Source organism: Ursus americanus, chromosome 2, assembly GCF_024610735.1.
Source record: "Ursus americanus isolate L20-20 chromosome 2, mUrsAme1.1.p, whole genome shotgun sequence".
Taxonomy (NCBI): Eukaryota; Metazoa; Chordata; class Mammalia; order Carnivora; family Ursidae; genus Ursus; species Ursus americanus.
The window spans coordinates 38,410,387-38,949,638 of NC_142128.1; the positions used below are offsets into that span (position 1 = coordinate 38,410,387).

Below are 539,252 nucleotides of genomic sequence, written 5' to 3' on the forward strand. Positions count from 1 at the left end.
ACACACCGCATCCACCACCTCCCGTTCCACAGAAACGCTCTCACAGCAAACGCGTCAGTGAGGTTCCACTAGTTTGTGTTAGTTTTATTTAGGACTCAAGTGAACACTGAGCAACCATGTTGCTAAATCATTTTCACTTTTCCCAACTTAGATTTAGCTGCCAAGCCACACACCCAGTCACTACACCCCAGTCTGCTTTCGCTGGGTCTCGCGATTCTTCATCCATGGAAAGGTAAAGTGATTCACACGGCCCTTTCTCCTCCTTAATCATTAGCTCGCTAGCCTTTGGCAGTGTCCTTTGCTGGGCAGTGCACGTCAGTAGGACACGGAGGAAGGGTCCGCTCCCAGACCCTCCATGTCGCCGCCGGCACCCTTGCTCAGGGGCGCCTCTCACAGCTGGAGCCAGCTGGCCAGCTAGGGAATACACCTGCGGATTCGGCAATCTGAAGGAGAAGGTCTCTAATGGTGTGTCTGCACCCCAGCGTGTCCAGTGATTTTGCTTCGTTGGTCCCAAGCACAGAGTTAATAAATTCCATGCGGTCGGGTCAAGCGAACGTGTCTGCCAATGTGTGAGGCATTTCATCTGCAGCGATGAGTCACGGGACACTGTTCCTCACTTCTTGACAACAACCTGACACTAATATAATGAAGACCATAATTTTTAATTTAAATTTTAGTCAGTCAACATACATCACAATATTGGTTTCTTCCCAAAGGTGGTCGCTTTCCTACTTGTAGACGTGCGGTTTTGTTCTCTCAGACCTGATTGCTTGGGTGTTCACAATGGTTGGGTCACTAGCTACGCTCCAGGGGCAAGACAAGCTTAGGGTCCCCTACTCCCCTGCCATCTTAAGTCCTCCAGATCATCATTTCGTCTTATACCAGATTATTTTTAAAGATCCACGCACTTCTAACTTCGATGTGGTGAAGCGTGTGTGAGGCGTCCTCTGTACTCCTGCTTCAGCTGGTAACTTCCACGTGCAAATGAGACATCGGGGGCGGATGACCGGCACAGTCCAGACGGGCCTCCTTTCCTGAGACCTCACAGTGCGAATTAGTGGCAATTTGTGTGTTTTTTTTGACCAGTGTTAGTCTTGTGAATTTTGAGGACATTCTGGATTTAATAAAAGTGTAAATATCTGTACAAATTAAATCTATCCCTGGGACAGAGAAAGGACTGTGGGAAAACCGAAGGAATTGGATTAAATCTGTCGCTAATAGCATGATATACCGACATTCACCTGTGCTTGGATACACGCCCCGTAGCTGTGCTGAAGCAGCCGGGCAGGGTCTCTGGAAATTCTGTAGCATCTTTGCATCTCTCCTGTAAGTCTAAAATTATTTCCAAATTAAAAGTTACAAACACTGAATCTATTAAACATAAAATACTTAAGGGGACTATAAATTTGAAAGCCTGAAATCTTCAGAATTTTCTAAAACAAGTTGCCATGAAAAACTAAAAAAAATAGGCACATGGCTTGTAAAAGCAGGAAAAGTTGAAATACTAATTTTAATTCAGCAATTAAAACTCTGAAAAATTCATAATACAAATGACTTACTCTTGTATTACAAATTATTCTTGAAAAACTGATGCTCTCAAGCCCTAAAGGCATATAGTTTACTTTAACAAATTATTTAATTAAATGAACTGCTTTAAATTATGTTCTGTTTTATTTTTAAAATAAAAATGTTTTTAAGAAAACTTCACGCCCAACATGGGGCTTGAACTCACGACTCCAAGACCAAGAGTCCCATGCTCTTGCCACTGAGCCAGCCAGGAGCCCCTCAAAATAAACTTTTAAATGTTTCTAGAAAAATGAATAATTTGTGGCACCTGGGTGGCTCAGTCGTTAAGTGTCTGCCTTTGGCTCACATCATGATCCCGGCGTTCTGGGATCGAGCCCCGCGTTGGGCTCCCTGCTCAGCGGAGAGCCTGCTTCTCCCTCTCCCACTCCCCCTGCTTGTGTTCCTTCTCTCGCTGCCACTCTCTCTGCCAAATAAATAAATAAATAAAAATCTTTAGGGGCGCCTGGGTGGCGCAGTCGTTAAGCGCCTGCCTTCAGCTCAGGGCGTGATCCCGGTGTTATGGGATGGAGCCCCATATCAGGCTCCTCAGCTATGAGCCTGCTTCTTCCTCTCCCACTCCCCCTGCTTGTGTTCCCTCTCTCGCTGGCTGTCTCTATCTCTGTTAAATAAATAAATAAAATCTTAAAAAATAAATAAGTAAAAATCTTTAAAAAAAAGAAAAATGAATAATTTGTCACACAATTCCATAAAACATTAGCTATTTTTAACATCAAAAGCAAATTTTAGGTACTAATAAATGATGGAGTATATTAACAAAACATGTTCCATTTGGGAACACCTGATACATAACAAGGACAACAGATAGGAATTAAAAATGAAGGTAATAATCACACATACCTTTTTGCTCATCGGGACAGCTGGGAAGAAGACGTGCCAGCCGAGGGAACGGAGTACCGTGCACATGCACACAGAGACCTCACACTAGACACAGACACGGCGGCTAAGCAGCGCTTGCCCTCCTGGGCTGGACCCTGAGGGTCCTCAGGGCAGCCACAGAGACTCCTCTGGACTCACTCACCAGACAAAGAATCCCCCAGCCTCCCTCAAGAGGGAGCCGTGTAGACAACGCTGGAATACCACTTGCAAAGGGTCAGCTTTCCACAGATGATGCACTGACCAGCATCACGAGGGTGCAGCTTCTGGCGCCCGCGCCGTTCGGTGGCATGCCCAGGGGAGCCCCTGGAGGCCCCTCTGCTTGAAGAGACCAGACTTGGACTCTCGGAGTTCATATAACAAGATTATATTTAATGAACACCAAAGCTGGCGCTACAACAGAGGGTGGTGGGGACGCGGGGCAGGGGACAAGGACGGCAGTGGGGGGGGGGGCAGTGACACTGCCTCCCGGCACCTCTCCTCTCACTAGGGGCTCACACTGTCCCCCTCAGAGCCTCTCGAGAGTCCCACAGGGACAGCAGAGCAGGATGACTGGCCCCATTTTACAGTTGGAGAAAGAGTTCCAGGCAGATTCGTGGCTGGCCCAATGCCACACAGGGCTCCTGGTCCTTCCTCCCGCACCACAGTGGCCTGGCTCAGAGGAGACTGGAGTAGGTGGGCAGAGGAGGGCCAATGCCCCACAAGAGGAACAAGTGAGATGGAAACAGCAGAGGCGTGGCGCACGGGGACACCGAGGGGCTGGCTGCAGCTACGTGGGGAACAGGCTGGGGGCGAGACCCCTGGCACTTGTGGCCCAGGCTCCCACAGCTCCACATGGCTGCTCGGGTATCTGTCAGCTTCCCCTCCCCATCCCCCGGGTGCCCAGGCCCTCAGGACCAGCTGAGGGAGGTCACGAGGCAGGAGACCACTCCCTGACAAGTCTTCACTAGCACCTACAGTCAGCAGGGCCTGTGTGGGGCCAGGCCAGGCAGGGAAAGGGGCAGAGGCGGCAGCACAAGAAAACCATGCTACGTTGCCCACCACAGGGCTGAGAGAGGGATGCATAGGCCCATGTGAAGGAGCTGCATGGGAGGGATCTGGGGAGGGGGCAGCCCTAGCAAGCTGGGGCGTGTGGGGACGGACAAAGACGAGCATGCCATGCTGAGGAGTCTGGACAGGATCCTGGGGCTGCTGCCGAGACTGGCGGGGAGCAGAGGCAGCCCCTGACAGGAGGAGGGCTGAAGAAGCCCTCATGGGCCCGCACTTCTCCTGGACATGGAGCTGGCTGGTGTGGGGTCAGCTGCAGAGGGAGGGCCCCTCCCTGGGCCATCTGGGGCGGCCTCTTTGGGCATGGACCCACAGCGAGGCCCAGCAGAAGCCCCAGGCTCTGCAATGCAAGAACCAGTGATGTCCCCTCCAGCCCTTCATCAGACTGGTGCTCGGCCCTCCCTCAGGAGGGGCTCAGAGCTCAGCACACATCCTGCCCTCCCCTTTCCCCTTGCATTCACTGTCCAAGAGGCCAGCTTGGGGAGGAGAGCATGGGGTTAGAAGCCCCAGGCGGGCACTCCTGAGGTGGGAGGGGCAGGGGAACATGGCCTAGGAGCAGTCCCCAGGGTGCCTGTCTCTTCTGGGGAGCCTCCCGCGCCAGCCGCTGGCCAGGTGGCCACCGGCTGCAGGACCCGTCGTGGCCGCAGGACTCTGGTGGGGAGCTATGCTCAGAAGCACCAGCAGGGGGCGCCATGGCCCCACACTTGGTGGAAGGCTCCTTCTGCCCGTCTTGCCCCCCCCCCCCCGCCCCCTCCCGCCTCGCACCAAGCGACTAAGCCTCAGGGGGTGCAAGATGTGGCCCCTCCAGGCTTCAGGCACAGGATGCCTCCACAGAGGAGAACTGGGGCCTGAGCCCAAGCTTGAGGCAGCAGCAGCTCTGAGCAGGGACAGGCCCAGCCAGCTGAGCTCCGGGCATCCTCTGGCCGACCCAGCCCCAGGGCCCCAGCTGCTCCTCGATGCTGCCCACCGTACGGGGGGGGGGGGTTGTTCCTCACTGCCTCCCCCTGAAGAGGGGGCCTGGCCCCTGCCCCACCCCCACCCCACGGTGACGGCTCAGTCACCGTCTGTGCAGGCCCGTCACTGGGTGTCAGGGTCTTGGAAGCCCCAGGCCTCCACAGCCGAGATGAGGAAGTTCTCAGAGCAGAGGGGCTGGTTGTTGAAAGTGTCGCAGTGGCCGGTGCGGCCCCGGTTCAGGTCACCATCGATGTAGAGCGCCTGGCCGCCCCCTCCACCTGCGGGATGCTCCGGTCAGTGGCCACCCCTCTGTCCAGCATTGCCCCCGAGACACTCTCCCCCCGCTTCTGAGCATCTCCACTTGGATGGGGCAAGCTTCCTAGCTGTCCCTGACCTGGCCCTGCCAGAGACTTCTCAAAGACCACAGGGCGGGCCAGGGTCCCCCACCGCCCACCCTCCTGTCCCCACTCCTGCCCCCGCACCTGCTCCAGCCCCCGCAATCCCAGTTCTTTTCCTCTGCCCGTGGGGAGCACCTCCCATGCAGGAGCTCTGCACCCCACGATGCTGCACCTATCTCCTAGGCTAAGAGGCCAAGGGCTGGCAGGAGTCCAGCCTGGGGTGCGGGGGGTGCCCACCTATGATGAGGCAGTCGTTGCCCCCAGCCATGAACATGGACTCTGTCTTGGAGGGCAGGTTGAAGTGACGTGCTGCCAGGAAGGGTGAGAGGCGGTCAGCAGGGTCAGAGGAAACAGGGCGGCATGGCGGGGACGGGGCGGCGGGGGCCTCCAAGGGCACCGGCTTGGTCAGCTCCGGGTGTTTGATGACCACCCACTCGTAGCGCTGGACCTCAGGCTGCAGCTGAGGGCAAAGGGCAGCATGAGTCACAGCTCACGGTCCCCCACGGGTCCTCCTGCACATGTCCCCCACCAGTCTCGTCAGCACCAGGCCCCGCACCCGGGCTGGGGAAATGCTGCACAGGGCGACGGCCTGCGGCAGTGTGGTCTGACCATCACCAACGAGAAGCCAACAGCGGGGTCCCCTGTGGGGTGAGGACCCTGGCAGACTCACTCACCCGAAACACGAAGCACTCTCCGGTCCCAAAGAAGCCCACTTTGCCTCCAAACTTGTTTCTCTCACTCCAGTCTGTGGACAGGTAAGCCCCACACACCTGGGGAGAAAGGCCCGGGGCGTGAGGAGCATCCCTCGCTCACTGCTGGGGGGCACTGCTGGCAGAGCCGCACCCCTGCTCCAACCCGAGGGCAAGGGCTGGAGGTGGCCAGCGGTGTGAGGAGGTCGGAGTCTGGAGGGCATGGGGCGGGCAGTGAGGATGGGTAGGTGGCCGCCTCAGCCGGCATCGGCTTGTTGGGGATGCTTTTGTTTCCCTCCTTGGCCCTCAAGTACGGGGAGGAGCCCATGCCCGCACTCGGACTTTGGCCACCAACCCCAGGGGTGTCCCTCACACAGAAGCTTCCAAGAGATGACCCTGCTTTAGAATGTTCCCCAGCCCCATCAGCCAGCAAACTACAAGATTTCACCAGAAGACTCAGTCCTGTGAGGGGCTGCAGGCTTGGCCCCCAGTGTCTGACAGTGAGTCACCTGCTAGAATGCAGACACAGGGTCCAGAACAGGGTGAGGAACCTCAAACTCCCATGGGTGCAGGTCTGGAAGCCAAGGAACAAGGAGCGTCTAGCGGGAGCAATACCCCTGGAGGCCTGCGAGTACGGACCCTCCTAGACGCTTCAGGGCACTTTCCAGGTGATGGCTACTGCTGGGCCCTGATGACTAGCTATCAGGGTGGTAGAGGCGGGTGAAGACAGCAGGTGGAGGGGAGAGAGGGCCTTGCTCACTAGGTTATCTCTGCAGTGCTCCTTGAAGCCAGGCTGTGGGGGGTCAGGCTGCTTTCACAGGAGCTGAGAGCGCCCAGGGGGACAGGGGGCCCTGGGTCCCTGGTGGTCACTCGGGGAGGCTGGACTCACCCCTCCATGGAGGGCCCACTCCACCCCGTGACCCTAAGTGCAGAATGCCTGGGTGAAGCTTTCAGGGAAGCACCCACCCTCCCCGAAGCTCATCAGAGCCAAGGACCCCTCCTCACCTCCTTTTGCGTGGTCTTGATGAGTAGGAGGGTGGGCTCATGTCCTTCACACTGGAAATAGAACCTGGGAGCAAAGAGCACACATGCCAGCCTGGCATCCCGCTTGGCACGACCTCTGGCCACAGCATCCGGTGCCCATTGCATCCGAGAAGCCCGGGCTGTCTGGGGTAGATGGGCCTGGGAACCAGGTCTCCCTGTCTTCTGGGGACCAGGCATGATGGTCAAGGACCTGGCAGCGCCTTGGCCTGGACACGTCTCAGCCAAGAAGGAGCCCAGACCAGGCAGCCTGGGGGCTGAGCAGTCAGCTACCTCAGACGTCTGCCTGGTATGATGTGGGGGGGGGGGCACAGCAGATCGCCCTTAGCAGGTACGGCCACGTGCCGGGTGCTTCCGGGAGACAAGACCAGAGGAACAGGTCCTTGCTCTAGGAAAGCTCGGAACGTGCCCAGGAGCCTGAGCCTGGGAGACAGGCAACGCCGGGAAGTGCCTGAGGAGGCCTGACGTTGCACTGTGGTGGCACCAAGCGCCCAGGGATTGCTCGGCGTCCCTGGTGGCCCTGCCTGGCTGTCCCGCGCTCCTGCCGGGCCTCCCACAGAGCACAGAGGTGGGGAGCAGGAGAAGGTATCTCTAGCAATGCCACCTCTGTGGGATCACCTGTGACCCAAGCCAGGAACTTCTGAGGCTACCTGCCATCGGAGGCTTGACTGGGGCTGTAGCCGGCAGAGCTGCCTTGCTTGGCAGGCGGTATGCCCTGAGGGGCCCTGCGGAGCACCCTGGCCCCATCTGTGGACCAGCCAAGTGGGGGCTGGAGAGCAGAGACCCAAGGCCACGGGTCATCCCGTGCTAGGATTCTTCACACTCCTGGGTGGGGTTCTGCCTCCCGTGTTGTCACAACACCTACACAGAAGCCTGGAGCTGTGCTGTGCATGCAGGGCAACGACCCCTGAAGTGTGGGTGGCCTGGGAGTAAGAGGAGTTCCAATTCCGGAGGGCCCCCAGGAAGAGGCAGGGGCTTGCCCAGTATATCCAAGGGCCCATCTCCAGCCACCACCACAATGTTCTGGAGTGGCTCCACGGCTCGCTCTGTCCTCCTGCACCGGCGGGCTCCGGGAGTCCATGGCTCGGGAACTCGGAAGGGCAGGCCTAGCATGTGCTGGTCTCCTGGGTCTTACCTGGTCAGGCTGTACCCGTGCTGTAGGGACGAGAAGAGCAGGAGGGGCTGGCAGAGGGCGAAGCGCTCGGGGACCCACGACCAGATGTCTCTCATCTCCTTCACACTGACAATCTCTGAGTGGAAGTTCTCTGCGTGCACGGCCAGGTGCACAAACTGCCTGGGGAGAGCGGGGAGGGCTCAGAGCACAACGGGACCCCAGCCCTGACCGCGCCCCCCACCCTGGAGGGATGCAGAGCCTCTTGTGTAAGCTAAGCTGGGGGGGGGGCTTCTCACCTATTGAGGGAGAAATGGGATGGCGCTGACCCCTGGAGCCCCACCCCCAGAGGTTCCAGAGAGGAGAGCACCCAGCCTGGGCCGGGACAAAAGCACCTTTTCTCTAATAAATGGGGACAGAGAGTGAGCCAGCTCTGGCAAGACAAGGCTTCCGAGCCAGCCAAGCACTGACAGACACACATCCGAGGCAGCTGAGCAGACAGACAGAGGCTGAACATCAGCCAGGCTTTAAGGCAGCACTGCCAAAGCCAGCCCTGAGAGCCGGAGCACACAGCCAGGCCCTGGGACAGCCAGGCCGGAAGATGGAGAGAGGCCAGGCATGGAGCAGTGGTAACAGACCTACCTTTTAGAGAGTGAAACACTGAAAAACAGGAGGAAGCAATGGATACAGAGAAGAGGAAGAAAAATAAAACAGACAAGGACAGGTTAGTGGCAGGTACTGATGGCTGGGACGCACCTGCCTGTGGCCCAGGAGAAGGGTCTCCGTACCAACGGCTTGGTCAGGCCGAGATGCTGTGGGGACGTTGTGGACCCCTCCCAGCCTGGCTCCCCCAGGTGCTGTGCTCGGGGCGGGGGGGGGGGGCGTACCCAGCAGCCATGAGGACAGCAATCAAGGGAGCCCAGAGCACAAGGGGCAGAGCAGGGGCGGCTCTGAAATGATGCTCGGCGGTCAGCCTGGCCCACTGCATACCCAACTCCATAGTCAGCGTCCGGCTTCCGTCTCAGCCATGGGCCTTGTCCCAGAGGGCAGGACCCTGCACCTTCCACACCCACAGCTGCCTAAGCAGTCTGTGGCTGTGGCCATGAGGCCCGTTTTCCCTCCTGTGGTTTTCTATCCGCGCAGGGCGGGCGGGACAAACTCCGGCCCCAGCCCCCACGGTGCGTCCCAGTCCGTCCCCGTCCGTCCCCGTGTGGGCCCCTCAGAGCCGACCGGGGCCACACCTGAGGCCCTGAGAGGCCCGCCTACCTCTTCTGCTTGACGGTGATGCCCTTCTGTTTCAGGGCTTTCTCGTTGGCCATCTGCAGGAGCTGGATCTCCTTCCGGGAGAAGAGGCGGATCGCGAACGCCTTCTCCAGCAGCTTCTCTGGAGACACGGTCTTGGCGATGTCCCTGACGAAGGTGCGGATGTCCTGCTTCACGCTGTCTGACTCCAGCGGCTGCCCAGCTCTGACCTTGTGGAAGAACTTGAGGATGGCCAGCGCCACGCGGTACAGCACCTTGTACCCCTCCACCAGGAACACATCGAAGACACGAGCAAAGTAGCTGAGGGGCAGCTCCCCAAACAGCCAGCGCTGCCAGTCTGCGTAGACCTGCAGGATGTCCTCGGACACGGCCACCATCAGCTTGTGGGCCGCCTGGCAGTACTTGTTCACCAGGTCCCCGAAGGTCATGCAGGAAGACTCGAAGGCCAGGAAGCTCTGATCCACGAGCTTCCTGCTGGGGTCATTGCAGGCCAGGATGCGGCAGGCGTTCTCGAAGCACTGGGCCTCGTCCGTGCTGTAGTGAAGCAGCAGGGCCACGACGGCAGGCAGGGCGGGGCAGAAGGACACGTCCGGGAACTGGTTGGCAATGCAGAGCAGGATCTTGCGCACGGCACCCTCCCCGCGCGTGTTCAGGCAGTAGCTGGGCACCTGCGTGTTGTCCACGAACTCGGGCAAGGGCAGGCTGCTGGTGCTGTGCTTGCCCACGATCTTGCCCACGATGTCGCTGTACACGCTGGCGTCTGGCGTGACGGCGCGGCAGGGGATGTCCCGGATCAGGCGCTGGTACACCTTGCCCCGCAGGGCGTAGCTGCGGGCCCAGTAGCCCTGGCGGGCCAGCTGCTTCAGCTCCTGCAGCTCGGTGCAGCTCAGCTCCTTGGGGCCCAGGTCCTGCACGGCAGCGTCCATCTTGTCTCTGTCCACAAAGCAGTTGTACCCCGGTGGGTCCATGGTGCTGGGTGCCCAGGAGGACAGTCGTAGGTTGCCGGGCGTGGGCACGGAGCAGCGAAATCCCCAGCCCCGTCTCTGAGGCCTTGCTGCTAACCTGTGTGCCACCCCATACCCTGTTGGATTAAAAGTCAGGCTTAATATATGCATATGAACTTTCGCAGTTTTTGTTTTAATTTCTTCTTTAAAGATTGATTGATTGATTGATCTATCTATCTGGGGGGAGGGGAGAGAGCACACGCACACAAGCGGGGGAGAGGGAGAAGCAGACTCCCCACTGAGCAGGGAGCCCCACCTGGGGCTTGATCCCAGGACCCTGGGATCATGACCTGAGCTGAGGGCAGACGCTTAAGTGACTGAGCCACCCGGGCGCCCCTGAAGGTTCATGTTTTAAAGAACATGTTTTTGTTTTAATCTTTCTGTAAAGTATTTGAAGGGCTTCCATTTAAGATAAGTGGATACTGGGGCGCCTGGGTGGCTCAGTGGGTTAAGCCTCTGCTTTCGGCTTGGGTCAGAATCCAGAGGCCAGCCCTGAACTCTCTAGAAATGCCAGCTAAGTTTCAGGTAGAGAGGCATCGCTGCTGGGGAGCAGACACGAGGGCTGGTGAAATAAATGGAAGCTGTCGTGGCTTCGACATTAAGACATTTCTGGGTCTGAATGAGCCAGAGGTGTTGGGGGATTTGGTACCACCCCTCTGCTGTGGGCAACCACGGAGATCCAGGCAGACGTTATGAAACGGGTACGCTGTGCAACCCCGGACTCTCTGGCTAACGGGTCACTGCACCGCACGAGGATGGCCAAACACAAGTCTGCCGTTCGGGAGCCCGCAACTTAACATCCATCTCTGCCAAAGGCTCCTGCCCTTGGCACACAAGCACCATGTCTGCCTCCTACCTCAGACCAGCCTTTCCACCCGGGACGGTACAAGTGGACGAGAGGTCTCAGAGCTTTGCTTCAGGAGGTTTTGGTAAATAACCTGATCGTTCCAGTTTCTCCTGCATCTAGAACACTCATCTGAAAACATAAAAAGGAAGTCATGCCTAAGAACGCTGAGTGGAGATTCAAGAATTACAGTATAAAACCTGTACATGTGAGAAGGTGGCTGGAGAAAGTCCCTTGAAAGGGTATTTTTCACTGTGGCAAAACATACCGAAGATTTACCATTTTAGCCATTTTTAAGTGCCTGGTTCTGAGACATTGAGCGCATTCACGCGGTTGTGCAGCCCTCACCACCGTCCGTCCCTAGATCCTCTTCCCCAGTTGAAACTCTGCTGCCATTACCCACGGACGCCCCCTCCCCAGGCCTGGCGCCCACCCTTCTGCCTCTGTCTCTATGAACCGGACACACAGAGCCCCACAGAAGCAGAATCATACACATTCAACATTCCGTGTCTGCCTTATCTCACTGAGGATCACGCCCTCAAGGTTCATCTAGGTTTTTACCGTGTATCAGATTTTTTTAAGACTATTTTTATTTATTTTGTTAAGATTTTATTTTTTAAGTCATATCTACACCCAGGGTTGGCCTGGAACTCCTGACCCCAGGATCAAGAGTTGCACGCTCTACTGACTGAGCCAGTCGGGTGCCCCTAAGACGATTTTTTAGAGCAGTTTCAAGTTCACAGAAAAATGGAGAGGAAGACACAGATTTCTCATGCCCCCGGCTCCCCCACGCATGCAGGGACACCCTACCATCAGCACGGCTCAGCAGAGCGGGGCATCTACTCCAGCTGAGGAGCCTGTGCAAACATGTCATCAACACCGGAAACCTGCCGGGTAAGAGGGTTTGCTCCTCTTCTAGGAGTCTGGACGAGTGTATGATGACACGTACCCTCACGACAGGACCATACAGAGAACTTCCACTGCCCTAAAATACCTCTGTGCTCCACCTATCCGTCCTGCCCTCCCCCAATCAGAATGTCATTCCTTTTTATGGCTAAAGAATATCACAGTGTGTGGACAGAACACGTTGTGTTTACCCCTCCTGTGTCGGTGGGCACGGGTCGCTTCCAGCTCCTGGCCACCGTGAGCAATGCTGCTGTGCACATGGGTGTGCCAGGGCCTGTTGGAGTCCGGTTCCAGCTCGCTTGGATACGGAGCAGTTGCTGCTCTTATAGGATGAGAGGAGCTAAAACAAGGTTTTGTAACAACACCCATTTCACATGTCCCACCAAGAGCGCCTCACCCACAGAGGGACCCAGCCTGCTGCCAGGCTGGAGCCTTCCTCTTCAGAAGAAAAGAAGGCTCCACAGAGGCCGTAAGTTTGCTCTGTCCTGGGCGGGAGAGGAGCCGGGTCCCCCTTTCAAAGGCCCTAAAGAGTCAGGTCCAGAGCCATGCCCAGGCTGCACTCCACAGCCCCCCAGGAGCAAATTACTTATAGGTTTGCGGGGGGGGGGGTTGTTGTTGTTGTTGTTGTTGTTGTTGTTTTCATTTTTAAGTCATCTCTACTCCCAATGCGGGACTCGAACTCACAACCCCGAGATCAAGAATCGCACGCTCTTCGGACTGAGCCAGCCAGACACTCCACCTATAGGGTTTAGATCCTTTATACTAGGCTCTAAGCCCACTAACCTCTGAAGGGGACCCCAGGTCCATCCTGCGTGCGTGAAAAGCAGCAGCTCCTTCTCGGGGCAGTAAACATGTTTATAAGCAGAACCAGAGCTGGGCAGGACAGCACCAATCCTCACTCAACCGGCCTCCCATTCTGGTGGAATATTAAACTGGCAACTCCAAAGACGATTATCGCACCTTGCAAAGTTCCTTCAGAAGGACCTTCAGGGAGAAGCAGACAAACGGTTTCGTTTGCTGCAGCAAGGAGTTCGGGGACACGCCAGATTCGGAGGGAGGCCAGGGCGTGCTCAGGAGACCCTGAAGGAGCTGCCTGGACCCCCATAGGCATCCTCCTCAGGTCCCACCCCAAGAGCGAGCATGGCCCTTCCGGGACCAGGCAAGCCGGGCTTGCAGCGACCGCCGTAGGCATCTCTGAAACCAGATCCAGGGTGGTCCACTTAGTTGTTGTCATTTTATTTTATTTATTATTTTTATTTTATTTTTTTTTTTTTTAAGATTTTATTTATTTTATTCGACAGAGATAGAGACAGCCAGCGAGAGAGGGAACACAAGCAGGGGGAGTGGGAGAGGAAGAAGCAGGCTCATAGTGGAGGAGCCTGACGTGGGGCTCGATCCGGTAACGCCGGGATCACGCCCTGAGCCGAAGGCAGACGCTTTAACCGCTGTGCCACCCAGGCGCCCCAGTTGTTGTCATTTTAAAACATGAATTCATCATCACAAAAAGGGCCAATAATACAAAATTACAGAACAAAAATGTCAAGTCCTGTTTCAGTCCCCACCCCACCCCTCTTCCTCCTAAAGATAATCAGTACTCACATTTTAGTGCATACCCCACAAAGCCTTTTCCTTAGACTGACACACTCATTCACAACCACGTTAGATCGTGTAAGCTGGCTACCGGGAAGGAGAAGCCAGGGGGCCGGAAACACGCCGAACATACGAGAACACATAAACTACTCTCAGTTGAACACTCGTGCCCTGGAGGTAAGCTTTGGAGCTGACGTGCCTGTCCCCCCAGACATTCCTCCTACAGCTCACGGCTACCACACGACTGCGGGGACGCAGAAAACAGGCCTCACCTGCGCCCCATGCGCCCCCGCGCCAACCCGGCTGCTGTCCAAGGGACCAGGAAGGGGGAAGGTGGCCATGCTTCCACGTCCACACCCAGGGGTCAGGGGTGGAGAAGGGAGGCAGGAGCTAATGCAGGAGATGATCCAGTGTTAAGTCAAGCAGGCCTGGCTTCCAAGTCCATCTTTGTTTGCCTGAAGCTCACACAAGCCATGCCTCTTCCCCAACGGGCAGGTACCCGCGTATGAAACGGAGCTGGTAAGAACAACCCACCTCACGGGCATGGGTCCTCGTGCAACACCTGCAGGGTGAGGTCACACTCTGGGCTCGCTGGCTGGGCTGGGGTAGGGGTGGCAGCCTGTAGAGAAGCACACCCCACTCTCTCTCATTTCCCCTCCTCTGTGCTCCCCGCCCCGGCTCTGCTGCTCTTTCCCCTGCCTGTTGTACTGTGGGTGTTCTGGACACCCCGCTGTCTATCCTAAGCCTGCCAGCAGGGCTGGGCTAGCAGGTGCCCTGGAAAACCACTTTCCTTGGGCCTCCAATGCAGAAGGAAGGGAAGGACTTTTGATCACAAACGCTGACTCACCTAAGGCCACCCCCCACCAGTGTCAGGGTTGCTGCAGAGCGACAGAGTAGGCTGGTTCTCAGGGGACACCTCCCCACCAGCCCCATGGGAGGAGGCCGGCCCCAGCTGCCTGTGGTTCCCTGCATTTGGAATATAGGGAAGTACTCGGTGTGTTCTGTCCTCAGCTCTGGGCCTAGCCTGCAGTTCTGGGAAAACTGAAAAGATTCTATTCAATATCCTTTCAGATTCACCAGAAACGCAGTGATGACTTCAGACAGCCAGGGACACGGCACGCCTGGCGGGTGAAAACTACTAGGGTGGACCTCTCTCAATCTGAGCTCAAGGGATGAGAAGGAAGCTGCCAAGAGAGCTGAGGAAAGGTCACTCTGGACAATGAGAGGAGTAAGTGCAAAGGCCCTGAGGCAGGAACAGGCTGGTGTGCTCCAGGAAGAGAAGGTCATCCAGAATGGCCAGAACACAGCAAGCAAGGCAAAGAGCAGCAGAGCCATCCAGGGGCCGGATCACGCACGGGGAGGAGTCTGGATTTTTTTCTAGGTACAGCCGGAAGCAGGGAAGGGATGTGATCCAACGACAGTGCTTAAAAGCCAATTGTTAGGAGGATTAACGAAGACTGTTTATAGAAAGCACTCAGCCTAGCCTGGCACACACAGCAGCTCAGATGTCCCTAGGGCTTCTCATTACTGCTCCACAGGGTCCCCTGGCCTGCTACAGGCTCACGGATGTCTGGGGAGGGACAGGGACCCGGTCATCATACCCGGTCATCACCCGGGTATGGCCCCTTCTGGTAGGGGAGGTTCTCCCACAGGCCCACCCAAGTCCCCAGCTCAATCTTTAGGGATAGTCCCTCCAAAGGGCCTCTTTGACAGACCTGCCTCCCCCTCCCCTGTAAGCCCCTTCCAGTGACCCTCACAAACTCTATGCCTGTTTTGAGGGTTTAGGCTACCTACAGATAGGAAGCAAGTTATTCTTGATAAAAAATAAACTAGAACTCTAGGCAGCCCTGGGTGGCTCAGTAGGTTAAGAATCCGACTCTTGGTTTCGGCTCAGGTCAGGATCTCAGGGTCTTGAGATCAAGCCCCGCATCGGGCTCTAAGCTCAGCGAGGAGTCTGCTGGAGTTTCTCTCTCTCTGCCCCTCCCATGCACTCTCTCTCTCTCAAATGAATCAATCTTAAAACAAAACAAAACAAAACAGAACTCTAAGTGGAAATGAGTGATCCCTATTTCTCCCAAATGTTACATTGCTATGCCAGCAACAACTCAGTCTGGTTTCCCGTCCCACCGTGATGACCTCTGAGCCCTCTGGCCACGTACACTGTCCTGAGGGTGCCAAAGGCAAGTCTACACCAGGCTGTGATGAGCTCCCATGCACTGGGTGGTCCTCCCCACAGGCCCCGGCCAGCGTGGCTGTTTCTGGGAAGGGAGTTCCTAGGAGGATCACTTTCGCCGGGTGCACCCCATGGGAGTTCAAATCAACCCCCACTCTGTCCCCCAGGGCAACAGGAAGAGAAGGTACTGGCCGGATACAGGAGCCCAGGCGCCCCGAACCTGCTGGTTCTGCTCTGTCAGGCGCACGGTGCCCCTGCTGACAGGAGCAGGGTGAAAGGAAAGAGCGGACAGGGAGGGAGTGACAAGACCTCCTTGCAGGACAGCGGGGCAGGAGATGTCCGGGTACAAGCAGCTGGCAGCACCTGTTCAAGCTGGACCCCTCCCACCCTAATCCTCACGAGCTGCGGAGCACGGAGCCCATGGCTGCCGGCCGCCAACTGACTCAGCCTTGCATTCCCATCTCCCCTAATCCTGAGGACAAGTCAGTGGTATGCGGACCGGCTCCACTTTACAGATGAGGAAACCAAGTACAGAGAGGTACCCACGAGTCCTCAGCACGGGCAGAACCACCCCAGGTCTGGCAGCTTCCAGGGCGCTCACAGAGACCCCTGCTGTGCCTCTGCCCCTCTCACTTCAGGAGCACAGGCCGCCTGGACCCACGTGCTCTCCTCAGCGTGTGCAAGGCTGGCTTCCCAGGGCCCCACTGTTGTCCCCAAACACTGCCCAGGGTCTGGAGAGTCACGGGACCTCTGCATTTCTCACCTCTGAAGCGAGGAACATGACTTTCCCAAACTCTTGGCTGTGAACCTCACTCTCCTGTGACAAGCACAGACACATGAAGCCTGGGTGACTTCATCTTAACCGCCCCGCACTGGGCTCCAGGCCTCCCTTCCAGGCCGTGCCTCCCCCTGCCCCAGACTTTCGTTCATTTGACAGGCTTCTGTTAAGAGACCTCCTCTGTGCCATGAGAGGTTACCAAGGCAAGGCGCTGACTCCACCGGAGCACAGCAGAAGGGGCAATGGTAGGGGCCCTGAGTGTACAGAGACGGGAGCGGGCCAGGTGCCGGAGTGGGCAGGACACAGAAAGGAGGGCACCGCAATCTGGGGAGCCTGAGGCGGGTGGTGCTGAGTGGCCAGAGCTGGGACAGGAGGGGACTGATGGCTGTGGTACCAGCTGCCCTAGGAGACTGGACCTCAGCCCCACACAAGCGGGACAGTAGGAGAGTCTAAGCAGAAGGTGGCACATTAGAAAAATCCCCCTGGTGGCCAAGGAAGGAGGGCTGAGTCCAGACAGGAGGCACAAGGAGGGTGGGGTAAGACCAGCCAGGGAGGATGGAGAAAACGGGGTGGGCCCAACAGACTGCTCAGGGGTGGATTCCACCAGAAGTGGGGACCCAGTGCTGGGGGCAGACACCCAAACAGGGAACACAGAACCTGGCCCAAGGCAGGGGTGAGGTTGGCAGAGCGGAGGGAGTGCGGGATGGAGTGTGAAGTGTCTGTTATGGCACAGCCGCCTCTCACTGTCTGGCTCCTGGACTTCTCCGCCACCGAGTCAGCCTCACGGAGGGAGCACACACATGGCCCTGGGCGCCGCCAAAGGGCAAGGGGCAGCTGTGTGCAGAGGGAAGTAGGCCCTCAACGGAATTCTGACCGCCCCCCACAGGCTGCATCCCCACCCCCAGCTGAGAACAGCGCATGGTCCAGAGCTGGGCCTGCTGGGCCTTAGTCACTGAGCACAGGACAGGGCGGCTGCACCGCTGGAGTCAGCAGCTGTGGCTCAGCGTTTCCTCTGTGTTCTGAGCAATCCTACATTTGTTCAGGGAGCAGGACCAGCAAGCAAAGAATGGAGAGGAAGGAGGCGGCGGCCCCAGCCCTGTGCTGTGTGTGTGCAGCAGGACAGCGGGACTGGGAAGGAGGGGTGGGGATGTGCCCGGTTCTGGGTCTGTGCAGTTCCACGGGACCAAGAACCGCTCTCCCCTCTCAGGCAGTGGAATTCACAGCTTTCTCAATCTCTAGGTACCCCGCAGCCTTGGAGGCCACCGGTCTCTCTCAAGGTAGAGCCTACGGAAAGGCCAGGGCACAGTGGAATGACACCCACTTGGCACCAGAGATGGGCATGAGGAGGTGACCCAGCCCCGCTTCAGCCCTCCCTCGGGTGTGTGCATGAGAAAGACAGGTTTGCTGCCTGGCACGGAGATGCTTGGAGTGCCGAGGCCACCAGGCAGTGGGGCAGGCAGGCAAGACAACCTGTGTGGGAAGCGAGAGCTCAGCTTACGGGGCATTTGGGTACAAGGGAGGGCCGGTGGCCGGGGGGACAGCCTGAAAGGGCACCAGTGAGTCAGGAATGGCAGACATGGAAGGTGGAGCTTCAGGGAAGTTAGGTGGCAGGAGGTGGAGGGTTGGGAGAGGTCCCTGAGGCCATCTGGCTGAGAAGACCAGAAGGGGCAGGGATGGGCATGGCCATGAGAGCAGGCCTACAGCAGGGCACATTCCAAGGCAGGTGATGCCCACCTTCTCCCACTACTCTGGAACCTTCTTCTCAAGTCTGAGTCAAATCAGACTTCCTCACGAGGCTTAGTCTTCCCACCTGTCTGTGGGGAGGCCAGGAAAATGCCCCATTCCACTCCTGGGAATCTGCTGGAGGCCACAGTGACAAAGCTGCAGGTCATTGTGTGGAACTGGGGCAGGGGGAGGTATTCATGCCCCCATCTGAGCCCTCGCTGTAGGGTCTCAATTCTGCAGACGGCTGGCAGTGATGGGGTCCCTGACTGGGGTAACCACAGTCACCAATCCCCCACATTCCCTTACTGTGCCGTCCTGCCTTCACCCACCTCCCCCATTCCCACCTCTCTTCTGGCTCTGGAACCTGAGACACAGCACCCACCTCCTCATCCTCTCTCCGAATGTGCCCTTCGTCCTTCTGGCCAGACAGCAGGGGCTCCCTTGTACCCTATGCCCCTCTACCTCGACTCTCCCCGGACCCTGAACCCCTCTGAGCTCTCCCCGGACCCCACCCACCCATCTGAGCTCTTCCCAGACCCCGCCCCCCATCTGAGCTCTCCAAGGACCCTGTCCCCCCATCTGAGCTCTTCCCAGACCACACCCCCCCATCTGAGCTCTCCAAGGACCCTGTTCCCCTCTATCTGAGCTCTCCCCGGACCCTGCCCCCCTCTAAGTTCTCCCAGGACCCCATCCCCTCCATCTGGACTCTGCCTACCCAGGGTCCTTGTTTCCCACCCCGTCTCATCCCAGCTCAAAGCTGTCACTGCAGAGCACTAGAGGCCAGAGTGGGCAGCCTTGGCCTGATACTCCCCAACTTCACAAACTTTACATCTCTACTGCTTCATCCCCATCCTGGTCAGCTCTGACTGCCAGAGATGACGTGTCGCTGACAACCCACTCTCATGACCCCATCCAAGAGCTCGTCACGATCCTCTCCCCGCCTCCCACACGTCGTGACTCTATCTCCCCTTACCCAGCGGCCCTCTTGGCTTTACTTCCTCGCCCACTCAGCCTAGAAGTGCCTGCCAAGCCCCTCCAGTCTTCCTGTCTTAGCCACCAGGCACACCCACGGGGGAAGCCAGCCCAGCGGTGCACTTCTCTGCGCCTGCACACCAGCTGCAGAGGGGAAAAATAATGCTGCCCTGGTCAGGGCCCTCAGAGCCGCCTGGCCAGCACCCTCTCTCATTCTGCACACCAGTGACAGCTTCACACCCACCTGTGGCCCTCCCACTCTGCCCCTCGATCTGCATCTCCCCTGGGTCCTGGATCTCACCTCCTGGGCACCCGGCTCGCCTGCGTCCCTCTCCACCATAAGAACCCACGTGCTGCTCCGGCTCTGTTGCTCCTTCTTTCCCTCCCAGTCAGGCTTCTGGAGAGAGTGGGGTGTGCCCACCTTGCAGGGACACCCTTGGACCCTTATTTCCCTGAAGCATGCATGGGTGACCCCACGGCTCTCAGCTCTCCTCTGTGGAGACCTCCCTCTTCCCCCTCCTCCCTCGTGCCTGTCTCCTGACCCCTCGGCCGCCATGCCACTCCTCCTCCCCTCCCTCCACGTGTCTCTTAATGTGGCTTTCACAGGGGTCCATGCTCTTCTCAGCCTAAAATCCTCTTGTGAACTCAGGTCCTGTACCTCCAACTGCTTTCCTGAGCGTCTCCCTATCGTACACTCCAAGTGACCAACGCAGCTCTGGGCTGCACCTGAAACCCTTCAGGATCTGGCCCAAGGTACCACACGCACCAGGCGACCCCTGAGGAGGGGGAGGCCAGGCAGGAGACGCCAATCGGCTTCACACCTCGGCCCAAACGTCCCCTCCTTCACCTGTCCTTCCTGACCTCCCCGGCAGGGCTGAGGGCACCCTCACTGCACTCCACCCCTCCTTGTGCAAAAACGGTTTTAACTGTGGGCACGCTGCTGGGATGACCTGCTTATGAGTCTAGCTCTTCTACCACACGACGATTTTTGAGTCCAGGAGCCTCCCGCCATATCCAGTGTACCCGGGAAGGAGGAAACAAGAGAAAGAAACATGGAGACGCAGAAAAATCCCAAACCACTTTAGCCCAAGAGGAAAATTTAATTCTAAATAATAACAGAGGCATTTGCCAACTTGTTCTATGCATGTGACCTTCCCAGCAGACATCTTCACATAACGGAGGGGGCAGGCTGTTCTCTGCCTTAGCCCTGAAGCAGAACACAGGGAGTTTTCAAATATTAATGGCAACTGGCAACTCCACAGCGACTCCCAGGCAGCCAGTTCTGGGGAAGTGGATAGTGGCCCTTTGCTGGTGGCACACGATGGCGGGCGCGTGCCAGGGACAAGGGGTGTAACCATTAACAAGGCATTAATCACAGCACAGCTGGCTGGCCCGTCTGCCTGTCTCCAGGCAGAAGTTCAAATGCAGGTCTTACCAATGGTACCTAAGTCTAGGGCACAGGACCTGGAACAGGTCCCTGGTAGCCACTCCAAACAGTTCCCTACGTCCCTCTGTTGGCTCAAATACCTTTGCCCCAGCCTGGCCTGGTCTGCCCACAGGCAGGGGCTAAGGCTGGAATGGGGCTCTGCTAATGCAGGATCTGTATCTTCTGAGCAAAAAAAGGGTCCTCCTAATAGCAGGTGTGGAAAAACACCCCCAGGGCACGTAATGCATCAGTCAGCTGCGCAGAATTAGAAGCAGAAGACAACTGGCCTGTCAGCAGCATTAGAATTCTGACCTGTCTGAATTCCAAGCAAAGTGCCTGTCACAAGTGTGCCTCAGAAGGCTGGGCACAGAGCAGGTTGTTAGCAAGTATTTTTAGACCTGACAACAAAGCTGGAGCGAGAGGGAGTCTTGCAAGTATAATCATTTTAATAGGCATCCAAAACACTTCCTGGGTGCCGGTGTACCAAGTGCCAGAAACAAAGACGCAAGCTCTCCATGAGCTGCTGCCTGGGGGGACAGGAATGGACAGACCATGTCAACCCAGGTGCAGGTGCAAGGATAGGAAAGCACAGGGCGTCAGGGGCCTCAGCTGGGTCCTGACGGACAAGGCGGTCCTGGCCCAGGAAGCAGAAGCAACACCATGGGCCCAGGACAGGGCCACAGTGGGCACAGCCACTCAGGGGCGGGCAAGCCCTTCAGTCTTTAAGAGGGCAGTCCAGTGACCATCATTCACGGAGCAGATGACAAAACAGTACTAGAGTCCAGCCGCACGGGCTCCCAGAAGCCAAAGAGCCTGAGACCAAGGCCTGGCTGTGCTGGGTGGTGGGGAGGGACAGCCCCAAAGGCAGGGAAGGATGTTTGAGGCAGCAGGAATTAATGCATACACCTGGATCTCAGGCCAGCAGCTTTACCAAGATTTGAAGGCTAGAACAATTGTTGCTGGAAAAGGAATTACTGCAGATAGAGAAGCCCTGGAAAATGATACAAGGAAATGCTGAAGGGACAGAATGCTGAGGGAAGCTTTCAGTGGGAGCAGGTAAGGAGCTACATTTAGAATACTATACAGTAAGGCTTTTATTGGTAACAGAATCGTCCATTGGTAAGCAACACCCTCACTGTGTGTGGTACCCAATTAAAACTGTGTAACGATTAGGCAGACACAGTGTCAGATTATGGGAAACAGGTCAAGCCATGTCTAGTGTGTTCTCAATCACCTGTAAAAGGAGAGAGCAGCTTGGGTAGGCTGGAGGGAGAAACCATGACTGCTCACATGTGACCCCTGCCAGCAGGTCCTTGTGCAATACCCAGGGGAGACTGATAAGGTCCCACAGCCAGGCGGGGGACATAACTGCCACAGGGCAGAACAAGATCTTGTCTCTCGGGTGCCCTAAGTGAGGAGCACGTTCCTTCAGAGACAAAGATAACTTCTAACAGCCCACTGTGCACTTATCTGAAGGCCAGACCAGCCCTGTGGGGCCCTGTGCCACCCGAGGGCAGAGAGAGGCTCCTTTTGCAACATGGGCCTTTCCTCACCCTCTCCCCCTCAGCCCCCGGGTGTGGGAAGAAGACGGCAGGGGGCACCACACACTTGCTCCTCTGCACTGAGAGTCTTTCCCAAGTCCTGCTTGCTGCTAACGCCAATGTACCACACAGGAACTGGGGTCCTGGAAGTACAGCAAGGGCACCTCGAGAATCCCACAACTTTGAATCGGTCTCTGGGTCTGAAAAACACTTTTTTCAGAAATCTAACTGTAAGAACGCTCTGAGGGGACCAACCCTTGGTCTAGAGGGAAATGGGTCCTTTGAGAAGAGTGACAATCTGGGTTTCCCAAAAGGCACATAAAGCCATGAGACAGGAAGGCCCCTGGCATCAAACATCTGTTTTTGTACCTTTAGGATCTCACACGTCGCTGTTTACTCTAACCAACAAATGGGCTCTGTGAGAAAGAAAAGCCCACAGTCCTGCCCCCGCCCCGGCCCAAAGCCAAGGGCTTACAAACCAGACTCCCACTACCTTACCCACCCTCTGCTGTATGGACATAAAACATCAGGTGCTTCCGGACTTCTCATGCATACTCCACATGCTCCCCTGAGGAGGCCCATCCCAGTCCCTGTGGCTTCAGCACCACTGGAAGGAGTCCCACAAACACTCTCGAGCCCAGGACATTCTCCTTGGCTCTAGACTAACGTACATCCATCTACCACTGGGAAGCCTTACTGACCCTCAGCTTAGTATCTCCACACCAAAAGTTGTCACCTGCCCCGAAGCCAGCTTCCTTCCAGCACCCTGTGTGAGTGGCATGGTGCTGCCAACTGCTGTCACCTTCTCTTGGGAGTGTTCCCTATACCGCCTCTCTCCCTGGCCCTTCCCCTCCCGCAGCCACCTGTCTCGGGGTCCCACTCTCCTTTCTGTCCCCCCAGCACCCTTCCTCTGTGCTGGGCCTACACCCTTTCTGGCTAGGGGGGCTTCTATGGCCCCCCAATGGCTTCCAACTCAGCGCAGGCCTTCACCACCCAACAAGGCTACTGCTGCCCCGTCACTCACAAAGCCAAGATCCCTTGGGGGCTTCCCACTGCTCTCAGGGTAAAGTTCAAACCTGAATCTGGAACTCAAACCCTCTTCCCAATCTGCCGCCAGCCTTGCTGTCCCTGACCACCAGAATTTCCCAAGGCCCTTCCTGCAACAGCAGGGTGCGAGGAGGCCATGCCCTTCTCATGGCACAGGCACTGTCCCTTTGCCTGGAAGGCCCTTTCCCTCACACGGTCTCGCCACATCTATTCCTTCTTCAAAATTTAACTCAAGTCCTGAGGAATCCCTACCGAAGGCCAGCCGGAGGCTACTGCTCTCTTTCCTCAGCAAACTCTATCCACCTGTGCGGACATGCAGCGGCCCCCCTCCTCCCTGCACCGTGAGCTCCCGCGAAGAGGCTCCCACAGCTTTGCGGCCACAGAACCCGCTTGGGCCTCCTTGTGTGAAGGCAAGTAGGATTTCGATAAATTTGTGTTGAAAGCATAACGAAAACCACTGAATAAAGAGTTCAAGTGGATTCTTAATAAAATGCCTGAGGTGTTTTTTTTTCCCCTTTGATATTATCTCCATTTGGAAAGTGACACTTGTAACAGCCACTGAAATTGCTGCTTTGAGTTAAAAAGGGCTTCTTTCTTCCATGGACAGAGTTGTCATAACAGGAAAGGTATGCTACAACAGGTAAAACATTGAACAGGGTAAATGTTAAGTGCTTTTTTATAACCTGCTTCATTGTTCTTATGTGCTTTAAACCAGAAACCATCTAAAAGCAAACAAATATGTCTTCTGAGGTTGGCTCAGACCGTAACTGCAATTAGGAGCAACACAGTGTACCCAAGGTCACTTGGCCTGCTGGACACTCCTGGCAGGTGCGCTGAGGCCCACTGCAGATGAACTTGCAGACTCAGGGGGTGAATTTTATTACTGTTATGAAAAGCCTGTCCGGATGACGTCTATGTTCCCCGAAGGTCACCCTTAACGCAGATGAAAACCAGTGCACTAGCCTTAGCACCTTGGTTCAACAGCCGTTCAGAGAAAACTGCCTGCCCACTCCATGCCAGACAACAGGGGAGCAAAGATGAATGTGACGTGGTTCTCACCCTGTTCACAGGGAGAGACAAGCTTCTAAACAGAGCACTTGGTACTGGATAAGCACTTCACATAAAGGCTTTATCTGAGGGCTGAGAAGATTAGTTGAGGACCAACCTTCAGAACAAAAGGAAGTGCATGTGGGGCTTGCACCACCGGCTAGGGCTTACTGCAAAACCTCTGAGAGCTTCCTGGACCTTTTCCTATCTGGGTTTGCTTCTCAGAGCCTGTATCCCTTCAAATGAATAGAACCTACATGCTTGTCCCCAAAACAATTAAGCAAACAGTTGCAGGTGTCTGCTATGAGCCCTCACCCTTTTTTTTTTTTTTTTTAAAGATTTTATTTATTCGACAGAGATAGAGACAGCCAGCGAGAGAGGGAACACAAGCAGGGGGAATGGGAGAGGAAGAAGCAGGCTCACAGCGGAGGAGCCTGATGTGGGGCTCGATCCCGTAACGCCGGGATCACGCCCTGAGCCGAAGGCAGGCGCTTAACCGCTGTGCCACCCAGGCGCCCCTATGAGCCCTCACCCTTAAGTGGAGGAAACAGCTACATCTGTGGAATAGTAGGGTTTGGGGGTTTCTTTTTTTTTTTTTTTTTGGTTTTTTGGGGGGGCATTGTTTTGTGTTTTTTGCAATTGCCCCGCTGACACCTGAGCAAACATACATCAAAATAATGAAAACCACCTCCCAGTGCCCCTACTGGCCCGGGGAAAGGCAGACAGACTCCTAAGTAGGAATAAAAAACTGGGGAAACACCGAAACACCAGCATCACAACCATAGCCACAACCTCCCTCCCACACCGCTATCTTAACAGTCTACCTGTGCCTCCCCATAGCCCAGGTGGCTCTTAGACAACCTTTGGCCTTTAATGTCAGCCCAGTGAGTGGCAATCCAGGAGCCCCACAGCGTCTGTTCCTGTACAGAGTGAGGTCATCAATGAAAACCTGTAGCCGGGCCACCAGCACCCCTGCCCAAAGAAAACCGTGACCTGGTGCAGCCTATCCCCGACCTCCAGCTGTGCTTACTCAAGGCTTGGAAAGCACAGTGCCCGGGGGCCTGCGCAAATGCTTCCTTCTGCGGGCAAGGCCTGGAGAACGGCAGCCGCCTGGCACAGCAGCCACTCCAAGGGCTCCAAGGCTGGGCAGATAGATACCTAGGCGGCAGGTGGGCGGGCGTGTCATCCTGGGGCAAGCAAAGGGCCGAGAGGAAAGCAGCTGTAGGTCTTCAAGGGCAGAACGTTATCAGAGAATCTGTTGCAATTTCGACTCCAGAAGAGGATTTCCTACCCGCAGAGCCGGAAAGTGCCCCGAGAAAAGAGTGACACAGGAAGAGCTCTTTCCGACGCCTCGCCCTGGGCGGGCCGCAGACCTCCGCGGGTCAGGGGCGCCGGCCCTGCCCCCCGGGGTGGGCGTCCGGCGGGGTCGAGGTGGGCCCCGGGCCCGGGCGCGCCCCGCCCCGCGCTCGGTCCGCGGGGCCCGGCCCGGGGAGGGCGGGCAGGGCCAGGCGGACGGCCGCGGACCCCGGGCACAAGGGCTCCGGACCCCCGACCCGCGCCACGGCCGGCCCCCGCGCCCCGCCTCGGACGGAGGCCCCGCAGCACTGCCCCACGTCCCCTCCCTCAGCACGCCCCCGCCGCGGTGACAGCCGGCGACCCGACCCCGCGCCGGGCCGTCACGCCCCCCGGCCTGCCGCGCCGACCGCAAACCCACCTCCGCCCGCCGCGCCGCGCCGCTTCTCCTCAGCTGGCCGTGCGACTGAGCGCGGGCCTTTCTGCGCACGCGCGCACGCGGCCCCGCCCCCGCCGAGCACGCGCCGCCGGCTGCCCACCCCAGGCGCCCGCGGGTCTCGGCCGCGGCGGGCTCTGGGCATGCGCGCTGGCGCCCCGCCGCAGGGCGGCGGGAGCTTGCGTCGCCCGGAGTCGGGTCTCCGAGCTGCGGGGCGCGGGCTCCGCGCGCCGGCCCCTGGGGGCGCGAGCCGAGTGGGCGGGGGATGCGGGGTCCCGCCAAACGCAAGGCTGGGGGCATCCGGAGCCGAGAGGGCTGCCAGCCAGAGTGACCGCCCCGCCGGGTCACGCGTAGACCTGGGAACGCGCGTCTGCGTGGACACGACGTCTGGTCCCGAGCGGGTGGAGAAGGGGCGCAGGGGGTCCTCGTGCGGGACCTGAGCGGAGGAGCCCTGAGGCCAAGGCCGAGAGAGACAGCCGGACGGAGACAAGACAGGGACACAGCAGGCCAAGAAAGAGGCCGAACACAGGCAGAGACACAGCGGGGACAGGGACACGGACGTCCAAGCGGCAGTGACAGGGCAGGCAGAGGTGACAGAAGGGGACCAGAGGCTGCCGTCCTCGCTGGGGGAGAAGTCACAGCGCCCTCTGCGGGTCCTGGCAGGGGGCGGGGGAGCCAGTGCCACCGAGCCCCACGGGGGTCCGCAGGCGTCTGTGGGGGCGACGGCGCATTCTCTGGAGATCAGAGTCCTTGAGGGTTGAAGCCACCGCAGCCCTTGGGGTGTTTCCAGACCTTAGATGGGTCCTGGCATCACAAGGGGGTTCATATCTGTTGGGAGAGGGTCACAGTGCCTTTTAGGAAGGGGAGAATGCTCTCTGAGGGATCACGACCTCACAGGTGGGGGAGTTGGCAGAGCCTCGAAGCGTTGTTCGGCCCCACAGGGGGCTCTCAGCCTTCTGGGACTAACACAGTGCCCCTTGGAGGGGGAAGATAATGCGAAATGGGATGACAGTGGCCCCAGGGGGCCTCGAGCAGCTCTTGGGGGCTGTCCCATCCCTCTGTGTCGGGGCGGGGTGTCGCTGTGTCCGTCACACCCCTCCCAGGCATGGGCGCGTGGCATCGAGGGAGTCGCGGGGCAGGGTCGGGGGAGGGCACAGATGGCGACGCGCGCGACGCCAGCGAAGAGTCCCCTGCAGGCGATGCACTGGATGAACGTGCGCCTCAATGTGGAAGCAGCGCCCCGCCCGCGCTTCGGGCTCAGGCCGTTCCGCAGCGCCCCCGCCGCTCACGCCGCTGCAGCCTCCGCAGGCGCCGCGTCCACGCATCGCGCCAGGGCAGCACGAGGCTCCCGCGGGTGGCGCTGAGCCCGGGCCCCCGGCCTGCGACCGCGGTCCCTGGCCCGCCCCCAAGTAGCAGGTAGCGGCGGCCGGGTAGCAGGCGCGGGCAGCCGCAGGCCGCGTCCCGCGCCGGCACCCACAGCGCGCTGCTCCCTCGCCTCGCGCGCTCCTCGCCGCTCCGGAACACTGCAAGCACGGCCACCGGGAAGCGCGTCCACGAGCCGCGCGCCTCGCCGCGCGCGCCTACCGCCACCTGCACCGCTGCGGGGAGGGCGAGAGGGGGCGGGGTCAAGCGGGGCGGAGCCGTGAGGGGGCGGGCGGCGCGTAGGAACTCTGCGCGCCCGCGGTGTGGAGAGGGAGGCACAGAGGGGACACTCAACGCTGGGGTGGGGGTAGGCATCGAGAGGCCACCGGGAGCTGACAGGGCGGGGCAGGCGACAGTGGGAGGCCCAGGGAGGGAAAGGGCAAGGTGAGAAGGTGAGGGCAGGAGGCCTACCGTAGTCCTTCCTGCAGAACTTCTTCAAGCTGATGCGGTAACTGCCCCGGGCTGGTTTGCAGTGCAAGTCGCAGTCTGGAGGGGGTGTGGAGGCTGGCACAGGATTCCCACCTCCTTACCCCACCCTTTCCTCCTCCCTCCTTGCACCCATAGCCTTTCCCCCCAGTCATGGCAATCTAGGGCCCTGTTCTGTGTCCACTCACCCTGGGGCTCCACAGGGCTGCTCTCCTCAGTGGGTCCAGGGACAGGAGTCTCTGTGGACAGGGTGAGAGAACAGCGCGCATTGGAGGGGGAGCATTTGCAGGGCTCAAGGGACAAGCAGGTAGCAGGGCACTGGTGTGGCCTTGGCTGAGGTCGAAGGAGGGCAGGGTCACTCACTAACGCAGGGAGCAACTGGAGAGCGGCTCTGCTGGAAGCCCGGGGCGCATCGATTGCAGGTGAGGCCAGTGACGCCATCCTTGCAGGGGCACTGGCCTGTGGTCTGGTTGCAGGTTTTGCCAGCAGCACCAACAGGGTGACAGTCACATGCTGAGGACAGAGACGGATGGTTAGAAGCCCATCTGTGGATGCGGGAAACCAGAGGGCGAGGATGTGCAGGTAGCTCGTCGCAGGCTCACCCCTGCAAGCGCGGCGGTCACTCAGGGCACGCCCAGGGTCGCGATAGAAGCCCTCCCGGCAGTAGTGGCAGTGGCGGCCAGCGGTATTGTGCCGGCAGTTGAGACAGACGCCGCCACTGCGACGGCCGGACAGTCGGTACAGCTCCATGTTGAAGCGGCAGCGGCGGGCATGGCCATTGCAGGAGCAAGCTGCAGGAAGGGATGGGTCAGGGGCAGGCTGGCCTGGTCCACGATCCCCAGGCCACCCTCCAAGGCCTCACCAAGGCAGGCGTGAGCTTCCCGGGCCGTGGCCCGCTGCCATGGCCTGTCGCAGTAGAAGGGCTTGCAGCGGCCGCAGTCGGGGCCCTCGGTGCCATGCTGGCAGTCGCAGATGAGGTGGCCCTGGGTGTCCAGAAGGCACCTTGAGGCATGCCCATTGCACTTGCAGCGCCCGCCCACCTGGAGCTCAGTAGCTGAGTAAGAGTAAGGGACCATGGCCATGGAGTCCCTGGTGTCCCCCAGCATGGCAGGCCTTGTGAGCACTACTCGAATGTCTGTGGCAGTCACCCAGTCTTGGAGTACTGGGCTGCTGTCCAGATCCAGGCCTGGTGGGCTTCCATCCTGCACGCTGAAGGCCAGAAGGCCACCACCATCAGGCTGGACCTGGGGCTCAGGGAAGCACAGAGCTTCAGGCCCTGGGCCAGGTGGGCCATCCGCAGGGGCAGGCGGGCGGCCATAGTCCAGGCCACAGCGGGAGGAGAAGAAGCCCAGTGGGGCCCAGCTGCGGCCGTGGTCCTGTGACTTGAGCAGGGCCACCGAGGCGGGGGGCGCCGAGCAGAAGCGCAAGCTCACGAACACCAGCTCGAAAGCCTTGCCCAGAGGCACTGTGAGGGTCACGTTGTGGGGCGCCTGCGTCAGTGAGTCCGAACGCCAGCACGCAGGGCTTGTGGTGCTCCCTCCGGAGGTCAGAAGGGCGGCGGGGTGTGCCCGCCTCGGGTCCGAGGCATCACAGGCCCGCGTGGCCGGCCGCCCGCACGTGCTGGACGCCAGAACCTCGCGGCCCAAGGCGGCATTCACCAGGCCGGGCACGCAGCCGCGGGGCGCGCCCCCGTCGTCATGGCAGGGGTCGGCGGGCGCTGGCGGCCCCAGGCTCAGCGCGGTCGAAAGCGTGCCCGCGGTCAGCAGCAGCCCCCAGGGCCAGCAGGGCATGGCCGGGGCCGCGGTGGATCAGCCAGCCCGCAGGGCCCCACGCCGCTGCCCTCGGGGAGAAAGAGCCGGGATCCGGGGCTCTGCCCGCTGGCCCGCAATGCCGAGCAATCCCGGGCGGCCCCAGCCGGGGCCAAGAGGTGGGAGCAGCCGCGGGCACGCCCCGGGCCAAGCGCAACAGCGGGGATGCTGGCGCGTCCTCCCGCTGGGCCTGGAGCGATGACAGGAGTCGCCTCCGCTCCCGGCGCCTCCGCCCGCGGAGGCCCCACCCGTCGCCCGCCGCTGCACTCACCCACCGAGGGCCGGGTCGAGCAGGTCTCCCGGCCTCCCGGGAAGGGCCGAGGGCGGGCGGGGCCTGGGGCGCCCCGGCCGCCGCCTCCTCCCGGCTGTAGCTAGGGTCGGCGAGCTGTGCCAGGAGGGGGTGGGGGGCGCAGTAGGCGCAAGCCTGGGCCCAGCCGGGGGCGGGGCTGCTCGGGCCGGGAAGGAGGGAGGGGAGGGGAGGGGGCCTCTTCGGCAGAGCCGGAATCAGAAGCAGATTCAGACACTGGCTGGGCCGGCGGGGGAGGGGGCTGGGAGGCCCGGGAGCCGGGGGAGGGGCCGGGGAGCCAGGAATGCGCCGGCGGGAGGGGTCTGGAGGGGGCGGCTCAGCCACGCAGCCCGTGGGGGACCACCCAGCAGGGTCCCCGGCCTGCATCCAGGCCCTGACTGCTCCTGGGACTGTGCCACGTGCTGGGCGGGGGTCTGGCCGCCTCCTCCCTCAGGCCCATCTGGCAGGCTGGGCCCTGCATCTGAAGGCTGGTGCCCTGATGCTCCCCTGGGTCGCTACAAGGAACACTCAGGGCTGTAGCAGCCAAGCTGGGCTGGTGGTTATGGGATGTCCCCAAGGCAGTGGTCTGTTCTAGTAGAAAAAAACCCACAGTTGGGACCAGGTCTGATTTTGAATCCAAGCTGTTCCAATTTCTAGCTCTGTGGTTCAGGCCCCTTAACCTGTCTGAGATTTAGTTTTTTCATTGGACTGTTACTCAACTTTGCTGAGCCATTGGTGGTGGTTGTGGGGGTGAGGTGGGGTGGGGGTGATGAGCCACAAAGGTATTGGACGCGGCCAGGGGTTCCACAGACTTGAGTCCCTCTTGCTTTATGTTCAGGAAGGATGTATCCTCCCAGTCTGACTGGAGCTTGCCTAAGTAATGAAATTGGCATATCCCACCCAGATCAGGCCAAAGTCTTGTCCCAAAGCATCTCTGGGTCTCTGTCTGGTTGCATCACCAAGACGAGGCCAGCCCCCAGAGCTGGCAGGGAGGAAGCAGAAGCTGGGGGAGGAGGAGGGAACCCACTAATCAACAGGGGCCCATGGGGTTCAGGGTCTTGGTCAGCAGTCGAGGACCCCTGTAGAGGGTGGGGAGTGGAGTTTGGTCCATGGGGAGGTCCTGGTCACAGACAGCTCAGTGTCAGAACCCCTGAGTCTGGCCCACATACCAGCAGGTTTTGGTAGGGAAACTGAGGCAGGAACCCAGGTGGGCAGCCTGGGCACCGGCTGGGGATGGGGCAGCTGCAGCTGAGAGTGACCCAGCCAAGAGACATCAGTACTACTCCGGATAGAGACCGTTTCCCCACAACCATTAAGCCCTTGATGGAGGGGGCCAAGCATCCCAAGGAGGGTTGTCTGCATGCAGAGGAGACAGGGAACACTGGAACATGCCTGACCTGGGTCCTGAAGTTTCGGATGGGAGGTTGACCCTAGGCCAGGCCCAGCAGCTGAGGGAGGATGCCATGTGGGTGTGTCTGTGTAGGCAGAGCTGCCTCTTCCAGCTGGGCCAGAGATACTGCAAGGACCCACAGAAGAAGGTAGAGAAAAGCAGAATCTTCTCGCTGTTTAGGAGAGGAGGGGCAGGAGGACACTGGAGGCTCCCAGGGGAAACCAAAGGAGAAGAGGTAAGAGCAGCCAGGAAGACAGGGTGATGGGGCACCTGACGTGACTAGCACCTTCTGGTCAGGCCCTCACATATGTGTGTGGGGGTGCAGGGGCTGATGAGATCATGGGAGACTTAAGAAGAGTTTAGTCAGAGGGGCTGCTGTCCTCTCCCTTCATCTTTGGCCGCAGCAGGGTGGGTCCCCTATGGAGCCGGTGCCATGGCACCTAATCCAACTTTGAGATAAAAAGAACGTGCCCCTTACAACAGATAGCAGTGCATGAATGAGGGGAGCTGATAGGGACCCCAGTCTGCTCCAGCACGAGTCAAGTTCAGAAATGGCATCTTCCCAACCACCCTCTTCAAGGTCTGTCCTATCATCAGCCTCAAACCCAACCTGGGATGAGCGGAGCCCTGGCAAGAGTACCGGCTGTAGCAGATCCTTTTGGGACCATTAGAAGCTAAGAAGTGACTAGCTGGCCACAGTGGGGAGAGATGCCCAGGCCCAACACAAGGGTTCCACAGAGCCCGAGACAAGCCTCCAGGGAGCCCCTGGCTATCTGAACTTCAGGACTCAGGAGGCAAGAAAGGAAATCGGAAATCGGGGAGCAGCCTCCCCTCCAACCCTGCGTCAGACTTGCAGGCTTTGTCTGCAGCCCAGCCTCCTCGGGAGTTGGGGCTAAGGTCTGCAGAACATCTGGTGGTTTCTGGTGTGGGTGGAAGGAGGCCGCCAGGGCTCAGCCTGCTGCCTGTGAGTGTTCAAGAGTGTTCAAGAGTGTTCATCCTTGTTAGCAAGCAGGGAGCTCTGGGCCCAGAGGGCGGTAGTACCACCAGCTCCCCAGGGAGGAAGATGTAGGCAGCCCCGCCTCTTCCCCAGAATGGCCCCCTGCACACATTCTCTTCTGGCCCCTAGGATGGCCCTGGCAGATGGCCTGATGAGAGTTAGGGAGGGCCTTCTCCCCAGCCCCCAAGCCCAGCTCATTGCTCCTGCAGACTGTACCACCTGTCCCCAGCCTCTGGGGCCTCTCACACCTCTCAGCTGGTCCTGCCCCTTCCTGACACCTTAGAAGAGACTCTGGCTCCCTGCTCCCACATGCACCTTCTCAGTGCACCACAGTCCTCCCACTCCCATCCCGGCAAAGTGACAGCTGCTGGCTTTGGGGGCACGCAGGAAATCTACCTGGGGAGGAAGGGACCCAGGGGGTCAAATAGTCCTAGGCCCCAGGAGGCTCGGGTCTTTCCCTTAAAAGGCGGACTGATCGAACACTCCTGGCCCAGCCCGGGCCGGACTGTTCCCTCCAGACGTTTGCAAGCCACCACTTGTACACATTTCACACAGACATTTATTGAGCATCTGTTATGCCGACAGGGGCTTCCAACCCAGCAGGGAAGACAGACGGCTGGGGAAGGGGAGCACGGCACGCTTCACCCTGAGGAGGGTGGCCCCACCGAGTCCGCGGTCACCCTGCATCCTGCACCCCCGGCAGGGCCCCCGTGCCACGCAGGCCCTCTGTGTGGTCGCGACCGGCTCTGCGCGCCAAGCGGAACGCTGAAAAGCAACATTGGGGGGAGGGGGGGAGAGGAGAGTCCGAAAAGCAGAGGGAAAGGCTCGTAGCCCCCACCCCCTTGGCCTCCTAAGGGCTTAGGAAGGAACGGTCTGGGGAGGGGTTTCCGCGTCCCGCGCGCTGTGCTGTGCACGCCCCGGCGGGGCGAGGTCCGGAGGGAGGAGGCGTCCGGCTCCCGGTGACTTCTCTGGGGAGGGGGCCGCGCGCGCGCGGGCTCAGGACGTCCCCGGCTCCCGCCGCCCCGCGCGCCCGGCCCGCCGCTGCCGCCGAGCGCGCCAGCACAGGAAGGCGGCGGCCAGGAGCCCAAGGCCCGCGCCCAGCGTGGTCAGCGCCACGCCCTGCTCCAGGTCCAGGTGGGGTCCGCGCAGCGAGAAGGTGATGGCCGTGGCGGCGGCGCCGGCCAGCAGGGTCACGGCGCCGAACGGCAGGACGCAGCGCGGCCAGGAGCCCCCCACGCCACCGGTGGCCAAAAGCAGCGCGCGCAGGGCCCCGGGGGGTTCGGGGGCAGCGGGGGGCGCAGGGGGCTCGGCAGGCACCGCGGGCGGGGTCTCGGGCGCGCTCATGCCGCCGACGGGGGGCCGCGCTCGGGGTGGGTGTGGGCGCCCGCACAGCCCCCACTCCCTTCCTCGACCGCCACGTCAGAGCGGATTGGGCCGGGATGCAGTGACGCCACCGGGACGCCGGGGAGAGGAGTTCGCCGCCGCCTCCTAGCTTGACGCTGAATCAGGGTGGGCGGTCGCGAATCTAGAGGGGGCGCTAACCCAGACCTCTGCCCTCGTTCTCCCTCACGCTCCGGGGGGCACCTTCCTGCCCAGGTGCGGACAGCCCTCCACAAGACACCCACAAGACGGGTCCTGATAGGTGGGTCATTGAGTCAACAACCTTTGGGTGCCCATATGAGCCTGGCCAGGGATGAAGGTGGACAGCACCCCTGCCCTCAGGGGGCAAAGGTACAGTAGGGAAGGTACACAATAAACCAAGTGAACTGGTGGATTAAATAATTTACGGTGGAGACCACTAGCTATGTAAACTGATTTTGGCCAGTAACAGGGTGGTGGTGGAACTCACCCTGAGAATGAAGATTCCTCAAGATCAGAGCAACTGGGCATGAGCTCTGGAAGCAGCAAAGGCCAGAGGGGGGGCGGTAGCTGTACCCCAGACTCCCCATCTCTTGATTCCCCCTTCCCTGTTCCTGCCCTGGGCAGGGAACAGAGCTGTTCCACCACGTAGAGGCCCCTCAGTGCAATGAGGACTGTTTTTAGGTTTCCTACTTTGGTTGGTCATCTGGTCCCCAGCAGCCCTCAAGACCTGGGATTCCATGTTCCAGGTTTCTGGCCTGTGGGACTGTGGGGGCTTTTACAAGTAGAACGTCCTGCTGGGAGCCTGGGGCCACCCCAAGTTTGCTTCAACATCACTCGGTTCATCCCTCATATCTGTGACACCTCATCGGGCTCTCAGAAGACCTGGCCTTCTCCCGGAGTTTCCTGGCTCGGCGCCTGGGTCGCCCTGGGGGCAGAGGCTGGTGTTAATTCCGCGTTGCTCGTCACTGGCTACACAAAGCACCACTGCCCCAGCTCTGACCATTCTGCTTGGTTGGCACAGGCACCTAGGCAAGGTTTATTAATGAACACCACAGCCTCCCAGCTTTCCCCAGGGCCTACCACTGTGTAATTTGTCCTCACCCCAGCTGCAGGGGTAATAGCCATTACCGTTGGCACACGGGCCCCTCGGGAGCCTCTGGGTGTCATCTGAAACCGGCCGCACACGTGGAAGGCCGGCAGAGACTGAAGGAAGAGGCAGGCCACTCCACGGGTGTAGGTGGCAGGGTTCCTAAGCAGTGGAAACTTGTGTCCCTGTACCCGCCCGCCAGGGCCTAAGAGGTGGTGTCGGGAGAGGCCTTCCCTGGGCTCAGTCCCCATGCAGGTGTTCCCAGCACCACATCCCTACCTCAGGGCTGTGTCCTTGGAGCAGCGTCTGGGAGTGAAAAGGCCAGTGGAACCCACATCCCAAGGACAGGGGAGGGGGAGAGGAGCCTCCCGTTGTCCAGATCCAGCTCCTGGCGGGCGGTCACATCTCTTTGATAACCTCTCCCAACAAGTACCCCCAGTAGGACAGTAGGGACGACACTGGGAATTGAAGCTCAGGGCCCTTAAGAATCCTGCCGAAAGTCCCACAGCAGAAATCAAGTCACAGTGGAAACCCAAATCTGTGACTGGTATAAACCCAGAGACCATGACCTTGACCTCTACGCTTTCTTGCCTTCCTTCAGCGGGGGAGGCAGGAGCCTTGGAGGAGGTGACAGTGGAGTAGGTGAGGGGTGAGTTCCCTGGTGGTAAGTCAGTGTTGGGGGGCCCACGATGGCCACAGCAACAGCCCAGGAGGAAGTAGTGAGCACGGGAGCTAGGACAGCTGTGGCCGCACAGTGCCCGCCCACTCAGATATGGGCTGGTGGCTTTTGTGTCTCCCAGTGAGCCCAGTCTAGGCAGTTGGGGGAGGGGTTTCAGGTGTGCTGGGGCTAGTGCTGCTCACCTTCAGTGTCCTTCCCCCTCTCTTCAGTAGAGGCCTATGAGTGTTCTCAATAAATATGCTTGATATGTTCTCGGTAAGCCAAAACACGCAGAAAAAACCAAACACCACGTCCCATCTTAAATATATATACTTTCGAAAGTAGTTTTAATATCACACAAGTGGCTTATAAGGCTGCGGTAAGAAAAAAACAGAGATAGCTAAGAAAAAAGCCCGGCAGGCCTCTGGTCTCCAAGCCTGTGGAAGGCCAAGCCAAGTGAAGGCCTGACCACTAGCTCTGGGGCCCTAGGCTCCTCGGGAAGAGCCGGGGGCTGTCCCCAACCCCCTGGGAACCCTGCTTTCCTGGGTGGGTATAGCTATCTCTGGGTCCCCAGACCCACCACAGTGAAAATCCTCTCAATCCCCGTTCACCTAATAGGGGGCGGTGGCACTCTCCCAGTTGTCTAGGTCAGAACAAGCTCGCCCTCCTGCCGGGGTCCGGCGGCCCGGGAAGGGGGCAAGGTGGGGGGCGGCTGGTCACGGGAAGGGCTCAGTCTGCAGGTTCATCTCGAAGGATGGTGAGGAAGCGCTCCCCTCCCTCACAGAGCAGGCTATGTACAGCTCTGCAAAGCGCCAGCCGGGGCGGTCCCTGTGGCTCCAGTTTGCTCACCAGCGGGAGGAGCTCAGCCATCAGGACCTAGGAGGAAATGCAGGGCCAAGATCTCAGTGGGGGCCCCATCCGGGGCAGCTGGCGGAGGGCTTACAGAAGGCCCCACAGTGGGGCAATTCCAGGGAGGGCCTCAGGCACCATGTGCCAGCCCCTTCTTCCTCCCAAAACTCTGTCCCTTGGCCAGTGCTGTCAGCTGTGCATAGCCCAGAGGCTCTGTCTGCTGGATGGCCCAAAGCCCACTGCTTCCCCGGTGCCCAGTCACCTAGTCCCCTCCCCCAACCCTGGAAGTACCTTTTCCAGGTGAATCTGCTGGTCTAGCATGGCCACCCGCAGCCTGAGGGCCGCCAGAGTCTGCAGCTCCTCGGTGCTGGAGTAGAGAAGAAGCTGGGGGCTCCACGCAGGGTCTGTGCCACCTCCATGGGGCATCGAGGCTCTGGGGCGTCTCCCCTCAGGCCACGGCCCCAGCTGCTGTCCTGCCACTGCTGTGAGGACAGGGGGAGGTGGCCGCATGGCGTGGTGGCCAGGGACCTCCTTCCCACTTGCCTTTAAGGGGGTGCAGTCTCCCTCTGTCTCCTGGATGAAGCCCTACTATCCATCAGCAACTGTCTCCTGCAATACCGGGCAAGTCACCTGCAAGTACGTCTCTGACGCCCACATGGAACCTTCTCAGGAACCAGATAAATAAGCTATTTACAGTGCCAAGCCTGCGTCAGGAGAGGCAGTGGGGGGACCCTGCTCCTGTGCAGCTGTTAATGCTGCCTTTTAGCTAGACCAGACTTCAGCACAAGGTGGGGTGGGGGTGGGGGGCCGGTCTCACCTGCACGCAGGTCCTGCATTCTGTGGATACACTGGCCCGTGATGGCCTGCAGCCCCTCCAGGGTAAGGAGGCAGTGGTACTCCTGCATCCAGTCAGCAGGCTCTACGCAAAAGTGGGGGAGGGCAGGCCAGGTCCGCGCCAGTCCCGAAGCCCTCCGTGCCCCGAGACACACACCAGGGCCCGCTCACCTGCCGAGAGCTCTTCCTCCATCCGCTGTCTCAGCAGCGAGCAGGCCTTCCGCAGGAGCCCCACCTCCGCCTCCACCTGGGCAGCACTGAGCTCAGAGCCCAGCCAGCCTGACTGGACACAGGTCAGGGAAACTCCTCTGTGGCCAGGTTCCCCCTCCCCTGCCCTCCCGCCAAGGACAGGACCCAAGTGGCTCTGGCCCCTCCTGGAGTTGCCCCTTACACTCCCCAGGCTTAGAGCCAGAACCACCCCCATCCCCACCCTGGGGGGTCCCACAAGCCCAGCAAGAATACAGTCATCTTCATTTTCTGCAGGAACTGGGTTTTGGCCGTGGTAGCAGCATCCCCGCAGTCACTGGTCTGTGTAGAGCTCAGCTGGGCCCACAGGCTGGAATGCACACACAGGCACCCGGGAATCAGAGAGGGACCCCGTTAGTCCAACCAGCTGGGCCTCGGGAGGCAGGGAAAGACCAGGGCAGGGGCCCCATGAGGGGCATCCCCAGGCCTTGGGGAATGGAGAGGATGCTGTCCGTGAAAAGGAGACAGGGGAAGTACTAGGAGAGAATTCAAGGGACAGAGGAGAGGAGCTGGCAGCCACTGGTAACTGGGACTACCCGGGACAACAGTGAAGAGCTGTGGGTGCTGGCTGTGGCTCAGACACAGCCCAGACACGTGAAAGGCACCGCCCTGTTTAACCCCTACCGCACCTCTATGGAGCGGACACCATCACCCTCACCCCCACAGAGAAGACAGACGTGGACGCAAAGTCTCTCAACCTCAAAGCCTGCTGAGCCTAAGTCCTAGCTAGGCAGACTCTCTTAATGTGGAAGGTGTCCCCACCCAGCCAACAAAGCAGAGCGGCCAGCTGGAAAAGTCTTACCGATATGGCCCTGCGCTGGTGGGAAGCCTGGGCCTCCCTGCTCTCCCCTCCACCCCCACTCAGCTGCGACTCAGCCTTACCGGGAGTTCTGGGAAGCCGCTTTCCTGTAGGCCATGGGTAGCTTCAGCAGGGTCCTGTCAGGGAAGCCAGTGCTCTGAGTAGCCTCACTCAGGAGGCTCCCCCCATCCCCCCTGCGACCAAGCAACAGGGCTTCCAGAGTGGCTATGGGAGCCAGCAGAGTCCAGGTCTGCCCTGGTGAAGAGAAGAGACGGACCAGGGGCAGAGCCCAGGCCCTCCACAGCCTGTTTGGAGCCCCAGGCTGGGTGGATAAGAGAATGGGGCACTGGACAGCCAGGGAGAAGGGAACAGGCCCTAGCAATAGTCCATTCTGCCAACTTCAGGGCATGGACCCCATGGGATAGCACCCTGGGGGCTCCCCTGGCCCACATCCAGCTCAATGCCCTGCCCTCCCTGTCACCCCGCATCGCAGATTCCTGCTGCTGGCCAGGATCCGGTCAGGTAGACAAAGCTGTTCCTCCAGGAAGGGTCCGGAAAACCTACCCCTTCTCCTTCAGTGTGAAAGCTTCTGGCGCCTGGGGAGCAGCCGACGGGGGTATTTGTTGGTCCCTGAGGCCTGGTCTAGGCTTGGTGGCTCGGGAGCCTCTCCCCATAGCGGTGTGATCCCCCACTGATGGAAGCCTGCACTCAGGGAGGCCCCTGGCAGGCACCGTGGTCTGGTGGCTGCCCCTGGGTGGTTTTGTCTCTGAGGCTCGACGGCCAGCCTGGCCTGAGTCCCGGGATGGGGCAGAGGCTGTGCTGGCAGAAGTAGCAGTGAACCCAGACTTCAGGCTGAGGGCCTTGTGTCTTTCTCCAGCCTTAGAGACGCCTTTTCTCACCCGTACAGCCTTCTCCAGTGCCTGGGTCAGAAGCTCCAGCTCCTTGAGGTCTTGAGGGCTGGGTGAGCATGCTGCAAAAGCCAAACACTCTTGCAGTGTCACTCACCACTGCTTGTCAGAAGACAGAGCAGGGGCAGCGCCAGAGAAGGTGGGTGGTGGAGGTTTACCCGGAGGCGGGGCTTCTTCATTCGTTTCTGGCCCTGGGGCTGGCTCCGCCGCCGGCGTCTCGGCTGGTTCCCTGCCAAGACACAGCACAGTGGTGGCAGGGCCCAGACCCAACCGACCCCAAGGAGCTGCCTGGCCTCGCGGCAGCCCCCCCGACCTCGGAGCCTGCAGGCAAAGGGGAGCACAGCTGACAGTGAGCAGGTGGGCACTGGGCCCGGCCTCCCAGCCCGGGGGCTCTGAGCGGGGTTCCGAGGGCGGCCTGGCCGGGTGGTCTCGCGGTCCGCTTACCAGGTCCGCAGCAGCTGGCGGGAGACGCGCAGGCTCCGCTCCAGCTGCCACTGTCGCTCGGCGCAGGCGTCCAGGGCATCCTGCAGCTCGGCTAGCAGCCTGGGAGGGGGGCAGCGGCGGCTCAGCACCCCGGCCGGCCGCGCGCCGCTCCCGCTTCCGCCCCGCTCCCTCCCAGCGCGCGAGTCTCACCGGCGCGAGCAGCCGGCGGGCAGCATGAAGGCGGCCGCCGCTCGTCCGGATTTGCCGCCTCCGGAAAGTCCGGTCCTTTCCGGGCTAGTAGACCGCCCCCTTCCGGCCGGGCTGCCCAGTCCTGAGCCCGGCGCTCCGGCCCCGCCCCCGGCGCTCCGGCCCCGCCCCCGGCGCTCCGGCCCCGCCCCCGGCGCTCCGGCCCCCGCCCCGGCGCTCCGGCTCCCGCGTCAGCCCCACAGCCGCGCGCCGCTACTCCGGCTCGGCAAGGAGCTGGGCGTGGGGCCCGTAGAGGGTCCTCGGGTGGTGCACGGACGCACATCTGGTTTGGATGACTGGGTAGATGGTGGCCCCTGTGATTGCTTACGCTTGGCTTTGTCCTTATTGAGGGCGCCCTAAAGCAGGGCCGAGCTGCCCTGCGGACCCCAGGCACCTAGCACGGGGCCAGGTACTTGGCGGGGCCCAGTAGGTATTAACAGAGGTGAGGACAGGTGTTGGGGGCAGAGCAAGGGAGGAGGGAGCGTTCGCCTGTGGACGTCCTGGTGAGGTGACGACATGCAGGGGTGGCATCAGGTAGGCACGTGAGCCGAGGCACATCAAAGTCCAGAAGACCAGGGAGGGTGGCCTGAGAACAATGGGCCTGGGCCAGATGGTCCAAGGTGGGGCAGGTGAGTATAGACGCGGACTGGTGAAGGATGGGTGATGGAAGGGGAGCTGGAGCCCAGACAGGTGGAGGGACAGCAGAGCCAAGTGTCACAGAAGCAACGGGAAGCTGTTCCAGGGGGGTCTCCACAGGATGGGGGATGGAGCCTTCAGTGACTTGGACAGCTGGGGATGGGTGCTAGCCAGGAGGAGTGATGAAGGAAGCAGAGCCCGACGTAATTGGAGTTAGTAAGTAGGACTGTGAACCCTGCAGGGGCTGAGAACTCTCTGGGGAGGCTGCAAGGATGACACGCTGGGGGTGGGGGACGTTGCTTCAAGTTGGAGAGATGTCCATTTCGTAGCTGCTGAGGAGGGGAGCTGGGGGCCCCATGCTGCCTGGGACTGTTCCGGGGTGGGAGCTCAGGGTGGGCCCCTCCGAGGGTGGTGGCCCTGTTCTCAGGAAGAGGGGAGAGGGAGAGGCTTCGATCAGCACAGGCAGGTGGCGTTAGGTCCTCACTGGAGTGGTCTCCTACAGGTGCAGGCTGGGAGAAGGTAGAGAGCCTGGTCCTTGCAGAGTTGGGCTTCTGACAATGGGCCACAGACAAGGAGGTGGGTAGTTCAGACATGCACATCACTCAGCTGCCACTACCCTCATCACATTTAATCCCCACAACACCCCTGTGAGGTAGGTACTATGGCCCCATTTTACAAATGAGGATATCGAGGCTCACACAGGCCCAGGGGCACACGGTTGACAGGAATCCCAACCATGCCCCACCCAGGGTAGTCAGGATTCTCTCACAGTAGCAGGAAGACAGCTCCCCAAGGAACACCCCCCCCACACACACCCACACAAGCACCAGAAAAGCCATCTCTTTGTTCCACAGAGCTCTGGTTCAAGAGCATTTGGGGGGACGCTCCTGGCCCGGTGGTTCTTCCCGATGTTTTGAGAAGAAACAGAAGCTATCACTGCAGGGCACATGTCTCCGTGGTCCACCCGCCCGGGGTGGAGGGGGGTCGTCGGGCTCAGTCTGGAGCAGATCCCGCCGGTGTTCTGGCTGCTGCACCCAGGAAGTGGCAGGTGTGGGGGAGCGTCAGGAACCCACTGCAGATGCACTCTCGCCCAGCAGGTGGGAACAGGTCTTCTAAATCCCGCCCCTTTGCACTGTGGACACCTCAGATGTTACAAATGACATTTAGTTTTTTTCTGTCTAATCTCTCTGGGAAGAGTGTCAGGAGAGCACTGAGGGGTCTCAATCAGATAGACGTTCCCTTTTTCTTTAGTTGAGCCTAAATAAAGTTAAGAATCTCTTTTTAAAATTTAATGCCTTCTATCTTTAATTTTTCTTTTGTTTCCATCTTTAAAGAACGAAGGATGGAAATAAAGACAAGAAAAGAAATGGCCTAGAAATTCAGTGCAAAGAGAGGTGTTCGTATGGACACCACCTGCTGGGGACAAAGACAAACCACTCTGGAGGAAGGAACAGATTTCTGAAGGAGCTGAGAGTGTGGTGGGCAGGGAGCTTAGGGCCAAGACGTCAAGGCCCTGGCCCGAAAGCAGTCACGGCCCCCGCACCTGGCAGTCCCATGCAGTCCACAGCAGTGTGCAGGGGCAGGGCCCCCTCAGCAGGGGACCTGCCGAGTGAGGACAGGAGCCACGGCACAGGTATGAGGACGGTGGTGCGCTCAGAGCTGTCGGCCCCCACCGCAACCCAGAACCAGAGAGATGCCGGGAGGGGAGCTGTGCCAAGCTATCTGCTCACATGAGCCCTCAACTGTGAAAGCTGTCGGCTCCTGGGATGGGGTTCGGTGGGACTGGGGAGGTCAGGACGTGGGCTCAAGCTCCCCAGAGAGAGCAGGACAGACACAAGAGGGGACAGAGAAACGGGCTTCATGGGGCGTGGCATGATTGCTTTGAGGCTAAACTTTCCAAAGGGAAGAATCCGAATTTTTGTTCTGATTTGGACATTCTGCCGGCTTGCGTGGGACTACCCTGGAAAAAGAAACTTAGTGTCCCGTGGTCTCTCCGTTACCTGGGCGAAAGCCATCGGCGGTCCTCATGGCGTCCATCTCCAGCGCCCCCGTGGCTCCTAGTGCAGCGAGAGCCCTCCCTCAGCAAATGTTCCCTGCGGCACGCACGGGCACACTCACAGCCTCAGCAAGCCCGGCTCAGGTCCCTTCCCTCCTCCTCCTCCTCTTCCTCCTTGCTGTGGGTGGATAGGTTTTTCCTCTTCATCTGGGGAACGCTGCTCTCTGGAGGGCTCGCAGAGCGACACTGTAAACACGACTTCCTGGCATGATGGCGGCAAGGCTGTGTGTCTGAGGTGCTGCCTGGGGATAGCACTGAGGTAGATTGGGGAGGGCCCCCCGAGACGCCGTCCACTGAGTTTGTGGGACTCGCGTTGCTGATGGAGGAGTACCCTGAGGTCACGCTGTCCCTGCCTGGCTTTCTCGTGCTGCAGAGCCGAGGCTCAGGCCCTGGCGTAGTAGGCGTCTGGGGGCCTGGTACCCAGACGTGTGGGTCCTGGCGTCCCCTATCCTCCGGGCAGGCCTCCTCATCACTTGATTCCTGGCAGCAGTGCTGTTCGGGGCTCAGATAGACCACGGTGACATCGAGGATGCCGCTGGGGGCCGTCACTGTGGGAGACATGGGGAGAGAGATCTGTCCACTGTCCAAGCACTGGAGTGCCCCCCTGCCCAGTCAAGACCCCCAGTGGCCCAAGGTCCACTCTTGGCCAGGACAGGCGTGGCTCTCACTGGACAGTCCCCTGTACTGCTCTCCTTTGGGTAAGAAATTGAGGGTGGCACTCAACGTGAATCGGGGGACAGTAGGAAGCAACAACAAACTGGTCATCAATAATTTACTTAATCCCCAAGTGGACACAAAAGCAAGCAATTGGAAAATTGACAGAAATTGCTTGAACAGGGCTTCGTGTTTAGCTGCTTGAGAACACAGGGACAGAGCCTCCCACAGGCAGCCCTGGGGGGTGCACAAGGCACAGAGTCCAAAAGGGCAGTGGGCGGCACATCTCAATGTTCTAGAAAGATCTCGTGAATTCCACACAAGGTCTCTTACACTTCCCTGCCCTGGTGAGGCCCTTCCACAGGCCTGGCTGGGGCTGGACACAGGTCTCCTCTCCCTGCCGTGGGCTGGGAGAACCCCCACCCTGGCACCCGGCATCACTCTGGTGTTCTAGGGGCTCTGCTCTCTCACACCTGCCTGGGTGTGGACCTCAGGGGGTGCGCATCTGGATGGCCTTGAGGCCGTGGCGCTCACCGTCACCATCCTTCTCGCCCTCGCTTTCCTGGTCGCCCTCGTAGCCAGAGCAGTAGTCCAGGCTCCAGTCCAGAAAGCTGCCCAGCAGCATCTCCTCCTGGCTGGACAGCTCCGCGGTGGGCGTGGTAACGAAGCTGCCCCTGTCCTCCTGGAGGCTGTTCTCCCTCTTCCTGCAAGGTGGGAGACCAGGCGCCCGGTCACGGGCAGCAGTGTGGGGGGCCCAGCCTGGTCCTCCGCACCTGCCGGACCTGGCCTGGTGTGCTGCGTGCGGGGACGACACAGCCACCCAGCTGCCTGCCCTCAGGAAGCTCAGGGCAAAGCTCCCAGAGGCAGGGCCGGCGGCACAGCGAGGGGCTGCACACCTGGACTGCGCAGGATCAACAGGAGCTCCTCGGGTCTTTAAGATGCGGACGGCAAGTTATGCCAGGTGGCCAAGCCAGGACGCTGAGACAGGGGACATGTGTGGGACAGACTCGGGAGGTGAGGGTGGAGATGGGGGCAGCCAGGGAAGTGCGGAGGGGTAGGGCCAGGAGTGACAGCAACACCGTGGAACAGCGTGGCCCGCGGGTGCCTGTGCTGGGCTCAGCCTGTGCTCAAGACTGTCTTCGCTCAAAGAGACCAGGTTAAAGCGAGAGAGCGGCGCCGGAGAGAGAGGACGGCAGCCGCCAGTGGAGACCGGGCCCAGGAACCAAGGCCTGGATTCAGCCCCAGCTTCGTGTTTTGTGGGACCTGCTGCTTCTCCCTGCTCCCTCTTAGGAGGCCCCTGTGTAAAAGGGGGTAACGGAGCTCTCGGGCAGCCGTGGCAGTCGGAGGGAACCCAGGCCCAGCACGCACCGTTTCAGACACAGGGCTCACTCACCGCTTGGTCCTCCGTCCCGACGGCGACGTGAGGAAGGCGTGGATGTCCCCCGTGCTGAGGAAAGACGTGGGCTCTGGGCTGCCCTGCTTGACTCCCAGAGCTGCACACAGCTGGCCGTAGCTCAGCACCTGAGAGGAGACCAGGGTCAGAGGGGGGACGAGGCACGGAGGGGCCGGCGTCTGGGCTGGGGGTGGGGGTGCAGGCACCTCGTCCTGGCTGATCTCTTCGTAGCGCTTGTCCTCAAATCGCTGCTTCACGGCGGTCAGAGACACTTGCCTGTAGTCCTTGGGGGCATCATCATGGAAGCTGCAAACGGGGACACGTGAGGGACAGCGGAGCCACATGCGGGGGTCTGGGGCAGGTGACATTGGCAACCCCAGCCCAAGGGACTCCATTTTAGCGTCCGCTCGCTGAAGTGAGAGAGAACAATACGCTTTTAAAAACAGCCTAGTGATGGGAGGTCAGGATGGGGAACCTCGAGGCTCCGCGGTGAACGCACAGCCACACAGACGTGCGGATGTTTATGGCAGTGTTATTCACAACAGCCAAAAGGCGGCAACAGCCCCAACGTCCACCAATGCACGAATGAGCAAGTTGTGGTCCATCCATGCAGTGGACTGTGATTCCAGTGGAATCGTTACGCAGGTGACATGCTGGTCACAGAAGTCCACATGAGGCAGGACTCTGTTTCTATTAAGTGTCCAGAAGCAGGAAATCCACAGACATGGAAAGACGGGGGCTGGAGGGGAAGCCTGGGCCTGACAGACGTGGAGTCTGGGGTTTGAGAGTGGTGCCATGTTATGACGGTTGCACAACTCCGAGCACGACTTGTACACTTAAAAAAGAAGTTCGGTTGGTAAATAAATGTTTCCAATTATCTGAAATGAAAATAAAAAACAGTTCTGGGAGGGCAGGGGAACAGCTAGCAACAACTCTTGGTAGCTGGTGTCCAGTAAGGACTGTTCGCACCATCGTGTGAGTGATCAGACACACACGCTGACCCATCAGCTTCACCCCTGCTCCCCGTCCATTGGCTGTGAGTAGGCACAACAGAAAACAGGTTGGCCAAAGCACACGGCAGCCCCAGGACATGCTGACCGGTTCCCCATGGCGGGAGCAGGGTGGGGAGCAGGCCAGAGAAAGGGCCGCTCCCAGGGGTCTGGGGCCCGGCCAGAGAGCTCCGATCTCATCCTGGAAGGTGTACAGAGAAGTGACGCCCTCAGAGGCGGTCACTGCGGTAATTCAGGGGGCGGCTGGGGAATGAGCACGTGCAGGCGGCACAGGCCTCCAGAGCTGGTGGGACGCCGGATGAGGCAGCAGAAACGGCTGGCCCCAGGCCCCTGCTAGGATGACTGTGGCACACCCACCAAGCGCCCCGTGCGATCTATGACGAGGAGGAACGGCCCGGGGAAGAGGGGGTCCGGCCTGGACAAGCCAGCGGTGGGGGAGGAGGTCCTGGGGCTCAAGTCAGAGGCTGGGGTTCACATGTGTTCTGAATCCTGGAAGTCCCCGAGGACAGGCAGAAGGCCGGAATCACCCAGACCCACACGCGGGAAAGAGAGCGCTGGGCGTGAGGAGGAGGGGCAGCTGGGGTCTGGCTCAGGCGCGTGTTGGGAGCGGGCATGAAGTGAGCGGATGGGGAGCGGGGCTGCGGCAGGAAGCAGTCACAGCCGGCCAACTCCTGAGCAACGGGACAGGTGGTCCGACGCCACACCGACCACGGCTCCAGCAGCCGGCTTCGATGTTTCTGTTACTGTCTGCCGCCCGCCGAATGAGCTTTGGGTGGGAGCAGCAGCAGCACGCACATCAAATGTCAAAACTGCGAAACAGGCAACGTGGCCTGACGTTTTTACATGTCGACTCTGAGAACGCAGTGCACTGCGGGGAAGCTGTGTGTGTGGGCTGACAGCCCTCATGTGACAGCGAGCCCCCCCCCCCACGCCCCGGGATGTGACGACGAAGCCTGTGGCAGCTGGGTGGGGGATCAATTCCTTCTAGGAACTCACCACTTTTGATGAAGGCTCAGGACACAGGGTATGAGGTCTTCACAGGAGAACCCAGTCAGGTCCCACAGATGCGTGGTCCAGGGCTGTGCTGGGGAGGAAAGCAGGGGTGCTGCGGCCGTGCTGGGGTCCCCCGCACCCCATGGCCCCACGGTTCTGCTGCACAGTTTCCTGGAGCTCAGGGTTACAAACACCCCATGCTCACTGTCAACAGAGCAGGAAATACTTAAACGCTAGAACCATCTCTTAACCTCACCCCCACAGAACGGCTTTTAGTCCATTCTGGTGTCTCCTCATCCAGGAGTTGGGCAAACTTCTCTTTCTCCCTCCTTCCCCCTTGTATTGGAGAGTCGTCTCCTGTCTCCTGACTCGGGGAATCCCCAGTCCCTGGCTCAGCCCCTGCTGAGCAGCCGGTGGAAGGGCGGCTCCTTACTCTGCCCATGCGTCAGCCTTGCTAGCAGCAGGGCGGCCGCGGCCAGGCAGGCTGGAGAGTAGGCAGCCAGGCTGGTGTGCAGCAGGGACAGCTCACACAGGAAGCTGCACAGGTGCTGGGTTCTCGGCGCCGCAGGGACCAGCGTCAGCAGGACATCCTTGTAATCAACCACAGTGGGGACCTAGATGGGACGGGGAGGTGATGTGGGGTCCTGGCGCACAAGCCCCAGGGTGTTGCAGTGACAGATGCAGCTCCGGTCTCGTGCCCTCTGGGTCCAGGAGGACTTTCCAGAGCAGGGAAGCTCAAGACCGTGGAGGAGCCTATGATTCCTCCTGTCCCCTCCCACGACATCAGCCCTGATGTGAAAGGAAACAGCAAGTGGCCCCTTACCCGAATCTTCCCTTCCAGGGCAGAGATGATCTCTCCCATCATCCGCACCAGGTCCTCATACTTGTACGTGTTGTCTGTGAGCCACACAGCCTCGCGGATCGTCAGGATCTCTTTGCTGATAAACCTAGAATGTCAAGAGGTGTCTAAGCATGGAGTCTGCTCTCCCTGGAGGCAGCGATCACTTCAGGCCCACGGCGGGGGGTCAAAGAGTGGACTGGGCTGCCTGCAGCCCCACAAGGAACAGATGAGCCCATGACCCTGTCCGAAGGGTCTGCAAAGGAAGTGGGACTAGTGCCAGCCGTGGGAGTGGCCAGGCTCCAGGCACGCAGAGGTGTCTGCAAAAGGCACCCACGAATGATGTGACTGGTTGATCCTCTTAACGACCTGAGGATGAAGCCAGCTTCCACGGAGCTCACGTAAGCAAGAGCTTACACCTGGGAGGGAGTTGAGGCAGCAGAAGGAGAGCTGGAGGTTGTCTGAAGGTGTGTGCTCAGCACGGGTCTGGCCACAGGAATCCTGACTGTGTTCTCTACTCTCCAGTGGCCCCAACTAACAGGGAACATGCTGGTCCAGTGGCCTGCCGGCAAGGGAGCAGGACCAAGCCCGTGGCCGCTCTGTCCTGGGGACTCGGTAGCTGCCCCATTTGCTACAGCCTTTTTTTTTTTAATAAAGATTTTATTTATTTGACAGAGAGACAGCCAGCGAGAGAGGGAACACAAGCCGGGGGAGTGGGAGAGGAAGAAGCAGGCTCCCAGTGGAAGAGCCTGATGTGGGGCTCGATCCCATAACGCCGGGATCACGCCCTGAGCCAAAGGCAGACGCTTAACGACTGCGCTACCCAGGCGTCCCTATAGCCTTGAAAGAGAGAGATGGGAGGCGTGGGGAGCACAGGCGCAGAGAGTATGAGGCAGGAGTGCCCAGCGGGGCTGGGTGTTAGAGCTCCCGTGCAGAGGCCGCGGCAGGCGCTGCTCGGAGCAGAGGCAGGGCATCTCTGCGTCTAAGATCTTTATAAAGCATCTCACTGCCAGCCAGGTGGTGGTCTGGTCACTCGGTTTCTGATTACAAGGATGTAATTACGCCGCTCTGGCACGAGGCGGCGGAGCCTATCTGTTCTGTCACCTCTCGTGAGAAGGTCTGAACTGGGGGTCCCACGAGCACGCCTGAGGGGCTGGTTGGCACATGGCAGCCTGCCTGTAGCCCCAAGCCCACACTGGTCTCCTACAGACCACACGTCCCAGTTCCCGTCATGGTCATGTGTCCAGGATCACTCCAAAGGTGGACAGGGTGGCCTCAGGGGTCACTGGGTGTGGCAGAGAGTAAAACAGGAGCTGGGGCTTTCCGTGACCCCGTGACATAGAAAAACCATCCCAACAACATAAGCCTGGACCCCCTGCCCCGGGCTACATGCAAAGGAAGTCCGCGTGTCTGAGCACACCCTGCCGTGCGTGGCGAGCCTGTCCCTCAGCCCCAAGGCTCACAGACAAGGATGGCCAGTCTGCAGAGCACTGCCCGGGGGAAGGGCAGACCACGCGGGGATGTCTGCCTTAGGAAAACAAACACACACCAGATGCTTCCAAGGCAAAATGGGCAGACGAGTATTGACAAAAAACCAGCAGATTTAGGTAAAACGTGAGCTGGTCCTTCCTGACAGGTCCGAGTTGCCAGGGATGCAGGCAGCTGTAGCAGGAAGCACCCTGTGTTTGCGGTGGGACTGGGGTGTTCTGGGAGCTGGTTGGGGGTGTGAGACCCTCTAACTGCAGGTCTCTGATGACATGGGCTAGAGGGCTTGATCGCTGAGAAGTGGTCTTTCCGTGATTTCAGGAGGAAGACTCTGGAGGGCAGGTCACCACGTCACCCTCAAGGGCCAGGGGAGGAGGAGCCCAGCCTGAACCCATCCGAGCAAGGCCATGTTCTGGGGTCCCCGCAGGCCGGGATGAGTGGCTGCCCACATGCCAAGGGTCGGTCCCCATGGAGGGGAGACTACTCTGCTTGCGCTCTCCTTGAAATTCAGACCCGCACCCTATGAGGTGGGACACTGAAGGCTCATTTCACCGGCAAGCCAGCCTGAGCAGCCGGGCAGGCCTAGCTTGCTGAGGGTCGTCCCGCAGACCCCGCCCCGGGGGGCCCCTCACCGCGTGCAGATGACCATGCAGGCAATGCCCAGCAGCTGGAGCCTGAACCGGGGCACTGGCCTCCTCCGCAGGTACCGGTCCACGCACTCCACGGTCAGGTGGAGGCACAGGCTCGTGAAGTCCTTCATGGTGGCGACTTCTACCAGCCAGTCAATCAAGATGTACCTGCAGGGAGAGCACCATCCTGAAAACGAGGGCGAGCGTCCCATTCCCGCCTGGCCCGTCTGTCCTCGGGGAGTGAGCAATCTGCAGCATCGTCCATTTACGCAGGAACCTGTCCCTGCCGCAGGTGCTGGGTCCAAGCGGGCTAGGAAGGCCCCCAGGTTGCTAGGTTCCTAAGACGAAGCTGGGCTCACACATCTGTGTACCTGCCTTCTCCCACTCAGACCGCCAGGTTCCGGAGGAGCCCAGACACACGCAGGAGGCAAGGTGGGGCCACCCTGCAGGGCTGAGGATAGATCACAGGGCCCAGGTCCGGAGAACAGTCACGAGAAGCTGGCAAACCCATATCCTCCCCAAGGAGAGGCTCATCCACAGGGTCATTTATTTCGACCCTCTGCAGCGGAGCAAAGAACCAGAACGGAACTAAAGGAGGATGCCCTGAGCCCGGCACTGGACTTCTCAGGCACCCAGCAGCCCTGACATTGCTGACAGACGTGGGGTCCCTCCTCCAGGGGGCTCAACCTGGGGCCAGGGACACCCTCATGCGGGAGTGCTGGGTGCCCCGGCAAGGATACCCGAGTATGGTCAACGCCTCTCCGAACAAGGAGAGGAGAGACCAGCAGCAAGAGGGAGAAGAAAGGTGAAGCTGCTGGGTTCTGGGCAAGTGTTTCAGGTGCTGGGAGGAAGCATCTGTCACAGGCAGAGGGAAGGAGGGAAAGACGGGCCGAGGTGGTAGAACTGCGGGGGCAGGAATGGGGGTGAGACAGAATGGGGGAGGAAGCCCAGTCTGTGTTTCCTCCCAGAGCTGGAAGACCCCGTGAGCACCGCCAAGTGTTGGAGGTTTAAGCCAGCCGACACTGGGAACAGAAAAGGACGCTCCGCCACCCAGACTCAGCGACCTTAACAACCTGACTTCTAAAACCCAACCAACCGGGGCGCCTGGGGGCTCAGCCGGTTATGCATCTGCCTTCGGCTCAGGGCATGATCCCGGGTCCTGGGATCGAGTCCCGCAGGGAACCTGCTTCTCCCTTCTCCCTCTGCCCCTTACCTTGCTCACGCGCACACACTCTCTCTCTCAAATAAAATCTTAAAAATAAATAAACCCCAAACCAACCAAAGGTACCCTTCAAAATAACTAACTCTTCAGCCAACACAATGTCATGTGTCAAATATACCTCAGTTAAAAAAAAAAGGTGGCTGTTGCTTGGTATAGAGGAAAACAAAAAGAAGCTCAATTTGAAGACTGAAATGATGTTAATATTTCAACAAAATTCTGCTGTTCTTGAAAAGGACAAACTGCCCCCCAAAACAGAACAGCAACGATCCAACAAAAGGGCCGACTGAGAGGGGCACGAGGTGTTCTCAGGATACACCTTCTCACAGGAGAAACAAGTAGGGGAGAAGGAGGTGCAGCCGCCGGCACTGGCCCCGGGCTCCAGAGCACAACGGCTTGCCGACGTGGGCTGTGGGAGTGAGGGACAAGGCAGCCCTGTGCCGTGTGCGTGAGATCAAGCCTCTCCACGAAGGCATGATCCCGTCAAACACAAACGTCTACTGAGCACATTCTGTGAGCTGCGGGAGAACAGCCAGAGCCTGCCCCTTCGAAACCCAAAGCATGTTTTTAACTAACTTTTTTTTTTTTAATTTTATTTATTTATTTGACAGAGATAGAGACAGCCAGCGAGAGAGGGAACACAAGCAGGGGGAGTGGGAGAAGAAGAAGCAGGCTCATAGCGGAGGAGCCTGATGCGGGGCTCGGTCCCATAACGCCGGATCACGCCCTGAGCTGAAGGCAGACGCTCAACCGCTGTGCCACCCAGGCGCCCCTTAACTAACTTTTTAGAGAGAAAGTGGGGATGGGCAGAGGGAGAGAGAGAATCTTAAGCAGCCTCCACGCCCAGCACAGAGCCTGACACGGGGTTCAAGCTCAGCACCTGAGATCACGACCTGAGCTGAAAGCAGGAGTCGGACGCTCCACTGACTGAGCCACCCAGGGGCTCCTCCGAAGCATATTTGAAATCTTGTGGAAGCTGAAGAAATTATTTACGCCTTCCACGTTACTTTCTAGCATATCCTGTGACCGAGTGAAAAACCTCGGGGTGAGTGGGCTGCAGGAAGGGACAGGACATGCGGGGCTGGAGGCCACCCCAGGGGCCACCGCTCCCCCTCCGGGCACACGCAATGGCCGTGGGCCCTCACACGCCACATGGATGCTCACACGCGGAGGCGGAAAGAAGAGGTGGTGTTTTGGCTGCTGAACTGGCGATACAAATCCTGTCATTTTGGGAAGACGCTTAAAATGGTTTAACACATTCTAGGGTTAAAAAGGAAAACTGGAGCACGGACACTCATGGGGGATATTTTCTCTTCAAAGCCCCAGAGAACGGGAGCGTCCCTGGTTTTGGAATACACAGGCGCACGAAGGGGGGTTCCAGTGGGGTTGCTAACCCAGGGTGCCCTGTGCCGGTGGCCCAGGTGGAACGGGACCAACACCCCCCTTTCCCCGGGGGGCCCGCCGGCCACTCTGCCTCTGCCCACCGTCTCACGCAGATGCTTGCCCTAGAGGCCCTCACCTCATCGTGTCGCTGAGGCCCTTCTGCACAGAGAAGACCTGCTGCTTGCTGATGGCGCGGGACGTCTGAAACAGCTGGCGCACCATCCCGCCCGAGGCCTTCGCGTCTAGTCCCAGCTGGCCTCCATGCGCGCAGGCTTTGGCTAAAGACAGCTGCGGGACAGACGTGCACGTGAGTGAGAAGCCGCGGGCTGCTGGGGCAGACGAGTGAGGGGACGCAGTGGCTGCGTCCACCTTCCCCGCCTTCTGGAAACAGCACGGCTGGGGTTTGAACTACTCACTTTGAAATAAATACTACGTCATGTGATAACGAACTTCAAAAGGGACAAAACATGTATAATGGAGTCAGCGTAGCAAAGCGGCCAAAACTGGCTGGAGGGTCAGATGACCTGGCTTTAAAACCTGGGTCCCTGTGAACACCACAAACTGGGGGAACTGCTGCATGCCTCAGTTTCCCTTCTCATGAGCACCTGCCTAGGTAGCTGGGTGTGTGGGCTGACTGAGCCGTGTCCGCCACTTGGCACAGGCCCCCTGGGACCTCTGGGCCCTCCGATGGTAACTAGCAACCATTTCTGGATACTTCCTTCTAGATGTTTCTATGCATTCCTGATCATAGTGCACATATATTTTATCTTCTCTCCGTTCGCTAACAATAACGTGGCTCCTAGGGTTTGAAACACCTGTTCTTCCCTGCAGAGTTTATTACTCTGTGGAGCATCTCTGTGCCGCCATTTCGGTACTGGTACCCGTCTGCTTATGTGGTCAACCCACAGGGGCGGCTGTGCCTAAGTGTTTTCTGAAAGGGCCACGCGGATTTTCATACCAGCTAAGAGAATGCTGTTTTATCACATCTTTGCCAGCAAAAACTGCTATCATGAAAAATGTGTATTTTCAGAATATCAGCGATCCACTCAACACGCGCAGAAAAAAGATCTGCACACATGGCCTTGTTCAGCTGTGTGCCCCATGAACTAGAGGTGAGGGGGGCGCTGCCCTGGGCTTTGACCAGTTGGTTCTATTTCCTCTTTTCTGGGAGCACACGGAGACCCTTTGAATGCTTACTGGCATGTCCCTCTTCTTACGATTAGTTAGAGCTTCCGAGAGAAGTGCGCTGCTGCTGTTCCAGCTGCCGCCAATGCTCAACCTGCCTGGGATAGTTTGTGACACGTGCCTTGTTCTGTGACACGTCAGGCTGGGCCACCTACCACTCAGTGATTTCTTCCCTCACTTTTAGGGCAGATGACTGTCGAACACCCCCCTGGTGGGGCGACAAGAGGGTTTCTACCCGTTCGGCAAAGGGGGACTGTCTTTGCTTTGTCCTAAACAAGGATTTTTTACAGCTGGAGCAGGAGAGCATCTAGAGAACACCACCGGCAAATCCCTCATGTCTTGGCTCTAACCCTGGGTGACCCTGTGAGCGGGTGACATGACGGAGCCCCATCTGCTCCGAGGTGCCCGAGCTACCGGACAGTCACAGGGAGCAACAGGAGTGCGAACAGCAGACGTAGCTCAGCAGCACCCGAGAACGGAGAGGCTGGCCGGCTGGGGGCAGCGGGCTTGGAGGCGCCGGGGGGAAGCGCAGGGATGAAGGAAGCACTTGCAGGCCTCCTCCCTGCGCACCCCACAGCTACACTCCTGTAAGCCCTGGTGTCAGCCCTGGGCCAGTCCTACCGCCTCTGAAAGGAAGCCGGGGCGGGCTCGCCGCCATGGGCCCCACGAGAGGAGCTGGAAGGAGCAAGGCCAGCTCCTGCCTCACCTGTGCTTCCCAGCAGCCTTTGGCTGCGTAGTCCCTGAGTTTCCGGAAGCTGTGGAGGCATCGCCCGGGATCTGACATCTGTCAATGGGAGAGAGTCACCGTGCTTTTATACAGTTGTGTCTCTGGAAAAACTCAGAACCAACCCATCGATTCTTAATTGTTCCTCCCGACACCCCCAGAGGGACCACAGCTCAGACTCCTTCCCAGCCCCTTACCCCCGAATGACGGTGGTTGTTGGGGACAGCTACAGGAGCACTGCTGGCCAGCAGTGCCTGGTGCTCGGGGAGCTGCCCGCAGGCCCCCCGTGTATACAGAACCTTGCCTAAGGGCCCATTTGGAGACTGAATGTTTGGCCGACACGAATCCTCCTGTCCCCAGACCCCGGCCCACTTACGTCTGTCCTCCTGTCACGTTCCCAGAGGAGGTACGAGCTGGCCAGACAGCCCTGATTAGCAGACTCTTCGAACAGGTCCCGGGCCTGCTGCTTCCGCTCTTCATCCTACAACAAACCCCAGGACAGCGGCCTCCTTCACCCCACTCCCCGCAGAACACCAGCCTCTATCGGTGGCCTCCTTCGCCCTGCTCCCTGCAGAAGACCAGCTTCTATGGACCGCCACGGTCTCTCCGCAGACCTCTCAGTAATCATATTCAGGGGTCTCTCTTAATAAAATGAATTAAGTAAATTGGGAGTGGAAACGACTTCTCTTAGGGTACATGCTTCGACGACTGCCGGGAGAGCGAGCTTCTGAGCTCTGCCCCCACAGGCCCCCTCCCTCTCGGATGAGGTTTGTGTTTCGCTCAGCCCGTGGCCCCTAGCTTGGCTGTGGGCCACTGCAGGGTCAGCGCTCCGCACCAGGCCCCCCAGATGGTGATGTGGAGGTTTTGTCAAGGCTGCTCCCTGTCCTCGCTCATGCTCAGCATCCCCCCTGCTGCTGCCCATGTCACCAGGAGCCACCACCGCTCCTTGTCCTCGCTCACGCTCAGCGTCCCCCCCGCTGCTGCCGCTGCACATGTCACCAGGAGCCACCACCGCTCCCTGTCCTCGCTCACGCTCAGCGTCCCCTCCTGTTGCTGCCGCTGCACATGTCACCAGGAGCCACCACCGCTCCCTGTCCTCGCTCACGCTCAGTGTCCCCTCCTGCTGCCGCGGCTGCACATGTCACCAGGAGCCACCACCGCTCCCTGTCCTCGCTCACGCTCAGCGTCCCCTCCTGCTGCTGCCGCTGCACATGTCACCAGGAGCCACCACCGCTCCCTGTCCTCGCTCACACTCAGCGTCCCCCCTGCTGCTGCCGCTGCACATGTCACCAGGAGCCACCACCGCTCCCTGTCCTCGCTCATGCTCAGCGTCCCCCCCTGCTGCTGCCGCTGCACATGTCACCAGGAGCCACCACCGCTCCCTGTCCTCGCTCACACTCAGCGTCCCCCCCTGCTGCTGCCGCTGCACATGTCACCAGGAGCCACCACCGCTCCCTGTCCTCGCTCATGCTCAGCGTCCCCCCCTGCTGCTGCCGCTGCACATGTCACCAGGAGCCACCACCGCTCCCTGAGTTTGCTGCAGGCGGCATGAGCTCGGTAAAGCTCTCTGCAGTGTAGGGAGGTCTGTGGGAAGAGTGGGAGAGGCTGCCCGGAGCCAGGCCATGACACCGGCCCATGGTCTGGCGAGCACTCGGACGCTCCCCCTGGGCTCCACACTGTCTCAGAGGCGGGTCTTGCCCGGGTGTTACACCCCACACGACCCCTCCTGCTGCCTGCTGCTTACTTCCTGGTCCCTGGTGTTTGCAGCTGCCAGAGAGGCGGGCAGCACAGAAACACGGAGGCCCTGTGCTCCATGTCAGTGTGCTCAGGGGGTCTGGGTGGGACAGATGACTCACCTCGAAGAGACTGAGCACTCTCCCCAGGCAGTGCAGTAGGGACGCTCTGTGAGTCTGAAGAGCAAGAGGAGGGGGAGGAGGAGGTGTGATCATCAGTGGGAAGAGAACTTCCGGTGTACCATCCTCCCCGTCCACCTGTTCTTGTGGCCCCTGCCTGGCCCACACCCGACCCCGAGAGCCGTCCCCTGATTCCTGGCTTTGGGGAGCCCAGCCCCTTGTGGGATTCCCTGGGAGCCCCAGCTGTGAGGCTTCCTCTCCTGCTGACTCATCTGCAGATGCCCCCGCGCCCACACTCGCGATGTTCTGCCCCTGCACTGTTTTCAGGCGCCTGGCTTTACATGATCCGGTGTCTCTACTGACCTGATGGGGCTCGGACCGTCCGGCACGCCGGCCCCACATGTGTCCATCGCCAGGACTTGCTCCCTGCAGCTGGCACTCTGCCCTGAGGCTCTCATGGACCACGGCCTTGCAGCAGCTTCCAGACACCGACCACGGAGGACGGATGAAGAGCCAGATGAAAGGCGTGGCACCCACATTCAGTCGCTCAGCAAGACTGAAGAAGCGAGAGGCCTTCAAGCCGTTCACTTCCGCACGGGCTTCATCAGACACAGACACTGCGGACATGGACAGACCATTACCCCAGGTGTCTCTGAGGGACAGGTGCATGGAGTTCTCCGTGGGCTTTCAAAGTCTACAACCTTACGCCTGCCACAGCGCACCACTGCTGGTGTGTAAGGAGAGCAGAGCCCTCCAAGATGGGGGCTCCTCCCTTTCTTCCCCTACCTTGTGAACCACGTGTCCCTGCCGGCAGCCTAGGTTCTGAAGGTCTGGGAAGGTGTCCCCTGTGGAGCGGCACATGCACCCTCCCTCCCGCTGGGAGCTACAGCCTGGACCCTTGCTAGTGGGTACAGTGTTTCCTTTTAGGCCAATGTTCCACATCTGGATGGTGGCGATGGCTGCACCACTCTGTGAAGATACTACAAATTGCTGGCTTCTACACTTTGGATGGGTGACTTGGATGGTGCGTGAATTCTGTCCGGGAACCGCTGTCTGATGGGGGAGTGCACGAGGGGAAGGATTGTTCACCGTCTATCAGTCTCAACAATCCTGCCAACCAGCTGGGAGCAGAGGCTCTCTCAGCAAGATACCAGATCTTTTAGAAGCAGAAACATATCAACTATCCCCAGTCTTTATGCATTTTGGGGGCTGGGACTGGACATCCTGCAGGCTGGTTCTGTGTGCTAGGTAAAGAGGCAGGCACTGGGAGAGGAGAAGGCCACATGGGTCGTTTCAAGGAGCCCCTGTTTCTTGGGGGGTGAAGGAGTTCAGGCACCAGGCCGGCTTTGACCTGCTCGTACGTGTCTCCCACTGAAGCCGCAGCTGTGTTGTTAACACCCTTTGATCGCTGCCCCAGAGTTCCGGGGAGGAAGGAGGGGAGCCAGCACTTACACGTGGCCTGCGGTGTTCACTGGACGGAGGGGGTGCTGCCAGGGGAGGGGGAAGCCTGGCTTGCCTGATTAGCCCTCCCCACCCCCCACTCCCCGCCTGAGTCTCTGCTGATGGAATTAAAGCATTTGTCAAAACAAGGTTTGTTAAAATAATTAAAGGGTATGGACTCCAGTGGGTCCCGTAGCAGGGCCTCTGTGGGCACACGCTGCTGAGGGGAGAGGCCCAGGGCTGGACCTCACAAGAATAAGGGCAGAAGGGCTCCCACTGGGAAGGACTCACGCCTGTTCTACAAGGTCAGCACCGAGGGGGGCGAGGCTAGCCCCAACCCCGTGAGGACTTACGGCCTTCATTGTAGAGGTAGGCTATGCCCAGCTTCACGGCAGCTTCAAAATTTCCCTTTTCGGCAGCCCTAGACCAGTAAAAACACACAGCATCACCTGTGTTGTCCCATGAAGGTTCTGTCAGGCCACAGCACCCAAAGCTAGAATGCTTGTTTCTTAAGTGAGGATTTTTTAGGAAATGCAAGCAGATATCATTCATCCATGACATGCGACAACACGAACGAACCTTAAAGACATGCCAAGCCAAAGAACTCAGCCACAAAAGGCTACGTGTTGTAAGATTCCCCTTACACAAAATGTCCACAGCAGGCAAATCCACAGACAAGTGGGCAGATTTGGGGCTGCCCGGGGCTGGGGGACTGCAGGGAAAATAGGGAGTGGGCACTGATGTCAACCCCTATTGACTCTGGCTTTGCTGTGCGGTAATGAGGATGTTAGTGGTGATGGTTGCACAACTCTGTGAATCTACAAAAAAACACTGAATTGCACACCTTAAATGGATGAATCATACGGTATGTGGCTTAGGTCTTAGGGGGCCTGTCTGGAGCCACCGGCACACGTGGATGGTAGGTCCAGTCACCGGCATGATGGGGCCCCCAGGCCCGGGGCGGGGGGCGGCTCACACCTGCTCTGACCCTCCCTCTGGGTCCCAAACTCAGCAGGAGGATGGGATCAGCCAGGGAGTGAAATGCAACAGGAGTGAAATCACATGCTTTTGACCAATAAATAAATATCTAACTAAATAAATACAAAGAGGGTTGAGTAAAATTTCCACAATTTCCACAAGCAGGTGACCTGCATTTGAGTCACACAGACTGGTCCCAGCCGAAGTGCGACCCTTCGAAGCATGACAGTGACTAATGAGTCCGCCTGGGCTGGTGGCATGGACAGCCAATCACTCTACTTCATGTGACTCCATGAGTGACGCTGACAGCCCTCGATCACTCTCCGGGGGGTGAGGTGTGGACAAGGGCAACCACAAGAGGAAAAGCATGCCCAGGTCAGGCGTACCAGGGAGGCCCAGAGACAGGAGAAAACGGAGCCATTGTCTGGTGCCTATATACCTTTCAAAGAGCCTCAGGTTCCTTGGAGAAGGCCACAGCTCCTGGAAGCTGGCACATGCCCAGACACTGGCATGGTTGTCCACCAGGTACTTCAGGTGGGAGTGCACCTGCACAACAACGGAAGCAGGGGTGGGGGCTGGATTATCAAGGGACCTCCCAGAAGCCTCGATCCCGGAAGCCCTTGAACGCGGGACATAGAAGGATGGAGGGCCTCCTGTCTCCCTCCCCACCCCAGGAAGAAAGGCCCCTGTGTATCAAAGTAATAGCTGATTTGAAAAGAGGGAAGAAACAAGCTTCTTGCAGGCTCTAAAGGTGGGGACAGTGGTGCCAGAAGGGGGGAAAAGCATCCACACTGAGAAAGAGGGGGTGACGCCCCTGTAAGGGTGTGTACCTACAAGGATAGGGAACCTGACTCTTTACAGGAGCAAGTAGAACAGAAGTTTGTTTTGTGCTCCTCTACCTAGGGCCTTGCTAGTGGGAACATGGCTGGAGTCTGGAGGGCAACAGAGGCTCTAGAAAAAGACCAATAAATTTAATACCGCCCTGGTCAGAGGCAGGAAGTGCCCCAGCAGGGAAGCCTGAGCACAGGTGAGCACTTCAAGTGCTAAAGTTCCCATTGCCATTGAAAACTCGGCATGTATGGCTATTATGACCACAACCGAGGCGGCTTTGGGAGTCAGAGAAGCAAGGTCCTATTGGAGTTTTCCCACCAATTTGCTGTATGCCCTTGAGTAAGTCAGTCTGAATGAGGGTGCAGTTGAGTATCTGCAAACTAACTCCCAGGGTCCCTTTCAGGGCTCGATATTACATGGCATTTTGTCCTCAAGAATGTGTTTTTGTTCTATTTAATACTCTTATTTCTCAAGGGGTGAAAATTTCACTGCCACCATAGGTACCTTCTCTGTCAAACATGGGAATGAACGGATTCAAACATACTGCACAATGTTTCAGCTTTGAGGCATTCCTGCGATCGCAACAACCTGAAACATCTAGTAACAACATCATCCTTGGAGCCTCAGCCCTCTTTTGTAGCCAAAATTCTGTTCTGACATTTAAGAACAGAAAGCTCTGATGGGATGACCAACAAGTTAGGCTGAGGCTACTTTCATCTGGCGACTTACAGCTCGGACAGCCAGGATGTCTCCAACAGAAAGCCATTTCAGAATATGAAAGAGCACATCTTCGGGGAGGCTCAAGATGGTTAGGTTTCGGGGTCTCCTCCTTATTCTTCTCTTTGTAGGGTAACAGAAACACTTGGCACACCGACAGTGGATCACTGAGGGAGAACAGCAGAATGATCTCAGTGATGTGTAGGAAAGGAGCTGCACTGATGTGCAAAGTTGTATCTGAGGGCGACTGAACGGTCACTGTGCCTTCCCCACAGAAGGAACCAGCCGCATTTCTAGTCCCAAAGATTAAATAAAGGAGTAGTGGTCCGCGATTCCCGCAGACACCATCATTCATTCAAAGATTCAGTAAGTACTTAGGGCGAATAGCAGGTGATCATGGAACTTGGCTACTGGGGCAAGTGGCCAGCGCGGATGATGGTCCCCTCGGACCCCTGCCCATCTCCGCTCCTACTCACACCAGGACGACACAGCAGGAGCCCCTCACCCCGCTCCCTTGGCTTCCTCCCCGCCGCCCGCCTGCAGGACCCCCTCCGCAGGCCTTCCTGCCCTGCCCCGCTCTGCACCGGGGTCGCCTACCAGCAATTAACGGGCCGCGCGGGGCGACCGAGGCCCACAGAGTACCTGGATGTGACCGCCACACTGTCCTCGTCCCCTCGCTCTAGGCCGGACGCGGTACTCACAGCCCGCGACAGGTGCCGGGCCCCGCGCTGGGCGTTCACGCCAAGCCCACCCGCACCCGCCGCGCCGCCGGGCATTTAAACCGCGCGCCGGGCGGGCACCTCCGGGACGCCCCGCACGCGGGGCCGAAGGGCCCAAGCCGTCCCGCTAGGTGTCCGCCCGCCGCCCGCGCCCCGCACTCACCACCGCCGCTCCCCATCGCCGCCGCCGCCGCCGCAGCCGCCGCCTCGGTCGCCCGCGCCCCCGACCGCCGTCAGCCCCGCGCGCCCCGCGCAGGCGCAAACCCGCCCCGCCTCCCGCCCGAGTTTTCAAATGAGCCCGGCCCTCCCATTGGCCGGCCGGGGGGGGCGCGCGCCGCCGGGCCGCCGTGCCTGGCCCCCCCCGGCCCCGCTCCCCCAGCCCGCTCCGGGCGCTCGCGATTGGCCACGCCAGGACGCGAATTCGAACGCCGGCCGCTGATTGGTGGATTCTGAGCGGCCGCCCCGCCTCCCCGGCCCGGGCGGGCGGTGTCCCCCGGGGAGCGGGCGCCGGCCCGGCCGGCGGGGGCGTCTATGCGTGCGCTAGGGTCCGGGCTGTTCCGGCGGCCCGGGTCCCGGCGAGCGGCGTCCGCGGAGGTCTGTGCGCACCCGCCCCGCCCCTGGCCCTCACCCCGAGGTCGCGCGCCCGGCCTCCCTCCCGCGCGTCAGGCGAGGAGACGGCTGCTCGGGCGGCAGAGCCACTGGGACGTGGACCGTAACGCAGCCCTTTCAGTGACTCGGCCGGCGCCTTCTTCCCGCGAATCGTGGCTCAGGGGTCCCTCGGGCAGGACATCGCCCCTGTCTGTCCCCGCTGTGTCCTCACTGCCCTCGGGAGCCGGCCGCACTGGCTGCCCCCCGCCAGCCGGACCACGGTGTCCGTCAGGGACTGGGCAGTGCCCTCCGGCCCGTCTTTCACGGGAGAAGCGCTGGCCGGAGGAGGACACGGTGGTTTTCCCGGAGACGCTCTGCTCAACCCCGCGCCCCCAGTCAGCCCTAGGCTCCCGTCAGGGTCGGCGGTCGCTGCTGAGCAGCCGGGCACACACACCAGAGCCCACGCTGCCAGTCTGCAGCAGGAGACACAGGAGGACACGGACGGCCACACGGGGTGTGAGAGGCCAGGCCCTGCACTTGGGGTTGAGGAGGGGCCGAGGTGGGGCGCACAGGAAGCAGAGAGGACGGAGCCCCGCGGACTGGGGGCTGCTCCCCAGATGGCCCACGTTCCACCCAGGAGCACGAGGAGGGCCAGGGTGGACGCTTCAGGTTTCTCATCCTTCCTCACACCTTTGGTTACTATTTTCCGCTTTGTTACTGTGTTGTCCTCCTCCCCCGCACTGTGACTTTGTTGCTGGTCTCCCCCAGGGCAGAAGTGTGCCCTTCCAGCCTGGAGTCCAAGCACCTTGAAGGGATAATAAACCATTGTCCCCACACCCACTCCCCTGGGGAGCCCAAAACAGCATCCTTGCTCCGAAGTCCCTCAGCTCTCCTCTCTCCAGTTCTTTGTGTCCTCATTGTTTTTTCTTTATTCAGAGGTAAAGTTTTCTTATTTTTCAGAAAACCAGTGCTCTTCTCTTGGCCATGCTGTGGGCCCTCGCCTGCATCTGTTGCCCTGGCAGGAAGACCTCTGGGGGCCCCGTGGGGTGACAAGCTGCTCCCAGAGGGTGAAAGAGCCCATTTCCTACTGGACACCCCCACGCAGGAGGGTGAGAACTCATTGGAAAAGTCTAGATTGTCGGGGGTCAGGGAAATTCCCGGCTGGAAGAAGATGGCAGTTGAAGACATGGGGTGGGGGGCGAATGAGAAAGATTCAAGGACAGCAGGGCACAGAGGTGGTAGTGAGGGAGAAAGGCTGTGGGAGGGACTCTGAAATGCCACAGAGCAGGCACAGGGAGAGAGGATGGAGAGACCAGTGGTGTGGCAGCCAGGGGTGGAACACTGCTGTAATTTTGGGTGAGTGGTGATGGCAGGTAGGAAGTTTGGTCAGGGACAGGAGACACCACTTTCCTGGAGCTTGGCTGAGAAGGAGGGAGAGAGCTGCCTGCAAAGGGGGAGCCGAGGGGGCTTTTTAGAAGGGACGGGCATGAGCACGCTGGAGAAAGGCTCTGTGACAGCGCACATTCCAGAGGAGCATGCTTGTGACAAAGGCCAACAGCCACATCCTTCTGTGCAGAGAGGCTGGCCTGTGCCGTGGCCTGGAGCACACAGGCCTGTGCTCAGTGGTTCTCACACCTGAGCTGCATCAGAAGTACTTGTTAACATGGGGTCCTTACCACACAGATTGCTGGGCTCACCCCAGATAGTTCCAATTCTGCAGGTCTGGGGTGGGGCCCAAGAATCTGAGTTTCTAGCATGTTTCTAGCTGCTGCTTAGGAACCCCACTTTGAGAACGTCTATGTGAGTTGAATCTTGGCTCCACCACCTATTGACTATGGAAAGTTCATGAATGTCTTTAAGTTTCAGGTTACCCCTCTGAGTAACACTTCATGGGTTGATGTACCATCATGAGCAGACTCACTCCTAAGATTTGTAAGGACAGGGACAGAGAACAAATGGAGCCTCACAAATCCAAATATTGAAACACTGGAAAATTGAGACTTGGGTTAGCAAACTCATCAATCTCTTCTCTTGCCTTCAGGACGGTGTTGTGAGAACCATGGTCACCCCCAGGCCACTGCACCTTGAGAGGACATGGCAGGTGTTCCTCTGAGGCTGCTTCCACAGCCAGGTCTCAATGAGACCACGGGAACCCCCAGATGGGACTCAAAAGGACTCTTTTCCACTGAAATGGAACTAGGTTCTCTACCAGGCCTCTAAGGTGAGAGGGTCTAATGTGGCAGAGAGCCACCCAGGCCCTGAACTGAGCTCACTGGGTCTACAAGCTGCCTTTGCACTCCTTGCAGCCTATGGCAATTTTTGTACCCTTTATTACAGCGAGTAAATGTCAGAGGGAAGTGGTGAGGGAGGCTGGGAGGGAGGAGGAGAGCCAGTTGGAGAGGGAGGCTGGGAGGGAGGTGGAGAGGGAAGCTGGGAGGGAGGTGGAGAGGGAAGCTGGGAGGAAAGTAGAGAGAGAGGCTGGGAGGAAATTCGGGAGGGAGGTGGAGAGGGAGACTGGGAGGAAAGTAGAGAGGGAGGCTGGGAGGGAGGTGGAGAGTGAGGCTGGGAGGGAGGTGGAGAGGGAGGCTGGGAGGGAGGTGGAGAGAGAGGCTGGGAGGGAGGAGGAGAGCCAGTTGGAGAGGGAGGCTGGGAGGTAGGTGGAGAGGGAGGCTGGGAGGGAGATGGAGAGGGAGGTGAAGAGGTTGATGAATGGTCTGCTGGCTCTGCTTGCCCTTGTTTTTTTCCCTCTGTGGTTGGGTGCACAGAGCATGTGAAGCTCAGGAAAATATCCTCCAGGGAGACTTGGTTGACAGAGTAGTCGTCCAGCATGAACTTCATCTTGGCTTGCTCTAGAGTGTCAAACACCTGTTGGGAAGGAGGGAGGCCACGGTGGATGATGGGCACAAGGCAGGCAAGAGGAGGCAGCAGAGAGTGGAAAGAGGGAGAGTCTTGGGTGTGATGAAGCCCCCAAAAGACCCATCTCTCAGCTGCCCCCAGCACCTCCCAAGAGGTCAGTCCAAGGAAGTTAGGCATCTTGATCTCAGGGAAGGGCACTGGCGGGGCATTGTGCTAGCAGACAGAAACTCCAGCTGGATCTCGGGCTTGCTGTGGGACCCTGGGCATGTGGTGTCCCCTCTCTGGACCCGCTTCCCTCTCTGTGAAATGAGGGGGCAGGAGGAGCTGATCTGAGGCCCCTTCCTGCTCACACATCTTTATGTTTTATGAAATCCATGTGAATTTTGCCATGGGGACGGCAAAGAGGAAATGCTTTGACTGCAACTTTCACACAGTAAAGAAAACAAGTCACCCCCAGAAAGCTGGTGACATCACAGTTTGCTCCCTCTGATGCCCAGGTACACGCTCACCTTGGCCCAGCTGAGGTCATCCCCGGGCAGGTGGTAATGGACCATCCCTTGGTGCTCATCTTCCAGGACGCTGCCTGCACAAAGAGGACACCGTGTCCCTGTGAAGGCCAGGCTGGAGGGCCTGGGACCATGGAATCACGGCCCTCCTCCCAGGGGTCAGGGACGGGGAACTCGGCAGGAATGAGGTACAGACGCCCTCTGTGCAGTGGCCCTCACCTAGGAAGGTCAGGTTCACAAACGCCTTGAACTCCTCCAGCGCCTCCTGCTGCCCGTCGCTCCGGACCTTGGCCCGCAGGGAGTAGCCGCTGCCGAACTTGCTCTTGAGGTGCTGTGGGCTGCCCAGGCACTTGAACTGACCCTGCACCATGATGGCCAGCCGGGTGCACAAGGCCTCGCACTCCTCCATGCTGGAGAGAGGGGCAGAAGCCTGACACGGGGCCGGGGGATGCGGATGCCTGCCGTCCGTGTCGGAGGCTCATGCCGAGGGGCCGGTGTCGACGGCCAGATCACACTGTTCCTGAGTCCCATGTTCAGAGGGTGGCCCACATGGCTAGGCTGGGGACTCTGCTCAGGGACAGAAGAACCTGCCTCACCCGGCCCCACCCACCCAGCCCTCGTCCCGGCTCTTCCACTGACCCCAGAGACCCCGGCTCTACCTATGGGTGGTGATGACGATGGCCTTGCCAGAGTCACGAGCCCGTGCCACAGTGTCCCAGAGCAGGCGCCGGGCCACGGGGTCCATGCCCGTGGATGGCTCATCCAGGAAGATGACCGAGGGCTCTCCAAGCAGGGCGATGCCTGTGCTCAGCTTCCGCTTGTTGCCGCCACTGGGAGCAGGGGGGGAAGGGTTAGGGTGAATGGCAATCAGCAGTATCCCAACCCCCCTACACACACACACACACACACACACACACACACACACAGCGGCTTTCTGTTCTCCGTTGAGAAAGTGTCCCATAGCCCCTCAGTGGGCTTTAGTAACATGGCCCACCACCCTCCTGTGAGGTTGTATTGTGACTTGGCTGTCCACTCAGTGTATAGATCATGGCCCAGGACACAGGGGTCAGTCCACGGTGAGCACATGGTCCATGAGTCTTCTTTGAGGGTCTCTAGGGTGTTGGGCGAGTAAGAACAAAGGGCGAGTTTAGCTAACTTTTTTTTTTAAGATTTTATTTATTTATTTTGACAGAGAGGGAGAACACAAGCAGAGGCAGCAGCAGAGGGAGAAGCAGGCTCTCTGCTGAGCAGGGAGCCCGATGTGGGACTCAATCCGAGGACCCCAGGATCATTACCTGAGCCAAAGGCAGACGTTTAATCGTCGGAGCCACCCAGGCACCCTTTAGCTAACATTTTTTAAAATGAACACATAGCATTTACAGTGTGTGCGGGGCTGTTTTAAAGCCTTCAAGCGTTAACTCTTTAATCTTCAAAAGATGTGAGGAAGTTCGAAAACCTGCCTCAAACCAAAGCCAACAGGGAGGGAAGAGCCAAGGTCAGCAATTGCCGGAGCCCTGGGGATCTCTGACTTCCAGGTTCCAGGAGTGGGATGCTGCCAGCAACCTCCAGAGGGCGCTGCACACACCTCCAAGGAGTCCTGGGAAAGACGCTGTGTGGCCCTGCTTTCTAACTAACAGGACTGGGTTCAGATCAGTGGCAGCAGAGGACGGAGGAAGAACCCTCGGCCTCTCAGCTGAGCATCTGCAGGACAGATGCCCTAGACACAGCAAGATAAGGTAACATGCGCTTGAAATGCGAGCCTACCAAAAATCCGAGGCCCTTTGCGACGCAGCAGGACGATAACACCTGTGATGCTACCTGCTTGTCCTTAGCTACCTACCTGCCCGGGGCCGAGTTTAAGCAGTGCCTCGGGGCAGCCCAGGCCACGGACCCATTCATCTACAGGAGGGGGCTGCCTCCCTCAAATCCACACAGTGGCATATGGACTGCACAGCAACCCCAAACCCGGAGCTGACGGCCTTGGCCTGCACTGAGGAGCGCCGGAGCAGCTCTCATTGGTGGAGGTGGCAGGTCTCACCTGTAGGTCTTCACCAGCTTGTCCACGTATGCATACATGACTAAGTCGTCGAGAATTTGTTCCACGCAGGCACCGATATGGTGCTCGGGGATGCCCCGGATCCGGGCGTACATGACCAGCATCTCCCGGCCTGTCATGTGGTTGAACAGGGCATCACACTGGGGGCAGTAGCCCGCCCACTGCTGCACCTGGGGTTGGAATGAAGCCCAAGAGGGAGGCACGTCAGAAGGAAAGCTGCCAGCCATGTGCGGGCCTGGACACCTGCCCTGGCATTGCCCCAGCCCAGGCTCTTGTTCTGCCTTGTGTATTTGCCATGTGGACGCACGTGTGACACGTGGGGGGAGTGGGACAACAGTGGCGTTAGGGAGCCCAGATGCAGTGCTCGCTGCCACTATGTGTGGGTGGCACACGTGGGGCTCTTCCTCCCGCCTGCCTGGCAGGAAACCTCAGTGCCCAGTGCCTTCCTGCCTCTCGTCACCTTACAAGTGTCTGGGCAGTAGAAGATGCTTTATTTCCCCCCCTTTAACAATATTTTCTATTAGACACATAACCCATAAGTAGGTTTTCTCTATAGAACACTCACAACGAAGACCGCTGGAACCTCAGTCAGGGTGGCATGTGCCTCTCGACTTTAGGCGGACATGGTTGTGTGTTGTTTTTGCCAAAACAGTATCCTCCCATATCTACCATTCTGCAAATTACCTTTCTAGCTCAGCATGATGTCTTTTTTTTTTAAGATTTTATTTATTCATTTGAGAGAGAGCATGAGCACGGGGAGGAGCAGAGGGAGAAGCAGACTCCCCATTGAGCAGGGAGCCTGACACGGGGCTCGATCCCAGGACCCTGATATCATGACCTGAGCCGACGGCAGATGCCCAACGGACTGAGCCACCCAGGCGCCCCTCAACATCATGTCTTAAAGATTTTTCTTAGGAAATACAGGTCTACTCCAACTCGGTTTAACTGCTACTTAGCCATTCGGGAAAGACTTCTAGATTTTATTTAGCTGTTTATTTTTTTATTTTTATTTTTTAAAATATTTTATTTATTTATTTGACAGAGAGAGGCAGCGAGAGAGGAAACACAAGTAGGGGGAATGGGAGAGGGAGAAGCAGGCTTCCCGCTGAGCAGGACCCTGGGATCATGACCTGAGCCGAAGGCAGACGCATAACGACTGAGCCACGCAGGCGCATGTGAGTTATTTCCAAGTTTTGCACTGCCCTGGTTTGTGCTCCTGGTCAAGGGCTCCCCTGGAGTAGATGACAAAAGTGGTAGGATGCCATTCTTGAGAAATAACCAATGCTCTTCTTCCCACTGAACGAGGGGCCACTCTGGGCACCCCTGGCAGGGGCGGGGCACGCAGCTCTGATTGGACGCAGACGGGAAAATCGCCGGGATGGAGTGAACAAGGGGAGAACGCACCAGGACCATCCCACAACCAACGGTGGGGCTTCCCCTGAAGACACCTGCCACCAGGAGCAACGTGCCAGCAGGAAAAACAGACTTGAATGAAGATGCGTCACGCCTCTCACTGCGGGATATGAAGATTTCTGGTAGGTGGCCTTTGTTGGGTGATTTAACCTGATGTCTCTTCTGTTTCTAGTTCACTGAAAATTGTTGAGAGTCATGAGCAGCGTTGTTGTTGGTTTTGGTTTTGGTTTGTTTGTTTTTTGTTTGTTTTGTTTTTTAAGGTTTTATTTTTTTGAGAAAGGGAGAGAGGAGGAGCAGAGGGAGAGAGAGAAGCAGACTCCCCCGCAGAGCAGGGAGCCCAATGCAGGACTTGATCCCAGGATCCCGAGATCATGACCTGAGCCAAAGGGAGATGCTTAACTGACTGAGCCACCCAGACACCACAAGAAGGCACAAATCTTGGACGTTTATTTCAGTTCACCTCTGGTTTGAGTCTATACGGGTTTTCTATCTCTTGAAACAGTTTTGGGGTAGAAGCCTTGAAAATGAAGGAATGTGATGTTCTTACACACCTGAGCCCGCAGTACATGGGGGCTTGGCTGGGGCGGCCATGGAGCCCCGCTCAGCACTCGGTGGCACCGTGGGCCAAGGACAACCCCTCAGTGGAGCCAGACAATTCTGAGGCTGTGAGCAGGGCTCACAGAAACGTGTGTCACAGCCATGGCTTGGAACACCAGCACGTCCTGATAAGAATATATCTCAGAAAACCCGAAAGAATGCTTGAAAGGACTTGTCCGTCCAAAGGGTGGTGAGCAGCAGGCCCGCACAGGGGGAGAGCAAGGAGTTTGCGGACAAGGTCAATGTGCACACGATTTCCAGGAGAAAGTGGAAGGACGGAGGGGCGGGCTTAACTAGACAGATCCCACGTTTCACACAGACTGTTGGGAGGTGATGTGCAGAAGGGTTGTGGGGAGACTGGAATCCGATTTCCTGGCAGATGTCATTTGATTTTACATAACACAAAGAAATGTAACATTTTTAGTCACCTGAGTTGATGGGACACGTTCGTACTTTCTTCTGCGTGAGCTTCGGGAAAGGTCTGTGGGCTGGAGGGCTGCTGACAGTAAGACCAGGCTCCAGATCTGCCCAGGACCAGCTGCCGTGTCCCTTCTCCTCTCCCTTCCTTTCTTCGTTTGTTTCTTTGCTCATTCCTCCCCTTCCCCCCGTTTTTAAAAAAGGTTTTATTTTTTTTATTTGAGAGAGAAAAAGAGCATGTGTGCGAGTTGCGGGGACGGAGAAGGAGAGAATCCCAAGCTGACCTCGGGCTGAGTGCAGAGCCTGACGTGGGGCTTGATCCCTGGACCTCGAGATCATGACCAGAACCAAAACCAAGAGTCGGACGCTTCCCTGACTGAGCCACCCAGGCGCCCCTGTTCCTTGCCTTTTATAGTGGCTTTATTGAGACACAACTCACATTCCATGCAAGTCACCTGTTGAATGTGTACGATTCTGTGCTTACTAGCATATTCAGAGGGGTGCAGTTATCATCACAATCAGGTTTAGAACATTTCATTTCCCCCAAAGAAACCCCATATCCTTTAGCACTCACTCCCCATTGCTTCTAATACCCTCAGCCCCTGGCAACCACTCATCTACTTACTGTCTACAGATTTGCTTGCTTGTTCTCGACATTTCATATAAAGCAGATCATATAATACTCGGCCTCTTTAAAAAATTGTGTCTGAAGATTTATTTATTTATTAATTTTTGAGAGAGAGCAAGCAGGCGAGCAGAGCACAAGCCAGGGGAGGGGCAGAGGGAGAGAATCCCAAGCAGACTCCCTGCCAAGCAGGGAACCCAACATGGGGCTTGATCCCAGAACCCTGAGATCATGACCTGAGCCGAAGGCAGATGCTCAACTGACTGAGCCACCCAGACACCCCTTAAATAAATTTTTTAAAAATTTTAAAAGGGGCACCTGGGTGGCTCAGTCAGTTGAGCATCTGACTCTGGGTTTCAGGGTCAGGTTGTGATGTCACGGTCGTGGGATTGAGCCCCTCATCGGGCTCCGTGCTCAGTGGGGAGCCTGCTTCTCCCTCTCCCTCTGCCCCTCCCCCTGTTTCACGCTCTCTCTCGCTCGTTCTCTCTCTCTCAAGTAAATAAATAAAATCTTTAAAAAAAATTTATTTACATAACGTCTATACTCAACATGGGGCTTGAACTCCCGACCCCAAGATCAGAAGGCACATGCCCCTCCCATGGAGCCAGCCAGGCGCCCTGACATGTGGCCTTTTGTGACTGGCTTCTGTCACCGAGCATCAAACGTTCTAGGTCCCCCCACTTCGTAGCGGGCATCCGTGCGTCAGTCCTTTGTGTGGCTGAATGGTACTCCGTCGTTTGGATGGACCATGTTTGGCATCTCCACTCACTCACTGACTGACACTGGAGTTGTGAGTCCCGTTGCTGTGAACGTCCGTGTACAGACTGCTGTGTGGACATAGGTTTTCCTTCCTCTTGGGCACACCCTGGTCAGCGGCCTCGCTGGGCTGTGTGCTAACTTGGTGTTCCAGCTGATGAGTATTGTCCCGACAGTCTTTCTGCTGGACTCTTCAGTCCGTTTCTACTAAATGAACTCCTTGATGTGTCGGGATTTCCGTCCACCAACTTCTTCAGGGCTGTGTGTCCATGTGCTCTGGGCTCCTCCTCCTGCTTGTGGCGGCTTGTTCTCGGTCATGTGATTGTCGTTCTCGTTTTCCTTCTGTCCCCCGTACTGGCTTATCACCCCCCCGGAGACGACAGCGTGTGTCCTTGATTTAGCACTGGGCACTGTTTACTGGAACTAGGCCCTTTGACTTCCTTTATGCCCCCCTGGCCTGCAGCCATCACCGTCCTGTGCTGTCACTGTGGATGTATTTTAAACGTCAAAAGAAGACATTATTATTATTATAGCTTAATCAAAACCCATACATTTCCTTCTTTTTTTTTTTAATCACTTTTCAGTCCTTCCTGCATCTCTGAGCTTCCTTCAGGGATAATTTTCCCTCTGCCTAAAGATGGCTCCATGATTTTTTTTTTTTTTTTTGCACACGTGCTGGTGATCAGTTCTGTCAGTGTTTGTTCATGTGAAAATGCCTTTTTCTCATACCTTCTTTTTACAGTGTGGCTTTACTGAGTGTATTATCCTAGGTTGGTTGTTAACACTTCCGTCATTTGTTGTCTTCTGGCCGCTGTCATTTCTGTTAAGACGTCACCTGCTGATCTGATTGTTGTTCCTCTGAAAGTGGGTCCCTTTAAGATTTCCTTCCTGTGTTTATTTTCTAGCATTTTTATTATAATATTCCTAGGGATTTATTTCGTGTAATTTCTCCTGCTTAGGGCTGATAGGAATTTGTTAATTTGTAATTCGATGTCTTCCATAAATTTTGGAAAGTCATTAGTTCTAGACATTAATTTTTCAAAGTCTGCATTGCCTCCTATTTGCATCCTTTCCTTCTGGGACTTCAGTTATGTGTCCGTGAAACCTTTTCACGGGAGCCTCTGTATCAGGTTGTCATATGTTGCCGTGTAACAAGTTACTCCAAAACTTAGTTGTGGTTTTTTGGTTATTTTATGGTTTCTGTGGGTCAGCTCGTAGATCTGGGGACAGCTTGGCTGGGTGGTGCTGGGCAGGCTCCGTCATGAGATGGCCCTTGGCCTCCCAATCAGGGCCGCATCCCTGGGAGCCTCCAGGATCCACCGCCCAACTCGCTCACGTAGTGGTAGGCAGGTCACAGGACTCCCGCGCCACTCCTCATGGCGTGGGCCCCTCCACAGGCTGCGTGAGCACCGTCAGGATGTGGCAGGTAGCTGCCCCCACAGTGAGGGACGTGCGGGAGAGAGTGTACCCCACACAGAAGCTGCAGTGCCTTCTGTAACCCAGTCTCAGGAGTGACATACCATCTCTCCTGCAAGTTTTGCTGCTGCCTGGACCCACCCTGGTCCAGCATGGGAGGGGCTGCTCGGGGTTGCGGGCGCCAAGATGGGGTCCCCTTGGGGCCATCTCGGAGGTCTGCCCAACGTTCTTACCTTCTGTTGGATAGCTTCTGCCCTTTTAACTCGCCAGGCTTCATTCTAAGTTATTTTTTTTGAAAGGGCGTTTTGTCTTTTATGCATGTATACCCGGTTAATTTTATTGTGTACCAAGCATTGCGTTTGCAAAATTGTTTGTAGAAATCATTTGAAGCCAAGGATGGTATCGTTTTCCCCCAGAGATTGGCATTGGCTCCCGTCAGGTGCCTGGGAGCATTGGCGGCTTAGGGCCCTGTCAGCCCCATTTCAGGGACTGACACGAGTCCAGGCCGTTTTGTGGTCCTTGGATGAGCTCGTCCACATGTGGCTCATCCCGGCACCTGGGGCACAGCCCTTCAGGGTTCCCAGTCTAAGAAAGTGTGCACTCGCCCTGAACTCAGCGCCAGTCACTTTAGCCTCAGGAGCAATCCTGGGCTCCCAGCTATCCCGGCCGGACTTGGTCACCTCCCTAGGCCTCTCCCCATCCTACCTCCTGCCTCATAAGTCTTCACTGTCTTCTCAGAAGGCTTTCTGGAGATGTTTTTAAAATTTGGTCCTGTTGTTACAGTTCTTGCCAGGAAGGGGGTCAGAGTAGGCAATCTGCCATTACCAGAAGCCTCCTTCATAATTTGTACGACAGTAAAAGAGTTAAAATGAGTCGTAAGTGTCTCACGGCCGTGAGAGGCTTACGTTGGCTATGGCTGTTCACCCCGGCTGTGGGCAGCAAACACGAAGGGGCTGAAGATTCCGGAACGGGCCTACGTGGGTTCTTTGCTTTCTTTCTGAACATGATTTTGCTCACGGACGTTGAAGCTGGTCTGATAAATTCTGGCGACTCGATGGCTTGTGCTGTGAAGAGTACGCCCTCCATTATGCTGCCAGGTTTGGTCTCTCCCTGCGCCTTTCACGGGCTCCGCTGGGTGCCAACCGCCACCGCCACCGCCCTGTCACTCTCACCTTCCTGCACGGCCAGCACGCGCTGGCCATCAGAGCTCTGTGCCGTGAGGGCCGCTGGGCCGGCACAAGCATTGGCGCCACTGGGCATTCATCGAATTGGTGCCAGTAGCTGAGGTGGAGGCCTCAAGAAGAAGGCGGGCTTTGAGGAGCTTGTGAGAAGGTTGGGTGTCAACAGGGAGGCGTCGGAGCTAGGCCATCTAGGAGGCACGCGCACGCATGTCTGACGTGCGGGACTGGGGCCGGGCTGAGACGTGGCTGCGTGGGCGCCCTCAGCGAGCAGGGGGTCCAGAGTAACCACTGAACTCAGGTGGAAGCAGCCCGTGTAGAGCGAGAGAGACAGAAGGCTGGTGTTGCAGCCCCGAGGAGCACCACAGCCTAGCGGGCAGGCGGAGCAGACCCGCCGTGGGCGTCTGGGACAGAAGGGTCGTGGTGGGAAGAACGAGAGAAGAGGGGAAGGCTGCAGCTCACAGGAGGCGAGGTTTGCATTATGAGAAACCCTGCCAACGGCAAGGAAGGCAACCCAGGCATCTCTAGGAGCCGCGGTGTGAGCGCAGTAGGAGCGGCTGGGAGACGGGACCTGGGACCTGGGAAGGTGTGGGAGGGACGTCCAGGGCTGTGAGCAGTGGACACTGGAGATCATGGGTGGGAGCTCAGAGAAGAGGTCTAAGGTAGGGCCGTGGGCTGGAGTCACGTATAAACCTGATAGGTGGGGTTTCCAAAGACCAAGAACACCCCAGGCCTGTGTCAGATCCCCAGGTGCATTTCCACGCCCCCTCCTCCCAACACAGCTACCCCTTCCCAAGTGCTGCCCCCTCGTCCTGGGTCACACCCTACCTCCCTCAGGTGAGACCTGATGCTGAGGCCCCTGACAAAGGCGTCGCCAAAGGTGATGGGCTCTTCCCCGGTCAGCATTTTGAAGATGGATGTTTTCCCAGCTCCGTTGATGCCAAGAAGGCCAAAGCACTCCCCTGCTTGAACAGTGAAGGAGATCTTGTTCACAGCCAGCGGGGGCACCTTCTTAGCATAGACCTGAGATACCCAAGACAGAAGGTGTGCAGTGAGGAGGCTGGGGGCTGGGTTGGGTGCTGGCTGCCCTCGGGGCCCAAGGGCTTGGAGTGGCCAGGCTTCCTTTCACTCGCAGCAGGGTTAGGGAGTTTGCTCTCCTCCTTCTATCCCTGCAAACGGAGAGCCCGGTTCTCCAGGATAAGCCTCTTCCCTTCAGTCCTCCAAGCAAACAAAACCCCTTGATGTTGCCTGAGTTGTTTGTTGGTTGGTTTGTTTAAGCCACCAGTGACTCTAGGGAAACAAAGAATAAGAACTTAGAAACTGAGGGAAAATGTTACAAAGCTCCTGGATGTTTGAAGGGTCTCTCTATAAAATTCTGGCTGGAGCTCTGTGGCTGACTAACCAGGCTCGGTTTGAGCTTTCGGAGCCGCCTGCCACCCTCCCAACCAGAAACTCCCCCCAAAACTGCCTTCTAGATCCTGGAGAGGATAAGCCAGTCGTGTCCATCCCCAAGGCTTCCAGCCTCTTGGGATTCGTGGCTCTGGCCCTCCCGCCTTACAGGGGCCCCCCGGAGAGGCGTGGAGGGCTCAGGCCCTAACTCTTGCCTTTGGGCACTTTGGGGGCAAACAGGCTTGGGTGTGATTTGTTCACAGAGGACGCCTCCCCGCCTGTGTGTCTCCAGGGCAGCGCTGCTTGCACTACACGGGGCCGGGCCGGGAGAGCTAGCAGCCACGTCTGGAGCTCCCGGCAGCTGCTTCCTTACGAAAGGCCCACCAGAGGAGTGGTCTTTGCTTTTTGAGGCACGTCTGACTTTACCTTTGACACTTCTCTAAGAACCAGTGGGTTTTCCTCTCGCAGCTTTTCCAAGTAAGTCTCCACCATCTCTGCCTCCTGTGCCACATCTTGGTCCATGGGCACGGCCGCTGCTTCGTGCGTCACCACGTGCTTTCCGGAGACAAAGGTGGGAGGTGTGAGTCCCTGCAGGTGTGAGGGCAGGGGAGGAGGCCGAGCGAGTGCGGGCCTCACGCACACACCACCACTCCTTTCTCAGGGGCGACCAGGGTCTGGCGGACCCGGAAACGTCACGTGGTATTGGCTTTTGAGGAAAATTAAAAGACTTGAAGCCTGGGGATATCAAGGCAAAACAAGTGAATCTTCTACAGAATTTCCTTGGGGGGCTTTTGCCTCTGGAAGACATTCAGACCAAGAGCTGACAGAACAGACCCTTCTCCCTTTGGGCTCCTGGCTGACGGGGCGGGGGAAGAGGTGTTCCAGAAAGGTGACTGGTCTTAGGAAATCCGGGGTCTCATTCCTAACTCAGCTCACCAGGGTCACAGGGGCCAAGCTAATCCTTGGCCTCCCCGTCCCTCCAGGTCCCTGGGGGCCCCTCCCCCACCCCGGGCACGTGCTGTCACCCCTCTCCCCTGGGGGGGGATGAAATGGTCAGATGCTGGAAGTCAAGGCCACTCCCAACCATGAACTGTCGAGCCAGCCCATGGACCCGAGTTCCAGAGTTACACGCTGACCCACTTACCGATTGTCGCTTCCTGTTGAGGTCAGAAAACCTGGCTTTCAGCTCCCACAAGACGTTGGTTTCAATGAGGAAGAGCAGCATGAGGTACACAGACCCCGAGATGGCCAGGGCCGTCAGATACTTCCCCATCCCCAGAGACTCCCAGGCGTAGATGCTCTCCTGGATCGTGTGTCCCTCTGCTATCGGGGAGGAAGCACATGTTACCAACCTCGGGCTGGCTTCCCAGCCTTTGCTCACCTCTTCTGTCCAGCCAGTGAGTGAACCCGTCCTCCAGCAAATGCCGTTGAAGCCACACGCGAGCATCCTCAGTGCTGTTACCATGTCCCAGCAGGTGGTAAACATGGAGACTGTTTTGTTTCTCTTGCTACAACCCACGTTCTGTACAAATAACGTGGTGAAGTCAGTGACTTCACCCTGTCCTATGACAGTGTTTTAAAATGCAAGATTTTTATATGATCGGTTCTCCGAACAGTTGTCAGTCACCTGCAGCTTCAACAGTCTTGTCGCAACATCCGGGAGCCTCTAGTCCCCTCTCTGTAATCTCATCTGCCTTCACATTTACCCTTTAAATACACGTATTTTAAAATTATGCCATAAATACAGAGTCATAGGAAAAAAGGGACATGTGTGAGGGAGAACAGAAAGGTTCCCCTCCACTCCCCCAAGCTGTTGTTAGGGTTTGTGTCCAACCCTTCTACCCTTTCTAGACATGAACTTTTAAGATACAGACAGAATGGGGGTGCCTGGGTGGCTCAGTCGTTAAGCGTCTGCCTTTGGCTCAGGGCGTGATCCCAGAGTCCTGGGATCGAGCCCCACGTCAGGCTCCTCTGCTGGGAGCCTGCTTCTTCCTCTCCCACTCCCCCTGCTTGTGTTCCCTCTCTCGCTGGCTGTCTCTGTCAAATAAATAAATAAAATCTTTAAAAAAAAGATATGAACAGAATGATACTATGCATAATTTTCTCCAATTTGCTAGTGTCATTTAATAATCTATAATGGACAGTGACTGTCTCAGGACACACAGATCAGAATAATAAAGGTCTCTGGCAAGGTGACTACGTGGACAATTATACAAGCTAGTATTATTTTAAGTTGGGTTTGTAACTCTGCTTGTGGTTTTCTCCGTGACTGAAGAAACTAATGCAGAAAACAATTATTGGTCTATGTCTCTGGATACACAATACACAATAATTGAAGGGAGTGGGGACGCGACTGCATGGGAGCAGTTTCTATGTTACCGAGTCAGGCTGATACAAATTCCAATTAGAATGTGACAACCTGAGGGTGTTAATGTAATCCCCATGGTAACCACAAAGAAAGTAGCTCTAGAATGTCCACAGAAGGAAACAAGAAAGGCCTAGGAGGTTTCATGTGAGGTTCCTAGAGTGGTGGAGTTCATAGACACAGCAAGGGAAGTGGTGGGTGCCAGGGGCTGGGGGACGGGGACGCAGGTACAACAGTGTGATTGTGCTTAATGCCATTGACCTGTACGCTCAGAAATGGTTAAAATGGTAAACTTCATATACATTTTACCACAGTTTTAAAAAATGAATAATTTAGGGGCGCCTGGGGGGCTCAGTCAGTTGAGCATCTGACTTTTGGTTTCAGCTCAGGTTGTGATCTTGGGGTTGGGGGATTGAGCCCCGTGTCAGGCTCCACATGCAGCATAGAGTCTGCTTGAGATTCTCTCCCTCTGCCTGCCCCCTGCTCACTCGCTCTCTTTCTCTTGAAGAAAAAAAAGAATTTTAATAGGTGTCGGAGAGAATGTGGACAAATTGGAACCCTCCTACATCGCTGGCAAAATGTAAAATGGTACAGCCGCTGTGGAAAACAATCTGGTGGTTCCTCGAGAGGCGAAACACAAGTCATTCCTAGGTGTGTGGTCAAGAGAACAGAAGACACGTTCACAGAAGAACCTGTACGTGACCCCCACAGCAGCGTTGTTCATAACTACCAACAGGTGGGGGCAGCCTGCATGCCCATCACCCGATGAACAGATAAACTGTGGTCCGTCCACACGGTGGCGTATCATTCAGCCACAAAAAGGGAATGAGGCTCTGACTCCTGCTGCAACGTCGATGAAGCTTGAAAACATGATTCCGAGTGAGAGAGGCAGACATGAAGGACCAGAACAGGCAAGTCCACAGACAGAAAACAGGCCTGGTGGTCACCAGGGGCTGGGGGAGGGGCGATGGGGGAAAGACTGTGAACGGACGATGCTTCTTCTGGGGCTGATAGAAACGTTCTGGAATTGGATTGTGGCGATGCGTTCACAGCCTTGTGAACAAACCCAAACCTGCTGAGGTGTATCCTGTCAAGGGGAGAATTTCCATGTGCAATACTCACAAATTTGATTACACTCTGAATAGTTCAGGTTCCTGGTTTTGCATAACTTGTGGATCCCGTAGTTGTAGTATAAGTTGAAGAGGGCCATTCCCAGGCAGTGGCCCGGGAGCAGGAGGAACGTGCGGTCCAAGGAGTCCGACACTGTGCTGTAGCCCAGCTCTGCAAAGGGGACAGAAAGTACTGACTCACTTGCAGGCAGAAAAGGGCGCAGCCCCTGGCACACGTCACTCTCCCGGGCCCCAGGCCAAAGACCTGGTTCCCCCTTGGCGGTCATTCAACCTCCATGCCGTACACACTTTCCTTTGGGCCATGTCGTTTTACTTCTTTCCAATCGCTCGTGCAGACAAATCCCAAACAGCTGTGTTTGGGAAAACCAGCGAGAGCATGGCCGCCGTATGGAGTGCGTCTGTGGAAGGGGTGGGCTGAGACGCGGGAGGGAGATGAGGTTCACCAGGGAGCTGGGGCCAGACAGCAGCGTCTGGTGGGCCAGCTGTGGGGTTGTCTGAGCATCCCTACGGGAGCTGAGAAGGACACAGTCCCCGCCTAGATCGTCTGTGGGGACAAAGCCATCATTTGCAGATGCTCGACGCCACCATGGACCTGGAAAGGCCACGAGAATCAGCCAAAGTGCCGTGAGACACAGTAGCAAAGTCAGTAAATTGGCTGGTTGTGAACTAAATATACAGAAACTGGGGCGTCTTAGAGGTTAAGAGAAGCCAATTTTTAGATTCGCGTTATATTACGAAGTGAAGAAATGCCAAACGAGGTTGTTTGGCAAGAAAGTGAGGCATCTGTATTTAAAATAATTTAAACGTTTATTTACATCAAATAAACACAAGTGCTCTGCAAAGGAAATATTCTACTGATCAGCCGCTCATAAGAGAACGAACCCGGGGTGCGGCGGACAGGGCCAGTGACACGACTGCGCCCCTGAGCCCTCACCCACTGCACCGGCAGCAGCAGCACACATTCACGGCTCCTGCTTGACTGCCTGCCTTCTTCCTTTCTGGTTCCTACCCCGGCATTGCTCAAAGCCTGGGGCGAGGTCATGAACCCCCCGAATCTCGCCCTCCGCAACAGGTGGCCGTTCTCCGCCGCACGCCGGGGCCGGACCCGCTCCTCTCTGGGTCCTGTGCCTTCTTTGTTGCTTTGCTCCTTCCCTTTGCTGGCCCACGTCTCTCCGTGGACTTTCCAAGGAGACGCGGTGGGTTGCGTTCCCCTTGGTGTGGCTGAACTTGCCTTCATTCTGTTCTTCTGCTCGCTCGATAATTGAATGGTGCCTAGAGCTTGTCCTCTGGGAAGCATCTGGGTGTAAGGTCTGGACCCTTCTCCCCTCAGCGTCGGACATCTCATGGATCCCTTCAGCCTCGAGCTTGGTTTGTTTGCGACTCTGGAAGATCTTGCTGGTGATTTCCTCATGTCCGCTTTCTGTTTGTGGAGCGCTTCTCAGGGGTCGGGGCTGCAGCTCCTGGACCCTCTCTCAGCACCTGCCCGCCCCTGCCTCCCCTGCTTCCTCCTGTCTTTCTGCTCTACTTTCTGGGAGGTCGACAGGCGGCGTCTTCCACCCCTTCTGCTAAGTGTTTATTTGGCAGTCAGCTTGCTCTTGCTCTCAGAGTTGGTGTTTTTTTTTCCTGGTAGAATTCTGTTGTTTAATGGACGCCGTCTTTTCCAGCACGGTGGTTCTGTGCCCTGCATTTCCCCGTCTTCCATATTTGGTGGTCTGCTTTGATGTCTCTTCCGTGGCTGCCATCTTCGTGTTCGGTGACCTCTGTCTATCCACAGAAACAAAAGAGGTGCCGGGAGGGGATCGCTAGCTTTGTGCATGGGCACGGGCAACATTTTGGGCAGGGGACCAGGCAGAATGTGTAGGTCTTGTGTGCAGGCAAGTTCGGTTCACCCAGAGGAGGGGCCTCTGCCGTCCGGCGAGCCTGCCTGTGTGCTGTGTGCTTCCCGAGGGGACAGGAACAGGGGCAGACTGTTGTCAGCCCTGCCTTCACTCCCCAGCTCCTGGGTCCCGAGCCTCCCCAGGATTCTGTGGAGCTAAGTTAGGTCCTTGCTCCGCCATTTCCCCCTCCAAATGCATTTCAGAGGCCAATGCATCTTCATCATGAACTCGTCCGTTTTTATTTCCTTTTCTATTATTTTAGTGGTGTCTCAGAAAAAGGAGAGCTCAGATTTAGCTTTGTATTCTTGACTCTGTCCTGCCATGGTGACAGCATCCTGATGAGGCCCCTGGGGCGAGTGTATAGAGGCCAAAGTGTCCTAACGGTGTCCTTTCTCAGGAGGTGGGGGTGGGGTGCACACAGGAACCAACAGGGTTCCCCCAGGCCACAGCTTCGTGCCTTGTCCCAGCCTCCTTCCCCCGTGACTTCTAAGTGGGAGGGTGCCTCCTCCAAGCGGGAGAGGGGTCTCGGTCCTTGTTGTTGCCGTGTAGGAGGGCAGAGAAGACAGGGCATGAAGCGATCTAAGAAGAAATGGATCCCAGAAAGGTCAAGGGAGCCAGAGAGAATGTCCAGAGATCTATGTGGCCTGGCTTGGTCATTCTCTCTGAGAGCTCTGTCCCCATCAGAGTCCTTCAGTGTCCTTGGACTTGCAGGTACTTGTCTCTCTGGGGTGGGGTTGGGTGGTAGAGGAGAAGAGAAAGGTAGGAATCCTTAGATTCTTTCTGGAGACGAGGGCAGCATTGCTCAGAGTGATTCCCTGGCCTGCCCACGTTGGGATCACCTGGGGTGTGTCTTGAAATGCTGACCCGTGAATCTCAGACTCACAGCGCAGTTGAGGACTGCGGGGTTAGGGTTCCCTTAGGACGCGTCTTTGCTAACCCCTTTCCTCTGTCTGCAGCATGCTTTTTGCTCTGTTCCCATCATAAAGCCAAAATGCTGTTGCTTTTTTGATCTGCTCGGATGAAAACAATTCCACCTCCCAAATTCCACAGGTGGTATGCATGAGAACTAGGAAGGGCGCCACGAAGTGCAGACCACGAGACCAGTACTACATGCTCAGTCAAGATGGCTAAGAATACACGCACGGCCAGTCCTTTAGGAGACAGAACGGCTCCTAAGACCAAGACAGAGGGAGCTATTCACATATTCTTAGGTAGAGACAACAAGAAAAACCCAAAAGCCAATTTAAAGGAGGTGGTTGGTGTCCAAGTAAATGGAGAAGAGAATCACAGAGGCAGAAATGAACGTGTGTATCCAACCCGATGCAGAGGGAGATGCAGCCTAGACACGAAGACGTCAGCGTCAAGGTGCACAGTATGAATGATGGCCTGCTCCCCAGCGCTTTGACCCTAACTGCGCACTCCCCAGACAGCCCCTCCCAACCTGGGCTTATTGATAGTCTCACTACCTTCTTTTTTAACGGAGGAATCATTTATTTCAATGAAACGCATGATCATAAGTGGACAACTTGATGAATTTTGATAAACGTCTATGCCCGTGTAACTAACACCTCGCTCAAGATGCAGAGTAGGTCCAGGAGGTTCCGTGGGGTCCCTGTTTAGTCAGCCCCTCTCCCCGAAACCCAGAGGCCACCGCCGTCCTGACTTTCTGTCACCAGGGTTTGTCCTATCAGTGGGGTCAGGTGTCCATCCGCATGGCTGCGTGTGTGCGCCAGGCGCTTTGTTCCCTGTCTGCTGCTGAGCGTAACCCGTGGGAGGAACGTAGCCAGCACGTCTCTCCGCTCTCCTGGAGATGTGTGTTTGGGACACGGTTTAGGGCTCTTGAGGAGATGGCTGAGGACAGTCTCACGGAAGGGGGTGCGCCTTGCATGGCTGTGAGCGGAAGCACGAAAGGTGTGTGTAGCTAGGACAGTCCTCACCTTTTTCGCTTGTGATGGAGACGAGGATGAGGGGGCCGAGGCTCAAGAAGGTGAGTATGATGATGAGCTTGACGAAGGCACCGCCTTCATAGTGGAAGCAGAAGCTGCTGAGGTAGACGAGGGGGACGCTGGCCCAGCTGTAGAGCGCGAACGCTAGCAGGACGGCCGGGGCGCTGTCCTGGTGCGTGAAGGCTTCCTCCTGGTGGTACAGAAACACCACCTGGGGAAAGAGGCAGAGTTTGGAAGAGTCACTAAGAGTGGGTGCTGAGGATTGGAGAGAGGACACGACGATTCCAACTTTAAGAATAAGTTTGCGGCACAGGTGCTCCCTGTGCTTCCTCGTCTCGCTGTGCAGACGGCGGCTCTGCCCGGTGAGTCAGCACCGTGCAGTCAGGGGCTCAGCAACCGTTACAGAACACAGAGCAAAGGGGACGTGACCTGTCCCGCACAGACTGTCACAATCCGATAGCTGCCCCCTCGGTGCCCTGCTGAGCTATTTCCGGCTATGAACACACATCCTCCGTGTGCTGCCTGTTCCTAGCTGTGGCAGCAGTCACGGGGATGCCAGATTGGGGATCCTCACGGGCGGGGACCTTTTCCCCAGAGTCAGTGACGGAGTCACGCCCTGGGTGAACTGGCAGCCTAGACTTCCGGTCCTTTGTGGGGTCTCCTTGAGGCAAATCCCCCGTGATGTGCATGGGGGCAGTCCCAGCACCATGCAGCCCTCACCAGCAGCAGCAGACCGTTGACGAGGGAGGTGATGAGGTCCCACAGAAGCGCCGACAGCCAGAAAGTAGCCACGTAAATGCCGCTGGTGAACTGGATGTGCTTGGCCTTCGAGGATCGCTCTTTGACTGTCAAGATGGAAAATGAGCTGGACAGGAAAGCTATTCCGAAAAGCAAGTTGATAATGAGGAAGTGTGCTTTTGGGCCCCTGCGACAGGACATGGAGAGAGAGGGAGGAAGCGGTTTAAGCAGAGCTGCTCACAGGAGCGGTCCTCTGCAGGCAGGATTTGTCATTACAAAGAGAAGCAAACACGAAGGGGCAGGTGGTCGAGCTGCACTGTGGACGGGAAGGCTTTGCCGGGGGAAGGGCAGTCGCACTTACTGATACAAGATGTCCTCCGAGACCTCCAGGGCCGACCGGGGTTGAGGGTGGTTGACGACTGTGATGGAGGCTCTGGCCCCGGACAGCAGCTTGAAGAGAAAGTTGTCCACTAGCGCCAGTGCCACGGCGGGGGAGTGGTACGCCTGGTTGTTGAATAGTGCCGTCACCGTGGTGTGGTTCCCCGAGTCTTCAAAGGAAGCCGCCACGACATATTTGTAATCAAAGCCCTCAGGCTCCTCCTCTGCCTTTTGCAGGAGGAGGTCTTCCACTGAGCCTGCGAGAGAGCAGAGTGTCCCAGAGCTGTGCACCTCGTCCCCGGACCCCAGCCCCATCTGAAAGGGGGCTCCTCCGGACGTGGCTGCGCCCTCACTTCCAGGGACCCCTGTGCCTGCAGGGCCGCCTCCTGCCTGGGCCCCACAGCTCTGGGGCCACTCTAAAACCTCCCTTATGTTTATGGGAGCAGTGGGAAAAAAGGAGAGAAGTCTAGTCATCTTTCCATCTGTCTATCCCCTGCCCTCTCCAGGGCCTTGACCTTTGCCAGGACTGTGTGGCAAAGGCAGTCCCTCCTGTGTGCGTGGAAGGCGACACGTGGTCGCACTGCACCTCACCAAACCACCGCCAGTGGCCCTCACTGCCCCCACACACGGCCTGCAGCACTCAGTCACCCTCCAAACCCAGCTCACGTCCTCGGGTCCTTGCCACCCCTGAGGACCCACTGTTCCCCGTGCTTACAAACGCTGTCCTTGTGGTTTGGAATGTTCTCCAGTTCTCTTCCCCTTCTGCCAGTCAGCTCAGGCTCTCACCCTGTAGCCACTGTGCCCCCCTCCGAGGCTGAGCTATGTCCCCGCAATCCCTCGGTGCTGCCACCGTTCCGACTGTCACTTTGCACCACAACTGTCTTCACTTCCCCTCCAACCCCTGGGCGAGGGGCTCACCACGGGCTGGTAGCAACACTGTTCTTCACTGTGCTCTCAGTGCACAGCACCACATAAACACACGACCCACCTAGAGCTCCCTAGAGCTCGGGGGTCTTAGGCACTGGAAGGGACTGCCCATCCCAGAGACAGCGGTAACCATGCTGCTGGCAGGATGCTTGCTCGCTCACTCGGTTCGCGGAGGAGGCGAGATTTCTCCTTCCCCCCATCTTGCCACACCATGTTCCACATTTGATCTCTTTATTTTAAAAAGCGAATACTTTACAATTTGATTTCTAGTCCAAATGACTCATGCAATATAATTTTTAAATCCGAATAATTATGCAAGACTCACAATGACAAATGGCAATGGCCTGGCCAGCCCTTTGCCGTCCCCCAGTGCCTGCTCCCTGGGAGCACCCTCTCTCACGCTGGTCAGCTGGCGTTTCTCCAGACTGCTAAATGGCACATGTACCTATTGATGTACTATTATGGAAACAAGGCCTTTCTTCTCTTACCCGCAACCCGTACAGGCTCCCCTCCTCTGCCCTCCCCTGGAGCACATCATAAAGTTGGTTAAATCAGTTCACAGCTGAACCAAGTGGTATGTTACGCTGTGTTTCCTTTTTTGTACAACCTCCCTGCCAGAGTTAAGGTCCTTCCTTTTCTTTCTTTCTTTATTTTTTTTAGAGATGTATTTATTTTTAGATACAGAGAGAGAGTGCGAGTGTGCATGTGAGCGGGGTGGGGGAGCAGAGGGAGAGGGAAAATCTCCAGCAGGCTCCACACCCAGCATGGAGCCTGACTGGGACTCAATCTCACGACCCTGAGATCGTGACCTGAGCTGAAATCAAGAGTCAGACGCTCAACCTGAGCTACCCAGGTGCCCCATGTCCGTCCTTCTCACATTTGCTTAGCGCGCTCTACATCTGTCACCAAACCCCCGATACACGATAGACGTGTAAATCTCTCAGGATATGTCTGACACATCAGATAATTTATCAGTTTCATTTTTTGGACATGCCCAAGTCCCCAGAAAGACATGGCCTGGTTTCATTTCTGGGCATCCTCCCTTTCCTGTCATCTGGGGGGTTAAAGAAGTTTTTCTGAGACTTCTGGCTGTTCGCCTGACTTCAGGGAGCATCGCGTGGCCCCAAAGGATGGGGCGTCCCCACAGGGAGCAACGTGCCCGCAGCACACCCGGTTTGCCAGAGCCTCGGACTTACTCAGGGTCTCCAGAGGGATCTGCTCCTCAGACACAAGCATGTTTGTAAAATATTCCGAAAGCCGAGGACCCAGCCTGGAATTGGGAGAAATATAGAATGGGACAATGGTTTGCCCGTATGTTTTTAGGGTCAATTCCAGTGGGACCTCGTCCATGCGCCTTTCCAAGTTGAGGAAGGCAAGGCTGAAGATGGTGATCCCCAGAGGCGCCAGGATCTGTATCGTCAGCATCAACATCCAGTTGCGCCAAGAGTAGGTGACCCTTTTCAGGAACATGGCATAGAACTGTTGGCAGATAAGGCTGAGCTGCAATAGAAACAGGGGGCACCCCATTAGCAAGGCCACGGAGAGGAGCCGCCGGACCCACGCCCAGCTGCGCGCTCTCACACGGGGCTTAACATTTTGATGATGTTCAGAATTTGCTGCGAGTAAAAATTCTTTGATCCAGTGATTTGATTGACATTTAACAGCAGAAAAAGAAGCCATAGATTGGAAAGATCTGGAAGAGTAGCCTAAACAGATAGCAAATGTAAGTATGATGCCATTTTTTTAAATCTACCAGATTATCTGTCGGTGAGGATGTGGGGAAAATACCACTGCTGGAGTTTTAATTTGGTACAACTTTTTTAGAAAACAAATTAGCTGGAGAAATACAATCTAATTTAATATTCATATGGTCTTTTAACTTAGAAATTCCACTTCTGGTGATGCATCCTGCAGGTACCCGAGCACGCGTCCCCTGCGGCCCGGACAGTAATTGTGAAGGGTGTGGTCATGTGCGCTGGGGACCAAAACATGTAGGTGGGCCTGGGGTGGGAGACGCTGGGGGTCAGCACCGTGGGCCCCCATGCCGCTTCTCACTGGTGCAGCCGGAACGAGGGCAGGGAGAGGCCGCAACTCGTCCACCTGGAGCCTTTGTGGGGACAGGCTTGGTGGTCAGGTCTGAGTCAGGCATTCCTATGTTCCTGGCCCCAAATACCAACAAATCCCTGAAAGTCTCTACCAAGCAACCCCGAAATTCCCCGCACTGGACATGATGAAGGCACATTCACCCCAAACATTCCTCAAAAGGCACTGCTCTCAACTCGTCTGAGGTTGTACCCTGAGAACTACTTCCTGGGAAGTCTCCAGAAGCAAAACTTGGCCAAGCGGAGCCCAGGTGAGCCTCCTGCTGGAACCTGGAGAAGAGCCCCCTGTACAGGGGAGGCAGCTGGCCTCGATAACCCTTCTCCTTTCAAATGTGATTCGAGATTATGAAACAATGGAATCAGTCTCTTCCCTAACCCATGATAACCAGTCTCAGTGTTTTACGGTCATGCCTTGTGGATGGCCAAATTGAGACCATTTTGTAAAGATGCACATCAGGAATTTTTTTTCGGCAATGGAGGAACATGATAGGTTATCCAAATATTTCATAAGGATGTTTAAAAAAATCTTAAACTCCAGGTGATCTAATATGTGATCTGTTTCACAGTGAAAGATGGAAAAGGAAGATTAAACATGCTTTTGTGGCCAGTAGACTTTTATTCTTTCTTGTTCTTGGTGAGAGGAAGGGCTAAGACCTTTCCTGTGACCTTTCCTGTGACCTTTGCTGGTACTTTCCTCCACTGGGTTAATCCTGGTCAGGAAACACTAGGATGTTGCCTTTGAACTAGAGCCGAGAGCCTGGCATTGCTGAAACCTAGCGGGGGGGCCTGTCCTTTATGCTGAAAATCTGCACATTTTTTTTCTCAAGCCCCTGTGAAAGGCTGACCTGCACTTCGTGACAGAAGAATGGCGTGATTCTAAGAACTGAACCCAGATCTGCCCTCTTGCATGCATTTGAAATCCTTGCTCACCCCAGTGTTCAGCTGGATTGGCAGGCCCGACCGTATTGAGAAGATCCTGGAGTGAATGCGTTTAATCCTGCTGATAGGGACTCTTCGTTGGGACTGCATCAAGGGGATCTTGAGGGCTTGGGTATCTGTGTTGGTGTCTGACAACTTGTTAACCCTAAACCAGGCCAAAACAAAGAGAAATGCAAATTCACAAAAATCACAACTGACTTCAGTTTGTTTGGATTTAAAGAGTCTTAAACAGGCCCTGAGTAAATACTGAATTAACTGAATATTGAATTTACCGACCAGGGGCTTTTCCAAAGAACTGAGGCGACGTTTGCATGAATAGATTCCATTGTATTCCCTGAAAGATGCCATATGCAAATTAAGACAAAAATGAAATATCATTTAATATCTATGTTATGAGCAAAATCGTCAATTATAACTTGTAGCCTTGCTGACCCTCTAGGCACAGGCCGAGTAAACTGCAGCCCGGGGCCAAATCTAGCCCAAGGCCTTGTTTTCTGTTTGGTCCTGAGCTCAGAATGGATTTTACATTTTTAAATGGTTACGTGTTAGATAGTTATCTAATCATGTACATATTCTCCTTGATTATGCCCCTGAGTCTACAATAGCCTAGAATGCGTCCTCTCTGGCCTTCCAAGAAAAAGTTGGCCGAACCCTGCTTGAGGCAAAAAGACGCTCTCATTGCTGACAACAAACCGTTAAGAAGTCAAGAAACATATCTTTATTCATAGTCTTCGGGTCAGGGAATTTGTCACCACAAACTAGTCCAGTACATCGTGGCTCATTTTCCCTGTAGCAGAGTTGGGTAAAAGACGGTGTGTTTGTTGGTGTCCACGATAGGCTGAGGCACAGATTATCCCCAAACTGAACAGCTCGAAACAACCATAAGGGTTCATTCTCTCCCACAGTTGCTGAACTGGGTGGCGCCATCTCAGGGTGTGTGTTGAGGCTGCTGGCGGGCGGCGGGCCAGGGCTGCAGTGGTCTGAAGGCGGGGCTGGGGCCGGAGGGTCTGCTTCCCAGACAGTGCCCTCCCATGGCCTGTTTCACAGCTAGCTCTCCAAGTGAGGTTCTGAGAAGAATGTTGGTTCTAATGAACATTCATGATCAGGGTAAACATGAGATAACAAAGACGTGTGTCATAACTTCACTCATTCATCCCTGGGGGGAGCAATGCTGTTGTTGAGTTGAATGATACTTTTTTTAATACTGGAAGGATGTTTCTGCAAGTTTTTGTGCCCTTCTTAACGAAATGGCTCCAGAGACACTTCTAAACTTACTTTGCATTATTAACGTTTTCTCCATGACTTTCTCAGTCTACCCTAATTTGTAGCGTGTACCAAGTTCTGTGGTATAGGTAGTCTCACCGTGGTTGATTTCAAACCATCGACACAACACACCCATCACGCAGATGTGGTGGATGTAAATAACCTCGAGAGCACTGGTAACAGTAGAATGTGGCCAAATCAGGAGGAGAAGAAGTCTTGTGTGTCACCATTTGTAATATTGTAATTTATCATAAATACGTATTTGGTCTTCATTCCGGTCCTGGCACCGGGCTCCTCAAACACTTGTAACTTCCTAAGTGGTGACAGTGGTTAAGGTGTGTTCTGTTGTGCGAACGACGTGACTTTCGGAAAGCACGTGAGGATGGGGGCCGGTTGCCAGGAGAACCATCCATGTCGTGGCCAAGTTGGAACTCTCAGGCCCACCTCCCAGCCTCCTGGGAGGCGACAGGGGCTGGAGATTGAGTTTAAGCACAAGTGGCCAACGATTTAATCCATCAACCATACATAGGCAATGAAGCCTCCGTAAAACCCCAAATGGGCAGGATTCAGAGGGTTTCCAGGTTGGTGAGCACGTGGAGGTGTGGGGACCAAGGCACCCTCAGAGCACATGGACGCTTCAGACCCTGTCCCTGTGTATGTGTTCATCTGGATCTGGTACCGTATCCTTATAGTAAACTGGTAACTGTAAGAGTGTTTCTCTGAGCTCTGTGAGCCGTTTTAGCAAATGGATCAAAGAGGGAGTGGTGGGAACGTCCAGTCTATAGCCGCTGGGTCAAAAGCCCACGTGACCACCTGGACTTGGGACTGGGGTCTGGAGTTGGGAGTTGGGGGCAGTCTTGCAGGCCTGAGCCCTTAACCTGGGGGATCTGATGCGAGTCTTCCAGATAGATGGTGTCAGGATGGAGTTATCTGCTTGGTGATGTGGGAAAAAAACCACACTCTGGAATGGATATCACATGTACCACTGTTTTTCCCCATGAAATCATAAGTTTATGCAATTTAATTTTTAATAATTGCTATGTTTAACTGGCTCACACAATTCTTGATAGTTTAATGATTGGCTCTCGCGAGCCAATATGAGCCAGCTCCAGGATAGGTCTTGGAAGGAGCCGCAGTTGCTGCCTGGGGCTGCCTGAGTACCTTCACGAGACAGTAGCTGGCTTCTCCCAGACTGAGCAAGAGCAGGGCTACCGTATCTTTTGTGACCTAGCTTCATGAGTCACAGAGTCAGTTCTGCAAAATCTTGCTGCGTCTACGGGTCAGCCGTATTTACAGTGAGACGGGTGAGGCTGGAGTGAGCAGCCTGGGACTTGCTCCCATGGACAGTGCGCCCTGGAGGTCCTCCCGGCCTTTGCCGAGGCTCTGCTTCTGCTCTGGATGGTTTCTCCTTGACTTTTCCAGGCTTCCTCCTTTCTTCAGCCCTTCTACACATTGGGGGATATTAATGACAGTTACCAGGATTTGTGGGCCTCTCGTCAGGACTTCCGCTGGTGCCTGAGGTGGGTGTGTAGGGAGAGTCGGGCGTCACGGGGCACTTCGCCACGGTATTTTCTTTGGCCCCATGAAATTTCATGGCATAGGTTGTATTTTTTAATTTTTCGTCCTCATTTGGTTTCTGCTAGTAGGGTTTTTTTTTTTCTATTTAAAAAAATAAGAGTGTCATTTATTAAGACTGAATTTCAGGGAGGGAGGGAGGGAGGGGATTTTTCTACAGTGGGAGGCTGGCGAACACCACACCACACTTTCTTCAGACATCAGGTGATAGGCTTCTGCAGACAGAGTACGAGCTCCTCGGAGAGCTTCCACATGCAGTAGACGGTGTCTGACTGGCCCCCCGAATCTCTACCTCCTGGTGTTGGCCCTGTCCTAACCTCCCAGTTTTATTGCGATATAACTGACAAATACCATGGTGTGTTTCAGGTGTCCGTATATGCTGTGGAGTGATCCCCACAGTGAGTTCAGTTACTGTCCACCACCTCACAGCGTTGCAACAGCTTTTCCTTGTGGTGAGAGCTTTTACCATTTACTCTCTGAACAGCTGTCCAATACCAATACAGTGCTATGGACTGCAGTCATCATGCTGCACGTGACCCCCCAGAACTCACTCTCTGTACGGCTGGAAGTTTGTGCCTTTCGACCCCCATCACCTAATTCCCCCACCACCTGCCTCCGGTGACCCCACAGCTGTTCTCTGCTTCTAGGAGTCTGTCTGTTTGTTTGGTTTTTAGATTCCACATCTAAGTGAGATCATACAGTGTGTGTTTTTCTCTGACTTATTTCATCGAGCACAATGCCCTCAGGGACCACCTGTGTTGTTGCCGATAGTAGGATTGTCCTTCTTTTTAATGGCTGAACGGTGTTCTCTTGTGGGGGTGGTGTGTGCGCTCACTGGGTACAAACTTTCTAGTTTGATACAGTCCTACTTGTTTGTTTTTGCTTTTGTTGCTTGTGCTAATCTCTTCCCCTTGATTGTAAGCTGGACTTAGTGTCTCACTTGCTTTTTTTTTTTTTTTAAGATTTTATCTATTTGTTTATGAGAGAGAGAGAGAGCAGGGTGAGGTGCAGAGGGAGAGAGGGGGACAAGCGGACTCCATGCTGAACGTGGAGCCCGACATGGGGCTCAGTCTCGTGACGCCAAGATCATGACCTGAGCCAAAACCAAGAGTCCGACGCTTGGCTGACTGTGCCACCCAGGCGCCCCCAGATAATTTTTTTTTTAAAGATGCCAAAGATTTGTACACCACAGATATAACTGGACCTGGCTGCTGTATGCAAAAGACGGCACCCAGCAACTGAGGAACGAGCATTCTTTTGTAAAATCGGAATGTAACCTGAGCCACAGACATAAGTATTTTGGAGGAAGGAGGCTATACAGGGTATATGCTAGGACCAGAGTGAAATTAGGTCAGAAATCAACTACATTAACAAAACAAGGCAAAATAAAACAAGAGAACAGTTTTTTAAAAAATCTCCATGAATTTGGAAATTAAGAAACACAGTTCTAAGTAAGCCACAGGTCAGAGCAGAAACCGCATGGAAAAATAAACATATTTGTAACTCAATGGTAATGAAAATACTACATACCAGAAAACAGAGACGCAGGCAGGTGAAGCTCAGAGGGAGATTTATATCGCTATACATTCCCCTCACCAGGAGAGGACATCCCTCCTCTCTACTTCCAGTCGGCATTATGCTCAAGACCCTACCAGTGAGATAAGCAAGTGGAAGGCATGAAGACTGGGAAATAAGAAGTAGAACTTCTTTACATGACATGATGGTTATACACAAAATACTAAGGAAATCAACCCCAAACTGTTTGAATAAGTGAATAAATTATATCTCTAGATATAAATAATACAGAGTGACTTCTAGATCTGCCACAACTGATTGGAAACAAAATTTAGGAATCCATTTCCATGCCTTCAAAAACTATGAAATACGTAGGAGTAAGTTTCACAAAAGATATGCAGAACTTCTGGAAACGGCAAAATATGGCCGATAAAAATGAGAAATGACCTCCCAAGTAAACGAAGCTATGTGTAATATGTATGGATTGGAAGGATGAATGTTTGAAAGATGGCCATTCTCCCCAAATTAATCTGTAGATTCAATTTAGTACCAGTCATGTTCCCAGCAGGTGAAAAAAAACAGACTTTATAGTTAGACAGTTTTAGGTTTACAGAAAAACTGAGCAGAAAGCACAGAATTCCCTTGTATCTGTTCTACCCCTGCTCCTGTTTTCCCTGTTGTTAACGGCTCGCATTCACATGGTGTTGCCTGTTGTAACCAATGAATGAGTTTTCCAGCAGGGTCTTTTTTTCAAAATAGAAACTGATGAGTTTAAATTTAAATTTACATGTCAACACAGACGACCTATAATGGCCAAAACAATCTTCAAAAAATAGACCCGGAAGAACCATCTACTACCTGACTTGAAGACATCCTACAGAGCTCCAGGAATCACAGTGGTGTGGGACTGGCGTGGGACAGACAGCTGGTTCAGTGGGACACAATAGGGGTGTAGAAATTGACATACACAGTTGACTGATTTTGAAGGCATCCAAACAATTTGGTATGGAAGAAGTCTCTTCCCCAGATAGTTCCATCGTGACTGGATACCCACATGCAAGAAAATGAACCTCAACTTCTTGTCACACACAAGTTAACACAGGTTAACCCCAAAGTTAATGCCAGGTGGGCCTCGGATCTAATGCAGAAGCTAAAATGGTCAAGTTCCTGAAGAAAAGGTAGCAGAATGACTTTGTGACCTAAGGGTGGGCTCTGAGAATAGGAAGAGGGAAGCCGCAGGCCGGGCAGAAAATGCCCCTGACAAAGGACTTGTATCCAGAATAGATGAGAACTCGGTAATAAAACTGAGCTGTAGCCTCGATATTTGTGCACCTTTCGGTACGTCTGTTGTACTTTGATAAAGACGTAATTGTTAGAACTCAGTGGAAGTGTTGAACTGAGGATCGGACACGGCTGAAGAGAGAAGAGGCGACCTGGGTGATACATCGGAGGATATTATCAAGCTCGCGGCTCTGGGAGGCAAGGGCTGGGAAAGGTGAAAAAGAAGAGAAAACTCACATAGCACAGACAACGAGAAGATCTAAGCCCTGTCCTCCGGGGAGAGAACACTGAGCAGCAGAGAGGCCGCGGGAGCGCGTGGCGGCGGACGCTGTGGAACTCACGGCAGGCATTCCGTCGGGGGCCGGAAGTCCACCAGACATCAAGCAGGATAAGTAAAAAGAAAACAGAACCCAGAGAGACTGTGGTTAAGGGGCATAATTCCGAAGCAAAGGGTGGCCAGATTTCTTTCAAAGGAAGAAGTGGTAAACCTACAGCTCACTTTCAGCAGCAAGAGTGGAGACTGGGAAATGGTATCTTCAGCACATTGATGGGAAGTAACTCTGAATCTGGTGACAGCCTCCTTCCAAAATTAGAGAGCTAAAACCATTTCCAGACCAAAACCGAACAAAACCCCAGAAACAAAAACACAAGTGTGTTTGGCCCCTGCATAAAAATGCTAACGGGCGCTGTGGAGAGCGTCCTGTGGGCAGGACGGTTATCGGAGAAGTAAGAGGAACGCACCCAGTACACGCACATGAGTTTAAGCGACCACTGGCGTTCTCAACAGTAGCATGGTTCTGTGTACAAGCTGGTGAGGGTGGGATGCGCATGCCCCGAGGTCTCAGTGTGTTCCTGGAGCAAAGTAAAGCTACTACCTCACTCGGCACATTGACAGGCTGCATACGTGTCTCAGGATCTACGCTGACCGCTAACGTCATTCGGCAAGAACGTAGAATTTCCCACTAGCGTGGGGAGGAAAATATAGAAGGAGGAAAAATACCCCAAAAGGGGGGAGAGAAAAAGCCACGTGGACTAGTAGAAAATATAAGATAAAATATACAATTAAATGTATCATTAATAACACTCGTAAAGAGCCTGCATGTTGCAGGAAACAGACAGATACTGCCAGCTTGGATCCTCACTCTCTGGCCTTGTTGGGCCTTCTGGGTGGCTCCTCTAGAGAGCCCCATCGTGACCCTCCTAGAAGGAAGCCCGCCGGCCTGCTTCCTGACACTCACGTAGCTCAGTGGATCCATCAGCCCACCCCGGAGCTGGACGTAGTCAGCCTCCCTCATTGGTTAAACCAGCGAGTCTTGGTCATCGGTTACTCACAGTCCACAGCATCCCAGGTGATACAGTGTCCGCTTGGTTTGTTTTTCCCTCCTGGAAAGTGATACTGTATTCAACACTTTCTCTGTTGAGCAGTATCAGCATCACTGGAGGTGCCCTGAGGAGGAGCCAAGCCCTGGACAGGGGTTAGATGCAGGACCCTCAGGCCCCCTCTACTGTAAGACCCTCGGGGTCTGCAGTGTCACCCTTGCTTACCGAATGAAGACCTCCTCCATGGTGGTGACCGCGGCCCCGAAGCTGGCGATCCCCAGCTCTACCTGCCTCAGTTCCAGCTCGGTAAATAGAGAGGGAAACCTGCAAGGGAAGAGTGGTTTTATTCCTCACAGGAGGAAGGGGACCCCTCGCTGTCACCCTGGCTTTCCACAGGGCAAACAGTGGGGGCTGGGGAGGTCTCAATCTTGTCACTCCCAAGCTGCAGCCCTCTGAACGTGAGCAGCGAGGGTGACAGAATTTACTCCAGAACGTTCCTGGGACGAAAAATGTCACACACACCTCGTAAATAATTCATCTCTTTCATACTATTTTTGGAGTGCTTACCAAGGGCCAGGGACCATTCCCAGCCCTTTTCCACGTATGAACTCCGTCAGTTGTCTCAACAGCTCTTTGAAGACAGTGCTGAGAGGCTAAGTAACTTCCCCAAGATCACACAGCCACATGTAGCAAGACCAGGAGGCAAACTCAGCTGCTCTCTCCAAAGACAGTGAGTGCTCTTTTTTTTCCCCTATTGTTCCTCTAAATGAGGAAAGGAGCTAATTCTCAACAGCCTGCTAATCTCCAACCCTTTCTTAGGCATGCCTTCCATTTTTTTTTTTAGCTGAATGAATCATGGCTTTTTGTGTGACATGAAGGAATCCACAATCCCCTACCTTGCAGCCCAGGGTCAAGCCCAACAAGGTGCCTTTAAATAAGCTGTTCGCACGCCGGACGCCCCGGAGAGGCCGCACCAGGTGTGGGACGGTGGGTAAGGGTGTGGGAGGCGCCCTGAGTCCCGACTCTGCCACTTGCGGGTTGTGTGACTAGGGCTAGATCTTCCCTGTCCCCAGCTCTCCTCATCGGTGTGATAGACACTACCTCACGCACCGGGGGAGCTGCACGTGAGGACACGCGGCGGAGTAGCCGGCCCGTGCTGTGTGCTCGGTGGTCCCATCTTCAGTGCTCAGTACCTTGCTCTTCAGTCTCCCATGACTGAAATCATGCTCATCGATGGCGGCTGTCTTGCAACAAGGTTTACGTGTTGTAAAATGCCTTGTTCGCATCCCAACCAAGAGGTAGACCTTCCCATCACCCTGCAAAGTGCTCTCCCGCCCCTTTCAGATGATTCCTCTCCTGCCCATTGATTGACATTTGGATGGAAGTGATGGGGGTTGGGTCGGAGGAAGCCTGCAGGCTCTGGGTGGCTTCTCCAGGACTCCTGAGCCACCATTGAAGCCGCCATGACCTACAGGACTTGGTAGACGCTCTGATCAATGGTTCCGGCTGGGCCCAGCCTTCCCGAAATCCCACCGAGGCCCCAGGCCTGGGGGCCAAGCCGTCTTGGCGCCTGGAACCCCCAGGTAAGTCCACTCGGTGGCTCTTATTTTACTACAGACTTTGTGTTTCTGTCCACGCTCCAGATGTTGGTAACAGAGGCACACCGCCCTTCCAGTGAGTGGGGTGCTGCTCCCGTCTCTATTTTTTGAAAGATTGGGGTGATTTATTTCCTCAGCGACTGATAGGGCCTGGAATTTTCTTTTCGGTGACATTTGCCATTGCAAATTCGATTTCATCAATAGATGTGTGATTAAATTCGGATTCTTCTCTTTCACTTTGTGTCAGTCTGAGTAGGTTGTGTTTTTCAAGGAATCAGTCCATTTCATCTACAGTGTCCAGTTTGTGGTATTTTCTCACGGCTGTCGTAACCCTGTGCTCAGTGTGTATGGTGGTCTTCTCATTCCAGATGCTGGTTCTTGGATTTCTTCTTTTTTTCTTTGATGGCTTTGACAGGGGCTTATCACTCTTATTAATATTTGTAATAAACAATATCTGGCTATTTTAGTCTTCTCGATACTTTTTGTTTCTTTTTCTATCATTTGCTCTCTTCACATTTATTATTTCTTTTCTACTCGGTACTGTGCACTTCACTTTCTCTCTGCTTTTTCTCCCTCCCTCAGCTAGAAACGCAGGTCGTTGGTTTTAAGCTTTCTTCTTCCCTAACGTAAGTGTTTCAAAGCTGTGTGTTTCCCTCTGGGCACCGCTTTGGCAGCATCTGAACATTTCGGATCTGTCGTGTTTTCATCACCGTCCAATTCAGAACCGTTTCTAATTCCTCTTTGACCCATAAGCTGTTCAGAAGTGTAGTGTTGAATTTCCAAATATTTGTGGATTTTCTAAGTATCTTTGTGTAATCAAGTGCTAATTTAACTCGAGGAGCCTGGCTCACGGCTGAGAGCCTGTGGGCGATGCCGGCAAGATGGCAGCGTGGGAAGGACCGGGGATCTGCCTCCCCGCTGACGTAGCGTCCGCGCTGGCAGAGCCGGAGGTGCCTGGCGCTGGAAGTTGTAGTCAGAGTCATTAGGCAAGAAAAAGAAGTAAAAGGCATCCAAATTGAAGAGGAAGAAGTAAAATCATCTGCTTGCAGATGACATGATCTTATGTGTAGAAAACTCTAAAGACGCTACAAGGAAGCTATGAGAACTACTAAGTGAACTGCACAAAGTAGCAGGGTTTAAAGTCAACCCACAGAAATCGGGTGCATTTCTAAGTACAATGAGCAAATCTGAGAAGGAAATTACAAAAACTACCCCACTTAGCATCACATCGAACAACAAAATACTTAGGGATTAACTTAATCAAGGAAACGAAAGACTTGTAGAATGACAACTATCAGACATTGCCAAAGGAAAGTAAAGAAGATGGAAATACATGGAAACACATCCCATATTCATGGACTGCAAGACGTAATATTGTTCAAATGTCGCTGCCAGCTGGAGTGTTCCACAGGGTCAGTACAGGCCCTACCAAAAGGGCAAGGACTTTTTTTTTTTTTTTTTTTTTTTGCAGAAAGAGAAAAGCCCATCCTAAAATTCATATGGAATCTCAAGGGACCCTTAAAAAGCAAAACAATCTTGCAAAAGAACAAAACTAGAGAATCACACAGAAATCACACAAAAGCTTCAAAACATGGGATCTGGCAGTGATTTCTTGGATGTGACACCAAAGGCACAGTAACAAAAGAAAAAATAAACAAGTTGGACTTCATTAAATTTAAAAATTTTGCGCATCAGGAAACACCATCATTGGAGTAAAAAGACAATCCACCGAATGGGAGAAAATACTTGCAAATCCTGTGTCTGATAAAGGACTAATACCCATAATGTAGAGAGAAGTCCTACAACTTCAGAACAGTAGAAAACAGCTTGCTTCCAAAATGGGTGAAGGACTTGAGGGGCACCTGGCTGTCTCAGTCAGAGGAGCGTGCAAAACTTGATCTCAGGGTCCTGAGTTCGAGCCCCACGTTGGGGGTGGAGATGACCTAATGATGACTTCATAAATAAAAGTACTTTAAAAAATGGGCAATGGACATTGCTCCAAAGAAGACATACGAATGGCCAAGAGGCACATGGAAAGAAGCTCAACATCACTCGTCATTAGGGAGACGCAAAACAGACCAGCAGTGAGGTACCACCTCACACCCATTAGGCTGGTTATTAAGGAAAAAAACAAAACAGAAAACAACAGGTATTGGTGAGCTGTGGAGAAACTGGACTTCTTGTGTGCTGTGGGAGAGACTGCAAAACGGTACAGCCTCTGCGGAAAACAGTGTGGTAGTTCTTCAAACAACTTAAAAATAAAATTGCCGTAGGACACAGCACTTCTGCTTCTGCGTAAATATACCCCAAAGAATCAAAAGCAGAGCCTGGAAGGGCTACTTGTACACCATGTTCATAGCGGCACTATTCATCGTAGCTCAAGTGGGCCACACCCCAAGGATCCATTGACGGGGAAAGGATAAACACCACGTGTGTGCAGGAGGGAGGGAGACGTGGGATATTATTCAGCCTTAAAAAGGAAGGAAATTCTGCAATGTGCCACAGCACTGAACCTCGAGAACATTGTGCTAAGAGGTCTAACCCAATCGCAAAAGGACAAATGCTGCAGGATGGCGCTAATACGAGGTGCTGAGAGCAGCCCAACTCATGGAGACAGAACATACAGGAGTGGGTGCCAGGGCCTCGGGGAGGGTGGTGGGGAGTTAGTGTGCCCCCGGAAGGGACCCAGTAGAGAGAGAGACTGGTGGTGTGGATGAGCGGGGTGAGTCAAGCAGGTGGGTTTCTGAGAAGTCAGGATGGAAAGACCTGCAGCTGGGGCCAAAGGGTGAGCCTCCAGCAGAAAGAGGCCGCGTCGCTGGCTGTAAGGATGGAAGGAAGGAAGAAACTTGTGTTGGGAGTGAAGTTGACTTCCCATCTGGTGGCTCTCATCTTCCTAGCAAAGTATGAGCTCAGATTCCTGCTTGAGAGCAACACGAGGGAGAGAAGGTGGTGGGGAGTGCCGGGAGCCACTCTGAAGTCTGAAATGATTAAAGAAAATCAGGTCAGACATTCATCTCAGTTCCGCCACCCAATAAAGGGTTTCTGACTTTAACGTGAAGGCCAGTGGGAGCCATCGAGGTTTTAAAGGAGGGAGGTGACACCATCAGAGCCCCGTATTTTGGAGTTGTTCTGCCTGGAGTGTGCTGTTTTTCCAGGAGATGCCAAAGGCCTGGGGGTCCAGACCCTAGCCAAATAGACAGCTCTTGCTGAGGAGAGGGGCAGAGAGCCGGCTCTGAGCTCTGTCAGACCAACAGCCACTCCCATCCTCTGGGGTCCGTACCTGTGTATGCTCTTTTTAGGAAGAATAAATGTTAATTCTTCTCCAATGTTGGACTGCAAAATTGCGTTAGGTATGTGGTGATAAATCAGATGAGAAATCTTCTCTGTGCTGCAGTGAGGTTTCTTCACTAAAGTCATGTAATATCCAGCACCTGAAACAACATTTCAAAGACTTTTTCTGTAGCTCAGAATGGGTAGCTCTGTGGGAAAGTGGAGCTGGGGGGCCCTGTGGGGTCAGATGGGAACCCCAAGGAGTTGGCCTCTGAAGGTCCGTGTTCTCGAGGGCTCACACAGACTTTCATTAAAAGGGCGTGAGGCAGACAATAAGAGAAATAGGGAAGATCTATGGGTTATCAGTGACATGTGCTGAGGAGAAAGATAAACATGGGAGGGGATATGGGGGTCGGGGGTGTGTGATTATAACAGGGTCACTGAGGCCTAAGTGTGCCCAGGCGCTGGCTGAGGAGGGAGTGGGTGTGGCCCGAGGGGCAGGAGCTGAGCCGGGGAGTGGAAGAGCATTGGGAAATGCCCCTGGGTGACGGGACCAGGCCAAGCAAGGCCCCGTGGGCCAGTCCTAGGACTCTGGCTTTTACTTTTGGTGGGAGGGGAGGTCACTGAGGGGCTGAGCAGAAGAGTGACACAGCCATTCAGACAGCTGGGCAGAGGCTGGGGGTGAGTTAGCCAGCAAGTGCAACAGTCCAGGAGGCGATGGACGCCTGGCCAGGGTGCTAGCTGGGCGTGGAGGCTGGGGAGAAGGGAAGGCCCCCAGGGTTTGCGGACCATTGGGATTTGGGCTCTGAGAGACAGAGGGGTCAGGGAGCCTCCAAGGTTTTGGCCAAGCCACTTGAAGAAAGGAGCTGTCTGTGCTGGGGATGGTGGGTGTGGTGGCAGAGAGCGGGCAGAGGGGCCCCCGGTCTGCCTAGGGTTTGGACAAGTCCCACAGAGCGGGTCAGTATCCACGCGGGTACAGAGTAGGCTCCGGGTACGCACGCTCCTCTGGAGTTCAGGAAGGGGCCCAGGCTGGAGAGACACACATTTTCCAGCACAAGAGACCGGATGAGGTCACCCAGTACACAGGCAGAGAATGGAGTGAAGTCATGGAGACATGTCCGCTCCATGAGCAGCGGAGACCCAGGAGGGCATGGGGTCTGGGAGAACAAGGGGAGCCACCATGGAAACAACCCACACCCGTATAGGCGCTCCGCACACACTGCTCACTCCTTGAGGAACACGGTCTGTGAGTGTCCGTTCTCTAGGTCGGAAGGGGAAGGCTAAAGAAGGTTAAAGCTCCTGGCCACATGGATGAAGAGGCTCTAAACTGGCAGAGTGGAGCTCAGACCTTGATCTCCTGACTCCAGGTCTCAGGCTGTGCTCCTCGCTCCCTCCTCCTGTTGTGGCCCCTCTCCTGGCCTCAGGGGCCCTCGCGGAAGCGAACCGCCCCCAGACCAGGGACGGGGTCCTGTGGGGAAGGGAAGCAGGCCCGCCAGCGCCGGGGCCACTCACCATACTTTTGCTTGAGGAACAGCGAGGACCCGCAGCACTGCAGCTCCCCCTTGGCCATGATGGCCACACGGTCCCCCAGCAGGTCAGCCTCGTCCATGAAGTGTGTGGTCAGCAGCACGGTGCGGTCGCTCTTGTGCTGCTGCAGGAGGTCCCAGATGGCCCTCCTGGAGATGGCGTCCATGCCCGAGGTGGGCTCGTCCAGTATCAGCACCTACAGGCAGAGCAGTGGCCGCTGGGGGTGGCAAAGCCATGTCGCGGGCCCAGGCTGGCTGTGCGGGAGACCCCTGCTCTGCAGGCGTCCAGGGCCACAGCCAGCCCGTGCCGCGTGCACCCTGCCCCGCCCCGGGGCCTCCCACCCGCCTACCTTGGAGCCCGCTATGAGGGCGATGCCGATGGAGAGCTTACGCTTCATGCCCCCGCTCAGGAACCGGCTCAGGGAGTCCTGCTTGTCCTCCAGACTGAGGACGTGCAGCATCCGCTGGACTTCCTCGGGGCACTTCTGGCAGGACAAGCCCTTCAGCTGCAACAGTGGAGACAGAGAGGTCCGGTAGGGGCTCCTGCTGGGAGGCTGGCCCGTCCAGTCCACAAGGAGCCTGGCCTCGGTGTCATCCTCTTCCCTCCGTGAGCTGCACCTGGTGCCCTGACGTCCCTCCCTTCCTCCCCGGTACAGGCCCACCTGTCCAGCCAGCATTTTGCTAGTATATCGGTAACCTCGACACAAGAAAATTACTACCTCCAGGGAAAGGGATGGACAAAAGGGTTCTGCATTTTGACCCATGTAAACGTATGTCTTATTAATACTCAGTACGGCATATTAAAGGATCCTACATCATGAGCAAGTGGGAGTTATCCCCGGGACGCAGAGGAGGTTCAACTGATGGAAAACCCGTGCAAGTGCTGCATAACGAAGCGTCTGGCTGGCCTCTGTCCCATTACTGGGAAGGGCCTCTAAATCCCTGGCGTGACGGGGTGTCCTTGTTATTCCCATAGTACCCTGGGGCCACACCTGAGTTCATGCTAACGTGTTGACTCAGGACCTGCTGGGGGGTGGAGGAGATATGCAGAGGCTGCAGCTTGAGTTCAGTCCCGTGGCCCATGAGTCGACCGTCCAGGGCTGTGTGATGAACCCCCAAGAAAACCGGACACTTGCAGGTTAAGTGAGCGACCGTGTTCACAGCCACATCCCAGCAGGGTGAAGCGTCCGGAGGACATGGAAGCCTCGCATTTGGGACTCTCCCAGACCTCACCCTACATGTCTCTTCTTTTCACTGGTCCTGATTTGTACCCTTTATGGTCACATTATAACCTGTCCCCTGCCTCCCCTCCTGAATGTTTACGGAATAGTGTCTGGAAGAGGTTTCAAGGCCTTCTGAGGTTGGGTCAGGGAGCTGCAGGCTGACCCTCCCTAAGAACGGATGCAGGAGAAACAGCCTGCCACCCACAGACGCACCTGAGCATAGAAGGAAAGATGCTCTTTGACGGTGAAGTTCTCGAACAAGATATCGTGCTGGGGGCACCAGCCCAGGCCCCTTCGGATCTGAGCCATGTCACGAGAAATTTCATATCCGTTGACATAGGCCCATCCACCTGAAGGAGGAAGAAGACCTAGGAGCAAATGCAAGACATACGCTAAGGTCATCTTCAGCAGAGCACGCCACAGCGGGAGGCTTACGGACGCCCTGCGTCCATGGGCAGACTGCCGCATCCTTGTCACGGTCAGTCACGCCCACGGACTGTGTGTTCCCTGACGGTGAATGAGGTTGTGTGCGGGAGGCAGAGACAGGGGACGTCCTTTCTGCCTCTGAGGAGGGCCTGTCTGGCTAGGGGAACAAAGCAAATTACACTGAGAAGCGGTAAGCAAGACTATGGAAATGGGGCTCAGGAGAACCGTGTGTGGGGCATCTAAGTGTTCTGACTTGAGACCCGTGACTGATTCCCCTTTGATTCCCGGGAAGCCCCCCAGGAATGCACAGAACTGCACCCAGCGCCGGGCACCTGTGGGAATGTGTGGGGCTTCACGGCCCACCCATCAGTGTCCTCTCGCTCTTTGTTCTCATCTTCGTCATTCACATCTATTTGCAACAAGGCTAAAAGAAGAAAGTATAGCAAAGCACACAAAGACTGTAGGTCCCAGCAGTTAACACTGTTAACTATTATGACCACTGCTGACACGGTTCGGCATAACTTTGTGGGGTTTTTTTTTTCTAAGATTTTTATTTATTTGACAGAGAGAGCACAAGCGGGGGCTGCAGCAGAAGGAGAGAAAGAAGCAGGCTCCCCACTGAGCAGGGAGCCCAGTGGAGGACTCGATCCCAGGACCCTAAGATCATGACCAGAGCCGAAGGTAGACGCTTCACCGACTGAGCCACCCAGGCGCCCCTCCTTCGTGTATTCTTTTATGCGCATGCTGACTCATGTGTTAATGTTTTTAGCAAAAATGGGAAAATATGAATTCTGGTTTTTTAACTGGCTTTTTCACAAAAGGTATATTGAGGCCATTTCTCCACTTGCACAAAATCTGTATAATTTGGGAAGGAAGATTTTATTGTTATGAATACACGCTGCTTATTTATTCAACCCACGCTAATTGGTTAGTAGGTGGTTTGCCGTTTTTTAGAAGTACGAACATGTGATATGACTTCGCCTTCTTTCCCACGTATCTCCTTACTCTAAATCAACATAAGGATTTTGGGGGCGCCTGGTTTTGGCTCAGGTCGTGATGTTGGGGGTCATGGGATCGAGCCCTGTGGCGGGCTCCTCGCTCAGCGGGGAGTCTGTCTGAGAGAGTCTCTCTCCAGAGACATGCAGAGCCGTGAGCACAGCTCCTCGATAGTGTGTGAGGTCTCATTCCACAGACTGGAAGAGCCAAAGATTCCATCTTCCTGGTACAGGGGCACATGAACAAACAGACACTCTACAGATGGCAAAAAAGCAAACAGCAACTGCTTCATGCTCAACGTCAGTGAGACCTAAGGAGGGGGATGGAGGCTCACCCGGGCTGTGTTGAAGGCTCTCTCCTGAGGGGGCTGGCCCCGCGCAGGTACCTGTGAGCATGTAGCACGTGGTGGTTTTGCCGGCTCCGTTGTGTCCCAGGAGGACGGTGATCTGCCCCTGGTACAGATTCATGGTCAGTCGTTTGACTGCGATGTGTTTATTCTTTCCCGTGTGATACACCTGTGGAGAATTCAGCGTGTGACTGACTCGGTGACGGGCATGTGGTGTTCCTGAAGAATTTACGACCCACACCAAGTTCCCCGCGAAAGTCAGTCCGTCGGTGGGAATGCAAGTGGAAGTCTGGAAGGGAGCCCCTCTCTCAGGGTTTAGCTGCCTGGGGCTGCTGAGGAGCCTGACGGGGGTGCAGGCCAGGGCTTGAGGACGCAGGGCTCAGAGCGTGGCAGGGAGTCTTCTCCCTGCTTCCAGAGCCACACCTGGCCCTGCGTGAGGTGGCCAAGCCCCTGAGAAATCATGCCAGAGCCACATGTCTACAGACAGCCTGGTATGTGAACAGAAAGGAGATCCCTGGAAGCCACAAGCGTGCCTGGCTGCTTCCGCTACCGCAGCCTGTGAAGGAGCTGGAACCGTCAGCCGCGTCGTGAGTCCCCTGGGCTAGGATGTGACACCCCCCAGCCCCCAGCCCCCACAGGCAGAGGAAGGTGGCACGAAGTGCGACAAGGACACCGCCTCTCTGAAGGTGCTGAAGGAGAAGATGCTACTCGGAGGACGTGCCAGGGCACAGGGCTGGCCTCCTGTCCTGGGAGCACCTAGTCACGCGGGCTCCGTGTGCAGGAAGGGCTCAGCGAATGCTGGTGACAGACAGACACTCCCTGTCTGGAAGCCAATCCTGAACGCCGGGGCAACGAGGGCTTGGGTGTGTAAACTGTGGGGATCGACGGCAGCTGCCCAATGGCTGAGTGCCAGGGTGTCCCCCCGCAACGGTGTTGGCACGGTGGGGGGTCTGTTTCAGGAGACATCATCCCGACCCCCACCTCCTGCACTGAACTGCCTGACTTTATGTCGGATTCCTATTTGCAGGGTACGTCACAGGAAGACACTAAACCTCCCTCAGGGAAGGTATCTCGTAACCACCGTCAGAGTAAAACAGAAGACTCCGTACACTAGTCGGTAAAATCTCGGAAGGAGACTCGTGAGCTGATACCTTGTAGAGATGTTGGATTTCAATCCCTTTCGCCAAATTGGTGGGCTCCTCCTGAATGAACTTGCTTTTCGGACCTTTGTCAGGATCCCCCACGTCCAGCACTGACCGTGTGAGGGGCATAGACCGTCCGCACCAGTGGGACGGCTAGACAGAAAGTCAACTGACATTAACGTGTTCGGGTGAATCGACTGTCGTCTTTGGAAAGATAAATATTTTGGTGAATTAAATTCTCCACACTCCCCACCCCCAACCCCCACGTTGCCTGGTATCGAACATGTAATGGTGCCTGGAGAAGTCAAGCAGCTTGCTCATGGACTCACTACCAGTAAGCTGCTTTTGGCCTATAACTCAGGGTCCCAAGGTCAGAGTGAGCGACCGTCCTGCTGGATGTGCTGTCCCTGGGCTGCCGGCGAGCTGGGGAAGCCGGCAGGTTGGCAGACAGCCTCCCTGGCTGAGCCTGGAGAAATCCTGGGGTGGACATTCCTGGAAGGGCCAGTGGGCAGCCACGTGGAGCCCCAAGTCCGTGCCTGTGCCCCTCAGACAGGGTCACCCCCTTCAAAGACCATGGGACGGGGCCGCTGGCATCCGCAGGTGACTCCACTTGTAAGGAGACAGCGCCTCTGGAACTTGTTGGGGTCGCCAAGGAAGGCTGCACCCTACCAGCACCCCAGAGGTCTCAGAGAGCGTCAGGGCCACGCCCACAGCCCGGAGGGGAAACGGTGGTGTCCCGTGCAGACTCACGGGGTCTGACATTGGAGTGGACACAGCAGGACATTGCAGACAGGCTTGTGGGCACTCTGCATGGGGCCCTAGCCAAGGACGAGTCAGAGACACTGAGACTCGTTCATCGTGCTCCCTTGGCGACCACAGCTGAAGGTTTGGGGTAAATCCCGGTTAGAGAACCCGGCTTAGATTTCCTGGGGTCTGAGATTTCCATCAAGACACCGAGGAGACGGGTGAGGCTCCTGGGGCGGGGGCTGTAAAAGGTCTAAGGTGGTCTATAGGACAGCAGTGCCAGTACTCACCAGAACAAAGAAGTACCAAGGCTTGGGTACACCATACTCCCCGGGGAGGACAGCCTCCACGTACCAGGCCACCACACTGTACAAGACGGAGTCCAGGAGCAGCAGCAGCAGCACCTGGGAGAAGTTAAACTCCCCACTCACGCTGCCAATATTCTCCCACTGCATGCCTGTACCTGAGCCAAAGGAAGGACGGCGTCAGCACACGCAAGGCAGAGCTCCCCCCCGAACGGCTGGCGACCAGGACACTGACAAGACCGGACAACTGGGGACTGGGGCATCGAGGGACAAACGCAAGGCACAGGGAAGGGGAACTCGAGAGTCGTGAGATTCTCCCATGAGACAAGGCATTTTCGGGACCTGCCAAAAGGCCCTAGTGTTTTCACGGGCACCAAGAAGGAGGAGTCTGGTCACCAAGACCCTTCTCCACGCTTCTGCCTTCTCTCTCACTCTGCCCCACCCTCTTGATGGGCTAATTCTCATTGGAAGGGAGGTCAGCACAGGCGCCTCCTTACCCTACAAGCTCGCGTTCTCACTCCCCCTGTGTGGGTTACGTGCCCATCCTGCAAGTGAGCGTCCGTGCCACCTGTGATCCCAGGGGTTCCCGCTCCGCGCTCTGTATCTGCTCACGTATTGTTCATTCACTGTCTGCCCCAGGGCCTCATGCGCACCTACTCCAGGAATACAGGAAGGCACGGAGGCGGGGCTTGGGACCAGTTCCAGGACGCGTAGGGAGGTAAGCAAGCTGTGTGATGCCAAGTGTCCAGTCTGAGTGCCAGTTGACTAAGCTTCTCATTTCAAGCATCCAAGACACTGAGCGGCTGTTGCCACCTGGCAGGCTCACGGTGGCGGAAACCAGCAACACGGCAGCACACACACGGGCTCCATCGCTGCTCCTCAAACTTGAATGTGCTGGCTGAGTGCCCGGGGATTTTGTTCCTATTAGGTGTGTGTGGGGGGAGTGGATGCTGTTGTGGGGGGCCAGGGGCTGGGAGACCCACGGGGATCCCCTTCCCATGACAGGTGTCTACGTGCCAGCCCAGAACATCGCCGTATCAGATCTCGCACCAACTCAGGACGGGTGCAAGGCTGCGGGGAATGCAGGGCACACTTGGTCCCCAAGTGTCAGGTCCATCTCAGTGCAGATCTGCAGGGCCCGGATGGCAGACACATGATTGCCGGTTAACTTTAGGTATTTACTGAGAGTGCCTGTACCAAAGAATACATGAAATGGAGCTTTAACAGGCAATCCAAGGGAAATATCGCATGACCTGCCTTTGCCACGCCGGGGTCAGTCGCCCAGAAACACCCAGAGTGTGTGCCCCGTCCCCACCCGCCCCTGGCCCCAGGCAGCATCTGCCTGGGTTTTGCCTCTTACCCAAGCTGACAGTCTCTCTGTAACTGGTCTCCCCATACCATGCACATTTCGTGCGACTACTGCCGCTCTGAATTAAAATCTACCGTCTTGCCAGCTCTTATTTGTTCCAAACTTTTCTTTCTTTTTCTCCTCCTTTTCTCCCTTTTCTTGAATTCATGGAGAATGTTTTCATGATTCCATTGTATTTCCACTGTTGATTTATTATTTATACCTCTAAAAATTTTTTTCAGTGTTGTCGTAGGGTTTACATCATTCATCTCTAACCAGAGTATGTCATCAAACGATGTCATGGCTGCTCACATGTCGCGTGAGGACCGTTCTCGGCATCTCCCCAGTACTTGCCCGCACATCTCACTTCTGCGTGAACTCTAAATGCTATAAGCTCCTCCCACTTTTGCTTTAAAACTCAGTCCTCTTTCAGAGCAAAAACCCAAAAACAAAACAAAACCCCCCAAAAAGCAAAGTATTTTCCATTTCTGGTACTCTTAATTGCCTGTGTAGAGGGAAGCATTCTTTCCACCTGAAGATCTCAGCATTTCTTGTCATGTCTCCTCCCCATCAAGTTTGCTTCTGTTTCTTTCAGACAGTCTATCTCTTGCCGAGTTTCCACCCCCTGGCAGGGTTCTCCCCGAGCGCGTAACCCGTGTCCCTGCATGGTCTCCCAGCTTGCACACGCTCGTCGCCTCCGGGATACGCTTTCCGCCCAGTGCCTACTCAGGTCTTCCCTCCCTTGAGCTTTACCACAAATTCTAACATTTAATTGATGTGTATGAATTCTGGACGCAAGCCTTTTGTGGGCTCGGTGTGTCTCCCTCGGCAGCTCCCCTTCATTCTGGGGCATCGAGGGACGAACGCAAGGCACAGGGAAGGGGAACTCGAGAGTCGTGAGATTCTCCCATGAGACAAGGCTTCTCAACGTCAGATGCCTCTGTCTTCGTGGTCGGTTCTTTTTTGCGTCTTGCTTAACGAGAAATCTTTCCCCCTCGGAGGACTGGGGTGTACTCTTCTCTATCATCTCCGACAGCTTTAGAGAGTTTCGACACTCGAACTGATTTTGTGCACTGTGAATTGGGGTCCGATTTCCACCTCCCCAGAACGTTCTCCAGGTGCGCCAGCTCCGTTTCCCGACCCCGCTGCTCTGTAGCATCACCTCGGGCCTTCGACTGTGCCTGTGGCCTTTCTTTTCTGTTCTGTCAGTCTTTTCGTCAATCTTGATGACTCTTGCTTTACCGTAGATCGTCATAGCCAGTAAAACAGTTCTCACCATCTTGTTCCTCAAGGGGTTTTTGCCATTCTTGGTCCTCTCTACATGCCTTTACATTTGAGAACCGGCTCATCAAGGTCCGTCATTGGTTGGGGTAGAGGTGAGCTGTCCCTTCCTCCCACAGTCTACCTAGTCCTGTTTGGGAGCACGGGAGGAGTCTGGCGGGCTGGCCCTGACCCCATCGGTTCCATAGAGATTGTCCTGAGCCAGCTGTTCCCGTCCTGCTCCCTGACTTCTCAGCCTCCCCGCAGTGGAGGCAGGCACAGGACCGAAGTCCTCTCTCCTTTCCGCCGCTTTTGGACTCAGCCAATCTTTGCTTATTCCTTTCTGTCTCTATTAAGTTTGAAAGTTACACAGTGCTTCTAGCCTTCCGGTTGGCTCAGTACTGAATTACCGCATCTGCTTCGCGTGGCCCAGTCTAAAGTTCATTACCTTTCCCCTCCTTCCAGAAAGTATTTATGCCCTTTGGGTTCTGACATTACCCCCTCAAGAACCCCTCTTATGTATTTTAATTCACCTGTTAAAAAAAAAAAAACCCCAAGACATCTCTATTAGTATTATTTTACACACCCAGCGTGTGAACCAGTAGCTTCAGGCTCCCGTTGAAAAGCAGTTTGTCTTTCTGTTCCTCAGGCTGCTTGTAAGATTTTCCTCTTGCCATCTGCCGTGCTCACTCTTACGCTGATGTGTCCAGGGTAGATTTCTTCTTCTTACTCTTGTCTGGGATTTGCTGGGCCTCCTGAAATCCAGTCTGGGGACAGATCTGGGCTCCGTCTCTTCAGAAGTATTTCTTCTGCCCCCTTGTCTCTTTTCCTGCTGGACGTCTGCTTAAACGGGGGTAAGCCCTCCTCACTCTTCTCAACTCTCTCGCGCATTTTAACATCTTTCTGGTCCTCTTTGCTGCTTCCCGCATGGTTCCTTCTGAACTACTTCCAGGCCATAACCCTCCCTCGGCTTCGAAGCCACGGTTAACCCCTCCAATACATTCAAACAATGCCTTTACTCAAAAAACACATGCTGAGCACTATTGTCTTATAATCTGTGCTTTGGTAATTCCAAAATGTGAGGACTTTGTGACTGTTTCTGTGGGCTGTCATCCATGGCAGGTTATGTCCTTATGTTTTTAATTGCTTTTTACTGTGTTGCATTTTGCCCTTGAGAACCCGTCTGTGAGGATTTGCCATGACGGGGATGAAAAGGCTTCTGCCGGGCACCCGAGTGGGGGCCCTGTCGTCCCAGGACAAGCCGAAATCACGTTCCTGCTCGAGGGTCCCTGGACAGACCTCGCAGGGTGACCCCGGGCTGCAGCTCTGCCGGAGACCCAGCCTCTGACAGGTTGTCGGGGGCGATTTTCCCCTTGGGTTTTCTTCCATAATGCGGTCAGCACCACAGCACCTTCCGCAAGGCCGTCTCGTTTATGAGGGGCTGGGATACGGATGCGGGGATAGATGCCCCTGCTCCCCTTCAAGAAAGCCGGCACTTCAGTTGCTGGCCGGGGCCGTGGTTGAGGGTCAGCCTGGTCACGCCCTTTCTTGGGGGGGGGGTCCACACCCAGTGACAGCAGGAGGCAGAGGCGTGAAGGCCCGGCCACGCCAGCCCAGCGCTTGGGTGGGCCGCTTTAACCCGTAACTCCCAAGTGAGAACTGCTCTGTAGCCCTAGTCTTGTTTCAGTCTCTCCCTGAGAGAATCTCTGCGGGGGAGCGAACCCAGGCTCTTCTGCTCTCAACAGAGAGGTTCCATAAAGGTCCCCTATTCACTCCCTAACATGTGAGGAATCAGAAATACCTTTTTAATTCCGCTTTCCCCCCATGCTTATTTGTGAAGTGTGGTCTCATCAATGCTCTAAGGAAAACCACGCGCCTGCAGTAAATTCTGGCCAGCTTCACACCCTTTATTATATCTTAAACACCCTTAACCCTTGAGACCGTCCCAATTTAACAAAGAAGATAATTGGTAGATGGTGCCTCTGACCAGGTCATTGGAAATTATCCCAGTTGCAGTACGAGGACACACAGACTAGATCCAACTTATAACTCCCATCCTGTCGTCTGCCGCTAAACCAAGCCGTAGCATCTAGAACCAGAACTATGGTGATAAAAGCCAACACTGAGCCGTGAAGACACTTGCTACAGTGTCCACAGCCGGCCGTCTTAGTGCCGCTGAGACGGGGGCGGTTTCATCCAGAAAGCCTACGGAGCCCAGCAGGCCCTCGGTTTTGATGTGTTAGCCCCTATCTTCTGCGGTAACCGTTGGCATTCTGAGGAATTCTTCCAACTCCGGAACGTAAGGCAAACGAGCACGTGGGGGTGCGGCTCCAAATGAGGAACTTGTGAGGAAAGTAGACCACCACCGCTGGCAAGGCCCCCAGGCCAACCCCAAGCCTGTGCGCCTGGAACACGGCGTATGTGAATGGCCCTCTGTTATCTGTAAAGTGCTAAACGTGTTCACTGAATCCAGCTGTGAACCTGTCTTTTCTATGTAACTACATAGGCTTATAATTTCCTAAATCGTTACTATGCTTTAGTTTTGCTCCCAAACCACACCGGGAGCTGTGTGGTGTGAACCGTGTCCTACGACCCACCGCAGCTGCCGGGGTACCGCAAACACCCCCAAGCTGAAGGAAGCTGCAGCGAGGGCCGCCTGGAAACGCAGGTCAGCCTGGCCCGTCCCCCGCGGTGGCGGAGCTTCAGGGCCGCTTCCCTGGGGAAATGGGGGACTCACCTTTTATCTCAAATGCGGAGATTAATCGGACCCCCAGTGCCATGGCGACGTTGGAGAGCAGACAGAAGGCCACCTTTTGGAAGTGGGTCCTCTGGGAGTAGCTGAACGTGAGGTACAGGTACGGGAGGTAAGTGAAGAAGAAGATGATGCCTCCGGCGGCAGTTGCTACGTGGGCTGCAGGAGGACACGGCAGGGGGCCCCGTCAGCCACGCATGAGGTGACACAAGCCCCGTCCCGCCACGGCCGGGGTGGGGAGCAGGGATGTCTGCGGGTGCCTCGGCATCTCAGAAGGGAAGCAGGCTTTTACAGAGCGTTGCACTTTCACTATCGAAAGACTAAGGGCCTCTGGGCACTTCACGGTGTGAATGGGTCTGTTAGGGCGCAGATCTCTAACCGCTGCAGACAGACTGACAGCGCCTCCTACGGTCTAAACCCTCCCCTTCGCAGACGGTGGCACGTGTTGTAGCCCCAAGGCCGGCAAGTTACCTACAGCCTCTTACTGAGCCTTCACGCCCTCCCTGTTTACAGACGAGGAAACTGAGGCTTAGCCACAGTAAATACGTTTGTCCAGTGTCGTGGAGCGAGTAAAGTAAGGTGAAGGACTCAGGGTTTTCCAGGCCGTGAGCATGGTGGCTCCGGACTGGGAGATGAGGCCAGTCCGACTGCAGGCTGGGAGACAAGCTCAGGTGCAATGCAGACGTTCCACTTCCTGGAAGTCGAGAGAGTAGGAGCTGGGGTCGTGAGGACTGCATCCACAAAGGAAAGAGCCCCGTTGAGGCATCAGGCATACCCGCCCCGAACCTGGCTATATGACCCATGGCTAACCTTGGATCCAGTATGACTTCTCTGAGTTTCAGGTTCCTCGTTTGTAACAGGCGTGGAGAATTGCTAATGTTTACTAAGCTCTTGCTAGATACCAAATACTGTTCTCAGCACTTTACATGTAATATCCCATTTAATCCTCATAACGAAGTTATCGATACTGTGATTTTCTCGTTTGCGAGAAGGGGAAACAGATGCACAGTCAGTCTGTGGCCTTGCTCGAGGTCAGGGTCCACGCGAGCAGCCCTGTGAGGCTGGAGCAGGAGCTGTCGGCCTCAGTGAGGAGGGGAGAGACGCTGCTGTCCATTGCAGGGTCGGGAAGAGGTTTCAAAGTGCTGTGTCAGAGAGGCGTGGGACAAACTGACACAGGAACGTGGGTGGGTTGCAAGGTGGTGGCCAGGGGCTCTCACTGAGAATCAGAGACCAGTCCACCCAGGGGGAGAGTTTTTCTGCAGCCACGTTCCGCGGGTCAGGTGTAGGTGCAGGGTAGGCGGGGGGCTTGGTGGGACCAGGGCTGAGGATTTGCGATGCAAGTTCAATGGACAGCTGATGCGTGTAAGTTAAAGGAGTCAAAGCAGTGATGGGCGGTGGGCTCTGAGCGGGCTGAGGAAGCCGGCGAGGCACACAATGGGGTGACGGACAGTGAAAGAGCGTTAGGGCCAATGGAGCAGGCGTCTCGATGGGGGTCAAAGAATTACTGGGGGAGGCGGGTGCAAGAGGGAAGGAGCTAAACAGAGAGACGTGGGGTCAAGAGAGAGGTGTCTGGGGCTGAGATTCTGGTCATTACAGTCGTTGGCAAGGCCGAGGTTTAGAGGATGAAGTGCTCCAGCGAACGCGGGAGGGAACAGGGAGCAGCAGAGGCTTTAGCAAGAAGCAGTGTGTGGTTTAGTCAGATGACACCCTCCTCCTCAAAGGGGCTGAGTGCTTTGAGCAGGGAGGGAAGAGGCGTGATCTGGAGGCTGCAGCAGGGAGCGAGGATGCGCCTTCCCACCTGCAGCCGCGTGGTGGGATGGGTGTCCTGGGTGGCAGCCCCGGCACCCCTCAGGGATCACCAGTGAGCCATTTCCTGGGGCACCGTTATAAATCACGGATTTTTGCATCATCAAGGATTTTTACATTTTAAGTGTTTCAACTCATTGCGAGCGCTATTCTCCATGATGTTCACGCCCCATCTTCGGTGAATGGCAGCATCTTCAGGTTGGCTCTTCCATCCTCTAGACATCATCTCCATCGGTCTTTGAGAGTCCCCTTGCTGTGGTACACAATGTCTAGAGCTCATACCCCAGACCTCGAATCAGCTGTTCCCCCACAGAGCCCTGGTTCCAGCTCTCTCTATTTCTTTTTTAAGACTTTATTTTGGGGGCGCCTTGGTGGCTCAGTCGGTGAAGCGTCTGCCGTCGGCTCAGGTCATAATCCCAGGGTCCTGGGATCGAGTCCTGCATCGGGCTCCTTGCTCAGTGGGGAGCCTGCTTCTCCCTCTGCCTGCGGCTCCCCCTGCTTGTGCTCTCTCTCCCTCTGACCAATAAATAAATAAAATCTTCTAAAAAAGCCAAAAGTATATAATAATTCACCTCTTAAACTTATATAATAATACCACTTCCCTTCAATAGCATAGTCTCTGCTCGCATACATCTCTGTCCCTCCCCCTTGAAGCTGTCGTTGGGACAGATTATATCTTCATATGTCAGGTACTCGTTATCACAGATTTATGAATATTTTCATGCATTTGCCTTATAAATCATATAGGAAACAGAAGACTTACAAACCAAAAGTACAAAAATACTGGCTTAAGTTACCTTTGTCATCTGTATTTCTTCTTATGGCTTCGAGTTACTGGGAGGCTGGTGGCTTTTCATTTCTGCCCAAAGAACTCCCTTTAGCCTTTCTTATAGGGTCAGTCTATTGGTAATAAATGCTGTCCGCTTCTGTTTATCTGAAAATGTCTCAATTTCATCTTCATTCTTAAGGGAAATAGTTTTGCCAGATAGAGAATTCTTGGTTGAATTTTTTTCCCTTCCTTGAAGATTTAAAATGTCATCGCAGTATCTTCTGGAGTCCATAGTTTCTGAAGAGAAATCAGCTATTAATCTTACGGAGGATCACTTGTACCTGAGGAGCTCTTCTCATTGCTTTCAATATGCTTTTTTTTTTTTTTTGCTTTGGGTTTTGACAATTTGAATGATACTTCATGTGGATCTCTTTCAGTTTATCCTGCTTGGAGTTCACTGAGATTCTTGGGTTTGTAGATTCAAGCTTTTCATAAAATTTGGGGCATTTTCAGTAATTATTTCTTTAAATATTTCTTTCTGCCTTTTTTCTGTCTCTTTTCTTATTCTGGGAGTCCAGTGATGTGTATGTTAGTATGCTGGGTGGTGTCCCACAGGTCCCTCAGGTCCGTCCCAACAAAGAAAATCCCAAGACCATATGGCTTCACTGGCGAATTCTACCAAACATATAAAGAAGAATGAACATCAATCCCTCTCAAAGTCTAGACCAGTAAAGACCAATGGAATATAATAGCCCAGAAACAAACCCTCACATCATGATCAGTTGATTTTCAACAGTGGTGCTGAGACTGTCCACTGGGGGAAGAAAGAGTTTTTCAACAAACGGTGCTGGGAAAACTAGACATCTACATGCAGAAGAATGAAGGTGGACCCTGACCTTAGACCATACACAAAAACTAACTCAAAACGGATCAATGTTCTAAACATAAAGCTATAAAACTTTTAGAAGAAAACTTGGAGAAAATCTACATAACCTTGGGTTTGGCACTGGTTTCTTAGTATAAGGCTGAAAGCACAGGCAACAAAAGAAAGATAAGTTGTACTTTAACAAAATTAAAAACTTCTGTGCATCAAAAGACACCATCAAGAAAGTAAAAAGACAACCCATAGAAGGGGCGAGAATATTTGCAAATCATATCTGATGAAGGGTTAATATCAAAATACATCAATAACTCCTACAACTTAGCATTAACAAAACAAATGATGCAAGTGAAAAATGTGCAAAAATTTTGAACAGATATTTCTAAAAAAAAAAAAATTGGAACCCTCATGTACTGCACTCTGGAAATGTAAAATGTTGCAGCTTCTGTAGAAAACATTTTGCTAGTTCCTCAAAAAGTTAAACAGAATCACCATGTGATCCAGCGTTTATACTCCTAGGTGTATGCCCAAAGGAACTGAAAGCAGACTCAAACAGACACTTGGTACGTGAATGTTCACAGCAGCATTATTCACAGTAGCCAAAGGTGGAAACAACCCTGTGTCCATCAACAGGTGAATGATAACCAAATGTGGTCTATCCATGTGATGGAGTATTATTCAGCCGTCTAAGGAATGAAGTGAGGTAGGAGTCCCAAGTGGCTAGTGTCCCAGCACCATTCCTTAAAGAAACTATACTTTCCCCATTAAGTGGTCTTGGCACCCTTGTCAAAATCAATTGGCTATTAGATCTGTGGACTTCTTTCTAGACTCTAAGTTCTATCCCATCAGTCTCAATATGTATCCTCTGCCAGTACCACACTTTTTTGATCCCTGTTGCTTTGTAGTGAGTTTGAAATCAGGAAGTGTGTCTCCTCCAACTTTGTTCTTCTTTTTCAAAATTGTTTTGGCTCTTTGAGGCCCCTTGCAATTCCATATGGATTTTAGGATTAGCTTGCCCATTTCTGAAAAGAAGGCATCTGGGATTTTAATAGGATTTCAGTTGAATCTATGGATCAGTCTGGGGGACTATGACCATCTCAGCAATACTAAGTCTTCTAATCCATGAACATGGGATGTCTTTCCATTGCATTAAGTTGTCTTTGACTTCTTTCAACGAGTCTTTTATATCTCTGGTCGGATTTATTCTTGGGTATTTTATTTTGGAGTGTATGTTAAATGGAATTATTTTCTTGATTTCCTTTTTGGAATGTTCACTGATAGTGTAGAGAAACACAACTGATTTTTGCATGTTGATCTCTAGCCTGCAAACTTGCTGAATTCATGTAATTGCTCTGAAAGTTCCTATTGTAGATTCTTCAGAATTTTCTATATATAAGATCATGTCATGTTTGAATAGAGAGAATTTTGCTTCTTCCTCTCCAGTTGCATGTCTTTTATTTCTTTTTCATTCTTGGTTGCTCTGCCTAGAACTTCCAGTACAATGTTGAATAGCAGAGGGGAAAGTGGTCATTCTTATCTTTTTCCTGATCTTAGAGGGAACATTTTTAGTTGTTCACCATTGAATATGATGTTAGCTGTGGGGTTTTTGTAAATGTTCACTATTGGTCGAGATACTTCCTTTATACTCCAGTTTGTTAAAAGTTTTTATCATGATGGGGTGCCTGGGTGGCTCAGTCGTTAAGTGTCTGCCTTCGGCTCAGGGCGTGATCCTGGTGTTCTGGGATCGAGCCCCACATCAGGCTCCTCCGCTGGGAGCCTGCTTCCTCCTCCCCCACTCCCCCTGCTAATGTTCCCTCTCTCACTGGATCTCTCTCTCTGTCAAGTAAATAAATAAAATCTTAAAAAAAAAAACAAAACAAAAAAGAAAAGTACTGGATTTTGTCACATGCTTTTTCAGTATCAATTGAGACAAATAAAAGTGAATAAAATTGTGTTTATTTTTTCCTTCATTCAATCCAAGTGGTCTATTACACTTATTGTTTTTCATATGTTGAATTGTTCTTGTATTCTTATAAATCCCACTTGGCATGGTGTATAATCATTTAAATATGCTTTTGGATTTAGCTTGCTAGTATTTTGTTGAGGATTTTTACATCTCTATTCATAAGGAATACTGGTCTGTGGTTTTATTGGTCTGATGTCTTTTTCAGTTTGAGTATCAAGGTAATGCTGGCCTGTAGAATGAGTTTGGAATATTTGTGTTTTTATTTTTTAGTTGTAAGTTTTCTTTTATTTATTTTGGATACAAGTCTCTTATGATATATATTACTTGCAGATGTTTTCTCCCAGTCTGTGGGTTGTCACTTTCTTGATGGTATCCTTTGAAGCACAAAAGTTGTTAATATTGATTTAGTCCAATTTATCAATCCTCTTTTTTATGACTTATGCTTTTGGTATCATGTTTAAGAAAATACCATCTAACCCAAGATCACAAAGATTTATGCCTGTATTTTCTTTTAATGTTTTGTAGTTTTAGCTCTTACATTTAGGTTTATAATCCACTTTGAGTTCATTTTTATATATGACGTGACGTAGAGGCCCAGCTTCACTCCTGTGTACGTAGATATCCAGCTATTCCAGCACCCTTTGTTGAAAAGACTATTTCTTTTTTTTTTTTTTTGAAGATTTTATTTATTTATTCGACAGAGAGAGAGACAGCCAGCGAGAGAGGGAACACAAGCAGGGGGAGTGGGAGAGGAAGAAGCAGGCTCCCAGCGGAGGAGCCTGATGTGGGGCTCGATCCCATAAAGCCAGGATCACGCCCTGAGCTGAAGGCAGACGCTTAACAACTGAGCCACCCAGGCGCCCCATGAAAAGACTATTTCTTACCTGTTGAATTGTCTTGGCCCCTTCATCAAAAATCAATTGATCATAAACTCTGAAGTTGTGTTGGGACTCTTGCCCGCTATATGCTTTCCACTCTAGTCTTCTGACCTCACGGGTTTTGTCTTTTCTTTCCAGCCCTCTGCTTATTTCTTGTGATTCACCCCAAGTTCAATTTTTTTGGGTTTCAGCCTTCAACACCATGTTACCCTTAGCTTTTTCAAGCATCCTTTGATACTCATGCTCCAAGGTCCCCACATAATTCTCTTACTTGGCCCCCCCACCCCCGCCGTGCTTGCCCGTGAGCTATTGAGGGATAGTGGGGAACTCGGTATAGAGTTTGAATCATAGATGGTGTCGAGGCCCAGTCAACCTCCCAAACAACCCACTCCCACCTTGGCAGAGTCAGTATTTTCCAGGGCCCACCTATTAGAACATTAGAATATGGTAGTTAACGTAAAATATTCACAAATGTAAAGAGTAAACCACCTGGCTTCATTTATTAGCATATTTTGGTTTTCCCCCAAGTTCTTTTAAGCCCTCTTTTTGTTTGTCACCAACTGCTGGACCCGCCCTCCATGAATGTTTTTACCTGTACCTCTGCATTTGAATCAGGAGTAAATTCTCCTGCACTCTGACTTTGACCCCATTTCCTGTTACTTTTGTCCCTAGTAGTTCCTTGATTCTACCAATAATTTCAGAGGTAACACCCGTCCTGGGACCAAAGTCCCAGGAATTCCAGTCTTACTGCGGTGTCTCGGAAGCCACCCTACCTTTGTGCCCAAGTTCACGGTCAAGACTCCGAAAACTGGGGCGCCTGGGTGGCACAGCGGTTAAGCGTCTGCCTTCGGCTCAGGGCGTGATCCCGGCGTTATGGGATCGAGCCCCACATCAGGCTCTTCCGCTATGAGCCTGCTCCTTCCTCTCCCACTCTCCCTGCTTGTGTTCCCTCTCTCGCTGGCTGTCTCTATCTCTGTCGGATAAATAAATAAAAAATCTTTAAAAAAAAAAAAAAAAAAGACTCCGAAAACTGTCTGCACAGACACCTTACCCCTCATTTCCTTCCAAGTTGGGACTTAACCACTTGCATCCATTTGAAACGACATTTAGAAGCCAAACGAAGCAGAAAAACATACATACATGGAGATGGTTCCCTAAGCCTTTGCTGGCGAATGGAAAGTAACCGCAGAGGTGAAAACTGGGCTTTGGAGGAATAATTCACGCCGTAGGTGACTTGAATAGTGCTGCCGGAAACAGAAGTCATGAACGCCCTCCCTGACAGAAACCGTACCAGGACTCACCTCTTTGGAAGAACGTGCTGATCATGAACGCAAAGAAAATCGTGGCAGCGGCAAAACACAGTAGAAAAACGAATATCAAACGAGGGTCGCTGTTCCTGAACACCGCCACCCCGGTCACCTGCGGGGCAGCCAGAGACACACGTCGTTTGTGCACGGAGAGAATGAGCAGAAGGCATGAAATGCCCATTAACAAGGCAGAAATTTTTAAAAAACCCACAAGATGATGCTGATTAAGCAACAGAAACAGATCTGTTTTAAGGCAGACTTTGACCCAGTGTCCACAACCATTTACAAACGATGCTCTGTCCATGTACCTTCTTTCAAAGAAAGCCTAAGTCCAAATTCAGTTTTTGACTCAGTGTGAATCTTTTTTGCTTTAATGAGAGATATTATCCTATTTGTCACTGTCACTATTACAGATGACTGTAGTATTCCTTTCGATAGCTTACGTCTCCTCCTTTTAATGCTTTCTGGCCATTTTCTTTGTTTTAAGTATTTTGCTGCATGGTCTGGGTTTTCTTGCCTTCCCTTATCCAAAGTGCCGCAACTTTGGTTATTTAGAAGGTAAATTTTCATATGTCCACATGGTGGATTATAATTTAGTCATTAAATGAAAGTTAGCAAGCTGGAACACCAAATTTCAACAACAGCATAGAACGAAAACTTAACAAGGTAGCATGAGCCTGAGAGAACATCCTCATCTCTTACAATAACTGTTTTCAACTATCTGCAGAGTGTAAAATCTGCAATGTTTTAAAGTTTATGAAATACATCTCTTGGAATTCCACTTTCCTAATGAAATTAACCATGCCCGTGTCCAGCCTTGCAGACCCGGGATCGGAGGGAGGGCGAGGCTGTCCCGGATCGTGCAGGTTCCACGTGCCTCACCCCCACGAAGTTTCAGTAAGTACCACCACGCATCCACTGAGGTCTTCCAGGTGCTCATTGCTGGCTGTGCTCTTGCCGGCTGCCAGATCTCAGCACCACCACCCAGCCCTCTGCACAGCTGAGCACATCCCGAGGGCCTGAGACAGGTACCTGTGTGCAGAAGAGGATGGTCATGAAAGAGACGACGATGAGGGCGGAGATGAAGAACACGATGAACCAGGAGGCCCAGTGTTGCCAGTTGTCCACTCCCATCATGCACATATACTCCTAGGGAAAGCAGAAGAGCCAGCTGTCCCACCGCATTCAGGGGAGACGCCCGCTGCAGCCTCGCAGGCCGCCTCCGTCAAAGCACGCTGTGCACGCGAGAACACGGCACAAACCACTGGTGGGTGAGGCCGAGCAAGGTGCAGGGAGCCGCCGGCAGGCTATTTCAAGACACAGTCATAAGGATCAGTCAAAGGAGAAGAAAATGAAAGAGTAAGAAGGTAGATGGTCTACAAAGAACAAAAGGGGAGAGAAGTCACAGGAGAGAGCGGGCGGCCCCGGAGCACAGAAGGCAGAGAAACTTGCGCGGTCAGCCTTGTGTTCGGCCGGGGCTCCCTGGAGAGCGCTCCCGTCTGCAGCAACAAGAGATGGAGCTACTCCTGGGGGGTCATTCCCCTCCTGTGCGTCTCTCAGGGAGTCACTCCACAAGCATCTCCTGATCAGCCACCACGGGCAAGCCCAAAGCAAGGACTCACGTCGTAACAACAGACGGGGTCTCCTGAGTGGCAGGCAGGTCAGATGATGAAAGAAATCCACCTTCCAACTCACCTTGGAGGGCCCTCTGATGCCTCGGCAGCCTCTCCCCTGCCTTGGCCTCATTCCCTGTCTGGTCATTTTCCATCAGTGCTCCCGCACATCCCGGTGCCAGGAAAGGCGTGCGTCCCATGCCGGTGGGGTTACCTTCAGCTTCTTCTCTTTCTCCAGGGCAACGGAATTGATGATGATGAGCTCGATGCAGATGAAGCTGAGCATGAGCAGAAGAGGGAACTCGTTCTGAAGGATCAGCAGGAACATGTCCTGGATGTGGGCTCCGTGCGGGAACCTCTTCACGAGCACGGTGAGGTCCTCAAACAGCTGGGCCGTTGCATTGTGGGCGTGGTGCTGCATGATGGCCTTGTCCAGCGCGTGCTGGAGGGCCAGGAAGCCTTCCTTGCTGTATCCTGCATGAGAACACAGCAGACACCAGGCGTCAGAGACCCAGGAAGACTGACACGGCAGAACACCTAATGGGTCAGATGGGCCGTGGCTAGCGATTTGTAAAGACACACCGACAGTAGGGCAGGCTCCCTAGAGTCCACCTGCTGCCATGGCGAAGAAGGAGCAGAGTCACCATGGGCCCCCTGGGGCCGTGATGGCATCTTTTATCAGAGAACAGGGCAAAGGTGCCCTGAGCAGACACAACAAGGGACGTCCCATACAACACTCTTGCGTGGTGGGGCCGCATCCCCTCCGCTAGGTGCTTGGGCTCCAGGGAGAGGGTGCCCACTTGGCACTTCTAATCATCCAGGACATATGAGATGGTTAAATTCAAAGCATGTGGGAGACACAGCCCCCCTCACCGACTGTGACCTGTCTGTGAGCTGTCACCACAGTGACCCAAGGGTTATGGGCATCAGAATTTGCTGCCAAGCCTCAAAAACAATCTTGACTATAACTAGCCCTTGTTCTGACATAGTGTAGTTGTGGACTAAGGTCGTCTTTTGGGAAAAATAGGTTGAAGGGCAAAGACACGGGGTCTCGGGGTCTTGTAAGAGATAACGGTCCCGCCTCCAAGCATGGGTTCCTGGCCCTCCTTGTGGGCAGAGCCAGGGAGGGGGGTGCAACAGTGAAGGGGCGGTGACCAAGGTCTCCCGATGGCCCAGCCCGACGCGGACCCCCAGATCTGTGAGGATGAACATGGGAGGAACACATTGTCGACAATAAAATCCCAGGAGCTGTCATGTGGTCTTGACTGCCTGTAGGAGAGTTTCCTCTGCAGAGCAGCTGGTACCCTTTCTAGAATCTCACAAAACCGTGAGTCCTCAGATTTCCATCCTGCTCACTGGCCTTGCAGGCCCAAGGCCCCATGTCAGCTGTGTGCTCATCCCACAGTGAGGTGCAACTTGTCAGCTCAGTTTCCTACCAGCAGCTCGTTCCCTGCAGGGGGGGTCCCCTGAACCCCTGACAAAGACGGAGCCCCAAACTCTACAGTAATGTGGGGAGCGTGTGTCCTTCCAGAGAGGACGAGCGGGTGTCCATGCTTCCCCGCGGCTGCTCCCCCAGCCTGCAGGAAGCTAAAGCAAACGTTAGTACACACAGAAGCATAAGAAGGGACGCACCATCCTTGTTCCTGTAAAATGCTTCCATCCCTCCTTCAAGCAGTTCAGTACAAATCAAACACTTAACTGCCGCTTTAACTTCCTCTAGAGCGAAAGTATTTTAACCAGGGACACATTTCTAAACGTGACTCCCTCAACCTCTTCTGAAATGTTTGGGACCAGGAGGCCGCGCACAGGGTCACACACACGGGCTTCCTCACCAGGGAGTCCCCCATCGAAATGTCCAAAGGCCCGGGGCACTTGGCTCGGGTTGGGAGGATAGAGGAGGGATGTGCCCCAGCCTTCCAGGTTGTCGTAATATGATGTCACCTTCGAGATTAAGGAGTTCCTCTGAATGCAGCTCAGACGCAAGCGGTACTTGATCTGGGGAGGATAAAGGGAGGACAACCGTGGTCACAACCTGATGCTCAGAGAGGACCCAGGACAGAGCAGACCTGTGCCTGAGGCCAGCTGGGACATCCCGTCCAGGGTGCACACGGTGGTCTGCTGCCACCATCCCCAGAGAGCCCCTTGAGGAAGGCAGCACCGCAGCCCTGTCCAGCGCGGGCTCCGGGGCCAGGCCACCCGCACACAAACCCCAGGCCTCCCACCAAGCGGCCACGGCAGTTCAGGCAAGTCACTTGACCTTCTTGTCTTGGTTTCCTCGTCAGTAAAGTGGGGAGGATAATAGCACCCACCCCAGACGTACTGTAGGATCAAGTCGGGTGATCCCAGGGTGTGCCTGGCATTCCTAAGTGCTCACCAGATGTTGCTGGTTGTTTGTAAACATGTCTGTCTACGGCTTCCAGCACCCCATGCAAGTTCTGACAACCCATCTTTACGCGACTGTAGGGCACCGCACCAAAGCTTCCCCTCCCCCGACGGGAACCTCTGCCTTCTCCTCAGACAGACCGACCTACCGCACTGCAGTCTGTGCTCGTCATGGTGGCAAGTAGGACCCGTCCTCCTGCAAAATGCCTCTGTTCCCGGCTCTCTTCTGGGCAAAACTCATGTAAGCTCCAACTTAGGAACTACTGTTAATCCCATTACACTGGTAAGGGCCTCTAGTGAGGCCCAGAAAGGTTAGCGCCCTTCCCCCGGCTAGACAGCCAGTGGTTGTGAAGCGGGCATCCAGTCCGCAATCAAGCCGTGGTCCTCTTCCCTCGGCTGGGGGTCCCGTGCGCCAAGCTTCCCTTGTAAGGAATCTGAGACCTGGGCGCGGCCCCGGGTCCAGGTTGTAAGAAGTGAAACCCTGAGCGTTGGCTTACGTCCTCCGGAAGTGAGACAGGACAGTAACACCGGACCACAGAGGGGCAGCTCAGGTGACGGGACTCCCTGGCGGACTCGCTCCCAGGGCTGGCAGTGTGATCCGGCTGTTCTAGGAGGGCTGTCCTTACCTCCAGTGGCAGGGGCTGCTTGCTGTTGTTGAAGCTGTGATCCAGGACAATTCCAGCCCACACGTAGAAGGCTTTGGGATCCTGGATTATGTAACTTTCAAAGACAGGCACTGAAGAATGGCCTAGAACTTCAGAGAGAAAATCCGGTCAGCGAGGGCTGGTGGGAAGGCCTGCGCTGCCCACCCGTCCCTGTCCTCCCTGAGCAGGTGCACAGGCGCCCGCTCCTGGGCTGAGGGGTCGCAAGCCTCGCTCACTCCCTGGACCGTTCTGCAAACAGAGCACACAGCAGGCGGGCGGGTGGCCGCAAGCCACCGAGGACTGGGAGGAAAGCACTGGAACCTGCAGTCAGCGCTGCGCTCCTCTTAGCAGGAGTCAGCACAGGACCGAGGGCAGAGCACACGCTGTGACGAGACGGGACGGGACGTGAGTCGGAAGCAATAAAACAGAAATAAATGTTCAAGACCTCCATCCCAAGAAAAGATAAACTGCCCGAGGCAGGATCTTAAGGGAAGACAGAATAGAAAAGTTTTCTTCTCAGTGGAGGCCACTGAGGGGTCCCTGGAAGTGGGGTGGAAACCCAGCCCAGATGCAAAGCCCGAACGTTTCAGGAGAGGAGGGCCGTCCACCGAGAAAAGCCCAAAGCAGGCAGGAGGCTTCTGACCGCGACGTCCTGCTGCAGATTTATAAAAAATATTTTATTTATTTATTTGAGAGAGAGAGAGCACAAGCAGGGGACGCAGCAGAGGGAGAAGGAGAAGCAGGCTCCCCGCTGAGCAGGGAGCCTGATGCAGGACTCAATCCCAGGACTCTGGGATCATGACCTGAGCCGAAGGCAGACGCTTCACCGACTGAACCCCCCAGGTGCCCCTCCACTGCAGACTGATCTCAAATTCATCCACACAGTTCCGTCTGCCCTCCTCAACCACTTCCTCCTGAATGTCTTCGAATTCCAGGGGTTCCAGTCTCTCTTCCAGAGAACAGCCAGAGATGGCTCTTCTAAAACAAATCACGTAATTTCTCTTCTTCAAACCCCTCCCACGGCGGGCGGCCTTGGGTGCGAGGAAGGAAATCCAGGACTTGGACAAGGCCTTCGAGGCTCCTGCAGACACTCCGACCTCACTGGGACCACTCTCCTCACTTCTTTCCTCCTTGCCCACAGCTGCCAGCTCCCTGACCCTGCAGCAGGCCCCCTCGCTGGCTGCCCCCGAGTCCTGAGGTCACCCTCCCACCTCGAATGGCTTGTCCCTCACCATCACAGCTTCACTACCATATCACCTCCCCAGAGAAGACTTTTTCGTCGTCGTTTCAGTTTCACATTTGTGAAAGATACAACTGAATTAGAATGGTTTTTCAGGGCGCTAGGAAAGCATGAAGCACAAAACAGGGGTCCCCGCACATGCGGCCGCAGACGGCCTTTGAAAGAATTGTCTGCATCGAGTAGCACTCCGAGCTGAGAGAGGACAGCCCTTTCTTTCCTCTTTGTACCTTCTGTGTTATTGGAATACCTTTACAAAAACACATATTATAACTTTGGAAAATCACTCCACATTTTGTGGACTCCACGTTTCTACCTAAGTGCATTAGTCCATCCAATAAATGTGTATTGAGCAGTGAGTGTGTGCCAGGCACGTAGTAGGCCCAGTGGTGAACAAAACAGATGCGGGCCTCTACCGTCATGGAGCTGGAGCCCCTCAGGGAACGGCCACGTGATGAGACCTGAATCAGAATGCCATGAATGGAGCGTGCAGGGCTCCGAGAGAGACCGAGGCACAGGTGAGAGAACTACACCCCCGCTCACGGCTCTGCTAAGGGCCATTGCAAGGATAGGTAGGCACAGCCTGCGGGAGGCGTGTGGGGTGCAGGGGAGCCCGGAGAAGGGTCTGCTTGGCTCCCCGTGCAGACGGGAGGGGCTGAAGCACCAGCCGGCCAGACCCCTTTGAGAGATCTTCCAGACTCCATGCAGAGACTGGACTAGAAGGGGTCAAGAGGGGAAGAGAGACCTGTTGGAATGCTAATTGAGAATCTCTCAAGGCCCTGGGGTGCAGTTGCAGGATGAGAATACCCCGTGGGCTGCTCTCCCCCAGCGACCACCTCTGCAGACGTTTTAGGGTTCGGAGACCCCAGATTTGGAATCACGACCATGAGCACCCTCCGGAGAAGGCCTCCACCTCTGTAAAATGGCCTCCCTCCCTACCCTTACCCCATCTCTGCGTCTCACCTTCAAACTCAACATCAAAGGATTTCCGCACCGTTTCAGTGACAGCCTTCAACGTTTCGCTCTTGGAAGGGACGTACACCAGCTGGTATCGAGTCTCCGTGGGAAAATAGAGGAAGTCCGGCAGCAAACTGATGTTGATGGCAAGGTAGTTCAAAGGAGGCCTTTTTTTGGGCAGACTGTTGAGGCGAAGATACATGACGACCGTGGAGAAGAGCAGCGGCGCCAGGATCTCAAGCATGGTGACCAGGGTCTTGCGCTTCTGCAACAGAAACGAAAGAGCAGAACACAAATGTTAATCCAAAGCAGAATGCAAGTGTTAAGTCGCCGCGTGGCGAGGCTTCCGTGTGAAAAGCCCTTTCCCTCCCCCAGCCTCCCTGCGCAACCCGTGAAAGAGAAAGCAACAGAGAACGAGCTAGACGCCTCTCCGTCTGACTTCTCACATCGGCTGCGAGAAACCGGTAACAACGACGCCGACTTCAGTAACAACAGTTTGCACGGTTCCAATGGGAACCGGCCTTATTTGCAGAAAGGGGCCCTGCTCCAAGTAAAGTTGATTTTTCTCTTTAATCCATTATTAGAACCCGACATAACTTCAACATTCAGTGCCTCCCCAGGAGGCACCCATGGCCCCACCAGCGCCTTACCCACCTTCAAGATGAAATTCTTCCAAAGAAGAAGCTTTAAGTTCCCACCCATTGTCATGTTTCCAGCCGAAGAGGAGGGATCAGCACTGGCTGGGAAGCAAATGGGGCAAATGTCAGGCATCACACAAAAATGCTCCTGGGTCCTCGGGTCTTCGAGGAGCTTTCAGAGCGTCCTTCCTTGTTGATGACTCCCCCTCCCTGGCCCACCTCTAAACACCCCCGTGCCACCTCTGGGCCGACACTTGCCGGTGGGTGACCCCCGTGCCTTCGGGGTTGAACTGCATGGACACGCGGGCGACTTCTGCATCTGTATCTACAGGCTGCACCTGCCCGGTCTGCAGCAGTGGCTGGCCACCCAGTGCATGTGGCTCCGCTGCCCCAAACCCTCCCCTTGGAGCAGGAGCCCAGCCTCGGACGATGAGGACGTGCGAAGCCCTCCCCAGCTCCTCTCATCTCCCACTTCGGCTGGTGGCAGGCCTGGCTGTGACCCAGAGGGGACAGAAGGGGCTTCTGCTCACGGCCGGCGCTCGCCTCCCTGGCGCATCATCCCCACGTAAGGGGGCCTTTCTTGCCACCCTGTGTAAAATTTCAGAAATGCCACCAATCTTCCCTGTTCGTTTTTATTCTTAGCCCTTTCAAACCACTGAACGTGCTACTGATTTACTTATTGAATCTGATTTCCCTCTAGAATACATGCCCCGTGAAGGCAGGGAGTGTTTTTTGTTTGTTTTTTTGCCTGTTTTCTGTTTTTGTTTCACCACCCAAGTCCCCAGGTTCAAGAGCAGAGCCAGCAGGTGCTGACCACTCAGGAAACGCAGGCCCTGTAAATCAAGGCATTACGGGGCCCGTAGCGAGTGTAGGGTCGTGCTTGTGAGGAAGGCAGCCCGGCGGAGCTGCGAGTTCCTTCCCCTTCACACTTGGCTTCCCAGTATCACACGCTTTGGCATTTAGCTCCCCCCACTTCCACAAAGACATCTTCCCGCCAGTGAAAGAAGAATGGATGGACGCATTTTCTTCGGTTGAAAACCTCTCTGACCCGGCCCATTAGGAACTAAAGAAACAGCGTGGTGAGCACACCAAACATCACTGAAGGTACACTTCAATATTTTTTTAAAAGATTTATTTATTTGGGAGAAAACGAGAGAGCATGGGGGAGGGGGAGTGGCAGGCAGACCCTGGGACCATGACCTGAGCCAAAACCAAGAGTGGGACGCTTAACAGACAGATGAAGCCACCCAGGCGCCCCTGAAGGTACACTTTAAAGTGCCTCATGGTGTGATGTGGATTTCATCTCCATAAAAAAAAAAAACAACAAAAAAAAAACAGTGAATACAAGACATGTTTATATTAGCCAGCCTTTGCTGCAGGCTTCTTATCTGACAAATAACCCAACCACGGACCTTTATTTCCTGCTGGTGGCTCTGCTGCCTCCTGGGATTGGCTGGACTGGTCTTTAGGTCTGGTTATGGGCTGAATTGTGCCCCCCCCAACTGCTGTGTTGAAGTCCTAATCCCCAGGACCTCAGCCTATGACTGCTCTTACAGGCAGGGCCTTTCCAGAGGCGACGAAGGCAAAACCAGGCCATGAGGGTGGCCTGACTGTGTCCTTACGGGGTTAGATGAGATGTGGGTGCCCAGAGGCAGCAGGGGCGCCGGGCACAGAGGAAAGACCAGGTGAGGACAGCCTGAGGCAGCCACCTGCCAACCCAGGGGAGGGTCTGAAATGGCAGGAAAACTATTGCCGGCCGCTGGATCTTGGACGTCCAGGTTCCAGAACCAGGGGAAAGTAAACTTCTGTTGTGTGAGCCACGTGGTGTGTGGTATCTTGTTAGCGCAGCGGGCGTGGACACGTGCAGGTCTGTTCTGCACATCTCCTCCCAGCGGGAGGGTGCTGGTCTCATGACAAGAGGCCAAGCCAGACCATACAAATGCATTTCAAGCATCTTGCCCCACACACCTGCTAACCATTCCAGCATCAATGCGACAGGGAAGGAAACTCTACTCTAATGGGGGGCACTGCCTACTCACATGGAGAGGGGCATGGGCATAAAATTTAATACAGGGGACAACCAATATCTGTGTGCCAAGACAGCCAACACTGAGCTCTTGAGAAGCCGGTGTTGGAATTTGCCAGCCTTAACCCACACCCTAACTGTAGATGAGGAGGTATTTTGGCTCCTTATCGGCCCACACAGATTAAAAGAAAAACAGCCAGACCATGAGAAGATGACGGTTTTCTCCAGCCACACCTACTGTTCAGTGGAGCGGGACAGGAGAACAGTAGATGGAGGTTTTCACACTGAGCATCTTTCAGAATGTGTGATAGCACAGGTGGACTGTTCCTCTCAAAAGAAAGTTGATTTCAACGTTTGTGATGTACGACAACTAGCAACTGTGCATTGAAAGCGCCGTGTCCAGGCTCAAAGCCATCATCAAAAGATAGGGGCACCTGGCTGGCTCCGTCCATGGAGCAGGCAACTCTTGGTCTCCAGATCATGAGTTCAAGCCCCACCTTGGATGTGGAGATTACTTAATAAAAAAAATTTTTTAATAAAGATCAGTCAGTCATAGAGCTCGTCTTCTTGGAATTCAGTGGCTTCAAATAAGCATAGTAAGGGAAATGAGACGTACGAAGGGAGGCAGGACAGTACAAGGTAGAAAACGAGAATCAGAAGCAGTAGACTTAAAGGTGGCCAAACTGACGGATGAAACAGAAGTCCAGGAAGAGACCACAGGTGCACGGTCACTTGATTTACAACAAAGCCGACAGGGCAGGACAGGGAAGCAGGGTGTTCCTGACAGCTCGATGGCTTGGGGCCGGCAGGCCGTCACAGTGGGAGACTGCAGATCCTGACTCCTGCCTCCCACCACACACGAAATACCAACTTCAGATGAAAGACAGATCTGAATGCAAAGAGTAAAGGAAATAGGAAAACATATCCGTGATCTTGAAGTAGGCGGCGATTTCTTTTTTTTTTTAAGGATTTTATTTATTTATTCGACAGAGAGAGAGACAGCCAGCAAGAGAGGGAACACAAGCAGGGGGAGTGGGAGAGGAAGAAGCAGGCTCATAGCGGAGGAGCCTGATGTGGGGCTCGATCCCATAACGCCGGGATCACGCCCTGAGCCGAAGGCAGACGCTTAACCGCTGTGCCACCCAGGCGCCCCGAGGCAGTGATTTCTTAAACACGACTCCAAACTGCTAAACGTAAAGAAAACTGGGTAAACTGAACTACATCAAAATTAAGGATTTCTGTTCCATTAAAAATCCAGTAAGAGAGCAAATGCAGCCAAGGATGAGCAAAGCTACCTACAAGTCACTAAGAAAAAGACAGACTTCCCAACAGAAAAATAGGAAGAGATTCCTAGTTTCCCAAAGAACGTGCCCAAATGGCCAATAAACCTATGAAAAAGTGCTCAACCTAAATGGCTGTTGGGGAAATGCACTGTGAAGCCACAGTGAACACACTGACACAGAGATTTCTGTACGGGACGGTCACTGGAGGGCAGTCTCCAAACCTTCTGCAGAGCCAAGAGGGGGAAACCCTAGCCATTCAACAGGCACAACGGGACACAGACTACAAACCGTCCACCTCAAACTCGGGTATGAGGACAGCATGCAGACAGGTCCCAGGTAAGCAGGACAGTCGTTTCTGCTGTATTTGGGAAAACAAATGACCAGGATAGAAAAAGAAAAAAAATGGTCTGAAAATAAGCAACACAGCAACTATTCAGGATTTCTATGAGAGCCTCCCTGCTTTGAGCCGACACCCCCACTTCGAGGAGTCTGTTGTGCAGGCGCACCTGTGCACCCATGAGCTGACACCGCACGGGGTTATTCACCGCATCACTGCTGATAATGGCAAAGGGGTGTAAAAGCCAGGTACTCACACAGGGGATTTGTTACATAAACCGTTACATACCGAGACAACATGCATCATAGGAAAAAAGCCTTCTGGGATCTGCAGGATAAATGTGAGAAAATAGATTCCTGTTGTTTAGACCACCCCGTCTATGGTATTTGCTGCGCAGCCTTAGCTGAAGTAGAGAATGGTGGTCAGTCTGCACGGGCTGTGTGTGTCAGGGGGCAGGGGGACTGTGGGAAATCTCTGTACCTTCTCAGTTTTGCTACAAGCCTAAAACTGCTCTTAAAAAATAAAACCTATTTTTAAAAATAATTTTTAAAAACATTTTATTTTTAAGTCATCTCTCTACCCAACGTGGGGCTCAAACCCACAAACCCTGAGATCAAGAGTCGCATGCTCCACCGACCGAGCCGGCCAGGTGCCCCTAAAATCTGTTTTTAAAAAAACCATTTTGACAAAACTTTATCAACAGGAAAATCCATAACCCTAAGTCCCCCTTCATTATTAAATCAGAGATTCTAAAATCCATAAAAATTAAAAATCCATTAGGAATATGTGTGATTTTTTAAAAAGATTTATTTATTTATTTGAGAGAGAGCCCGTGTGAGCGGGGGTGGGGGCAGAGGGAGAGAGGCTGTTCAGCAGACTCCCCACTGAGTGCAGAGCCTGAATCCAGGCTCCATCTCAGGACCCTGAAATCATGACCTGAGCTGAAATCCAGAGCCAGACGCTTAACCAACTGAGCCACCCAGGTGCCCCCATGTGCTTTTTTTTTTTTTTATAACACAGACCACGACTGGTTATACTTGTTCACAGAACGAGATGTGTGCAGTGACGTGGCTGGACGAGCCTCTCATAGGGCATTAGCATCTTTGTCGCCCACGTTAGGGATGTCAAGGGCATGTGTGATGCTCGCTTAATGGCTATGCTAATGACAGGGAGGAGAGGCAGGACCCCCTTTCCTGATTACCTAGGAAAATAGAAATCACCAAATACGTCCCATACAGGAAAGCTAGAGGTCGTTATATGCTCGGTCTATGCGCTGATGCACAGACAGGAATTTTTGTTAAATGCCACAGCGGAGGTTCTGGCCAGAAAAGGTCATGTAGAGAGTACATGACCATCTCTAGTCTGTGACAGCCTTTTCCACTGAAAGAATGGTTTCTGTCATGCGTTTCCTGAACTTTGACTTTCTCGGGATCACAGATACTTTTTTATAGCAGAAAGTTTGGATTAGAAAAGAGCAAAGAAGTGCCGATAGGTAAGCAAATAAAACCCTGAAAATACATAACCTACTAGCACATTGAGCCAACACAAAAGGGGAGCCAACATACAGACGCATTAATCAAGAATTAAAAAGGAGAAATAACTATCGATGCACAGAAAACTAGCTGTTTTGTTTAAATAACTCTCGGCTAATCAATTGTGCACCTGCCTGGGGTGATTGATTACCTAGGAAAATAGAAATCACCAAATCAATCCAATACAGGAAGACATTTTTAAGAACCTAAATGTTTCCGCAAATAAACGGTGAAGAAATCAAGAAAGCTGTCCAAGAGCCTGCAAAGCAGGACAAATGCAAATAACTTAAAGGGGTGAGGTGTTTTCAACTGCAAGGAACAGATCATTCTGATGCTATTTGAACTGATCCATAAACATAAAGACAGAAAACATCCAGTATTTAAAAACCTGTTAGCATAACAGTGATCCCAAACTCTGAGAAGGAGAGCATTTAAATCCACTAACCAAACAAAAAAACTACAACTCATTCTCACTGAAGAAAAGACATAAAAACCCTTGATGAATCCAGAGGTGCATGAAAGGAATAACACACCATGAACAAACGGGAAATCCATCCCAGAAATATAGGAATGATTCACTGTTTTCACTATCATAAGATCTGTGGGTGTAATTCACCATAGTTATCGGTCGAAAGATTCAATACATACGATTGTGTCAAGAGATGCCAAAAAGGCATTTGATAAAATTCACCATGTATTCCTGGATCTTTTTTTTTTTTAAACCTTAGAAAAAGACTTGCCTATAACATACTAAAGCTACGTGTGTGTGTGTGTGTGTGTGTGTGTGTGTGTGTGTGTGTGTAGGGCCATGTAGAGCTCTGCACTCAGCACAGAGTCAGCTTGAGATTCTCTCTCTCACTCCCTCTGCCCCTTCCCCCTTTCATGTGCTCTCTCTCTCCCCCTCTCAAATAAATAAATCTTACAAAACTTAGAGAGAAAGAGCAATCAGGGAAGGGTTGGAGGAGTGGAATGGAAGTGTGGAGGGACAGAAGCAGAGGGAGAATGTTAAGCAGGCTCCACGCCCAGCTCAACACTGGGCTTGATCTCACAACCCTGAGATCATGACTTAAGCCAAAATCAAGTGTTGGACACTTAACTGACTGAGCCATCAAGGTGTCCCTGGGGAGACATGCATAGGAAGAGTCAGTATGAAGATATTAATTCTCCTAAATAAATCTGCAAATTTTACATAGCACCAATAAAGATTTCAACAAGATTTTTAAAAAACTGATTCAGAAGTCCATATGAAGCCCAAAGGTGTGAAATCAGGCAAGAAAATTCTGAAACAGACAGATAACGACCAGAAACTATCCAAATTTTTTAATTTGTCGTTATATAACTTCATTAATTAAAAAAATATCATACTAGGACAGTAACAGCTCAATAAAGAAAGAAGAATCTATCTATCTATATCTATATCTATATCTACCAAAGTATACATGGGAATTTAGTATGGGATAAAGAAAACATTTCAGGGGCACCTGGGTGGCTCAGTCGGTTAAGCATCTGCCTTCAGCTCAGGTCATGGGAGCGAGCCCCACGTCAGGCTGTCTGCTCAGTGGGGAGTCTGCTTTTCCCTCTCCCTCTGATCCTCTCCCCTCGCATGTTCTCTCTCCCTCTCTCTCTCTCTCTCACTCTTTCTCTCAAATAAATACTTTAAAAATTTTTTAAAAAAGAAAACATTTCAAATTAACTGAATATTATCAGTAACAGTACTGATGCCTGTATGCTTAACAACCTAGGTGAAACCAATTCCTCGAAAGACATAAACTACCAAAAGTACTCAAGAAGAAATAGGTAGCCTGAATAGTCCTATATCTACTAAAGAAATTATATTCGTAGTTAAAAGCATTCCAAGAAAGAAAACCATGACTCAGATGGTTTTATTGGCAAATCCTAACAAACATTTAAGGAAGAAATAATACTAATTCTATGCAATCTCTTCCACAAAATAGAAGAGGTGGGCTACTTCCCAATTCATATTATGAGGTCAGCATTCCCTTGATACCAAAGCCAGATAAAAACATTACAAGGAAGACATAAAATAAATAATAATAATAAGGCAAGAAGAAGAGTGTCTCTACTCTCAGATGTCATGATTTTCCCAAGCAATCTACAACAACAACAACAAAAAATCTACAACTTTTAAGTGAGTTTAGAAAGGTCCCAGGAGACGAGGTCAATATACAAAAATCAGTTGTATTTCTATATACTAGTAAGGAACACATGGAAACCCAAAGTTTTTTCAAGGTATCATTTGTGATAATACTGATAGAATGAAATACTTAGAAATAAACCCAACAAAATATGTGCAGAATCTAGATGAAATAACACTAATGAAAATTTCTTTTAAAAAAAGGTAAATAAATGGAAAGATATACCATACTCATGGACTGGAGAAGTCTATATTAAGCCATCAGTTCTCCCAAACTGATTTTTAGATTCAGTGCAATCCCATTCAGAATCTCTGCAGTATCATTGATAGGCATCAGCAAGCTGGCTTTACAATTCCCACGAAATGGCAAAGGGACTAAAACAGCCACAATCATTTTGAAAAAGGAGCAAAACCGGAGGACACATACTACCCCATTAACGCTCCACTAATCAAGACAATATAGTATCAGCTGAAGCATAGGCAAGCCAACGATGGCCCGTGGGCCAGACGCAGCCCGCTACAGCCCAGACTGCAAACAAAAACTGGTTTTGACTCCTTTTAACGGTTGGAAGAACTGCCCTCAACCACTGTTACCGAGCTCTGATGACCACCAACATTGTTTGAAGCACGTCTCATGCTATCAGAAGATCAAACAAGAAGTGAAATCTCCATTCCCACACAAACTTGCAGCGTGTCTATCTTCCAAGCTCAGACTACAGCTCCAGCAGCATTTTTCTAGACCTTGGCAGACATGCAAAGGAGATTTTCATATTTCAAAATCTGTGTAACTGCGACAGAAGAGCTTCCACCTCCCCTTCGACCGGTTGTGGTTAATCTATAAGGCGATGACAGGCTACAAGGCAAATTATCAAGAGAGGAATCTAACAGGATTCTATCAATGCCTTTCAAGCCATGGAGACACTCAACTGAAGTCATGTTCATGGCGAGATACACAAGCTCTCATCACCAGTCCGCATTCACAGACAAACATTTACAATAAACGTTGATGGTAGGGAACACTGTCTTTGAACCCTGGCAAAGCAATATGTTATCACATAAAAAAGAACTCCATTGTTCTCATGAGTAGATATATGTTGCAAAAGAAAGTTATATTCAATTATTATATTGAATGTCACTAATAAATTTTCTTTTGGAAACATGTCTCATATACATGTGTATGATACCCTGAATTTTGCCTCTTGCCATGCAAAGCCTAAAACCTTAGCTATCCGGCCCTTTACAGAAAAAGCGTGCCAAACCCCGGACTAAAAGATCAAAGATACACACACAGACCAGTGGAACAGAAGAGTTCAAAAATAGACCTTCACAAATACGGTCAGTTTTCGACAAAGGTGCAGTTCAATGGAAAAAGAATTATCTTTTTAACAGAGGGTGGTGGGACAACTGGAATCCTGTATGGGGAAAAAATCCACTTTGATCGATACCGCAATCCATTGTACAAAATCAGTTCAAAATACAGCATAGACCTAAGTGTGAAACCTAAAACTCTAAAACTTCTAGGAATAAAAAACCCTACAGGAGAACATCCCTGTGACCTTGGATTAAGCAAAGATTCCTGAGCTATGACAGAAAAAGCATAAAAGAAAAATTAATAAGTTGGGCTTCATTAAAATTAAAATCTTTTTCTCTGCAAAAGATTAACAGGGTGAGAAAACAAGGCACAGCCTGGGAAAAAATATTTGGAAACTGCTTATCTGACAAAGGAGCTATATCCAGAACATATAAAACTCTCAAAACTCAACCATAAGAAAAGTAGCACCCAGTTTTTAAAGATGCTGCACCAAAAAGGATATATGTATGGCAAATAAAAGCCCATGAAAAGATGCTCAGCATTACGTCATAGGAAAAGCAAATTCAAACCACAATTAAATACCGCTACCTAGCTACCAGAATGACTGGAAAAGATTTTTTTCAAGTGATGGCAAAGTTACAGTGACTGGAACCCTCATATACCACCAGGAGCAATGCAAAATGGTACAGCCATGTGGGGAAATATTTGGCAGTTTCTTGTATTTTCTTATAAAGCCAAACATATACTTACATACAATTCAACGATCCTTTTCCTAAGTTTTTACCCAAGTAAAATGAGAATTCTTATTTTCAAACACACAAAAAATCTTTACACAAGAAACTACATACAAATTATTATAGAAGGCTTTACTCAAAATCTCCCCAAAACTAGGAACTGGGCCCTTGCTAAGTGCCAAGCACTTTTTGAAGTATTCCATATGTTTCGAAGCTTCGGATCCTCACAGCAGTCCTATCAAGTGAGTGCTATGTGCTCCCTACTTTACGCAAGGGAAGCAAGGCACAAAGAGGTTACGTGAGGCATTAAGAGCTGGGATTCAATTCGAGGCTGTGTGGCCAGAGTCCATAACCGGTTTTAATCACTACAATATTAATGCCTCACCATCGCTGGACGAAGGAGTATGTGTACAGCCCTTGGTCTAGAACGAAGCCTCCAATTATAGCATCGTTCCTATGGAAACAATCAGAGGAGCTGCATTCTAAAATTCTGCATTGAATACCACCAACGTGGGCACTGCTGTACCAGAAAGTGCATATAGAAGCACAGATAGATACAGATGGATAGGGAGATAGTATTTGTGTCCCTGCAAAAGAAATAGGAGCTGACATATTGGTTCCATTTTTAAAATGCATAGAGTGTGTATAAGTATCCATCTAGATCTGCTAGCCAACTTTTGCAATGACAAGGTTTACTGCCTTCCGTAAGGCCATAAGTTTTGTTTCTGAGTGTCACCATGCACCTTAATTTTTGCCATCGATCTTGAGAAATGTCCGAGCCACGGGAACCCCAAGGAGCATCCCTGTAACTAATTACCTGGAGTGTTTTCACACTACATGAATGTGAGTAATTTACCTGCCAGAGCCTGTCAAGGAGTCCAGGAGCCTGAACACCGGAACACCTGGGCTCCAGGCTCACCTCTGCTGTGTGACTTTGAACAAATCATGACCCTTATCTGGGCATCCACTTGGAAGAATACCAGGTGGCACATCTTGGTTGAGTGAGCCTTGAGCAGAAGAGGGATGGTTGAGGGTCCAGCAAAAGGGCCACCCCCGTGGACAGTTGTTTGTGAACAGGTGTCCCGAGCCTAGACTCTTCCCAAAGAACGTCTTCCTTCACCAGTGGCCTTACACCCTCTCAGTTCATGATTGTAGTGACTAATAATAATAATTACCATGCAGGCACCCTAACAGGATCAAGAACAAAGGTATTGATCACTGCTCTGCAGGTGTCTCTCTTGGTCTGCATGGTCCTTCTTCCTGTCCCCCCCACTTTCACCTTCCTCCTGAGGGAAGTCTGGGTCAGCCTGCTCTGTTCCTGGATTGGGTCATGCAGAACCCTTTCAGGCTTAGAAAGGGCTGGGGAAAATTGCAAGGTGTAACCAGTGTAAGTCAGAAATGGCAAGGACTGGTTCTTGAAAGAAGAAAGATTGAATGAGGAAGACACCGGTCAGCCAGGTTCATAGTGTCTCTGGGCAGACACCTGGGCTGGCAGGGAGGGGGTGCAGGCTGTGAGCAATGATGGGGAGAGACGGTTTTTAAGATGCTTGCAACATAGTAATAATCCACTCCTCCACCTCAATCGTAATTGTGTTCGGTTGGGTTTTCTGTTGTTGTTTTTGGGTCTTGTTTGCTTCATTTTTGTCTGCCCACTACACCAGGGTAGTAAGTCCCGCTATCCTCACACAGCACTACCACTTCTTTGGTGTTTATGTGTCAGGCATCGGGATAAATGTTTACGCATTTTCTCGTTTGACCCGAAAGCAAAATACTTCTGAGTTTGGTGTTATTACTAGTCCTATTATCATTTTGATTTTGGGGACCGGAGATTGTGGCTCAGAGGGGTCAGTTGAACAGCCTGCACTAGTCAAGGGGCCGTGTCCAGACTCCAAGTCAGGTCTTCTGACCCCTTCATTCAACAAATATTTACCAAGTGCCTCCTCTCTGCCAGGCACCCCAGGACCCTGAGATGTAGCCATGAACTAGACAAGTCCCTTTCCTCATGGAGCCTACCCTCGAGTGAGGGAGACAGAGGGAAGAGAAGCCAACGAACGCGTAAGTAAACAGCACCACTTCAGAGAGTAAAAGACAGGGACCTCTATCGCTAATCCCGAGGAGTCTTGGGGTGGCAGTGACAGAAGCTTCCCAACTCAGGTCATTACTTTACCGGTTCGATCGGCCGCGTCCTGGTCGCAGAGGTGCGCTGGGCGCGGCCGGAGCCGGGCCGGCAGCAGGTGGCGCCCCAGGTGCGGCCCGGGACCGCTGCCGGGAAGCGCTGACGCAGCCGAGCGGCAGGTGCGCCTATGCCACGGAGGACCCAGAGTCGTAGGCCCCTGGCGGCGCTCAGTCCGGGCGCTGGGAACCCAAGTGGGCCGGCCCGCGGCAACTGTTGGCCCCGAGCCGCCACCGCCCACGAGACTCCGGCCCAGGCCCCTCGCCCAGTCCAGCCCCGCCCCCGCCACGCGACCTCAACCACCCCGCAGGTGGCCCCAACCCTGCTTCAGGGACCCTCTGGTCCCAGGTGATACCTGCCTGGCCTCGTGACCTCTCAGCTCCAGGTGCCCCCTGCCTGACCTGTAGCCCTCCCGTCTGAGGTGTCACAGGTTGTTCAAAAGAGCCAAAGTAAAACCAATGAATTACTGAAGTCGTAATTAGTAAAAATTGTGCACACTCCAAAACTCGGTGTGCAGAGCAGGAACACGGAGGGAGGTGGGGGCGCACGGTTATAGAGCCTCGCACGCAGCAGGGCAGCAGGACTCTCCTTCCCAGCGCTCAGTTACGATACTGCACTTGTAGGGCTCGCCACCCATCAACCTTGGCAAATAGTTCACGTTTTGCTTATCGTTTCCAGAGACACAAACGAGAAACAGCCCGGGTCAAGTTCGCCGGGCCAAAAAGGGGCGACACTAAGCCCTGCCCCGGGGACTAAACTGGCTCTGTCTTCTCAGGGACCCCGCAAGGCTGGTCTCCGTTTGCTTCTGATTTTACCAACCCTAATCCACAACCTTCCAACTAAAGTGACCCCAACCTGGCCTCATGACCCCCAGGCCTCCCCGCCCTTCTTAACTCTGCCCCATGACCCTGGACACACCGCAGGAGGCTGCGCTTTCCAAACGGCCTCGCCGTTTTCCAGAAAGTTCCCCACCCTCTATCCGGCAGGCCCTGGGCCTCCCCACCTCCCCCCGCAGTCCCCACCAGGCCCAAGGCGGCCAGTCGCCCTCCCTCCAGGACACAGAGGCCCGCGCCCAAAGATGGAAAGTGCTGGGGGGAGTGGATGGACCGCCAGCAAAGGTCGAAGTTAGGGAGGCGACTGCTCCAGCCGCCCCGAAGGGCAGGTGGACCCCGCCCCGCCCCGGGGTGGGGCCTCCTGCCGGCCGCGCGGCTGCGCGCGGGCACTGCGCCGGCGCGGGCGGGGCCGGGCGTCGGGTGGGCCGGGCACCCGCAGGGCTGGCCCACTGCGCACGCGCGAGCCGGCCGGCGCGCCCCCTGCAGGAACCCGAGCCGCCCGGTCAGGGCCCGCCGCTGGTTGCAGGCGCCCCCTCCCAGCCCGGCGGCCCAGCCGCTGTCAGCACCGGCCGCTGCTACCGCCTCCGCCGCGAGGCCGAGGGCAGCCGGGCCTGAGGCAGGAGACCCCGCGAGAGGGCAGCGCGCCGGCCGCCGCCGCCCTGGCGCCGAGGGTCGGTGAGTGCCGCCGGGACCCGCCGCGCGCGCTCGCTTGCTCCCGGAGCTCGCGGCTCCGGGCCGCCCTCCGCCCGGCCGGCCTGCCCCCGCGACCGCACCCCGCTTGGTCGGCCCGCCCCGGACCCTCCACCCCCGCGCGCCGCTCCGCCCGGCAGGTGCACCTCGCGGCGCCGCAGCTCCAGGCCGCCCTGACTCAGGCTTCCCCTCCCGCGGAGCCTCTGGGCGTGTCCCCTTCCCCGCGGGCGGCTTCCACCGCGGACCCCGGAGCTGGACGCGCCGCGACACCCTTTGTACCGAGCCGGGAGGGTAGACCCGCTGGTGTTCGTCTGGCAGGCAGGCACTCGGGGCACCCGCCCGCCAGAGCCTTACAGCCCCCAGGCCGAGAGCGCGGGGCAGGGCCGCGGGGATCCTGCTGGCTCATCCCTTGTGCAGAGATTCCCTGGGTGGGTGGGTGGGAGTGCTTCGTCCCACCCCGGAGTCCGGCCTGCACCCAGCCCTTCATTCCCAGGAGCCAGAATTGGGGGGGGAGGGGGCAGGCAGTGGTCCAGCGCTCATGGTGGGAGCTGTGTGGCAGACAGAAAGGTGGGGACGCCTGGTCTAGGTGGAGAGGCCTGCCACAGCCCTCAGTAACCCCTGGGGTCTGTGGCCATTGGGTCTGTGGTACGAATTTGCGTTGACACCGGTATTGGCATTCGCACACCACACTGTAGCTTCATGAGGGCAGGTCCCGTTTCCTGCACTAGGTTTAGGACGGTGGCGTATTTGGTGAACATTCGGTGTGCGAACCAGGGCCCCCTCCTCACTTCCTTGGATGTGGCCTAATGAAAGCCCATTGCCTTACCAGGTGTTTGTGTTTGTTGACCCCTCCTGAACTGTGAGCCCACTTACTGCTGGGCCCAGGTCTGCTCAGGGCTTGGGTTCCCAGCACAGAGCCAGAGCCTGGCACAGAACAGGGGATGGAGAAACGCTTGTTGAATGGGTGGCTGACCCTCCCTGATAGAACGGGGACCTGGGCAGGGTGCAAGTGAGTCACGCTGGCTTTTTTCTCCTGAGCAACTGTGTCATTTGATTCTGAACAGTCGGGTGCTGCCTTGTGTAAACTTGAAAAGATCAAGGCTCTTTTCCTCTAGAAAGTTTGCATCAAGGGAACATAAGAAAAAAGGAAAATAGGTAAAAATGGATGCCCTGGGAATCCCCTTGCTCTTCTTTTTAAGTCCTTGCAGATTTTTTTTTTTAATTGCACACTTGATCATCATATTGGACGAACAGGATGGCATCATTCCCCCTCTGGTGCTCTCCCATCATGCTAACGAGACAGCCGTTTAGAACAAGAGAGATCAGCTCAGGTGGCTTTTTAGAGACACTAGCCTTACACAGTGCATGTGCCCATCTCGTGGGAACCTGTTTTGACTTAGTCTTAACGGGGACGGCCCAAGAAGACTCCCCACTTGACTGTCTATTCTCCAGCCCTTCCTCCCAAGACGACAGTAGACTCGTCTGCTGTTGAGTCGGAGAAGAGAAAGAAAACATTCTAGAACTCAGGGGGAAAGGATGGGCAAGGCTCTGTGCATGATGGAAAGATTAATTGGATGTGGTTCCTGCTCTTGGGGACCTTAGGATGGAGCTAAAGAGAATGATTTATTCACAAGCAACTGTGACATCAGACCGAATGAGACAAGTGCCACTTGAGACATCGGAAAAGCTGCTGCAGGTGTCCAGAGGCGGAGGGGTGGCTTCCAACCAGCGCAGAAGGTCTCAACCCTGGCTGCATGGTAGAGTCACCCCGGGACGGGTCCCATGCCCAGGCCAGAGGTCAGAATCTTCAGGGGGTAGGCCTCTGATGTCAGTTCCTGTCTTAAAGCACCCCCAGAAGATTCCATTGTGCAGCTGGGATGAAGAACCCCTGGGCCAGGATTGTCCATGGCTGCTTCCCAGTGGGGCTGGGACTGCACTGGGAAATGATATTCCGAGAAGACAAAACCCCAGGAGGCCCAGACCCCCTTGGGAAAGTGTATGGCGTGTCAGTCCCCGTCCCCCCAAATGGCTCAGAGATGTGGAGTCAACAGGCAGACAAGTACCTTTGCAGGAGCTGAGTAAGGAGCCTGCTGCCAAAGACCCATGGTTACCTGTCCCCGGGGATCCTCAATCGCCTCATTACCTCATTTCCTACACCAGAGAGCAGAGCCGCTGCCAGGACAAGAGTGGGACCGAGGCTCCAGCAGGGCTGAGCAAAGCAGGAAGCGGCACACCTTTTGTGGACCTCTCGCCTCATAGCTTCCCTTGGGCCACATTCCTGTCTTAAAAATACACCCCACCGACCCCTGCCAGGAGCTTCATTGTGAACTCAGAGCCATATGCTCCCAAGGAGACAGCTGCCCCAACCCTGGACAGGGTGGGTGGTGCTGCTGAGCACGAGGCCAGCAAACCATGTCTCCGCCTGGGCCTCCGATGCAAGTGACCACAGCCTCCTGGGGCTCTCGGACAGTGACCGAGCCTCATGGATTTGTTCCCACCTCATCAACACAAGAGCCACTTGCATAAATACATCCTCCGCAAGGTTTTTCTTGCGCACTGCTACGTGTAAAAGAATTTGAGTTTGCACTCCCATATATTTCATTTATTTATTTCTAAAATAAAGCCATATACCATGGTCCTGAATATCATGGACAGAGAAACACACACAAATACAGACTTTTAAAAGGGACGAGAGCCAAAGTGAACACAATCAAATGGTTCCTGTATTAGTGCTACTAGATCAATCATAAAAACATACGCTGCTTTAATTTTTTTAAGTAATCAGCATGCCCATCATGGGGCTCAAACTCACGACCCCAAGGCCAAGAGTCACATGCTCCGTCGACTGGACCAGCCAGGCGCCCCATCCTGTATGCTGTTTTTCAAAGAAATCCACGGGAGCAAGTCTGTATCCCATTTATAATGTCTTGGTGAACCCAAAGTCCTCATCTGAAAGTCTGGTTCTGGGTTCTGTTTATTTCGGTTCCTGGTTCTGGTGGTGTCACTGGTAAACGCCGTGAACCTCGTGAAGCCATCTAGACTGTGCTGGGAGTCCAGGACTTGCCTGTCCCTCCGCTCACCAGCCCTGCGAGGGCTCTTGCTGCACTGGGGGGGTGAGCGTTCAGGGGCTGGGGCAGGCAGAGCTTCTGGGCTCCGGATGCTCTTGGCGTGTGCGTGTGCGTGTAGATGGTGCTGCCCCGCGCCACACCGGCTCCACACATCCCTTTTCATAAGTGCTCCATCCCTAGCCCAGGCTCTTTTGAAAAGCCGCAACTCTCACTCATTGTCACTTTTTCCTTGAAGGGACAGATTAGAGTGTGTCGGCCTAAAAGAAATGAGCTAGCTGACACATGGCGGCGGTCCGTTGTCCTGGAGAAAAAAGAAAAGGACCTCCAGATTTGGAACTTTTCTTGAAAGGAAATATGTATTTCCTCCTTCAGTTTTAAGTCTTGAGATGACCAGTGACCCTCCCTGTCACCAAGGCTATTCACGGTGACTTCCCAAATCCCTATGAAGTATCGTAACGCTTCGGCCATGATTTTGTGTGTTTTAATTCCACCTGAATGTCATATCCTGAATCACATGATGTCCAGCATGCGTGCGAAGCTTAATAACCCAGCGGGCGAGGGCTGCCGTCCCCATCAGGGTGCGTGGCCGCCAACACAGGCCCGCAGGCGTGCCAGGGTCCTTCCTTACTGAATATCAGTAAAGCCAATGTTCCCCTCATTTTTAAAGAGAAATACTTCCGAGTGCAGTTTGTCACCATTCCTTTCCTCTAGCAGATGGTGTCACGCACCCTGCTCGGAGGCCGGTGGTGGGCTTCGCTGGCGGGGACCTCACACTGTAAAGGCCCCTGCTGCTCTCAGCCTGTGCTTTACAGTGTTGACTGGTATTTAGACTTTGCATCTGCAGAATCCACTGAACTAGACAATTTCACCTGTTTATTGTGCACCCCCCCAAAAAAAACACACTTCCCCCCCAAAAGATGAGATCGTGTGCTGGGTAAACAATCAAACAAAACACCTGGAGAGCAGCATTACTGCCTTCTTGGCACAGCATCCGAGGCCTCGGTTGGCTTCCCTTTCTGGCTCATTCCCTGCTGCTCCCTGCCCAGTGCTCGGAACCACCGGCTGCTCCCACACACCCTCTTCCCGCGCCCCGCCCCCCCCCCCCCCCCCAGCTACCAGCACACTCAACACCGACACCAGTTTCCCGGTCACCCAGTCCCTGGAGCCTTCCCAGAGCCTCCCCCGCGTCGTACACACACACAGGAATTCAGTCTTCTCCAGAACCTCGCGATGTCTCCTCGCGATGCCACCTTTGGCTCCAGCTACAGCAGTTACAGTACACGGACGCATTCGCGGACTGTGAGCATCTTGGGTTGGGAATGTTATGATTTCCATTTCCACACCCCCCGGAACCCCTTGCACAGCAAGCACTGGGCAGATGTTTGTGGGAGGAATCAGTGGTTTTTTTTGTCTTGACCGCAGATCCTACCCACAGCTTTCATTAAGTACCTGTTTGGAGTGGAGACACGTAGACCTTTACTACCACTCGCTGTTGTGGACTCCCCACGTCGGTAAGGAAATGCTTTACTGGCTGAGCTGGGTGCTCACCAACCTCGGTCTTAAGGAAAAGTGCCGAGTCCTGGCCAGCGCCACCGGGAAGGCCCTGTCTCTGTTCCACACCCGAGGAAAGGGCAGAGCTATGCTCAGACATGCGGAGGCCTGGCTTTGTGGAGACCCCTCCTTCCACCATGCCGTCCTCCAGGCCTGGGCAGACTCAGGCTTCCCTGGAAGGAGATGCACTGGGCTCGGGATGTGATGGGAGCTCGTGACATAACAGGGTGCGTGCCCTGCACCGGGGCCCTGTCCACTTCCGCTTGCTGGCCTTGAGGCCTCCTCGAGAGTGGCCTCTCTAGAAGATTAACGCCGCTCTCTTCCACGTATGCTGAAGTAAAAGCCTGTTTTGCATGGGCACATAGACAGAGGATGACAGATTCAAGCCCGGAATGAAAAAAACCGCCGACGAGGAAGCCGAGGTGTCCGGGCTCTGAGCATGCACCCGAGCGGCCACAGATGTTTATGACCTGGCACGACCCGTAGCTCTTAAACTCATGAACGTTACTGGAAAAGCCCTCGTTAGAGAAATCCTGTGTGTCATCCCAAGAGCTCCCCGAAACTAGCAGGCCACAGACCACAGGATGCACTCACTCTGGACCGATTCAGTGGCTCACCTAAAGAGCAAACACCAAAACACTCAACACTTTGTGTAATGTTTGATATTTTAACAGTAAGCAAACAAGCCTTTTAGTAGAAGAAAAAAAAAACCTCTCCCTTCCCTTCCTGGCTCTGTCCCTGGAGGAGTGAAGTGAGCCCTGGAGGGGAAGCTCTCAGCCGCTCTTGTGGGACGGAGGCGGCTCTGCAAGTGGACCCCACCTGAGTGTTTGCCTTAGAGTAGAAAACGCGGGGCTGACTCTGCCTGGCGGGCATCGCCTCTTCTGGGGACGCTGTGCCTCAGTGTCAAGTGTTTTGAGGAACTTTTAACTTCCTTTCCTCGTGTACATTTGCTTTCATAACCAGAAAGTTGTCCAGATTTTGTAATTCTGGGAATCTCCTTTAAATTCCTTTCTGCTCAAACAGAACAGACGCAAGTGAGGCGTTCGGTGGGACTTGGGACGCAGCCGGGCACGCACGAGACAGCCCGCCGGGTGCTACAGGGAGACTGATAAATACCTCCAGAGGTGGAGGGGCTCAGGGAATACTTTCTCTTTCTGATTTCTAACGTTACGTTGTGCGAGCAATATATAACATTTTATAAAGATTTTAGTTTTAGGACCACACAGGGTTAGAAATGTGTCCTGGCTCGCGGCTTTCTTGCCGTGTGAGCCGGGCTGGGTCCTTCCTCCTCCTTTCTTCATCTGTGGAAGAGTGGTGATGGCAGAAGCCAGGGCTGGGTGAGCATGTCTAACGTGAAAGCTCCTCATATTTCCTCGTATCAGGAGGGAACAAAGCCCACCCTGCGGTCTCTGTTTCCCTGCATCCATATTTCTTTGTTATCAGATCTGCTCTGTTTTAAGTAACACACTTGCAATCTGTTTTGCCCTGTTCACTTTCTAACTCAGTGAGAGGTGCTTTTTCATTATTTTCCAAATTATGCTCTAGTGCCCTCCCTTTGCCCAGAGGTGCTGGGAGAGTCATGCCAGCGAGTCCCGGGCCCCTCCTGATGTCCCGTGAGGCGTCCGTCACCCCGCTGCACTTGAGAGGCCCGCAGGCCCCACCCCAGAGCCCTGGTCACAGAGCCGCCTCCTCCCAGCCAGTTCTGCCATAGCCCCAGAGGGAGACCGCAGCCAGGAGCCTCTCCCGGGACCCAGGTCAGTGCACGCTCACGGTGCTGCTCTCGGTTTCGTGGGGACTGTAGGGATGTGGTCGGTCTGTCTTTCTGTCCTCCCCACTCCTCGGGCTGGAGAGACAGGAGTAAGCACGGGGCTGTGTCCTTTCTTGGCCAGACTTCTCCTGAAGTCTGACCAGAACACTTCTTTGAACTGTGACCTTTTTATATTCCCTTCTTGGGAGAGGAAGAAGGCTCACCCCGGCCAGGCCAGGTTGGGTCGTGGGGGTGGCAGGCCCTGCTGGAGGCACTGCCTTCCCCTCTTGGCCTAGACCACTTCTGGAAACCTTTTATAAACCACAGGCCCTCATGGGTCTCATTTTTTTAATTCTTTTATTTATATTCTTTTATTAACTGTCTGGAGCTGATTTTATGACACTTTTTCCACCTTGTTAATTTTGAAAGAATTTGGATCATTTATTAAGTTGCCACTTAATAGCACCTCATGCTGTTTCGGCTTTAATCTCTTCATGTTTTAACCATGTGGTTTAATTAAAAGCATATTTTAGGTCAATTTGTAAATGACTTCTTGCAACTGTGTTCTCTACGAGTGTTCACTGAGTACCCTTTAAAGCATGGAGTTTGAGTAACTATCGTCCGACAGATATGGACAGCCACATCTTTTCTAAAAGAGTACGAGTTTAATTTTAAAAAGAGCTTTAGTAGAAATGACTTTCAACGGGTTGAGGCCCAATGTAAAGTTGGCCTTTGTGAGAAGACGCTCTACATGCAGGGTCTCAAGGCAGGTCCTCCAGGCCGTGCTGCCAGCGTGCATGTGTGCGTGAGTGCGTTTACTAGGGGGCGTTTGTCTGAGGGCTTGCGCTCTCTCAACCTGCTTGGCGGGGGGGGGGGGGGGGGGGCTACATCCGCCTGCATGTGGAGCCGGTTCACTGGGCTCAGAACTTCCCGCGTGCATCACACAGGCTTCTCCCCACTTGCAGGACCGTGAGCACCAGGGGCCTCTCCCACCCCCTGCGTCCTCGCCACCGCAGAGCTCTTGGGGCTCCCTCCACCCCTGCTGCCCACGTGCCCACCCTGGGTGGGCGCAGCCCAGTCCGCCCCCGGCCTTCATGCCCGCAGCCTCCAGAGCGCGGTGCTGCCGTGTCCTGTGCACCGTGGGGTCCGCCTGAGCTCATTCAGACCACCTCCTTCTGCAGGAGGTGAGTGTCTCATGCACGCTGGGCTCCGGTCTCTGCTGCTCACACTAGAAGTCTAGGGAAATGCATTTCCCCCGGTTGGAAGGAGACCTTTAGAAACCCCCCGCTCTCCTTTCTGCCGGGTCTCACGTAGGACAGCCTCTCAGCAGCGCTGCGTGGCCATATGTGCCAGGTTTAAGCATAATGCTCCTATGTGACATGGGGCAGATTTCCTCTGGAGGAAAGTGACCACTGTCACGTGGAGGCCGCATACCAGCATTCATGGTTAAAGCAGGAAAAACTGGTCCTGAGGGCTCATGGCAGGAGAGCGAGGGCCATCGTTCCACCCACGTGTCTGCCTGCTGCGTCCTGTCCCCCAGGTCAGCGAGGCTGACGGGGGCCCCCTCCTGGGCCTCTCCTCCCCGCCCTGCAGCTCTCTGCCAGCCAAGTCTGCTTTCATCAGCCTGTGGCCGTGGCTGTGGCCGGGGTGGCCAGTCAGCAGAGAGGATGGGGATGCACAGAGAGGTAGCACATTCATCCAGACCACAGGGGACACCTGCGTGGCATTTACTGCAGGATGAGTGCCCCTCCAGCAGCACGTGGCCCATAGAGAGTGTCACTGAGGGTGTGTCTCGGGAGGGGACGAGGCCACTGCCTAGCAAGGCGCTTTCTCCGTGAGCGGACGGAGCGGAGCTGGCATCTTTGGTGGCAGCCAGAACGTGGGGATGCGGGAGGAGGGCTTGTGTCTGAGGGGAGTTTCCCATCCTGGATCCCAGGTGCACCGTGGCAGCCGCACACCTGGCCTTCTGATCAGCCCGAAGATGGCCGTGCTCAGGCAGCTGGCCCTTCTGCTCTGGAAGAACTACACCGTGCAGGTAGGCGCGCGTGCCCCAGTGCGCCTGGCCCCAGGAGGGGTGTCCCGAGGGAGGGCCCTGTGACCCCTGCCAGCCTCGTGCTCCCCCAGCCGGCGCCTTCCCTTCCCCTTGCAGAAGCGCAAAGTCCTGGTGACCGTCCTGGAGCTCTTCCTGCCCCTGCTGTTCTCTGGGATCCTGATCTGGCTCCGCTTGAAGATCCAGTCGGAAAACGTGCCCAATGCCACCATCTACCCTGGCCAGTCCATCCAGGAGCTGCCCCTGTTCTTCAGCTTTCCCCCTCCGGGCGACGCCTGGGAGCTCGCCTACATCCCATCCCGGAGCGACGCCGTCAGGACCGTCACGGAGATGGCGCGGAGGACGCTGGTCATCAACATGAGAGGTGAGGTGTCCTCTGGCTCCCCTCCTGCCCGGCTCTGGGGGACGAACCCGGGTGAGCCTCCCCGGTCAGTGCCCAGACTCCACATCTGCCCTCATTGGTGGGTCATGCATTATAAATTGGGGACCAGGCTCTGAGGGCCGAGGGGAGCCACGTGGGGACGACTGCAGCAGCTTGGGCCCTGGAGTCGCTGCCGACGTTTCACGGTGGGGACAGCTCTGGAATTCCATGGGCCGTGCCAGAGGCTTTCCTGGGATGCGGTTTGGGGGGGACAGTTCTAGAAAAGGCATCGGGAAGCCTGTTGAGGGACACGCGCCCAGTACACACACCTGTCCACTTGCCTCACTCTTTGCTTCCAGGATGAAAAGTGTTATCGCTTTTCCCACCTCTTCTTTGGCGTCTGCCACCCGTGGCCTGTTGAACGCCGTGTGGTACATGCTCGGGGGGAGGCTTGGCCCACATGGAGCGATGACGGGGAAGCCCTTAACATGGCGTGGGGTCTGATGATAGAGAAACCGTGTGACACACGACATTAGTGTCCACTCCAATCTTCACGACACCCCACGTGGCCCGAGACAGAGGCCACCCCATGCAGGGAGGCCGTCCCCGGAGGGCGCAGACCAGCTCTGCCTCCAGCTCTCCCCAGAAACGCCGCCACCCTGATAGCGGGGTGCCGCCCGTCCCTGCGGCAGCCAGTCTCTCTGCCCCCCACGAAAGCCATCTGGACTCTGAGGACAGGGGTGTAAAGCCCTAGAGAAACCTGGACATTTGCAGTCTTTTACTGAAAATGACCCGAAATGGCCCAATTTCCAAGTAGAACAGGTACTTGGGCAACTTGCTGCTCTCCCACAGCTCGCGGCTTTCCCTCGGAGAAGGACTTTGAGGACTACATCCGGTACAACAACCACTCCTCCAACGTGCTGGCTGCTGTGGTGTTCGAGCACACCTTCAACCACAGCAGGGAGCCCCTGCCGCTGGCGGTGAGGACCCCGCCCTGCAAAGCCCCTCTCCCTCCCGAACCAGCCCAGCCTGTGAAGGGGCTCTGCCCACCCGCGAGGCAATGCCTGGCTTCACTATGGGGCCAGCATCACGGTGCGGGTCCTCGCCGAGGGCACTCTGATGCTGCTCTAGCCCGTCGGGCCAGTGCCACTGGGAAAGCCTAGAGAAGGCAGGCGGCCACCCGCTGCAGACCCCTTAGTCCTCCCACATGTCCCCTGTGCACCATCAAGTGGGGGGGGGGAGCGGACACGTGGGACTTCCGGACAGCGGCAGTAGAATTTCAGTTAGATATTTAAAACACAAGCAGTCTTCCTATCTGATGGCATCAAGACCAGGAAACGATCCAATTCCTCCAGCGTTATTTTGGGGACTCTCCACTGATGCTCAGGGACACCTCTGGCGCAGAGTTCTGGAGGTGAACGGCAAGAGGGGCTGGCGACAACACCCTGGGGGCGCACCACGGGAGTTCCTGTCCCCGCCCAGGGCAGGGCTACTTGCTGTGACGCTCCGGGACCCCGTGGACGTTGCGGGGGGCTGCGGGGGTGGGGAGTTCACGGTAACAAGCCCCTAAACTGTCTCTCATTGGACATGGTACTTGCTTCTCTGTCTGGATCCCTCAGAGCAGGCGGTTTTCTCTTTGTTCCCGTAGGTGAAATACCACTTACGGTTCAGCTACACACGAAGAAACTACATGTGGACCCAAACAGGCTCCTTTTTCCTGAAAGAGACGGAGGGATGGCACACCACTTCCCTCTTCCCACTTTTCCCAAACCCAGGACCACGGGAGCCCGCGTCCCCCGACGGCGGAGAACCTGGTGAGAAGCCGCGGCCGCGTCCCCTTCCCATGGCTGATGGGGATGGTCGCGGGGCCCCACCTCACGTCTCTCCACAGAAATGCTCCTTTAGGGCTGTTTGGTCTTGGTCCGGTAGAGGGGAGGAAGCACCTGGGAAAGCTGGCTCGGATGGGTTAAAACACTCCTAGGTCCGCAGAGGCGCTGTCCCCGAGGACGCGCGCTCGTGAAGGAAACCTCTGTGTCTCAGTCTTGAAGAGGCCGCGGTTGGTGTCACGTCCACGGGTGTGGCCTCACACTTCCTTCCCTCCCAGGCCTTGCTGTGCACAGTCGTATGGGCTTCGGGAGCCCTGTGGTCCTGGAGCAACTGTCCGGGGTCTGCCTGTGCCAGTGGGGTGCTTTCCGAAGCCGGCTCGTGGCTCGTTGCGCCCCTCAGCGTCATGCGTGTTGGTCTGTCCCGTGAGGGCCGGGCAGGCACTCCGCATGTGCGTCTCCCCCGAAGCATGGCTGCCCTCCTGAATGGAGCTGGGGGTGAGCAAGGAGTAGCTGGGACCCCTCTGTGGGCCCCGGGCAGTGGCAGGGTGTTGTGGAGAACACAGGACTCCACCGTCCGCAGGACACAGACTGTGTTCAGGCTTTGGTGGGAAGAACCAGGAATGTCCTGAAACGGAGCCCCAGGCGGCCAGGAGAAAGGGAGGCTGCGGCCAGTGTTTAGAGACTATCGCTGGTGCCTGGGACCAGCAGCAGGAGAGACTGTCATCCTGTTTTGGGGGGACACTTTCCTAAGTTTGGAAGCAGATTTCACGAGGTACAAACGCGAAATTTGACCAAAAAGGAAAAGCAAGTAGGAGCCTGGGGAAAACATTTCAGCTGAGGACAAGGGTCCACGTCTTTTTATGGTGAAGACTCGCTAGTCCACGCCAGTTACAAGCACACAAAGGTCCCTGAGCCGTGGCAGGGATGTGGGCCAGGCCCACAGCACGCTCTTGGCTTGCACCCCCAGCCCCGTGTCCACACGTCAGACCCACGGGGTCCCCGAAGGGAGTCAGAAGGAAGGAGATCTGCCTGCAGAAGGTGTTCCCCCGGCTTTGCTTACCGTCACAGACCTCCCAGCGGGGGGTGTGGTTGACCACACGTGATGGCTCCACTCCTCAGAGCGCGGAGCAGCCACAGCAGTGGTGATGACCAAGCCAGGCTGACGTGACAGAGCCTTGCGGGAGCGCGGCACGTGGGCCCGAGCCCCGCCTTGCCCCTCGCCGCCATGGGACTCCACTCCCCTGGCCCCATGGCCCTGGGTGTCCCATGGAGACACGGCCGGCTGTGCGGCAGGTCCATTGTGAAGATAAGAACTGACCCCCAACCCAGTGCAGCAGTGGGTGACGTTCCCCGAGCACCTACCGCTGTCGCAGCTGTAAAAGTCTGGAACTTGAGGGAGCCCTGGTGACCCCCACGTGGGGGTGGGGTGTCGTACTGCTTTTCTCTTCTAGGGGCTGGGACGCAGGCTGCTGGCAGTTCCGTGTTAGAGGACGTTGGGTATTTTAAACATCACTGTATCTTATGAACGAGGATGCCTGCACCCATGTGCCCCTCTCTGCCCTCTGCTCTCCTGAGGCTGTGCCCACTCCTTCCTTAGGCTCCCTGTGGCAGGCCGGGCTCTGGACTGGAATTCCTCACCCCCCGTCTGTCACTCTTCCCAGGCCTGTCTCACCGGCAGAATTTTATTACAGAGCATATGGCAGGGGGTCACAGAGGGCCAGCAGAGAGCACAGAGCCCTCGGAGGTCTGAGCAGCGGCCTTCGGTCTGTGACGCCTGCCTCCCTTCGAGGCGCTAGCTTGGGTGGATGGAAGTAAGGCTGCTACTCAGCGGGCCTCAAGATAGCAGGATTACTGTTCATCATCCTGGGGGGCCCGACGTGGTCACTGATGTCCTCCAAAGTGGACGAGGGAGGCGGGAGAGAGGGTCAGACAGATGCTGCCTGGCTGGCCTTGGGGGTGCGGGAAGGGGCCGTGAGTCAGAGATGAGGATGGCCCCTACAAACTAGAAGTCCGGGGCCCCCATGGGGCATTAGGTGGTGGTGTTCCGTGGCCCTGTCCACCAGGGAGACCCCGGTACAGCTCAGGGCACACGGCTCCGTGAGCGAGCAGACCGCTTGACGTGGCTTTTCCCGTTGCTCCGCGCTCAGGGTACATCCGTGAAGGCTTCCTGGCCGTGCAGCACGCGGTGGACAGGGCCATCATGCAGTACCACGCCAACGCCTCCGCGCGCCAGCTGTTTGAGAAGCTCACGGTGATCGCGAAGAGGTTCCCTTACCCGCCGTTTATTTCGGATCCCTTCCTGGTCGCCATCCAGTACCAGCTCCCCCTCCTGCTCATGCTGAGCTTCACCTACAGCTCGCTCACCATCATCCGGGCCGTCGTGCAGGAGAAGGAGAGGAAGCTGAAGGTAGCCACACTCTGTGTGGCTTCCCACTGTCTGCGGGTCGGGGGTGGGCGCGGTGCCACGGCGGGGGGGGGGGGGTGCCACACCCCAGGTGCTGAGCCATAGGTGCAGCGGGCGTGGGGTGAACACCCACCATGGCACCAGCGATCTCCGGCTTCTATGAAATCAAGCCCGGTGCATCCAGGTCTTTAAAACCCTGACAAAGCACCACATGTTGGTGAGATGTTGGAAAGACCACGGTTTGGATGTGCTGGGTCAGGCAGGATACAGCACTGAAACTAATTTCAGCGGTTCCTGTTAACTTTTTCTGTGGCCGCTATAAAGTTCTAAATTATGTACCACTCACATCCAGTATCTGCTGAACAGAGCCACCCTAGAGAGGCCACGCATTTCAGTTCATGGCTGTGCAGAAGGCCAGTTCGCTCTGCACGGGTCAAGCACAGCCGTAGGTCTGCACTGCCAGGCACAGTGGGACGAGGGTTAAGGAGTATGGAAGGTGTCCTTGTCTTAATGAAGTACACCTGCACGAGAGCGTCACCCATATACTCATGCCGACGACACTGCTGAAATCATCCAGACTTTATTTGAAGCTCTTCCCTTGGCAGCGCCTGTGACACTTAGCGTATTCTCAGAGGCACCACCTGTGTGATCATGGGGGCTTGTAAGCTGCTGCAAGAAGGGGGCCAGGAGAGGGGACGGGCTGTTGTCTGCGTGGGCGCCAGACGTGACGGTGGTGCAGTGGTGTGATGTGGATGGGGGGCCAGGAGAGGGGACGGGCTGTTGTCTGCGTGGGCTCCAGACGTGACGGCCGTGCAATGGTGTGACGTGGACGGGGGGCCAGGAGAGGGGACGGGCTGTTGTCTGCGTGGGCTCCAGACGTGACGGCCGTGCAATGGTGTGACGTGGACGGGGGGCCAGGAGAGGGGACGGGCTGTTGTCTGCGTGGGCGCCAGACGTGACGGCAGTGCAGTGGTGTGATGTGGATGGGGGGGCCGGGAGAGGGGACGGGGTGCTGTCTGTGTGCACGCTGGACGTGACAGAGGTGCAGTGGTGTGATGTGGGGGCCGGGAGAGGAGATGGGGTGCTGTCTGTGTGGGTGCTGGACGTGTTGGTGGTGCAGTGGTGTGACGTGGACAGGGTTGGCAGCAGATGTAAAATGGCTCAGAAGCAAAGGTTTATGCCCACTGGTTCGTGGATAAAACCAACGTGGCGGAATGTTGAATGATCGTTGAATCTAAGTGGAGGGTGGGAAGCACGCAGTGTGAGGGGCAAGGTGGGCTGATCCAGCAGGGAGCGGGGCGGGCATCGTGGGGGGGGCGTACCTAAGATGGGAGAGAGAGAGGAGGAGGACGAGGGATGATGGCACACGGAGACGAGGTGAGCGTGTGTCCTGGCCTGTGGGCTGTCGTTCCCTGCCGGCTGAGGGCGACGGCGCGTCCGCGGGGACGCACAGGCTCATACAAGCACGTGCATGGGCTCTCTCCCCAGGAGTACATGCGCATGATGGGGCTCAGCAGCTGGCTGCATTGGAGCGCCTGGTTCCTCCTGTTCTTCCTCTTCCTGCTCGTGGCCGTCTCCTTCGTGACCCTGCTCTTCTGCATCAAGGTGAGTGTGGCCTCGCGGAGAGCGTGGCGGTCGCGTGGATGGGAGAGCCAGGGGCGCCGCAGCACCCGGGCAGCCCCAGCCTCGCCTCAGGGCTTTCAGGGCGAGTCGGCCCTTCTCCCGCCCTCACCAGTTTCCTTTGAGGCCGGCAACGGTTAAGGTCTCCCTGGTTTTGTCCCCACCTCCCCCGCCACGGCCGTGTGACCCACGGGACGCCCCGCGGCACAGGTGAAGAAGGACGTGGCGGTGCTCACTCACAGCGACCCCTCGCTGGTGCTGGTCTTCCTGCTATGCTTCGCCATCTCCTCCATCTCCTTCAGCTTCATGGTCAGCACCTTCTTCAGCAAAGGTGAGCGTCCTGCCCCCAGGACCGCGGGCACCTCGGCGGCCCCCGTCTCTGGAAACCTGGCGCCTTCCTTTGGGGGAGTCGAAGCTGGAGGGGGCTGTGCTCTGCTCTGCTCGCTCTCAGGGGGGTGCCTGAGTCGTTCTTTCCCGAAGCTCTGCAGGGGCTGCTCCATGTCTTCCACTGCGTGTGCAGAGCGGTCCCAGCCTTGCTCTCCCACCTGCATAGTGTCCTAGCCTCCCCGCGGGTGGGCCTGTCCCTGCCCGTGGGCGCGTCCCCGTGGTGGGTTTGTCCCCGCGGGTGGGCATGTCCCCACAGACAGAGGTGTCCCTGTGGCACTTTGATACTGTGGCCACAGATGTGACCCCCACCAGTGGAGGTATGGTGTTTCTTTTTTTACTGCTGCTGTGGTCTGAGGACTCATGTCTTTCATTTCCACGCAATCTCACTCACGTTCACCAGAGTCCATGCTCGGCGGTCGCGGTCCCTGTCTTCCACTAGACCTCCGCTGGAGCCTCTCGCTTTGTCCTGTGTCTTCATTCTTTTTCTGTTGCTGCAAAACACACCTAACAGTTGGCCACCGTCGCCATTCTTGAGCGCACAGTCAAGTGTCAGGAAGCACGTCTACACGATGGTGTGACCGTCCCCACCACCCACCCCAGAACTCTTCCATCTTCCCAAACTGAGGCTCTGCCCCCCAAACACCGACTCGCCGTCCCTCCCCAACCCTGACACCCGCCGTCCACTTTCCGTCTCTGTGGCTGTGGCCACACTAAGTAGCTCGCATGAGTGGAATCACACTGTACGTGTCCCTTGGTGGCTGGCTTCTCTTGCTGAGCCTACTTTCTTGGGGGCTCATCCCCGTCAGTGAGCGGATGTCGTAAAGCTGCGCAATACTCTGCTGTGTGGACGGGCTCATTCTGCCCACCCACCCGTCCACACGCACGTGGGGTGCTTCCACACTTCAGCGCCTTGAGTCATGCTGCTTTGAGCGCGAGCGTGCAGCACCTCCTGAGACCCTCCAGTTCGGGGGCGGGGGGCGTGCCCAGAAGTGGAATCGCCAGGTCGTGTGCTGATCCCATGGTGTTGGGGAGGAGTTGCCGGGCTGTCTCCCACAGCCACGCCACCACGTTATGTTCCCGCCCAGAGCGCATGGCGGCTCCACAACCTCACCAGCGCTCATCTAGTTCTGCTTTGGGGGTATTTGGATGGTAGCCATCCTGGTGGGTGTGAGGCATATACCCTGAGAAGAGGAGAGGCCACAGGCCGAGCCTGGGGTCCCCCGGCCCCAGGGCCCGCATCCCCATGCGATGGCCGACACCAGGAGGGGTGGGCAGCCCAGGCTCTCCCCTGCATTCAGCACCCGTGTCTTCTCTCCATCTGTAGCCAACATGGCGGCTGCCATAGGGGGCTTCCTCTACTTCTTCACCTACATCCCGTACTTCTTCGTTGCTCCCCGATACAACCGGATGACTCTCAGCCAGAAGCTGCTCTCCTGTCTCCTGTCCAACGTTGCCATGGCAATGGGAGCCCAGCTCATAGGAAAATTTGAAGCGAAAGGTGAGTCTCTTCCTTCTGACGAGCAGCCCTTGCCAACTGAGTTACTAAGAGAGTGTGCTCAGGGCCTGAGGGAGAAACAAGTCACAGGCCAGAACTGTTTTCATGATTTTCGTGAAAGTTCCTCATTTTGTAAACATCACAGGGGTCAAATAAAACACGTTATTGGGCACATGGGCCACCTGCTCGGTTTCAAGGGTGCGGTCAAGCCTGCTTCTCTGAAGGGTGGAGAGGCCCCAGTTTAACCCTAAAAGCCCATCTGCTGGGTGGTGTGCTCCCGGGAGGACCTTGGAGAGGCAGATGGGGCTGTCACAGCTAAGAGGAGGCAGGAGGGTGAGCGTGAGCTTCTGGTGCCCGTGACAGAAGCCGCGGGGGACGGACCTGCCCGTCTGTGGACACTGGGCCTGTGCTGCCAGGGCTCTCTGTCTCGGGCTGTGTGGTCTCGTGGTCTCGTGTCTCATAGTCCTGGCTGTTGTGGTTTCCTAGCGTGGGTCTGTGGGAGGAGGGAGGCCATGGATCATCTGTGTGGCCTTCTCTTTCATTAGAGCTGTTTTCTCCCGTGGTAGGGTCTTCTTGCACTTTGGCCTTTGAACATCTGTGTTTCTGTGTTTAACAGTGTGATAAATGTAGACTTTTTCAATGCACTGCCCCCTCCAGGGCTCAAATACTTTCTTAAAAGCCGTTCACCAAGAAGAAGCTAACTGCAGGGCAGCTCTTGGTCTTCAAAGTTCTACGCTGATTTTACTTAAAACAAACAAACTTCTAGTTGCTTGAAAGTGACCAAAGCCAGAGCACAGCCACTGGGAGCCAACAGAGGGTAGCTGGCCACGCGGAGGCCATAGGCACCATTTGGACTGCGGTGTTTCAAACCAGATGGAAGGCAAGACCTGTGGAGCTTGATATATGTCTCGAGTGCTCCTATTTTTTGGAAAGATTTGTACTAAACATACACTATTCGTGTGGGCCTCCCCTGAATCGTAGATCTGTACCTGTGTATTTGTGCGTGTGCATACGTGTACCGTGTACATAGACACATGAGGATGAGCACGGAGGTCGTGCTGTGTCTTCCAGGTGTGGGCGTCCAGTGGCGAGACCTCCTGAGTCCTGTCAACGTGGACGACGACTTCTCCTTCGGGCAAGTGCTGGGCATGTTGCTGCTGGACTCCGTCCTCTATGGCCTGGTGACCTGGTACGTGGAGGCCGTGCTCCCAGGGCAGTTTGGCGTGCCCCAGCCCTGGTACTTCTTCATCAGGGTGAGTTCTGACGGCCCTGTGCCACACTCTGGCCACTTCCGTGGGGGTAGAGGTGCCTTCTGCCCACGCCCCGGACCCCTCCAGTCCCTGCTACGTGACCCTGTCCCGTGTGTGGTCAGTGAGCCGTGTGTCCCCAAGGCCCAGAGACCCTCCGCTGGCCAAGATGAGCCCTGCACTCCAGGGTCTGCGAGAAGGGGCTCACGCTGCCGTCACAGGACCTGCACACCCCACCCCCGGCCTCCTCTCAAACAAATACCCTTGTGGCTTTTCTGCCTATAAAGTTGTACAGCCTCTCGTAAAAATGATCCCAGCAGGGGCGCCTGGGTGGCGCAGTCGTTGGGCGTCTGCCTTTGGCTCAGGGCGTGATCCAGGATCCTGGGATCGGGCCCCGCATCGGGCTTCTCCGCTGGGAGCCTGCTCCTCTCGCACTTCCCTTGCTTGTGTTCCCTCTCTCGCTGGCTGTCTCTCTCTCTGTCAAATAAATAAAATAAAATCTTAAAAAAAAAAAAATGATCCCAGCACAATCCCATTACCAGAGATGAACTGGGCTGACCCTGTGGTGTGTAGCCATTCGGATTGTTTTTCTATGCACGTGCATATCACGTACATATGCTTGTGTTTATGGAAAGGGGACAGTGCTGTAAAGATGCCTGAAACTTGTTTGTTTTTTAACCTAACTTAGCGATCTTAAATATAAGCATGTGGATCTGTTTATAAATATACTTTTAGATTTTTACCTATACGCATTTGTAAGTTTTGTTTTACTTTGTTGGATTATGTTGTCTGCACTCTGGGTAAGCCTGCCAGGGACTGTGTGCCCAGGCGGCAGGTCAGGAAAGAGGGTCCGAGCCTTTCCAGGGAGAGGAGGGAGGAGCCACATGCCCTTGGGCCATTTCGTGGCCTCAGGCCACGCCGAGCTGAGGGCCTCGTGCTGTGTATTCAGCGTGTCAGGGAACATGTCGCTGTTCATCACACACAAAATGAACCAGCACGGGCCAGCTACCCAAGACCCATCTGATTTCCACCCTAGCCCTCGTACTGGTGCGGGCACCCGCGGACGGGCTTAGGAAAAGAGGAGGAAGATGATGACCCAGAGAAAGCGCTCAGAACGGAGTACTTTGAGGCTGAGCCGGAGGACCTGGTGGCGGGGATCAAGATCAAGCATGTGACCAAGGTGCCACACCCCGTGGGCTGGGTGGGGATGGGGACCTCCCCTGCCACAGGGCGTGACACCTGCCACCTTCCCCAGGGCTCTCTCCAAGCCAGTGACTATCCCCCAGGCCTTGTTGCCCCCCGGGACCCCCTTGGCTGTTCTCTGACCAGCTTTCTGGACACTGACCACTCCCCAGGCTCCATCCCCAGGTCCCCAGGGACTCAGGCTTGAGTCAGCAACACACACCACCTGGACTAAACCTCCCGTTAGCTTTGCAGCAAACGCTTACTGTGCTCACTGCACGGGGGACGGATGTCAGGGACCTGCCCCGAGGCGTGGGGGTGGGGGAGGAGGAGCCGAGAGCGGTGGGGAGTGGCATGGCCTCCAGTCAGCCTCTGCCCGAGATTTCCCACCTCTGCACTGACTGGCGATACTGGACATGGGCTCCTGAGACCCTCTGGGTGGGCATTCCGGAGGGCAGTTGGGCGCGGGGCTTGGAGTCCAGGGTGCCCTCTGTCTTTGCTGCAGGTGTTCAGAGTGGGGAACAAGGGCAAGGCGGCCGTCAGAGACTTGAACCTAAACCTGTATGAGGGGCAGATCACGGTGCTGCTAGGCCACAACGGCGCGGGGAAGACCACCACCCTCTCCATGCTCACGGGTGAGGGGCCGCGGCCTCTGCTCTGGCAGCCCTGCTGCAGGCCTGCTCACCCACCGAGGCGGGAGCAGGCTCGCTGGCAACCTCACAGCCAGGGTGCTCAGTAGAATGAAGCAAAGCCGCGTGAACGTGACCCGGGCTGCTCTCGTGCCGAGCAGTGGAGTGTCCATGCTGAACTCACATCTCCGGGTCTTCTGCTTGGCCCTAGGTCTCTTTCCCCCAACCAGCGGACGGGCATATATCAACGGGTATGAGATTTCACAAGACATGGTTCAGATCCGCAAGAGCCTGGGCCTGTGCCCTCAGCACGATGTGCTGTTCGACAACCTGACCGTAGCAGAGCACTTGTATTTCTACGCACAGGTGAGCCGGCGGCTCGGCGGCTGAGCGGACTCAGGTCACATGGTGGTTCCATGGCCTGCGTGCTTGCAACCCAGGGCATGAGCCCTCAGCCTCCCAGCAAACAGAACCCACTCTGAGCAGTCTTCGCACATCTGCAGTGGGAGGCAGGGAGGGACGTCAGGGCACCAGGTGCAGCTCACAGAGGGAAAGGGATGACACCGAGGACAGGCTCCTCGTGGACTGGACGGGCCAGCCTCCCAGCAGGAGCCCCTACCGGACCTCTCTGTCCCCACTGTTGCAGCTGAAGGGCTTGTCCCGCCAGAAGTGCCCCGAGGAAGTCCAGCGGATGCTGCACGTCCTCAGTCTGGAGGACAAGCAGGACTCCCTGAGCCGGTTCCTGAGCGGGGGCATGAAGCGTAAGCTCTCCATCGGCATCGCCCTCATAGCGGGCTCCAAGGTAGGCGGGTGGGAGGCCCCGGGGCGGGGCAGGGTGCACGCGGCACGAGCTGGCTGTGGCCCTGGACGCCTGCAGAGCAGCCTGGCCGGGGCAGGCGGCCACATCTGCACAAACCTGGAGGCTCACGGGGCCTCCTGCACAGCCAGCCTGGGCCTGCAACATGGCTTTGCCACCCCCAGCGGCCGCCACTCTGCCTGCAGGTGCTGATGCTGGACGAGCCCACCTCGGGCATGGACGCCATCTCCAGGAGGGCCATCTGGGACCTCCTGCAGCAGCACAAGAGTGACCGCACCGTGCTGCTGACCACACACTTCATGGACGAGGCTGACCTGCTGGGGGACCGCGTGGCCATCATGGCCAAGGGGGAGCTGCAGTGCTGCGGGTCCTCGCTGTTCCTCAAGCAGAAGTATGGTGAGCGGCCCCGGCGGGCCTGCCTCCCTTCCCCACAGGGCCCTGTCCCTGGCCTGGGGGCAGTTCGCTTCCCTGAGGGCCCCTGAGGCCAGGAGAGGGGCCACGACAGGAGGAGGGAGCGAGGAGCAGACAGTCTCCAGCTGGTTAGGATGACGTCCAGCTGTGCCCAGGGAACAGAAGAGCAGCCAAGCACCAGCTGAGGCCACAGAGACCAGTGGTGTCCTTGGAGAGACCACGCTCGATAGCACAGACATTCTTAAGCCAGCGGCCTGTGGCACAGTCCAGGGCCGGTGGGTAGTGCGTGGTTTGCCACATGAGCATGGCTTCCTTTCTCGACGGCAGCTCACAGTCCCACACAGTCTACCGTGGCAGGTCCACCCAGATCCTGCCCACAGGGGAGAGCAAAGACAGAAGCCGAGCTCCCCTCCTCAGACACCCTGGGAGTTGCACACCTCGTTCCTACAGCTTCCCCCTCAGGCTGGAGGGAGGCTGGAGGGAGGCTGGAGAGAAGGCGGCGGCGTCCCCAGGGCTCCCTTATGGAGAGAGCAGGGAGCACAGGTCTCGGAGACAGTTCCTGCCACAGCCTCTGAGACTTGGAGTCTGGAGTCCAGAGCCCTGCTTGGGCCTCACGTCCTTACCCTTGCAGCAACCCCCTCCCCAAGTCCGCCAGCATCTCTGCCCAGCTGGGGGCTGGAAAGCCAGGCCCTCAGGACAGTGGGCGCCCAGGGGCTCCAGGGTGCATTCCCCCCACTCTCTGGACACTTCTCCACAAGCCTGCCTTCACCGGGGGCCCGGGGAGACAGCTGCGTGGGAGACGGCATCACGTGGGGCTCCTTGGTGTCCAGGTGCGGGCTACCACATGACGCTGGTGAAGGAGCCTCACTGCGACCCCGAGGCCATCTCCCGGCTGGTGCAGCACCATGTTCCCAGTGCCACGCTGGAGAGCAGAGCTGGCGCAGAGCTGTCCTTCATCCTCCCCAAGGAGAGCACGCACAGGTGCGCATCCCGGGGCGGCACAGGCATGGGCCGGAGCAGGGGTACCGTGGGCCTCAGGGGCTCCAGGCTTAGAGTCCGCCCTCCTTGTCCCTGTCAGGCTCGGCCCACGGGGGCCTGTGACGGCACAGGGTGAACCAGCTTGCTGGGCCCGGCAGGCAGGCCTCCCAGTGCCGCGGAGCCTGCGACCTTCCTATACCCGGAGGAGAGTGTGTGCCGCCCCCAACCCCGGGTCAGGCGTGCATGGCCACCGCTCCGAGTTCCTGTGTCAGGCTCGGAGCCCTGCAGACCCCTGGTGCAGGGGTGACAATCAGACTCTCCGTTCACATTCAGAAACTGCGGGGTGTAATTCTGGAAAGTACATTTCATCTTGCTACGAGCCCAGCTGACTGGTGTGGGTTTCATAAATTCACAGGGTTCCTGGACCCGGTCACGCCGTGACTTCATCAGCCTCTGTGCTGTGACCACACACTCATGTTCCCCCAAAATATGCTAGTGAATATTCTAGAAAACTCTTTGTCTGAACCTCCAGTGACACCTCCCCCCCCCGGACAGAGTCCCAGTAGCAGGGTAAATGGTACCAAATCCTCTCCTAGAAAGGAGGTGTGCTGACTTCCCCGTCAGCGGGGTGGGAGAGGGTCTGTTTGACCCCATGGCTGCCAGCGTCCAGTAAGCTTTTTTGGAACATCTGTGTTTTTCCGCTCCTGCCAGCGGGAGGCGGAGCGTGGCCGCTGCGCTTGGCTTCCAGGCACTGCTCCCTCCAGACTGTGTGCGTCCCTGCCCCTCGCTGGCGTGTCCATCGGAGGGCTTTATGTTCAGCGTCAGCCATTTTTGCTGCGGTTTTTTTCCAGTTGGTTGTTCACTAATTTTGTGGGATTTTGTTTCCCACGCAGATACTTTTAGTGTAAGGAGTCGTACCTTTTCCCTTGTGATGTTTCCCTGGGAAGCGCTACTCCACAGTCAGATGAACATTCACCAGGTCCTTTGGTTTTGTTTTGTGCTTTCATGTGGACAAATATACGGAAAGCCCCACAGGCCCAAGTACTCACGGCAGGAGGTCCCGTGGGGATAGAAAAGGGGGACACTGAGCCCGACCTCAGGGTTTTCTTGCAGTGGCTTTGCAAGGATGAGGTCCCTTTGCTCCCCCAGACCTGACCGGAGAAACCACCTGCCTCGAAAGTCACTGAGACACAGCTCTTCACTCGGGGTCTCGTTTCCAGGTTTGAAAGTCTGTTCACTAAGCTGGAGAAGCAGCAGAAGGAGCTGGGGATCGCCAGCTTCGGGGCCTCGGTCACCACCATGGAGGAGGTCTTTCTCCGGTCAGTAGACACGCATTTCCAACAGTCTGGGCGCGGATCCCGGGGTAATGCCTGGGCCCCACATCCCTGCGGCATTCACCGGGGAGAGGGCAGCTGAGCTCGGGTCCCTGGTAACTTCCGCCCCTCCCTCATGGGGAGTGTGCAGGTGTCCCGGGGGCCCCTTCCTGGAGCAGGCGTCTGTCCATGATGAAGGGGGAGTTGGACAGGCAGACCACCGGAACTGTGGGCACGGGGCAGGAGCAAGCAGGACGACAAATGTGTTTACCAAACATTTCTGGAGTGCTAAGTGGCAGAGTGCTAAGAACTAAATGTACAAAAGGAAGTGTGAGGTAAATGTCTGTCCTTGAGGATCCCAGGTCCTAGAGGAGGCGACAGAGCAGGGAGTGTGCACGGTGTGCGAGAATCAGGTGGCTCACAGGCGTCAGGGTGGCTCGGGGCAGCCCGCGGCCCAGCACGTGGGGGCTTGCCGGCCTCACTGCCTGCACTCCCCACACACGCCCGGCCCTGGCTGTAAATGCTGGCTTTGGCCCATCTCCCAGGGGGTGTGGGGTCCTTGCGGGCAGGGCCCTTGTCTGGTTGTCTGTCTGTGCTGGACTCTGCTTGGCTGTGGTGCCCGGCGTCTGGGACATCTGTTGATGAGCGAGTGAGGAAATGAACCGCCAACCAGCAAAGCCAATGGTGTACTCCTCCTGCCACCTGGGCTCAGCCCACAAGGAGCCGAGCGTGACGGGCTTCTCGTGTCTCGGCACAGGGTCGGCAAGCTGGTGGACACCAGCATGGACATCCAGGCTATCCAGCTCCCTGCCCTACAGTACCAGCACGAGAGGCGGGCGAGCGACTGGGCTGTGGACAGCCACCTGTGCGGGGCCATGGACCCAACCAACGGCGTGGGCTCCCTGATCGAGGATGAGTGCACCCCCGCCAAGCTCAACACTGGGGTGAGCACGGAGGGCTGGGGGACCCCCAAACCCCATGTGTGAGAGTCCATGGGGGCAGACGAGGGCTTGTGGAGGCTCTGCTCGCTGGGAAGAGAGCAGATTGGAGGTCACGCAGTCATGGCAAGGAGAAGGAGAGCCCGGGGCATTTTAATCGACAGTTGTCATTTCCTTTGGTTGTCAGTGGGCCACTCACGAATGAGCAAAGTTTGCAGGTGATGTTCACGGTGCTCCATGTACCGAGGACTAGCCGTGGGCCTCGTGCTGGCTCAGTGAGGTAGACAGCAGCATCGGTTGTATTTTACAGACAGAACACGGGGCCTGGGCTCAGGGGCACGGCTGGCGTGTGGCCGAGCAGGTCTCCGACCTGGCACCCACGCTGGGAGGACAGCAAAGGGCAGCCCTCTGCTCCCGTGTGAGCGTCCACCGGGGTCAGGGGAAGGGCAGAGGCCGTAGCTCCCCTGTGGGACTTCAGCTGGTCCCCCAGTGCCGGCCTGGCCTCCGTGGCAGTGAGACCGCCCACCCCCCACCAAGGCCGTGTCCTGTTACTGAAGGAGCTTTGCAAGAAGCTCTGGGGCCTTGGGGCCCACATGTCAGCCCGAGGCCTCAGACTTGTGTTTAGACCATGCCTGCTGCTGCTGCTGGGCGGGGGTCCCACGCTGGGCCTGTGTGGCAGCCCTGGCAGCCATGTCAGCTCGTCTCCTCTGCCACAGCTCGCCCTCCACTGCCAGCAGTTCTCGGCCATGTTCCTGAAGAAAGCCGTGTACAGCTTGCGCGAGTGGAAGATGGTGGTGGCCCAGGTCCTGGTCCCACTGACGTGCGTCACCCTGGCGCTCCTGGCCGTCAACTACTCCTCTGAGACCTTCGACGACCCCAAGCTGGAGCTGACCCTGGGCGCGTACGGCAGAACCGTCGTGCCCTTCGCCGTTCCCGGGGCCTCCCGGCTGGATCAGCAGCTGTCGGAGCATCTGAAAGACATGCTGCAGGCTGAGGGCCAGGAGCCGCGCGAGGTGCTGGGTAAGGGGCGGCCGCGGGGCTCGGACCGAGTCATCCCAGCCCGGCTTCTCAGCCCGGGCACCGTGGGCATTCGGGGCGATTCCTTCCTTGCGGTCTTGGGCACTGGGGGGTGTTGAGAAGCATCCTGGCCTTCCTCCCTGCCCCCCTCCCTGGTCATGACATCCAGAAATTCCTCCAGACGTTGCCCCTGGGGGAGAAGGCGGCTGGCCTGAGTCAGAGCAAGGCACGGAGCAGCTCTAGGGCTAGGTTTTGCCCAGGTGGCCGTGTACCAAGGTTTTCTGTGTCGGGGCTATTATAGGTGAAATGTGAAACCTCCGTGGCCCTTTCTCTGTTTGGCGGGCTGGTCACAACGTGCACTGAGGGGACTTGGTGTTTTCTTTCTTCACGTCGAGCCCCAACTATCCGCGTCCCTGGTGGTGGCAGTCGCACACTGCCCTGGGCTGAGACCAGGCCTCGCTCTAGGGTTAACCAGGTCGTATGGGAAGGCTGGCTCGGTTCACTGCTCCCCTCCCGCAACCTGGCCGGTACACTGGGTGCCCAGCAGATCTTGGCAGGGATCAGGTGCTCATTTAGGAGAACACTGAATGCCCCCGGCACCGGCCAGCCCTGCAGTGGACGCTGCTGCTGGGCAGGAGCGCGTGCAGCCCCACCCACCACCCGGCTTAGCTGAGACCACGGTGGGCGCTTTTGTCAGTTCTGTGCACCCCCAGCTTTGTTTGCTGGCTGTCACCCAGCCTGGCCCCAAGAATTTGGGGCTCTCATGGCATATGGTGGCTCTGTGCCATTCGGGACATAGTCTCAGATGCCCTTGGCCTGAGTCCTTCCAGAAGGCCAAAGTGTCTATTCCCTCATCAAGCGTGCGAGTCTGCGGTTTTGACCACCTCGCTGGTGATCTCGTTATGCTGTATTCTTTTCTTTGTGTAATGACATCTGAAGCAGGCCTGGGTGGAGCCTTTGTAACTCTTGACATTAGGGCTCACGGACATGTCCCTGTCCCCTCACTGACCCTGGGTCCCTCAGATCAGGTGTCCTCGTTGGCCCCATTTACAGCTGAGTGAGAGGCAGGGCCGGGCAGCGAGGGCGTGAGCAGGTGTTTGCGACGCCGGACCACGCAGTCAGCAGCGAGCATAGGGCCGACCCCGGCCACCTCATCAGAACCCTTCTCCCCACACGTCCGCCACGGAGCGAAGTGAGAGCCAGCAGGACTGCCCAGAACCCGAAAGCCTGGAGGGTCCAAGACCTGAAGTGGGAGTTGGTTGGAGTTCTTCCAGGGGATGAGGGAATGTTCCTCCTCCCTGCGGCCCCCTCCCCTAGGCCTCTTTTTTTTTTTTAAGATTTTATTAGCTTATTTGAGAGAGAAAGAAAGGGAGAGCATGTGCACACAGGGGGAGGGGGAGCGAGAGAAGCAGACTCAGTGAGCAGGGAGCCTGACTCGGGGCTCGATCCCAGGACCCTGAGAGCAGGACCTGAGCGAAAGGCAGACGCTTAACCGACTGAGCCACCCAGGTGCCCCAGGCCACTCTTTTTAAAAACCATCTTATTTTTTTCTGACTATGAAAGGATACTTACTCATTCTATAAAAACTGGAACAGCAGAAAAACAGCCAGAGATCCTGTCCAATCGTGCCCCCCACCCCACAAGGGCAGCCCTTCCCTCTCCCGGCCACCCCTCCCTGCACCTGCCACCCGCCCAGCACCCATCAGCTGGGATAGGTCTGCCTTTTAGAGCCTCACCTTCTCCTGAGCAGCCCCCTCCCTGCCACACGGACCCTGGTCCACGGCTGTTCCCTTTAGCTCCAAAGAGGAGCTTGCTCTGCCCACGTGGCCTCCTGTGGCTGCGGGGTGCCTGCTACCCAAGGCCGCAGCCTCAGGCCCTGCTCCTCCCATGAAATGGCTCCTCGGCCTGTGGACTCTGCCCATGCAAGGAGAAGGTGGCGTGTCCTTCCCGTGGTTCCTCCAGGCCTTCAGAGCTCCTCAGAGCGGGCGCCTCGGGCACGCGCCCTGGGGCTGTCCTCCACCACTGACCCTGCCATTGTCCCCGCAGGTGATCTGGAGGAGTTCCTGATTTTCAGGGCCTCTGTAGAGGGAGGTGGCTTTAACGAGCGGTGCTTGGTGGCCGTGTCCTTCAGAGACGTCGGTGAGCGGACAGTGGTCACTGCCCTGTTCAACAACCAGGCGTACCACTCCCCAGCCACTGCGCTGGCCGTTGTGGACAACCTTCTGTTCAAGCAGCTGTGTGGCCCCCAGGCCTCCATCGTGGTCTCCAACTACCCCCAGCCCCGGAGCGCCCTGCAGGCCGCCAAGGACCAGTTCAACGAGTATGTGTGCCACCCCCGCCCCCTGCCCTTTTGCCAGGGCCCCACCCCTGCCCGTCAGGACCTCTCACCAGGACCGACCCCCGGGGCACTGCCAGGGGCCACCAAGGGCCATGCAGGCAGAGACGGCATAGCGTCTGCCTTCAGGAAGCTTCTGGATTCTGGCCGGGGAACCCCTGCCCCCCATCTTCCTCAGCCTTCCTTACTCACCCTTTCCTTGGGTAGCACATAAGCTGGTGAGACCCTGTCCCACATCTCCGAGGGGAGACTCCTGAGGATTTGGAGGGTAGCTGTGCCCTCTTCCCAAATCTGTACCCAGCTCCTGCTGACCACTGTCCCCAGAATGCAGAACACAGCGAGGTCAGGTGCTGCTGCCCGAGGCGGCCTCGAGTCAGGAAGCCCCATGGGCATCTCTGTTCTCAGGCCTTGTCCTGCCCTTGTGCGTGGGTCCCCCAAACCCTGGGACCATCCAGAGGAAGCCCAAGAAAATCAGTTAATTTCAGAGCCATCACCCCACACAGGGCAATTAATTAATGGGGGGGGGGGCAGTTTCATCTCTATTCCCCCCCCCCATGCTGGACTGCACTCTGGGCCCTATAAGGTCTTTCCACCCCACGACCTCCTGTGTCTACCCCGAAAGCAGAGACACGGTGGCAGCTGTCTGCCCCTCCAGGAGCAGATGAGCACACCAGAGGGTCAGGGACCACGCTGTTCCGGGGAGGGGCCTCTGCTCTGACTGGGCCCCCGTCAGACCTGGCGGGGCGGGGGCTGTGCCGGGGACATGGAGAAGGGGTAGCTCCCTCCTGGTGGGCTCAGCGTGGCGGACGGGGCAGTGGGACTCCTTGTTTTGTGTTCGCAGTGTGAGCAGATAGAACTCTGCACCTGTGTGTAACGGACAGTCGAATGGTCGTTAGCACGTTTGGAGTGTGGGGCCATCGGCACACTTGCTATCAGTGACATGCTGGGTTCCGTTAGTTCCAGGTGTGTGGTGAACCATCACCACGCGGACTGTAGTCAGCATCCCTGGTCACACAACCTTCCAGAGTCTTTTCTCCCATAATGAGGAGCTTTAAGACCGTCTCTCTGAGCACCTTTCCAACACGCAACCCAGGATCCTTAACCTTAACCGTGGTCACGACGCCGTACGGGACATCCCCAGAATGCATTTATTTTATGACGGGAAAGCTGTACCTGTTGACCCCTCACCTGCTTTGCCCACCCCTGCCCCCCACCTCTGGCAACCACCAATCTGTTCCCTGGGTCTACGACTTCCATTCTTGTTTTGGGTTTTTTAGATTCCATACTTAAGGGAGATCATAAGGTCTCTGTCTTTCTCTGTCTGACATACTTAATTTAGCTCAGTGCCCTCAAGGGCCATCCACACAGTCACAAATGGCAGGATGTCCTTCTTTGTTGTGGCTAGAAAATATTCCCTCATGATCAGACTCCAGGTCCTCGATCCTGTCGACGGACGCTTGGTTGTTTCTGTCTCGGCCGTTGGAAACAATGCTGCCACGAACGTGTGGTGCCCACATCACTCCAGTCCTTCCTCAAAGTGGGATTGCTGGAGCATGCGAGGGCTCTGGCTTTAACTTTCTGTGGACCCTCCACGCTGTTCTCCGGAGTGGCGACCCCAGTGTGTGTTCCCACCACAAGGGCTGCCCTCTCTCCGCGTCCTCACCCGCACATACTGGCCGTGAGATTGCTGTGAGCTGGTCTCGCTCTGTGGCTCTGATTTGCATTTCCCTGGTGGTTCGCGGTGCCCAGCACCTTCTCACATGCCTCTTGGACCACAGTGTCATTTTACTGAGCCGTCCGTCCCGCTCCGCAGGAGCCCCGGGACACCACAGCCACTGCCCGCACCTCCGTCCCCTTCTCCAAGCGGCCTCCACGTTGTCCCGTCTTGGGGACGCGCCAGCTCGGGACATTTTCTACTGATGGAATCGTATAATAAGACGTCTTTTGTGACTGGCTTCTTTCACTTCCAAGGCCCATCCGAGCTGTAGTGTGTATCCGTCATTCCCTCTTCTCCGCCAGATTGCATCCAGGTGTTGAAGTGCCATTTTCGAGAGAGACAGGAAGTCTTTAAGCAGGAGAATAAGGCTACCCGTGCTGATTTCTGGAAGGTGTTGCTGGCCACCAATTGTAGAATGTGGAATGCGCCCAATGCGGGAGATGAACCACTGCAGGGGCGTCTGGCCAGGGCAGAGCCAGCCACGCGGGGGGTTCTCAGGAGATGCAGGATAGGCGGACTGGCGGTGGCTCCATCACCTGCGTATCTGGGGGGGGGGCTGGGAGAGTGCCGCGCCATCACTGGGGACAGGAAGCCCAGAGGAGGAGCTGTCCTGGGGGTATGGGATTTTCCTGGCTCTGAGACACCCCGCACACACACAGATCTGGCGTTCTGCCTTAACTCCCGTTGGCGGCTGGACCGCTCCACCGCATCCTTTGAATGGCGACCAAGGACCTGATGAAGGTCCCCTGCTGCCCGGACTCACTACACTCAGTCCCTGTTCTGCCTTGTCCCCCCAACCCCCTGCAGGGGCCGGAAGGGATTCGACATCGCCCTCAACTTGCTGTTTGCCATGGCGTTCCTGGCCAGCACGTTCTCCATCCTGGCGGTCAGCGAGAGGGCCGTCCAGGCCAAGCACGTCCAGTTTGTGAGCGGGGTCCGCGTGGCTACTTTCTGGCTGTCCGCACTGCTATGGGACCTCCTGTCCTTCCTCGTCCCCAGTCTGCTGCTGCTGGTGAGGGCTGCCTGGTTCTGGGACCCCCCCTGCACGTCACGGGGGCTTATCGTGGGGCCCTGCACTGACCGCAGCCAGCCTGGGGTACAGGCTGGCAGCTCAGCCCCAGTTCTGGGAGGACGGCTGGGAACGCCCCTCATCTGCATCTACACCCCCAGCCTCCGCCCCACGTGGCGGGCGGGGCCCCGGAGCGGCATGCCCCGTGCGGCTCCAGGCTCAGAGGAGAGAAGGGGCAGGTCATCAGGGCAGTCCTGGGGAGACCGGCCCCCGAGCCACCTGCCCCTGTGCCCCCGCAGGCGGTGTTCAAAGCCTTTGACGTGCATGCCTTCACGCGAGACGGCCACATGGCGGACGCCCTGCTGCTGCTCATGCTGTACGGCTGGGCCATCATCCCCCTCATGTACCTGATGAACTTCCTCTTCTCGGGAGCAGCCACTGCCTACACGCGGCTGACCATATTCAACATCCTGTCGGGCATAGCCACCTTCCTCATGGTCACCATCATGCGCATCCCAGGTGGGGGCCTGCAGCCCACCCCCACCCGGGCGCGGAGCCACTCTGCCCTGAACCCGGGCGGCACCGATGCGGGTACCGGCCCAGGCCCCTCTGCCCATCATGGCCCTGCTGGGCCCGTGGCACTTCGGCCTCGCAGTGTCAGCGGCTGGAGGGGGCGAGGGGCATCCTGGAAGTGCTGTCCCTGGAGGGCCTGGCGCCCCACGTGGGGTAACACCTGGCTGGGCGCCTGGCCCACACGCAGCACCCTCGTGTGTCCCCCAGCACCCACTGGTCTGTGTCCCTCCCCACAGCGGTGAAGTTAGAAGAGCTTTCCCGGACCCTGGACCACGTGTTCCTGGTGCTTCCCAACCATTGCCTGGGGATGGCGGTCAGCAGCTTCCACGAGAACTTCGAGATGAGGCAGTACTGCACCTCCTCCGAGGTCGCGGCCCACTACTGCAGGAAATACAGTGAGTGTCCCGCGGCTGCCCCTCCCACGTGGCCCTCTCTCGGGAACCTCATTCCCCTCCCGCCGCTGGGCGCCAGCAACCCGGCTGCCTGGCGGGCCCCCTGTGTCCCTCCGCCCACCAGGCTTCTCTGTATCTCAAACCTCCCTCTGCCTTTCTCTCGCAAGGATGTCTGTGGTCGGATTCAGGGCCCGTCCTAAATCCAGGATCTTATCTTGAGACCCTTAACTCATTCCATCTGCGAAGACCCTTTTCTAAGTGGGGTTGCTCAAGGGTTCTGGGGGTTAGGACGTGTCGTGTCATTCTGGGGCCGCCTTTCAGCCCACCCCACGCCCTTCCTGTGCCAGAACGGTCTTCAGCGGTGGCCAGCTGTCACCACTGTGACCACGGGGGTGGGCTGGGGGGGGTCACATTTTCACGTCTCAGTGCAGCCCCCGAGCGGGGAAAGAGCGTGCGAGTGAGCAAGCAAGGGTGTGACTCAGTCACTTGTCACAGGCACCCCTTGCAAAGTAAAACTGCCCCCAGACGTAGGCAGCTCTGGGGCTTCCCTGAGGCCCTGGCAAGCACAGGGCGGGCCTCAGAAGACAAGTGGACCCTCTGCCCTCACAGCCTCCGTCGGGGGCCGGTGTGTGGGTTCCTGCGGGCCTAGAGAGGGCCTCGGGATGGGACGCAGAGCGGGAGGGCGCACGCGGGGCGGGGGCGCGGTGCTCACTCCCTCGCCCACACAGACATCCGGTACCAGCAGAACTTCTATGCGTGGAGCACCCCCGGGGTCGGCAGGTTCGTGACCTCCATGGCGGCCTCTGGATTTGCCTACCTCAGTCTGCTGCTCCTCATCGAGACCGACACGCTGTGGAGGCTGAAGACTTGCATCTGTGCCTTCCGGAGGAAGCGGGCGCTGGTGAGTGGCTCCCGGCGCCCCCCACACCGCCTCCCTCTGGCCCGGGCAGGGCGCTCGTGGGAGGGGCTGCGGTGCTCACCAGCCCCCTAGCTCTCCAGTCCCGGACCCTGGGGCCCCCACTGGCTCCGCCTTGGCAGAGGCTGTCGGGCCGGCCGCCCTCGTGTTTGTCACCTACGTCCCATCCCACAAACAGCCTGGGGAGGAGGCCGCGCTGGACGGACACGGGAGCCCAGGGTGGTGGCTGCTCTGACCTGTGAGGACCGCTCTGACAAGGAGCTTCTGCCGGCCAGCCTCCCACGCCCTTGGCCAAGTTTCTCGGCTTTCTCGGTGCATCCTGCACCGTCCTTGCTCTTTGGCCATCGGCATCTCCTCCGTGCTCATGTCAGCCCTTAAGTCCACCAGCTGTCCTTGTGAGAGCCCCGAGTTAGCACACCAGCGGTCTCAGAGACCCTCGCCCTTTGTGCTATGGAGAAGGACCCCCTGAGCTGGAGCTCACCCGTGTGGTCTTTTTCTGGAACAATTAGACAGAAGTATACGCTCGGTCGTCAGCACCTCCGGAGGACCAGGACGTGGTGGATGAAAGGAGCCGGGTCCTGGCCCCCAGCACAGACTCCTTACTGGACACACCTTTGGTTATCAAGGAGCTCTCCAAGGTAAGGCGGGTCTCCCCACACTGGCCCTGGGCACCCCCTCCCCTTGGCTGCCTCCAGGCCCCAACTCCCAGTGCCCCGCAGGTGTACGAGCAGCAGACACCCCTGCTTGCCGTGGACAAGATCTCCCTCGCGGTCCAGAAAGGGGAGTGTTTCGGCTTGCTGGGTTTCAACGGAGCCGGGAAAACCACGACTTTCAAAATGCTGACGGGGGAGGAGACCATCACGTCCGGGGATGCCTTTGTCGGGGGTTATAGCATCAGCTCTGAAATCGGGAAGGTAGGTGCAGCCACAGAGGCGGGACAAGGGGGCACCTTGGAGGTAGGGATGGGGCTCGTTTCTGGCTCACGGTGCGCGGAAAGTAGGATGAGGCAGTGACCAGGGGTCAGAGTGAAGCGACAGGGAAGAGAGAGAGGACAGGAAGACAAGAGGCCCCTAGGCCCGAAGGGCTCCGGCCACAGTCTCTCTGCGAAGCCTCCTCTCTGGACCCGGAGCCGTGGTGCTCACCGATTAACCATCACGGTGCCTGGGGCCGCTCAGACCAGGCATCCACCGAGAACCAAAGCTGGATAAAACGTCCATGACAAAGCACACTGTTAGTAAGGACTTACAGCCTGCTGCGCGGTGACGAACCCCGGCCAAAATCCGTGAGCCCCGAGAGGCAGGGCAGGGTCCATCTCTGCAGAGGGCACGCACTGCTCCTGGCCCCCTGGGTGTGGGTTTCAGGACCTCGTTGAGTGAAGGGGAGAAACCGAGGCCCAGGGCCCCCATGGTAGGGTGTGATAGGAGACCCAGGTAAGGATGAGCCGGGCTGCCATCCCACTCCCTGCACCCCTGGGGATTGGGTGGGGGGTCCTCTGTGTGCCGAGGGGAGGAGCAGAGCCTGGACCTGAGCCTGGGGGCGACCACGTGTCCCAACTGGCAGCGGGGGCTTCTAGTCCGCCATGCCCACAGAGCACAGCCCACACCGTCTGGAGGAAGGCCTTCCTCCGAGGCCCCCAAGAAGCCCCCAAACAGTGTTCGAAGGGCTATAAACAGGGCACGCACACTGAGAAACAAAGGAGACACGGCCCCATGTCAACCCGCAGATGCAGGGCCTCGCGGGAGAAACAAGCCCACCGCTTTACATTTGCTACCGCCAGGCCCAGATTCTGAAACACCTGCGTTGACCATGTTGAGAGAAACAAACAAGATTCGACATGCAGGCAGGAAAAAGAAAACCATAAGCACGTGTTAGAAGCTGCAGAGGGAGGGGACTCGTCTGTGCCTCCAGTCTGAGGGCCAGGGGGAGGGAGAACACGGGGACAGGTACTGAGTGACGGGGCAGAGTGTTCCCCTGCAGGCTGAAGCCTAGGAGCCCCCCGGAGGGGAAGGAGAGAGAAAACCCTGTCTGGAATCGACCCCAGGCTCGCAGACCGACCCCAGGCTCGCAGGCCCCTCGACTGCAGCTGCAGTAGCCGGGGAGACCATGCGGCCCTGCGGGGGCCTGGCTCCACCAGGCCCCAGAGGCACAGCCTGCAAACCCTTTCATCAGCGGGAGAAGAGGGGAAGGGCATACGCGCCCCACGCCTGTATAACGTCTAATGGGTGCACAGGTGGTGACACATCCGCAGACGATGTCACAGCAATGGTGGCCTCGTGCCGTCAGTGCCTTCTACTCCCGCGCCCCCCGCACTCCCGTGCCCCCCGCACTCCCGTGGCCGTGTTGGCTCCGGCCCATCTCTCATGCCTCGGGGGAGGGCGGGATGTGTGCCTGGGGCGTCCCCGAGCTGGCCAGGGCCCTCCGGTGTCCCTGACGAAGTGCAGCGTGGTGGCCGCCGGGGCCTGTCCACTGCCGGGCCGCCCCGCACGGATCTGCTGGGAGAAACCTGCAGGAGCCCCCTCTGACCTGCTGTACCCCTTGCCCCCACCTCCAGGTGCGGCAGCGGATTGGCTACTGCCCCCAGTTTGACGCCCTGCTGGACCACATGACGGGCCGGGAGACGCTGGTCATGTATGCTCGGCTTCGAGGCATCCCCGAGCGTCACATCGGCGCCTGTGTGGAGAACACGCTCCGGGGCCTGCTTCTGGAGCCTCATGCCAACAAGCTGGTCAGGACCTACAGGTGTGGCCGCACGCCGGCCCCCTCCCCCCAATGCCGCAGTGACTCCTGTGTCCCGGGATAGAGTCGGAATCTCCCTTACCATAAAGCTGGGGAGAGCCGAACGGGTCACGGCCAGAGCTCCCACCCATTGTTCCAGAATTGGATGGGGATTTGGGGGCATGACCCAGGCAGCGCAGGGTGAAGGGGCTGCCCTGCCAGTTCCCGCCACCAGGAAGCACGGCCAGGGCAGGAGGATGTCAGTCCCCAGTCAGCACAGACAGACGGTGTTACCGTCCTCTGTGTGGGTGTGGACTGACCCCCCTCGGCACAGCTTTCCTTGGGGCCCCCAAAACTACAAGGTGGGCTTTCCAGGCATGCTCCCTTCATTTCTGTTCACCGGGGTGCTCTGCGATTGCTGCGCCCAGTCCGATGCTGGGACACAGGGAGCCCGTGCTAATTATGAGCCTTGCCCCCCACACCCCTATTCCCAGTGGCGGCAACAAGCGGAAGCTGAGCACAGGCATCGCCCTGCTTGGAGAGCCCTCGGTCATCTTCCTGGATGAGCCATCCACGGGCATGGACCCCGTGGCCCGGCGCCTGCTCTGGGACACTGTGGCACGGGCCCGTGAGTCTGGCAAGGCCATCATCATCACCTCCCACAGGTAGAGCCAGGGTCTCTGGGGTCAGTGGAAGAGCCGGGACGAGGGCTGGGTGGGTGGGGCCGGGTGAGGCAGGTTCTTCTGTCCCTGAGCAGAGTCCCCAGCCTAGCCATGTGGGCCACCCTCTGAACATGGGACTCAGGAACAGTGTGATCTGGCCGTCGACACCGGCCCCTCTGCATGAGCCTCCGACACGGATGGCAGGCATCGGCATCCCCCGGCCCCGTGTCAGGCTTCTGCCCCTCTCCCCAGCATGGAGGAGTGCGAGGCCTTGTGCACCCGGCTGGCCATCATGGTGCAGGGTCAGTTCAAGTGCCTGGGCAGCCCACAGCACCTCAAGAGCAAGTTCGGCAGCGGCTACTCCCTGCGGGCCAAGGTCCGGAGCGACGGGCAGCAGGAGGCGCTGGAGGAGTTCAAGGTGTTTGTGAACCTGACCTTCCCAGGTGAGGGCCACTGCACAGAGGGCGTCTGTACCTCATTCCTGCCGAGTCCCCCGTCCCTGACCCTTGGGAGGAGGGCCGTGATTCCATGGTCCCAGGCCCTCCAGCCTGGCCTTCACGGGGACACGGTGTCCTCTTTGTGCAGGCAGCGTCCTGGAAGATGAGCACCAAGGGATGGTCCATTACCACCTGCCCGGGGATGACCTCAGCTGGGCCAAGGTGAGCGTGGGCCCTACCTGCCTAGCCGGGGCTGGGGCAGGCCCTCCCAGCCATCACTCCTTCTCTGGGTCTTCTAGGCTCCTTCCAAAGATGAGTCACTTCCAGTTTCTCCTCTAGCACTCATCCTAAAATCTGCTGGGTTCAGAGGTTCATTTGAGTCAGAAAAAAATGGGTGCAAAAAAGGAAACTAGCCCAGAGAGCGTGCCCAAGTTTGCACTCTGAGCTGGGAAGATTCAGGGGAAGCCTGGCCCCCGGGGCCTGCTCGTCCTGCACAGCCTCCCTCCCCCACCAGGGAGCACGGCTCACCCCTGCAGTGCCCCGGGGCCCCAGCTGGGGCAGGGGTAGGACCTCTGGGAGCCTTCCCCACCCCACCCCCCCACATGGCCAGAGGACTCCCAGACCAGCCAGGGCGCCCCCGCCCCTGGGCTTGTTAACAGCCACTTTTCTGCTCCCACAAGGTGTTTGGTGTTCTGGAGAAGGCCAAGGAGAAGTACGCCGTGGACGACTACTCTGTGAGCCAGATTTCGCTGGAGCAGGTCTTCCTGAGCTTTGCCCACCTGCAGCCACCCGCTGAGGACGAGGGGCCTTGAGGAGCCGGCAAGTGTGGGGCAAGTGGCCACACAGGCGGGCATCCTCTCCCTCCAAGTTCATCTTATCCTGCACCTTTCTTTCCAATCACTGTTTTCTATAATGGACGTGAGTATCAAGGCACAGTAGGGACCAGGGTGTTGGAGCCCTCACGCTGGGAATCAGCATGCGAACATCCGTGTCCGAGGCAGTCGCCAAAGCCCCTCTCTGGAACTCGGGACCTGGCAAGAGCAGCCCAGCAGCCTGTGCGGGCAAGCCTCGGGGTCTCTGGGCAGTGAACCACTCAGGAAGGGGCTGCAGCTGACCTGGGGGTCGTATTTCCTGAAGTGCTCACGAGGCAAGCACCGGTGGCACCCCCACATCTGCACACAGCACAGAGCCTCCCTGGGGGCGAAACGGGGAGCCAGCGGGACAGTGGGCAGCAGGGCTCACCGGGTTGCCCCGAACAGACAGAACGTCGCCTGTGGCCGTCCACGAGGGAGGTGCTAGCTGTGGCTCGGCTCTCGGCTTCCAGGGCGGGTCTGGGAGTCACTGCTCCACGGAGTGTCCACTCGATGCCGGGCAGGGCTGACCCTGCGCCCAGCGCCATCACACCAGCGTCTTCCAGGGTTGGTGGGCGCGGGGAGAGAAGGCAGTCCTTCATGCCCAAGACTGGCTTCTGGAGAAGCCCCCAGTGGGAGGCCAGTTGGGGACCACTGCGGGACCGAGGGACTATCTATGGAGGACACACCTGACACGTGGTGACTCTGTCCAGAAAATAAAGTCCGGGAGGGAACATGACGGCGTCTGTATGGAGTGACTTCCAGCGCTCAGTGCCAGGAGGCGAAACAGCCGACCAGCAGATGCCAGAGCGGGTTAGACAGGCCCCCGCAGGTCCGCCATCCCCACCAGGAGGCAGGAGCGCAGGGTCAGGGCAGGAGGTGCAGACCCGGCAGGGCAGGAGGCCCCCGACACCAGGGCCACTCAGGGGCTTTAGGCAGAAGATCCCTCTCCCGTTCTTCTGCATCAGCTCCCATTTTATTTGTATGCTCTTATTTCTGACAGGCTTTTTAAAAGATTTTTAAATGTGCTTGAGAGTGAGAGTGAGTGAGTGTGCACACACAGGGAGAGGGACGAGCAGGCCTGGGGTCATGACCTGAGCCGAAGGCAGACGTGTAACCGACCAAGCCGCCCAGGCGCCCCATTTCTCACGGTTTCCTTGATTTCCACGGTTTGAATCTCTATATTCTCTTAGGATTCATAGTTTTAGAGAAGACGGGTTCCATCACCTTGTTTCCTCCAGGACAGCCTCACAAGTGCATTTTCATCAGCCTCTCCGAGCTTAGGAGCACTGCGCAGTCTCCAGTGGGTTCCTGTTCCCTTTAGCATCCCTTACACCCTCATCACCTAGTTCCACATTACACAACATAAACGCGGGGGTGGTTGTGGTCCTAAACGTGCCCCACGGCAAGCATTGTCTGCGAGGCACCTGTGCCCCTGTGGGGTTGGCCGGCAGCGGGAGGAGGGCAGAGCCAGTGGTCCAACTGCTCTACATCCCCTGCTTGGTCTCAAGCCTGTGTGTTAGAGATTAGAAATGTGGCTTTTTTCCTTTGAGGGTGCACGAAAAGGCATTCAGCACGGAAGGAACAGCATATGCGGGGCACACCCACGTTGAAATCAGATTGCACCAGTCCAGAGAGAGGTGGTTCATCTGACGGGGGGAGAGGGCTGTGGAGACAGGCAGGATGAACGTGGCCGTGGTCCCCATCAGACCCTTCTTGGGAAGACCCCCGGTGGCTGGGGAGAGGGCAGGGCTGAGCTGACCCTGTGGGGACCAGAGGGGCCGGAGTGCCGCAGTCGGGGAGAGCCCACCAGGCCCAGGGTGTCTGTGGGAGGAGCGTGAAGCTGGGGCAACTGCAGGCGGGCAGAAGGGACCCCAGGAGCAGCAGGAAGGGGCAGCCCCAGGCCATCTGCAAGGATGCAGGGCACCCAGCTCAGAGCTGAGAATCCCTGAGGAGCCAGCAGTGGGGCCTGAACCCCCTCCTCCCCGAGCCTAGCTGGTTTGGTTTACAGAGACAGCTCCGGGCCCAGGGGAGATGGGGAGGGAGCCATGCACCCCACAGGAGAGCTGACCTGCTTCATCCCCCAGCCCCAGCCCACTCTCCTCTAGACTTTGGGGCCCAGAGGGTCCCCAGAGATATTGGACCAAACAGCTGCTGTGTCTGCTGGACTCCCGCCCCACCCCTACAGCAGTCAGCAGACCCCAAAGCCAAGGTCATGCCTTCCCTGCCCCCTGTGGCCTTGGGGCTGACACCCACACAAGGACTGAGTAGGTCTGTGGAAAATCCGGCCCCATCTAATGGCGTGTTTCAACCAAAACACACACAGTGGACTTGGGGACAGTCCCTCAGCAAGACAGCCTGACCAGGGAGGCAGGGGCAGACCCTGCTGGGTGCAGGCCTCAGGCTAAGCCCCTCCAAGGCCTCCCCCATGGGGAAGAGGCCAGGCAGCAGGCCGCGGGGCGAGGGGACCCCAACCCTGGCTGCAGAAACAGCTCCCGTGAAGGGAAGGCTGCCACGAGCTGTCTCGAGCACCAGAAGGCCCAGTCCCCGACGTTTAAACAGACAGGTGTTTATTTCTCAGCTGAGTCCAAAGTCCAGAGAACGCAGTCTGGGCCTTCTCTCATCATCAAGGCCTCAGCCAGTCAGACGCCATCTGCCTGCTCTGTCCAGGTGGAGGGTCAAGGTCCTTTCTCGGGGTCAAGGTGTCCCTGGGCTCCAGATGGAAGTGGCAGGAAGCAGGAACGGCGGGAGGGCACAGTTCCAGGAGTCCCGCTGGTGTGCGTGTCTACGTCCACACTACCCAGCACGCGGCGTGGCTGCACGAGGCACAGGGAGCTGGGACACGCCTTTTATTAGTTGGGTGACCCAGATAAAACCCAGGTTCCAGGACACAGTCCCAGCCTCCACGACTGCAGTGTGCAGGCTGGTATCCTGGAGGGGGGCCCCACCCGCATCCCCTTGTTGCCCACCTGGGCTGCTGAGACCCCACCTCTGCCCAGAACTGACCCACCCCTGCCCCCCCAGGGAGTGTCCTGGCCCTTTGGCTGCAACGACACAGAAAGGCAAACTGCAGTTTTTTCCTGGGCAAATAACCAATCCCAGATACTCAGTCCCGGGGTAGCCGAGGTCAGCTGCGTCTCGGGGACCCTCAGCCCGGTCTCACAAAGTGGCTGACGGGACTAAGGCTGACGGAGGAGTGAGCCAAGGCCAGCACCTGGAAGGCAGGCTGGAAGGCTGGTCCAAGAGTGGCCACAGCTGCCTGGGGATGACCACACACCCCAGGGTGGAGGAGGAGCTGACCCCACCTGCCTGGCCTGGACCCACGTTGAGCCCAGGCTGAAAGCAGTCGATTCCTTGACCACATAGGGACAGCAATGTCCCAACGCCCCAGACCTGGTCCCTGCAGGGCCAGAGCCCAGAGATGAGGGGCGATGCATCCAAGAGACCAGGGCCGAGACCAGCAACCAGGCTAACTGATCTGGCTGCTCCATCTACAGGCTACCCCATGCCAGACACTTCAGCTCCCTTCTGGGGACCAGAAGGTATGGGCCAGCCGGGTCCTCTGAGACCCTCACTCCCACACACGCTGGTCAGTGTGAAGGGAGGGCCACCTGTGCTCACCCAGACCCTGTGGCCACACCAAAAGTCCGAGCCTTACCTGCACACAGAGGGCCATTCCTGGGTAGACAGCCTGGACTCCACCTGGGCCCAGAGGGGCAAACCCCCACCCCGCTCCTGCATCAGGGAGCTGGCCCACAGAGGTTCTAAGAGGTACCCCAACCAAGGTCAGGATTACTCTGCTCACCCCACCCAGCAGCTGAGGCCAGCAGGCCATGTGTGATACCCCACTCTGCAGACACGAGGCCCCCTCCCTGAACCCTGGCTCAGGTCCAACTCCAAACCCTAGAAGGTTCAAGTCCCTTTCCCGAAGGAGGGCAAAGCCACTGGCATCCCTGCACGAGGGAGCTCAGAGCAGGTAGGCCAAGAGGCTACCCGAGAAGGGGTAACAAGGCAGAGGTCTCGGCCCCCACAGCCCCTCAGGAGAGCACCAGGAAGCAGGGTGTTGGGCCCTGGAGTCCCATCCCTGCCCGATAAGCCCACATGGCCTGGGCCTCAAGCAGGCAGGAGGAGGACCTGAAGCTACGGGGTCGGGCCCGGGGAGCGGGGGCCCTGCCTTCCTTCCTCAACACACAGGGCTGCCCAGGCCCCGCTCCTGGGGCCCGGCCTACACCCCACAGATGCTGGTGTCAGATGCCTCCAAGGCTGGAGAAGCTCCAAGTCAACTGGCTGTGGACGGCACCACATAGGCCCTGCGAGCAGGGCGAGGGGCCAAGATGGCTGGGCCCCAGTCAGCACAGCCACATGGCCCTCAGCACACCCAGTGTGGCAGCACACCAGCGTGACTCCTCTGTACCCAGCTCTGGCTGCCCCCCCCCCCCAGCTCTGGGGTCACTGTCCTTGACTTCCCTGGGGCAGAAATGAACACAGGGCTTTGGGCATGAAAGTCACCACAAGCCCCCAAGCTCACTGCTCAGCGGCCCCTAGAAGAGTGCAGAGTTGTCTGCTGGTGGCAGGGGGGGTCTCAGGACCTGACATCCCACACCTTGGAGACACAAGCCTGGAGCAGAGAGGCTCCGCCACAACTCCAGACCCTCACCGGTGGTCTTTCCCTTTAAGGCCCAGCCTGGCCACCCAGAAGGACCAGCCAGTGCCTCTTTCTGGGCTCCTGATTCAGGGGCTGCAGGCACTCACCCCCACAGAAAGGACCCAGATTCAGCGATCCAGTTCTTCTTCTAATGCCTCCCTCAAGGTCACCAAGCCATCACCAGCCCCCTTACCCCACCCAACCCCTCTGATGCACCTGGCTGGGCCACCCCTGCCCTAAGCGCAGGGACTATTAGTGATAAGTAGAAGTGCTTTCTTGACACGGTTTACAAGGAAATGCAATGCCTACTTGAAGATCCTGGACAGCCCACCGTGACCTCCAGCACAATCCAGGCTACCACTAAACCCTCTCTTTGTCCCAAGTCACCAACCTCCAAGGACAAGCATAGCAGAGGCCATCAGGCCCACAGAGAATGAAGGCAGAGGAAACATTCTGATTCCAAAGTGAGAGCAGCCCCACATGCCAACAGGTGGCCCTCGACCCTGGGAGGGAAGGGTGGGGCTCAGGACACTGGCAGATCCAGGCCTGGGGCTGGCTGCCCGACGCCCTGTCTGCAGGAGCCCTGCCCCGCCGCCGCCATCAAACCTGGACCAAAGACCTTCAAAGGTCCCCAGAGGACCCAGCATCCCGGCCCTCAGCCCCCAGAGCCTTAGTATGTTGGCACAGGGGTGTAAGAAGGGGCAGCCTGAATTCCCAGAAGGCAGGGGCCGGGGGCCTCCAGTTTTAACTTCTTACGTCTCTTCTGAACACATTCTGTTGATCTTCAAAATGGCAAAAGATGCTCAAATTTTAAAGCTCAACAGCTGATAACACACTTGATAACAAAAATCTATAATATTTAGAAACAAATGTGATTAAATTTATGGGTCTGAATAAATTGTGCTTTAGATTTAATATAAAATGTGTTAAAACTTATATGAGTGCCAAGATATATCACTTTAGCACATTTTTAAAAAGCACAGGCAACCGGTTGTCAGCCCTGCTGGTTGTGTCCCCACCCCCCTCTCACCATGGTGGGGTCACTGGCCTGCTCCCTCCCCACCCTAGGGTGTTGGTGCCGCCCTGGCCAAAGGCTCTGCTGGGTCAAGGCCCTTCAGGCGTGCACTGATGGTTGGCCCAGGATGTGTGGGACTCCAACATCCTGCCGTAGCCTCCTCACAGACCTCTACCTGCTACGGGCCTGGACCAGCAAGGCCACCCGATCCCCAGCGCTGACCCTCTGGGCCCCCTTCACTGCCACAGGAGAGCCGGGCTGCCCTCTGTTCCGCTTACTCCTTGAAGCCTGGCCATGGCAGAGGTGACGATGAGGCAGAGGGATGAACCTGCTCTAAATGCACCCTCACCACTCCAGGACAAATCTAAACCCAAAGGGAGGACCCAGACCCAGACTGAATCTGCCTGCCCACCCAGCTCCTTCGAAGAACGAAGAACGTGCCAGTGTCTTAGCAGAGGGGACTCAGGAGGCGGCTGCTCTTTCCGTGCTCTTGCGTCCTTGACTGTCAGACACCCCTCAGTGAGGTGCTGGGGCACACCTGACACCCCTGGACAGGGCCAGGGGACTGCACAGGGAAAGGCTTCACCATCCACCAGCTGGGAAAACCACAGGGAGCAGAGAGCAATGACTTGCAGACACGGTCTGCAGCACCATCCCCCATTCCTGGTCACCAAGCTGCAACCCGGACTCTCCTGTCCTTGCCCCGGCAGCTCGTCCATCTCCAAGTCACAGGGGTTCCTTCCTCCAAAAGACATCCGCTCTCCACCTGTCCCCTTCTCTTCCTTGGTGCATCTACTGTTCAGACAACGTCTGGGGCAGGGTGCACCTTCCTTACACTCACTGAGTCATGGAGTAACGGCCGCTTGCCAGACCCGGGCGGGGAACGCGGAGGCACCTGGGTGAACCAAATCCCAAAGCTCTGGCCCTCTCGGCGCCGGGTTTTACTCTTTCCAGCCTCCTGCCTGGGCTCAAGGCCACTGCTTTGCCAGAAGACTCAGCCTCCCTGCCTGCACTGCCCACCGACCAGGATGACGCCTCCGCGCGGGGTGCTGCACGTGCTCCACGTCGCCCCAGCACCGCCGAACTCCACCTTCCCAGCCCTAGCCTGCGAGCCGCCACCCTGGCCTCCCCTCGCTTCTCCCGACGAGCCTCCGCGCCGCTGCACCGCCTACTCCCCCTGCCGGGGTCCCCTTCCACTCGGGTCTCAACCGCAGTGTCACCTCCGAGGAGGCGCGTCCCCTTTCGCACCTTGTCTTCTACCCTGCCTTTCGCTCCCAGTTGGCGATGGCCGCACTGTCCCCTGTTCAGGCTCGGGACCCTGCCGAGCCCCGCTAGCGCAGAAGCGGCGTCCGCACCGTCACTCTGCACACCTCGTGTGGTTTTTAACCTCACCAACCTGACCATGCACCCGCCCGCCTCCTGAGCCGCCCGCGCCCTGCCGGACCCCACGGCCGGCAGCCAGAGGCCGCAGCGCCCGCCCCCGCCGCCCCGCGCGCCCGCCGCAGCGGGGTCAGGGGCCGCGAGCCCACTGCGCACGCGCAACGGGTGGGGCGGGGCCGCGGCGGCGTTAACTCCCTCCGCGCTGGCCTGGGAGCTGCCCGCGCGGCGCGGCCCCCCGGACCGCAGCCAGCCAACAATCTGCCGACCCCATGAGGCACGCACCCGGCCCCGGGTAGCCCCAGATACCTCCCCAGGGAGGGAGACAGAAGAAGAGTCCCCGCTGCGGCTCGCCAGAAACGGCCGCGGCCCTTTAACACTCCCCTCGCTCGCTTCCATTGGCTGAGGCGCTGTACGTCATCACTGCGCGCCCGACAGCGGCGCCTTCCCGCTCCCTAATCCTGACGCCAGAGCGGCGCCGGCCTTAGCGGCTGAGGAGAGCGGGAGGAGGTTGCGGCGGCGGGAAGATGTAAGTTGGGGGAATCCGACCCCATCCGAGCTTCGGGGGCCGCCCGCAGAGCTCGGCGGGGCGCGTGGTTGGAGCCGACCCGCTCCTCGGCCTCTCGGTAGGCACGGCAGCCTGGTGGCGCGGCAGCGGCTGTGAGAAGAAAGAGTGTGGCCCGGGGCGGGCGGAGTGGGAGGCGCCGAGGCCGCGGCCCGGAAGTGGTCGGGGCCGCGGCGGGCGGAAGGGCGCCTCAGACCGTCCCCCCTGTGCGGCGCGCCCGGCTAGGCCCGCGGGACTCGGAGCAGCCGGGAGCGCGGCTTCCGCCTTCGGTGCTCTGCCGCCGGCGTGGAGACTCAGGCCCGCCACGCCAGGCCCTGCCCTGGGAGCGCTCGCGGCCCGGCGCCTGGACTGGGCAGTTGTGAGTGAACGCGGACGGGGGTGGCGGGGGCGGAGATGCTTTGTGGGGGGGGCCCTCCCTCCCCCCCCTCCCCCCCCTCGGAGCCAGGAACCGAGACGCCCGCTCCGCGGACGCGACCCTCGGGGACGCGGCTCCCGGTGTCCCGCAGCGCGGCCGGACGGGCTGTCCCGGAAGGGAGGTTTCTGGGAACCAAAAGTCCTGGCCTTTTCCTCCTATTTCGCATGACTTGTGCCGAAAGTGCACTTTTAAGTGGGGGAAGCGCTCTGAAGACGGGAGCCGAAACGCCATCTGCTCGAGGTTTAACTAACTGTTCTCTCTCTCTCTGGCTGTTGGACGCGCACCTTTCCGGAGGATGGGGGAGGTAACCGAGGTCCCGTGCTGTGACCCGAACTTGTGTGAACACACAGCCTCAGTCTCTGCTGTCTAGCGCTCGGCCACGCCCGGCAAAGTGTAGAGTCTGAGAATCCCGGTGGTGCTCGCTGTCGCGGGGTACCTTGGGGCAGACCTTTGGGGCTGGGGTGGGGCCCGGGAGTGTGCCCTGCGGGTCCGTGCTGCTCAGGTAGGCAGCCCAGGGCCACACGAGCCTGCCGGGCACTGCAGCTAGACCCAGGCCACACGGAGGTGTTTGAAGGGCTTCGTGCGGGGTGGGGGGAGTGAGTGTTTTATGAATGAGTTTTTACACTGGTTGAATGCAGAAAAGGTGGTATTTGGGGCGTGGGCTGTCAGATACGTTACTGAACGTCAGTTTCATCTGTGAACCTCTTGTTGCAAGGTGGCTACTGCAACATTTTAGGATGTAGCTCGCACTGTTTCCCTTGGACAGTGCTGGACGTGGTGATCTCCTAATGGGGTGGTCCAGGGACCCCTGTTGAGCATTCAAGAGGTCGTGTGTGACTTTGGGAGATGGGTTTATGTGGGGGGAAAGCTTCCAAACATGGAGAAACACTCCTTTCTTCTAACATAACCTAATGTTTCCGGAACCTTAGCTAGGTGCCAAGTTTGGTAACTGTGGAGGCGTTAGGAGCTATAATTGTCACCATAATGCTGATGAGAAGTAGAGGCTCAGAAAGGTTGTGTGACTTATCCAAAGTCATACAGCAAAGCTTCGAATCAAACAGGCTGGCTGAGTCCACAGATTCTTACCCACTGAACTATATACTTCCTGATTGTCCAAGGCCACTAACCGTATCCATCCAGTGTTGCTTGCTCAGTACCTGTAATACCTTATTGTTTTAAGGCAAAACATCTTAAAAGATTTTACCAGCCTGGAGAAGAGCTACAAAGGTGACATTCTGCTTTCTAATGCTGTAATTTGATTGTCCAAAGCTGGCCTTCTTTCTTGAGTCATAACATTTTTTCAGGATTTTGGGCACCCCTACACATGTGAAAACAGGATCCCAAGTGGTCGCCTTGTCCGGGTTACTTAAAGGCTGTTGAGGAAGATGAGGTAGAAATAGTTGACACCAACATCCTGAGATCTTTGGCTGCAGCTCAAGCAAATTGTAGAAAACCTCACTGGAAATACTGAAGGTTGCAGATCCCCCAGGAGACAAGGCACATCGTGGATTAGTAGTTTGTTCCAAGTCATATTTACTGAGCACGTGCTGCAATGTGGGCTCTTTGTTAGACCCTTATGAGTGGTGTCCTCAGATCCCAGTGCCTACACACACACACTCTGTCTCTCTCTCTCTTTTGCTGGGGAAAATGTAAACATACAGAAAGGTTGAAAGAATTGCACAGTGAATACCCACATAACCACCACCTAGGTCCTACAAGTCACATTTCTGCCATGTTTGCTTTATCATATACCAAACCACCCATCAATATTTTTTTGTTGCATTTTGAAGTAAATAGCAGACTTTGGTGTACTTTCCTCATAACACTTCCATATGCACTGCATTAACTAAAGTTCAGCATTTGCACTAACTGCCGTCTAACTTAACTATTTTACTGCTTTTTCAGTGTTCATGTGGGACATTTTATCTGTTTGCATTTGGGTGTTAAATGTTTTGATGCTGGTACCTGTCACTTTTGAAAGGGTTTTTGCTTCTAGTCATCACATACCAATGTGTCCTACAAGGTAATTGCCACAGTAGAACAAGAGATCTAATCACAGCTGTAATCCTATCACGAGAGCCACACTTGGTTTTTTTCTGTTCTGCATGCAAATGTGTATTTCTAAGGGGATGGTAGAGGGCTTATCATCAAACTTAGGAGTGAAAAACGGGTATTGTACCACCTGTAAAATAACAGTAACAGACACCACCACCGTTTCCTTAAGGAAAAGACTGACAAGGTGAAGTGAGGGTCTACCTATGGGTGCAGGACCCTCCCCGAGGAATTGGAAGAGGTCCCTGTATGTTCCTGGCTTTGTGGACGCTCCCTGCTTACTGTGTTCCTTGCCATCTTCTCATGTGCTCACCTTTTGACTGCGAAGTAGATTTGTTGCCTTGCCAACTCGTTCACTCTGTAAATCCTTTTATCTTGTTATTAGGCTGCACTTTGGCGTAAATTGCAATCGATTAGGGATCGTTTCTCAGACTCGAGTTAGAAGTGAGAGTTCAGATAAGTGAGGCCACCATTGCTGCTTTGAACACCTCAGAAGGGGAGAATGGATTTATCAGGAGTGAAAAAGAAGAGCTTGCTAGGAGTCAAAGAAAATAATAAAAAGTCCAGCACTAGGTAATCCTTCTGTTAGATTTTTCTAGTGCTACTTTGGGGGTGCTCGTTACTAGGGACCTTCAGAAAGGGGAAGATTGGAAATGTCTTACATATTACAGTGATGTGTCCTAAGCCACAGATCATTTTGCTCTGTGATCACCTGGGATCTCTGTAGCCCTTTGGATCCCCTCTTTTGGGTAGTGTTGTTTTCTGGGTTTCGTCAGAGGGGCATGCGATCTCACACTCTTCCTCACCATCCAGGGCTCCTTCTCCTACCAAACGCAAAGACCGCTCTGATGAGAAGTCCAAGGATCGTTCTAAAGATAAAGGGGCCACCAAGGAGTCAAGTGAGAAGGATCGTGGCAGGGATAAAACTCGGAAGAGGCGCAGCGCTTCCAGTGGTAGCAGCAGCACCAGGTGGGACCCGGCAGGGCAGAGCACAGAGCCGGCCTCTCTCCTGTGGCCAGGCCCCTTTTCCTTCGTGAAGAGCCAGCAGGGCGCTCTGTGGTCCTCTTTATTTACACAGAAAACGCACTGAGCTTGTTAATCAAGGCCCTAATTATGGTTTGGGTCTGCTGTGTTTACATTTGGAAGATGGTGTTTGGGTGTTTTCTGTAGATGTTAAAGAATAGGACATCTTGGGGTATATGTTTCTCTCAAGTGCTTTTTTATTCAGAGTCATGATTGTTTTGCCTTAGCCTAAAGCTTACTTTTATTTCAGTTGAAAACCAGCCTGGGTGTCTCCGTAGCCACCTTCCAGGCTGGGTGGGTGCTTCTGGCTTGCCAGGCTCTATCTGTACCTCCCAGTAGGCAAGGCTTCTGTTTAGCTGGGAAGTGGCTCCTTCCTTTCCTGTCACTGCACAGTGTGAATGCTGTCTTCTGTCCCCATCTAGGGCTTTGGCCAGGGTTGGGGCGGTAAATATCATCCCCACTTCCTGAGGAGGGGAGACACTGAGGCTTGAAAATTGGAGGACAGTGGTTTCCTCTTGGAAGCATGAGAACGTGCAGGCTCATCCGTTTGGAAGAAATGCTCCCGTCCACTGTTGCCCTTGACACCTGTGTCTCACTTGTCAGGTCCCGGTCCAGCTCCACCTCTAGCTCGGGCTCCAGCACCAGCACCGGCTCCAGCAGCGGCTCAAGCTCTTCCTCAGCATCTAGCCGCTCGGGAAGTTCCAGCACATCCCGCAGTTCCAGCTCCAGCAGCTCCTCTGGCTCGCCAAGTCCTTCTAGGCGCAGGCATGACAACAGAAGGCGTTCCCGCTCCAAGTAAGCTCCCTTCCAGCACCGCTTCCCTACTCAGGAGTGCCTTGGTTTCCGGGGGGATTGCCCCCAAAACTTGCGAATTGTTTGGGAACTTAAGTTTACAAATGGGGGCTGTAAAGTTACCATAGCTCCTATAAAAGTAGACTTAAAAAAGGAGTCTTTTTATCTTAGGATTTCTGCAGCAGAGATATTAGGAATATACATGAACTGGTAGGGAAAGCTTCCTTACAAAAAAACTGTCAATCATAGCAGGTAGCAGTCCCACTAAAAAAATTTTTTGACTTGACAGAAATTGATTGTTTCTGGTTTTCTGTTTTTTTCAATCAGATCCAAACCACCCAAAAGAGATGAAAAGGAAAGGAAAAGGCGGAGTCCTTCCCCTAAGCCCACCAAAGTACACATTGGGAGGCTCACCAGGAATGTGACCAAGGTGAGGGATCCTGAATCCATCCAATGGACAGTGGGGTGTATCTCTTCTGCAAATATTTTAAATGGAAAACTAGAGAAGTAGGCCTCAGCCACAGGTGAACTGAGAACATAGGCTCTCAGAGGACTGGCGGGATGGTGTGTCGAGCAGAGCAGTAACTCCTTTAGTGGGGTTATTCTGTGCGAGTGAGACTAACCCGAGGTGCCAAGGCATAGTAGTTGCGTGGTGACTTCTCAGCTCCCACACGGGTGATGGTGGGTGTGCATCACCATGACCCTTCTTTCCTCTAGGACCACATCATGGAAATATTCTCCACCTATGGAAAAATCAAAATGATTGACATGCCTGTAGAAAGGATGCACCCCCATCTGTCTAAAGGCTATGCATATGTGGAGTTTGAGAACCCAGATGAAGCCGAGAAGGCACTGAAGCACATGGATGGAGGTGGGTGACCCTGCCAGCCCTCCACTGAGCCCCCTTCTCTGTTCCCTGTGCCAGACCAGCTACCTGACACTTAGGGACCTTTGAACCGGTTTCCAACCTGGCTGCACATCACAGTCCCCCTGGAGCTCTTGCCGGGTTCCAGTTCTTAAGCAGGAGGTGTGTGTTTACAGAAAACGAGTTTTATGGGACATTATTCTTGGGAAAAGATCAGCAAATAGAAATGCATTCGCATTTTTAGAATTTTCTAGTCTGTGAAAGCTTAAGGATTAAACGAAGGGTTTTTGTTTTTTAATAAAGATTATATTATGAGTATGAATAGTGAAGCATTTGGCTTTTATATGGGAGTGTTTTCTTTAATCCTCTCTCAGATTCATTTTCTATTGGGCAACATCTCAGCATTTTTAGGATTACTTTGCTGGATTCACACGTTTTATCCATTTCCCTAAAGCTTATATCTTAACTGTTTGTGACATTTATAGCTGTTCTGTGTGGAGCAGAATGGTTTTAACAACAGCTGAACACTTGTGAATAGTTTTGAATGGACAGTTTTTGTTTCTTCTTTAAGTCAGTGTTTTAAGGAGCTTGGAATTTGTCTCTGCCCAAGCTCGCTGCTATTGTAATCTAGATAGCCCGGGCCAAGAGCCAAGACCGCCCAAAGCACGCTGTGGGCTGCCAGGTCACCTAGAGAGGAGAGTCTGAACACCCCAGAACGTTGGAGGCCCCCTTATGCACACAAAAAAAATAGTGCAGAGGTTTGGTGGGTAGTTGCCCTTGATCCCTGGTAGACCTTGGATACTAGGAAATTTTCCTTACTGCCAAGCTAACTCTCTTTCAGTCTCCTTAAATAAACTGGCCCATCAGGGTGCACACAGCAGCTCTTGACCTTATAAATCACACCTTCATTTTAGAGATCTTCAGTCGTGCATCTTGGAGAATTTCAGCACTTGCTAAAAATCCAAGGACACTTGGGCACATCCAGGGTGTGCGTGGCTATACGTATTACATGATTTAAGATTCTGGTAGGACTGGAGTGTGTGTCCACATACTGTGCCGCGCACCATGAACGGGGGAGCTGGCCAGAAGATATGTCCTCGTTGCTGATGTTCAGTGCCTGTGAAATTCTCCCTTCGGGCTGGCTTTGGCAGTGGGCCAGGGCAGGGTCGGGGGGACCTTAGGCTGCACTTAAGTCTTTTGAGTATGTTGTGAACACAGGTCTGCGTGTCCAAGTTACCCCTCAGTAACCTTTGCTATTTCCTTGAGGGTAGGAATCGAAAAGATAAAAGAACCCTCGACCCTTTGGGGCCACACAGGGACTGTGCTGTGTGCTCCCCTGGGGATCCTAGGGTCTGCGCCTCGCCTTTCTTTGTTCTTTCTTTTTCTGAGGCCCTGAAGATTCCTCGGTCCTCCGAGCTTCACTGTTCTCATTCAATTGAAGGGGGGGGCCGCCTCCTTCACTGTTCTCATTCAGTTGCATTCACACACTTGGTTGTTTGGTCTGAGGCACTTTTTCCAAACTCTTAAGCAAACTGGACAGCTGAATCCTGTTTTATTTTGCTCCCCCACCCCGGAAGTCTCTCCCTCCTCCTGAGCTGTCATGCAGTCGTAGCTTGTCCAGAAACGTGGGTGCTGATGATCCCTCCCACCTCCTCCACCAAGCTCTAGTGGCTTGGTGGCCCAGTTATAGTGCATACTGCCTTCATGGGAACCCAGCACCCTGAGGCCACCTTCTGGTCACCTGGGAGGTATCAGGTGAGGGGGCTTTTACAGCAGGAGAGAGGACCAGACTACCTGGTTGGAGGCCACCTGTTCAAGGGCAGTCCCTCTTGAGTTCTTACACTTGACCCCCATCTCAGTCCCGCAGAGCCCCCAAAATATCCCTACTCCTCTTGCCTGCCCCGCCCCATTGTTCTAGAGGAGAAAGTTCAGGGTCCAGGCACAGCCCTTCCCCTCATTGAGTGGTGTCAGGTGTTTGCTGAGATGCTGCTTCTCTTGGAAGTGCTTGTGCATCTGGTGCCCCCATGCATCCAGATTTGAGTTCCCTGTGAGGTTCCATGCTCCCCTGCAGATTTCCTGATGAACCCTCCAGTAGTAGTAACTCAATATTTCTGTGATGAGTTTAGTTCCCCTGTCCATCTTGCTTACCATGCTAGGCCTGCAATGGGCACGGGCTGGCCTAGGCTAGGTGTTTGTCAGATATTTTGTGACTTGATCCTTTGTTCAACAGGACAAATCGATGGCCAGGAGATCACTGCCACTGCTGTGCTGGCCCCCTGGCCTAGGCCGCCCCCCAGGCGATTCAGCCCTCCCAGGAGAATGTTGCCACCACCTCCCATGTGGCGTCGGTCGCCCCCACGGATGAGAAGAAGGTAGGGCCACTTGGAGTCTTACAAAGGACTGCTTGGGGCCAGTGTGGATTTGTTTCATTTACAAACACAGTGTGATGGTGATGACTTTGGAACCTTACTCAGCCCTGCCTGCGCCTGTGCTGCATGGGGGTGGGGGGAGCAGTGTTGGCACAGGTGGCAGTTGGCGGGGGGAGCAGGGCTGCTGCTGGAGGGCGGGGCAGGCAGAAGGTACAGCCCTGCAGGTTGCACCAGTATTGCCTGGAGTGCCGTTCCTTTTCCTTTTTCTAGTTAAGAAGACAGGAAGGGGGGGCGCCTGGGTGGCTCAGTCGTTAAGCGTCTGCCTTCGGCTCAGGGCATGATCCTGGCGTTATGGGATCGAGCCCCACGTCAGGCTCCTCTGCTGGAAGCCTGCTTCTTCCTCTCCCACTTTCCCTGCTTGTGTTCCCTCTCCCACTGGCTGTCTCTCTGTCAAATGAATAAATAAAATCTTAAAAAAAAAAAAAAGACAGGAAGGATAGGGTTTGTGGCTGGCTCAGTTGAAGGAGCATGGGACTCTTGATTTCGAGGTTGTGAGTTCAAGCCCCACATTGGGCTGTGCCCCACCTAAGCCTGACCTGATATATTTATAGGTTAAATATTAAAACACACACACACGGGCGCCTGGGTGGCGCAGTCGTTGGGCGTCTGCCTTCGGCTCGGGGCATGATCCCAGCGTTCTGGGATCGGGCCCCGCATCGGGCTCCTCCGCTGGGAACCTGCTTCTTCTCCCACTCCCCCTGCTGTGTTCCCTCTCTCGCTGGCTGTCTCTCTGTCGAATAAATTAATAAAATCTTTAAAAAAAACACACACACACATACACACACACATACACAGGGAGGGTCAGAAGAGGAGGTTGAGTCCGAGTCCCTTGGCAGAGCCCAGGGCCTGGCCTTCCTCTGCTAGTGGTGTCGAGCTGCCCTTCCCATAATCCTCAGGAAAGGGGGTCTCCACACCAGATACCCTTTTCCTTCCCAAGGGCTCCGTGTCGGTGCTATCACAGGGAGCCGTCCTAACTCTGGAGTGAAGCCGTACAGGATTGTTCAAGAAGGCAGCTTTGCCCCCGCTGTCCATGACGCAGGGCTGTGTCTGGGAAGTTGGCCTCCGTGTCTGATGTGGTCTTTCCTCTTCCTACAGGTCACGCTCCCCGAGGCGCAGGTCCCCCGTGCGCCGGCGATCTCGCTCCCCTGGCCGCCGCCGCCACAGGAGCCGCTCCAGCTCCAACTCCTCCCGATAAGCAGGGCCCCCGGAGCTCTGCACCCTGTAACTTCGATCCCATACACTTCAGTTTTGTCACTTCTCTAGCCAAAGGAGGGCTGGTAGGAAAGAAAGTCCTCACTCAGGGCAGGCTTCGAAGGCAGCAACTGAGACGTTTCCTCTGAAGGCAGAGTTACAGAGGAGTGTTAATGGTTTGGGGTTGTGCCTGTATACAAGAATGCCCTCCCATTTTCTGGCTAGAAAGCTCCCACATTTCCAGTTCCTAAGAGAGTCCATCCAGTGGCAAAGCCAGCAGGGACAAAGCAGGGCTCCAGGTGGTAGTGTGGCCCCAGCCTCGGGGTGTACCTGTTTCATTTCCACAAATGACTGGGGACCTGGTCCTGCCCTTGCTTGTTGGTCTACAGGGTCCTTCAGGAAAGGGCACTCTTGGGTGCAGCTGCTGTCGCTGCTCCCCTGCTTGGGGCCTCTTCCAACACCTACGGACAGCCCATGTTAGTTCCCAGAAATGGTTCTGTTTCTACGTGTCCTCAGGCCCACACATACCCCATGTCTCCCTTTCTCTGAAATTGGTGAGCAAATTGAGAGCCAGCTCTGCAGGGTCATCACGGACCCCACCCCACCCCCCCTGCTGCAGCTGTGACTCGAGGTGGCTTACAGGTTACCTTGGCAACGTGTACATTGCTTTTTTGGGGCTTTTATTGTACAGTCAGTACTATAAATTTGTTCTGAGTTTTGTAACTTGTAGCATTTTAGGCGCTGTTGTGTTTGTACTTTGTTGTGTAGAGTGAAGGGATTGTGTTGAATAAACAGGATTAGAATGCAGAGGAGTGCTGGCTTAACTGCCTCTTTCCTGTCCTTGGCCTCAAAGGTAGCTTCAGTTAACGAGGGAATTAAAAACACAAGACTACATTCTAGGTCATTTTCAGAGTCCCACCTCCCAAGTCTTTGAGCCAGGAGAGCAGCAGGTCAGCTCCGCGGAGTGCCAGGTCTCTGCTGCCGGAGACACCGACGAAGAGATTGATCACCTGTGTGCTCCCAGGAGCTTCGAGTTCTGCCTGACCAGACACGTGGGCGTGGTGTGCTGCTGCTGTTAGGCAGCCATGGCTGTTCTGCCACTTAGCCATGCTTTTGTGTTGCCGGGAAGATGCGGAAACACACCAGACATTAAAAAGTAAAATCTCAGTCACCCAGTGTGCAGACTGGATGGTCAGAGCAAGGCCGTGTCCTGCCAGGTAGCACATAGGCTTCCTCTCCTCCCAGCTCATCCTGCTGCCTGGCCAGGGGACACCTGCCTTTCTCCTTGGAGAACCTGCCAGGATCTCCTTGTGGGATGGAGCAAACAAACACCTGTTCCCTTTCGGCTTCTGCAGTCCTGCCAGGAGTGTGGGCACCTGCCGCCCAGCTTCGGAAGGGGAAGGTAGATGCGCTGCTCTTAGTCCATCTTGCCTGCCGCATCTACCAGCTTGATTCCCGTGCCCCCTCTGCAGCCTTGGGCTGGAGGCTGAGCTCAGGCGGGAGGCAACCCTGTGGTCGCCCGCATCTTAGTACTCCAGTCTCTGTGGGTGCAGAGTTGGAGAAACGGCCCTTGGTGTCATCTGGTCGCCTTTGCTGCTCAGGTGCCGGGATAGCTGGGCTTCCCCCAAACTCCCTTATCACCGCCGATGCTCAAAACCCTCTCCAGGACTCCGTGCAGCCCGCCCCGGTCCCAGCAGTCCTGCCCGAGTGACCTGATCTTAGCTTGGGCCGGTGGACAGCCGGGGAAGCGTGCTAACTTCCCATCGCGCCGCTGCGTGGAGGCGGAGCACGGTGTCCGCTGGCGGTCAGTGGGGACGAGCCTGTCCGGGCAGCGGCCCACACCCGCCTGCCGACCTTGGCCTCAGCGTCGCCCCGCAGCCCGGACACCGAGCGAGCGAAGTGGGGCGGGGCTTCCAGAGCAGGGCCTCTGGGAGGAGCAGGCCGTAGGGGCCGGGCGGGACGTGGACCTGGGCGGGTCAAGATGGCGCTGACCGTGGGACTGCGCCCCCTGACGCGTGCCTTGCTTCGACCCTGTGCGTGAATCGGGGGGCGGGGGTGCTCGGGGGGGCCGCAGCCAGCGGGAGGGGCGGTGGCGAAGCTAACAGGCCTCGCGCTGTCGTTCGCAGGGGCTCGGGTCCCCGGCGCGGCCCTCGGGAGGCCGGCGGCCGGCAGCGGGGACGGCGTGCGGTGCTTCGGGAGCCCGCGGGTGCTGGTGGAGCCGGACCCGGCCGCAGGTAAGCGCGCCCGGGGCCGCAGGTCGGGGCCGGCGCGGGGCAGCCTGCCGCTCAGCGCCCTGCAGCCGCGCGGGGCGGGGAGGGCGCAGTCCCAGGGTTCCGCGCTGTGCTCGGACTCTTGTTCCCGGCTCCCGGGAGCCTCCGCATGGTCGAAGGCCGAGGTAAAGCCCGGTAGGGAAGACCATTTCTTTTGGATTCAGAGCTTAAGGGTCATCAGTCTAGGGGGTTTAAGTGCGGTTTTTCCCCAGTTTTTAGAGAGAGCGTGCGCACAAGCGGGCGGCGGGGGACACGGGGTGTAGAGGGGGAGAGAATCCCAAACCCGCTCCCCGCTGAGCTCAATCCCACCACTCGGAGATCATGATCATGATCCGAGCGAAACCAAGAGTCCTACGCTCAACCGACTGAGCCATCCAGGCGCCCCTCCCCCAACTCACTGTGAAGGTTCAAAGGTTTTGGTCTGTAGTTCGAGGGGTATGCCCCTTTATCTAAACTATTAAATTGGAAATTGAAGGGCGCCTGGGTGGCTCAGTTGGTTAAGCGTCTGCCTTCTGCTCAGCGTCCTGGGATGGAGCCTGTGTTGGGCTCCTTGCTCAGTGGGGAGCCTGCTTCTCCCTCTGCCCCTCCCCCTGCTTGTGCCCCCTCTCTCTCTCTGTGTCAAAAAAAAACCTAAAAAAAAAAAAAAAAAAGAAGTTGAAAATAATTGGAAGTATTTTGGAATAAAGTATTTTAGTTTTGTTTTTTTTTTTTAATACTCCAACAGGGCACAGAACCTACCAGGTATTTTACTAATTAAAGCCAGGAGCCACAGTGCAGTCACTGCTAACCAACCCCCAGTACCCATCAGAGCACCTCTTAAATCTCTGCAAAGGGGACAGAAGAGGTAGAAAAAGCACTGTGTGCTTTTTGATAGAGGCCTGTTGCTGTGCGTGGGACGCCAGGTTACAGCCTCAGCCCCTCTCCCTGCACCAGGCACCCAAGTCTACCTGCCCCAGGGCAAGGATGGGACTGCTTACCCCATGACATCCAGGTTCACCCAGAGTCCTTTTTGTTAACTCATGTTCACCTTTGGCCTATTTACCTTTCCCTCAGGGCCCTTGATTCTTCTGGACCAGGCCCTGTAAAAATCCAGTCAGCCTCAGAAGCTTCACTCTGAACCAAGCCCAGAAGCTTGCTTCTGGAAATGTTGATTGCATACAAACATGCCAGTAGCCAGTTAATAAGTTCTTCTTTCTCATAAATCAGAGGTCTCCAAAGAGCTCATTTGCCTTCAGGACTTAGTTGTCCCCCCTAGAGAACCGTGTTGACCATCCAGAGGTTTCTAAGGTCCTGACCAAAGAAACGTACCCTAAGTGAATGGTGGCATTTCTGCAGCTTTTGGGGCCTGTCCTCAGGCAGGCAGTGAGCACACGTGGCCCCAGCCAGCCCTGCCAGCATCCGCCTTTCCCCGGCCACTGGCAGGACGATTGAGTGCATGGGGAGAGTTTAAGAACATCAGGCCGCAAGTGTTTGTAGCCTCTGTCCTTAGGCAGGCGTGAACTCCCCAGGGGAGTTCCTCCTTGCACAGATGGTCTTTGAGTTTGCTCGCGCACTCCTCAAGAGGCTGAAGCCATTTCCTCCTCCCCTGGGGACGGAGCACTTGTAATCTGGGAGAAAAGGATCAACAAAACTTTGTGCACAAACGTTCATAGCAGCGTGTCCACAAGAGCCACGAGCTGGAACCAACCCAAGTGTCCCTCAGCACATGCGTGGCTGCACAGAACGTGGTCCCCATATTGCAGCTCGGGTCAGCCTAGAGACCATGGTGCTCGGAGAAAGAGGCCAGACAGGAAGGGTCACGGACTGGATGCTTCCCTTCATGTGAAACATCCAGAATGGACAAGTCCGTAGAGACAGAATGTAGACGAGCGTTGGCCAGGGGCCGGGGAAGGGTGGTGACCGCTGGTGGGCACAGGGTCCTCTTTTGGACAGACACGCTCAGCAACTAGATCGACGTGGTCGTGCGACACAGCGGGTACCTCATAGTCCTAAATTGTTCACTTTTAAATGGGGGGTTTACATTAGGTGGGTCTCACGTGCACTGGAAACACAAGACCCATGTGGCCGGCCGTGTCCAGGCTGAGGGTGCAGGCTGACTGGGTGTGCTTTTCCCGGACTGGCTGTGAGCGCACCCCTCTTCATGTTCACAGTAGGGGTCGCTGTGATGAAGATGAGGAACCCCCCAGTGAACAGCCTCAGCCTCGAGTTTCTGACAGAGCTGCTCATTAGCCTGGAGAAACTGGAGAACGACAAGACCTTCCGAGGCATCATCATCACATCGGTGGGTACTCATTACCTACCCGAGGTCGAAGTCCAAACTTGGGTGCCCTCTGAGTGTCACGTGTGTGCCATAGTGCCTCCATATTACAGAGACCGGTGAGAAGGTCTTGGTTCTGCCATCATCTAAGGCAGTCCCAGCTTCTTCCAGCCAGGGTTTGGAGTGTCCACTGGGCACGCACCTGCCTTCCTTAAACCCATGGGTTGTCCTGGTGTGGCCCGGTGTTGTCACAGCTCCGAACTCTCTGGGGCTCTAGGGCGGGCCTGACGTACACACCCAGTGGGTGCTGGGGAGCTGGGGCTTGCAGAGCAGAGCCCTGTGGAGGAGGGGGTTCTTTGGGGCTGCTCCCCGGGCTGGAGTTCTCCTGGGTGTGGGTGCTTGCGACACTTGCTGCTGACCTGCCTGGATGGGTTGCAGTCGCCTGGGAACTCTGTGCTCCAGATAATGTCTGAACACACTCCATGCAGGGTGCTGTTTCAGAGCGGGACATCTTCTCTCTTGTGCTCTGAAACCGAGAGAGGGACTTCTGTCCCTCGGCGACAAAGCGAGGGTCCCGCTGCCTCCCCGGCTTCAAAGTGGCACCGTCCTGGTGGAGGGGCACTGGCCTCTGTCCCTCAGAAGCCCACGTTCTCGCCAGGACTGTGTCATCTCCCCGTAAACGGGTCTGCATTGTGCCCTTGGCTGTGCGCCTACTGTGTACAGAGCAAAGGCCTGCCTGGGGCCCACAGCAGATGACGGTGGGTGCCGGGATGCTGGTGTGTTGGGGGGGCACGCAACACAGGGCCACGAAGAGGGCTCGCAGCATTCTCTCCTGGGGGTCCCTCTTCGCTTCTTCCAGCTGCTGGTGGGTCCTGGTGCTCCTATGATTGTGCATGGGTCACATCAGCAAAGACCCTGTTTCCAAAAATAGTCACGTTCATAGGTCCTGGGGGGGTAAAGGTGGGACTGCGTCTTTTCCCAAGACACAGTTTGGCCCCTGCAGACCTGTTGCTGAATCTCAGACATCTCACCCTGTCTAGTCAGGGTGCAGAGCACGTCCCCCGCCAGGAGGACGGCGGTTTCCGTCCCAGCCGCAACAGCGTTCTTTGCCCTTGCTTTCCTCGAGTGCTAGGACCGGAGGCAAGCTTCTGTGCGGACAGGCTGGATCAGGGGGAGGGGTCCTCGGTGGGGGTGGGGAAGTGTAAGGAAAAAGGCAGAAATGCTGGATGTGCTCAGAGCAGGAGTAGCTCTGCCCCCGCAGCTGCTGTCCCCCCCCCCCCCAGCGCAGGGGTGGCCCGTGAGAGGCAGCACACCTGGGTGGCCTTTTTGGGCCACGGAGGATCATGGGTCAGCCACCAGGGGCGGCGCACGCGCAGGGACGCGGGAGCAACGAGGAATCACATCCTGCGCCCTGCACACAACCTGCTCCTCACTTAGTATGAGGATGTGGGGACGTTGCCTGTGACTGTCCCGTACTTTGCATGTCCCCTCTCCACAGAGACACAGGTGGCTGTCGGCCGTGGTTTGTGGATCTGTAACAGGACGCGCCCGGCACCCCAGCCCTGGACGCGCTCTGGCAATGGGAGCGTCTCGTTCTTGTTTGCTTAGGGACATCGTGACGCCACTCGGGAGCCCCACGTGTGGGCTTTTCCCATGATGGCTGCTTGGTCACCCTACTGCCCCCACCCCCACGACGGTCTGCCTTCCGGGCCAGCAGTTCTTAGCTGGAAAGCACCAGCATGTGGCCATCCTCTCTCCCAGCTGTCACTGCTCTTGTGTGTTTGCTTTCCTCCCTCTGATGGCTGTGTCATGACCCAGGACATCTGCGCAGGACACATGCTTTCTCGGCCACCCCCCAGGCTTGTGTCTCGTGCGTGACAGCCCGGGGCGGAGATCTGGCTTCTCGGCTCATCGCGGTCCCGTCCTTGCTTTGCCGTGTTCCAGCAGCAGCACCGCCCAGCCTGGCACCTGCAGCTGGCTCGACCTTGGGGGAGATCAGAATATGTGCCCCAAGGCCCCAGCCCCGGCTCCCCACCACTGGGAACACGACCCCGGCCCCACCGCCTCTGGAGTTCCCCGGGCCCTGGGGACCTACTGCTGGCAGGGGGTGGACCCTGACAGGGCCCGTGGCTCCTTCGCCCCCCAGGACTGCCCCGGGATCTTCTCCGCTGGCCTGGACCTGCTGGAGATGTACGGGCGGGACCCCGCGCACTGCGCCGAGTACTGGAAGGCGGTGCAGGAGCTGTGGCTACGAGTCTACCTGTCCAACCTGGTGGTGATCGGTGCCATCAACGTGAGTGTCCCCCTGCCTGAGCCGCCTCACTGCCTCACTGGGCCCCGGGTGGGGGAGCAAGATGGGGCCCTGCCCTCGGGAAGGGTGGGGGGGACCCTCAGAGGTACACAGGTCAGCATGCCTTTGTGGACCCGCGTGACCAGGTGACAAGGGCAGGGGCAGGGCCCAGCAAGAGGGCTGGATGGGGAGGGGGCACAAGGAGGGGGTCAGATTCACCTCTGGAAATACCGCTTTGGCCTGGCCTGGGGAATGCGGGGGCTGCTAAGGCTCAGGAAGCCCTGTGTCTGACGACACGGTGGGGACCCCCCCCTCCCCAGTAAGGTGCCAGAAGGGTCTGAACCAGGGGATGGCAGGGTGGCGAGAGTCGGGGAGACGCCACAGGCTGCGTGTCAGTGGGCGGCAGGGTGCCATCTCTGAGGCCGTGGGGTGCGTGACGTGAGGGCAGTGTGAGTCTGGGGTTCCTGGGACGCCCTGCTGGGGATGGAGATGGGTCTTGTGGGGCAGTACCCGTCATGGCAGCTTCAGCTAAATACTGGTTAGTGTTTTAGCATCCCCAGCAAAAGCTGTGAGAAGAGGGGCGCCTGGGTGGCACAGCGGTTGGGCGTCTGCCTTCGGCTCAGGGCGTGATCCCGGCGTTATGGGATCGAGCCCCACATCAGGCTCCTCCGCTATGAGCCTGCTTCTTCCTCTCCCACTCCCCCTGCTTGTGTTCCCTCTCTCGCTGGCTGTCTCTCTCTGTCAAATAAATAAATAAAATCTTTAAAAAAAAAAAAGCTGTGAAAAGAAAGGCGGCTTGTGACCCCCACAGGAAGGTTCCAGGCAGAGTGATTTTCTGGCCCCCAAGAGCCGCTGGCCAAGCCCAAGTCCCCATCGTGCACACCCAGCCCAGCCAGTGTGGGTGCAGCACTGTTGAGGGGCGCCTTCCTTGGGACCTGGCTCTCTGGAATCCATTCAGACCCCCACACACACGGCAGCACGCAAAGCCAGGTGGCGTCTCTTCCCCTGCAGGGCATCAGCCCAGCCGGAGGCTGCCTGTTGTCCCTCTCCTGCGACTACCGGGTCCTGGCTAACAACCCCAAGTACGCCATAGGGCTGAACGAGACTCTGCTGGGCATCATCGCCCCCTTCTGGTAAGGCTGGGGCTGCACCCGCTCTCTCCTCCCCTGGGGCCAAACCTATCCTGGGAGCCCCCAGCGAGTGGATGTGTCATTCCAGGTTCAAAGACGTGCTGGTGAACACCATTGGGCACCGCGCCGCAGAGCGCGCCCTACAGCTGGGCTTCCTTTTCCCGCCCTCAGACGCCCTCCAGGTGGGCATTGTGGACCAGGTCGTCCCCGAGGACCAGGTGCAGAGCACGGCACGGTCAGTCATGGCCCAGTGGCTGGCCATTCCAGGTGAGGAGCACAGGGAGGGGCCGGGACTGGCGGCAGACACAGCCAGCACCCCCCACAGCCTGATGCTCCTGGTGAGAGCAGAGGGTTCTGGAAGGGGGCTGTGTGCACGTCAGGAACGTATTGCCGACTGACTTATTCCTGGGGCCACTGCAACAAAATACCACACAGTTGGGGTGTGCGGTGCCTAAAACCACAAAAGTGCATTGTCTCCGAGTCTGCAGGCCAGGAGTCCAAAATCAAGGTTTGGGCAGGGCCGACGGGCTCCCCCCAGAGGCTCTAGGGGAGGCTCCTTCCTGTGTCGTCCAGCCTCTGGCGGCTCAAACACTCCTTGGCCTGTAGATGCATCACGCTGGTCTGCTTTCCCTCCATGTGGCCTTCTTGCGTGTCTGTCTCCAGTCTCCCCTCTTCCTTTCTCTGGTCAGGACACTCATTGTTGGATTTGGGGCCCACCCAAAATCCAAGATAATCTCATCCTAACTTCATCTGCAGAAACCCTTTTCCAAATACGGCCCCATGCACAGAATCTAGGGCTTGGTTAGGTCCACTCTTCAACCCACTACACAGACCATTGGCAACGGGCCGTGCATCTGTTTACAGAAATTGGGCTGGTTAATATCCACCATGATGGAGACCAGGGATCAGCAGAGCGTCTCTAAAGAGCCAGGTGGATGGTCGGCTCTGTGGGTCCCTCGGGCTCGGCCACGTGGCGGTGCTGGAGCACGAGGGCAACCGAGAGAGTTGTGACCCAGCGAGCGTGTGTGTGTGTGCAATGAAACAGTCCGCTGGTACTTAAATTGCGTATAATTTTCGCATGTCACAAAACGTCTTTTTTTCAATTCCATAACAATGTAAAAACTGTTCTTAGCTCCCTGGCTGTAGGGGGGCCAGGTTCGCTGACTTAATTGTGCTGTGAACGAGTACGTAGTGATGTGAAAATATCCCCGTAATATTGGGGACTGAAAAGGACGGGGTAAGAGGCAGTTTTCACAGTGTCATCCGCTCTGCTTCTAAAAGAAATTGGTAGGCAGTGGGGAATGGGTGATTTTCATTTTGCTTGTTTACTTGTGTGTTCAAGTTTCCTACCAGAGTTTCTGCAGGAACTCTCTTGGAGAGGTTGGGAGTGATGCCACGTGTCGGGTGGGTTTTCACACTCGGGCCCTTTTCTGTAGACCACGCCCGACAGCTGACCAAGAACCTGGTGCGCAAGCCCACAGCCGACCGCCTGCTCCAGCAGCGTGATGCGGACATCCAGAACTTTGTCCGCTTCATCTCCAGAGACTCCATCCAGAAGTCCCTGCATGTGTACTTAGAAAAGCTCAAACAGAAGAAAGGCTAAGTGCTGGGCTGCCTTCATGGGGCTGGGGCCGGACGCACCCTCCCGGGAGCCCTCTGATTCCGAGGGGTTTTAAACAAGCTCTTTTCCAATGTAGAAGTACTTTCAGCTACTCATTTTGCTGATCTTCTTAGAAGGCCCTGTTCCCTGTAGCCAGTGTCCCAGGAGCCCACTGCCCCACGAGCGCCTTTTCTTCCTGGCAGGGGGGCAGGGCCTCAGTTTGGGAATCCTGAACCAGCAGGCTGGCCGTTCTGGGTCTCGGTGACATTCGCTGCTGAGCGTCCCCTTTGCCAGAGCAGAAGTGAGAACAAAGTCCTTGTGTTGTCCCATCCCTAGCTACCCAGCTGCCTGACTGCTGGGGGCATGCCCCCTGGTCACAGGCCAGTGACCCACAAGGACCTCCCCCAGAGGAAAGCCCTTTGGCCACCACATCTGCCCACTGAGACAGAGGGGCCATGCTTGTCCAGAGACTGGGGGGCTTGAGGAGGGGTACGGGAGGCAGTACAGGTGAGTCTGTCTGCACTGCAGGAGCCCCAGTCCTCCTTCAGAAAGATCACACCAGAAAACTTGTCCAGACTCTTGAAACAAAGGTTTTTCCTCCATACAGTTCAGGCCAGTTCCCAGACCCACCAAATGGAGTTGTTTCCAAAACCAGAAACCTCACTGGGCCCCTGTACCCCCAGTTCTGTTCCTTCCCAATCCTCAGGTGATGGACTTCCCTGGGACACAGGGCATGGTTCTCCCTGACAAACCCTTGCCAGCCCGGGGCTCCTGAGAAGCAGCCTTCCCAGGGTGGCCCCATGGAAGAGGCAATGTGTACACGTGAGGTGTGTGGTCCCACCTGCCTGAGCTGCGTGAGGAGTCCAGCCTGCTCACCACTGAAGGGCTCCCTAGGTGTCCCAGGGCCACCCACTGGCTGGGCGGCCTGGGGCTCCTGACTGCCTGCTCCCTGCACTACTGGGCAGGGCAGGGACCCCTGATACACTCAAGTGTCTGCAAGGTCTGCAGGACCCAGGAAGCGAGGGGCAGGGGGGACATCAGGGACTGGGAGGTCGGCCTTGCACGTCGGCATCGAAGCTGTGTGTTTATCCCCAGCTGCACTCAGCACGTGTTCTTGGAAGCATTTGCAGTTGGCACAAAGCACAAGTTTCCACTGGAAAGCACGGGAGCGGCATTCTGGGGCCAGCCTGGTCTAGAGGGCATCCGTTCCCAGCAGGGAGTCAAAGGGGCAGGCCGGGCCATCCCTGTCCCCTAGAGGGCGGGGACCCAGGACCCCACTGGGCTGCAGGACCAAAGTTTGGGCCTCAGAGGAGTTGAATCCTAAGAAAGGACACGGAAGCCTGGACGCCGACCAGTGTGTGGTCCTGGCTGAGTGCTGGCCCGTGTTTATTGAGCACCGCCTTGTGCCCGGCACTCTACCACCCTGCGAGGTAGATGGCATAGCCCGCCACACAGACGGGCAAACAGACCGCGTGTTCCCGTGATCTGTGGTAGCCACTTGTCCAGCCAACCATGCCCGGCTGCCTTGCTGGGGGCTGGCCAGCCACCCAGGAGCCCCGCAGGGCTGTTCTCCTGGCCTGAGTCTGGAAGCAGCATCCCTGACCGGGCCTTGAGGGTTTTCAGTGGGACTTCAGGGTCACCTCCACAGGAAAATGATCACTGATGGCGAGAGCCTGGAGGGAGAGAGGTGGAGCCTGAGCAGCCCCGCCGGGCAGCCTGTCCTGGGACTCCACCGTGGAAAACGACCACTGCCCGCACCCCCGCTTGGGCCAGGGATGGAGCCCGCTGGGGCTCCACGAACCACTGCGCAGCCTGCAGGTGGGCTGGGGCCCGGACTGGAGACCCCACCCGAGAAGAGGCCAAGGGCGTCTTCCGCCATCCCATGCGATCCTTTCAGCCAGAACCCAGCCTCTAAGGGCGCTCTGTTCAGAAGCGCTGGCGCGGGGAGGGGTGTGGCTCCGGCCCTCACCCGCCTTCCCTGCGCGCACTCGCCTGAGCCTGGTCCAGGCCGAACTCCTCCTGGAAGTCGTGCACGGCGGCCGACTGGGGCTTGAGGCTCCTGCGCAGGCGGGCGCCGCACGCCACGATGCGGTCGTAGGCGCAGTCCGAGTTGCCCACGGTGGTGTCAGCGCTGTCGGGGATGAGCCACTTGAAGACCTCGCTGCTGCGCAGGCGGACAGACGGCCAGTCGCGCTCCCGCACGTAGTTGCAGTCAGCGTTGAAGTCGCCCAGGAACAGCAGGTCCTGCGGGGGCCGCGGAGCCGGGGCTGAGCCCGTGCGCGCCCCCGCACCCCCCACCCGCACGGGCACCGCCAACCCCCCGCACGCGCGCACGGGACCGGGACTGGGACGGGGCTTACGTCCGTGCCCCACTTGTCGATCACGTCCAGGTACACGTCGTAGAGAGCGTCGATCTCCGATACGGCCCGGTGCGGCGCCGCGTGCAGCGGGATGAGCACGAACTCCCCCGCAGCTGCGGGAGGCACGGGTCAGAGGCAAGAAGCGGGGACGGGGGGGAGGGGGAGCGGCGGCGCCCGCGGGGAGTTGGCGGGGGGGAACCTCACCCGAGCCGGGGGCTGAGAACTTGACCACGAAAGGCTCACGGCTGAAGGCGTCCTCCAGGTCCGGGTACTGGTACGTGTCCACGACCGACACCGCGTCCTTCCTGGGGGAAGCAGGCAGGCGGACGCGCTTAGCCGGCCCCCTCCCGCCCCGCGCGCCAGGGCTCCGCGGCCCCGCCCTCACCTGTAGACGAACAGGTACATTTCCTTGTACTGGTCCCGACCCAGGGGCTCGCTGCTCACGAAGCTGTACTCGTGCCTGGACACGCTGCGGAGACACGGGCCAGGCCCGGGGTCAAGGCACGGGACCGGCCTCCGCGATCTGGGCCTGGGGTCAGAACGCTGGGCCCTGTCCACCCGCCCGCCTCCCCGCACCTGTTGATCTGCTCCATGAGCGCGGACACGGCGCTCAGGTCCGGGTCTCGCACCTCCTGCACCAGCGTGATGTCATAGCCAGCCAGGATCTGGGGGAGGGGCCGGCAGGTGCAGGGTCACGCGCGGCAGATTCACCCGGGGAAGCCCCGCTGCGGCCCCGCCCCCGGTCCCGGGCCTCACTTGCGCGATGACGCCTCCGCAGGCCGGGTCCGACACTTTGCTGTCGCCGAAGCTCTGGATGTTGAAGGCTCCGACGCGCAGCGCCGCGGCCCCGGCGGCCCCCAGGGCCCAGAGCGCGGCCAGCAGGACCCGGGGCCCACCCATGGCGCAGAGCGGGCGGGCTGGAGGGACAGACACGTTCCTGAGCGCGGACTTGGAGTCAGACACACCAAGTCACCCCTGTCCGCCCCAGCCGCGGGGTCCAAGGCGCATCCTTCCCCTGCGTCCCAGCGTCTCCCGGGTGGTGCACTAGGCTTACCATGGCCATTCTACTCCTTGGGGGAAACTGAGGCCCAAATACAGGGGCCCCATCCCCCTCAGGGCCCCTGGTCAGCCCAGGCCCTGGACTCACCTGGGATGTGGATGGGGCGGTATGCAAGGCTGAGGATCCAGGTCAAGATCCAGGCTGGGGGTGTGTCTGTGCAGGAGACTGACTCCAGGGGTTTGGTCAGACAGCAGCGGCAGCCCAGGGGCCCAGGCGGGTATTTGAAGCCCGCGTCCAGGGAGGGGCTGGACTGCTACAGCCCCACCCCCTCTGCGGAGATGGATGCTGGAGCTCCTGGTTCCTGTTCCCAGGGACACCCCTGGGGGCAAGGTGGCAGGGTCCACCCTGAGCTTGCTCTGGCACCAGGACCATCAAAACCAGGACTCTGATGACCCTGCCAGCCCCCCAGAACTGTGTTGGGACTGAATGAAAGGGCCAGCCTCCAAGGTCCAGGCCTTGTTCTTGTCCCCCCTCCCCCACCCCGCAAAACTAGGTCATCAGACTCTCTCCCTCGGGGGTGCCTCTGAGAAAAGGCAGGCAGTGCATCCAGTAAAGACCTTCCTGGCGGCTCTCCTGCTGCTTCTCCGTTGTCACCTCGACCCAAGGTCACGGCTCCTGGGCCTCCCAGCCTGGGTCCCCTGCCCACCCCCCTCCCCCCACCTCCGTGGGGCTGGGCAAGCTGGGGTCACGACTCCAGCTGGGCAGGGCGGCAGCAGCAGGCTGCCAGTCCACATGCCAGAGACGCCCACGCACCGCCACAGTGCCGCCACCCCAGCCAGAGCCCTGGGCGGGGCGGCCAGGCGCATGAGTCTGCAGGGGGGCCGGGCAGGCGGGGGCCGCCTCAGGGGAACCTGCCAGGGCAGGGGCATCACAAGTGGTGGGTTTTCATGTTTTATTGTAAAGCAACAAAAAACTATTTACACTCCCACAACCCCTCTGAACACCTGAATTCTGTGTCCCCTCTTCCGTGGGTCCTCGCCCCAGCCCGGCCCCAAGAGCCTGCGGGCGGCCATGCTAGACGATGACCGTCTGCACCTCGAGCTGGCCCTCCGGTGAGGCGATGACCAGCTCGCCCGCGTGCTCCAGGATTTCAATGTCCTCTGAGGAAACCATGGTCACGGTGGCCTGCTCGGCGCCGTTTGCGCCTGCACGGGCCGTGAGGACAGTGCCCTCGCTGATGGCCGAGGCCAGCGTCATGGCCACCTGCTCCGTCAGGCTCTCCGGCGTAGCGATGGTGATGGTGTCCGCCGCACCCGCCTCTGGGCCCAGCCCCGCCTCCTGGTCCATAGTCACATTCTGCACGATGATCTGGTGCCCGGCGCTGGCCTGATGCACGATCTGCTGCACCACCTTCATAATGTGGCTATCCACCTGCGGGCGGCTTGTGGCTCAGCCAGCGGCTGTGGGGAGGGCGCCAGGCCACCACCCCGGCCCCGCCACCCTCCCCCCGCCCCTCACCTCCGTCTGGGTGCCCTCAATGATCTCTGCGGCTTCGTTCGTCTCCGCATCGTCTGCGGTGGCCTGGATGGGGGTCAGAGGTCAGCCTGGCCCCTCGGAGGCCCGGCCCCACCCCAGCGGCCTCGCCCCCACCTCAATGATGTACTCCTGGGTGTCAGCCACGACGGACGAGAACTCCACCAGCACGGTGTGCGGGTCCTCCGCGAGCACCGTGGCAGCTGCCGTGGGACTCTCCTCGGACACCAGCAACTCCTCCACCTCCAGCAGGCAGCCCCCTGGGGGCGGGGCGGGGGGGCTCCGTCAGCGCGGCTGACTTCCCGGTCTCCCCCCAACCCCCGCTGCCCCGTGGCCCTGACCTTTGGTGCGCAGGTGCCGGTTCAGCGTGCCATGCTCCGCGAAGCCACGGCCGCACCTGTAACACTTGAAGGGCTTCTCGCCCGTGTGGTGCCGCACGTGCCTCACCAGGGAACCCTTCTCCCGGAAGCCTCGGCTGCAGAACGGGCACACGTGCGGCTTCTCCTCCAGGTGTGTCCGGAAGTGCACCTGCTGGGCATTCTGTGGGGCCCCACCATCAGCACCCACCTGGCCTCGGCCACAGCTCAGCCCACGACTCTCCCGTCCCACCGCAGGCCAGGGAAAGGGCCCAGGGGCCGTGTGGTCGGGGGAGGGGGGTGCTGGGAGGCAGGGAACAGGGCATGGATCTGGCCCGGGGCAGGGGAGCCCGCGGATCGGGGGTCAGGAGCCAGGGTCCAGGGCCTGAGGGCCCACCTTGGTCTTGTAGCACTTGCCACACTCGGGACACGGGTAGGGCCGCTCGTCGGAGTGGACGCGCCGGTGGCCGCGGACGTGGGCGATGGTCTTGTAGAGCTTCCCGCAGTCTCCACAGCGGAAACGGCGCTCATGCACGTGCACCTCCTGGTGCTTCTTGAGCAGGTAGGCCTTGGGGAAAGCCTTGCCACACTGCACGCACGTGAACGGCCTTGGCCCTGGGGCCGCCGGTGAGGTCAGGCCGGGTCCACCCCTTGAGGGCCCCCTGCCTGCTGCCCGCCCAGGGACCAACCTAGCCGCCCACCGCACACCCAAGGCCCATCCTGGCCGTCTGCTGCCCGGCACCCACCTGCATGGCCCCTTTTGTGGGCCTCCAGGATGGCCGCCGTCGGGAAGGTCTCACTGCACTGAGGGCACGGGTGGGTCCTGGGCGCAGTGGAGGCCCCGCTGGCCACCTGCTGGGGGGGGGCAAAGCACATTTCCAGCACCCACTGTAGGCTGGGCACCAGCAGTACCAAGGAGAACAGACCCACGGCACCCCACCCCCCCGCAAGCTCCATCATGATACCATGAGCACCGGGAAGGCAGTAAACACGGAACAAAGTCCCTGCAGAAGGGGACTCGATTTTTCCAATCAGGGAGGACAGCTGCCAGGCCTGGGTGGTGACCTTGTAGCCGAGGTCCAGCCCCCCTCGAAGGAGCACACCGGCATCGCAGGCACCTACTGTCTCCACGGGCTCCACCTCCAGCAGGGGCAGCTCTGAGGGACCATCTCCCAGGGTCTGCGGACTGGGTGCGGCGGGAGGGGCTGGCTCCAGGGCCCCCTCCTCTTCGGTGACGCGCTCAAGGACAATGCCGGAGTTCTGCATGGCCTGGTGCAGCAGGTTCTCACGGCCACCCTCGCTGGGACAGGGAAGCTCCTCGGGGCCCGGGGGCTGTGGGCAGGCAGAGGGAGGGAAGCTGGCCAGGTGGCCTGGGCATGGTACCCACTTGGACCCACTGCACGGGGCAGACCCCACATGGCCCAGGGAGCACCACGCATACCCAGAGGAATGCTTTGGGGAGCCCCACGGCCCTCTCTCCCTGCCCTCACTCTCCCCCTCGCCCCCAGCTCCCCATCCCTCGGCCCTTGCTGCCCTCCGGCGGGCCTCCCCTGCAGCCAGACTGAGAACCGGGAAGGCAGGCCGGGTCCGTCCCGCTCCCGTGGCACCGCTCCCCGGGCTGGCCCGCACCTCTGGAGTCAGGGTTTTCATGCCCAGGGGAAGCTCCTGCATTTGGACGTGGACTTCGTGGATGACAGTGCCCTTGGCGTCTGTCACCAGATGAATCACGGGTGAGGTCTCCATAGGTTCGCTCGTCACTGATGAAGATGGGACCGTCCCCACCGTGGAAGTGCCAGACCCTTTAAGGCAGAACCGAGAGAATCCTTGAAGAAACCTGCCCAGCCAGGGTGGCCCCCAGGCCGCAGCCAGGACCAGGCCAGGGAGCCCCTACCTCGCTGACCTGCGGGCGCGTCCTCTTTGCCTACAACCACGTCCTTGCTCATGCTGAAGCGGATTTTTTCTGTGCACGGGGTGAGAGACTTGAGGTGCCGGGTCAGCGCACCCGACTCCCGGAAACTCTTCCCGCACTTGGCGCACTTATAGGGGCGCTCGTCTGTGGAGGGAACGGAGTCAGCCTCAGGCAGGGCTAGCGGCCTGGGGACACAGCCTCACGGCCCGCCAGAGGCCGGGGCACCACCAGAGCCACTGGCAGCATGCCGTGCGGCCCCCGGCCCCCAGCCCCCGCCTGGCTCACCGGTGTGCCGCCGGTGGTGCCGGATGAGCGAACCCTTGGTCCGGAAGGAGGCCCCACACAGCTTGCACTCGTGGTCCTTGCGGCTGCTGTGGGTGACCATGTGGGCCTTGAGGATGCTGCCCTGGGGGGAGGGGACAAGTGGGGCTCAGGCGCCTGCCGGGGCAGGAGGAGGAGGAGGCCCGACCCGCACGCAGCCCCGGGGCTCACCGTCTTGAAGGTCTTGTGGCACAGCACGCACACGTAGCGGCCGTCCTCGTTCACCAGCAGCTTGACCTGAGCCTGCTCGCCCTCCCCGCTGACCGCAGGCCCCTGACAGCTGGGGCTACCTGGGGCTTCTGCCATCTCGCCGTCCCCCGGCTCTGCTTCAGCAGCCACAATGACCTCTTTGATGTGTCCGCCGCCTGAGGAGAGGCGGGTCAGCCTGACCTTCGGGACCCTGCGCCACCTCCGATCCCTAACGGGGAGCACTGCTGGGGGGCAGGGAGGGGGCCGCAGGGCTGTCCCGACCACCCTCCAGCCCGTGCCTGGCACCTGCTCCACGAGTGGGAGGCATCCCCTCTGACTGCAGAGCTGCCCGGGGAAGCTCCAAAACCCCACAATGTTTCCAGTGGGGAGACCCATCCTGAGCACTGGTGCCCCTCCTAAGGCCAGGAGCACACGACTAGACGTGGGCAGGGGTTCTGCCACCTCTAGGGACGAGTGAGTGCCAGCCCGGAGACGGGAGTGGGCTGTCTGCTCTGCTCACAGCACTGGCTCCCCCTGACAGGTAAGGCGGCTGCCTCCGGGGACCGGCAGGGAGGCTGGGGACGCGTCTGGGAGCATCAGTGCTCCCGAGACACCCGGGACCGCCTGAGGAAGGGGGCCGGGCTTTAGCACCTCTCACGGGTGATGAAGAGATCTGACAACGTGCAAAGCTAAGCCGTAAACACACTGCACAATTTCTGCTCCTAAAAATGACATGCGGGGAACAGTTGTAAAGCCGCTCTTAGGAACCATCTCAATCACACAGTGTTTTGACAAGCCATTCTCCCAAACAGAGGGGAAGCACCGTGACTCAGAAATAATTAAGGGCCTCTCTCGCCGGTGCCCTGGCGGCTGTGCTTGATGCTCTATGGTCCCTCCACCCCAGAAGCAAACTTCCAAAAGGACAGGGACTTCTGCGAGGACTTGAGGTGGAGTGTGGTATGACGGACGGTGGACGGAGGGCTCAAGGAAGGAGGAACATGGCTGCCCTGAGCCCAGAGAGGACACGCAAGTTTGTTTGCCTGGAGAGGCAGGACGGCCTGGTACAGGTTCCCCTGCACAGCCCCCTGAGGCCCCTGGCCCGGCAAGGACTGAGATGCCCCCAGTCCTGGCATGCCAGCAAACTGGCAGTTGAGGATGCTAGCCAACCTGCACCAAAGAGCAGCTGACACCAAGGGGACGGACACTTGGGGCACCCAAGGGGACAAGAGAGCCAGGAGGTGCCCAGAGAGGAGCCCCCGGAGCTCATGGCGGAGCTGCCGAGCAGCAGGTATGAGCCGGCTGGAGGCTGGCGTGCTGGGAAGGGGCCTGGCTGGCTGGGGGTCTGGGACCCGTGGATGCCGCCCTAGCCCAGGGAACTTGTTTTCCCATGGGACACCACTCACCCCAGAAACCAAACACCATGCCAGGGCCGGAGTGCGGCCCCACCTCCTGCATGACAACATGCCTGTCCCACAGCGGCACAGGTGAACGTCCCCATCCACAGGAATGTCAGCACAGAGATGGGGACAGGTGTCCTGCCACCTCCGTGAGGCGGGACCTTGGCAGAAAGGCCTGTTCTGACATTCCCCTCCCTGACGTCTCCTCCATCTCTCTTCCTGCCCCAGCTGCTCCCCAGGGCTTCGCAAGGCCAAGTTCTACCTGCTGCCCAAACCCGCATCCTGTCAGGCCGCCCACTCACGCACCTGCCAAGACTCCTCCTACCCGACAGACGGCCAGGTAACGACCGTGGCCTTCCCAACGTGGCAGCAGGCCGCGCCCAGCCTCCTTCCTGGGTACACACACCCCACACCTGGCTGCCCTCTGAAGCTTCCCCCTTCCCAATCCAGACCTGTCAACAACCCCTCTCCTACATCTGAAGAGCACTTTAACTTAAAAAGAGCCATCAAAGAGGCTGACTTGCTCTGTACGCTCATAAAAGCCTGGTGAGAATCAGGGCAGGAGTTGCCACCCCCACGTGGGAGGGGACAGCCAAGGTCAGACAGCAGGTTAGCACAGAGCCGGAGCAGCACGTGCATCCCCTGCGTACCCCAACCTGACCCATCAGAGCTGACCCTGGGGTAGGGAGCAGCAACCAGGGGTGGGTGGCTGAGAAATAGGGAAGATTCCAGAAGGACCAGGGAGAAAAGTTTGGAGAAGCCGCAGGAGGAAACAACCAGCTCGTGAGTAAGCACAAAGTGAGGACTCTGAATGCAGCCCGTGAGCTTCCCCTTCCTGGCAGGCCAGGGCCTGGTGCCCGGTGCTCAGCCCCTAGGGCCTCAGCCCTCCTCAGCCAGGCCTTGCTCTCAGGACAGCAGAGAGACACGGGCAGCGAGGGTCCCTAGCCTTCGGTGCTGACCACAAACAGCTGATAGGTCAGCGACAGCTGTGCTGAGAGCCACACGTGGACAGCCACAGTGGGACCAGATCGCGCTGGCTTACCGACGATGTCAGGTGCATGGCTGATGTCTGCCGTTAAAGCGGCTGCCTCCACCACGATGTGGGCCACAGTGATGGGCTCCTCCGGGCCTGCCACCGCTGGCACCACCTACCGAGGGGGAAGAGGGGACAGAGAGGACTCATCTGCGGGGCTCTGGAGCTCCCTTGGCTTGGAGAGGACGGGCTTGTGTTTATGTCCATGCAGGAAGGCTGCGGTGGGGCCTCTCATCTCCCCCAACATCTCTCCTGCCCCTGCTCTGAGCCTGACTCCTGCCTGGTCCCTCCATCTCAGGCCTAAGGGGTCACCCCATCACTCAAAAACCTCTGGCCACCGTGGGCTGACTGCAGAGCACCGAGCGTCATTGTGGGGGGCTCCAGGAGGAAGTGGCCAGCGGCTCTGGCCCGAAGCTCAGCTCAGCAGGCTGTGCAGGGATGAGGTCAGCACCTACACCCACAAGCCCCAGCCAGGGTATCAAGGGAAAGAGCCCAGCCATGTGGGACCAGGGGGTCTTCCTGGAGGAAAGGGCACCACTGGGAGGGGCAGGAAAGGGCACAGGGTCAGAGTGAGACTGCTGTGAGCCTTATGACCTCTGGACCACCCCCTGTGATGACCTGAGGCAGCTGACATCTCTCAGAGCCTCCTTTCCCACCTCCATACGAGGAGGATGACAAGAATGCCACCCTGCGAGGGTGCTGTGGACCCCTCATGAGAACGTGTGTGTAGCCCAAGCATGCACGCAACACCACAAAGTCGGCCATTTTTATGACAAGGTGGCAGGACGCCCAGAGCTACCCTTTGTTTGTGGGATACTGAGGAACTGTGTGTACAGGGCAGGAGACAAGCCCTGAGCCAGGACAGGCCCTGAGGTTCCAAGAAAGGCGAGACCTTAACTGCGCAGGCTCCGGCCTGAGGCTGCTGAGAAGGCTGGGCCACCCTGGCGCACTGCTGAGCTCTTGGGGGCCGGGCCCAGACCCTCCCTCATCCATGACCAGGCGCCGGCCCTCTGCCCAAGCCCTGAGCCGCAGGGCACCAGCTGCACCCACCCCCCTCCCAGCTGTCAGAGGAGCCCGGGGGTCGGGGTGGAGAGCGCACACATGCACGGGTATGTGCAGGGCGGGGGGCGGGGGAGAGCTCACCTCCTGGCCCAGCAGTGCACCGGCAGCAGGGGCTGCAGGGAGGGCCTCCTGAGGGGCCCTCTGGCACACCTTCTGGAGCTTGTGTTGAACAAAGTCTTCCAAGGCAGTGAACTCCGCCTGGCAGCGGCCACATCTGTGCACATCGTCCTCATCTGCAATGAGCCTGTGGTCGGTGCGGCTCGGGAGGGCCTCCAGCGCTGGGTGCCACTGGAAGCAGCCGCACCTTCCCCAGCCCTCTCAGAAGGGCTGAGAAAACTCTTGGAGGCCCAGGGTGCCAGCCCCCATCCTCTGGGGATCTGCAGAAGCGGGGTCCACCCCAGGGAGAGCAGCATCCAGCAGGTGGTGGCCCCAACTGTACAGTTAGGCTGCGGAGAGCCACAGAGGCTGTCGTGGCCAAAACCCCCACTTTAGAGGTGAGGGGACAGAGGCCCTGGGAGCAGCCAAGAGGTGGAGGGATTCACCCACACCAGTTTGGGGACAGTGGAGGACCAGGGATTAAGATTGTTGGGCTATCCGTGTGCCCTTCGGCACCTCAGTGGCCATGTCTGGGTCCATTTGCTCATCCATAAAATGGGCCAACCCAGTGCGTGTATGGTGCAGTGGGGATCAGTGGGCTAATGCCCACAGGGCTCTGGCTGAGAGGCCAGCCCTAGGCAAACACAGAAGAGGCAGGATGCCCTGACCCATAACCCTCTTTCCTCACTGACTTGCTGCTTCGTTGGTTCTGAACAGGCAGGAGCTCCCTGTTCTCCTGAAGACACTCGGGATGGAACTTCCCAGAGGGGCTCCACACCCCAGGAACATCACACCCGAGCCCCTCACCATCTAGGCTGAGCAGCCAGTGCCTACCCCAGGTCCTACAGGAGAGACTTCCCACTCACTGAGTCCCTACTGGGTGCCAGGCACCTCACTGGGGATGTCACCGAATCCAGCCAGCACCCTGGGGAAACAGAGATGACCATTCTCATTGCAGAAAAATGACTTGCGATTCAAAGGCACCCAGCTGGTGAGTGTTAGGACCAGAACCTGAACCTGAGGGTCTACTCCAGATGGCCTGCCATTTGCACAAAGGGATGGGGGGATGTCCCTTGTGCTTCCGTAAAAGTCTGCCAGTTCCTACCACTTCAAATGCAGTACCACATCAAGGTCAAACCAGCCCTGGCACATAGAAGGAGTCTTCTGAATTAGTGAGCAAACAAAAGCCTAAACCACAGCCATGACTGGCCCACAGAAGACCACAGTCCCCTCCAGATGGCTCACAGTCACAAGCCAAGCACTGAGGTGCCCACCACCCTCTTAACCTTCCCATCTAGCTGGCCAAGTCTGACTCAGTGCTGCCGATGAAGGGGCACCCACCACAGAAAGGGACACGCCTCACCCACACAACACTGACAGGGCTGGGGGCAAGCCCAGCACGGCACAGCAACCTCCAAAGAGATCCCTCTACAGGTTGGCACTGCCCCTAATGGTCCTACCCTTCCCCAGCTGGAATAAGAAGGAGCAAGAAGAAAAAAAATGTACTGAGAATATGAGCTCTGTGGAGACGGGGACCACCACCCCAATATCACCAGCCAGTCCCCTCCTCTCAGGCCAACCTGGAGAGCTGAGGATAGAGACCCTCCTTCTGTCTGAAAAGCTATCCGTGCACCTGTGAGCTAGCCCTGGGCGAGCCAGCCCTGGGTGTGCCTGCGGCACTGCTCTCAGCGGGTCACCACGTGCTCTATCTTCCTTGTCACCACAGTCCTGGGAAGCAGCAGAGCCCAGAAGTTAGGGGACCTGGCTGAGGAGTCACACAGTCCAGTCCTTGCTACTTACTACCTGGGTGACCTGGTCACTTTGATATCCTTGAACCTCAGTTTCCCTCACCCACAAAATGGGAATAATAACAACAGTAAGAGCCTCCAGGGTTGGTTTTAGGATGAAAATGCGATGCGGGGTAAGTGCTTAACACATTAGCAGCAGCAGCAGCAGCAGCAGCAGCAGCAGCATCCCCATCTTGCAAGGGGAAAGGCAGGCTCACCTGCCCAGGATCAACTAGCCAGAAAGCGGCAGGTCTGGGATGGAGCTTGCAGGCTGGCTGCAGAGCACCGGCTCTCCACCACTGGGCTCTGCTGCCTCCCCAAGGGCCAGCCCGGAGCCCGGAGCCTCGGAGCCTGGAGCCTGGAGCCCCGGAGCCCCGCCCCCCTGCAGCCTCCAGCCCCACCCCTGCCAGGGCTCTAGAGGCCCGTCAGGTGCAGTGGGAGGGGGCCCAGAGGAGAGCAGGGCCGTGCCCAGAAAGGCGAAGATGGGCTGGACCGCGGGTCTGAGGGGCAAGGCCGGCCGTGGAGGCGATGGCAGAGGTCTACACGGGCAGCCCCCAGAGGCTTGGCCACCTGTGAGTATCCGTGAGTGGGCACCGAGGCCCGCTGGGTGATGGGCGCCCCGCAGGAGAGGCCCGAGGGTCTGAGGAACCCGGGGGCTCGTGGAGGGCTATGCAGGGCCCCCTTGGGGATCCGGGAGGTCCGCAAGGAACAGGCGTCTGGGACGGTCTGTCGCGTCCACAGCTCGGGCCATCGGGGCCTCCTCCAGCCAGGACTGAGCCGTCCCCACCCCGGCCGCGCCCGACCCCGTCAGGCCCTGTTACCTTCCTCGCTAAAGGGCGCCGGGAGGCCTAGGAAGCCGCCAGGGGCCAAGGCCGCCGCCGCCCTCGCCGCCGCCGCGACCCCGCCCTCGCCCGCCTCCCGCCCGGCTTCGGCCCGGACTTCTGCCGTATGCGCGGCCGTCACCCGCACTGCCATCGCGCCCTCCATGTCGCAACGCGCCGCAGGAAGATGGCGGATTTACGACCGTGTCGTCATAACAACGGGCCGCGCTGAGGAGAGCGAGAACGACGAGAGGAGGAAGACGGGGCGGGGCCGGACGGGTTTGACTGACAGGCGGCGGGGCGGAGTCTGAGAGGAGGGGCCTGGAACTGCAGAGGCGGGGCCAGACTCCAGGAGAGAGGGCACGGGGAGGGGCTGCTCGGGGGCGTGGTCACGGTGGAGCGCACTGACAGGCGGACGGGCGGGGTCAGAGGCGGGCCCTCGGGGCGGGGCTCGGGGCGTCAGGGTCTTGACCCTGCGGGAGGAGCCGAGGGCTGGGTTCCCCGAGCGGCTTCAGGTCTGAGAGCGGCAGGGGAGGCAGGCGGGCGGCCCGCCTGACGCTACCCCGGCTCCGACAAGCAGCGTGGTGCTCACCGCCGGGGCTCCACCGCGTCGGGTCAGAACCTCCCTTGCTGGTTGCCGGGTCCCAAGGAAGAGCCCGAAATGGGGCTGGCTCTCGGGTAGCTTCACTAATCCTTTTACACTAATGCGTATCTTTTACATTGTAATGAATACACGCAAGATTTACCACTAGCGACATTTAGCGCATTCACAGTGTGGTGGGACCATCACCACCATCTAGTTCCGGAACCTTGTCGTCCTTCCAAAAGGAAACCTGTCCCCTTAGCACTCACCCCCGTTCTCCCCTACTCCCAGCCTCTGGCAACCGCTTTCTGTCTGTATGGATCTTTCTCATACATGTGGGCTTTCGCCTGGCTTGTTTTGCTTAGCATAACGCTTTCCAGATTGATCCATATTGTAGCCTGTGACCAAACTTCATTTCTGTTTATACCTGAATAATATTCCATTATCTGGATAGACCACAATTTATTCATCCATCGTGTTTGGGTTGTTCCCACCTTTTCTATTGTGAATAATGCTGCCATGAACACATGCAGACAAATTCCTTTTGTTCTTTCTAAGACAGTAGTTTAGTTAGCTCTTTGACACTAAGCACTGTACAGGATTTTTTCATTTAAGATATCAATGATCCCCATTTTTAAAAAAAGATTTTATTTATTTATTTGAGAGGGAGAGACAGTGAGAGAGGGAACACAAGCAGGGGGAATGGGAGAGGGGAGCCTGACGAGGGGCTCAATCCCAGGATCCTGGGATCATGACTTGAGCCAAAGGCAGACACCCAACGACTGAGCCACCCAGGCTCCCCAATCATCCCCATTTTAAAGAGGAAGAAACTGAGGCACAGAATTGATAGTATGCTTGCCTGAGGGCAGACTGGAGACTCAGAGTCTGTCCAGAGCCACGGGCTGGAAACCCACAGGGTGTTCTCTCCCAGCTCAGTTTTATCTTCTGTGACCCAGCCCAGTGCTGGATGCCAGAGACTCAGATAAATCAGAACTGGTCTCCTCCAGGAAGGCTAATCTCCAGGGAAGACCAGGCAGAGTGCACAACTCTGCCCTGGGAAGGACACCGAGCAGAGACTGTCTCTATGCCGGGGCTGCCCAGCTGGGGCCCCGAGGACCCTTGGCCTGGCAGGAGCAGGGATGTGTGAAGCACAGGTCTGATCACTGGAGGTCGGGCTGGGGTAATGATGAAGCTGCTTTCTGCAGGAGGCTTGCTCACCGTTGCAGGAGTTTAAGCAGATGGAGTGACTGTTTCAAAAGGCTCCCTCTGACTACTGTGCACAGAAAGGACCACGGAAGCAGGGAGATCCCAGATGGATGGTCTCTGAGAGAGACAAACAGGAGGAAGAACAGGTATGGGGCATGTGGAGGGGGCTCTGGGAAGGAGGGACCAGGACGACCCTCACTTAAGGCTGTGCTGAGGAGTAATGCGGAAGCCAGTGTCAGAGAGGTAGAGGAAGCCCCTGGGAGAATGGAGTAGGGAAGGGTGTCAAAGGCAGAGAGGACAGTCTGAGTGTGGGTGAAAATGAGGAGGAGGAGCTGGCCCAGGGGAAACAGAGAGCCTGCCCTGCTGTGTGCTCCAGAGCCATGTCAGGGGCAGGCCAAGGCTCCTGCCTTGTGGCTCCCTGGGAGTCAGAAAAGGGCATCCTAATCCAGTGGGTTCCAGGTCCTGCCTCAGCCAGAACCCAGGCAGGCCAGTGGACAGGCCTGAGATCCCTGAAAGGCAGAGAGGCCAGAGGAAGACGGGAAAACCAGAGTCCCCCTTCCCCCAGATGGCCTCCTCCTGTCCCACCCAGCCCTCAGCGTGGGCTTCAGCTGCAGGCTGTTTGACATTCAATGCTGCCTCAACGTGCCATGGCCAGAGCCGTGGAAACTCCATCACCCTTTAGGAGGACTGCTCAGTCTCTGTTCTTTGGAGGTACTTTAATTTATTTAACCAATCCCATATTGAAGAATATTTAGATTGCTTCCAATTTTTTTTTTTTTTTTTTGCCACTTGAATCCTTTTTCAATGACTCCCATTTTTACTTGGCTCATTAGAAGCAAAACCATCTGTGAAAACACAGATTCAATTGCTACTTGCATTTTCTAATACAATTTAAATCCTTGCAAGGCTATTAAAATTAAATAGTGTCTGTCCTTGTGCCACTCCATCTATGCCCCATTCAGCTTGCAGGCAGGGCTTCCTCACTTGGGGGAACGCCGGCGCCAACCATTCACAGGTATACACTGAGCATCTACTGTGTGTCGGGAACACATCATAATCGTGAGGTGCTCCTCTCCCATCCAGACACAGGGCACCTCACACAGGTAAGCCCCTACCCCTGCCTCCACTAAATGTACCAAGTGCACCATCCCTTCCAGGGCTGGCAGGACCTTGTCTATAACCACCTCTTCTCTTGATATGGACCATTCCACCCTTTCCACAGTGCCAGCACAATCCCTACAACTCACAGGGGATGTTAAGGTAAACAGGTGTGGCAGAGCTCCACTTTGGAGTCCCCTGAGTTTAATCCCAACTCTGCATTGTCCAGCTAGTGACTCTGTGGCTCAGTCTCCTCATCCATGAGTGGGGACACTAACAGTCCCTGCCTCTTAGGGCTGTCCTGTCATTCCGACAAAGTAATGCAGGTAAGGAGTGGTGCTCAGTGCCTAGATGCTTACCGAGTGCCCAGTAAACCCAAGCAACTGGGCAGGTATTGTACAAGCTGGCCCGTGGCTGGCCAGTGTACCATATACACTGGATGCTTGTGCGTGGTTAAAAAAGGGTTTGTGATCTTCTGTCAAATCCCATTCATGCCAGAGTCAGCTGCACCACCAAAACTAACTGGGAAGACACAGGGAGGAAGGGTCCCCTTGTGGGTACATCAGGCAGGAACATTCTGCATGCCCCGCCCTTGTAGGCAGGCCATGGCCCGTCCAACGTCCTCCAGGAGTTCCTGGGGCCAGCAGAGACCAACAGAAACAAGCCGTGTGTAAATAAGCAGGGCCCTAAAGGAACTAAGTTCACTGGCTTTACCTCATGGGCTTGGGGGCAGGGTGGTGGGTTCGAGCAGACTTTAGGGAGACCTGGGGCCCAAGAGCAGAGCAGGGGTTTGACAGCCTAGGAGCTGGGAGGCTGGGTCGCCTGGCACAGGGCAGGCTTTCAGGAAACGGGGCCCTTCAGAGCCAGGCACCTGGCCCTACTGAACATCGTAACAGCTAAGCATACCTGTGAACCCGCGACTCCCCTCATAAGTATACTTCGTCCAAGAGAAACGCGTGTCTACGTCCACAAACCACAACATTCATACAAGTATTACTTACAATGCTCCCGAACGGGAAACAACACAATGTCCCTCAACTGGAAAACAGACACACAGAGGTGTATTCTTAAACCAGCCCACAGGACAATCAAGACACGCGCGCAGAAGGTTGGATTTCACAGACGCCATGTTGATCCACAGAAGCCAGACCCGTGGTTAGATCCGTCGGCGAGGCCATCTGGAACAGGCAGAGGAAGCTGTGACTCACTCCTTGGGGACGGGAGTCAGAGAAGTGGCGGGGGGAGGGGATCGGCGCCTGGAGAGGGACTGTGAGGGAACTTTCTGGAGCCATGAAAACATTCTCTAGCTTGAGCTGGGTTGTGTTTACACAGCCGTGTGGGTATGTAAAAATTCCATCAGGCTGCACGCTTCAGATTCATGCACCTGACTGCTACGCCTCAGTAAAAGTTAACCGTGATACCTAATAATAACGACGGCGATGAGCGCTGGGTTCTGGGCAGTGTCTCCTTAGACCCTAATCCCACCGCCTGTAATTACTCGCTCACATGACCACTAAGGCAAGCCCACCGCCTGTAATTACCTGTTCACGTGACCGCTAAGGCGCTTCCCACTGCCTTATTATTACTTGTTCACGTGACCGCTAAGGCGATCCCACCGCCTTACAATTACTTGCTCACGTGACCGCTAAGGCAGCCCCACCGCCTGGTCATTACTAAGGCCCAGGGAGAGGGTTTCTGCAAAAGGCTGAGAACGGGAACGCGAGCCTGGCCGGGAAGGAGCCCCGGGCTGTCACCCAGCACCGGCCTTCCTCAGCCACGCGCTGGCGCCGTGTCCGCAGCGTGCCCCGGGCGGAGGGCACGGCCCGGCGCCGCCCAGGCAAAGGTACGGACGTGACTCCGGCCCCCGGGCCACAGCGGCTCCCCGCCCCGCCTCCACGTCCTGCCGCGCTCCTCGCCGCGGAGAAGCCAGCCAATCCGCAGCCGGCCCGGCCAGGGGTCACTCCATAGAGGGCCTCCGTCACCTAAGCTGACCACGCGCCACCAATGGGCGAGCCGCCCTGAGGCCGCCAATGAGCAGCAGCCTTAGGTCCTGCGCCGGCTCTGGGCTCCTCCGCAGCGTTTCCGCAGTGAACGCTACACTCCGAATGCCGGTTGGCTCCCTGCCAGCCAATCACCGTGGCGCCCCAGATCCGGCAGCCAATGGCCGCCCGCCTCCCCGCGCCGGGCTGCGACGGTTGGCGCTGAGCTCCCGCAGCCCGCGGGAGGCGGGGGCGGATTGGCGCAGGCGGCGTCCAATGGGCGGCGCGCGCGAGGAGCGGGGCCAATGAGCGCGCCGGGGGCGGCGCGGGCGCGGCGGCGGGCGGCTGCAAGGAGCGGCCGGTGGCGGCGGCGGCGGCGGCCGGTGGCGGCGGCGGCCATGGCGGCGGCGGAGGCCGGCGGTGACGACGCCCGCTGCGTGCGGCTGAGCGCCGAGCGGGCCCAGGCGCTGCTGGCCGACGTGGACACGCTGCTGTTCGACTGCGACGGCGTGCTGTGGCGCGGCGAGACGGCCGTGCCCGGCGCGCCCGAGGCCCTGTCGGCGCTGCGGGCCCGCGGCAAGCGCCTCGGCTTCATCACCAACAACAGCAGCAAGACCCGCGAGGCCTACGCCGAGAAGCTGCGGCGCCTGGGCTTCGGCGGCCCGGCGGGGCCCGGCGCCGGCCTCGAGGTCTTCGGCACGGCCTACTGCACTGCGCTCTACCTGCGCCAGCGTCTGGCGGGCGCGCCGGCCCCCAAAGCCTACGTGCTGGGCAGCGAAGCCCTGGCCACCGAGCTGGAGGCCGTGGGCGTCGCCTGCGTGGGCGTGGGGCCCGAGCCGCTGCTGGGCGACAGCCCCGGCGCCTGGCTGGACGCGCCGCTCGACCCCGACGTGCGCGCCGTCGTGGTGGGCTTCGACCCGCACTTCAGCTACATGAAGCTCACCAAGGCGGTGCGCTACCTGCAGCAGCCCGGCTGCCTGCTCGTGGGCACCAACATGGACAACCGGCTCCCGCTCGAGAACGGCCGCTTCATCGCGGGTCCGTGAGGCCCGGGGGGCGCGGGGGTGGGGGCGGGCCGCGGGCCCTTCCTGTCCTCTGACCCCGGGTGCTCTCCTCCCCTCCCTCCCCTACCTCTCCGCCCCGCAGGTACCGGCTGTCTGGTCCGAGCCGTGGAGATGGCCGCCCAGCGCCAAGCCGATATCATAGGGAAGCCCAGCCGCTTCATCTTCGACTGCGTGTCCCAGGAGTACGGCATCAACCCGGAGCGCACCGTCATGGTGGGAGACCGCCTGGACACGGACATCCTCCTGGGCGTCACCTGTGGCCTGAAGACTATCCTGACCCTCACCGGCGTTTCCACTCTAGGGGATGTGAAGAGTAATCAGGAAAGTGACTGCATGTCTAAGAAGAAAATGGTCCCTGACTTCTATGTTGACAGCATAGCTGACCTTTTGCCTGCCCTTCAAGGTTAAAGATTTAGTGTCTTTAATCTCCAGAATAAAACGAATTGAAAACCACTTACCCAAATTAATAGGTGGGGCTTAAGCATCCGCTCAGCTAGGTGGCTTCAAAGAGTATCCTTGGAGTTAAGTAAAGGCACTAGTTGTTAACCTTGTAAGTAAACATTTCGGGGCGATATTGTTTACAGATGCTTCTATTTGAAGATGCACTTTTAAACCTGGAGGGCATTGTGGGGGTCCTGGGCACTGGGTGCCATTGACAAGGACAGGCTTAGCATCTGTCCAGGATTCAGGTAACCTCAGGGTGGTTACCCAGCCTGCTGATGGGACCAAGGCAGGTCTAGGGATGTTAGATGTTTTACTGAAGATTGCATTCAGGGATCGGCCCCCCCTTACAGGGCAAAGGGGAGGACGGTCTGATTATTTTGACTGTTGTGAGAAACTTGTACAAACAGCCCCAGGGCCCGTTGATGTGGTCCTCTGCAGGTGAGCCCGCTGCAACGTCCCAGCCCCTCACCTGCAGGGTGGGAGTGGAGGACAGTGCTGCTCCCTGTCCTTGGGGTGCAGCGTGCTGACCTCACCACTACCAGCCCACACTTCCTTCAAAACCACTCTGATGTCACAATCAAGTGTCTGCTCCGTTTCAGATACCCAGGGCTGCCACACCTCATATGTGGTCACGGAGTTCTGTAAACGCAGTCCAGCTAAGCCTCAGCTTTCTCAAATGTGCATTTAAATCCAGCTGATTGGACCGAGCATGTTGTTAGCTGAGCGGCCGAGAGGGTGTGGATGCCTTTGCTGAACTCTGGGCAGCTGTGCAGAGAGCTCAGAGTAGCGTTGGTACCAAAAATTATTTTTTTAAACTTTTGAACAACTTTTGTCAAATGGTGGAATTGAATCTTAAGTGTGTTAATTAATAGCTGTGCTCTGTCTCGTAGGGAAAATCCCACTGAAGAAGTCTGCGTGCCCCGCAGCCAGCAGCACGGCTAAAGGCATGTGCTGGCCAAGGAATGCCTGTCGCCCTGGGCACCCTCTGGGTGGGGGAGGAAAGAGGTGTCCCCAAGAACAGGAAATACTTTTACAAAACATCCAGTCTCTTCCTGTTTTCCTCCCATACCCTTAGTTGGGGTGGGGGGTTAGGTGCCAATGGTCCTTGAGGCCACTTCCCTTGGCTCTGGAGTTCCTTGTCGGAGACCAGCAGGAAAACTGGCAGGTTCCACCTGCTAGCCAACGGTTCTTGGCAGAGGGCCCCCGGCCTTTTTTGCCTGTTCCCTAAGTCGCTGACCTGGTAAGCAGGCTGTCCAGCCATACTTGTAGGGTAGGGCCTGGGAAGCTGTTCCTTTTGGCAGACTCCTTCCCAGCGCCTCACTCTGTATCCAGTGGCAAATCCACAAGCTTCTCTCCTAGCTCCAGGGTGACTCCTTCCCTCATTCTCGAAGTTCTCATAGCAATAAACGGTGTCCCGAACCCGCAGCTCTTCCCAGACCTGGGGTGTCTGGGGTTTGGACTCTGCTGTGGGGCAACGCGAGGGCAGCCATCGCCTGTGAGGTTGGTGGTGCTGACGTTGGCTCTGCGAGGTCGGCTCAAGGTGGGTCTGGATATTGAGCAGGCCTGTCAGGGCGTTGTCACCCACACCAGGAGCACGCAGCAGGTGCGGCAAGCAGCAACACCTCTCCTGCCGGGCAGCAACCCGAGAGCCCACGTGCACCCCATCTCTGCCCCCCGTTGCACTGTGTGAATCCAAATACATATTAAAGTCTCAAACCTGCGCTGACTCTGGCGTCCTTTGCCCTTGTTTTGACAGCAGCCTTTGCACAGATGCTATAGCTGCCTAGCGTGGGGAGGGGGTGCTGAGAAGGATGCGTTCTGGGATTCGTTCCAGGGCTGGGATGCTGACCACCATGATGCCACCGCATCCCGGGCCCATTAGACAGAGGGCTGGGTTCAGAGGAAAGCAAGAACAGGAAAGGGCCACACGGTGAAGGGGGTGAGGAGCACGCACACCCCGCCCCAAGCTGCCAGTGCCAGGGGGAGCCTGGACTCGAAATCCGCAGCGTCTGGAAGCAGAGGAAGCCATCCTGGGCAGGGCAGGGACGGGCTGACCTAACCTTCCCGGGCTGTGTGGAGGTTCCAGTTGGCCGACAGGAAGCTGCCCTGTTCTCAGTCTTCCGTGCTGCTTACCACCCATCAGCTGTCCCGTCTGAGGGGCTGGGAAGTGGCTGGGGGGACAGGGGACAGAAGGACAGAGGCAGCATGGACTCCCATACCAGTCATTTGTGAAACACATTTATTAGTGGGCTGCCGCGGGCTGAGCCCTGGGAATCCAGAAGTAACTTGAGACACTGGAACAGCCTCTTTAGGAAAATTAAGTCTGTCCCCAAACAGACTATAAAATTGTCCTGCCTGGGCCTGGTCTCCCTCCGTGCCAATCCGTGGGACTCGATTTCCTTGGTAGCCGTGCTCTTCCACTCTCTTGGGCCCCCACGCTCTCCGGTCTGCACAGGGGAGAGCCAGGCACAGTGACAAGCACCCCCCACCCTAAGCAGGGGGGGCTGTCCTGGCTCCGACCCTGATATCAGGTGGCTGGGCTGGTGGGGAGCAGCGGGGTCAGGAGAGGAGGGGGCCGGGACGGTTGTTTGGCTCATCGAGGGTGTACTAAGGTTTCCCTAGCTGACTCCAAGGGGCGGCAGACAATCCGCGCATTGTCACCAGGGCTGTGGCATGGAGCAGAGGCGCTGCTGTGAGGAGAGCCCTGGGCCTGGGCCTGTCGAGGTGAGTGCCTCCAACCACCCAACACCCTCTCCTAGCACAGAGACCCAGGGCATGCCCCGTGCAGGGGACAGGAGGGCCGTGCCCACCTCGCACACCTCAGCCCCTGCCTTCCTGAGCCAGCCTGCTTCCCGGTCTCTGCTCTAGGCCCCACAAGCTGCAGTTTGCCCCCAGGGGAAGGCCAAGCCCTGCCCTGGGGGCTGGAGAGCCCCTGGCCTGCTGCTGCTGCTGCTGGCACTGGCCGCTGCTGGGGCCGTGGCTGGAGGGCTTCTTGGCTTCACTCACAGTTCCCCCAAGGTGAGCTCCTCCTGGGGACCTGGCCAGGGGCAGACAGTGGGAAGGGGAAGGAAAGGCCAGCACCTCTCAGCCCACCAGTGGAGCCAGGGCTCAGAGCAGTGGCTGGAGGACCAGAGGGGTGGGGGGGTCAAAAACTCTGCAGCGGAACCCGGCAGGGGTGGGCAAGGATGTCCGGGGCTGCCCCACGCTGCCCAGCTGAGCCCTGGCTCCCCGATCTCAGCCTCTGCTGCAGATGCTTCGTCTGACCCTCCCAAGCCCTGGGGCACCCTGGTCCAACCAAACTGTCCAGGTGGATGTGGCCCGGAACGTGGCAACCATCCGGGTGACCTCGGCTCAGAGCAACCACAGCTGGGCAGTGCTGTTTGACGGGCAGAGCGTGAGTGGGCTGGGGGTGTGGTCAGCACCAGTGGATGTTCGGGTGGCCCTGCCTCACCTGCCTGCCTCCCCAGGGCTGCGTCTGCTACCGCCCCTTGGAACACCCGGCCTGCTTCCTCTGCCCGATGGAGCCCCGAGATCGCGAGACCCTACAGCTGCTGGTGAACATGGCCAGGGTAAGCAGCCCCATGCGGCCAGGCTCCCTGGGCCAGGGGACAGACAAAGGGTCCTGTGTATGCCTCAGTCCTGCGGCGGGCTGGAGCTCTGGTTTCAAGGAACAGAAGGCCTGTCTTCCCTCGGCCGGGGCCGCTGGCAAGAGCGGAGGACGGTGCTGGCATCAGGCCAGCAGTCCAGGACGCACAGGCCCCGCCCCAACCCGGTCGCGTGCCAGTGCCCCTGTACCGTGGCCCACCAGTGCCTTCTCTGCAGGGCCTAGGGTCCCCCGGCCCCAGCCAGGCCACCCACTATGCCCAGGAGCTGCTGGCAGTGCTGGGGAGCCGTGAGGTGGACCCTGCCCAGGTGGGGGATTCCGTGCAGCGCCTCTGCACGAAGACGCCCGTGTACTGGGCCCGCCGAGCAGAGGGTAAGTGGGGCGGTGCTGTGAGGCCCGGGCTCCTGTAGAACGGTCTGGGGAGATGGGCAGGAGCCCTCAGGTTCATGGACGCCCCTCCCCCAGGGCCCCGGAGGCAGCGGCTGATCTACCTCTGTGTTGACATCTGCTTCCCCAGCAACGTCTGCGTGTCGGTCTGCTTTTATTACCTCCCAGACTAAGTTCAAAGCCTGGCCAGTCCCCCAGGCCAGCCCCGTCACCAGTCACGGAGGGTGGCTGCTGGCGGGAGCTAATAAACCCTCCAGCTGGCCATGACTGCGTTCTCTGTGGCCTCAGGACGCAAACTGGGTGAGGGGCAGGGGAGAGCACTGGCTTAGGTTTGGGCACCAGCCTGGGACCCCTAGGCCCTATGGATCTGGAATTTCTAAAGCAAGTGAAGGCTGGCTCAGGTAGGCTTCTGAGCCTCGTCACATCCACATAAGCAACTGGGAGCTGAGAAAACCCCAGGAAATACTGGCCTGGCCAGTCTACGTGGGCCGAGGGGGCCAGGGTAGGTCAGTCAGGTCCAGCTGGCTAGGCTGATAGAGGCTAGCCCATGGAGGTTCGCTCTGACCTGGGCAGCTGAGCAGACCTAGGCCGGAGATGCTCCCTGGACAGCCGCCTGCGATCCCAGGGGTGCACGGGCTAGCCCAGCACGCTGTCATTGAAGGCCAAGCAGACGACGGCTTTCTGGTGGCCGCCGTACTCTCTCTTGATCTCTCCGGTCTCCACGCACCAGAGCCGGGCCAGGTTGTCAGAGGAAGCTGCATGGAAGGGCGGGGGCAGCAGCTCAGGGCGCAGGCGCAGGCCGGCCCGCCAGAGGCCGGCTCCCAGGCAGCAGGTGTGCAGGCGGGCGCGGGAGGCGGGGCGGCCGGGGTGGGAGGGGGGCTCACCGGTGACGATGTACTGAGAGTCCCCTGAGAAGGCACAGCCCCACATCCAGCCGCGGGACGACTCTCCTGGGTTGCTGCTCTTGATGCTGAGCTCTGTCATCAGGGAGAAGTTGGACGTCCTCCAGATCTTGCACGTCTGGTCGGCCGAGCAGGTGGCGAGAAGCCTAGGGTGGGCGTTTTGAGTGTGATGGGGGTGTCGTCAGCAGCCACTCCCACCCTGCACCCCTTTGCCATGCGAGGGCTCTGGGCCCCCAGGCCCCGTACGCACGTGGAGTCAGGACTGAAGCGGCACTGCAAGGCGTAGCGGGTGTGCGCTGGGATCTTGGTCTTGGGGATGAGCTGTGTCACCTCGTCACCAATGCCCCCTGTCAGATTCCAGACGTAGCAATTCCCCTGCGATTGGAGGGGAGTCAGGGGACACCTGGAGCCTTCAGTCTGACACAGGGGGAAGGAGGCTCTGGCGGCCAGACCCGGATCCAGGGGCTGCCGTCCCACACGGGGCTGCACACAGGGATCTGGGGGCTGGGGACGTGTGGCAGGAACAGTGGGTCTAGGCTGCAGGGAGCACTGCACAGACTGAGAGCAGGAGGCCATGCTTGGCCTTCACGGAGAAAGCTGCTGGCTGGTGGGAGTGTGAAGAACAAGACAAGAGCAGGGCTTGTCAGAGGGAACAGCAGGAGGGCAGTGTGGGGACACCACGGGACCAGCGAGTCCTTGAGATGTAAGGGATGCTGACGGCCGGACGGGATATCGCGACCACACTGCAGCTTCCCCAGGCCACGTCCCGAGGCCACGGCGAGGAGCCAGGGCGCCTCGGGGTTTGTGCAGGGAATGATGGCGTCGGGCTGTCGCCGCTGAAGGCTGTGCTGGCGGCTGAGGGAGAGTGGTGTGGGGGCAGAGGGTGTCAGTGAGGAGGGAGGGTGGCCACGGGGAGGCTACAGCCGTGGTGCAGGGAGAGGAGGCAAACTTGGGCCAGGAGGAGCCGGGGAGGAGAGGGAAGTAGACAGACTTGAGAAGTTCTGGAGGTGGGAGTGATGCCCGCTGGCTGAGCTAGGCAGTAGTGAGAGTGGGCGTCAGGAACGACACCCCGCTTTCTGGCTTTGCTGGCTGGAGCTGGAGCCCAGGAGGAAGAAGCAGGCCTGGGGGGGGGGGGGGTTAGTCTGAGGAGCGTCTGGGGAACCAGCCGCATGCAGGCAATCAGGAAGATCAGGGGCCAGGTGCTGAGTGGGCCTCCCACGCCGCACGCACACCCAGCACTCACCGTGCTGTTGACGGCAGCCATGTAGCTGGCGTCGGGGTCAATGTGGGCAGACGTGATGGAGACCTCAGGCTCGGGTATCAGCTGCTCGTTGTGGTCAGTTTTCAAGTCCCAGATGTGGATGGCGCCGCTCTGGTCACCCACAATGAGCTCTGCCTGGGGTGCAGGGGAGGTGAGGGAGGGCACGTTCCCTGCCCTCCAAACGCCCACAGGGCCCGGCCCTGTGAGTACCCCTCACCTGGTTGGGATGCAGGCACACGCAGTTAATGGGTGCGTTCACCTGGAAGATGCGCTGACACTGCAGGTTCCGGGACCTTTGGGGCAGCCACAGACGCTCTACTGGAGGCTGTTCGCGCCCCACCAGACGCTCTTTCCCCCGCCATTTATGCTTGTTCCTCTGATAGCCGCAGCCTTACGACAGACACCAGCGAGGTTCGGCCCCCTCCAAGGGCAGCCCCTCGCGCCAGTGGGACTCACTCCGATGCAAGTCAGAGCTCCCTGCGGTATCAGGCTGAGGCTGGGCTCCTCTTTGTGTGGCTTCACCCCCGCCCTATCCTGCTTCCGTCACTGCCCTCGATGAATCACCCACACAGAAGACTCCGTCTTAGCCTCTGCTTGGAGGGCCCTGGCCTGAGACAGTCTCCTGGCCCGGCCGCCCACCCCCACACACCCGGCAACAGGCCCCGCCTGCCCGGTGCCCCACACCTGAGGTCCCAGATGCGGGCCGTGCAGTCCTCCCCACCCGTGTACATCCAGCGGCCATCCTCGTGGAAGCCCACGGACGCGATGTTCTTGTTGACCCCGTCGTAGCTGATGATGGGGTTGGGGTTGTTGGAGCTGAGATCATACATACGAATGTGCTGGTAACCTAGGGACACAGGCTAAACTGAAGGGCGCTGTGCCCAGGTGGGCCCAGCAGAGGTCGGGGTTGGGGTGAGGGTAGAGGTACCTGCGGCAGCGATCATGCTGCGGTCAGGCGTGATCTCCAGGGCGTTCACCTGCTAGGTCTGTTAAGGAGAGTGATGAACAGAGCCCTCAAGGCCCCCACCGTCTGCTTGGGCTGCTGCATCCTTTCCACCCCAGGCACCCCTTCCTTTGCCCAGGCTGCTACCCCCACCAGGCATCCTTCCCAGTACCGCCCTCCCCTCCTCCCCAGTGGAGGATACAGAGTCCTGATGCTGCACCGTGCGGGTGCAGATGCCACTGTGGGCCTGCCAGAACCGCACCGTGTGGTCGTAGCCTGCAGTGGCCAAGATCACCGGGTCACTGCCCACTGTGCCGGGGGACGTGTTCATGGTGCAGAAGGCGGCTCGGGCCTGCACAGGACCCCACTTCTGAAAGGGAGGGGTCAAAGGTCAGAGCATTTGCAGAAGAGAGGGGTGTGCGGTATTTAGGGAATACCCCCTAGGTCCACTCGGTGCTGAGAGATACATTATCATTCCCGTTTTACAGAGGTGGAAACTGAGGCGTAGAGGTTCAGGGGACGGATGACAACCTACGGACAGCTCTGACCTCCAAGGCCCGTGCTCCGTTCCCCGCCCCACGGACGCGGCCGGGAAGCCACCCCACCCGCCGCCGGCAGGGGGCAGGCACGCCCGGGGCGCCGCTCTGCCGCAGGGGCGGGCTGCGCATGCGCAGGGCGGCGGACCTGCCGGAGAGGAGAGAGGGCTGCAGCGGCTGCGCATGCGTAGCAGGCCGGCAGCTAAGCCTAATGGCAGGGGGCGCTCTCTGGCCGGACCCTCGGGCTCCCCGGTGCTCCGCCGACAGCCCTGGCTCCGTCCCGTTGTGCCAGCTTCCCCCAGGCGCGCTCTCCCGGCCACCCAGCGGCCGCTTTCTGGCCCTCGTCCCGCGCCCCCCGTACCTTACATGCGGCTCTGCACTCCGCCGCTGCCCAGGATGGCGAGCGGAGCCAGAGCGAATCGATAGATGCCGCGGCCGAGCGTAGAGTTATCGATGGGCCCTTAAGGCGACACCACGGGACTTACGCGGGGGTGGTGTGACGAGACCAAAGTTCTGGGGCGGGAGGAGCCAGTAGAGGGCTCCGCGATGCCTGGACGCCGCCTTCTCCCCACTCGGGCACCGCACCCTGCAGACGGCTACCCGTTTTCCAGGCTTGGTCCCACCCCTCCCCTCCATCCCCTACTCCCCACCCCTGGCTAGGATGCCCAAGTCAATTGGAGGACTCCCGCCCAGTTAACATTTGAATTTCAGGTAAGCAACGGTAATTAAAAATGTTTTGGTATAAGTATGTCCCAAGTATCACCTGAGATGTACTTATCCTAAAAAGTTCCTCCTTGCCTGCGGGGAATTCACATGTAACTGGGCGTTCTGTGGTTTTATTTTCTAGACGTGGCAGTGCTAGTCTGGGCCCTTTCAGTCCTGTTCAGCCCTGGCCTGACCCGCTTGTCTGCCCACTCAGCCTCAGCGACCCCTCCAAAACTGGGTCCCTCGTGCCTCCTGTGCCATTCAGCGGTCCCACACTCCAGGTCCCACGGCCTCAGCTCTCCCGCGGTTTCTTCCCACCACACGTCCCACGCAGCTACACACACCCTGCCTTGCCTTCCTCTGGCTCCTGGACCAAGGCCGCAAACCCCCACCCTGCCCACAGGCCCTGGGTCCCAGGAACCTTCCTTCCTGCCCCTTCCCGCTCCTCCCTCCTTCCTTCCCCTCAGCCCAGCGAGCAGGCACTCTGCGGGGTTCTCACCACCTCTCTGACTCCTGTGTCCTCACTTCTCACTCACTCCTCAACCCCCTGTCATCTTTTGCCCCCAGCTCTCCAGAAAAAATATCACAAGGTCACTGGTGGCCTCACACTGACGAACCACACTGACGAACCTTCCACGTCTTGACGCGTCTGCACGGTGGTGGACACTGCTGCTCCTGAAAGCTCCCCTTGCCGCTTCCTGCCTGTCTTCCTCTGCCTTCGCCTAGAGGCTTGTCCCCTGCAGACTTCTGGTCTCGGCATGCCACACCCTGAGCGTCTTGCCCACTCTCTCTCCAGGACTTCCAGTGCCACCCCTGTCCGGGGTCCTTCCACCCTGTCTCCAGCTCAGATCCACCTCCCTGATAGACATCGTCCCTTGAAGTCCCCACAGACAGCTCCACTTCCCGTGGCCAAGACAGTTCATTATGGACCTCCCGCAAACGGTGTCCCCTTCTGTGTGCTCCCCTTGCGTGTTTCAGCTCGGCGTGATCCAGGGGCGTCCATCACCTCCCCTGCCTTCCTACCCCCACCCTTGCCCCATCCAGGCTGTCCTTCACATGGCACAGTGGTCTTTTTAAAATCTAGAAGCCTTCCTGAGTCCTCTGTCCCCTTCCAGACCCCTGGCCACCGCCACCCTTTGCGGCTTTGTCCTCAGCTCCAGAGGCCACGTGCTCCATCCTGCCAGAGTGGACAGCAGCCCTGGGATTCGGCCAACGCCACACACTCCCTTCCGAGCCGTCGCCCCTGCCCCGCTGAGGATGCGCCCCGATACCTCTTTACACGCTGGACTCGGGGTTGTCAGCACCTTTGTAGCATTTTCAGGGCTGACTCTGTGGGAAGTTTTATGCTGGTGTTTTGTTTCAATCGAGGTAAAATTCACACACTATGAAATCAACCGTTTTTTAAGGTTTTATTTATTTATTTATTTATTTTAAAAGATTTTGTTTATTTATTTGACAGCACAACCTGGGGCTCGATCCCAGGACCCTGGGATCATGACCTGAACCAGAGGCGGACGCTTCACCGACTGAGCCAGCCAGGCGCCCCTTATTTATTGTTTTAACTGATCTGTACACTCAATGTGGGGCTTGACCTCACGCCCCTGAGATCAAGAGTCACATGCTCTCCCAACCGATCCAGCCAGGCACCCCTGAAATCCACCATTTTTAAAGTGAACGATTCCGTGGCGCTGAATACATTCACAGTGCTGTGCAGTCAGCACTTCTGTCGAGTTCTGGAACACGTTTGTCACCCCAGAAGGAAACCTCTGTGCAGCCTCTCCCCACTACCTCTCCCCCCTCACCCGCCCTGCCCCTGGCAAACACCGTCTGCTCTCTGTCTCTATGGATGTGCCGATTCTGGACATTGCATATAAATGGAATCCTCCAGTACACGGCCTTCGTCCCTGGTTTCTCTCGCGGAGTGTCGTGTTTTCAGGGCTCACCCAGGTGGTAGCAGGTGTCAGAGCTTCACTCCTTTTTGTGGCCGAATAATACTCCAGCGTGTGGCTGGACCCCATTTTGTGTACCCACTCACCTGCTGATGGGCGCTCGGCTTGTTTCCACTTCCGGCTGTTAGGAATAACACTCCCGCACGAGTGTCTTTGGAGTACGTGTTTTCGTTTCTCTGTATACTAGGAGTGGAATTGCCGGGTCACATGGTAACTCTATGTTTAACTTCTTGAGGAACCGCCAGACCGTGCCGGGCGTCTTCCTGCATTATGCATCGGGTCTTCATAACGGCTCTGCCAAGGAGAAGCCACCCTCGTTTGGGAGACAAGGAAACTGAGGCTCACAGATGAAGAGTCCTATGTTCCAGGGCACATGGCTGGAACATGGCGGACCCCATCCTGCTGGCTCAGCTCCCCGATGACCCTGCCCCTTCTGGGCACCCCCCGCACCTTGCATGAACTCCTCATCCTCCTCTCTGAGTGCCGGAGCTCCGCCAGGCTCAAGGGCGGCTCTGGGAGTGGCAGATGAGTATGTGGGGTCCGAAGGCTAGCGGAGTAAGAGCTCTGTGCACCCCAGCACCTGAGGGACATCGGAGCAGCGTGAAGCCCCCAAGGAGCCTGAGAGCAGGAGGGAGGGGTGGGGCTAAGGGAAGGCTGGGACACTCCTCCACTCGTGTCTGTGTGGTCCCACCTGTGTCCCAGAGGCCAGGCCCTGGGCTGTTGGCCTTTCCTGTGGGGCTCCAGGGAGAGATTGGGGACTGCACATGTCCCATGCCTAGGATTAACCAATGGACTGGGCGGGGCTCCCCACCCAGCCCAAGCCGCTCCCGCATCTCTGCTGGGCAGGAAGGGGGACCAGGACACATGGTTGCTGATCCCCTCCCAGGGGGTCAACCAAGCACCAGCTGAGCGCTTTAAGAGGTGGCGTCTTATGAGAGTGACAGCAACCGTGGCAGCTGACATGCGGCGTGCCCCCTGCAGCCTGGGGGACGGTATGTTCGTCCTCCCCATTTCATACAAAAGGGGCCAGGCATCAGGGCTCTGGGGGTCTGGGAGGGGCCCCAGGGAGGAGCACGAGGGGCATCTCCAGCGGGTGGGCAGGAGCAGGGGCTGCGTGGCCGCCAGTGGAGACTGCCTTGCAGCTGGGAAGGGGGCCAGCCTGGGCTGCAGCGAAGCAGCCGCCAGGTCTCCTCCAGGCTGAGCCTCGGCCATTCTGCTGGCTCAGCAGCCCCTCCTCCCAGGATCCTCGGAGGCCTGACTTCCTGGAGAGCTGCCCAAGTCCCACGCCTCTGCATCTTCATCCCCTAGCCCGAACCACTGGCCTGCCATGCCAACCCCCCTCCTCAGGCTGGGGGGACCGCAGGCAAACGCGCATCTCTGCTTTCAGGTGGACCCACCCATTGGCCCTAGGCAGGCAGAGCTGCAGGCCCATTTTACAGATGAGGTAGCTGAGTGTCAGAGCGTGTCCAAAGTCCCTGGGCTGGCCGGTCACGGATCTAGGACGTCTTGACCCCTCCTAGGCCATTACCTTCACCAGCAGCGTGAATCCCGCAAAATCTGTACAGCTCTCTTCCCAGGCCTGTGTTCAGAAGGTGGTCTCCACAGAAGGTACCCCTTGTAGGTCTGGGGAGTGACTATGGGGTGCCTGTTTGTGGAGCACAGACAGCTGGAGGTGGGGCAGCTGCTGGTGGGACTAATTCATTACCCAGAGGAATTACAGAATTCCAGTCTGGAACTTGGCCTCTTAGGTCATGATGAAGGTTTATTTGCAAAGGCAGGAGGATAGGACATATTTTACTTAATGAGTTATTAGCACAGTTTATGACATTATCTCAACATTTGATGTGTGGGCCTCTGTTTTGTACCCTTGCCCCAGGCCCTGCAAATGTTAGGCTGAGGCCAGAGTGGTTTCCCTTCATCGGCCAAAACATAAAAATAATGGTCAGGACAATAGCTATCTTTTAATTTGTATTTTTTGTAATGCTTCCCATGTGCCAGGCACAGTGCTAGGCTCTGCGGATATGAAGAAGAGTAAAATATAGTCGCTCCTGGGTATGGAGCTAAGGATTTCACCATACCCACAGAAGCCATATACTGAGCACTTATTAAGCTCTACTGCAAAGTGCTGTATGGATACCATCACAAGCCACCTTCAGAAACTTACGGAAAGCTCTCACTCTCACCCCCATTTTACAGAAGGGAAAACCAAGGCTCAGAAAGACAAAATGACCAGAAAAGCAAACCCAGTAAGAGGCAGAACTGGGACAAACACTGAGGTGAGTGTGGGTTCAAAGTTCAGACTCATGACCTTGAAATTCTAGGACCTTAGGCTGGTCGCTTGGCTTCCCTGAGCCTCAGTTTCTTCATCTGTAAAATGGGCACAGTAAATCTGTGACATGACCAGTATGGTGCCTGTGCCAGCAGATGCCCAGGAAGTGGTCAGTATAAAGGATGGAAGGGAAGGGCCTTTGTGTTTAGGGACCCACCCCTCACCCCTTGGTAGCACAGCATGTGCTGGCAGACATAGGCTTGCTCCCCAAACTCCAAGGAAGACCCCACGGTGGGGACTGATCAGCTGCCTGGATCAGGGAATCCTATTGCCTGCTGCTTCCCCCACCCCCCAACCCGGCCACCTTCCTCCTGGACCTGCTTGATGGTCTGGCTGTAGGTAGAGGGGTGTCAGGCCGTCATATGTGCAGACCCCTGCAAAAGCTCCTGACAGCCTTGCCCCACTGAGGTGATGATTTGCCCCTCCCTGCAAATGAGGAAGTGAGCCTGAGCCAGGACTCAGACCCCAACCCATCTGTCTGTAGAATACTGCAGTCACAACAAGGGCACAGGGGTGAAGGCCTGAGGCCCAGGAGGTCAGAGGCGTGAGACCTCAGTGCATGTGTATGTGTGTGCGTGTGAGGCAGGCAGGGGAGCATGAGGGAGTGGGGACTGGTCAGTGTCTGTGGAGCAGAACTGTCCTGCCCCAGGGCGGCCAGAGTGTGGCTGGAGGCCGGAGGGTTAACAGACTTGGTGGGGGATCACATTGGTGCTGGGCAGGACTGTGACCCATTAGTGCTGGGGATGAGGGGTTGAGCCCCTCTGGGTGGTGGGTGTGTGGGGCTGCAGCCCAGCTGGTGCTGGGGGGGCTGCACTGGGGTTAAGGTTCAGATTGAGGCTGGGGGCAGGGAGCTGTCGCCCTGCATTGTTTATAGAGAGAGCGGGAGGCTGCAGGGGAAGAAGCAGTTGGGGGTGGGGGTGCGGGTTCCCTGACACCGAATTCATTATTGGGAGATTCCTCTTCACAATCCCTCGACACCTCCCACGGGAACCACGGGCCAGAAATGTCTGACAGCCTCTGGCAGGCCGGCTCCCGTGCCGCCGCGGGTGCCCGGGTCTCTCTGCGCCCGGGTCCCCGCCCGCCCACTGCCTCCGAGTCCCTCCCCCCTTGGGTCCCGCAGCCTCTGGAAGCCTCTCTCAGGCTCAGCCGCGCGCCGCCGCCGTGCCGGGGCTCAGTGTCCAGCCCCCACCCCGGCGGCTGCCTCCCCGGCCCCTGGCGGTCGCCCCGGGCCGCCGGCTGTCCGCAGAGGCCGGCGCGGCCCGCACGTGGGGAGGGGGCGTCTCGGGAGCACGGGGCCCGCGGTAGGGGCGGAGCCAAGGAGCCGGGCGCGCGGTCGGCGCGGGCGGACGGAGGTCAGCGGCCGCCGGAGGGGGACCCAGGCGTCCGGGAGGCGGCGCCAGGTGCCGCGCCCCCGCCCTGGGCCGCCCCCCGCCCGTGACGCGCTCCCCGCCCCTCGGCGCCGGGAGCCCGAGCCCGAGCCCGAACCCGAGCCCGAGCCCGAGCCCGAGCCCGAGCCCGAGGACAGCGCGGGGCGCGGGCGGCGGAAAAGGCGGCGGGGGAGGCAGGAGGATGCGGCCGGGGCCGCGGGGCCGCCGCCGCCGCCTCTGAGCCGCGCCGAGCGCACGGAGCGCAGCCGCGTCGCTGCGGCCGGGCCGCGCCATGGGGAAGGAGCAAGAGCTGGTGCAGGCGGTGAAGGCGGAGGACGTGGGGACCGCGCAGAGGCTGCTGCAGAGGCCGCGGCCCGGGAAGGCCAGTGAGTGTGGGGGGCGCGGGCGGGCGGGGGCCACCGCGGGCGCCGGCCCCCCCACCCCTCCCGGAGCGGGCAGGCGAGGGGGATGCTGTCGTGTCCCCGGGGGCGGGGCGGGGCCAGCAGCGCCCAGACCCTCGGTCCGCACCCCCGCCCCCAGCGCCGGAGGAGGGGCGGCACCGAGCGCCCGGCGGTCCCCGGGCCCCCGAGCCGGCAACCTGGCCGCGGGCGTCCCCCTCCCTCCCCGGGCTACGGGCTGACAGCTGGAAGGCTCTGCTGGACCGTCAAAGGGCGAGGCGGATGCCGCCCCCCCTTCCCCACCGTGGAGAGAGGGAGGGGGCCCCGGCGGTGAGGGGCGACCGCAGGGCTGCCGGTCCCTGTCAGATCCCCTCCCCGCCCCATGTTTAATAACACGCTTTGCAGGGAATGGGGGGCAGGACCATGCTGGGGGTGTGGCTGCCCAGGCATGGCCGGCCGGGGGCCATTTACTCATGGGGGAGCAGAGGCCCAAGGTCGCCCAGCCCAGGGCAGGCTGTGCTCCAGGCAGGTGCAGACCCTGCAACGGACCCTGGTCCTCTCTGGCTTCCTTGCTGGGAAAGGGGCTGGGGAGGGGGGGAGGGGGCTCCCACTAGCCATCCTGAGCTTGCGCTGTGAGGGCCCCTGGGAAGGGTTGGGAGCTTGGAGTCCTGATCCTAGCACTCATCCCAGCTCAGCCCAGAGCCTCCCCGGGGGCCACTGGAGATGGATGGATGGGTGTGTGGACCAGCTGCATGTGCGGCTGCGCACGTCGGGCCGTGTCAGTGTGTCGGGGCACCTGTGCAGGCCGGGCAGGGCTCCGCAGGATGGCACGTGGGGTCTGGGTGCCCCACTCCCCACCCCACCCCCAGAGACTGTCTGTAACCCAGGGAGGCCCCTCCCCTCTCTCCAGGAAGCATGCTGAGAACTGAGCCGGCCTTGGCGCTGGTGATGGGGGCAGGTCCTTGAGTGCAGGAAGACCTCTCCGGCTGCAGCCCCGTCCGCTCCCTGCAGTTGGAGAGCCTTGCGGGATCGCGTGTACAGGCTGGCTCTGCCCTCCACACCTGAGGCCCACAGATGGTCTACCGGTTGGGGCTGGCTTCAGGGCCTCAGGGCTCAGAAACGGAGGACTTCCAGGCAGAGGCAGCCCATAGCCAAGCCTTGAAAGCAGGTGGAGAGATTGAGAGCTGGAAGGCTAGGTAAAGGTTTCCACCTAGTGGCCATGTGACCTTGGGCACCGAGGACTCTGGAGCTCTGGGCCTCAGTCTCCTTATCTGTAGGATGGGGACATTTGCGGTCCCTGCCTCATAGCATTGTTGGAAGCACAGCGGGAAAGCACACCGGAAGCCCAGGCACTTCGTAAGTGCTCAGGAAATGCGAACTATGACCGGTTCCTCAGGCAGCCCAGGATGGGCTTCCAGGGAAGTGGGGCATCAGATTCGGCCATCCAGGGGAGGTGCGGGGACTTGTCCCTCTACCTGGGTGTCCACCTGGAACTTTGCATTTGTCCCTGGCTGGTCTGCCTTCTGGGAGAGACACCTGCCCTGGCCCCCGTTTCTGGGCTGTCTGACTCACAGGGGCGGGCATAATAAATCAGAGAAATCCCTCCATGAATTAGCTCAGTTGTCATGGTAACGCTGGCCTGCTTTGGAGTAAGATGTATCTTGATTCAGCAAAGTACAGCTGGAGTTTGGGCCATGGGGTGGGGGGCATCCAGCGGTGCTCTCTCAGGCCACCCCGGACTCTGAATCCAGAGGTCTTCCCATGACCCTTGTTTCCATGACCTCCACCCCCTGCCGGCACCTTCCCTCCACCCCAACTCCTGAGTGTTGCCCCGGGGTCTGTCAGCCTTGCCATCCTGCCTCGAAGGGAGCCTCGCCTGGAATGCATGCTCACACCAGGACCCTTGGCCGCTGTCCTTGAGAGGAAGGAGACAGTGCTCTGGAGGGAGATGCCAGGGTGGCGCTGGCCTTCCTTCTGCCCCCCCCCCCCGTCCCCTTCCCCGAATTCACTGCAGACTACAGACCAGCGAGCCTATGTCCTCTCACCTTGGCCCACTAACACTTCCCTTGCAGCGTCTGGCCCAGAGCTCCCTCCCTGTGCTGCCCCCGTAGGCCAGGACCACATCACTTCAGGGGACAGACGTGGCTCTGTGGAGCCGGCACACCAGTGGCCTCTGTGGCTGGAGGAGCATCTAGACGGGGGTAGAGGGAGGCCGTGAGGGCAGGGTGGGAGAGGGGTTGAGGCCAGCTCCCCCAGGGCCTCTGCAGCCTGGAGTTTGGGGCTGACCTCAAGGGCAGGGATGGTCCTGGAAAGCAGTTAGAGGACTGAGTGACAGGAGCTGGCAGAGCCCACAACGTGGGGTGGGGTGGGGGTGAAGTCTATGCCCATTACCCACGTGGGGGCTGCAGGACTGAGTGCCCTTGTGGAAAAGAGAAAGGGGGCTCCTGGAGGGGTTTCTGGGGCTTTCATCTTGGTCCCCACTTGTCGCACTGATGCTCCCCCCCCCCCAAGTGCTCAGGCCCCTCCGGCCATGCCTGCTCCGGCTAAGTTCAGAGTGCCTGTGTCTGTGAAGGCCTGCCTCCCTGGCACCAGGCGGGCTTCAGGTGTGCGACCTCCCTGGGAGCCCAGGGTCCCCCATGTGAATGGGGGGGTGCTCCAAGACCTCAGGCTCCCCTCCACCCATTCCAGCTACTTCCTTCTCTGAGGAGACCTGCAGCAGGGAGGGGGTGAGACGACCTTGCGAGACCCCCACCCCTTGTATAGTCTTCTGGATGGAGACTCCCCCTCCCCACTGGTGTCTGTGCCACATTCTGGATCTTGACCTCTAGTCCCTCTGAAATGTCAGTGCCTGCAGGTGTGGCCAGGCTGGGGCGGGGGAGACCTGGTTCTGCTGGAACTAACAAGAAGGGGCAGCAAACGTCAGAGCTGGGCCGAGTGTTTGGGGGCGGGGGGGACATCCTGAGCATGGCCCTGGGTGGGAGAGGGGGCGCTACGGGACAGCATTGTGGTGGTGGAGGCTATCAGTTAGGGCGCCGGCTTACCCAGCACCTCATAGGTGCCCGGCACTGTTTCAGCCGCCAAGGATACAGCAGTGAGCAAAATAGGTGAAAAAACCCTCACCCTTCTGGAGCTTGTACTTTAGTGCTGGAGACGGACAACAACCAAGATAAATGGCAGTGATAGGAGCTAGAGAGAGAACTGCAACAGACACAGGACAGCGTGGGGTTGCTGGTCTAGGTGGGGAGCCCCGCGGGGCTTCTCCAAGCAGGTGACATACAGATAAAGTCCTGAAGGACGTGAGGGAGGGAGACATGGGAATAACCAGGGGAAGACCAACACCCCACACATACAGCATGTGCAAAGGCCCTGTGGCAGGGGCGGCCGGTGTGTGGGAGCATCCTCAAGGAGGCTCGTGTAGCTGGGAGAGGAGTGATGAGAAAGTCAGAGTAAAGCAGGAGGGTTGTGTCTTGTGGGCCGTTGTCCAGTGCTGGCCCTCAGCCCCAGTGACATGGGAGCCGTTGGAGGGTCTTCAGGAGAGGAGTGGTGGCAGTGGGATCTGACTCATGTTCTCACAGGGTCCCCCTGACCTCAGTGGTGTGGAGGACAGACTGAGGGGCAGGGTAGAAGCAGGGATGCCAGTACGGAAGTGATCCTTTGAGAGATGCTGGCCTGGTCAGGGTGGGGACATGGCAGTGGTGGGAAGTGGTGGGATTCCGAGTGTGCTTTGAGATGGTCTTTGCTGATGGAGACACTATAAGGTACTTAGGGCTGACTCCGAGGTTTTGGCCTGGCCCACCGAGGGAAAGGCAGTGTTGCTACCGCCCTTAGACGGACGTCAGGGCCCGCAAAGTGTCTGAGCAGAGGGGAAGGAGTGGGGCCGTGGAGGTGCCTCCACTCCGCTCTGTGCGGGAGGAGCCCCTCGCTGGAGAGGGTGGGGGTGGGATTCCCACAGAGCTAATATTAGTAACTGCCGCTTATCGATGGACTCTGTGCCAGACCCTTCATGCTTTAAGGGTGGACACGCCCTTAGGCCTATGCGGCTGGCCCCATTACCCCCTTTGCGCTCAAGGCCAAGGCCATAGGGCTAGTAAGGGCCCAGTGAGGGTTTGAACTTGGGTCCATCTGTCTTCATGGGGTTTGTGGACCATTGGGGCCTCACACCCTGCATCCAGCAGCTGAGAGCCGAGGCTGGAGCGGCCTGGGGTGCTGTGGGTTACCCAGCCGGTCCTGGAGCAGCCCCTCTGTGACTCGACTCCCTTGGGTTCCTGCTGTCAGGGACCCCCACCCCCACCCCTGTCCTGGGCCTGGACAAAGGGGCTTCTGTCCCGCCAGCCCCTCCCTCACGGAGTGACTGACCCACAAATGGGTTATGTAACCATGGCCCAGACAGGCAGGGGCTTGGCCTGAGTCCGGCTGGCCCTGAGCCCACAGGGAGGGCGTCGGTGGGCTCCCCTCCTCTAGTAGTCAGCTGGTGGAGGCCAGGATGGAGGCAGCCCAGGAGGAAACTGGGGCCCCAGAGGGAGGGCTTGGGCCCCTTGGGCTTTGGGTGGACTGATCCCAGGACCCAAATGGCCCCCGGAGATGTGGTGGCCGTTCTTGTGTGGTCACTCAGGGGCACCAGCCCACTTGCCTGCCTCCCCTTCCTGCCTTGCCAGGCGGGACTCATCCACATGGGCAGGCCCAGGGCTGGGAATGCGGGGAGGCTGCACCCTGAAAATGCAGATCTTCCCCCAGAGATACCCCAATTTCCGGGTGTTCCAGCCTTCCCAGGCCACCCCCGGCCCCATCTGGGTCCTTCTGAGAAACAGATTGTGCCGGCTCTCTCCCTCCCGCCGTCGGCAGGTGCCTCGCCAGCGTCCCCGAGGAGGGGGTGCATGTGCACATGTGTGCGTGTGCCTGTGTGGGTGCAGCTCTGGCTTCCATCCCCGCGTGGGGACAGGCCCGGAGCCCTTGGCTCTGAGAACTTGCCAACACCTTAGTTCGGTGGGAAACCAGGGTCCAAAAGTTGGTACCTGGAGCTGACTGCAGAGCACAGAGTTGAACGAATGAAGGAACGTTTCTGGATGAAAGACTGAAGACAGCAGCTTTGGCTCCGAGCCTGCCGGGGAACTAGCCAGAGCCCTCCGCCTGCTCTTGGGCTGCCCAGAGGGCCTGGACCGAGCCTCCCTCACTGTCTCTCTCCCACCCCCCTAGAGCTCCTGGGCTCCACCAAGAAGATCAATGTCAACTTTCAGGACCCCGACGGGTGAGTTCTCAGATGGGGAGTGCCAGGCTGGCATGGGGTCTGGGGGCGGGGGGCTCCTGTGGAAGGCCGGGTGGCCCGGCTCCTTGCCCATTCATGCCTGTCGCCTGCCCCAGCTTCTCTGCCCTGCACCACGCGGCCCTGAATGGCAACACAGAACTGATCACCCTGCTGCTGGAGGCCCAGGCTGCTGTGGACATCAAGGACAACAAAGGCAAGGCCCACCAGGGACCTCAGCGCCAGGGTGGGGGGTGGGGGGGATGGGGTGGGTCAAGGTCCAGGGTGGAGTCCCTTGAGACCTAAGTGGTCCCACAGTGGAGGCTCCAGCCCAGAGTCTCGGTCTGTGTCGAGGCGGGTTTTCCTGGGATCAGCATCCTGCAGGCCGGGGTCAGGTGCAGGGTCAAGGGCTGGCTCCCAACGGCCCCCCACCCCGCCTGCTCCCAGGCATGCGGCCGCTGCACTACGCGGCGTGGCAGGGCCGGAAGGAGCCCATGAAGCTGGTGCTGAAAGCGGGCTCAGCGGTGAACATCCCATCCGACGAGGGCCACATCCCTCTGCACCTGGCAGCCCAGCATGGTCACTATGATGTGGTGAGGAGCACCCGGGGGCGTGGGGGACGGGCGCCGGGGCGGGACGAGCCCTGGCCGCCCGGGGGGCTGAGCGCGTCCCGTGGCCCCGCAGTCAGAGATGCTGCTGCAGCACCAGTCCAACCCGTGCATGGTGGACAACTCCGGGAAGACGCCCCTAGACCTGGCCTGTGAGTTCGGCCGCGTTGGGGTAAGTCTCCCCAGAGGGCGGAGTGGGGCTCTGTGTGCTCCGGCTGCCCCCAGGAGGGGTGGCAGCGGGGGGGCACGGCCGTGACCCCCCACCCCGCTTCCGGCCCCCCCCGACCCCTCCCTCCAGGTGGTCCAGTTGCTCCTGAGCAGCAACATGTGTGCGGCCTTGCTGGAGCCTCGGCCGGGGGACGCCACGGACCCCAACGGCACCAGCCCCCTGCACCTGGCGGCCAAGAACGGCCATATCGACATCATCAGGTATGGCCTTGCGGGGTGGGGGGAGGGGGCTGAGGAGTGACCTCTACAGCCCTAGACCGGGGCTCTGGTGGGACCTTGCCACTTGCTGGGAGACCTGGTGGACGCACTTAGCATCCCTGAGACTCTGTTCTCCCCTCTGTGAAGTGGGCATCCCAGCAGCAGCTGCGCTAGGATGACCCGACAGCTGTTCCGTCAGCACAGGGTGGGGGAAGGCAGGCAGCACTTCCACAAATGCTCGGTCGCTGTCACACACCGTGTTGTTGGGGAGGCTGGCGGGGCGGGGGCTCACCCTTGGACCTGGGAATGGGGGCCCAGCAGGGGGGGTGGGATGGAAGGCCCCTGCTGTAAGGGGCTGCCTGCTCCGACCTTCCTTCCACCGGCCTTTCTCCCAGACTCCTCCTCCAAGCCGGCATTGACATTAACCGCCAGACCAAGGCCGGCACAGCCCTGCACGAGGCTGCACTCTGTGGGAAGACAGAAGTGGTTCGGCTACTGCTGGATGTGAGTCAGGGGGCCGAGGGAGCGGGGCCCGGTGGGAGCATGGGGTCTCCTAACAGGCCACACCTTCTGGCACCTGCAGAATGGGATTAACGCCCACGTGAGGAACACCTACAGCCAGACGGCCCTGGACATTGTGCACCAGTTCACCACGTCCCAGGCCAGCAAGGAGATCAAGCAGCTGCTGCGAGGTGGGCCTGGGGCAGAGGCGGGGGCCCTGGGGGAGTCGGGGGGCCAGGCCAGCTCGCAGGACTGGGGGGGTCTGCCTCCTGTGTCCCCAGAGGCCTCGGCAGCCCTACAGGTCCGGGCGACCAAGGATTATTGCAACAATTACGACCTGACCAGCCTCAATGTGAAAGCTGGGGACATCATCACGGTAAGGCCAGCCTGGGGCTGCCGGAGAAGGATGGGCAGGACCCGGGGCGCTCAGCCCACAGCACCCCCGTGCAGCACCTGGGGAGTTTGGGGGTCTCGGCGGGAGGCCTAGGTCACCCACCCACTTGACCTGGACCTGGAGGGGTGTCTCCCTGAGCACACTCCCCCACCTCACCTGGCCAGGTCCTCGAGCAGCATCCGGACGGCCGGTGGAAGGGCTGTATCCATGACAACCGGACAGGCAACGACCGGGTGGGCTACTTTCCATCCTCCCTGGGCGAGGCCATTGTGAAGCGAGCAGGCAAGTCCCACCCAGGCCTGGGTTTGGGGGCCAGAAGGAAGCAAGTGCACGTGTGTGTTGGGTGGCAAGGCCATTGCTAGGTGTGGGGTCCTGAGTGGGGTCCTGCCAGCTGTCTCGTCAGTGGCCCCACACCGATTCCAGCATTTATTTAATAGGCAGTGCGCACCAGCCGCTAGCTGTAGATGGTGACCCAGAGGGACAGCATTCTTGGTCTCAAGCTCACCCCGAGGCAGGGAGGCGAGCAGGGGCAGTGAAGTCAATACACAAGCAAATGTGCCAACTAACGCCATAGACAACGTGGATGGAGACCTGCTTTTTGTTTGTTTCTATTAGTTCCAGGGTAACATTTAGTGACTCATCAGTTGCACAGAGACCTGCGTTTTAGATAGGGTGGTCAGAGAAGGCGCTACGAAGTGGGAGGGGCTGGCCCCGGGCAGAGCGCCCCAAAGGCCGGAATCACATATGCTAAGGCACTGGGGCAGGAGGCAGGAGATGTCGGGTCCTAAAGGAGCCAGCACAGCAGGGCTGGCTCAGAGTGAGGAATGGGGGTGCGGGGCGAGGCCACAGGGGTTGGATTGCTTTCAGACAGGATCGGTGAGATGGCGTCCCTCCTAGAGAGGACGTGGAGATCGACAGGGAGGGGACAGAGGGGTGCCAATGAGGAGGCATGGCCGGCCCACTCAGGGTCACCTAGGCTTCTGGGGACCTCTCGCCTCTCCATGCTCCCCTGGCAGAGAGGAGATGCACTCTCTGCCCTCCCCATACCCCACCCAGGACCACAGGGCCGCTGGCAGAATGGCCTGGCCTGGGCCCTCTTGCCACAGTGTCCTGCTCTCAAACGTGTAGGGCGGGGAGAGGTCTTCTGAGTCTCTCTCAGCTCCTAGGAGACAGCCGGGGCCAGAGGAAGCTGCAGTGCTGACCTGAAGGGCCTCTGCTCTGCCCAGGCTCTGGGGCCAGGCCAGGGAAGTCCCCTCGCCACGTCAGTTCCCCAGGCCAGGCTGGTCCAAGATTCAGTGAGGCTATGCTCGGCCTACAGGTTCCCGAGCAGGTGCTGAGCCAAGCCCATCACAGGCGGGCAGTTCATCAGGGCCCTCCGCGCCCCCCGAGGAGATCTGGGTGCTGAGGAAGCCTTTTGCAGGTAAGTGGGGGAGTTCTGGAGGTCAGGGCGGCAATATTTCCTTGAGGCAACACCCCGTTTGGGCCAGGCCAGCACTGGCCAACGAGGCTCCCTGTGTCGGCAGGTGGGGACCGCGGTGGCAGCTTGAGCGCCGGGGCCGGTGCAAGAGGCAGCGGGGGCCACACCCTGCATGCGGGCTCCGAAGGGGTCAAGGTAGGTGGCCTGGGGGCAGGGCCAGGGTGGCTGGGGCGCAGAGCAGCTCTGGCCAGCCTTCCTGTCTGGGTTGTAGCTCCTGGCGACGGTGCTCTCACAGAAGTCCGTCTCCGAGTCCGGCCCCGGGGACAGCCCCGTCAAGCCTCCAGAGGGCTCCACAGGTAAGAGCAAGGATGTAACCCCACCGGCCTGGCAAGGAGGTGCCCCCCCCCCAGCAGCCCCTACCCTACCACACCCTCTCGTCCCCAGGTGCGGCCCGGGCCCAGCCTCCCGCGGCCCATGCGGGGCAGGTGTATGGGGATCAGCCGCCCAGGAAGCTGGAGCCGGCCTCGGAGGGCAAGGTACAGGGCCCGGGCTGGCTGCGGGGAGGGGCTCCCGGGCAGCCTGCTTGGTCTGGCCACAGCGTGGCCAGGGGCCCTTGACCGGCCAGGCTCGTACTTCTGTCTGTCAGTCTGTGTGTAGGTGTTGTCTACCGTGTGGGTTGCGTGTGTGAGCTGGTGAGTCCGGGAGCTGCGATGTGGGCGTGAGGTGAGCAGGGGATGTGCCGGTGTGTGGGTGGTGATGCCGAGCCGGGCACGTGCACGCGTGTGTGCATGTGTGTGTGTGTGTGTGTGTAGGAGGCTTGGGTGTGAGGGAAGACCAGGTGTGTGCGGGGGTCAGAAGGCCCCTGTGTGCTGGGAAGGTGTGAGCTGCTGGCTATTTCCTCCTGCACACCTCTGGACAGAGCCCACCTGCTCGGGAGTGGAGGGGCTGCTCTGGCCGTGCCGTCTGTGGCTGCGTTTCTGAGCCCCCCACGTGGGGCCACTGCAGGGTGTCCCTGGTGCAGGAACAGGGGGATGGGCAGGGAAGCCTGTGAATCGGACAGCAGCTGGACCCTTCTGGAGGAGACCGCGGGAGGAGGCCGGACGGCCAACGGAGTTCACCGCAGTGGCATCCGGGATCACAGCGTGAGGAGGAACGCCGGGGCCAGGCTGCCCCGGGCCTGGCCGCAGGGGGACCAGCGGACGGCGGACTGAGTGGCTGAGCAGAGGAGAAGCCGGCTTGGTGGCCGGGGTGCACGGCTGGCGGGGCGAGCGGGCCGGGCGAGCCTGCAGCGGCTGCCTTGTGTCTTCCAGAGTGCGGAGGCCGTGAGCCAGTGGCTCGCCACGTTCCAGCTGCAGCTCTACGCCCCCAATTTCATCAGCGCGGGCTATGACCTGCCCACCATCAGCCGCATGACCCCAGAGGTGAGCTGCCCAGAGGCTGGCCGCCAGCCATGACCGAGCTGGGCCCCCAGCCTCCTGCTCACAGGCCTCTCCTCTCCGTAGGACCTCACGGCCATTGGGGTCACCAAGCCGGGCCACCGGAAGAAGATCACCGCGGAGATCAGCGGCCTGAGCCTCCCCGACTGGCTACCTGAGCACAAACCTGTAAGGCTCCCTACACCCCAGTGGCTGTGCCCGGGGTGGCCAGACAGACAGACAGACTGCCTCCCTGGCTACAGCCCCCACCCGCCCTCTGGGGCTCCAGGGAGAGAACAGAGGATGGCTCTGTCCGTCCATCTGTCTGTCCATCACGGGCACCGGAGCCAGACCTCCCGCGGCAGGGGCAGACACAGCGGCCTCTGGGGGCTGTAGGGCAAGGGGAGCCGGAAGCCAGGAGGGGCCCCTCTGCAGTACAGAGACCCCTCCACCCTTAGGCAGCCACGCAGGCACACCACGTGGCACCCAGCAGAGCCGCCCAGTGCGTTCGCAGCCTGACACCTAGAGGACCCCGTGCTGATGGGAAGGGCTTGCACGCATCCACGCCCGTGCATGGGGAGGACGTGTGTCTGCTTCGTGTCCATAGACAGCACATGTGCACCAAATATAGTCAAGGCGCCTGCTGACGACTGCATGCACACACCCACACTTCCAGCTGCACGTGCTGGCTACGTGGACGGCGGACACCCACACAGACTGCGGGCTGGGCCGTCACCAGCAGTCACAGTGTGGTGTGACAGGGTCTGGGCCTGGGTAAGGTGGGCCTGAGGCCCATCACATCTCCGCTGCCCGGGAGCCTCGCGCTGAGCTGCGGGATAGACTGCACCGGCACCCAAAGCGCCCAGGGCTGTGGGTTGGTGACAGGCGGGGTCCTGCTCACCCGCCCCAGCTCAGCCCGCTCAGTCAGCGACTCAGGGGTGCCCCCGAGGAGCACATCCCTGTCCCGTGGGCAAGTCGCTCTGTGCACCTGGGGGTGACTGAGTGTGCCGCGTGTCAGTGGGGAGCGATGTCCAGCTGTGAGTGTGGACAGGTGGTTCTGGGTGAAGAGCATCATGGGTAGTTACATGCGTGTGTGCTGTGGCTATGTGACCTGTGCCCAACGTGGGTGTGGAAATGGGCGTGAGCATGACGTGGAAGGTGTTGGTGCCCGTGTATGGCTGGAATGCAGGCTGCGTGTATGTGTGTATCTAGTCGGTGGCACCGCGTGTCTGTGTCCGTGACGTGCAAGCCGTGTCCCCCTGGGTGCTATCTCCGGGGCTGCCTTGGCAGGTGAGGAAGTGCGTTCTTCCCCTCCCCCAAATGGTGTCCTGAGGAGAGGGTCGTCCCTGTGTGTGTGTGTTTGCGTGTGTTCACACAGGCGTGCGAGCTGGCCTTGGGCTCCTACTGAGGTCACGCTGTCTCCAAAGCTGACACCTCTGGCCTGTCCATTTGTCCTTCTGTCTGTCTGTGCCAGGCTGGCCCGGTGCCCCTACCCCCGAAAGCTCTGAATAGCGAGCAGGGTGTGGCCAGCCAGCTGGGGCTGCCCTTTGCGTCCTCTCGCCCCACAGGCGAACCTGGCGGTGTGGCTGTCCATGATCGGCCTGGCCCAGTACTACAAGGTGCTGGTGGACAACGGCTATGAGAACATCGACTTCATCACCGACATCACCTGGGAGGACCTGCAGGAGATTGGCATCACTAAACTGGGTGAGGCGCTGGCGCTGGCCCCTGCTGTCTCCTGGTCCCTGCTCCCCTCCCGGGACTGACCTGCCCTGTGCCCCACTCAGGACACCAGAAGAAGCTGATGCTGGCGGTGAGGAAACTGGCGGAGCTGCAGAAGGCTGAGTACGCCAAGTACGAGGGGGGACCCCTGCGCCGGAAGGCCCCACAGTCGCTCGAAGTGATGGCCATTGAATCGCCAACCCCGCCCGAGCCAGCCCCGGCTGAGTGCCAGTCTCCTAAGATGACCACCTTCCAGGACAGCGAGCTCAGCGGTGAGCTGCAGGCTGCCATGACTGGCCCGGCAGAGGGGGCTGCCACCGCCACTGCCGAGAAGCCCTCCAACCACCTGCCCCCCACACTGAGGGCCTCCGTGCGGCAGGAGCCCGGCCTGGGTGGACAGGCACGGCACATGAGCAGCTCTCAGGAGCTGCTGGGTGATGGACCCCCTGGGCCTGGCAGCCCCATGTCACGAAGCCAGGAGTACCTGCTGGATGAGGGGCCGGCCCCTGGCACCCCACCCAAGGAGACCCGGCCCAGCCGCCACGGCCATAGTGTCAAGCGGGCCAGTGTGCCCCCAGTGCCGGGCAAGCCACGGCAGGTCCTTCCTCCAGGTGCCAGCCACTTTACGCCCCCTCAGACACCCACTAAAGCCCAGCCAGGCTCCCCTCAGGCCCTGGGGGGGCCTCATGGTCCCACCCCAGCCACAGCCAAGGTGAAGCCCACCCCACAGCTGCTGCCACCAACAGAGCGACCCATGTCACCCCGCTCGCTGCCTCAGTCACCCACACACCGTGGCTTTGCCTACGTGCTACCCCAGCCCGTGGAGAGCGATGCAGGGCCAGCTGCTCCCGGGCCTGCACCTGCGGCCGCGCCCCCGCCCGTGCCCACGCTGTGCCTACCGCCGGAGGCCGACGTAGAGCCAGGGCGGCCCAAGAAGCGTGCCCACAGCCTGAATCGCTATGCAGCATCCGACAGTGAGCCAGAGCGGGACGAGCTGTTGGTGCCAGCTGCAGCGGGGCCCTATGCCACCGTCCAGCGGCGTGTGGGCCGGAGCCACTCGGTGCGCGCGCCTGCCGGCACCGACAAGAACGTCAACCGCAGCCAGTCTTTCGCCGTGCGGCCCCGAAAGAAGGGGCCACCCCCGCCCCCGCCCAAGCGTTCCAGCTCAGCCATGGCCAGCGCCAACCTGGCCGACGAGTCGGTGCCAGATGCTGAGACAGAGGGGGTTGGGACTGAGGATGGCCGGCTGGGGGTGCGGGCCCAGCGCCGGCGGGCTAGTGACCTGGCCGGCAGCGTGGACACAGGCAGTGCCGGCAGCGTGAAGAGCATCGCAGCCATGCTAGAGCTGTCCTCCATTGGGGGTGGGGGCCGAGCGGCCCGCAGGCCCCCAGAGGGCCACCCCACGCCTCGCCCTGCCAGCCCGGAGCCAGGCCGGGTAGCCACAGTGTTGGCCTCAGTGAAGCACAAGGAAGCCATCGGGCCCGACGGCGAGGTGGTGAACCGGCGCCGCACGCTCAGCGGGCCCGTCACAGGACTTCTGGCCACTGCCCGCCGCGGGCCTGGGGAGTCAGGGGGGCCTCCGGATCATGGCCACCTTGTGGAGGAGGGTACCACCCGGCAGCGGTCTCGAGGGCCAGCCAAGGCTGAGGCGAGTGTGGAGGGCCCGCCCCTGGCCAGGGTAGAGGCCAGTGCCACACTCAAAAGGCGCATCCGAGCCAAGCAGAGCCAGCAGGAGAACGTCAAGTTCATCCTGACTGAGTCTGACACGGTCAAGCGCCGGCCCAAGGCCAAGGAGAGGGAGGCAGGTCCCGATCCACCACCGCCACTGTCCGTGTACCAGAACGGCACCGGCACCGTGCGCCGTAGACCCACCTCTGAGCAGGCGGGGCCCCCGGAGCTGCCCCCCCCACCCCCACCTGCAGAACCCCCACCCTCCGACCTGCTGCACCTCCCCCCTCTGCCCCCGCCTGACACTGATACCCGGAAGCCAGCCAAGCCGCCAGTCTCTCCTAAGCCCGTGCTGGCTCAGCCCGTGCCCAAGATCCAGGGCTCACCCACACCTGCCTCCAAGAAGGTGCCGCTGCCAGGTCCTGGCAGCCCAGGTAGGTGCCGGAGCCGGCTGGGGAAGGGCCCCTCCCCACCTCCCCACTCCATGGTCTGAGGGGTTTTCCTCTGGGATTTGAGCAAGGCCAGGTGGAATGGGGTGGGGAAGTGTCCTCAGACCCGCTCATCCACCCACTCACTGGACAGCTCTGCCGGCCCAGAACTGGGAGGAGGGTGGATGTTCGTCACCTTGCTCAGTGAAGGAGGCACAGAATCCCGTGGATAACAGCACCTGTCGAGGGAGGACAGGTGCACGGGGCTGGGTCACGGAGAACTCTGACCAGGCTGGAGAGTGACACAGCACAAGAGGGAGGGAGCGGGCTTCCAAGCAGAAAGATCAGAGGTGCAAAAGCCCTGTGGTATTCAAGCAACCGGACGCACCTGAAGGGGGACTGGGGGGGCGGGTTTGGGGCGGCCGCGGGCTGGTACGCATAGTGGAGCGCGCCCCCTGGCGGCTGCAGGGAGCCTGGCGTCTGAGGGGCAGCGGGGGGCCGGGGCTCAGGCCCCGGCCGAACCCACGCCGACCGCGGCGTCTCCGCTCCCGGGGGCGAGGCGGGGCGCTGCGGCAGGGCTCCTATCCGGGTGGGTAGCGCACGCGTAGCGCCGCCTCCCGCCCCCGGTGCGAGTGTCCTCCTCCCCGCAGAGGTGAAGCGCGCCCACGGCACGCCGCCGCCCGTGTCTCCCAAGCCGCCGCCGCCGCCCACGGCGCCCAAGCCGGCCAAGGCCGCGGCGGGGCTGCAGTCGGGCAGTGCCAGCCCGTCCCCCGCGCCCTCGCCGGCTCGCCAGCCGCCCGCCGCCCTCGCCAAGCCGGCCAGCACGCCGCCCTCGCTGAGCGCCAGCCCCGCCAAGCCCCCGTCCCCCGGAGCGCCCGCGCTGCACGTGCCCGCCAAGCCTCCGCGCGCCGCCGCCGCCGCCGCCGCCGCCGCCGCCGCCGGGCCCCCTGCCGCGCCCGACGGCGCCTCGCCGGGAGACAGCGCCCGGCAGAAGCTGGAGGAGACGAGCGCGTGCCTGGCGGCGGCGCTGCAAGCCGTAGAGGAGAAGATCCGGCAGGAGGACGCGCAGGGCGCACGGTAAGTGCGGGGCGGGGTCCGGGGGCGGGGGGCCGAGTCTGCGCGCCGCCCTGGCCCGCGCGCGCTCCGAGGCTGCGGCGAGCAGGTGGGAGTCGGGGGGGGGCGGGGGGGGCCCTGTGGAGCTCGGCCGCGGGACGGGGGTGGGATGTGTGGGGGAGGGAGCGGGGGTCGAGCAGTGAAGGGCGGGACCCGGGGCAGCGGGGACGGTCTCGAGCCGTGAGGGGCGGGATCCGGAGCAGCGGGGGCGGGGTCGAGCCGTGCTGGGGGACCAGGGGACAGTAGCGGGAGCGGAGTCGAGCCGTGAGGGGCGGGACCCGGAGCAGCGGGGGCGGGGTCGAGCCGCGCCGGGGGGCTTGGGGCAGCGGGGCGGGGCCGCGGCGGGGTGTGCCGCGCATGCGCCGCCCGCTCATGCCGTGCCCGCCCCCAGCCCCTCGTCCGCGGAGGAGAAGAGCACAGGCAGCATACTGGACGACATCGGCAGCATGTTCGACGACCTGGCGGACCAGCTGGACGCCATGCTGGAGTGATGCGGCCGCTCACGTCGGGCCCGCCCGCGCCGCCGGGGCCCCGGCCCGCACACTGACCTTTACCTCAGGGTGGGCACCTCTGGGCGCAGTGCGAGCGGGCAGGGCGGCCAGCCGACGGGGGCCAGGCGCAGGGGACGGAGGCGGGCCGTGCCGCCCGTTCCCTGCACAAGCACAACTCCTGCCCCTGGACCCAAGCCGGATGCCCGGCCTTGAGGACTGCCTGGCCAGGGGACCCAAGGGCTCTGGGTAAACGCTGCTGCCCGGTGGGTGCCCGTTCCTGTCTGCTGTTCCCCGTGCAATAACTGCTGGGCGACCCGCCCACCCATGCCAGGCTCTGCCTGCCGCGGGTGCAGGAGGGGCGGCCCCCCCCCCCCCCGCCCTGAGCCCAGGCTGGGCCTGCCCGGGCAGGCAGCGGGAGGTGGGCAGCAGCTTTGGCCCCCTCCCCAATCTGTGGCAGAGCACAGGCCTATGCCCAGCACAGAACTGCCCATTGGGGACTTCTGCCGGCCGCTCCAGCGCAGCACAAGGGGCTGGGGCTGGGGTTGCGCCCCTGCTCCACTGTACCCCCCAGAATATAAGCTATCGAGAGTATTAATTTATTGGGAATGAGCTGAGGCAGATTTCCCCAGAGAAACAAAAAGGTATAACTTTAACAAATATATATTTAAAGAAAGAAAAAAATATTATTGATTCTATAGAAAACCATTTACCAACTGTAAGGACACTGAAGTCTAGCTCAAGACAAAAACTGTTAGAGGCCCTGGCCATCTGTCTGTCCATCTTTCCCTCCCTCTGTCCAGGACCCCTGGCCCAGTAGCACAAACAGGAGGCTGGGGTCTGGGAGGGTCCATGCTCCGCTAGGGCCTCCCCTCCTCCCTCTCTCTCCTAACTTCTCTGCGTCTGAAGAACTCGAAGGATGTGCCTTGCTTGCTGCTGGGCTGTGTCCTCCACACCGTGGAGCTGGTGGGGAGGGCTCCCTGCTCTCCGGGGTGCTGGTGGGAGGTGCGCCTGGGTCTCGGGGGAGCTGTGTGTGCAACGTGGGCACGCCAGCCAGGTGACATTGGCGGGTGCAGGGCATGCATGCCAGGCTGCGTGTGGCGCGTGTGAGGGTGTGCCTGACCCTCCCTCCCCAGGGCCCTCACCCATCCAAGTTCCCATGGACGCTTCTGCTCATGGTCCCAGGCTGTGTCGTGTGGTCGTTCTTGCCCTCTCTCTTCCTCTCTCTCCCCCTTTCCAAAAACTACTGACTGGCCTCCTCTATTGTGTTTGCTGATCCACGTGTGTTGGGCACAACTTTGACATTTCTTAAAAAAAAAAAAATTAACGCCGAAAACCAGCGGTTGTGATGCGGGCGGGCAGAGGGGATCGGCCAAGGTGGCATCTGGGCGTTTGGGGCCCCTTCCAACTGTCATGCCCTGATACTTCCCCAGGTGGGTGTGCCTGGCCTCTCTTCAGTGGGCGGCCCAGGCTGGGCTCCAGCAAGTGGGGAGGGGGGTTCCGGGCAGGGAGCTGCTGTCAGCTGTCTAAATAAACAGCAGAAAACAGAGCTGCCTGGCTCACTTCTTGGGGATGTGTTTTGGGGAGAGCGGGGGTCTAGCTTGCTCCTGGCAGGGAGGAGTCACCAAGAGGGCCACACCCTGGGGCTGACAAGAGGAGCCCTTTTGTGGCTCCTCCCCAGCCTCTCTCCCGCTGGCTGCTGGTACCCGTGCGCACCAGCCTTCTCGGGTGGCCTCTCCGTCACCCCAAGGACTGTCCCCACTCACAGCCACAGTCTGTGCAGCTTTTATTTCAATCAGGAAGTAATCAAATCTATATACAGTCTAAAAACAGTAGAAAAGGTGAGTAAAAAGGCCCACGGTCCATCTGGGGTGGGGATGGAGGGTGGGCCGGGCGAGCATCGTACCTGGCACCCAGAGAGAGGGGCTGGGCACTGTCCTGGCAGCGACGATCACAAGGCCAAGCAGAGGGAGGCTCGCCGGGCACAGGGCGGGGAGGGCACTGCCTGGCCAGGTGAGCCTGCCCGCCTGTCCCCACAGGGCAGGCAGAGACCCCCCCTGAGACCCCTCCCATGGCCAGCCTGGTTGGGACCAGCCTGGGAGGTCGCAGAGGAAGCCAAGACCGGTCTGAATTCTGTCAGCACGTCCAAACCTGCAGAGGAAGGGCTCTGTTTCAGGTGCCCCTCTGGCCATGCTGCCTTACCACCACCTGCCATGCACACTTGCCCTCCAGTGCCACCCGCCCAGGGGTTCTAGCCCCTCAACCCTGCCCCCTGCTCCAGGCGTGCGGCCCCTCGGGAAGGCCTGAGCCCAGGCCCTGACCTTCACAGTGCTATCCACAGCGCCTGAGAAGAGCCGGCCCCGGGACACAGCCAGCGCGGTCACGCTGCCCTGGTGACGCAGCAGCGTCTGCGTGCAGATCATGTTGTCCATGCTCCAGACCTGGGGGCGCATGCAGCGTGAGCGCCCAGCCGGGCCCAGCTGCCCACCTCAGCCTCCCACCACCGTTAGCCAGCACACACCCTAAGAGACCGGTCGTAGGACGCGCTGAAGACTTTGGTCTGGTCTGGCGTGGAGATGACTGCCAGGGCATAGACGGTGCCCACGTGGCCCGTGAGGGTCCGCACCTGCTCCTTGGACTCGATGTCCCACACCTGCGGGAGTGGCACAGGCAGGTCGGAACCACAGACGGGGGACGGGCCCAGAGGCAGGCCCCGGCCCTAGGCGTCCGCCTTACGTGGATGAGGTTCTCATAGGTGCCGCACACGATGTGGTGATTCGTCACAGCAATAGAGTAGACGCTGCCACCAGATGTCTGCAGGACATGGATGCAGTCGAGGGTCCGGATGTCCCAGATCTGCGGACAAGCTCAGGCCACTTGGTCCCAGGCCGGGCACCTCACCCCCAGGGCCTCTGAGCCTTTGGACACTGTGAGCAGCCCAGCCACCAGCCAGAAAGGGTGTGAGGGTCTCCGACCCAGCAACGAGGGGACAGCGGAGCTGGGGCCCCCAGCAGCAGGCCTGCGTGGTGCTGGCGCAGGAAGTGCACACGGGCGTACCTTGATTGTCTGGTAGGAGCCGCTGTACAGGTAGCTCTGGGCAGCCACCAGGGCCCGCACCCAGTGGTTGAGACCCGTGAGCTCCTTCTTCAGCTTCAGCTCAGTGCCCACGATGTCCCAGACCTGTGGGGACGGCCATGAGCGTGGGCTGGGGGGGGCACGTACCCGGCACCCCGATGCCCCCCCCGCCGTGTCCTCCCCCACGTGTCCGCATGATGCCTCGCCTGACCTTGATGGCCTTCAGGGAGCCGCTGAAGAGCATGTTGTGTGAGGAGACCAGCGTGCACACCGGGTTGTCGTGGGCCCGGATGGTGTTCACCTTCTGCAGGTTCTGGATGTCCCACACCTGGTGGGAAGAACAGGAGGCCTCAGGCCCCAGTGCTGCGGCACGGCACGGCCTCGCCCGCCCGCCGCAGCCCCACTCACGATGATGGTGCAGTCTGCGGAGCCGCTGTAGAGTTTACACCTGGGGGAGCGGAGTCGATGGCTCAGGGCAGCAGAAGCCACTGTCCTCGTGGACGCTGCCCGGCCAGGCCGAGGGAGCGGCAGCCACCAGGACCCGGCAGCTCAGGCCAGTGCCGGGGCTGCTCCTGCTCCCTCGAGCCCTCAGGGTTCCTGTCTCGGGGAGGGAACCCTGGGAGTGGAAGCCCCACCCCCACCGCCTGCCTGGCAAGTGTCCGACAGTGAGCTGGGAAGTAATGACTCCCCTTAGCGCTGTCGGCCGTCAAGCCGCTGCTTTCTGGGAGCGAGCGTCTGTCTCTCTATCTCTCACTCATGTCCACGATGTAAAGCTTCATGACGGGAGACAGGAGGGAAGGTCTCAAAGGGGCTACAGGGCCAGCAACTCGCTACAGGCCAGCGAGTGGTCACTGAGCTCCCACCCCCGCTCTGTCCTCTGCCCGAGGCACCCCAGGGCTGGGGCTACACGTCATGAACGTACATCTTCGGAACGGGAGGGTCCGTGTGCCACCAGGTCTGCTCGAGGGTGAGGATGCCCCACAGGAGGGGCAGACACAGCCACTCAAGGACACGTGTGGACTCGAGCTCCTGGCCCACGGGGTGGCAGCACGGGGTCTCCCGTCCCTGGCTCCGCGTGGGCGCTGCGGCCAGGGGAGGCATGCGTGCGCGCACTTACCCTTGGATACACAGTGCCAGCACGATGCCGTCGTGGCCCTCCAGAGTCTTCTGACACTTGTAGGTGGTACACGTGTCCCACACCTGCAGAGACCAGGAGTGGGGTGGGTCCTAGCAGGGTCAGTGCAATGCCGGGGGGCAGCACAGCGGGAACGGGGTTGGAAGGTGCGCTCAGGGAACAGCCCTGCCCACGGGCAGGCCAGAGCTGGTAGGGGCTGCCGTGCGGTGCCCACCCCCGAGGCAGGACCTCACTCACCTTGATGGTCTTGTCAGAGGAGCCGCTGAAGAGCAGGTCCCCCATGGAGTAGACACAGAGACACCAGACCGGGCCCTGGTGGCCCACGAAGGTTCCTTTGCACTTGAAGATCTGCTGCGGGTCATAGGCTGCAGGGACGGGAGGAGCTGGTGAGGGCCCAGCAGCGCTCAGGGGCAGCAGTGGGGGCAGCGGCAGGCCTGTACTCACATCCTAGGATGCCCATGTTCAGCCGCGCGTTGATGTGGGACAGCTCGTCCTGCCGAAGCCAAGAGCAGAAGGCACGCTGGCTGCGGCTCCGTGGCCCCCCTGCCCCCAAGCTGGGCCGGGCCAGGGCAGAGCAGGTGCAGCGGCAGCCTTCGCCCGCACAGACACCTGACTCCACGTGGGGCCGAGCCTCCTGCTGGGGCCCAAGCTGAGGGGCAGTCCGGTGTCCCCCACCCTGCCCCATGCACGTGGCCCCTGTCTGCTGCTCACGTTCAACATGGACGCATCCCTCCGGAACTCCATGAGGTCCTCGCTGAGCTTGCTCTGGTTTTCGTCTAGGACATCTGAGTGGCCAGGAAAACGGTGTCAGGGACCAGGAGGAGGGGCTGGAACCCTGCCTCTCTGGGGCATGTCCTCACCGAACTTGAGCTCCAGGCTCTTCTCCAGCTGGTCAATCTTCTCGGAGAGCTTCCCCAGCATGGAGCGCAGGAAGGCGATTTCCTGGTCCTTTTGGGCCAGCGCCACGTGCATCTCATGGAAGCGGTCGTCTGTCTGCTGCAGGAACTCCTTCAGGCCCTCGAAGCGGCACGTCTCCAGGTGCGTCTCATAGGTGTCCTGGTTCCCGATGAAGGTGCACCTGGAGGGACAGGATGGCCGCCCTGCCCACCTGCTCACCTGCCTGCCTGGCGGGGCTGTTCCCCTGGCCCCCGTGCCCCGGGATCTCTCTCGAGTCCCACTTCTCTGCCACCATCTTCCCCACGCCTGCTGCCCACACATCTGTCCTGCAACCGCTCAGCACCTAGCAGGCCACTTTGCAAGGAAATCTCGGCACTTGGATCCTGCTCAAAGCTCTTCAAGGGCTCTCCCACAGCCTTTGCCAGCCTCCCAATCCTGCCTCTTATCGGCCCGCCGCACCTCGGCTCTCCCCTCCACCCGTGTTGGCCCCCACGCTGCTCCTCGGCTCACATGCACACATGCATGAGTCCTCAGGGCCCGCCTTCCCTGACCCCCCAGCTCTCCAACCGCTCTGAGCCCTCTGCGCTCCTGGAGGACTCAGGTCTCTCCTTCGCGGCACCTGTACCTCAGTTTGTAATTACACAGTTGATGGTGTGGCTCCCGCTAGGGTCCGTCTCCCTGGGGACCCTGGCTGTCTCCCCAGCGCTCAGCACACAAGCGGATCTCAACAAAGATTTGCTGAAGGAGGGACTGTGAATGCCAGCCCAGACCCCACCCCGCCCTCCTGCCTGCCCGCCACCGTCCCGGGGCAGCCCCCGCACGCCCACCCCCGCCCACTCACCCGTACTTGGAGTGGGGACACTTGATGTGCTCGCACTCCTTCAGGTGGGCCTCCAGGTTCATCTTGAGGAGGGGTGGGCAGCTGGGGTTGTTAGGACACCGCACAGGCCTGTAGTCACAGCTGCCCTCGTGGTCCCTGTGGGGGGCAGGGCATCGTGGGCTGAGTCCCCAGAGGCACCGGTTCTCAGCGCCCCTGGGAGGTGGGAGCAGGGCCAGGGGGAGGACTTACTTGCGAGCACTGAGCTTGATGGTGAAGGGGCACCCTCGGGGGTCCACCTCAAAGACTGGGGGCTTTCCGCCCCCTGCTGCCCGGCAGCCGTGCCTGCAGTGGATGAAGAGCTCCCCGATCTGCTCGGCCACCGCAATGTTGTTCACCACCACCGTCAGCTTGGCGTGGTCCACGGGGCACTTCTCTGCAGGGGAGGACATGCTGATCCCAAGGTCCACCTGGCCACCCCCGCCCCTGGCAACTCTGCTCAGAGCACTGTGGCCAGGCTGTGCTGGGGGAGGACTCTTCCCTGGTGAGCAGCTGGTGGGAAACTGAGTCCTGGTGTGGCAGGCCTGGAACACGCTCCCCACGCTGGGTGGACTGAGCCTGTTTGGGGCCTGATGCACCCATCCGCCTGCCCTGCCAAGGTGCAGGAGGGGTGCACAGCTGGGCCACGAAGAGTCACCACTGGGTGAGCAGGAGGTGGCGAAGCGTCTCAGCTGACTCAGGAATCTGGGACGGGGCGGAGGGAGCTGGGGACAGAGCACGGAGAGAAACCAGCCCTGGGCCCGGGCGCCAAGGCCTGGGACGGTGAGGTGGGCGCCCTGACAGCAAGGGCAGCTCTTGCCAGGCACAGCGGCCGCTGAGCCCCAGGGCCCCTGAGCTGTGGGTGTCACTGCTCTGCCTGTCAAGGTGTGGAGCTCAGCCCACGTGCACCCGGGGCCGCGGCTGGGGGCAGGACTAGGGAGAAGCCAGGTGTAGCAGGGGCACCATCAGTGCTGGGCATGGGCTAGGACCTCCCTGGAGAAAACCCCTGCCGGCTGTGTAAGGAGGTGGCCAGGCCCGGCGCTGGGAGGCCCTTACCTGACTTCAGGGCGCATCTTCGACAGAACGTGTGCTGTGGAGACAACGGGTGGGCTTGCGGCATGGCCACGGAGTTGCCCACCCCCCAGCCAGTGTCCCCTGCAGGGGGCACCTGCTGGGAGGCCACGCCAGGCCCGGAGCCGAGGCCAAGGTTCCGCAGCACCAGGGACGGCGGCTGCTGGGCCTCGTGGCGGCGCACAGGCGAGGCGGGCGGGGCACGGCCTTACCCCGCACGTGGTGATCACGGGGTCCTTGAACACACCGCAGCACAGCTGACAGCAGAGTTTCACTGACGGCTGCTCTGCAAACACCAGCGGCTCCTGGAACCAGGTGGGGCGGATGAGAGCAGGGCCTGGGGGGCACGCGCAGGCGGGGACAGTGACCTCAGCTGCATCAGCGCGTCCCGTCCACCTGCGAGGGGGCTGCGAGGGACCCCACACGGGCTCCGCCCTCACTTCCCAAAGCTAGTCCTGGGTCGCCCCCGGGCTGAGAAGCGGGAAGAACATGCCTGGGGGACTCGGCCGATCACCCCCTCCCTCCAGGCCCCGGGGGAAGGTTCCCCGCCACTGCCGCCACCAGCATGCGTGAGGGGCCGCCCTGCCGCGGCCGACACACCTACCGGCTCCTCGTCCTCCTCAGGCAGCGAGAACGTGGAGCGCAGGGACATGCTGGACTCCGAGTGCAGGGAGCGGACGGAGATGGCCGAGTCCGAGCGGCGTGGCGTGCTGATGGGGGGCTGCGGCGCACGGGGGCAGGCAGCCCGTCAGCCGGGGTGGGGGGGGGCACAGGGCCCTTCCCCCGGGCCTGGCGGGCACTCCCTGGGCCCTGTAGGGCCGCCGCGTGCGCCCGGGGAGCTGGTGTGGTGCCCGGGCCCTGGCCTGCCCAGCAGTCCCAGCCCTGTTGCTGGGCCACCCGCGCACGTCTGCCAACTTTCTTTGTGTAAATGGAGAGACTTCCTGCTATTCAATTCCAGGAGGACACGCTCGCCTGGCCTGCTTCCTGCTTCCCGTGAGGGAGTGTGGGCTGCACACGGGGCGCCTCCATCAGCCAGTCCTGGGCCGGCCTCAACGCCAGGACAGCTAGAGGAAGGGACGGCTGGTGGAGGCTTTGGGCCTCTGGGTCCCCTGGGGCTTGGCTGCCTATCTGGCTTCCCTGGCCGGGGACACTAGGCCAGGCCAGTGAGGCTCCTGGGGACAGCAGGGACGTCCCCACTGAACCCAGACCGAGATGCTGAGAACAGGGGGGAGTGCGTCAGGGGCCTGCCTCTGCCTGAGCTGCTAAAGGGGAGGATCTGGGGGAGCCCCCGTAGGGGGTACTCTTCCTTCCCTCCTTCTTGGCCTAGAACCCCCCAGTAGAGATCCTGCAAGAGCTGCTGCTCCCCACACTCCTCCTCTCCCACCCAGAAGCTTCCTTCATGAACCACAGACCTCCTGCCTTCACACCCAGCCACGAGCCCAGCTGCCCACCCGAACCGCTGTGGGAGGCCGGGAAAATCCCCTCCCCACCAGCCATGGGTGAGTTAGAGGTCATGGAGACTGAGGCAGGCAGAGCCAGAGGCAGTGGGGCACGATGTATCTGCTTCGTGCTTTGAGAAACCCTCGTGCGGTGCCCAGCACACAGCATGTTCAAATATCTAAAAACCCTGTTTTTCTTCAAGTTAAATAGGAAACCAAGGCCTGGCAGCCCAGCATGTGAAGACATGGGTCCTAGGGCCCTGGGAGGGCAGGAGAACCAGCTGGAGTCTGCTGGGCACACACCGGCGAGAGTCCCACGACGGAAAGCAGAAAGCAAGGTGCGGGACAGGTGAGCGGCAGGGGGTCCCAAGCCAGCCTCTGGGGCAAGGCAGGTCCTCCCTTCCAGCGGCAGGCCCACGGCCCAGACAGACAGAGAACAGCCACGGTGACCCTGGCCACATGGCCTGCGCACTGATGGCCCACCCTGATGGAGCCCCAACCCCCTTCCTCACTCCGCAGTGCCCGTGGCAGGAAGCTTTCTGGCTCTCCCACAGGCCTCATCCTCCCACTCGGGCCGCCCACCCCCCAGTCACCTGCTCAGGTCTCCTACCTCCACCCGGCAGCCCACCCACTCATCCTCTACTCAACAGCAGAGGCAGCTTTAAAAACGGAAATCTGATTTTGTTACCCCCATGACTGAACCTTCTGTAGCTCCCATGGCTCCAGCCTGTGGGTGCTGCACCCCCCGGCCCAGCTGCCCCCTCTGGCCGCCTCGCCCACGCCATCCAACCATGGGGGCTGAGGCCTTAGTGTGTCTGGACACACCGGCCCTCAGCCTCCCCAGCCCACTGCAGACCTTAGCTCGGGGCATGCCGAGCGGCTGAGTCTTGCCCTTCAGCTACTCCTGGGACCTGGCCCTCGGGAAGGAGGGCATGGCAGGAGGCTGTGGGGAGAGGTGGGCACGGCACAGACCTACCATGCTGTCCTCCTCATCCCGCGGTGAGTAGGCGAGGGTGCTGGAGGAGGACGGCGTCCTGCGGTGCTGTTTGTACGTGCTGGTCCCATCAGCTGCCAAGAAAAGAGATAGGGACGCCGTGAGCGCGGGCCACGGGGGCATGCCTGGCCCGTCATGGTGGGAGGTGGGCCCATGGGAAGATGGCCCAGGAGGGGCAGGGGCCGGGCCCAATGCTGTGCTAGTCCTCTCCAGGAAGTCTCCTTGCCCCCACCCACTCCTACAGCCTCCTTCTTGTCTCAGGGCCACTGGGCCAGGGCTGGGCTTATGGGCAGCTGGAAGTCCCTGTCCCCAGCAGGGGCCTGAGCCCCCAGCTACAGCCCAGTGGCCCAGGAAGGGAGCAGACCCCGACAGTCGCACTCCCTAGGCAGGTTGAAGGGAGGGTGGAGGGCGCTTCTCTATGCCTCTGCCAGCTCCCAGCACCTGGCCTGATCCTGGGGCTGCCCCGTGCCCGCTGAGGCATGAGGCCAACACCCGAGGGATTACACCGGAGGCTGCTTGCTTGGAGCTCCGGTATGGTCTTGTTTGGGCCTTAAGGAAACCCTGCTGGGGGTGGGGGCTGGGGGAGAGGCTCTGATGGCCTCACACAGGAGAAAATGGAGGGACAGAGAGGCCTGAGGCCCCTTGCCTGGTGTGTGGTGGGGGCTGGGAGAGAGCCCACTGTTTGGGTCCACTCATCTTCTACCTGCTCCTCTGGCCAGACCTGGAACCAGCCTCGGGCCTCCTCAGCCCCCTCCATGGAAGGTGTTGGTCAGGGGTCCATGTGGGAGCCAGCCAGCCTCCCTCACAGGCCCTGCAGGCGCCGGCCTCAGGCCCCAGCCAAACCCAGACATCACAAGCAGCCCCGAAAACCTAGGTTCATGATTCTGGCTTTGAGCAGCTGCCCGGTGACTGGGCCTCAGTTTCCCTATCTGTAACGTGAGGGGCCAGGTGAAGCAATGGTTCACGCCCAGCTCTGACCCATCCCTGCCACTGGCTGGTGGGGCAAGAGCGAGACAGACTGCCCGGCACCCCGCCCGGGAGCTGGGGACGCCAGCACAGGGGAAGGGACGGGTGGGGGTGCCGGGGAAGTCGGGGCAGCCCTTCCTGGACACAGAATGGGCAAGGCCCCGGGAAGGAGGGGCGGGGGATGCCACGGTAGAGAAGGAGCAGGGAGGGGGACAGCAGTCTCCCACCCACTCCCCAACACCAGCACCCCACTCCCGCCCCACCAGGAAGTGCCCCACTGGCAGGAGTTAGGGGCGCCCAGATTCTGCCTGGCCCGGACTTGCAGGCTCACCTTTTGTGATGGTGGTGACGGCCGAAAAGGCAGGCCCAAAGGTCGTTTCCATTCTGGTCTGGAGAGAGAACACGCGAGACTCGGCACTGACCCCCGGAGAGGATGGGGACACGCTCTCACGCCGATGTGCCCACGTGCACGCGTGCGTACACAGGGACACACCACCGATACACACGGCACGGCCCTCCTGCGGGCCTCTAGGTGGGGAGGGGGCTGCTCTGGAAGGTCCGCTGGGGGGCCCACACCCACAGCGCCCTCTTACCGCGGCTGTGGCGTCTGGGGTGGGAAGGGTGGTCGGCCCCCCGGAGAAGCGGCTGTAGCGGGCGTTCTTGCCCGAGCTCATGCTCTAGAGAGCCATCTAGGGTCCTCGGGCCGTGTCTCCTGCGGGGGGAGCGCAAGGGACGGCTTTAGAGACGGTGTGCCTGGCCCCTGACAGTTGGCCTGCTCTGGCCAGTCCGTGACGGGCACACCGCGGCCTCTCCGCCACTGGGCCAGGCAGGGGCGGGTCCGCATGGGCAAAGTCCCTTCCCTTCCTTCCCGTCCCAGGTGCGTACAGGCCCAAGGAAGGGAGGAGGCCCTGGGTGCAGGCAGGCAGCGGGCACTCAGCTTTACCTTCCTTCCAGGCCTAGTCTTCTAGAAAAGCCACCAGCTTGGCCACAGAGGTGGAGAGCCCCCCCCCCCCCCCGTGCTCTGTCTGAGGGCAAGCATCCCCGGGGCCAAGCCTGGGCCATGGTGTGGCACACAGGGTGGGATCAAGCCATATGCCTGTTTCCTGCCAGGGTAGGTGTGGTCGGGCCCTGGAGAGCCCCAGTCTGCAGTACGGGAGGACACTGGCCACGCCCCAGAGAACCTGTTGGTGACGTACCTGGGGCCCAACACTCAGAGCCTCATCACGCAGATGAAGCCATTTTTGGGCAGGGGGAGATGAGAGCCCGGACTCCTGACCTGGTGCAGGTCACCTACTCTGGAAACAGGGGATACCCTCTCAGTCCCCAGCTGTTGACTCGGGACTCGTGGGCTGAGGTGGCAGGGAGAAGGCACTGTGGGAATCATCCTGGGCTTCCAAGAACCGCCCCCCTACACACCCAAAGAGGGGCCTGGCTGGGCCCTAGGAGCACTGGCTACTAGAGAGAAGGGACCAGCCAGCCGCCCGGATCATGGATAGCCTGGGGAGAGCTGCTCCATTGCCAGAACAGGGCCTGCCTTCCCAGGGGCCCTCCCAGTGCCAGGGTCTCCTGCTATGGCCCCAGCTTTGAGCCAGGCTCTCCACGGGGAGGAAGGCCACACACCCAGGACTGCTGCCACCTGGAACGCATGCGCTCTCTACCCCAGGAGACCCCTGAGCAGCCCCTGGGATGCCACACCACGGGCTCATCACCCGCGGCCCAGCCCAGCCATCAGAACCAGTAAGTCAGGAACTCCTGAAGCCAGCTGGTCTTGCTCCTATGGGGTGGGAGGAGGCGTGGCAGGCCAGGGCCCACCCTGAGGTCTGAGGGCCCTACAGGGCTGAGAAGGGCTCCTGCTAGGACTGCTGAGCCTCCCACACTGTGGGAGCAGGCAAGAGATGCACTCTGTCCCCACCAGTGTGTGTACAGCATGCAGCTGGCTCCTGCACCTTCTCCATCAGGCCCCTGTGACCTGGCACAGCTGGCCACATCCGCCTCGCACAGCCCAGAGCTACTCAGTGGTCCTCCAAGCCGACCTGTGGGTCCGTAGGGAGGGAGATGGCTCTCCAGCCCTGTGTCCCCACCCTGTGCTCCTGAGCTATTTGCCCTACCCTCCCCCCGCCCCCGGTCTCCTCTCTCTCCCGCCTGCCCCTTCATATGTCACTTGCAATGCCACCCTCTTGGTCTTCTAGACTCAGGCCTCCATGGGGTGGCTCTCAGCCTGAGTTGGCATGGCCACAAAGTACCCCCCCCCCAGTGCTCAGAGTGCCCTATGGATCTGGCTAGATAGGGGGACCCAAGAGGTCGGCCAAAGCCTCCCCCTCCTGCCCACCACTCCCCCTGCTGTGACTCGAGGGACTTGGCTGTGTGTCCCAGACCAGGCTGTCCAATGGCTTGTCCTCTTGCAGGGGAGAGGTGGGGGTTCCTGGGAGTGGGCAGTATCAGGCCGTTGGACAGCACTGCTACTGGTCTCCATGCTAAGCAGGAAATCTTGGGGGCCACCCTGCTTGGATGAAGGCCACCCTGGCCGGGGTGAGGCCTAGACAGCTCGAATGGAGGAGCTCTAGGACTCACCTCCGGGAAGCCCAAGGTCGGCTCCAGCCTCAGCACCATGGGGCGTGCTGGGAGGAGGGGGGGTCACGGGGAGGCGGCTGGCCCACACTGACCTGGATTTTACAAGCCATCTGCTCCCTCTGCTGCAAGCCCCCAAGGCCCAGAGGCCAGCTGCCGGCTCCAGCCAGCAGCACCCATGGTCCAGGCAGCCGGGACCCCAGCAGGGACCCCCCCCCCCCCCCGGGACCACGGCCAGCCCTCCAGCCCCTGTGGGGCCTGTGTGCCTGTTGCTGCAGTCTGGCTCTCCCTCACTCTGAAGTGAAGTAAACAGAAAGGCACGCAGGGCTAGCAGGGCAACATGCAAATCGGCTGGAAAGTCCCCTGACGGCCAATAGCAGCCAGGGCTGCAGACATGGCGCCGGCCGTAGGAGCCTGGCTGGAGAGCAAAGCTGAGCGATGGAAGGAGGGAGGGAACTGCTTCCCCGTTTACATGGGTTGGCATGCAGCCCCAGCCGGGGACCCCAGGTGGGCGGGACCCGGGCTGCAGGCCACTGCCCCTGAACACAAGGTTCAGATCCTACCCTAACCATCGTGGGATTGAGCAAGATGCCCTGAGCCTTCAGCCCTGCTCCCCAGGGGCTGCATTTTGCAAGAGTCTTCTCTGGCATCCTCCAGCTCTGCAGGCCCAAACTCTGGAAACACAGCAGCACAGCTCCTCACCCCCCCCCCGCCCCCCTCCCGGCCGGCCCAGCTGTGCTGGGGGTGTGCCCCAGCTCCCCAGGGGGTAGGCCTCCTCACCACTCCATGTCAGCCCCACCAGCAGGCGGACAGGGAGCTGTCAACTAGACAAGCGGACTCTCCCAAACTGGGAAAAGCTGCGGGCTCGGCCTGCCAGGCACAGCTGGGGTGGGAGGAGGAAGCTCCCCTCTCCTCCCCTCCCCTCCCCAACTGAGTCCCCATCCTGCCTGTTCCAGGTGCCTTAGCAGAGCCCAGGGGAGGGACCCGAGGATTCTATCTCGTAAAGACCAAAGACCCCAGATCCTGGTGGAGACGGCTCTGCCTGCCTCAGGTAAGGCTGGTGGGAGAGTGGTGCCCAAGGGCACTCAGAGTCAGTGTGGAAGCAGGCCCCCTGTAGCCCCTTGCTTGAGCCTAGGGTCAAGGCCCAGGGATCTTTGTCCACCAACGTCCATGTCCAAAGGGCTTCTGGGGCCCTGGGGTGCACTCCCCGCCCAATGAGGAACCAGAGATCCACCTATCATGCCCCAGCCCCTGGACTTCTCCACCCCCAGCTCCTCTTCGGGAAAGCCCCCCAGCAGCCCCTTTCTCTGGGCAGCTTGCAGCAGAGGGCAGGCCAGCTCCCTTGGGAACCCCTTCCCAGCCCATCCCCTGGATGGAGGCCAATGGCATCTGCTAAGCCCTCTCCCTCGGGTATGTGGGACCCAGGCCCCCCAGTTTGGTTCGTGCGGCTGGGAGCCAGTGGAGTGGGCAGTGCACGCTGTAAAAGCTGGAATCGGGGCAGTGGGCTGGCCAGAAGCAGGTCCCACTAGGGCCAAGCCCCACCTTGAGGTGGCTCCTCCAGGGGCCCCAGGCAGTGGGCATGGTGGGGTCTCCTGACCAGCACGTGCAAAGCCAGCTAGGGAGTCGGCATGCCCATCAGGCCACACATTTGGTGGAGACTGTTCCAGCGGGGCACTGGTGGCTCAGGACACCTCACCCCTGCCTGGCATGGAGCTGTGGGTGGCAAGCTGGACTACAGCCAGAGCTCCAGGCCCAGCCCCAGCCCCTTGTATCACCCACGGACCACCCAGCCCCTGGGTCATCCCCTGCCCAGGGTCCCCTGGCCCAAGCCCAAGCTGGCCTGCCAAATCCCATAGAAACAGGCCAGGTTGCCATAGCAAAGCCCCATACACTTCCCCAGCTGTTCCCCGATGTCCCCTTAGCATGTCTTTTCCATCCCACACAGACAGGGTGTGATGTCAGGGATCCCCTCAGCACCTCGGCAAGCCCTGGTTTGAGGCCTGCCTGGCCTCCCTTCCCTCCCAGCATGCAGCCTGGGCCTCTGCCCTCACCCGCCATTCCTGTCTCTGTACTCACAGTCCTAATCCACAGTGGCCGCAAGGTTGCTGGGCTGGACACCTGCTGTGGCCTCCTCTCCCCAGGGCTCTGTGTCCTTACACCTGCCACCTAGCCTCTCACCTTGCCTACCCAGGTCCAGGCTCTGCAGCACCCACAGGCCCCACCGCTGGAGGGAGAGCATCCCTCCTGCTCCGCCAGCCTGGCTTTAACCCCCACTTGGCAATGGGAATGCCTTTGCCTCCCCACATGCCCCTTGGGGCCAGACCCATCTCCTGTGCTTTCTCTCCCATACAGTGGATGGCTTCCTACGAGCTGTAGACTCAGCCTGGGGGAGTCTCCCCTCTACGACTCCTGGAGAACTTCCTGGAGGAAGGGGCTGGCCAGATCCAGAGCAGGGAGAGAGCATTCTGGGAAAAGGTGGTATTTGTCCTCCTATCTCAGCACCTAGCTGCAGGGACCACTTTTACCTTTCACCAGACAGCCTGGGACATGCTTCCCATCTGTGCCCCTGCAGCCAGAGTTGGGCCAGACCCTGAGTTGGAGGGAGGGTGTGGGCAGGTAAAAGTGGCCCCTATAACCCTCCCTGGGCCGACCCCCACCCATGAGTCTAAACTTGTGGAGACAGGTCCTGGGCCTCTGCTCAAGAGCCCAGTGACCGGCAGTGCCTTGGGGCCCAGGCTACAGCTCCAGGCCGCCCTGGCTGTTGCTCATCACGTCCCGTGTGGTTTCTGTCTCTCTGCCTTCCTCTTTCTTGCTTCCCTGCAGAACCTGGGGAGTGTATACAAAGTCGCAGGCCAGAGCCTGGCCTGGACGTGCGCCAGCCCGCTCCACTGTCCACCCCACGCCCTTCCAGCCCATGCTGGGGCACCCCCACTCCTTCTGGCACACCCTTTCAGTCCCAGTTCTTCAAGGCTGCTCCTTCTGACAGGTGCTCATGGGGCTGGTTCACCCCCCAACTGGACTTCCACACAACATGCCTCCCCCGCTGGGGGCAGGCAAGTACCAGGTCTGCAAGTGACATTAGCACCAGCCCCCAGGGCCCATTTCCCCCTTTGTCTGCCCCACCTGACTCCATGCTCCTCCAGGGAGCAACCAAATGCCTTCTGCCGAAGGGCCAGAGCAGAGCACAGAGGACGCGGTGGGGGGGGGGGGGGCATCTTTTGGAAGTGGAGGGGTTGGTGGGCCCCTCTACAAGGGTACCTCCTGCATAACCCAGCCAGAGGAGCTGGTGAAGTCCTAGGTGCCCACCCAACAGCCCGGTCAGGCCAGTGGGGACCCAGGTTCAGAGCAAGTTATGCCCTGCTGACACTTCCCAAGGCTAGACACATGCTGGCACCTCACTTACACGCTTACGAAGATCCCTCCAAGTGTTCTTTATGGAGATAGAACAGCATAACGGTCAAGGCCAGAGTGCTGAACTCAGACCTGGGTTCAAATCCTGCCTCTGCCCCAAAACAGCTGCATGATTTGGGGCAAAGCTGCTCAACCTCCTGGCCTTCAATTTCTCACCCGTGAAACGGAGTGGACATGCCCACACCTGACAGGAACCATGAGATATGGCTCTCGAGGCAACAGTCAAGGCTCCGCCAATAGCAGCCCCTCTCTGAGAGCAGAAAATGGAGCTGAGAAGCCATCCCAGGACTTATGGCCTGTAAGAGGCCACACTGGGGCCAACTGAAGCCCTGTTCTTCCCGCTTCCTCTGTTCTGCCGGAAGATCGAGGAGCCCACCATGCACTGTAGTCAACCCCAGGCCAAGCTGAGCCAGGGGGCAGCCAAACCACAGCGTCCAGATTGCCTGGGGCCACCCAGCCAGCGCAGGCCCTTCAACTACACCTCTCGCATTTCCCAAATTGTGGGTTCCTGATCCTGCGGCCAGGTTCACACCCACTGTGGGCCAGTCCCCATGCTGGAGAAGGGGCACATGCTGACGGCGAAACGTGAGTCTGACCTGGAGAAGCTACGGGGCCTGGGAGGAGAGACAGAGGCTCGGGAGTACTAGTAAGCCCCATTCAACCTGTCAAAGGCACTTTTCTGTGGGTTCTTGTCCCAGCTAAGTCAATACTTCAGACCCTGATCTGTTCCATTCATTTCTAGAAATACTGTGACACACAGCCACAGTGGGCATTACTCCACAGGGACCCCTCAGGAAGGAGGATCTCCCCTCCTTCTCAGCCAGTTACCTCCCTCATCCAGGCTGCCCATACCCCTGCTTCCCCTCAGAGGGAGGTTCTGGCTACTGGGGAATAGTGCAGCGACGCTCTGTAGGAACCATGAGACACAGGGACTGGGGATTCCATGGAACGGGAATGCCCAGAGTAGCTCGGGTAGGGATTTATGACAGACAGGTATTGTCTGCTACACAGGCCTTCAGGGAAGGGGTGTGGGAAAGGAGAGGCCCAAAGAGAAGGAATGAGGAAGAGAGAAGCCACATGCTTGGCAAACGCCAGGAGGTGGGCAGCCCCCAGGAGAGGGGCCCTGTGTGTGCGTGGGGAGGGGTCTGTGGGATGGGGAAAAGGGTGGACAGTGTGGGCGGCCCGGAGGTCTAGGCTAGGGAGGCAGCGAAGGAGGGTGGAATCTCAGCCCTACTGTCCAGTCCTGTCCCTGTCAAAGCAGGGGGGAGTCCAGCAGAACTGCAGATTCAGCCCCAGCTGAATGCCCTGGCCTGGTCCAAGACAACCAGCACCAGACCCGGTGAGGGGTGGGAGCCTCATCGCCAAACCAACTCACTCCCACCCCACTCTCCTCTACACACAGGCCAGCCTCCTCACGCTCTCCTGCTTCCTCTCTGAACCCCAGTCCTTCCTCCACACACAACCAGGGGCTCTTTACTAGACTTGGATCCGAGGCTGGCTCTCCTGTGTACAATCCCTGCCACCCTGCACCCTGGTCTGGCCTCCCCGACTCGCCTCTCACCCCTCCGCCAGCACTCACTGGCGCACCAAGCCCTCTCTCGCGCGAGGCCTTTGCACACCTTGCTCCCTCTGCCAGGCATGCTCTTCCAGCAACTTCCCAAGACAGGCTGCTCGCTGGAGGCACCTCTCCCTTCACCAAGCCACTCAGGAGCGCCCAGCACTCCTTCTCAGCGTCCTGTTTCTTTCATAGCACCCACCACAACTCCTCAGGATTTTGTGTGTACTGTCAATCCCTCTCCGCTCTGGATCACCGGTTCTCAAGCAGGGTGGGGGTGGGGGAGAAGGAGTTTGTCCCCCAGGAGACGTCTGGTAATGTCTGGAGGCATTTTGGGTCGTCACTAGGGGGGTGGGGGAGATAACTGGTATCTAGTGGGTGGAGACCAGGGACGCAGCTCAACGTCCACCAAAGCACAGCCGAGAACGCTCGGCGCGAAGTGTCAACACCGGCAGGGCTGAGAAAAGCAAGACAAGAAGAGCCCACGAGAACTGGGTCCCCGGCGGCGCTCCACGAACGCATGGAGAAATGAATAAGGAAGGGGAGAATGGAGAGACCGAGCAAGCGACGGACGGACGCGGAGACCCCGGCCAGCGCCGGCCCCGCCCCCCAGGCCCGACCCCGACGCGGACCCCGACGCGCCCATCGCGCGGCCCCGAGGCGCGAGCCCCGGGTCGGGCGCGCCGCGCGGACACTCACCCGCCCGCGGCCGCCCGGGAGCGGCAGCGCCACCCTCCCGCTTCATCGTGCCCCCGCGGCCGCCGGCCGGGAAAGGGACAGGGCGCGCGAGCCGGAAGCGCTCATGCGCTGCGCCCGCCGGGACTTGTAGTTCTCGGACTCTCGATGCCGGACTGGCTGCCTCACGCGCGGCTCCTCAGAAACTACAACTTCCGGCGGCTCTGACGTTGCAGGGCGGGATTGGCAGCTTTAGAATCACTCTATGTTGCAGGTCGGAGTCTGATTGGTTGATTCCGGCTGTCGCTCACGGTGATGTTGGATGGCCCGTTGCAAAAGGAAGCAGCTTCGCGTGTCGGGTCCGAGAGACCGGGAGCGTATCAGCGGTGAGGGAGGCGGGTACTTCCGCCAGGATGGCCCAATCGCAGTGGTGGGACAGTTTCTATAAAAGCTCGAGCCTCGGGCTTTCGCGTTCTTTCGGGATCGAGTGCGGGTATAGCTTGTTTTCTTTTTTTGCCGCCATGCTCCAAGGCCATGGGAGCCCTGGGCCCCGAGGGCGTTTGAGGGGGTCCCCCAAGCCTGCAGGCGGGCCTGGCCCACTTTCGCCTCGGTGTTGTTCACGTTTTTTGCTCCGCCCCCTTACCCCGTTCGGTCGGGGAATTCCGAAGCTCCAGGTCTACGTCTTCCTGCAGGTAAGGCTGGGCCGAGCCTGCCCTCCTCTGTGCGGCTTCGAGCCTGTGATGAATTGCTTTTATTTCTGACACCTCGTATGAAAACTGCACATGCAGTCTGATTATTTGGCAAGACTGAGGCTTCAGGGTGCGCCGCCGTGACGGGGCAGGGGCTGGGTGCGAAACTATCTTGCCCGAAACGGGGGGAGTGGGTTTCTGTCTACATTGCGGCACTGTCTGACTTCCAGGGCGGTGGGTGACCCGGCTGGAGACTGTGAACGTGAGTGGACGTCAGCCTGGAGGCCTGCTGGTAAGACGGGAGCCTGTGTCTGTATGGGAGGCGCTTAGCAATAAAGCAAAAGTGGTGAGTTGATTGGGGCGCAGGTGTCTTTCTTTTCACACGTGTCTGCCTCCCAGACGACCCTTTGGGAGCACTGGCTCATCCCCGTGCAGTCCTGGGACACGGCGGAGGAAGATGGATGTTGATGCAGTGACATCCCCACTGTTGGAACTGCCTTCTCCGTATTTCCTTTCAAGGCCAAAAATACCGGGGTTTTCTTGGCCTTTGCCTTGGGTAGGTCAGAAACTCTTTTAATTCTTCATGAACAGGCCACGTAGCACTGTTTGCCCTTGGGTCTTGTGGGGGGAGGTGGACACAAACCACCTAGGCTCCCCCGTGCTCCCTAGACACCATTGGGGTTCCACGTAACCTAGTTAAAGGCGGGGGGGGGGGGTGCTACCTTCTGAGCGTTAAAAGACGATCTGTATTTTGCCGAGGGGTCTAAAGGGGGATTTCTTTCAAAAGACGAGAGAGGCAGTCCAGAAAACACAACTTTATTCACTAGGAGTGAAAATGAAGGCTCTTAATCTAAAGACGAACTTCAAGATTTGAATATAACTTGGAGTGCACTACCAGCCCCCTGGCTTGACCTCACTAAGCACAGGCCTCCGTGGGACTGGCAGTTCTAGTTTCCCTGACATTTCTGTGATTTCCCATTTGCTGTTTGTCTATTACAAAGCCACAACCTTGGCATTCTCCAAGGGAGCATGAAAGGAAGACCCTGTTGATGGTGGAACCAGAGTCTCCTTGTGTGTGAGCAGGGAGTAGGTGGCTCTGTCCTTGGGGCACAAATGCATGGTATGGTTTGCGGTGAAGCGCTCGGTCCCAGGCACAGGCAGGAGTCCTTCCTTTCCCTGCCTGGGCAGCGTGTGCAGCTGAAGACATGGCTTTCTCTAAGGGATTAGGCACTGTACAGGTGCTGGCACCGTGGCCCGGCCTCGGAGCTGGGCATGTCCAGGAGGGGGCAGCAGAGCGCCATGGCAGCAGGAGCAGGCACCCTGCCCAGGCTGTACATGGTGACGTGCCCCCTCCCGTACCGAAGACCCTTGCTTTTCCGTCAGGGCCCTCAGGCAGCAGCAGGTGAAGGGGGGGGTGCAGTCCCACTGGCTCTTTGAAGCCTCTTGGGCCTGGGGCTCTGAGAAAGGCAAGGCTCCGTCTGGGAGTCTCAGGAGCAGACACTCTGGGATTGACTGCGGTGACTAAACCCAGGGGGACCCTTTAGAGCCTCTGTGCAGCCTTGCAGGGCCCTCCCAGGTTCAGGGTGTGCAGCAGGAGGCGCCTCGGCCCTCCCTCTTGACGTAGTCGTGCAGCCGGAAGCGGGGTTCACTGGGGGCCTTCATGGAGCGCTGCTTCAACTCCCTGTGGGGCAGGGGTGGCCAGGGAACAGAGTGGTTGCTCCCCAGCAAGGAGATTCACTCCAGGTCTGGGGGGCTCTTCCGGGTGACTGCCAGAACTTACTTTGCAATGGCTGTGAAGGCCAAGTCCACGTTGAGGCCCGTCTTGGCGCTGGTCTCCATGAAGGGCAGTCCATACTCCTGCAAACAGCTGCTGCCAGCCAGGTGGCAGCCTGGTGGGGACAGCCCAAGCCCAGCAGCCCTAGGGACACCCCTGGCCCCCCACCCTACCCTGGCTCACCTTGGCCAGCTTCTCCCCATCCTCCCTCTTCACCACACGCTCCTGGGCAGAGTCCACCTGGCACAGGGGTCTTGGTGAGAGCTGGCCCAGGGCTTACCCGCCCCCTCATCCCCCCTGTAGAGCCAGGGAGGAGAGGGGAGGTTGGGGTGCTCACCTTGTTCCCCAGCAGCATAAGCACCACATTGTGCTGGGCATACTCCTGGATCTCGGTCAGCCAGGCCTGTGGGGGAAAAGCTGAGACCAGTGTGGAGGCTGTCACTCCTGCACACCCCTTGCCCCTCCAGGCCACACTGCACGGAGGGCCTGTTGGGCTCTGGCTAACAGGAGGGGCCCAGAAATAGTGGTCCCTGTGCCAGACTGAGGCACCACTGACAAGTACCTTAGCCAAGGTGTTGGACTGATGGAGCTGGAAGGTCCCCAGACCCCCTTCAGCTCACAGGCAACCTGAGCCACCAGAAGGGGCCCACCTTGCCCTCCTCTGCCCTTGGCACCCTAATGCCACCACAGACTGTTCTACCACCACTACCACCACCAGGAAGGAAACCACTGACCTGGATACTGTCAAAGGAGGCCTTGTTGGTGACATCATAGAGCAGCAGCAGTGCTGGGGGCAGAGGGCCAGTGAGGATACCTCCAGGGCTCACAGCAGCTTCCTGTCACCCACACCCTCATGCATCACAGCCTCCACACCTCCTGCCATGTTCACTGCCAGGGCACCTTCCCCTGAGCAGAAGCCAGGGTAGCAGGGCACCCACAGCACAGCCTCCGATCCCCCGGGCTGGCATCCCATGCCCACAAGCTCACCGTGGGCATCGCGGTAGTAGGCGTGGGTGACACTGCGGAACCGCTCCTGGCCAGCTGTGTCCCAGATCTGCAGCGACAGGCACAGGATTCAGGGCTGCCAGTCCCTTCCCCTCACCTCCCCACCCCGCACCCCCCACCTCTCACCTGCAGCTTCACCTTCATGCCATCCACATCCAGAACTTTGTTCTGAAACACAGCCAGCCAGCTCCACTCAGCCCGGCAGCCAGCGCGGCTCCAGGCAGCAGCTGGGAACAGTGCTGCCCCCTGGCGGGGCGGCGGGGGGGGCTCCCGAGGGTGAAGCCAGGCCAGGACTGGGCCTGATAGTGCCCCTGGCATGCCCCCAAATTCACTCTTTATCCTGTCTGCCCCTCAGCTGGCTGGGTTCTGTCCTTGATGCCCACCTCCTGGTTCTCGTCTGACCACTTCGCCTCCCTGTACCCGCAGGTAACCTTTCACCTTGAACCCAAGTCCTGGGATCCACCCAACTCTCCCCACCCCTGTGCCTCTACCCTTCCCCCTGGTGAGCCCCTCCTGGTGACGCCTAGGCCCCTCTCGCACTCAGATGGCCATCCTCACGGACTTGCATGTTGCTGCCCAACAAGGCTGGCCATGTCCAGTTCTGGCCCTTGTGTGCTCATTCTCTGCCCACCTCAGAGGCCTGGCACACGGCCCCACCGGCTCCACTGCTCTCAAAGCCCCTTTGCCACCACTCAGCCCAGTCAGTCACCGAGTCCTGTTGCTCCAGCCTTCCCTCCTCCTCCCTGCCCTCCCCCAGCACCTCTCCAGCCCAGCCCTGCCACCCTGCCTCCCCCTGGCGCCTAGACCTCGTCAGCTTCCTGCACCTTCTTGCTAACTCTGGTTCACCACGCACATCTCCCTGGACCCTCGAAGACTGCAGACGCCTGCCTGCAGGCTCCAAGGCCCTGCCCCAGCCCCTCTGATGAGCCATCAGCTCCTCGCAGCTCTATACGTGCTGCTTCTTTTGCTCAGAGCCACCCGCACGACCTTTGTGAAGTTACCATGGTGTAACCCCAGGCCCATTACTAACATTCCGTCTCAGTTTCCCCATCCACAAATGGAGATAACCAAGGTGCCCATCACATGGCTGCTTCAACGGCTTTATGAGCTATGTGCAAAGTACTGAGAACTGTATCTGGTTCAGAGTGAGAGCTAATTGTTCTACTTTAAAAGCCTCTCTTCCTGCTGGGACAGCAGCTCTCTAAGGACAGGACCCAGTACAGTAACCATAGAGCCCGGAATTCGGCCTGGTATACAGTGGGTGCTCATTGAGTATTTGCCGGCTGGTAATGGTCCCCCAGCAGGCCCTCCCACCTCAGGACTAGTGGCAGGGAGTGGTGCAACCCGACGGTTCCCATCTGCTGGGGTGGGGGTGGGGGCCTGCTAACCCCCGGCTGAGGCCCCTGGTAGCCTCAGGCCCTGGCAGCTGGGACCACACCGCCTCCCTCCACCTCCCTCTTCCCCAAGCTCCTGCTGTCCGGGTGCTTCTGCCACTCCCAGGAACCAATGGCACAGCCATCTGCCAGGCCGAGAGGAGGCTGGGAAGGACACCCCGCCTTCTCTAGCACCCTTGAACAGGGGTGTGAACCTAGTGGCCTCACCTCCCTCACCACCTGCCCCAGAGCCAAGAGGGAGGTGAGAAGGGGGGAGGTGGGGCCAAAACAGGCCAAGGACCAGCTGTCCAGCGCTTAAACTGTCCCTTTCTGACACCTGAACCCTTACTTCATCTCAGAAGACTTGAGGGGACCTGGACCCCCAAGCAGGGTAAATAATGGCTTCCTAGACTGGAGAGAGCCCCCTTTCCCATTCCCAGAATGGGCCGCCCTCCCAGCCTCCTGCCAACTGGGTCTAATTAAAGGGTGAGAAAAATGCAAACTTGGGATTTGTCTAGAACACACCGGCACCTTGGCAAGTCACTCAGGATTTAGACTGGTGGGTAGAGCTGGGGGCTCGGCTGCTGTGGCCCTCATTCCCTGCTGACCCCACAGGCTGGTGGGGTGCCAGGGGGGTGTGGGGAGCCCTGAAATCCAGGGGCACTCCCCCCACCCCAAAACCCCAGGGACACAGCTCTCCTGTTGGCAATGTGGGAGGGACTCTGGCAGGGGGAATAGACAGGTGGGAGCATTTCCTGTGAGCCTCCTCACCCAAGGGCAGAGGTCCTCCCCCCCCCCCCCAGCTCCCAGACAGGGTGTGTGCCCCACAGCCACTTCTCTCTTAGGTCCTTAGCAGGCTGCCTGGCACCTGTGTTCGGTGGGGCAATGATGTTAAGCCTCCCAAGGGAACGTAGGCCTTAAGTTCCCTCTGACGGCCACCCCCTGGGGCACAGGATACAGCCCCAGACAGAGGGGTGCTACCCCTGCTTCAGTCAGATGTAGCCATCACCCGTCTCTAGGATCCTTAGGGTGTCAGGAGTTGGGCATTTTGGTGGTTAAGGCATCGCACCTCAGCCACCCTGACCGTGAGTGCCAGGTGGTCCAGACAGGAGGTGTCCCAGGGCTAATGGAGAACCCGCTGCCCAGGGGTGTTGTGAGAACTCAGTGAGCTGGTGTGGGGGTGGGGGCTCAGGGCATGGCTGGGTCAGCTCAGTGCTGAGGACATCAGCCTCCACTCTCACCCGGAAGTCGATGCCCACAGTGGAGATGAAGGTCCCTGCCAAGAATGCCCCATCCTTGAAGCGCACGAGCAGGCAAGTCTTCCCCACGCCCGAGTCCCCCACCAGCATGACCTGGGGTGAACAGGAGGGTCAGAGGTGTTAGGGACAGAGGGGACCAAGGTGCTGGCCCACCCAAAGGGGTGCCTGGTATTCCCTGAGCTGGCCTGGTCAGGAGTGGAGGAACTGTCCCAGGCCTGCGGGTTCAGCAGGACGTGGGGGAGACAGGGCAACTACAGTCCCTGCCGGCCTGGACCTCCAGCTTCCACCTCCAGAAGGTTCTGTCCCCTTTCTCTTGAACAGTGGCCCCTCTCAGTTAGTGGGGAGTGGGGGCAGCTGCCTCCATCCAGAGCCTACCTAACCCCACCCCAGACCCTGGACACCATGCTTGATCTGGAATGGTAGCATTTGGGGCTTGGTGGGGAGTGGAGTCTGGAGGTTGGTGGCTGGAGACCTGAGAGGCCTGTGGGGGGTCTCTGTGCCAGGGGGCTTCTTCTAATCCCCGTAAGATTCTGGAGGAATTTGCCACATGAGGTCAAATATTGGCTGAGAAGATCCAGGTCGTGTCTGGGGACCGAGAGGGGGCAATCAGGCCTCCCTCTCATCCACCTCTCCCCCAGCCTTCTGTCAAAGGCTCCAAAACCCAAAGACAGTCGGACAACCCCTCCACAATCCACAGGCTTCTGCCTAGGCCTGAAGGAGGCCCCAGTGTTCCCCACCCAACTGGCAAACCTCTTCTTAGTCTTCCTCCTTCCCCCAAAAAAGAGACCCACAGACCGTGGGGTTGAGGGAAGGAAGCATATGGGAAATGGTGAGACTGGGGCCCGGGTGGGTGCGGGGCCATTAGGGAGCGCGGAGGGAGCACCTGCCAGGTTCAGGACCCCTTGTCCGGCCCTGCCAGCTGGGGCGTGAGGGGGCAGGCCTTGCCAGCTGTTGAGTATCTGAAATCCGGGTCTGACAGCTGTGTGTGTGTGCGATGCGCGTTGTCAGCCGTGCCAGCTGCAGGGTGCCGCTTCGGCGGGCTGCCCGCCCCGGGTCCGCGGGGCCCTCCCTCCCCTTCCCGACCCTCCCTGCTCGGCTCAGGCCGAGCGCCACCTGCTGCGCTCGCATGGGGTGGGGGCCGGCTCACCTTGAAGGCGACGTCGTAGAAGTCGCCGCCGCCAAGCGAGGGCCGGTCAGGCTGCGGGGGCCCGTTGGGCCGCGCCTGGGGGCCAGGGCGCCCAGTCCCAGGGCGCGCCGGCCGGGACCCGTTGGCTGCGGGCAATGCGGAGGCAGCGGGCGCGCTGGCCCCCTTGCTCTTGGGGGTCTTTTTCCTGGACATGGCGGGCGGACGCTCAGGGAGCTCCCTCTGCAGCCGCCGCGCCCCGGGCCGCCTTGCTCCCCGCTCTCGCGGAGCGCGACGCGGACCTGAACCCGTCCCGCGGCGGCGGCGGTGGCGGCATCCCGGGCGCCCGGCTCCCCGCCGCCCCGCCCCCGCATCCCACAGCCCGCAGCCACTCAGGCCCGGCCTCCCGCCGCCGCCGCCAATGGCCGCGCTGGGGCGGGGGCATGCAAATGAGACGGCCGCCCGGGGGCGGGGTCACGAGGCCCTGGCACTGACCTAGGTGGCGACCGGGTGGGCGCGCCTCTGCCGGGGGCGGGAGGCTCCTGCCCCGCCCCAGGCCCTGCGACCCCGCTCCGGGGCCACCTCCGTGGGGCGGTGGGCCTGTCGCTTCCCCGCGCGCTATACACCATCCCTCCCTGCACTGCCCCTTGCCCAGTGTCCCTCATGAGATGGCCTCTGGGTCTGGGACCGGGTCGGGGGATGGGGGTGGAGGGGAGAGTGCTCTGAGAAGGGGGCGCCGAGGCAGTGGGACTGCATGGGGTGGACACCTGGGTTTCTGTCCCTTCTCTGCTAGAGATGCCACCTGGCCTGCTGTGCACCCACCCCTCCCCTTAGGGCAGGCAAACAAACCCGGGCGCTGGGAGCACTCAGCGCCCAGCTGACAGCTGGTTATCAGCTGTGAGGCGCCCTCCCTCGCAGCTTCTGCCCGCTGGGCTGAAGCCTCAGGATCCTCAGGGAAAGGGAAATCCGAGTTACAGCAGCAGGAAGCCCCTGAGTGGCCCTTGCCCTGGGGCTCTGCCCTCAGGGGTCTGGGAGGAGAAGGAGGTGGGAGGCCCCTCCCCCAGGAGGTGGCTAGCCCCTTGGCCTTCTGGTGCCAGGTTCTTGCCCCAAGGTAGCCAAATGCTGACTGTCCCAACCCCATGCTGGTCCCTGGCAGACCAGTGTCCAGAGCCTGACACTTCCCCCTGGACTGTCTCCACCCAGGAGTCTCTGGGTTTTGAGCATAAGGCTGAGATGATCATGGGATCCCGGGAGTGGTGAGCCAAGATGCCCCCCAGCCGGGGCTTGGGGGCAGCGAGTGTAGGCAGAAAGGCAGTGCTGCTGGGATCAGCCACTGGCAGCTGGTGGCATGGCCTGGCTGTCCCCCAAGATGGAACAGCTATCACATGGACCCTAGCCCCTTCAGAGGCCTGAGCGCTCTCCGCTGGCAGTGCCCAGAGCCCAAATACTGATAATGGACAGGAGCTGCCTCTAGGCCAGAGGTCTGGGAAGACCCAGCAGAGGGATTCCCCAAGAGGGTCTGGCAGAGCCCCGCATGAGAGAGGCTGTGGGAAGCTAGCTGCCTTTAATCGAGAGTCACTGTGTGTCAGGCACAAGTCACCGTCAGAACTACTCTGTGAGGTGGGTGGTGCTAGGATCCCCAGTGATCAGGTGGGAAAACTGAGGCCCAGAGAGGGGAAGAGAGCTGTCCAAGGTCACCAGGCTAGAAAGTGACAGAACCAGGATTTGTACTTGGGAACTCTGGCTCCAGAGAACACAACCTGTCCCGTGGCAGCATTGGCCCAGGAGTCCTCGGGAGACCCATCCCTCCAGGCCCTACCCGAGCTGGGGGACAAACCGAAGGAAGCCCTCTGAGGGCCCCCGGCCTCCTTTCTTGTCTCGCTCCTCGGGACCCCCACTTCTTCCAGGCCAGTGCCCGGATGTGTGGATCAAGGAGCTTGGGGTGGGGGTGTTGAGCTCCCACTGCTGTGGCCCTGGGGACTCCAGGTGTCCTACGTTCCTTGAGGCCAATTTCAGGGTGGCTGGCCCGGGCTCTCAGCCCATGCCCACTGACCCCAGGGTCCCAGGCAAGGGGCTCCCTATTTCCTCCTGTCAGCCGTTGCCCAAGGGAAATCAGAAAGGAGTTTGGGTGCTCTAGATAAGGCAACTGAGTCGAGGGTGGGGGCTAGTGCTAATGGGGTAACCAGGAAGGTTGAGTGGGGAGCCAGGAGGGGAGGAAAGCTGAAAGCAGCAGAGGAGAAATACTTGACCTTGAAATCTTTAAAATTAGGAGAATATATGTAAAAACCCAAGTCTCTGATTTCTTTTGAAAAGGGAGAGTTCTAGGTCCCTGCATCACGGCATTCTTCTTGCCTCTCTTTCCTTCCAGCCATCCTCCTAATCTTTGATCATTATGTCCCTTGGTACCTCCGTTTGCCATCTGTCTCACTCTCTGGAATGTAAATTGTCTGGGTACAGGAAGCAGCTTGTCTTGGTCACTGCCATATCCCTGGCAGCTGGCTCCAGGCCTCAATAAACTTACGAAACTGGTGAAAGAAACATGAGTTAGAAATGGGCCCCACTTCAGGACATGTCATTGCTAACAAGGATAAGGCAGACAGTGTCGCAGTGTGCGGTGACCAGGGCTTTGTCGGGGAGGGGCCTTTGCTCTGGGCTCTGACGGTTGAACAGGAGTCCAACAGGAGACAGAGAAGCTTGCTAGGTAGGGGGAATGAATACGTGCAAGCTCAGAGTGCCAGGGGGTGGGCATTCTGAGCAGAAGAGGCCAAAGTGTGGTCCAGCTGCTTGGAGGAAATCCAGGTGGTAACACAGGAGGGGGCTAGATTCTCTTTTGTTTTAATATATATATATTTAAGATTTTATTTATTTATTTGACAGAGTGAGAGTGCACAAGCAGGGGAGGGGGAGAAGCAGGCTCCCCGCCGAGCAGGGAGCCTGATGCGGGGCTCAATCCCAGGACCCTGGGATCATGACCTGAGCCGAAGGCAGACGCTCAACCATCTGAGCCACCCAGGTGCCCCAGAGGGCTAGATTCTAAAGTGAATTTGAATGTTTAGCGCAGGAGCTTGGATACTGTTCAGCGAGAAATAGGGAGCCACACATGGTTCCTGAGCAAAGCGGCAGAGGACGCTGCTACAGGAACAGGGGGGAGGGGGAGCATGGTGCAGCCTGTAGACAGGGAGGTGACTTGGAGGGGGTGGCAGTAACCAGAGGGGAGGGAATAGGGACAGAGGAGACCTCCCAGAAATACAGGATCTGTGGGCCTGCGGGTGAGGCAAGACGGGAGCCCATGGGCCAGAGACAGTGGAGGGCTGACGTGCGGACGGCGAGTTCTTTGCTGCCCCTCCCAATCAGGCAGGAAGGCCTCTGTCCCCTACCTGTGGCTCTGTCATTGCTCTGACCGATACGTATGGCAGAAGTGACCCTGTGTCCAGTTCTGGACCCAGACCCTATAGACGGGCAACTCCTACTTCCTGTCTCCTGGAATACTCGTTCTTGGAACCCGGCTGCCATACTGTGAGAAAGCCCAGGCAGCCTTGTGAAGAATCCCAGGTGCAGGGAACCCACTTGCCACCTAGGAAGTCATCCTGGCGAGGGGCGCTGTGGTCCTGGTGGATTCCATGTGGAGCAGAAATAGCCGCCCCACGGAGCCCTGCCCCAACTGCAGATTCATGAGCATTTGGAGGGTTTCTTGTTTACACAGCAATAGATAACTAGACCAGGCTGCCAGCAAGGGGGAGGAAAAGGGACGGTTTGGTGGGAAAGATCGGGAGGGTGGCCTTGGCTGGACTTGGGATTCCCAGATTGTTGGGCCGAGCTTGAGTGCAGTGTGGGGGAGGGGTGCCTGCGGCCCTCAGCCCTGCTGGCATGGGGCTGGCTCCACTGGACAGACAGGTCTACACGTACCCTGCACCAGGCACAGAGCTGGTGCAGCCCCACATCTGTTCCTGCCTCACTCTGGATCCTCACCCCCAGTCCCTCTGGTGGCCCCCGTGCCAGGTGCCTTCACAGGCCTGAGGCCCCCAGCTCCTGCACGCTGCCCTCTGACTTTCCCTTCTGGGGGTCTGGCCCCTTGCTCCTGGAGTGACGTGTGCCGCGAGTGCCCAGACACAACAACCCTCTGGGATCTATGGCCTGACGCAGTCTCTCTCTGGAGCCCCATTTTCCAAGCAGGACAGCTTCACCCCCAGGTTCCACTCACCCACGGGGCCATGGTCAGGCTCAGACAAGTATGAGGGTCAAGGATGAGCCTTGACCTTCCGGGCTCTGCTTGGAGCCCCCTCCCCCAGGTAAGTAGCCTTCCCCAGCCTCTCCCACCCCCACTTCTTCCTGCACTCATGTGGACACTGACGTTTGCTCTCCAGTGGACACGCCGGTGGCTGCCTGGCCTCAGCCCTGGCCTCCGGGCTTCCTGCGGACAGCACCCAGCCTGCCTGCTCCTGCCTCCCCGAAGCACTGAATGGAGAGTCTGTGACTGAGCAGGACAGGCCTAGGCTCGACTTCAGGGGTCTGTTAGGGGAGGAGCGGCAAAGGTCCCAAGTCTTCTGACCCCTGAGCACCTCACATAAGTCAGTCCTAGGGAATTCAGCTGTCTGCGATCTCGGGGGAAGGACCCTGGCCGGGAAGGTGCCAGCAGGCAGAGGCCCCGGCTCGATCCCTGGCTCGATCCCTGGCATGCTGTGGGACCCGCTCCCCTCTCCCTGAAATGAGGGGGCGGGAGGAGCTGATCTCTGAGGTCCCTTCCAGCTCCAACACCTTCTGTTCTATGAAATCCACGTGAACGTTGCTATAGAGACTGCAGAGAGGAACTGCATCAGCTCAGAATTGGACCTCCACCCAGAGGAGAGGAAAGAGTCACCCCAGGAAACAGCTGATGTCAGAGGCGTGCTCGCCCCCTCCCCCCACGTCCAGGGACACAGGGGCCACGCAGAGTGTCCTGCTCCTTCGAGGACACACCCCACCTGCCGCACACTCACCTTTGCAGCACCGAGGCCCTCCCGGGCAGGTGGTAAGGGGCGGACCTCCGCCCCTGCCTGTGCTGCAAAGGGACTGTTGTGTGAGGGCTGGCGCAGTGGGTTGTTTCCTTGCAGGCCTGCCCGCAAGATCTGCCCTCGGGCTTTCCTTCTCACCGCAGCTCCGGTACTCGCACCTGAGTACTCCTGGTGGTTTCAGGATGCAAAATGTGCCTGCTGTACAGCCCGGCGCGGGTGTGGGGGGTGTGGAGCTGCTCCCATCCAGGCTCTGCAGTGAGGCCCCAGGTGGGCGAGACCCCTGCCGGGAGGAGCACCAGGCTCTCCAGGCATCTTTGCAGCGGAAGCACAGGTGTAAAGGAAGAAATCGGACGCCCGGGCTGCCATGATGACCGCTGAAGTCCCAGCCCAGGCTGCTCCTGCCTCGGGCCAAGTGCACGGCTTGCATCCTCTCTCCTTTTTTTCTTTCTTTCTTTCTTTCTTTTTTTTTTTTAAAGATTTTATTTATTTATTTGACAGAGAGAGAGAGACAGCCAGCGAGAGAGGGAACACAAGCAGGGGGAGTGGGAGAGGAAGAAGCAGGCTCCCAGCGGAGGAGCCTGATGTGGGGCTCGATCCCATAACGCCGGGATCAAGCCCTGAGCCGAAGGCAGACGCTTAACGACTGAGCCACCCAGGCGCCCCTCCTTTTTTTCTTGATTTTGAAAATGATGGATGATTTTGGAGGCATGTCAACAACACAAGAGGTAAGAGCAAGAAGAAAAGTTCTTGTTCTGCCCAGACCCTGTCCCTCGAGGGCTGTAACAAATACCGACAACAAACACGGTGCGGCCACAGAACAGCCCGAATGTATCATCCTACACTCCGGAGGCCACGGGGCGGAATGAGGCTTACGGGGCACCCACGAGTCTCGTTCCTTCTGGGCAGAAACCTTGCCTCTTCGGCTCCCGCCGGCTTCCAGCTTTCCTTGACTCGTGGCCACCTCCTTCCAACTTCCCTTTCCCAGGTCCCCTGGCCTTCGTGTCTGCCGCTCAGATCTCCCTTACAGGGACACTCCTGAGTGCATTTAGGGCCCCCTGGGTCATCCAGGGTAACCCCACATCTCAAGACTTAATGGAATCATCACTGCAAGATGTCTTGCGGGGCAGGGTCACGGCCACAGACTCTGGGGACGAGGAGCTGGGTCTGTCTGGGAGCCGCTGTTCAGCTTCCTCAGCACGGTTCCAGTTGTGTATTTTAGGATTTTGTCTGAAACAGAGGTTCTTGGCTGAGACAGACCTTAAAAATCCCTGGACGATGGATTCCTTTCTCTGTGCTATCTTTATCCAGTTTGTTTAGACGTGCAAATTATGCTCAATACATGGCTTTATGCGTAAATATGCATTAAATATATTGAGATGTGGCCATGCCCTCTAAGAATACATACAAAAATCACAATCTTTGCACATTTGGTAAGATTTTTCCATAAACAGATCTGGATAAAGTATCTTTTCCTGGCGTGGCTCCAAAAAGTTTCCGATTTCTTCCTTTATGTCTGGTCTATTTGGGCTTTTTATTTCCCCTTGAGTTAGTTTTAATAGTGTGTCTTGTTCTAACACATAATGATCCTATCTAGGTATCAAAAGTTTACAAACAACTGCATGTAATTTTCTTTTGTGACTTTTAACTCTATTTCTGTGAATAAACCTGTTCTTAATCATTAACGGTCTGTATTTTGTTTTTATCTCTCAGTGACACTTGCCAGCAGGCTCTTTTTAAAAATCTTTTGGGTGTTTTGTTGTTGTTTGTTTTTTCAACATGGGGCTTGAACTCACGACCCTGAGATTGAGACCTGAGCTAAGAGTCAGACGATTAATGGACTGGGCCACTCAGTCACCCCATAATCTTAATTGCCTTAAATATTAAAAATAGCTCTTGATTTTATTAATTCATTCTACTCTTTCTTTTAAAATAACTGATTTATGCTCTTGGGGCCCCAGCTGGCTCAGTCGTTGGAGCACAGGACTCTTGATCTTAAGGTCGTGAGTTTAAGCCCCACCAAGTTAGGTGTAGAGATTACTGGAAAAAAAAAAAAAACTTAAAAGAAATAAAATGTGTAGTTTGGTAAGTTTTTACATATGTTTTTACATGAAATAACTAATAGATGCTCTTAGGTTTCTCATTTCCTTCTTTCTGCTTTGTTTTGGTTTATTTTATAGTTGTTTTTCTAGAATGTTGACATGAATGCTTAGTTTAAAACTAGCTTAATTTTTCATGCATAATAATAGAAAAAGTGATGTTATCAGTTTCTCTCCATGTATAACTTTGCACCCCACAGGTTTGGTAAGATGTATGCTCATTACTATTCATTTCTATACAATTGATTTTAATTTTGATTTTTTTTGCTCAAGCATTATTTATTTACTTAAAGATTTTATTTTTTTTTTTTATTTGAGAGAGAGCAAAAGAGATCACAGAGGCAGAGGGAGAAGCAGACTCGCTGCTGAGCGGAGAGCCTGATGTGGGGCTCAATCCCTGGACACGGGGACCATGACCTGAGCCGAACGCGGGCACTTCACCAACTGAGCTACCCAGGTGCCCTTATTTATTTATTTTTATTTATTCATTTAAGAGAGACAGAGAGGGCAAGCTAGAGCACAGCAGGGGTGAGGGACAGAGGGAGAAGCAGACTCCCCGCTGAGCCGGGGAGCCCAATGTGTCCCGCATTGGGGTGCATCCCAGGACCCTGAGATCATGACCTGAGCCAAAGTTCACTAATTTTAACTATACAGTTTGTTGAGTTTAGACAGAGAATCATTTGACCACCACCATACTAGTGATATAAAATATTTTCAAAAAAGATTTTATTTATTTGAGAGAGAGAAAGAGTGCTGCGTGAGCGGGGGGGGAGGGGCAGAGGGACAAGCAGACTCCCTGCTGAGCAGGGAGCCCCATGCAGGACTCGATCCCAGGACCCTGGGATCATGACCTGAGCCGAAGGCAGACCCTTAACCCACTGAGCCCCCCGGGCGCGCCGTAGATATTTAAGGAACAACTTCATCGAGATCTAATTGACGTCCGGTAACTGCACATATTTAAAGTGTACGATTTGGGGCGCCTGGCTGGCTCTGTTGGAAGAGCACATGACTCTTGATCTCAGGGTCATGGTGTAGAAGTTACTTAAATAAATAAAACTTAAAAAAAATGAAGTGTACAATTTGGTAAGTTTTTAACATATGTATACACCCATGAAACCACCACTGCAATTAAGATAATGAAGGACTCCGCTGCTTCTACATTTACCCTTCATTTACCTGGGTTGTCAGGGTGTCCCGCCTCAGCCCAGGATCCTTGGCAGACAGCTCTTCAGGCCTCTCCTCGGTGGGGCATCCCTGCGTTAGGGTGGGCTTGGGGGAGCCTCCCCTGGACCCAAGATGTGGTGGGGTGAGCAGGCGAAAGGACCCGGAGCACCTCTAGAGAACAGTGTGCCAAAGGCCACTTGCTTGCCTAATCATTTCCTCTGATCTTGCCGAAATATTGTCACGAAACATAGAAGGTATTAACTGGGCTGTTCAAATTCTCTTCACCTTGTCTGCTTGCTTTGTAAAGTTCAAAGGAAGGTGTAACAAAGTCTCCCACAATAGTTTTGTGTATTTCTTTCTTTTTTTTTTTTAAGATTTTATTTATGTATTCTAGAGTGAGCGAGAGAGAGAGCGAGCACAAAGCAGGGGGAGCAGCAGAGGGAGAATGAGAAGCCGGCTCCCTGCTGAGCAGGGCGACCAATGCGGGGCTCCATCCCAGGACTCTGGGATCATGACCTGAGCTGAAGGCAGATGCTTAACCAACTGAGCCCCCCAGGCGCCCCAGTTTTGTGTATTGCTAACGGTTTAGCTGTGTGTGCTAATGTTCTATTTTTGAGAACGCAAGGGGTCATTACACATTCTACACAAACTGTACCTCTAATTAGTGTAAAAATAAAGGACTTCCCCCCACCCCGCGCCTTTTTAAAAAATCTTTTGCTTTAGTTCTGTTTTCCTGGTATTAAACTACCAACCTGGGGCGCCTGGGTGGATTACAAAAGAAAAGGATTACAAAAAAAAAAAAAAGAATAGGAAAATGAAGACATACAGAAGGTAGGTTGGCAGTTTATTTTTTTTTTAAAGATTTTATTTATTTATTCGACAGAGATACAGACAGCCAGTGAGAGAGGGAACACAAGCAGGGGGAGTGGGAGAGGAAGAAGCAGGCTCACAGCGGAGGAGCCTGATGTGGGGCTCGATCCCATAACGCCGGGATCACGCCCTGAGCCGAAGGCAGACGCTCAACCGCTGTGCCACCCAGGCGCCCCATTTTCCTATTCTTTATTTGTTATTTGTCTTGGTTTTGTCCCTGAAAACAGCATTTACCTGGATTTAGTATGTCTTCCCATTATGAAAATCCTTGTTCGTTAGTAGGGGAATTTAACTAATTTACATTTATGACAATGACCCGTGTGCTTGGTCTTGTTTTGCCTATTCTGATTAATACATTGATCCACCGTTTTCTTTTGTAATCCTTTCCAGGGCCGATCAGGTTTTCATGTGTCCTGCCCTCCAAGTTTTCCCTTTTATGCTGTTATCATTAACTGGGTTTTTTTGTTTGTTTGCTTGTTTGTTTTTTCCTAGAAGGAGAGAGGGAGAGTGGAGGGAGGGGCAGAGAGAGAGAGGGAGAGAGAGAATGTTAAGCAGGTTCCATGCCCAGCACAGAGCCTGATGCGGGACTCCATCTCACAACACTGAGGTCATGACCTGAGCCGAAATCTAGAGCCAGACTCTTAACCGACTGAGCAACTCGGGCACCCCTCATTAACTGTTAATTAAAAACCTTAAGGGGTGCCTGGCTGGCTCAGTTGGAAGAGCAAGCAGCTCTTGATCTTGGGGTTGTGAGTTCAAGCCCCACATTGGGTGCAGGCATTACTTAAAGAATTAAAAAAAAAAAAACCTTTAAAAGTCCCACCTTATGATCTCTTTTATCAATAATTAAGGAATTTTCCAATGTCCTCTTCCTTGAATCAAACAAGATCTCCGGCACCTTTTATTTTCTCTGTTTGTTGAAATAATATTCTAGAATTTCATTTCCAGATAATTTCTTGCTTAAACATGCCCTTTCTATTTCAGAAATCCTTTAGAAACACTTGCACGGACTCCACAGCCAGCTTCAAACCGTCATTTAGGTTTGATTAATCTGTTTTTTTCTCATTTCGCACCCGTTTCTTATGGGTCTATCCTCCCTTATCTTGAGTCTGTCACTTGACTGGAATTAAAAGCTTGGGCTTGAAATAGAATCCCAGAAATACCACTTACTCTCTGTGTGACCTGGAAAATTTTTTAACCTCTCTGTGGCTTAGTAACCTTATTTCTTTTTTTCTTTTTCTTTTATGTCAGCTCTACACCCAACGTGGGGCTTGAAGTCATGACCCTGAGATCAAGAGTCCCACGTTCCACCCACTGAGCCAGCCAGACACCCTGGTTACCTCGTTCAATAAAAGCAATAGGTCTAGTAGCCAGCTCCTAGAGTTGTGAAGACTCATTGGAATGACAGTGAATGAATGATGGAGAAGTGAAGGATGTGAGTTGACTCCTCTCATCTCTCAAGAAGCTCTCACCACTGACACACTCTCTGCGCTCTCTCCCTGTCTCATCCACTTCTCCCTCTCCCTCATGGCTGGCACTCTTCCCTCAGCCTGGAAACCCAGTCAAGTCTGTACCCTGTTAGGAAAAAAACGTTGCCACAGCTCTTTCCTCTCACATCTAAGCTTCTAGAAACAATGGGCCACATGGCACGTCTACACCCTCTCACTTGCCACCAACCTGCTGGCATCTGGCTTCCTATCTAAACCCTCCACTCAAGGTGCCCTCCGTAAAGGTCATGGGTGAATACCATGCCTTCAGCTTTGTGCAGGTGACATGGCAGGATCGAGGGACAGGATGACTTAAGTAGTGAGGGCACTGACATACCTGGGGACCAGTGTTCTGCCTGCAGTAGATAGCTCATAAATATATGTCCCCTGAATGTGTGACGCAAATCAGCACATGGAATAGGGGCTGGGGAAGCTTCCCGGAGGAGGAGGGCCCTCAGTTGAGTCTGCAAGCATGAGTAATCATGGAGGTGGGATGGAAAAGTGTTCCAAGCAAAGGGAACAACATGGGGAAAGGCTAGGAGGTGGGAGACTGTAGAGAGTTCTAGAAGCCCCCAGTGGGGATACATGTGGGCCTGTGCAGTGAGGGAGGACCAAGGGGGGATGTGCAGCTGCACTGTCCTCAGCCCCCACTCTGTTCCTGCAGCCCAAGCCCCTGCTGGCTTCTCCCCTGTAGCCTTTCCCTTGACTTCCACATGCTGTGCCTCTGTTTCCTCCTGCTTCTCTGGGCTGCTCTTACTCAGACTTCCTCCAGGCCCTCTTTCTTCTCTTCTAGGATGGGGTTCCCTGCCTCTGGAGTTTTTTGTCTGCCCCAGGCCTGCTTACCCCCTCCCAGCGTCACGCCCTGCCTCCAGCTGTACTCTGGGCACCTTCACAAGTGCTCTATGGCATCGCACGTCCAGGACCTCCTCCTCACCTTTCCCTCCATGTCCCTCCTCCCCGAGGGCATCTCTACCCAGCCAACAGCCTCTCCACCCATCCCAGCACCCAACTGCCAGGCGAGGCACCATCTGAGCCTCCCCTTCTCTTCCCAGTCCCAGGGCTCCTCCTTCCCCTGCCTCATCCCATCAACCCCACCTTGGCTTAGACCTCATACCAGTGTTTCCAAACTGGGCTCCCAAGTACTCCCACTGTGACTCTGCATAAACTTTCCTGAAGCCCAAGTGGCTCACAGGCTCTACAGTCCTGCCCTGTTCCCCCTCGTGTCTAACTTAAGTCCCTCTCCCTGCTCAGCAATGAATTGGTCCAAGAGGCTCAGAGTTGGAGACAGGGCCTTGTGGGAGTTGAGCCCTGAGAAAGGACCTCAGTTGCCACAGCTGGACTACCCTTCCTCCACCCCCAGGCCACCTGGAGATCCTCTGCTTGTCCCTGGGTCATTTGACTGCCAGGGCATGGTAGGGCAACCTAGTCCCTGTTTATCCCTGGCCTTTGCCTGTGCGGGAACCAACCTGTTCTTCCGTGGATCTTTCCTGAGAGCTGGCTCTGGGCTGGGTGTGATCCTCCCCCAGCCCTAAGACATTGGCTTGCTATTTCTATGACACGGATGAGGACAGTGAGGGATTTAGGTGCCACTTCATGCCCAGGTGAATAGCAGAGCTGCAGGGTGTCCCACAGTGATCCTGCTTGGGTTCTCCCAGTGAGAGGTAGCAGGACGTGGGCCCAGCACTTGTGGGTTTAGCTGAGGTTTACCAGCTAGTTTAAAGAGAGAGACAGAACCTGGATAGGAAGTCGGGAAGCCTTGGGATGCAGCCTGGCCCTGGGTCTCAGGACAGTGGGATGGGGGCCTCCCCCATGTGGGAGTCCGCGGACTTCTTCCTGTGACCCCTCGGCCAGCTTAGGTCAGGCATCCCCCCCCCCGCGGCCCCACGGTGGAGCAATTTTATCACTTTTTCATTAAAAGTTGAGATACAATTTACATAGCATAAAATCCACCCTTTTAAGAGCACAATTCAGTGATTTTTAGTATATTTACGAAGCTGTGCACCCACCGCCACTACCAATTTCAGGACGTCCTCACCATTCTGGAAGGAAACCGCATATCCACTAGCAGTTACTCCCCCTCCCCCGCCCCCCAGCCCCAAGAGCCACTGGAGTGCTTCGGTTTTAGATTTGGTGGGTCGCAGGTGCCCTCGGCCGGCGGGTGGGCGGCTGCGGGGATGCTGAGCTGGCCCCGCCCGGCTGAGGCCAGCCTCGGGCGTCGCCTCTGGGACAGCGGGCACTGGCCCGCACACCTCGCTGGCGCTCCGGAGGAACGCCAAGACAGGACGCCTACCACGTGCCAGGCGCTGGGAAAACGGCGGAGACGCCAGGGGACAGAATCGCTCCAAGATTGCCGGCACAGCCGTGACGCTCGCGAGTGCGGAGGGCTGAGGGGCGCGGACGCGGCGGGGACCTGAGGCCGCAGGGCGCGGGAGGGCAGCTGCGCAGAGAACCAGCCACCGCCGCCGCTCCCGAGGGAAGACAGCCGGGGACAGCCCGACGCCCCTCCAGTCCCGTGAGATGAGGGGGCGGGGCCCGACGATGCCCCGCCCCGTACGCGGCCGCCCTGCAGAGCGAGGGGCGGGGCCTACGAACGCCCCACCCCGCCCGCCCCGCGCCGCACGGGGAGGAGGAGGAGCGGCGGCGGCGGGCCCGCACTGCAGCGGGAGCGCGCGACCGGCCGGCAGCGGACGCAGAGCGCGGTCGGGCCCGAGCGCCGAGCCGGCGTCGCGCAGGCAGACAGGCCGCGGTCGCCGCCGTATCCCGCCCCGCGCCCCGCCATGCCGTCCGCGGGCCCCGCCTGAGCCGCGGCCGCCGGCGCCGGGCGGGCTCGGGGGTTGGGGGTGGGGGCTCGGAGCCCGGCCGGGGCCATGCGCGCGCTGCCCTGACGATGCCGCCCGCCGCGCCCGCCGCGCCCGCCCGCCTGGCGCTCGCTCTGGGCCTGGGCCTGTGGCTCGGGGCGCTGGCGGGGGGCCCCGGGCGCGGCTGCGGGCCGTGCGCGCCCCCCTGCCTCTGCGGCCCGACGCACGGCTCCGCCTGCCGCGTCAACTGCTCCGGCCGCGGACTGCGGACGCTCGGACCCGCGCTGCGCATCCCCGCCGACGCCACCGCGCTGTGAGTACCCCGCCACTCTGCGCCGCGGGCCGGGCGGTTGCCATGGCGCCGGAAGGGCGCCGGGACTCGGGGGGCGCCCGGGGCGTGAGGCGGTCTCGGCGCGCCTGCACCCTCGGCTCCGGGGAGAGGCCCGGCCGGGCAGGCCGCCGGCCTGGCGGGCCTCGCAGGGCGTGGGCGCGTCCCCGGCCTCTGAAGGGGAAACGGAGTGCGGGCCAGGCCTCTCCCAGGGCAAGGCTCCAGCGCAGTGAGGTCGGCCCGACTAAATAAGGAAAACCGGGAGCGCGGGCGGCCCTCAGCCCCCCTGGCCTGGGCCAGGGCGAAGCAGAAGAATCCCGGTTTCTCTGGACACAGAAATGTCCCACCTGGTGGGGTTCCGAGTTGATGGGGGACCTGAGACAGCGCGCGGGGGCGGGGTGGAAGGGGTCTGGAGGGAACCGGTCAACACTTAGACGCTAATTAGGGACTAATAGAACGCAGACTGGCCTGGGGGATAAAATCCGCTCTGCACCTGGGAGCCCTGCAGCAGGAAGCCGCGAGGAGGAGGGCTTTGGGAAGGCGGGAAAGGCTTCCCGAAAGAGGTGTCTGGACAGGGATTTGAAGGATGTGTAACACTTGGCCTGATACTTAAGGAGGAGTGGGAAGGTGACCAGAGGACGGGAGGGGGGAACCGTGTGTGCAAGGCCCAGAGGCTGCATTTGGTCATGTGTGGGTGTAGGGTGCTCCCCACTGTGGCTACTGCAAGGGAGTCGTGCGGGAGTGGGGCAGGGTGGGAGGTATGGGGGGCTCATAAAGGGCTCTGATGTGGTCCTGGGGACAGTGGTCATGTGGGGTTGCCAGGAGTGGTTTAAAATGCTGAAGAGCTGTTGTCAGGTTTGGAAGTGATAGCGTAGCCTCTATGGAGAACTTGTCTTTTGTGAGCCCTGTGCCAGGCTCTGGCTGTGACGGACACACTTAAGCCTCCCCCTAACCCTCTGAGGCAGAGGTACAGCGAAGGTTCCTCTTTCACACGTGAGAAAACAGACTCAGGTGGTGTCGCTTGTCCAGGAAACAAGCAGTGGCCAGCACATGGCAGGGCTGGCTTTGACTGAGGTGCGCAGCACCTGGAGTTGGAATGGACAGGGTGCAGGGGACCAAGGTTTGCAGACAGTTGTCCCCGGGCTAGGGGCAGGCTCAGGGCCTGCTCATCTGCACTCCTATGGCCCTGTTTGGATTTCTTGGGCACTTTCAGGCACCGAAGCCAGGATGCCCATCTGTCCTTGGCCACATGCTAGAATCCACTGGGGAGCATTTAACATCCTCAGGCTTGTGAAATCTGGGGATGGGTCCTGAAGTTTTGTTCTGTAATATTCCCTGGGTGTTTCCAGTGTATGGCCACCTTTAATTAGAGGACCCCATGGTCAGTGTTCAGTTGAGTTTGGATGTTGGGGAGTAGGTGGTGAAGCAGGGGCGGGTATTTCTCCTGAGTGGTCTGGATGTCCTTGGGGCTTTGGTGGGTGGTATGGGGGTGGGGAAAGAGCAGGTTCTCCAGGGTCAGCTGGGAGCCATGGGGGGGTGGGGGGACGTCACACTGGGCCTGTCGCTTTGCTAACTGATCCCTTGAGCATTTGCCATCCTGGCTGTCTCTGTGGAGATGGGCCTCTTGCCTGCACCAGCATGACTGGATTGGATCCACCCCACTCCTTGTTTCTGGATACTGTGAAGATACCTGCATCCTTGGTGGGCTGGGAGCTGCTGAGGTCAGGCCTTGGTCCTCCTGGTTATTCTCTGCTTCCCCAGCGCCTGGTGCTGAGCTGGCCTCTAGGACCTTTGTAGGAAGTGAACAATACAGGTGGCTCGGTCAGGGGCGTGCAGCAGGGTGCGGGCTCTGGAGCCTCTTGGACACAGTGATGGAGCCCAAGACTGTGGCCTTACATGTGTCACTGTAGGATCTGCTCCTGGGTTTTGGAGGTCCTGGGAGCTGGTGGCCTGGCCCGGCCTGAGCTGGCAGGATTCCCAGAGCTGCTGGCCCCTCTGAGCTTGCGATGGAACCCTGAGACACAGGTGGACGGCAAACAGAGGAGACCCCATGCTGCCCTTTACACCCAGAAGCTGCCTCTGGGAGAATTCTGGAGGCTGGGGACCAGGAACCCAAGGGAAAGTGGGCTCTCTCCTGATGCCCCAGACCACTGTCTGGGCCCTTTGGGCTGCCCCAGCCATTCTGCCTGTCAACCCAGCAAGACCCATCCTCAGGTAGCAGGAGATAGGGGAGTCTTCTCTAAAGCAGAGGGGCCAAGTACAGAGAGGGCTGGGAGCCTCCTGGGTGAGGTGTGCCCCAGCAGCCCTGCCTTCTGGGTGGCACCAGCGGCCGCCTGTGCTGGGTTCAGGCCTGGTATGTCTGTCATGGGCCAGACCTGGGTGTAAGGCCCACGGCTGGTCCACAGGGGCCTGCAGGCCTCAGCGGGCAAGGTGGCCTGGGCTTCTGACACCCAGCGTCACCTGGGTTAACAGTGGCCTGAGAGAGATGACATTACTCAGCAGAGTGTTGTTTTTGTCCCATTTTTTAAAGCTTTATTGTGGAGAATTTGAATAGACCCAGAAGTAGACAGAACTGTGTGCCGAAGTTCACGGACCTGTCGCCCTCTGTCCTGCCCCCCTCTACACCTCCACCCGTCTTTGAACCAGACGCCAGCTGTCCTGCTCTGTGACACACACATTTTGGAGAGTCTGGCCGCACCGCGGTCACACCTAAGACGATGAATGATCCCCTGACCCCGTCTGTGCCGGCGTGTTTGGATTTTTGGTCGTCTCTGGTTTTTTAGTAGTTTGAATTAGGATCCAAGTAAGGTCCACATGGTGGGATTTGTCAGCGTCTTCTGTCTTCTGACGAGGTACCCACTCTGCCTCATCTCCCCTTCCTCGTGCAACTCGTTGAAACTGGCTCCGACAGCGTCTGGGTTTGGACTGCGCCTCTGTCACCTCCGTGGTGTCATCTGATGTGTCCCTCTGCCCTCCGTTTCCTGTAGTTGGGCGGTTGCTCCGGGGCTGTGCTGTGGCAAGCCACATTTCAAGTCCTCTGGAGGCGCTCGGGGCCGGTGGCTACGGTGTTGAACAGGACCCCAGAGACCTAGGGTGTTCGTCACCAGAGGGAGTTCAGACGGGACAGTGCTACTCCAGATGCGGTCGGCTCCAAGGTGTGGTTGCTTTTGGCCAACCACTGCCCAGGGGGCTGTGCGCTGCTAACTTCAGCCACCGGTCTAGGGCTCGCTTCAGGGCAGGACCTCTGTAGGGACTTGGTTTGTTGATGGAAATATCAGGGTAGGCACGCCTGGGTGGCTCAGCTGATTAAGCGTCTGCCTTCAGCTCAGGTCATGATCCTGGGGTCCTGGGATCGAGTGCCGCTTTGGGCTCCCTGCTCAGTGGGGAGTCTGCTTCTCCCTCTCCTGCTCCCTTTGCTTGTGTGTGTGTGTGTGCCCTCTCTGTCAAATAAATAAATAGAATCTTAAAAAAAAAAAAAGGAACTATCAGGGCCTTAGGGTCTTTTGTCACCTGGGGGGTACTTTGGGCCTTGCCCTTTCCCGCCTGTGTCCCTGAATGGCAGGAGAGTCAGGGAGACCAGAGGAGGCAGGCCTCCAGTGTCTGCATAGCACATGGGTGCAAGGGGAGGTGGGCATGGGGATCAGACCATGGGCCTGGTGTGCGTGACGTGTTAGGCTGCACGTGCCGCATGTGTTGCTGCCTTGAGGACTGCCCAGACCCCAGAGGGTCTCCTCCCCGAGCCCTCGCCAGGCAGAGACTCTCACTGCTATTTGCTGGGCCCTGTCTCTGGAGTCTCTGAGGCTCGGTTATCACCATGAAGCTGATGTTAAGCTAAAGACACAGATGATGGGGAAGGGGCTGCTTTGGAGGGGCTACCTGGAAGGACCCCCCAGTGTAGGTGACATCGAAAGGTCTGAGAGAGAGCATCCCAGACAAGAGACAGCTTCGAGGAGTCTCTCAGGCTCCAGCTGATGGAGGCGTGGGGGTAAGACCTTTATCCAGACAACAGCTGGGGACAGCATTGAAGGGTCCCAGATGAAAGAGGCACAGAACACTGGCTGCTGGGTGGAGATGGGTGTCGGGAGGATCTGGGCGTCCTGCATGCCCAGCTGCTTTCACTCTCATGTCCCCTGAGGTGCACAGCATAACCGGCCAGTGCTTGGAATTCAGAATATAAATGCGTGTGTAGTGGTGGGTCCCAAAGGGACACGGAACACAGATATACCAGACTGTCGATAGGAGGACACAGTGTAGGAGGGCCCCTGCCTGGGAGGGGAGGTGAATGGGGAGGCTTGGGCTGCACCTTGAACAGCTGGGACTGGAAGGGACCAACACCGGAGCGCCCACAGTACCAGCAGCCCTCAGGAGCTGGGCGGTGCCTGGGAGCAGGGAGGACTGCCACCTCTAGGAGAGCGAGCCGGGCCGCCAGACCGCTGCAGGTGCAGGGCATCTGCGAGTCTTTGACGTGGTGAGGGACTCCTAGCCAGAATGCTTATTAAAAACAGGAACAACAGCAAGGGTTTTGATGTATTCTCAACGCTAATGAGATAAAGGGTCTGATTAAGAAATGGGTGAAGGATCTGAACAGACACACCTCCAGAAAAGAGACAGGCAGCCAGTAAGCACGTGAAGAGGTGCTCAACTCAACATGTGGCTTTCAGGGAAACGCAGATCCCACCGCAGTGAGAGGCCCCTCACGCCCACGTGGACGGCTCTCTCCCAAGACAGATGGTAGCACGTGTCTCGATGTGGAGGCTCAGACCAGCCACCCAGCGCTGGCAGGACGCCGTCTGCCGGCCCCTCAGAAGATGAAATGTGGAGTCACGGTAGGACCCAGCAGCTCTGCTCCTAGGTGTCTATGCAGGAGAAGTGGGACCTCTGTCCACACAGAGGTTTGTACACAGATGTTCACAGCAGCAGGACTCCTAGTAGCTGAGACACAGCACAGCGCAGGTGTCCAGCTGCAGGAGGACCGAGGAACAGGACGTGGTCTGCCCACACGGTGGAGCATTACTCAGCCGTTAATAGGAATGGAGCCTCGACTGTGGCCCAACCCGTACGAGCCTTGAAAACATGTTAAGTGAAAGAAGTCAGACACAAGAGGCCACGTGTCAGATGCTTTCATTGTTAGGAAATGGAGCCAGAAAGCAGACTAGCGTGTCCAGCGGGCGTGGGGCAGGGGTTTCTGTTGGCGGTGGGAGTGTTGTGGGATCAGACAGTGGTGATGTCGCACAACCTTGGGAACACACGAGAAACGACCGAGTTATAAGCTTCACGAGGGTGACCTTTATGGTATGTGAGGTCCATCGGAACTGAAAACCAAATCTCTGAAAACAGCTGGAGGGTGTGCACCCCCCTCCCCACCTCGGGGTCGTCTTCTCCCTCTGTGGTTGCCTCTGAGCTCTTTGCTAAGCCCTTTCTGTCCTTGATGTCACAATCCCTCGCCACGGTGCTTTGGGGTTGGAAGCACTCTTGGTACCATTTTATAGACCAGGAAACTGAGGTTCCCCGAGGTTAAGTCCCTCCTACGGTCACACAGCTGGTGAGCTCTGACAGCGAGATGAATGCATCAGTGTGCTCTGGGGCATACCCCAGGTGCTGCACACGGGCCTGGCTCAGAAGTGCCGGTGGGGGGCACCCCCAGGTGGGATTGAGCGGAGCTGGGTGGGCGGTGGGCTCTGGCCTCAGCTGCCTGCTCGGCCCCTCCCTGCAGCTCCAGCCTCGGGTGTCCCCCTGCTCTCTGTGCTGTGTTTCTTCCCACAGACTTTCTGCTTGGTTCTGGGAGGGAGCCGTGGGGACCTAGGAGTCGGACTCTGGCCCTGAATCAGACCTGGTTCACATCCCAGCTCCTCCATTTCCTGTGTGACCTTGGCCGAGTCACTCAGCCTTCCCGAGCTTTAGTCTCCTCACTCACAAGGTGGGCACCGTAAATGGCTGTCCCTTCCGGGGTTGTGAGCTTGTCCACAGGGCTCAGTGCTGGGGCCACAGTAACTGTCACCATTGCCAGAGCGGCCCCTCAGCTCCATTCTGCCCACGTCCTCAGAGCCCATTACCTTGTCCCCAAGCACTGGCCACTGGGAGATGGGTCCTTGGGACCTGCCCTGCTGACAGAGCAGAAGCACGGAGAGCACGCGCTGAACAATGTGCCAGTCACTGTGTCGTGCAGACCAAATGCCAGGTGGGGGGACTCCTGCACACCCCTCAGCTCCTGCCGCGGCGGGGCCCGAGGTCCAGAAGCCTTGCCCCCGCCTCTGCTCTGACCTCAGAGGTGTCTTTAGCGTAGGGCCATGCAGCTGTTGGGAGTGTGACCCCTGGCACGCTCCTCAGGTGTTTGGGTCTCAGTTTTATGCGGTTGTGTTTTTGATGTGTTCAGGTACCGATGTATGACACAGTGAAGCTTTGAGGTGTGGATAGAATGTGTCACTTCGCGTGTTCACCTTGTTCTGTGACCTGGGGTGATGGGGTGCCCCTGAAATCCATGGCCATGAGAGCTGCTTGGTAGCCCCCCCCACATCGGCCCTGCTGCTGGCCTCCGCTGTCACATGCATGGCACACCCTGGTGATCTCACTTGAGCTCGCAGCGTAGGCGCGTGGTGTCGGTGAGACTTGGTTTCCCTCTCCCACTTCTCTGCGGGCTCATCCTGTGGCTTTCTCCCGGAGCCTGAGACCAGGGCGTCTCCTGTAGGGCCTCCTCCTCCTCTCTCTGTTGCTCTGCCTTGACCCTGGGCGACTTGTCGCCGGCCACCGTCTTCTAACAGCTGGCTGGGCGGCCCTGGAGGACGTGGCTCCCGCCCCCACACGCTGCCCGCAGGATGGGGTTTGCTTCTGCCGCCACCTGTGCTCCCCCACAGCTCTTGAGACCCTGGCTCTGGAGGGAGACCTTGGCTGAGGCTTGGTTTCAAGTGAGGAAGCCATTTTGGATGGAGATGCACATTTTCCTTCCCGGAACATTGTGCAGTGGCCAGCGCCAGCGGCGGGAACCCAGACGGGCCCAGCCCGCGGAGCACTCTGGAATGAAAACATCCCGTTTGTCCTGCCGCTGTCTGGGGTGGCGGCGGCCGTCTGGCCCTCTGAGCTGGGTGCTTGTGTGTCTCCAGCCGGCCGAGGCGGGGCCGTGTCCACGGGGTGGGCCGCGTGCAGCGGGGGCGCCGGCCGAGCGTGCCTGCAGTCTTGCTGCCGAACAGAACGCAGCTGGAAAATGCAGCTCACGTCCTTTTTTCCCGGAACACCTCGTTCTTTGTGGCTTGGCAGCCGTCTCAGCCAAGGGGCCCAGTGGTGCCCAGCCGCCCGTGCCAGGGAAGGGGCTGCGTTTGCGGCCAAGGTGGGCAGGGCTCACTCTCTCCCTGAGGTGCCTATGGGCCCAGGCCTGGCCAAGTGTGGTGTCCCTGATTTTAGCAGCCCCCGTGCCCTGGAGGCATGGAGCTCACCCCAGGATGCTGTGGGGCCACCCTGGAAAGGGCTTTGTCCTGATGCAGAGCCAGAAGCCAGCTTTTCCTGCTGGCGGAAGTAGGGAATGAGGGCCAGTGCTCGGGGCAAGGCTAACAGTGCTCTTGGCCTCCAGGGTCCGGTGCCTGCAAACTGCTCTTTAGCCCTGGGGTCATGCCATTGGCCATGCCCAGCAGCTGAGGGGTGATGGGATGGCTAACCACGCTGGACTGATGTCTCTGCCCCTGGAAAGCCAGAGGCCACGTGCCAGCTCCCTGGCCAGCATGGGGAAGAGCCTAGCCTTTCTCCACCAGCCTATAGACTCTGGGGCAGCCTCCCCGAGCCTCAGCATTCCCAGCTATAGAATGGGATGGTGCGCTCCTTGCCTGGCTGGCCGTGACAGGTCAGAGTGCAGCTCCTGCTCGCAGATGCCAGATCAGGAGGGAGGCTGGGCACCCTCGGGCGCTGGTCCTCCTCCTCCCCTGGCCCTGAAGGGGCCCCAAATCCCTAGCCACAGGCGGAGGAGCACGCTGGACCCTCTCCTGGTGGGCCCCCACCCTGGTCTTGTTAATGCTCTGAAGGCGGCTGCCTCTGGGCGGGTTGATCTCTGTCCCAGTGTGGAGGACTCCCCACCCCTCATCTCCTTCTGCAGGTCCCGGGCTCCCCTCCCTGCCCCGGCCTGCAGGCCCAGGGGGTTCCTAGGCCAGCAGCGTCACCACACCAGATATCTATGCCCCATCCTGGTGAGACTTCAGGAGTGGGAGGGCAGAACTCTGGTGACGGGGGCCCCCATCAAACACTGTGAAACGTGGGCCTCCTCCTGGATCTGGGAGGTTCCCATGCAAGCCTCTCCTCCTCACTTTGGAGGCTGAGACAGCCCCTCGCTTTTGCCCTGGGGCCGGGGGGGCCCCTCCCCGGAGAGCCTGCCTCTGCCCCCTCCCCAGCTGGCCCTCTCCGCATGTTTGTCTTCAAATCCGCTCCTTCCTAAACTTGGATTCATTAATTTACACATCATCATTTCCGGCTCTGGAAGCCAGCCTTGCTCACCATAAATAGACGGAATGAAAACACAACGAGGTTATTACGCTCAAACTGGCTCTGTGCTCCCGGCGGCCTGCCCCTGGTGCTGGGGGAGCTGCGGCGTCGCCAGCCCCGGGGCCCGGGGGTGGGGGAGGCAGGTCCAGCACTGTAGCCACTCCCCTTTTGCTGGGGGTCGTCCTTGCTTGGCTGAGGAGAACCTCTTTCTCCCCAGAGCTGGCGGTGCCTCCAGGGAGAGGACAGGCCAGCCAAGGCTGTGTTTCCAGGAGACCGGTGATGGAGGGAGGAGCATGGAGCCCTGGGCCTTGGATGGGGAGTGGGGTACCTTCTCTCCCGCCAGCACGGCCGTCCTGTCCTGCCAGAGGGAGGAGGCAGCTGCTGGCTCGGGAGGAGCGGGTTACATAACCTCTGTGCGGCCCCTCCGGAGCCCGTTCCCCCCAAGCCCTGTTTCCAGTGCGGCGGCCAGCGCAGGGGTGGGGGTGACGGGCTGGGGCCTGGCACTCGCCCCCGCCGCTGACCACATGTGTCTGGAATGTGCAGATGTTTCCTTGGGGGCTCCGGCTGGCCCCCGGGCCCCGCCCAGCATCTGGACTGGGGAATGGGCACACGGGCCACTCCTCTCCTTGGCAGAGGAGGAAACTGAGACCGCTCAGGGCTGCAGAGCAGGGTCCCAGCTTCTCCTCAGCTCTAGAAGGGTAGGCTGCTCTTGGAGCCACCCCAGGCTCAGGAACACTCCAGACCTGCTTGTGACCACCTTCTCCTTGTCTTCTACCTTCCTGCACCCTGACCCATGCCCCTCTCCTGGGTGCAGCCCCTTCTCACCTCTCCCCGCTGGGGCCCTGATGTGAGCAGGGGTGGGACACGGGTGCTAAGCCTCGTGTGGAGAGGGCGGGGGGAGCTGCCATTGCTCATCAGATGGGGGTCCTTCAGCACCTTCTGCTGGGCACCTCCGGCTGGGTGGGAAAGCAAGAACCCCTCCACGGGGTTCTGCTTGGAGCAGGAAAGAGCAGACCCAGACATCCAGTGACATGCTCTTGGGTGTCTGCACCCCAAGGATGCACACCCAGGGAGCTGGTGTCCCCCTCATGAGGATGTCTGGTCTGGAGGGCAGAAGGAGCACGGGAGACCACCTGGGCTCCCCCGTGGACATGCACGGGAGGAGAAGGAAGGCCAGCCTCTCAGCTTGATCCCTGGTGCCTGGGGTGGTGACGTGTGTTTTGTGCTGTCGTGGGTATGTGCCTGTCCCCTGGTGGTGTGTGGGTCCCCAGGTCACCCACCTCCTCCCTAAGCTGGCCTGACCCCTCCAGCCTTGGCCTTGGCATCTGTGGTTGCTTGTATGGACCTTAGAGAGGCTGGGGAGAGTCTAGCTGGCCCAGAGGGTGGGCCCTGGTCGGCCTGGGACCTCTTAGGGGTGCTGTCCAGCCAGGCTGCTGGCCCTCCTCCCAGTAGGGGCCGGCCATTGCTTGGCCATCCCCTGCTGCTTTGGCTTTGCTGGGTTCCTTCGGCAGTTCCCTGGGCCTGCTGTGTCTCTCCCCTGCGGTTGTAGGACTTGGGGAACCCCCGTGTGGGGCAGGGTGTCAGACTGTGATGATGTCACCTGGGGGGCAGGGCTGGCTGAGGCCTCCTTGGCACTTCCCCAGAGCGTTGATGGCAAGAACAAATGTGGGCAAGTGGCTGTTCAGGACCTTGGGGGTGTGGGACTGGCTGAGGATACCACCAATTGTCCCCTTTCGGTGACCCCCAGAGCTCCCCCTCAGTGTCCCCTCTGCCCTTCTTGTCTCTCCCGCTGTACACCGTTGCCCACAGCCTGCCCCACACAGGCGCGTCCACACCCTGGGGCAGGCCCGGGGGCTGGGGCTCAGGCTTAATTCTGCCCTTGGGCCACGGGACCTGGGCTGGGCAGGATCCTGGGGAGCTTGTTGCTGTTTTCTGTGCACTCTGGGCCAGGTTAGGCCCAGGGGAATGCTTGAGGGGCCGTGCTCAGCTGGGACCTGGAGCACAGGGAGCACGTGGCCAGTGCCCGTGACTGATGGTGGGGCCTTCTGCATGCAGGGGAGGGGAGCCTCAACGGGGCTGCTGGGCCAAGCAGAGCTGGATGGAGGACTTAACTGGGCTGAGGATGGCCTGGAGGCACAGGCCAGTGAGGCCAGAGAGAGCGATGTCCTGATGGGCTAGGATGGGTGCTGGCTGAGTGGCCTGGATGCCGAGCTTGACCTGCCCCTCCCACCCACTGCCCTGGTTTCTCAGGCACCACTCATGATGGATTTTCCAGAATATGGGATGTGGAAAACATTTAAGGGATTTTCCTTCTTTCTTTCCTTTTCTGCTTGAGGCCCAAGCTGGGAAGCTCTCCCGGGAACCCCTGGTGGGTCTCATGCCTGTGCTCACCGTCAAGTCCTGCCGCCCCCAGGGCCCGTCTCTCTGGACCATCACTCTGTTGCTTCTCGTGCCCCTGCAGCCTGATTCTTCCTCAGAGGCACAGACCTCGGGAAGTTCCTCCATAGGTCTAGCTGAAGCTTCTCCTGCCACAGCCACTGCCACTCCAGAGCATTGTAGTTGCCCAGTTGGGTGGGAGTCTGGCCGCTTCTCCCTGCTCTCCCGGCCTGGCCTGCCCCCCCCCCCCACCCTGGGAGCAGGAGCGGGCCGGCCGGGGTGAGCCTGTGGGGCACAGGATGGGCAGTGCACCCTAGAGGAAAGCCCAGCCCGGTCTGGCAGACAGAAAGCACCCCCTCCACCACGTGTGAGAAGGGACAGGGGAATCTAGACTCCATTGTGGGGGGCAAGGTGACCTTGCCAGAAGGTCCTATCCCCATGTCTCCGGTCCCCGAAGGCCTCTCCAGCCCTGGAGTTCCTGGAACCCAAGTTCTGGGTGGAGACGGACCTGTGCACATAGCCACGCACGCGCACTGTCTCTCCCCATGTCTCTCCCCCCCCCCCCCCCGCCTGCCCCCAGATGGGAAGCCAGGAGGCTCGCTGAGACCAGTGCCTTGTCCGGAGCACCTAGCTGGGTGCTAGGTCAGTGACAGTGCCACTTCTTGAGTGGAGGCCTCACTGCCCCAACCTCCTCTTCCGATGGGGCTCCTGGCCCCCTGGCCAGCCCTCTTGCCACCCATTCCCCTCTGAAGCCCCCACTCCAGGCCCCCTAGGGCAGCCTGTCCATCCACTCCTGCACCCCCATTTCTCCTACTTCAAGGGCAGAATGCGTGTGGAAGACTCTGGGGACTCGCCTGCCCCCAAGACTGGAGCTGTTACGATGCGCCCCTTTCTGGCAGTTTCTTTAGATCTTAGTTTGGACAGTTGCAGGGGGAGGAGCTGTGTTTTGCTCCTGGATTTCTCTTGCGTCTGTGTGCTGAGGGGGCTGCACCCCCCGATGGGTGGATGGGCTCTGGGCGCTGCCACTGTAAATCCTGTCTCACCCCCTAGGTGAGGGGAGGAGCGTCTGTGGCGATACTGGTCCTCCGGGCTGGGGGCCACCCTGCCGTGTGAGAGGCTCCGGCTTGTGCCATTCCTTTGAACCTCTTGCCTGGAAGTTGAACTTTGCCACGTTAGGCGCCCTGGCTCCTGTCTGGTTGGGCGTCCTGGTGCTGGCAGTGGGGGCTGCTCCAGGTGGAAACGCCCAGCCCCCAGCCCCACCTGGTCCCAACAGGTGCTCCGGCCCCCCTGCCCCACCCATCCGGGGGGGTGGGAGCCCCTCTGGGCCTGGCTCCCCACTTAGGTCACAGTATGCTCTCGGTGCCCCTCCAGGCAGCCCCCTGGCTGTGTTGGGAGCCAGGATGGAAGAGTTGCCTGGTGGTCTGGTGGAGGCCCAGCTCGCAGCCCCCAGCTCTTGTTGGTCGCCATGAGACCCTGTGTGGCCCGCAAGCCTCCCGGGTGAAGCAGTGGTCAGGGGCTGTGGTGCAGGTCGTTTCCTGACCCTGGTTCTAGACGTGGTCCGCGGCATCATGAGCCAGGCCGGGGTGCTGCTCCTGGCATCCCCCCCCCATGTCCTCAGGGCCCGTGTGTATGCCTCAGCTCTCCCAGGAGGCCCTTGTTTTCTCACAGCCCGTTCTAAGGTCCTTCTGTATTTGGAGCAGGCTCCATTTCAGAGGGTGACTGTTGGGAGCTGGACACCCCCAGGTGCCTCAGGAGCTTAGATAGGAAGGGCCGCAGCAGCCAGGCAGGTGCCCCGGGATGGGGGGTCTGGACCAGGCTGTGCTCGGGGTAGGGTGGGAGTCTGAATGTTGGAAGAGCTGGGTTGGCAGGACCTGGAAATGGTTGGGCCAGGAGGAGGCATCAGCGGACCCCCGGCCTCTGCACGACTGGGTGGTCACTGGGGGCTGGGGTAGGGCCCGTGAGAGGCATTCTGGGGCCATCCGAGGGCGAGCGGTGACACCTGCAAGGGCAGAGGCTCTGCAGGTGGGAGGCCCAGGCCTCATCACTTTGGAGGCCACGGCAGGGGGGCTGCTCTGACGTGGGTGCCTGGGGCGGGAATGAGGAGGCCACAGTAAAGCGGGTGACTGGAAGCACCCGCCGGGTCAGGGCAGCGGAAGGGTGGGGGGGCGACCGAGGCCTCCAGCTCCAGGCTGGGAGGGAGAGTGGAGTCGTTGGCCGCACAGCGTGTTGTGTGAAGGGCTTCAATCATCCTGGGGGGAGGGGGGCTGTCGCCAGCACCAAGGGTCGTGGTCCTGAAACGTTCACACCTCGGGGAATGAACGTGCTTTCGTGCCACTGCCTCACGGTGCGTCTCCTCACGTCTGTGAGCTCTGCTCCTGTTAACCACGCCACCCACGCCGTTTCTCCCGGGGCAGCTGTCTTCCTTGCCGTCTGGTAGTGGCGCGTGTGGCCAGGGCGCTGGGGCCTGTGACCCGCGTGGAAATCGCTGTGGGATCCCGGCCTGTCGTCTGGTTTTATTCATGATGCTCCACGCGGAGGTTGCGCGTTCTCTGCAGTTGGATCGTCTGACTTGGCGGTTTCATTTCTGGTGATGCGTGACGCTCTGAGCAGCATGTGATGCTGTCCTGTGTTTTCTCATTTTGGTTCCGGAATGCTGTCACCTCTGGCTTTGGGCTGTGGGACACTGCCCTCTCCTGGGGTTTACGGAGAGCCGGCTCTCGCTGCTGGTCGGTTGTGTTCTTGCGTGGACTCTCGCAGGATCAGTCTGTGTCTGGACGACCGCTCCGACGCGGGAGCGCGGCGTCACACAGCGCTCGTCTCCCCTTTCAGCCGGTCTCGTGACTCCTGCCTGGTTACGCTTCCTGTTGAACCTGCGTGCTACCTTGTGGACCACGCCGGTGTTTGTCCTGGGGTCCCGCTAACCTCGGTGTTTACTACGGCCTGTCACCGTAGCTATGAGCTGAGGTGGTCCCCTAGGGTCCCCTCCCTGCTTCTCTGGTCTTTGTGCCCCACTGTGTTTTGGGGGCATTCTGAGACAACACCTCCCCCAGGCTAGCAACAGCGAGGCTCCTGGAGACCCTTGGGCTGCCTAGTGTGTTTCAGACCCCATGTGGGTCGGCACTGCTGGGCCAGGGGTGGGGGGCTGGGACTCCTGGGGCCCAGCTCTGGGCAGAGGGGGATGGGGCAGGGCTGCCAGCCGTTTCCTGCTCCGTTCATTTGGACGCTCTATCCTGGCCTCAAGAGTAGGGACTTGGGGGGTGCGGGGGAGCCTCTGGGGTGGGGCTGGGTCTGCTTTGTGCCCTGTCCGGGGCTCTGGCACTGACCAGGGACCACTTTGCTCCCCAGAGATGTCTCCCACAACCTGCTGCAGGCACTGGACGTCGGGCTCCTGGCAAACCTCTCCGCACTGACAGAGCTGTGCGTGTCCCCTCCAGGCGACTGTGCGGTTCCCTGGGGCGGGCGGGTGGCGGCTGCCTGTCACTGTTCCGGTTATGGTGGCTTCCCTCACACCTTGCTGAATCCCCCTCTTTCTTCCAGGGACATAAGTAACAACAGGATTTCTACTTTAGAAGAAGGAATATTTGCTAATTTATTTAATTTAAGTGAAATGTAAGTTGTTTCTGGTGGCTGTTGGTAGCCAAGCCCCAGCCCCCTAGTGACCCTCGCTGCCCTCCTGACCTGGCCCGTTCCCATTTGAGACCAGGTGCTGGGAGCTGTGTGCTTGCCTACTGGAGCTCATTCAGGGCCCGGCGGGCTGCCATGGGGATGGTGGGGTGCCGTACTTGTGAAGGTACCCCGGGCCCCCGCTCCCTGGGTTGAGGCCCGCAGAGACCCCTCCTCGGGGCCCCCTCATCTGCCCTGCCATCTGCCGAGTGCCCAGCCTTATGCCTCCCACAGAAACCTGAGTGGAAACCCGTGGGCCTGTGACTGTGCTCTGGCGTGGCTGCCGCGTTGGGCGGAGGAGCGGCAGGTTCTCGCGGTTCGGCCCGAGGCGGCCACATGTGCTGGGCCCGGCCCCCTAGCTGGTCAGCCCCTCCTTGGTGTCCCCTTGCTGGATGGCGGTTGTGGTGAGTGTGGCCGGAGTGGGGCCGGCAGGGGCCTTCCCTGCTGGGTAGGTCCCCGTAGGTGCTCTGGGGTCACCAGCCTAGGTGGGGGCAGGCAGGACACGGAGGCATGTGGGCAGTAACCATGGTGGTTGACAGCCCAGGCTGGGGGGCAGGAGGGCCCTGGGGAGCAAGGGGACAGTGCAGGCGGGAGGTGGGGAGAGCAGCGAGGTGGTGTGCACGGGATCCAGATTGGGGCAAGCCAGCGACCGGCCTGTCTGTTTGGCCCAGGTGAGGAGTACATCGCCTGCCTCCCTGACAACAGCTCGGGTGCCGCGGCGCTGGCGGCCTTCTCAGCTGCGCACGCGGGCCCGCTGACGCCCGAGACCTGCAGTGCCTTCTGTTTCGCAGCTGGCCAGGGCCTCGGGGCCCTCTCAGACCAGGGCTGGTGCCTGTGCGGGACGGCCTGGCCCCCCAACGCCTCGTCGGCCTGCCTGCCCTTCTGCTCCAGCACCCCGTTGCCCCTCGCCCCTGCCTGCAGGGGTCCCACCCTCCTCCAGAACATCTTCCCTGCCTCCCCAGGGGCTGCCCTGGTGGGGCCTCAGGGATCCCTGGCCTCTGGCCAGCCAGCTGCCTTCCATGTCACCGCCTCACTGCCTGTCAGCTCCACACACTGGGACTTCGGCGACGGTTCCCCCAAGGTGGACGTTGCCGGTCCCGGCACCACTCACCGCTACGTGTTGCCCGGACGCTATCACGTGACAGCTGTGTTGGCCCTGGGGGCCGGTTCAGCCCGGCTAGGGGCTGAGGTGCACGTGGAGGCGGCTCCCGCGGCCCTGGAGCTCACATGTCTCGTCTCGGTGCGCAGTGACGAGACTCTCAAGCTTGGTGTCCGAAATCGTGGTGGCTCGGACCTCGAAGCCACCTACAGCATTGTGGCCGTGGGCGAGGCGCCAGCCAAAGGTGGGTGCCTTCCTGCCCCTGGGCCTGGCTCATCCCCCTCTTCCTCACCCCGGGAGCTGGAGCGGGTGGGGCAGGGCTGGTTGGGCACACACTGATGCCCCCTTCTCCGCCTGCTGACCCCGCAGTGGTGCACCCGCTCTGTCCCCCGGACGCCGTGATCTTCCCTGGCAACGGGCACTGCTACCGCCTGGTGGCCGAGAAGGCCGCCTGGCTTCAGGCGCAGGAGCAGTGCCGGGCCTGGGCCGGGGCCGCCCTGGCCATGGTGGGCAGTCCTGCCGTCCAGCGCTTCCTGGTCTCCCAGGTCACCAGGTACCTGCCCCCCACCCCCAGAGAGGCTGGGAGGTGGGGTCCCCAGAACGCCGGGGTGGGGACAGAGCCTAAGGCCGAGGGGATCAGGAGGAGAGGTGGGGGTGGCTGAAGGAGCCACGTCCAGCTGGCTGGCCTGACCGCAGCCAAGGAGCCACGTCTTACTCAGCTCTTCGGACGTAGATGTGGGCGCGGGGGCTGCGTCCCGGGTCCTACAGGCTGCCCACCGCCTGCTGTCCCTGCTGAGCCCCACCTGGCAGACGTAGAGCCGGCTCTGGTGTGACCACGGAGGCCCCCCTCGGCCCCCCAGGCCTGTGAGGAAATGCGCTTCCCTGTAGCTGGCACCAGCCCTCCCCCGCAGCTGTCGGTGCCTGCCGAGGCCCGAGGCCACGTGCCCATTTCTCCGCGAGTCCCTCTGTGGGAAGGGGCCGACCAGACTGTGGATCACACCCTGGACATGCTCGGTGTCCAGGAGGGGAGATCGAGGCCCGGAACAGTCAAAGTCGCCTGGTTAACTGGCAGTAGCCGGGCCCCTGGCTCTGACCTGGCGCCTCGGTCCTCTCCCTGGGCCGTCCGTGTGTCTATAAGCTCTCCCTCCAGAAGGGTCTTCCTTCCTCGGCAGAGCTGTGGGGAGTAGCCTGTTTGGGGGACTGAGATGCAGGTGTTTTGTTTCCCAAACGCTACGCCCAAAGCCGCCTTTTTTTTTTTCTTTTTACAGATTTTTTTTTTTTTAATCTGTTTGAAAGAAAGAGGGAGAGAGAGAAGGGGCAGGGGTCAGGGGGAGAGGGAGAATCTCAACCAGACTCCTCACTGAGCACAGAGCCCGACGTGGGGCTTGATCTCACCACTCTGAGATCATGACCTGAGCTGAAACCAAGAGTCAGCCACTCAACTGACTGTGCCCCCCTGGGGCCCCACACCCAGAGACTTCTCACAGAATACACAGCCCTCGGCCACCCTGAAGCCTCCCCCTGCAAGGAGCCCTCCACTGGGCCCCTGGCCCCACAGGCATGGGTGATGTGTGGACACTGCCGTGGCCTTGCTTGCCAGGTCATCTCTCTGAGCCTCAGTTTCCCCATCTTCCCCAGGGGAGAGGGCAGGGTCAGACGGAGGAGTGCTTGTCTTCGGGGAGCCCCTGAGCGCCCACTCTCCCCTCCGCCTGCCTGCAGGAGCCTGGATGTGTGGATCGGCTTCTCCGCCGTGGAGGGGTCGGAGGCCGGCCCTGCCGTGCGGGCTGAGGCCTTCAGCCTGGAGAGCTGCCAGAACTGGCTGCCCGGGGAGCCGCACCCTGCCACGGCGGAGCGCTGCGTGCGGCTCGGGCCTGCGGGACAGTGCAACACGGACCTGTGCTCGGTGCCCCACAGCTATGTCTGTGAGCTGCGGCCTGGAGGTGCGCCGGGGCCCCTGGAGGGCTGGGGCTCACCTTGTGTGCTGGAGCTGGACCAGCTCCCCTGGCCATCCGGGGGAGCTCCTCTACATGCGCCCCGGGGGCTCCTCCTGTCCTGGCCGGGACAGTCACATCCCTCTTCCCAGGCTCACTCCTTAGCTGTTCAGTGTCCATTAGGTGTCACTGAGCACCTGTGGTCCCAAGCAGAGCCTGCACCCAATGGGACAGACAAAGCTGGGGTGGGGAGCTGGGAGGCTACTGCCAGGGGGCTCAGTCCTAGGTCTGGCCCTGCCTCAGGCCCCTGACACTCTCTGCCTTGGCCTGGGACGTCATTGCACACTTGCCATCCCAGGTCCCCTGTGGGACGCGGAGACCTTCCTCGTGGGAGCACCCAGTGGGGACCTGCAGGGACTCTTGAGGCCCTTGGCCGAGCAGGAAGCCCTCTCGGCCCCCCAGGAGCTTGTCGAGGTAGGCCGACCCCAGAGCCCTCCAGGACACAGTCTGGAGACTGAGCCTTCACCTGGCTGCTGTGTCTAAAACTAAGCTCTTTCTTCTGGGCCTTACTAATGTCCTGTGTGCCCAGTAGAGACGCTGTAGGAAACCCACCACTGCAGAGAGAAGCAGCGGCCCCTCTCCGGCATCTGAGCGAGCCCTGAGTGCCCCTGAGCCTTCTCTCTGGGTGTGTGTGGGTGTTTTCACAAAACAAGGTGGCGGTCCTGTGCTCAGGTGGTTTTGACCTGATTTTTCATCCTGAGTGACTGTCTTCCTCGGTGTGAAGCCCCATCTGGTGGCTCCTTCCCCTCTGAGCTGTAAGGGGTTGGGGTCATGGGGTGGGCCGGGGTGGGGCTGCCTGGGGGTCGGGGTCTGTGGAGCTGAGCAGCCCCCCGCCCGCAGGTGATGGCGTTCCCCAGCCTGCACCTGAGCAGGGAGGCCTTCCTCACTGCAGCCGAGTTTGGCACCCAGGAGCTCCCCCGGCCCGCCCAGCTGCGGCTGCAGGTGCTCCGGCCCACAGGACAAGCAGGTGGGACTCTGTCCTGGGGGGTGGGGGGCTGTCTGCGCGGTCACATGCACTGGTCCCTTGGCTCCTGGATGGGTCTCCAGCCTTGAGGTGGACACAGTGGTGTCCATGAGAAACCGACCCAGGCTCGGGATGCACAGGACTGCCTGTGTGTGGGGCTCGCCTGGGTCAGTCAGCTGGCCCAGTGTCAGGAGGGGTAGCGGAGTGATGCTGGGGGCCGGGGTGCTGCCTGGCAAGACCTCGTGTCATCGTGGGGGTGTCCCAACTGTGGCTTAATAGCCAGCCAGGACCCCGACACCCCTCTTCTCCTTGCAGGGGTCCCAGGAAGCAGCAGGGAGCCTGAGAGCAGGTCTCCAGAGAGCCAGACTGAGTCAGTCCCTGCATGTGCCCCAGAGGGACGCTGGTGCCCCCGAGCTAGTCTCCCCCTGCCACTGGACGACCCCTGCCACCCCCGGGCCTGTGCCAATGGGTCCACATCAGGGCCGGAACTCCCTGGGGCCTCCTGTGTGCTGTGGAAGGAGTTCCTCTTCTCTGTGCCAGCGGGTCCTCCTGCCCAGTACGCGGTACGTGCCATCTGCCTCCCCCCTGCTGCCCACCCAGACAGACACCACACTCTTCACTTGCCCTGCCCCGCTCTGGCTCTGTCCGTGTCCTTGCTCAGCTCCCCCAGCAGGAGAAACTGCCAGCCCAGGCCTTTCCACTTGTTTTGGCCACAGTGTCCCTCAGAGGTCCCGCCCCGTCCAGGAAAGGCCCTGCTCCTGCATGCGTCCTTGCCCTCTGCTCTGCGCACATCCTTGTCCCGGAGCCTGTCCCGTCTGTCCCTGCCATGAGTGCCTGGGGGGCTCCTGTGAGTCCCGGTTACCCCAGGTGGATCCTGTCCACCTGCCGGAGCCCCTAGTTTGGAGCTCCCTTGCAGCCCCCCGACCAGCAGTGGTCCACTGTGAGGACCTGACACAGCCTGCCTCCCTTCCTGTAGATTACCTTCCGTGGCCAGGACAGCCCCCTGCTCCCCGGTGACCTCATCGTCTTGCAGCACGATGCTGGACCGGGTGCCCTTCTGCACTGCTCCCCAGCCCTGGGCGCCCCTGGCGCTGAGGCCCCGTACTTCTCCGCCACTGCCGCGGCCTGGTTGGCCCACCTGCCCGCTCAGCTGGAGGCAGCCCCAGCCGGTCCTGCCTGTGCCTTGCGGCTGCTCGCTGCCACAGAGCGCCTCACCCCCCTGCTGGGCCTGCGGCCCAACCCAGGGCTGCGGCGGCCCGGGCGCTATGAGGTGCGGGCCACGGTGGGCAACAGCGTGTCCACGCACAACCTGTCCTGCAGCTTCGAAGTGCTCTCCCCAGTGGCGGGGCTGCGGGTGGCCCATCCCATCCCCCACGACGGCCGCCTCTACGTGCCCACCAATAGCTCAGCCTTGGTGCTCCGAGTGGACTCGGGCACCAACACCACGGCCACAGCCCGCTGGCCCGGGGGCAATGTCAGCGCACCCTTCGAAGCCGCCTGCCCTGCGGCGGTGGCCGCCCTGGTGCCCGGCTGTGCCCTCGAGGCCAACACCACCCTGTTCTCGGTGCTGGTGCTGCCTGGGCTCAGTGAGGGTGAGCATGCGGTCGAGGTCGTGGTGGAGAACAGCGCCGGCCAGGCCAACCTCAGCCTGCGGGTGAAGGCCGAGGAGCCCATCTGTGGCCTTCGCGCCACTCCCAGCCCCGAAGCCCGCGTGCTGCAGGGCGTCCTGGTGGTAAGTGAGGCCCCCGCAGATGAGGGGCCGTGCGGAGAGCCGTCCCTCCCCTGTGAGGAGGGAGCGCGGCCTCTGGGGACGGCGGGCTCTGTGGCTGGTCTGGGGCAGGCTCTGTTAGGTGGCTCCTCCGTAAAGAGCCCCCACTAGAGTGGCCGCTCTGAGGGCGCTGCGTTCCGCTCCCGCGGTTCTCGGGGAGCCCGCCCCCACCCCCGCCAGCCTGCGTGACTCTCCAGGCCCCTGTGGTGTTCCCACCGGGCTGAAGGGAGTACTTTCTGAGGGGGAGGGTGTCGTGCCACCATGCTGCTGTCCCTGTCGCGGCCTGTCCCCCACGGCAGGCGGCCGTCAGCTCTGTGGCCTTCACACGGGTCGTCAGAGGGGCCGTTTCTTTTTTTTTTTTCTTTTCTTTTTTTTAAAGATTTTATTTATTTGAGAGCGCAGAGGGGACACTAGCAGGGGCAGAGGGAGAGGGGGAAGCAGGCTCCCCACTGAGCAGGGAGCCCGATGCGGGGCTCGATCCCAGGACCCCGGGATCATGACCTGAGCCGAAGGCAGACGCTTGACGGCTGAGCCACCCAGGCACCCCTGAAGGGCCATTTCTGACCGGCCTACTGCTGATGCAGTCCTGCGCCTCAGCTTCCCCCGGTCACGCCCGTTCTGTCGGCTGACGGGTGAACCTGCAAAACCACACGGCCCTCTGAGACTCAGGTGCCTTCGCCCGTGTCCTGCGCAGGAGCCCGGGGGTGGGGCGTGCAGAGATGATGGGCTGAGAGGTCGAAGCCCGAGTCAGCCCAAGCTCAGCCCCCCACCGTGCGGCCCCTCCAGCCTCCCCCTCCCCTGTGGTGTCTTGAAGTTCAGGAAGGCCCGCCGGCAGGCGTGTCTGGGGGGGGAGGCGTGGGCTTAGGGTAGAGTTGGCCACCAAAGCCCCGGGGCCGGCCGACGCTGTGCCCCTCCTGCAGAGGTACAGCCCCGTGGTGGACGCCGGCTCGGACGTGGTCTTCCGCTGGACCATTGACGACAAGCAGTCCCTAACCTTCCACAACGTGGTCTTCAATGTCATCTACCAGAGCGCCGCGGTCTTCAAGCTCTCGGTGGGTGGGCTCACCGGTGGGGGCGGGGGCGGGCCGGGACGAGCGGCGCTCACCTTTGCCTTCTCTTCTGCTTTGCTCCCGAGGACCCCTCGGCTGGCTGCGGGTGAGTGCGGGGGGGTTCTGCCTGCTGCCTCGCGTCCTGTGCCCCACCCGCGGCAGCCCACGCACTGCTCCCTGTCTCTGCAGCTGACGGCCTCCAACCACGTGAGCAACGTCACCGTGAACTACAACGTCACCGTGGAGCGGATGCACAGGATGAGGGGCCTTTGGGTGTCTGCGGTGCCGCCCGTGCTGCCCCCCAACGCGACACTGACCTTGGCCGCCCATGTGCTGGTGGACTCGGCTGTGGAGGTGGCCTTTCTGTGAGTGCGCCTGGCCCGGTAGGCAGTGGGGTGGGCTGTGCCCGGCGGGGCTGCTGCCCAGCTCCCCCCCCAGCCTGCTGCTCCTCACCTGCCCGGAGGCGCCGGGTGCGTGGGATCCCGGGAGGGGCGAGGTGGTGCGGCCAGCCAGTGGGTCCCCACCCCCAGCCTGCTCATGGCCTGCCCACTGCCCTGGCAGGTGGACCTTTGGGGACGGGAACCAGGTGGTCGGCCAGTTCAAGCCTCCGTACAATGAGTCCTTCCAGGTTCCGGACCCCACGGTGGCCCAGGTGTTGGTGGGGCACAACGCCACACATACCTATACCATCCCAGGTGAGGGCTGGCCCACCGACCTGCTGTGGGGACAGTCCCCCTCCGTCTGGTGTGGGTTGATGGCCTGGGGTCCTGAACAGGGTGAAGGAGGGGTGTCTGGGGTGAGGGGTGGACTGGGCCGCTGAGTCCCGTGATTCAAGTCTTCTGGCCAGAACCTAGATCCTGCTCGGCCCCTAGTCAGACTGTTTTGGGGGAGACGAAGAGGCTTGCTTTTCATTTTTTAAGTCTTCGAAGCCTCACACGCAGAATAGAGAGTAAACTTGGGTGCCCCCAGCGGCTCTGCCTCACACCGGCGCTCGCTGTTACCCGGAGATGGTCTGCTCCTCTCGTTCCTGCCTCCACCCCGTGTCTCGCCCCGTGTCTGATGGCACCCCGCCCACGCCTCATTGCCAGAACCCCCAGGGCAGGGTCCAAGGACATTCTCCCTTCACGTTTTGCCCAGGGCCCTGTTCTGCCATCCCGAGGGGCCCCAGTGTGCTGCCACGTGGGGTTAGGTAGTGACTTTGCCAAGCAGGTGGTGGTGGTGGCCCCGGCCTTGTCCTTACTCGGGCCTGTCCCCCAGGTGAGTACAACCTGACCCTGCTGGTGTCCAACGCCTTCGAGAACCTGACGCAGCAAGTGCCTGTGAGTGTGCGCGCCACCTTACCAGCTGTGGCCGTGGCCGTGGGAAGCCGCGTCCTGGTGGCTGGCCAGTCTGTCACCTTCTCCCCACACCCGCTGCCCTCGCCTGGGGGCATCCTGTATACGTGGGACTTTGGGGATGGCTCCCCGGCTGTGATGCAGCCCCAGCCAGAGGTCAACCACACGTATGCTTCAAGGGGTGTGTACCGTGTCCATCTGGAGGTCAACAACACGGTGAGCAGTGTGGCAGCGTGCACCAGCATCCACGTCTTCGAGGCACTTCGGGGCCTGAGCGTGAGGCTGAGCCCGGCGGTGGAGCAGGGCGCGCCCGTGATGGTCAGTGCCTTGCTGGAGTCCGGAGACAACGTCACGTGGACTTTTGACATGGGGGACGGCACGGTGCTTACAGGCCCCGAGGCCACGGTGGAGCACGTGTACCTGCGGGCCCAGAACTGCACGGTGACTGTGGGAGTGTCCAGCCCCGCAGGCCACCTGGCCCTGAGCCGGCCCGTGCACGTCTTCGTCCTGGAGGTGCTCCGGATCGAGCCTGCGGCCTGCATCCCGGCGCAGCCCCACGCCCGGTTCACGGCCCATGTCACCGGGGACCCTGCCCACTACATCTTCGACTGGACATTCGGTGATGGCTCCTCCAACACGACCATCTCGGGGGACCCAACGGTGATACACAATTTCACACGGAGCGGTACGTTCCCCTTGGCTCTGGTCCTGTCGAGCCGCGTGAACAAGGCCCATTACTTCACCAGCGTCTGCGTGGAGCCCGAGGTGGGCAATGTTACCCTGTGGCCCGAGAGGCAGTATGTGCGGCTTGGGGAGGAGGCCCGTTTGGTGGCTCGTGCCTGGCCTCCATTCATCTACCGGTATACCTGGGACTTTGGCACTGAGGACGCTGCCCGTGTCGGGGGCCCCGAGGCCACGTTCACCTACGCGGACTCAGGTTCCTACCTAGTGACAGTTGCCGTATCCAACAACATCTCGGCTGCCAACGACTCTGCCTTCGTGGAGGTCCGGGAGCCCGTGCAGCTCGCGGGCGTCCGGGTCAACGGCTCTGGCGTGCTGGAGCTGCAGCGGCCCTACCTGTTCTCAGCCATGGGCCACGGGCGCCCCGCCACCTACCTGTGGGAACTGGGGGACGGCGGGTGCCTCGAGGGCCCCACGGTCACCCATGCTTACAACAGCACGGGCCACTTTGCCATCAGGGTGAGCGCGTGGAACGAGGTGAGCCGTGATGAGGCGCGGCTGAACGTTACGGTGCAGCAGCGCGTGCAGGGCCTCGGCGTCAATGCCAGCCGCACGGTGGTGCCCCTGAATAGCAGCGTGAGCTTCACCACGTCCCTGGAGGCTGGCAGCGACGTGCGCTACTCGTGGGTGCTCTGTGACCGCTGCACGCCCATCCCCGGGGGCCCCACCATCTCCTACACCTTCCGCTCGGTGGGTACCTTCAACATCATCGTCACTGCCGAGAACGAGGTGGGCACCGCCCAGGACAGCATCTTCGTCTACGTCCTGCAGCACATCGACGGGCTGCAGGTGGCAGGGGGCGGAGGCGGCTGCTGCTTTCCCACCAACCACACCCTGCAGCTGCAGGCCGTGGTCAGGGATGGCACCAACATCTCCTACAGCTGGACTGCCCAGAGGGACGGCGGCCCGGCCCTGGCTGGCAGCGGCAAGACCTTCTCTCTCACTGTGCTTGAGGCCGGCGCCTACCACATCCAGCTGCGGGCTGCCAACATGCTGGGCACTGCCTCGGCCAACCGCACCGTGGACTTTGTGGAGCCTGTGGGCTGGCTGGCTGCAGCCGCCTCCCCAAACCCGGCCACGGTCAATGCCAGCGTCGGCCTCTGTGCTGAGCTGGCTGGTGGCAGTGGTGTCATTTATACTTGGTCCCTGGAGGGAGGACAGAGCTGGGAGACCCTAGAGCCATCCACCACCCACGCCTTCCTCAGCCCCGGCCTGTACCTGGTCACGGTCACAGCTAAGAACCAGCTGGGCTCAGCCAATGCCACCCTCGAGGTGGCCGTGCAGGTGCCTGTCAGCGGCCTCAGCATCAGGGCCGGCGACCCGGACCGCAGGTTTGTGGCAGCCGGCTCCTCTGTGCCCTTCTGGGGACAGCTGGACTCGGGCACCAACGTGAGCTGGTGCTGGACGGTGCCGGGTGGCAGCAGGCACGGCCAGCACGTTGCCGTGGTCTTCCGTGATGCTGGCACCTTCTCCGTTCAGCTTAACGCCTCCAACGCAGTCAGCTGGGTCATAGCCACCCACGAGCTCACAGTGGAGGAGCCCATCGTGGGCCTGGTGCTGTGGGCCAACAGCAAGGTGGCAGAGCCCGGGCAGCTCGTCCACTTTCAGATCGTGCTGGCTGCCGGCTCCGCCGTGCATTTCCATCTGCAGGTCGGCGGGGCCGTTGCGGAACCGCTGCCCGGGCCTCACTTCTACCGCAGCTTCCCCCGGGTCGGGGACCACGTGGTGAGCGTTCAGGCTGAGAACCACGTGAGCCGGGCCCAGGCCCAGGTGCGCATCTTGGTGCTGGAGGCCGTGGGTGGGCTCCAGGTGCCTAATTGCTGTGAGCTGGGCATCCCCACGGGCACGGAGAGGAACTTCACAGCCCGGGTGCAGCGGGGGTCCCGCGTGGCCTACGCGTGGTACTTCTCCTTGCAAAAGGTCCAGGGAGACTCGCTGGTCATCCTGTCGGGCCGTGATGTCACCTACACCCCTGTGGCCGCAGGGCTGCTGGAAATTCACGTGCGTGCCTTCAACGAGCTGGGCGGGGAGAACCTCACGCTTGTGACAGAGGTCCAGGATGCCATCCAGCATGTGGTGCTGCGCAGTGGCCGCTGCTTCACCAACCGCTCCGCCCGGTTTGAGGCCGCCACGAGCCCTAGCCCCCGGCGTGTGGCCTATCGCTGGGACTTCGGGGATGGGGCCCCAGTGGAGGACACGGAGGAGCCCTGGGCTGAACACGCCTATCTGCGGCCTGGGGACTACCGCATGGAGGTGAATGCCTCCAACCTGGTGAGCTTCTTCGTGGCACAGGCCACGGTCACCGTCCACGTGCTGGCCTGCCGGGAGCCCGAGGTGGATGTGGCTCTGCCCCCACAGGTGCTGATGCGGCGTTCCCAACGCAACTACCTGGAGGCCCACGTCAACCTGCGCGACTGTGTCACCTACCAGACCGAGTACCGCTGGCAGGTGTACCGGGCCCCCAGCTGCCAGCGGCCTGGGCGCATGGCCCCCGTGGCCCTGCCCAGTGTGGACGTGAGCCGGCCCCAGCTGGTGGTGCCACGGCTGGCACTGCCTGTTGGCCACTACTGCTTTGTGTTCATGGTGTCATTTGGGGACACACCGCTGGCACAGAGTATCCAAGCCAACGTGACAGTGGTGCCCGAGCGCCTGGTGCCCATCGTCGAGGGCGGCTCGTACCGCGTGTGGTCAGACACTCAGGATCTGGTGCTGGACGGCAGCAAATCCTACGACCCCAACCTGGAGGATGGCGACCAGACGCCACTCAGCTTCCACTGGGCCTGTGTGGCCTCGACACAGGTCAGGTGCACTGAGGGGCGCAGATGGCCCCCGTCCCCCTCCCCTAACCCTTCAGTAGTTCGTGCTGCCGAGCCCAGCATAGGGAGGGGGTGTCCCAGCTGTGTCCTGGGCCATGCTCTGCTTTGAAGCCATCCAGGGTCTCACACCCCCTCCCCTGTGGCTACAGAGTGAGACTGGTGGGTGTACCCTGACCTTCGGGCCCCGGGGGAGCAGCGTGGTCACCGTCCCTCGAGAGCGTCTGCAAGCTGGCGTGGAATACACCTTCAACCTGACCGTGTGGAAGGCAGGCCGGAAGGAGGAGGTCACCAATCAGACGGTGGGTGCTGCGGGCCTAGTCCTTAGCCCAGCAAGGCAGAGCCCGGGGCCCCAGGGTGGACACAGCTGCCAGGGAGGGCTGAGCATACAGGGCCGTCTGCCCCCAGGTAGCACCGAACGTTCTCTGAGGGTTTCCTGTGTTGTGGTGCTTTTGGAAACTGTTGGTTTTCTTTAGGGGTTAGTACTTTGGATACAGTTTCTCTTTAACAAAACATCCGGCTTCGGCACTCCAGATGGTAGAGGGGCCCCAGGCGCCCTTCCCAGAGCATGGGTGTCCTCATTTCTGAACGGGAGGGGCCTGCTCTCACTCCTGTGCCTGCGTGTGCTCAACACTCCCGTGGACCCTCCAGGCAGGTCAGGACCACAGAGTGGGTGACCCCAGGGCAGCCGCTCCTGCTGCCTTTGGGTGAGGTGTGCCTATGGGAGCAGGTATGCTAGGCTCTGCTGGTGCCCTTCACGGGCTTGTCTCTCCCCAGCATCAGGCCTCTTCCGGCCGGCCTGCCCAGAGGGGATGTCTGGCGAGGTGGGAGCTTAGAGCAGGACCTAGCCTGGATTGGCTGAGGTGGGCCCTGCCCCAGGGCGGCAGAGACCTCAGGGCCTGCAGTGCACAGCTGCTGTCTCCCTACGCAGGCATTCATCTGTCTGTTCTCCTGTTCATGGGTGAGCACCTGAGGGCCTCGTGTGTGCCAGGCCCATGCTGGGCCTTGGAGGCTACAGAAAATAAACCCAGTGTGGACTCTGTCTTTCTGGGTGTCCACCACGGTCCCCCAGCCTGGGAGATGCAAAACCAGGGAACGGACTGGGTGAGGGCTGAGTCCACAGTGCCGTGGGAGGCTGGACCTGAGGCTAACGAGCCGTTGGCCGGGCCCAGAGGAGCTTTCTCAACTAGGAGAACAGCACCAAGGCAGAGGCCAGAGGCCCGGCTCCCCCATGAGCCCCACCCCGCGACCCCACTGCGCTGTGCAGACTCCGGGGTCTGGGCCCCAGGAGCAGAGGCCCCCGGCTCAGGTCATGGCTTCACTGGGATCCTGCCCTGTCCTCAGGTGTTGATTCGCAGGGGCCGGGTGCCCATCGTGTCCTTGGAGTGCGTGTCGTGCAAGGCGCAGGCGGTGTACGCCGTGAGCCGCAGCTCCTACGTATACCTGGAGGGCCACTGTGTCAACTGCAGCGGGGGCTCCAAGCGAGGGGTGAGCGGCCGGGGGCGGGGCCGTGGGAGGGCGGGGCCGCGGGAGGGCGGGGTCGCTCCGCCCCTCAGCGCCCGGTCTGTGTGTCGACCCGCAGCGCTGGGCGGCCCGCACCTTCAGCAACCAGACGCTGGTGCTGGACGAGACGACCACCTCGACAGGCAGCTCGGACATGCGGCTGGTGGTGCGGCGCGGCGTGCTGCAGGATGGCGAGGGCTACACGTTCACCCTCACGGTGCTGGGCCGCTCAGGTGAGGAGGAAGGCTGCGCCTCCATCCGCCTCTCCGCCAACCGGCCCCCGCGCGGGGGTTCCTGCCGCCTCTTCCCGTTGGATGCCGTGCGCGCCCTCACCACCAAGGTGCATTTCGAGTGCACAGGTGAGCTCAGCGGCGGATGGTGGGGAGGCGCGGCACCTGGGCAGCAGAGACTCTGGGGCTCCCGCTGATGCTGTGAGGGCTCCGCAGGCTGGCAGGACGCCGAGGACCCAAGCGCCCCCCTGGTATACGCCCTGCTACTGCGGCGCTGTCGCCAGGGCCACTGCGAGGAGTTCTGCGTCTACAGGGGCAGCCTCTCCACCTATGGCGCTGTGCTCCCACCTGGGTTCGCACCCCACTTCCAGGTGGGCCTGGCCGTGGTGGTGCAGGACCAGCTGGGCGCAGCGGTGGTCACCCTCAACAGGTGAGCCTGGGTGGGGGGGGGGGGGTCGGGGCAGGTGGCCGGTGGGAGCGAGGACTGCCACTCATTCACTGGGGGCCTCTGCACACAGGTCTGTGGTCATCACCCTGCCAGAGCCTCCCGGTGACCCCCCAGGAGGCCCCGCAGACCTCATGACCTGGCTGCACAGCCTGACAGAGAGCATGCTGCCCAGGCTACTGAGACAGGCTGACCCCCAGCACGTCATCGAGTACTCACTGGCCCTCATCACTGTGCTCAATGAGGCCAGTGTGGGGGTGAGGACTCCCCTTCTTTTGTCTGTCCTTTGCGGGAGGGTGGGGCCAGGCCAGTCCCCGCAGCTTTGCGAATGATTAATCCCCTGGCACATCTCCTTAAAACAACCTCTGTTCTCCACCGTCCCCACCTGTGGGCTCTCCCACCCCAATGCACACCCTGTGTGAGGAGTCCTGGGAAAGCCCCTTCTGCTCCCGAAGAAACAGGGCTTGAGCCACTGCCCGTTTCGTGATGGCTGAGACGGCCTGTGTGGCACCTGCCCTCACTGCTGGTGGGGCCGCCCGTTGCCCACTCAGGGCCTCCTGTGCTTGCTGCCCGCAGTCCGAGCAGGCCCCGGCCGTGGCAGCAGAGCCGGACGCCAGGCGGCAGCTGCAAGCCCAGATACGCAAGAACATCACAGAGACCTTGGTGTCCCTGCGGGTCAACACCGTGGATGACATCCAGCAGATTGCGGCTGCGCTGGCCCAGTGCACGGTAGGGGGGGCTCAGACCCCTTGGCCGCACCTGTCCTGGCCAGTCTCCCTGGTCACGTGCCGGTCCTTGGCTCTTCGAGTGTGTGAGCCACGGAGGCCTCCATCCCTCCGGGGACCGTGCAGGGTGGCCCGGCACATAAGGAGCAGGCTAGCTGTAGGGAGGGCAGACGGAAGAGGCCATTCCTGTGTTGTCCCGCTCTAGCCCACGGTCACACCTGACCTAGCTTCTGCAGCTCTGAGGGACCTGCTGCCGTCATCCCGGGTTCGGGGACTGGACTGCACAGGGCTGAGCCCGGTCTTGATAGGGATGGGAAGTTGCTGTAGAGTCCTCAGCAGAGAAGGAAGCGGAGTACCTTCCCCAGGGAGTTGGGGAGCCCTGGGACACGTGGCTCCTGTGGCCATGCATGTGGCTTGGGGTGGGACGCAGGGCAGCATTCCACTGGACCTCGTCTGTGGGTGGGGAGAAGCCACAGAAGAGCTTTCAGAAGGGAGGCATGTGGGTGGAACCCACGTTTGGGGTGGCTTTTTCAGCTGTGGCACGAAGGGGCTTGGGTCATGGCCACAGTGGGCGTCCAGCAGCACGGCCAGCGTGTTGGAGCTGAGCTGGGCTGAGGGGCCCGGTGGTGGCCCCGGCCAGCCGGGCTGGATAGGGCAGAACGCGGTGCCGGCCTCGCTGCAGGTGGCCAGCAGGGAGCTGGTGTGCCGCTCCTGCCTGAAGAAGACACTGCACAAGCTGGAGGGCATGATGCGTGTCCTGCAGGCCGAGACTGCCACGGGCACCGGCACGCCCACAGGCATAGCCGACAGCATCCTCAACATCACAGGTGCGGGCGGGGGCCCGGCAGGTGTGCGCGAACCCCAGCCGCCTCCCGTCCCTCCCCCACGAGCACCGTCCATACCCTCTCCCGCTCCCGCAGGCGACCTCATCCACTTGGCCAGCGTGGACGTGCAGGGCCCGCAGCCCTCTGAGCTGGGCGCAGAGCCGTCCTCGCTCATGGTGGCGTCCAGGGCTTATCACCTTTCATCGGCTCTCATGTGCATTCTCATGCGTTCCCGCGTCCTCAACGAGGAGCCCCTGACGCTGGCTGGCGAGGAGATCGTGGCCCAGGGCAAGCGCTCGGACCCCCTGAGCCTACTGTGCCAGGGCAACAGCTCGGTCCCCGGCTGCCACTTCTCCATCCCCACGGCCTTCAGCGGGGCCCTGTCCAACCTCAGTGACGTGGTGCAGCTCATGTTCCTGGTGGACTCGAACCCCTTCCCCTTCGGCTACATCAGCAACTACACCGTGTCCACCAAGGTGGCCTCCATGGCCTTCCAGACGCAGGCTGGAGCCCAGATCCCCATCGGGCAGCTGGCCTCGGAGCGCGCCATCACCGTGAAAGTGCCCAACAGCTCAGACCCGGCTGCCCGGGGCCGCCGCACCCCTGCCAGCTCCGCCGTCGTCCAGCCGCAGGCCTCAGTCAGCGTCGTGGTCACTCCCGAGAACAGCAACCCGGCCGCTGGCCTGCACCTGCAGCTGACCTACGCGCTGCTCGGCGGTAGGTGCCGGGGCTGCGGCGCTGGTGGCTGCTGCCTCCCACCTGGGCCCGGGCTCTCTGGGGGCAGGGGTGGTGCCCCGGGTGAGCAGGAGTTTCCTCATGCACCCCCCAGCTCTGTGGACTTTAGTAAAGTCTGTGCCTCCTGCTTCGCAAGCTGCTGGGGGCCTGGCCTGGGGGCAGTGGGGGATGAGGGCAGGGCAGGTGCCGCCCCTAGCACGGGGTTCTCCAGGCCTCTAGTCCCCGGGAGCGGGGAGGGCTCCACAGGGCTCCTGCATGTGTCACCCAGGGTGCGTGAACGGCCCGGGGCATCCGTCCGACCCTGTCCTCGTGCCACTAGAGCGCTACTTGCCCGTGGAGCCCGAGCCCTACCTGGCCGTGTACTTGCACTCGGCACCCCAGCCCAATGAGCACAACTGCTCGGCCAGCAGGAGGATCAGCCTGGAGGAGCTGGCGGGTGACGACCACAGGCCCTATACCTTCTTCATCGCCCCGGGGTGAGCACGTGCCCTGCCACAGAGGACCCGTTGCGGGGGTGGGGCTGGTGTCCGAGGGCAGGGTGAACGTGATCTGATCCGTGCATGCCAAGGTCACATGTGCTCCCGGTGGGAACAGGCACGGCGGAGGAGGACCGGGATGTGGGCCCGTCCTGGCGACACGTGGTGGAGGTGGCTTGGCCGAGAGGCCTTGCGGCATAACATCGCTGTAACTCGGAGCCTGGGGTTGGGCAGGGTCTGGCCGTGACGCTCCCCCAACTTCTCCCAGGACCGGAGACCCAGGCGGGACTTACTACCTGAACCTGACCAGCCATTTCCACTGGTCAGCGCTGGAAGTGACCGTGGGCCTCTACACGTCCCTGTGCCAGTACTTCAGCGAGAAGGAGATGATGTGGAGGACGGAGGGGCTCATGCCTCTGGAGGAGACCTCGCCCAGCCAGGCTGTCTGTCTTACCCACCACCTCACTGCCTTTGGGGCCAGCCTCCTCGTGCCCCCCAGCCACATCCGCTTTGTCTTCCCAGTGAGTGGCACCGAGCGTCTGCGTCCTGCGAAGGTGAGGCGTGGGTCATGCCTTCGGACCTGACGGCCGTGTCTTCCCAGGAGCCGGCCTCGGGCACAAACTACATCGTTGTGCTGACCTGCTCCGTGTGCCTGGTGACCTATGCGGTCATGGCCGTGATCCTGCGTAAGCTCGACCAGCTGGACGTCAGCCGGGTGCGCACCATCCCCTTCTGTGGGAAGGGTGGCCGCTTCAAGTACGAGATCCTGGTCAAGACTGGCTGGGGCCGAGGCTCAGGTGAGGGAAGGGGGTGCCTCATCTGGGCCCCCGGGCCACCCTTGCTTGCTCTCTGGCCCTGTCCGTCCTAGTGACCGTCCCTAGACAACAGAATGAGGGCTCGGTTTACCCACTGCTGGGCGCCCTCGGTGTGTGGGGCCTGCCCACGTGTGAGCTGACGGTCGGGGGGGTGGCAGAAGCTGTTGCTGGGGGGGGCGGTACCGGTAGCGAGGAGAGCGTGACTTGGACATTAGATGTGCTGGGAACCAGAGCGTTTGGTTTCTTGGTGAGAAACATGCCGTGGTCCGGACTGTGCTCCCCACGCGGCTGTAGGCCTTCCCGCGCGGTGAGCCGGTGTCCCGCGTCTTGCTGCACTGCTCCCGCGCGTCCTCGTTTGCCCTCCTGCCTCCGAGCTTCTCGCCTGGGCGTCCTTGTTTGCGCCAGCACGTTTGCGGTTGTGAATCTCCAGTGGTGTCAACAAGCCCGGGTGACTTGATCTGAATTCCTCTCCTTGTGCGACCGACCACCATTCACTTCATTTCTGTGCTTTCACCCTTTCAAGGGCCCGGTTTGGTAAAATATTGCGCGCGTCTGTGCCTGGGAGACGAGCCGGCAGCGCCGCCACGGGCCAGGTGGTCTTTGGGAGCCGGCGGGCGTGCGGGGACGGCCACTGTCGTTCCCAGGGCGGAAGAGAGCTCCCAGCCACGTTTCGGCCTCATGTAGTCGCTCGGTTAAGCCGTGTGGGCGCTGAGCATGCGCGCCGCACCGTCAGGGGCCGCGTCCCTAGACGCTGAGGTGGCTGAGGTGGCGTCCTCAGCCACGTGGAGCCGGGACTGCCCGCAGCTGCTGAGCGAAGGAAGGCGTGCCGGGCTCACATGTCTGGTGTGCGTGTCCGCCCGCCCTCCAGGTACCACGGCGCATGTGGGCATCATGCTGTACGGGGCGGAGGGCCGCAGCGGCCACCGGCACCTGGACGGGGACAGAGCCTTCCGCCGCAACAGCCTGGACGTGTTCCAGATCGCCACCCCGCACAGCCTGGGCAGCGTGCGCAAGATCCGCGTGTGGCACGACAACAAAGGTCTGTGGGGGCGCCTGCGGCCACCCCGCCGGCACCCCGCCAGCGCCCTTCCGCCTGACTCCACGCCCCCTCCCCTCAGGGCTCAGCCCCGCCTGGTTCCTGCAGCACGTCATCGTCCGGGACCTGCAGAGCGCCCGCAGCACCTTCTTCCTAGTCAACGACTGGTTGTCGGTGGACACGGAGGCCAACGGCGGCCTCGTGGAGAAGGAGGTGCTGGCGGCAAGTAAGGGCCCGGGCCGTCCCCGCCCCAGCGGCCTGCAGGGTGGCCCTGTGCCTGGGGCCTCCTGAAGCCCTCCCGTGTTCTCTCCCCAGGTGCGGCGGCCCTGCGGCGCTTCCGGCGCCTCCTCGTGGCCGAGCTGCAGTGCGGCTTCTTTGACAAGCACATCTGGCTGTCCATATGGGACCGGCCACCCCGGAGCCGCTTCACTCGTGTCCAGCGGGCCACCTGCTGTGTCCTCCTCGTCTGCCTCTTCCTGGGCGCCAACGCTGTGTGGTATGGGGTCGTGGGAGACGCTGCCTACAGGTGGGTGTCACGCTGTGGGGGTCCGGGCGACCGCCTTCTGCCCGCCGCCGCCCGCCCCTTCCCGCCTGTCCCAGCCCGCGTCTCTCTTCTCTCCTGCCGCACAGCGCGGGGCCCGTGTCCGCTCTGGTCCCGCTGAGTGTGGACACAATCGCCGTCGGCCTGGTGTCCAGCGTGGTGGTCTATCCCGTCTACTTGGTCATCCTGTTTCTCTTCCGGATGTCCCGGAGCAAGGTGGGCTGGGGGCCGCGGAGCTCCTGGAGGGTGAGTGTGGGCTGCTTCTGCTGAGGGCTGTCCGGTGTGGCCGCCAGACAGGGAGAGCCAGTGAGGTCAGCAACGCCGACGAGTCTAGCTAGACTGACCCGAGGAAAAAGGGACTACAGATGGTCACATGTAGGAGCGAACCAAGGGGACCTCACTGCCGAGGCCCCAGAAACAGGACGGATGGGGGTCCCGTGAACTGTTGTCGACCAGCCTGTCACGTGACTGAGGCAAAACCGACAAGTGCCTGGAAGGACAACTCCCAGACCGACTTGGGCGGGAATCGCAAACCAGAGCAGGCCTCCCGCGAGAGACCGGAGCCACGCTGCAAGACCTCCCGCGCGCAAGTCCAGACGGCCTCCCCGACGGCTCCCCGCTGCTGCCAGGACTCCGCACCAGCCTTCGTGAGCTGACCCGTCCCGTCCGTGCGGCCAGAGCCACGGGGGGCCTCACAAGACGAGGAATCACCGGCCGACCAGCCGCAGCCCCTCAGAAAGGGCCGTCTGCCACCACCGGGCCCTCGGCCAGGAGTCCAGTGTGGCGCCGGCTGCCGCCCGTGGCTGGTTATGCTCCGTTAGCGATGATGAGCTCTTGATTTCCTCAGGGCACCAGCCCCATCTCAGGTGCTCTGTAGCGGCATGGGGCTCGCGGCTATCGTGGTGGACGCTGCGGATGCAGAATGTGCATCGCTCTAGAACCTTCTCTAGCACAGCCCCCGTCTAGGCTCTGCTGCTCAGGAGGCAGAGCTGTCTCCCGCTGACCACCTGCCTCTTCCTGTAGGTGGCCGGGGGCCCGAGCCCCACCCCCGCAGGGCCCCAGGTCCTGGACATCGACAGCTACCTGGACTCGTCCGTGCTGGACAGCTCCTTCCTCACCTTCCCGGGGCTGCGTGCGGAGGCGAGTGTGCCCCCAGGACCCTGGCCGGGCTTGGGGAGGGGGTGGTCCTGCCACCTCTGGGTGACCCAGAGTCTGAGGTCTTCTCTGCACTTCTCAATAGGCCCTTGCCGGACAGATGAAAAGTGACTTATTTTCGGATGATTCTAAAAGGTAGGGGTCCATAAAGAAGATGTGAGCCTTGGCGTACGTCCACCACGCCTCATGCGTGCCGTGTTACGGGGGTGTGGGCTGCGTGGGCGGTGTCGCGTGTCCTCGGCAGGTGTTTGCGGGCCCTGGGTGTTGCCACACGTTGTCTCAGCGCCGTGTTTGCTCAGAAGCCTCTTGTGTCGTGTGTAGTGGGACTCGGGAGTATGTGCACGCGTGTTCCTGTGGGCTCCCTTGTTTGACCTGTGTCACCTGCAGCCTGGTGTGCTGGCCATCCAGCGAGGCCACGCTTCATTGGCCAGACTTGCTGAGTGACCCCTCCATCGTGGGCAGCACCCTGCAGCAGCTGGCCCGGGGTGGCACTGGGCGCACACTGGGCCCAGAGGAAGATGGGCTCTCGCTGGTCAGCCCCTCTTCACCTGCCAAATACTTCTCAGCTTCAGGTGAACGGGGGCGGGGAGGGGGGAATCCCCATGCTCTCTGCAGCGAGGCTCCGAGGTTGGGGGTCGGAGGGGCCTCTGCCCTCCCTGACGTGTTCTGTTTCTCCTTCTAGATGAGGACCTGATTCGGCAGATCCTGGCCGAAGGGGCCAGCAGTCTGGCCCCCACCACCCAGGACACTCAAGGAGAAACAGATCTGCTCACCAGCCTGTGAGTGCCTGACTCCTGGGGGTTGGGAGGCAGTGGGGAGCCCAGCCGAGAAGCCCTGTTCCCCTCCCAGGACCCGCCTTGTACTACTGTGCTGGCTCCTTCACTGCGGGGTCGGGTGATGAGTGATCTCGGGGCCTCTTCCCTGCGGGAAGGACCCCACGGGGTGACCCAGGGCCAGTAACCGTTCCCCGCAGGCTACAGAAGCGAGTGGTGAGAGGAGGGGCAGAGGCAGCCAGCATGAGGCAGGGTCTGGCTGCAGGGAGGGGTCCCCTCGGGCAGATTTTCTAAATATCCCTTGGGGTTTTTTGGGGTTTTTTTGACACTGTTTGGATTTTATAATTTTATAACCTTTTCAATTTCTGGGTTGGATGATTCATATGAAATTATGTATTTTTTTTCCTCTAATACTCTATTTTCTTGTTCTTTTTAACACTTCTCATTTTCAAGGAACTAAAAATTACTGAAATGTAAACTGTCCCAGAACACAGGGAAAAGGGGAAAACGTCTCCAATCCTTTTACAAAAACAGATAACTGTGGCATGATTGCATTTTTTATGAAGAAGTTGCCCATCTATTCAAAAGGTCTCTAATATGGGGAAATTCTGGGATAGTAGTTCTCAGCGGAGCAGACCCAGTACCTCCAGCCCAAAGCCCTGCCTGCCTGATAGAAATGCAGGAAGGTGTCCCTGCCCCCTGTCGCCGCGTGCTCGCCCCCTGCCCCTGCGCAGCGGGAGTGCGGCCGTGCACGCATCAGCGGTGCCGTCCCGGGGCAGGTGGTCTTCGCTCTCCTGCAGCGTAGACTCTCGGGCGAGCCCGTGTGTCGTGGGCGCCACATCTGCGTGTCCGACGTGCGCGGGCACGTCCAGAACTAGGAGTGGAGGGAGCGCGAGCTGTGCGGGTCCCCGCTGACGGGAGCGCGGACTCCTGCTCGCGAGTACTACCTGCGTGCTGCAAATAGCTCACGCTGCTTCTGTCGTCAGCAAAGCCCCTTTCAAGGAAGAATTGTGTCACTGGCATTGGCTTGCTGTCCTGGCAGTGACTTCCCTGCCACGTGAACAGTAGCGCCTTTCGTGCTGTAGAAGACTCGCGATGCCGTGCGCACTGAGCGCAGCTCGGGGGCGTGCGGTCCTGTTGCGCGTACGGTCAGGGTCCAGCGGTGCGGAACCCACAGCGGGTGTGCACGCTGCCCTCGGGAATTGCCTGTCGCACTCCTGCCTCACATCCCCGTCCTCCGGTGGAGCAGCTGTGAAGCTGGCAAGAGGGTGGGCGCCCTGGGTTCTGCCGAGCGCTGTGTGAATGTGAGCGACAGATGGCTTTCTGAGCCAATGCGTCTTAGGTCACAAAGCTGCCTCAGGGCTCGGAGGCCGGGGGCGAAGGTGGGAGGTGCCGGGAGCGCTCCTTGGAAGGTTGCAGGCCGAGTCGCTGTGCTGGTGGGAGGCACTGGCCCCGGCCCCCGCCGGTGAGGGGCACAGCGGGTCACGGGGGTGGGTGGGGGCTAGTGCTCCATCTGCTGGTGGTGGAAGCAGGAGGTGAGGGGCGCTGGGAAGAGGCTCACGGGGGTTTGCAGCCCCAGGAGCAGGGTGGGTGTTAGGGCTCCTCCTCAGAGTCCCTGGCGGGGTTCTGAGCCCCAGCACATGTCTACCCTGGTTGGGGGCAGTGTCTTCCATCTCTTCACTGACTGTGGGGCGGGGGCGGCAGGGCGTGCAGGCCGGCTGCTGAGTGCTGGTACTCCCCTCTTCCTGTGCCTCAGGTCCAGCGCCCCCAGGGAGAGGACAGAGACGCTGATGCTGCAGAGGCTGGGGGAGAGGGGGCTGCCCCGTCCGGGACTGACCTGGGAGCAGCCCCAGTCGGCTAAGCTCTCCAGGACAGGTGTGTTCCCGGGTCCCTGCGATACCCCTCTGTGACCCTCCCTGTGGGCTGCCAGTCACAGGTCCGTCTCCCTCCCCAGGGCTGGTGGACGGTCTGCGGAGGCGGCTGCTGCCAGCCTGGTGTGCGCCCCTGGCCCATGGGCTCAGCCTGCTCTTGGTGGCTGTGGCCGTGGGGGTCTCAGGCTGGGTGGGCGCCAGCTTCCCCCCTGGCATGAGTGTCCTGTGGCTCCTGTCCAGTAGCTCCAGCTTCCTGGCCTCCTTTCTTGGCTGGGAGCCTCTCAAGGTAAGTGGGATGTGGAGGTCCAGGCTGTCAGCCTCTGGCACCTGCAGGCCCTCCTGATGCCCTCCCCACCCTTCCCCTCCCCCTGCAACGCAGGTCCTGCTGGAAGCCCTGTATTTCTCACTGGTGGCCAAGCGGCTCCATCCCGATGAGGACGACACCCTGGTGGAGAGCCCAGCTGTGACGCCCGTGAGCGAGCGCGTGCCCCGCGTGAGGCCCCCCCATGGCTTTGCGCTCTTCCTGGCAAAGGAGGAAGCCCGAAAGGTCAAGAAGCTGCACGGGATGCTGAGGGTGAGCTCAGGCCCAGGTGGGCAGTGCCTCCTCTCTCCTCTCCAACATCCGGGCCAGCACGGTGTCTGCCTAGAGGTTCTCCCTTCGTCGAAAACCTCACACCTGCCCTTGGCTTCCCACAGAAGGCCCTTTGGCCCCTGCCCTGCCTTCCGTCACCCCCAGCTCCTCCTGTCTCAGTCCTTGCTGTGCCTCTTCTCATGTCCAGCTCAGATGCCTCCTTCTGCCTATCCTCAAGGGGCCCTGGGAGAGGTCTCGGCCTTGGGCAAGGCCGTGTCTGCCTCCCACCCCTGGTGGGGCATTGGCAGGTGTCTGTGCCGCCTTCTTGGCACCGGGCACCTTAGCCACGGGCAGTCGGCTGGCCAGCTCTGTTTGGGTGGGTCCGAGTGGGGTTGGCTGACCCCAGGGCCATCCTTGTCCGCAGAGCTTCCTGGTGTATATGCTCTTCCTGCTGGTGACGCTGCTGGCCAACCACGGGGATGCCTCATGCCACAGCCATGCCTACCATTTGCAGAGTGCAATCAGACAGGAGCTGGGCAGCCAGGCCTTCCTGGCCATCACCCGGTACGGACACCCCCACGTGCACACACCCCTCAGCCCAGCCGGGGAGCCACTGATGCCAACCAGGTCCCATCTTTCCTGGCCTTGGTCCAACCCAGTCCCCAGGGAACAGGGGCAGGTGTCTTGGTACAGTTTTGGTTGTCAGGACTGGATACGGTGCCCAGGATGGCCCCGTGGCACTTAAACTGCCCCAAATACCAGTAGGCTAAGATGAAGGAATCCCTGTCTTCCGCTTGTCCCCTCGGATGGCTCCTGCAGCCTGCTGTTGGCTGGGCTGGGGCCTCTGACCCGCCCACCCCGTGGGTGCAAGGGAGCCGCAGGGTAGAGCGTGTGACTCTGTGTGGGCAGGTCTGAGGAGTTTTGGCCGTGGATGTCCCACGTGCTGCTCCCCTCCATCCACGGAAACCAGTCCAGCCCAGAGTTGGGCCCGCCACGTCTGCGTCAGGTGCGGCTGCAAGAAGGTGAGTGGCTTCCGGCTGCCTCGGTGAGTGCCCCTCACCTTCTCCCTGCTCTGTGTCTTTAGCTGTGAGACCGTGACCTTGACCTTCTGGGTGCAGGGATGGTTTGGGCAGGGCATGTCGGGCCCAGCCCAGGCGGCTGGTCCATGGTAAGCACCCCTGGTTCAGTCATGCTCGTTCCCTGCAGCTCTCTGCCCAGACCCTCCCGGCTCGGGGGTGCCCGGGTGCTCCACAGCCTCGGGCACCTTCAGCACCGGCGACTACGGCATTGGCTGGGGGAGTGCTGCCCACAACGGCTCAGAGACATGGGCCTACTCCGCGCCAGACCTGCTGGGGTGAGCACAGAGGGCGCGCCCGGGGTTCCTGCGGGCTGGGGCCTGGCTCTCACACCGCCCCCTTGCCCGCAGTGTCTGGTCCTGGGGCTACTGCGCCGTGTACGACAGCGGGGGCTACGTGCAGGAGCTGGGGCTGAGCCTGGAAGAGAGCCGCGCGCAGCTGGGCTTCCTGCAGCTGCACAACTGGATAGACAACAGGTGAGGCTCCTCTGAGCCCCCCCCCCACCCGCCCTGCAGCACCTCAGGCAGGCACACCGCAGCCACCGGCCCTGCTCCCACCGCCAGCTTTGCAACTCCCTATTCCTCCTCACGGACCGCTCGGCCTCCCCCTCCTCCCGCCCTTCCCCCCCCCGCCGCGCATCACCCACCACACGAGCCCCTTCCTCCCGGGTCTTCTCACCCCCTCTTCTGACCACACAGGAGCCGAGCCGTGTTCGTGGAGCTCACACGCTACAGCCCGGCCGTGGGGCTGCACGCCGCCGTGACGCTGCGCCTCGAGTTCCCCGCGGCCGGGCACGCCGTGACGGCACTCAGTGTGCGCCCTTTTCCGCTGCAGCGCCTGAGCGCCGGCCTGTCGCTGCCGCTGCTCACCTCGGTGAGTGCCGGCCCCGCCCCCGTCGTCCTCCCAGCGCCGGCCCCGCCCCCCCGCTCCTCGCCCCGCCCCGCCCCGCCCACGCGCCCCTCGCCCCGCCCCAGCCAGTCTCGGCCCGTCCCCGCAGGTGAGCCTGCTGCTCTTCGCGCTGTACTTCTCGGTGGCCGAGGCGCGTGTGTGGCACAGGGAAGGGCGTACACGCGCGGCGCAGCCCGGGGCCTGGGCGCGGTGGCTGCTGGTGGCACTGACCGCGGCCGCGGCGCTCGTGCGCCTGACCCAGCTGGGTGCAGCCGACCGTCAGTGGACCCGCTTCGTGCGCCGCCGCCCGCGCCGCTTTACTAGCTTCGAGCAGGTGGCGCAGCTGAGCGCGGCGGCTCGCGGTCTGGCCGCCTCCCTGCTCTTCCTACTCCTGGTCAAGGTGAGAGCTGGGCCGGTGGGGGCTGGGCTGAGGGCTGGGCTGCGGGGCTTTGGTCAGCTGACTCCGCTTGCCCGCAGGCCGCACAGCAGCTGCGTTTCGTGCGCCAGTGGTCGGTTTTCAGCAAGACGCTGTGCCGGGCCCTGCCGGAGCTCGTGGGGGCAGCCTTAGGGCTGGTGGCGCTGGCCGTGGCCTACACCCAGCTGGCCGTACTGGTAGGTGACGGGGAGGCCGGCAGGGAGGGCGGTGTAGCCCGGGACCCGCCCCTCACTCGTGCCCTCTTCTCGTGCAGCTGGTCTCCTCCTGCATGGATTCGCTTGGGAGTGCCGCACGGGCCCTGCTGGTGCTGTGCCCCGGGTCTGGGGCTCCTGCCCTGTGCCCTGCTGACTCCTGGCGCCTGTCCCCACTGCTGTGCACGGGGCTCTGGGCCCTGCGGCTGTGGGGGGCCCTGAGGCTGGGGGCAGTCCTCCTGAGGTGGCGCTACCATGCGCTGCGTGGGGAGCTCTACCGCCCGGCCTGGGAGCCGCAGGACTACGAGATGGTCGAGCTCTTGCTGCGCAGGCTGCGCCTCTGGATGGGCTTCAGCAAGGTTAAGGAGGTGGGTACGGCCCAGTGGGGGGGAGAGGGACGCACCCTGGGCCCAGGTGAGCCCAGGGTGCAGCCGGACTGACCGAGCCCCTGTGCCGCCCCCAGTTCCGCCACAAAGTCCGCTTCGAGGGGATGGAGCCGCTGCCCTCCCGCTCCTCCAGGGGCTCCAAGTCTTCCCCGGATGCACCCCCACCCAGCGGGGGCTCTGACACCTCACGGCCCTCCACCTCCTCCAGCCAGCTGGACACGCTGAGTGGGGGCCTGGGCCGGCTGGGGCCACGGGGGGAGCCCGAGCCCTCTCGCCTCCAAGCCGTGTTCGAGGCCCTGCTTACCCAGTTCGACCGACTCAACCAGGCCACAGAGGAGGTCTACCGGCTGGAGCAGAGGCTGCAGAGCCTGCAAGGCCGCAGGAGCACTGGGGCCCCAGGCTCCTCTCCCCACAGCCCCTCCTCAGACCTGCGGCCAGCCCTGCCCAGCCGTCTTGCCCGGGCCAGTCGAGGCGTGGGCCTGGCTAGCGGCCCCAGCAGGGCTTCCCTGCGGGCCAAGAACAAGGTCCACCCCAGCAGCACTTAAGCCCCGGGGGACCTGGGCCATACCCCTTCCCTGGGGTGGGCCTGTGGTTTCACTCCGGCTTCTCAAAGGGAGCCGGAGCAGACACCGCTCAGTGTTAACTTCTGCCGCCCTCCAGGTCTCGGACCAGGCAGAACAGCTGCACAAAGGGCCCCCAGGGAGGAGGCAGCCGGTGTCTCTCTCTGGGGGTCTCAGCACTTTAAAGAGGCCGTGCGGGCAGCCAGGACCCAGGGTCCCCTCCCCAGCTCCCCGTGGGAGGACACAGCAGTATTGGGCCCAGAGCCCAGCCTCTGAGATGATAATTTATTACCGGAGTCCTCAGGTACAGCGGGCTGTGCCCGGCCCCACCTCCTGGGCAGACATCTCCCCTCTGCTAAGGATCCAGGCTTCGGGGAGGGAGCCTGTACCTCCCGTGGTCTTCCCCACTAAGTTATTACCTCTCCTGTGCCCCTGCTGCGTGCACTCCCCTTCCGCTGCCATCTGTGTGTCTATCGTCAGTAATTTATATGGGGTTAAAATGTATATATTTTTGTACGTCGCTCTATTTTTCACTAGGGCCAAGGGACCCGGTGGCTGAAGCAGCCCTGTGCCCACTGTCGCCCACACTGAGGGGCAGCAGGGACAGCAGAGCTGGCCTCCCTTCCCAGACGGCTGACCGGAGGGCCACGGCAGCAGTGGCTGCTGCTGGGCTGCGGGTCTGGCCTGGGGCAGGTGTGGGAGGGGAGGCTTGTGAGAAGGGCACGGCCCCCCCTCCGAGGCAGTTCTCTCACCCCGAGGGCCTTGTTCTGTGCCCAAGGCCGGGCAGCAAGAAGGCAGAGCCCAGACCTGCTGGTACCAGGTGTGGGGGAGAAGCAGGCCGAGCGCAGGGCAAGAACAGGGTGGCAGAGGAACAGAGCCCGCCCCGGGGGCTGGCTCCCGGGGCTGGGGAGGGTGAGCACACCACCGTGTGCGCAGGAGCATGTGTGTGGTGGCGTGGGCAGCCCCAACCGGCCCGTACCCTGCTGTGGGCATGGCCAAAGCTACAGCCTTGATACACCCCCGCCCCCGACAAAGTCAAATAAACAAGCTGGCTGACCGCATCCGTGTCCGTGAGTGACGCCGGTGGACGAGCAGGCCCGGGTTTTATTTCACATGCACACGCACACACGGGGCGGCCTCACACGAACTCTGTGAAGTCGTCCACTGAGGAGATGAGGCGCTTCCGCTGGCCCGTCTCGTACGTGGGCACGGGCTCTGCCGGCACCTGAGCAGGGCCTTTGGCGTGGCCCAGGGGGTGCATCTGCAGCAGGGGCAGGCTGGGGTTGGAGTAGTGGGCTTCCTCACGGATCTGAAGGAGAGGGGGGCTTCAGCAGGCTGGCAGCGTGGCGGGAGACTGGCGGGCAACCCCCACCCGCCACGGGGGGGGGGGGCCTGGGCCCATCTTCCCTACCCGGTGGCGGAGCCGCTTGATGTGGCGGAGCCTGGCGATCCACTTGGAAGGGTAGATGTCGGTGGGGTTGGAGCGGCTATGATGCACCTGGGAGGCCATCTAGAGGGGGCAGGGAAGGGGTGAGCCCTCTGGGGGTGGCACCTGCGGCCCTGTCCCACCTGCCCCTCGGGCCATCCCCTTGACTCACGTTGGCGTGCAGAGCCATCTGACGGGCCACAAAAGGCAGGTTGCGGTCAGACACAATCTTGGCCACGCTGGTGTCCACGAGACCCTCCATGTCTGGGGAGAAACAGCGCTCACACCAGGGCTCAGGGCCCCGAGTGCCTCCCACCACACCCCTGCCCCGGGGCTCACCTTTCCTGCACTGCAGGGACACCAGGTTGCACTCGTAGTCCAGGGGGCTGATAATCACGTGAACGAAGTTGAACTGGCCCTGCCGGGCGGGACGACAGCACAGTTCACCCGGCCCCACTTCCTCCCTCTGCTGGGGCTGGGGGGGCTTGCTACCTGAACAAGCCTGTGCTCTGCTCACCACCGGCCGCTGCACACACCCTTCCTGCCCACTGACCTAGAGGCCCAGCTGCCTTCCCTCTCCAAACCCCACCTCCTCCACATCTGGCTCCCGCCACCGAATCCACCCAAGTTCAGGTTCTCAGGCATGACCCCAACAGGCGCACGGCCCCCGCCCTCGCCGCCCTGTGTCACCTGTGGCTCCGGCTGCCACCCAGGGACACCCCCCCCCCCCACTGCTCTGCACCGCGGGCACCCCTGCCTGCTACTGGCCTGTGTCCAGGAGCCTGGGGCTCTCTGTTCAGTGACCTCCCCTGAGGCTTCCCGCTGTGTTCAGAACACACCCACACACTTTTGCGTGTGGCACCCCCGCCGCTGGGGCTGCCCCGGGCTCCCCGCTCCCTGGCCTCACAATGTCTGGCACATCCCCCATGCCCGTGACCAGTCTCCCGGACTCAGCCCGCCTCCTGCCGTGGGGCCTCAAGCCCTAGGGGAGTCCTCTCAGAAAGGTGGGGACCCGGAGGCCGACCCCAACTGCTGTGGGTACACAAGGGAGGTGCGGGGGAGAGGGACTCGGAGCCCTCGAGGAGCCACACGGAGTACCTCCCAGGTAGCCCGCAGCCCACCAAGTATGCGTGCACAGCAACTCCATGACTCCTCACAAAGCCACCGCCACAGGTGCCCTGGCTTCCATGGGAAACCGACGGGGCTACAGTCACCGTCCCTGTCATAACAGAGGACGCTGGCTCCTAAGAGGATCTGCCTACCCCAGCTGGCAGCGGGGGACACGGGAGGCCGGTGCCCCTGCTGTTAGCACACTGACCCTGCCCGTGCCCACACTCAACAGGAGCCCGCCGGGATCTCTCCCAGAGGCGCGTCCGCCTGGGCCCGCCCTGCCCACCCCCAGCACCCCTACTCACTCTGATGGTGCCCAGCTTGAAGTCCTCGCCGGAGTCGTTGTAGACGATGGACACGAAGTCGTTGCCTAAGTGACGCTTCTTGTCACAGCGGTGCTTGTCCACGTCCTTGGTGGGCATCAGGGTGGCAATGTGGAAGACGGCTGCAAGGCAGATGTGGGGTTGCGGGGTGGCCCGCACGGCCCCAGGCGGAGCGCTGGCGAGGGCTGCTCAGGGCTGGTGTCGCCGGGGCAGGGGCCCCCTGTGCCTCTCCCCAGGGGCACCTCTTGACTTCCCAGAGACTCTTGGAGCCTGCCCAGTCAGCAGCACTGCACTCCTCTCCCTGAGGCCAGAGCTTCTAGAAGCAGAGCTGACAGCCCACACGCTGCCTCCATGCTCAGAAGACAAAGTCAGGCCCTCAGCCACCCCCGTGGCCCCTGACGGCCGACAACACAAACGGGGGGCTGGCAGGGAGGGAGGCGCATACCTTGCATGATGTCGTCATGCCAGCAGTAGGTGAACTGGCCATCCTCCCCACATACATCCAGGCCACCCAGGTACACCTTGTCCGGCTGGCAGTCCTTGAGCTCGATGAGCTTGCCCAGGCCGGTCAGGAACTCTGTGTACCTGTACGAGCCGTGCTCGTTGGACAGGATGGCGAGCTCGCTGTCGCTCTGCAGGCAGAGATGAGCACGGTGGCACCTGCCCCTCCCCCACCACGGCTCCTGGGGCCCCAAGTCTGTGCAAGGCCGTCCTGCCCCAGCACATGCCTGGGACCGGGGTGTGGGGGAGGTAATCCTGGACTCCCTCTCCTGCATATCTAATTGGCCAGCCAGCAAATCTGCTCCACTGGACCTTCCGAACACATCCAGAACCCTGGCATTCCTGGGAATCCTGGCTCCAGTACGCAGAGCTACCCACTCACAGGGACGATGACCACCCACCTTCCACCGGTTCTCATACATGGCAGTCAGAGGGATGCTTGGGACACTTGGGCTGAGTCACCTCGAACCCTTTGCTCAGAACCATTCACGGCCCACCCACCTCCCTGGGAAGGAAAGTACAGCTTCCCAGCGGCCCACGAGGCTGTCCACGTCAGCTGTCCACGTCAGCCCTCCCCTTTACTTCCCTGCCCCACCTCCCATCCCCTGCGCCAGACGCTGCACCAGCCGCCCACACCTGCCGTTCCTCCGCAAGACGCTCCCCGCCCTCCCTCTCCCCAAGCCTGGATCGCCGATGGGAGCAGTGCCCTGCTCACACTTGTGGTATCCATGCACCTGCCACCTTCTCCACAGTGCGTGGCATTCCCTTGGGCACCACGAACTCACGCGCTCACCTGGCACTCCTGCCGTATTCCTGGCACCTGAACGGTACCTGGCATAGGGCTCCACGAGCACCAGCCACGTGGCAGCTCACGTGGTGACTGAGCTCTGGGGCACACGAGGGTGCAGCTCCCAACCCCTACCGCAGGCAGGAAGGCCACACAGCTCCACCCTGGCACCCAGGAGCCTCACCTGGCCTTCCCCCACGTACAGGACGGCAATCTTGTGTGTGTCGTAGGATGGAATCTGGTCGAGAAGCTGCACTGACCGCTCGAAGGACTGTAGCCACAGAGCCCTGCCTGAGCCTTGGGCGGAGGCCGTCCCCTGCCACCAGCCCCAGCCAGATGCCCATCCAGGGAGGGCTCTCCTCACCCAGGCAGATCGCTGCAGGCTGCCCCAGGGAGCTGAGGCTGTACCCTCTGCAAGCCTGCACTACGGCCACCACCGCCGAGAGCTAGGGCATTGCACGGCGCCCCCCGCCCCCAGGGAGACCCTGGAGGATAGAGAAGGCACACCCACCCACCTCATTGGGTAGAAGGATGGGCTTGTTGGACTCGTCACCAAAGAAGGGTGAATGGTACAGCTGCAAGAACACAAAGCTGCGGGGGGAGAGACAGGAGGGCTGGGTCGGGGTCACGGCCAGTACCGTCCACCCGCGCACAAAGAAGCAGGCCTGAGCCTCTCTCGTGGCTCCAACCAGCCACGGGGCAGAGGCCACGTGGACCTGCAGCCCAGCCTTCGGCGGGCCACTCAGGCGCCATGTCCCCATGGGGACTGTTCAGCAGCTCCAGCCCCGGAGGGCAAGGCTCACCTGGGATTGATACCTGGCACCTTCTCAGTATTGGAGGCCCCGGCTCTGCTCTTGAAGGCGTCCCTCTCTACCCTCTTGCCTCTGCGTGACGGGGCCGAATCAGAGATGGTGTACCCTCTGGGCCGCAGGCCACTGGGGGAGCGGGGGCAGCCGGAAGGCAAGGGACCCTCGGGCTGCGCAGGGCCCCGGCCCTGGCTCTCTTCACCTGAGGCTGACCAGGAGGCACCTGCCCCGTCCAGGATCCCGGACTGTGACCGTGCCTTGGCCTCAGGGCTCAGCCGGCCAACATCCGTCTTGTCCCCAGGGTCCCCAAGTATGTCCTGCAGGGTCTGCAGCTCAGGCGAGGAGCTGGACTTGCTCAGGGGCTGGGAGGGCTGGAAGGAGAGCTCCACAGAAGGCCGGGCACCCTCGGAAGAGACGGCCCGCTCAATGGGGATCCCTCCGGTAGCCAGCTCCTCCGCAGGGTACTTCTCCTCTTGGCTGGAGCTTGAAGATGACTGCCAAGAAGGAGGCCACAGGACCTCCGTCAGAAGGGACCAGCGAGCCCACCCAGGGGTTCACTTGGAAGCGATGAAGCCCCCCCCATCCCCCAGTCAGGGCCACAGAGTCCCTCAGCAGCAAGCACACAGTTCCACCCTCTCCCCCCAGACGGCATCTGCCAGTGCCCCACGCTAAGCAGCGGAGCCCAGCACCCGCCAAACCAAAGAACACCAACAACGAACAGCTATCATCCCGCAGGGCCCACTGGGAAACCCCAGACCGTCCACGCAGGACAACCTGGAAGGACAGTCATTTTTTAGATGACAAAAGAGGAGACAAAAGACTTAACAAAGTTCTGAGCTAGTCCGTGGGCGCCATGGAGCCTGGAGCCAGGCCCCGCCCCTCCTCCCACAGTGCCCTCCTCCCCTGCAGGAGCGAGCACCCCCAGGGCACCTCGGGCCAGCTCCGGCGACCCCGAGGCCCTCACCCTGCTGTATGCCTCCGCGCGGCCGCCGCGCCTGTCTGTGCCTAGTGTTGCCTCAAAGTCCTCCAACTCCGTGGGCTCCGCGGACAAATGACTCTCGCTCGGACTTCCCTCCTCTAGGACCACCGCCGAGTCTGGGACGACACAGATGGGGCTACTAGGTGCTGGCCCGGCCCTGGGAGCTCACATGGCCTCAGAGGTACCAGCCTCTCCCCAACGAGAGAGCACAGTGGCCCCTCGCCAGAGCCTCGCCCAAGGCCTTCCTCGCCTGTGGCTCTAAGCTGCCCACATCCCGTCAAGGCAGCTGCGAGAGAGCGCTCTGAGGGGCACGCGTGTGGCCCCCGACACAGGGTGTTGCCAACACAGGCCCCCAGGGCTGGGGACGAGGGTCCACAGAACCCGCCCCCGCTACTCCAGCGAGGTAGACGGGCAAGGGCAGCACAGACGCCCACCAGGATGAGCCCCCACCTAGGACGGGGCCTCAGCTCAGGGGGAGTGGCACCCCGGGACCAACTCCTGGGAATAGGAGGCCAGCGTTCCTCAACTGGACCCGAGGAAAAGCCCGACACAGGAGGAGCCCCTGTGCGCGCACACAGACGGGGAGCCCGTTCCGGAAAGCAGAGACACGCCATCGGAGCCCAAGCCAAACCCGGAGCCGGGAGAGCCAAGGAGAGGCCACGACGCCCCAAAGCAGCATTTCCTGTGGCAGTGTCAGGGCAGGGGTGGGGGTGAGAAGCCACCGAGGGTTAGCATAGCCCGCGGCCGCCCTGCACACAGCCCCGGCACACGCGCAGTCTGTTAGCCGCCTGCCAGGGCCCGTCTGCACACTGCCCTTTCCCAACTGGCTCCTGCTCACACGTGGGGGCCCAGGTAGGCCAGAGGGCCGTGCGGGTCAAGCCCCTGCCCCCGCCAGGGCCCGGAGGCGACAGGCCAGCCCATGACAAAAGGCAGACACAGCCCAATTTGTGTGCTCACCAAGCCAATCAGACCACCAGAGGCCAGGGCAGGTCAGCCCGGCTGAGCCCCAGGGCCAGGCTCGCCCCAAAGAGCTGTCCCCCACCAGTATCTGCGGCTCGGCTGCCCAACGTCACCTCCCGAGGCCTGAAGAAGAGGCTGCGGGGGCCTGCGCGGCAGGGCACACACCTCAGCCACGAAGGGCACAGGGCAGAGGGGCCCCCGGCCAAGCGCAGGCATTCTGCACAGATGTCCTCATGCGAGTCGGGGCCCCGCTCCCGGGGGGTGGGGGGGGGGCAAGGAGCGGCGCTGGCAGAGTCGCGGAGGCATGACCGCGTGAGGGACGATGGGAACAGCAAGTATGAGGCAGAGCGTTGCTCTGCAGCCGACGGCGCCCTCCTTAGAGAGACGTGTGAGTACCTGCCCAGGAAATGGTCCTGTGCAGCTTTGCCTGGCAGCTGGACTGGCACAGGGAGGAGAAAGAGGCCACTGCAAGGAAAACCGCGAGCGGCCAGTCAGCAGAAGGACAGACTACGCACAGTCGAGCAGAGAGGAAAGGCAGCGCTAGTCCCGCACAGAGCCCGAGCCTGGAGGGAGAGAGCGGAGGGCCAGCGGCGTCCGGCCGGCAGTGGGCGGCTCCCAGCCCACACGGGCTGCCGGCTCTCTACGCTGCTGCAGGGGGCGTCCAGGGCGGGGAGCGTCCCTCCTCCTCACCAACAGAGGTCCTGGCCTCGAAGCGCCATCTGTGGCCACAGGGAAGGCCCGCGGGTGGCCCGGAAGGAGCGCACCAGCCCTGCCAGGCAAGCGCACGAGCGCGCGCAGGCAGGCTCAGGTTGTGCTCGGCGCATCCAAACCCAGAGCCAAGCGCAAGTGCGGCTGCCCTCCTGGGGCCCAGGGCATGCCGAAGACAGTGCAGGGCACAGGGCGTGCAAGGCTCTGCCGCGTCCACCCTGGGAGCACCTGCCTGCCCCTCCACGAGCACCACGTCTCTCAAGAAGAGGGCCGTTCCGTGGGAGCGGCCCCGCGGCCAAACGCCAGGCTGTGGCGGCGGCAAGGAGAGCTCAGGGACCCTGCTCGGGCGCATCCGCAAGGGCGGGGGCGCCATGCTGCCTTCACACGGTACGCGCTGGGTGGGGGGCCAGCACTCACCCGTGTTAGAGCGGGGCGGCGGAGGGGGCTTGGCCGAGCCAGCCGCGGGCACCGACAGCGACTTGTACAGGGCTGTGTCACGACGCTCCTTAAAGCGCTCGGCGGCCATGAGTGCGTTGGACAGCTCCTGCAGAGGCATGTTGTTGATGTCCGAGGAGAAGGGGCTGAGTGGGTTCTCCAGGCTCATCAGCCAGCTGGTGTTCCCTGGGGAGGGGCAGGCAGCACCCCTTAGGCCACAGGCCCAGTGCATCTAACCGGTCATCCCCTGCTGGCGCTCCCAGGGCAGCATCCCCCCACCCCCTGCACTGTCCTCAAGGGCACACGCCAGGGCTTGGCAGGGCTCCTATGCTCAACCAGGGAGTGGCGCGGAGGGGCCCCAGGCAAGGCATGCCCCCGGCTTGCCCCACACCCCCAGGTCCAGGCAGCACCCATGCAGCAGTCACCTGCCTCACGCATAAGGAGGGGCCTCAACGTACTCCCCCCCCCCCAGGGCGGCTCCAGTGCCCAGGCCAGGCTTGGCAGAGGCATCCCAAAGCCCCAGACCTCGTCGCAGAGAAGCCTGGGTGGGGGCCTTCTGGGCTCTGTCCCTTTTCCCATGAGGCCCAGAGGCCCACACTTCGAGTCAACCTTCCACACAGAGCTTCCTACAACCCTGAGCATCTCACCCAACCCTGACGCCACCTCTTCTTGCCCGGCCTGGGCTTCCTCCTCCAATCTCCCGCCTGCCCCCTGCCTGCTCCCCGCTAGGAACCAGGACCCGTGGCCCTTCTGCCTGCACTCAAGGCTCCTCAGGGCCTGCTATCCAGCCCTCCCATCACCTCTCACCACGCTGTGCCCAAAGCAGGTCTGAGGCCCTGGGCCTCGGCTTAAATTCTTGAAATACCCATTATGGGCTGAATCGTGTCACACAAAATTCATGTGTTGAACTCTTGACCTCCAGCAGCTCAGAGAGCAGCTTGTTAAGGTAGAACAGAGACACACGGGTGGCCCCTAATCCCCTGGGCCCTTCCAAAAAGAGGAGACAGGACACAGACCCACAAGAGCGATCAGCCCGCCATCACCATGACCTGGGACTGCCAGGCTGCGGGCATACGAGGAGACACGTGTCTGTGGCCGAAGCACCCCCAGGCCACAGCGTTGAGGCCGGCGCTCCCACTTAGGCTCCCCTGGGTACTCAGCTCAGAGGGCAGAGCAGACGCTCACTCGGCCCCGTGTGCCCGCCACTCACTGCCGGGTACCTCGAGCCCTGGGGGGAATGGTCCCGTGCTCACCGCGTGCTGGCACAGGCCCCTCTGTACCTGTAGGCCTCCGGACCAGGATCTCTGCCCAGCCCTGGGTCAGCAGGGGGACGTAGGCCGCCAGGCTCGTCTTCTCCTGCGCCGGGAACTGGGTGCCAGCTGGCGCCCTCTCAGACTTGCTGGCTAGGGCCGTCTGTGCGCCCGCGGCAGTGGGGCCACTTGGGAAGTGGGAGGCTGGAGTGTCCAGGGCACCAACACGAAGGCCGTGGCCCCCTGAGGAAGAGGAGGGCAGGAGCACCGGTGACCACCACCTGCCCAAAGCAGAGCCACTAGCTCCGAATCAGCTGTTCCACCCAGGGCCCAGCAACCAGAGGCAGCTCAGCCCTCCCTGGGTACGCCCTCATACGGGGTCAGCCTCAGTGGACCCAGAGCAGTAGGAAAGGGCCCAGGGCCCCAGAGTCGGACCACAGCTCATTCCAGCTGCACCAAAGAGAAGCTCCAGGGGTGAGCTGAGCCTAGGACCAGCACAGCTGAGGGTTTGCAGGCAACACTGGCCATGAGAAACAGACCCGCGGCCACAAAGGGGCCTCATGCCAGCCATCTGGAAGGCAGGCCCCCTGCCACATAGCCCTGTGGCGTGGGCTCACGGAGACAACACTGGGACAGGCCTGAGGTCAAGCACCTCGTCCCCAGGCTCTGAGGAGTCCTTGCGAGCACACGGACCCACAGAGGCACCTGTGAAGGAGGCAAGGTGGGGCACAGGCTCACCAGACATGGAGCGGACCCGGTCCCGGGCCCCGCGGCACACCTGCTGCCCCGCCTGGGACTCCAGCTTGGCGGGCGCCTCCTTGGTCTGTCTCACGTGCACGCCAGGGTCAGAGCTGAGGACAGAAGGGTCCACGCAGAGCATGACGGAGGTGCCTGGGCCCAGGATAGCCACTGTCAAGGCCTGCTGGGCAGGGGGAGGAAGGCACAGTCACCTCAACTCTGGGCTACCCTGCAGCTCTCCGGAGTCTAAGCCCAGCAGCGACCGGGTCCCGGTCCCCACGCTCGTTGTCACGGTGACAAGCTTGTTCCCAACCAGCCAGGTTTTGGTCCTGCCACCAGCCAGGAGGAACTCTCCCACAGGAGACCTGTGAGGACAAGAGCATCAGCCGACACCTCACCCACTGGGGGCTCTCTGAACAGGCATCTTGGTCTCAAAGGTGCACGACCGCGGCGCGGCACGCCCTCGTCCCCAGAGGAGCAGGGCCCTACGACGCACAGAGTGGTCTGGCTAGGGCCCACCTGCACGAAGGAGCCCCGCACGCCTCGCCTGCTGCAGCGCTGCCGAGGATGGTCACAGAAGCCCAGTGGGACTCCTGCCCGGCCTGCCCCCAGGGCCCGGCCCGCACCTCTTGGGGACCGCTGTGAAGTTGGAGAACACGTATCTGGCCATCATGTCCAGACACGTTTCCGTGAGCTCCAGGTGGAGATTTTTCAAGTTGTCATCAGCCTGGGCCATCGAATTCTCGTCTGCAGACCCCAAGCTGGCACTTGTGAGAGACGTCTGGATCCTGCTGGAGGGAGGGGCCCTGGTGAGGTCAGGGACTGGCCGGGGCGACTCATCTCCCACCGGGGGCCAAAGCTCAAGGCATGCAAGTGCTGGGAGGGCCGTGCCCACAAACCCCCCACCAGGGCGCATGGCCAGTCAAGCCACTGCATGGCAAACCATGTGGACACATCGTCCCAGAGAGAGGAGTGGCAAGGCCTCACAGGAGAGACCCAAGCCCACTCGTCGGAGCAGAGGCTCAGGAGACAAGGTAGAGACCGACGTCCCCTCACCGAAGCACAAGAGAGTTAGGGGACGGCTTGGTGGCAGAACCGTTTAGTCATGCAGACACACAAAGACCACAGACACACAGACCAAGATTGCATTCTGCCCACAGGGCCACCTCCCGATGACACGGAGGATCTGGGCTTTGTGAACAGCTCTCCCCCTCGACTCAGGCCCCCCGGGACTCCACACGCACCCAGTGACCAGGAGAAGAGGCTCATACAGGTTTAATTCTGATACAAAACTTCACAGCCCCTTTGCCGTGTCTGGCTTGTGTTAAAGAATTTGCTAGAAAAGAACTGAGAGCCTCGCTGCCCCTGTCCCCCCAGTCAAACCCCACTCGGCAGAGGCCAGCCTGTGGCTGGAGCCTAAGCCAGGCACCGGAGAGGAGGTAGGTCTCCGAGCTTCGGACTCCGAGGCCTGAAGGGGCTTCCTGGGGAGGAGACAGCCCCCCACCCAGCTCAGAGCAGCCTAGCCTGGTCGGCGCAAAGCAGTGACCCCAAGAGCCCCCACCTGCACTCAGACACAGCAGGGACAAGTGACTGAGGCCACACCCCTCGACAGTTCAGGCCTCCCCAGCCCCCGACCCTCCCAGGCTGCCCCCCACCCCGTTCCCTTTCAGCTACAACAGAAAGCAGCCCTCTACTAAAAAAAGCTCAAGACTGAAGTCCACTTGAGAGCGTATGAAAGCCAAACCCTAGAGTGCCTTTCCCCCGAACCTGCCCTGCGTGGCCGCTGCTTTAATATGCAAAGCCCCTTACCTCCGGGGACAGGCCTGCGGGGCGGCTGCCACCAGACACCTGGCTTTCTCAGAGCTACCGCCCTGCTTCGGGCTACCAGGCCAGCCTCTGGGGAGGCCGTGCAGCCAGCCCATGCTCGAACGAGGCTTGGGGACAGAATGCAACCCTTCTACCCCTCACCTCCAGGCTCCCCTGGACCGAGGGCTGCCCCTCGGGCTCTCCTCCAGCTCCGGCCAGGGAGGGCGTGGGCAGGCAACGAGGTCATGCAAGCAGCCCCATGCACCGCCACCCGGCGCCCCTGCCTGGCAGGGTCACCTCGCGGGCCCAGCTCCCGGGCCTGAGCCCCCCACCCCGACAGAACCCACTACCTGCGGACCGCATGTTCAGACACACTGATGCTGCGGCACCGGAAGGCCTCGGCTGCAGAGCTCTCCTTGAATTCTTTCACGGGTGGAGAGTTATTCAAGCCTTGTTTGGGGGGTCTGGCTATCCTCAAACTACCAGGTCAGGAAGGAAGGCCCAAGCCCCAGAGAGCCCAGCTCCCGGGAGGGGAGAACAAGCCATTGGAGGGATGAGGAGGAAAGGTCACAGGCCACAGGGTCAGGATGGAGAGCCCACGGGTGAGATGAACAAAAAACCATGCCAAAGGCCAGTTAGCGGGGGGAAGAAACAGAAAACAAAAATGCATGAAAATACATCTCATAAACGTGACTGAGAATAGTCAGGTTTCACGCAACCAAAACAAAAAACGTGAGTGCAAATCAAACATGTACGGAGCGCTATGCACGGCAGATTCCAGGCTGTGCGGACCGGGCGCCCCCCCACCCCGCTCAGGGGCCAGGACGCCCCAAGGCCCTGAAGGCCACCGCTCAAAGGGCCGGTTCTTAGCTTGAGGCCCCTGGCGCCCAGCCACCAGGAGCTTGAGAAGCCAGCTTTTGACTTTAGGTCACACTGACCTGGTCATTCTGGAAAATGCCGTATCCCCACCAAGGGAGAACTGAAAAGCTTGGGTGGGAAGGCGGGGACAGAGAGAGGAGTCGCCGTTCATATGAGACGCCAACAAGCACAGGCCTAGCACAGCTCTGTCAGATCTGGCGGAAGCGGCTTGATGGTCCAGAGGAGCGTGGCCCCTGGTCCAATGAGGGCTGCAGAGCAAGCTCGGGAGGACGGGGAGCCCTGGCCCGAGGCTGGGCTGACCACAGGGCCCTGGAGCTCCTCCCCAGCCAGGCCAGGCATTCGGCTCCTCCAGAGCCACCGTTGCCCTGACGCAAGCCTCGGCCCATCCAGTGAGTCAGACCCAGGCCCAGGCACCCTACAGCTAGCACCCGAACTGCCACCGCCGCGAGTCTGCACTCGGGGCTCAGGCAGGTCGGGCCCGGCCACAGCCCAGCACAGAAGGCTTGGCGACGCCGCAGGCCACGGGGGCCGGCTGGGTGGGGAACAGCTGGCTCTCCAGCTACAGGTGGGCGTTAAGGGCCTGCCTCTACGCCAGGACCCCCTGGTGCCCAGCACGGTCTGCACAAGGACATCCCCCAGCCACGTCCCAGTGCCGCTGGCTGGCCTCAGACCCTACGCACACCAGGCCGGTCACAGGTCACGCTCGCAGACCCACCCCACCATGCCCCATTCCCACCGTAGGCCCGCACCTCTTGGGCCTCTCGTTGAGACTGGTGCTTCGTGCTCTGAAGCTGTCCTTCTCGGGGGTGTCATCGAAGGACAGGAGGACGTTGGAGCGCAGGCCCTGGCAGAGTGGAGCAGACCTGAGCCATCGGCCGGGGAGTACTGACCCCTGTGTTTCTTCCCTCCACGAGCCTAGGCCACAGTGGCAGCTCTTGCCCGCATGCCGGCAGCATGCTGTGTCCCAGCAGGCTGCGCGCGACACCGACACCCACCTCTCGCTCCCTGACCTTCTCCCCGCTCCGGCCATGGACAGCCAACAGCAAAGCGGGTCCCACCCTCACAAAGGGTTTGGCCTCCGCTGGCCTACCTTAGTGATGTAAGGGACAAAATCCTTCCGGAAGGGCAGGCGGCACCTAATGAACCACATGGCTATGACGTGATGGGCCAGACACACGATGTACTGATTAAACCTGTAAGAAGGAAGGGAAGTGACGCAGCCCCGATGGAGCCCTGAGGCTGACAAGCCGGGAGCCGAACATAGAAGGGAAGCCCTAAGGCCAAAGGCCCATCCGAGGTCAAGGGTCAGCACGCCTCTCGGCTCCAAGAGGCCTCAGGTGGGCCCAGGCCGGGGCAGGAGGGACGGGCCGGCACTCACTTGGAGGGGTTGGTGTAAGGCAGGGAGATGGCGAACACGCTCGCGTACTGCTCTGCCGCGAAGTTCCTGTAGAGGTGGGGCAGCCTGGCCAGAGCTGCAACGGACATGCGGGTGAGGGGCGCAGGCGCGCCGGGCAGACACAGGCCCACGCCCGCCGTCGCCAGGGCCTGCACTACCTCTGAAAGCCAGGGCGGCCCCCCTGACCCGAGAAGGCTGTGAAGAACTGATGGTCACAGCCCCCTTGAACGTGACCTTCCCTTGACCCTTGGCTCTCTATGCCAAGGGCTAGGAAATTATGGTCCCCAATGCCAAATTCAGCCGGCAGCCTGCACCTGTAGGGCCCATGAGCTAAAGACGCTTTTATGTCTTTAAAAGGCTGTAAACAGAAAGAATATGCAGCAGAGGCCCAGACACGCGTTGGGTGCCGGGAACAAAGGGGTGAGTGGGGCACCCTGAGCTCCTGGAAGCCCCTCCAAGCTGTGATGTGTGCCCCGAAGGGAAGCAAGAGGAGGCTGTGAGAGCCAGGCCAAGTGCAGCGACCAGTGTCAGGCAACAGAGAGGCTTCTATGCCCTTTAAACTGACACTGAAGGTAAGAACGGAGCTGCCCACTCGAAGGCCAGAAAGGAAGCATTCAAGGCTCGAGACAGTTAGTGCAAAGGCCCTGAGACAACGGAGGATGGCACAGCCTGGGTGCCCCGTGGAGGCAGCGTGCCAAAATGTATCCCAAGAGAGGTCGCAGGAGGAGGTCAGCGAAGTCGGCACAAGTGACAGCCCCAAGCCCGAGGTCCGCCCCACACTCCCACGTGCCCACAGACACGCGTGGAGCCAGACGCTTACTTGACAGGAATTCAAGGAGTGGAATGGCCATGCTGGCCGTGGCCGAGATGTGCGTGAGCTTCACGACCAGCACGGGAAGCGCCTTGATGATGATGTCCGGCATCTCCACGCTGCAGACGGCCAGCGCCACCACGCACTGGCTGGCGCAGCGGTAGATCAGGCCCTGCTCCAGGCAGTACACCATCTCCCGCTGCGGGGCAGCGTGCGTGCCTCAGGCCCGGCCCACCGCACCCCCGCCCCTGCCTGCACACGGGTCTCCCCTCACCCACTCTACAGTGTTCTAGAGAGAACAAGACCAAGGCTAAGGAAGGTTGACTGCCTTGTCCCCGGTCCCGGAGCCCCTAACCAGCACAGCACCAGGAGCGGGGCAGCTCTGGTCAGGCGCTTCCTGACACTTCCCATCTGCCAACACTGGCTGGGTCCCCTGGCGCCTCAGCGTCCCCTGGAGCCAGGACATCCTGGGCGCATTTCCCCTGTGGTTATGGAACCCCCCCCCCCAAAAAAAGTGGCTAGCGTTATGACAGGGGAGGCTCTGCCCGACGCAGTAAGGCCACCAGGCCCATACAACTCCGGGCAAACCACCTGTAGCTCAGGGCCCCACGGAAGATCTCAGTTTCCCGTAGCCAGCCCCATCCCTCAGACACACTCTGGGCCTCAAGGGTTCTCAGGAACACCTCAGCCCAGCGTGGCCAGCTCCCCGGCAGGGGCACAACCAGGAAGAACCAGGCCAAGCGGCCCCGGAGCAACAGCTGGAGTCAGGAAGGGAGGCGATGGGATGCGAGTGTGCGCTCCCGACCCTCTGCCGTCGGGAGCGTGGGCTCGGGCTCCGAGCGGCCCAAGTCTGGCACAGGCCCCTTTCCTTGCTGGCTGGGACCGTGAGTGGACTAGCCGACCTCTCTCAGCCTATGATGCCCGACTGACCGAGAAGCATGGGGACTTTAACGGACACAGACGTGCCCAGCCGTGGGGAAGAGGGGAGCTGCTGTGTGCCCGTGGGTGGTGGAGGCGCAGGCAGAGGGAAGCCAGGCACCCTGGGCCCTGCTGCCAGCCTTTCAAAACAGGCCCAGCTCCGCCAAGAGGCTTAGTGCTCGTCCTCAAGCCAGCAATGCTCCATAGACAGAAAAGACGCCACTGCATGTGGGAGGGCAGCAGGGGGCCCACAGCCCCCGAAAGAGAAGTCAGGAGTGCCAGCAGATGCAAAGGCCTGCAGTTCTGGGCTGGCCCAGGCCCTCGGTCCTGACCCGGCAGCCCCCCGGGTTATGCGGAGAACGTATGGCCCGTCTGCATGACGCAAACATTCTGCGGAGCAGGTCTGCCTATCCCTCTCCCACCTGGTACCTGTCTGGTCTTGTCCAAATAGTTGTGGTAAGAGATTAGCGCCGTCAACACGGGAACCACAGCCAGATGGAGGTCAGTTCTAGAGAACCCTTCCGGGGTGCCTCGAAGCCGCTCCACAGTTCTGGGACCTGAAAGCTGAAGACCAAGGCTCAGGCGGCAGCACACCGGGCAGGGAGGTGAGCGCAACCACTAGGTGGCCGAGAGCCCGGGGGCCCTTTATACTTTCTTCTCTAGCCAAGGGTCTGCCTTCTCAGACATGTGGGAGGATGCCACACCACAGGCCAAGGACAGAGAGGAGATGGCATGTGCGTGTCCCAGGAACCGCAGCGAGGAAGAGAGGGGAAAGGAGTCGAGACGGCACACTCGGAGGGCGAGTTCCAGCCCTTCGTGGAGGCCTCCAATTTCCTGGCCCTGAGCAGGGAAGGGACGACGGGGGCCCGGAGGCACGACCTGCAGACAGGGGTCTGCCTCTCAACGGGACTGCCCCCTTGTGCGTCCCACATCACCTCCCGGGGCCTCGAGGCCAGGGCAGGGAGGCGCGCGGGGCAGCATTACCATGGAGCAGAGGGCGGACGACAGCTGGTCGACGCTGCAGGGAGACGTGAAGATGAGCACCTTGTAGCGCAGGGACTCGGGCAGCTTGCTGAGCACGAGCTTCAGCACTTTCCAGTCGGCCTCCTGCGGGGAGGGCAGCCGGTCAGGGGAAGACGTGCTCGCAGAGCCCGAAGCTCCGTCTGCAGGGAGGCAGCCGCGTGGCCTCTGGACCCCCGTCCCTGCGGGAGCGCGCGCTCCCCAGAGGGAAGTTCCCTGCCACACGACGGCTGCGCCCTCCAGACACCAGGCTGAGCAGGAGGCCCAGGCACGGCCAGCACCGCTGTCTCCCCTGAGCCGGCCCTCAACTCCCCACACCGGCCCCACCCTTCCCAAGCGCCCGACGGTGACCCACAGGCCTCCCGCCCAGGACGCTGCGCCCAAGGAGCCTTGACGGATGCCCATCCGGGGCACCAGGAACGCGGAGCGAGAGAAAAGCCCGCATCCCAGCTCAAAGAGAAAAGCAGCAAGTATTCCTGAATAACCCACAAGCCCAGGTACCCAGTCTAGGACCAAAATCCACGGAGAGCCACAGCAATGAGGACGACGTGGCTGTGGCCCACACCGGAACGTCCCTGGCGAGTCCTCCCCACCTCATCAGGGGAGACCACGCCCGTAAGCGTCACCAAAGGCCCTGACTCCTGAAAGCCTTTCCCCAGATCCCACCGGTGACTCAGAGGCCTTGAAACTCACAGGAAGCACCCGATGGGTCCCTTCAGTGCTAATGCCTGGCACCCAGGGGAGGGGAAGCTGCTTCCTGGCCTGTGGCCCCCGAGGACAGACCCTGGCCACGGCAGGCCGCCCAGCCCCGCGGCAGCACACCACCAACCGTGTCGCCTCTCTCGCGGCCCGTGCAGGAACAGACCTCCAAGGCGCGGCCCCAGCTATGCCTTCACTCGCAGGTCTGCACCGACCCTACCTCCAGGCTCTGCTTCTCCCTGCCCCTGGAACCTCTCCTGCCTTTCAGGGCCTCAGCCGGCCCTCCAGGTGCCACCATCCAGAGATGACGGCACCCCCTGGTCACACACGGCCCACCTCTGCCTCCGCCTGACGCACGTCATCCGGCAACTGCAGTTATCTGTCCACACATCGTCTTACACCAAAGCCACCTCCCAGAGGCAGGAACGTCTCCTCAGCTCCAAGCCCAGCACCACACGACGGGCCAGTTACAGAACCGCGGTAACCTTGGGCGGACAGCGTGCGCACCGCAGCAGGCCCCGAGGGGGCCGACACAGGGACAGGAGCTGTGCTGGCTCACCTGCTTCAAGCACTGCAGCAGGACGCGGAAGAGCAGGGAGTAAGGCAGAGAGCCAAGCCGCACCGCGGGGCCCGCGGGCGCAGGGCCGGGCGGCCCGGTGGGAGGCGACAGGGGGCCGCTGGCCTTCTTCTCTGGGCCTCTCTCTGGCTCCCTGTGGAAGCAGGTAGAAGCAGCACTCAGGCCGCAGGGCAGGGTGCAGGCGCCCCGCCTGCCCCACGCTGCCATCGGACAGCTGCGCGACGTCCCTCAGACCCACGAGCACCCCCGGGGCAGAGAAGGGCTGACTCCCCGGACCGGAGCTGGGGGGCACGGCTGACACGCACATGGCGTCGCAGACACAGTAGGGGCTGAACCTCACGGCCCCGTCCTTGCTGGGCAGGCCGAGGCGGTGCAGCGAGTCGGCCCTCAGCAGCAGCAGAAAGTCAAAGGCCTGCGGGGAGAAAGTGAGGTTCAGCAAAGCTGGGATGATGCCGGGCCCATCCACTCATGCACTGGCCTCCCTGGGAAAGGCCGTTCCCGCTAACAGCACACATATCCCAACCCCACCGCGTCCGCAGCAGCAAGGGGAAGCCACACGGGCATGCACGGCCTTCTCCCTCAGCGCCCAGTTCCCACAGCTGTCGGGTGGCGCCCCATGGCCCTGAGGGCTAGGAAACACAAGTGCGCTCAGGCTACCGGCACCTCCCCCGATGAACAACAGGTCACTTAACTAGGCTGCCCAAATGACGGAGGGCTGCCCCACCGCGCAGAGGCTCTGGAAGGTTCCCAGGACCTCCACTCAGCCTGGTGCCAACATCTATGATGGCAGCCCTGAGCCACGTTCTCTGCCCCGCGCAGCCTCGCCCCTGCCACCAACAGACTGTAGCCCCAGAGGTGACAGGGCCGCGCCACCTGAAAGCCAATGGAATCCCACCTCTGCCCACACCCCGGCCACCACCTGGCTCAGACGGGCGTGGGGAGATATGCGGATGCAGACAAAGGGAAGGGCACCAGGCCCTGGGGAGGTTGTAGCCTCAGCTGGTGCTGAGGACGGAATGGTCTGCGGGAGAACCCTCCGGGGCCACCTGCCACCTCCCCAGCCTGAGGTCCCCGCAGGCACTCCCAGGCCCCAGGAAGCTGGCCGTGGCCAGCCAAGGTGCAGCTGGTACCACCACAGCCATGGACAACCACCAGCCCCGTCGTACCTGCAGCCGGATGCTGCTGGCGATGGGCAGGGTGTAGTTGTGTTTGTAGTGGAGCCGGATATGGCTGACGAGCATCTCGTACACACGCATCGCGTGGCTGGCAGGCAAGGCGTACAGCTTGGTCTGCAAAGAGAGTGCGCTGGTCACTTCGAGGGCAGGAGGCTGAAAGGCGGACAGAGCCAGCGCCCCGGTGCCCAGGAGGAGAGGAACAGGACGAGCTCTCTGGAGCAAGCAGGCAACGCACAAAGCCTTCACGCCACTCACTCCGCTCCCAGGACCTCACCCCATAGATGCACCCACACGCGCACACTCTCGGTTATGGCAAAAAATCAAAAACAACATGTTCGTGTCAGTAGCAGACAATCTGCTAATAAATCAGAAAATGTGTCTAATGGGGCACCCTTTGGCAACAGGCACAACGTGACCCATGAGCCGAAAGCACACCCTCCTGCCCAGCAGAGCAGGACAGACCAGGGGCGAGCAAGGCCCTGCGGGCTCCAGAGGGGTCCACGGGGGGCCATTCACCCAGCCGCTGGACTGTCATCCACATGGCGAGCCCCCTCCCTGCCCCACCTCCCCAACAGGTGAGCCTGGGAGAGGCCAGGTGAGACCCTGGTGTGGGGGGTGCTGTGGGGTGGCAGGGGCCAGCCAGCTGCAGCTAGAGGGACCCCTCCCTGTTCGTGGTACTCTCGAGGAGAGCAGCGGGGCCTTAAAATATAGCTCACTGCTATTCCTGTTCAAGAAAAATTTTTAAAAAGGTAGGGGGAAGGGAAGGAGTTGGACTCAACACGCAAGACAATTCAGAAGGACTGCAGGGCACAAGGACAGTGATGGCGAGGCCTGCCTCTTCCAGCAGGAAGGACGGACACCATCTAACTCTTTGCTGTTTATGCTGCTGCGTGTTTCACGCAGACGCACACGTTTTCAATCACGTAGAAAGAAATGAGAACCGCCTGGCCCAGGACTTGGGCTCAGCTAGCCAACAGCTTGGTTCTGTGGCCCGAGCCCCGGGTCTGTGGGGTTGGAGTTCCAAGTGAGGGCGACGGACCACCTTCCCAGCTTCTCTGCGGCAGGCTTCTGGGCTCGCCCAGGCCAGCGCACCCCCTCACCCACCAGAGGACGAAAGGGGGCCGAGCTCCTGTGATGGGAGCCACAGACGTGCTGGCCAGCTTTCTACAGACACTTCGAGCTTCCATGCCAGGAAATAATCATCCCATACAAGCATTTCGGGACATTTTGTGAACGAGAAGTGTTTGAGGCCAGGGATGCAAATACTACATTTTACGTGACACTGATTCTGCCGAGTGAGCGTGACTGACGCTGGGACGCGGAGAGATCAGGGACAGGCACGCCGGCCACAGCATAGGACAGTGAGCACGGCGCAGAGAACGCCTGCCACCCCGACAACAAACTCACCCACAACACACGAAGTCCTCTCACAACTCGGTAAAAAGACAAATGATCCCATTACTAAATGAGCAGGGGGTCTGAAGAGACATTTCCCCAAAGAAAATACGCACACAGTCACCCAAGCACCGCTTTACGCACACTGGCCCGGCTACACTCCAGATGAGCAGAACGCCAGGCGTGCTGGGGATGCGGAGGATGTGGGGAAACGGCAGCCCCGCACGCTGCCCCGGGCAATGGAGCGGCCCTGGGGGAAGATGGTCTGGCCCTCCTCAAATGATTACACACAGGGTCGCCATCTGAGCCAGCAAGTCCACTCGAAGGCGTGCACCCAAGAGAAGTGAAAACCCACGTCCACACACACACACACTGGCACACGGACGTTCACCACGGCAGGATTCACAGCGGCCCAAAGGTGGAGACACCCAGCGTCCGTCGGCACAGGAACCGATAAGCAAATCCACACGAGGGACGACGAGCCATCTGAGCAAAGCAATGACCCCTGCTACCAGCCAGGCGAGCCTCGACACGCTCAGCGCGCTCTGCACGAGTCCACCGTTACAAAACGTCCACAACAGGCAGATCCACGAGACACACACGGCACCGGTGGCTGCCCGGGGCCGGGGTGCCGAGGGGGACGGGGAGGGACTGCTAATAGGTGTGGAGTTCCTTCTGGGGAATGAAGACATTCTAAAGTTGCAGCGATGGCCACACAAGTCTGCGAAGATACTGGAAAATCCACTGAATTACACACTCGAAATGCATAAATTCTACGGTACGCGAACTACATCTCTCAACAAAGCTGCTAAAAGCACCCCACAACCATGGGGCCGTAACGGACGCAGCCCTCCCTGCCTCCGCAGCGGTGAGGGCTGGGGGCGGGGGTCCTGGCTTGGGGGATCTCTGCCCAGACTGGCCCTGTGGCCCTCACGAGCTCCCCACACTGTGACGAGGAGTCCAGGTCACACCAGGCTGCCCTGTGACTCCCAGGGAGTGCCCAGGTCTCCCTGGAGACATGTCCCTGCAGAGTGGCATCCGAAGAGGCGGCTGGCTGACGCGCCCTCCCACAAGGGCAGAGGCCCACCTGAAGGATGACGAGGAGCCCCAAGACGGCAGTCTTCACATCCTCTAGGGAGGCCGAGTACGCCGCCATGTCTCTCTCCTCCAGCTCCGGGGGTGGAGAAAGGGGGCGGGCAATCACCTTTAGAGAGAAAATACGTATTCAGCTCCCTGGCTCAGGGCTCCCCCCAGCAGCTACGGTCAGCCCCAAGTCTTTCTCCTTTTTTTCTCAAAAGCTCCATTTTACACACCCGAGGAGCTGTTCAGAAACCACAACATATTTCACCGTTCAGAGGAAAACACGCTGGCTGTGCAGGACAATGCATCAAGCCTCCCGGCCCGGCCCAGCTCCTGTGGAGCAGCGCCACAGCTGTCTCCTAGGACCCCACGCAGCCCCGGCCCGGCTACCTCCCCAGCACCGCACATCCCCGCTGGGAGGGGAGCCCTGTCTGAGACGCAGCCCATCGCTCTGTGGAGAATGCGGACAGAGGCTCCAGAGACCAGTACTGCCTGCGGGGCTTGGCCACAAATGGGGGTCCCTCTGGCAGCCCAGGTACCCGGAGCCCCAGGCTCGAGTGGCCCTCACCTTTTCCACAATGTCCAGCAGGCTATTGAAGTGGTGGGTATGACAGCCCTCGGCCAGGTCCACCAGCAACTGGGTGGCCAGTTTCCGGACTTGGGGGTCTTTGTCCTCCGGGATGTGGGAGAGCTGTGAGATGACCACTGAGCTGATCAGCTCCTCCTGTGGTGGCACAAGTGGGGGGGGGTGAGCCACGTGGAGCAGAGATGTGGCAGCACCTGACGGGCGCTCTGCACAGCCCCTCGGGGGCCCAGCCCAGGCCCACAGGCCCAGGCCCACAGGCCCAGGTGTGATGCAGCAGCGAGCATCCTGGCGAGCTCTTGCCCGTTCACCGTCAGTGGCGGGCCCGTGTACATGCACTGCAGCAGGAAGACCTTGTCCCCAACATCACAGAGCCCACTGTGATGGGCAGTGTGACAAGAGCTTTCACAGAGCCAGGTACAAAGCACCACAGCAGCAGAGAGCAGGACGAGACCAACCCTGACATGAGGAAGCTGAGAACCCAGAGGGCCTTCCTGGAACAGGCAGCACTGAACTAGATTCCAAGGGACAGAGATGTAGGAAGAAGGATGGCTAAGAGGGAAGGAGTGGGCAGACTGGTACTGGGAACACCAGAAATGCCGGTGAGGCTGCCCGGAAGAAACCACCCAGAGCCCGAAGTACAGCGCCTGCAGGGAAGGGCACGCAAGCGGCAGAACGCCGATGTGTCTCGAGGACAGACCCTGGCCACAGACCAAGTAAGAGAGAGCGAAGGGAAAGAACCAGCAGTAGAGAGGCAGGCAGGGCCCGGCACCACTGTGGTCCGGCCAGGACTGCAGAGTGTGAGTACAAGAGCAAAAAGAAAATGCCCCCCCGCAAGACTCTGCTCAGAGCTTCAGTTCTAGGTGCCAAACAGGCCTGCGACTGCGATCCCTGAGGGCGGCCCAGTGACTCTAGGCCCAGCACAGGCCTGGCGGGAGGCAACAAAGAACACCCGAGCGCATGAACAGGGGGTGAGCCAAGCCTGTTGAGAAAGCCTGCCACAGAGGGGCGCCTGTTGACCCCAAGTACAGGGCAGACCCACGAGGCATGCAGAGCCCCGCCACCTCGAGCCCGCTGACCCAGGGCACTCCCCCCACCGCATCCCCAGCAGGACTCGCACCTCATAGAACTGCCTGTTGATGAGAAGCACGAAGGACAGGACGTCCAGCACCTTGATGCGCACGGCACTGCGAGATTCATTCCTGCGGGCGGGGCACACCTGCTGGGGCCAGGGGTGGGGGGCACAGTGCCACCCTCGCCCTCCACCAGGCCCCACCTCGCCCCACAGCCTGAGCCCAGGCCCACACGCCTCTGCAGCAGGGGAGACCCACCCTGGACTCTCCCCGCACGGGGCCCAGCTTGTCCAGACCAAATAGCGCAACGGGGCAGGGAGCTCAGCCCTCAGACACAGCGTCTCTCTAGACGACCACTGGTCCTTCCAAGAGTGAGAAAGGAAAACCCCGACTAGACCGGGCCTGGGCTCCCAGCAGGCCTCCAGAGGCTCCTACCTGAAGAATCTCTCCATCAGCAGCTGCAGGTTGTGAATCCAGCCGTCCTTCGCCGGATGGATTGACTGAGCCCGGTAGGTTATTAAATTCAGGAGGGAGGACTCCTGCAGAAAGAAGGACCCTGGTGTTAATGAGCTGCTCTGCCCCGAGGAGGTTTTTCTACACTCTCGGGCCGTGCTGTTGGCCCTGGCGGAGCGAGTCCGCTCACCGATGCCAGCAGCGTCCCCAGGTGGGCAGTCCACACAACAAAGGCGCTAATGGCAGCAAAGAGAGTTCATTTAAAAACCCACACAAAAGCCTTGGCATCAGGCTGTGGGTTTCTGGCACACGCGCTTCCTGATGCCCGGTGAGCAGATACACCAAGCAATAAGTCTCCACGGAGCTGGCCAGCACCTTCCTCCGCACAGGGGGAAGGAAACCAACGGTTAGGCTAGCGCCGTCTCTAACCGTCCCACACGCAGTCAGCTTGCTGACGCCCCAGCAGACTTCCCAGAGAAGCAGAAGCCTGCCTGCAAGCCCTTGAGTTCAAAATCAAGGACAGCCGTTTCAGACCTGCACCACCAGGGCCCCCAGAGCCGGAGGGTCCCACCTCTCCCCCAGCAGCCTGACCTCAAGAACCCTTTACCCTGAGCACCAAAGGCCCCGCCAACTGGGGGAGAAGAGGTCTTACAGGCCTCTGGTCTGCACATCGCTCAACCAGCTCAAAGTATCTCTCCTGAGAGCCATGGAATTCATTCTGATCACACAGCTCTTCCACCGTGGTCAGCAGGTCGTGGACGATGGCTCTGAGCTCCGGGCTGTCCAGGCTCTGCAACACATAGGGGCCATCACCGAGGAGACTTCGGCTTCCCTCAAGGACCCGGCCTCAGAGTCCTGAGCCCAAGCTGCATTCAGACACCCCCTCAGGCCTTCCCGCTGGGACACGGGGAGCAACTGGGCCCTTCTCGCTCATTTGGGGAGTGAGGGCCCCAGGCAGTCCTACTCTGCCCACCCAGCAGGCCTCAAAAGGATCGACTCCAAGCACGTTCACAGCTCCCCACAGGTCTAGCATCTAGAGGCCCCGGGCCGTGGCCTCCCAGCCTGCCACTTGAGGGTGAAGCAGGCGCTAGCTACCTGGTCGGTGACGGCGGTCTGGCCCAGCAGCCAGGCCCTGAGGGATGGCAGTCCAGTCCTCCCACTGACCTGGCCATGTACAAGGCTGACCCCAGTGCCCTGGGAGGCCCCGCTCCAAACCCGGGCTAGACACAGCCTCCTTTCTCCTGCAGCCCCTGAGCTGCCACCATGTCCCCCCCCTTCCCACTGTGGTCAGTACTCCGCCAAAGTTACGGCAAAGCCGTGGGCAACATCGCAGATGCTCTGGGAACTGTCTTCAGGGCGCGCCACAGGCCACGAAGGGGACTTGAGTGCACCAGCCCCACCCCCTCGCCCACCTGCTACTCCTGCTCCTAGACGTGGAGCAGCTCCTTTGAAGCCCATCACCTTCAGCAGGGAGAGGACACAGCCGTGCGAGTGCGCAGCCCCGGCAGGCGGGCCCTCCTCACGGGGACGGGGCCTGCCACCCCCGTAGGTCCACAGCCGCCAGAGGAAGGGCCCCATGGCCTGCCAGCCCGCAGTCCCGGGCCTCCCGGTGCCCACGGACACGTCACCTGGAGCTGCTGAAGCAGGCGCTCCACGATGTTGAGCAGGAGGTCCCACGTCACCGCCTGGAGCTCCCGCCGGTACTTCTTGATAAGTCTGGTTATGGAGAGCACAATTTCGTAGGACACCACCTCGTTTGGACAGGTCATGGCCTGGAACAAGAGACCCAGGGAACCCAGCGGTCAGCCGCTTCCCGCTCCTGCCCGGCACGCCCCCATCCCACAGCCCTCAGAACCCAGCACAAGATGCCTTTGAGGGACTTGCTCCCCACGCGTCTCTCCCGGGCCACAGACGAAGTATGTCAAGAGCCCGGGAACATTCTTTCTACCCTGGCTGCAGAGGGCTGGACTCAGCAGACCACTCTCCACCGATTCTGCGACGCTGGCTCACCAGCCTCGCAGAAGCTGGACGCTACCCGCAGAAGCCGAGCTCGAACACCACCCTGTCCACAACCCGGGAAGCGGGGCGTGGCGGGAGGAACCAGCGGCTCAGGAGACTGCGGCCCCTGGACCCCGGGCACGGCGCAGCTCGTCAGGAGGAGGGCCCGGCTCACAGGGCGCCATGCCCACGGCGTGAGAACACGCATAGCCAGGGTCCTGAACGCTGCGCTCCATAGACACGGAAGCTCCGTCTTGGGCCTTGCTCTAGAGCAAGGGTAAGACGAGCGCTTGACAAGACGAAACCATCACCTGCGGAAACCTGGTGCACTCCTGATGCTAATTTATAGGAGATGAAATTTATAAGACAGAAAATTTTCTTAAAAATCAAACCTTCCAAGGGTCCTCAATCTCACAGTCCCCAAGTTGCAAAGCAAGTGACAAAGCTGCAGGCTCGCCGCCCGGGGACCTGCACTCAACCCGAGGGCCGCCCCCCCCCCCCGCCCGCGAGCTACTGTGCACAAACCAAGTCACCTCATAAAACGAGGGCAGCACGGACGTCGGAGAGTTCTTGAGGGAATAGAGCCGGTGCGCTCCCCAGAGAGCCATGCCCACGAAGAACACGGCCCCTCTCAGCAGCGGGGCGTCTTCCCTGTAGGCTCTGGAACAATCCGCAGGAAGACCATGTGTCAGCGGGGCCCGTGTGGCCCTCCATGCTCCCTGCTCTCACGGGGCAGGCACGTGGGGCGTAAGCTCTAGCTGTAGAGCACGTTTCCGGAGCAGCCGCCCCAAAAGGACAAGAAAGCACTCAGCCCCCTCGAGAAGGCTACGCCACACGGCCCACACCGGCCCGGCCCGGCGCGCACTCGCCTGTCCTCCATGATACGACACATGTTGTAGATGGCGCTGTGGCCCAGGTGGGTGCCCAGCAGGTTACGCATCAGCTGGGAAACACAACGCACCGCCGTCAGACATGGGCAGAAGCAAGCCGCACACCCCAGGGGCCAGCCTCGCAGCCACTGCTCAGAAGCCAGCCGCCTCCCGCCACCTCCTCCCACACACACGGGCAGCCGTTCTCAACATGCTACTCAAATCCTGGCCTTGGCTCAGCCCCCTGGGAAAATGCTGCTGGACTCCCCTCAACAGGGCAGGTGGCCATTCCCTGAACACGGCATGGCCCTTGTCCTATCCACGTGCCTGGCTTTTAACTTCATCCAGGGCAGAGCTCTCCAGAACAACAGTTCAGACCCCCACCTTCCAGCAAGGCTCACAGAGCTCCTTGACGTTGATGGTACGGCAGAGGGTGACGATGAACAGGGGGAGGCTCTCAGCCGGCAAGCAGTTGTAGCAGACCACGGCGTCCAGCACCTGCAGCGAGACCTTGGGGGGGGGGGGGACAGGGGTCACGCCGGCCCTGCCCTGCCTCCTGCCCACAGGGAGTGACCCCCCAGCCTCCTTCCCTCCCTCCTTTGGTCAGTGACGGTCGCCCCTCCCCACTGCCAAAGCAGCCTTCCTTAGAACAGCAAGAGCGAGTGAGCATCACGGTCACCGTGGGGCACCCCATCCTGAACTACGACCCCACGACGGACATCATCCAACCAACCACCCTTACTTACTGCAGAGTCCTGAGCACCAGAGAAGCCGACAGCAGGCCCAGGGCCACACGACCAGTGAGAGGCAGTGCAGGGCTTGACCCCAGAGCTGGGGTCTTGAGCGCTCCACCACCCGGCCTGCCCAGGAGGGTGAGAGGACCATCCCTGGGGAGGACCAGCTACTGACCTCTATGTCCACGGATGACACGGTCTGGACACACAGCAGGCAGATCATGCTGTTGGAGGAAGCGCGAAGTCAGTGGAAGGATGTTTCCCGGAGGCTGCGTGGATCCGCCTCACTTTCTGGTGACTCTACAAGGTAGTTAAACCAAGAACTCGACCCCCCGAGGGCTCCACTCACACACAAACAGGGAGGTGCCTGCCCTGTACCAACCACTGCTCAGCGGCAGCTGGACAGCACCAGCAAGACCCAGCCCCTGCCCTCACGGCTCCCAGAGTATATGAAAAACGACAGCAAAAGCGATTACAAAGAAAACCAACTGATGTGGTTCATCTGTTAAAGAGAAAGCGCTATCATTCTATCAACCCGAGTAGAAGGGGCCACGCTGCTCCCAGCATCTCCATTTGTGCTCATTTCCACAGCTTTATTCACGCGCCGAGCTACACACATCACCCAAGGCAGCGGGGCTACGATCAGAGGGACGTCATCGGAACTCTTCTTACTGGACCATTGATGCAATGTATTCATCCAGGTAACAGCTGTTGAACTTGACCAAGTTCACAAGCACCAGGAGGAATTCTGAGGACAGGCCGACGTCCATCCACTGCAGGACAAAGCCAGCTGAGGGAAGAAGAAGACGGCAATGTAATGCCTACTCACCTCCTCCCCAGGAACGCACCCTGGTCCCTTCCACTGCTGTCAGCCACGCCACCGGCCCCCATGCAACACCAGGCCACACACAGGCCAACACAGGCTCAGCTGGGGTCCCAGCAGGTCAGACAGCACGGACTCTGAAATCTACCAGCCCCCAGGATGCACTGAGGGGCAGGAGCAAGTCTGTGCGTTTGATGCTCCGAGCCCGGGCCCCCGAGGCTGGGCGGTGCGAGCATCACTAGGTGTATGTCTAGGAGGCAGACCCCTCGTCCCCCATCCCTCCGAGACTCTCTCAACAGGGACAAAAGCCACGTGCGACTGCTGGCCAAATCACCTTAGCAAACCTGAGCAAGGCCGCCAGTCAGCACCTGTCCTGGAGACGGAGAGCTGCCTGAGGCCCCTCTCTGGGCCCCAGTCAGACTGACTTCTCCCTCCTCCTTTCTCTTCTCCCCACGGCAGTGATATGAAACCTCAAGATCCACGGAAACGTCACCCCATCAGGACAACAGAGAGGAAGCCCAGCCAAGGGGACAGCTGGGAGGTCAGGCCCAGGGCACAGAGAGGCCCAAGAAGAAGACACGACAAGGCAGGCCCAGCCCCAGAAACCTTAGGGTACCCTGAATAAACCACAGGCTGACACCTGGGTCAGCAGCACACTCTCCCTACAAAAGAACTTGGACCACCTCCTGCCCACCTAGCAGGCCTCACTCCCCAGGGACTCTGAGCCAGCCCAACCGGAGTGAAGCCCAGGGCTGCCCATCTCTAACAAGCTCCCCAGGAGACAGGAGACGCGGTGGCTGCTCCAGGAGGCACGCAGGCAAGCAGAACCTCGTAGTGCTGCGCCCTCTGCAGGCCATCCCTGTAAACTGCAGCAGCCCCTCTGCGCCTCAGCGGCCTTCTCGCATCCCGGTTCAACGGGACCCCCCACGTCAGAGAAACTGCACACCCGCTGTGGCACCCACCCAGTTCTTCTTCCAAGTAGGTGATGTGTCTCCCATTGTCCGTGAGAGCCTTGAACACTTCCAGTCTCTCGTGTAGGTCTTCATTAGAGGGGTAATCCTTGATGACCTTAAAGAAGAGGGCCCTGAGAACGCCCAAGCGGTCCCCCTGAGGATAAAAGCACAAGGTCAGCAGTCCTGCCAGGACCCCCGCCGGCTGCGTTTCCCACACAGCCATACGCAGTCCAAGGACAGAGGACTCGAGGACTCCTGACCCTGGGACCCATTCTCCTTCCCACAGGCACTGGCTGTAAGCAACAAACAGCACATTGGAGCAGCTCCAGACCGGGGGGGGGGGGGGGGATCGCGTGCACGTACAGCACCTACTGTGTGTGAACCCAGCACGGCACTGGGCACAAAGCAGGGGACAGTGCAGTTCCGGCCCTCCTGGGGCTCGTGGCCAAGAAGAGACACACGTATGTCTGCACGTGACAAAAACAATCTGACCACTGAGAGGGCACAGGCCGCTCCATGCAGCAGGGGTGTGGAGGGCTGGAGGAAATGGGCAAGAGGAAAGGGAGCCTTCCAGGCAGGAATGTTCTAGGAGAGTCTCAAAGCAGCGTGGCTGCAGCCCAGAGCACAGTGAGCCACGAGCAGAGGCCCAAGGTGGGGGCATGAGGACAGCAGGAGGCTACCCGTCTCTCCCGGCGGGCACACCCCCATCATTTCGCATGAACAGCCTCATCAGCACCCTAAAACATCTCAGAGGAGGAAGGAACAGCACCATCCCCATCCTGCGGGAGAGGAGGTGGAGGCCCAGTGACTCACCCGGGGTCCCCCGGGTTCAAGAGGCTAGGGTGCCCACTTAGGTGGTCAGGCGGCAGAGACCTGGTGCCAGGTGCCCTCACCAAAGACCAGCGTGCACACGTGGCACAGTGGGAGCAGTCCGTGGCCGCCCAACGTCACCTCCCACACCCAGCCCAGCTCCACCTGCGCCCAGACCTGCCGCCTGTTACCTGCCCCTGCACGATGGCCTTCAGCAGAGCCAGCACCGCGTGCCGGGCCTCCGGGGGCCGCTCTGGCTGCAACAGGTCCGCCACGGCCTTCCACAGCGCCTCCACCGCATGCTGCCACCAGCACAGAGGGACAGCGGTTAGGGGTGCTGGCCCCCTCAACTCAAGGCTCGGTACCATGAACACAGGATGGAGCAGAACAGTTCTTCTGACTTAGAACTCCTCTAAAGCCCACACGTCGTGCACCCGTCACAGCGCACGAGACCAGAGTGTGCCGAGCGGAACGGCTGCAAGCTACTTCAAGCCCACGCAAGTCCTGACAACAGCCTGCGGGGAGGGAGGAGAGCAGCAGGCCAGGGGAGCTGTCCCGGGTGCCCCATGGGATCGGCCAGGAGTCCCCTTTTAGAGCGTGCTCAGACCCAAGGGAAGAAAGCCACTGGAAGAGTCTCAGAACCGGGCCTACCTGGGTCTGCAGCCTGACCCAGAAATCCCATTCCCCTGGCCTCTCTGTACCAGCTGAGGGCCACTCTGTACCACACGCCTGTCCTGCCTATGCTGCCGAGAATGCTGCGGGCTCCTGGAATCTGCCTCCTGGGGTAGCTGGGTCCTGTTCCCCGAAGCTACTCAGAATCAGCCTCTCGTCACCTTCTCTGCTCCACCTTAACCATCCTGTGCTCCCTTCAGCCAGAGTTTTCAGACCACTCAACCTTTCCCGGGCTCACTTCTCCTAGGAGGGAACTAAAACGTCCTTTAGATGTTGTCTGACCCACATCCTTTTTCAGGATACCCTGGAACTTTCACCTTCTTTGTCCTATGCACAACATTCCCGGTGACACAATCTAAGCCACAACAAGACGCAGATACCGAGCCAGTGGGCTCTGCCAGCCTATCAGGCTTATATGTCTGGTCAGCCACAGCCCCCTCTTTCATACCAATGCAGACAACTTTAGGGACCCAAAAGCCTATTTTCATGTTTATTCTTGGTAAAATATAGCCTCCATGTTTTGGATAACCGGCAGATGCCGTGGTTGCTCTACCCTCCCCCTGAGCAAATCCCAATCTACTTGGTCCACGTCTCCTCCCAAGTTGCCCATACAATCTCTGGGCCAGGCTAGAGCACAGCCCTTGAGGTGCTCTCATGACAACCTCCCACTCTGTCCCCGGGATGCCCAGAGAGAACCTGCAAACATCTGCCCAAAATAAATAGACTGTCTGTGAGGCTGCTCAATGCCACCAAGAAGACACCAGAAATGGCATGCCTTGAGTCACACGGTTTCCTGATGTCCCCTTACCTTTCCTGTGATACGAAAAGACAAGTAAGCATGTGTTTCTGCAAATCACTGTTAACCCTTCCTCGGAACTGCCAGAAAAGCCTTAATGCCTTTGCTCCCCACCTCCATGTGTGAGTGACCCGTAAGGCTTATGCTCAGAGCATTTCCAGAAGTTCCCCTAAAAAGGTGCATTAGTTAGCATGAGCACTCGACTCTGCTCCTGAAAGAGCCAAATCGGACTTCTCAAACAGCAGCCAACTGAGGCAGACCTACCTCTTCAAACTTCTTCGTTTTTGCAACCTCGCAGATTTGCCCTATCACCCGGATGCGATTGTTGATACCACATTCAACACTCAGTTCCTGGTGAGAGATGAAAAGCAAAGGGGCCAGGGCTCAGGCAACAGATCTCCTGAACCGCCAGCCACAGACACCCCAAGAATTCCGATGCTGGAGGCTTGTCGCGGCTCCTTCTGAAATCAGGGACCACCAGAGTTTACGACTCCATCTCAGCGGGGTGAGAACAGACTACTTCTCTTTTTCAGGACATTTAGTTTTATTGAGATAAAATTCATGTAACAAAATTAGCTATTTGAACAATTTGAAACTGTACAACTCATCTTTTAGTACATTCACAATGCTTGTAACCACCTCCATTAACTCCCAAATATTTTCATCACCTAAAAGGAAAACTTCAGACCCATTAGCAGTCACCCCCCACCCCCTTTGGCCCCAACAAATGCGGATCGACTTTCCGTCTCTATTCAACTATTCTGAACATTTCATAGAAATGGAATCACATGTTATATGGGGCCTTTGTGTCTGGCTTTTTCCACTTAGCGTGTTTTCAGTCTTCATCCACATTACGGCCTGTGTCAACGCTTCATTCCTTTTTCTGCCAAATAATACTCCATTGTAGGGATGTTATCACATTTTATCCGTTCACCAGCTGATGGACATTTTGGTGGTTTCTGAATGGGAACCTCACGAGTGCAGAAATTGAGCATTTCTAAAATACCGTGCCGGGATGTGGTAGAGAGATTCAAATACACACCAGAAAACAAAGACCCACTCGTCCCAGGAGCTCACAAATTACTGGTTAACACCTGGCCATAACCCTAATCACCTGTGGAAAACAAGCAGGGCGTTTCAGCCTGGGCTAGTAAAGTAGCTTCTCCTGCGTGGACATGCGAGCACTACCTCAAGTGTGCTAGACCCTGTCCCCTGACTTCCTGGACCTCGGAAGGAAAGACGTACAGGCTTCCACAGCACTGGGGACAGCAGTCCCACCTCCCACAGAACTTGGTGACAGACGCAGCCCGACCTGCCCTGCACCTCCCAAAAGGCTAGCAGGAAAGACAGGGCAGCTCACTCACTCTCAGAATGTCCGCGGTGATGATAAACTCCGTCTGTTTGCCCTCTGCAGACCTGGGGTTTGGCCTCGGGGTTCCCAGTCCCAACAGAATCCTGAACTTCTCCTTCAAGCCTGAATCTTTGCTTGTAGGCTTGGCCATGGTGGGCAGGGACGCAACAGAGGCCGCCTCTGCGCCAAGAACACAGGCGGAGAGCTCAGGGGCAGCTCCCCGCACCTGCCCCACTGCCGACCTCCGGCCGCACGCCCGGGAAGCCTAGGTCTTGGGTGGGCACGACCCTCCCACAGCTCCCGGGAGGAACTCAAGCACAGCCTGACGGCCCGGTCCAGCAGCGGGCACCCGGTGAGGGCGGGGAACCGCGGTCTGGAGCCCCGACGCTCGCCCTCCCTCTCCTCCCCGACGTGCGGGAGGCCTGTCCCGGACGCCGAAAGCTGGGGGCCCTCGCACCCGCTCCGTCTTAAAACCCAGGACTGCTCGAGGCTCTAGGCTCCAGGCTCAGGCTGAGGCGGGCGAGCCGAAGGCCGGGGCCGCGACACTGCGGGGTCCGCCCCCGCCGCCTCTGCGCCCAGCAGCACCCCCCTCTCCCCCGCGCGACAGCTTCCCCCTGCCCCATCGCGACCGAGCCACACGGTGAGCCGGGCCGGCGTCAGCGGCCGGGGGGGGGGGGGGCGGTTCGCTAGTCACTCACCCCACGGAGCGCCCGCCGCGCCCCGGGCCGTCGGGCGCCGCCACCCCCCGGCCTCCGCCGGAAGCTCGACCCGCACTTCCGGCAGTGAACAGGGGCTGAGCGCCGCCGCCGAGCTTGCTGGGAGTCGTAGTTCCCGGCCCTCTCGGGAGGAAAGGCGGGGCGAGAGTCGAGTCACGTGACGGACCGCGGGGGCCGCCGGGATGTGTAGTGTGCAGGACTCTGGCACTACCGAGCATGGCTGGCGTGAGGATGGTGACACGGAGCCGGAGCCGGGGCCCGGGGGCCGGGCCGAGGGGGGGTGGGGAGGAGGCCGCGCAGCTCCGGAGGGGAGAGGCGGCTGCAGGTAGCCCCGAGCCTGGACCGGGGCATGGGGAGAGAGACGAGGGAAGGAACCTGCAAGGGGCTGGGAGCTGGGATTCCAAGTCGCCCCCACGTGCGGCTCTGGCTCCCACCCTGCTCCCTGTTCCCGGGACGCAGGGGCGGGGGTCCACGGGGACTGAGTTCCGGGCGCTCGCACCTCCCCCAATCTCGTCCTGAAGAAGAAAGATCTCGGCGTCCCGGTAGCCTGTCGGGATACTCCACTTGGCGCTAGGCCCTCTGTGGGCACGCCAGCCTTGTCCTTGTAGCTGCTTCTCGCTCAGAGAGACCAGATGCCGAGGACACGCCAGCCAGGAGTCCTCTTCCCCTGCTAGAGGGTGCCTCTGGAGAGGAAACGGGAAAGGGCGTGGTCTTCCCTCTGTATACTCTGCAGGCATTAAGGTCCTAGTGTGTACAGGGCTCCAGGGTGAGCCAGACCCACAGGGCCCCTGCAACTTGTCCTGCAGGACAGCCAGAGGGGGATTCTCCTAGGCACCCAGTGAACTTAGGGGTAGTTCAGACGAGGAGATCCACTCATACAAATGCATAGCAGGAGGAACTGGGGCAAGGGGAGTAAGTAGGTCACAAGGGTAGGCAGGACCCTTGATGCTCCGATGGAGTTTGTAGTTCGCCATGAGGACAAGGAAGAATCAATGAGGAGTTTTAAACCGAAATGACACAATCTGATTTGGGCCTTAGGAAGGTCTCTTTGGGCCAGTGTGGAAACGAGATTGGGGGGGGCACCACGGTGGAGGCTGTGGGTAGAGTCGTCCTGTGCTAAGGCAGACTTGGTCAGGAGGGCAGTGGCGTGGGGAAAGCTGACCTGCCCCTAGAGCACGTGCTGCAGAGGCCGGAGCAGCCCGAGCTGCGGTAGATGAGGGATGGCTGTTGAATGAATCATGACGGGTGATAGCAGGCAGGGCAGCACCCACGCCCGCCCTCACCTGTGGCCCCTGCTCAATGGCACTTTTTTCCAGAAGGAAAGAAAAGCCACAGCCCTGCAAAGCGTCAGCGGAAGACACAGAAACTGAGTGTCGCCTACGAAGTCTCAGATCATGAGAAAGGAGAAGGCGCCAAACCCCCAGGGACACCAGGCTGGGAGCCCCTGGCCTGGCGGCAGCAGCTGCTAAACATCCGCACCATGAGGAGTGAGAAGGACGCGCCTGTGGACCAGCTGGGGGCTGAGCACTGCTATGACCCCAGTGCACCCCCAAAGGTAGGCAGGCACCCTGTCTGCCTGGTGACTGCCTTCTGGACAGGACACTTGCTTCTTCTCAGGCCTCGGGCAGGGCACAGCCTGACCCCTGGCAGCTCTGGGCTGGCACCCTCACCAGCAGGCGGCACCTCGATGGGTCAGCACCTGAGGCCCAGAGCGCGGGCAGCATCACCTGCTTCATGGTGGCCCCTCGGTGGGTCAGGACTGCCTGTGGCTTGGGGCTTCGTGCTGTTTTCTGCCAGCAGAGGCCTGAACTACCAGGGGTGTTAGTAATGTTTGCTGAGAGAGAGAGAGTTCCTTACATCTCAGTGGTTTGGAGCCTGGTCCTTAGACCAACTAGATTCTAATCCCAGCCCCGCTACCAGTGACTTGGGTGCACGAACTCTGGGCTTCTGTCTGCTGGTGAGATGGGTAGGATTATCCACGAGGCAACAGCAATCGGAGTAGCAGGCACTGGCTGTCGATCAGCAGGTCTGATTCTAAGCATCTTGATGATTCAGTGAAGCAGCCCAGTGATCTTTGTGAGGCAGGCACTGTTACGGTCCCCACATTGTACAGGAGAAAACAAAACAGGCCCAGGCCAATCCCTCATACAGTCCGTTGGCCAGTAACAGGTGGAGGTGGTGATGGGTTGGCGGGGGCCCGCCCACAGTGCGCGCCCAGGACCTGCCACTACACTGGTCCCCGTCACTGTGCCCACAGGTGCGGAGGTACCAGGTGCTGCTGTCGCTGATGCTCTCCAGCCAAACCAAAGACCAGGTGACTGCAGGCGCCATGCAGCGGCTGCGCGCTCGGGGCCTCACGGTGGACAGCATCCTGCAGACAGATGACAGCACGCTGGGCACGCTCATCTACCCAGTAGGCTTCTGGAGGGTGAGCCCACGGACCTGGGAAAGACGTCAGGAGGCCGAGGGGAGGCTGTGGGGGTAAAGGAGGCCAGGTGGGGCATCTGAGGCTATAGGGACCTGGATGTGAGTTCCCAGTGGAGCCCCCTGCCCATCTGACCGGCAAACAGGGCCAGGGCTCTGGGGCCCCCTCCTTGGCCTTTCCTGTTTGCAGCCCACCCCTTCCTTCCTCCACCTCCCCACCCAGCTGACTGGCGCTTCCCTTCCTCCCTGAGGCTGCCCACCCGCCTTTCCCTTTGTTTACTCCAAGCCTCCCTGGAGTGCGTCACCCCCTCCGTCTGGAGCCCCAACAGGCCATAGAGCACTGGGTGGCGAGTGGGCGGATCTGCTGAGGCAGCTGGGCGGGTGGAGTGCTTTCCCTTGGCATTGGCGTGGGCTGCAGCTTGTCAGATGGGTTTTAAATAGCCCTCTCAGGCACAGAATGGGAACCACCCAGCTGGCCTGGCGGCTGGTGGGGAAGCCCCAGGCTCCAGCCTTCCTTCCTGAAGGTCCAGGTGCTGCTGAGCCCAGCTCCTGGCATAGCTGGCCCTGCTTAGCCTACCTGGCCTCTGGAGGAATGATGGGACAGGGGGCCTGAGCTAGACCCCACGTGCATGTTGTGGGTCCAGGCCTACATTGGGCCTTGGCTCATTCCTACCTCTTGGGGGGACAGGGCAAACAGGTGCTTCTGAGCGTGTCTTGGGCAGGTGACAGGCAGCTCTGAACACCCGTGGGTCTTCCTCGGGACTCACCCTCCCAAGTGGGGCTGCACCCTCCACCTCCAGAGCTGAGCGCCCCCTCTGTTTTGCAGAGCAAGGTAAAGTACATCAAGCAGACCAGCGCCATCCTGCAGCAGCGCTATGGCGGGGACATCCCAGCTACTGTGGCAGAGCTGGTGGCACTGCCCGGCGTTGGGCCCAAGATGGCACACTTGGCCATGGCGGTGGCCTGGGGCGCCGTGTCCGGCATCGGTGAGTGGCATCCACTGTCAGGGAGGGCAGGGCTGGCCACATCCTGTGGTCTGTAACCCCAGCTCAAGTCCCCTCACCCACAATTTAGCCCAAAGGGTCAGAAAGATGTTTCCAGCTTTGAGCTAGGCCTGCCCCGCCTAATGGTAGGACTTCCTGTTTGCTGAGCACCTGCTGTGCGCTGGACTGTGTGAGAGGCCCTGGGGAGGGATTCGGGGTCCATGGTGTGCACGAAGAAGAATGTGGAACACACAACTCCCTACCTGAGGTGGAAGCGCTGCCAGGGGGCGTGTGTGGCGCTGTCAGAGCTGGCCCGGTCTGGGGCATCTGGGGAGACTTCCTAGGAGGTGATAAGTCAGCCAAGAGCTGATGAGTCGGGGGCTGGCCAGGCTGGGAGGAGGAAGTGCCATCCAGGCAGAGGAAACAGCATCCACGTCAGGTGGGACGGGGGCCGGTGGAGGAAGGCTCAGGAGCGGGCAGAGGGGGGAGGCATGGGAAAGGCAGGGGGACCCCAGGGGTGGAGGAGCTGGGGGGAGCCCCTTCTGGAATCCATTTCCTGACATTTGTGGTGTCCGTGAAGACAGACCCTGGGTCAGGCTGCGGCTGCTTCTTCAAATCTTTGCCCAGACAGCTGGGGCTTCAGCGGCCACGCAGCAGCAGGTCCAGCCAGCCCAGAACCCGGGGCCCGACCCACGGCCTCTCTGTGTGCCCCCACTCTGGTGCTCCTCTGGAGGAACTTCTGCAGGGGGTGGGGAGACAGGGCAGAGATCTCCCCAGCCCTTCCCCAGCTCCTAGATCCTGCTCCCTGGAGTGGGGACCTTTCTCAGCACTGAGCTTGGGTCGGCGCACAGCTAGGGGCTGAGGGCCCTGACCATGGAGGCTGGAGCCCAGCAGCCCCAGAGCCTGGCGATGGGACGGCAGGGGCTAGGGCAGAGCCTTCCTCCACCCCCGTCTGCACCGCCCCTGATCCTGTGGCTGCCAGCCTCTCAACAGATACCTGAGCTTATCTGGGCGGCTGTCCTTGGCTGCCCGAGTCCCGAGTCCCAGGAGGGGTCTGGCAGGTCTGCGGGGGAAGGGCCCACTGCCCAGGGAACAGGACTTTGGGAGCGCAGACACACTAGGAGGGAGAGTCAGAACGTCACCCCTCCTGGATGTCTGTGGGCCCTGCCTCTCAGGGGCTGCACCGGACAGCAGCCGCTCAATTAGCCAGAGCTGTGGGGTACAGCAGCCAGTCCCTGCTCTGCCATCCCAGCTGGGTGACCAAGAGGCAAGATGCTTAGCCTCTCTGAGCTTTGGCCACCAAGCTGGGAAAGTATGCAGAGGACCTGCCCACAGGAGGCTCACGTGGTGTGGCGTGGCCCTGGGCTGGGCCTCTGGGTGACAGGAGAAAGCTGAGGCTGGGTGACTCACTAGCAGGACCCCCGCACCTGTGTGCTCGCCCTGTGCCCACAGGGTGCCCTCCATCCGCATCTGGGGAGGGCCTGAGCCTTTTTCCAGGCCACTAGTAACAGGAAGGGAGCAGGTGTAGGGCTCACTTTCTCTTTTGCCAAGTCGAGAGGAGGGAGAGACTACAGCTGGCAGGGAGAGAGGCCCCGGCGAGCAGGTGCCCAGGCCGAGCCCTGGGGTGGCCGGCCAAGGGGAGCCGGGACTGCGGCCCCAGGAGAGGACAGCTGCGGCTGGCCTGGCCATACTCCCTGCTGTGTCCCTGGCCATGCCGTTGTAGGTGTGGGCTCTGTGGGCAGTGCCCTCCAGCTGGCCCTCTGGGCCCAGCCATGAGCGCCTGGCACTCAGAGCCAGTGCCCGGGCCAGGAGGCACTGCTGCCTGCACCCCAGCTGGAGGGCCCGAGCCCTCTGGCTCAGGCCGCTGACCTGCCCTCCGTGGAAGCCCGAGGGTGGGAGGCTTGGGGCTGTGGCAGGGCCTGGGTCCAGCCACTGTGCCCTGTGATGCACCGGCCCCGTGTCCCACAGCAGTGGACACGCACGTCCACAGAATCGCCAACAGACTCGGGTGGACCAAGACAGCGACCAAGTCCCCGGAGAAGACTCGTGCGGCGCTGGAAGCCTGGCTGCCTCGGTGCGGCAGGGTGGGGGCTGGTGGGGCGTCCCTCAGTCTCCCTCCCCCGCTGACCTCTCACCTTCACAGGGAGCTGTGGAGCGAGATCAACGGACTGTTGGTGGGCTTTGGCCAGCAGACATGTCTGCCCGTCCACCCGCGCTGCCAGGATTGCCTCAACCGAGGCCTGTGCCCAGCCGCACGGAGCCTCTGTGGGCCGTGAGGCCTTGGCCCGGCCACCACGCGCTCTCCTACTGCGTGCCTTTGCTGGGGAGCCCCTATTTACAATAAAGCTCAGGAGTTGTTTGCAGTTGGGGTCTGGCGGAGTCTCCCCCAGGGCGTGGGGGCAGGCCGGGAAGCGTGAGCTGCGTGTGTACCGTGCTCTTGTGTGTCTGAACTGCCTGGAGGCTGAGATGGGGACGTGAAGGTCTGGGCCGTGGACTGGGCGGTGGGGGGGGGGGGGGTGCCTGGGACAGGAGAGATGGCTCGTGGGAGCCAGCTGCAGCCAGCTGCTGGGAAGCCCGCTGGAGACCCGGGCCTCCTCCCTCCCAGGCAGCCGGCTGGGGATCCAGATCCTCGCCCCTCCTCCTGCTGAACTCCTGTACCCTGAGAGCTCTCTGCCAGGAGGCCCCACCCCATGTTTACAGAGGCACCTGGCCTCTGGAGTAACATCAGTAGGTCCAGGGCAGATGCCCCAGGGCATGAGATCTGACCTGTGTGTGGCTGCTGGCATGACGGGGGCTCTGCGAGGGCAGAGGTATCAAGGATCGGGAAGGCACTGAGGGGGAGGTGCCGGGGGTGGGGGGAGGGAGAACCTAGTGAGGGCCCCAGAGTGTGCCAGTGAAGGAGGGGGCATGGCTCCAAGTTCTGGGGGTTCTCAGGGGGCCGAGGAGGAAAGGGGAGGGGGGAGAGCAGAAGCTGAGGGGTCAGGCTTGGCTGCCTGGTGGACGGAGGTGGGAGGGGCTTAGGAATGGGACTCTGCTTCCAGCCGCTGAGAGTGGGGCTCCCAGGCTGCTGCCTTCCTGCCCAGACCACAGCCCCCCACCCACAAGTGAGGGCTCAGGAAGGACGGAGGCGGCCACGGGTCTGAGGAAGGCCTGTTTATTAGGACGGCGCGCATGCGCTATGGCTTACAGGGCAGACAGCAATGTCAGTGGGGTTCAGGGCCAGGAGGAAAGGGAGAGCAGGTGGGGTCTCCTGGGGGCAGGCTCTCCCACAGCCAGACTCCCCCTGCCTCATGGCTGTGGCGCAGGGACAAGAGGCCTGTCCAGAGGCCACCCTCCTCGGGGACACAGGGCCTCCATCCTCGGGCCCCTGGAGCCCAGGCCCTGTGCCCCAGACCACCATTCAGCAGGGACATGGGGGCCTGGCTTGGTGACCCCCCCCCCCAAGCAGGGAGGGGCAGAGGGGCAGCTCCTACGGCCACATCTGGCCTCCCCAGCATCACCTGAAGCCCCCACAACCATAGCCCGGCCCCCTACGTTTTTCTCTGTCCCTGAAAGTGCCCAGCGCTCCCACTTGGGATGGCTACCGCTGAGGGGTGGGGAGGAAATGGTTTGCAGAGAAAGGTTTGTTTTATTGCAATTACTTTGAGAGGCGTCCTGCGGGGGCGGGGACGGGGGCGGGGGCGGGACTCTGGTATTAAGTGGAAACATGTGTGGAGCTGCAGCCCTTTTTTTTTTTTTTTTTCTTTCTTTCTTTTTTTTTTTTTGGAAGAAAAGCAAAAACACAAATTCCTTTAAGTCAGCAGGCCCTGGCAGAGCAGCAAGGGCCGGGCCGCGGTCAGCACTGCCTCTCCCTGTCCCTCTCTTCTATCTCGGGGGGGGGGGCCCCCTCTCCCCTATCCAGCACCCAGCAGGTAGGGGGGCAGGACGGGGCTCACTGGGGCGCACATTGGTTCCTGGGTGATGGTGGGACCAGCACGGCTTCTGGGGGTGAGAAGGCACCCCCTCCAGTCCACCAAGGCTTGGGGAACTCTGGGCGGGGCCCGCGGGGCAGGGCCTGAGGGCCGTGCAGACAGGCAGGGAGGGGCTCAGAAGTTGCTGAAGATCTCACGTTTCCGGTTCCAGTCCATCTGTGGGGCCCGCTTGTTGACCCGTGTGGCTCTCGCCTTCTCCTTGGCTTCGGCTGCCGTGGGGCTCAGGTGGAGCCCGCTCTCCTGAAAGGGGTCCCGCTTCCAGGTGCTGTCCTGGTGGGGGGGGGCAGGCAAAGGGGGCAGGGGGCCAGAGTGAGCCCCCAACCCAAGCCCTCCATCAGGTAGCCCCTCCCAGGGAGTTCGCACCACAGGCCATCTGCTGGGGCTGGGGCAGCAGGCCCAAGAGGGCTTCCTAGAGGTGGTGGCCACTGCTCAGGCTGCCCCTCTGCAAACGCCCACCCCCAAGACCTCTGACACCCACCCGTGTATGAGCACAGCAGTGGAGGTGGGTGGGCACTTCCTACCTCGGTGTCCTTGTCTAAGCCAGGCAGATCACTTCGGGATGAGCACGCTGAGCCACCATTGAGCTGGGAAACCAAGGGCAAGATGTGGCTTCAGGGGCCTGCCCAGGAGCCGCAGGTGCGCACAGACGTGCACAACCCCCACACGCGCATCAGGACCGCATCTACTCTTCCATTTGGCAGTAGGCACCGAGCCTCTACTGTGCTCCAGGCCCAGACTGGGCAGGACACTGGACACCCAGCAGCCAGTGGGCAAGTGCTGTGGAGGGGTGGGGAGCCAGCCCTGGCCGGCTCATGACAGGAATCACCCACATGAGCATCCCCTGGGGTGAAGCCAGGGCCAGCTTCCCAAGGAGTGACGGAATGGGACTCCGGGTCGCCAACCAGCGCTGGGCAGAGGGAACGGCAAGGCTAACAGCCCCGTGGGGCTGGAGTGTGGCTGACCCAGGACAGGACCCACAGGGAGCATTAGGGCTAGAAGTGGCTGGGCAAGATTGGGTCTCACTGTCACGCCAACACAAGATCTTGAGGTGGGGGGCTCAGCCAGGCTGGGGATCCCTAGAGGTGCCCCTATGGTCTCCTGGGCCCACCCGGTCCATTCCCACCCTCTCACCTGGGCAGGGCTGGTCCCATTGGTGACTGGTGATGGCAGTGGACCTGTGGGGACAGGGTGTCAGTGGCTGCCCAGCCCTCTGTGCTCCACCCCATCCCCAGGCCCCCAGGCAGCAGCCCACCTTCCACATGCTCCTCAGTGGGCGTGACCCGTAGCCGCTTGAAGTACTCGTCCGTCTCAGGGTCCACCACCAGCAGCCGGGCCTCGTCCTCCCTCGCCTTGATGCTGGCCACCACCTCCGCATGGCGCAGCCCCTCGACGTTCTGCCCGTTCACCTGCCACCAGCAGCAAGAGATCAGCACTGCCTGAGGTCAGGCCCCCGCAGGCCCCCAAGCCACCCGGCCAGGTGTGGCATCAAATATTCATCAATGTTGTCACCAGCCGTGGTGGCAAAAGGAATGCCAGCTCAAGTTCCCAGCATCTCTCCTCTTCCTAGGAGGACCTCTCTGCCCAGACACACACCCGGGGGGGGGGGGGGGGGGACACGGGCCCAGGCACACACCCGGTGAGGGGGGCACAGGCCCAGGCACACACCCGGGGGGGGGACACACGGGCCCAGGCACACACCCGGGGGGGGGGGGACACGGGCTCAGGCACACACCGGGGGGGGGGGGGACACGGGCCCAGGCACACACCCTGGGGCATGCAGCACCCCAGAGCCTCCATGACAGATACCTCGATGAGTCTGTCCTGGGCGCGGAGGCCAGAGTGAGCAGCAGGCGAGCCTGGGTCCACGGAGCGGATATACTGTCCGGGCCGGGACTTGTCACTGTGCAGGTTGAACCCATAGCCTTGGGGGCCCTTTCGTAGGTGGCAGAGCCGAGGGCGTAGCTCCCTCGGGGCCCCACCGACATCCTGCAGGCACATGAGACCAGGCTCAGCGCTGATCTTCCAACCCCCTGAGGCCACTGAGCCAGCCCGCCAGGCCTCGGGCCCGCAGAGTGCAGCGGGAGCGGAGGTGGGCCAGAGGAACGCCAACGCCACGCTAAACATCGTGCCCCGCCCGGCAGCCCCAGGTCTCAGGGACAAACCCTCTGTACCCTGCCTGGGGGCCCTGGTAGGCTGCCCGTGACCGTGACTGAGCTCCAGCCCCAGGATCTTGAGCAAAGCCTCCGTTTCCAAACCCAAAAACAACTTCAAATGGGACCAGGGGCTTTACAGGATCTGCTCCAGGGCAGCGCTGAGCCCAGGCCAGGGAGCTAGGGGCAGCCAGGTGAGGTAAGCTGCCACTCAGCACCCTGTCCTGGGACTGCTGTGGCGGGACGGGGGGGGGGGGGGGGGGGTGTGCTGCCGGGGCACCCCTCCCCACTGCCCTCCCTGGGCGAGAGGCTGACGTTTGTTTTTTCCCCGTGGCCTCCATAGGGCTGGTGGCTGAGCGATGTGTTTGCTTTCACATTCCAGAGCAAGCTGGAGCCACCACCACCCCCATAGGGCCCAGAGACAGCGCAGCGGCCCAGCTGAAGGCCAGTGAGAAGGCCAAGGGTGGGAGCTGCCCTCCCAACCACCCTGCCAGGACACGGAAGGCTCACGATGCCCGAGCGACCCCCCGTCGACACCCCAGGGCCTCGCCTCGCTTTACCTCTGGCATCCTGCAGTAGCGCTGTGGGTCAGGGAGCCGTGCGGGCTGGGGCCAGGCCCCAGGACCCCCCCCCCCCCAGCCACAGCCTGGGGCAGTGACCACAGTGCTGAGGGGCCAGCGGCTGCGGGTGCTCAATTAAACATGGCATGTGGCCAGAGCGCGCGGGCGGGAGCAGCTCCGGTTTCCGGGGCCGCTCAGGACTCGAGTGCGCGTGCAGGTGAGCATGTGCAGGGTGGGGGTGCTCCCTGGGGCCCCTCCCTGGCCCTCCAGCTACCCTTAACCTCAGGGAAGCTCTCCCGGCTGAGGCACCTGCCCCCTGCAGCTCCAGCCACCCCCCCCACCACCACTCCCAGCCTCCAGGCCTCTGAGCTATTCCGAACCTCCAACCTGACCCCGAGTACTCCGGCCTGCTAGCCGGCCCGGCTGTGGACCCAGGCGCGTCTATTCCCACAGGGCAGACGCCTTACCCTGGCTCCGGGCCTCCTGCTTGTGCAGAACACCCTCTTCTTGCCCAGCCTGCCCCCCTCCTCTGGGACACCTTCCCAGACCCCCAAGGCCTGACCGGACATGCCCTTGGGATCCCCACTGCAGGTCACCACCTGGCCCCACAGCCCTCAGAACTCAAGGGGCAGGGCAGCCGCTCCTCCGTTCCCCAGGGGTTCGGTGGGGCAACATCGCTGAACTGAGAGGTGTGAGACCCCCAGGGCCCCCGTACAGACTCATCCCCTCTCCCAGACACACCTGGAAGCGCAGGCTTTGAGTCCCCCGCCCCCCAGAGGTGCCTCTCAGATCCAGGCTGCAGGCTTTGAGTCCCCCGCCCCCCAGAGGTGCCTCTCAGATCCAGGCTGCCGGAGCCCAGATCCTGAAGCTGACCGGTCAGGAGCAGAGCCAGAGCCAGGACCAAGCACACCTGGCAGGTGGATGTGGGCCCAGATGTGAGGCACGTGGCCACAGAGACCAGACACGCAAACATACGCTCACAACACACTTCATGGCGACACATGTGTTCGAGAGGACAGCCCCCTGGCACTGAGCCCTATGGCCTCTTCTCACGCCCTCCAGGGTGACCTCCCTGGCAGGTCTCTCAAGGCCCCCAAACAGGAAGCAGGACTGGGGGAGCATCCGGGGCCACGAGGCCAGGCTGAAGTCACATCCGGGTTCAGGACCATCCTGGCCATCCCCCTGCCTCAACCCAGCACAGCCACCGCTCGCCACACCAGCCAAGTGGCTTCTCTGGAGGTCTTGCCTAAATCGCTCTCCTGCCGATCAGCACCAGACCCTCAAGTTGAAAGGCTGCATGGAGAGGCCCCTGAGAAGCAGTGGGTCAGGAGGGGGCGCAGGCAGCCCCAGCGCATAGCTCACATTCCTTGCTCCCTGCCCTGGCTCTGAGCACTTCCTGCCGCCTCCCAGCCAGGCCCTCAGGCTCCCACGGGCTCCCAGCTGGGCAGCCCGGAGCTGGACAAGCCCTGGTCTCGCAGCTGAGGCAGTGACCAGACAAAGAAGCTGGCATGGGGGTACCCCGGCAGCCGGGCTGTGCCCCCCCAGATGGTGACTCACCAGCCCTGACAAAAAGGCCCCCATTGTTGTTCAGGGTCCAGCCTGTGCCCGCTTGCACCAGGGTCACCAGCGGGTCCCAAATCCCCTCTCCTGACCCTGGGGGACATGGGTTAAGCCGGCTGCTGGGGTCCTCGTTGCCCACCGTGCCCCCACCCAGCCTGACCTGCACGAGTCCCCAGGATGGTCTCTGCGGAGGGGCTCTGGGGGCCGGGGCCAGTGCTGTGGCACCCCCAGAACGGGCCATGGGAGGCAGGAAAGAAGTGGCAGGCACCGAGCGTCCAGCTGGAGTGGCCTGAAGTCTCCGGCCAGCCCAGGCCACCACTCCATTTATCCGCCTCCCACAGCGGCCCCAGCTCCCCAGGGATGGGTGGGGACAGGGGGGCTGAGTCACTTTGGGGACCAGGGTGGTGGCTGGGTCCCCCTCCCCTGCTCAGGCCCCAGCTAGGCACCCCGTACTGGCTAGGTTTCAGTCCTAAGAAAGGAAGGAAGGAAGCTGCTGGGAGGCCCTGCCCTGCTCCCAGGACCCAGGGCTGGGGAGACAGGGAGACGAGGGAGGGGTCCCCGGCGCCGAAGCAGAAGCCAGTCCTGCTGAGGCTCCCAGAGCCCTCCCGTAGGTACGAGGCCCCCATACCAGGCGGTCACCCCCTGCAGGACTCTCACTCACGCTCGGGCCCCAAGGGCCTCCAGAACGGGGGTGGGGGCCCTGGCACCGCAGGCTGCCCTGTCTGGGGGCTGTCCCCTACCGTCACTGTCAGGACCAGCTGTGCCACAGCTGCAGTCTCCCCAGCCTGGTCTGGCCTGGGCTGAGTCACTGCTGACTAGGACCCCACAGCACCCCACTGGGAGGGGCAGCCCTGATCCCCATCCTCCCCAGCCCCACCTCCCACAGCCCAGCCCACAGAGGCTGCGTGGAGAGGGATTCTCAGGAGGAGGAAAAGGAGCTGAGAAGAAAGGAGGGATTCTCGGGGCCCTGACTCCCAGCTTGGCCCTTATTTTCCACGGGGCCCCGGCAGTGGGGGGGGAACTTCATCCTGACCGAACCAAACCACATCCATCCCAGCCCCTCGTCCTGCCCGCTGCCCACTGCAGGCTAGCACCACACTCCCAGGCACCCTCACGGCCCAGTCAGTTCTGGGGAGGTCAGCCAAGGCCTGGCTCTCCCGTCAGACCCTCTGAGCTCAGCCAGGTAGACGTGGGGTCTCTGGAGGGGAGGGAGGGGGTTGACCGTGTCCCCTGGGCCTCCCCTGACCTCCTGGAGTCCCCATCCCCAGGCTGGCCCCTACCACAGAGTCCCTGCCAGTCGGTCCCCACTTTGTTCCTCTAAAAATACGCCCAGAGGAAGCCCCCTCCTAAGGCTTCCTGCGGCTCCCAGAGCCTGAAATAGCAGAGGGGGAAGGTCCCACCCAAGGACAAGGTGCCTTGGCACCCCACCCTCCAGATAAGCCCGAGGGCGGATTTTTCCACAGGAAGGTGAACTCAGCGTTTGTGTCTAAATCAATGGACAAACGCCTGGGGGGGAGGGGCGCTTCCTTTGGGAGGTAAGACGCCCGTGAAGGAGCAGGGTTGTGCGGGCCGGCCAGCAGGCCAGGGTACCAGACCAGCCCGCACATCATCCCAGGACCTCCCTGAAACCCCACAGCTGACCCGGATGCCCCCTACTCGGGCCCTGACCACAGCCGCGGGGCTCTCAAACCCAGAGAACAAAATGCATCCAGAAACTTCAGGTCTCACACCTCCACTGGCATTAGGCCAGTGGTTCTCAAAGCGGGATCTGGGGAAACCCCTGGTATTGAATCTTAAAGAGATTAAACAACAACAAAAAAAGGGCGCCTGGGTGGCTCAGTCCCTTGAGCGTCGGCCTTCAGCTCAGGTCATGATCCTGGGGTCCCGGAATCAGGCCTGACATGGGGATCCCTGCTCAGCGGGAGTCTGCTTCTCCCTGTCCCTCTGCCCCTGCTTGCGCATGCTGTCAAACAAATAAATAGAATCTTAAAAAAAAAAGGCAAAACGGGCATGAGAAACAGTACCATGGGGCTTCAAGAGGGTAGAACCACTGGGGCACCTGGGTGGCTTCAGCTCAGGGTCATGATCTCATGGGTCGTGAGAGTCGTGAGAGCGAGCCCCACGTCAAGGCCAGAATCAGGCTCCACACTCCGCGGAGAGGCTGCTTGGGGACCCTCTCCCTCCGCCCCTCCTGCTGCCCTCTCTCTCTCCCCCCCCCAAAAATAAAGAAAAAATAAATAAATAAAATCTTTAAAAAGAGAGAGAGAGCAAAACAAGTAAGGTGAGTTTCTTCCTCTTGGCCTCCCCCAAGTAGGACCCCCCCAAGCCCTGCCACCCAGAAGTCGGTAGAATAGCACCCCACACACGTACACATTTATTCCAGCCCTTCTGGCCCCGGAGAGGACGCAGGAAGAGAAAAGTACCCCAACTGCTGTAGACCCCAAGCTGAGGACCCAGCTTAGAGAGTGTCCCCAGCTGTCCCCAACCATGCACTGCCCACAGAAAATGACCAGCCCCGAGCTCCCAAGGCCTTCCCAGCACAAGTAGGCTCTTTAGACAGACAGACACCTGATGTGAACACAGAGCTAGGCACCATCCGTCCCAGGACATCCCAGCAGACCCTTCCCAGTTCCCTCAGCCCCTAGGCCGGGTTTGTCAGAGAGACTTTCCCTAGGCCAGGGAGCTCTGATGGGCATCCTGGGGAAGAGGGCTGGTGATGGAGGGCCAGGGACCAGGGCCATGCTCCCGAGTCCACGTGCCTTAGAACACAGGCTGACGGCAGAAAGAGTGGCCCCAATTAGCCAAGAGGGTAGTCACCAGGGGCCCCAAGAGGCAGAAGGGATAGAGACGGAGACTTCTGGAGGTGAGCAGAGGGGGAGACGGCCCACCATCAAGAGTCAGACACTATGCTCCTGGGAGAAGTCAGAGTGGAGCCTGCCGTACCTTCTGGCCAGCCTCGGAGCCCAGGCTGCTTGCACGTGCCCAGTCCAGCTTTGGCTCCCAGGGGTCGTGGGTGGGCGGAAGCCCTCGATGGGCCATCTCTTCAGTGCAGGTCAGCTGCCGCCGGCGGAGCTCCTCGTCCGTCTCTTTGTCCACCACCAGCAGCCGAGTCTGCCCTTCCACAGCCTTGATCCTCTGCACCACCTGGGGAGGCGGGTTGGGGGGAGCAAGTCAGCAGTTGGCACTCCGGGCAGCACATGGACAGTGGCACCACCCAGGGCTGGCCCAGGATCGCGGGCAGGCAGCTGGCCTACCGGGGGTGGGCGGCTGGACCGAGAGGCCCGCCGGCTCCACCCCCCACCCCCAGGGCTCCGGCAGCTCCCTCCCTCTTTACCCAGGACTCCTGACACAGGGCTGCGAGGGCTACAGGGTCGCTGCAGGGACTTGCCTCGGCCCGGGAGTGGCTGGGAAGCTGGGTGAGACAGTTGGTCTGGAAGGTGGTGCATGGCCGAGCTTGGGGTTTTCAGGGTGTGTGTGTGTGTGTGTGCACGGACATGTGTGCACAGACATGTGTGCATCCAGCTGTTTCAGGGTCTGTCTCTCAGGCTGGGGCCGAGGGAGCAAGGGGTCTCCCTAGGTCCCTGTCTGGGGGTCTGCGGTCATTGCTGTCCTCAATAGTGGAGCCTGGATGAGTAAACCCGCCACCTCTGAGCCTTCCATCTGCCTCCAGACCATGACCACCTGCCCCTGCTGGACCTGCAGAGACGGGAAGGCCTGGTTCCTGTGGCGAGACACCTGCTTGGGCCCCCAGACACAACCGGGGAAGCAGGGCTCAGACCCGGCAGGCAGAGGCCACCTGTGGGACAAGTGTGACGTCAGGGCACGTGTGTGTCTCTGCAGGTGTCCGTGAAGTGTCTAGAGCACATGGGGGACCATGGAGTGTGCATATCAGGGTGCGTCCTGCAGGGAGAAGGAGCAGTCGGTGCCCCCTGGGTGTTGGGGAAGGATGGACAAGACCCCCACCCCAAGTCTTGGGGGAGGGAGGGCAGAGAGGGCCCCCATCAGCTGCTCGGCAGAAGCTGTCAACAGATAGGAGGGTGTGAAGCAGGCCCATCCTCCCCCTGGCCCTCCTCCACCCCTCCTCTCTCTTGGTGAGAGCCATAGGGGGACCCCAGCACCTTCCTGCTTCCTGACTGTGGGACCCAGAGTAGACACCCAGTATCCTCAAGCATCAGTCTCCTCATCTGTAAAACGGGATCTGTAACTACACATCCTCCCCACCGGGCCAGCGTGGTCCTGTGTGTAAACTTCTTAGAGACCAGCACCCGGGGGCCCAGGTGGAGCAGGTGCTGTTGGGGGAAGGCTGGCAGGGACAGTTAAACCAAAGCCAGGTGCCACTCCAGCAGCCCCTCCCTGTGGTCTGCCAAGCCCAGACCTCTGGCCCACATTCCACCCGCCTTCAGCAAATAGCTTTAGCCAGCAGATACTCTGGGTGGAAGACAGAAGGTAGGCAGACAGACGAACAGACAGGAGCCTCGCGTAGAAGCGGAGTTCAGCAGTTGGTCCAGCCAAGAACCAATTCACTAATCTCTAGGCCCCAGGGCTGGCCACACAGACAGGTCACAGACTCATGCGTGCCGGGGAGGACACAGAGAACCCTGAGCAGAAGGGTGGAGGGAGGCTGGACTCCTGCCAGCTGAGTCCCTGGCCAGTGGGAGATAGATAGTCCCCAGGGAGCAGAACCTGCTGGGAACAGGCCCTGCCCTCCTTCTGGCCCTCATCTCCAGCGGCAGGAGGCAGGGGCTGTGGCAGCGGCCCCAACGAGAGGCACCTGCGGCCACCAGCAGCGACTCAGGGACCCAGACACCATCACCCTACACACACATTAGTACACTGACCTGCCAACACACACTGATGACTACGTGTAGCCAGGCAGGCCGACCACAGGCCCAGACACACACACGCACATTCGCGGACACAAGCACATACAGGTGTGTCCCCACTGCGACACCCCTCAGGTATCCCCAGGCAGCTGTGGGCACACGTGTGTGACCCCCAGAGGGACGGATACACACACACACACCCGGCTGTGTACACAGGCACGTGTTTACACTCATAGACAAGCACTCAGGGCCCCCAAAGCATGGAGACCCCCCAAGGTGACTGACGCTGGCACTCCTGGCACACCGAGGCCCAAACAAGACCGAAGTGCTGGGGCCGAGCGCGAGGAGCCGCAGTGCGGGCCCTCCCTGCCAGGATGCCCCCTCCGCGGTGCAGGAGCCAGCTTCCCGACGCGGAGAGGCGAGAAGGAGGCCGGCGGCCACCGCCTCCGTGGCCACGTCCGCCGTCTCGTAGCGGGAGTCCACGCAGGCCCTCGTGCGACCCGCTCCGGCCCCGGGCAGGGCGCCGAGGCCTGGGCGCACGCAGCGCAGCGCCGGGAGCGGCGGTCTCGGGACCCCCCGCGAGCGCAGGGCGGTGAGGGGGGCCCAGGGGGACCGCGGGCCGGGGACGGGGCGCGGGCACCCACCTGGTGGTGCGTCTCGCCCTCCACGTTGACGCCGTTGACCTCGACCAGTCGGTCCCCGGCGCGCAGCGCGGCCGCCTCTGCCGGGGAGCCGGGTTCCACGCGCCGGATGAACTGCCCGCGGCGGCCCTTCTCGCCGTGCAGGTGGAAGCCGTAGCCCTGCTCGCCGCGCACCAGGCGGCACAGGCGCGGCCGCAGCGGCTCCGGGGCGGCCATGGCGGCGGCTGCCCACCCGCCGGCCACCGGCCGGCCACGGCGCTGACGCCTGCCGCAGGCAGGCAGGGGCGCGGGGGGCGGCGCGGAGGCGGCAGCGGCGGCGCTGGGGACCCGGCGGCGCCCTCGGCTGCTCCCGCTCGGCTCCAGTCGCCTCGGGCTCGGGCTCGGGCTCGGGCTGCGGCACCGCCCCCGCGCCCGCCCCTTCCCCGCCTCCTGCGTGAGGCCGCCCCCGCCCCGAGTCCCGGCCGGTCCTGGCGGTGGCCTGGCCTGGGCACTCTGCCAATCCCGGGGGGAGGCCGCAGGGCCTAGGACCCCCCTCTGTCTCGACCCGACTCTGGGCAGCCTCCCTGGCGCCAGCGCCTGTGCCAACTAGGCCAGGAACATTTATTGAGCACCTACGGTATGCATGACACAGAGGCGGGCTCTTGAGGTAGGGGGGAGTGGAGAAAGGATCCTCAGGCCGAGGACCACACAAAGGTGGAGAGTAAAAACAAGGGCCACAGCTCTGTCCACCATCTAGGGGAACACACACACTCTTTCCCCCCCAACCCCCGCTGTTCCTGTATCTGGATCCCTCCTGCACCCGGAGCTGCCCTAGCCCAGCAGAGTCCCAGGATGGTCCAGGAGGCAAAAATAGGAGTTCGGAACTAACAAGGCAGCAGCTCTCTCCTATATTCTGGAGGCCAGTGACTGGGTGGCTCCCTGGCCCTCCCCAGGAGATCGTTTGTGCTTATCTGTGATGGGGACATCTATTAAACATTACCCCCCCACACACACACACAAACACACCTCTCTTTGCCAGAGCCCCTCACTTGTGCCCCTGTTCAACCCAGGCAGAGATGAAATGTACCCAGGACTTTGGCCTCTGACCTCTTGGCTTGTGATCAGGGCTCACAGAAGCTGTTCCCATGAGCTGGCCCTGTGATCCCCCTCTGCCCCAGACCACCCTTCCCTCCATCCTTCTCCCCTAGCATCTAGCCATCCCCAGCATGAGTGCCCCTTCCCCCAACCAGAAAATGACAACAGAAAATCGGTTACGCTTTGCTGCGTCTCTGAGTGCACTTTATCTGGAAAAACCCAAGAGTGCTCAGGCCATTTTGCAGATCAAGAAACTGAGTTCTAGAGAGGAACAAGACCCAGGCAAGTTTCCCTAGCTCCTCTTAGGCACTGCTGTGAGATTCCAAGTCCACACTTTATCATGGAGCTCTTTCTCAGCCTCCGATACAGGAAGATAGCTGAACTCCCCCTCAGTCTGGCCCTCCCCAGCCTGCCCAGCCCCCTGCACATACCTGGTCCCTGGGGGTCAGGCACAGCCAGCCCAGACAGTTCCCCATGGGGGCAGAAGCTGGCTCGGCTCAGGCCCTGTCCTTACTGCTCCTTCTCCCCTCTCCAGTGCCTTCAGCCTGGACGCCCAGTCCCCGCCGAAGCACAGGGCTCTCCTCTGGGCAGCCTCCTGGGCTGCGGCCCCTTGAGTGTCCACACCCGGCTGCTGCCCCTAAAAGCCACTTAGGCCAAGATTGCACGGCTGCGTCCCCACCCCCACCTCTAAGTTCCTGGCTGCTGCTGCCATAGGCTCCTGCCTAGCTGGCCACCTCTATCTGTCTGCCTGTCCAGAGGCTGCCTGTCTGGCCTGCGATGGCGTCTCTCGACCCAGCCTGGTGCTGCTGCTCCTGGAGGCTGTGAGGATGGGTGTGGTCTGCCATATACCACCCCAGGTGGGGCTTAGGGGTCACCGCATGGCAACCAGGACCAGCCAGGACCTGCCAGGCTGTGCCTTGGGGCCACACCAGAGTCTAGGGAGGTAGCTGGATGGGAGACCCCCAGGCTGGGGGTAGAGAAGGTAGGAGTCCCTGGTCCTCTGGGTCTGGAGGCTTGGAGATCTCCTCCCGCCTCCATGGGACAGACACTCCCAGGATCAGCCTCAACCAGTCCGTGAAGATGGAAGGGAACAGAACACCACTGGAGGGAGGCGTAGCCAGGGGCTTGTGGTCGCAGCCAGGGGCTAGAACACTGCCTCACAGCATCACAGCATCGCAAAGGAGGCTCCAAAGCAAAAAAGGAGTTGAAGAAGTACCGGGAAGGTAACAAAGAAACAAAGGCCACCTCAGAGAGTAACCAAGGGGCTGGTTAACAGCCACAGAATAAAGGCAGCAGGGAAGAGGGGCAGGTAAATTCCGAAGGGGGAGCAGGAATGGGTGAGAGGGAACGGGGTTAAGTACGGGCCCCATGAACAGAGGCAGGGAAAGCTAACCGAGCTACTCTCCTGGGCAAACTCTCCCGCGCCCCTTCCTCCAGCCTCGGGCCTCTGGCTGAGACCCAAGTGGGAGTCAGAGGAACAGGCCAAGAGAAAGGCATGGACAAAGACCCAGAAGAGCGGACCGGAAGGTGCTCAGGGGCTGTAAGCTGTTTGGGGTCACCGGGGGATGGGCCAGAGGAGGTGATCAGCGAGGCCAGGGGCAGTCGGGGAGGCCAGGTGGGAGGTGATCCCCACCCCCACCCCCGACGCCCTCGCGGCCACCTTGCTACACAGGCCTTGTGACAGACAGGAAGTAGACCTTTCGGGGCTTCCCTCTCCTGGGCTGTCAGAGGGTCTACCTGGGATGGGGGCTGGCCCGGTTGTCCAGTGGCGGGGAGGGGGCTTTCTTCTCAGCTTTGAACCTACCTCCCAGCTGCAACGCCCCCAGCGATGGGCGGAGCCTGGGCCTGGGCGGGGACTCTGGGGCGTGGCAGTGGGTAGAGGCCTGGTCACAGGCCCCGGGAAGGCCTGGGGGCCCCTCTGTGGGGTGGAGCCATTAGTCTGACGCCCCGGTAATGGCCCAGAGCTTCCCGGCCGGCGCCGCCTCCCTAATGGGCATTAATGGCCCCACGGGATGACCGGGCCTCGTTTACGACCCTCAGACTACGCCAGGCTTCTCTTCAGAGCCCGAAACTGGCGCAGGCGGGACCAGCGCGACGGAAAGAGACGTGAGAGCAGGACACCCGGAGCCGAGAGCGAGCAAGAAGGGGAGAACGGCGCGGGCCGCCAAGGGAGGAGGCGCAGGAACCCGCCCACCCGCTCCGGGCCCGCCCACGCCCCGCTCCTGGCCCCTCCCACCGCCGCAGGCGCCGACTGGGGCCGCAGCCCGGAAGAGCTGCCGCGCAGCGCCGCCTGCCGGTTCTCGGTGGGATTGCGTCGTCCGAGGGGTTGGCCCGGGACCCGCCCCTCTGGCTTCGATTTGGTCCAGCCTTGCTCTGCTGGCTGAGGATTGGGGTGAGGCCGGTGCCTTGGGGCTGCTTGCACTGCGGGACCACAGGGGTGCGTGCCATGAAGGTGGTAGGCAGAGAAGCCGGGCCTCTGCCAAGTCTCTAGTCAGCACTGCTCTTTCGCCCTGGACCTTACTGGACTACGGTGCCTCCAGGCAGTGTGAAGTCTAGCGTCTGAGTGTCCAGCACTTGTGACCAAACACATGCAGACCACTTGGCACCCAGCGCTGATGAGCGCTGGGGAACATCGCTTAGAGCCCTGGAAACAGACATTTATATGCCTTGGTAAGGGCAGGTCTGGGGCTGGCGCAGCCCTGAGGAGGGCATTTAACAGGGTCTGAGGCCCTGCAGCCCTTCTTCTGGGTGGACCGTGGGGTCGTTCTGGAATCTGCCCAGAGGTCCTGCAGTCCGTGTGGGGCAGGGGGAGGAGCAATGAGACCAGGGGACAGGGCAGCCGTGTGGCCCCAGACCCTGGTGCCCTTGGTGGTGGGGAGTCTTTGAGTGTTGTGCCCTGAAGTGAGAAAGGTCAGGATGCCCACACTTTCTTTGAAAGGCCGAGTTTGGTGAGAAGCAGGAGCAGGAACGAACTTGGAGTGCAGAGAATGGGTTGACCTGGGGAGTCTGTGGCCACCCCTTCCCTCAGTGCAGATCCTGGAATCAGAGTCAATATATCTAGTGCACCTGAGTGGCTCAGTTGGCGAAGCATCTGCTTTCGGCTCAGGTCATGACCTCAGGGCCCTGGGACAGAGCCCTGCATTGGGCTCTCTGTTCAGCAGGGAGCCTGCTTCTCCCTCTGCCTGCTGCTCCCCCTGCTTGTGCTCTCTGTCAAATAAATAAATAAAATCTTTAAATATATATATATGTGTGTGTGTGTGTATATATATATTTCCCCCCCCCAGGGGTCAGTTGGTAAGAATTGGGGGGGTGGGGTAAAAAAGAGCGCCCACATTAGGGAATGGCATGGGGAGAAGGATACACCCAGGAGATGAGCAGGAATTGCCAGTAAGGAGAGATGGGGGCTTCGAGGCCAAGGAGAAGGTAGGGGCTGGTGAGTGAGTATCTCCAAGCTAGCCAGCTGGGCGTGCATGGGACCACCCCTCCTCTGGTCCTAGCTTTGTGCCCTCGTGGAAGGCCTTGCCACATGGCCAAGGGAAGACTCCAAGGGCAGACAGCATCAGGGCACAGTGATGGGGCGCTTCGAGGCCCGGGACCGTTGGGGAGTCAGAGCCCACACCGACGAGGGCTGACGAGAAAGCAAAGGGTGGAGGGGCCCAGGCACTTGTGAGCAGGCGCTGTAGGGGGCCCAGGTGGAGGGAGGTCCTTATTCACGATGGCGGAGCATATATACACAGGGGATGGAGCCAATAACTGAAAATGCAGAGGGGATAAGAGGTGGAAGGGTCTCTGAGGAGGCAAGGGGCCCTTCCTCCCTAGAAGGAGAGCAGGACCTTGAAGAAGGGGGCCAGGGGTCCTCACTTCCTCTCCAGAAGGCATTGGCAGAGGGGAAGGAGGGTTGCAAAGATCAGGTTTGAAATGAATCTGGGGAGATGGGAGAAAGGCTGGGTGGGCTGCTAGGTCTTAAGGTCCCTTAAGGAAGACACTTGCCCCAGCCTGGTCAGGGGGCATAGTGAGGAGGCACTCTGGGGCTCCCGGAGGCTGGGTGGGGGCTCTGGCTCAGCTGGTAGGGTATGAGTCCTGTTTTCCTCTTTCTGGTAGATGGCTGTGGGACCCAAGGTCTGACTTGCACCTACCTCCCATGAGACCTCTCCTCTTCTGTGGGACCCTGGGACCTGATCTGATGACCCACCCCGGAACAGGAGGGGCAGTACTGGCAGAGAAGGAAGGGGACCTAGGCCCCAGCAGTGTCTCTGCTTCTGTCCCCACTTTGCCCCCACCCCCCAAGCACTTACAGGTCCAGCTGGTTAGGAGGGGGCATCCCCTGGCCAGGGAGAGGGTTTCTGGTATCTGCCAGGGTGTGAACCCAGCCAAGCGCCCTGAAGCTAGATGCCAAGTAGATATCGCAGAGGAAAGGGGTCATACGTGGGAACTCATGAACTAGGCAGCTTTTATTGACCAGATCGCCTGGCTTGGCCTGAGCTGTGCACCCAGGAGGATAAGTAGACTCAGCTAGCCAGCGTCAGACAACGGGGCGTCGCCAGCAAGGGCTGCACTCAGGATGGCCCTGGGGAGAGGTGAGGGCCGGCGAAGGTGGTTCGCTGCGCAGACCCTGGCTGAACAGGAGACACTCTGAAGGCTCTAGAGAGAACAGAGCAGGACCTTGGGAAGAAGGCTGTGCGCCCACCACTAACCCCCGCCCCTCCCCAAGGCTGGAAGGGTAGAAAGCCTTTCTGGGCAAGAAGTGGGAGGTAGGAAGGTTGTAGGGTGTCTCGTGGGCACGCGGCTCCGGGCCCAGATCTCTCCCGACATCCTCCACCCACTGCCGTCCCGGTCCCCTTTCTCTCCCCACGTACCTGGCCTGCTTCACGGAGGTCCAGGAAGGGGTGCCCAGCTGCGGCTCCAGTTCGGGCTCGGGCTCAGCGGCGCGCTGGCTCCGAGGAGCACTGACCCGGAGCCCTGCGCGGGAGTACCTGCGTCCCATCTCCAACAGTTCCCGAACCCCAGAGGAAAGCAGGAGAGCACCGCGGAGGACTGGCGCCGGAGAGAGGGTGTCTTTGGCAGAGAGCCCCTGGGGGAACTCGCCCAGGCCTCGGGTATCCCAGGCAAGGGATCCGGCAGCGGGGCGCAGCGCTCGGCGCCACATATAGGGCGAGCGGCGCAGCCCCATAAGCAAGCCCGCGGCGCGGCCCACTGTGTGGTAGCGGGGACTTGCCACGTGCTTGTACCAGGCGCCGGCGGGCGGTGAGGACAGCAGCAGCAGCAGCAGCAACAATGCGAGCATCGGCCGGCCCGCAGGGCCCCGCAGCCCCGCGCCCCGCGCCAGGGTGCTCAAGGTGACGGCCGCCCGGCGGGGCAGGCCAGGAGCTCACTCAGCTGGGTCTGCGCGCACTGCCTGCGGCGTCGGGGAGCCAGAGCGTCGAGGGGCCGCCGCGCAGCGGATCCAGCTAGAACTGCTCGCTGGCCCCGCCCCGCTCGCCCCCGCGGAACTTGCTGGGCTCCCAAAGGCAGGGGAAGGGATGGAGAGGGGAGAGGGGTGAGGGGCCCCGGCTCCTGGGGCGGGGGCGGAGGTGATCCTAGTATCTTCTCTGAGCGGGTGGGCCTTCAGCTAGAGCTCATCCCGACGCTCCGCTCGGGGCGCCCCTGCCCCCGCTCAAGAAGAACTGTCAGGAAACCGGGATGGGGGGACGTGGGCAAAGGGATGCCTCCCTAGCCAGAGCTCTTGCAGGCTGGGCACCAGCAGAGGAAAGACTGGGAGGCACCAGCAGAGGAAAGTGGGGTCCTCTGCATCCTTCAAGAGCCCTCTGTGTATCTCCTGTCCTGAGGGCTGTCTCCGGTCCCACCTACAGAGCTCTTAAATGTCGCCTCACCCCTCCCCATCCTCTCCCACCCTAGCCAGTGGGAGCCCTCCAACCTACGTCACAGCTGCCGCCACAAGGAGCCCTTCCTGAGATGGGTTAGTGGTTCCCCATGGCTTCCAGAATAGTAAGCAAGCCCCTCCTCTTACCCCAGCCCTGGGCTGGGCAGGACAAGGTCCTGTGGACCTCCAGCCCGGTCTCTGGTGTGGTCCCCTCAAGACCACTGTCTCCGGCCAGTTTCCATCTTTCTGCATTACAACCTGCAATTCTGCCCGCCTCTGTTTCCGTGCCCAGAACGTCCTTCCCTTCCCAACCCAGCACGCTTGCACTCATCATTTGGATCCTGCCTACATGGCCCTCATCTGAATAGTCCCCCTGGAGTATTCCTCCGTGGCCGTACACGTTTAACAACCCCTTCCAGACGGCAGAGCATGACCCATTCTTGCCTGAGCCCCAGCCCAGGAAGGATGCAGACTCGAAATAACCAGACCTCACCCCACCCCCAGCGACCACACCAGTCATGGAACACTTTCTAGATCCTACACGCCAGGGATCCTGAAATGTCTTTTTTTTTTTTTTTTTTTAAGATTTTATTTGTCAGAGAGAGGGAGAGAGAAAGCACACAAGCAGGGGGAGGGGCAGGCAGAGCAGCAGAGAGAGAAGCAGGCTTCCCACAGAGCTGATGGGACTCGACCCCAGGACTCTGGGATCATGACCTGAGCCAAAGGCAGACACTTAACAACTGAGCCACCCAGGCGCCCCCAAAAATAAAATCTTGGGGAAAAAAATCATCCTGCCTTGGGCTCCCTGCTCGGTGGGGAGTCTGCTTCTCCCTCCCTCTGCCTCTTTCTGGGCTTGTGTGCACTCTGTCTTGCTCACTCCCGCTCAAATAAATAAATAAATAACATCTTTAAAGATATTTTAAAAAAGATTTTATTTTTTCAAGTAATCTCTATACCCAGCGTGGGGCTCGAACTCAGAACTCCCAGATCAAGAGTCGATGGAGCCAGCCATTGACCTCCTTTACCAATGAAGAAAGTAAGGCACAAGGAAAATGGACTTGTTCAAATCACCTGTTGGGTAAGCAGTGGGGCGAGTGGATCCGACCTAGGCCCCCCAGCCTGACAGCAACAGTTTGGGGACCTAAACTGTAGTTCTCCATGAAACTGCCCCTCGCCCTCTGCCTGTCTCTTCAGCAAGAGGCATGATTCTGGGAGTGAAGGGAACAAAGTCCTTCCTCCCAAATCTCCATGTCAAGGGGCCACAGAGGGGCTGGGGGTACAGAGGATGCACCTCGAAGGCAGGAGGGGCCCAACTTGGTTGTGGGGAGCCCTGGGGGGGCAGTTAGAAGCAACAGCAGCCCTCCCTACAAAGACCCTGTGGAACAGGGGAGAAGCAAGCCCTGAGCCCAGCATCCTGTACCTCAACCTCTCCTGTCTCAGTTTCTTCACCTGTAAACCGGGATGGTAAGAGCCCCTTCTCAGCTTACTGTGAGCATTAAACCAGGCCTGGCACACGGGGTAGCTGCTCAAATAATGGTCGGGCTACCATCTCCCGCTGTTACTGTTCCAGAGGCTGACCAGCTTCTAAGCTGTCAGTAAAAACGCTTTGATGGAGGGGTGACTGGCGCAGGGACTGTGGGGTAGGGGGCGGAGAGGGAGCTGCGGGCGCACTGGAGGGGCCTGGAGGACCACAGGGACCAGAGAGCCGTGTGGAAAGCAGCCTCCCCGGGGGGCCCTTGGCCTGGAGAGCCGCCTGGAGTGTGCAGTGCGTGGGCAGCGCGGCACGACACGGTCCGCCAGGGTCCCCTGACGCTGCACAACCTCCGAGCTAGAGTACTTGGTGGGGGTGGGGGGTGGGAGCTGCCTGAAGCCCCCCACACCCCCAGCTCCGGGGTGGGTGGGGGGGAGAGTCCGGGCGCCCCCTGGAGGTGGCCCAGTAGGATCACATGCGGCTAGGCGGTAATGGGTCTGGAGCCATTAGAACCCAGAGTAGAGCTACGGGTGCCCGGATAAATCTCCAAAACACAGTGTTCGAGAAAGAGGAAAGTACCCTGCACGATGCTACATTCCACATCCGTTTAAATACCCGTCCTGCTTGTTTATGGCTGTGAAGCCCACGACATGATGAAGGCCCCCAGTGAGTCGGAGCGGGGCTCCTGCCGGGTGACAGTGTGCAGAAGGCATGTGTGGAGGGAGCCTAGGGCCGGGGTGGGGGAGCAAAGCACACCATAGTCCTAGGGACTCCCAACTTGGGGTACAGGGGAGGAGGGGCTCTGCCCAGCCCTGAGCCCAGGGGCTCAGTGACAAAGGCCTCCCCCCTTCCCCCACAGCAGGGGTCTGGAGCCACTGTGGGAGGAGAGGAGGTGGGGAGGAGGTGATGGGCCCATGAGAGCTGACTCTCCTTTCTGGGACTCACCTCTCCCTTCACCCCTCTTAGAAACCAGGGGAACGTGGCTTTGGACTGTCTGCACGCCACCCTTCCCCAAGGGCACCAAGCTGCCCGTGCTCCAGGACCACTCAGCCTCAACACCAGGCACGGAGCCCAGTCCCAACAAGGACTCCATCCTAAGGACGCAGTGCTTGAGCAAATCTGTTTTGTCTTTTTATTTATCTATTTCTATCAAGCTAATTTACATTATAAATATGCCAGTATAAGGAAGAAATTAAAACTGTCCCTGACCCACCCTTTTACTTCCCAGTCCTGCTCTCCAGAGGCAACAGCTTCCAACTCCTTCAGGTCTTTCTTCTAGTACTGACCTCCTATTAAAAAATCATAATCTTAACTGCTATTCTAAAAGTCAGTGGTGTTTTTAAGACCCTATACCGTACTTTGAGTAAAGCGTGTACATCTAGTCTTCACAAGTGCGTTTGTTACGTATGCATACACCTGCGTGCCCACAGCCCGGAACAAGACAGCAAAGATTTCAGCTCCCGGGGACCTCCCTTTGCCCCCCGCCCCAGCCAGAAGCCCCCAGCATAACTGATCACCTCATCGGGAGTCCTACCCTCAGCGCCACCAATATATGGGGGCTGTCCCGTGTAGTGGGGAACGTTCAGCAGCATCCCTAGCCATCACTCACTTGTATGGGAAGAATTACAGCCCCTCCCCCAGATGTATGTACCCGATATCCTGGTACCTGTGCACACCCACCTGACGCGGTAAGGGGGGGCACTGAAGTTGCAGAGGAAATTAGGGATGCTCAACAGCAGACTTTAGTAGAAGCAGACGGTCCTGGATTATGCAGGTAGGCCCAGCGCCATCACGTGGGGGTAAGTGTGGAGGTAGGCGGTGTCGGAAAAGGGGGGGCGACGAGGGGGAGGCTGGCAGGATGCACCCTGCAGATAGAGGACGGGGCCTCGGATGTTGGAGACGATGACATGGATTCCCACCGGAAGGCATGCACCCCACCTGCACCTTGATTTTATCCCAGTGAGACCTGTTTCCAACTTCTGAATTCCCTAACTATAAGATAATAAATTTGTGTTGTTAAGCCGCTAAGTTTGTGGTAATTTTTTAACACTGGCCATGGAAAGCTAATGACCCTGTAGATGCCAGAAATGCTCCCATTCGGAGACCACCACAAATGTCTATTTGGGGGTAAAACTGCCCCCGACTGAGGACCACAGACCTTTAGATTATAAACTGCCACTTTCTGATTTATCTGTTTTAGGCAGCACCAGAAGGCTTCCTACAAACTTAGATGAGGCTTGGGCCCTCTCACGCTCTCTTCATCCTTCTGCTGGGATTTTGTCACAACTTTCGGCTAACTCACTGGCCAGTTTATGTTGTTGTGGCTGTGTATTAAGTGTCATACGATTCCATTTCCTTTCTCACGGATTGCTTTTTCTCCCCCATTGCTTGTTTTTTTATATACTTATTGTGCTATTTTCCCCCAAAAGCTCTGAGAGAGAGGGCGAGCTCCTCGCAACAACTGTTCCCGATTCTCAAGCACGTGAGGGCACCCCGATCAGGTCCATATTTGCTCTGGAGGCTGTGGGAGACGCCGGGCTCCTGCTCCAGGCTGCTCACCCCCTTCCCACACATCCACATTGGCGCCTCCACATGGGCTCACCCTGCGCTCTGCTCTGGCTCTCATCTGGGTTGGAAAGCGTTTTCTGGATGCCAGGCCATCTTCCAACTGGTACTCCCTAACATTTGGAGACACAAACCCTCTGGTAGTTTCATGTGAAAGGGGACATGGGAACTAAGTAATTTGTCCCTTTTATGTCAGTGTCTTGATGCCTAATGGAAAGATTTTCTGGGCGTAGAATTTGTGGGTGAATATCCTACTCCCTCAGAAATTTGAGGGAATCTCTGGCTTCCAGTGTTCTGGGAGTAAAGTCCTACTCTGAATCCCTCTTCTAGGATCTTCTCCTGCCTTACGCCCTCCTCCCTAAAGCTATCAGGGTCTTTGCTTCGTCTGCAGTCCTCCAGTATGTGGGGACGAGGTCACGTGCTGACGGCCTTCCTTCCTTGGCTGGGCCCTCTCAGTGTGAAGACTCATGTCCTTCAGTGACAGCCCGCACTGCCTTACTAGTTTCTGGATAATTTGCGCCTCTCCACCTTCTCTGTTCCCTCTGACATTCCTCTTAATTAGTATTGCACCTTCTAGATTCAGAGTTCCAGCTTCTTTTCTCTCTTTGCGTTCTGCTTGCTGGGAGATTTCTTCAATTGTATCTTCCCAATTTGCTCTTGAATTTTTACTTACGACTCTAATTTCTAAGAGCCCTTTCTTGTTCTGGTTGTTTCAAGCTTGTTATTGTTCAAGACATCCTAACCTCATTTCACAGAAGCAGCATCTTTTCTGGAAATATCAAATACAGCTCTTTCCTTCCTTCCTTCCTTCCTTCCTTCCTTCCTTCCTTTCTTCCTTCCTTCCTCTCTTTTTAAAGTAGGCTCCCCACACAACATGGAGCTGGAACTTACGACCCCAAGATCAAGAGTCATGTGCTTCACGGAATGAGCCAGCCAGGCACCCCAAATTCTGTTCCTTCTAAAGCCTCCTTTTGCTCCCTGGGTCTGCTTAGTTTGGTCCATCTTTCACACTGCAGGCTTTCCTCATGAGTCTGGAGATCCTTGGCTGTCCCCATGTATGAGTGAGACCTGGATGCTATTTCTTTGCCAAGCGGTGGGCTTCACTGCCAGAATGGCTTTTCATTCTGTAATGGGGCGGGCAGTGAAGCTGTTCTCTGGAGCTGGTCAGTTTCTGAGCGTTAAGTGTGGGGGCATGGATCAGATACAGAAGTCAGGCCAGGGAAGGAGGGCCCAGGTCCCCGGGTTTCATGCACTAACTTGCAGGGACTCCTGTTTTCAGTCCCTTGCCTCAGCTCACCCTCAGTGAAACTTACCAGGGTTCTCCCCAAAGGTCTTAAGTATGCTTTGTAAAGTGAGTCACTCGTCTTCCTGTCATTTCAAGATTTGTTTACATCCTTCACTAGCTGCTCCTTCTTCCTGTTCTCTTGGCGCTTGTGGGCTGGCAGCCTTCTATTCCCTCCCTGTCGTTTAGTGGGTTTGTGTGACAGTGAGAGGGCGTCTGCATGTGGCCTGTCCACCTGTTTTACTTGGTGTGATGATGCCTGTTTTGCAAGTGAGGAAGCCAAGGGCTCAGTGAGCTAACCAAGTTCACCAGCAAATAAGTGGCTGAACTGGGGGTTCAAGCCCATTTCTGTCTCATCTTAAAGTCCAGGCTCACTCCCCAACAACACACAGCCTTTTTCTAGAAGGCTTCAGATTTGACTTGCTCCTTTGATGGCAGAAGGGGGGGTTGGAGTGTGCCTGTTCCCCAAGGGTAGGGAGGAAGCCCTCCAACACCTGCGGGGGCCTGAAGCCCAGTATTCACCAGGGAGCACTCAGCAAACCCGCCCTGATGCTTCCCTGCGCCAGGCCTCCGACCTCGGCTGGGTGTGCCCTGCGAAGAGCGCCAAGTTCCCTGCCTGATTTTCCTATCAGGATCCGGGGAGCCAGTCCCTGGCTCGGAGATGGATGCCACCAAAAAAGTCTTTTCTGATAAGGACTTGCAGAAAGTTCTTACTTGGGGAGGCCGGGGAGGGCGGAGGGGTGTGCGCTGCATATAACAAGCGGTCTGGACTGGAGAAGAAACTGTGGGCTCCCCATACGGCGGCTATATTTAGCAAATAAACTGCAGGACGTGCGGTTAAATCTGCATTTCAGATGAACGCGGGACAGCATGTCAACACAAGGACGGCCTACCCACGGCAAGGACTTACTCACACTGAACCAACTGAACGCCGTCCGTTGCTGCTCTGAAATTCCAAGCTACCTGGCGGCGCAGCGTCTCGCGGGGCGCGCAGCCACGGCGGAGGCAGGCGAGGGGGGGGCCGGACCCCCGCCCGCGCCCCCCTGCCCGCGCCCCCCTGCCCGCGCCCCCCTGCCCGCGCCCCCCTGCCCGCGCCTCGCCGGGGCGGAAGTGGCGGCGTGCGCTTCCGTCGGGCGGGGCCGTTGCTGGGCGGGGCGCTGACGTCGCCCGGAAGGGGCGGGCCCGCCGGGAGCAAGGCCGCACCGTGCCGCGCCGCGCCGCGCCGGCCGAAGGGGGCCGCAGCTCGGACCATGGCGGCGGCGGCGGCCGCGGGCGCCGAGGGGCGGCGCGCGGCCCTGGAGGCGGCGGCGGCGCCCGAGCGAGGCGGCGGGAGCTGCGTGCTGTGCTGCGGGGACCTGGAGGCCACGGCGCTGGGCCGCTGCGACCACCCGGTGTGCTACCGCTGCTCCACCAAGATGCGGGTGCTGTGCGAGCAGCGCTACTGCGCCGTGTGCCGCGAGGAGCTGCGCCAGGTGCGCCGCGCCGCGCCGGCCGGGCCGCGCGTTCGGGGCGCCGGGGCGGGCGCGGGGCGCGGCCGGAAGGGGACTTTGCCTTCCTGGTGTCCGGTCGCGGGCCTGGCGGCACCGGCTCCCAAAAGACAGGCCTGGCGGGACCCCCCGGGGCGGGCTCCCGACCCTGGGGCCGACTGCGGGGCATCTGGGGCCGGCAGGCGGGAGGTGGCCCCGCTGGGTCGAAGAGGGAGCGGTCCCTATGGGGACGGTTCCTCCAGCGCCCCAGGAATTCCTGCCGGGCCGCAGGAAGGGGCACGATCAGAGCAAGAGCTACCTGTCCTGCTCGCTCTGGGGAGTTTATTCCTCAGGGTTCTTCACGGGAGGAGAGGAGGTGGGTGGAGGGGACTGAGCAAGGGAGCACCTCCAGAGGCAATCTGGCCAGGAAGCAGAGGGTCAAAATGGGTATTTCCAGCCCAGCTGTGCTTTTGGGCCCCTCGGGGTAACCCCAGCAAGGTCCTCCCGAGAGGGGTGCCTTCATCTGTTGAAGGGCGGTGGCACTCACACCTGCCCACCAAAGGGGGAAGGCTGAACCATTGAGGCTTCCTTAGGATTCTTGGCAGATGAGGATAAAAGTGTTATGAAGTTTTTCTCCTCCTTGTCAATTCCAGCGGGGGGGGAGGGGGCGCGGAGGGGGTCGGCTCCAGAGTGGAGGTGGGGATGTTTCTGACTCTATCCAGACTTGGAAGCCCTGGAAGGGGTCAGAGGGCACTGTGGAGATTTCCCCCACCCTCCCCATAATGCCAGATGCTGGCTGGGAGCACCTAGCTGGAGCTCCCTGGGTTTGCTTTGCGATATGTTTGCTTCCAGTGTTGTGAAATTCCTCTGGTTTGTTCATGGAAAGCTTGGGCTGGTGACATCTGCCAGGGAATCTGACTTTCTTCTTCCTAGAAGTGACACAGAAACGGCATTGTTGATGAGTAGGTTTCTTCAGTTGTGTTGTTTTTCTTTTTTTTTTTTCTTTTCTTTTTTTTTTAGGTAGACATTTATGTTAGGAGAGCCAAGGCAATGCTGTAATTCCATAAGCTCTCCATGAGGACCTACTTCCTGCTCTTTTTACATTTGGAGACACCTGTCATAGGGTGGACAGAGATGGACAGGGGAGAACTGGGGTGCAGGAATCGTCGGGAAAACCTTGGGCCTGTGGCTTAGTGAGTGCCTCCCAGCTCTGCCGGAGGCTGCCATGCAGGCCAGTCTTGCGTGGCATGAGGTCACTCTTGAAGGCCCACGTTTCCCAGTGCACCTGTAGTCGCCTTCCAGGAAGGCAGGGGAAGTGAGCACACACCTGTGTGGCTGCTGTTGCCAGCATCTGGCCTCGCTCCTTGTGGGTCCCACGCTCTTCAGCTGCTCTGTGGCAAGGGGCTGTTCACACAAGCTGTCAGCAGGCTCCCCCTGGGGCGTGCTTTGGCACTGGGTGCCTCTGGCCGATTCTGGCCTGCCTCTTGGGCCTGCCCTGAATTACTGGGCAGCAGGAGGGTGTCCTGGGAACTTTGGGAGGTGACGATCCTCTCGATTCATCTTGCTTCCCTCCCACTCTTGCACTTGCAGCTCCACCCTAGCCCTCCCTGTTCCCTGGCTGAGTCCTGCACCGTCCTCTGAATGTCCCATGCCCACTCGGGAATCCCACAGCTACCCCCAGGAGCTGCCTCTGCTCTGTCCTCCCTTGTGGAACTAAGTCTTTGTAAAAACCATGAGGAAAGCATGCCAAGAAGCTGTGCGGAACAGGCCTGCACCTTGACTCAGGGCTTCCCTGTGCCTGCCGTGCGTCAGGCGTTATAAAGAGCAGACGCAGAGCAGCCCTGCAGCTGCCGGTCAGGCAGGCAGCCAGATCAAGCTAGATTGCCCAGCAGGTGCTCAGGGTGGAGGCCAGGCTAGCTCCCAGTCCAGACCGACATCATCACCCCCCTTCTTCCCTGGTCTCACCTTTCCCATGGTCCATTTTCTTCTGACAGATGAGTCCGGTCTTGTTCTCCACCTTGCCCCGATGCCCGTTTCTGTCAAAGAGGCTTGATGGGGCTTCTGTGCAGAGTGGGGTGTGTCTGAGCCGCGCGGCCTCCTTTCCATTTCATAGCAAGACGTGGGAGGGGAGGCCCATGGAAGGTCAGGAGGCAGGACCTGCTGACCACCCTTGCTTTTCTGGTGTCAGGGCCCCTCCCCACGAGCCTGGTCCACCTGGGCTTCTCTGGGGCCTGTACTTTCTAGGTGGGGCCCTCACTTTCGCCAGGGGTCACTGCTGGCAGCATCTGTCCCCTCTTCCACTCACTCCCAGGAAGTGCCCACTGCATACTGGGAGTGGGGAGCCACAAAGCCCCAGGCAGGAACACACACACACCCCTGCGGGGGTCCAAGCATCCCCTCTCCCTCTCCCTCTCTTCAGGGACTGGCCCAGCCATCCTGGGGCCCACCCAAGGGCCCACCCAAGTGCCCTTTCCCCCTTGGACATCGACTGCCTCGCCAACCCAGGGGCTACCCAGGATGGTCCATTCTCATGTGTCTAGGCCTGGCCTGTACCTCTGTCCTCAGATCCATGACCCTCTCCCATCAGGGCAATCACTAGGGTGGGTCGGTCTCGGGCCTTGCTGGTTGAATCCCTGTTGGGTTCCTCCGTATCCCTGGTTGGGCCACCATGCCCTGGTCCTTGTCTAGTGACTTGGTTTCGCCATTCGTCTCGCCCTCTGCTGGGGGCAGGGACGCTGGCCACACCAAGCTGCACTGTCGTCCTGTTGTGTACTCATCACTGGTCCTGACGCCTGACCCCAAACCTGGTCTTACAGCCTGTCTAGGAGGGGCCCTTGGGATTTCGCCATTCCCGCCCCCAGCTCTAAACCTGCTCACCCTCATTGTCAGACAAACCCAGCCTTGAACCCGTGTTCCATGGCCACATCCCTTTCCTCAACCTCTTCCTGTAGTTCCCATCCCTTTCGGAGCCAACCCAGTGTCCCCCCTCTCCTGCCTTAGCCCAGGTGTGCCCAGCGTTGGCTGCCCCATCAGACTGATTGGAGAGGCAGAACCCCCCAGTCCCCTCCCACGCAGCGCGGCAGTCCATCCTGAGAACCGCACCCTGCCTCTGTCCACAGTGGGGGTGCCGGCAGGAAGACACCCCCCAAGGTGGACCCGAGCAGATCTCTGAGCGGAGGGTGCTGGGGGAGACAGTGGCGACAGCGGCATCTCGGCTCGGCTTTCCTCTGGGGAAGGACGTTGCTCTCTGCTGAGTCCACTGGATTTGGGTGCTTTTTGGCAGCAGGTTCCCTCGCGGGCTGCTTGTCTGGCCGCCTCACGGGAGGATGCTGCCTCTGTTGCCTCAGTGTAACTAGGGCCCTGAGTCCCGGCAGTTGGTTCCATGGCAGACCTTGCCATCTGTGGCCAGCCAGCAGCGTTCTGCCTGGCTCGCAGCACTGCCTGCAGGCGCTGGTCCTCTGGCAAGAGGCAGGAGGAACTGGGGGCAGGGCTGGGAAGCCACCCTTGTGAGTTGTGGGGGGCAGGCCTGGGTGTGGGCTTGTCCTAGAAAGGCAGGTGCTGTGGGAAGAGGCCAGTGTGAGGCCCAGGGGTCTGGGAAGGCAACCAGGGGGAGGGGGAGCCATGGGAGCTTAGCTGCAGTGCAGCACCCCGCTGAACTCCACATGGGGCAGGGGCAGGGGCAGGGGCAGGGGCAGGTAGCCACATTCGCCAGACGTGATGACAAGGGGAAAAAAGGCCTGCTGGGGCATTGCTAACCCTCCTCCATCCACCAGAGTGGGTGCGGCTGGACCCTGATGCCTCCTGTGGGGGACTTGGGGTCAGCTTGCTCTTCCCACAGTGTGTCACACAAGTGGAGACTGAGCTCCCCAGCTTCTCCCCCAGGCCCCTGGGGAACCAGTCTTCACTGTCGTGCTGCTGGAGGCAGGGTGACCACCCGTTGTCCCCAGCTAGTCCTCTGTTTTCCCAAGTGCACGGCCATTGTGATCCCAGACATCCTCCCTGCTGAGCCTAGCTGAGCCTAAACAGAGCAGGGATGACCTTGACATGACCCTTCCCAACATGAGGACTCTGAGCTGAGGTGAGCAACCAGGCCCAGAAGGGGGGGGGGGACAGGACGTGACACAGGACATGGATGACAGTAGTGGAGAGGAGGAGACCAAAGGTGTGGTCTTGGTCCAAGCATGGGGGGTGGGGACCAGAGAGGAGGGAGCCCTGGAGGGAGCAGTGCCCTTGTTGGCGCAGAGGGGAGACCTGAGCCTGCGAGAGGGTCCTGGGGGCGCTGGGACAGGGGTCTGCGGAGGGGCAGCCCTGCAGGCTGTACCTGAGCATGCCCGAGACCCCCTGGGAAACAGCCAGGCTGCACAGGTGTCTGCACCCAGGCCCTGCCCAGCACACCCCAGCTCGGCCCTTTGGCACCCCTGGCAGCTGGTTAACAGGCAGGAGGCGACCAGGGGCTGTGGTCGAGGCCTGCGGGAGAATCCCTCCCCTGTGGCCTCACGGGTTTATAGAGGGTGGCTAGGCCTTGACGCGTGGTCACCTGGCTTGGCCTGGTGGCGTTTCCATAGCTGCTGCTTGGACGGCATCTCTCCCTTCTCTGCCCTGTGCTCAACACTCATGTCATTAAGGCCTGGTTTGCCTGGCCGTGTGGTCCCTGTTTCTGCCCCCAGGGGTCACTGCTGACCTTTGTTCCTCTGGGGTGACCTCCGTTCCTCACACGGGGTTTGGTGTGGCTCTGGATGAGTGGGGAGCCTGCTGCCCCCTGGTGGCAAGTCTGGGCGTTGTGTCTCCTTGTGGAACACGCCACGCCTGCGGGCTGCAGGTGAGGAGAGGGGCCTAGGCAGCCCAGGACGGCAGAGACGGCTGCCTGTGGGGCCGGCATCGGCCTTCCCACCAGGGGCTGAGTGCCTCCCTCTTCTCAGCCTGACAGTGTCCTCCACTGGGTGTCCATGGTCCTGCTCACCAGCCCCCTCACTTGGTTCCAGGTGGTCTTCGGGAAGAAGCTTCCTGCCTTTGCCACAATTCCCCTTCAGCAGCTGCAGCACGAGAAGAAATATGACATCTACTTTGCCGATGGAAAAGTTTTTGCCTTGTACAGGTGAGAGGGATCCTCAGCCTGGGACTCCGAGGGCCTGTGGCCAGCCCTGCCCTGGGGATGGGCACGTCCCCGTGCCCTCCTGTGCTTTTCCTAGCCCTGGGGCACAGATGTCAGGACCCGAGCTCCATGTCCTGTAACAGGGATGCTCCTAGCACCCCCCTGCGGTGGCGCTGGAGGCAGGGGCAGGGGGTGAACTCAGGGAAAGCACTCTGGTGTAGCGCACAATGCCTGCTTTCTGGGGCTCTGTGAGGCATACTCGAGCTCCTGGGAGTTGAGCTCTTAGCCCGTGGCAGGAAAACACCATAAAGGGATGCAGTTGTCTCGGGAGGGATCCTCTTCCAGGAGAGGGGCTGGCCCCGCGGCACGGGCGCAGTGTTGGTGCCCTGCTGACACGGAACACAGCCATCCCGGTGGGAGCAGCCCCGACTCCGTGGGCGGAGCAATGGCGGGCGCCGGTGGGAGTGCCGGTCCGCCTGGCTCCTGCTCCCCCAGCGCGTGCGGGGGCTCGCTCTGCTCCGGACGGCGACGCTGAGTGCCTGCGGGGTCGGGGGGCGGCCCTCGGTGTCTCTCCAGGCAGCTGCTTCAGCATGAGTGCCCGCAGTGCCCTGAACTGCCGCCCTTCGGCCTCTTCGGGGACCTGGAGCAGCACATGCGGAAGCAACACGAGCTCTTCTGCTGCAAGTTGTGCCTCAAACACCTCAAGGTGCGCACGGGCCGCGGTGGCCGCCTGGGGCCCGGGAGCGCCGGCTACAGATGGGTGGGGGCTGGGCCCCTGGGCCCCCGCATCCCCCCAGCTCTCCTGCCCTACCCAGCCCAGACACGGAGGGGCTCCTGCTGGGGGGGGGGGGGACGACACTGAGGCAGCTCGTCTGTCGCGGGGCCATGGGAAGGGGCCCGCCCGTGCCCAGCACCCTCTTCCCTACAGATCTTCACCTACGAGCGCAAATGGTACTCGCGCAAGGACCTGGCACGGCACCGCATGCAGGGGGACCCCGACGACACGTCACACCGCGGGCATCCGCTCTGCAAGTTCTGTGACGAGCGCTACCTGGACAACGATGAGCTGCTCAAACACCTGCGCCGTGACCACTACTTCTGCCACTTCTGTGACTCGGACGGGGCCCAGGACTACTACAGGTGGGCGCGCCCCGGGCGCCGGCGCGGGGGTGGGGGGGGCCGCGGGCTCCTGCTGACACCTCGGCCCCGCCAGCGACTACGCCTACCTGCGCGAGCACTTCCGGGAGAAGCACTTCCTGTGTGAGGAGGGCCGCTGCAGCACGGAGCAGTTCACCCACGCCTTCCGCACCGAGATTGACCTCAAGGCCCACAGGACAGCCTGCCACAGCCGGAGCCGTGCCGAGGCCCGCCAGAACCGCCAGATTGACCTGCAGTTCAGCTATGCACCCCGGCACTCGCGCCGGAACGAGGGTGAGTGAGCGGGGCTCCCTCGGGCTGCAGCCTGGCACTCCCCGAGGTCGGGAGACCTCACACGGAGGTCCCGGTCTGAGCCCTCGTGTGTGTGTGGGACAGGGGACACACCTGTCTGAGCATGCGGCCACCACGGGGAGCTCCTGGTATCTCCTATCTGCCGTGCGGGGCACGGGGGCTTCGGGTTGGGAGCACTGTGGAGTGCCTGCTGTGTGGGGGTCATGCCCTGGGGCTGTGGCAGGCCCTTCTCCCTGCCCACTTCTTGCTCTGAGCTGGTAGCCAGGCAGTGGAGGCTTGGGGCTGGTGCAGACTCCAGAGGTGTCTGAGCCGGTCCTCGGGACTCCTGTGTTGGGGCGTGGGGAAGTCTCTGCTGGGGAAGCTGGAGCATCGGCCTCAGTCTGGCCCAGGCCAGTGACAGGCTGTGTGCCGGCCGCAGGGGTCGTTGGGGGCGAGGACTACGAGGAGGTGGACAGGTACAATCGCCAGGGCCGTACCGGCCGGGCCAGTGGTCGTGGAGCCCAGCAGAGCCGTCGAGGAAGCTGGAGGTACAAGAGGTGGGAGGATTTGCGTGCCACTGACATTCTCCTGACACCACCCCAGAGGCGGTGGCAGCGGCCGGCAGCTGGGTTGGGACCGCACACAGGGATCAGGGGACTTTGGCCTACTGGTATCTGGTGTCCTTGGCTTGGCAGCAGGGCCTGCTTAGTGTCCTGAGTGAGCAGACATTCCCTCCTCTTTTCTCTAGTTCCAGCCAGAGACACCAGGCCCCTGCAGGGGGGATGGGCCAGAGGGGCCTATCGCTGGGGGGGTCCAGTGCAGGCGTGCCATGAAACGCTGACGCTGCGGGCACATGCTCAGGCCAGGCGCTGTCCCCAGCGTCTGGCAGGATGGCGGCATCTTGGATCCCAGAGCACTGGGCCCACATGCTGTCTGGGGAGCCCCAGCCTGAGACCACTGGGCTCAGGAGTCCTGCTGTGTCCGCAGCGCCCTCTCCTGGCCAGCAAGGGTGGGCTAGCACGGGCTCCACTGGCCCCAGGACAGCTCCTGGTGGCCAGGCTCTGGGTGGGTAGGGGAGGCCCTCCCCAGCTCCTTGCCCTGCCACAGTGCTGTGGTCCTAGGCTTTGCCTAGCCTGAAGGCCTCCCCCTCCCAGGGAAGAAGAGGACCGGGAAGTGGCAGCTGCCATCCGGGCCTCAGTGGCCGTGCAGCAGCAGCAGCAGCAGCAGCAGCAGGAGACACGCAGGAGCGAGGACCGGGAGGAGGACGGCAGGGCCAAGAAGGAGGAGGCAGGGCTGCGGGGGCTCGAGGAGCCCCGAGGCCCCCGGCGCCCACCCCGGACTCAGGGAGAAGGTGCAGGTGAGCTGACTGTGCCTGCGGGCACCTGGGAGGTGAGAGGTAGGCTCCTGGCCAGCACGGTGGCTGAGAGTGACAGGGTGGAGCCCTGAGCTCACCCTGGAGGGTCTGCTCCCACCTCCCGGACGTTGCTCAGCCCTCTTGTGGGGTCCTTTCGTGTCCCGTAGGCCTCAAGGAAGCCTCGCCAAACGGTCCTGTAAGCCAAGAGGGCCTCCCAGCCCCTGGCCCAGCCACAGGGGCCACGCTGCCAAGGTATACTGGTGCAGAACTGGGGTGAGGGTGGGGGGCTGCTCCGGAGGGGGGTGCGGGGCAGGCTAGGGCCCACAGGCCACTGACGCCGCTCCCCTCCCTGGGCTCAGCACCCTCCCACCTCCCACTTCGAAGCTCAAGGATGAAGACTTCCCCAGCCTCTGCGCCTCCACGTCCTCCTCCTCCTCCTCGTGCTCTGCTGCCACGGCCCTGGGCCCCGTGGGGCTGGCACTGGCGTACCCTGTCCCTGCCAGGGGCAGGAGCACCTTCCAGGAGGACGATTTCCCCGCCCTGGTGTCCTCTGCCTGCAAGCCCAGCACCGCCCCCACCAGCCTCATTTCTGCGTGGAACAGTAGCAGCAGCAAGAAGGTGGCGCACCCCAGCACGGGGGCCCAGGCCGCTGGCGGGAGCAGCCAGCCCCCCAGGAAGGCTGGGAAGGGGGGCAAGGGCAGCAAGAAGGGCGGGCTGCCCCCCTCAGAGGAGGAGGAGGAGGACGGCCGTGCTGGCCTCACTGCCCAGGAGCTGCGAAGTGTGCCCACCACGGTAGCGGTCTCCTCCCTGCTGGCACTGGCCTCCACCCAGACCGTCACCAAGGTCGGCAAGAAGAAGAAGGTGGGCTTGGAGAAGCCAGGTGCTGCCTCACCCCCACCACTCCCCCCGGACAAAGATGGGCCCCCTGGGGCTGAGGAGGCCCCCACCACGACCGCCGGCAGAGCCGAGGGACCCATCGCCCTCATCGTCAACGGACACACAGAGGGGCCGGCCCCAGCTCGGAGCACACCCAAGGAACCTCCTGGGCTCCCGCGGCCCCTGGGGCCCCTCCCCTGTCCCACACCCCAGGAAGACTTCCCAGCACTCGGAGTCCCCTGCCCTCCCAGGATGCCCCCTCCCCCAGGTATGTGTGTTTGGCTCCAGCCTGCTTCTGGGTATCCGGGAGGGGGCCAGGGGGCAGGAGGAGGGAAGCCTAGTGGCACCACTAACTGTGAGCAGGCCACTTACATTCCCTGTCCCTTGCCTCCCTGTAAAATGGGGCAATCCTAGCACCCTTGGAGATGGGGGAGTGAGTCACCCCAGGCCAGGATTGCCACGAGAGAGCTTAGCGTGTGTGTTGACTTTTGGCACCTTGGGGCCTGGGCCTGCTGTACAGCGGAGGTGTGGCTTGTGGACAGAGCCTGAGCTCGGTGGGCTGGGCGGCAGGGGGAGCCACGGCAGCACGTGGAAAGCACGGGTCACGTGCAGGGTCTTGCTGTGCCACCCCCTGCAGGCTTCAACGCTGTGGTGCTCCTGAAGGGCACCCCACCCCCCCCTCCACCCGGCCTGGTGCCCCCCGTCAGCAAGCCACCCCCCGGCTTCTCGGGCCTCCTGCCCAGCCCCCACCCGGCCTGTGTCCCCAGCACTGCCACCACCACGAAAGCGTAAGTGTGGCTGGGCCGCCTAGCCTGGTGCCCCTAGAGGCCGGGGAGCGCCCTCACCTGGGGCCACCCCAAAGGCTTAAGCTGCCACCTGCTGCCCATCTCCCGACCCTCAGGCCCAGACTGACACCTACGCCACAGGCCTACCTGGTGCCTGAGAACTTCCGGGAGAGGAACCTGCAGCTCATACAGTCCATCAAGGACTTCCTGCAGAGTGACGAGGCCCGCTTCGGCAAGTTCAAGAGCCACTCGGGGGAGTTCAGACAGGTCAGCCAGGCAGGGGTGGGGGGGCCAGCGTGGCCACTGGGGGGGCTTAGGCCTGGGCTGGGCATGACTGGGTTTGCCTCTGGATGGCAGGGCGTGATCTCCGCAGCCCAGTATTACAAGAGCTGCCGCGACCTGCTCGGGGAGAACTTCCAGAAGATTTTCAATGAGCTGCTGGTGCTCCTGCCTGACACGGCCAAGCAGCAGGAGCTGCTGTCCGCACACACGCACTTCCGGGGCCGGGAGAGGCCACCTGGCACCAAGGCCAAGAAGAACAAGAAGAGCGCATGGCAGGCGAGCACCCGGCCGGCGGGCCTGGACTGCTGCGTGTGCCCCACCTGCCAGCAGGTGCTCGCGCACGGTGACGTCAGCAGCCACCAGGCACTGCATGCTGCCCAGGACAACGACTTCCCCTCCCTGCAAGCCATCGCCAGGATCCTCACGTAGCTCCCGCCGGCATGGGCAGGAGCTGCCACACCCGTGAGCCTCCTTCCTCCTTCCTCCTTCCAGGCTGCCATGCAGCCGGTAAGGCCCTGGTGAGGCCACCTGCTCAGGCCCCTCCACCGGCCAGCCCAGCCGGGGTCGCCAGGAAGGCCCACCCTGCCCTGTCAGCACACCATCACGTAGGAGTCCCTCCAGTTTTCTCCTGGGAAGCGGGTGAAGATTTCTGCCTCAGTGGTGGGCTGGTCTTGGTTTGTGTTTTCATGCTTTTGGAAGGTGCGAGGGGAGGGAAGGGCCAGGGCGCGGGAACCTGTCCGTGCTGTCGGAGCTAGTGGCAACAGCGGCCCCCTCCAGGCCCCCTGAGCCCGAGGGCTGCAGTACCACGGCCCCCGAGCCAGAAGCTGTGGGGCCGCCAGTGCCGGAGTCAGATGTTGAGCGTGTTGTGTAAACAGTTGGCTGTTTCGTGATTTAAGAATGTTCAGGATTAAAAGCAGACACGAAATTGTGCTACTTGAAGTTGAATCTTTGTATGAGACAAGCTGAATCTGGGATCTCAAATTGCCTCTGACCTTTTATAAGACTGTGTATCTTCAAATAAATTTATTTTGCAATAATGCACAAAGCTGGTGTTCTGAGCTTCTTTGCCCTCCCAAGTCACCCTGCAGTGAGGGGGACTCAGAGCCACCCGAGGCTCCAGCTCCGGTGGTCAGCTGGGGCCAGCTGGGGTGGGGGGCGACCTGTGCACACAGCTGGGCAGCTGGGCTTCAGCTCTCAGGAAGCGGCAGCCGGTCTGGGCTCGGGGCCTGATCCTGGACGTCTGGCACTGCCCAGGCCTTCCAGGAATAGACACAGCCATGTTTGACCTATGTTTGTGTCCCCAGTAAAACTGTCCTTCCAGAACGTGGGAGTCCTACAGACTCCAGGTTTGCACCCACAGACTAGTAAAGAGCTACTAAGGGTAAACAGCACTTCAGAAGCAGTGGAGGGCGCATCTGAAATTCTGCAAGAAATACAGAAATACCTTCAAAGTTCTAAGGAACAGGCCTTCACATTTATATTCCTACTAAAACTATCCTTGAAGAATGTGGGAGTAACAAAAGAAGTTCACATCCACAGACCGATGAACTGCTGAAGACGCGCGGCGACAAGAAATAGTTCCTCGTCCCGCTGTTAAAAAGGCAAAGAGGTGGGCGTCTCCCCAGCATTTCCGAGAGTCAGCTCTGAGCAGCCCAGGGGCAGCCCAGCGGGATGTGTGGTGGGAGCCTTGGACCCCCAGAATGTGGACGTCAGCCTGGCCTCCATCTGCTGCCCCTTCCTGGGTTCTGGGCCCTGAGGGGGCACATCCCAGCCTCAGGCACCCACAAGGGGCAGGGGTAGAAGTGACTTTGAGCGTCTGCGCCAGGTAAACTCACAGTTTTTTATTGTAAAGAAGTTGCAGGTGAAACATGGGACACTGAAGATACACAATCACGGAGTGTTCTTTCAGAAGAGGGAGAGGAATATCCATATATACAAAAATTGTAAACATGTTCACTTAAATACCCACACAGGACTGGTCTATGCTACAATGTACAGGGCAGTCACCAACTGCAACTCCAGAGCGAGGCGCCTGTCTGTAAGAAGGGAGCACGGCAAACACGCTTGGTAGTGACATCATGTGAAAAGCCGGCTTTGAGCGATGCATGAGTAGAGCTACGCAGAGGGACCCCAGCTGCGGGCTGTGCCTTAAAACGGGGTGCAGGGCAGGTTGCTGAGGAGCTGGTCCAGGAAGCTGAGGGTAAAGGGCTTTGCACAGATGGGCTGTGTCCAGGGCACGGTGGGCACACGGAGCCTCTAGGCCTCCCTCCTTGCGAGGGGCCTGTCTTGCCAGGCACCCAGGTGCCCCAAGCCTCCCTCGGGTGAAGTCTTACTGAAGGGGTGGGAGAGGGCAGGTGCCCAGGCCTCCAGCCATGTTGTGCCTTCCTAGCCGAAAGTGCCCACATCCGGGCAGTCTCCTGGGCCGAGGCAGATAGGGGCAGGAGCAGGGGCCACAGACAGTGGGGCTGTTTGCGGGGAACTATGAGGTGAAGCCCGAAGGCTTGACCACAATCACAACATCAACAGGACCAGGCTGCTCCAGCGAGCCCATGAGAGCAAATGGATGGAGTCTCCAGACGGAGTGCCACAGCCCCACAGGGTGAACCACCCCAACGGGAGCAGGGACTGTCACTACCCCTAGGGACATGGGATGGGAGCAGTGCCCACGCTCCCGGGGACAGCCCCTGCACCTAGCTACGAGGGCAGCTAGACCCCCTGACCCCACAGTGGACAGGCGAGCCACGGGCTAGCTGGCTCATGAGGGGAACGGCCCCCTCACAGGCTGATCCACCTGAGGCTGGAGGATACATGTCCAGGGCTGCACTGTCCCCTCCTCAGGACCTCGGGCCTGGGGTCAGCGCCTAAGGGGACAGGGGAACTTGGGGTGGGGGGGCAGCCTAGGCACCCTCTCTTGGCCCCAGATGGCCCACAGTGGCCACCCTCTCTGTCCCTGGTGCTAGGCCAGGAGGACCTGAGGGGAGGTCCCAGGAAACCCTGGACTCTGGCTTGGGGGCAGCCTTTGAGCCCTGGTGGGGGCCTGCCGGCCACTAGTAGGCAGGCACCTGGTACCCTTTGGGGCTGGTGTCCAGGGTCTCGGTGAAGGGAGGGCTCTGGTAGGTCTCGGTGCCCTCCACGCCGCTGCCCACCGGGTAGCCGGGGTAGGCCTGACCCGCCCCGGCGCCCAGCTGTTCGGTGGCAAAGAGCGACATGTCCGTGCCCAGGCGGAACCGCTGCAGGGCCTTCACAGTGAGCGCCACCTGAGGGGGAGCCCGGGGTCAGCCAGCACCGACCCCACCCCACCCCGGCCCCGGCCCGGCCCCCGCCGGCCGCACTCACCCAGCTGAGGATGGAGAAGAAGCTGAAGGCGATGGCGGCCCGCGCCGCGTCTCCCGCCTGCAGCGTGCCGGGCCCGGGCGCCGTGCGCTGCCACTGGTTGGTGAGGAAGCAGAAGCCCACGAACCACAGGAAGGACCAGAGACCTGCGGGCCGGCGGGAGGGTCAGGGGAGGCCGGCGCGGAGGCCCCGCCCCCCACCAGGCCGCGCCTCCGCACGTGCGGGCAAGCTCCGCCCCGAGAAGCCCAGAGGCCCCGCCCCCGGCCCCCGGCCCGCCCACCTGAGAAGCCCAGGTCCAGCAGCACCGCGCGGCGGCGGTCGCGGACGCTGCTGATCTGCTGGAAGCGCAAGTCGAGCAGCAGGAAGGCGGCGCAGGCAAGGAAAGCCCCGAGGCCGAGCGCGACGCCGAAGCGGCAGGCGCCCGCGTTCCCGTTGAAGACGCAGCGCAGCTCGGGCCCGCTGTCGGTGTTCACGTAGCCCTCGTTGACGATGGGCCCGAAGACGGCGATGGAGAACACCTGCGGGGGGCGGGGGCGCTCAGGGCCCTGCGGTGGTTTCCTACCCCGCTGTCTCTGTCACGCGCCGGCACTGCTCACGCCCTCTGGCCTGTCCCCACGTTCCCCGGCAGCACAGGGCCCAACCCTCCCTTAATACCTCCCTCAGGTATTTAGAAATTATGGACAGCATTACTATTTAGTGAGCATCTACTATGCCCAAGCACTATGCTTAAACCGCTACTTTACATGCATTCCTCCTAGAATCCTCTCCCCAAACCACAAAGGGGCCATTGTTAACCCCTTTGTAGATGGGGAAATTGGGACTTCAATTAGTGAAGTCATTTGGCTGATAAAAGACGGGATTGAAGGGCCCCTGGGTGGCTCAGTCGTTAAGCGTCTGCCTTACGGCTCAGGACGTGATCCCAAAGTCCTGGGATCGAGCCCTGCATCCGGCTCCCTGCTCTGCTGGGAGCCTGCTTCTGCCTCTCCCACTCCCCCTGCTTGTGTTCCCTTTCTCGCTGGCTCTCTCTCTCTCCCCCCGTCAAATAAATATACAAAATCTTAAAAAAAAAAAAAAAAAAGTCGGGGCTGACATTCAAACTGGGTCAGTGGCACTGTGTGGGGCCCACAGGGTCTCTGCAAGGCCCCCTCCAGACTGTAGGAACAGGAGACTTCACCTGGACCAGTGATTCCTAGGCTCCAGCGGGTGGCGCTGTGGGAGGCAGGTGTGGAGAAGAGGGGGGCCAGAGCACAGGGAGAGCAGCGCAGGCCACAGTAACAGTGGCACAGCTGTCACCCAAGCCCTGCATGCATGGAACCCACCCTTAGCATCTGGGAGATGTGTGGCCCTGCTTCCTAACATGCCAAATATAGGAACAGGTGCAGTTCATGGAGTGTTGGGATCAGAGAAAATAATGCCCACCCAGCATCCTGCACTTGGTGGGCACCCAATGGATGACAGCCCCATGTGGCTGATTATTAGCATCATAAGTATTGCGGCTCAAAGGCAATACTACTGGGACACCCAGGTGGCTCAGTCGTGAGCGTCTGACTCTTGATTTCGGTTCAGGTAGTGATCTCATGGGTCATGGGATCGGCCCCGAGTAGGGCTCCATGCTCAGCGAGGAGTCTGCTCAAAATTTTCACTCTCCCTCTGTCCTCCCCCAACTCGTCTCTCTCTAACAAATAAACAAACAAATCCTTTTTTAAAAAGGTGATACTGTTGACCTCTGGGGTTTGGTCAACTTCAGCATCCCCTTACCACAAGGGCTGGAAGGCAGGCAGGCGGTAGACCATAGTCATTTTAATGTGTGTTTTTTTGTTTTTTTTTTTTTTAAGTAGCCTCTATGCCCAAGGTGGGGCTTGAACTCACAACCCCGAGTCGCATGCTCTAAAGACTGAGCCAACCAGGCGCCTCTGGACCACAGTAATTTTAAACCAGATGCAGCTCTTTTAGCTCAGGGCAGCCCTGTGTTTCTAAAAAAAGACCTCCAGTTTCAACTTCATGTCTCCTCTCCCTCTCCAGCTCCTTGAGATGGAGTCAAGAGGGAAACTCAGGTGCAGGGCATGGACATGTCCCCCCAGAGTGGTCCACAAGTCGGACCAGAGCTGGTACCAGAACATAGGTTCCTACTTCCTAATCTGCGCAAAGTCACCCCACCCTGGGCATGGCTCTCCTTGAAGACCAGCCAGTAGGTGCAGCTGGTACCAGGTGCTGCCAGCTAAATAAAACCCAGAGATCGTCACCCCACCTTCTCATCTCTCCTGCCTGGAGAGGTGGGAAGGAGGAGCAGACCACCTGGCCTAGGGATGCCCCAGTAGTCGAAGCTGTCCCAAATCTGCCCCTCCCACACCACCCCCAGGAAGCCCTCCCAGTGCAGAGCCCCTTCTTGCTGCCCCACCCAGAGGGATCCCAGTGCACCCCCCCCACACACACACACAATTGCAACTGGAGGGCCTGGAAAGGGCCAGCTCCCTTGGAAGGAACCTGGAGGATGTGTGTGCGGGAGAAGCAGGTGTAAGCGCGGCCTGATTAACCCTCGGCTCGCATAGCGCCCTCCTCGTGCTGAGGCTGAGCGCTCAAACCCAATCTCGTCCCCGCCCCTGTGTCCGCTTCCAGGTCGTGAGAACAGGAAAAACGGGACGAGGGCTGAGGAAGGGGGCTGAGTTAGACCTAAGGAGGAATCGGAGGATGGGGGCGGCGGTCGGTGACCTCTCAAGGTCCCCGGCGGTTGCCGTCGGCCCCTCCCCCTCCGGCAGGTGGGCGCGCCCAGCCCGGTGACGTCACCCCAACCTGCGGCCGGCGGGGGAGGGGCCGGCGGGGACGAGGATGGGGTTGAGGGGCGAGGGGCAACGGGGAGGGACGAGGGGTGCAAGGCGAGGCGGGACCCGGCACCAGGGCAGGGGCTGAGACCGGGGCCACTCACCCAGGACGCGAGCCGCAGTAGGGTCTGGGGCCGCCGCGCGAATCTCACGGGGTCCAGGGCGGCCCCCGCGCGGCCCGCGCCGAACGAGGCTCCCTCCATGGCCAGCCCAGGAGGGACGCGCGCCCCCGGCGCCTTCTGTCTGTCTGTCCGTCCGGTCGGCCCCGCCCGAGGCCGCCCGGGTATGCTGCCGAAGCTGCTGGTGCTGCCGCTGCTGCCGCCGCCTCCCGGGAGCGCGCGCCGGCCGCGGCGGGGGCGCGCGGGGCGGGGCCGAGCCCGTGCCCCCCGCCAACTGGTCCGCGTGCAGGGCTGAAGCCCGCCCCTCCCTTCGCCGTCCCGCCCACACTTCCCCCACCTTCACCTGCTAGACCCGGGTCTGAGATGGGAGAGCACCCCCCAGGCCCCCAAAGGGGCAGGGGCTGGGGGGCTAGGGGGCTGGGGACTGAGTCCACCACCGCCCCTCACGGGTGAAGTCAGGAGTCAGCCTTTGCTGCAGCCACGCGAAGGGACAGACAAACCTGACCCCGCGCCACCAAGCTGGGCCCTTTCGTGAGTAGAGGGGTAGCTGAGGCCCCAGGGCTCCAGTCTTCTCAGTGGCTGGAGCTCTGCCTTCCCGCCCTCAGGGAAGGGGAACCCGACTCCCTGAACCTGGTTCCACTTAGACCAGAGATCAGTTCCTGGGCCTTTTCCTATGACCTCCCCCCCCCCCCAGCTGCACCCTCGCTTCTCCTCAAGAGGGTTCTAGCCTCCCTGACAGGGAGGGAGAAGGCCTCTGTGCCCCAGGGGCACTTGCCCAGGAGGGCAGAGCCCACAGACCAGCATGAGTGGGAGTTGGAGCACCTCTGCCCCTTTCTTGTGCGTGGATGTTGTCATTCCGAGGGTGCTCGCCGAGACCGTCACACTCCTGGGTCTCCCCGGCTGACTTGTGGCTTGCATGTTCAGTTTGGGGCTGAGGTGTGGGAAGAAGCGTGAGAGATGGGCAGCATTTGGCCAAGCTGGGGGCCCCTGCTGGGTCTCTTCTGCAGATCCCCCAGCCCAAGTTAGACAGGGTCCCTCCCTCACGCTCCTTCCTGGCCAGCCTGGCAGCACCTGGATGACTGCTGTTTCTGTCTAGGGCACTGAAAGAAAAGTTCCCATTTGTTGAGCGTGTGCGTGCCAGGCGCCTCGCCACGCCCCGTGGAAGGTAGCCGCTGTTCTCACGCTACGCACAGACAGCTGGTTGACTTCTCCCATCACATCAGGAAGTCAGGAGCTGGGACTCAAAGGGTCCCTTGCTGTGCTGGCCCTGTGGACAGGAGGGGACTCCTGGCTCGCCCCCTGTGGAACCCGCCCCAGGGCAGGTGCGCCCAGAAGTGCCACCCATGAGTCCTACTGCAAGTCCCCAACACTGTGCATCCAGTCCATCACCCGCATCTGTGGCGACAGCCCCTGGTCTGTCGTGAACAGCAGCTACTTCCCCCTTTGGTTGCCCCCTTCAGTCCAAGGGCAATTCAGACACCCCCACCCTCCTGGAAATGCTTCCAGGTGTCACCTTCTCCTCACGCCCCTATCTCATCAGCCCTTTCTCATCGTCCTTTTGGGAGTCTCTCCTCTCGTCCACCCCGTGAGTTCCTGTAACCTCTGAACCTTGGGAGCCCTATGGTGTGATCCTGGGGCTTTTCTCCTCCCTCTCTGCCCAGTCCCTTGGTCTGTGTGCCGACAGCTTGAGCCAGAACCTCCCCTCGAACTACAGTCCCACTTGTCTTAGCCTGGGTTGGGGGTGAAACCTCCAGGAAGCCAGAGTTAGGGGAAAAGGGAAGTGAGGTAGGACAGGAGGGAGAGCACATCCAGGAGCTGTGTTCCTGAGCCAAGCACGGCTTCCCTGGAGAAGCTGGCTGGTTCTCTGACCAGCAGGTGGCTTGGGAGAAGCCGAAGTAAGCCACATATTGGGAACAGTTCCTCGAGGGAAGGAAAGAGGAACAATTTCTCTGTTGGCTGCTCCCTGCCTCCAATTTCTTTGCCTCGCTGTCCTCTCTGGGGAGGCCCTGCTGAAGCCAGAGCCCCCGGTGGCACCCGCTGGTTGAGGGTGTGGAGAAAGCCATGCTGAAGGGAGAGGCTAAGATGCCACGGGGAGAGAGATGACCGGTGCATGATGACCACAGGGATGGGCACACTGTTGGGGGCCATTCCAGCTGGGAGCCAAGCCTGGGAGCAGGTGTGGCCGAGCAGACCTGGCAAGGCCCAAAAGCTACATGCAGCTCACCCCTGGGCCTGCTCCACCTGCAGTGTTCTCCAGAGCACGGTGCTGAGTGCCACTTCGTGCTCCCAGCCGCTAGCGCCCGAGCCCCCGGTCAACGCTGGCTCCCTTCTCTCGGCTTATTGATCTGCTCTGCCCCGCCCTGGGCAAGCTCTGCGTTCAGCTGCCACAGGGGTGCCTGCCCTCCCTGCTCCCACCCATATGTGCCTCATCCTAGCTCAGCGGCCAGAGGAACCTTTCACAAGTCATCTTGCCATTCCTCAGCTCCAAATCTTCCAAGACCTTCCTGTCACGGGAGGTGAGTGTTAAAACAAAGTCCTTGCTGGGGTTGTGAAGACTTCATGCCATCCGACCTCCCACCCACCTCTGACCCTCCCTCAGCTCCAGCACTCAGCTTCCTTGCTGTTCCTGGGGCTTCCCGGCTGCTCCTGCCCTTGGACCCTGCCCTCCTCCTATGGAGCAGAACCTAGATGGAAGCAAGCAAGGACGGAAGGAGGGCAAGCCCTGTCCATCACCGCAAGTCCCAGCACAAAACACACCAAAGCCAGGCCCTCAGTCACTTCGCTACCATTTTATTTTGGTCTCGAGCTCTGACAACGCTGGCCCCACAAAGCCTCTTGACAGGCCTGGTACAGGTACGTGCTGGACAGGAGGTGGGAGGCAGTGCTGGTGGACCCTCAGAGAACCAGCCTACTAGTGCTTTCCTTGTAGGCACTGAGCCGGGGGAGAGCTCAGCCCCCGGGGCCTCGTTTCTGAATCACAAACAGCACACAGCCTCTGGAGCTGCAGACACTGCAGCTGTCCCTGGCTACAGGGTCGGGAGACAATGGCCTCGCCCTCAAGGAGGAGGACAGGAGCCCAGGCGGGCCTGTCACCTTCCTGCTCAGGCAAGTCAGGATGTGGGGTTAGCAGGCCACATCCTGAATGGAAGGCATGGCCCAGGCTGCTCCTGCCTCCTTCACCCGCAGCCCACGGGGCCTTGGCTGAGGAGCCGCCATTGGGGTGCTTGCAGCAGGCACCTCTGCTTTTCCTCCACACCTAAGAGGGAAAGGGCCCCCTGCACAGTGTCTGGGGACCATCCAACTGACACACGACAGGCTCTGGCTCTGATGCGCTTTAATGAGTGCCCCGTCCCCCTCTGGCCAGGCTGCCTGGAGGCCCTGGCTACTGTCCCACAGCTCTGCCGGCCACCATCTAGTCACAGGAGCCATCCTTCCAGCCATCACGCCAGCGCTCGTCCACCTGTGAGCAGTCGAAGTCCGGCTTGCCCAGCTTGCGGTTCACTTCATTGTGCAGGCGGCACAACCACTGGGTTAAGCATGCCCGAGTGCGTGTGTCTGGCTGGTTCCTGCATATCCTGTGTGGGGGAAGCAGGTGGAAGATGGGGACAGGCAGTGGTCCCACTGCACCTGCCCCACCGGCTCCTTGCCTGCTCCATCCAGGCAGGAGAGCTGGGGCGTTGCTGTCAGCTACTCCCAGGAGTGGCCTTGTGCTCTGAGACACAGGCATTCCCAGCACAGGGCTGACCCTGCACTGCCCAACAGTGGCACACTCCTAGCCTGCTCAAACCTTACCTGGGGAGCTGGGCAAATCCTGACGAGAACTCAAAGCTCAACTTAAGGCACAAATCATGCAACTTTACAACCTCGTAACAATCAGGAAGCCTCACTCCAGCATCCCTGGCCCCAGGCAGCGTATGGAAGGGGTGGGGCCAGCACAAAGGCATAACTGAAAACCAAACCTGTTTCCAGCACCTGGGGCCCTGGGGCCTCAGCCTAACAAGAGAGCTGTTCTAACTGCCCAGGCTTCAAATGGCAAGGGCTACCCTGGCCCCCACATTCAGCACAGAAACACTTATACGTGCCAAACAACAGGTCTTGGGCTCCCCAGTGAGGAAAAGGTGGCTCCTGGAAGCAAAAGCAGTGGGTTCTCAAGGCCTTAAAATCAGCAGTCCTGCTCCAGAAGTCAGGCAAAATGGACTCATTAACCTGCCCGAGCCTCCAGGAGTACTAAGTAGGGGACTTTGTAAGGGAAGCCCGGCGGCGTTAGGGCAGCAGCCCCAGGCAGCTTGGCCTCTGAGAGGAAAGGAGACGGCTTAGTTGATCCAATGCCCACTGTTGGTGGTCCCGGCTCTGGGCAACCCTCTGCCACCCACCTCTGCACCCGCTCCTCCAGACTCCCCTTTATGACATCAGCCAGGGGGGCCCCAGGCCCTGGCTCCAGGGGGGACTGCTCTGCCGCCTACGGATGAGGCACACTTACCTGTTCCTCATATCTTCAGCACACTCCTCACACGGATAAAACTTGGAAAATAAATGTATGAACTGGGCCATGTCTTGCTGCTGTTCTGGGGTGGGCAGATCGGGGTAGTAGGCGGCCAGGGTATGGAGGACAGCCCAGCTGTGGCGGCCCAGCTCCTCGCGATCCTGAGGACAATCTTCCCTAAACTTGCTGTCCCGCTGCGGAAGGAGGCCGGCCAAGGGTCAGTTCGTCTCCCCGGACCGGAAGCCCGCAGGGCTCCCGTTTTCCCCCGCCCCAGCCAGAGGCCCACCGACTCGAGACACAAGCCCTGCAGCCGCCGTTCTGGCACACGAGGGGCTCAAACCCTAAAGCCGGGCCTCCCTTGGGGGCAAGGTTTAGGGACAGCCCACCCTAGGGGGACCTCTCGGCTTGGACCTCGGAAGGTCTGCGCGGACGCCTGGGAACAAGGCGTGGGGGCCGGGACCAGGGGAGGTGGCGGCCCCGGGCATCTGCACCTTCTGCTGCGTCCGCATCCACGTCTTGAAGTCCACACAGGCCCGGCAGGGCCGCCTCCGGGAGATGTCCTCGGCGACCTGAGGATCGGAGGTCGGCGCCGGGGCTGGCGTGGGGGCCGAGGCGGTGGCATCTCTCCGCCCCGCGCCCCGGCCGCGCGCGTCGGTCACTAGGTCGTCCATCACCTCTGAGCGCGCGCCGCCGGGCAGGAAGGAGAAGAGGCTCCCGCCGCAGAAGCGGCCCCGCTCCCCGGGCGCCGCCATATTGCCCGCGCAATGCCTGCCGGGCCAGCTCGGCCTCCAGATGGGCCTCCAAGTCGGTCTCCAGGCCAGCGCGCGCGCCGCCGCCAGGGCGCGGCCACAGGAGCCGGTCGCGCGCGCCGCGGGCGCGGGCGCGGGCGCGGAGGCCGCGCTCGAGCTGGGACTGGGGGCGGGGCCCGGGGCGGGGTCCGGCGGAGGGGTGGGGCTCTGGCCCGCGGCGCGCGCCCGAGAGGCCGCAGAGCCGGAGGCCCGGGTCCGGACCGGCGCGGGCGCGGGCGCGGGCGCGGGGCCGGAAGCCCGGGTCCTGGCCGCGCCCCTGGGCCTCGATCCGCGTCCCGATCCTGGCTTGCGTCGTCCGTGGTGGCGCTCCCGCTTCCTCCAGTAGAAGAGCAGCGTGTTGTGGAAACCACGCCGCGGCCGCGCTGTGGACTCAGGCTGCGGCCCAGGCGAAGTCCGTGTTCCGGCCCGTGATGCCCCCATCGCTCCGCTCTGACTGCCCCGCGTGCCCGCGGCCAGGCTCTGTGCCCTCCGCTGGGGCGCGCCCAGCGGCCGGCAGCGCGGCGCCATGGCAACGCGGGCTGGTGCCGTGAGCACATAGAGTGCGGCGCGCGCTAGGGCCTGGGTCCCGCGGGTCCGCCCAGGCGACTGGCGCCATAGCAACGGGCGCCGGCGGGTCTCTGGGCTCCTGAGGGCACGGAGGAGCCTGGATCCTATAGCCTGCCTGAAGGGGTTATGTCCACGTCGGAAATGGCCTCAGCTTCTATACGTTCATTCATTCATCCTGCAAATATTTGTGTAGTGTCTAGTCTGTTCCAAGTACTGGTCCAGGTGCTGGGCAGGGCGGGGCACAAGACAGTTCCTGACCTCCTGCCTCTGCTCACTGTCCAGTGGTCAAGACGGAAATAGTAAAAACAAAACAAACTGGTGGGGACCGTGAACAGGGCGCGGTAAATCCGGGAGGCCTCCTCGAGGAGGTGACACTTAGGCAAAGGCTTGAAGGATGAGGAGTCAGCTGAGGCCAGTCAAGGCCAAGGCTGGAGGTGGGCATGGGCAGAAAGGCCAGTGGGACAGGACCTGGGGAAGGTGGTGAGAGGAGATCAAAGGTGGGCAGGAGCACACCGAGGACCTCGTTAGCTGCCATGGGAGCTGGGAATTTAAGGACCATAGGAAGGTGCTGGACAATCCCCTTTATGTTTTGCGAAGATTCCTCTGGAGGGTGGATTTCATAGTAGCTAGTGAGGAGCACGGGCACAGGGTGGGGTGGGGGGAGGCAGGTGTCCAAGGGATAGATGAGCCTGGGGTCTATGGAGAGAGAGAAGGAAAGGAACCAGGGTAGCAGGGGCTGTCAGTTGGGGCAGGGAGGGGGCCTCAGTACCCTTCTAGGAGGTCCCTAGCTGTGAATAAACAGGCCCTCTCCCAGTTTTTCTCCTTGTCCTTCAGGGTTGAAGTGTCTGCCCCACCCTGGACCCTGCCAGGCCAGCTGCGACCTGAGCACGGCCCGCACTGATGCCGGGGGGGGGGGGGGGGGGGGGGGGCGTGACGGCTAGGCTGAAGGCACTCTGCAATTCAGGCCTATGTCAGCAGGTGTTCCTTGCCTGGGCCAAGACCAGGGAAGGTTTGAAGGCCGCTGTTTGGACAGATGCACAAAGGCCCTTTGTCAAGGCTAGGGTGATTTCTGGGAGGGATGCCCTCCATGGACAGCTTAGGGTAGGAGTCCCAACACAGAGCTGGTGGCCCCAGCAGCAGGAAGAGCCCATATATACCAGGGTTGGATGGAGCTCTGGAAGTCTTCCCTATGAGGAAGCAGGCCAGGAATGTGGGGCACCTGAGCGCACCCTGTTGGGGAATTCTAGAGTCTAACCCCTCTTCACCCCAGTTAGTGGGGGAATGCTGACTCCTGACCTCAGAGGCTGTGTTTGCAGTAAATTCTGATAAATCATGAATTCAGAGGCAGCTCTCTAAACTGTCCTAGTCACTCCCCCCCCCCCCCGGTGCCAGTGACTGCAGAGGGACCCTCTTTGTCCTGCCCAAGTCTCCCCACCACAGGGGAACCTCTGGGGTGAGCCTATGAGGTCCACCCCTCCCCAACACATCCAGAAAAACTGACATTAATTATCCATTTAATACAAATTTCTTCCTCTGGGACTTGGAAACATTAAGAGACTTTTCCTCCAATGTGAGTATTAAGCCAAATAAAGTCCTTGGTTCCTGATGACAACTGCAGTCAGCTTCCCAGGTGAGTTCCAAGACAGAGCCATGAGGCACGCCCTGGAGGAGGCACCGCACCGGGTGTGGGAGAGCTGGGAGAGGTAGGCCAAGCCCTGCGGCACTTTGATGGCTCTTCCTTTTCCTCCTCCTCCCGTGGGCCAGACTTCTGCGTGAGGGACTCAGGCCTCAGTCCCCACCCTCCACCGCCTCTCTGCCCCACCCCCCTTCCACCTCTCAAGCCCTGCGTTCCTGTCCCTCTACCCAGAGCCTCTGCTTTGGGAACAGTGAGGAAGTGGGGAAAGACCCAGGGGCAGGGCAGCCATACAAGGATCTAGCAGGTCTGGGGTGTTCCTGGGGAATTCCAATCAGTCTTCCGGGTGCCCGGGAACCCCCCCTCCTCCCCCCCCTCCTGCCAGGTGTGAGCCAGGACGCAGTGGAACCCTTGGCCACACCTTGCCAGCTCCAGAAGCCCAGGACCGTGACCCGTGAGACACAGCGATGGCAAGCTCCCGGTACCCGGTGTCAGTGTATGCAGCGGCCCTAGTGCAGACAGCAAGGCTTCAGGTATGACCGGGCGGGGTCCCTGCCAGCCCCAAGGAAGAAGGAAGGAATTCCTGGCCCAGCCTCTCCAAGGCGCCCCCAACCTTTCTCCCAACAGACATTTGCCTTCTCTGTGCACTGGTCGGATGACAGCAACACCTTTGTGCGCAGGAGCTGGGATGAGTTCAAGACGCTCCAGGTGAGTGAGCTTGGGGCGAACCCAATTGCCCCTGCTGCCCGACCCACCAATGGCTCCTGCCTGGGCATTTGCCCTTGTGCCCGAGAGGGCGTCCAGCTCCTAAGACCCCCATCCTGGCAAGGAACCCTCACCCTCCCAAGAGAACCAGTGGACTCTCAAACCAATTTGCTGGTTCTCCCTTAGAAGACCCTCAAGGAGACCTTCCCGGTAGAGGCGGGCCTGCTGCGGAGATCTGACCGCGTTCTCCCCAAGCTTTCCGGTGAGGCTGTTAGGGAGGTGGCGAGGGATCCCAGGAGGGGCAGGGGAGCCAGCGGCCTTGTGGAGGGAACCCTGTGGCCGGTTCCCACAGTCCGTTCCTGTCGTGCCTGCAGACGCATCGCTGTTGGTGCGCAGGGGGCGCACAGCCCGTGGCCTGGCGCGCCTGCGGCTGCTGGAGACCTATTCTCAGACGCTACTGGCTGCAGCGGTGCGTGTGTCCCGGAGCCCAGCGCTCACCGGCTTCTTTGCACCGTACCCCCTGGACCTGGAACCTGCGCTGCCCCCTGGCAGGTGCCTGACTCGTCCCAAACTCCCTGCCCACAAATGCACTTGGAGGATGGGGGAGGGACGTAGGCTGGGTGGACTGGGGAGGGGTGGCAGGCCCTCACCATACTTCCCGCCCGCCCCTCTTCCCAGTCTGGTGATCCTGCCCGCTCCTGAAGAGCCCCTAGCTCGCCCCATGGACAACCTTGCCATCCGAGACCTGAAGGCTCAGAGCCTGCGCTGCCTGCAACCCTTCAGCACCCAGGACACACGGGGCCGACCTTTCCACGCACGGGCCCAGGAGATCCTAGACGTGCTGCTGCGACATCCCTCAGGTGGGGCTGGGCAGAAGTGAGAGAGCTCGCCCATCTGCCCCCAGGACCCCAGTGGGGTTGGGGGGTCTGAAACTCCACCCACCTCTTGCACACAGGCTGGTGGCTGGTGGAAAACGAAGACCAGCAGACAGCGTGGTTTCCTGCTCCCTACCTGGAGGAAGCAGCCCCGGGCCAAGAACCACGACCCCTAGGGAGTAGTGGTAATTACCCATCCCCTCGAGCCAAGCCAGCCACCACCTGCAGCAAAGCTGAGTCACAGGAAAGAGCTGAGCGAGCGCGGGACATGGGGACAGAGTGTACTTGGTCCCCATACTGAGTGGGAGCCCCAGTGGGTTTCAGTGGTCCCCATTATCAGGGGGATGCCTGAAGGTGGTGACTCCATGGGAGAAGGAGATAGAGAGGTGGGCGCCTGGTCCCTGAGGCCCTGCAGTGACCCCCAAATGCCCACTCCCAGGGTCTCAGTTCTGTGCTTCCCAAGCCTATGAGAGCAGCAACGCCGATGAACTGTCAGTGCCCGCGGGGGCGCGCGTGCGCGTCCTGGAAACTTCAGATCGTGGCTGGTGGCTTTGCAGGTGTGCGGGGGTGGGGCGTGCGGGCGCGCGGGGTTGGGGAGGGCCAGGGTGGGGGGTTAGGATCCAGCACGAGCCAAACCCCGCCCTCTTTGCAGGTTCGGCGGGCGCTCAGGTCTCCTCCCCGCTGTGCTGCTGCGACCGGAGGGGCTGGGGGCGCTCCTGAGTGGGTCACGGCTCCACTGCAAGGAGGACAGTGAGGAGGACAGGGTGGGAGAGGCCCAATGCTCCCCCGAGATCCCTCAGGCCACAACCCTTCCCCCTACCGTGCCCGCCCGCCCCCCGCTGAGCGCCATCCGGAGCCGCTGCTGCACCGTCACCCGCAGGGCACTGGCACTGGAACACAAGGACCCCCTCGAGGGTGTGTGCAGCTGCACGGAGGGCCGGCGGAAAGCTCCAGAGCCCAGGGATGACTGACGCCAGCCACGCCCGGGGGAGGAGTATTTGAGGGTGGGACTCCCGGCTGGCAGTGCCAGGAAACCATACTCTCCCATTTCCCGAGTAAAGCTCTTCGGGCTGAGGCACGCCCACCCGGTGTCTGAGGCACGCCCACCCGGTGTCTGTGCTGAGAAGCAGAGCCTTCCGGGTCCTGGCCAGGCGGGGCGGGAGCTGGGGGCGGGGGCTGGGGCGAGACACAGTCCACACACAGAGTCTGGATAGAAAAGGACAGTTTCTGCCTGTTTCAGAGAGCTGAGGGAGCCAGCGCGGGGGCCGCAGGGAGGGGGGGCAGCTTCATGCTGTGCCACAAGAAGTCCAGGAAGGTGGCTGCCTGGAGCGTCCGGCTGAGCCGCTGAAAATGCCGCTCTGGGGGAGGACACAGGGACGTCAGGGGCTCTGTGGGGCCCAACAGCCGCTCTGCCCCGCCCGGGGCATGCCCACTCACCGGTGTAGGGCAGCAGGGCCTCGAGGGAGGCCTGCATGCCCTGGTAGGCCAGGAGCTCTTCCGGGGCTTCGTGCCGCAGGAGCACCCCCAGCACGGCCTGCGCCTCGTGGCAGTGTCTCGAGTTGGTGTTCCACGTGATACAGAAGCGCAGCAAGGCCTCTGCGGGGCACAAGGACAGTCAGACCTGCCTCCTGCCTGCCCTGCCCCTCTTGGCCACTGACCCGCCTGCCCACCTGCCCCAGACCTTTTTGATCTCGCCGCAGCCGCAGCACCGTGGCTCCCAGCTTCTCGCAGGCCTCAGGGTCCCTCCGGATGGCTGGGGGGGTGGGTCGGGAGGGCAGAAGACTGAGCCCCAGGGAAGGGCACGAGATGGACCCAAGACCACCCCCCACACACACCCGAGGCAGCACTGACCCTGGATGACAGTCAGCACAGTGTGGGGCCGGTCCAGGGAGATGGCCAAGCCCAGTGCCCGCAGGTACCGTTTCTCATGGAGCAGGTTGTCCAGCTCTTGCTGCCTGATGGGGAAGGAGGGAAGACAGGGTCACTGGGGGACCTGGCTGGGACTGAGGGCGGAGCCACCAGAGGGCTGGCTCAGGAGTCTGTAGCCTGGCCCTAAGTCTCCACTGGTGGTGAGCTGTGTTGTTGCTCCCAGCCTCAGTTTCCCCACACGATAAAGCAGAGGTAACGCCTGTAGGCCCTACTCCCAGGGTGTGATGTATGGGATGGGAGCCAGGCAGTTGGCACTCAAGGGGACTGGGCGGGAACCCCCAGACTTACTTGACCACTTCCTCCTCCCGCCTGGCCTGCTCTTCTGCCTGCTCCACCTCGGTCACATCCTAGGGTCAGAGTGAGGTCAGACGGACACCCTCATGCAGCCCTGCCCACACCCCATGCCCCGCCCCCCCACTTCCATACCTTCCAGAGAATGACGCAGGAGTCACTAGCTCCAGTAAGGGCGCGATCGTCCAGCCGGCTACAGTGCAGCCCCCAGACCTTGTCCTCATGGGCGTCCAAAGTCTTCACACACTCATTGTTTTTGATGGTCCAGAGCTTCACGAGACCATCAGAGCCGCTGGGTTTGGGATTGGGAGGGGCTCAGTGCTGGGGCCCATCCTGCAGCTCATCTCAACCCCTATCCCCAGTCTGCTCACCTGGACAGCAGCTGGGTACCACGGCTTACAAAGGCCACCTTCAGCACGGAAGCATCGTGCCCCTCGAATGTCTGCAGGATGGGGAGGGGAGAACGTGAGACGACACCGGGCAGCAGGGCTGGGCCTGGGGGGACTGGGGCGGGGTGAGGGCACCTTACCTTGAGGCAGCTGAAGTCCTGCAGTGCCCAGAGCTTGACGGTACCGTCAGCTGAGGCTGTGGCCAGCACCTGGTCCATGGGTGAGAACTGGACACACCAGAGGCCGCGCCGGTGGCCCGAGAAGACACCCAGCAGCTGGCACTGTGGCAAAGCCCAGAGCTTGGCTGTGCGGTCCTGTGAGCCTGTGGCCAGCAGCTTGTCGTTGGGGGCAACAGCCACACTGTTGATGTGCTGGTGATGGGAGCAGGTGGCAGCTCAGACCCCCATCCCGGCAAGGGCCCTGCCCTACCCCTACCCGTGCCCCAGTGTGCCATCACCTTGTCATGGCAGCGCTGCGTGGCCTGAGCCTGGAGAAGAACAGGGCCGCTGTGTGGGGCCGGGCCCTTGGACAGCAGGGCTTCAGGGACGGGCCACAGCTTCACAGTGCAGTCCTGGCTGCCCGTCACCAGGAAGGTCTCCTTCAGCCTGAGGCCAGATGTGGGGGAGGGGAGACACCTGCTGAGCCCCAGCCAGACCAATCCGCCAGGTCATCATACCTGGGCCTGCAAGACCATGGTCCCGACCAGATAGACTGTTCCAGAAAGCAGACAGCCGCTGTCACCCCCACACACCTCTGGGACTTGTCTATTCGAGCCCTCACCACCCACCCTTGGTCCACCATACCTGATGACTTGATCGCAAGACCCCAACCCTCCTCCCAGCCCCTAGCAGGGAATGTCTTTTCTACCCAAGCCTTGCTCAGTGTCATTCTTTCTGCCCTGAAGCCTCCCCCCCCCCCTTTTTTTAAAGGTTTTATTTGAGATAGAGCAAGAATGAGGGACAGCATGAGCAGCGGGGAGGGGCAGAGAGAAAGGGAAAAGCAGGCTCCCCACTGAGGAAGGAGCCTCACTCGGGGCTCGATCTTAGCACCCGGGATCACACCTGAGCCAAAGGCAGATGTTTAACTGACTGAGTCACCCAGGCGCCCCGAGTCACTCCCCTTTTATTCACCCAGCCCCGAGACCACGTCTGAGAAGACCCCACCTCTAAGAGCAGTTAGGGGTGTCCCTGGCATTCTGTTACACATCCCTAGCCTGGAACCTCAAAGACCAAGGCCGAAGCCTCCCCCTCCACATCTCCCTGAGCTGGAACCCCATTAGCAGGGTCTGGGCCTGTGCAACACCATGGACCCCAGCCCTGACTCCCTACCTAGAACAGCAGATGGTGCCCACGCTGTGTGTGTGCCCGGAGCCCTGAGCCACACAAGCCACCTTGCCAGCCTTGTTCATCTTCCAGATACAGATGCTCTGATCCTGGGAATGAAAGGGGTGAGGAGAGGCTGGGCTGGGCTTCCAGCACGGGCACCCCCTACCTCCACAGCTCTCCAGATGCCTCACCTTGGCACAGCTGGCAAAGAGCCACCCCTTGCGGAACACATCCAAGGCCAGGACAATGTCTAGGAGAAATTACAGAAAAAACAGCCATCAGTTACAGTAGAAGACAGCATTCCAGTCCAGGATGGAGTGCTGGGGGCGTCAGCTCAGCGCCCTGACCTGTGTGGCCGTGGAGAATCTGGCAGGCCATTGTCTGCAGCTCAAACACTTTCAGGCTGGGGCTGTTGGAGGCCACGACAATGTGAGAGTCCTCGGGCCCAAGGAACCGGACATCCAACACCTCCTCGCTGTAGCCGGCAAACTGTGGGGGTGGGGCCGGAGGGACACAAGCCGGAGTCTGCATGAGTGGAGGGCTGGCACCCCTGGCTTTGGGCCAAGCGGGGGCAGCGCTCACCTGTTTCTGCAGCTGCAGGGAGCGCGTCTCGTAGAGCAGCAGGTTGTGGTCGGCAGTGACAGAGAGAAGCAGGCCGGCAGAGCGGGCCAGAGCGCAGCGGGTCAGCTCCTGCCCGGGGCCTGGCCGCTGCCGTTGGGTGTGCACACACTGCCCAGAGGCCGCCTCCCACACTCGCAGCACGCCTGTGAGGGGACACGGGCCGCTGCCACTCCGGTCCACGGACCTCCCCCAGCCCCCGCGGCCCACCCTGGCCTGGACACACACACCTTGGTCTCCGGCTGTCAGGAAGTGCAGGCGCTTGGACTTCACACCCAGCTCAGGCGCTGGCTCCTCTGGTAACAGCACTGCAGCTTCCACGCTCTGAGGATAAGCGGGTTAGAGGCAGCAGCCCCCCCCCCCCCACTGGCCCGGCCCCCTGGCATTCCCACCTCAAACACTGGCACAGTCCTCGTGGCCTGGTGGCTCCGCAGGTCCCAGACGACGCAGATCTTGTCGCGGCCTGAGCTGGGGGTGCAGGGGAGAACAGCCACCTGAGTCCTCAGTCTCAGCTGTGGCCCTCCCCTTCCTGCCATGGCCTGGGTGGGTGGCCGCTGACCTAAGCATGGTGTGGCCATCAGCGCTAAAGGTCAGAGAAGTGACGGCACTGTAATGGGCAGTCATCACTGCCAGGCACGACTGGTCCTGCAGCGACCACGCGCGGATGGTGGAGTCCGCAGCGGAGGAGAAGAGCAGCAGGCGTGCGGGGTCCGGGTGGAAGGCCACCAAGCTGCAGGCAGGTGGGGTGCGGCAGGTGAGTTGTGCGACCCTGGGCATGAGGCCCCATCCACCCTCTGCTGCCTTCTACTCACTGTACGACACCTGGCGAGCCCCGAAAGTGGTGTGTCCCATAGTGCCGCACAACATCCCAGACACGCACTGCCCCGTCACAGCCGCCTGTAGGGACGTGTTTGAAGTGAAGGGGCTGGTGTGCCTGAAGACCCCTAACTGTGTGCCCTCCAGGGGGCCCAGCCGCCCAGCCAGGGCCCTACCTGTGGCTAGCAGTGTGGAAGTGGGGTCAAAGGCCATGGTGGCCACAGGGGCTGTGTGTATCGCCTTCCATAGGCGGGTGATGCTGCCCTCTCGCCAGGCCCACTGAGCCAGAAGCAGTGCCCGGCTGGCTGTTACCAGCACCTAAAGAACGATGCGGTTCAGCTGGGAGAGGAAAGGCATGACCATTTACCCTCAATGATTCCAAGTTTGGTTGAAGCCCTCCTCCTATCCCTGCCCCACATACCTCATCGTCAGGGCTGAGATCAAAGGCAGTGATGTCCTCCTGGTCCTCCTAGAGGCAAGAGTCAGCACACAGAGCACCATGAGAACAGGCTGCCCTCCACACTAGCCCCTTGCCCTGGCTCTCCCCATCCTCACCTGCTCCAGGCTCCGCAGCACAGCCCCTGAAGCCACGTCCAAGATGTTGACTCTGGTACCACAAATGCAGAAGAGATGCTGCCCCGTCTGGTCCAGCTGGTAACAGAAGGGTCTCAGCCAAGATAACTCCAGCCCCCCCCCCCCCGCCCCACCACTCTGCCCCTCCCTGGGCTGGTACCTGCACCTTCCCGCCCTTGTAGAAAGGCTCGATCTTGCGCTCAACAGCATAGCTAGAGAGAGAGCAGAGGAAAGAGTGAGTCACCCACCCCTTGGTCCCCAGTGCCCAGCTCTGTGCTGGGTGCTCTCCCAGAGCTCAACCCAAAACGCCCCTGTCCTTAAAGAGTTCCCAGGCAGAGGCGGGGAGACGGGATTGGAGATGGCTCTTCTCACTGTCCTCTTCTCTCTTAGCAGCACTGTGAGGTGGGTGTGACAGAGGACACGAGACCCAGAGCTGGGTGGTGATTCACACCAGTCTCTGAGGCAGTACAGGGAGTGCAACAACCAGGTCTTCCCAGATTTCTCCCCCCTCCACAGCGGAGTAGGCCAGATCTCGGGGGCCCCCTGCTGGTGGTGGGAGGCCTGGGTACCAGCCCAGAGCAACACCCCCCTCAGCAGCTTCCCTCTCAGGTGCAGCCTGCCTCCTCCCCAAGTAGCCCTCATTTCTGCAGCCTCATGCTGTCCTCGACCCTCCTCTCTTGGCTGCCTCCACGCTGGTCCAGGCCACCACACTGTCATCTGGACAGGTGCTCCAGCCTCTTCGCCAGGTCCCCTCTCTACCGTCTTAAACCCTGCTGCCAGAAAGGCCTTTCAAACATAAGTGTTTATAACACTACCCTGCCTTAAAACCCTCCCCTCTCCTTATGTGTTTCTTTTTTTTTTTTTTTTAAGATTTTATTTATTTATTTGACAAGAGAGAGACAGCCAGCGAGAGAGGGAACACAAGCAGGGGGAGTGGGAGAGGAAGAAGCAGGCTCATAGCGGAGGAGCCTGATGTGGGGCTCGATCCCAGAACGCTGGGATCACGCCCTGAGCCAAAGGCAGACGCTTAACGACTGCGCCACCCAGGCGCCCCTCCTTATGTGTTTCTAAGACCCTGACTTGGAAGAGCCTCTACTGCCCTTTTGTGTCACACAAGCTATTGCCTGTATGTGGCTTGGATCTCTCTTCCCAGATTTCACTGGTGCCTGGCTAACTCCACCGGGGGAAGCTTGGCTACCAACATGAAATGGAGCCCCCAAACGTGGAGCCCCGGTCACTGCCACAGAGATGCTCTTGACCCTAGGCCTTTCCTTTGGCATTGCTCACCACTCCCACTGATGGAAATGAGCTGCTTACTATGCTTACTCCATCAGACCGAGCTCCATGGCGGGGAGAAGTCCGGTCTGTCCTGGGCCCTGAGCACTTGGGTTCACCAGAGTCCTTGGAGACCTGAATCAGCCCAGGATTCAGGGCCTCCAGGGCCACAGCCGACCCGCCCATCTCCTGACCTCTCTTCCTGCTCCATGTGGAAGAGGGACAGAAGGTGAAAGCCCACGGGCCGCCGGCTCCAGAGCGGTGGTTCTCCCAATACCTGAGGATCGGGGCGTCCCGCTGAGGTCCAGGACCAGCCTTGACTTGTGCTCAGCCCGCCCCTTCCTCCTTTAGAATTTTTCATCCATAACCCCCAAACCGGCTCCTAATTTAATAACCGACGCTGGATCTCCCACTTTGTAATAACGCGACCAACACCACTCCCGCGGGCCAGTTCATACACCGCCCTCAGGCTCTCCCCAGGCCCGAATGGGCGCCCGGTGCAGGGCAGGCACGTTTGCCACTCCGGCTGTGAACCCCGTTCCCTCCCTGCGCGGCACCCACAGCCGCAGCGCCCCGGCTCACTTGGCCTTGAAGCGGCCCACTCCCGCCACGGGTTCCGCCATGTCGCCGCCGCCGCCGCCGCCGCCTCGTGAGGGAGACAGGGCCGCCGCTCCTCACTGCCGGCGCGCCGCGGATGCCGTCACCGCCCACGACTCTGTGATGTCATCAGCTGCGCGCTCGGCGCCATCTTTGCTGTGGGCAGTGCCTGCTGTGTCGGGAAGCGGAAGCTGGTGGAGGCGTTTCTGGCCTGGAGGAACGGGTGTAGAGCCGCGTGGAGGCGTCTTGGGGCTTCGGGGTTGGCGGACTGCATGGCACGGGGTTTGCCCGCTGTTTGCCTTTTAGTGGAAATTTTAAAAAGGAATCGTAGGAAATGTTTACTAAAGTAGGCATTCTGGGATTTGGGTACAAGCGCAGGCTTGGGTGTGATACATATCGCAGGTCAATGAATAAATCGGGTAACTTAAGAGTCTCTCAAATATTTATTGATCACATTCTATGTGCGAAGCACTGTTCTAGACATTTGGGAGGCATCAGAGAAGCGGGTGCTAGAGGAGAGAGGGCTGGCGGAGGACGGGCAAGGAATAATCGGGAGCGTTCAGCGGTTAGTGCCATGGAAAGAACAGATCAGGGCAACGGGTGGAGCGGAGTGCAGGAGGTGCACCTTTAAGGGTGGGGGGGGAGGTAGGGTGTCACCTGAGCGAGTGAGGCAGGGACTCCTGTGACTGTTGGAGGGACGGTGCTTGTGGCTATAGGGAGTATGGAGACTATGCGGGCAGGACGTCAGAGATAATGGGCGTTCCCTGGGAGTCATTGTGAGGCCTGGGCTTTTCCTAGTTCAGGGTTTTGAGCTGTTTGTGTGACCGGCTGGGAGGTTGGGTAAAAGACTGGTAGAAGTAACAGGAAGGAGACTGTGAGGGTATCAGGTAAAACCTCTGCGAGGAAGAGGCATCTGAGAGAAAAGAGACCAGGCAAACAGAGAGCAAGGAGAAGAGCCTTCTGGGCAAGAGCGGCCCAGGGAGAAAGGCCAGTGTCCCCACGTGGGGAAGGCAGTAGTGCCTGAAAGGGGGACCGGTGGCAAATGGGATAAAGCTGTGAGGCCGGCAAGCACAGAGGTGGCAGGGCGGGCCAGGCCTGGGCTCTGCTTTTATTTACTCCTCTATTTACAAGGTACCTTGGCCCTGGGCCCCCCACACCTCCACCCCAAGGCTGCCTTCTGGGGTGGCCTCGGCCTCCCCTTGCGGGGCGCCCACGAGGAGCGCTTCGTCCTCCTCCAGGAAGTCTCCGAGCTGAGCCAGCTGCCTGCGGATGAGATTGGTGGTGTGGTGCACTTTGCGCATGCGCCGCAGCAGGCCCAGCACCAGGGTCCGGCTGCGCTCCTGACGCTGGCTCCAGGCGTCGCGCAATTCGCGGTAGCAGTTGTGGCGTGCGCGCTCTATGGGGCCCAGGGTGGCCCCACAGCCCAGTGGGCACCGCTGCTGTGTCCCACTTTGACAGTGCTGCCGGTGTTCAGCCAGGGCCCCACGTGGCACCCGTACCGTGCAGCCCTCGTTGGGGCAGGCCTGCAGCTCGAAAGGGCAGGAGTCCTGGTGCCCCCTTCGATGGGCCAGGGGGCACGTCACCAAGCAGCCAGCTTCCGCGTTCTTGCACTGAGGGTGGGGGAGAGCACCATGTGAGCCAAACGAGGTCGGAGTTGGCCAGAACTGGAGCAGCCTACTTTACACAGAATCCCCCATCCATGATGTTCTTGAACTAAGAGCCTGCCAAGCTCTAATGGCATCAATGATGTGGAGGGGGAAATAGTTGGGCAAATGTTTGGAGGTGGGAAGAATCTAGACCTCTGGGAGCAGGTGCACAGGGCCGAAGGCTTGGGGTGGGGTGGGGGCACAGACACATGGCTGGGTTGATCTTGCAGTTGTACACAAGCCAACTTTTTTTAATGTTTCCTCATCTGTAAAATTAAGGGACTGGGGTGATGGCCAGCACAGCAAACACTTCATCCTCTAAAAATCCTGTATAATCCCCATTTTACAGCTGAGCCCCTGGGGCTCAGAAAGGTTAGGTAACTTGCCCAAAGTCACACAGCAAGTAAGTGGTAGAAATGGGACTCAAACTCTGGCAGGGCTGATGACCCTGAGGCTGTAGTCAGTGTTGCTGGAGCAGAAACACTCAGTTCTGAGGATAGGATTCTCCTTACCCCCTCTCCTTGCTCTGTCCCTCCCCTGGCAGGAGCTACAAGGGTGCTGGGAGTGGGTGCTTCAAGCTACCTTGACTTCCAGGCGGCCAATGGTCCTCCGGAGTTTATTTACATGGACCATCTTTTTCCGTTTCACCTCTTTCCTGCAGCATGGACAGGTCTTCTGTCTAGGAGGCAGGAGCGTGGGGTGGGGAGTGTTGGGAGTGGGAAGGGACCAAGAGACAGCAAAACACCTTCCCAGGTGGTCCCTTCTCTCAAGCTGGAAGAGGCATGAGGACTTCACGGGGAACTCAGATCTGAGGGGGGCCACGGGCTGTAAGTACTACAGGGTGCAGGGACACACATACTTCGGTGTCCTAGATTTGGAAGCTGACTCTTATGCCCATTGTGACCTAATGCTTGGTCCACCTTCCTCTCTGTTCCGGGCCATAGGAATGGACACAGCCCTGCCCTTGTCCTCCCAGCCTCTTGGGTGCCCACTAGCACCTGGCTAGCCACCGGAGGATGCATTTCTTGCAGAAGATATGGCTGCATGGCAACCTCACTGGCCTCTTGAGAACCCCATGGCACACGGAGCACAGGAAGTTGCAGTCGGGAGGGCTGGCGAAGAGGTTGAGATCATAGCCGCCACTCTGCAAAGGCCAGGCCAAAATCAGGGCCTGGCTGGACCAGGATCCAGCCATTTACCCAGAGGAAAACCCCAGAATGGGGAGGTGGGCCATGAGAGCCCCAAGTGGAGGGCTGGGTCAGCACCCACTTTGAGGGGGTAGCTGTGAGGGTCAAGACCCTCCAAGACTACCAGTCCCCAGCTGGAGAAGCTGGCCTTGGCCTGGAGTTAGACCTGGCCAGAGCCCTCGCAATGATTGGTTTCCTTGTCTTGGTTTGGGAGTCTGCAACCCACTGTTCACTTTCTCAGGGTGAGGAATGGGATCCAGCTTTGGGCAGGTCTCAAATTAGGAACACATTTAAGGGCCAGAGGCAAAAGGGTCCCAGGCTCACCATGATCTGTGTCTGGACGGCAGCTCCACTGACCCCCAGGGCTCAGGAGCCTCCATTTCACAGCAAGAGTGGGCCGACCTCACAGTGGCATTGTCTAGCTCAGGCCAATCACAGCCCTGGCTTAGTGCCCATTGGGATCCTGTACCATCTGGCCCTTGCTCGTAGTTGAGGGATAGGTAGTCTGGACCTGCCCGTCTTGGGAGTGGCTGACAAGTAATCCCCAAGCAGCACTAGGCTGGGAACCAAACTTCTGAGGACTGTTTCCCCAAAGCTGAGGCTTTGGCAGGAGTGCAGGCATCATTCCCTTCTCCCTCCTCAAATAGTGCTGCCCAGGCCAGATCTCCAAGAGCCCAGGAACTTTTGCCATTGACCCACCATCAGGTCTCTTAGGATCTAAGACTCATGGAGCTAGCTGCAGAGTGCAGATCAGGAGGGAAGTGAGCACCAGATTCCCATGCAACCTGTGGTTCCACCATAGTGGAGGGCCGACTCTGTGGGAAAGCCTTCCAGAGTAGATAGGCTCTGACCACGTGGGCAGGCCTCTGAGAAGACACGGGGACATCAACCTCAACCTGGGAAACCACCATGATCCCACACCTGAAGCATATAACAGAGAACCGCACGTTCAGCAGCACTAGGTACCAAGCTCACCAAATCCTGAAGACCCTATTCCCCTCCTGAGAGCAACAGGGGCCAACAAAAGCAAGCCCTTCAGGTGGGAATCTTACACTCTCACTCTTGGGTTAACTTTAAAAGTAAAAGTTATTTCACTGGCAAAAGTGTGTTTATTTGGGAATAACAGAATTGCAATTCAGAACACACAAACTATGGCAAAACCACAAGCAAGCCCCCAACAAACAAAGAAAAGAAACTTTATTTCATTAAGAAAAAAAGTTGGGAGGGATCTATTTGCATCAAAGTCCACTGGAGAAAAGCAAGAGTTCAGGGTGATGACTGTTTCTTACTGGCTGAGTTGCAGGAGTAATCCCTACATCCTTTCCTGTGGGGCTCTGTAATTGACGTTGAGTGGTAGGACTCCCCCTTCTAGCCTCCCTACTCCACCTTAGGGATGTTTCCCTTCATTGTCACACTTGCTAGTGGGTTGGTGGCCCAGCCCAACTGCCCTCAAGCTCAAAGGTACTTTATCTGCTATCGTGGAAGCTATGAGGTGTGTGAAACACACCAGGGTTTCAGATCTGGCCCTGCCACTCACGGGATGCCACGGAGGAGTCACCTGCCAGCCCCCGGGCCCCAAGTTGTACCCCTCTGTGGCATCCGACGCGGAGGTGGCCTGGCCGGCAAGAGGAGGTGTCCCATAGGGTCTCCCCTCCACTGCATACCTTGCTCCCCGCGCCCACATATGCACCTCCAAGCGGATGGGTGGGGGACCAGGAACACCCCCAACGTGCAGGACTCAGACCGACAACTTTACTCAGAGCTCCCCTCTCCCCGCGGTCCTGGCGGCGTGGGCCTCACGGTCGGAGCGTCGGCGGCCTGCGGGCAGAACACGGGGTCAGGGGTCAGAGGCCAGAGGCCAGAGCACACACAGGCCGGGGCCGACGGGGCGCGTGTCGGGGCCTGGGTTTCACCTCCCCACACGGACAAGTGGGCGGTGAGCTGAGGCCCCCGGTGGCTCTCGGCGCCGAATCTCACCCGCGGCCACGACCAAAGCCGCGGGTGATTTTCAACCAACGCCAACCTCCCAGCTACCCACCCAGAGACGCGGCGAGGCAGGGGGCGCTGGGCGCGAACCCACCTAGCAGCGCCAGGCAGCCGAACCGCGCGGGCGCAGACGCGCAGGCGCGCTGGTGCACGCGGAGCGGGCGGGGACACCGGGGAGCGTGCGCCCACCGTCCTTATAGGCCCGTGGCGAACTCGCGCTGGGGCGGGGCAGCCGAGATCTCGCGGCACTTGGCGTGTTATAAATACTCCCACTGCGAGGTCTCGGCCTTCTTCTCCGAGAGAACACGTGAGTCTTTGTGCTGCTGATGGCGGCGGCGGCGGCGCGCGGGCGGGGGCGGCGGGGCTCTGCGGCCATCCGGCGCGGCTCGGTCTGGCGCAGCTGCACCCCTGGGCTAGAGTCTCGGCCCCGGGCGGCCGCAGGTGACAGGGTCTCGCTGACTGGCCCATTCTCGTCCCTTTCAGCAAATGGCGGATGACGCCGGTGCTGCGGGAGGCCCCGGAGGGCCTGGGGGCCCTGGAATGGGAGGCCGCGGCGGCTTCCGCGGAGGCTTCGGCAGCGGCATCCGGGGCCGCGGCCGCGGTCGCGGCCGTGGTCGGGGCCGCGGTCGCGGAGCTCGCGGAGGCAAGGCCGAGGACAAGGAGGTAGGTTCGGGCCCTCGCGCATGAGACGGGCCCGTGGGCGGCCCGGTAGGACGACCGTAGTCACCGGCGCCTTTTCCCCTGCAGTGGATCCCCGTCACCAAGCTGGGCCGCCTGGTCAAGGACATGAAGATCAAGTCCCTGGAGGAGATTTATCTCTTCTCCCTACCCATCAAGGTAACGCGGGGGTCCTTTCCACCCCCCAACCCACGGGGCAGGGGCGTTGGCAGGTCTGGCACCAGGAGGCTTATTTGGCCTGGGGTCCAGGGATGGGATCTGCTCACCCCCACCAAGGCTCCACGTTTCAGGAAGGTGGGAGGGGGTTTTCAAGGGGGAGTGGTCACAGGTGGTTCCTGAGCTTTCCAGTAAACGCTTTTCTTCCAATCTTGTTATCCCTTAGGAATCTGAGATCATTGATTTCTTCCTGGGAGCATCCCTCAAGGATGAGGTTTTGAAGATTATGCCTGTGCAAAAGCAGACCCGTGCTGGCCAGCGGACCAGGTTCAAGGTTTGTTAGTCACCTTGTGTGTTCTTGAGCTGCTTCTGCTAAGGGGCTTGGTGAGACTCTCTCAGCTCTGCATGGTCACGCTTGTTACTATACGTGTGGCTTTCGTAATGGGGAGAGAGAGAAAGGATCTTCTCAGGACCTCAGGGTGGCCTCATGGTGGCCACTCTTTCCTTGAGGGGTGCCACAGGTCCCGGTTGGTGGGTGCTGATGCCTTGCTGGCCAGTGGACCACCAACCATCTCAGGCTTTTCATAGGCATTTGTTGCCATCGGAGATTACAATGGACATGTTGGCCTGGGTGTCAAGTGCTCCAAGGAGGTAGCCACTGCCATCCGTGGGGCCATCATCTTGGCCAAGCTTTCCATCGTCCCCGTGCGGCGAGGGTACTGGGGAAACAAGATCGGCAAGCCCCACACTGTCCCGTGCAAGGTAGGCTTGGGGGGTAATGAGTGATGGGTCCTGCTCTGGGGCACTCTCCATAGGCCATCTCCTGACTTGGTTCCGCCCTTTGCAGGTGACTGGCCGTTGTGGCTCTGTGCTTGTGCGGCTCATCCCTGCCCCCAGAGGCACTGGCATCGTCTCAGCCCCTGTGCCCAAGAAGCTACTGATGATGGCCGGTATCGACGACTGCTACACCTCGGCCAGGGGCTGCACTGCCACCCTGGGGAACTTTGGTAAGTGGCCCACACAGAGGTTGTGGCCTCTCTCAGCTCCGCTTAATCATACTGTGTGTGTGTGCTTGGCGTATTTTCAGAGAGAGAGAGAGGAAGGCCCTCCTAATGCACGGCAGACTGGCCCCAAGTGGCCTCTCTGTTCCTAGGAGCGCAACATTCTCTATCTGCATCTGGGGTGTTGGGTAACATGAATCTACCAACCCTCTCTTGCCGTTTTCTATCTTCCAGCCAAAGCTACTTTTGATGCCATCTCCAAGACCTACAGTTATCTCACCCCTGACCTTTGGAAGGAGACAGTGTTCACCAAGTCTCCCTATCAGGTACTGCCTGCCCAGCCAGCTCGTTAGCCTAGACAAGTGCACAGGGTGCTGGGGTGTGGATACAACTAAAGCCTTGTCTGTTTTTCTAGGAATTCACTGACCATCTTGTGAAGACCCACACCAGAGTCTCTGTGCAGAGGACCCAGGCTCCAGCTGTGGCCACCACATAGTTTTATACAAGAAAAATAAAGTGAACTAAAGCTTGTTAATAGTGCTTTTTGTTTATTTCTCTTATGAGTTTAGTTGTAGCTGGGTTTAAAGGGAGATGGAACCAGTAAGGTCAGTAGGTCCAGGCTGGGGGACTGAAGGTGACACTAGAAACACGTTTCTTAATTACTCTTTATTGTAGTAGTATAGTAGCTTAGTGAAGGTGCTCAAGGAGCTGCTTTAGGCAGCAGCGGCCTCTTTAGCTGCTTTTCTCTCGGCCAGCATCCGCTGCTTCTGTTTTGCCAGGCACTTCCTGGCAGAATAATGGGCCCCCAGGTCGTGATCTGGGAGAGATGTGGGGGAGGGAAGTCATGGGCCAAATCAACCAGAATACAGATCAGGCTCTTCAGAAGTGGGGAGGAAACAGCTAAGCTACTGAGCAGAGAAGGGACCTAGGGTATAGTGATTCTCTTAATTACCCCCCCAACCAACCAGCACAATTTGGGCAGTGATGTTAGGGTTGAAGGATCAGGCCAGGGTGGGGGCTTGCTTACAGCGGTCCTGGTAGGCCTTGGCCACCTGGGTGAACTGCTCCAGCTCCTTGGCACAGTTCTGCCTGTAGCTCTCACCTTCCCTCTGCTGACAGGCCTTCAGCCTTTCCTGGATAATGTTGACGATTTCTTGATCGACTTTACTGAAAGAAAAAAGTGGTTTACAAGAAATCCTTTCCTTATGGTCTGTTGTCTGTCTGGCCCCTCCACCCTCAAGACCTGGGCCAACCCCAGGAGGGATTCTCAGCAGCTGACCACCATCCCATGGTATCCCTGGGGGATGAGAGCCCAACAGGAGATGCTCACTGAGCAAGGCTCAGTGTTTCCTAACTAAGGGACACCCACAGGCAAGACATACTAGTCTCTTCTCCATTGCATTTCTGCTTCAAACATGCACAAGATATCCTTTTCCTGGCACTCGGTGATGTCTGGCACACGACGGAACTCCCGGTGATAGTAGTAATACTTGTTCTTCGCATGCTGCCGCTCTATAAACTCTGTAAAGAAAAAACCCCCAGATTCCAAAGGCCCCACTGGTTTGGATAGGCCACAGTTAGAATGTGCTCTAAGGGGCGCCTGAGTGGCTCAGTGGTTAAGCGTCTGCCTTCGGCTCAGGGCATGATCCCAGCGTTCTGGGATCGAGTCCCACATCAGGCTCCTCCGCTGGGAGCCTGCTTCTTCCTTTCCCACTCCCTGTCTCTCTCTCTCTCTCAAATAAAATCTTAAAAGAAAAAAACAAAAAAAAGAATGTGCTCTAAGCTCCATTCTTTCTCACAAGCCACGAAAAGGGCAGACTGCCCAGACGTTTCCAGCTTTTACAAAGACTGCCAATTAGACTCAACAGGTGTGGCTGGTTTACAAATGGTGAGGTCTGTTTACGGAGGGCTTCCTAGGAGCCGGGCACCATGTGTATTATCCTAGGGGGTAGGTCTCGATACAGAGTACTGAGGCCCAGAGAGAAATCAGGATTCTGTACCCATGCTCTGCAAGCCCACATCCTTTTACAGGTCCTACCTTTTACAGGTCCCCACAACACAGGGTCTTTCCCTGTAGGCAGAGGCCCCAACCCAGTTTTGCCGCCACTGACCTTCTGGCCTCAAGGTCCCCACCCAGGAACTGACAAGTTGGAACTACTGAAATCTCATCCCTCCAGATACATAAAACACTTTCTAAGAAAATGAGTGGGTCCATCGCTGTGCCTTTTCCAGATGTGGGGGTCTGATCTGCCGAATTTATTCTAAGGAGCCATGGGGGCATCGCGGTACCTGGGTGGCGGGGCTGTTGAAGGAATGAACCAGTTAAATGCATGGAAGAACTGCCTGACACTAGTAACTCAGGGCAGAGTGCGCTCGCGCTGCTAACTCCACTGAGCGAGCTGAACAACACACGGGGCCACAAAGAGCTCTTTTAAACATCCGCATGGGGTGGACCAGAGATGGGGGATCTGGACGGCTCTTAAGCAGGAGCACGCACGGAGTACAAGTCACAGCACATCTAGGTTGAGGGAACCGCGGCCAGCACCTGACCACCCCGGTCATTTTGCAGGCGTGCAGAAGGCTGGCAGAGAACCCCTCAACACCCGTTTGCTGACTGCGTTCTGCCCACAATGCAGGATGCAAAGCGTGCAGGAAGAATGCGGTTTAGCAAGACCCTGGCCAGACTGCGATCCGCAAACAGCCCCTGGTATTTGGGCGAGGCCGGAGACCAGGGGTGCACGGAGGGCTCCTCAGGCGGCAGGGGCCGGAAAGCAATGAGCGGTCTTGGTGTAGGGGCGAGGGGCGTTCCTAGAGTGCAGTGAAGGTGGGGGGCGGGGGGTCCAAGGAGGCGACGGGGCCTGCAGGTGCGGACGGCGGGGGCTGGTCACGGGGGCGAAGCCCGGGGTGCGGCGGGGTATCCAGGTTGGGCGAAGGGGTGCAGGGAAAGCCGAAGGGCGGCGAGGGGCCCTGGGGAGCGGCGAGGCCCGGATGGGGTCCGTACCTCTCACTAGGGTCACGGGCCGGTCCACGAGGAGGTCGAAGGCCTTCGTCAAATAGGTTATGGGGTTGGGCAGCGAAGTCTGCGGCGAGGGCGCCGGCGTGCGGCGCGGGGGCTCAGGGTACACGTCCTTGTCCCAGCTGTCCGGCATGGCGGCGGCGCGCGGGGAGGATCCAGTATCGGACGCACAAAACCGGCCTCCACCTGCGTCCCACGGCCTAGTTCGCCCGCCGCGGAGGACGCCCTAGCGCGGCTGCGCCTGCGCGTGAGGAGGGGGCGGTGCTCGCGAGGCTCCATGGAACTTGTAGTTCGCCCGCCGCAGAGAACACCCTAGAGCGGCTGCGTCTGAGCAGGGCGACCGCCGCTCGCGAGGCACCATGGGACTTGTAGTTTCCTCGGCCTGCCCAATGGTGGGCCGCGGCAGCACCGCACACTGGAGGCCCTCTTTCCCTTTCGGTGCCGCGTTCCGTGTGCTGGGCGCTGGTCTCGGCGCTTGGGATACTCTGGTGAAGAAAGCAGAGGCCCCTGCTTGCTTTCTTTTTTCTTTTTTACTTTTCTTCGTGCTTACATTCTAAGACAAGACGGACACAGGAATCAGTAAACTATTCATTCCGTTTGGTCGGTACCAGGGAACGTGCTGGTCACTTCACGCCCAGAGGCTGGGGCCAGGGGCATGGAGCCATCAGCTCTATGGACGCACAGAGTCAGTGATCATGGACATGGCAAGTCGTGAGATCATGAACTCTTAGAAACACATGCTGGCCAACCAAAAGAACCATTTATTTATTTATTTAAGATTATTTATTTATTTATTTGAGAGAGAGAGTGCAGGAGCCGGTGGAGGAGGAGGGGAGAAGCACACTCCCTGTTGACCAGGGAGCCCAAGGTGGGACTCGATCCCAGGACCCTGAGATCATGACCTGAGTTCAAGGCAGACGCTTCACGGACAGCCCCCCAGGCGCCCCCAGAACAGAGGAATCTCAACACTGGGCTACAACACTGGACTGAACAAGGGAAGCCAACAGATCAGGCCGGAGCCGCCGCTGCCGCCGCGCTGGCTCACCAGAAGAACGGGAGAAAGCAGAGACCTCGGCTGAAGGAAAGCACGGGCTGGCAGCTCTCCACTGCTACTCTAGCCAGCAGAGGGACTTGCAGACCATGTAGCAGAAGCGGGATGAGGCGAATGAGAGGGAGGCACCCACGTAGCTCGCGGCTCTGTGCCCGCCCTCTGGTTCTTGGCCTGTGCACCTGGCGTCCGTCCCACCAAGGCCGCGTGTCGCACAGTGTGCCCGGCCTCAGCACCCGCGGCGGCATTCCCTTTGTGCTGAGCCTGCGGGCATCCCTCCCGTGCTTCCTGCCCGCAGGTAGCCTCTCTCCCCTGGGCCCCTCGGGGGGGCTGAGGGTTGCCCCTTCCCAGGATTGTATTCCTTTGGGGTCGCCCAAAGTATGACAAGTGGCTTCGTGAGTAACAACAGCAGCAACAGAGAATTGCGACATTCGAGTCGTGCAGAATCTTAGCATCAGCAAGGCAAGGCCTACAGCTCTCAGAGACATTTTAGGCCTGTACAGCTCATTCTCCAGGTTCAGGACTTCATAACCATATAGACTCCTTGTTCTTGGATCACAGCCATTATCACCCCCGCCCACAGCACCCCTCACAGTTTGTCCAGCCCCAGCTCACCGCCCTCCGCACAAGAAAGGAATTCCCTGTGCCTCACTGCCTGATGACTGGACCAGACCCTCTTCACAGCAAGCCTGGAAGAAGCCCCCTCCCCACCTGGGGTTCCTTGACTCCTTACCAGGCCCAGGTGTTCTGTCCTGGGAGGGTAACACGAGGCAGAAAATAAAGTGAGCGGGACCCAGCCCCCGGGCCCTTGAGGACAGGAGTGACAAGCCTGGCTCCAGGTATCCCCACCCAGGCTGCCCATCAGATGCCCGCTTTCGCCCCGCCCCGGGCCAGGCCTGCTGCTGGCACTGGAGCCTGTGCCTGCCACAGGACATGACCAAGCTCCCCTGCCAGGGGCTAAATCTGGGAGCTGCCTGCTGTGCGCTCTGGCCTTGCCACTCGACCTCCAGCGCCTGTCGGGAGGCCCCTTCCCTGCCTGACCTACAGGGACCGGCTGCCATGGTCAGTGGGCTGGCGGGCAGGAGCCAGCCGGCTTCCTGGGAGGGCAGGTGGGCTTCTGGAGTGTCTCCCAGCAGGGATGGTCCTTGGGCCTGTGAGGGAGTAGATGACCGAGGGGACAACACGGGGCCAGAGCTCAGGTTGCTAGGCCTAGAATGGGCAGGAAGATGGACAGATGGCAGTGGTCCCCTGTCCCTTTAACCCTCAGCCACAGTGTGGGCCTGTCCCTTCTGGGCCCAGCAGGCTGAGCCCACTGAAGCAGGAAGCCTGTGGGTGAAGAGAGCTTGGTGCTGGCTCTGTCCCTAAGACACTGCCCCTGAGCCAACATTCCCTCCTTTCCAATGGACAGAGGGAGGCACTGAACACCACCAGGACCCCATCCAGGGTCTCTAACTCACTTCTCTGGGTCTGGGCTCTGGACCCATTCAGCCACCCCACCAGGGACACCCCAGCTTTGACCTCTCTCCCCTTCTGCCCCCAGTCCCACCGTAAGTTCTCTGCACCTCGGCACGGACACCTGGGCTTCCTGCCCCACAAGAGGAGCCGTCGGCACCGGGGCAAGGTGAAGACTTGGCCTCGGGATGACCCCAGCCGGCCCGTGCACCTCACGGCTTTCCTGGGCTACAAGGCGGGCATGACGCACACTCTCCGAGAGGTGCACAGGCCTGGGCTCAGTGAGTGGCTGCAGGGGGACACATGGGGAGGGTGTGGACCACCCCTGCCTGCCAGGGGATCTGGAAAGACTTGCACAGGCTAGGAGCCAGGACTGGGGTCCAGAAGGGGAAGCAGCCCCAGAAAGGGCAAGGCCCTGCCCGTGGGAGCCACAGTCAGGACACTGTCACTGAGCCCTAACCACGGGCCACACCTTGAGGTGTGTTCTGTGCTGGCTCACAGTTTATTGATGAGGAAATGAAGTGGTTAGGAAACCTGCTGGTTGCCCAGTTAGTAAGGGCAGGAGCTACGACTCAAACACAGGTGCCCCCATACACTTTTTGGTTAGAGTTCATGGTAGGCTCACATGTGACTGGAAGGACTAAGAGAGAGCCCACTCACCCTCTGCCCAGTCTCCCGATGGAAATTGCTTATACAACTATGGTAATAGGTCACAAGCAGGTATCGACATGGATACGACCTACCCATCCTGTTCAGGTTTCCTGGGTTGGGGCGTGTGCGTTGTACCCACATTTAGTTCTCTGTGGTTCTGCCCCGGGTAAGTGCGCTGCCACGGAGCATTCCTTCCCCACGGGGGTCCTTCCTGCTGTTGCCCTTTTATAGCTTCCCCTCCACCCCTCCGACTTCTTAGCAGCTGCCCATCTGTTCATCTCTCCTCGTATATGTTTGATTTTAATTTCCTTTTTAAAGATTTATTTATTTGAGAGAGAGCATGTGCGAGCGGTGGGGAGGGACAGGGGAGAGGGAGATGGAAAAAAAATCTCAAGCAGACTCCCCGCTGAGCACAGAGCCGGCCTTTGCCCTTGTGGGGCTCCATCTCACCACCCTGAGATCATGACCTGAGCCGAAACCAGGAGTCGGATGCTCCACTAGCTGTGCCCCCAGACGTCCCACTCCTAATATATATTTTAAACATTCACTTTTACTTTGTATTAGTGTCAATAATAACATCTACAAAATCATTGCTTTGGGACAAATTATAGTTATTTTTCTAGAAATTAAAAATGTTGGCGTGTACTCCACTTAAGGAATCCCAACCCTACCCTTTGGGGGATGCTGCCCGGGCTGTTGGCTCTCCTAGCCCATTTCCAGATGATCTGGTGGGTAAACTGAGGCAGGGAGCAGGTCAGGCCTTGTCTGAGATCTCTAGCCAGAGCCAGCATAGACCTCCTGAGGGGCCCTGCCCAGCACCTGCTCCATGCCCAGGGCGGAGCAGAGAGAGAAGGGGCAGGGAGTGGGCAGGCTGGGGGCTGGAGGTCAGTGGGGGCACTGAGGCCCTGGTGCTCCATCCTCCCTTGGGCAGGAGGGGCTGTAGTTGGCTCTTCCACGGTACCCCCTTTCCTTATGGGCCCCAGAGGCCCTCCTGCATGCTCCTGTCTCTGGGTCTCATCTAGAAATTTCCAAGCGGGAGGAAGTGGAGGCAGTGACGATTGTGGAGACACCACCTCTGGTGGTGGTAGGCGTGGTGGGCTACGTGGCCACCCCTCGAGGCCTGCGGAGCTTCAAGACCATCTTTGCAGAGCACCTCAGTGACGAGTGCCGCCGCCGCTTCTACAAGGACTGGTGAGGGCCGCCCTCGGGTGGAGCACGCGTGGGCTGGCGGTCCCTCCGTCCCCAGCTTTGTGCTGGCATGGTGGGGGTGGGCGGGCAGGAGCATGTCCGCAGTGCATGGAAGGCAGGAACGAGTGTGTGGGGGAGGTTACCTTCGCTTCAGTAGAAGATGAGTTCTAGGGGACTGGAGTAGAAACTGGCATAGAGAAAGAGAGGAAGCAAGTGTTCTCATCCTCAGCATTAAATTAGGGGACCAATTGATGGAATGTCAGAGTTGGCTCAGAGTTTCCTAGCAGCCAGGATGAAAAAGGGAAAGAGCCAGCTGACAAGCTCTTCTTTTCAGAAAGAAAGGTGTTTTGGGGCCTTAGATCTTCCCTGCCACTAAGTCCTGAAAGGGAGGCCCACCTGCCCAAAGAACCTCACAGGCACCCCCATCCGTACAGAGTTGGAGGCACACCTGTCCTGGCCCTCTGTGGGAAGTGACAAGTTTGAGTCCCTGAGCCAGAGCGTGCTGTAAGACTGCAGGCAAGCTGGCCGACCTCCTCGAGCCTCTTAGATCACGCCCCTCCCTCACAGCACCATCAGCTGGGGTAGTGTGGGGTGGAGCGGTGCCTGTGTCAGCAGGCTGCTGTGTGGGTCACAGGGGCACACAGCAAATGCTCACCAAATGCCAGTAGGCCTTGGTTTTACTCTTTCCCCTGTTACCAGCTTGCCCTCATCCAGGGGCTTTGACTTTGTGAACTTTGGTCTCTTCATCTGTAGAACGGGGACCATATGTCCGGCTTCTGGAGCTTGGGTGAGGGTTAGGCACGACACGGCGTGGTGCCCGGCCAGTACTGGCCACTGGCTTTACAAGTGGGGTCTGCAGCTCTAGCAACGTGGGCAGGTGGTGGTGGGGCTGGCCAGCACACCCCTCCCTCCTGCTTTTGCACATCTGACGCTCACTTGCGGGCCTCAGGAGGCAGGAAGGTGTCCACTCTGCAGAGGAGGAACCCAAGACCCAGGAAGGGAGGGACAGTCTGTGCTCGCAGCAGGTGGCTGGAAGCAGCCTGGGGACCCCAGGGGAGGGCCCAACAGCGGCCTCCCCAGGGAGGGAGGGAGGGAGAAGGGAACACGCACTGTTCTAAGAGCCCTGCTTGGTGGGCTGTGGGCCTGTGGGGCCCGGACAGGCCTGGGGAGCTGGCCTGGCTGGCCCCTCTAAGTGTCTTCCGCGTGTGGCTCAGGCACAAAAGCAAGAAGAAAGCTTTTACCAAGGCCTGCAAGAGGTGGCGGGATGCCAACGGCAAGAAGCAGCTGCAGAGAGACTTCGCCGCCATGAAGAAGTACTGCAAGGTCATCCGAGTCATCGTGCACACTCAGGTCGGTCCCGCCACCTTGTCCACACCCGGTCTGCTAGCCCACGCCCCGGACCCACCCTCCCACACTCTCCTCCACCCCAGCTTCCAGGAGCCCTGGCAAATGTCAGCCTAAAAATACCACGAGCCTGGGGCACGGGCCCAAAGTGTTGGGTGACAGGCCGTGCTGGCCGGCCGCCGCCCCAGGGATGGCCTGCTGGGGGTCAGTGTGCTCTGACGGCTGTGGGGCACCCGCCATGCCTAGGGCTCCACCAGGGCCCTCACATGTCCTGAAAGGCCCGGCTCTCCTGCCAGACGTCCAGTGTAGAGGGCCAGCCACCTCCCTCTGGGGCCTGCACAAGTGTGTATGTGAGCCAGCATTCGAACGTGGGGTTTGGCTTGATGTGGGCTGACAGCTTACTAACACCTTCTGGCTTATTCTGGAACACTCCTTGGCGTCTTGTCCTCAGGGAAGGCTTGCGTAGGCCAGGAGCAGCACCCTGCCCCTCCCCTGCTTTTCCTGGCTATGCGTGTCGTTGGTCATGTCCATTTCCCTTGACAGACTGGAGCTCCCTGGGGGCAGGGGCCACGGCTGCCTGCTCAGTGCTGTGCCTTGTATGCAGTAGGTGCTCTATAAGTACTTGTTGAGCACTATGCGTGTCGCCACAGCCTGCCTCACACAGCAGCAGCCAGAGATATCTAAACGTATGAACCTCACTGGGTTCATACCCTCACTTAGAATAAAGGCCAAGCTTCTCCCCACAAGACCTGCACGGGCAGACCCTTGCTCACCTCTGACTTCATCCTGCACCACGTTCCTCCTCGCTCACCATGGTCTACACACCCTGGTCTCCTTTCCGTCCCACCAACTCCCTGCCACAGGGCCTTTGCACATGCGGTTCCCTCTGCTCCCCATAGTTTCAGATCTTCACTTAGTGGCTCCTTCTTGTTACTGGTGTCACCTCAGAGGGGTCCTTCCTGACTGCCTTATTGTCTGCCCCCAATATTCCATTAGAATACTTCACCCTGTGGAAGAATTTACTTGATTTCTGTCTCCCAACTGGATAGTGGCTCCATGAGGGCCAGGACTCTGCCTGCCTCCTTCCATGCTGTATCCCCAATGCCTAGCACAGAACATAGCATATAGACAGACCAGAGCACTGGAACATCTGTTGAATGAATGCAGGCAGGAAAGCCTGCTGGGGGTCACCAGCCAATCATGCCGTGTCTGCAAATGGGGGCTGTGAGCCTCGGAACTGTGAACAACTGGCTGTGCCCTGTCCTGCAGATGAAGCTGCTGCCTTTCCGGCAGAAGAAGGCCCACATCATGGAGATCCAGCTGAATGGTGGCACGGTGGCTGAGAAGGTGGCCTGGGCCCAGGCCCGGCTAGAGAAGCAGGTGTCGGTGCACAGCGTGTTCAGCCAGAGTGAGATCATTGATGTCATTGCCGTCACCAAGGGCCGGGGTGTCAAAGGTAGGCCTGGGTGGGGATGGTGGCCTCAGGAAGGCTCCCTGAAGGGGGTGGGGGCCAGACTAGCCTCTCAACCACTAACCCCCCCATGCAGGGGTCACAAGCCGCTGGCATACCAAGAAGCTGCCACGAAAGACCCACAAGGGGCTGCGCAAGGTGGCCTGCATTGGTGCCTGGCACCCTGCCCGCGTGGGCTGCTCCATTGCCCGGGCCGGGCAGAAGGGTTACCACCACCGTACAGAGCTCAACAAGAAGGTGTGTCCACAGTCCCGGTGGTATAGGGACACTCATGACCAGACCCCAGTGGGTGGGGTGCGTGACCCAGACACTGCTTGGCCCCCCACAGGCTCTGAAATACCCCTGCCAGTGCCTGGGTCTAAGCATACCTGCTGGTGGGTACAGACATGCCCCTGGCTCCGGAGACCACCTGCTGCCTGCCACATGGCCTGTTCTCCTGGCAGATCTACCGTATTGGCCGGGGGCTGCACAAGGAGGATGGGAAGGTGGTCAAGAACAATGCGTCCACCAGCTACGACGTGACTGACAAGTCCATTACACCACTGGTGAGCGTGCGTGGCGTGCGTGTGTGAGCAGGCGTGTGGGGTACTGCCCTTCCCCAAGAGCTCAGGCCCCAGAGAGCGGCCACTTGGGTGAGCAATCCCGTGCGAAGTGTCCTCTGCAGACGGCTTACACTCCAGCTGCTGTCACGGGTGTGGGTGCAGCAGCGGCAACTGTGGCCTTGGGCTTAGGCCACCCGTGTTCAAATCCCAGCTGCATATGCAGCAGCTATGGGGCCCAGAAGAAGGGACTCCGTGTCCCTGAGTCTCAGCTTCTGGCTCACTAAAATGTGGACTGTGAAATGAGGTAAGGAAGGACTCAGACTGTGGCTCAGATGCTGTCCTCATTAGTGACCCAGGGTGCTGCCCTGGGGCTGGCGGCTGGCTGCAGTCATTAGGGCTTGCAGCTGCCCCTAACTCGACAGTGGCTTGGTGCTCTGGATCCTGACCCATGTTCCCGCAGGGCGGCTTCCCGCACTATGGGGAGGTCAACAACGACTTCGTCATGCTGAAGGGTTGCATTGCGGGCACCAAGAAGCGGGTCATCACGCTGAGGAAGGTCAGCGCCTCTGTGGTGGGCCGTGGGAGGGTTGGGGGGGCTGGCCTCCCTGTCCTGCGCCTTGCTCGGAGGAGGGTAGGGATGGGAAGAGCAAAAAGGGAGGGGTTCTGGCAGGAGCTGGGTGAACGAGAACTTCCCGGTGTGGACTGGGGGTGGGGGAGGCGGTGGGGGAGGACCTTACATCCGGCTCTCCTCTCCCACGACCCCCAGTCCCTCCTGGTGCACCACAGCCGCCAGGCCCTGGAGAACATCGAGCTCAAGTTCATCGACACCACCTCCAAGTTTGGCCACGGCCGCTTCCAGACAGCTCAAGAGAAGAGGGTCTTCATGGTGAGCCCACCCACCCCTTGTTCTTTGGCCCCAGCCCGCACACCCATGCCGCGCGCGGAGCGGGGCCGCTAGAGCAGATGAGCGCGGCGGGGGCGCCCCCGGCACGCCTCCCCCCGTGGGGCTTGTAGGAGCCCAACCCTGGGCACTGATTCGAGCCGCAGCTGGCCAGGGGCAGTACTGCCGGCTCGACCTCCGTGGCTAGCGCTCCTATCTCCTCCAACCCTCCAACCAGGGTCCCCAGAAGAAGCATCTTGAGAAGGAAAAGCCAGAGACCTCGAGAGACCTGTAGGCGGCTTGCGATGGAGGGAGCCTGAAGGAAGCGCAGCGCGACCCCCGCCTGTGCCCGCTGTCTAATAAAATGCGGACGCGACTGTGCCCGCGTGTCTCAGAGTTGGCAGCACGGAAAGGCGGGTGGCCCGCGGCTTGACTCGAGGAAGTACCCTGCCGCTCGTATCATCCCCAACCCAGCGGCGCCCCCTGGCGCTAGGGCGGGGCTTAGGGGGCGGGCCCTGCGCCGGGTCTCTGCGTGCCTGAACGTGATTGGTCCTCTGGAGGGGCGTGGCCTCGTGTGCTCCCGGCAGGCTCCGGGCAGTGATTGGTCCTCGGGAGGAGGGGCGGAACCCCGGGCGCGGGCCGGGCTGCCGCAGGCCAGTGGCCTCGGATCTGTCCCAGGGGTCGGATGCGGCGCTGATCTGCTGGCGCCATGTCCTTCTGCAGCTTCTTCGGGGGCGAGGTTTTCCAGAACCACTTTGAGCCGGGTATGCTCTGTGACCTCCTGGGAGGACAGGGGCGGAGCGCGCATTACAGGGGGCGTCGCTGCCCTCGAGCGGCGGTGGAGCCCTGGAACCCCGGAAGGGCAGACCCACGGGGGGCGAGTGTGGGTAAAGGGAGTCCCGGAGGAGGGAGGGGCCTGGGGGCCTGGAAAGTAGGGGTACCCGAGGAGAGAGGGGACACTAGAGAGAAGGGGTCGCTGACTTCGAGGAGTGCGTGAGCGAGGCGGTTTCCGGGAGGAATCTGTGGGGTCATGGTACTTGGAAGGGGTGACGCCGGTGTGGGGTGGGGCGGATCCGGATTAGGATCTGGACTTCAGCGGGACACGATGGAGGATCTTGTCCAAAGGCATCCCCGGATGATACCCCTGCCTTTGCCCCTCCCCTGTTCCTGGGACCCGCAGGGTAAGGCGGCAAGCACAGAGCGTTCCCTTCGGACCCAGTGTGCCCGCCTGGGTGCTTCCCCAATCTGTCCAGGGCCCTGGGGTTGGGCAACCAGCACAGCCGCCAAGCCACTAAGAGCCAGTGAAGTTTGACCAGGCATCCCAAGTGGAGGCGGGGGGAATAGGGGTAGGAGTGTTTTGGGGCATGGACAACCGTCAGCCCTGGCCCCGGGCTTTGAGAGGCCTTGGTATGTACCCTCCTGGGCTGTGCCGCCTGGTAATGGACTAATTTGGTAAAAACATGCCCACAGGCAAGACTAGGGCAGTGCTGTCCCTGGGGTGGGATCTGTTGGGTGTCAGCCCCCTAGGGGGCTGGGCTGTGACACTGGACATCTGTGGATGTCAGCTGTGACATAGGAATCTCTGGGCAAAGACCTCCCCTGAGCCCTTCTGGCTGTGGGACCCCAGTGGTCCTCAGGCTGCTCTGCCAAGCTGGAAGTTCCGTCCCACAGCAGCTCCTTAGTCCTTTTTGCTTCCGTCTCCAGTTGCTGGCTGAGGCTGAGTGGTTGATGGACTCCAGGGAAGGCTGTCCTCAGGCTGGGCTGTGGGTGCTGGGTACTCCTGTAGGGGCCCCAAGTGATTACCTGTTCTGCGAGTCAGTATTACAACATCTTTTCTCCTTCCTCAAAGTGATCTTTTGGGGACAGGTTAAAACCTGTTCTCTTCCCTGGCCCTCTGTCTTCCTGGGCCCTCTGTCTGGCCTGGAGACCTTCTTGTTGGGACCATTCTCTTCCCATGTGGAGAGCAGGCCAGCAACTGGGAGTCCAGCTCAAGGCTTCATTGGGCATCAGGAATGGCCACTTGGGAAGAGGGGAGCTGGGGCCCACAGGGGTGGGCATGCTGTGTCCTCATCAGGCCACTGGGCTCCTTCCTGACTGCACACCCTCGAGTGGAGTGTTCTGTATCACTCAGTTGCCTCATCTCTAAAATGGAAAAGTCCTCTTAAAAAAACAAAACAAGGGACATCTGGGTGGCTCAGTGGGTTAAGTGTCTGCCTTCGGCTCAGGTCATGATCCCGGGGTCTTGGGATGGAGTCCCGCATTGGGCTCCCTGCTCAGCGGGGAGTCTGCTTCTCCCTCTGCCTCCCTCTCTCTTTCTGACAAATAAATAAATTAAAAAATCTGAAAAACAAAAACAAAACGGGAAAAGGGGTGCCTGGCTGGCTCAGCGGTAGAGCACGTGACTCTTGATCTCCAGGTCATGAGTTCAAGCCCCACGGAGGGCATGGGCGCCCGGCTACTTAAACAAAACGGCAAAGCTAAAACGGAAAGGTGCACCTCACAGGACTACTGATAAGAGTCAGTGAGATAAGTGAAAAGCGGCTCTCCTGGGCTCCGCATGCTAAGAACCGCTGGGTGTGAGCTCAGTGGGGTGTTCTCCACAGAGCCAATACGCAGGCCTGGGGGTGGCAGGTGGGGGCGTGGGGAGGATGTGCAGGCTACCCTGCAAACGGGGACACTGCTCTGTTCTCCTAGGCCTGAGGATTCGGCAGCTCACCCCAGAGAGGCTGGAGCCAATGTGTGTGCCTTTGCCTTTCCTCCTGCCCCAGGTGTCTACGTGTGCGCCAAGTGTGGCTATGAGCTTTTCTCCAGTCGCTCAAAGTACGCACACTCATCCCCGTGGCCCGCCTTCACTGAGACCATTCATGCTGATAGTGTGGCCAAGCATCCGGAACGCAACTCACCTACAGCCTTAAAGGTGGGTGCAGCAGCAGGGGGTGCCGAGGGGGTGTTGGCCAGGGAGAGCCTGAGGGCTGGCCACTCCGTCCTTCTTTGTGCTTCCCCCCACAGCTCTAGGGGCTTAGAGTCTGTCTACTCCAGGCCTCTGGCCTCAGCCAGGGGAGCTGCTCCCCCAAACTCCTGGGAAAGCCTGGGGTCCTGATGGAAACGGAAACAGGACCGCTTTCCTGTGCGGCTCCAGGACGGAAGTCAACCTCTCCTGCCAGCAGTTACTTTGGGAAATGGGTGTGGGGAAGTCACCATCTACTGATGGTAGGAGGGGCCACTGCACAGTTGTTTTGTGGTCTTGCCAGGTGTCCTGTGGCAGGTGTGGGAACGGGCTGGGCCATGAGTTCCTGAATGATGGCCCCAAGCCGGGGCAGTCCCGCTTCTGAATATTTAGCAGCTCGCTGAAGTTCATCCCGAAAGGTGAGGTCGCCTTCTGGCAGCTGGCACAGGCCTGTGACATTTTAGAGGCCCAGGGGTGGGGGCACACTGTTCTCGTCCACTTACGGTGACAAATCATGGGGGTCCCAAAGCACACTGCCCAGGAGCTGCCCAGGGCCATCCCAAAAGGTGGCTGCAGGGCAAGGACAAGGGGGCAGGTGTCCTGATTCATCACCTGTGCCCCGACAAAGGGCATCTGAGGGTGGATGTGGCAGAGGGTTTTCTGTGCAGGCCTGGCCCTTCCCGGAGACCGGGGGGCAGGCAGGGACGGTGGGCGGGGGCTGTGTGGCCACGAGCTTGCTGCTCAGCCTCTCTGAGCGGGCCCCCTCCTCTGCACAGTGGCTGTGCTCGCAGAGCGCCTTCACAGGCCTAAGGACAGCTGCACTGACGTGGTGCTCCGGGGCCTGGTATGCAGTAAGTGCTCACATGTGTGCTTCTGTGGGCCATATGCTTACTGCGGGTTTCTCCCACTCTAAACTTTTCGTCAGCCAGAGTGGTGTAAAGTGAAGAGAGTCTCCTGCTTCCTGAAAGTTTCCCTTGTGCCACTGCACTGTTGTGGAAGACCTTATACGTTAGCACCTGTTTCCACTAACTGAAAGAAACCCAAAGAGGATTTTCACTATGAGAAAAGCCGTTGCCTTACTAATGTGGGGAACGTGCGTATAGCGTGAATGAAACATAAAAGCAAGTGGCCTAACTCGAGCTTTGGGAAAGCAGGGCTCCGTGTGCTGGCTGTTCGGGCAGCTGTTTCCCACATGAGCTTTATCTGAGCGCGACATCCCCTCTGACCTCACACAGGTGCTCACAAGCCAGCCCACGTCTCTCTGCACAGCCAGCCCCTCTGGACTCCTCACTACACTTTGTAGCTCAAATCCCAGCTCCCCACATGCCGCCAGCAGGATCGTGGCCAGTCTCTAACCTCAGTCTGTTCCTCTGTAAAATGGGGTTGCTGACAGCCCGTGCCCGCTGTCGTCCCTGGGGAAGTGGGGGGAAGTGAGGGTGTTGGTAGGGCTGGCGATGATAGGGTGTGACATGATTCTGCCCTTTTGTAATTAGTGTCCTTTGTCCTGTGGAGGAGGAAGAGACTGGGCTCTCCTGGGGATCTCAGGGAAAAATGGGACACACAGACTCCCCCAAGCTGGGTGCCTGGGTCCTCCCAGCTGCCCTGTCCTGCAGGCTGGAGTGGGCTGGCTAGAGCAGAAGATGGCGTCTAAAGCGTAATGTAGCAGTGACTTGTGTTTCTCTGCCCTCCCTCCTTTCTTTTAGGCAAAGGAAATTCTGGCTCTCAGGAGCCATAGGCGGGCAGAGCGTACCCATTCCAGCTGGACACTGCCCTGTGGTCACACTCCGGCCATCCCACCTTGGAGTTGGAACCCCAGACATTCAGACAGGGGAGGGGGTTAGCTGGAACATCAGGGGGTGTTGGCTCTGCGCGTGTTCTCTTTGGGAAGAGTGCTGGTTTTCCATGATGGCCCATAGCCTGCTGCCATGATGGGCCTGGAGGGCCCAACTGTGGGCTCACCTTAGGCTCCTGCTTATATGGGAGTCTAAAGGAGGTGGGCTCTAAGCCTAGCTTGCCCTCGAATGATGGCACACCCCACCTTCTCCTCAGCCCACTGCCCTCTCCCTGCCTGTCTGGACTCATCACTTTGGGACCCGATTCTGAGATGGGCTCTGGCCCTTTCCAAAGCTCGTGCCCATTCTCCCAGGTCATGCTGGGAGACAGAATGCAAAGGGAGGCAGCCCTTGGCGGCTGCCCCAGCTCCGGTCACTACATGATTCACTCTGGTTAAACCCTTCCAGGCAGCCAGAGTGGTGAAGATCTGTGACCCGCTGGAGGAGCGGGCCAAGGGGACAGACCTCTGGTCTCTCAGTTACGAGAGGAGAAACCCTCAGCCCTGTTTCCCAATCTGGCCGGGTGCACCTTGCCTCACTCAGGCTGAGGAAAGTGGCTGTTGCTCCATTACCCTGATTGTGCAAGGCCAGGGCCAGGGAGCTCACAGCCCAGAGTTCACACCTTCTCACGAGCGGGGCTGTGGCTTCTTGCGCACGCTGGGAAGCTCTTGCCGCCTGGGAGGGTGGGTGACGCCAGAGCCCCTCCCTTTGTAACTCCTCCCTGGAGTCCTCAGGAGATCAGTAAACAAATGGAACCCAGGCCTGATGTCTTCATTCCCATCGGGAGCCAGGACACCTTGTTTCACTTGTCCCACAAATATTTATCGAGTAGGTGCAGACTGCTGCTGGGAGGCAACCATGAGGCAGACGGGCCTCCCTGCCCCTCAGGGCGTTCCGGCGTGCTTGAGGAGACAGGACGTTACCGTCAGGGGACGGTCCGGCTGTGACTGTCTACGGCAGAGCAATGATGCTAGACTGTGTGGAGGGGCAATTAGGGGGCAAGAAGAGCTTCCCAGGTGGTAGCATATAGCAGGCAGAGAGGCCCCGGGAGGGCGACAGATGCATGCTCCTGCCCTGTAGGGGGAGGTCACAATGCCAACCGTGGGGAGGTAGCCTGTCCTGCAGAAGAACCACAGGATTTTTCCAAATTCTATGGACAAATCCAGGAACGTGTGTAAGAACGGATATTAAGAGGTGGGATGGTGGTGAAAGGAATATAAAGTTGGATCAGGCTGTATTTATTGACAGGGGCTCACCAAGCAGAGATTCAAGGTTTAATGGTGCAGCTCAGGGGATGAGAGGGGCTTGAACTGTTTGGTTGCTCTGTTGGCTGAGACGTGACCCAGAAGGCGGCCTGCGCTAAATGGAGGGGACGTGCCAGCACTGCCTTACTTTGATGGAGGGGAGGGTTCAAAGGCTTAGGGCAATGGGAGTGTCAGAGTGGATTTATCCTTTAAAATCCGCTCCCCCACCTCGGGGTCCAGAGGACATGCCTTTCACCGTGACTGTGAGGAAGCCCCAGCATCTTCTCGAGGCCAGAAATTACATACAGGACTGCCAGTGAGCTGGGAACACAAAGTGCAATGGGGTCACTGGATCCCGAGGGGCAGCGGTCACGTGCCAGCATGGTTACTGGGACTGCCATGGAGTCGGAGCGCCGGTCAGCATGGTGTGAGACGCACGGAGCTGGGCGGTCAGCTAGCTGCTCAGGTGTTCCTGGAAGGGAAATAGGTGCGAAGCCTCCTGAGCTCTTATCTGAACGAGCAGAGGTGCTCCAGGTCAAGGGACCAGAAGTCTAACTGGAATCCTAGAAGTGGAGAGTCACGATCCCTCCTCAGTCGGTTCCCAGCCTTGAGCCAGTGTACAGACCCAGGGAGGGAGGGTGCCCATGAGGACGGATCTTGGTACATTGCCCAAAATTGTATAATGTGAATCTTTCTCCCAGCCTTCCCCAAAAGGACCTACACTGGGCTGGCTCTGTACTGGGGAAAAGGAAATAATCAGACCTTCCGGGGACTACCCGACGCGGGCTCTGGACTGACTCCAATTCCAGGGGACACACAGGCTCTGTGTCAAAGGAGGGCTGATGGAGGCAGGCGGTCAATGGACTTTCAGCTCAGGCCTGTCTCCCGGTGGGCCCAGTGAGTCCCCAAACCCTTCCTGTGGTCACTCCCCAGTTCCGAAGCCATTGTGGGAGCGGACATACTCAGCAGCTGGGAGCATCCCCATGTTGTGAGGACTGGGGCCTGCAGGTGTGGAGACAGGGGTGGTGGAGGAGGGATGAGGTTGCAATGGCTGGGGAGGGAGGGGTGGGGAGGCTGGCGACACCGTTGGCCATTCCGCTCATTCCTTCGGGACGGGACTCCGCTCTTGCCCCACAGGCCTGGGGTCCCTGCTCTGGTGTGCGGTCACTGGTCTGCAGGGGCTGCTGGCTCACTGTGTGACCTTGGGTGGGGCACTTAACCTTGCTCTGTGGAACCCAGCCTGTCTCCTGGGTGGGGGGCGGGGCAGGGCGTGAAGGCAGATGTGTGGATTCCGAGCAGATGTCACTCTGTGGCTTAGATTCCAGACACTAAGTTGGTCAGTGGTCATCTGCGTAGAGGAAGTTGTGCAGCAGTGGGCGGGCTTGGCACTGACAAAGTGCCAAGGACCATGCAAAAGCACCCCATTCAGGAGGGGCTTGTTGCTGTTTGCCCCTCCCCACAGCTTGGCAGCCTCCCTCTCTCGAAAACATCTCTGTCTCTGCCCTGCTGGGGGCCAGTCCTGATTGCAACTGCTACAAAGACCCCCCTGCCCACCCTGGGACTGCAGAGCATGTGCCCTCCAGCCCACGATTCCACTTCCTACCTCTGCCTGAGTCCTTCCTGCAGGAACCGCTCTGTGGCCCAAGTTGGAACTGCCCTAGTCACCCGGGATCGTCATCAGCCCCAGGGCACTGCCCAGCCCAGCCTGTGATCCGCACACTCCGAGTCTAGCAGCCAGCCTTGGCCAAGGGCAAGCCCACTGCAGAGACTGAATGCTCAGTGCGCTCCCATAGGGAACATCGCCCTGGGTCTCTACCCTCACTCTTGTCGGGCAGGCACTTGTTCTGCAGGGGGGGAACAGGAGGCTCAGAGATGGGGAGGGGCTTGCCTGAGGCCTCAGGCTGTCTCTGCCCCCACCTGACCCTTTCCTCTATGCCCCAGATGAGGAACACTGGCTCTGGGAAGGTGGTGTCCACCTTTGAGCAGAGTGTGAAGGCAGCAAGCATGTTGAAGCTGCCTGGGGGTGGGGAGGGAGCCGGCTGAGTGGTTAGCCTGAATCTCTAGGCCCAGGGCTAGGACGGACTTTGGGCTTTGCTCACCTCTCCCAGTACTCCTGACTCACCATGTCCCTGAGTGAACTTGGTCCAAGAACAGGCTGGCCTCCTGCGAACCGGGCTGATGTGTCCAGGGCATGGCCCTGGGGCCAGCTCTCCAGGGCCGGCTCTATAGCAGGGTGGGCTGAAGGACTTGTGGGGGTCTTGGGCTGGAGCTGGGGCTGGGGAGGCTGGGAGGGACGCTGTGCGAGCAGTGCCTGACTACCTGGGCTTCAAGCACACATCCACACATCCAGGTTCCCCGGTGGTGGGGACGGCTGGAAGCAGGGTCCTTGCAGGGGTGGTGGGAGAAGGGTAGGCCCCAAAGCCCCGAGGTCCCCTTTGGTGAGGAGCTTGGATATGGATGGCTATGAGCAGGGTCTGTCTGCTGGGGCCCCTTGGGAGCAAGGTGTCTCCTGTGGAATCATGAATCTCCCCCCACCCTCTTCCTCCTGCTGGGTTACCCCATCACCGTTGGCTTGCAGCCCCCACTTCCTCCTTGAGAAAGGAAAGACTTTGAGAACCCAGCTCCCCACTGTCCTGCACCAGTGCCCCCTTGCGTGCCAAGTGGAACCTGCAGGGCATGGCCTTGCAGCCAGGGGTTCTGTTCAGGGGCAGAGGGCTCCTGGTGCTCTGTCAACACCAGTCACCGGCAGCCGGCAGACCCGCGCACGCGGGGGCACGCAGGGCAGGGGACTGGGGGGAGAGGGAAGACCTCTGTCTGGGGTCCCACTGACCCCCTGCAGGGGCCCTCGGCACAGGACATGATTGAACCCACAGTGCGGCGGGTTTGTGCTCGCTCACGGCTTTCTTCTTTTCCGAGTGACAAGTGCCCGGGAGAGCGGTGACCCCGGGTGTGTGTGTGTGTGTGTGTGGCCGACGGCTAGGTCCCAGGAACCCCCAGACTCCAGGCCTGTTTGTGGGCTGGGCCGGCAAGTGGGACGAGGCGCCCAGAGAGGTCAGTGAAGGTCACCGCCAAGCCAACCACCGTGCCCCCACCCTCATACGAGGTCCTGAAAGGGGACCCAGGGCGATGACTCCTTTCCGAGTTCACCCGTGCTCCACGACCCCTCCCCAGGTAGGGACGCAGGGACCGTGCACAGCACCCACTGGCAGGGGGCGAGCTCGCTCCGCCCTGCGTGTGCGCCAGGCCGGGTCTGCGAGACCCTGCAGTTCCCCGAGGCGCCGCCAGGGGCGCAGCGGCGGCATCTCCGACGACAACTGCAGGTCCGAGCCCCAGCCCAGGGCCCCGCGACCCTGACGCGCTCTGTGGTCAACGCCGGCGTTGGGCTACGCCGCCCCAACATGCCAGTACCCGGGACACAGGCTGAGGCCTTCTGGCGTCCGAGGGTACAGGGGCCCCATTTGGTGGGCCTCACGAAGGTGACGGTGCAGGGAGAGCAGCCGGAGTGGGACAGCTGCAGGGGTCGCGGGTGCTGACTGGAAGCTTCCAGCCCTTTCTCCAGGGCAGCCTGGCGGGACCCACCCGTATCGACGCCCCTTGCCTCCTCTCCCCGCGGCTCTTCCACGTCCCGGCCCACCTGGGACACCAGGTTCTGGGCTTCCACCTCCCACGCATCTTGCCCATGTCTCTCCTCCACAGTTAGCTAGCCTCCCCCAACCAGTCTGATCTTTGCAAAATCATAGACCAGAAACTACCCTCAGTGGTTCCCCCAGGCTCTGCTGGCTCTGGTCCCACAGATGCCGTTTCTCCAGCTAGCATGGATAGCAGTGTCACGCGCCATCACTATGCAATTTCTGCTATCCCCGGCCCCCTCCCTGGGCACCCAGACTCTTGCACCTGGGCCTCTAGGCCAGCCACGCTCCATTCTAAAACACGCCCCTGTGGTCCTGCCTTTGCCAGTTGGCTCTTCCTTCTTCCTCATTCCCTCCCTATATCCCAGAATCCTTCTAGAAGCCTCTCCTGGTGGCCCTCTCCTTCCCCCACACCCCAGGGGCCCTGGGCAGGTCTCCTATATGTGTGCACAGCCTGGGTGCCTGCCGTCCCCTTGCAGGTCTCACCCCTCCCCAGGTCAGGGACCACAGCACGTTCATCTCATTCTTTCCCAAACGCTGAGCCCCATGGGAGGCTGCACATAATAGCAACCGAGGCACAGACATCAGACTGCGCTGCCTTCTGCCCCCTCCCTCTGCAGGGATGAGATGCCAAGCCACACGTCTGCATGAGTGTGTCCGTGGTCTGGGAGATGCAGGGGCCCCAGGATCAGTGACCACCCTACCCTGGCCCTAGGGTTCTGCTTAGCAGAGCTTAGGGCCGGAGGCACAGAGAAGACAGTTGGTGGGCCTCCTCTGGCTGACAGGAGGGGAGGGACGGAGGCTTACCTGCAGATAGGCTCCCTCCACCCCAAGCCCTCACGGCCCCCCAAGGTCTGTCTCCAGGCATGATTTGTTCCTTGTAAAACCGCAGAGATTATCCACGCTTCGGCCCCTGTCTTCATGTCTTACCATGTTTCATTTCCAACGAGGACGTTTACAAGCCCCTCTTGACTTCAAGGCAGCTGCATTTCGGGAGCGGGAGGGAATAGGCAGGAGATAAGGCCCGATGGGCTCTGCACCCCCGTGGTGCAGTCTGCCTGTTGCCCGGGCTGCCCCCTCCACCTCTGATTCCAGTGACTTTTTGTTCCCCTAGTTTAGACACTGTGGGTTTTTGCTGGGCCGCCATCTCTGAGCCAGGATCTGCTGGTGTGTGTCTGGAGGTGGGGGAAGACAGGGAAGCTGGAGTCAGAGGGAGGACGGCAAGGGCCGGTGTAGAGGACAGAGTCGCTGTTCTCTGAGGAGGGGGTGGGGGGTCAATTTTCCGGGTCCTCTAGTCAGACCAGGAAACTTGGTGGGGAAGGGGACGAGTTTGAGGCGCCTGCCCCAAGATGCTCTGCCCTGGCCTCTGGGTTCTGGGTCTCCCTTGAGGGCCAAGACCGACGAGACTGGCTGCATGGCTGTCTGTATGTCTGTCTGGCCAACTGTGGTGCTGGAGTGCTTCCCTGGAAATGAGGGGGGGATGGAGCGTGGCCTTCTCTGGTGTCCTGTCCACCGGTCAGGCTGGACTTGCTTCTGGGACTAGGTCACCGGTGTGTGGAGAGCTGCACACTTGGGGCTTCCCACACTGGGGAGGGTGGCAGGGAACGAGTGGCAAACCTGTGAACACGCCCCACCATGCGTACCTGCACGCACACACACCCCACATGCACACAGTCCCGTGTCCTGTGGAGAGCACGGGCTTCCTGAGCCTGCACCAGCTTCCTTGCTCCCGATGGAATGTGCTCCCAGTCACCGTCTCGTCCAAGGGGCCTCTCGCCAGAGCACAGATGGCTAGACCTGCCCCCAGAGCCCCAGTACCCTGATGTGGGGCCATTTAGATGATACCCAGCCTTCCCCATGATGCTGAGTGGCTTCTGTGTCCAGAGGCCTGGCTTGGGGCTGTGAAGCTGGAGGAGGTGGGGATGGGGTGGTGATAGAGAGAGTCCTATGTCTCTGAGACCCTTTAGATTCATCTTGAGGATAAAGGCTGTTGCCAGCACTCCCCTCTTGCAGAACGGGGACTGCCAGCCTGGAAGGATTGCTGTATTGTTATAAAGGGAGCTGATCCAAGCTGGTTAGGGAGAAGCAATTTACAGGGCCCTGTGATGGGTCCCAGGAACCTGCATCCTTGCCCACTCCTGGAGAAGCAGGGGACAGTGGCAAACAGCCCTCTGTCTGTGCGGATGGCTCCAGGAAGACCCAAGGGAAAGGAGTGAGTGTGGCCGGAAGCGAGCTGGTGGCCCTCCCTGCGCAGGAGAGGGGTCTGGCCCCTTTCGGCAAACCCTGCAACCGCGGGCAGGCTCCTGGCAGGTGTGTGACCCCTCCATGTGGCTACTGATCTTGGAGGCCCTCCTTCTTCCCCACTCCTGGCCAAAAGGAACCTCTTCGTCTGTCCCTCCTGACACTGGGAATCTCGTCTGCCCGGAATCTCGTCTGCCCTGGCAAAGCCTTCTGTGCCCCGCTGTCCCCAGGGGGAGCTGGTCATCAGGAAGCCAGGCCCCAGGAAAGTCTTTCCTCTCCAGTCCGGTCTCCAAGGAAGATGAATTATGAGTAGTGAGGTCTGCCAGGGCAGGGGCAGCTTCAAGACACCCCTTCTTGTGCTGGGGTCCCTGTCACACGTCCACTGCCTCCTTATCATAAAGAGCTTTGGGGCTAGGCACCCGGAGAGTTGGGGGCTAGTGTTATCTTTGCTTTCTAGAGTAGGAAAGTGAGGTTCAGAGAGCCTTGATACCTGCCAAGGTCCCCTGCTGGGAGGAGGCAGAGCTGGGCCTGACTCAGCCTCCAGCAGGGAGTAGTCCTTGCTGTCAGTACCGCTCTGTGCTGCACCCCCCCTACCCCGCGCTCCCTACCAGGGTGAGGTGGGAACAGTGGGCTCCAGGGGTCGGGGGGGGGATAGTGGGTAGACATCTCTTAGGGGTCCCTCTCCAGCAGGAAACCGCATCCTCATGTGCTCGGGCAAATCCGGCATCTGAAGAGGAAAAACCCCACACAAATCAGGGACAGCTGGGCCTGCCCTCGGCGGCGGCCCCCTCCCCTGGGCCCCCTGGCAGGCTCCAGAACCCCCGCAGACTGCGAGAGTGGGTCTAGGGGGTAACGGTGTGGTTCCAGGGAAGGGAGTTCCTAGAAGCCCCGCATGTGTGGACTCTCCCCCAGCGGTCCCCTGTGGAGGGAGGGACTGCACGGTGTTAGTGATCACTTTCCAGAGTGGGGCAGCTGCTTGCACACCCCACCCTGCTGCCTGTGGGGGCTGCCGCTGCGGGTGCCCACCCTGGGGAGGGGACAGGTTGCGAAAGAGGTGGAGAGGAGTGTGGGGGAGGCGCGCACACACAGCCTCTTGCAGCCACACACGCACACACGCACACCCACGCACAACCAGTCCACTAGTCATTCAACAAACACTCATGAGTGCTTACCATGGTTAGGTGTGGAGCCACGGAAAGGATCCAGACTGACTCCATCCCTGCCCTGGCAGAGCTCATGGGTAGGTGGAGGAGAGAGATGGGGGACAAAATCACCCACGAAGGAGTAATTACAGTCTGCGAGGGGACTCCGTCATAGCTGGGCAGCTGGGCCATGGGTCTGTGAGGCCAGCCTGGGCCTTCCTCTCACCATGACCTTGCTCCCCAGGACTCCCTCCCTAGACGGGCCCTCTCTGTCCCCCTCTGCTCTGGCCTTCCCTGTCATTTCCCCCAGGGACGGTGTTAATTGGTCCAGCAGGCTAAAGCTCAGGCCGCCTCCTTTCCCCAGGTCTCCCTCCTCCATGCCAGGCAGCACATGGAACCCGACTAGCTCAACGTCTGATGGCTGGCCCTGGGAGGGTGGACAGACGGACCTCTGCCTGCCCATCCTGCCTGGGCAGGGGGTCCAGATTGGGTGAGGGGGATTGGCCCATGTTGGACCCTGAAAGCCAGGCTGCGCACCCCCCCACTCCCCAGGAGATCTTGCTGATGCATTTCTTTCTTTTTTTTTTTTTAAAGATTTTATTTATTTATTTGACAGAGAGAGAGACAGCGAGAGAGGAAACACAAGCAGGGAAGTGGGAGAGGAAGAAGCAGGATCCCAGCAGAGCAGGGAGCCCGATGCGGGGCTCGATCCCAGGACCCCGGGATCACGCCCTGAGCTGAAGGCAGACACTTAACAACTGAGCCACCCAGGCGCCCCTGCTGATGCATTTCTTATTGACAGAAGAGGTGAGACTGGACAGGGCGGGAGGTGGGTGACCCTCTCAAGGTGTAGGGACAGCCACCAGCCTTGTGCTCCCTTGGCCTGGTTTCTTTCAAGTCACTTTCTACCATGTGGTTCAGAGAGGGGGATCCACTGTCCCTAGATCACACAGGCAGGAGCCAGAGGACTGCCTCATGCTCTCTGCTGCTGCCATCTTCGGGCTGCTTGCATGACCGTCACCTCCTCCAGAAAGCTTTCCTTGACGTCTCCCTCCATTCACATCTGTCCACCAGCTGGCCTTTATCAAGTGCCTATTGGATGTAATTTCTCTTAGGTGCTGGGGATACACTGGTGAGCAAATGTCCCAAGCTGCCATCCTGGGTGTCCCCAGATTTGCACCCATCCCTCACTTGCCATTTGGATGGTGGCTGGAGGGAGGGGATCAGCTAGTAAAGGATCCGTGTCCCCAGCCTCATTCCCCTGCCCCCGGCATATTAGTGTCCTGCTGTTCTTGATAAATTCCTTCTGGAAAGCCCTGAAGGAGGTGTGTGTGTGTGGCGGGAGGGCAGGGGGGCTGAGGAAAGGGCATTTTCAGTAGGAGGAACAGCATGAGCAAAGGCTGGGAGGTGGAAACCACTATACCTGTGCTGGGCAGGGAGACAGAGGGGCCACCAGGGTTTCATGCTAGATTCGGAGCCCTGAGAGGTGCCTGCTGTGACTGTGGGTGGGTGCTGCAGGTGAAGTGGGACCCCACCCAGCAGAGCTCTAAGGAGAACCAGCCTGTCTGGAACAAATCCCCTTCTAAGATAGACTTCCCGTGACCCTGTGTGTATCAACATGCACCCCAGACAGTGCTGTGCCAACAACCCACCTACAGGGCTCCTGGCTGAGTCTTGCCCTGACAAGCAGGTGCAGGCCTGGTGTCTGGGACCTGGGCTGGAGCCCTGATCAGTGGTCTTCACCACACTGGCTCTGCAGAGCCCTTTGGTCTAGGGCTGCCTCTGGGTGGGAGCCCTGGCAATGACTGTGGGTCATGGAGGCCCCTGCCCCTTGGAGGCACTCCAGGTTTCTGGGACTTGTCTGGATGCCTTTAGTCTCAGGCACAAGCAGAACCCAGGGCAGTGGACCCAGCATCCTCTGGAGAGATGCTGGCCTTTTGGGGGAGCCCATGCCCATGGGGCACCAACTGGCAGTGAGGAAGTCTGGGGCAGAGGTGGAGAGAGGACGCAGGTCCAATTCCCTGTCTACCCGGGACTGTTGCTCACCGAGCCCTCTTTCCTTCTCTGCTTTTCTTGTGCTGTGCTGGGGCTTCAGTGAACCTGGGGGTGCACAAAGCTCCCATAGAGTGTCCAGCGCTCAGCAGGTCCCATAACTGTGAGTGGCCCCTGAATCTCACTGCTCCCCAGCAGTAGCTCCTGGAACAGGACCTGGGCTCCTCTTTCTAGTCCCCCATTCCACCTCTCCCGAATCTTCTTATCTCCGACAGGAGCCACGTTACCAGCATCAGAGGTGGGTCCCTGACATCCCAGGGCAACGCCAGGTGCACAGACAGACGGTGTGACATGGTAGAAAGGGTCAGGAGACAAGTCTGAATGGACCCTTGGGACGGACGCCTGTCATCCCTGAGCCTGGTTCCCGGGGCTCTGAAATGGTAATCAGACTTGGCCAACCCTCTCCAGACGCCAGGGCTGTGACCCTGACGAATGGCAAGCCGACTGTCAGCAAAGCGCGCCCTATTCTCCCCTCAGACTTCCCTCGATGCCCGGGAACCCCTCTGCCGGTAGGGCCCGGGTCCACGCGCCTCCTTGATCCACGGCTGCGCCCGCGCACCTGCTGCTTCGCCCTGGTCCGGGAGTGGCGGGGATCCGTCTTCTAAGAGCGGGTCCTGGGGCAGGCACCTCAGTCCTGTCATGGCCCTGAGACCCGACCCGTCGCCGCAGCATCCAGGAGTGTAATGGTGATGACCCTGGCGTCGAGCGGGCTCGAGCCCAGGGTCTCCAAGACGGCGTGTCTGGGTACTCTCTGAGGTACCAAATTACGCCCGGGTCTCCAAGCGCGGGCTAGTCCGAGGCGGAGCAGTGGCCCAGGGGGCGGGGCCTCGGGTTGGGCGGGGCTTCTAGGCCCCGCCCCCGCCCTCTCCCAGCCTGCGGAGTGGCGCGGCGCAAAGCAGAAGCCGGGCGCGGGCTGGCTGAGCGCGGCGCTGGCCGGGATGCGCTCCCTCCCGCAGCCCCCGTTCCAGGGCCTGGGCAGGGCACAACCCCATGGCAGGTAGCGGCGGCGTGGGCGGCGGGGCCGGCGGCGGCCAGGGCGCGGGCGCCACGCTGCGAGGGCCGCGTGCGCCGCTGCTGCTCGCCGCGCTGGTGCTCGGCGCCTACTGCCTCTGCACCCTTCCAAGCCGCTGTCCGCCGGCCGCCCGCGCCCCGGTGCCGGCCCCCGCGCGCGCTGAGCCGCTCCGCGCCGTCGGCAGCCCCCGGGCTCCCGGCCTGCCGGTGGCCAGCGGCCGGGGACGCCGGCGCTTCCCGCAGGCGCTCATCGTGGGCGTGAAGAAGGGCGGCACGCGCGCCCTGCTGGAGTTCTTGCGGCTGCACCCCGACGTCCGCGCGCTCGGCTCTGAGCCCCACTTCTTCGACAGGTGCTACGAGCGCGGCCTGGCCTGGTACCGGTGAGCGCCCGGCCTGTCCGCCCCGTCGGCTTCGGTGCGCGCCCTGGCGAGGGCTTCGAACAACAGCCTGATGCGCCCCTGGGGTCTCACTGGAGACACGGCGGGGTGAGGTATCCTGGGATCCAGGCTGAGACCAGCTTGGGTGGGGGGCCGAGGCTTGACCTCGGGGACGCGGTCTCCCTGCGTTGGGTTATACGGAAAGGAGGAGCGGTCACTGGCCGGGGGCTCCCAGAAACTTTGAAAAGTCCAGGGAAAACCCTGGTTCAGGGTTAATGAGAGGTCTCAGCAAGACTGGAGGGGAGGAGTTTCGGTCCCAGATGAGTAGTTTGAAGCTAGTGGGGTTTGAGGAGCGTCAGAAATGCTTCATGCTCATCGGCCCTTCCCCACTGTCACTCCGGGAGAGATGTCTGACCTCTGGCCAGTTACCCCAAGAATTTTCCCTGTAGCCTCCTAGAAAGTGTCTGCCTCCTCCCCACAGCCTCAGTCCTGGGCAGAGGAATCCTTCTTGGTGATTCTGGGGGCCTGGAGAAAGCCTGGGCTTCATTCAGAAAGGAGGAAGAGCTGGGAATTGGGACCCCAGCCTCATGTCAAGGGCTCTTTAGCTGCCCTGCCCTGTCTACCCGGATGGCCTTGGGGTGCTGTGGCAGAATGTGGGGGAGCACCCAGTCCCGGCTGAAGCAGCGTGAGGCCCTGCCCTCTGCCCTCAACTGTGTACAAGCTTTCCATGGTGTCCTGTTCCTTCCTGCGGGAAACGAGGGCTTCCAGATGGAGAGTGAGTCACCCCACTCCCTGTAGCTCTCACCTCATCCCCAAGCTATGGGGCAGAGAGGACCCAGCCCAAGGTCACCTGGTGAATTAATGGGGAGCGCAGGGTGGCAGGACCCAGACTCTTGACTCCCTGGTGCACCAGTTTCCTCTTCCCAGATCCCTGCCCAACACAACCCACCCCCAGCCGGCCCCCACCCACTCCTATTTGTTATCTTTGCCTTTTGCATTAAAACCACTCATGGGTTTGGAGGGACCCCAGTGAGAACGGGGATCCTAGGTCCTGAGCTCTGAAGGGTTGCTGTTGTTGGGGGTCTTAGGGAAGTTGGGTCGTGATGGGGAAGTGAGTCCATCCTTGCACCCAGTTGGCTGAGTCCCAGCACCCTCAGTGCTCAGGGAGAGACAGCTACCCCGCTCTGACAGTGCTGCAGCTTCTCTCTGCAGAGGGCGAGGAAGAGGAGGAGGGAGAGAAAGCCGGAGAGGCTGGGGGGTGGAGGATACACTGTTACCTGTAGCATACTTCAAAGCCCGCTCCTGGCCCCCATGAGCTTTGACTTCCCGAGTTGTGGGGAGGTGCTGAGCTGGGCTAATGAGGGTCTGCAACAGTGCTAGTCCCGGAGGGTTCTCAAAGAGCCTGGGGTCCAGAGGCCCTGTCGAGGCCCTCGCTGGGTGCATGCTCCGGTGCTGGGGAGGGTGGGCCCGATTTTCAGCTCTGCGTGGGGGTTCTTGGGATCCTGGAGTGCCCGAGGTGGGAGGTGGGACGATTTAGGAGCCTGTCTAACGCTGGTAGAGAAGAGATTTTCTCCTTCCTCATTTTTAGAGCCGCTGCCACTGGGGGGAGGGGTGGATGCCAAGGGTGCAGAGACCCAGGTCCCAGTGGCCTCCATTACTCCAGCGCGGTCTCTCAGGGCTGGCCAGCACTGACGCTTCACCCGTCAGTGCAGAGCCAGCAGGAGCCAGGCCGGCTGAGCTTCTGGGGTGTGTGTGCATCCAGGTGCCCCCAAAGGGGCTGTGGCCGTGTACTGACGTGTGTGTGTGTGTGTGTGTGTGTGTGTGTGTGTGTGTGTGTGTGTAGGGGGGCTTGCTGTGCTCACAGTTGCCCTGTGCCTCTGGACCTGTCTGTCCTTTCCACCAGCTGTGAGTGTGCAGAAAATGCCCACCCCTGCCTCAGTTTCCCCTAAAGCAAAGAGGTTGCCCCGCGCCTGGGCATGGTCTGGCAGTGTTGTCTGCTCTCAGGACCCTGGGTGGGACCTCCAGCGAGTGCAGAGCCCTGTTCTGGTTGGGGAGCTGGGGCAGTGAGTAGAGGAGGAGCGGCTGGTCCCTCAGCTGAATTTTTGGGACACCGCCCCCTTCCCCAGAGGGCTGTGACCAGTCTCATCTCAGGCAGTGACTTTGGTCCTTCCCGTGGACATGGCAGGTCCGTCCTGGGCTGTTCAAAGATGTTCCCTCTCCCTGGGCTCCAGGAAGTTCATCTCTCAGCCTCTTGATGGTCCTCCATCTGGGGGGCTGTGACCTTCAAGTGCCCCCAAACTCAGCACTTTTTCCTCACTCACTGAATCCCTTCTGTCAGTAGGTGCCAGGTGCGGGGATCCCACAAACACCTCAAAGTCTCAGTTCAGGAGGGAGTGCCCTGTCTGGGGCAGGTGGGGGCTATACTTTGACCATAGCATTTTGGAAAGGTGGAAGGAGATGGGGAGGGATGCAGCGGGGGTGGGGGGGAGACCCCCTGGCTCTGGGGGCCCAGGCAGGGAATGCAGGAGCAGTGAATACGGAGTCTGAGTATGTGGGGGGAGGGATCTGGGCTTCTGTGGGACTTACCTCCTCCTGCTCACCCGGAGAGAGGCTCATGTGACTGGGGGCTCAATGCCCGCACTCCCCCCCAGCACTGCAGGGTTCCACACAGAAGCCAGGACTAGTTTCTTCTGGGTCCCAGGCCCGGCTGGATGGGGCCCAGAAGAGGTGTGGGACCCAGCGAGTGAGTGGGGCTGAGGAGGAGGGAGAGTCGCCCGGGGCTGGATTGAAGCCGCAAGGAAATGCAGACCAGATGAACTTGGGGGGGGGGGAGTGTCCACAGAATAGCTTGTCAGATGTTTGCCGTGTGGGGGTCAGTGTCTTGCTCCTCTTCTCCTCTCCAGTCTCTCCCACCCCCCAAAAGTCCTCACCCCCACCCTACTCCATTCCCCCTGTCCTTCTTGCTTCCTCCCTTAGCCTCAGTGTGTCGGCCTGTTGAATGGGGCAGTGACCGGCATGGAGGGAGTCCCAGCTCCGTCTTTCATGGAGATGGGACAAGCCGAGTTGTCCCCATCGCTTCTGTAGACCAGCTCTGCCTAGAGCCGTGTTCTGAGGGAGGCAAAGCTAGCAGGCTGTGCAGCCCACCTGAGCCCGAGTCCCTGGGGTGATATCGGGGAGCCAGCGGCGTGCCCTGAACTCGCATATCTCACCTCCAGCACCCAACAGGAGAAGCACCCCAACTCGTGGGTCTGAGCGTCTGCGTCCATCTGAACCTGAGTTTCGTTGGGGGTCTGAACGGAAGGAGGAGACTCAGGCCCTGCCTCCCAGGGGCTTGCGTCTGGGGGTCAGCTACCCTGGACAAAACCTGAACTCCACCCTGTGCGTCAGCTCCGTGGCTGGGGCCAGTGCTGGGGGCTGGGGGCCGGGTAGGGCAGCTCCCTCCAAGGTCAGGAGGCGGGGCCAGCCGGCAGAGACCTCCCCTCCCTAGCACGGGTCCCAGCAGCCTCAGCCTCTATTGACCTAGCTCCCAGCCCTCCCTCAGGGCTGTTTGCTCAGCTGGCCAGGCCCCGCCCTGCCCCGCCTCACCCTGTGCTACCTGGTTGGCAGGTGTGGCCTCGGGACCCTGCTCAGGGTACCTGGCTCCCCTGGGCCAGTGTTCAGGGTGAGCTGCCCCAGGTTTGGGGTGGTCAGTGGGCTGCCACCAGCCAACTCCCCCAGAACCTTGGGATGGGGTCGGTGCTCCCCTCGCCGGGCCAGAAATGCTGCAGCTGCAGCCTTGCGCTTTGGGGTGTAAGCCAGGTCTGGGAGGCCCAGGCAGCTGGGCTCCTGGGACCGGTCCTGAGGCCACCACACTCAGTGTTCTCCAGTGTGCATTCTGATCCATTCTGATCCAGTCCAGGTCGGTGAGAATGAGCAGGGCTGTAATCAGAGGCCGGAGAGGCTGAGCAGGGGAGGTGAAGAGGGGGGCGGCTGCCCTTGTTGGGGACACTTGTCAATAATTAATGGCCTGATTGGGAATGCCATCAGCCTCTTACTGAAAGTGTGGTGCGAGGTATTACAGCGCAGGGGCCTGCGGGGTGGGCAAGGCAGTCGGGGCTGGGTGGGGCGCAGGCCCAGGCCGCGGGCCTCGCGAGAACTGGGTCTGGGGTGAGAGACCCCGCAGTGTCAGGTGTGGGCACAGTCCTACTCTGGGAGGGGGGCGGGGAGCCCACTGCGGGCCTGTGCTGGGGCCGGGTGCCCTCATGGCCTGTATCCCAGGCTGCCCACCCAAGCACCGAGGACGGGTGGGTTTGCTGGAGAAGACCTGCCCGCCTCCGAGGTCTGGGACGTCCCTGGGGGAAGGGGAGGTTAGTCCTGGGTCCCTGGGGGCCAGTACGCACTCTCACCTACCTCTCCTCACCCCCGTTGCACAGGAGCCTGATGCCGCGCACCCTGGATGGGCAGATCACCATGGAGAAAACCCCCAGCTACTTTGTGACTCGGGAGGCCCCCGGCCGCATCCACGGCATGTCCCCAGACACAAAGCTGATCGTGGTGGTGCGGAACCCTGTGACTCGGGCCATCTCCGACTATGCCCAGACGCTCTCCAAGACCCCGGGCCTGCCCAGTTTCCGCGCCCTGGCCTTCCGCCACGGCCTGGGCCCGGTGGACACGGCCTGGAGCGCCGTGCGCATTGGCCTGTACGCCCAGCACCTGGACAACTGGCTGCGTTTCTTCCCGCTGTCCCGCTTCCTGTTCGTCAGCGGCGAGCGCCTGGTCAGCGACCCGGCCGGAGAGCTGGGCCGCGTGCAGGACTTCCTGGGCCTCAGACGGGTGGTCACGGACAAGCACTTCTACTTCAACGCCACCAAGGGCTTCCCCTGCCTCAAGAAGGCCCAGGGGAGCGGCCGCCCGCGCTGCCTGGGCAAGTCCAAGGGCCGGCCCCACCCCCGGGTGCCTGCCACCGTGGTCCAGCGCCTGCGGGACTTCTACCGGCCCTTCAACCGCAAGTTCTACCAGATGACCGGCCAGGACTTCGGCTGGGACTGAGCAGGACAGGCCCGCCCGTGTCCTGCCTGGGGACGCTCGGGAACCTCAACGGATGCCTGTCCCCTGGCCAGAGCAGCCCATGTTCAGATGCTGGGTAGAGAAAAATATTTAAGAAATGCAGTTTGGATCTGCGTTCTTCCACGTCACCTTGAAGGTTGCAAGGTGGGGGTTGCAGGGGCCACCGTGCGGGGAAATGGTCATCACACCAGCTCTCGCTACAGGGCACTGTTCATGTGCCAGGAGTGGTCCCAACCCCAGTCCTCATACATCCCTTGAGGTGGGCAGTGAGCTTGGCCGCATGTATCAGATGAGCACCTGAGGCCCAGAGAGGTTTAGGGCCAGCCCAATGACACACAGCTTAGACCTGGTGATTCTGGGCACTCTGGTCAGCCCTGGGATGCTGAGCTATGTTGTCCCCATGTTCTGGGTGAGGACACTGAGGCCCTAAGTGGCTCACTTGATGCCTAGGGCAGGATTAAAGTTGGATCTGTCCAACTCTTAGGGCTATACCCGTGACCTCAGCTAATTCCATATCTTCATGCCTACTGGGTGCTTCCTTCTGGAAATCTGGTGAAATTGCCCAACAGTGAGTGTGACTGGCAGGGGTGGTGGTTCTAACAGCCTCCAAGCAGCCTGGACAGTCTGGCGCTGCCCATCAGGGGCCACGCCCAACAGGCCACGCCCACATCGCCGCTCCCACCCTCCACACCCTGCCGGCTCTACAGGACTTGCTCACTCAGTGGGTCCCACCCAGTCCCCCAGGCCCTGGATGCCCCAGTTCCATGTGTGACAGGCTCTCTCCCCTGGGGGATGGGCAGGAGGGAATGCCCATCTGCAGCCAGCTGCCTGCTCTGCTCCTGACTGAGGCCAGACTCGGCGGTGCTACGGTGCCCTGGCCACCCCTCTGCCCCTGGGAGTGTGGAGGCCCCTTCTGGAATGACTGTCAGCTGCTCCCAGCCACAGTGCTGCCCGCCAGGTGTCCACAGACTGCCCCGACAAAGGCCTCCAGGGACCCTTAGGACCAGGCCTGACATGCCCGGCTGTGCTGGGCCCTCCCGGGACGCTGCTGCAGCCTCTCCACCCGAGGCCTCCGGTCCAGAGCAAATCCTTGGCCCTGACGTGGCCTTTCCACCCCGGGGTACTTGCAGCAGCTGCGTGTCCTGGGCCCCAGAGCCGAGATGAGGGAGGATTTCCAGGGGAGCGGCAGCGCCCTTTTCTGGCGGACTATGAACCAGTGGCCCCCCCAGGCACGGTGGCTACTATCTTTGCCACATGACCTGGAGAGTGGTATGGGCCTGGGGTCAGCTGATGTGGGACAAGAGGTGCGATAGGAAGTGGGGAGGGAGATGGGGCCTCTGTCCTCTGCAGCCTGGAGCCCTGCCCCTGTTCCTGCCGGTTCTGGGCCCAGAGCGCACTCCTGTCTGGACTGTCCCGAGGGGCCAGCACTGTCTCTAGGCTCTGCCATCGGGGTCAGGCAAGGGGCAGGGCTGGGGGCTGCTCCCGAGAGACCTCGCTGGAAATGTGGTGGGCAGATGTGGGTACAATGTTCCTGTGGCCTCCTCCCCAGCTCCGACCTCTGATGTGGGTGCGGGGGGGCTGGCCCAAGTTGCAATAATGATGAGGAGGACGGAATTCCTGCTGGGTGGCAAGCACTGGGCTTGGCGGCTTGGCCCCGTTCCCGGGGCTGTGGCCCCACTTAGTGACTGTGTGGCAGCCTGCCATGGGCAGGACGGGAGGCAGGAGCCTAGTTCCCAGCCTGGTCCATGCCTGTTTCTCCGTCTTCCTGGACACACCCTTGTCCAAACGTCTACCAGCTCACTCCTGGACGGCTCCAGGACACCGCTTTTGTCCCCCTGCAATGAGCTTCTTAGCTTGCCCGGCAGCCAGAGGTGTGTCCTCGGAGTAAACCAGATCCCATTATTTTAAACACTCCAGTCTTCTCCCCACACCCTCATTGCCTCCAGAATGAAGACCAGATGCCAGACTGCAGCTGAGCAGGCCCTCGGGGGCCGGCCCCTGCTCTGCCAGCCCGCACGCTCCTCTCACTCGTGAGCTTCTGCCCCTGCCAGCTCCTTCCACCTGCCGTGGCCCGGGTCCCCTTTGCACATGCTGTTCCTTCTGCCCGGAATGCGTTTCCCCACAGAAGGTGCGGACGGAGGGGGAGCTGGCCTTAGAAAGGGGCGGCTGTGCTCTCACACTGGGCTCATTCCTCCCTGCACTTCGCGTCCCTTTCCTGAGCTCACTGTCATGACCCACTTTTCCCTTCCTGAAGCCTCTTGGAAGCAGAGCTGTGGGAGCCACTAGTCTGTCTGGCTTTGGTGCCCAGAAGGCAGACTGGAAACAGTGGGGAGAAAGGGTGGACTGGCTCGTTCCGGTCATCGCCCTCCCAGGGGAAACGGGGCCTGGCCTCAAACGCCCAGAGCCAGGGGCCCAGCTGGGTCTCAGAACACACTGAGGCAGATGTGGTGGGTCCTCCCGGCTATGTGTGGGGGTGGGTCTCTGTGGGAGAGTCATCGGCCTTTCATTAAAGTCCCTAAATTGTTTCCCCAGCTGCTCAGTGGGTTTTCCATGTTGGAATGTTCCAGATGGGGAGAGAAGTGCTGATTCAGGTACCTTCTTCCTGTTTGGGTCCGTGGAGGAGAAAGCGCTGGGGACTCCTTCTGCACTCCTCCTCGGCCAGCCGGACTGGGATGGGGTGGCTGGGAGTGGGAGCCCCAGGCCCCCGGGCCATGGTTGGTAGAGGCTGGGGGCCCAGCAGGACAGGCAGGTGCGTCCGGTCTGGGTGAGGACAGTGATCTTTACCCCGCGCCTTCTGCCTGTGGCCACTGGGAACCCTGAGCAGACCCTGGCCCGAGCGGCCTCCATGCCAGGCTGGAGACGGGAGCTTCGGGCCCTGGATCTGCCCTTCCTGTGGGCTGGGCAGTATGTCCCCATGATGAATCTTCATTCTGGATGAGGAGAGGGGACCCAGAAAGTGCCAGTGGCGTGCCCTGCCCTCCTCCTTATCCTTGTACCCACATTGCGTGAGTGCTTGCCAGCTACCAGCCCATCGCCATCTGTGGGGCCTGTCTCCCTCCCTCCCCTGGAGGATGCTGGGAGCCCATCTGCAGTCACCTGCTGACTCCTGTCCTCCCGTGAGGGGGTCCCTCTCTCCAGGGCTGGAGGGCCTGCTTGATCCCCTCCCAGGCTTCTAAGACTGGCTGCAGGGCAGCACCAGGTGTGGGAGGGGCGGCTGGAAGGAGGGGTACCATTCTGGCCAGAACCTGTAAGCTCCTTTCACCCCAGGAGCAGGGGTGCTTTGGGGAAAGGCCTGGTCCTCCTGGTCCCCGTAGCTGGTCTCCATGTCGCAGAGTGGACACTCCTGGGACCCGTCCTCTCAGCCAGATCCAGAGGCCCTTGTCAAACTGTAGATGTCCTCTTTCCTGGGAGCTCCTTGTTCGTATTAAGGAGCTGCTGGTCTGAGCAGGACCATGCCCCGCCCTACATTGCCGCCAGGATGGGCCCAGAAAAGCATGCAGCCCCTCGTGCCCACGGAAGCTGTGCAGTAAGGGGCTAGGAATTTGCTGACATCATGAACCCTGTGGTCCATTTCTGTGGGACTCTCCCTTTCTAGAAGTTTTCTCTTAAATTGGCCAGGGCTGACTCCTGAAGACTCTGTCCTTGGGGGAAAAACCCAGGCCAGAGGGCAGGTTGGCAGCCAGGGGGAGGCTGGAACGGAGGGACAGGGCCTCAGGATCTTGTGAGGCCAGGGTGGGGCGGGGGGGGGGGGCGCTCTAGCAGGAAGCCCCCAGCTCCTGCGGCCCCCGGTCCTTTGTGCTCCTCTCCGGGCTCTCTGGTTCCAAAGTCACTCTTTCTCTGTTTCCTACGTGTCTGCCTGCAGCCTGCAGGAGCCCAGCTGTGCCCGGGCAGGGGGCAGCAGGGCCCTGCAGGTGCGAGGCGGGCAGGCAGTGGTCAGGGGACGGAGGGCTGCTTAAGAAAAACCACGAGTGTGAAGCAGGCCCTTCATGTGTGTACCCGGAAGGTTTACAGACCCGTGTACTGATGAGAACGCGCACGACGTCCGCGGCCGCAGGACTCACAAGAATAAAAACCACCCAGCGTCTGTCCACAGAAGAACGGATACACAGAATGTGGTCTCCTTGTGCACTGGGCTCTTCTTCAGCCACGGAAAGGTGCGCACCACAGCGTGAACGCGTCTTGGCGACAGCGCGTAAGTGAGAGAAGCCGACACAAAAGGCCGCTTGTCGTGTGATTGTCTTGATGTAAAACGTCCAGGATGGGGAATCCGCAGAGACAGAGAGCAGAGTGGTGGTTGCCAGGGCCCAGGGAGGGATGGGCACAGGTTTCCCTTTGGGGCGGTGAACACGCTTAGGAACTAGATAGGGGTGCTGGTCACACAGCACTGTGAAGGTACCACATGCCACCGAATGGTTCACTCTAACGTGGTGATCTCCTTAAACGTGAACTTCATCTCAATTTTTTTAAAAAAAGACTTCCGTAGAAAACTCTGGCATATCGGGATGGGTTATTTATTCTCCCAGGACATGAAGGGTTCATTGAGGAGGGCCCACCACGGATGAAACCGGAGGGACTTTCAGGGGCACAACAGTGAGGTTTCCCCCTGTGAGGAGCGAGGGGCGGCTCTGCAGCGGGGGACCTGGGCTGGGCATGTGTTTGCGGCCCAGGGCCCCCTGGCAGCAGCCCCTCCTTGGCCCCTTGCTTGGGGAGGCCAAGCTGGCAGGGGCTGGCCTTGCCCATCTCACCTCCTGTGCACCCCTGGGAGACCCCGGGCTGCTCTCAGGACAGAGCTGGTGAGTGCGGGGGTTTTTGTGGAATAATCCGGGGCACAGCCTGCACCGGACAAGCTGGCTTGGGTAGAAGAGGTTTGCTCGAAATCCCAGGTGGGGTTGAGGGTGGGTGTCCTGGGCACGGCCTGTGTTGACTCCTGGAGCCAGTATGCTGTGGTTCAGAAGCAGGGCCGCCCTCTGGACAAGGGGGTCAGGCCTGCATCTCCAGACAGGCTGTGGGCAGGGTCTGGCCGGGAATCCCTGACGGTCTGGCTCGAGGGGGACTCCAATGACAGCAGGCCGTCAGTGCTCAGGAGACCCTCCAGATGCCCGCTCACCTGTTGGCCACCCAGCCTCGGGTGACGGCCCTGCCCTTGAGCCCTTCACCCCTGGGACGTCTGGCCCCACCTTCAGAAATGGTGAGCGTCCTCTAACTCGACCCCCAGCACGGGCACTGCCCAAATTTCCAGGCACAAGAGGCTGGGGACTCTGCTCTCCCTCAGAGCCAAGCTCCTGGCTTTGAGGCTGAGAGATGTTTTTATACTGCTTCGTCTGAGCCACGTTGCATGTGCTTTTTGCCGGAAGAGCTGTATGCAAAGTCAGTCAACCAAGACAGTGAACGCAGAACTGTTGCCAGGAGGATTTCCTACTCAAGGATCCTGATGAAGAGGCAAGTTGACCCTGGGCAGCAAACAATCGGAGATCTTGTTCTCGCTGCCTCTCTGCTCCCGGCCCCCCACGGCAGCCCCGAGCACCGTGGATCGATAGTCACCCACGGGTCAGACCCTGTCGCCTTCTTTCGGCTTCCAGGAGGGAGGACCAGGCATCTGTGGAGAGCCCGTCTGGAGACATAGCCTTCGGCCAAGCACCGAACAGCAAGCTCGTGTTCCACGAGAGGACGGGAGAGGGAGTGACCCTGCAGGGGCGAGTCGTCTGCCAGCCACACCACTCTGTTCGGGAAAAGTGTCTGGAAGCTGTCTGGACTGGGTTGAGGAGGGGGGTGAGGAGCCCCCTTTACACAGGATGGACGGTGGGGGGCGGCTAGTGCTTCCATCGCTGGCTGGTCCTGCGGGGGGCAAAGTAGGGAGACACACAGGCTGGGAGGGAGCATTGCTGGGGTGCAGATCGCAGGCAGGCCCGGAAGAGCAAGAAGAAGGAAACTGGGCTGCCGTTGTGCCTCAGGAGTCCACTGCCTGGCATGATGTGCTCGGAAGAGCCCAGAAGTCTGGGGACTCAGAAAGAAAGGGAAGAAGGAAAGGAGGCAGAGGTCAATGACGATAATGCCCTCTGGCATTTCCTGCGCCCAGAAGAACGTGTGAGAACTCAGCGCAGGGCTCACACCAGGTAGGCGCTCATCAGTGTTATTCTATTTCTCCACCAGGTAGCTGTGTTATAAACCCCATTTTCCAGGTGGGTAAACCGAGGCTGTGTCGGGCCTTGTGTGATGGGAGCATGCACACCTCGGTTCACCTGCTCACAGCTGAGCCGCGATGCCCGAGCTGCAGTGGGAGGGGTTCATGTGGGGACCCCTCAGAGCCGTACCTCGGCTGGACAGGTGTGGCCGTCACCTGGGGCCTTGGTGTTTCAACATGTGATTTTTGGGGGGCACACGTAGTCCCTAACAGGGGGTCAGGAAGGCAGGGGCAGAAGTCACAGCGACCCCCTTGCTGGCCTGGCGGAAAGCTGACAGTGTGCTGTGAGCGGCTGTGGGCCCCGGCGGGAGGAACACAGGCTGCCTCTCAGAGCTGAGAGTGGTCCTGGCCCAGCGAGCAAAAAACCAGGGACTTCAGTCTTACAAATGCAAGGAAGTGAATTCTGTCAACAACCACGCAACTGGAGGCCTCAGACGCTACCCTGGCCAACACCTGGATGGGGAACTCGGGGCTCCCGACTCACGGAAGCAGTGAGGCCGTATGTGGGTACTGTGCTAAGCTGCTGAATTTGTGCCCACTTGTTACACAGCGTCGGAAACTAATACAACAGGGTGGGCCAGCCAGGAAGAATGTTCAGGAAGCAAGGAGCCAGGCTCAGACAAGGTTCATGGCACCTTCACTGTCTGGACGGTGAGGTGTAGAGAAGGATCCGGAAGCTAAAGGATGGTGGTTCCATCAGCACCAAAGGCTCCTGCCTGTGGGCCCAAGTGGGTGGGTGGCTCGCCTAGGTCACCTACCCTGCCACTCCTCCCCAGAAGTGTTGGGAAGGCTGGGTGCCACTCTGGGTGAGACTCCGTGGGGTGCGGTCTGGTTTTTATTAAGTATCATACACTCAGTGTTAATCCCAGCCAGAAATGAACATTTACTCCCTGACCCGTGTTAAACACAAGGGCTTTAAGACGCAGGTCCTCAGGAGCCCCCGTCCGCACAACAGAGCCTGGGCTCTGGAGGACGGGGAGGGCAGGGGAGGACGTGCCAGTCCTGACGGCCCCCCGGAGCTGGCAGACAATGGCGGGGCAGCCGTGAGGGGTTGTGTGCGGCCCCGGAATCTTTTCTGGGGACGTTTCTAGTCCTGTGACAGGCTCGGTGTGGCTAAGGCAGCACTGACTTGGGGCCCGAGGGCCCCAGGGTCAGATGGGTTTAGGGACTGGTGGCCTGTCTTAGCTACTTCCCATTCACCCCGTTGGGGATGGAGGCACGCCTGCCCTCGGCTTTGGGGACGGTGGTCACTTGGCTCCCGGTACTGCAGGTGAGACCGATGGCCGTTTATTAGTTCGTGTCCTAGCGGCCTGGGCCACGCGGGGCCACGGGCCTGGTGCTTGGGGACAGAGTGAGCCAGCAGGGGCTGTGGGCGGCAGGCTGTACGAGCAGGGGGACGAGGTGCCCCCGGTTCCCCTGGGAGGACGTGCTGCGCTTGTGCGAATCATCTCATGGGCCAGCAGGGGACCCGAAGCCCGCTGCTCGGGGACAGGTGGGAGCTGTGCTTGGTCTGATAAGGACGACCCCTTCCACGCCAGCCGGGTGCGCAGCGGGGAGGCGCTTGCAGTTAGGCCCTTCCAGGCCTGCCTGGGGTCAGATGTCAGGGCAGTGTGTAATACTGGTTCTTAATTTGAGGCCTTACGCCGAAGGCGCCTGGGATCCTGCGTGGTGGGGGCCAAAGGCTTTCTATGGTCGGCTCCTGGGGGAGGACAACCGGTGTCGCCAGCAGGATCCACATGTGAACACGGGTCACGGTTCCCTGGAACCATCTCGCTCCTCTCCCCTCCTCTGCACGCCTCAGCTGACTCTGTTTTCTGAGTTGTTTTCACCTGTGCAAGCCTGGCGGGCAGCCCGGCCCAGGGCCCAGACCGCTGCGGCGGCCGGGGTGGCTGCACGTCTCACAAACACCGCTCTGTAAATTCTCTCCCCGGGAACACCACCGTTCCCTTCCCTGCACGCACGCAGGTCCGGTGTTAAAGGCGGTACGGAACACCCCACTGTGCGCGACCAGGAGAATCTCACGGCGAGAAGCCGCGGTTCCCCGTCAGGCCTGAGGACGCTCGCGTTTGCCAGCCGAGCGCCAAGGGTGCCGCGCCCGCAGCTGCCAACGGACCCCGGGCTCTCCCTGGGACGGCGCTCCTGCTGCCGGGGCTCAGACCCCAGAGACACGTTCCCTCGGCCCCAGTGCGGCACCCTCTCTGCCCCGGAAGTTAACCTCCGTCAAAGGTGACTCACCAGGAAGAAAATGTGTCTGCGCCTGGGGGAGAGTGCGGGGCTCGGGTCCCTCTCGCTCGGGCGACGCCTCCGTTCGGCCGTGGACGGCTGGGCAGAAAATCGATGGTTTTGCTCTGCTGACAAAAATGCTCCTGTCGGCGCCCTCGCGGGAGACCGTCCACACACCGACCGCGACTCACGGTGGAGCCCGGCAGCGGCCTGGCGGGGAGAGCCCCTTCGTGTGTGTTTTTAACATTTGAAAACTCTATCATGGAAGGATTGTCGCCTCACAGACGAATCCAGAGACAGTTCGGGAGCGCCCGTGTTCGCTGTGACGGGCTCTGTCTGCTCACGGACAGCGAGCGCCGAGCGCCATGGCGGCACCGGACCGCACTGTGAACGCAGCCATAGGCTGTGGTCTGAGGGCGCCCGCTCCTCCTCTGAAGTCCCTCGCGCGTCGGCCCTGCATCCAGGTTAGTTGTCCCGGCCCCTCGGTGTCTGGTCTGAGACAGTTCGTTGGTCTCTCCTTTTCCGAGAACCCCGTGCGCAGGGTCTGTAGGATGTCTGTCCACCTGGGTTTGTCGGAGGAGTCCTTCTGACTAGATCAAGGTCATGGATTTGGGGGAAGAATCCTTCCGTTCATCCCATCGGTGGGTTTACGCCGTTGGAATGTCTCTGCCACCGGAAGTCCCTGCTCTGCTCTTTGTCACTCACGAATATTCGGGGAGACACCTTGGTATCGTGCCCATATCCCGTGTCGCCTTAACGGTTCCTCGCTAATCTTGGCGTCTGTTGCTGCCTCAAGCGTTTGCTTTGAATTCCGGAAGTTCTTTGAGCAACCATTTCCCCTCCTCTGCGGAATCACTCCGGCGGCATCTGTCTGACGTGCATGGGAGCTGGCGGACCCAGAGAGAATGTCACGGTGTGCACCCGTCAAGGGCACACAATGGCGTGAGCAGTTCCAAGAAGCCGCTCTGTGCAGATGCCCCCGTGAGAGAAATGACCCAGGGCCCTGCTCCGGCTTCGTTCTGCTCACTAATGTGACTTTAGGGTTAGATCGAAAGGCACCCGAGTCGTCAGACCGACGTCGCTGCCACCAGCGTGTCACTTTGTCAAAAGGACAGTGCGCCGGTCATAAAGAGGCGGGGCTGGCTGGGAAACCGATTATGGCCACGCAGCAGAGACGCAGCCTCCCCCGCGGGCTGCCAGTCCCCTCTGACACACGGGCCCTCAGCCCTGTCTGCACCTTCGGGGACCCTCGTAGAGGTCGGTTCCGGGCCTTTCTGAGCGTGCTCACCGCAGTGTCCGCATCGTGTGCCCCTGGGTTGTGCACGCGGAGTGCTGAGAGGGTGCCCCTCGCTGCTGACATCTGCTTCATTCCGACTCTGCTCTGGTACCCTCTGGGCAGCTTCCAAGGACAGTATCCAGAAATTCACCCCGAAGGCCGAGCCGGGAGACTGAGGGATGGCGTTCACCCACCGCCTGCTCTGCGGGGCAGGGCCTGGTTTGCACCCACGGGAGACCAGACTCCCACAGTCCCAGCCACTGGCCCTCTGGGGGGAGGGGAACAGTTTTCCTGCTTCCCTGGCCTAGTGGGCAGGGCCCCTCAGCTGCTAGCACAGCCTCTGAGAGGGGTCCCTCGCTCCGGAAGTTTCCAAGACAGCCCATCCGACGCCGGCAGTGCAGGCCAGGGCCCTCAGTCCTGGCAGGACCCGGCTCCCAGGCAGCCGCGGGGGGCAGGGGTCGTGAGCTCAGCTTCCACCCCCCGGAGTCTGTGCTCAGTGAAGCTCTGTGTGGGTGAATCGTGCGTGGGAGGCGCTCGGGAGAGCTTTTTGCTCAAGCCCCCAAAGACTCGTGGGTCCCGGAACCTCCAGAATGTTCTCCAACAGGGTGTCCTGTTTAGTCAGCACTTGGTACAGACTGTGGGGCATTTGGTGTTGGTTAATTGTGTCCTGTGTGAATTAAGCGTTGGGCTCAGGCTGGGAGGGAGGGGCCAGGAGGGGTGCTGGTTGTCCGTGGTCAGGGCGGCCCAAATGCAAGGCCGGGGGATGGGGACCGTGCGTAGCAGAATGAACTGAACATGGGTACGTGGGTGTGCGGATTCTCGCCTGCAGACTTCAAAGGAAGCTCTGAAAGTTAGTCGGGGGACGAGAGCTCTTGCGTGTGGCTAGAGCGGATGGGAGGCCCTCTTTGAGAGGCTCTCAGAGGAGGGCCTGGGATAGTTTCTGAATTCGTTATCACTGCTGGGACGGGAGCAGCTGTGTCCCCTGCCCATGGGTGGGAAGAGTCCGATGAAGTGGGCTCAAGATCCTTTCAGGTGAGTCAGGTGAGCGGGGAATGGGGGCCAAGGGGCTTCAGGTCATCTTATTATGATCTCAGCTGACTGGAACCCTTAAGCCCCTCTAGCCCCGTAACCTAACGTAGTCACCTCTTGGGGATCAGGGCATGGACATCTTTGGGGGCCCATTACTGCGCCCACCACAAGACCTATCCCCATGAGGTTTCGAACCCCGGGGTGCAGGGCATCTTGCCCCCCCCCCCCGCCATGTCCCAGAAAGTGCCGTGCAGAGAAGGCTCTCGGCATATCTGCTGCCTGGCTGGGTGGCTGGGTGGCCAGCGTGACGAGGCCAGAATCTCACACAGGACCTGCCGTGTCCCCTCTTGCAGACATTATTAGCAAGACACCGAGATGAACACAAGCCTCATTCACGTCTTTGGAGCAGCCCTGGCATCTGATGGAACAAGAGTGTCCCCAACCACATGGCGAATAAAGAGACAGGTGAGAGGAGGGTTAATGATAGAGTGAACTCACTCTATCCAAAATACTACCACTCGAGTGTGAGGTTGATACGCGTTCTCAATAAAGTATTTTATACCCGTTTCTTATTCCAAGTCTCTGAAAACTGACATGTCTTCTATAGCGCCTCTCAGATCAGCCGCGTCTCCAAGGCTTGCAAGCCACGTGTGGCTGGTGGCCGTGGTAGTGGGTGTCGTGGTTCTACGTCACTGGGAATTTGCAGAGAGAATGTTTTGTAGTTCAGACGAAGCAATACCACTTCCGGGTGGAGAATAACCAGCTGGCGAGTTCCCATCATTGCGATCCATCCTCCCTCTCTCCCTCTTCTGCTCCTTCAGTCTTTTGGGGACCGTGGCCATTCTCCTCACCCCCAGAGGGTGCTTGCCTGAGTCACTCATTGTTTTAGGCTTCTGTTTCTTCCTCTGTGGAGTGGAGAAGGTAGTTCTCACCCCCCTGCATCGTCAGAAGGCCTACATAGCAGGCTCCCGGCCCTGGTACCCGATGCCCGCACGTCCTTTGTGCTCACCACCATGCTCAGACCCGCAGTGGGCCCTGCTCCTGGCAGCCAAGGACATGGCCCTGGTCGCCAAGGAGCTCCCTTCCCCAGAGGCAGGGCAGGGAAAGGTTTCCTCAGAACCAGGAAATGGTATAAGGCCCGTGCTAAACGCTCAGTGCGCGAAGGTCAGGAAAACAGCCCTGTGACCCAAAGATGAGAACAGTGGACAGGGCCTTCTGGGACTCTGTGCTGAAGCAGGAGCCAGCTGACCAGGTAGACGGCACAGGAATGCCACCCCGCGGTGCTTGCGTGCCTTGCTGCGGGCGGAGAGCCCGCCTCGCCATGCAGGCTGGTTAGCCGGTCCTGGAAGGGCTTCATGGCTTTCCCCACATTCACAGGAGATAGAAGAGTCCTCGTCCTCTGTAATCTTTACTCCCTGCCCTCGATCACCTCAGTGCTCATGAAAGGATGGGAAGGGACACGCCTTGGAGAAGAAAATCTGGGGTAGCATAACGATGGTCTGTGGTTCTCTGTGAGATAAAGGGACAGGAGTCAGACGCTGTTCCGGATTCGGGTCTAGTTCTGGAAGGCTCTGTGGACACATGGAGAAACAAGGTCTGTGTTGGGGCAACCCAGGGAAATTCTGGAGCGTTCCGTCATCTGTGTGGCCAGGACTCTGAGACATCTGGGGCCCCTCACAGACGGCGGGCCGTAATGGACGGCTGGCAGAAGCAGGGAGTTTGCATTAGTATCTGTCTACGCTTCACAGAGTTCAGAGCGGATCAGCCACAGAGTGAAGCTACCCCGGGGTCTCAGTGAGGACTTGTGGGAGCCTTTGTGCGTGTCCCCTTGTCCTCCCTGCTGCCCAGCAGGTGGATAATCCCCAGGAAAGACGACCCCTGGGCACGGCATAGGACGGTCTCCTGAGGTTTGGTGTGGCTGCCTGCGCAGGTGTGGCCAGAGCGTCCGTTCACCACGCAGGCCCTCTCGAGTCCGCATTGCTGGACGTCTCTGCCCGGAGTCTCTGCCCGGAATCTCAGATTGGCCTTCAGACGCCTCCATTTCTGGAGGCATCAAAACCAAGCCCCATTATCTTGTCTGCAGCACCTACAAATTTGGGGAAATTGCTTGCTCCTCAAGGTCTGCCAAATTTCCTGATTCCCCGGGCTGCCCGGAGTGCCCTTCCTTGTCCACCTAAGGCCTGGTCCCAGGGCTGTTTCCCTGGGAGGGCTTGGTGGCCGTGGATTTATAACCAAAAGCAACTTTTCTTCCTTGAAGTGACCGGTCCTACCTGATTCAGTGAACGTGGTCTCCCGTGTGACCCTCCACTGGACCCACAATCGATGTGTCCAATTCTAGTCTGGTGAAAAGTCAAACAGATGCTTCTTGAACCCATGCAATTAAATATTTTGCCACGAGAGGTAAGAGTTTCTGGATTCTCAGGGCTCAGTGAAAATCATATCATTTTTAAATGTTTAACTTCAGCTTCTGAAAGTAGTTTTACTAAATTGCTGTAGACTATGGATGGCCTCACAAGAGAGGGGACTTCTTGGTGTATCCAGAACATAGAACATTAGCAAGACACCAACCATACCCCAAACACGTACAGTAACATTCCCCGCAAGTCCTGTTAGTCCTAAGTGAAAAGTTCTGTTTGGCGGGACCTCGGCTCTGAAAGCTGTGTGAGCTCAGAAGTCTGTTCCCAACTGTTTATCCTATGAAGTGTCAAGGATCCAAAGAGCCTCTAGGCCTTTTCCTGGGGGCCGAGGCTGTGGGAGGAGTGCCGGCCCGGGGCTCAGAGCTTGCCCCAGCAGGAGACACGGCTGTCTGTGCCTGCCAGGACTTAGCGGCTCTGGTTACTTCATTACTGAGAATTTTCAGATCTGAACGGTCTGATGAGAGCTCATAATCAGAATAAGGTAACTTCCCAGGAAATCTGCTTGCCTGCAGGGCACACAACACAAGGTAATTAAAAGCATTCCAAAAATTCATTTAGACAAAGTGTCTCTAAGGCTAACCATTAAGCCTGTCTTAAGGCACTGAATATTACCTCTGATTTATAACTGTGGATGGACATAATTTTTATAAAGGAGAAAAATCTCAAGATAGAACATATAATTATTCTAGGACATAATCTTTTTTTTTTTTTACCAACAACATCAAGTAGAGAGATTCGATAAGTCTGGGGTGGACATCTCTATTCTTATAAAATTTTATGGGTAGCTCTGACATACATCTCCCATTGAGAATCTCTGGCCTAGAAAATGTTCGAATTAGACAAGTAAGTTTGAGGCCCACTGAACATCCTGAGATTGTGGCTGGTAACTCAATTCCCTTGTGGGCAAACAGGCACAGTGCTCCCAGGGTACCGAGAAATAGAGGGAACAGGCGGGAGTTATTTCATAAAGGGGTTTGGTCAGTATGCTCACCTATGTTCACAGCTATTATGGAAAGCCTGGGCACTGAAGAGGATGCAGGGGGCAGGGGCTCAGTCAGTTGAGCACCCAACTCCTGGTTTTGGCTCAGGTCACGATCTCAGGGTCGTGAGATCGAGCCCCGAGTTGGGAATCTATGCTCAGTGGGGAGTCTGCTTGGGATTCTCCCTCTCCCTCTGCCCCCCATGGCTTGCGTGCACTCTCTCAAAGAAATAAATAAAATCTTTATTAAAAAAATAAAAAAGAGGATCCAGGGGAGACTCCCGAGTAGCTCAGCATTTCTTTTTCTTTTCTGTTTTTTTTTTTTTAATATTCATTTGACAGAGAGAGACACAGCCAGCGAGAGAGGGAACACAAGCAGAGGGAGTGGGAGAGGAAGAAGCAGGCTCCCAGCAGAGGAGCCCAATGCGGGGCTCGATCCCAGAACGCCAGGACCACGCCCTGAGCCGAAGGCAGACGCTTAACGACTGAGCCACCCAGGCGCCCCTAGCTCAGTATTTCTGAGATACTTCTGTTGATGACAGTTACGTCTCCGGTCAGGACCTGCAGCAGTGGGCTGAGAGCCTCTTCTGACCCCGCTACTCTTGCCTGTAGCCCTCACGCTGTCAATGCAAGCACAAGCCTAACTGTCTAGCACCCATTTTTATAGGAGAGAGAACAAAGCTTTGTGGCTTTCAGAGGGATCTGTGGGGAAAATCCTAGAGATGGTGTTTCATGAAAAAGATATTCTGAGGGTTTTATTTTGTTTTTTTGTTTTTTCTGCATTTAGGACCCAATTTTGGGAAAGCAAAAATAAAGTTGTCAGTGGAGATTCGGACACTTGATTAAGATAGGATCACGAGCTCCTGGGAACCAATCTTTGGTTACCTATTTAATCAAGGTGGAAATAAAATTTTGAATAATAAACACAGAAGGCAACATGCTGGTGAAGAACCTTAGTTCTTCTATAGGGTGAAGCACCTTTGGGTTTTGGTCGTCCCCTTAAATCATCAGTAAAGTTGACATTGAGCACACACATTTATTCTGTTAAGACCCAAAGTCTGCTAGTCAGGCAACGTCAAGAGTAATTTTCCTGCTGCAAGAGGGGGCATCAATCTGTAAACTAAGAAAGAAGCCCAGCAAATTTGGGCAAACCTCACTGAGATTGTACCACATTTCATAGCTCCTTTCCAGACCCAAGTATTATGAACCCAAGGCAGATAAAAATCACTTTTCAGGTTTCGGCCTTTATTATGTTCTTTCATATTCTGCAGCACACTGACTGTCATGTTAGGGCAACATTTCTGTCTCGGGGGATCCGAGAGGGCAACACAAATTTCACGGTCACACTAAGGCATGATGGATTGAGAACACATCAATGCTATCTTTGGTTCAATCAAGACCTATTTTAGAAACGTCATTTGGTCCAATACCGTCCTTTCTAACCTTCTCTCCCTGTCCCCAGTCTCATGGCTTGTTGTCGTTGTTTCTCTCTGATTTGTTTTAACTGGAGCAGCTCCTCTGCTCTGCCTGTCTTCTGTGACGTTGACATTTTCATAGACTACAGCCCCACCCCCATGAGAAGAAATAGAATGTTGCCCATTGAGGGTCTTCCGATACTTGCTCGTGGTTCGATTCAGTCACTCGTCGCCAGTCGGAATTCTTTGTAAGTGGCCTTTGCAGGGTGTCACGTGTAGAGGCCCACGATGCCAGCTGTCCCTCGCCGAAGATGTGATTCTGACCACAGGACCCTGGTAGAGTTGCAATTTTTCCCCTTGTGACCGATAAGTAATCTGTGGGCAGATGGCCATGCAAATAACCTTTTCTGTGTGCAACTACCCCACTAAATTTGACATCCATTAATGATTCTTGCCTTTACCAACCTTTCTATGGTGGTTGCAGTATGGTAATTTTCCAAATCAGCATTCCTCCACCCATACCGGCTGGCAGTTGGCATCCTGCTGTAAGCAGCAACCCTCCTTTCTCCCCCATTTATTTATTTATGTATTTATTTTTGGTGTGGACTCCTGATTTTTTAAAAGTAAATTAATTACAATTTCTTAATTGTCTCTGTGTTCAAATTGTCCCATGTGATCAGTGGGAGCCCTGTCAAACTGACCCTTGCATCCTTTAGGCCTGTCCCCATCATCTTTTTTGGAGTACTTCCCTGTTTTTTGGTATATGGAGGCATTTCGGGCTCATCTTGGCCTTTTCTGCCCCAGTCCTGGAAAAATCAGCCATTTTTCCTGGGAGCCTTGGTTTCTGTTAGTGAGGAAGGGTCTTAGGGGCCAAGATCTGGGTGCTGGGTGTGCTCATTCTTGCTGGGGTGTCTTTGCTTTGAGATTCTTTCAGCAGACGGAGCTAGAAAATAAACACATGTGCACACACACATCCACGTACGTACAGACACACACATGCACACAGACGCTGGCATTCACACACGTGCCTGTCTTGGAGGTCATGTGTCCACACTGATAGCTCTTCTTCCCACCTGTCCTCCACCACATAGTCGTGGTCTGCTCCCAACACCATCAACTCCTTTATTTGCTCAGTCCTATCATGGACCTAAAATAGCTTCAGAGCTGCTCAACAGTTTCTACCATGACAAACAACAAATCTGGTAGAGTTCAGGATTTTTTTGTAGTTTCCTGCTGCGCTGCCCACCCCTGCCGCCCCGCCCCACCAAGACCAAGTGCACAGGTAGTGAAATCCTGGATTCGTGAGTGCCTGGGGTTCTTCTCAACCCCTTCAGTGGGGCGATGACAGCCATTCAGAGGGCAGTTGGATTAATTTGTTTCGGTTTTCTTTAGTTTCAGGGTTTTAATCTTCCCATCCTTGTCCAAGTATGTAGACGGTGCTTCAAAAACTTGAAATTGCATGAACAGCTGAGACGCACCCCCACCCCCCGTCTCTTGTAGATCCCAACCTCGTTGTTTTCTGGTTTATCTCATTGTGTTTCTCTGTGCAAAGGGAAGCATGTGTGTGCGTGCACACACGCATGTTTTCTTATCTCTTCTTCCTTAGGCAAAAGGTAGCAGACTCTATGTGCTCTTTCATACTTTGCTTTTATCACTTAATGTATCTTGGAAACGACCCCATATCTGTTCATAGTGAGCGTCCTCATTGTTTTTTGAGACTACACTGTGCTCCATTGTGGGGGCAAAGCATAGGCAATCCAACCAATCTCCTACGATCGGTCAGTAATCCATGACAATTTCATTAGCCCCTTCTCTGCCTTTAAAAAAACGGTGATAAAATACACACAAGGTAAAAATGACTATTCTGGGGGTGCCTGGGTGGCACAGTTGGTTAAGCATCTGACTCTTGGTTTCAGCTCAGGTCATGAGCTCAGGGTTGTGGGATCGAGTCCCGCGTGGGGCTCCGTGCTCAGCATGCAGTCTGCTGGGAATTCTCTCTCTCCATCTCCCTTTTCTCCTCCGCTGCTCACACTCCGTAAATAATAAAATAAAATAAAATTAAAATAAAATAAAATCTTAAAAAGTGGAGAGGAAAAAGTAACTTTACAGCTGAGAAAACTGGCAGATTCACCTTGACCTGGTGATCAAGGTGAATGACTTGGATGGACGTCAGGTGTCCCTGCTATGATGTGGTGAGAGGGCACCTCACCTCGATGAGGTTACTCCCCAAAACCCATAACCCTGGTGTAATCACAGCGAAACACCAGACAAACCCAGACTGGGGGACATTCGACAGGACACCAAGCCAATCCTTCCTGAGACCGTCAGCGTCAAGAAACACAGGGAGGGACTGGAGGCCAGAGGAGGCCAGGGGGCCTGACCAGCGAGTGCAGTGTGGTCCCTGGGCAGGCTCCAGGGACACAAAGAGGACATTAACGGGAAAGCTGGTGAAATCCAAGTCAAGCCTGGAATTTGGTTAGTAGTAACGCGCCACTACAGGCCTCTCCGTAGTGACAAAGACGCTGCGAGTACAGAAGACGTTTGCAAGGGGGAGACCGGGTGAGGGGTATTCGGGGCTCGCTGTACTATCTTTGCAACTTCTCTGTAAAACTAAACTGATTCCAAAATAGAACGTTTATTTTGGATAACTGCTAAAAATCAGAATGCTGGCACACTGGCTCTCAGCATATTGAAAAAGCAAACAGCAGTTAAATAACGGTGAATAACAGAACATTTGGATCAGACATGTTTATTGTAGGAAATAGTATCTTAAAAAGTCATTCTCACTGGGCTTTTAGACAACGGTCAGGTCCTCTATCTACTTGTCACACACTTCTGACCAAAGCTTCTGCATCTTTTCAGTGAGGAAGTCAGATGCCAGAGGGGTGTCAAACGTGCTTCAGCGTGCTGACATCAGCCAAGACGTCCTCATCCTTTAGCTCCTGACCTTCTGCAAGATGAACATGCGACCTCTTTGCTCACGGTCATCATCCAGGTGTGCTACCTGAACGGTAACTTCCTCTGGACCTATGTGTACAAGAGGTAGGCTTAGGTGAAATTAACTGTGAACTAGCCAAGGTACATTAGAGAAGTGACATTTCCAGGCTAGTGTTAGATTTTCTCTGGTGCTGAGCCATTTGTTGACACAACTGCTGGATCCTGTAAGGATCTGGGTGGTGGGACAGGGTAGGTCCAGGCATGAGGATGATTTGTGACTCTTCAGGTGACTGGAGGAGGAGTGGGTGGGGGGGACGTGGAGCGAGTGTTGACTGTACCCCATGGAGATCTGCACGCTCCACCGTGGAGCCAGATTTTGAAGGCTCTTTAGCCAAAGTCGAATTCTATCCAAGCACGTTTGTTTTACTAATAATTTCATGCTGGTGTTTATTTATTTTGTTTTTAAAAGATTTATTTATTTAGAGAGAGAGAGAGAGAGCGTGTGCACAAGCAAGGAGGGGGTAGGGGGAAAGGGAATACTTAAGCAGACTTCCCGCAGAGCGGGGAGCCCCATGCGGGACTCGATCCCAGGACCCTGAAATCATGACCTGAGCTGAAGGCAGAGCTTCACTCACTGAGCCACCCAGGCATCCCTCATGGTGGTTTTTAAACGACGCTGGCCTATTCAGTGACCAATGAACACTTTTCACAGTGTGGACCCTTCATAGCTCGAGCTCTGTATTTACAGCAGCGGAGAGGCAGGTCCTGCAGGAGACAGGACCCCCCCCCCCCGCCGCAACCCCAGTGGCTGTCCAGTTGGCAGCGGTCTGGGCAGTCTGGTGTGGCCCCCAAACTGCCACTGGTCAGGGCGGGGGGCAGTGCTGTGGGCTCCCGCCGCACCGTAACTCGCCCTGGAGACCGATCCCTTACTTCTCAGTCGTGAGCACTCAGCTTGGGCTTCAGAAGGGGGGATATGTTATGTGACCCGGGTGTGGCCAAGGATGATATCCTGTTTCTCTGGCCGCGGTGCTGGGTTCAAGGATGCAGGAAACCGTGTTGCACCATGTGTCAGATCCTCCTTCTGTTTTAAGGCAGAATGATCTTTGGTGTGGTGAACTCCCATACTGAACTTTACCAACAGATTTGGAAAGCCAGTCAGATGCTATTGAAACTTTATAAATATTAGACAAAGCACACACCTATGACCTGGTTCTTAAGTAAGGGATGTTGGGTCCCACCCATAGAAATTCCGGTTTGATCGTCCTGGGGTGTGGCCTGGGCATTAGGTGGTTTCATCCCAGGTGATTCTCGTCTGCAGCGAACGTTGAAAACCACTGCCCTGGGGCCTGCAGGGGAGGGCAGGAAGCAGGCAGGCAGGGAAGGCTTCCTGGAGGAGGGGCTGTGAGCCTTGTAAGCAGAGCCTTGAGGAAAGGCACAGGACCAGAGGCCGCACTGGGGGTGGGAAAGAACCAGCTGATGTCCCTGGATGTCGTAGTTGGGATCTTTTGGGTACAAGTGAGAGAAAATGCAGTCCGCGTACACTTCAGTGGAGAGGGGGTTTGCTGGTGTCACCACTGGCCTCAGTGGGGAGCTCGTGGGGAGTGCAGGACCTCAGCCTCCCCGGGGGGAGGGTGTGTGTGGTCCTGAATCAGAATCTTCCTGCTCACCAGATCCCTGGGGGTACTTGTCTGCACACTAAGGAAGCATGAGAAGCATGGCTTTGGAAGATGGAAAATGAGAACTGAAATTTATCAGGACGGAATATTCCGGCTAGCCAGGGGTTTCCTGCAAGCCAGCACAATCATTGTATCTGCAGATCTCGTCTCCTCAATTTTCAAGTCTGTGTGTGTAAGCCCAAGGAGCATTACTTTACTGGCCCAAGCTCGGGGCATGTGGATGGCACACTGTCCCACATGCGCCCCTGGGTCTCCCCAGCCTTATCCCTCCATCGAAACAATGTCTTCCTCCTCTCTGTGTCTCGGCATGCGGTGCTGCATAAGCATTTCACTCCTGGGAGGAGCTGGACTAATCACTATAAAAAGAAAATAAATTTTTAATTCATCATTAGGAATTGCTTATTTCCATCCTTGGCTCTGATATTGCCCTCTGTGCTCATTTCCTACATGATAAGAAGTGTAATGAACTATCCATCCCGTGTGTGTTAAAGACGCATCCCATTCTCGTTACTCCTGTAGCTGAGCTGAGGAAGTCACCTCGAACCCTGAATTAGCAAGCGCTGAAGCGTGTCTCCCGGGGACATGTGGGCTTAGATTCCTGCGAGCCCCTGATCACAGCATTTTCATCAGCGGATCAGTATGTAACCTATTTTCCCAGAGCCTCTGCTTAAAGACACATTGTTTAATATAGACCGTGGGTACCTGCGCATTGAACTCACAGCCTGAGACCCGGATGTAACAATGTACTTTCTTCAGAGCCCTCGTGGCCTCCCTGCACTTAGGAGACCACATGGTGCTCCTGCTTGGGTATGCCATTTCATTTTTTTTTTTTTTAAGATTTTATTTATTCATTCGAGACAGGGAGATACAGGAGAGAGCATGAACACGGGGAGAGGCAGAGGTAGAGGGAGAAGCAGGCTCCCCACCGAGCAGGGAGCCTAATGTGGGACTCGATCCCAGGAGTCGATCATGACCTGAGATCATGACCTGAGCTGGACGCAGATGCTTCACCGACCGAGCCACCAGGCGCCCCTGGGAATGCCATTTCAAATGGCAGAATCACCCACAGATGCACAAAAATAAGAGAAAAGAGGTCAACAGACTTCTCTGCCAGGGGAGGACGGAGACAAGAAGGCAGAGCCTCCACGTGTTTGCCTCTCTGTCCGCGTGTCTGGGAATGCCCGTGAAAGTGTCCAGTACTCTTTTGGGGTTACAGATCGATTTTATTAAGCAGGAGGTTTCACAAATACGGAATCTGTGAATAATGAGAACCGACTGACCATACCTGGGAAAAGAAACATTTTTATTGAGAGTGAGTCTGGAATTTGAATGCTGAATAATTTTAGGAGGTTGAGTCTTTTTAAAAATAAACTGGAAGATTAGGGAAAATAAAGTAGCAAATTGGGAACGGCGCCAGGCAAGCCCTGTCTTTGCTCCCTAACCAGAAGCGAGGACTTCGGCTGGGCCAGGTCCTCCGCCGGCGGGCCCCCCTCCCACCCTGTCCATAGTCCCTTGATGGTCAGGAGTGGGCCTGCAGGTGGGAAGGCTCCCCAGGCACATGACACGTGAGTGAATTTATGAAGGCGTGCAGGTAACCTATCCGCACGGGTGTCGGTTTTCCTGCTAGTGGGAAACACTCTGACAAAAGAAGTTTCTGAAAGACAGGGAAGGGGAGGAAGGAAAAACCTGCCAGTCACGCGCCTTGTCGTCAGTACCCCTAGAGTAGAACGCAGTGCATTGAGTTTCCCGAGCTATTTCTCTGAAACCCAGTGTCTGAGGGAGCAGAAGGTCGATTATCCTAAAATCTGGTAAGAGTCTAGTATTCAGAACGGCCCAGTTCTGTGCATGGCCTCAAAGGGAGACACAGGCCCGGTGTTCCCAAGATGCACTGGGATTGTTTTGTGATGTAGGGGAGACACTAATGTTTTTGAAGAGTGATGGTGTCAAGCACCTGAAAAGTCTCTGTCCTTCCGATGTTTATTTATAATCACTCCCAGGCTCGGTCGTCCGTCCTCCTCTCCAAGGCATCAGCATCAAGACTGCGGATGAACGCAGACTCTTCATCAGGCTCTCGCGGAATCAGGACATGGGCAGGGGTGCCGCAGGCGGGCGAGGGTGGCAGTGGGGCTGCAGCGAGCAGGCGGGGTGAGCTCTCCCCCATGGAGCCGCTGGCCTGAGGAGCCCGGGCCTCCAAGGCTGCATGGAACTTGTTCTCAGGAATTCGGCTCCAGCTGCCTGCAACAGAAAACTGAATTTATGTTTCAGAAAGACTCTTTCAGCAAGATCTCATTCTAGCAAAGACCTATACAATGTGGGTCATTAAAAAGTGTCTACATCGGTCAACTATACTTCGGTAATAAAAAAATAATAATAGCGATGATAAACAATAATTTACTGGACAAAGGGAAGCTATTATTTTTAAAAAGTCTCTACAGCAGATGTTTTTACAGTGACAAACTCAAACAGCACAAGAGATTCCTCGGCAGCGGCATCTAGGAGAAAAACATTCCTTAAAACACAGACCATCAAAGCCCCTGTGGTACCTGCCCACCAGGTGTTACTCAGTGGGTGAGCAACCCATTCTGAAGGTGGAAGTGCTTGGAGGGTCTGGGGTCTGTGCATGTGTGTGCACATGCTGGTGTTTGTGTGAGTGCATGCATGTGTATGTGTGTGCATGCATGTGTGTGTGAGTGTGTGTACAGGTGTTTATGTGACTGCATGCGTGTGCATGTGTTTGTGTGAGTGCATGCGTGCATACAGATGTTTGCATGCATATGTATGCGTGTGCATGCATGTATGTGAGTGCATGTGTGTGAGTGTGTGTACAGGTGTTTGTGTGAGTGCATGTGTGTGAGTGTGTACTGGTGTTTATGTGTGCGCATACACGTGCATGTGCGTGAGTGCACGTGTGCATGTGTTCGCACGTACGGGGTGTTTGTGTGTGCACACGTGTACATGTGTGTGCATCTGTGTGAGTTGCATGCATGTTTTTGTGCGTGTGTGCATGCATTTGTGTGTGCATGCATGTGTGTGAGTGCATGTGTGTGCGTACATGTGCATGTGTGAGAGTGCATATATGTGTGAGTGCACTACAGGTGTTTATGTGTGTGCATATGTGTGCATGCAGGTGTGGGGCATTTTTTCTGGAGTCAGCTCCATTCTCTGTTCTTCTCATTCTGGTCCCTTTGCATGTCTTCTGTAGATTCTGGGAAGGAGCAGGGATGCTGGATCCTTGAGAGAGGGTACATGCGGAAAACACAGAGCTATTTAAAGGAAATAATAGGCAGTATTTACAAAAGTCTGAGACCAAATTTAGTCTGTGCAGTTTATGCAAATTATATATAAATTGTGTGCTACTACCCATTGATGTCTCCAGCTTTTTACATCTATAGATTGCCCTTGGGAATTTCGGATTCGAAGCTCCGCCAGGCAGCTCTGATTTCGACAGGTCACGGCCGCTGTTCTTCACTGCGGCCAGCGGCCTGGGCGGGGGTGTGTGCTGGGCCACACGGTGCTTTGACCTTCACACGATAGAGCTAAGACAGAACCATGTTATTCCACAGAGATTTCGGTGCAGGTGAGGAAAGAAAGTTTTTTGTTTTTAAAGCTGAGAAGGCAGCTGACAGTTAAGCCTTCAGCAGACAGGAGGCACAGCCTGCTTGGGTGTCTGTCCCACGGTGGATTCGTGTTGGAAGGTTCTGGGTGTCTTGGAAAATATGGTTAGAACATAATTTAATTTTAAGAATGCAATAGGGGCGCCTGGGTGACTCAGTTGGTTAAGCGTTTGCCTTCGGCTCAGGTCATGATCCTGGGGTCCTGGGATCGAGCCCCAGTGCAGGGAGCCTGCTTCTCTCTCTGCCACTTGTGTGCTATTTCTCTCTCTCAAATAAATAAAGAAAATCTTAAAAAAAAAAAAAAAAGAATGCAGTGGAACCTAATATATCTCACAAATGGTCAACTTGATCCTTTGTCTTGTAGCCAAAGCATGGTCCCCACTTAACAGGACCAGAATTAGAAGGAATGAGTCCCGTACCTCTGAGGCAAGGACACTTCGGAGATCGGAACATTGGGGAAGGCTGCCACACAGGGCGTGCCAAGGTCCTGGGGCCCTTCCTTCGACCTTGGGCAGCAGCTCGACCAGGGTCCTGCTCAGGGCAGCCCGACTGCGCCAGAGTGTGGACGGGTGTGTGACCCCCATGGCACGACTTGGGGGCAGGGGCCCGGCTACCGGAGATGCGGGAGGGGGGCGGCAGCAAGACCAAAGGGTTGGCCCTGAATCTGAGCCTTCCTTCACCCTCTGCTAAAGGCCTTGCTGTAAATGAAGAGCTGACCCTTGCAGTGTCGGTCCCGAGGCCCTTCTTCGGCTCCAATGAGGACTGTCGGTGGAAGGGTTCGTTTTAATGATCTGGCGGAGAGGCGTCCGTTGGCAAATTATGTTAAAAGCTCTAACGAAAATACCAGTGTACTGGGTCGAATGGCGTCCCACCACAAAATTCACGTCCAACAAGACCCTCAAAATGTGACCTTATGTGGGGATGGGGGCTTTGCAGGTGCAGTTTACATGAGGTTGCATGGGATCAGGGTGGGCTCTCAGCCCAATGGCTGGTGTGCTTCCCAGAAGGCTACGTGAAGACGCAGTCACACACGGAGGGAGAGCGCCGCGTGACTGTGGGAACACACTGGAAGGACGTGGCAGCCACCGGAGGAATGTCACGGATGGCCATCAGTACCCCCCGAAGCTGGCGGAAGCGAGAGGACTCTGCCCTAGAGCCTCTGGGGGGCGTGTGGTCTGCAGACACCCTGACTGAGGACTCCCGGCCCCCACAGCTCTGGAGAATAAAGTTCTGTGGTTTGCGGCTTCCCAGTTTGTGGTCCTTTGTGACTGTGGCCCCAGGACACGGACTAGGTGCCCAAAGGGGCTAGAGCAGCTCTACCATGCAGGTGAGAGAGGCCCCACATCCCTGGGGACTCACCTTTGCCCTTCCTGCTTCCTGCACAAGCCAGCGTTTCGCATGACAGCACATGGAATAAGAGCCAAGCACAGACCTTTGGGTCCATTTTCACAAGAAGCAGGGACTTTATCAATGGCACCTGCAACAGTGCCTGGCACACAGTCAGAACTGTATTTCTTGAATGAACACGTGAAAGATTGAGTATGGAGAACAAGATAAATCAGTGTTGCTGCTATCGAGATGGGGGCAACAGGCTAAATGAATAATACATAAATAAATAAAAAGTCAACAAACAAAATGACAAATGGAATGAATGCTGTGAAGGAATTGAATAGGGGGCTGAGATACAAAATAACGGGGAGACCAGCGACAGAATCAAATTGGCCAGGAGAGTCTTTTTTAAGGCGGGGCATTTAAGGTGAGACTCATTGGTGAGGATGAAGAAGGAGCCAGGTATGGGGAGAAGGAAGGTTCCAGGAACATAGCAGGTCCAGTGCAAAGGCCCTGGGGCAGGAAAAAGCTTAAATTGTTCCAGGCACTTCAATTTTTCCCAGAACCCCCACCCTCCCTGGGATGAGGGCTTGGGGAGTTGGGGACAAAGTGGGAAGAGGCTAGGCAGGGAAGGGATGCGGGGCTGGGTCACCCCAAGCCTTGTTGGGGTGAGGCCCTGAGCCAGGGTAGTTAGATAAAATACAGGACACAGGTGTTTTTAGTATAAGTATGTCCCATGATATAACTGGGACATATAAAAAAAAAGAATGATTAATTGTTTATCTGAAATTTAACAGACATCCAGCATTTTTATTTGCTAAATCTGGCAACTCTAGTTCTGAGAACTGAAAGAATTATGAAGTCTTCCCGCCAAATGACTCCAAGTTTAAAATAATCTAAATGGTATTTTATGTGTAGGGAAGTCCACTAAAATGCCCCCCTTCGCCCCTCGCCATGATGTCCACTCAGAAGACTTTTAACCTTGATGTCTCTCATGCCCGTTTCCCCCTCCCTTCTCCGGGGCTCCCGTCTAGCAGGTGTGTGCAGACTGCCCATTTGTGGGTGGGAGGCACACGGGGTCGGATTTGCTTCCGGAAGTCTCTGGAGGATTTGATGCAGGAAAGATATGTGTCCCAGGTTATTTTTTTTCCAGCAAAGATTTCTCTTTATTGACGTGCAATTCATGTAACGTACTAGTAACCATTTTAATGTGAACAATGTGGTGACATTTAGTGTTAGGCCGTGAGGAGACCAGTCAGCAGAGATCATTCCCCTCCCTTGTCCCCACGGGTCCCCAGCTGGTCCTCTAAAGATCTCCCGTGTGTCCCCTGCAGCCCCTCCCTGCTGCCCAGGCCCTACCTCACACTGTCCCGTTCCTCTCACTGGGGCTGGTCTGTTTGCTTTCACACCTACACGGAACAGTAATAAAAGTATTCAGGAGCAGCTAATGAGAGCTGATCGCAGCGTCAGGTGCTGGGAACCCACTTGTTTGCTCTTTGGAAGAGCTCTGTGACTAGGTTCTATTTTTATCCCCTTTTCATAGTGGAGGCAACTGAGGCACAGAGAAGTTAAGCAACTTGCCCAAGGGCACACAGCCGTCTTGTGTTCCAGCTCAGCCAGAATTACCAGTTTCCCTGCGAACTTGATCATTACAGGCTTAAGAGTTTGCTTGTCTCCCCCACCCTCCATGCAAATAAAATCAAGGCCAAATTCTTTTTTTTTTTTTTTTAAGATTTTATTTATTTATTTGACAGAGAGAGACACAGCCAGCCAGAGAGGGAACACAAGCAGGGGGAGTGGGAGAGGAAGAAGCAGGCTCCCAGTGGGGTGGGGAGTCTGATGCGGGGCTCGATCCCAGGACCCCGGGATCACGCCCTGGGCTGAAGGCAGCCGCTTAAGGACTGAGCCACCCAGGCGCCCCTTAAGGCCAAATTCTTAAACTAAAAATTACTTTGGTTTGAGAGATTATTGAGGCTGAACCGTGAGGGTGGGGGGTGGAGCTGACCTTCAATTGCCAGGGTTCTGGATTAGTAAATTTCCCGTCATTTTCTTTGTTAAATGTGTGCTTGGATCTTTAAAAAGGCGATTGAACAGCTCAGTAAGGCGCACAGTTAGGAATCCTAAACCAGAAGCCAGCAGCCTCACTCATCACCGTCACTCACTCATCGCGCTCCCAGCCCTGTGGCCGTGAGGTGGGGGGACCTGAGGCCTTTGCAGCATCTTGCTTTTCTTGCCACTGGTCTGACCGGTGAGGGTGAACTCGCTCATGGGTGTGCTCTCCTTTCCCCCGTCTCTCCTCCCGTCTGAGGTATAAATATTGTGTGGTTTCACCAGGAGTAACAGCACATGGTATAACTACGACTTCATGTTTTCTGCCTTGCCGTGCTGTTCTGATCCACCTGGTGGGTCAAGATTTTCCCCAGGGAAACTTTCTTAAATAATTGTAATAGATTTTTTTAAGAAGCAGAATTACAAGTGGATAAAATTCTTGTCTACGCCACATACATTATGGGTAGAAGCAATACGAGCTCCCATAGGAAATGGTGTTGATCTCGAGCAAATTACTTTGTGAATTATGAGATGCTCCTGGGACACCCCCCCCCATTTGTGTTATCAGCAAATTTTGAATCGATTCTCTCCAGGAACATTAACCACAGTGAAATGTGCTGGACAGGGGTATTAGCAAAATCTCTTTATTAATTAAAAAAAGGAAAAAGGTAATTATACCGTCTGTCAGGTCCCTTAAATCATTTTCTACTTGTGAATTCTTGAAGCTGCTTGAGATTTGCTCAGATCTTTTAGGTGAGCTGGGTGAGGAGAAACGAGCATGCGCTCTCAGGACCCATCTCAGTGTGGCGGCTGCTGGGCTTGCGCCATGCTGGGCTTGAAGCGCTAGGGAAGTTCGTGGAGAGAATGTGCTGGAAACAGCCACCTGGCTCAGCCCCGCACCTGACCTGAAGGATCGGACCTTCCCTGGGCAGCAGCCCTGCCCGGACTGGCAGTGAGCCGGAGAAGGAGGAGTTTGTGCAAGTGAGGGCTGAGACCCCTACATCAGCGTGTCTCACCTGCTGCTCTTGGTGCCTGGGGTCGGCTTCTTTATGGGGGGGGCTGTCCGATGTATGCGCTGTGGGATGTGTGGGAGCACCCCTGTCCTCTACATGCTAGGTGCCAGTGGCACCAGCCTCCCCCCACATGTCTCCAGACATGGACGCCTGTCCCCTGGGAGGCAGAATCACCACCCTGCCATCAAGACTCACTGTGCTAAGTTGGCTGGAGGAACCGTGCAGGCCTTCTTTGAGGGTGGTACCAGATTTAACAAATAGAACTACAGGACTCCTGGTTAAATTTGAATCTCAGTGAACCAACGAATAATGTTTAATATAAGTATGACCCAAATGTTACATGGGCCATACCGGGCATCCTCTATTTTCTCTGGCACTGCCAATGGCTGCTGGGGAAAGGTCGAGGCTTGGGAGAAATCGGGCGCTAAACTGAGCCCCAATGAAGCCAAAGCAGCTGCTGGCTGGGGAGCAACGGGAGGATTCTCCAGAAGGTACTTGACTTCTGCCTGGCTTTGAGCTCCCGAGTGAAGACCGAATGCCACGACATGTTTGTGAAGGAAGCGAACGTGCTGGAAGCTATGTTTCCCTTTTTCGATAGTCGGGGAAGACAGTCTAATTTTATGACGTTATGAAAACACTACTGCTAACATATTTACTTCCTTTTCTATATTTTCCAGCTAATTTGTGCACAGAAATGAATTGGCTTTACTAATTTTTATTTTTCAGGTCTAGACCACTTTAAAAAACGTGACAGTTATTGGAAAGTAGCTTTGACTGTCATTTTTCCTTTAAAATAAAAATAATCCATGCTTATGTTACAAGAAAAGTAAAGCAGGAAAGAAGAGTATACAGTAAGGGGTGCCTGGGGGGCTCAGTCGGCTGAGCATCTGACTCTTTTTTTTTTTAAGATTTTATTTATTTATTTGACAGAGAGAGAGACAGCCAGTGAGAGAGGGAACACAAGCAGGGGGAGTGGGAGAGGAGGAAGCAGGCTCCCAGCGAAGGAGCCCGATGTGGGGCTCGATCCCAGAACGCTAGGATCACGCCCCGAGCCAAAGGCAGATGCTTAACGATTGAGCCACCCTGGTGCCCCATGAGCATCTGACTCTTAATTTTGGCTTAGGTCATGATCTCAAGGTCCTGAGACTGAGGCTGCGTGGGCTCCGTGTTCAATGGGGAGTCTGCTGCAGATTCTCTCTCTCCCTCTCCCCCTACTTGTATGCAAGCCCTCTCTCTTTCTCTCAGATAGATAGATAGATTTTTTTTTTTTAAAGAGTATACAGTAAAATCTGAAAGACCAAGTCCCCACTGTCTCTAGTCCCCGAGTCCTACTTCTGGAGATGGTCACTACTGACAATTCCTAACCAATTATTCTGTGTTCCATCAGAAATTTTCTGTAGGTCATCAAGCAAATAAATACACATGTCCTCTCGTGGGCCACAGTTTCTAAGATGGCTCCCATCCTTGCTGGCTTCTGGAGTTCATGCCCTGTCTCCTCTTGAGTGTGGGGGAGCCTAGTGGGAGAGGCACTGCTTCCAAGATTAGATTGCGCAGGCCTGCTTCTTGCTAGCCAACCCTGTTGCCTCTCAGCTTTACAGCTTTGATGAAGCAAGCTGCCAGGTGGGGAGTCCCATGGCCCGCAGCTGAGGCCCTCAGTGTGACAGACCCCAAACGATCGAGTTCTGCCAGCAGCCCCAAGAGCCTAGAAGGAGATTGTTTTTGGTTGAGCCTTCAGATGAGACCGCAGCCCAAGCCAGCCTGTGGGAGACCCGCACAGAGGTTCAGCAGAGCCATGCCCGCATTCCTGACCCACAGAAACGGTGAAGACTGATGGGCATGTTCTAGGCTAAGTCTTGTGCTGGTTTGTTACATAGCAATAGGTAACTCAGATGCCTGCCCTTGACACAAACGAGGTCGACTCCTGCGCTGCTCTGAGCGTTCTGAGAAATCAGATACCAGAGCTGGTCAAGAAGGAGAAACACCAGGGAAAGGACTAAGGAGTAAACTGGATGGTTTCTCGATGGCAAAGTGGGGCGGTCTGGCCGTGGTAGCGTGGATGGGGCACAAAGCCGTGCGTTTGCTTCATACAGTAACTTGCTGTCCTAAAGGTGTGAGAAGTGAAGACCGTGTCAAGTTATACCCGACGTTTAAGAAAAAGGGCAGAAAGGCAGTTAGAATCAGAGAAGAGCCCAGCCCGAGACCTTTCAGCACAGAGCCAGAAACCTGGGAGTGATAGTGTTGTGAGCCTCACGCTTTGTGGGTCACTTAGCATGTCCTTCTCTGCATGTCTGCAGCATCATTGCACTGGCCAGCACTTGAGGTCACATCGCCGCTGGGGGGTGGGGAGAACGTAACACCACGAATGCCTAGCTGTCATTAACTTAAGGTAGGGAACAATTTCCCCCTCTTTTATTGATACTTTTACTATTGTTTTTTTCTTTTTTCTTTCTTTCTTTTTTTTATCTAATGCTCTCAAGACTGTAGAAATGCACTTCCACATTGCATCTCAAATGCCCAGAGCCACGGTTTCCCTGGCAAAAGTCTAGGACAGCAGGAGCGGAGCGTTTTGGCCTGAGCCCAGACCTGCCCTATCACAACCTTGGCTAGTACCACAGAGCTTTAATTTACAGAGAGGAAAAGTCCCAGCCCTCGGAATTTCACAGCCAAGTCTGCCTTTCTCAAATATTAATCTGTCCCACCAAGCAGCGTGTGTCTCTACGACACACTGGTTGCCCACGGATCCCTCAGGGGCAGTTCACCTCCACTCCATATAATGGGTGCATTGCGGTTGCATCGACCATAAGGCAATTCCTACACAGACACCACTGATTTGTGGGATCCAACCATAAGAGTAAACTCAGGAAAAGATTCCCTGGCAGGGAAAATTGTACTTTTTGATGGCTGATTTTTACTTAGATTCAGCAGTGTTTTTAACCCTCCCGACTAAGTAAGATTTCCACCTGACACAAGCCTCCTTGCTCAACCCCACCCCCTACAGGAATCTGTTTATGCCTAGAGAGTATCTAGAAGACAGGTCAATACATTTTTTCGATAAAAAGCCAGAGAGTAAATATTTTAGGTTTAGTGGGGCATGTGGTCTCTGTTGAAACTATTCGACTCCACCATTGCAGCATAAAAGCCGCTCCAGGCTCTGGGAGCCCCCGCGGGTGTGGTGGGCATCCCATTAAAGCTTTATGGACGCTTAAATTCGAATTTCATATCATTTCCACATGTGATGAAATAGTCTTCTTTTGATTTCTTCAACCATTAAAAAATATATATATATGTAAAAACCATTGTCTGGCTCACCAGTCATGGAACAACAGGTGGCCGCCAGATTTCGTCCACAAGCCCTTGTTTGCTAACCCTGATCGAGAGAGTACATTTCATTCTCTAGCTCCAGAAACCCCTCCTTCCGGGTCTGGAGAGTCTCAGGGCCTGTCCGAGTTGGCTTTGCACAAATACACGAGTGCAGAAAGTGCGGGTATCTAGTGATCACATTTATCCATTCATTTATGTGGACTGAAAAAAAATGCCGTCTGTGAATCTTTGTGGGTTCTTTTAAGAAAAGGTGAATTTATGATAATTGTATTATTGACATGCTTGGACCTGTTCCTACTATCATTTCAGTTTATCCCACTTTTTCTGTTTCCTTTTAATCCTTTTCTTATTTAAGAAAATTGATATATGTATTTTCCCCATAATGACATAAGAATTGAACATCCTCTCATCTCCTGGTCCTCCCATTCCATTATATTGGTAACTTGTAGTTCTGTCTTACTATGGATATATTTTCTCTTACCTGGTATTGGAGGTTTCTTAAGGACAAAAATAATATTTTTCAAGGAATTTTAGCACCTTTACTTCTAGATCTCTTGTAGCGTCTCCTCTTACTTAAATACATCATCCCACACAGTTTTGCATGGCTCTTGTGTCTCAAAGTTTCTTGCTTAAAAATATTTTTTATCATGCCCTCATATTTGAAAACGGTTTGACTGAATTTAATATTATGAGTTTGAAATTATTTTCCTTTACTATTTTGAATATACTATTCCATTGTCTTTTTTTTTTTTTTTTAAGCTAGCAGTTTCACTACTGAGATGTTTGTTTACAAGGTTCTGGGGGTGATCTTTTAAAATTATTATTGAGATATAATTCATATACTATAAAATTCACTCTTTTAGAGTGCCAGTAAAGTTCAGCAGTTTCTAGAATATTCACAAAGTTGTGCAACCATCCCCACACTCTAGAGAGCATTTCTATTGTGCCAGAAAGAATCCCTGTGCTCATTAGGAGCCATTCCCTGTTTCCTCCCACCCCCAGCTTCCGGCAACCTCTGATCTAACTTCTGCCTCTGTGGAGTTGCCCATTCTGGCCATTCCGTGTCAGTGGAGAAAACCACGCTCAACTCTTCACCCCATTCCACAACCCTTCACATCAGGTCTTTACCATCTCCTCCTCTTATGGGTTGTATCGCCTCCCCAAAATATATGTCTCAGTCCTAACCCCCAGGACCTCAGAATGTGACCTTTACCAGGTTAAGACGGGGTCATTGGGGTGTATAAGAACACCACTATGACTGGTGTTCTTATACAAAGGGGGAATTTGGACATAAGCAAGTAGTTGATGTTAAGCTACAGGGATAAGATACAAGGAGTCGACAAGCCCAGAAATACCGAAGATTGTCAGCAAACACAAAAAGCTGGAAGGAGTAAGACGGATCCCCGCCCCCCAGACACTTCAGAGGGCTCCATGCCCCACCTCGCTCCCTACATGCCAGCACCCTGGCCATTCCTCAGTTCCTTGAACACAGACAAGACAGCTTGGACCATGAGGATAGGGGTTGGCAGAGCAGTGAGCCGGAAAAAGCCTGGGTCCCTGATAGCTTTGCCAAGTAATCCTAGAGGGACTGCCTTTGGACTTATACATGAGAAAGAAACAAACTTCTCTCTTGTTTATGTCTCTGTTATTTGTTTACTGTTATTTGGGGTCAGGGTCAGGGTCAGCTTCATGGGTGTACATCTCGTGTGGTGGCCCAGAGTTCCCCATGTGGAAGGGCCCCACACTTGGTTTACTATCTGCTGTCGCCATCTTGGAATTCTTACTAGTATTTGCACAAGGAGCTCTGTGTTTTTGTTGTGAACTGGGCCCCCAGAATCATGTCGCTGGTTCTATTTGCAGCTGGATCTAATTCCAAATGATACAGCGTGTGACTCTGATGCCCACTCTTCCTACTTCCTGGACAGCCATTCTCTGAGTGATCTACTTCCAAGATCAACCTTTTGTGCCTGAAGTGTGAGAGACATGGGTTATTTTTGCCTCTTGGTGTCCATTGGCCTTTCTTTTAGAAGGACAGCAAATTTCCTTTAAATTCAAGAGTTTGGTGGTGGTGGGGGGTGACCCTACCCCAGCTCCAGGGTTGGGCATTTGAAGTAGGCCCAAGACAATCAATGCTTTCCATCCCCTGGTCATAGGGATTGATTCAGAATGGGGACAGCAACCCACTTCCAGCCAAAGACACTCAGACCCAGAATTTGTATTTCATCTGTAGGGAAAATGAGCTCCACAGGGATGCAGAGAAGCTAAGACTCAAAGACATAGTTTTAGCCTCTGGCCTGAGTTTTGTCTCAACGACCCTGACTTTCCAGTTACTAGAGCCAATAAAATCCACCACCAGCACTGCCATCTTTTTCTTTAAGGCCAGTTGAATTGTATATTCTGTCCCTTGCAATGGCAAAAGCCCTCATTAATCCATAACATTTTCTCAGACAAAGGGATACCTTCACAGTGATATCCTAATGGAGCTATTCAGGACTATCATCTTTGCAGGGTTTTGATGTTCGGTTGTTTCTGTAGCTGTTGGGGAACCCCTTTAACCCAGCAAATCGTGTTTGGCAAAGTGACCAAGATGCCGTCTAGGGCCCCGGCAGCGTCTGTGTCGCAGGGTCAGAAAGGATTTGCGTAGCTCTAAGTACACTTGTAGGTCTGGAAGAAGTACACTCAGAGATACGCAGGGTGAGAGGAAAATGCAGTGAACAGCGTCAACGGTCTTCATCCAGACTTTAGTAAGCAACCGTGTCTGCCATCCTTGAGAGTGTGGGAAACTGGAAAACACCATGATTTTGGCTTCTCTAAAATGTGTAACCTCAAGTTAGTATAATTCGTAGGGCTGGTACAATTCAATCTTTTTTTTTTTTGGTGGGGGGTGTGGTTAGAGACACATGATATCATATCTACCATTTTAAGCACGTTTCAGTGTATAACTCAGTGACATTAAATACACTTACCATGGTTTCTTTCCAGAACTTTTTTTTTTTAAAGATTTTATTTATTTATTTGACAGAGATAGAGACAGCCAGCGAGAGAGGGAACACAAGCAGGGGAAGTGGGAGAGGAAGAAGCAGGCTCATAGCAGAGGAGCCTGATGTGGGGATTGATCCCATAACGCCGGGATCACGCCCTGAGCCGAAGGCAGACGCTTAACCGCTGTGCCACGCAGGCGCCCCTCTTTCCAGAACTTATTAATCATCCCGAATGGAATTCAATCCTTTATTCTCTAATATTTAAAAATTACAACAGGGGCGCCTGGGCGGCTCAGTCAGTTAAGCATCTGACTCTTGATTTCGGCTCAGGTCATGATCTCAGGGTCGTGAGATTGAGCCCCTCATCGGGCTCCGCACTCAGTGTGGAGTCTGCTTTAGATTCTCTCTCCCTCTTATGCCAGGACTCTGGAAGCATTTACAGAGATAGGTAAAGGATTTTCAGATGTTGATCACCTAGGATGAGTCTGGGAACTAGAGTTCGCATCTATCATTCCTAATTTCTAACTCCCTGTAACACTTGACTATTTTGCTCAATGAGTTCTAAATTAAAAATTGGATCGGGGCGCCTGGGTGGCACAGCGGTTAAGCGTCTGCCTTTGGCTCAGGGCGTGATCCCGGCGTTATGGGATCGAGCCCCACATCAGGCTCCTCCACTATGAGCCTGCTTCTTCCTCTCCCACTCCCCCTGCTTGTGTTTCCTCTCTCGCTGACTGCCTCTCTGTCAAATAAATAAAATCTTTAAAAAAAAAATTGGATCAAAACTTATACATGCAAGATGTACCCTGTTGATATCTCCTCCCATAAATTAGTTATTTCAAAGTGGATCTATATAGAATCACTGTTGTAAACTTGAACATATTTTCTCTGTAGTTATAGTTCAAAGAACATCAGTTTTCAAAATGTTTTCAAGGTTTTCCACTTACAAATATAGAGACTGATAGAATAAATACATCCTACTTATTTGAGAGCCTAGCAAAATATAAATGAAAAGATGTGATATGCAAAGTCTTTTTTTTTTTTCTATGAATCTGTGGGGTAAAGCCTTTGAAATGATTTGATCAGTGGTTGGTATTGTGTGAAATGGTGACCCCCAAACAGTCTGTCAATTCCTTGGCATGCCGTTTTTCAACAGCGTGGTGTAATTAGAATGGACTTATTGACGTCATAAATATAGGAGCACAGGTGGCCTCCATTTCCAGTTGTTGAATTGAAGAAATGAAAGATCTTGTAATATGGAGTTGACATGGAGAATTTGTCGAGCCACAATAAAATTTTGAAATAGCTGTGACCTTGGGGTCATAAAATGACTGATCAAGAGGAAAAAATTTTTATGATATAGAAGTGATTATATTGACTTATTTTATTCTTGGCTGTAATACCGACAGAATAAAGTGCTTCCCACTGCTTCTATTCTAAACCCGAGTGGAAAAACTGATACAAGTATTGTCTGAAATCATAAGCTACCATTAAATAATAAAACACAGTCAACTGCTGTTTGTAAGAATACAGACCTAGGGGTGCCTGGGTGGCTCAGTCAGTTAAGCATTGGACTCTTGGTTTCCTTCCGCTCAGGTTGTGATCTCAGGGTCGTGATACTGAGTCTCACCTTAGAGTCTGTGCTCAGTGCAGAGTCTGCTTGAGATTCTCTCTCCCTACCTGTCTGCCCACCCCTCCCCCCAGTTTTGCTGACTCTTTCTCTCTCTCTCAAAATAAGTAAATAAAATCTTAAAAAAAAGAAAAGAATACTGGCCAAAAAAAAAAAAAAGTGAAGGGTCCTGGAATTCAACCATATAGCCTTTTTTTTTTTTTTTTAAGATTTTATTTGTTTATTTGACAGAGAGAGAGAGAGACAGCCAGTGAGACAGGGAACACAAGCAGGGGGAGTGGGAGATGGAGAAGCAGGCTCCCAGCTGAGCAGGGAGCCCGATGTGGGGCTGGATCCCAGAACTCTGGGATCACGCCCTGAGCCAAAGGCAGACGCTTAACGACTGAGCCACCCAGGAGCCCCAACCATATAGCCCTTTGAAGCTAAAGTCAATGTGTGTACCCGTTAAAACGTGAAGGAAAAATGTTGGTGATTTTGTTCAGAGCGGCAAAGGAGGCCATATGACAGATCCTCTCTTCTTGCACAATCGAATAATGTTTCATTTAGGGGTCAAACACAATGAGCATCCCAGTTACTGGACTGTGCCGCATGTTTTCCTTCTACATCTACCCCTCCCTTACCTCCCAGGGATCACTGCACCAACTAGGACCCTTAGGGATGTAAACAGCAGGCAGGGGAGGGCCATGTTCATTTATGTTTTACACAAAGCTGACTAACTCTTCTAGGGTCATAGAGCAAATTCAGTCTCAGGCTAGACCTGGAAGCAGCCCGGCAAAGCAAACCTGCCGGTCTCCCCGTCGTCGCCCACCGAAGCCTGCACGCAGCCCAGTGACCAGAACGCCCTCCCCTTTTCCACCGCTTTGCACAGAGTAGAGGCTGATACTAGTCACAGCTAAAGACTATCCAGGGCCTCACTCAAGCAAGCGCCAGCTGTGCACAAGGCGTGGCATGAGCAGTGGGGGCATCCTGAGATGAGCAAGCTTCCGAAAAGCCTTGGTGCAGAAGACGGCAAGATAGACACACATAAATCCCCTGTATTTCCCTCCCAGGGTTTGTACCTTGGTGCTCATCTCTGTCCCACGGACCTGTCCAAACCTTTTATCTGACAGATAAGGAAAACAAAGCTCAGAAAGTCTTGACCGACACAGCTAATTAGTGGCAAAGCTGAAAGTTGACCAGACAGCTTGACTTTTAGCATCTATGATTCATGCTAGCCACCCCCCAAACTCCACGTGTTTTCTCATCTTAGACAAGCACGCAATAAATCTGCTCCGATAAGAGGGTGCTGATGAATGCGTATTGAAACTCGGTGCATTGAAAAATATTTACTGTCCTTTTCTCAGAGTGATACTTCTAAACTGTAAGATGCCTTCTGTCGTCGTGGTTTCCTGTTGCTTCCTTGAGCGTGTGCCAAAATGGTGAACGCTACAGATAAGCTTTTGTGCTCTGAGCAAATTCCTGAACATGTGAACAAACCCAACACAGAACACAGCCTGGGGTCCCGACCCAGAGGGAAGGGAGCATGGCTCCACACGCGGGATCTCTGCCTTTCTCTGCGCCTGTGTTCTGTCTTGGAGTCACTGTGGACTCTCAGAGGGGCAGACAAGGTAGCCGCTGTCATTCAGAGTGGCCAAGTGGCTTTAAGGGAGGACGCTCTTGGAAATGTTTTCTAGGAGTAATAATGAAGTGATGAGTGTCATGGATAATGAAGTGGAGGAGACGGAAATAAACACATTATTGTCACAGGGTCACCAGCTGTCACATATCTCTAAAAACATCTGAACACTTGCGGCGCCTGAAATTAATTTCTTTCTTTTTTTTTTTTTAAGATTTTATTTATTTACTTGACAGAGACAGCCAGCGAGAGAGGGAACACAAGCAGGGGGAGTGGGAGAGAAAGAAGCAGGCTTCCAGCAGAGGAGCCTGATGCAGGGCTCGATCCCAGGACTCTGGGATCATGCCCTGAGCCGAAGGCAGACGCTTAACGACTGCGCCGCCCAGGCGCCCCCTGAAATTCATTTCTAACCATGAATGCATGACTTACATAAAAGTCTTGGGGAAATGGGCATTTTTTAGAGACATGGTGGGAAAGAGGGCTAGAGTTTTAAATTGAATCCAAATTCTAGAAAGTGATGAATGCCAAACTAAGAAATTGTGACTTTAATCCAGGGGTCTTCGAACGATGGCTCACAGGCCAAATCTGGCCCACTGCCTGTTTTGTAAGTAAAGTTTTACTGGGACCCGGGCATGCCCATTTGTTCAGGTATTGTCTGTGGGTGTAGAGTTGAGGTAGGGTAGAGTTGAGTCATTTCAACAGCCACCCTATGGCCCACAGAGCCCTTTAAATTTACACTCCCTTACAGAAAAATGTGGGTGCACTCTATGTAGGCAGTATTGAAGTTTCCACACCAGGGGAACGCTGTGATGGAAGCATGAGAATCTCAATCTGGCAGGACGGGGCAGGATGGGCTGGAGCAGGGAGAGGTAAGCGTCGTCAGACATGATGCCACCAGCGTCCAAATGAAGGTGGTTGCAGTAGATGTGGGGAGACAAGGACAGGTGCAGGAGATATGCCTGACACCCGGTTAGAAAAACGTAGAACGGAAATGCGGATTCAAGGCTACCTTTGAGACTCTGTGCTCAGGTTACTAGCTGCATGATTATGACAACTGGGAGACGAGCAGCCGGCCTGGGGTGAGCAGCTGGCTTTAGTTTTAGATACACCTGCTCCCCCAAGTGCCTGGATTGCCTGCAGCTGTTTGGCGATGCACAGCTGGAACTTGCGAGGTCCAGGGTGCAGTTAATTGCAGTCCCGCTGGTGAAGGAATGTTGCAGTAATCTAGGAAGGTTTGAACAAGTTGTATATGTCTGATATAAACTGCGATGAAAAGTGGCCCATGAGAGCCCTCCAGAGAGGCGGGCCCTTCCTAATGTCACATGAGTAACTTTCTGGTGGGGTCCGCTGAGGGCCAGTCAGTTGTCTCCAAGGACCACAGGTGTCCTGTGTGCTGGTGACCTTCTTCTCCCCTGCTGTCCCCTCCCTCAGTTCGATCTCTTCAGCACAGTGGACTTTGGGCACGTGGAGCAGACACGCTGCCATGAGCAGCAGTCCCTGTTCATGGACTACAGACACTGCGGGGTTCCAAGCCCGCTCATTGCTCACTTCGGCTCACCATAGAGCATCGCCTACCTTGGGCTCTAGTAGGCTCTCCAGTTTCACTTGGAATTTCTGCCTCGATTCCCACCGCGTCTGGGTAGGCGCCAATGTTTCTGTTTCTCCTCTCTTTGCCGGTGGAACAAGTCAGGCTCTTCCTGGCGTGGGCCACCCAGACTTGAGAAGGGACCTGTTCTTCCCACAGCCCCCTGGATTCTGACTCAGCAGTTGCATGGATTCTCCCCAGAATTTTCCAGAACATTTCTGAGCGCCCAGTGCTCAGGCCACTCCCCAGTTGCTGCTGCTTTGTTTTTTTCATGAACTCCCTCCTTTTTGATGCTTCTTCAAACTTTCTTAATCCAGCTCCCTGCAAGTACGCCTTCCCTCTCTTCTGTCTCCCCCTCTCGTTTGCCCCGGTAGTCCCTAATCCCTTCGTATAGCCCCTGAACCCCATCTAGTTCTTCCCGCCCCACTCAGGGGTTACCTCACTCCTCTTCTCCAGACAAACCTGTGTGAAAACGTACACAAATATGTGTAAATGGTAGCATATCTACAATCTGTTTAAATGTTGGCTGGTCCCCTGGACAGAGGAGTGGGGAGTGAGACTAGTCATTGATCAATCAGAATTTCCACTCCTGGGAGGGAGACTGTAATCACAGGATTGACTTCAGAAAAATTGTTTTGTCGTTAAATAAATAGAAGGTGGTCTTGCAATTCATTAAAATAATTGTTGATCTTTTCCTCCCCATTAGTAAGTGTAAAGTTGGTTACTATATATTTTTCCTGTCACTCTTTTGTGACGTGGTCTTAGATGGCTCGACAGCTGGCATGCTCTGGGGACGGGACGGGCAGAGCCTCATACCATTTCTTTAGCCAGAGACGAAAGCTATTTTACCTCTGACCTTTGTTCACTCACCCTTGACTTCTTCATCAAGTGGCAAGCCTAGGCTTTCGTGCCCTTGCTTCTGTTCACATCCATCCAAGATGTACTGACAAGTCAATTCTATTGTTAAGAAAAAAACAGGTTCACAGAATTGCTATAAAAAATGGAAGAAATGAATTATTTTCACAGCAAGAGGGTCCCAATCCCATTGACATCAAACAATCCCACTCTTTTAGGCTTGCATTTCCAAGCTGTGTCTTATGAAAAGCCTTTTGTGCTTCAGTGAGGCTGACTCTGCTTGCTTAATCTTCGATAGCTTTCAGCGAAAATTCATTTACTAAAGTATGAAAAAATACACAAATTTAAAATATTACTCCCCTACTGAGGCGCAAGTGAAAAATGCATGCAAACTATTTTTTATACCTTTTTTTCCCTCTTTAAAATTGACTTAAAATGTCAGCTCATTCCTTTGGAAAGATCAGGATGTGTTCTTTTATTTTTTTATTTATTTTTTTTTTAAGATTTTTTATTTATTTATTTGACAGAGATAGAGACAGCTAGCGAGAGAGGGAACACAAGCAGGGGGAGTGGGAGAGGAAGAAGCAGGCTCATAGAGGAGGAGCCTGACGTGGGGCTCGAACCCGGAACGCCGGGATCACGCCCTGAGCCGAAGGCAGACGCTTTAACCGCTGTGCCACCCAGGCGCCCCAGGATGTGGTCTTTTAAAGACAAAGACTGGAAAGGAATACAGAAAATTTTAAAAAGCTTTCTCTATTAAGTTAGAAGTGGTAGGAATGCAGGTGCTTTATTTGGCTTTCCATGATTGGGAGTAAACTAACGAAAGAGGAAAAGTAAGAGCTATGTTGGGACGAGAACATGAAACTTGCCTCTGATGTATTTTTCTTTTAAAATATATGGCTGTATACTAAATACCAAAGTTGTTCTCCTAAAGGGAGAAGCTCACTAACTTAATGCTACGTGTGGACAGCAGTTGGGGACAAATGTAATGGATTTAGTTGCTGGATCTTGACTCATCTTCCCTGACTAGTACTCTAGTAACACAGATTCGTTTCCAAGTCCTTAGACTGAAAGTATTTCCCAGTGGCGGTAATGAGACACACGAAGAGCCGGCACAGGTCACTGTCTCCGTCCGCACCGGAAACCGCGGACACAGCTCCCAGACGCCTCGGACGCCGGCCCCGCCGCGGGCCGTCCCTCTCCGGGGGCCTTCCTCCCGGAGCCGCGGGCAGCACCCTGCAAACCCTGCCCACGCGCCCCGGCGCCCACCTCGCGGACCCCAGCCCAGCTCGCCGCCGGGTCACGGGGCGCCCGGGGCGCGTGCGCACGCGCCGCCCCTGACCGCACGCTCCGGCCCGCGAGAAAGGGAAGAGCCGCGACCGCTAGCACTCTGGTCTCCTCGAGCCTCGCCCTCCAGGAGCGCGACTGCGGCGGGACCGCAGGGGCGGAGCCCGAGAGAGGGGCGGGGCGAGGGCGGAGTCGGAGCGAGAGGCTGGGCGGGGCGAGGGCGGGGGTCGGAGGGTGGGGCGCGGCGGAGGGTGGGGTGCGGGAGGAGTCGGGGCGAGGGTGGGGGCGGAGCCAGAGCGAAGGGAGGGGGCAAAGGGTGGGGCGAGGGCGGGATCGGAGTGTGAGGCGGGGCGAAGACGGAGTCTGAAAGAGAGGCGGGGGAGCATGGGGTGGCGGGGGCGGGGTCAGAGTTGGGGCGGGGTGAGGGCTGTGGTGAAGACCGAGGCAGAGCCCGAGCGTGGGGAGGGGCGTGGAGGTGAGGCGGGGCGAGGGTAGGGGCGGAGGATGGGGCGCGGTGGAGTGTGAGGCGGGGCGAAGGGCGGGGCGAGGGTGGGCGGGGCCGGCTGTGGGGCGGGGCCTGCGCTAACTGTCGCGCGGCAGGCTGCGGGCCGAGCGTACTGTGGAGAGGCTGTGGAGAGGCTGTGGAGCGCGGGGCCCGGCCGGCGCGGGGAGCGGCGGCTGAGGTGAAGGCCCGGCCCGGGCTGCGCGTTCTGTGAGGCGTGGGCGCGCGAGGGGGCCTGAGGCGCTGCGCGGTGCGGGCCGAGTTGGGAGCCAGTCACGCGGCTGTCATTTCCTTTGCTGTCGTTTCGGGGCGCGGCGTCCCGAAGTAGGGTTCGTCCCCGGGATGCGGGACGCCGGGCTCCGTGAGGCCGGGCCACGAAGGGCGTGGCCGGCGGGGTGCGGGGTGTGCAGCGGCCGGCGGCGGCGTGGCTGCCCGCTCCGGTCCGAGCGGCGGACGCCGGGCGGGTCCTCCCCTCGGGAGCCCTGCGCGGAGGGGGGCCGGGAGCGCGGGGCCGGTGCGGGGCAGCCGGCGGGGAGCCGGGCGGAGGGGCGGCGTGCGGGCTGCGAGCGCGTGCTGTGGGGGTGGCGGGGACGCTGGCGGCGGACTCGGCGACGGCGGCCCCCCGGCCCCGCGCTCGGCCTCCGTGCGCTCGCTCCGGCCGGCTCAGAACTGGAGCGGCCCGTGCGCCGTGCGGTGCGACTGACCGCGCTCGTCGGCCGGGCGGCCGGACGGCCGGACGCCTCGTCAGAGCCGGCCGCGACCAGCGTGCCTGCGTCCTGCGGCGCCAGGGCCCCGGCGCGAGGTCGCTTTCCGCTCGGCGCCGCGCCCGCCTGAAGCCTCCAGCCGGGCGCCGGGAACGTCGGGCTCCGAGGCTGCCCTCCATTATGATGATTTCTGGTGGTTTTATTTTTAGAAATCATTGTTCTTTCATTGAGGGAGTTCGCTTTTTTTTCTTTTAAGTAATCTCTACACCCAGTGTGGAGTTGGAACTCACAGCCCCGAGACCGAGTCGCGTGTTCTACCCACGGAGCCGGCCAGACGCCCCAGGGGGTTGCCCTTCAGCAGTGGGAGGAGGGCTCCGAGCCCAGGCAGGGGGATTCGGAGACCTGGATCTGGGGCGCGGGGCTGTCAGAGACGGTCACGACGTGCCCAGTGTCTGTAGGGCAGCGCCAGCTCAGAGCGGTTACCGGGGACGGTGCCGCCACGTGACCAGAAACTGGCCTGTCTGCGCCAGCACCTCTTGTTCCCTGCACCCTTGCCCAGGGTCTGGACCAGTGGGGCCTCGAGACTGCACACCTCTGCTCCTACCTCCCACCCCCCACCCTCTGTTTTCCTTGCTCCTCTCTGAGGCTCCTGGGTGAGGAACCAACTCCCAGCCCTACCCCTATCCTCATTCAGGGCCTGACACACGTCAGGCACTCAGCCCACAGGTGCTGAATGAACAACCGAAATGGAGTAAATCTACTATAAATCTATTTCGTGTAGCTGACAAATGTTATTACATTGAAACCTTTTACAGGGATGATATTGAGGATTGGCCACCATTTGATATTTTAATATCACTCATTTGATATTGAGTGTTGGTTATGCACAACATAGAATTGAAATACACTCGTGAAATCTCTGAGGCCCCACCTCTGCTCTCATCTAGATATGAGGTTAAAATCACTACCATCCCCACACACAGTGTAACCAGATTTGAGGTATTTACAATAGAGTTTGCTGTATTTTTTAAAAAAGATTTTATTTATTTATTTGACAGAGAGAGAGAGAGCACAAGCATGGGGAAGGGCAGGCAGAGGGAGAGGGAGAAGCAGTCTTCCTGCTGAGCAAGAAGACGGATGGGAGGCTTGATCCCAGGACCCGGGGATCATGACCTGAACTGAAGGCAGACACTTAACCGATTGAGCCACCCAGGCACCCCTGTATTTCTTTTCTTTTCTTTTTTTCTTAAGATTTATTCACCTATTTGAGAGAGAGACAGAGTGCACATGCTCCAGCAGGGGGAGGGGCAGAGGGGGAAGGTAAAGAGAGAACCCCAAGCAGACTCCGCCGAGCACAGATTTCCCCTCCCGAGGCTCTATCCCACAACACTTAATGAAGCCACCCCGGGGCCCTGAGTTTTGCAGTATTTCTAAAAGTAGGCCTTATGCTAATAAATATTTAAATCTGCAAATGTCCCATTGAATCATCTCTCATCTGAAATTCTAAATTTACAGGGTGCACAAAAATTGCTAAATTAGCAAGGCACCTGTGTGGTGCAGTCAGTTAGGTGTCCGACTCTTGGTTTCTGGCTCTGGTCGTGATCTCAGGGTCATGAGATGGCTCCGTGCTGGTGGTGGAGCCTGCTTGAGTTTCTCTCTCTTGTTCTTCCTCTGCCCCCCGCCCACTCTAAAATAAATAAATAAATCTTAAAAAAAAAAAAAAACTCGTGTTCTGTGTTTTACTGAAACTAACATGCCATTACATATAAGATGCTTCTTGGATTCAGAAATATTAAAATGTAAAAAAAATTGCTAAATTATACATTTTTTGGAAAGTGAAACTTAAACATTGAAACTATATCATTCAAAACTGTGAAAGGACATTTTGAAGCATGTTTTTTACAGATTTGATCTGTACTTATATTTCATTGTTATAATAAAAACTTTTCCCCAAGACTGAGTAACATATCTGATGCTTTCCTAGATAATTTTTAAAAAGATTTTATTATTTATTTATTTATTTATTTGAGAGCGAGAGAGTGCGTGCATCCACAGGGGAGAAGGGGAGAGGGAGAAAGAGTCCCAAGCAGACTCTGTACCCAGTGAGGAATCCCACACAGGGCTTGACCCCACAATCCTGAGATCACAACCTGAGCCAAAACCAAGAGTCTGACTCTCAACCGACTGCGCCACCCAGGCCTCCCCCCCCCCCGATTATTTTTTTTAATCTTGGAATTTTTCATGGGTTATTTCAATTATTTAATTTATTCATCAAACTTATTTTTTCTAAAATATAGACAAAAGAATGGCGAACTCCCTTGCATCAAAAACCTTCACTGCACTTTCAGATCTGCATCCAAATATGGCTAATTTGGTAGGTTTTAATGAGGCTAATCTGGCAGGTTTTAATGATATAGTGGTTTGGTTGTTCTGTAGTGAAACTTTATCTGGTAATATTATATTACATTGACATTATTGGTTCATTTGACACGTGCCTATATAATTGACAAGTATATAGCTACTCATTCCATCAGTACAACTGTTGATATTAGATACCCCTAAACTTCTTTGATTTTATGCCAGCTAGATGAAAATTACTCTTTTGTCTAGAGTAGGACATTGTAGATATGACTAGCAATTGTTCAAAATGATCAAAAGTTTAATTGTATTACTTTCATTAAATAGTTAATAACAGCTCAAATTTAGCATTGTAAAATTAGAACATTTTTAAAAAGGTTTATGTATTTTCTTGAGAGAGAGCAAGAGAGAAACAGAGAGAGAGAGAGAGAGCACAGAGGGAGAGGAAGAAGCAGGCTCCCAGCAGAGGAGCCTGATGTGGGGCTCGATCCCATAATGCCAGGATCACGCCCTAAGCCGAAGGCAGACGCCCAACAACTGCGCCACCCAGGCACCCCGAAAATTGATTTTTTTAACTGAAGGGTTGTAGGGGAATTCAATCGTTTCAAATTTGCCAAGACTATTATTAGTCAAATAAAATCTAGGCGGAATCATCTTATGAGGTGAAGAAAGGTCCTGAGCAGTCTGTTGTTTACGTTTGGCATTTACAAATCAGATTTCTTAAAATGAGATATATTTATATGTAACCTTAATGTGCATTTAAAGTTTATTAATGTTAAAAATAGGGGGCCCAAGTCCTTCTGATGGAGGCCCGGGGGGGGGGGGGGGGGAAGAAAGGTAAGCTACTTGTTAATTTCCTCTTCAGCTAGAAAGCTTTGCTTAATATTTCCATTAGTTATATTTTTCCAGCAACATTTGGTGAGATCAAAATGCATGTGGAATTTAAGAGATAACAGCAGTGTGTCTAAATGCAATAAGATTAATTAATCGCTCAGCTAGAATGTGGTAGTCTCAAGAGCTTGAACATATTTTAAATGTAACAGATTATTGCAAGGTTAAAATCAGTTGCTAGAATTAGTAGTATAAGTTTAGGTTTATCTTCAAGAAAACTTAGTTATTCTTGTTTCTTAAAGTACTTTTTAAATATTCGGGTTTTATCTGGTAGTTGCTAAAGAAAACGTTAAAATGTTTAGGGGAGATGTTAATATTTTTAAGGTTTAAGATCTAGGATTTTAGAGCTCAGATTTATTAGCAGCAATGTACAAGTTTTGTTACAATCTAATGTATGTTACTGCTTAGCATGTTTGGATTAAGAAGCTAAGCAATTTTATATGATTGTTAGAAAATCCTGTATTAAAGAAATCTTTGAAGACCGTGGCAAATTAAATTGTATATACATGTGCTTTGAATGAATTCAGTAAGAACTGATAGCTTAGGGCAGTTACTGTGCTCCATCTAGTGATTGAAAATAAAGTAGAAACATGGTAAGTATTAAATGATTATATTTGTAATAGAAGTTAACTGTCTTATTACTTTGTACTATTCCTTGTGGAATTGAACATTTATGAAGTTCTTCAGATGTTTGTCTGGAGTAAATATATTTAAATGACTCCTAGTCAAAAATGTTTGTTAGAGCCAGTAAAATATAACAAGTCCATGAAATTAAATTTACCATTTACATCTGTGTTTAATATTTGTGTTCTATAACGCTTTTGTTTTTCAGAAAATAATTGGTATAGTTATTGGGAAAACAGATGTCAAAGGCTTTCCAGACAGAAAAAGCTGAGTTCTATTTAACTCTTTGCTTCATTTTTCATCAAATGTGGCTTATTATTACAACAAAGTGTATTTAAGTGATTAAATTTCTCATGCCTGTTTAACTCCTTAAGAGCAGTGGCCATTGCTCTATTGTATGGTAAAGTACTCAATTTAAGGCCGTATGTGTGAGGACTTTGAAATCATTTTTAATGACATGTAAGACTGTGTGGCCCTAGTAAGGACTCCATGTTAATGACCACTCTCAGCCTAAGAAATACAAATACACAGGTAAATGTAAGAGAGAAAATGTTAAGGAACAGGGTTTTCGAGCAGGGATGTGTCATGACAGAGGAGCGTGGAGGAAGAGACGTATGGCAGCGGTATCAGCAAGACAATCCAGTGAAAAAATTCATCTTTCATATGTGGAAAATGCAGTTAACTCTGGCTTTAGTGGCTCTTACTGAGTTTCTTGAACTGTATACAAGTTTTAGGTCTATGGAAACAATCAAAGACAAAGTTAGATTTTTTAAAAATCAAGTTTAAAATTCTGTAGCTGACATACAATGATAAGATATAAAACACCAAAACTAGCACTGTAGTACTATTAGCTTTTAAACTGTCAGCACTGCTTATGAAAGGTTACAGTATAAGCGCTTCTGTGAGGCTTGGAGGAGTCAGAGCCCTAGTCAGCTAGACAATGATTTTGGCAGAAGAAGACAATTTTTTTTCGAATTGCCTGAGTAATTGTGGCTCTGTTTTTTTTTTTTATCTCATGGTGTAGTGACGGTACCTTTAATTTCATGTAACATTCTATTATCATGTTTGATGTAAATATTTGCTTATGCCTTCACTTCATCATGTTTAATTAGATCAGAATTACCATTTGAATAATTTGAGAAAGTCTGTGTTTCTGTTTTCTGAGCTCTAAAAGGAATAATTTAAAACACGAATTAGGAAATGGTCAGTATTTAAAGTGTTTGCTAAAATCACAACAATGAAATACAGTTTTCACCTCACAGACTGTGCAGGTAGATGATTCCCGTGGTGTTGGAGCACATTTTATGATTATATGTACAGAACTGCTTTTTGGGGGAAGGTATGCTTACTTACTTAAAAAAAAATTATACACATTACTATATTTTCACAAAACAAGCAGTACAGAAGTCGTAGAATAGAAAATGAAATTCTTAATTCAACCCCCAGCTCTTTCTAGCCTGGTCCCCTCCCCAAAGATAAGCGCTAATAACAGTTTGGTAGATATGTATAACTTATGTATGTATGTTAGGTTGTGTTACTTTTTTAATTAGCGGAAACCAGGACATTTTATTTTGGGAAAAAATGTATCTGCTGACCCCTAGTGGCACCATTTACTAGCACACATTTATTTGTTTTGAAATAATTTAGATCTGAATCATGACTTAGGTTGAAAACTATAACAGTAAGAGAGAAATGGAGAATCTAAGCTAAAATCTGTATAGTTGAAGCTGACGTGTCATTTCCCTCCAAATACACAGATAACTGGGGAAAGGGAACAGAGGGATCAATAGTGAGGTGAGTTACGTACTCTGGCAGCTTTGAGATTCATTAAAGCATAACTTACCTTAGAATTTATATCTGCAATAGTATTTTTACCATGTGCTTGAGTATGTTTGTTATCATAATAGTCATAGTTGTTCAAACATAAGATAAAAATTTTCATTTGAAACATGAAAGCATTGGTTTCTCTTAGATATTGGATCAGAGAGACACACTTTCAGTTTCACCATTCGGGACTCACCAACCCATTTTGTAAACGCAACGTCCTGGGGCAGCGAAGGTTACATCAGGTCACTTTCTGACAGCTTTAGGGTTGGAGAGTGTGGTAAGTTGGCATTGGTTCTTGAACTGTTTCTATTCCAGTATTATTTCTGTGATATATTTGTGGGAACTACACTGAGGGAGTCAAAGTAAGATACAATTCATAATTCTTAAGAAACTTATCAGAAAAAAGGTGTTAAGAGCATAACACAAGCATTTAGCATTTTATTACTTGAAACATATAAATGTGATAGTCATATTTTTACTAGGTAGCATTACGATCTTTGATTTATTTCATATTTCAGTTTGCATCAATTCCTGTTTTGCTATCACCATTTATCTTTCAGTAAAAATAATAAGGCTGCTAAACAGCTTTTGATAAAAGAAGATATTTGAATTTTTAAGAGGAGTTTAAGAAGCTTTACTTTCAAAATACCAAGTCTTTGGCATCCTTTATCCGTCCCAGGATCTTTCTGATGTACGGTGTCATATAAAAAAACAGGGTTTTTGGGGCGCCTGGGTAGCGCAGTCGTTAAGCATCTGCCTTCGGCTCAGGGCGTGATCCCGGCGTTATGGGATCGAGCCCCACATCGGGCTCTTCCACTATGAGCCTGCTTCTTCCTCTCCCACTCCCCTGCTGTGTTCCCTTTCTCGCTGGCTGTCTCTCTGTCAAACAAACAAACAAACAAACCAGGGTTTTGAAAATGGATAGAACTGGATTCAGATCCTACTTCCAGTATTTGTTTACATCATGGATTTAAGAAAATTGCTTAGCCTTGTTGAGCCTCAACTGTGAATGAGTACCCTATAGATTCTGTGGGTGTTAAAGGAGGTAGTATGCCTGGTATAAATTGCAGAACGTTGTCATTCAGTGGATGACAGCGCTAGCCTCCTACAGGAAACAAGAAAGCACGATACCAGCTCTCTTTCAGGGTAGAAAAAAGAAGGGAAAGAGTAGTGCACATAATTAAACTACTCTCCCAAACTGCACAATTAGGCAGGCTATTACCTGTCCCTGTCACTTAGCACCTACTCATACATTTATTGCCCCGTATTATGAACTTGCAGAGTTGTATGTAATGTCTTTCTAACTGAATAATAAAGTAGTTGAATGTATGGACTGTGAAGGTAGAAAACTTTGTAAACCCCACAGGGCCCAGTCCTATTAGAAACATTCCTTGGATGAATGCCAGCGTGTTAGTTATATGGAGCTAAAGATATATTTTGGTATTAAACTATAGGTTGATGGTTGTGAGGATGAATGAGCAAGGGATCTTAAAAGCATAAGGTTGACAATAATTATAAATCTAAATAAGGTCTTAGTGTGGTGGTGTGAAAAGATTACAGATTTTTTAATCAGAACGAGTGTAAGTCTAGCCCTACTAGTTTCTAGGTATAAAACCTCCAGAAAGTTATTTAACCTCTGTGAGCTTCAATTTTTCGTCATTTGTAAAAAGGGGTACTCATGGAGTAGTTGTGTGAGGAATTAGCAAAATAGATACAAAAAGGTCTAATAAGACCATAAGGAATGGAACCCCTAAAATGTTCAGTGATAAGCTGATAAATTGTGGAGCTGAAATCAGGAGCCGGATTGTGCATGGCTCTTTCTGCCCCATGGCTGTTATTTCCAAAGGCAACTGTGAATTGGGTGAAGTTCATTTAAAGTGTATGTTTTATGGAAGGGCAGATTGTAACCAGATCACATGTTCAGTGTAACTAATCAATAAAACAATATTAATGCAGGTCATATGTTGGGATTTAAACACAAAGCATAAGAAGTGTCATCTGGGATCAAATTGATGGTCATACCTGAGGATTCCCTGTCTCAGTGACACAAGGAGAGGGCTGTGAAGAAAATGCTACACTGACTCAGAGATTAGAAATAACATTGTTAATGTTCGTTGTGAGGTACACTTGTTTTTATGTATCTAGTTACTTTTTTCTTTTTTTTTTTTTAAGATTTTATTTATTTATTCGACAGAGATAGAGATAGCCAGCGAGAGAGGGAACACAAGCAGGGGGACTGGGAGAGAAAGAAGCAGGCTCCCAGCGGAGGAGCCTGATGTGGGGCTCGATTCCAGAACGCCAGGATCACGCCCTGAGCCGAAGGCAGACGCTTAACCGCTGTGCCACCCAGGCGCCCCTCTAGTTACTTTTTTCTAATAGTATGATACTTTTCCTTCTATTGCAGTGATAATCGAAAATCCCCTGATTCAAAGAAAGGAATTAGAAAGAGAAGAAAAATTCAGCCCTGCAACTCCTGGGTAAATAATCCAGCACAGAGTCAACAGCCTTTGTGTTGGAGTGACCACCGCTATTGTGTTTGTGTGTCAGCTTTGTAGAGAGCTTACCGAGAGGGTATATGCTTCAATTTGAAAATTAGGAGTTTAATTCTTCCTCACAGTATTTACCTTTGATTATGAAATAATTTACATTGATACAGGATTACATGAAAACATAGCTGTTTTTTACCACTTTTATTCTCAGATTTAGAAAAATTTGCCTCCCGTCACATTAAAGCTGAACATGAGAAAGAAAGATAAATCTTGGAACTCCTATAGATGTATCATGTCAAAGTAAAACTCTGCTTAGATGCCTTCCTGTCTTAGTTCGGGTTCACTGGAGACAGAGCCCAGAGGAGGATTTTTGTGCAAGTGGTTTGTTGAGGGAGAGCTCTCTGGAGCAGCCTGTAAGGATCTGGTCAGGGGACAGCAGAGAGTCAGGTTCAGCAGGAGCTCAGCTCAGCCTGCCTGGCCCCAGCGGGAGCTCTGGGGACTGGGCTTTCGTGGCCTGGATTCACAAGTTATTGGCTGCGTCCAGTCCCCACCACTGGCATTTCTGCCTGAGAGCAGCTCTCCAGAGCAAGGTGATGCTGGTAAAGCTCTCTGAGTGGGGCACAGCAGTCTCCACTACATATACACCCATTTTGACCCCTTCCCACCTACTGTTCTGACCTCATACCAGACCCCAAGTCTCATTTCTGTGCAGCCTCATAGATTCCTCTCCACTCTGAACACCCTGGGCTCATTCTGCACTATCAGCTTTTGCACACTCACTTCCCTCTGCACAGAACAGTCTTTTCCCATCTGCTTTAAATGTTTGCTCCTTCTCCTCATTGATGTGTCAGCTTGAATGTCACCTCCTCAGGCCTTCTCCATTTACTCTGTGTGTAGTGGCCCTTCCAGTCTGTCACTAGGACTTCGCCCTGTGCTGTTATGGTCATAACCCACTCTCTGAGATTATTTGATTAATTGTTGTCTGTCTCCCTCTCACACATGTGAACTCCATGTCATCAAAGGTTTTGTCCATCTTCTTCACCATTGTATTCCCTATGCCTAGACTAGGGTCTGGTACATACTAGCTCTTGGTAGATTTTGATGGAATGAATGCATAAGTGGATGGAGGGAGGGGGAAAGGAAGGGTGGGGGTGAAGACTGTTCTTGGCAGAGGGAACAAACAGGAAACCTCCCGGCCTTTTCCAGAACAGTTAACAGTAGTTTGAACCATATGAAACTGTTGACATTTGACTATTGTTGGTTTAAAACTGTCACCTTCATAGTCTTGTAGTCTGATATGGCTGAGCTTTAGGGCAAGGGCAGGGGAGCACTGGAAGGAAAACTTGAGAGAGAAGCAGAGACACTTTCCAGACGGCTTTGCCTGGCATACCAACTTCATTCTTTGCCGATGGCTAGCCCAGAAGGTCTTTGAGCTGGGAAATAGTATGTTCATATTTGTGGTTTAGGAAGATCACTTCAGCAACCTGAGGGGGGAAGGAAGCTTAGGAGACAAGACAGTAGTTTAGGTGAGAAGTGATGAGGGAAACACCTAATGAAGTAGCAGCGGAGGGGCGGGAGGAGGGTCTGGGTTAGAAGGCTGGAAAGAGTCTCCATGAGGGGACTTGGGAATTGATTGGCTGGAGGGGGAAGAGCATCTTGATTGGAGTTCAGTATGTAGCTATTGGGCATCTACTCCACAGAGAGCATCACAGAATGAAGTCAAGCACCGTCCTGATCCAGGCAGGGCAGGCAGTGTCACAGAGACAGAAATTATGGCATACCCCCACCCTGACATTTTAGAGGGCTTTTATACCCCTATTTTACAGAAGAAAACTGAAGCTTGGAGTTGGGGCACAGTCAGAAACTGGTATGCTTAGAGCTCAGGCAAAAATTGGTCCTCAAAACATTTTCTTAATGAAAATACATTTTAAAGATTTTATTTATTTATTTGTCAGAGATAGAGCACAAGTGGGAGAGGAGCAGAGGGAGAAGCAGGCTCCTTGCTGAGCAAGCAGCCCAATGTGGGGCTCGATCCCAGGACCCTGGGATCATGACCTGAGCCAAAGGCAGACATGTAACTCACAGCCTCCCAGGCTCCCCTTAATGAAAATACATTTTAGACAAAAAATACTTCACGACAGTTTTCAGCATTTCTCAGAGTGAAAAAAGTATAAATTTTCTTAATAGAGTCTGAATCACAGCGAAAAGGATAATTTAATGTGAATTTGGAAGTATTTTTCTATTAGAAAGTCACTCGATATTAACTGTTTTTGTGTGTTTTTGCAATTTAGCAGCTGTAAACTATTGCTCAGTGAGAATCACTCCACGGTAAAAGTTTGTTCCAGTTACCAAGTGGACACCAAGCTCCTTGCTTTGATATACTTACCTGTTAAAGAGTCTCGTGATTTTTATTCATTGGGTGACATTGTTGCAAATGGATGCAGTCTGGACGGGAGGATTATTAATGTGCTTGCGGCAGTGAGGTCGGTAAGTTAAAGCCTCAACAAGGCCAACCTCTGTTTGGCGCCCAGTTCTATCACTTCACTTCTGTTTGGAAAGTAATGACCAGCTGGAGTCAATTTTCTTGATCCATAAGTTGAATTAAGAAAATGGTGGCAATTCTCATCAACATCAAAGGAGCAGTTTATCTGGGAATAAGTAGCAAAATAAAATTGAAGTTGAATGTTAAATGCAGCACACTCACTCCTAAGTGATCTATTAACTGTGAGAGCTTTGCATACTTTGGTGAAACAAAGGTGTGAATGGAAAGGGTAAATCCATGGACTTGAAGATTTGCATGAAGTTTCTCAAGGGGATGTAAGTTGGAGGACTCAGGCGGTCCACTCACGTGTGTGCTCAGAGGTGTCCTGAGACGGGGGATGGGCATATCCACCTTGCAGCTGGTGTAACCTTGTGCAGGCATCGTGGGGCCCTGGGGAGCCTCTCAGCGCCCCGCACACCATCACCTCCCTCTTATGCAGTTGCCGCAGTGAATTTCAGACTCTGTTGGACAGACTGGTCACTTGGCAGACATTCAGAGGTCGATCTCAAAAGTACAGTTTCACACACACAAAAAGTACGTGGAGAAAATTAAAGGGGCAGGACCAATTCCTCAACGTAGGGAGTGAGGATAATCAGAGGCCACATATACCTACATGAAATGTTGTCAGTAATAGCTCATTGCTTTTCTGTATTAAATAACAGTGTCGATTCTCCCCGTTGACAGGCCTGTGACGGTGGAGGCCACGACTGCTTTGTTGTCCGCCCTAGCCCCAACCAGCCCAGTGCCCGCCACGCGGTGGGCATTCAATATAATTCAGGACAGAGGAATAAACTCCCTATGTGACAGTCTTGAGAAATAGGAGAAATCACTTTCTGGGCAATTTAGGTTCAATCTTACATAAAGGCAGGATATTATCTCGATTTCCCTGCGGTTCTGTAGAATGCCATTATATTACAATGTAGTAAGAATTTTCTAAAACTCAGTGTAAGCAAAAGCCTGCAACAGCATTTTCCACTTCCCCTGCCATGAGTTTGGCACCCTCTTTTTTAGGAGGACATTACTTCTTTTTTCTGTGTGTCTTTCGTCTACCATTGTGCTTCCATCCCTCTTACATTTCCTTGTCTTCACATTTTTGTTTAGTCCGTTCTCTCTTCCTTCCCACCTTCTCTTTCTCTTCACTTTAGAATCCTTTTCATAGAATTCTCTTGTGTGCTGTGATATGTCAGACCTCTGTCATACTCTGGCAGCTGCAAGTCTTCCTTCAGCTCCTTCCTCTGGAGCTCAGCTCTGCAGGAAATGTGATGGTGACAGTAGCATAGGGGGCAGCCAGCTGACTGTCCAGGCTTGGGCCACTATTATGCGCCTGGCAGAGGGCCCTGCTCTTCCCTTTGAGAACTCGCTGGGGGAACAGAAGGGCCGCTGGGTTTACCTCCACTTCCACGATCCTCTTACCCCCAGTGTGGATCAAGCCAGACGGTGTGTCAAAGCGCCTTCCCGTATGTCTCTCATTTGGTCTTCACTACCTTATCCCCACGGAGGCAGCAAAGAAGGCATTGATATCCCACCTGTGCCAGCAAGCTGAGGATGCTGAGGCATAGGAAGAAACTGAGTTCATTTGGTCACATACACTCCACGCCAGGCTCTGTGCTAATGTTGAAAATATATTTTCCTTCCTCACTGAGTCCACCTAGATGCCACACAGGGGCTTGTCATGGAGCATTGTTTTTGACATGTTGAAAAGACCACACAATCTTAACTTAAAGCACACATTTTTGTATCTCTCTTCAATCAAAGTGTGCAACTTACAACTTCAGCTAAATACACCTAGTTTAGAGATAGAAGATGCTTTTAAAATCTTCAAATATATATTACTGATTCTTGCTATTTTGATTTTTAAAATTTGCTGTTTAAAAGGTAAACATTTGAATGTTTCCACCAATAAACATTTACGTACCTCTACAACCATAAGTGAAGAATGATGATTTCCTTCAATTTCTAAGGTTGGAGAGCCAAAATACTTTACAACTTCAGACCGGAGGAAAGGCCAGAGGTGTGAAGTGAAGCTCTATGATGAGACAGAGTCTTCTTTTGCAATGATATGGTAACCTCCCACATCTTTCCAAACCGTGAAATCCCTGCTGTTAACAGCAAGGCAGAATGTTTTTATTTTATGAAAAAGATGATGGATTTCATAGTAGGAGAGGAGTAATGGTGGAGGAGAAATAATTATTAAAAAGGAACCTTGCTCTTGTGCATTGAGTGTTACAGTCTGTGCTGTAAGATTACCTTAAAATGAGGTCTTTGGACAGCACGGGATTATTTGGATGGACTCCACTGTGACTGGTGCATTCCTGTCCTCTGTTTTATAACAGTCAGTAATTCATTAGGTCCCATTGGTAATGAACAAGCCAGATTCTCTGTGATTGCTTGGGTAGTGCCCTGGAATCAGGCCACAGGAATATGGTAGAAAAGCAAGGTTGTCCTTGGCTGTACCTGAAAGCACCACAGGGTAGAACATGGCATCGTTCAGACTTCAGATGCCTGGGCACCAAAGAAAACACTTAATTTGAAACAGGCCTTCCACCTGTCACGTCCCCTGAACAGTCTTTCCAGTGCAGGGGCCCTCTCTTAATGGTCTGACCAAGTGGCTGTAGAGGTTTTAGATTTGTAGTCACTCAGTTATAACTAGTCTGGAGCGACCTAAGTAGTGGGGAGAGAAGGAACTGATGAGGTGGAAGTTGTCAAAGATGAATAGTGTCTAAGGGCTGACTTATCACATGGATGTGAGATGCCCTGTGAAATAGACAGTGAACCCTGCAAAACGCAGGAGAACCCAATATCCTTCACTTGTGCCTTTGACAACGGGGGGAATTGTTACCTCCAGCTATTAAGACAGCCCTCTTTTTGGGCAAATAATGTGCTCATTGCCAGGTTTTTTCTAATGTATTCTTTTTTTTATTTCTTTTTAAAAATATGCAGTTGGGATAATGAATCTATCCTGGTTGCACAGAGCTGGGTGCCACGAGACACAGGTATGATCCTGCAATGATTGTGTTCAGTGTTTATAATTTTTTATACCTCTCTCCACATAAAAGTTGTAAAATGGCTTTTTTCCCCCCCAAACAGTAATATTTGCTTCAGATGTAAGAATAAGTTTTGACAAATTTCGGAACTGCATGACAGCAACTGTAATCTCAAAAACCATTATTACGACTAATCCAGGTAAAAGGCCATCTGAAATGTGTCCCTTTGGAAATGACTGTGTCACACATTTCAATGTTTGTACAGTGTATTTAAAAATGAAAACAAGGGTGCCTGGGTGGCTCGGTTGGGCATCTGACTCTTCTTTTTGGCTCAGGTCATGGTCTGTGGGTTGTGGGATTGACCCCAGTAGGGCTCAGAGTCTGTTTAGGATTCTCCCCCTCTCCTGCTGCCCCTCCCCCCTCACTCATGCATTCTTGCGTGCACACTCTTTCTCAAAAAAAAAAAAAAAAAAAGAATGAAAACAAAGCTTGGATTTCATTTGAATTAAAAGTGAAAGTTGCTTTATATACTTTACATGTGTTTTTTGTTTTTTGTTTTTTTTTAGATTTTATTTATTTATTTGTCAGAGGGCAAGAGAGAGAGAGCACACAAGAAGGGGAGCGGCAGGCAGAGGGAGAAGCAGGCTCCCTGCTGAGCAAGGAGCCTGATGCAGGACTCGATCCCAGGACTCTGGGATCACGACCTGAGCTGAAGGCAGTTGTGTAACCTACTGAGCCACCCAGGCGCCCCTTTACATTTATATTTCTTAAACTTAGAGTGAGTTATATCTTTGATGTCCTTACCAAAGAAAATAAATGTGAAAAACCAGACTCATGTTTATTTTATTTTATTTTATTTTATTTTATTTTATTTTATTTTATTTTATTTTTTTAAAGATTTTTATTTATTTATTTGAGAGAGAGAAAGAGCAAGCAGGAGCAGGGGATGGGGCAGAGGCAGAGGGAGAAGCTGACTCCTGCTGAGCAGGGAGCCCGACACTGGACGTAATCCTAGGATCCTGGGGTCATGACCTGAACTGAAGGCAGACGCTTAACCGACTGAGCCACCCAGGTGCCCCCAGACTCATTTTTTTTATTATTAACATATAATGTATTATTTATTTCAGGGGTACAGGTCTGTGGTTCATCAGTCTTACACAATACACAGCTCTCACCACAACACATATCCTCCCCAATGTCCATCACCTAGCCACCCCATCCCTCCCACCCCCCTCCACTTTAGCAACCCTCAGTTTATTTCCTGAGATTAAGAGTCTCTTATGGTTTGTCTCCCTCTCTGGTTTTGTCTTGTTTCATTTTTTTTCTCTCTTCCCCTATGATCCTCTGCCTTGTTTCTCAAATTCCACATATAAGTGAGAGCATATGATAACTGTCTTTCTCTGATTGACTTATTTCACTTCGCATAATACTCTCTAGTTCCATCCATGTTGTTGCAAATGGCAAGATTTCATTTTCTGATGGCTGCATAATATTCCATTGTGTATATATACACCACATCTTCTTTATCCATTCATCTGTCGATGGGCATCTGGGCTCTTTCCATAGTCTGGCTATTGTGGACATTGCTGCTATAAACATGGGGGTGTACATGCCCCTTCGGGTCCTGATGGTTGTATCTTTGGGGTAAATACCCAATAGTGCAATTGCTGGGTCGTAGGGCAGCTCTATTTTCAATGTTTTCCAGAGTGGCTGTACCAGCTTGCATTCCTACCAACAGTGCATGAGGGTTCCCTTTTCTCCGTATCCTCCCCAACATCGGTCATTTCCTGACTTGTTAATTTTAGCCATTCTGACTTGTGTGAGGTGGTATCTCACCTTCCATGACGCCACTTTCAGGGGCATGGTGTTTGGGTGGATGTGCAAGGTCCAGTCCACTTGTGTAGCACAGTCTTGTCATTTTATGTCGTATCTCATAGCAATGTTGAGTTTGATACCTTTTTTATAGATTTTGGATACTAGCCCTTTATCTGATAAGTCATTTGCAAATATCTTCTCCCATTCTGTTGGTTGTCTTTTGGTTTTGTTGACTGTTTCCTTTGCTGTGCAAAAGCTTTTTATCTTGAAGTCCCAATAGTTCATTTTTGCCTTTGTTTCCCTTGCCTTTGGAGACGTATCTAGCAAGAAGTTGCTGCGGCTGAGGTCGAAGAGGTTGCTGCCTGTGTTCTCCTCTAGGATTTTGATGGATTCTTGCCTCACATTTAGGTCTTTTATCCATTTGAATCTATTTTTGTGTATGGTGTAAGGAAATGGTCCAGTTTCTTTCTTCTGCATGTGGCTGTCCAATTTTCCCAACACCACTTGTTGAAGAGACTCTTTTTTTTTCCCCATTGGATTTCTTTCCTGCTTTGTCAAAGATTAATTGACCATAGAGTTGAGGGTCCATTTCTGAGTTCTCTGTTGTTGTTGTTTTTTTTTTAAGATTTTATTTATTTATTTGACAGAGAAAGAGACACCCAGTGAGAGAGGGAACACAAGCAGGAGGAGTGGGAGAGGAAAAAGCAGGCTCACAGCAGATCAGGGAGCCTGATGCAGGGCTCAATCCCAGGACCCTGGGATCACACCTTGAGCCAAAGGCAGAGGGTTAACGACTGAGCCACCCAGGCGCCCCTGAGTTCTCTGTTCTGTTCCATTGATCTATGTGTCTGTTTTTGTGCCAGTACCATACTGTCTTGATGATTACAGCTTTGTAATAGAGCCTGAAGTCCGGAATTGTGATGCCACCAGCTTTGGTTTTCTTTTTCAACATTCCTCTGGCTATTCAGGGTCTTTTCTGGTTCCATACAAATTTTAGGATTATTTGTTCCATTTCTGTGAAAAAAGTTGATGGTATTTTGATAGGGATTGCATTGAATGTGTAGATTGCTCTAGGTGGCACAGACATTTTCACAATATTTGTTCTTCCAATCCATGAGCATGGAATGTTTTTCCATTTCTTTGTGTCTTCCTCAATTTCTTTCATGAGCATTCTGTAGTTTTCTCAGTACAGATCCTTTGCCTCTTTGGTTAGATTTATTCCTAGGTATCTTATGGTTTTGGGTGCAGTTGTAAATGGGATAGACTCCTTAATTTCTCTTTCTTCAATCACATTGTCAGTGTACAGAAATGAAACTGATTTCTGTGCATTGGTTTTGTATCCCGCCACCTTACTGAACTCCTGTGTGAGCTGTAGCAGTTTTGAGGTGGAGTCTTGTGGGTTTTCCACATAAAGTATCATATCACCTACAAACAGTGAGAGTTTGACTTCTTCTTTGCCATTTCGGATGCCTTTTATTTCTTTTTGTTGTCTGATTGCTGAGGCTAAGACTTCTAGTCCTGTGTTGAACAGCAGTGGTGATAGTGGACATCCCTACCATGTTCCTGACCTTAGGGGAAGAGCTCTCAGCTTTTCCCCATTGAGAATGATATTCGCTGTGGGTTTTTCACAGGTGGCTTTTATGATATTGAGGTATGTTCCCTCTATCCCTACACTGAAGAGTTTTAATCAAGAAAGGATGCTGTACTTTGTCAAATACTTTTTCCTCATCTGTTGAGAGGATCATATGCTTCTTGTCCTTTCTTTTATTAATGTTGTGTAGCACATTGACTGATTTGCAAATGTTGAGCCAGCCTTGCAGCCCAGGAATAAATTCCACTTGGTTGTGATGAATAATCCTTTTAATGTACTGTTGGATCCTGTTTGGCTAGTATTTTGGTGAGAATTTTTGCTCATCAGGGATATTGGTCTGTAATTCTCCTTTTTGGTGGGGGTCTTTGTCTGGTTTTGGGATCAAGGTAATGCTGGCCTCATAGAATGAGTTTGGAAGTTTTCCTTCCATTTCTATTTTTGGAAACAGCTTCAGTAGAATAGGTATTAATTCTTCTTTAAATGTTTGGTAGAATTCCCCTGGGAAGCCATCTGGCCCTGGGCACTCTTGTTTGTTGGGAGATTTTTGATTACTGCTTCAACTTCCTTGCTGGTTATGGGTCTGTTCAGGTTTTCTATTTCTTCCTTGTTCAGTTTTGGTAGTTTATACTCCCAGACTCATTTTTAAAGCATCATCCCTTGTCATGATTCTGGAGAGATCAATGTAATTGATTGGATCACCTAAATTATTGACTATTTAAGAAATAAATTCAGTTTTACTATATTCAAATTAGTTAGTACTGGAGCACCAAGAACGTGCACGTCACACCATTAGTTCCTAACATAGCAAAATGCCCAGAAGGCCCACCAGAGTGGTTATTGAAAGGAGCTTATTCCAACACGCAGTCCAGGGAACAGGGTCTGGGGAGACGTGAGGGGTTAGTGCCCTTAAGTAGCCTCATAGTCCTTCGTACTGCAGATAGAGAGAGACGCCCAGCACCCGGGCAGAGTACAGAGTTCCCAGAGACAGTCCTTCCCAACCTCAGGAAGATGGAACTGTGAAGTGGGTCATTTCTGACAATAGCTCCCTCTGCTGGTCTCTAACAGAGCATCAACAGTGACTGATTTTTATTTATTTTATTTTATTTTTAAAGATTTTATATATTTGTCAGAGAGAGAGCTCAAAAGCAGGAGAGCGGCAGGCAGAGGGAGAAGCCGACTCCCCGCTGAGTAGGGAGCCTGATAAGGGACCCTGACATCATGGCATGAGCTGAAGGCAAACGCTTAACTGACTGAGGCAGCCAGGCACCCCTACAGTGACTGAGAATTACAAAGCAATTTTATATCTTTGACCAAACCATTATCAGAATTCTTTAAAGTAGCATTTCTATGAGATATGACATAAAATGACAAGACTCTGTGCCACACAAGTGGACTGGACCTTTCGTATCCACCCGAACACCATGTCCCTGAAAGTGGCATCATGGAAGGTGATGTCGCATGCACATGCTGTGTGCAGGGCATTGTCCTTGAGGCCAGTGACAAAACACAAATATCTCTGCCCACATGAAGCTCACATTCTAGCAGGAGAGACACAGATGATAAACGATAAAGATAACACATCTGTGAATTATGAAATATTAAAGAAGAAAAAGAGGAACAGGGTCAGGAGAGTCCAGGGTGACATGGTGTATAGGGCAGGTTGCACTTTTACAGAGGGTGGCCAGGTAGGCCTCCTTGGGAAGGTGACATTTGAGCAAAGATGTGATGAGGCAGTGTGGGGGTTCACCATGGGAAAGAGCATCAGGCTCTTAGTAGTGGAACAGCCAGTGCAAAGGCCCAGAGGTTGGCCTGGGCCTGCATGAGGGCAGAACAGCCAGGAGGGTGTGACTGGAGCTCATAAAGTATGGGCAGGAGGAGGAGTCGAGGTCAGAGGAGAAGGGTAGGTATCAGGAAGTCCTTACAGGCTAATGAAAGGATGTTGGCTTTTACTCTGTAGCAAAGGGTTTGGAACAGAGAAGTGACATTTTTTAAAAATATATTTTATTTATTTGTTTGATGGAGAGAGAGACAGCCAGTGAGAGAGGGAACACGAACAGGGGGAGTGGAAGAAGAAGAAGCAGACTCCCAGTGGAGGAGCCTGATGTGGGGCTCAATCCCAGAACACCGGGATCACGCCCTGAGCCAAAGGCAGACACTTAATGACTGAGCCACCCAGGCGCCCCAGAGAAGTGACATTTTTTAAGTAGTGAAAGGATCTCTCTAGGTGCTTTGTTGTAAATTGATGGTGACACAACCACGATCTATTCGCAACATTTAGGACAACAGTGCCACTCTTCAATTCCTTTTTTTTTTTTTTTGAGGGGCATAATATGGTACATTATATTTAATAACTTATTAACAGTTTTATTAGTATTATATAGAGTAATGTCAATGATTTAAAAATCTCCATCTTCTAAGAGTAAATTTGGCCTGGGAAAATTTCTAAAAGACAGTTGGATTTGTCTGTTGGAAAAGGTTATCAAGTGTGATAGGACAATTGTATCAATAACTCAAGGCTAAGTTAATGAAACACATATTCGGTGGATGTTATCTGTTTGGTTCTGAACACAGCGTGAAAGGGGAAATGTCAAAGTGTTTGGACAATCCCAGCTGGATTAGAATAAATGCCTGCTTCTCAAAGAGACAAAGGAGAGTACTTAAAAGGGTGTGTGAATTTCTTTTTAATGATTTTATTTATTTGTCAGAGAGAGAAAGCACAAGTAGGCGGAGCGGCAGGCAGAGGGAAAGGCAGGCTCCCCACTGGGCAAGGAGCCCAATAGGGACTGATCCCAGGACCCTGGGATCATGACCTGAGCTGAAAGCAGACATTTAACCGACTGAGCCACCCAGGCATCCCAGGGTGCATGAATTTTAATGTGCTTCTTTAAATCAGCCTTCTTTGTAACTTCCTGGCCTACACCTACCAAGTACAAACTAAAAACCTCTAAGGCTTTCATCCTAGCTTTCCTTATGGCTTTCTCTGCCCTGAGAGTGTCCATGAGACAGTCCCAGATAACCTTGTCGTCAGGAGGGATCTTTACAGCAGTGCCTGTGGGAAGCCCAGGGGTGTGATTTCCACGGCCTCACTCCAGCACCTGCTCCTGTCCAGTGTGCAGCACTTCTGTCAGCATTTCAGAAACATCCATCCATTCATTCACTCATTAATTTACAATTATCTGTTGAATGCCTTTTATTTGCCAAGTGCTGAGATAACGTAAGTCCATTTTGGATCAAGGCAGGACACGATGGGTGGATGGGCAGATGAGTAGAAGGACAGCTGCTGTGTTGTGTACTGAAACTACAGAGCTGAAGAGGCAGACCCCTGCTCACAAGGGGATTCAGTCTAGTTATGTGAAAGAAGAGTGGTTAGACGTAGGGTTGAACAGGAGTGAGGAAGAAGCCCCTGCCTCTGCTCCAAGCACCAGCACGTTTGCAGAATGTTGACGTGGGCGAGGGAAGGCCAAAAGGCCATTAAGTGTTGGAGGCTGGGGGGCTTGAGGTTGAAAGGTGTCAGAATCACATGGGAGCCCTTTTTCAAAATCGTGTTCTTGCCTTTGGTCACACCATCTGACTATTCCTGAGAATACTTGTGTCCCAAGTCAAGCAGTAAGGCTTTCAAAAACACTTAAATTTTTTTTTTCCTGCTTAGAAAAGAAATGCATATAAAATTTAGAAAATACATAATAGCAAAAAGGGAAAACAATGAGCACCTATAATCTCACCATCTAGTAAGAGAATCATTTCTTTCATATATACTCTTCCAGATATTTTGCATACCTATGTATGTATGTTTTTTAAATGAAAGGAAATTGCACCATACCGTTCTTCAAGCTGCTCTTTAACAATCTCTGGTGTACATCTCTTCATTTAGTAGATTACCACGTCACATTGCTGACTGGCTGCAGCATATTCTATTTGACTATGTTTTTATGTCGTCACTTTTACCATTAAAAGTAATATTGGATCATTCACAATTATTTAAAAAGTAATCAGGTGTGCCTGGGTGGCTCAGTTAAGTGTCTGACTCTTGATTTCGGATCAGGTCTTGATCTTAGGGTCATGAGATCAAGCCCTGCCTCTGGCTCCATGCTCAGCACAGAGTCTGCTTGAGATTCTCTCTCTCTCTAAATCAATAAATAAAATCTTGGGGTGCCTGGGTGGCTCAGTCAGTTGAGCAGCCGACTCTTGATTTCAGCTCAGGTCATGATCTTGGGGTCCTGGGATGGAGCCTCGTGTCAGGCTCTGCACTTAGTGGGGAGTCTGCTTGGGACTCTCCCTCTCCCCTTGCCCCTCCCCCTGCTACATGTGTGTGCTCTCTCAAATAAAGAAATCTTTTTAAAAAAAATAATCAGTTGCTTTTCGCTTCTTATGCATTTTTTGTTTAAGATACCCCAGAAGCTAACATCCTATTGAATTTTATAAGAGAAAATAAAGAAACAAATCCTTTGAATGATGAAATCAACAGTTATTTGAAAGAATCTGTAAATTGTAAGTGACCTTTAAATATTACTTTTGTCTTACATAGTAAAAGATACCATATTCTTATCCTGTGACTGCTATATTTCCACTTTTTAAAAGGTTGTTTAAACTTTTAGAGGTTTCAGGGCACCTGGGTGGCTCAGTAAGTTGGGTGTCAACTCTTGGTTTTGGCTTGGGTTGTGATCTTGGGGTTGTGTGATCAGGCCCCGTGTGGGGCTCTGCACTCAGTGCAGAGTCTGCTTAGGATTCTCTGCCTCCCCTCTCCCTCTGCTCTTCCCTCTGTGCCCATGTGCGTGTGAGCTCTCTCTCGCTCTCTCTCTCTAAATGAATGAATGAATAATTCTTTAAATTATTATTCTTTTAATTCTTTAAAATAATCTTTAAACTTTTAGAGGATTCCATAACCTTTTGCTAATCTGGTGGAAGTTAAAAAAATTGAGCTGACTGGCTTTTTCTTACTGATTTTTAAGAATTATTTATATATTCTGGATATGAGTCCTTTGTCTCCTTTAAAGATTGCTACCATCTCCCACGCTGAGGCTTGCCTTCCTACTCTTTTAATGGCATCTTCCAGTGACCCAGAAAGTCTTCATTGACATAAAATGAATTAAATTTCTCATTCTTTTCCTTTTTTTGCTAATTATTTTTGCTGTTATGTCTATTTATATAATCAATTTTAATATAGCAAATGTAATAATTTTTCTCTTAGGTGAAGCTATTACACATTCTCATTTGAACTTTATAGTTTTTCTATTTGGATATAATCCTTTAGAATTCTTAGAATATGTAGAGAGCTGTAATAACTTCTTTTTATTTTTAGTAAATACAATAGTTGATGTCTATACAGTTGAGCAATTAAAGGTAAAAGCTTCGAAGAATGAAGGGAAGGCTGACCCTTTCTATGGCATTCTTTATGCTTACATTTCTACACTGAACATTGACGATGACACCACAACAGTAGTTCGACATCGATGGTAAGCAGCCAGTATTGTCAGCACATTCATTCTTGTAAGAAATAAAGATCAACTATTGTTAATGAATTTTAAGCTCTGTAGAAGTTAAAGCTATTCTTTGACCTAATAATTGTTATGTATTTGAAAAAAAATGTATAAGTAGATAACCCATACTGAAGTTTCCAAGGCGAACTATGTAGATTCAAAGATAATTACCTTTGGGGCGCCTGGGTGGTGCAGTCGTTGGGTGTCTGCTTTCAGCTCAGGGCGTGATCCCGGCGTTCTGGGATCGAGCCCCACATCGGGCCCTCTGCTAGGAGCCTGCTTCTTCCTCTCCTACTCCCCCTGCTTGTGTTCCCTCTCTCGCTGGCTGTCTCTCTCTCTCTCTCTGCCAAATAAATAAATAAAATCTTAAAAAAAAAAACAAAGATCATTACCTTTGAAAGTAAAATTTGATTTGCTGTGTTTCTGCAGTCCTAAAATATAGAGATATAATGCTGCCAGAAACTTTTTTTTTAAGATTATTTATTTATTTATTAGACAGAGATAGAGACAGCCAGCGAGAGAGGGAACACAAGCAGGGGGAGTGGGAGAGGAAGAATCAGGCTCATAGCGGAGGAGCCTGACGTGGGGCTCGATCCTATAACGCTGGGATCACGCCCTGAGCCGAAGGCAGACGCTTAACCGCTGTGCCACCCAGGCGCCCCTGCCAGAAACTTTTTAAAAGATATTTTATTTATTTATTTGAGAGAGAGAGAGCATGAGCCAGGGGGTTGGACAGAGGGAGAAGCAGACTCCCCATTGAGCAGGGAGCCCGACACGGGGCTCGATCCCAGGACCCTGAGATCATGATCTGAGCTGAAGGCAGACACTTAACCGACTGAGCCACCCAGGCGCCCCTGCTGCTAGAAACTTTTAACTGAGATGACAGACTGTTGTTTTAATATATTAGAATATTATTTTGGTTGCCATGTCCTATAGCAATGCAAGGGACAGCATTTTAAAAAAAATTATTTTCAGCCACATGGTGAATATGATTTACAACCTCTCCTAAGTCAAAGTTAGTATCTACTTGTATAAAAACGTAAACCCCCAGGGGTTTAATAATATTAGCTGAAAGATGCTTGGCAAGAAACATCTAAAATGTTACTGTGAAAGTCTATGAATTTTTGTAACTGAAAATTTTACTGAGGGGCACCTGGGTGGTTCAGTCAGTTAAGCGTCCAACTCTCGACATTAGGTCTTAATCTCAGGGTGGTGAGTTCAAGCCCCACGTTGGGCTCTGTGTTGGGCATGGAGACTACTTAAAAAAAAAAAAGAAGAAGAAAATTTATTGAGATAGTTCTAGATTCACATAGAGTTGTAAAACATAATACAGAGAGAACCTACATACTCTTTATCCACTTTCTCCCAATGGTAACATTTTATGAAACTATAGTATTACACCATAGCCAGGATACTGACATTAATTCAAGTTGGTGATTTTATTGAGATTTCATCACACTGGCATGCAGTAGCGTGTGTGTGTGTGCATGTGTGTATTCTGTATGGTTTTATCACATGTGCAGGTTTGTGTATCTACCACCATAGTCAAGATACTGACCTATGGATTTTGAAAACATTTTATGATTTGGTATTAAAATTGAAAAAACCAGTGTGGAGGCTGCTGTTGTAAGTCAAGTGTTTACTTTTTGAAAAACATTTTTCAAAAACTTTTGAAAATGTTATTGTCTTCCTAATTTTTTCGTATATCTTCAATATTGATATCTGAGGAAAAGCATCTGGAAATTACCTTAAAAGTGATCTGTGCCCAGACAGGAAAGCACTATCTTCAGATCACACCCTCTAGTCTTTCTGTCCAAATTGGGTGAAGTAAGACCTGCCTCAAAATATGGAATAGCGTGTAATCACTACTTAAAGAGAGAAGAGTGCGTCACTAGCAGTACCAAGAGCATTTTGGGTGTGAACCTGACCAACCCTAGGTTTTTTCGGTTGATGTGCAGAGGCCTGGCACAGAAGCATCAAGTAAGCATTTGTGAAACTCAGGCTTTCTAGGCACAAGACAGGATTCCTCCCTCAGAACCCTGAGCTGAGGGGACTAGGTGGACATACCCGCAGTAGTGAGGAATGGGACGGGACAGGATGGAGGCAGGGCTGAGCGTCAGCTCTGTGGCTGTTTGGAGCTGGGAAGGGGTGAAGGAAAGGAGTCCTCGCAGGAGTAGGGTGGCAGGCAGGGCCGTGGAAATGGGATAGATTGCATGTTCCTTATTTCGTATGTCTGGTCTCCTGCACCGCTCTGAGCACTCTGAAGTTACTCTGATTTAGACTTTTAAGGGACCAGGGTGCTTCTGCGAGAGATCAGGTTGGTCATTTATGGTCTTCACATTTTATCCTTGTCTTTGTTTCTTTTCAGCTCCTGTTGTGGTTATGTTGTAAACGAATCATCCAGCACTTGCACTGCTTGCAACAAAGATCGTTTGGAATTTAAATCTGTTTTTCTCAGCTTCCACTTGCTAATTGACCTCACTGACCACACAGGTACCCTCCACGCCTGCAGTCTCACAGGAGGGGTTGCTGAGGAGACTTTAGGCTGCACGGTAAATAACAGAAAGGAAAATGTGTTTAGAAATAATTCCAAATTGAATTCTCTTCCCCCCAAGTGTAGATTATTTCAATGAACAGTTGATAGAAATTAAGGCATTAATAAAGAGGTCTGGGGAAAAAAAATCAAGCTTGATTTAAACACGCATTGCTTTAATGAACAAATAATTGCATGTTGTGTATTAAATCACAGCTGATTTTGCTGTTGGGGACAGCGGCCAAGGCTGTTCACGCAGGGAAGAAAGAAGACATTTTCTATAGTCGAGTAACAATGGGTAGAACAGCACAGCGGAGATGTTGGTCAGTTGAGGCAGAAGGAGGGTGTGGCGATATTTCACCAGCCAGCTGAGAGAAGTCACCACATAGAGTCAGGACACACGCAGCGCCTTCCGACGGCAGGACAGCAGCAGATGCTTAGGAGTGTGTGCGCGTGGTGACAGGGGCCTGGTTCTTCTTGTTAAAGCCAGCTCCTGCAGTTTGCCAGTAGCCCCCAGCCCCACTCAGCTTCTGGTTTGTTGAGGGGAGTTTCCTGGGCTGAGCCACCTGACTGGTTTCAGAGATTCAGTTTGGAGCCTTTTGACCTTGTCTCCTCCATTAAGAGAATTGAGCAGTATTTATAGTAATTACTATAAATAAAATTCCATTCTAGTGCGCAAAGCCAAGTTTCACATTGTTAAGATGAGTTATTTATATGGACTTTGGAAGTATTTCTTTGATTGTTTTAACCAGGTAAATGAGTTTCTTGCAATGACGGATGAACAGAAAACAGCATTGAAGTGGCGATTTCTTTTGGAAAGAAGCAAAATTTATTTAAAAGTTAGTATATTTTACAGTACTATGTTATTCTATATATTCAAGTAATAAGAAAATCCTAGAGTATGACCTAATAAGTTAGGGAATTTGTTATTTTTAATAATGTCCAGTTCCCAGATATGCAGAAGAATTTGACTAACGTGTATGCAAGTAATCAGGGTTTGTTTGTTTGTTTGTTTGTTTGTTTTGTTTTGTATACTATAAAGGGATTCCACATGACACCAAAGGAACAGACCAACAGGGCCGCCTGGCTGACTCAGTTGGTGGAGCACGTGACTCTTTAAAAAACTTTTTTTTTAATTTAAATTTAATTAAATAACATATAAGGTATTATTGGTTTCAGGGGTACAGGTCTGTGATTCATCAGTGTTATATAATACCCTGTGCTCATTACAACACATATCCTCCCCAATGTCTATCACCCAGTTGCCCCATCCCTCCACCTCCCCCCTTCAGCAACCCTCGGTTAGCATGTGACTCTTGATCCCGAGGTCGGGAGTTTGAGCCCCACATCTGGTGTAAAGATTACTTAAAAATGAAATCTTGGGGGGGAAAAAATAGACCAACAAAGACAGTATCTGTTATGTTTAGTCCAAGGAGGGCCATGGGTTGTAGAGTCAAAGCTGGTCCCCCACCCCTGTGCCACTCCCTTCCTGCCCGCAAAGCAGTGCTCCTCACTTCATGAGTAATATCAGGTGGCACAGTCACATGCGTGGATGCAGGGGAGAGACAGACCGGGTTTGAATCCCCGGCTCCACCACTCCTCAGCCTCTGTGACCTTCTAGAGCTCTGTGGTCCCGCCTCTCCAGTTGGAGCAGCACTGGCAACACTTCAGTGTGGGGGTCATAGCATCTTAGTATTAAAGGTGTAAAAACGGAGTGAGACAAACTCCTTTTGTTTTGCAAATGTGGAAAATGGGACCAAGAAATGTTGCTACTTGTGCAAAGTCACAGGTGAGATGGGCTACAGCCTACGCTCGCTCTCTCCTATCAGTCTCAAATGTTTTCTCCTTTACACTCTTAAAAGTTTTCAAGCTCTTGTTTAAGAGAGTTATATCTGCTGGTATTTACTGCACTAGAACATGACATTGAGAATAATTAAAAACCTGTCCATGAGCCCACATTCCATTAACAGTCAGCAATGATATTATTTCATGTCCCACAGCCTCTAGAAAACCACAGTGTGTTTTGCCCAAGAGTGAGGGTGAGAAAGGCAGATGGCATCTTAGTACAACCACGAACATAGTTGTGATCTCCTGGGTCCTCTGAATAGTCTTGGGGAGCACTGCACCTGCTCCAGCTAAGCCTCAGAGACAGGTGTGCCCATTTCCCATGGCTTCCTTCCT

The 539,252-nt window shown here is 58.1% G+C and overlaps 34 protein-coding genes, 3 long non-coding RNA genes and 4 other non-coding genes across 87 annotated transcripts in view; 20 read left to right on the forward strand and 21 right to left on the reverse strand.

The window, feature by feature from the left end:
* Window positions 1–2,811: 2,811 nt before the first annotated feature.
* On the reverse strand, window positions 2,812–25,810 carry TBC1D24 (TBC1 domain family member 24). 3 transcript variants are annotated; one of them, XM_045784714.2, is made up of 9 exons: window positions 25,731–25,810; window positions 10,824–10,943; window positions 8,967–10,044; window positions 8,343–8,360; window positions 7,725–7,883; window positions 6,554–6,617; window positions 5,534–5,629; window positions 5,097–5,319; window positions 2,812–4,739 (listed from the first exon to the last, which is right to left on the reverse strand). In XM_045784714.2, exons 3-9 carry the CDS (start codon window positions 9,929–9,931, stop codon window positions 4,585–4,587), a joined length of 1,680 nt encoding a protein of 559 aa, XP_045640670.1. In that variant the 5' UTR covers window positions 9,932–10,044; window positions 10,824–10,943; window positions 25,731–25,810; the 3' UTR covers window positions 2,812–4,584. The 3 variants fall into 3 exon arrangements, with proteins under 3 accessions (XP_045640670.1, XP_045640673.1, XP_087709515.1); XM_045784717.2 differs by lacking the exon at window positions 8,343–8,360; XM_087853389.1 differs by lacking the exon at window positions 10,824–10,943 and having other exon boundaries at window positions 25,731–25,775.
* Window positions 25,811–27,002: 1,192 nt separating this feature from the next.
* Window positions 27,003–29,383, reverse strand: NTN3 (netrin 3). The gene is made up of 6 exons (XM_045784720.2): window positions 28,456–29,383; window positions 28,196–28,384; window positions 27,957–28,106; window positions 27,782–27,832; window positions 27,579–27,653; window positions 27,003–27,343 (listed from the first exon to the last, which is right to left on the reverse strand). The coding sequence occupies exons 1-6, from the start codon at window positions 29,381–29,383 to the stop codon at window positions 27,003–27,005; spliced, it is 1,734 nt and encodes a 577-aa protein (XP_045640676.1).
* A 6,117-nt stretch (window positions 29,384–35,500) lies between these two features.
* On the reverse strand, window positions 35,501–39,576 carry TEDC2 (tubulin epsilon and delta complex 2). The gene is made up of 10 exons (XM_045784731.2): window positions 39,451–39,576; window positions 39,262–39,360; window positions 38,976–39,046; window positions 38,474–38,879; window positions 37,993–38,046; window positions 37,327–37,420; window positions 37,036–37,147; window positions 36,848–36,949; window positions 36,322–36,512; window positions 35,501–36,057 (listed from the first exon to the last, which is right to left on the reverse strand). Exons 1-10 carry the CDS (start codon window positions 39,474–39,476, stop codon window positions 35,911–35,913), a joined length of 1,302 nt encoding a protein of 433 aa, XP_045640687.2. The 5' UTR covers window positions 39,477–39,576; the 3' UTR covers window positions 35,501–35,910.
* Window positions 39,577–40,561: 985 nt separating this feature from the next.
* Window positions 40,562–60,473, reverse strand: CCNF (cyclin F). The gene is made up of 17 exons (XM_045784696.2): window positions 60,393–60,473; window positions 59,523–59,677; window positions 58,402–58,508; window positions 57,338–57,405; window positions 55,908–56,161; window positions 55,548–55,601; window positions 54,068–54,172; window positions 53,674–53,751; window positions 51,919–52,070; window positions 49,184–49,348; window positions 47,052–47,175; window positions 46,662–46,842; window positions 46,232–46,319; window positions 44,432–44,531; window positions 44,226–44,353; window positions 43,367–43,536; window positions 40,562–42,726 (listed from the first exon to the last, which is right to left on the reverse strand). The coding sequence occupies exons 1-17, from the start codon at window positions 60,406–60,408 to the stop codon at window positions 42,245–42,247; spliced, it is 2,427 nt and encodes an 808-aa protein (XP_045640652.1). The 5' UTR covers window positions 60,409–60,473; the 3' UTR covers window positions 40,562–42,244.
* A 2,675-nt stretch (window positions 60,474–63,148) lies between these two features.
* LOC123783797 (ATP-binding cassette sub-family A member 17-like) lies at window positions 63,149–137,225 on the reverse strand. The gene is made up of 31 exons (XM_087865789.1): window positions 136,942–137,225; window positions 125,412–125,497; window positions 124,764–125,022; window positions 122,546–122,673; window positions 121,370–121,532; window positions 119,752–120,011; window positions 118,957–119,073; window positions 117,919–118,036; window positions 110,304–110,477; window positions 104,944–105,116; window positions 103,919–104,062; window positions 102,756–102,936; window positions 101,213–101,367; window positions 100,127–100,282; window positions 99,763–99,973; window positions 98,261–98,411; window positions 93,608–93,706; window positions 86,420–86,573; window positions 84,584–84,887; window positions 82,444–82,717; window positions 82,065–82,269; window positions 81,336–81,555; window positions 77,514–77,672; window positions 75,171–75,349; window positions 74,453–74,581; window positions 73,466–73,660; window positions 66,218–66,405; window positions 64,839–65,009; window positions 64,399–64,589; window positions 64,183–64,256; window positions 63,149–63,682 (listed from the first exon to the last, which is right to left on the reverse strand). Exons 2-31 carry the CDS (start codon window positions 125,463–125,465, stop codon window positions 63,149–63,151), a joined length of 5,520 nt encoding a protein of 1,839 aa, XP_087721915.1. The 5' UTR covers window positions 125,466–125,497; window positions 136,942–137,225.
* Window positions 137,226–138,268: 1,043 nt separating this feature from the next.
* Window positions 138,269–175,857, forward strand: ABCA3 (ATP binding cassette subfamily A member 3). Of its 2 annotated transcripts, XM_045784664.2 has the most exons (33): window positions 138,269–138,455; window positions 144,635–144,843; window positions 145,802–146,020; window positions 146,773–146,871; window positions 146,986–147,250; window positions 148,100–148,227; window positions 148,896–149,061; window positions 151,221–151,480; window positions 152,966–153,082; window positions 153,308–153,428; window positions 154,809–154,982; window positions 156,051–156,232; window positions 157,263–157,406; window positions 157,914–158,043; window positions 158,249–158,403; window positions 158,684–158,839; window positions 159,040–159,250; window positions 160,096–160,246; window positions 161,464–161,562; window positions 162,314–162,500; window positions 163,211–163,514; window positions 165,558–165,831; window positions 168,371–168,575; window positions 168,872–169,091; window positions 169,382–169,540; window positions 170,266–170,438; window positions 170,963–171,091; window positions 171,173–171,367; window positions 173,005–173,192; window positions 173,663–173,833; window positions 174,083–174,273; window positions 174,416–174,489; window positions 174,948–175,857. In XM_045784664.2, the coding sequence occupies exons 4-33, from the start codon at window positions 146,818–146,820 to the stop codon at window positions 175,077–175,079; spliced, it is 5,115 nt and encodes a 1,704-aa protein (XP_045640620.2). In that variant the 5' UTR covers window positions 138,269–138,455; window positions 144,635–144,843; window positions 145,802–146,020; window positions 146,773–146,817; the 3' UTR covers window positions 175,080–175,857. The 2 variants fall into 2 exon arrangements, with proteins under 2 accessions (XP_045640620.2, XP_087709535.1); XM_087853409.1 differs by lacking the exons at window positions 144,635–144,843; window positions 145,802–146,020.
* A 1,810-nt stretch (window positions 175,858–177,667) lies between these two features.
* On the reverse strand, window positions 177,668–182,554 carry LOC123783801 (uncharacterized). 2 transcript variants are annotated; one of them, XM_087853419.1, is made up of 2 exons: window positions 178,777–182,554; window positions 177,668–177,934 (listed from the first exon to the last, which is right to left on the reverse strand). In XM_087853419.1, the coding sequence occupies exon 1, from the start codon at window positions 182,552–182,554 to the stop codon at window positions 181,616–181,618; it is 939 nt and encodes a 312-aa protein (XP_087709545.1). In that variant the 3' UTR covers window positions 177,668–177,934; window positions 178,777–181,615. The 2 variants fall into 2 exon arrangements, with proteins under 2 accessions (XP_087709545.1, XP_087709544.1); XM_087853418.1 differs by having other exon boundaries at window positions 177,668–177,953.
* Window positions 182,548–192,299, forward strand: RNPS1 (RNA binding protein with serine rich domain 1). Of its 4 annotated transcripts, XM_045784763.2 has the most exons (9): window positions 182,598–182,684; window positions 182,946–183,078; window positions 185,573–185,760; window positions 186,001–186,156; window positions 186,814–187,005; window positions 187,330–187,432; window positions 187,720–187,873; window positions 190,098–190,239; window positions 191,392–192,299. In XM_045784763.2, the coding sequence occupies exons 3-9, from the start codon at window positions 185,690–185,692 to the stop codon at window positions 191,489–191,491; spliced, it is 918 nt and encodes a 305-aa protein (XP_045640719.1). In that variant the 5' UTR covers window positions 182,598–182,684; window positions 182,946–183,078; window positions 185,573–185,689; the 3' UTR covers window positions 191,492–192,299. The 4 variants fall into 4 exon arrangements, with proteins under 4 accessions (XP_045640718.1, XP_045640722.1, XP_045640719.1 ...); XM_045784762.2 differs by lacking the exon at window positions 182,946–183,078 and having other exon boundaries at window positions 182,548–182,684; XM_045784764.2 differs by lacking the exon at window positions 182,946–183,078 and having other exon boundaries at window positions 182,643–182,781.
* A 1,063-nt stretch (window positions 192,300–193,362) lies between these two features.
* On the forward strand, window positions 193,363–201,133 carry ECI1 (enoyl-CoA delta isomerase 1). 2 transcript variants are annotated; one of them, XM_045784768.2, is made up of 7 exons: window positions 193,363–193,520; window positions 193,614–193,721; window positions 195,908–196,038; window positions 198,161–198,307; window positions 199,316–199,437; window positions 199,523–199,701; window positions 200,871–201,133. In XM_045784768.2, exons 1-7 carry the CDS (start codon window positions 193,469–193,471, stop codon window positions 201,035–201,037), a joined length of 906 nt encoding a protein of 301 aa, XP_045640724.1. In that variant the 5' UTR covers window positions 193,363–193,468; the 3' UTR covers window positions 201,038–201,133. The 2 variants fall into 2 exon arrangements, with proteins under 2 accessions (XP_045640724.1, XP_045640725.1); XM_045784769.2 differs by having other exon boundaries at window positions 195,911–196,038.
* A 1,258-nt stretch (window positions 201,134–202,391) lies between these two features.
* On the reverse strand, window positions 202,392–204,294 carry DNASE1L2 (deoxyribonuclease 1 like 2). Its single transcript, XM_045784758.2, has 7 exons — window positions 204,151–204,294; window positions 203,971–204,059; window positions 203,780–203,863; window positions 203,599–203,699; window positions 203,395–203,507; window positions 203,027–203,278; window positions 202,392–202,707 (listed from the first exon to the last, which is right to left on the reverse strand). The coding sequence occupies exons 1-7, from the start codon at window positions 204,292–204,294 to the stop codon at window positions 202,654–202,656; spliced, it is 837 nt and encodes a 278-aa protein (XP_045640714.1). The 3' UTR covers window positions 202,392–202,653.
* A 1,174-nt stretch (window positions 204,295–205,468) lies between these two features.
* Window positions 205,469–215,064, reverse strand: E4F1 (E4F transcription factor 1). Of its 4 annotated transcripts, none has more exons than XM_045784702.2 (14): window positions 214,899–215,064; window positions 212,276–212,427; window positions 211,142–211,247; window positions 208,685–208,878; window positions 208,478–208,598; window positions 208,184–208,336; window positions 207,913–208,082; window positions 207,406–207,615; window positions 207,030–207,135; window positions 206,681–206,898; window positions 206,269–206,467; window positions 206,045–206,187; window positions 205,913–205,975; window positions 205,469–205,825 (listed from the first exon to the last, which is right to left on the reverse strand). In XM_045784702.2, the coding sequence occupies exons 1-14, from the start codon at window positions 215,062–215,064 to the stop codon at window positions 205,469–205,471; spliced, it is 2,358 nt and encodes a 785-aa protein (XP_045640658.1). The 4 variants fall into 4 exon arrangements, with proteins under 4 accessions (XP_045640658.1, XP_045640657.1, XP_045640656.1 ...); XM_045784701.2 differs by having other exon boundaries at window positions 207,030–207,138; XM_045784700.2 differs by having other exon boundaries at window positions 208,175–208,336.
* LOC123783786 (uncharacterized) lies at window positions 208,875–215,950 on the forward strand. Its single transcript, XR_015720882.1, has 3 exons — window positions 208,875–209,990; window positions 210,328–210,439; window positions 211,344–215,950. It is a non-coding gene; the product is annotated as an uncharacterized LOC123783786 (long non-coding RNA).
* A 1,497-nt stretch (window positions 215,951–217,447) lies between these two features.
* On the reverse strand, window positions 217,448–219,662 carry LOC123783802 (uncharacterized). The gene is made up of 2 exons (XR_006777297.2): window positions 219,327–219,662; window positions 217,448–218,963 (listed from the first exon to the last, which is right to left on the reverse strand). It is a non-coding gene; the product is annotated as an uncharacterized LOC123783802 (long non-coding RNA).
* A 437-nt stretch (window positions 219,663–220,099) lies between these two features.
* PGP (phosphoglycolate phosphatase) lies at window positions 220,100–222,998 on the forward strand. Its single transcript, XM_045784752.2, has 2 exons — window positions 220,100–220,802; window positions 220,911–222,998. The coding sequence occupies exons 1-2, from the start codon at window positions 220,163–220,165 to the stop codon at window positions 221,234–221,236; spliced, it is 966 nt and encodes a 321-aa protein (XP_045640708.1). The 5' UTR covers window positions 220,100–220,162; the 3' UTR covers window positions 221,237–222,998.
* A 496-nt stretch (window positions 222,999–223,494) lies between these two features.
* Window positions 223,495–229,366, reverse strand: MLST8 (MTOR associated protein MLST8). Of its 5 annotated transcripts, XR_006777282.2 has the most exons (10): window positions 229,267–229,366; window positions 228,572–228,739; window positions 228,355–228,406; window positions 228,111–228,273; window positions 227,644–227,719; window positions 227,409–227,561; window positions 226,416–226,540; window positions 226,148–226,311; window positions 225,829–226,018; window positions 223,495–223,719 (listed from the first exon to the last, which is right to left on the reverse strand). XR_006777282.2 is itself a non-coding variant. In XM_045784751.2 (9 exons), the coding sequence occupies exons 2-9, from the start codon at window positions 228,698–228,700 to the stop codon at window positions 225,900–225,902; spliced, it is 978 nt and encodes a 325-aa protein (XP_045640707.1). In that variant the 5' UTR covers window positions 228,701–228,739; window positions 229,267–229,366; the 3' UTR covers window positions 223,495–225,899. The 5 variants fall into 5 exon arrangements, 4 of the variants coding, with proteins under 4 accessions (XP_045640707.1, XP_045640705.1, XP_045640706.1 ...); XM_045784751.2 differs by having other exon boundaries at window positions 223,495–226,018; window positions 228,355–228,403; XM_045784749.2 differs by having other exon boundaries at window positions 223,495–226,018.
* BRICD5 (BRICHOS domain containing 5) lies at window positions 223,946–225,436 on the forward strand. The gene is given in 4 exon segments (XM_087853487.1): window positions 223,946–224,319; window positions 224,321–224,666; window positions 224,740–224,848; window positions 225,102–225,436. Coding segments are annotated over 4 exon segments (1,164 nt in total).
* Window positions 229,367–235,472: 6,106 nt separating the features above from the next.
* CASKIN1 (CASK interacting protein 1) lies at window positions 235,473–252,621 on the forward strand. Its single transcript, XM_087853512.1, is given in 20 exon segments — window positions 235,473–235,641; window positions 240,847–240,898; window positions 241,012–241,109; window positions 241,340–241,485; window positions 241,577–241,672; window positions 241,799–241,929; window positions 242,322–242,430; window positions 242,510–242,618; window positions 242,709–242,803; window positions 242,986–243,103; window positions 244,140–244,241; window positions 244,345–244,466; window positions 244,468–244,594; window positions 244,683–244,774; window positions 245,549–245,659; window positions 245,741–245,842; window positions 247,222–247,360; window positions 247,441–249,477; window positions 250,122–250,548; window positions 250,976–252,621. Coding segments are annotated over 20 exon segments (4,407 nt in total). The 5' UTR covers window positions 235,473–235,547; the 3' UTR covers window positions 251,076–252,621.
* Window positions 252,622–252,841: 220 nt separating this feature from the next.
* On the reverse strand, window positions 252,842–269,880 carry TRAF7 (TNF receptor associated factor 7). Of its 3 annotated transcripts, none has more exons than XM_045784712.2 (21): window positions 269,739–269,880; window positions 262,099–262,217; window positions 261,837–261,894; window positions 260,522–260,613; window positions 258,711–258,827; window positions 258,319–258,411; window positions 258,092–258,125; window positions 257,249–257,432; window positions 257,027–257,155; window positions 256,143–256,360; window positions 255,994–256,067; window positions 255,727–255,775; window positions 255,520–255,647; window positions 255,265–255,347; window positions 254,556–254,595; window positions 254,359–254,475; window positions 254,130–254,252; window positions 253,809–253,928; window positions 253,594–253,725; window positions 253,394–253,513; window positions 252,842–253,223 (listed from the first exon to the last, which is right to left on the reverse strand). In XM_045784712.2, exons 2-21 carry the CDS (start codon window positions 262,177–262,179, stop codon window positions 253,209–253,211), a joined length of 2,007 nt encoding a protein of 668 aa, XP_045640668.1. In that variant the 5' UTR covers window positions 262,180–262,217; window positions 269,739–269,880; the 3' UTR covers window positions 252,842–253,208. The 3 variants fall into 3 exon arrangements, with proteins under 3 accessions (XP_045640668.1, XP_045640666.1, XP_045640667.1); XM_045784710.2 differs by having other exon boundaries at window positions 257,021–257,155; window positions 269,739–269,879; XM_045784711.2 differs by lacking the exon at window positions 269,739–269,880 and adding an exon at window positions 262,702–262,724 and having other exon boundaries at window positions 257,021–257,155.
* Window positions 269,881–269,892: 12 nt separating this feature from the next.
* LOC123783799 (uncharacterized) lies at window positions 269,893–287,431 on the forward strand. Of its 5 annotated transcripts, XR_015720895.1 has the most exons (8): window positions 269,893–270,406; window positions 270,634–270,695; window positions 270,803–270,959; window positions 273,538–273,608; window positions 282,427–282,653; window positions 284,343–284,481; window positions 287,043–287,098; window positions 287,310–287,431. It is a non-coding gene; the product is annotated as an uncharacterized LOC123783799 (long non-coding RNA). The 5 variants fall into 5 exon arrangements; XR_015720893.1 differs by having other exon boundaries at window positions 284,343–287,098; XR_015720894.1 differs by having other exon boundaries at window positions 287,043–287,431.
* Window positions 270,447–270,529, forward strand: LOC123783828 (small nucleolar RNA SNORD60). The gene has a single exon (XR_006777307.1). It is a non-coding gene; the product is annotated as a small nucleolar RNA SNORD60 (small nucleolar RNA).
* Window positions 271,204–277,288, reverse strand: RAB26 (RAB26, member RAS oncogene family). 2 transcript variants are annotated; one of them, XM_045784776.2, is made up of 9 exons: window positions 276,962–277,288; window positions 275,797–275,907; window positions 273,309–273,350; window positions 273,165–273,231; window positions 272,912–272,964; window positions 272,515–272,580; window positions 272,361–272,417; window positions 272,184–272,260; window positions 271,204–272,084 (listed from the first exon to the last, which is right to left on the reverse strand). In XM_045784776.2, the coding sequence occupies exons 1-9, from the start codon at window positions 277,151–277,153 to the stop codon at window positions 271,982–271,984; spliced, it is 768 nt and encodes a 255-aa protein (XP_045640732.1). In that variant the 5' UTR covers window positions 277,154–277,288; the 3' UTR covers window positions 271,204–271,981. The 2 variants fall into 2 exon arrangements, with proteins under 2 accessions (XP_045640732.1, XP_087709634.1); XM_087853508.1 differs by having other exon boundaries at window positions 272,184–272,292; window positions 272,351–272,417.
* A 2,760-nt stretch (window positions 287,432–290,191) lies between the features above and the next one.
* Window positions 290,192–333,227, forward strand: PKD1 (polycystin 1, transient receptor potential channel interacting). 3 transcript variants are annotated; one of them, XM_087853524.1, is made up of 47 exons: window positions 290,195–290,656; window positions 304,853–304,924; window positions 305,045–305,116; window positions 305,405–305,574; window positions 305,842–306,513; window positions 306,639–306,822; window positions 307,989–308,209; window positions 308,559–308,674; window positions 309,101–309,227; window positions 309,540–309,787; window positions 310,201–310,956; window positions 311,913–312,044; window positions 312,231–312,406; window positions 312,603–312,736; window positions 313,299–316,915; window positions 317,082–317,231; window positions 318,274–318,417; window positions 318,512–318,791; window positions 318,879–319,092; window positions 319,181–319,364; window positions 319,684–319,836; window positions 320,515–320,659; window positions 320,753–321,373; window positions 321,711–321,867; window positions 322,136–322,388; window positions 322,469–322,664; window positions 323,551–323,721; window positions 323,801–323,944; window positions 324,034–324,244; window positions 324,349–324,475; window positions 325,283–325,399; window positions 325,500–325,549; window positions 325,802–325,986; window positions 326,097–326,193; window positions 327,530–327,652; window positions 327,944–328,062; window positions 328,142–328,344; window positions 328,438–328,632; window positions 329,054–329,193; window positions 329,539–329,651; window positions 329,836–329,983; window positions 330,056–330,181; window positions 330,404–330,578; window positions 330,703–330,993; window positions 331,071–331,205; window positions 331,283–331,588; window positions 331,684–333,227. In XM_087853524.1, exons 1-47 carry the CDS (start codon window positions 290,433–290,435, stop codon window positions 332,149–332,151), a joined length of 13,062 nt encoding a protein of 4,353 aa, XP_087709650.1. In that variant the 5' UTR covers window positions 290,195–290,432; the 3' UTR covers window positions 332,152–333,227. The 3 variants fall into 3 exon arrangements, with proteins under 3 accessions (XP_087709655.1, XP_087709650.1, XP_045639978.2); XM_045784022.2 differs by lacking the exon at window positions 327,530–327,652; XM_087853529.1 differs by lacking the exons at window positions 327,530–327,652; window positions 327,944–328,062; window positions 328,142–328,344; ... (8 more) ...; window positions 331,283–331,588; window positions 331,684–333,227 and adding an exon at window positions 326,641–327,286 and having other exon boundaries at window positions 290,192–290,656.
* Window positions 333,228–333,231: 4 nt separating this feature from the next.
* Window positions 333,232–365,892, reverse strand: TSC2 (TSC complex subunit 2). 7 transcript variants are annotated; one of them, XM_045784657.2, is made up of 42 exons: window positions 365,759–365,892; window positions 365,074–365,240; window positions 363,974–364,060; window positions 362,433–362,543; window positions 361,441–361,585; window positions 360,328–360,445; window positions 359,831–359,879; window positions 359,306–359,431; window positions 358,922–358,995; window positions 358,586–358,712; window positions 357,683–357,826; window positions 356,707–356,844; window positions 356,037–356,140; window positions 355,649–355,730; window positions 354,514–354,669; window positions 353,953–354,069; window positions 351,462–351,584; window positions 350,601–350,707; window positions 350,278–350,428; window positions 348,984–349,106; window positions 348,429–348,563; window positions 347,091–347,280; window positions 346,253–346,346; window positions 345,965–346,067; window positions 345,624–345,718; window positions 344,346–344,474; window positions 342,816–342,977; window positions 342,402–342,554; window positions 342,190–342,302; window positions 341,482–341,694; window positions 340,184–340,387; window positions 339,455–339,523; window positions 338,084–338,214; window positions 337,117–337,613; window positions 336,829–336,904; window positions 336,498–336,584; window positions 335,471–335,657; window positions 335,008–335,147; window positions 333,932–334,010; window positions 333,765–333,856; window positions 333,578–333,676; window positions 333,232–333,475 (listed from the first exon to the last, which is right to left on the reverse strand). In XM_045784657.2, the coding sequence occupies exons 2-42, from the start codon at window positions 365,209–365,211 to the stop codon at window positions 333,305–333,307; spliced, it is 5,439 nt and encodes a 1,812-aa protein (XP_045640613.1). In that variant the 5' UTR covers window positions 365,212–365,240; window positions 365,759–365,892; the 3' UTR covers window positions 333,232–333,304. The 7 variants fall into 7 exon arrangements, with proteins under 7 accessions (XP_045640613.1, XP_087709664.1, XP_045640617.1 ...); XM_087853538.1 differs by lacking the exon at window positions 356,707–356,844; XM_045784661.2 differs by lacking the exon at window positions 344,346–344,474.
* A 66-nt stretch (window positions 365,893–365,958) lies between these two features.
* NTHL1 (nth like DNA glycosylase 1) lies at window positions 365,959–371,667 on the forward strand. 6 transcript variants are annotated; one of them, XM_045784755.2, is made up of 6 exons: window positions 365,959–366,101; window positions 367,093–367,331; window positions 368,034–368,204; window positions 369,027–369,186; window positions 371,152–371,257; window positions 371,327–371,546. In XM_045784755.2, the coding sequence occupies exons 1-6, from the start codon at window positions 365,993–365,995 to the stop codon at window positions 371,457–371,459; spliced, it is 918 nt and encodes a 305-aa protein (XP_045640711.2). In that variant the 5' UTR covers window positions 365,959–365,992; the 3' UTR covers window positions 371,460–371,546. The 6 variants fall into 6 exon arrangements, with proteins under 6 accessions (XP_045640711.2, XP_087709687.1, XP_087709671.1 ...); XM_087853561.1 differs by having other exon boundaries at window positions 371,155–371,257; XM_087853545.1 differs by lacking the exon at window positions 371,152–371,257 and having other exon boundaries at window positions 371,327–371,667.
* A 654-nt stretch (window positions 371,668–372,321) lies between these two features.
* Window positions 372,322–383,256, reverse strand: NHERF2 (NHERF family PDZ scaffold protein 2). 2 transcript variants are annotated; one of them, XM_045784746.2, is made up of 7 exons: window positions 382,892–383,256; window positions 380,368–380,568; window positions 374,961–375,140; window positions 374,407–374,560; window positions 374,286–374,329; window positions 373,676–373,738; window positions 372,322–373,424 (listed from the first exon to the last, which is right to left on the reverse strand). In XM_045784746.2, exons 1-7 carry the CDS (start codon window positions 383,102–383,104, stop codon window positions 373,269–373,271), a joined length of 1,011 nt encoding a protein of 336 aa, XP_045640702.1. In that variant the 5' UTR covers window positions 383,105–383,256; the 3' UTR covers window positions 372,322–373,268. The 2 variants fall into 2 exon arrangements, with proteins under 2 accessions (XP_045640702.1, XP_045640703.1); XM_045784747.2 differs by lacking the exons at window positions 380,368–380,568; window positions 382,892–383,256 and adding an exon at window positions 377,585–377,742.
* A 5,140-nt stretch (window positions 383,257–388,396) lies between these two features.
* NPW (neuropeptide W) lies at window positions 388,397–389,362 on the reverse strand. Its single transcript, XM_045784792.2, has 2 exons — window positions 388,819–389,362; window positions 388,397–388,603 (listed from the first exon to the last, which is right to left on the reverse strand). Exons 1-2 carry the CDS (start codon window positions 389,244–389,246, stop codon window positions 388,519–388,521), a joined length of 513 nt encoding a protein of 170 aa, XP_045640748.1. The 5' UTR covers window positions 389,247–389,362; the 3' UTR covers window positions 388,397–388,518.
* A 6,958-nt stretch (window positions 389,363–396,320) lies between these two features.
* Window positions 396,321–407,468, forward strand: ZNF598 (zinc finger protein 598, E3 ubiquitin ligase). Of its 3 annotated transcripts, none has more exons than XM_045784023.2 (12): window positions 396,321–396,612; window positions 401,589–401,701; window positions 402,275–402,404; window positions 402,627–402,838; window positions 402,912–403,129; window positions 403,566–403,683; window positions 404,281–404,483; window positions 404,648–404,732; window positions 404,840–405,624; window positions 405,994–406,144; window positions 406,258–406,408; window positions 406,499–407,468. In XM_045784023.2, exons 1-12 carry the CDS (start codon window positions 396,391–396,393, stop codon window positions 406,850–406,852), a joined length of 2,742 nt encoding a protein of 913 aa, XP_045639979.1. In that variant the 5' UTR covers window positions 396,321–396,390; the 3' UTR covers window positions 406,853–407,468. The 3 variants fall into 3 exon arrangements, with proteins under 3 accessions (XP_045639979.1, XP_087709701.1, XP_087709703.1); XM_087853575.1 differs by having other exon boundaries at window positions 403,566–403,674; XM_087853577.1 differs by lacking the exon at window positions 396,321–396,612 and adding an exon at window positions 400,291–400,684.
* Window positions 407,469–408,249: 781 nt separating this feature from the next.
* On the reverse strand, window positions 408,250–412,900 carry SYNGR3 (synaptogyrin 3). The gene is made up of 4 exons (XM_045784781.2): window positions 412,680–412,900; window positions 410,037–410,274; window positions 409,760–409,902; window positions 408,250–409,680 (listed from the first exon to the last, which is right to left on the reverse strand). Exons 1-4 carry the CDS (start codon window positions 412,776–412,778, stop codon window positions 409,471–409,473), a joined length of 690 nt encoding a protein of 229 aa, XP_045640737.2. The 5' UTR covers window positions 412,779–412,900; the 3' UTR covers window positions 408,250–409,470.
* A 2,568-nt stretch (window positions 412,901–415,468) lies between these two features.
* GFER (growth factor, augmenter of liver regeneration) lies at window positions 415,469–418,406 on the reverse strand. The gene is made up of 3 exons (XM_045784787.2): window positions 417,669–418,406; window positions 417,175–417,371; window positions 415,469–416,269 (listed from the first exon to the last, which is right to left on the reverse strand). The coding sequence occupies exons 1-3, from the start codon at window positions 418,404–418,406 to the stop codon at window positions 416,107–416,109; spliced, it is 1,098 nt and encodes a 365-aa protein (XP_045640743.2). The 3' UTR covers window positions 415,469–416,106.
* Window positions 418,407–418,465: 59 nt separating this feature from the next.
* On the forward strand, window positions 418,466–422,859 carry NOXO1 (NADPH oxidase organizer 1). The gene is made up of 8 exons (XM_045784741.2): window positions 418,466–420,698; window positions 420,793–420,873; window positions 421,057–421,132; window positions 421,245–421,422; window positions 421,549–421,730; window positions 421,826–421,930; window positions 422,185–422,302; window positions 422,398–422,859. Exons 1-8 carry the CDS (start codon window positions 420,633–420,635, stop codon window positions 422,714–422,716), a joined length of 1,125 nt encoding a protein of 374 aa, XP_045640697.1. The 5' UTR covers window positions 418,466–420,632; the 3' UTR covers window positions 422,717–422,859.
* Window positions 422,860–422,952: 93 nt separating this feature from the next.
* On the reverse strand, window positions 422,953–429,699 carry TBL3 (transducin beta like 3). Its single transcript, XM_045784697.2, has 22 exons — window positions 429,544–429,699; window positions 427,847–427,898; window positions 427,669–427,764; window positions 427,535–427,582; window positions 427,290–427,431; window positions 427,110–427,194; window positions 426,857–427,027; window positions 426,690–426,765; window positions 426,528–426,621; window positions 426,262–426,443; window positions 426,027–426,168; window positions 425,871–425,929; window positions 425,683–425,786; window positions 424,812–424,959; window positions 424,495–424,725; window positions 424,337–424,407; window positions 424,101–424,257; window positions 423,963–424,021; window positions 423,597–423,700; window positions 423,427–423,498; window positions 423,183–423,341; window positions 422,953–423,103 (listed from the first exon to the last, which is right to left on the reverse strand). Exons 1-22 carry the CDS (start codon window positions 429,582–429,584, stop codon window positions 422,982–422,984), a joined length of 2,415 nt encoding a protein of 804 aa, XP_045640653.2. The 5' UTR covers window positions 429,585–429,699; the 3' UTR covers window positions 422,953–422,981.
* A 112-nt stretch (window positions 429,700–429,811) lies between these two features.
* Window positions 429,812–434,845, reverse strand: RNF151 (ring finger protein 151). The gene is given in 7 exon segments (XM_087865794.1): window positions 429,812–430,712; window positions 430,714–431,168; window positions 431,787–431,883; window positions 432,203–432,348; window positions 433,929–434,006; window positions 434,192–434,209; window positions 434,651–434,845. Coding segments are annotated over 7 exon segments (1,023 nt in total). The 3' UTR covers window positions 429,812–430,678.
* LOC123783832 (small nucleolar RNA ACA64) lies at window positions 434,282–434,408 on the reverse strand. Its single transcript, XR_006777311.1, has one exon. It is a non-coding gene; the product is annotated as a small nucleolar RNA ACA64 (small nucleolar RNA).
* Window positions 434,825–436,742, forward strand: RPS2 (ribosomal protein S2). Its single transcript, XM_045784770.2, has 7 exons — window positions 434,825–435,040; window positions 435,125–435,214; window positions 435,438–435,545; window positions 435,800–435,973; window positions 436,059–436,218; window positions 436,447–436,538; window positions 436,628–436,742. The coding sequence occupies exons 1-7, from the start codon at window positions 434,864–434,866 to the stop codon at window positions 436,706–436,708; spliced, it is 882 nt and encodes a 293-aa protein (XP_045640726.1). The 5' UTR covers window positions 434,825–434,863; the 3' UTR covers window positions 436,709–436,742.
* Window positions 435,601–435,734, forward strand: LOC123783826 (small nucleolar RNA SNORA64/SNORA10 family). The gene has a single exon (XR_006777305.2). It is a non-coding gene; the product is annotated as a small nucleolar RNA SNORA64/SNORA10 family (small nucleolar RNA).
* On the forward strand, window positions 436,245–436,377 carry LOC123783827 (small nucleolar RNA SNORA64/SNORA10 family). Its single transcript, XR_006777306.1, has one exon. It is a non-coding gene; the product is annotated as a small nucleolar RNA SNORA64/SNORA10 family (small nucleolar RNA).
* Window positions 436,743–436,859: 117 nt separating the features above from the next.
* Window positions 436,860–439,471, reverse strand: NDUFB10 (NADH:ubiquinone oxidoreductase subunit B10). Its single transcript, XM_045784790.2, has 4 exons — window positions 439,214–439,471; window positions 437,595–437,733; window positions 437,240–437,379; window positions 436,860–437,029 (listed from the first exon to the last, which is right to left on the reverse strand). Exons 1-4 carry the CDS (start codon window positions 439,359–439,361, stop codon window positions 436,926–436,928), a joined length of 531 nt encoding a protein of 176 aa, XP_045640746.1. The 5' UTR covers window positions 439,362–439,471; the 3' UTR covers window positions 436,860–436,925.
* Window positions 439,472–441,178: 1,707 nt separating this feature from the next.
* RPL3L (ribosomal protein L3 like) lies at window positions 441,179–448,185 on the forward strand. 2 transcript variants are annotated; one of them, XM_045784726.1, is made up of 10 exons: window positions 441,179–441,338; window positions 441,817–442,009; window positions 443,402–443,570; window positions 444,782–444,917; window positions 446,181–446,367; window positions 446,459–446,619; window positions 446,826–446,927; window positions 447,385–447,480; window positions 447,691–447,810; window positions 448,043–448,185. In XM_045784726.1, the coding sequence occupies exons 1-10, from the start codon at window positions 441,210–441,212 to the stop codon at window positions 448,097–448,099; spliced, it is 1,350 nt and encodes a 449-aa protein (XP_045640682.1). In that variant the 5' UTR covers window positions 441,179–441,209; the 3' UTR covers window positions 448,100–448,185. The 2 variants fall into 2 exon arrangements, with proteins under 2 accessions (XP_045640682.1, XP_087709716.1); XM_087853590.1 differs by having other exon boundaries at window positions 441,245–441,385.
* A 149-nt stretch (window positions 448,186–448,334) lies between these two features.
* On the forward strand, window positions 448,335–453,342 carry MSRB1 (methionine sulfoxide reductase B1). 3 transcript variants are annotated; one of them, XM_045784797.2, is made up of 5 exons: window positions 448,335–448,568; window positions 450,573–450,721; window positions 451,056–451,170; window positions 451,528–451,602; window positions 452,455–453,342. In XM_045784797.2, exons 1-5 carry the CDS (start codon window positions 448,514–448,516, stop codon window positions 452,484–452,486), a joined length of 426 nt encoding a protein of 141 aa, XP_045640753.1. In that variant the 5' UTR covers window positions 448,335–448,513; the 3' UTR covers window positions 452,487–453,342. The 3 variants fall into 3 exon arrangements, with proteins under 3 accessions (XP_045640753.1, XP_045640754.1, XP_045640755.1); XM_045784798.2 differs by lacking the exon at window positions 451,528–451,602; XM_045784799.2 differs by lacking the exons at window positions 451,056–451,170; window positions 451,528–451,602.
* A 10,539-nt stretch (window positions 453,343–463,881) lies between these two features.
* HS3ST6 (heparan sulfate-glucosamine 3-sulfotransferase 6) lies at window positions 463,882–469,404 on the forward strand. Its single transcript, XM_045784748.2, has 2 exons — window positions 463,882–464,282; window positions 468,692–469,404. Exons 1-2 carry the CDS (start codon window positions 463,882–463,884, stop codon window positions 469,305–469,307), a joined length of 1,017 nt encoding a protein of 338 aa, XP_045640704.1. The 3' UTR covers window positions 469,308–469,404.
* A 41,902-nt stretch (window positions 469,405–511,306) lies between these two features.
* Window positions 511,307–539,252, forward strand: part of MEIOB (meiosis specific with OB-fold) — a 30,563-nt gene continuing 2,617 nt past the window's right edge. For 2 of the 6 annotated variants that reach the window (XM_045784723.2, XM_045784721.2), the window contains exons 1-13: window positions 511,307–511,417; window positions 514,238–514,314; window positions 516,022–516,079; window positions 517,786–517,917; window positions 520,045–520,117; window positions 522,421–522,616; window positions 524,633–524,733; window positions 525,612–525,664; window positions 525,759–525,854; window positions 533,448–533,549; window positions 534,361–534,514; window positions 536,907–537,090; window positions 537,824–537,910. In XM_045784723.2, coding sequence (XP_045640679.1) covers window positions 514,246–514,314; window positions 516,022–516,079; window positions 517,786–517,917; window positions 520,045–520,117; window positions 522,421–522,616; window positions 524,633–524,733; window positions 525,612–525,664; window positions 525,759–525,854; window positions 533,448–533,549; window positions 534,361–534,514; window positions 536,907–537,090; window positions 537,824–537,910 — 1,305 coding nt within the window. In that variant the 5' untranslated portion in view covers window positions 511,307–511,417; window positions 514,238–514,245. Of the gene's footprint in view, window positions 511,418–511,884; window positions 514,315–516,021; window positions 516,080–517,785; window positions 517,918–520,044; window positions 520,118–522,420; window positions 522,617–524,632; window positions 524,734–525,611; window positions 525,665–525,758; window positions 525,855–533,447; window positions 533,550–534,360; window positions 534,515–536,906; window positions 537,091–537,823; window positions 537,911–538,113 lie in introns of those variants that run through there. The other 4 variants (XM_045784722.2, XM_045784725.2, XM_045784724.2 and 1 more) reach the window with 4 other exon arrangements.

Bases quoted from the DNA above. Each gene is read 5' to 3' on its own strand.
- RNPS1 (XM_045784762.2), top strand. From the start codon at position 185,690: ATGGATTTATCAGGAGTGAAAAAGAAGAGCTTGCTAGGAGTCAAAGAA. The intron at 187,006-187,329 runs GTAAGCTCCCTT...TTTTTCAATCAG, and splicing joins AGAAGGCGTTCCCGCTCCAA to ATCCAAACCACCCAAAAGAG. The intron at 187,874-190,097 runs GTGGGTGACCCT...TTTGTTCAACAG, and splicing joins ACTGAAGCACATGGATGGAG to GACAAATCGATGGCCAGGAG.
- PGP (XM_045784752.2), top strand. From the start codon at position 220,163: ATGGCGGCGGCGGAGGCCGGCGGTGACGACGCCCGCTGCGTGCGGCTG. The intron at 220,803-220,910 runs GTCCGTGAGGCC...TCCGCCCCGCAG, and splicing joins GAACGGCCGCTTCATCGCGG to GTACCGGCTGTCTGGTCCGA.
- LOC123783801 (XM_087853419.1), bottom strand. From the start codon at position 182,554: ATGGAAGCGAGCGAGGGGAGTGTTAAAGGGCCGCGGCCGTTTCTGGCG.
- RAB26 (XM_087853508.1), bottom strand. From the start codon at position 277,153: ATGTCCAGGAAAAAGACCCCCAAGAGCAAGGGGGCCAGCGCGCCCGCT. The intron at 275,908-276,961 runs GTGAGCCGGCCC...TGTTCACCCCAG, and splicing joins TCTACGACGTCGCCTTCAAG to GTCATGCTGGTGGGGGACTC. The intron at 272,085-272,183 runs GTAAGTTCTGGC...CCTGCCCCACAG, and splicing joins GCCTTCACAGCCATTGCAAA to GGAGTTGAAGCAGCGCTCCA.
- RPS2 (XM_045784770.2), top strand. From the start codon at position 434,864: ATGGCGGATGACGCCGGTGCTGCGGGAGGCCCCGGAGGGCCTGGGGGC. The intron at 435,215-435,437 runs GTAACGCGGGGG...GTTATCCCTTAG, and splicing joins TCTTCTCCCTACCCATCAAG to GAATCTGAGATCATTGATTT. The intron at 436,539-436,627 runs GTACTGCCTGCC...CTGTTTTTCTAG, and splicing joins TCACCAAGTCTCCCTATCAG to GAATTCACTGACCATCTTGT.
- GFER (XM_045784787.2), bottom strand. From the start codon at position 418,406: ATGGGGGCATCACGGGCCGGAACACGGACTTCGCCTGGGCCGCAGCCT. The intron at 417,372-417,668 runs GTGCAGATGCCC...CTCCTTCCGCAG, and splicing joins GGATGCGGACGCAGCAGAAG to CGGGACAGCAAGTTTAGGGA. The intron at 416,270-417,174 runs GTAAGTGTGCCT...TCCCCCACACAG, and splicing joins GCTGAAGATATGAGGAACAG to GATATGCAGGAACCAGCCAG.
- RPL3L (XM_045784726.1), top strand. From the start codon at position 441,210: ATGACCAAGCTCCCCTGCCAGGGGCTAAATCTGGGAGCTGCCTGCTGT. The intron at 446,620-446,825 runs GTGTGTCCACAG...TTCTCCTGGCAG, and splicing joins GTACAGAGCTCAACAAGAAG to ATCTACCGTATTGGCCGGGG. The intron at 446,928-447,384 runs GTGAGCGTGCGT...ATGTTCCCGCAG, and splicing joins ACAAGTCCATTACACCACTG to GGCGGCTTCCCGCACTATGG.
- TEDC2 (XM_045784731.2), bottom strand. From the start codon at position 39,476: ATGCTGCCCGCCGGCTGCTCGCGCCG. The intron at 39,361-39,450 runs GTGAGACTCGCG...CCCCCCTCCCAG, and splicing joins CCCGCCGGCTGCTCGCGCCG to GCTGCTAGCCGAGCTGCAGG. The intron at 36,950-37,035 runs GTGAGCGGGCCC...ACTTTTGCGTAG, and splicing joins GGAGGAAGAGCTCTCGGCAG to AGCCTGCTGACTGGATGCAG.
- NTHL1 (XM_087853545.1), top strand. From the start codon at position 365,993: ATGGCTGGCGTGAGGATGGTGACACGGAGCCGGAGCCGGGGCCCGGGG. The intron at 366,102-367,092 runs GTAGCCCCGAGC...ACTTTTTTCCAG, and splicing joins GAGGGGAGAGGCGGCTGCAG to AAGGAAAGAAAAGCCACAGC. The intron at 368,205-369,026 runs GTGAGCCCACGG...TCTGTTTTGCAG, and splicing joins ACCCAGTAGGCTTCTGGAGG to AGCAAGGTAAAGTACATCAA.
- MLST8 (XM_045784749.2), bottom strand. From the start codon at position 228,700: ATGAACACGTCCCCCGGCACAGTGGGCAGTGACCCGGTGATCTTGGCC. The intron at 228,407-228,571 runs GTATCCTCCACT...TAACAGACCTAG, and splicing joins CGGTGCAGCATCAGGACTCT to CAGGTGAACGCCCTGGAGAT. The intron at 226,312-226,415 runs GTGCGTACGGGG...CGCCCACCCTAG, and splicing joins CGCTTCAGTCCTGACTCCAC to GCTTCTCGCCACCTGCTCGG.
- TSC2 (XM_045784657.2), bottom strand. From the start codon at position 365,211: ATGGCCAAGCCTACAAGCAAAGATTCAGGCTTGAAGGAGAAGTTCAGG. The intron at 359,880-360,327 runs GTAAGAAGAGTT...TTCCTCCAACAG, and splicing joins TACATTGCATCAATGGTCCA to CATGATCTGCCTGCTGTGTG. The intron at 347,281-348,428 runs GTACCAGGTGGG...GCTGCCCCGCAG, and splicing joins ATTTGGACAAGACCAGACAG to CGGGAGATGGTGTACTGCCT.
- NDUFB10 (XM_045784790.2), bottom strand. From the start codon at position 439,361: ATGCCGGACAGCTGGGACAAGGACGTGTACCCTGAGCCCCCGCGCCGC. The intron at 437,734-439,213 runs GTACGGACCCCA...TTTTCTTTACAG, and splicing joins GCCCGTGACCCTAGTGAGAG to AGTTTATAGAGCGGCAGCAT. The intron at 437,030-437,239 runs GTAAGCAAGCCC...CATCTCTCCCAG, and splicing joins CAAGGCCTACCAGGACCGCT to ATCACGACCTGGGGGCCCAT.
- ZNF598 (XM_045784023.2), top strand. From the start codon at position 396,391: ATGGCGGCGGCGGCGGCCGCGGGCGCCGAGGGGCGGCGCGCGGCCCTG. The intron at 403,130-403,565 runs GTGAGTGAGCGG...TGCCGGCCGCAG, and splicing joins GCACTCGCGCCGGAACGAGG to GGGTCGTTGGGGGCGAGGAC. The intron at 405,625-405,993 runs GTATGTGTGTTT...CACCCCCTGCAG, and splicing joins CAGGATGCCCCCTCCCCCAG to GCTTCAACGCTGTGGTGCTC.
- E4F1 (XM_045784699.2), bottom strand. From the start codon at position 215,064: ATGGAGGGCGCGATGGCAGTGCGGGTGACGGCCGCGCATACGGCAGAA. The intron at 208,879-211,141 runs GTAAGCCAGCGC...GCCTCTCCTCAG, and splicing joins CCATGCACCTGACATCGTCG to GCGGCGGACACATCAAAGAG. The intron at 207,139-207,405 runs GTAGGTGCCTGC...GCCCCCCCCCAG, and splicing joins AGGTGGAGCCCGTGGAGACA to CAGGTGGCCAGCGGGGCCTC.
- MSRB1 (XM_045784799.2), top strand. From the start codon at position 448,514: ATGTCCTTCTGCAGCTTCTTCGGGGGCGAGGTTTTCCAGAACCACTTT. The intron at 448,569-450,572 runs GTATGCTCTGTG...CTCCTGCCCCAG, and splicing joins CCAGAACCACTTTGAGCCGG to GTGTCTACGTGTGCGCCAAG. The intron at 450,722-452,454 runs GTGGGTGCAGCA...CCTTTCTTTTAG, and splicing joins ACTCACCTACAGCCTTAAAG to GCAAAGGAAATTCTGGCTCT.
- TRAF7 (XM_045784710.2), bottom strand. From the start codon at position 262,179: ATGAGCTCGGGCAAGAACGCCCGCTACAGCCGCTTCTCCGGGGGGCCG. The intron at 258,126-258,318 runs GTAAGGCCGTGC...TTGTCTCCACAG, and splicing joins CCGTGATCACCACGTGCGGG to CACACGTTCTGTCGAAGATG. The intron at 254,253-254,358 runs GTCAGGCGAGGC...CCGTCCCCACAG, and splicing joins GCTCCCTGAAGGCCATCAAG to GTCTGGGACATCGTGGGCAC.
- ABCA3 (XM_045784664.2), top strand. From the start codon at position 146,818: ATGGCCGTGCTCAGGCAGCTGGCCCTTCTGCTCTGGAAGAACTACACC. The intron at 160,247-161,463 runs GTGCGCATCCCG...TCTCGTTTCCAG, and splicing joins CCCAAGGAGAGCACGCACAG to GTTTGAAAGTCTGTTCACTA. The intron at 162,501-163,210 runs GTGAGCACGGAG...CCTCTGCCACAG, and splicing joins CCGCCAAGCTCAACACTGGG to CTCGCCCTCCACTGCCAGCA.
- TBL3 (XM_045784697.2), bottom strand. From the start codon at position 429,584: ATGGCGGAACCCGTGGCGGGAGTGGGCCGCTTCAAGGCCAA. The intron at 426,169-426,261 runs GTGAGCGCTGCC...CCACCCCCACAG, and splicing joins CCCTGCAGCTGCAGAAACAG to TTTGCCGGCTACAGCGAGGA. The intron at 423,499-423,596 runs GTCAGTGCTGCC...CCACCCCCCCAG, and splicing joins TGTGCTGACTGTCATCCAGG to CCATCCGGAGGGACCCTGAG.
- NOXO1 (XM_045784741.2), top strand. From the start codon at position 420,633: ATGGCAAGCTCCCGGTACCCGGTGTCAGTGTATGCAGCGGCCCTAGTG. The intron at 420,699-420,792 runs GTATGACCGGGC...TTCTCCCAACAG, and splicing joins TGCAGACAGCAAGGCTTCAG to ACATTTGCCTTCTCTGTGCA. The intron at 422,303-422,397 runs GTGTGCGGGGGT...CCCTCTTTGCAG, and splicing joins CGTGGCTGGTGGCTTTGCAG to GTTCGGCGGGCGCTCAGGTC.
- CCNF (XM_045784696.2), bottom strand. The intron at 54,173-55,547 runs GTGAGTCATCTG...GGTTTGTTGTAG, and splicing joins GAGTGCTCAGTCTCTTCGAG to GATGAAGAGCGGAAGCAGCA. The intron at 46,320-46,661 runs GTAAGGAGCCGC...TTTCCTCCCCAG, and splicing joins AAGGCTGACGCATGGGCAGA to CACAGCCCTGGACCACGCAT.
- NHERF2 (XM_045784746.2), bottom strand. From the start codon at position 383,104: ATGGCCGCCCCGGAGCCGCTGCGGCCGCGCCTGTGCCGCCTGGTGCGC. The intron at 380,569-382,891 runs GTGGGTGCCCGC...CCGCCTCCCCAG, and splicing joins AGGGCGAGACGCACCACCAG to GTGGTGCAGAGGATCAAGGC. The intron at 373,425-373,675 runs GTAGGAAGTGCC...CCCCCCCACCAG, and splicing joins GCTTAGACAAGGACACCGAG to GACAGCACCTGGAAGCGGGA.
- NPW (XM_045784792.2), bottom strand. From the start codon at position 389,246: ATGCTCGCATTGTTGCTGCTGCTGCTGCTGCTGTCCTCACCGCCCGCC. The intron at 388,604-388,818 runs GTACGTGGGGAG...TGTTCTCTCTAG, and splicing joins ACCTCCGTGAAGCAGGCCAG to AGCCTTCAGAGTGTCTCCTG.
- LOC123783797 (XM_087865789.1), bottom strand. From the start codon at position 125,465: ATGACAATGGGTGGGAACTTAAAGCTTCTTCTTTGGAAGAATTTCATC. The intron at 93,707-98,260 runs GTACGGACCCCA...CTTCCCTTGCAG, and splicing joins CCTAAAAAGAGCATACACAG to GTTTCCCTCTCTATTTACCG. The intron at 73,661-74,452 runs GTAAAGTCAGAC...TGGGTATCTCAG, and splicing joins TTCTTAGAGAAGTGTCAAAG to GTCTATGCTAAGAAGGTGCC.
- NTN3 (XM_045784720.2), bottom strand. From the start codon at position 29,383: ATGCCCTGCTGGCCCTGGGGGCTGCTGCTGACCGCGGGCACGCTTTCG. The intron at 28,385-28,455 runs GTGAGGCCTTGG...CCCTTCCTGCAG, and splicing joins GGAAGCTCACGCCTGCCTTG to CTTGCTCCTGCAATGGCCAT. The intron at 27,833-27,956 runs GTGAGTGACCCT...CCCTGTCCACAG, and splicing joins TCCAGTTGCTCCCTGCGTTA to AGACTCCTGTCCCTGGACCC.
- ECI1 (XM_045784768.2), top strand. From the start codon at position 193,469: ATGGCGCTGACCGTGGGACTGCGCCCCCTGACGCGTGCCTTGCTTCGA. The intron at 193,521-193,613 runs GTGCGTGAATCG...TGTCGTTCGCAG, and splicing joins GCGTGCCTTGCTTCGACCCT to GGGCTCGGGTCCCCGGCGCG. The intron at 193,722-195,907 runs GTAAGCGCGCCC...TCATGTTCACAG, and splicing joins GGAGCCGGACCCGGCCGCAG to TAGGGGTCGCTGTGATGAAG.
- HS3ST6 (XM_045784748.2), top strand. From the start codon at position 463,882: ATGGCAGGTAGCGGCGGCGTGGGCGGCGGGGCCGGCGGCGGCCAGGGC. The intron at 464,283-468,691 runs GTGAGCGCCCGG...CCCGTTGCACAG, and splicing joins CGCGGCCTGGCCTGGTACCG to GAGCCTGATGCCGCGCACCC.
- PKD1 (XM_087853524.1), top strand. From the start codon at position 290,433: ATGCCGCCCGCCGCGCCCGCCGCGCCCGCCCGCCTGGCGCTCGCTCTG. The intron at 309,788-310,200 runs GTACGTGCCATC...CCCTTCCTGTAG, and splicing joins GTCCTCCTGCCCAGTACGCG to ATTACCTTCCGTGGCCAGGA. The intron at 321,374-321,710 runs GTAGGTGCCGGG...TCGTGCCACTAG, and splicing joins GACCTACGCGCTGCTCGGCG to AGCGCTACTTGCCCGTGGAG.
- SYNGR3 (XM_045784781.2), bottom strand. From the start codon at position 412,778: ATGGAGGGAGCCTCGTTCGGCGCGGGCCGCGCGGGGGCCGCCCTGGAC. The intron at 410,275-412,679 runs GTGAGTGGCCCC...CGCCCCCCGCAG, and splicing joins TACTGCGGCTCGCGTCCTGG to GTGTTCTCCATCGCCGTCTT. The intron at 409,903-410,036 runs GTGGGCGGGCCG...GCCGGCCCGCAG, and splicing joins GCTGGACCTGGGCTTCTCAG to GTCTCTGGTCCTTCCTGTGG.
- DNASE1L2 (XM_045784758.2), bottom strand. From the start codon at position 204,294: ATGGGTGGGCCCCGGGTCCTGCTGGCCGCGCTCTGGGCCCTGGGGGCC. The intron at 203,864-203,970 runs GTGCGGGGAGGC...GTGTCTCCGCAG, and splicing joins CTCATGGAGCAGATCAACAG to CGTGTCCAGGCACGAGTACA. The intron at 202,708-203,026 runs GCGAGTGCGCGC...CTCTCCCTCCAG, and splicing joins TCGGCCTGGACCAGGCTCAG to GCTCTCGCCATCAGTGATCA.
- TBC1D24 (XM_045784714.2), bottom strand. From the start codon at position 9,931: ATGGACCCACCGGGGTACAACTGCTTTGTGGACAGAGACAAGATGGAC. The intron at 5,630-6,553 runs GTGAGGAGGGGT...CTTTCTCCCCAG, and splicing joins TCAAGACCACGCAAAAGGAG to GTGTGTGGGGCTTACCTGTC. The intron at 4,740-5,096 runs GTGGGCACCCCC...AGCATCCCGCAG, and splicing joins CAACGACTGCCTCATCATAG to GTGGAGGGGGCGGCCAGGCG.